The sequence below is a fragment of the Aedes albopictus genome, chromosome 3 (assembly GCF_035046485.1).
Source record: "Aedes albopictus strain Foshan chromosome 3, AalbF5, whole genome shotgun sequence".
NCBI lineage: Eukaryota > Metazoa > Arthropoda > Insecta > Diptera > Culicidae > Aedes > Aedes albopictus.
Window position 1 is genome coordinate 124,660,430 of NC_085138.1, and position 535,507 is coordinate 125,195,936.

Sequence of the window (535,507 nt, forward strand, 5' to 3'; positions counted from 1 at the left end):
ATCTCTCATCGACACCCACCTTAATTAGAGCATCTTCTTCGATGCATGGGTCTCTGCCTTGATGTAAACATCCATGTGGCCTCCACCATCGCCCCAACCGGTCTACTACGAGGGGGTGTCCGTCTGATCAATTCTCCAACATAATCACATCACAACACATTTTGTCCGTGTGATGCAAACGAGCCATGAGCAGAGGGTCGTCTAACCCAATAAACCCAAGATCGATTGTCCGTCTGCTGCAAATGCTCTAGTGGTGATTAGTGTTACCGCCGTGTCAATCAGTCGGACAGTCGATCTCGCGTTCGGATGGTCCGACTCGTCGATCAGCGCGCGAATGAGAGCGAGGCCGTTCAGAGCGGGAGGAAGAAATTAACCCAGCACAGCTCGTGGTGGCGGCGTCGTGGAATCCAATCGTTGCCTGCCTCGCCATAGTTCGGAAATGTCTAATCATGGTCCGGCGTGGCGGCGGCGGCGGCTGTGGCAGTGTTGTGGTTTCTGGAGTAGTTTATCAGAGCATTGGGGCAGCCGAGGCGTGCTCTGCGCCGGTTGTTGGGGGAAAATGCATCGGAACCAACACTGTGATCTAGGTCAAATTCACCGCGAGTAGGCACCAATTGTTCCGATAGAGGAGCACACCACTGACTGATGCTGGTAGGAGCGAACAAGTGTGGTTAGTGGGCGGTAGGAATGTTCAATAAGTCTTGGAATTTTAATTTGTAAATTAAAACTGTGAGGATTGATAGCAAAGAAAATCTTTGTGCACTATATTTTTTAAAATATTATTGATTTTTTTAGTCATTCGTCACATACTATGGCACATAGATCTAAGGTAACTAAATTTTGTTTTTTTCTTTTCAAAGTGCTCTAAAAATATAGGGTCTCAGACCATTTGGACCATTTTTGAACACGGTGACAAACGTACAGCATTTAGCCATGTTCAAACATTTAGGTCAATTCAAGCCTAACTTTACCAAACACCGTATCTAACAAAATCAACGAGCGGAGAAAATGGAAGGGCAAGTTCGCTGTTCCCATAGCAACTCATACATTGAGCATTTCGGAAACGTGAAAAATCCGGGAATTTTTTTTTACAAATCATCCCCAAAAGTGAGTGATACAAGTGGTCCTCAACGAAATTCAGCGCCTCATGTAAAAATCTGTAGAGATATCGCAATTCTAAGCACATTTTAGGACCCAATCATCGGTTTTAGTAGAATAGCGTATTTTTTCGTCGAAAAAAATTTCATGTTTTTTAGTCCCATTCCATTTTTGACAACTTTAGGCCCCTTTAGAGACCACTTAAATAGCTGAAACTATCATCTTCCACTAACGAACTTATAACTTTTTTTTTGCAAAATAAGGGACGGCCTACTCCAGAAGCACTGGTAATAACAAGGACGCATTCCACGCGCAGCTCGAACGTGAGTACGACGGCAGCCTAAGTCACGATGTCAAAATCGTTATAGGAGACCTAAACGTAACCTACCTGAAACAAGGAGGAATTCAGAATGTCAGAACCTATCGTGGCGCTTACATCGACTCCGACTACTATCTGGTGGTGGTCAAACTGCGCCCAAAAGTTTTCGTCATCAACAACGTACGGTAACCGCACCGAAGAAACCAAATTTCGCTTCAGCAAGGCGCAGAATCTCGAGGCCGCGTTGCCAGACGATGGTGAGCTCGATGTGGCTCTCTACAGGACTGTTGGAGAACAGTCAAAGCAGCCATCAACGACGCAGCCAAGAGCATCATCGGGTACGTGGAAAGGAGTCAACGAAACGAGAGGATGCTGCAGCAAAGAACCTGGCAGAACGTGGAACGTTATAAACAGAAACGGAAACAGCCGACCCATTATTTTCGGGGAAAGAAGAGTGCAAATAAATTTAACTGCTGTGAAACACGAAAGTTCTACCAGAAGTTTTTACCTTACCTTACCGATCAGGCTAAGGCCTGGGTGGCCTCTGCTGTACATAAGAGCCGTCTCCATTCCACTCGGTCCATGGCTGTTTGTCTCCAGTTCCGCACTCTGCGTAGGGTCCGCAGATCTTCCTCCACTTGGTCGACCCACCTAGCTCGCTGTGCACCACGTCTTCTTGTACCGGTTGGATGACTCTCGAGAACCACTTTAGTCGGGTTGCTATTCGACATCCTGATGACGTGACCCGTCCACCGTAGCCTCCCGATTTTCGCGGTATGGACGATGGTTGGTTCTCTCAGCAGCTGATGCAGCTCGTGGTTCATTCCCCTTCTGAATTTCTCCGTTGGTGTCGTTGTCGGCGGTCTCCAGTGAGCCCAAATACACGAATTCTTCAACTGCCTCGATTTCATTACCGTCGATATAAATTCGGGGTGGCGGGCGCGGTGATTCCTCCCTGGAGTCCTTTGCCATCATGTACTTTGTCTTCCACACATTAATGACTAATCCGATTCGCCTGGCTTCACTCTTTAAAGCCTGCGCACTTTAGAATCGGTACACTTTCAACCGGCTGCCGCTCAAAAAGGGTGTCATTTGGAAAAAAGTGTTCTTAGAAGCAATTGATGCTTATCTATTGTAGTTTGTAGTAGAAATATAAAATTTGCTGTCTTTATATTTTTAGATGAACTTTTGATCTGAATTCGTAAATAGTGCCAGTTTTTTCTGCACACATTGAGCAAAAACCAATCATTGTCAGATTCAAGATTTGTGTAAGAATATGTAATAACCAAACACACCAATTATGCAGTATAGAATAGTTGTTGGTATTATGATTGTTGATTAAGGGAGGTAAAATATTCCATGAGTGTTTTAAAATTTCCAATATAGCTATGGTAAGCCTTTGAAGGGTTTTATGGAAAATCAAAGGCTTGCATAGACATTTAAGGGCAAAAAAGTTGTTTTCGCATAAACTTAAGTTCGGCAAATACGCATACGGGAAGGATACTATACGAATAGTATTGGTATACAAGAAACCAATGATTTGATGCAGAACAATATAAATAATCGTGACTCGAAAGCTGTATGGACTATTGCTGACGAAATTCATTGGATGTGTTTTGATGGCGTGAAATATCTAACGAATTTTTTAATAAAACTGAATATACTCAAAAGTTTTTTTCTTTGTGATCATAGAATCATATCTATAGTTCCATAATCTATATGGTTTTCAGTGTTTTATCCATGAAAACTATCTTATTTTAGGATTATTATAAGGAGTTAGCCTTATGACTGGTTATTTCCGACTACTGTGAGGAAAAACTGCTAATAATTCTAAAAATAATCCAGGTTTCGATATGAATTAAGTTGGGCCACTTGAATTGGGGAATTGTAGATCCAAAAACGAACCCAGGTAATATGTTTTCATAAATAATTACTTTGAGTAAAATTTTGTTTTGAATATAGCGTGAATGGACAATAAGGCTATAAGTTTATTATGGTCTTGTGAACCATATTTGTCAAGAGTTTAATGTCGTAACTTGTTTTAAGCATATCTTTGATGAATATAATTTTGTTTCTTGTGGAAATATCAGCTCGTAAGCTGTGAAATTTGCAAATGTTGACGATCATTGGTTTGTGCAGAGTAAAATGGCATGAATTTCACAATCAGGTCAAAATTTTATCTTGAAGAAATAAAAACTGAATTTTTCATATTGTTCCTTCAAAATACAATAAATAAGCTTCATTTGCTTCTTACAACATTTTCTTCTGGGTTAAACCGTTTTTGATCTGCAGCCGGTTGAAAGTGTACCGATTCTAAAGTGCGCAGGCTTTAGTCGGATGTAAGTTACCGCCATCGTCTCAAATTTACAAGCAATAGAATCAATATCATCAGCGAAACCAAGCAGCAGAACGGACTTCGTGAAAATCGTAACACTCGTGTTTATCTCCGCTCTCCTTATTACACCCACCAAAGCAATGTTGAACAGCAAGCACGAAAGACCATCACCTTGCCGTAACCCTCTGCGAGATTCGAAGGGACTCGAGAGTGTCCCTGATACTCGAACTACGCACATCACTCGATCCATCGTCGCCTTGATCAACCGTGTCAGTTTATCCGGGAATCCGTATTCGTGCAAAATCTGCCATAGCTGGTCTCGATCGATTGTATCATACGCCGATTTGAAATCGATGAGCAAGTGAAAAGTGGGCACGTTGTATTCGCGGCATTTCTGCAACACCAAGCGGATGGCGGACATCTGGTCCGTCCGTTGTAGCGCGTTCACCCATGAATCCAGCCTGATATTGCCCCAAGAACTCTCTTGCAATCGGTGATAGACGGCGGCATAAAATTTGAGAGAGTATCTTGTAGGCAGCACTCAGTAGTGTGATCGCGCTGTAGTTCCCGCGATCCAACTTATCGCCCTTTTTGTAGATGGGACACACGACACCTTCCATCCATTCCTCCAGTAATACTTCCTCCTCCCAAATCTTGGTAATGACCCACGGTGTGCCAAAAACCGTTATTAACAAATAAAAATGTCCACCAGTTTGGCACCCGTCATTCGAAAGATATACTATCCTAGTATCTACTCTGAAAATTTGAAAATCTTTCATCGAGGGAAATTGAAGTTTTTGTCATTTGAGCATATTGCGTTATTTCTATAGGATTTCTTATATGGGTAAATATGTACATATCGAGGTTCTACGGCCATTTATAATTTCAACCCAAATAAACATTAGTTTTTCAAATACTAATCAACGTGTATGATGTTTAGGCAAAGTTTCTGCAAATTTGACAACATTTTGTTAAATTCCTTGCTCTGAGATTCCTCTCAAGTTACAGTTATTTAAATAATTTACTCTATTTCCCTAAATTTTACTTATAATCGCTATAATCCAATTATTTCCATGCAATTATCGTACCCGTATATGTCATCAGAACAAAAATGTTAACCTTTTCAGAAATACGTATTTAATATGTGTGATTTTTGATCCAATTTGCGATAAATTGGAACCATTCTATTGATAGGTTTGATAATCACAATGGTATGGGAGCTTAAGACGTTTGTAAAATAAATTTAAAAAGTGTATCTTTCGAGTATCTTCTTACGAGCTGAATCTGAGCTATTTAACGACTGAAATTTCATCAATGATAAGAAATCCTTGCGTATGTTTATATACGTACGATTTTATGTATAAATAAGTGATTTTTTTATAAATCTATTATATTATGTGTTGTTATTGTGATTTATTATGTGCCATTAAATTGTACTTGAAATGCTATGTAAATGCACGGTTTCTAATGATTGGATGTTTAAAAAAAGTATTATATTCCGTTTTCTAAACAAAAAGATAACTTTGAATAAGATACGACAAGAAGCACAATAGCTAATTATTTTGAAGTATAGGAAAATTAATATAAATTGTTCATGCAATTTTCAACCTTAATGTCAAACACAGGATTATATGTATTGTTCCATATGTATTAGTCTGGGACACGGTTATATGAGAAAAAACGGGAAAACTCTCATTCCTGTATATTTTTTTAGTGCCATTTTGCCCTCATATTAACTGTGCAAAATTTCAGCTCAATCAAAGAAACTGTATTTTAGCTCCCGCCTTTTTTAAATGTTCATACTATTTAGTATGAGGAGAATTGACTTCTTCAAAGAAAAATCGCTAGGGGTCTCCTTTTGATCCCTAAAAAGAAATGATGTGATCTCTGAAGAAAACTTCACGAGAATTCAGACCTCCGAAGACCGCAAAGCGATGTAATGTAAAAAAAATATAAAGCCTTACCCGATCAATAAAATGACGATATATTATTATTTATTGTTACCTTACGTGTTAACGGCGTTGCCATCCCGACTAGGCGATCATAACAAAATTATATCATAATATGTTATTATGTTACACAGATTTTTTCTAACATAGGCAGTTATAATTTAGATGCAGGATGTTGTTAAAATAACAAAAATTCTAACTAAAAATCATAAGGGTTCTAACAAAAGTGTATCAGAGTTTGTTACGAATACATCAAAAATATATCAAGCCCTGTTCTAAGTTTTTGATAAAATAAATCAAAATTATAATACAGTTTGATATTTTCAATTAGGGTAAAAATCAAATAGGGTAAAAACTATTTTTTTTTACTCATTTTTGGGTAATTACTTTAAGTGTGTTATTCTATTTTTAGAAAATAATAGGTCACATTAAAAAAACTTTCGAGTTCATTATAAAACTTACAAACATGGACGGGATTTGAACCACCAATCCTGCCATCATAAATTTTCAGTCGCCTTTGCCAATGAGGCTATCACAGAACTTGAAGTGAGGGACGAAAGAAGCTTTACTGGTTCTACGTATTGCCAGTTTCCCTATTCCCCCATCTCTTGTTTGTCAGTCGCAGGACAAAAATAGACAGAGATTTGAATGCAAGATCAAACAATGAACCTCTCTCTCTTACCAACAGCGCTATCGCGGTGCGCAGACATGCGCACTGAAACACTAATAACAGTGGTGGCGTTCGCATGGCCCGTCGTCGGCTATTTCCAAAGCAAAAAGAACGGCGAAAAAGTTGCTAGCCGACTATTTATGATTGAGCTTCGTCATGGGGTGCGTTTTGGCGGTGACAAAGATTCTTTCCGGACGGAGATGATTTTTATTTTATTTTTTGTTTTGTTCGCGCTGCGAGAACGGCGATTATACACGTACCTACGTGAGCGAAGGTAAAATGTGGCTTTGTTTTAATAATTAATAATAATTAATAATTAATAATTAATAATTAATATTAATAATATTAATATTAATAATAATTAATAATTAAATTATTGATCACAATTATATCATATGCCGATATGATTACTTCTGCAGATGCTGTTTAGTTTTATTCTGTTTTAGATTATTTTTAGTAATGAAAAAACATATTTATGATGTAATGTCAAACAATATATGGTCGAATAATAATAGATCAATGGAAAAAAGTTATAATAGACAAATGCAATCATCAATTGAGCAGAATTGTCTGTATACATAGTTGACATTTTTATTGATTAGAATTATTTAGTAGGTACCACATTTGCTATCTCCACGCTCACAAACATTCATTACTTCATAATACTATGTAACATAGTCTGTTCGGTTCCTTTTTGACGTTATTATTAGAAGTTAGAATAGCAGTACTGTTAAAATGACATATAAATCCAACTAAGTTTACTCAATTTTGAGATAAAAAAAACTCATGTGCAGATGTATCACTTTTCGAAGCTAAAATTTTACTTAACCTATAAGAATTGGGAATCGTAGAAAACTGATAGGAATTTGGCACCGTAACGGGACTGGGATATTGAAAGAAGGAAATAAATACTTAGATAAACATATCTATAGCTATGATGCTATATTTACCCAAAAACTCAAATTAAAGCAATGAATAAAATAAAATAAAAACGGAAGAGTCTGATGAAATTTCTAGAAACTGCATTGCCTTTATTTTTTACTTTATAATATGAAACAGCAGTCAATATACTAAATAAGGTATAGGGTATTGTACCATTTGGGCAGGTGTACCTATTTTGGGCACTTGCCGCTATAACTAAGTCAATTTCAAACCGATTGATTTGAATTTTTGTGCAGAGTTAGATACTGTACGTGCCTAATTCTATACAAAATTTCAAATCAATCGGTTTGAAATTGACTTAGTTATAGCGGCAAGTGCCCAAAATAGGTACACCTGCCCAAATGGTCCAAGACCCTACTATATAATGGTTACATCTGCGATAATTTTTTTCCGATTTTGACAATTGTGATCTCATTTAATCCAGTTTTATTTTTCAATCTAAAACAAATCCGACTGAACCGATCTGGTCATCGTGGATTAAGGAAACCCCGAATTGCCATACGCGTGGAATTTTCCATAGACCAACTGCAATAACATATCTGACCAGCCTAGGCCCAAAGTGTTGACTCCAAAGTAATCATTACGAAGCATGTTTCACGAGAGACCATGTCTTTTCAATACGATAACTCCAACAATGGCGATATTAGAATAGTGGAGCTTAGAAGCAAAGGGGTGTAAGTTACAAAAACCCAATTTCGAGTAAATGAGCTTTGAAGTTTTTCACCAATTTTTCATCCCATTCAAAATGTATGGAGTTTCAATATCAACCCAATTTTCTCTGATTATTGTATTTTTTTTCTAATCATCATAAAAATAATCTTTAAAATGTTCCTGAAAGCTTGAAATCTGAAGATTTTTTGATATGCTCAGCTCAAACTCGACAAAATGGTAACTTACACCTCTTTGCATCTGGGCCCCTCAATAGCATAAAAGCATGTTCCAGAAAATTTGGACTTTTGGAAATACCGCCTAACCAAATCGTTCTATTTGCATAACCAATCAATAAAAAAAGCTTTCTTGATCAAACGAGTCGAAGTTCACTTAAATCGGTTCAAAGTTGAACAAATATGAGTACTTTTCAGTTTTGAGGGGAGCCGGATGCGCTTCCGGCATTCTACGCAATAAAAAAACAAGCAAAACTGCAGCCCCTCAACAGCAATTGAATGTTTTTTCATATTTTTTTCAATTACATAGAATAAAGCTGTTTCCTTTAAAGCATTTTTTTTTGATCTTTTACCTGCATCGCACCTTTTGCTCTACAAGCAATGAAAAAAACGAATACAAAATCAAATTTCTCATTTTTTTTGTAATATAGCTAAAATCTAAAATTGTTTCGTATTCTGATATAATTATGTTATTTTTTCAACTGATCAATTTGTTCAGTTGCAAAAATAACAAATTTTTAACAGAGTTTGTTCTGATTTATTTGTAACAAAACTAGTTACAAAAGATTATAATATATTTTGTTATAATTTAGTTTGAAAAAGTAATAAACAGTCCACGTCATAACAAAATTATAACATAATTTGTTAGTTATATCACATTAAGATATAATTATGATATATTCTTGTTATGTTCATCTAGTCGGGATGCTATTCGGTTTTCTTTCGGTTATCTTTTTCCACATGCCTTAGATCGATTTGCGGTGTTCGGAGGGTTGATTCCTCGTCAAATTTTTTTACAGAAATCATTCATCAATCTAATTTTTAGGGATTAAGGGGCCACCTGTGGCGATTTTTCTTTGAAAAGGTGATTTTTCCCATAGTAAATTGTATGAAAACTTAAAACGGCTGGCGCTAAAATATAGTTTCTCCGATCGTGCTGAAATTTTGCACAGTTGATATGGGGCCAAAATGGGACTCAAAAAGTGTGCAGGAGTGAAATGTCTATTTCTACCCATGCTAATATATATTGTTGTTGTTACAATTTTAAACACCTCATGACAGTTGTTTAAGAGTGTGAATATGAGATCATCACTTAATTTTTGATAAATTGGAGTTGATACAAAATACCGTAAGCTATAACTCCAATTATCTGACGGAATTTTTTTTTTATTTTTAAGAAAAGATCGGTTATCCCTATTAAAGACACATTTTTACTCTTTTATAATAGACTAGAAAATATTTTAAACATGTGGTAGATGTTCTTCCTAACACTTTTTCAAATTATTTTATAAATATCTTAAACTCTTAAGCCAGCGTGACTATCAAACCCATCAATATAATGGTATTAAATTTACCTCATATATGCCCAACAATAACGTATATTCAATGCAAATTGCAAAAAAAATGTTTTGATGACGTATACGGGGTTGAAACTAGTATTATAGATAACATATTAGGGAAAATATGTTGGGATATCAAAGAGTAAACTATTCAAAAAACTGTAACGTGTGATTCCTCTAACAAAATGTTGTCAAATTTGCAGAAACTATGCTTGGATATCATCCATGTGATAAGTATTTGAAAAACTAATGTACATATATTTGTAGCAATCATAAATGGCCGTAGAACCACGATATGTGCATATTTACTCATATATGAAAATTCTATAGAAATACCGCAATATCTTCAAATGGCAAAAACTTCAATTTCCCTCGATAAAAGATTTTCAAATTTTCAGAGAAGATACTAGGATAGTATATCTTTCGAATGACGGGTGCCAAATTGGTGGACATTTTTATTTGATAATAACGGTTTTTGGCACACCGTGGACCCGTGTAGTGCTCTCACCAGCGCTTCTCCACCGTATTATAGAAGCTCGGTTGGAAGTTGATCTGCTCCAGCGGCTTTGTTGTTTTCAACCGGTCAACCTTCTCCTCAATCTCTTGGAGGTCAGGGGCCGGAAGTCTTTCGTCCTGTGCACATACTCCTAGATCGGTTACCACGCCACCTTTGGTACTTGCAACGTCGCCATTGAGGTGCTTATCGTAATGCTGCCGCCACCTCTCGACCACCTCACGCTCGCTCGTGAGAATATTCCCGTGATTATCTCGGCATATGTCGGCTTGTGGCACAAAGCCTCTGCGCGAGCGGTTCAGCTTCTCGTAAAACTTTTGTGTGTCCTTAGCGCGGTACAGCTCTTCCATCGCTTCGCGATTTTGTTCTTCCTGCTGGCGCTTCTTCATCCGGAAGACTGAGTTCTGCCTGTTCCGCGCCTGTTTGTAACGTGCCTCATTCGCTCTCGTACGGTGTTGCAGCATTCCCGGCCATGCTGCATTCTTCTCGTTTTTCAACTGTTCACATTCGCCGTCGTACCAGTCGTTTCTGTGATTCGGAGTCGCGAAGCCTAGTGCTGTAGCCGAGGTACTACCTATGGCGGATCGGATGTCCCTCCAGCCATCTTCAAGTGTAGCTGCGCCAAGCTGCTCTTCCGTTGGTAGGGCCACTGCTAACTGCTGCGGCGCTTAGTCTTGAGCCACTTCTACGTTACGAAGTTGCTCGATAGTGAGCCGCGGCGTTCGACTTCGACGCGTGGTGATAACTGTCGTAAGTTTTGAGCGCATGCATACAGCGACTAAGTAGTGAACCGAATCTATATTCGCACTGCGGTATGTGCGGACATTGGTTATATCCGAGAAGAATTTACCGTCGATTAGAACGTGGTCGATTTGGTTTTCTGTTTGGTGGTCGGGTGATCTCCAGGTGGCTTTGTGGATATCTTTGCGGGGGAAGAAGGTGCTTCGGACTACCATACCACGGGAGGCTGCAAAGTTTACGCATCGCTTGCCGTTATCATTCGATACGGCGTGCAGGCAGTTACGCCCGATTATCGGTGTGTACATATCCTCTCTTCCTACCTGCGCGTTCATGTCGCTGACAACGATTTTCACGTCACGCGGCGAGCATCCATCGTTTGTTTGCTCTAACTGCGCGTAGAACACTTCTTTCTCGTCATCAGGTCTCCCTTCGTGTGGGCAGTGGACGTTGATGATGCTGTAGTTGAAGAAACGCTCCTTAACTCTCAACATGCACATCCTTGCGTTGATCGGCTGCCACCCGATCACACGTTGTCGCATCTTGCCCAACACTATAAAACCTGTTCCCAGTTCATTGGTGGTACCACAGCTATGGTAGAAGGTAGCCGCTCGAGGCCCGCTTTTCCACACTTTCTGTCCAGTCCAACAAAGTTTCTGCAACGCCACGATGTCGATGTTGCGGGGATGTAGTTCATCGCAGATTATCCTGTCACATTCTGCGAAACCTAGTGACTTGCAATTCCATGTTCCAAGTTTCCAATCGTAGTCCTTATTTCGTCGCGTGGGTCTTTGCCGATTGTATCGAGTCGTATTTTCTCCTATGTTATTCGCAATGGGACTACTACCTGGTGGTGGTCAATCTGCGCCCAAAAGTTTTCGTCATTAACAACGTACGTGTAGTATATTAGCACGGTTACAATGAGGATGTGATCAAGGTAGGCCAGAGGTTCCCAAACTTTTTGCTATCGCGGCGCCTTTTGACATTTCCAAAAATGTCACGGCGCACCAAAGTTTTTAACATTTTTTTTAAATTTTGGGCAACTATCACTTTACATTGTGCAAGACAAAATCGTGAATCACTTCTCTAATATCATGTTTTCAGAATTCAATATTTGGAAAACTATCTTTTTTTTTAATTAATTTCTCAAAGATAGTTCAAATATTTGTAAGATTTCAAAAATCATGTTGATTTCATCATAGGAGTTTTAAAAATAAGAAGAAACTCAGATGTAAAGGTAAAACAAGCTGCTGAATTTCAACAATTCAGCCAAAAATTTTAAACGTTTTCACTAATTAAAGAATTGTTATTGAATGAAAATGACTACACAGAACATGACCATAGCTTCAACTTTTTGCGGAATTTGCAAAGCAACACTTTTAATTATTTTGGAAAATTTTGGCAAATTGGGACACATAAAGAGATTGTAAAGACCTGCCAGGTGGGCTTTGATTGAATTTATTTTCATAAATTTCAACTTATTCCTTTGGGCCTGAATTATAACCCCATTGATGAAACCGAGCATAACAAACATATTCGAGTTCAGCGAGGTTGCGGCAGTATTGATGAAACAGTCCGGATCGAAAAGATCAAAGCTAGCTCTTCACACTACCACATCGGCAAACCTGCATGCCGGTAAGCTATTCCGAAGACCTTGTAATTATTCTGAAAAGAACGTAAATAATGTTCTTGAAATTAAAAACTTTGGACAAGTTTTAGTAAAATCAAAAGTTAAGCTGAAGCAAAAACAAAATCAAAAACTTGAAATTTTAAAATGTGGTTTCAATTGATATGTTTGATACCAGAAAACCTATGAAACAATCGAAGAGTCAGGAAAGATTAAAAAAATGTGAGCGACACTTATTACTAATATAAAAAATATAAAGGTGTTCCGCAATACAAATAAAGAGTTTGTTTTTTTTGTTTCGTCGCAAAAGCCAAAACCCTGCGGCGCTCAGTTTGGGAAGCACTGAGGTAGGCTATGATGATGGGGGGAGTTAGTTAGTGACGAGGAGACAGGACGTACGGACAGGTGTGTTAGCTGTGTGTTGAGTAGTGGAGTGTCCGAATAAATCTCATTGAAATATTAACCGTTTGTCTGTGCATTATTTGTAATTCCTGATAATCCCGATTCCTACAGTACGGTACCGACGACCGCCACGGTACAACCTAGCTAGAGCGACTGAAGCAACCGGATGTTGCCTTGGCAAACGCGTAGAATCTCGAGGCAGCGTTGCCAGACAATGGCGAACTCGATATAGCCCCGCTAGAGGGCCACTTGAAAACATTAAAAGCAGCCATCAACGCCGCAGCCGAGAGCACCATCGGATACGTGGAAAGAAGTCAACGAAACGGTTCGACGAGGAATGCAGAGCACTTTTGAAGAAAAACTCTGACGGGTGGTAATACTGCAGCAAGAAACCCGGCAGAGTGAGGAACGTTATAAACAAAAGCAAAAGCGGGTGAAAAAGCGCCACATTGAAGAAGCAGAGTGATAAGATACGGAACTACTGTGAAACACGGAAGTTCTGCCAGAAGCTCAAAATTCATCCCGCAACGGCTTCGTGCCGCGAGCTGAAATATGCAGGGCTTGGGACGGGGGCCTCGTGACAAACGGACGTGAGGTGATCGAAAGGTGGAGGCCAGGGGCGTAGCCACGGGGGTTGGAGTCAAATTTTGGGGAACTGATACAAAGTATAACACGCTTTGTGATGAAAAATCTGAGCCACTATTGTGAACCTACGGCTCAAATGGAGTGTACATATTTACGAAATGTGAGTGACAAATGAAAGAAGGTTTTATTAAACATCGAAAACCCCTCCCAAAGCAAATGTATGGTTACGCTATCGGTACGGCGTAGCCATACATTTGCTTTGGGAGGGGTTTTCGGTACGATGGAAGTGCTGGGATGAGCGCCTGTATGGTCCACTGCACTCTGGGGGAATTTTTGAAAATATCTCTGGAGGAATCCATGGAGACATATCAATAGAAATCCGTGGACAGAAATGCATTTTGAAAGGATACTAAAAGGATTCTTTGGAGAACTGTTTTCCAAAATCATTCTAAGAAACCCTGCGAGATCCTGGATGTCATCCTAAAGAATTTTCTAGAAATTTCAATAAGAATTCCGGTAAACATTTTAAAGATATTCCAGTAAGAATGTTCTCTCCGCGGTAATTACAGAAACGAATCGTTAAATAATAATGATCAGCAAGTAAACATCCCCAAGCCAAAACATTGTTATGTTGGCTTACTGTTTAGGGGAACAAGATCATAAGTTTACAGCCTTTCGTTTGCATTATTGTCATAACCACAGACAAATCTCTCAGCCCTATCATTGTCGTCAGCCCCGCTGCTCTTCGTCTATTTCAATCGCAACTTCATCCAAATGCATGATGTACCTAGCGACTGTGTAGGTACAGTGGATGTTATTGTCGGCATAGTAAAGCCCTCCTCACTGCTCGCCGTACTCAAACCCAATCCGCCACGAACTGGAGGAAATAACTTTCTCCTTATGATTTAATTGCACTTTGAGCACTGCGGCTCACTGAGGTACTGCGGCTGCTGCCTTAAGTGATCGTCAACAACATTGTCACACTTGAGGCAGCCTATTGATGATTGTTGCTAATATGAAGTCATAGAAGAGACAGATTACAGTTGAACATGGAGACGGCCGACGACGTCAATTGGTGGCGGTGGTGCATCAAGCTAAAGAGCATGGCGGCGCATTCATCACGGGGGGAAGAACCCCAACATTGTTGTTTGCTCGGTGGGAAAGTCGGTCACAGTGAGTCTGGTTGTTTGATTTTCATGATGGATTTTACTTTTCGCTTGCTTTTGAAAAGTGGTTTCCATCGAACGATTGTTGATTCTGTGGGGTCTCCATGTTGGGTTGAGAATGGAGAGGCGAGGCAATTGATGAGCTTGTACTGTTTTTTATCAAAATACTTCAACCACAACTGTAGCGAACTTCAATCACACTTTATTTAAATGTGTACCACAATGTTAAATTCATTCACCACGCTACGTGGATCTTACATATTAATCCATTCGACAGCGGTCAGCTGATTGTTCATCAAATTACTACTTCCACCTTTCAATCTTTTCACATTTGTTTGTAGTGATGTTGTTGTGGTCTTAAAAAGTTTTACAATTGATCGTTTAAGAATGTAATGTTTTCGATATGTATATTATTCCCTCATTTTTCCACAGTCCAAGCCTATCCTATATTATCACATCAAACACGCTCTGTTTCCCTTCAATTTCACCCAATGTAAGCATCCGAAAAGACCCTAAACCTGCAGCAGCTTGATCATCCAGCCGGTCAGATCAATCCTAGATAATCCACATAATTATGACAGGTTGTGAAACATGACAAAGCCAAATCCCGAGATAATTCGGGTGAACAAATCGCCCCGAAGGCCCCTCTGAAGAAGAAGCGCTCCTCATCAGCACGCACCCAGTTTATATTTTTTTTTTCGGGAGGTGGCTTGCCCCTGGGCCATATCCGTGGACCAAACTGGGAAACGATCGCAAACGCAACGCAACCATACGTCCGTTCGTTCATCCGTCGTCGTTCGTAAAAATGTGGGCCAAGTTTATGGCCCGGTCGGCGGCGGTGCGGCATACGTAAATACAAATTACGACGGCTTGGATCTGTTTCATCTGGAGCTGGAGGCCACCACCAAGGCGAAAACAACCGTTATTGTGGCCAAATTACCGGCGCGGAGACAGTTGATCTGCCTTGGGTTGAGTTCTAGGAATAGGAAGGAGAAGTTTTTGCGTTTGTTTGGTTTGATCCTCGGACTGTGCGTGCGAATCGTTAGTCATAGATGGTTGGGATGGGCTTGAGGCTAATAAGCTCTTTGCCGAAAATGGAGATCGTAGATGTTACAGGTTGCAATTAAAGGGTTAAGTGGAGGCGACGATCTAAGCATTCGACAGGTCAGGATGGCAGGGTTGAGGCAGGTTAATGCGAGTTTCATGGAAGATCGTTGCAATAAAAACAGCACATATCTATTGTCCATCCAGGATATTAAATAAATGAAACAAAAAAAAATGTGTTCTGAGTCGATTCAGCACTTCGCAAATTGAAATCCGCACGTTATTCATAGTTTTTATATGAATAACGTGCGGATTTCAATTTGCGAAGTGCTGAATCGACTCAGAACACAATTTTTTTTTTAATCTTAACTCTGTGACGCGTTTTGTTTTCTTAGCATTATTTTAAAGTATTCACATATTTTTGCTGGCCAAAACTAAAATAGGGCAAATATTGTTGGAGGCAGTGTTGGTAAAAACTCAAATTCTCAAATCTCATGCTTGAGTTGTTTCACGCGCGATTCTTGACTCGCCAAACTCACTGCCGAAAAAATCATGCATGAGTTGACTCTCGATTTCACTCATTGCGTTATTTCTTGGCGTTCTTATTATTTACATCGAAGGTTTTAGGATTGTATGATAGAACCAAAGCAAACCTATCGTACAACAACATTGGATGTCGTTCAAATTGATTTGGATTCGTTTTACAAGCGAACGAGATTCCGGCGCTTGACTCGTGAGAGCGAGATTTTGCATGAAAATCTCGCGCGTGAGAAAATGATTCAGAATCGCGCGCGAGTTTACTCACGCAGGAGCGGTTCATGAGTGAGCTTTGAGTGTGATTTTACCAACACTGGTTGGAGGATATTTTTCAGATGTGCTACGTCATCCAAACTGTCTCTAAGATTACATCATAAATTGCACGGATGTAAAAGTACCTTTCTACAACCGATTACTAAAAGATTATAGGATGAGTTTAGCTATTCTAAGCCATCCATGAAAGCTACGTAACGAAATGGGCTGCAAAACGGCCAACAACTCGGACTATGAGCACGTCATGGGACACCATGGTCTCGGAGAAATGAGCGAAAACGGAGAGCTGTTTGCAGAGTTTTCTGGCAATAATGACATGGTGATTGGGGGATCCCTCTTTCCTCATCGACCACTGCACAAAGTGACATGGGTTTCCCGTGATGGCTTTACGGAAAATTAAATCGACCACAATTGCATCAGCCGAAAATGGAAACGGAGCCTTCTTGATGTTGCGTCCAACCATCATCTCCTAATCGGCGAGATCCGACTGCGCATTGCCAGGATCCAGCGACAGGAGGAGAAAATCAGGCGCCGGTTCAACACACGCCGACTAGAAGACGCTGTGGTGAAAAGCTCCTTCGTCGAGGAGTAGAGAACCGTGCTGCGAATATTCCAGAAGGTGGAAGCGTAGATGATCAATAGAGCGCCATCCATCAAGAACGCATTCATCGTCACCGGCGAGAATAATTTGAGTGAGCTACGCACCCCAAGAAAGCAGCGGATCACAGATGATACCTGGAGGAAGATAGAGGAGCGAAGGAACGCCAAAGCCGTGATAGAGCGAGCGAAAACACGAAGAGCCAAAGCCGTAGCTCGTCAGCGCAATTCGGCTCTCGATAATAAAGTGAAACGTTCATGCGAGCCGACGAAGGCGAGAAAGCCGTAAATACCGACGACAACCGTCTCCTTTACGATGTCTCACGTCGCCTAAGTGGGACTAAGATGAATGCTACGATGCCCGTGAAAGACACGTCTGGACAGTTACTGACCGACCCGGCTGACCAGTTGAAACGCTGGTTCGAGCACTTTGGAAACCTTTTTCAAGTGTCGGCCACGCCATCAACACCTCAGCATGATCCGCCAAGGATTCGACACATTGCCCGTGTCAACACCGAAGCTCCATCAGTGCAGAAGATAGAAACAGCCATCCGTGGCATGAATTCGAACAGGACCCCAGGGGTCGATCGCATCAGCTGAAATGCTCAAAGCTGACCCCGTAGAATCCGGTGGCGAGGAGTGTGTTCACCTCGTAGGCCAGAGTATAGCAGAATTTAATCCGACGCTAATCTGTGTTCTCCAAAGTTCTGCAACATATGGGAAACCGTGACATTTCCGGCCAACTGGATGTAAGGCGTCTTAGTAAAGGTACCCTAAAAGGGTGACCTGCGTGTATGCGATAATTGGCAGGGCATCGTTCTCAAAGTTCTCTGCAAAGTGATCATTAACCGGATACAGGAGAAAATTGACGCAACTGTTCGACGGCAGCAAGCAGGATTCCGTGCCGGACGATCCTGTGTGGACCATATTGTCCCGCTCCGTATCTTTCTGGAACAAATCAATGTATTCCAAGTGAGTCTTTCTACCTGGTGCTCATTGATTACGAAAAAGCTTTCGACCGTCTCAATCGCGGAAACATGTGGGAAGCCCTCAGGCACAAGGGTCTTCCTGAGAAAATCATCGGCCTCATTGAACCACAGTACAGGGCATTTTCGTGCAGAGTACTGCACAACGGTGTTTTGTCCGATCCCATCCGGGTCGTTGTTGGAGTGAGGCAAGGATGTATACTATCACCGCTACTGTTCCTCATTGTAATCGACGAGATTCTGGTAGGTGCGATTGTCCGTGAACCAAATTGTGGATTGCTGTGGCAGCCCATTACCATGGAGCGCCTTAATAACTTCGATCTGGCTGATGACGTTGCTCTCTTAGCTCAACGGCGCTCTGATATGCAGAGCAAGCTCGATGATGTTGCAAATCGCTCCTCAGCGGCAGGTCTTCCCAAGTAACCACAAGCATTATATCATAACATTAATTCAATCGTATTATAGTTTAGCTAATGCAACATAACTTTTATTTTACATCCGTCAAGTAATGAAGCGTTTAATCTACATTATGAAAGCATTGAAGCATTACGATATTTTGACAGTTCTGTATAGTTCTATAGAGCCGTTGTTAAATGCTTCATTGCATTACCATGTTAAAAGCTTTATAGCAATCAATAATGCAAGCATTTATTACTTTATATATACCTTTACTAAAGCTTCCATCGTTGTAAACAGAAAAATATCGCTCAGTTCAAAAAAAAGAACTGTAAAACACATTTAGAAACAGAACCAGTCAAAACAAAAGAAAAACAAACCAAAATTTTCATGGATTGTTGCGGAGCACTTAGATTATCATGCTCAGATGTTGCTGTGTGAAAATGTATATTATGTATGGTTTTTTGGGTTTCTGGTTGGGACATGAAAACAATCAGATGCTGAGGGAACAAAAATTATGTGGGGGTATCGGTTTCCTTATTTAACATAACGCTCCGATTTCATAAAAGGAAGAATTAAAGCGCTGTTTGTATTGTTTCTTATTTATTGTATTTTAGGCAGAAGTGAGCACGTATAAAAAAAACAGAATCAACACAGACGAATTTATATTCGAGAGTAACATAACTGATGGCATTCAGACCCCGGCACATTTTTTAGAGTTGCTGGAAACACAACTCAATAAGGCACGAGCTAAGTATACGTTACCTTATGTTGCACATTTTTCCAGGTGCAAAACACATGGTATCGTAGCACACAGCGTTAGCGCGTCCGAGTTTGATCGTGGTCAGTTTCAGCAGTCTAGGTTCAAATCCCGAAATACAATAAAAAGCATCAAAGTGAGAGTATCGGAAGATAAAAATAGATAGAAAAATGGAAAACATACTTTTTTTCTTTTTTGACATGATGCATTAAGTATGCATTCCATACGATTTGATTGCATTAGCTATATGGTACAAGCATTTTATATGCTTTAGCAATCACCACAGTAATGCTTGCTTTAAACCAACAATAGTAGCGCCACTTTCGATTTTAAACCTACTTTAATGGTGCCTTTAATGTTCAACTCGCTGTAGCTTTTCGAAAAGTGCATCAAATATTCTCAATTTTTAACTGTAAGTTCATCAACTAGTTGTGTATCAGTAGTCCAATTTTGGAGAAGATCGGACCATTGTCCACGGAGTTATAAAGATTCTAAAAAAAGGTAAAATTATCCGATAGCCAACTTTGAGCTGTTACAGTACTTTTTCGATTATATCACGAATGAAAAAAAAATTCGCGTGATATATTGGAGCGTGATATAATTGACATTTTTTTTCTTACGTATTTTTTAATCGGCAGACACTTACATACAAAAAGAACGCTAAAAACCCAACAAAACATCAAACACAGTGATTAAAGTCTTATACCTATATGCTTATTATTATTATTATTCTTGTAATTCTAGTAATGATTTTTTTGTTTTTAACTCGAATCTATATACATTCATTTTATGCTTGTCAGCCAACGCACTCCTTTTACGCATAATAACAATCAAGTGCATATTTGTTCATAATGCAACTCATTTCGATTCATAATGAATCAAATGCAATTGTTCGATCCACAGCCGGTGTTTCCACGGTCAGATTTTGGGATACGGTGACGGTTGAGTTTTCTTGATTTAGCATTTAAACGTATGTATCGTTAAAAATGTTATACGTATGCATCTCGTTTCAACACTTGATTTTCACAGCACTCATCATATTCATTCAACTCGGAAAGCCCTTATGTATAATTATACTACTCGTGCTTTAAAAAGCATCATCTTTCAACTCGTTGTATGAATCGTTATTCGTTGTATCTCTAGGCAGCATATCAAGAAAATACGCTTAATATATAAATTTGATCAACCGTTAAATCTGCATTATAGAGTGATGCTGCTAGCCTAGAGAAAACCGTAACAGTCTTGTCAAAAATAACTAAATTCAGACCGAATTAGATCCGGAAACGAGATCTGAAACTTCCTATACATATATCTGGCAAGCTTTATGCTGCGTGAAGCTGAAATTTTTAATCAGTTAAAATTTCAGATTGTACTGGATTCTATTTGTTTGGAGGATATTTTGAATGCGTTAAAACGCGACAACCGATAATTAAACTTCATCCTGCTCCAAATAGAAAATAAAGAATGACACACAACCACATGACAAGTTCGCACAGGATTACTGAATCTAGATTCATCAATGCAATTACACAATTTTGAAGCAATGTTATTATAAGTTTGCAGTTAGGTATATATCATCAACATACTGAATTCAATAAATTTGTAGGATATTTGAATTTTTTTATGCGTTTTGTTAAAGATGCATCTCTATGATTATCCCATAATGTATTTTGATAACTTTAATGACACTGGACAGAAAAGTTCTGAATTTATACGTGTGGAAACATTTATGGAACATTCGAAAAACGAAAAAACGATATTATCTTCTTTTCGTTCAATAGTTATGTTGTGCAGACTGTTAGGTGAGAACTTTTGACCTGCATTACTCTACTAGTGTGAAAGTATCATGTTCCATGACGATTAGTTTGTCCTGCCTTGCTTGGAATATGTGCTGTTTCTCGATTATCATACCGTGATATAATCGAAAAAAAAATAGCGTGCTAAAATCGAGAGTGATATAATGGAGCGTGATTAAATAGAACCGTGACAAAATCGAAAAACTACTGTATATCTCCGGATTCAATGAACCGAATGCAATGAAATTTTGACCATTCATGACTTGTATAATGAGCTATGAAAAACCTTTGACTCAACTTAAAATTCTTAACACGGAAGAAAATTATAACGATTAGATTATTTTTCTAATAAAACACCAAATTATCCAAAACTTCAACATCGTTTCAAAATTCAAGATGCAAATTATAGTTCCATTAATTTCCCTCTAAATGACTTATATATAAATGTGTTTTAAAGGAAAGTTACAACATAGTCGCTAATAAATTGAGAAAGTAATGGGATGCATATTAGAAATTGATGAATTTACTAAAAAATCGTGAAATGAATGAAATCGTTATAACTTTTTCTCATGTTAAAAATTTAAAGTTAAGTTAAACGTTTTTAAGAGTTCATCATATAAGTCATGAATGGTCAAAATTTCATTGCCATCAGTTCATTGAATCCGGAGATATAAAAGCTCAAAGTTGGCTATCGAATAATTATACCCTTTTCAAGAATCTTTATATCTTCGTGAAGAATAACCTGATATTTTCCAAATTTGAACCACTGATACACAACTAGTTTATGAACTTACAGTAAAAATTTGAGAATATTTGATGCCCTTTTCAAAAAGTTACAGCGAGTTGAACATTTTTTGAAAAGTGAAAATTTTACCTGTCCCAGTTATTTTGAGTATCCCCTGTACTTTTGGTAGATACATGAAGCTTCTACATATCGTTCCGATACATGCTTATTGCGCCCTGACCACAACACTTTCTTTGTGTTTCGAGCTGCCGTTTTTTGGTGGTTTTTGTTTTCTATATTTTGCTTTTGTCGTCATGTAGATATTACTCTCTGTTGAATAAAAAGTAAAACAAGTATTGTAAACGAATAAGTTTGTAAGTAGATCCAAGTTAAACAGTTAGTAAATCAAAGCAGCAATTTCCTTTGCATTTAACTGATATAATCTAATTATTATTTAAACATGACTTTGGCAGTTGATTTCATCACATTTCAACTGACCAATCATCTTCCAAGCAAGTCACTGTCATCCAAAACACTCCACGTTACAAGACAGCCACACACAATCCGTCTGCTGCCTTAAGTAAGCCCCAAAGATAGATTCTCAGGTGGAATGAAGAATGAATTATTTATATTTCCCCTCGGAAATTATTTGTCTACCCCGTCTTCGTTGTTGGCTCCAACGCTTATGCGCGCAATTTTGAGCACCAAGCCGGAGAAATGCTTTTGTGAGTGTTTACCTCCTTTTGACTTTTCGATGCTTTTTTTTTATTTCGCACGAATTGAGTGGCTACCTGCGGTGTGTGCCTTGTTGTATGGCACCTTTCCGAAGAAAGGCAGCCCAAAGTCACAGTCACAGTCAGTCACATACCGACACACACACAAACACATGGTGCGAGGTCCAAAGCCAAAGTCAAGTTCAAGCAGTTACTTTTCTGTGTTGTGGGTACATACGACGACGCGACGGCATGGATGGGTGATGGATTGGAGGTATTTGCACAACTGGAGAATGGCGGCGGTGGTTCAGGATCGAGGGGCTCGACGGTAACAAATTCATTCCGCACACATATCGAGTTGACATTAATCATGGATTGGAGGCACGCTGACCCACTTACGAACTTTATTTCAAAGCGACGCGATGGTCGTTGGGTCTGTCGAATGGGGATACATTGTATCCATTTAAATGGAGGTCTTGTGGGAAACTGGAAGAGAGGTACGATAACGAAAATAAATTAATTAGTCGTGGTTGATATTTTTTCGTTGGGCTAAGAAAATCTTGAAAAGTAATCATTTTAGATAGATAAGAATTTATTCGAGCAGTGTATACACCAATTCGTTAAATAGTTATTTATGTAACGAGTTGCAAAAAGTTGATTTTTTCAGCACGAGTCGTATATTTATCCAACGAGGCTTGCCGGAGTTCAGTTGCATAATAAGCCAGTTCTGAAAAATTGGCCATTATGATACCAAAATGAGTTATATAAAATGTAAATTATGATACTGAATTGCTTATAAAATATTTTGTAATTACTATGGAGCTACTTATCCTGTACTTGTCATTTCATTACAAATGAAAGCTTAAAGCATTAATTATGATTTTGGGGAGAGCGTAAAACATTTATTGGGATACGTCGAAGGTAGCGTGCAATACAGACCCCATTGGGGAAATTGTCCTTTTCCCAACAACTCCTATGCCTACCTCCTCGTGGTACCAGGCTACGAGAAAGTTTGAAGGTTGCTGAAAGGTCGTGTGACTTTACTTTCAGTCCTGAACACCCACAGTGGTGCAGAGCGCCGAATTACAAGATCTCCATCCTGGACGATTACCCGCCATCGCCTTGCCTGTGGCCAGGTCGAATTTCTGTCGATTTGCTTGATTTCGTTGTTGAGGCTGTGCCGCCATGAGCCTCTGGGTCTGCCTCTGCTGCGATGTCCTGCTGGATTCCAATCCAACGCTTGCTTGCAGATTTCGTTTCAGCCCCTGCGTAGAGTGTAGCCGACCCACCTCCATTTTCGCTCCCTAATTTCTGTTGCTATCTTTGATGACAACGACGATGGAGCTCCACGTTGGAAATCCATTTGTGGTGCCACCATGCACGAATTATATACCGCATGCATCTATCGATGAAGACCTGTAGCCGTTGCGTCCGCTGATACACACCAAGTTTCACTAGCGTATCGCAGCACAAGTTTCATGTTCGAGTTGAAAATTCAGATTTTGTTCCGTCGACTAATCTGATTGTATTTCTGATACATTTCTCAAACTCACAAAGGCAGTTCTCGCCTTCTTGATCCGTGCACCTATGTCAATCGTGGTGGCACCATCGGCAGCCATTTGGCCACAAAGATATTGTAGGCATTCAACGTTCTCTACTCTATTCCTTGCCAGCTACAGGAAAGCTGCAAGGCTTAACCATGTTTACATGCAACGATTTGGTCTTGTTGACGTTGATGGTACGACCTGCCGCTAAGAAGTGACCGGCAACATTACTCTGCACATCAGAAAGCCGTTGAGCTAGGAGATCAAAGCTCTCAGAGTCAGTCACGTATGTGGTCCATGGTAATGGACTGCCGCAGCCACAACAACCTACGGTTTGGTTCACGATCAATCGCACCTACCAGGATTCGTCGATTACGATGAGGAACAGTAGCGATGATAGTATACATCCTTGCCTCACTTCAGCAACGATCCGGATGAGATCGGACAAGACACCGTTGTGTAATACTTTAAACAAAAATGCCCTGTACTGTGGTTCAATGAGGCCGATGATTTTCTCAGGGACACCCTTGCACTTTAAGGCCTCCCACATGTTTCCGTGATTGAGACGGTCGAAGGCTTTTTTGCAATCAATGAACATCAGGTCCAGAGACTCTACGGAATGCTGCTGGCTGACGCCCGAGAGTTGCGTCAATCTTCTCCTGTATCCGGTTAAGGATAACTTTGCAGAGGACTTTGAGAACGTAATGGAAATACAGTAACATGATGCTCCGCCAATTATCGCATAGTCAGGTCACCCTTTTTGGGAAATGTTTGCTGAATTTCAGCACAACGTTGCTGATCAACTGTCTTAATTGCTGGAAGATTCAGCAAGCTGAAAAATAAATGCTGATATTCAGTAAACTCGTATTGCTGAATGAAATCAGCACAAAAAAAATCAGCTAAGTTTGCTGAATACCAGCAAACAAAATTTGCAGTGCGGCGTGGCCGACACTTGAAAAAGTGGCTCGAACCAGCGTTTAAGCTGGTCAGCCGGGTCGGTAAATAGCTTTCCAGATGTGTTTTTCACGGACGTCGTAGAGCATTCATCTTAGTTCTAATAAGGCGAAGTGAGACATCGTACAGTAGACGAATGCCGTCGGCTAGAGAGTTCGACGCTCTTTTGTCTCGCCTAAATGAGCGCTTCACTTCCTTCCATAAACATGGTCCGAAAGCACTCACACATCTATAAAATACTTACCCCAACATCGCCACAACGAAGATGGTTTTGCAAATCCATCACGCCAACTTCCAAGTGCAGCTTTGGCCGTGATGGATAACGCGCAGCTACTCACGACAGTATCCACAAAAAGTTGATCGGTTTCGCCTTTTTTGCCTTTTTTTTAGTCGTTCTCCTCCGCATCCGCTTACCGACGGTCTAAAAATAGATTTCCGAGCTGCCGCGGTTGCTGCCGTCACCAACACAATCACATTCCGAGTTTGTTAGTGGCAAAAATGCAGTCGTTTGAATCAATCCATTATTTCATGTTGAAAATACCATATCTCTGTTTGTTTTAACAAACTGTCAAAAATCTCGACCAATGAAAATATTTGTATATACAAACAATAGAACAGTTCGGTTTAAGCGAGAAATCAGTTTATCGCTATAGTAAACTGAAAAACCGGTTGATTTGAACTAGAATTTAATTGTGTTAACAATTTATTTTTCTGCGTGGATCCGAGACCATGGCGTTCCATGACGTGCTCATAGTCCGAGTTGTCGGAACCAATCTTCACGTTGAAGCCACCCATGAGGATCTTTATATCACCTAAATTCAAAAACCCAATTGACAAATTTACCCTTTGATTGCCTAAATAAATATTTCCATGCTTAATGGATTGCAATCAGAAAAGCCCCATAAATTGAAGCATAGCTAAAAATTGTGATGTGCTGGAGCAAATATGAGCCCGGATAGGCTCTCAGGTGAACGTCATGGGGGTTTCGGGTTTCAGAGGCGTTTCAAGGTATTTCAGGAGATTTTTGGGGCGTTTATAGCCTCTTAGGTGAGCCGGCAGATGATGATTTGAAGATGATTTCATTGGGATTACAGAAATGCTTCAAAGCGTTTCAATGCACTTCAGGACATTTCAGGAAGTTTGAGAGGTGTTTTGGGAGGCTTCGTAGTTTCTCAGACAAACTTCACAGAAGTTTCATGGGGGTTTCAGAGGCATTCCAAAGCGTTTCCAGGCTTTTCAAAGCGTTTCAGGGCGTTTGCGGAGGTTTCAGATAAGTTTAAGGGGGATTTTACGGGGCTTTAGGAATGGCATGCTCCTTTGTGTATGAGTTTCTCGGAGGTTTCTGAGGACTTTCAGAGGCGTTTCATAGCGTTTCTAGGCTTTTCAAAGCATTTAAATACGTTTCATGGCGTTTGAGAAGATTTAGGTGCGGTTTTGAGCGGCTACTGAGGTTCTCTGGTTAATTTCATGGTAGGTGTTTTCAAGCGTTTCAAGGCGTTTTAGGAGGTTTCAAAGAGGTTTTCTAGGTGAATTTCACGGATGGTTAATTTCATGGAAACTGCATGGTGGTTCCGAAAGCATTTTAAAGCATACCAAGGCATTTCAAATCGTTCAAATGTGTTTCAAGGCGTTTCAGGAGGTTTTAGAGAGGTTTAACAGATGAATTTCACGGATGAAGGTTTTAGTTTCCAAGCGTTTCAGGGTATTTCAAAGAGGTTTCCGGGTAGTTCAAGGGGTTGCAGAGGCTCTTAGGCGAATTTCAAGGAGGTTTCGTGGGGATTTTAGAGGCGTTTCAAGGCATTTCAGGGTGTTTCAGGGCGCTGAGGGAGGTTTCAAGGGGGTTTAATAGAGGTTTAGAGGCTTGTAGATGAATTTAACGGAGAACTCATGGCAGTTTAAGACATGCTTTTAGAGGCGTTTCAAAGCGTTTAAGGGCGTTTTATGAGGTTTCAAGGGATTTTAAGGGGACTTCAGAGGCTCTCAGGTGAATTTCATTAGGGTCTTAGATGCGTTTCAAAGCGTTTCATGGCATTCCAGGAAGTTTCAGAGGAATTTAAGGGGCTTCAGAGGCTCCCAGAGGAACTTCACGGAGGTTTCCAGGGGGTTTCAGATACTTTCAAAAGCGTTTCAAGGCGTTTCAATGTGTTTCATGGCATTTCAGCAGGTTTCTTGGATAATCATAATATTCTTAGATACAACTCTCCACTTGACAGTACATGCTTGCATGAGGCTATGCAATTAAATTTCATTCATATTACTGCAATAGATCATTGATGACGCTTGTAGATCAGATAGCTTAAACTCCAGGGAGTTCTCGAATAGTTCTATACAATCATGGAACACGAAGCTTGATAGAACATAGGGGCCTGAGGCTGTAATAGTATGGAACCTTTTCCATAATAGTTTCAGATACAACTAGTAACTTTCGTAGATTCGATGACCCATACCCATGGAAGTTCTTGGAGACTCTTAAAGAATCATTGAACTCACCACTTGATAGACCATAGTTACTTGTGGCTGTGTGAGTATGAACTTGAAGGTCATAGAGACAACCTTAGTAATTCCAATGACCTAGGTATACTCAATGGAGTTCTCGGAGATCCTCAAACAGACAATGAACTCACCACTTGACATCACATAGTTACATGAGGCTGTGTAAGCATTCATTTTATGCATATTGTTCCAAAAGATCACTGATTACGCTGGTAGATCCGATGACCTATACCCCAGGGAGTTCTCGGATATATCTATTCAGTCATAGAACCCACCACTCGATAGGATATAGATACCTGAGGCTGTGAGAGTATGAACCTTACTCATAAAGCCCTTAGATACAACAAAATACGTTAGTAGATCCGATGACCTATACTCAAGGAAGTTCTCGGGGTGTCCTCAAACAGAAAAGAAACTCACATAGTTGCATGGAGCTGAGCAAGCATATATTTTATTCATAACCCAACTAACAATCGCAAGCCACAAACAAGCATGCACGCTGAATTGTTGCTAAATAATAGTAATGATAGTTGAAACAGACACTGTTTGTGCCGCATCTCCATGATGATCAGACGCTCAGGGCGTACCTCCTCAATCTAGCTGAAGTCAGAAGGAGAACAGAAAACCTGCACCACCAGCTGAACACACAACTCTTAGCTGGCGGTCTTTGTCATCGATTGACCCGTGGAAGCATGTCGAGCTTTTTAATCTAACTTAAAGTCTTCAATTCCATGTATCGTTTGTCTTGTTAAGATGATGACTCATAGTATATGTACGTTACACTACATGCAAAGCTGGTTATTCGATCGATTCTCTCCATGAATACAACTTAATTCGATAATGGCCCAAATCATCCGTACCACGATTTGCCATTCTAATTCAACACGCCCTATTCGTTCAATTGGGCCCCAACAAGCAACCCAAGATCAACTCTGATCGTCTCCTCAACCGTCGTCGTCATCATCATCACCACCCGCACCGCAACTTCTTCCCATTGTTTGAAGGTAGGTAGGTGTGTATTGTTAGCAACCCCAGCCAACATTCAGCAAAAGTTAATCGCTTGCTTGCCTGCCAGCCAGCAAGCCTGTGTAAGCCCAAGGGAGCCTGATCTTTGTGCAGAGTCAGACTGAGTCAAATCGCGCAAGATCGTGGGAAGCGAAAGCATTTCTTTCTTTCTTCTTCCCGCCGCCGTCGTCGTCGTCGTCATCTTGGTCGTGCTGGTCGTCGTCGTCTTCGACTTCGTCGTCGTATTCATAGTCGGCTCGCGGTGATTCGCGATTATCGTGTGGTATTTTTCGACGGTTTTTTTTTTTATTTGCGGCACGGTTCTTTTGCGGCCTCGAATCTAGGTCAACCGAGGTAGAGGGTTGGTTATGTTTCCCGTCTTGTTGTTAAGCTTTTTTCCCGTTGTTGTTGGGTGCGCGCGCAAAGGTCGTAGGAGACGACCGACGGGGGCTTTAGGCTTCTCTCTTTCGTTTGCGCGCGCGTTCCTTATTCGGTCCGGGACCGGGATGACGCGCATTTGAAGCGTGCGCTGGGTAGTGGATAGTGGGTTGGGATAAAGAAGATTACGCGGGAGATCGCACAAGATGATGAAATCGAAATGATTCAGTGAAACTGTTACGATGGCCAACATGACGACGGCAACGCGACTTTGGGCGGAACCGAACAAAGACTTGGCCTTGAAACAGATTCAGAATGATAAGTGTGAAGTTCTGGCGATTGTGACATTTCGAATGGTGATCACTTTCACGAAGGAAAGTATGTCATCGAAAAATTAAATTTTGTCGTTATGACAACAGTAATAAATAATTTCATTTATATAATTTTTGGTAATATGGAAAGTTACGAAATATTGTAATCACTTCATGGTGGTATAAGGGCAATTAACCCTTATTGTATAACAGTTAGTATTGTAATTATGAAATTCAGATGTTTTTTTTTTCGTGCATTATGTCACGAAAGTAGAAAAAAATGTTCAGTAGACGATCCCGTCATTTCTTACACTTCTAAATAAATGAAAATTCCTTCAAATTCCGTTTTCTAAGAAAAATTAAAACGATTTTACCGTAACTCCGGAGCCAAAATGTTGAACGCATCGTCATAATGTTGACCAGTTCTCGCTTATTGTTGAGTGGTTCACTCCGAAAATCAGAATAATCAATTGTCTATTAAATTTTTTACACTGAAACCTTCTTGAATATTCCCAAAACCCCATGAAATGGCACTATAACGGGTCTAGAACCTCCTGGAACCCCCTCAAACTACCTGATACACCCTGGAATATCCATGAAACCCCTTGAAAATCTCTGGTTGGCCACTGAAACCCCCTGAGACCCTTAGAACCCCTCGGGACCGGGCCTGGAATGCCTATTGAGCCCCTTGAATCTTCCTGGAACGCCACTAAATCCCCCTGAAATCTCCTGAAACCGTCTTGAACACTCCTGAAACCCGCTGAGATCCTTACAACACCACTGGAACTGTTCTGAAACCTCATTAAACTCTCTGAAACCACTTAAAACATCATGGAACGCTCCTAAAACCCCTGGAACGGAACTGCAATGGGTCTGAAACCCCTTGGTTCCACTTAAACCATCTCAAACACTCTGAAACAGCCATGAAACTCCTTGAAAATCCCTGGACGGCCACTGAAACCCCCTGGAACCCTCAGAATACCCCAGGAACGGGCCTGGAATGCCCATCAAGCCCCTTGAATCTTCACGGAACGCAACTGAAACCCCCTGAAACCTCCTGGAACGCTCCTAAAATCACATGAGACCCTTTGAGCATCCCAGAAACGGACCTGGATCGCCACTTGAATCTCCATGTAATGGCACTGAAATCCCCTGAGACTCTGAAATACCCCTGAAACGGCTCAGTAACAGGCTTGAAACCTCCTGAAACCGCCTTCAACACCCTGGAATATCCCTGGAATGTCATTTGAACCCTCTGAGAGGTCGTGGAACCTTGCTGAAGCGTCTCTGAAATCTTTAGGTACTTCCACCGCTTCCTTCCCGTAGTGGGCTTCGTGGCCATGCGGTTAGCGGCGTTAGTCATTTAGGCGTATTGTGGGTGCCACGGAGTGAGGATTCGATTCCCGCTCCAGCCGGAGGAAACTTTTCGTCAAACGAAAAATCCTCCACTGGTCCACTGGGTGTTCAGTGTTGTCCGTTGCCTAATGTTAGTGAATGTGTTCTGCAACCTCTGGTTGAAGACGGTTTAGTGTCTTTTTTAACTACTTAAACATTAGATTAACCTCACCTTCGATAAGCTCTTCAGTCTTCAACAGCTCAAAAGTTTTCTTGAAATGGCGCTTTGTGAGAGAAGGAGAAAGTCGTTTGTTTAAAACAAATAATCTTTTTTAGTCTACAAAAATAACTTATATTTTGTTCTGCATGTGACTATTTTCATTTACTGGGATTTCAAATATCCCCATTCTCGATGTCCACAGCGACAGTCACTGAATTAATCGGCAAACAAGAAATCCGGAAGAATTCCCGCAGAGCACCATAGCAAGAACTCCTCAATTTAATCACATATATGTTTCTACCAGGCAGGTCCGTACACAGAAAAGATGGAAAGTAAGTTTCATGCATTCTTGAGAAAGGCGCAGCCCGAGCAGAAAAAATATAGCTGTATAATACCAAAATCTGGTACGCAAAATCCAATAGGTTAAATACCTAAAATAATAACTTGGGTGTTTGTACCTAAAATCTAGTAAATAATGGGGATTTTTTTAAATTATCGTACAGATTGGGCCAAAGGGCCTCAGATTTTCATAAAGCTTTTTCCACAGGCAGGGCTCATGGATATATGAACAAAAAAAAAATGGAGAAAAAATCAGGGTCGCTTATTTTCCCGGAAAACTCATTGGGATTTTTTTGTTTTTCCCTGATACTAGTTACTTTGAAAAATCATTACTCAAGATCGAAGCATCGTAGAAAATAAAAAAAAATTGGCCTTTCTCGTACACTAAGTGTACTGGAAAGGCTATATGTTCACTCCAAAAATGACTTTTTGATAGAAGGCCCGGAGGGTCGAGTCACATATACCAATCAACTTAGCTCGACAAATTGAGGTGATGTCTGTATATGTGTGTGTATGTGTACAAAAAACTCACATCACTTTTTGGCAGTAAACCTCAACCGATTTTAATGACCGACGGTTCATTCGACGCGGAATCTGGTCCCATTGTTTCCTATTGAAAATGGTTCGGATCGGTCCAGCCGTTCCGGAGTTATGGCCATTTAGGTGTTACGGACCAATACCCTTGGAAGGGGCCATACATAAAAATGTAATAAACACATAGATGCGACACATCAAGCTGCGGTTACCTGATGAACAGTTTGCAAAAAAAGCCTCAGACCATTATCTGAACCGGTAGTGCTCCGGAACCGGTTCCGGATGTCCCGCCGGAAGTGGCCAAATATAAAAGTGAACCAAATCCATGCATGCGGCTTTTTTAGATAACTCAATGAAAGATGGCAGGAAAATAGTCTCAGATCATATCTGACCGGTAGTGTTCCGGAACCGGTTCTGGATGTCCCACTGGAAGTGGCCAAATATAAAAGTGATTCAAACCCATGCATGCGACACATAAAACTGCAGCATTTTCGATAACCTGATGAACAGTTAGCAAGAAAACAGACTCAGACCATATCTGAACCGGTAGTGTTCCGGAACCGGTTACGGATGTCCCACCGGAAGGGGCCAAATATTAAAGTTAACCAAATCCATGCATGCAATGAAAGGTTGGCGTAACAAAAGACGACCATATCTGAACTGGTAATGTTTCGGAACCGCTTCCGGTGTCCGGTGTTCCGGAGGTGGCCGTATACAAATGTGAACAAAACTTATGCATGCGGCACATCAAATCACGGTTTTTCTGACAACTGACCGAATCAAGGAAGTAAGCTAATACGATATTAGGGAATGCCAGTAGTGCCGACACTAGTCCCGGGTTTTCCTCCAAAAGCGGCTAAATACAAAATTGAACCAAGCCCATGCCTGGTTACCTAATAAACGTTAGCAAGCAGGCTCAGACTATTTGAGAGACTACCGGTAGTGTTCCGCAACCAGTTCCGGGCCGGAAGTGAAACCAAACCCATGCAAGCGATACCTCAAATCACGGAATATTAGGTAATATGACGAACAGCAGCAAGAAAATAGAAGGATGGCTTACTAGTCTTGACAAAAATAAAAATACTGCTATTTTATCTTGTCAAGACTGGTGAGCCATCCTCCTAGAGTAAAAATTCAACAGTCGAAAATAGTCAGCAAGACAATAGAGACAAGCCATACATATGTATTAGTATGTTACGGAACCGATTCGGGCTGTCCCGCCAGAAATGGTCAAATGTAAAAGAGAACCAAAACATGCGACATATCAATGACTTATTTATTTATTTATTTATTTATGTCGTCAATTATTGTAGACTACAAGCTCATTCAGTAACATGATAAACGGTTAGCCAGCAAATACTCTCAGACCATATTTGGGAGCAGTCTTGTTAGCGATCACAGTCTTTGACACCTTTTCGTCGATATTCGGCTGCCTTTGTCTCCAACATTCGCAACACAAGCGATCAAACTACTGTACGGAACAAAAATGTCGAATGAATGCGCTTGACCACGATTGCGTCTTCGGGAGATGGTTCGGTTTTTGTTATTCCTGTCTTTCCCATAAAGAGGGCTGTTTTGGATAAATGTATGTGTCGTAATCGATTTATCACACACGAATAAACTAATATTATACCAATCTTAATCAAAATTGGTTGAAAACTTGCAAAAAGCTGGAATTAGACAAATGTCATCGTGTCAGACGACGATGATTTGATCCACTTTTTTGTTTATTGATCTTCGTTCTGCCGCTCGTGTTGTGTGTAAGAGGTAGCGGTCGCGCTCGAATGAAACAAAGCAAGCTGACACCCGACCGCGGCAACGAAATGAAGGTAGTCAAAAGTGTCGAATGTTTACAAGCCTGTTTGGGAGAACCGGTAGTGTTCCAGAACTGGTGACGAGACGCTGGAAGTGGTAAAATATAGAAGGGAACCAAACCATAGCGGCCTTTTCCGATAATCTGATGAACGGTCAACAAGAAAATAGTCTCAGGCCACATCTAGAACTTGTAATAGTATTGCGGAATCGATTGCGGGTGTTCCATCGGAAGTGTTTTAATATAAGTGAACCAAAACCATGCATGTGGCACAAAAAACGCAGCTTTTTTTTTCAAATATTTCCCGAACGCTTAGCAAAAAAATAGCCTCAGATCACATTTATTTTCGGTTTTCTAGGTAACCCGATGAACAGTTGACAAGAACATAGTCTCAGACCATATTTGAGACAACCGGAATCGGTTCCAGGTGTCCCGCCGGAAGTGGTCGAACGTAAAATTGAACAAAATCCATGCAAATCAAATAGCGGAATTATAAAAGTGGACAAAATAAATGTCAAAGCGATAAATCAAATCGGTTTTTAAACGATGATAAGTGAAGAAATGTGCCGGGGCCCGTGGCGTAGTTGGTCACACGTTCGCTTCATATGCGGATGGTCATGGGTTTGATTCCCAGCCCCGGCACTTGCAATTTTTCGTCAGTTGCTCTTCACCGAGAGCGGCTGACACTGACCCTCTTCTAAGCCCCATGGTTCAAACGGATCAAGATACCTGGCCATCGACATACTGCTACTCATAATGGACCCCCAATCGGACTGGAAAGGAACAACGGCCATCCATCATCCTTGTGCTCATCATTCTACCATGTATAAAGTAGAAAAGTGAAAGCAGCAGAAAGGCAACCAGTTCGATAAAAGAATAATAGAATACATCTAGGCGCTGTACAATACTGTATGTGCAGCTGTCAATTGGCATCGCTCACGTAGTGCCCTAGTGGACAATAGAGCTGTAATTTAGGTTAATTAGGTTAAGTGATTAAGAATAAAAAAAAGGGAAGAAATGGTCAATGCACGACTAGGGTTAAGGCACAGACAAACAGACGTAACACTTCGAACAATTTTCGATTCAAATCATAGTCATGGAAACATATTCGCCCAATGCTAAAAGGACTAAGTTTGGCCGACCACCAACTAGGTGGCGGTAGTGAGCAAACGTCAAACTCGAACAAAAACTATGCGAGCGCCATGGTTGGGCAGTTGGCCAACTATCAAATTTTGAAAAAGACCGTTAAATCGGTGTACGATGAGAATTATCAGAGTGTTACGTCTATTTGTCTGTGGTTAAGGATTAGAACAATTAGCCACAGAAGTCCAATGTCGCGACTGTTCGTGTGACTAACATCTAGTTAGCCATGCCCTTACAGCGTCAGTAGCGGTCTAGAAGTGTCAAATAATTTTGTTTACCAAAACAAAAGATCCTCCACAAGGTGGAAACTTGGGTGGAAACCTAAAAATACTCAATTATTGAATTAAATTTATTAAAATAATTAAACTTGAAAAGTAACGACAGCGCCATTGGAGTTCTAGTGTATTTCTATTGGTTAAGGTGGTCAAGCAGTCAACTGAGAGGTCTGATGTTTTTCAGCTCTGTTTTACTGTTGAACATAACATCGGAATATGTACCATCAATAAGATTCCCAAATCGATGATGGCTCTGTTAAAATTGTTGCTTTTCTATATAAAGTTTTCGCAGGATTCAGGAACATTTTGGTTAACGTCGACGGAAAGATCATGAGTACATATTCGACGAGAAAGGCACTATCACCACTAGGTGGATTAATCTGGGTTTTTTTAGAAAAAGAAAGCAAATTTCCAAAAATTAAATAAAATGTATAACCTAGAAAAAGTTTGCCACGAAATTTTCCACAGTTGAGAAAATTCGTAAAGAAAAGTCGGAAAAAACTAAGGCCGAACTCGTTAAGAATTTTCAAAAATTATTTTTGAGACGGTAATTTCATAAGCTATGATAGTTAAAATTTTTGGAATGCACTTTTTTTTCGTTCCTGAGCTATGACCAATTTTGTGAAAAATGACGCACTGATATAGTTTGAACAGTTTTAAGTACATTGGAACGGATTCCGATTTTTATTCTAAAACTTGTTTTCCGGAAAGTTAAAATCGAAAAGTGAGTACAGTTAAGAACCTTTTCAAGAGAGAATCCACTAAACTTTTCTATTACAGCCAACACAAAATGACGATTTGACGTTCAAACAAACACCTTAACGATAAAACAACACAATTTTCGATAACAATCTATGTCATTACAAACAAATTGTCATACTAAACTAATAAAACATTACAGAATCCTTGAAAAAGGTCCAATAATGACCGAAACGTCGGGTTGAGAAAACATTGTAGTTGACTAAATTGGACTGAAATGCCAATAAACCCCCCCCCCCCAAAGATATCATCCAACGTACAGCCGATCACCCAAACAAGTTTAAATTTACCGGGATATTTCAAGATGTTTTTTTCTTCAGAATTATTAGCGGTATCGATCATATCCTTTCTGCCAAGAATAATCAAAGAAAATTGGGATGGAATGTTAGCTCCAGTATGTACATGTTTCTACAAGTATCCGATAAATCTTCTACATCTCAATACCATGGGTAATTTACCATTCTCAAACATCCAACCATCTATGTACGATTGACCAAAAAACTTTATGATGCCATCCTCTCTTACATCAGCCGTCGATTCATGCAAAAACTCACACTTTCCCTAAAAAATCTTCCGTGCACTTGTCTCTCGTTCAGTCAAGAATCAGGAACGCGTCCGGCGCACAAAAGCGCGAAATAACAGTCCGACCGGGGCAACAACGGCGAGAAAGAAGAAAAAACTATCATTAACCTCAATTCGGGCGCGAATGTAGGTATGTATTCATACTGACAGACAAACTTAGGGTAAAAGGGTATAATGCGCCCCACCGGGGCAAAACGCCCCCCTTCATTTTCTAGCGATTCAAGCGCTTTTCGCATGCGTGATCGATTAGAAATCTCAAATATTGAAGAATAATTGCCATCAAGCTGGTCCGTTAGTTGATTGGTATAGAAAAGCAATAAAAACATCAAAAAGTCTGAAATCGAGCTTTTTTGCGTAATATTTTACCACTTGTAATCTGACTTCATTGTAAACGAAGCTAGTTCTGTTCGCTTGTGTTACTTTGCAACTTTTATGCAGTTAAACACTTGTTGAAAGACCCTCCTAGGATAAGCATGTGGTGGAATTATCCCCTGGGACAGTTTTATCACGGGGCTGGACGTTTTTCTTTGGATGGGGCGTATTGCCCCGTTTGTTTTGATAAGGCAAATTTTGGAACGTTTTCGAAAAACGTTTCAAAGCTTCCATAGCCACCTCTCCAAAGGCAAAGTTCGCATGCAACACTTCACTGACTTTAGAAACAACGATTTGCAGTGAACAAAAGATGGAATAAGGCGCCAGTTTTAGATATATTGCCATTTCTGCTTAAGGGGGGCATATTATACCTGTTTACCCTACAAGAAGTTTCCCCTTGTCTGGTTGTTAACGAGGAACAGCAACAGAAACCCGAATGGGGAAAATAATTCGTCATCCCACAGCCGCCGATTTCAGGGCATTGTTCCAATCGGCATGGCACTTGCTCGTTCGGCTGGAGACGACTGCGACTGACTCTGACTCTGCTCCGTAGAGAACGGAACGAGACGAGATCGACCGTTGCCGTGGTTGCGTTGCTAGTGTGGAGAATCATCAAGCGTGATGCGTGGCGGTGCGGCCCGGTGGTGGGTGACTTGAATGAGTCAAGTGACGACAAACCCGCACTTCTGTGGCCACGGACGCGGATGGTAGGTTCGTTTCTTGATTTCAGCACATACACCAGCTCTTTTTCGTCACTTTTCCATTCATTTCACTGTCACTCTTACTCAACCCTTACGCCATCCACAGGCGGAGCGGAGACGACGACGATGGAAATCACATCCCAGTAGCGATCGTATTGAGAAAGGACGGTAACCACTCGGATGAATATTGTCGTTGTCACCGGTTCTTATCGACATTTGCCATCACCGCGCGCCGTTCGAAGTTTGACGGAATGCACCCTCGATTTGGGCTCATTTGTTGTAGCGCCAAGCCGAGGGCGTTTTGTAATGCCAATTATGAGCGCCGAATAATCCATTCGTTGTGTGTGGATCAAGTTCGATGGGTACGCGTGCATAAAACAATTAGTGACAATAAGGCTGCTCCGAGTGGAGTTAATACACGCAGTTCGAAGACAGCAAAGTCACAACAGCACCAGTGCGCCTGAAGTGTATGAAGCGCGTTGGTTGCCGTTGTTGTAGAAGACCGCGTGTAAAAACCGTTCGGGACACACGGTGCGCAAATATGCAAAGTATTTTAAGGCGAAACTGGAAGCATTTCCTCACTTTTTGGTTTTTGATTTTTTATCAAATAACGAAGCAATATTTTCAAAATCGGTTTTCGTGCACATGTAGAGTATGGATCAAGGTATCTTCTGAATTTTTTTTGTTGTGGAAAATGTTTTTCGTTTTTGCAGAAACCATTTTTGAACAAAATTTCACAAAAAAATGGTTTCTGCAAAAATGGAAAACATTTTCCACCTCAAAAAAATTCAGAAGATACCTTGATCCATACTCTACATGTGCACGAAAACCGATTTTGAAAATATTGCTTCGTTATTTAATAAAAAATCAAAAACCGAAAAAAAGAGAAAATGATTCCAGTTTCGCCTTAACGGTAAACGTGTAAAAAAGCAGTCACGACGCGACGGCCGAAAACAACGGGTCGTCGGGTCCCATGATGATGATGGTAGGTAGATCGCGTGAATTGGCAGGAAGCAAATGCGGCCACGCAAACGTTGGCTGCTGTTGGATGAATGGTGAGGATGATGTCACATTGGGCGGGCGGAGGTTTCCGTGATGAGTCGATTGATCTATGATGGATGATGATTGTTATTGTGGGAAGAGGTTTGGTGAACATGGCAAAAAGCACGTTCATTGATCTCTGTGATTTATACGATTTGAAACGAAGTGCCATATTTGTTTAGCAGACGATGCTTTAGCTAAAACCGTTCATTTATAAATTCATAAACAGCAGGGGATTTTAGTCCTTTTTGTTCGCGGTGCACCTTTTGGAATTCAATTGCTTCACAATATAGTTTTTAATGATTGTTTTACCTTAAGTATCTTACCTGTCAGACTAAGGCCTGAGTGATCTCTTCTGTGCGAAGGAGTCGTCTCCATTCGTCTCAGTCCATGGCTGTGCGTTTCTAGTTCCGCACTCTGCGAAGGGTCCGCAAATCGTCTTCCACCTGATCGACCCACCTAGCTCTATGCGCACCACGTCTTCTTGTACCGGTTGGATGGCTCTCGAGAGCCATTTAAAACGGGTTGCTATCCGACATCCTGGTGACGTGACCCGCCCATCGTTGCCTCCTAATTTTTGCGATGTAGGCGAAGGTATGTTCTCAGCAGCTGATGCAGCTCGTAGTTCATTCGCCTTCTTCAAATCCCGCCTTCCATCTGCACTCCACCGTAGATGGTACGGAACACCATCCGTTCGAAAACTCCAAGGGCGCGTTGGTCCTCTGCACGTACGGTCCATGTTTCGTGCCCATAGAGAACTACCGGTCTAATCAGCGTTTTGTAGATAGTCAACTTCGTGTGACGGCGAACTTTGTTCGATCGTAGAGTTCTGCGGAGTCCAAAGTAAGCTCGACTTCGTGCAACAATGTGTCTCTGAATTTCTCTGCTGGTGTCGTTGTCGGCGGTCACCAGTTAGCCCAAGTACACGAATTCTTCAACCGCCTCGATTTCATCACCGCCGATAGAAATTCGGAGTGGCGGGAACTGTGATTTATCCCTGGAGCCCTTTGCCATCATGTAGGTACTTTGTTTTCGACACATTAATGACTAATCCGATTCGCCTGGCTTCACTCTTTAGTCGGATGTAAGTTTCCGCCAGCGTCTCAAATTTTCTAGCTATAATATCAATATCAGAGTAACCTTCTCCTCAATCTCTTGGAGGTTAGGGGCTGGAAATCTTCCGTCCTGTACACGTACTCCTAGATCTGTTACCACACCATCTTCGGTGCTTTCAACGACCACCTCACGCTCGCTCGTGAGAAGATTCCCGTGATTGCCTCGGCACATGTCGGCTTGTGGCACAAAGCCTCTGCGCGAGCGATTCAGCTTCTCGTGGAACTTCCGAACGGTTGTCCCTGTTTCTTCCTTCATCCACTTCAAAAAGGTTTGTCAATCATGTTATTCATAATTGGATAACCTGACTGCCTTATATTTTTGAATTATCTTCAAATCCATTAGTGGGCCAGGCCATTTTAATATTTGTATCACATCTATGATATGCAGAAATATTAATGCTGACAAGAAAATATCACAAGAAATTTTGATATTTCCAGGATGATTTCAATACTGGCTGTGCAAGCACTAGAATAGAATAGAAAAGAAATTGTTTTTTTTTTTTGTCGCTAACTTATTTTTTCGCGCGTTTCAAACATTTATGGCAAAGTTCCGATGACCCTGGAGGGATTGGTTCTGCTTGTGCCTCGCATTCAGCAGAAACATAATTATTTATACAATAAATAGAAAAAAATCTATTTTAATTTTATTTACATTTAACTTGTTTTACGCATTTTTTCACATTTTTTTTAGATAAATTGAGATATTTTTGTTGTTAAACGCGTTTTTTCTTGTTTATATTTTTTATGTAAGTTAAGATGTTCTTATTTCTCGGGTCGCCATTTTTTTTTAATTTTCCTTTTTTTCCACGCATTTCAAACATTTATTGCAAAGTTCTGATCGGTTGTGCTTGGGCCTTTAAGGTGAAGGTTGCTTGGAATCATAACAAATCCCCTGTCTCCCACTCGAATGACCCACCCATCCACCCACTCAAGTCAAACAAATCATACGACGCACAGTGAAGTATATGTTGGCGAAAGATGCGAAACATATTTCTGCTAATTTGAACTACTTCAAGTAAGCAGTATGATTTTTACACTTTTGATTAGATTGGATTGATTCAGGCATAATCATTATTGTTTTTGTCAACTCATTGGTAAAACTTCATTCAAAACCATTTCTGAATCCATAATTGATTTCCTTTTTGCCCAATATTGTTACCGTTCATCACACTATGCGCCGTTTTATTTACATGTTTCTGACAGTTCTATCCTCTCTTCTCTCGCTGCTCTTATTTCTTATCTACAGTAATATGTTGTGACATTGACCAATGCAATAACAACACAGAAAAAAATATTCATGTAAAATTCAGCGAAAAATCATGCACATAAAGTGAATGCTAGAGTTAGTGAATATTTACATGAGATATCAAGTAAAATTACGTTACGTTCGTGTAAATTTCCACTAATAGTCGCGTAACCGGTTGGAGTCCATGATGGTTTACGCGATGGTTGGCGGAAATTTACACGATGGTAATTTAATTTTACATCATATCTCATGTAAAAGTGCACTAACTCTAGCATTCCCTCTATGTGCATGATTTCTCGCTGAATTTTATTTACATATTTTTTTCTGTGAAATAATAATCAGGAAACTGTGTTTATTATATCATGATTTCGTGTTGGCATGCATTTCGAACACAACATTCAAATTTTTGCGAGATATTTCTAATGAATCTGTTCTTATTTTGTGGTAAATGTTGAGCGGTTTGATCACCTTAGCGCAGCGCTAAACAATGACACACAATTCAACGGTTCGTTTTTCAGTTCCATTGAACCGCGATCGAAATTGCGTTGGTCTTTCCGACCACAAAAACGAAAAATACGCGATTTTTTCACTTGGTTCAAAAGTGAACAGTTTTCCATCAGATTTTCAAAGTGCTTGTGAGTGGAGAAGTATATTTAGAAAAGATATTGAAAAAGGTGTGTCGTGGGAAAAGTATGGTGCGAGCTGCGTTTTTTCGCATATAGTTGGGAAACTATTGTGAAAATTTGGAGTGCTTCACAAAGTGAATGAAACTATGTAAACGATCATAAGTAGCAAAATTGGTGGAATTTGGAGCAGGTAAGACAAAATAATTTGAAAAATAAGTTTGTCAACCTTCGTTTTCGACGATTGATGGGTGAGGGGAGGGAATGGGAAGATAGCAAGTGGCAGTCATACTGACGGCCATTTTTGTACTCCAGCAACTATGTCTTAACTCCCCGGCCTAGTTAAGTAAAGCGATTCCAGCAAGATTAGCAAAAGGTACATGAATGTTGTTAGTATCCAATCTACGAAGAATACCACAACTACGCTAACGCTAGAAGGTATTGCGTATCATCTTCAGCGGAGTGCAGATGGAAGACGGAACTTGAAGAAAGCGAATGATCCTCGAGCAGCATCAGCTGCTGAAGGAATCATCGTCCTCACCGTGAAAATCGTAAGGCTACGGTAGACGGGTCACGTGATCAGGCTGTCGGATAACAACCCGACTAAAAGGGTTCTCGAGAGTCATCTGACCGGTACAATAAGACCATTGGCGTAGCTAGGGGGGGTTCCAGGGGTGCCTGGCACCCCCTAGAACAAATTTGGCACCCCCTAGATTTTTTCCTTGACAGTCACCAAAAATTTACAATTTCACACAATAATTACAATATTTATTAATGACACATCAACAATCCACAGACTAACAGACCTACAATCATACAGTGATTCCTCAAGACTTCCTTTACGGATTCCTCCCGATATTTCTTCAATAAACTTCCCTTAGGATTCTCCAGGCAGTCCTGATGGGTTTGTACATACTGCAAATTTCTGCAGATGCTGATCCAGCAATTTCTTCTAGGATTTCTTTGGAAAATCTTACTATGATACATCGCGGAATTCTTCTATGGATCCCTCTAAAAATTCTATTGGGATTCCTTCAGCAATTCCTGGTGGGATTATTCAAGACAATTTTCCTGGGATCCTTTCAGAAGTTACTCCGGTGATTCTTCCAGGAATTCCTTCAGAGATTTTATTTAGAGATTCTTCCAGAAATTTCTTGGAATTCCTCCAGGAGCTTATATTGGCCTTCCTCCGGTAATTAAGGCTAGGATTCTTCCGGAAAATCTCCCTGGGATTTTTCAAAAAATCCCTTCGGTGACTCTTCCACAGATTTCTTCGAGGATTTATCCAGGACATCCAGGGGTTTTTTTTTCAGAAATTCCACAGGGATTTCTCCTAGAACTTCTATTGACCTTCCTCCATGAATTCCAGCTGGAATTCTTCAATCAATTCTCATGAGGACTCCTTCAGAGGTACTTCTGGGGATTTCTTCTGGCATCAGGTGACAGAAGGCTGGCTCCAGAGGCATGCCATCCTCCATTTGAGGTATTCCTCCAGGAATTAGAAGAACTTCTCCTGGGATACTTCTGGCATTCCTGATTCTAGGATTTCTCTAAGAAATTACTTCTATGATAACTCCCGGAATTATAGGAATTCCTCCAGACATTCCAGTTGAGATTTTTCAAGCAATTCTCGCGGTTACTCCAGCTATTTTTCCTCCAAAAAATCTAACTGTGGTACATCAGAAAGTATGCTACGGATTCTTTTAGAGCTTCCTCCTGGCTTTTTTTTTGGGATCTTTCCAGGCAATCTTCCTAAAGTTCTTGCAGAAATTGCTTTGGTTATTCTACCAAGGATTTCTCCAAGGACTCTTCCAGTAATTCCTCCAGAGATTTTATTCAAAGATTCCTCCAGAAATTCCTCATGGAATTCCTGCAGAAACTCTTTTTAGCCTACCTCCAAGAATACTTCCAACAACTCCTCATGCGGTTCTTCCAGCAATTCCTCCAGAAATTGTTATTATGATACGTCCAGAAATTCTTCAAGTGATTCCTATACGAATTTATCCTAGCATTATGGCTGGAATTCTCCCAAGAAATCTTTCTGAGATTTCTTCAGAAATTCCTCCTGCAATTCCTTCCGGGCCTTTTCTATAGATTCTTCCAAATTACCTCTACCGGTTCTTGCAGGGACTTCTTTAGGTATTCCAAGGATTTTTTTTCTTTAAATTCCCCCAGGCATTCCTGATTGGGTTTCTCTTGAAATTCCTATATAGTTTTTTTCCAGCAATTCCTCCTAGAATTTCTGCTGAAATTTCTACAATGATACAACCTAGAATCCTTTTAATAATACCTTTTGAGATTTTCCTGTGATTTCTTCAGAAGCTCTCCGGTGATTTCTCCAGGAATATTTTTCCAAAATATTTTACCGAAGGATTCTCTCATTCATTTTTCACGGGATTCTTCCAGAAACTCCTCTTGGCCTTCTTCCAGCAAATTAAGGTGGACTTCTCAAGCTATTTCTGCTGTGGTTCTTCTAGTAATTCTTCCTAGGACTCCTCCAGAAATTCTTGCTGTAATACCTCCCGGAATTCTTCTAGTTATTCTTCCAAGAATTTCTCCAGCAATTGACGCGACGCGACACGGACAAAACACTTATCGTTCTTACAAAACATAAAAGGAAATAAACATTTACCTTTTCGTCGACCGATTTCGGGCTAGATGTTGCCCATCTACAGGACGATGTCCAACTGATCACAAAAATAAAAACAGCTTCGTACGTACTGCCGTACACGTCAGAGAGAGATGAAACTATTTCATCTTTTGTTTGGTCAATCGGAAGAGGGGCGAAACTATCGGAGCATCGTCGTCATTCATCAGTGGTTGTTCGGCGGTGGTGATGAACATAGATTCCCATGCATTCAATTGGGAAACTTTTCGGATGCATTTCTTGAGTTTCGATTGATCCCAGTCTATGGTATGGTTGAGTTCCATAGAATGCACTGCAACACTCGATTCATGGACTTTTCCGTTGTCTGTGGCAGTTTTATGCTCTCGTAAGCGGGTTTTGAGTTTCCGGCGGGTTTGTCCAATATATACTGCGGGACAATCTTTGCAGGGAATTTCATAAATTCCCGACATTTCCTCCGCTGGAACTTTGTCCTTCAAGGCGCAGAGAAGATTCTTCAATGTTTGACTACTCTTGTAGACTGCTTGAAGTCCATGTTGTTGGAGAACGTTTTGAATGGAATTTGTTAATTTCGGGTAGAAAGGTATACTGATTCGTTTTTTCTGGTCTCGGTCAGGTTGTAGTGTGGTGGAGTTTTGGCGATGTCTTTTCCGTTCATGTTTTCTGAGTATCTTGTCTACAATTTTTTTGTCATATCCATTCAATACCGCGGCTTCGTGAATCTTCTTTCTTTCCGTAATGAATTCTTCCTTTTCCATCGGTATATTAAACAGCCGATGGGCCATCGAATGGAACGCGGCTTGTTGTTGTGTTCCGAAATGGTTGGAGTCGGACGTTATGTACCGGTCTGTGGAGGTGGGTTTCCGGTAGATGCCGAATTTCAAGGTGTTGTCGTCTTTCCTGGTTATCATCAGATCCAAGAAAGGAAGTGTGCCGTTTGTCTCTTTCTCTATTGTGAATTTGATGGAACTATGTCGAGTGTTCAACAGCTGAAGTATCTGCGTCAAGTATCGCTCCTTAACTACTGCGAAAATGTCGTCAACATAGCGCCTCCAAATACGGGGGAAGATTTTTTCTTTTTGGAGTTCTTCTTCGAAATCACTCATGAAGACATCGGCCAAAAGCGGTGATAATTTACTGCCCATGCTGAGTCCAAACGTTTGTTTGTAAAACTTACCCCTGAACATGAAGTAGTTTTGGTCCATACATACTTCAGCTACGGTAAGGTATGCTTCGATGTGGTTAGGCGGCACTCGACAACGTTCCAAGTGCCTTCTCAAACTACGAAGTGCATCCGAAACAGGTACGTTTGGAAAAAGGGCGGTGACATCGAAAGACACTAAAATTTCACCCCGTCGTATCTCGAGGTTCTTCAGTTTCTCGGCAAGTTCTATGGAATTCCTAACACTTTTACCGTGGGTTACCGGATACCTTCTCATTTCTCCTACTAGCCAAGCAGCCATTTTTTCCGTCGGGGTACAAATATTTGAGGAAATGGGTCGCATCGCTACCGGGTTTTTGTGGATTTTCGGTAGGCAATACAACGATGCTACTTTTGGGTTTGGAACAAGAAATGTTTTTTCAAGTTTTTCCTCACCCATCAGGTGCGCAACTTTCTGCCGGGCACTGTTCGCTTCCTCGATCAACGAATTGAGAGGATCTTTCGGCTTGCCATTTTTGTATTTGCACTCCTCATACGGACCGGAGTTTATCATCTCCAGGACCTTGGCTTCATATTCTTGCTTGTCCATAATAACTACAGCGTTACCCTTGTCCGCCCGAGAGTAGACCACACGGCAGAAAGTTGCGCACCTGATGGGTGAGGAAAAACTTGAAAAAACATTTCTTGTTCCAAACCCAAAAGTAGCATCGTTGTATTGCCTACCGAAAATCCACAAAAACCCGGTAGCGATGCGACCCATTTCCTCAAATATTTGTACCCCGACGGAAAAAATGGCTGCTTGGCTAGTAGGAGAAATGAGAAGGTATCCGGTAACCCACGGTAAAAGTGTTAGGAATTCCATAGAACTTGCCGAGAAACTGAAGAACCTCGAGATACGACGGGGTGAAATTTTAGTGTCTTTCGATGTCACCGCCCTTTTTCCAAACGTACCTGTTTCGGATGCACTTCGTAGTTTGAGAAGGCACTTGGAACGTTGTCGAGTGCCGCCTAACCACATCGAAGCATACCTTACCGTAGCTGAAGTATGTATGGACCAAAACTACTTCATGTTCAGGGGTAAGTTTTACAAACAAACGTTTGGACTCAGCATGGGCAGTAAATTATCACCGCTTTTGGCCGATGTCTTCATGAGTGATTTCGAAGAAGAACTCCAAAAAGAAAAAATCTTCCCCCGTATTTGGAGGCGCTATGTTGACGACATTTTCGCAGTAGTTAAGGAGCGATACTTGACGCAGATACTTCAGCTGTTGAACACTCGACATAGTTCCATCAAATTCACAATAGAAAAAGAGACAAACGGCACACTTCCTTTCTTGGATCTGATGATAACCAGGAAAGACGACAACACCTTGAAATTCGGCATCTACCGGAAACCCACCTCCACAGACCGGTACATAACGTCCGACTCCAACCATTTCGGAACACAACAACAAGCCGCGTTCCATTCGATGGCCCATCGGCTGTTTAATATACCGATGGAAAAGGAAGAATTCATTACGGAAAGAAAGAAGATTCACGAAGCCGCGGTATTGAATGGATATGACAAAAAAATTGTAGACAAGATACTCAGAAAACATGAACGGAAAAGACATCGCCAAAACTCCACCACACTACAACCTGACCGAGACCAGAAAAAACGAATCAGTATACCTTTCTACCCGAAATTAACAAATTCCATTCAAAACGTTCTCCAACAACATGGACTTCAAGCAGTCTACAAGAGTAGTCAAACATTGAAGAATCTTCTCTGCGCCTTGAAGGACAAAGTTCCAGCGGAGGAAATGTCGGGAATTTATGAAATTCCCTGCAAAGATTGTCCCGCAGTATATATTGGACAAACCCGCCGGAAACTCAAAACCCGCTTACGAGAGCATAAAACTGCCACAGACAACGGAAAAGTCCATGAATCGAGTGTTGCAGTGCATTCTATGGAACTCAACCATACCATAGACTGGGATCAATCGAAACTCAAGAAATGCATCCGAAAAGTTTCCCAATTGAATGCATGGGAATCTATGTTCATCACCACCGCCGAACAACCACTGATGAATGACGACGATGCTCCGATAGTTTCGCCCCTCTTCCGATTGACCAAACAAAAGATGAAATAGTTTCATCTCTCTCTGACGTGTACGGCAGTACGTACGAAGCTGTTTTTATTTTTGTGATCAGTTGGACATCGTCCTGTAGATGGGCAACATCTAGCCCGAAACCGGTCGACGAAAAGGTAAATGTTTATTTCCTTTTATGTTTTGTAAGAACGATAAGTGTTTTGTCCGTGTCGCGTCGCGTCTTGTGTGTGTTCTTACGTTAGCACGAAACCAAAATAATGAGTGTCTCCAGCAATTCCTTCAAAAATTTGCTGGGATTACACAGCGTAACAAAAATTAACTTTTGGTCTGTCTCTAGAGCAAACTTATGTGTCTCTGACAGATTTTGGGCCGCTGAATCCGAATCCGGGCTCAGATTTTCTCTAGCACATCACAATTTTGAGCTATACCCTAATTTATAGGGTAAAATATGCGATTTTGGGCTTTTTTAACTGCAAGTCATTAAGCATGGACATTTTTTTTAAGCAATCAAAAGGTAAATTGCTCAATTAACATCTAAACTAACGACTCATGCAAAATATTTTGTTTTTCCAAATCAAATTTGATAGTTTTAAGCGATTTGTGTTAGGTACGATATTTCCCATACAAGTCACCCTCCAAAAGTTGCATGCAAGTTTCGATACTAACATAGCATTTTATCTTAAATCTATGAAATTTGATTTGGTAAAATGAAATATTTTGCATGAGTCGGTAATTTAGATGTTAATTGACCAATTTACCTTTTGATTGCTTAAAAAAAATATTTCCATGCTTAATGGAATGCAGTCAAAAAAGCCCAAAATCGCATATTTTACCCTATAAATTAGGGTGTAGCTCAAATTTGTGACGTGCAAATCTGAGGCCGGATTCGGATTCAGTGGCCCAAAATCTGTCAGAGACACATAAGTTTGCTCTTGAGACAAAAAAATGTTGCGCTGTGTTATTCAAAGCAATCTTCCTAGGAATCTTGCAGAAGTATCTTCTAGGAATCTCGAAGGTTTTTTTCCTGGGAATTCTCCAAATATTTCGCAATGAATTCCTCCAGAAACTCCTTTTGTTTTTCGTCCAGGAACTCCACCTGGGATTATATAAGCAATTCTTGCTGCTTCTAATGTTTCAGGGTACTGTGATACCTGCCGGAATCCCTCTAAAGATTTCTGCTGGCATTCTTGCTGGGAAACTTCTGGGCAGTTTTGCTAGGATACTTCCAGAAATGCCTTTGATTCTTCCAGGGAGAGTTTTTATTCATGGATTACTTTAGAAATTAATCATGGTATTACTCCTGGAACTCCTCTCAGTCTTCTTCAAGGAATTCCAGCTGAAGGAAACCCAATAGAAGTCTCTAGAGGAATCCCTGAACGAATTTCGAGAATATTTGGAATTTCCAGAGAAATCCTAGGAGGTATTACTAGAAAAATCTTTAGTAATTATTTAGAAGGCACAGAATGTTGATAATTGACAAATTGAGGAATGAAATTGTGAAAAAAACGTTCTAGTGGGATTCGAACCCACAGCCAATCGATAAACCACAGTATGACCATTTCTTTGAGGATTCCTTCGGCATTTGTTGTTTTTTATCAAAATTGTAATTTAAGCAGCAATTTCTTGGGATTTTTTTTTATAATTTCAATGGCTATTGGCTATTCTTCTGAAGTTATTTCAGTATTTTTTTGCAGTTTGTTTTGAAAATTTATCAGAAAATTTTATCGTGTTTACTTTTGTAGTTCTTTATGATTTAATTGTATTTATATTTATTGTTTCCGAAAATTGCTGAAATGGAAATACATAAAATTCTCAACTCGGCTTACTCAAAGAAAATCCAATGAAATTCACGAAAAACTTCCTGCTAAATTCCCAAAGAAATTACCATAAAAATTTCCTTCAAAATTACCTTAGAACTTTCAAAGTAGTTGCCAAAATAATTCAAATAAGAATTACCAGAGAAATTTCTGAAGAAAATATTAAGGCTTTTTTTTAGAAATTGGGCAAACCCAATCTCGAAAGACTAAAATATTAACGCGCACTGAAACGGCAAAATAAGCAATAGCCAATATCTCACAGAAATAATATTAAATACTAACAAAGTCTTTGATAACAGAGAGATGTTCCTTCTTTTTATCATCTGCACAAAAACTATTGAAAAATATCCATAGGATTGCCAGTTATTCAACAAAAACCGAAATTTTAATTGCTCCACTCATACAAAGTGTTAGGCGATTTTGATCAAGTTTATTGCTAATTTCTCATTTTTAATTGAGCGATATTATAGCTGCCATCTCGAAATAAATTACCAAAATATATTCTATAAAAAAGTTACACAAACATTTACAAAAAAATCGAAAAAGTTCTCAAACAATTTTTCGAAATCATCAAAGGAATTTCTGAAGAAAATTTAGAAACAAATTCCAAAAGTTATTGCCTTGACAGAATTTTCAAAGGAGCGCCATAGATTTTTTCAAGTAAATTCCCGAAGGAAATCCCTTATCAATTTCCAAAGGAATTACCGAAGAAGTTCTAAAGGTAATAATCGAAGTTTCCTAAATTTCCAAAGGAATTGCTGATGAAATTCCCAAATAAATTTTCAATGCTAGTAACATCGGAATTACCGAAGGTATTCCGGAATAATCTGTTGCAGGAATTCCTTGCATATGTAATTACTGAAGAAATCTAGAATAAATTGTCTAAAGAATTTTCATGAAAAATATTGAAACGAATTATAAAAGCATATCCGAAGGAGTTTTTGAAGGAATTGGCGAAAGAATACCGAATAGCATAGATAATGAAAGTCCAAAAAATCGACGGGAAAAAATAGAATGACTTACCGAAGACATTTCAAAAAAAGAAAATGTGAGGAAGTTCCCAGAGTCATTGTCGAATTTATTACCAAAGGCTTCACTAAAATAATTCCCAAAGGAATTTCCTGAAAATTCAATGGATAATTTTAAAAAGTATTTACTGACATAAACAAAACAATGCTTGAATGACTATGTACTAACAAAGGAAATTCTGAGGAAACATTTCAAATAAAAAAAATAAATAAACTGCCAATGAAGTTGACGTAGAAATTTCCAAAGCAATTGACGATGAAATTTTCAAAAGATGCATAAAAGGTGTTTTGTATCAAGTTCTAAACATATTGATATAACCAAATAAATTCTTGAAAACATTGCCAAATAAATTCATGAATAAATGTATCCTTGCGGATCTGATGGTTTTCAATCCACAAAAAAAAGGAGCTGTCACGATGATTTTTAAGTTCATATTTAAAATACACATTCCATGTATTATATGTAATCAAGTTATCAAATTTTCAAACCTTACATGGCGGGGAAAGTGCTTAATCAGTACAACGGTTCGGATTTTCAAAAAAAAAAAAAAAGTTTTCTTAAAAATATAGCGCGTTTAAATTGGTGAACTATTTTTTCCCGCGCCGCAATATAGCATTATACTAAGAAATTGAGGATGGATAGGTATTTCCTTTTAAGAAAAAAGCAAAACAACCTGGAAGCTACTGAAACTGGCACCCCTTAGGCACCCCCTAGGAAAAAATCCTAGATACGCCAATGAATAAGACGTGGTGCGCAGCGAGCTAGGTGGGTCGATCAAGTGGAGGACGATTTGCTGATCCTTCGCAGAGTGCGGAACTGAAGACACTCGGCCATGGACCCAGTAGAATGGAGAATGGAAATAGAACGGTGACTTCTATGAACAGCAGAGAACACTCAGGCCTTAGTATTACCTACCGTTAAGGTAAGGTAAAGGCAGTATTATCAGGAACTTGCTGACATCGTTCCTGATATGCCCAAGGCATTCCTAGATAGACTAAGCACTTTTGGAAGCGGTTCCAGGTCGCTTATTAATGCTTCCGGATGTGTGAGTACTTGTAGACGCTCAGGGTGCACGTTACAACACTAGCTTCTCCGTAAGAGCTACCTGGTTGGAGCTTGGTCGCCTCCCGGAAGAAGCTCCAAAGGTTGTGAGTTCGCACTGGTGTGTAAATAAAGTACGCTTAGATAATAATCCTAGACTACCACCTAATGAGAAACAACTCAATTAGGATGTTACGAAGTAGAAGAAAATGAAGTATAGCATATTTTTAGTACTGCTTGTGGTAAGCAAGCCTCTACTGTAAATGTATATCCCATTGCCATTACCTACAGCATCTGATAATTTGTATTTGCTCACTTCCATCAAGCGACATAATTAAATCATAAAAATTCTTCACCAACATTATAAATCCAATCGACCACAAATGAGGTTTATCCCGCTTCACATCTGCCCATTTCACCATCGATTTTATTGCATCTCGCTTACCTGAAGCTGGGACCATCGTCGCTGCTGCTGGACCCTTTAGTTAGTGCTGGCTCTGATGCTCGTTGATGAGGCCCACGGCGGCGGGCTAATGGGTTCGGGTTGGTCTGCACGAGATCGATCCAGACCGCAGCGCTGTTAAGCTAAGTAGTCGATCAAAACTGGTCTCACGCTGAACCGATCCAACTAGTAACCGGAAGTAGGTCAAACCCTTGCCCGAAACCGGATCTGCTCCGGTTTCTGAACGGCTGCGTGGCCAGAATTGGGCCCAGAGTGCTGCGACTGACTGGTTTGCATTGGATGGAGGTATCAGTTAGGTATGTTTTTATGACGCTGCATTTATGCTTCGTTTTATGGTGGCCTTTGTTTGTCTGTCAACCGATCGACGAGGCTCTATCTACGGTCATCGATGGCATCCGATAAGGAGGAACCGGAGCGAGGGCAAGATTTTGCTTGAACTTGGCGTTGGACGCTTCGGATCGGACTAATGATCTGGATCTTAGTCTGAAAGTATGCAGCACGTTAGGAAATTAATTACCTTTCTGGGTACGGTGGCTGACATGGATCGCTGGAAATGGCAAGCAGGATTGGATTCTTACACTGTCGAAGCTGCAAAAGAATCCAATCTGTGGAATTGGGTCGGTTGATACCCCGAAGCTAAAAAATAAAGACATTCCAGTTACCCTCATTGATTTATACGGCGAATAATTTTCCAATGTTTACCACCAAGGCTCATCCCTGCCCAAAAAATTCAGCCGACATACCCAATTCATGCAACGCCCTGAAGTGGCCACAGGTTTAAAATTTATTGCAACCTTTGTGGTGAGGCCCATGCTTAACCCTTTGGTTCGGAAGATGACCACCACCGGCACCGGCATCGTGTGCAAACTTTCTTCGTCGGTCCGCTTCTCGTCTTCCGGGACGACGCACATTGGAGCGGTGGTCATTTAGTTGTGGGCAAAACAAGCCAAAAAGTTTGACTTTTTTTGCCAAAACTTTCTCCAAGTTTTTCGATTTCTTTGTGGTGCGAGGTTTTAGTTGGACTGTAATTAAGCTTAAGCTTGTCCTTGCCATGTGACCACCTTTTTTGTATTATTACATATGTATATCGCGTGGGATGCAAAATATGTCGTACCCAAGTAGACAACATAGCTCTGGTCCTTACAAGTTCTCTGCTTATGCTTCCTCGAGTTTATGCTTAGAGATGAGTTCCTCGTACTTTGCAAGTTTTGATGTACTTAACCACAACTGTAGGCCATTTTGACCACTGTGCCCTTCTGCAGTCCAAATAGCCTTAGTGTAAAATTAGCTACATATTTAATGCGGGAACATGTGCATAAAAATGAAGAATAAATTACTCGCAGGTTCATCGTTGCATCGTGCGGGCGCAACCGCAATGATGATCGGACCCGTACCTGTAGCTACTACGTTTTGTATGTGAGATAAGGTATAGCCGGCTACAGGGATGGAGAAATTTTGCCCTCTGCCGAAGCCGTGGTTATCGTAAAGATGATTGTTATTGATCGTGTTCTACCCTGAGAGTAGCTGCCGGATCCCGCCGACCGACGACGGTGTGTCGTTCGTTGCGTGTCACTGATTCCCCCGTTCGACCCGACGAAAAGAAATACAGGTAGGTAGTGACCCTTTTCTTGAATGGTGGGGTCATAAACAAGCTGCTGTGTTTGGGTCTTTTGCACAGGTAATGTTATGTGTGATGCGGCAGCGACGATGCCAGAACTAAGATCGGAGCGATCTTTGAAGAAAGCGTACGGCATATTGCCGCACTGGCAGCACTTCTCAATTATGCATTCCAACCCAGGTCGGGAGACACGTAAACAATCTGCAAAAACATGCAATTTAAGCTCCGAAGACTCCGTCGTTCTTGTCATCCTCGGCGTCGTTCGTATATTTCCTACTTGCTGAGTGTCGTCTTCACCTGAAGAGTTCATACTTGATTTAGTATTCCTGTTGTATATATGATTCTTTTTCATCGTCGTCGTTTTGATGCTCGTTCCGACAATGGCGACGACCTACTGACAGACTGACTGAATGACTCCGGGCGTGATTCGGCAGAAGTCAGGTTCCAAAACTACCTTGACTGAAACGCCACTATCATCGGTTATGTGAATCGTTTCTTTCTTGCTAATTTTATGCCACGGAAAATACCCACAATAAAGATGAAGATTTCAATGTTCTGTATCAACTGTTCAATTAGAATACGTTTGGAATTGAAATTCATCAACTGGTTGTTTACCAGATTTTTTATTACTTCATACTTCGTTCATACTTCAATCAAAGCTATGTCTTCTTGAGCATTTAAACTATTAATTTCCACGATGAAATATTTCTGAAATGTTTTCAAAGATATACTATAGTACTTTTAACGAGAATAAAACTTTTTTATCACTTTTTCTTCCGGGAACCTATAGTAGTCACGACTATACCACTGAAGATGCATCACCATCTCGAAGGTAACCCCGTTTATGGAAACGACGAACAAAGCGGAAAAACAATGACCGAACTCGCAGACAATTTCCAAAAAAATATTTATAAAAAGTTTATTTCATAAATTTTTGAAATGCACTTTTTTTAGTCCTGAGTTATGACCAATTTTGTGAAAAATTACCATGTAATATATGCGTACATGGTCATTTTCCAGAGTTTATGAAATTACCTTCTCAAAAATATATTTTGAAAGTTTTCCGCGAGTTCGGGCATAGTTTTACCGGATTTTCTTTATGAATTTTCTCAACAGTGGAAAATTTTGTGGAAAACTTTTCCAGGTTATATTTTTTCTTGGATTCCTGAGAAAATTTGCTTCGTACAAACTTTGTTTCCACGATGCATCGTTCTTGAGTTATGATTTCAAAGAAAAGGCTTATATGACACATTTGAACATTTTTCAACAGAATCGGACATAACTCAAAAACGAAACAAATAAGGCCGTTACACATATTCATTTCACTTTTTGACCCACCACTCTTTGACTGGTCGAGGGGGGGGGGGATAAAAATAATAAAGCATTTAATCTGAAAAATATTAAAAACTCATTGGATTTGTTAAGGAATTTTTGGCAAGACCCCATATTTTGATAAATATTTTATCATCGGCCCCCTCAAAATGCTAAATCCAGCCAAAAATTTGTGAAGGGGGGGGGGGGAGACAAAAAGTCAAAATTAAATTTGTATCAGCTTAAGTGCATTACAAAAATTTCAGCAATTAGAACTTATGAAATATTTTTTCTCAAAAATATTTTTTTGAAATTTTACCATGAGTTTGGGAATTATTTTTCCGGCTTTTCCTTACGAATTTTCTCAACTGTGGAAAATTTTGTTCATATTGTTTTTTGGATTTCTGAGAAAATTTGCTTTTATTTTCTAAAACAAACTTCGTTTATAAGACGCTTTGTTCTTGAGTTATGATTGTTCTTCAAAGTAAGTAGTTCTTCTTCTTCTTCTGTATGGCTCTACGTCCCCACTGGAGCTTGGCCTGCCTCTCTCCAACTTAGTGTTCTTAGAGCACTTCCACAGTTATTAATTGGAGGGCCTTCTTTGCCAGCCATTGCATGAATTAGTATAAATGTGAGGCAAACACAATGATACACTATGCCCAGGGAGTCGAGAAAATTTTTCCGACCGAAACGGGAATCGAACCCGCCGTCTCCGGATTGGCGATCCATAGCCTTTACCACTAGGCTAACTGGAGACCCTCAAAGTAAGTAGTGTCAGGGGAAAACAAAATATTTCCACCTGAGTTTTCCGGAAAAATAGGCAACCCTGAATTTTTCTCATTTTTTTTTTCATATATCCATGAACCCTACCTGTGGAAAAAGTTTTTTGAAAATCTGAGAACCTTCAGCCTAATTTGTACGATAATTAAAAAAAAATCCCCAGATGAGGAGTCTCCATTTGACCTTCCTTGCACTTATTATTTATTTACAACATCTTCAACACAATGGTTGTACAGATTGATATTTAGCTTATATAACTAATGAAAACTTCAATTAAAATAACTGTAATACATTCATAAAACGTTTACATAGCATCATAACATTGACAATCTAACACGGTTCGGATTAACATCATCAACAAACAAACGATACAAAAAAAAAAAACAGACCAAAAATTATCACTATCAATTATCTAAAATAAACTGTTAGCGCGCATTACATCATTAGGGCTTCCAAGGGTTGTCAGAGCGTCGAACGAATTCTCGAAATTTAATTCCAAGGGGCCAGGTTGATGCACACATAGCTATTTCTTTCCATCTCCGCTTCAAAACGACTTTATACGAAATGTAATCGAGCAGCTTGTAGTGAATACGTTTTGGTATTAGCTTCATCATACAGGGTCGCCAACGGGAGCACCAACACATCTGCGTACCATAACTTCTATATCACTTTCGGTTGTATTTACGTCGATGTTCGACAGCAGCAACGAAAAGCAATCATCAGTTGTCTCCGGTGTCTCACTGTTCTCATTCCGTTCACTTTCATAGCGCATATTTGTGCCACTCATTACTTCAGCTGCTACGACCGGTGTGGAATGAAATGGACTTGCACTATTATAAAAAGTGTCGTTAGGTATGATTCGGTCCAGCGTATACATGATTGTGGAAACTTGGCGTTGTAGTAGAGATATTTCAAAATTCATCGACTTAGCATCAACCGGGAGTTGTGCCTTTGGCTTCGCACTTCTCCAGTCATTGAAGGCAGGCGTACATTCACAACACAACCATACGAATCCGTGAGATAGAGATCGTAGATGCTCACTACTTAGACCAGCACATGAGATATGATAGCTCATTCCACACGGTCCAGCACACTTTATATACATTCGCAATTCCGTAGCAATACACAGCTCACATTCTTTGCAAAAAATCATTTGCATCACAATCCGACGAATTGGTTTTCATTCTGAAATGCTCCAAATTTACTGATTTTCAGTATTTTTTCCACGGAGAAAGTTTAGTCACCGGGCAATCCACGTAACGGTTTTGCTTTAAACAATATACGACGCAAATTCACAATAAAACGGGACGGTTTGACGGAGGGCTATAAGCGGTGCAGCAGCTCAAACGATTCCCTCAGGATTTTTTTTACTTTTGAGTGTTCCTTCGCAAAATTCGCGTATTCAGGCGTCCCTGCTCAAGAAACTAGGAAACCTGTACTAATTAGTTGCGACCACATTTCATGGATAACTCCCTGCCATTACTACTCCAAGAGAGTTTCATTGTAGTTTTGTTATTACAACGCCCTTCACTGTGGTATACCATATCTATTGCTTTGAAAGAAGCTGTCCTCTGCGGTCTGTTCGGATCACAAGAGGTATTCCTGAATGGAACTCTGTTAGTTAAAAATATCTTCGGATAAACCATTCTGTTGTATAGTTACAGTGACCGGCACAAAAAAAGATCCACCATAAAGTAGTTACACTTTCTTGTGAAAACTACATCCAAAAATGATAAAATATACCTTTGAATGAATGCACTACATCCATTTTACATTGTTTAAGTAATCTGTATTGAAAAATATTTGGTTTTTGAAAAATAAAGTGATTTCTGATAAGATTGAGAAAATTGCTTAAAAATTGTGTATAACAGAAAAAAAGATCCACTTAGCAATTAATTCTGAAACTTCAAAATTTCGCCAAATTTTCACACATTTTAGTTCTTGGTATATGCTATTGTGATGTTTTAGACAGAGAGACGAACCAGCCAAGGGCTGAAAGTCTCTTTAATAAAGACAAATCAATCAAATCAATGTTTTAGACATATGAAATTTATTTTGACATGAGTTTTCTGTATTTTAGGGTGATATGGAGCGAATTTATTTTTCACGGTCAGTATAATGGGTAAAAAATTCTCTAAACTACAGAAACTATTTGTAAGCAAGAATGAATGTCATTAATCTACAATTTAACAATAATTCAGCTTGCACACATACAGGGATGTACTTTTTTGGACAATTTTTATGAGTTTTTGTCGACTAATGCAAAGAAATACACATGTGAAGATTATCGAAAATTTGTAATTATCAATGCGTATATGATAGGATATACCTACAGCAAGCTTTATCACAAGCAGATGGAGGTGATCATTGCGATACACAAACGTGAAAGTGTTTTGAGTTATCAAATAATCCTTAATAATCTTCACAACATGTGCATTTATTTGCGTTAGTCGACCAAAACTCATAAAAAATGTCCAAAAAAGTACATCCCTGTATGTGTGCAAGCTGAATTATTGTTAAATTGTAGATTAATAGTATTCATTCTTGCTGTTCAATAGTTTCTGTAGCTTAGAGTTTTTTTTGTAAAATAAAATCGCCCCATATCACCCTAAAATTCATAAAAATCATGTCAAAATAAATTTCATATGTCTAAAACATCGCAATAGCATACACCAAGAAGCAATACATGTGAAAATTTGACGAAATTTTGAAGATTCAGAATTAATTGCTAAGTGGATCTTTTTTTCTGTCATACCCAATTTTTAAGCAATTTTCCCAATCTTATCAGAAATCACTTTATTTCTCAAAAACCACACAGATTACTAAAACAACGTAAAATGGATGAAGGTCATTCATTGAAATGTATATTTTATCATGTTTGCATGTTGTTTTCATTAGAAACTGTATAATAACTATATGGTGGATCTTTTTTTGTGCCGGTCACTGTACGAATCTCTAGCTTCCGCTCGAGAATTATCATATATATAAAATCCCAGAGTTGTCTGTCCTTCCGTCACACTTTGAAATGTTTCACTGAAATGTTTCACAGGATGAAAGCTACAATAATCATTGCACTGTAGCATTGTACCTATGTTGACTTGGTGCACCCTTGCATTGGTGCCTCATTGCATTGGTGCGTCGTTGCATATGTACATCGTTGGATTGGTGCAACATTGCATTGATGCATAATTTCATTGGTCGGTGCCTCACTGTATTCGTGCATCGTTACATTGGTGCATATTTAAATTAGTACATCGTTGCATTGGTGCATCGCTGCATTGGTCCGCATCATAGCATTGGTGCATCATTGCATAGGTATGTACATCTACATTGATGCATCGTTGCATTGGTCGTACATCAATGCATCGTAGGATTTTTGAAGCATTGTTTTGTTAAATCAATTCAGCAGTTTCTAGAATTTTCTTTCCATTCTATGGATCAGAACCCTACAACAGTAATTAACAGTCAAAAGGTGGATGCTTGGAAGTATACCTTCTGGCACTTTTCGATGAGATACCCAATGCTGTGAAATATTTCACATATGCATTGTTGTAATGGACATATCCACCGATGAACCCAATTCATCGCGGTCCGAGAATTTTGGCACTAGAGCGGGGCCATTCCCAATCAGAATCGTATAATTCTTTTTGGAAATCGTTCAGTTCTGATTGGATTGGCCCCGCTCTAGTGTCAAAATTCTCCGAAAATCATAGATAATACAAGTATTATCTTTCCATCGTTCCGTCGTACATTGGTGCATTGTTGTATTTTTGCATTGGTGTATCGTATTGTTGCATCGCTGCATTATTTCATCATTTCTTGATGCATCGCTGCATTTTTGCATTGGTGCATCTTTGCATTGTTGCATCAATCCCGTAGAAAGATCTAGAAGTTTCTTTCATTCTATGAATTAGGGCCGATTTCTTCACCTTGGCTTTATCGGTATGCCAGGCTTACCCATACTGTTAAACCTGGCTTAATGCTTAAGCCAGGGTGAAGAAATCGCCCCTTAGAGCCCTACAACAGTAATAGACAAGCCAATGTTGGATATGTTATAGTATACCTTCTGGCGCTTTCCAAAGAGGTGCACCATGCTAAATGAAATATTTCATATATGCACAAGAAAGCTTCTAGAAATTTCCTTCTAGGAGATTCAGGGATTTCCTTCATTGTATAAAAAACTACTTTTGTAGGAACGTGATTAGCCACGTTGGGTCTGCTAGTAGCTATATAATCGACTTAGTGGGCCCTGTAAAGCTCTGCTTACTTCAAATCTTCAGGAGCAAATGGGGTTTTGTCCTATTTTTCTCCAGAGGGATTTCAGTATTTCAAACATGTTTTAAACTCTTGTAGTGTTTTATTGGGTATTTGCACGGCGTGAAATTACTCTATAGTTATATCCCGAAAGGGTGCGTGCATTTTATACAAAAGGAATGAGTTCCAGATTTATCTGGAATTTATCTGAAATGCTTGAAACGCATTGTCGATTATCACATCTGTTGTGTTCGTCTGGCTAACATGCCTATTCATGTGAAGTTACATGCCTCCCAATTTGAGATGTCCACAGTGACTCTTTTACACTATTAATGTCATACTGAAAGTCACACGATGTCACAAGCTACCTCCAATGAGCTATAGGCTCTCTTTACGCTTATGCGTTTTACAATGTCCTTTTCAGGGCACTGATTAAACCCGTTGTGGTATGGGTTATGAGCTCTCGTTGCGCTTATGCCTTCATTTCCTCTTCTAGGGTACTCCTTCCTATTTCATCACCTTTCCCTTTCCTAATCCCATTCTATCGCTTGTCCCATTCTCCCTCAGGTAAATGATGAAATAGGCTTATATGTATGGCGATGGCACAAATGTCCCAAATTAAGGTTAACGTGCCTCTGGAGCCGGCCTTCTGACACCTGATACCTTATAGAAAACAAAACAACAGCACTGATAATTGGCCATGCATCGGAAACCAAGCATCACCCTTGTTTATCGCTAGAATCTCCCCAGTAAGAAGTTTAGAACCCGGGTTTTAACATAAGCAGCAATACCATTAATGAAACAAGTGTTCAGTAAGGATTCTAGCATGTTCCCAAATAACACAAACGTCACGACAGCGCAGATTTTTGGTGCGCAGAAGTCACTGTGACTTACTTCTAGCAAATAAGTATTTGTTTGTTAGAATCAAGTCACAGCGACTTCTGCACAACGAAAACCTGCGCCGCCGTGACTTTTCGGTGACAAGTGTGTTACTTGCGTTCCTTGCGTACTAGTATTCCCCAGTCTTCGAAGACTTAGTACGTGCATGGATCCCTAACCCAATTTGATTTCCTTTGCATTGAGTTTAGCCTCAAGTGGTGAGGTTTTTAACTACATTCAAAGTAAAGTTGGTAAACTTGGTTTTATTCAAACACTGCAAGTCACCACAACACCAGTAGCAAGGACTAAATACTATAATTCCTTGAATTGCCAGAACACATATTCCAAAATTTAAAAATAAGACAACACTAGAGTTCGCTTTGGATCTTTTACCGCAACGCATATTTTAAACCCCCTCAACCATTCATCCCTCAGCACGGGTCGCCTGATACCTTGGAGTGGGGTTACCTGTTTGTGGAGTTTTACCCTCGGAACAGGTAGTCCGTAGTGCTATTCTAAGCCGGCAGCTACACGGGCATTGTTACGGGGATACTCTCGAGGTGGTAAAAGAATTCGTCTACGTCGTTTCCTTTCAAAAAGCTGACAATAAGGCGCCGTCCACAAATTACGTAACGCTCTAGAGGGAGCGGGGAGTATGGCCAAGCGTTACGGCCCATATAAAATGTTTCGGGTTTTCAAACAAAAAGGCGTTACAGAGGGCGAAGGGGGATCGAAAATGTCGTTTTTATCCTTACTTAATAAATAGATGCTGCCTAACGTGAGCCGTGAATAACAAAGGCGCATCATCAGTGTAAGTCGTCCCTATAACGAGCTCCAGAAGAAAATGCGGTCAAAAATGATTTACAACCGCACCAAAAGTACCACTTACAAAACGTTAAAAAGGCCGGTGGTCCAATATACCAATACGAGGCCATGGTCGAGGAGGACTGGAATTTTCGAGCGATGCGTGCTAAGGACGATCTTCGGTGGTGTCCAGGAGAACGGTGTGTGGCGGCGAGGATGAACCACGAGCTCACAGCACTCTACGGCGAGCCCAGCCGAGAAGGTGGCCAAGGCAGGAAGGATACGGTGGGCAGGGCATGTTGAAAGAATACCGGACAACAGCCCTGCAAACGTTGGTGTTCACTACCGATCCGATTGGTACAAGAAGGCGTAGAGCGCAGAGATAGCGTAACCGAGGATAGAGAGCAGCAACCATGAACCGAGTACTGTGGCGTATTTTTGTTGATTATCACCCTCATTCTTGTTTTCGATCGAATCCACTTTCGAACGAAAATCTTTCGCATTCCCGTTTACGCCAGCAAAATCAAATGGCCTACTGATTCGATCGAACCAAAAACGTTCGAAAGTCGATACGTCCGTAAACAAGAATAACTTATCTTAAAAGTTATGTTGATCAATTAAATGTACCTACCCAAGAAACACACCCAGACAACCAGTAATCGTATAAGATGTTGCATAAGCAGACAAGGTGGAGGCCATATACGTGCACGCCTCCATTAAGGCACATGTAAAATGTACGTTTATCACCTCCACTTTAGCATCTTATACAACATTTTATACGATGACTTGTTGACTCGGGCAACTTGTTATAATAATGTAAATAATACATGATCCATACAAACGCCCATGTTTTGTTCCAAATATAGGAAACGTATTTTCGTACACTTATATCACCGAAAAAGCGCAAAAAATGGCGGCTTATAAAACATCTTTGATGTTACTGAAGATGTTTTTCAATACATTCTTATAACAATATTGAATATGTTCTCTGCAAACATCATAAAAACTTACTTTTTGCTTGCAGGGAAATCATAATTTATCAAACGCACACTGTGAAAATAAATATGACATCTATTTTTTTTTGCTATTTGGTCATGGCTCAAAATAATTATTGAGCATCTAATTTCTTTTGTAATTTATTATTTGGATGTTTGGTTACTATGACCTAATTTCACGTGCCATTCAAAATTTATGGTGAGGGAACGTCCATAAATTACGTCACGCAAAAATCGACCATTCTTAAGCCCCTCTTCCCCCTATGTCACACTTTTTGTATGGGACCTCTGAAATTTTTGTATGGGTCGTCACACTTTGCTGAACCCCCCCCTCCCCCCTCTAAGCGTGACGTAATTTATGGACGTTCCCTGATATGAACACATTCACTCTTCATGAATGCATGCGCTTTTCATCGGGTTAGAAACAAGATGAGAGGTCTTTGTCATTTATCTGGTTTATTTGAGAATTTCGAACAAATTCTCAGGGATGCAACATGGTGGCTTCCCGAAACAGTACCGTCAGGAAGTTTTGGAATGCTATTTCCATTTATGTTGTAAAAAAGATGTGCTTTTAGAATATTGAATTTATATCAATTATCGATATAAAAAATTATATTATTTCAATCAATGTTTAATTGTGCAAAATAAACAATTATTGGGAGAAACAATTGTAGATAAATCAACGGCTGAAGTGTTAGTGTGAAACTCTTAAACGGGCACTGTAATTCACTTGTCCTGATATAGAAAATAACAAAATATTAGATGTACGTTCAAATTACATCTTATGAACATCTCAATAACATGTTTCTCGAATACTTTCAAAAATACATTGAAAAAACATCATTGCAACGTATTTTAAACATCCATTTGCATATATCCTACATGGATGGGATTTTTGTTCTGGATACCTATTTTGAACATAATTATAACAATAACAAACTCAGTGTCCAACTTACGGAGCCAATATCAATAAATTGATTACTAATATTTCGCGGGATCAATTATAATGTGCAAACTGGGCTTTTCAGTGAGATTGAGCCGCACCTGTGAGAAAGTATCTGACGAGATTATTAGGTGATAGTAGTGTAGATAGAAGTAATTTCGGTGAAGTAAAAAGTGGCGGCTTCCTTCTTCGCCATGAGTGGTTTCCACAGTCGCCAGCCGTTGTGAAAGTATTTCGATATCCGCGTTTACCTGTTAAGCAAATAGCAAAGCAAAACATGTAATTGTGGGGTATGAACAAAGCTGAGTAGCATTCACCATGCGTGTATTTCCCCTAGCAAGCATCAGTGACAGCCAGCACCATGACGGGGTCGTCGTCAGTGTGATGCTGCCTCATTGAAGAGTGGACTGTTGGCGGAGCAAGTCGCCATCACCGTGAGGTTCCGTATTATGCCAAGTGATTCTTCTGCAGTTTGCTAAGATGGCTGGGAACGGATTGTTCCAGTGAGTTGCTCGGTATTCACATTGGCGATCCTGCCAGGAGTGCATCATAATCAATAACAAGTTAATCATAAAATAGGTAGAATCACTTGGCATAAAAACAGTGAGAGAAAACAAATCGTTTTGGTATGTGAAGTGTGTGGTGGTGCTGCCAGTGAAGTGGGTGTTGCAATTCTGCGGTTCCTGACGAATGCTAGAGCGCGGAAAGTTTTTGTTTTTCCAACCGCGTTCTGTTTTAGCCTTGGTTCTAGCACAAACACATGAACAAAGGCGCGGTGACGTGGTTGATTTTTGCTGTCGACTGGTAGCACGCTGTGGATAGGTGGTCGGTCGATGATTGCATGCATGTTTCTTCATGTTCTTGCTCGGCATGGATGGTCGCGCTTTCGTTGATTCCTCGGATCGTACATGCTCGTGTTGTCGCTCGGTTGAACGGTAAATGCAAACAGGTTGATGTGCATGATGGTAGAGGTGTTTGACTATTGTGAATGTTGCCGTAAAATACTCGCGGCGTTGGTTGGTTGGGTTGGTTTTTGCTCGGGTTTTTGGTTGAGCAAATTAATGGCGTGTCGAACCGCCGAAAATTTTTCTGCATAAGGAAAATGCAGGGACGTGTAATGAAAACCGTCCAAGGAAACGGCATTTTTTTTTAGATAACCGCCGAAAATTATTCTGCATAAAGAAAATGCAGGGACGTGTAGTGAAAACCGTCCAAGGTAAAGGCGTTGTTGGATAACCGCCGAAAATTTTTCTGCATAAGGAAAATGCAGGGACGTGTAATGAAAACCGTCCAAGGAAACGGCATTTTTAGATAACCGCCGAAAATTATTCTGCATAAAGAAAATGCAGGGACGTGTAGTGAAACCCGTCCAAGGCAAAGGCGTTGTTGGATAACCGCCGAAAATTTTTCTGCATAAGGAAAATACAGGGACATGAAATGAAATCCGTCCAAGGAAATGGCGTTATTGAAAAACTGCCGAAAATTGTTTGCATCAGGAAAATGCAGCGATGTGTAAAGAAACCCGTCTAAGGAAATGGCGTTGCATGATAACTGCCGAAAGCTGTGCGTGAGGAAAATGCAGGGACGTGTAATGAAAACTGCCCATAAAAATTGCATATCGTAAAACAGTTTAAAATTCGAAGTACGCAATGAAAACATATCTACTGAAAATATGTTGTAGAACCTCTTTCGAACTCGTTTTGTAGAATCTATTTTCGTATAATGAAGGACATTTGTGTGTTATATATGGTCCATCTGTACCATCACATTGAAACATTGAAAATGGAGTTGTGTGTCTGATAAATCTCAAATTCGTTAATCTCTTGTTTTTTTTTTTTTTTTTTTTTTTTTTCTTTTTTGACAAATAATTCTTACAAAATGTTAGTTTTCGTTGAATGCGTCGAATTTTCGCAATCGTGAATAACGATTGATTTGAGTGAGAGAAAAACAGGGCCGGCTACATAACGAGACGTGCGCTTGAAGGAGAGAAGACGCATCACCCAACTGCGTGTGTTGTAGTTATTTTTAATGGAGCTCGGCAAAACCCCATAGATGATCGGTTAGCATTGCAAGTTATCAATCAAATGATATTTATTTATACATTTATTTACGCAAATATTCAACATACATACATTGACATTACCCCCAGTGAGCTATAAGCTCTTTTAAGGGGGCTTAGATGGCAATACCTTTAATAAATTGATTGTAGGTGGCTATTTAATTTATATATAATGTTACATTGGTTTTTATATAAGTTTTCAATTTTTTTTTGAATTTTGGTGGTGGTACACAATTTCTAAGCGTCGAAGGTAATCTGTTGAGTAAGATAGGTCCAAGATAACCAAGTTTTCTTTTTCCGTAATTGGTTCTGACTTTAGGAATAGGTAGGTGATCGGCTCGCCGTGTATGATGGTTGTGCGTTGTTCTTGGAAAATTCATATTCGTAAGTAGATCCTGCCGGTGCATTACAGCGTGCGTATAGATCAACAATTGATGGTGGTACAAAGCGCGAACCGGAAGAGGAGACAATCTACTATCTGTGAAAAGAAGAGCAGACGAGTGCAAATGAGGTAGCTTTTGTATCATCTTAAGGCACCTATTTTGTAAAATTTGAATCTGTTTTACACGTTCATTAGTAGCACATCCCCAGATGATAGTGAGATGCTGGAGATGGGAGTGAAAGAATGCATAATATAGGTTTTTCAAAGCATTGAAGGGTACAAATTGGGTCAGTTTCCGTATCAAACCACACATTTTAGAGAGTGTGATTGATAATTGATCAATGTGATTTTGCCAAGTTAATCTAGAATCCATTATTAAGCCGAGATATTTGAAACTATCAACATATGGCACAATTTCTCCGTCTACAGTCAGCCCAACAGGGTTCAAAATCAATTTGTGAGTCGATCTAAATAACATAAACTTTGTTTTAGAAATATTTAATGAGAGCATGTTCGTCGTAAAATAGCTTTTGAGGATACGCAAGTCTTCTTCCGCGGCAGATATTATTTCAGCCTGGGTTTTACCTTCGTAGAAAATGGATGTATCATCTGCGAATAGTCTTACCACGCCTTTCAGATTTATATTAGGCAAATCGTTCATATATACTAGGAACAAAAGCGGTCCCAGGTTACTACCCTGCGGTACTCCGATTGGAATGCTCAGTGTACTGCTAGCGACTCCATTTACTATGACAAACTGTTTTCTCTCTGACAAATAGCTGCGAAGAAGATTATTTGCCTGACCACGAACGCCATAGGCTGCAAGCTTGGAAAGCAGCACTTCATGATCCAGTGTATCGAAGGCCTTTTTCAGGTCAATGAAGACGGCTCCAACCATGTTACGTTTTTCAAATGATGAATATAAAGATTCCACAAGCTCACAAAGTGCATTAGAGGTACTGGAACCGGATCTAAACCCGTACTGCATGTTATATAAGATGTTGTGATGATCGAAAAAGTCATTTATACGGGTAGCCAGGAGCTGCTCTATTATTTTGTTAAAAATGGACAGCACAGCAATCGGACGATAATTTTCAGCATTCTTCCTATCTCCCTTTTTGAATATTGGAACTACTCTGGCCACTTTCAGGAATTCTGGATAAACGCCTGTCTCGATAGATTCGTTGAAAACATCTCGTAGTAACTGGGCAAAGTATTGGTGATGATATTTCACCAAGTCTGCTGGAAAGTCATCTGGGCCTCGCGCTTTATTTGATTTAAGTAGGTTTATAAGAAGTATCACCTCGGATGTAGACGCTGGTCTTAAAAACATAGATGCACTATTTACTTTTATAGAGTTGAACTTCAAGATGTCCCTATCAGATTTAATTCTGGAGGCTAGGTCGGATCCAACGGAGCAAAAATATTCATTAAATGCCGCACTTATCGTGGCATCACCCACGAGTTTTTGTTCGTTCCGTTCGAGTTCTGTGATGTTGTGCTGCTTAACACTCCGACCAAGTAATTCATTCAGTCGACTCCACAGCAGTTTATGATTAGGTGTGTTTAACAAATTCACGAAATATTGGTTTTTAGCAGAACGTTTGACTTTCACCAGCTTGTTAGATACATGTTTTAACAACGCTTTTATCCTATCGTTACTCGGGGACTGTCTAGATCGTGTTAACAAATTATCTTTTATTTTGCATAACTTCCAAATATCAACGTTCATCCACGGACACAATGGAGATTTCAGCTTTGCGTCGATAGTAACTTTCTTTGAATTCCGTAGTTTTATGGATTTATATTCATTGGTAATTTTTAAAAGCTTTTCAGAAGGTGTTAGTTCTGGCGGTATATTCAACAAAAACTGAGAAAACTCATCATGGACCTTACGGTGATTTATTATTGTCTTCTCCAGTTTTGTACGAATTGATTTGAATGAACAGCTAATCGTAGTTATAATGAAGTTATCGTCACTAACATTCTGAAAAATAGTGTCGTTGTGTACACGTTGTAGTAAGCTATTGGAGCAAAGTGAATGATCGAGTATTGATCCAGATGCAGGCCGGGTCGCGTACTCGTTCGTAATGACAAAGTTATACGAAGTTATCAGGGATTGGTATTCTTTTACCATCGCTACATCAGATCTGTTTACTGGTATATTGATGTCACCGACTACCAAACAGTCACTACTTGCAGGACAACTTGCTATAATATCTTCTAATTTCTTGAGAAAAGGACCATGGCTCTGAGATGGGGGTCTATAAAAAGCATGCAGGTGTAACAACCGAGACATATTGGTTACTTCAAGATGGACATGATGGAATTCTGGAATATTTTTAACTGATTTGAAATGCGTTTGATGCTCAATTCTTGCGAATACTGCTAAACCACCTCCACTAGATTCGGATCTACAGACAAACACGGAACGATAACCATCAATTTCATACATACCTACTCTATCATCTTTCAACCATGTTTCGCAGATAACTATAACGTCAATTCTCACTTTGCAGGAATCAATACATTCTAACAAATAATCAAACTTCTTGAGATCATTTAATCCTCTGATATTTATTTGCAATACTTTGAAAGAATTTTCATTTGAATTTTTCTGTTTCGACTCACAAAAAGATGAAAAAGATTCGAAATAAGAATTTGAAAACATGCTAGAAATTACAATACAAATTTATATATATATATAGATATGAAAACAAATACAATGAGAGTTGGTGATACTAAGAATTTATCATGTGCAGGTACGCTTTGACAGGGGTTCATTTACTGCTGATCGGTTTAGATTTCCTGGAGAAGACTCTGATAAACTTCGCTTACTGAACTGTTGTCCTAGGCGCTCAATATCTCGGCGATTCCGTATTGTTTGCACTTTCGCATTGTCGCTCCGTTTAACGAGGATAACACCTCCTCGGCCAGGCCATACATATTTTATTTCGAGCGAATCTTGCATCCCACGTACTTCTCTCAGCATAGACAGTCCAAGGAGAGATAGCTCATCTCGTACTATAACGCTACCAGGTTTCCCGTTTACTCGCATACCATTCACAGCCGAAGTTAGCAGCCTGCCATGCTGTTTTTTACTCGAGAAGAATCGCTCCTTTGAGACAGTGTCAGAGAACACGATTTTAATAGGAGGATTTCCCCCTTTTCCATCCTTAGAAACCATTCGCTTAGCAGATATCACGGAGTTTTCAGGTAAATCACATGACACAGAACTGCACACTTCTCGAAAAACCTCCATGGTGTCCTCATTCTCATTCATTGGCAAGCCCAAGATAACAGCATTCTTTTCTGAAGCTACGCGAGATGCTCTGTCAACTTCAACTTCAAGAGTAACCATTGAGTCTACAAGTGAATCATATTTTTCGGTCAACGAAGCGACAGTCCGTTTCAAATTGTCATTTTCAGCTTTCAGCTCTGCGAAACGGTTTGTGATTGAATGTAACTCCTTCATCATTGACTGCTGAGATGCGTCGATCTTTGCATTCACGATTTCCATTTCTTGCTTGATTGAAGCCCTCACTGACTCATTCAACTCAGCTATCAGCTTATCGAACCCAGGAGATTCATTCGTACGACCGTAGATCTCGGCACAACTGGGTGAACAGACAAATGTTGACTGCTGCCGCGTCCTTGCGATCCCAGTGCCGAAGATACGTTTACATCGAAAATGCATGCTGTTGAAACATACCGAGCACTCTATGACTTTGGCTGCATCCAATTCTTGTTTTTTGCAGATAGAACAGACTATCGTATCCTCAGTATCACCATTCTCGGACATCTTGACGAAATTTGTTTACATACTATAACGAACAAAGACTACGAACATCGTGTTAACACAATAGATACGACTCAACAAAGGCTATACATGTGACGGAGAGACAAGAGAAGCAATTGTGGATGATTGGTGTACTAAACTGCAAGAAATCGATCGAGCACCGAATACGACAAGGATTCCTTAGCAAATTGTCACCGAACTTTTTATGATAAAAAGAATGCAGAATGCTCCCAATTTTGCTCCTTATCGACGTCCAAAACTTTACCGGGTGTACAAACTTCACTATTACGCCGGAAACACAATTTAAAACGGTATTTTTCACTGAGAAAATAAACTATTAAAAAATCTCAAAAAAGCTACCACCATACAATACCAGGGCTGCCAGATAAACTATATAGGTTCGATATTAACAAAAGTGCGTTTACTAAACAAAAAAGTAAATATGGCCATTTGTCTTAATTCTTGTATCTTGAAGTGTATCTTGTTGCATTGGTGCCATAAGGATGAAGAGAACGAAATTGAGGGTTTGAGCGTAAAAATAACAAGTCTGATAGTAAGAAAACTTTTTTTTTCGGAGAAGAGGGAGAATGTGGGGTATGAACAAAGCTGAGTAGCATTCACCATGCGTGTATTTCCCCTAGCAAGCATCAGTGACAGCCAGCACCATGACGGGGTCGTCGTCAGTGTGATGCTGCCTCATTGAAGAGTGGACTGTTGGCGGAGCAAGTCGCCATCACCGTGAGGTTCCGTATTATGCCAAGTGATTCTTCTGCAGTTTGCTAAGATGGCTGGGAACGGATTGTTCCAGTGAGTTGCTCGGTATTCACAGTAATTATTGGATGCTACCGTCGATGGGGGTGACAATGGGTCTGGGGGTGAGATTGGGTCAAAACAGAGAAACATAAAATTTGAAATAGCTCATAAACTATCGTTAATTTATATTGAAAACTTTATATTATTTCAAGGAGGAGATGTTTTTTCACGTCATGATGCAGAATAAGATGTTTTGCAATGATCGTTTTTTGTTAAATTTGTGGCTAAACTTATATGATGAAACTACTAGTAAATCACTCTGAAAAAATTTCTCCTTCGTAATGTTTAACACAAGTACCTAACCATAAATTTTCTTATAAGTGATTAGCTGTAGTTATTACCTGGTTGATGTCATGAAAAAAGCGGGCTGTCATTGCTCTTTTTATTTAAAAACTCAATATTTTCGACCCTATGTCTAAATATTAAGAATGGGGGTGAGATTGGGTCAAGCAAGTTATCGAGTGCATATAACCTTAACTGAAAATTCAACTTGTTATCCAGTCCCCATTTGACGTTAGAGTGTGCCATGTTCACCGTATCTTCATAAAAGCACGCTTTCTTTCAAAAATATGTCAAGAAGTGTCAAACGAGTGTGTTAATACGTTTAGTGCCTAAAATCATTTATAACAATACACCCATGCGTTTGGACAGCTCCTCTAATCATCAGCTAATCTTTAGTGTACTGCAATATCGTAAGCTCACAAAATAGACTTAACATAATATTTGAACGACCCTCTATCTTGAGATGGAGTGATTTGCTTTAGCAATATAGAGGCCAATGATCATGTACATAAGAGTTTATAACGGAGGGTTTGGTTAAACATTCCTCTTGCAGTATACTAAAACTATCATTTACAATCAAACTTTCATTGCGCCCCTCTCTCATTGTAATCTCCCCTCCTCTCATGGAGGTTGAAACTCTTAATGAGGATGATTATGATGACTAAAAATGGTGATACAGTATACAAACGTTATTTTTTCAAATTTCAACCATTTTTTCGGTTGTATTAGCCTTTTTAGGTGGATTAATCATCTTTTAAAATTACCTAAGTTTTAATTCGTCATGATAACATTATGTTTTAAGTAGGTTTACTAGATATGATCATAAAATTAACTTATATTCTTATATAGGTGATTTAGAATACTTTGACCCATTCTCACCCCCTCTAAGGGGTGAGATTGGGTCAATTTTCAATCATATGTAGTTTAGTAAGCAATTCATATAACGTGATACTTTCTTGCTAAACTATCATTACCACATAGGAGAGTATACATACCAAATAAAAAGTTATGCCGACTTCAATTGCATTAGTTATTTAACAAACAATCTTTGAGTATCCTTTTTTGACCCATTCTCACCCCCAACAACGGTATTATTGTTTAATTTCTGTGTATTTTTTGAGTAAAATATTTTTCAAGGCAGTGACGTTCAAGAAGATACTGTGAACTAATGAACACATTACGTATTTAATACTTAAAAATAACGTATTAATAACATATTTGGGACCGAAGGTTTTAACTATGTGCTGTTAATGTTTCACAAATCATCTATAATTGAAACGAATGATTATACAAAAATCTTGTGCAATCAACGTTCAATTTACGTCATTTTAACTTGTAGTGATTTTGATTAGATCTACACACTTGTTTTTGTCAAACTTAAATAAAACATTATTTCAACACAAGATGTATTCAAATACGATTAAGGTACTGTACTATAACATCTTTCTCAAACATTATTTTCAAAGATGTTTTCTGTGTGTGTTACTTGGGTATCTATGTATGAGCCGATGTGAGTATGATCCATATCCGTAATACAGCAAGAGATCACTTGTTAAGCGTGTAGATACAGTGTTCTATATTCAGTGGAACTTAACTCACTAAGCTAAGTAATCTTGTTTTTTTTTTTATTATTGCCCAATCACTGTCAGCCCTGATATTTGCTATCTTAATTATTCGTTAAGCTCATCAGCCACTTAAGTAATCCAATTATTTCCATCAACAAATTTTCCCTACAACCTCGATCACATGAACAGAACATTCAAAGTTCAATGCTCGCCACCCTTCATCGATCCTCCACCGCGACTCAACACATGAAGCCTTTCGATCCGTCCAAGGTTCCCTTTACGAGGGCTGAGGATTTCACCTATTTGTTCCTACGTCGTCGTCAGTCGGTTGGTAGTAACCGACCGGCCGCTTCGATCGTTCACCCGCTGGGTGGCTAGTTCGGTTCACTGGTGGTCAAATTCAAGGCATAAATAAATATCAAACATTTCCATGCGAACTGGTATGGTATGTTAGGTATCCAACTAACGATTAGCCAATCTCTCGACCCTTCAAGCCATACAGTTATCTATTGCTATTGGTTGGCTCGCCAAAAAGGTCTTATCAAAAGATGAGCACCAGCATCACCGCACCGGTTCTAGGAGGGCATCCGAACGAGTGACCCTCGTCCGACCGGCCTCAACTCAAGCGGAGATTGATTTATTGATGCACGCCCTTTTATGGGTCCAATCTGGGTCAAGTCGGGAACAAGCGTGTCGCGGAGGCAGCAATGTTGGAAAAGATCCGAACGAGGACCCACCGCACTTCGAACCGAGCAGCAGCAACAGCAGCAACGAACAAACGGACGGAGATCCGCGCCGCAGGGCTTGGTCCAGCCAGAGAAAGGTTCAGTTCAGGTCAATCAATTTATCATTTTCAGTTTAGCTTTGAGGTAAAGAATGGCTCTTCTTTGTTTCGGGTACCGTACAAATATCTACTGTTGTGTGCTCTCAACAGGTTCAACGGATATCCAGTGGATCGAATCGGCTGGCAATTTTTCCAAGTATGCTAGATTCACGTAACCTGGTGGGAAAAGGGCAAACGCTCGGCCTTTTCGGTAAATATTTGCGTTTGTTTGTGTCAATACGAGCCCTGTTTGGTGTCCTGCTGACAAAGCTTTTTACCGGGGCCTAAAAGTCACGCAAATTGATACTGCAGCAAATTGGACAAGGTGCAAATTGGCAAGAACATAGGTTCAGTACCTGCGCGGCGTGATAGGGACCTGCTGTGCTGCAAACGTTAGGATATAGACAAAAGATACAATGCTCCTGGAAGGATGCGCCTTCCCGTGGTGTGGAGAGAAGAAACAGTGAACATGGGTACAGGTCAATATTGTGAGTGCAAGTTGCAGCTCAATTTGGGACGGATCAAACAAAACCACCAGCTTCCGTGGACCGCACATGGAACAGAGGATCTGACCGCAAAAGCGTAAATTGTTATGTTGACCTTGGCATGATACCGTACAGGATTTGTTGTATTTTGTCAATATTTACGGTTACCGTGTCAAACCACTTACTGTGGTTTGTGCTTAGTTCTCAAGAATGGTGCAGGACCTTGAAAATGTTTATGGTTTACATTTCATAAAACTTTGAGAAATTGATTATTCGTCTCTGTAGAAATTAAAACAAGTAGTTTAAATTTTTGCCGACGTTTCGATCCGTTTGGGACCTTTGAAGGGGTTCTCTCGTTTTTAATTTCTACCAAGACTTCTAAGCCATTTCCCAAAGTTCTTTATATCTTAACAATCGAAATCCGATAAGTTGTCTTTTGTAACTTTTGGTATAGGAGACAAGTGCCGGTTTTGGCCAGTTTTTGCAAAATGCAGGAACTAGGCTAATATAAGTTTTAGCATGCCTATATTCTTCTTCTCCTTCTTCTTCGTAACGTGCTAACTGGGACAAAGCCTGCTTCTCAGCTTATTAACTTAACTGAGAGCTTGATCTGCCAAAGACTATTTTGTATGTGGTAGGCACGAAGATATCCTTTGCCCAAAAAAGTGAAGGAAATTTCTTTTACGAAAAGTTCTTGGACCGTCCAGGAATTGAACTCGTCACACTCAGCATGTATTTGTGAAGAATTTGTTTTGACAATTTTGAAATAACCTGGAAACTTTTGTCTATCGTTGCAAACAAAAATTTGATCATTTAATTTAGATTTTTTATAAACCATGCAAATATCAGATAACGGAAGTCAACTGAATGCATCTCAAGAAATTAACACATTCGATGAGGAATGCAGAATGTGCTTGCTTTTCAGGAACCTCAATACACATTCGTCCCAAAGCTTTCTTCAAAGTCTTATGAGGATTTCAGAAGCAACATCACCCATTCGTCCTACAGTTCGTAGTGTATTTCTCTAAGAAAATCACAGTATTCTTGAGCTGAAAAACGGTGAGTCGATAAGGAGAGCGTTCAATAACGCTCTAGTCCTCACAAGTTCCTACCTCATGCTTCCACGGGTCAAGCCATGACAAAGACCGCCAGCTAAGAGTTGTGTAGCTGATAGTGCAGCCTCAGCACTCTTGTCCTTCTGACTTCAGCTAGATTGAGGAGGTGCGTCTCGAGCATCTGTTCACCAAGGAGGTGCGGCTCAAACAGCGTCTGTTCTGGCATCCAGCGACTGAGTATGAAATGCTCCTCCACCGGAAGCTATACCTAAGGTGGCAGCTCCACCACGGTGGATAGAGAACCGTAGGCCAACCACCTACTGTTTCCATAACCAAAAAAACCGTTACAGAAACCGAAAATGAAAGATTACGAACTTTTAGCGCGAAACAACGGACAAGAATTGGAACTTGGAATATATTAACACTAGCCCAGCAGGGTAAACTGGCACAACTAGCCAATAAGCATGCCGAATGAAGCTTAAGATCATAAAACTGTGCAAAGTCCGTTGGCTGAACTTTGGCGTCAGGCCAAATTCTGCTATACTTTGGCTTACGAGGTGAACACGCTCCTCGCCACCATGGAATTGGTTTCCTGCTCAGCGCTCACGCCCACGTTTCTCTCATGAAGTTGGAATATTTTAATGAGAGAATAATTGTAGCCAGATTCAGAACACGGGTTCGAATCCTTACCATGAACCAATGTTACGCGCCAACGGATGCTGCCGAATTGCAAGATAAAGAGAACTTTTACAGTCAACTGAATGCTGTCGTGGACAAGATTCCGAAAGGTGATATCAAGATCCTCATGGGCGACTTCAACGCGAAGGTTGGTTCCGACAACTCGAACTCACGTCATGGGATGCCATGGCCTCGGAATGAGCGAAAACGGAGAGCTGTTTGCAGAGTTTTGTGGCAACAATGGCATGGTGATTGGGGGATCGCTCTTTCCTCATCGACCAGAGCACAAAGTGACATGGGTTTCCCGTGATGGCGTCACGGAAAATCAAATCGACCACATCTGCATCAGCTGAAAATGGAGATGGAGCCTTCTTAATGTGCGGAACAAAAGTAGCGCCGACATTGCGTCCGACCATCATCTCCTAATCGGTGAGATCCGACTGCGCATCGCTAGGATCCATCGACAGGAGGAGAAAATTGGACGCCGGATCAACACACGCCGACTGGAAGATGCTGCGGTGAATAGGTCCTTCGTCGAGGAGCTAGGGAACCGTGCTGCGGATATTTCAGCAGATGGAAGCGTAGAAGATGAATGGAGCGCCATCAAGAACGCCTTCATCGCCACCGGCGAGAATAATTTGGGTGAGCTACGCACCCGGCGAAAGCAGTGGATCACATATGGCCGGGGTTCTGCTAAACCGAACTAAGCGCCAAAAAGTTTATTCCGAGATAATTAAGTTTAAAGTTCAACAACTCACAAATAAACAACAGCTAAGATAATTTGAAACTTTTTCGCACACATATAACTCACAAGCCTTTATTAACCATCAGAGATGAAGAATACATGTAAAATATTTGGAATCATTGATATAATTACATTTGATTTCTCAGTACTTTGCACTCAGTTCACTCTGGCTGAACAAAAACATTGGAATATGGTATATAGTTCAGTGTGGCTGACTGTATTTCTTTGTTTCAGAGAAAACCAGTCGGATTGCGAAAAAAATCTCGATTTTTCATCGTCTGAAGTTGAAGTAAATATCACTCACAATTCTTAACATGAATCAGAGAGGACGCGTATAGTACAGTAGCACGGAGGTTTCAAAATAGTTTGAAATATGAACGGCGGAAGCCCTCTCAGCTCAGCAATTGCCACCCATGTTTTTTTTTTTCATATGCCATGCATTGTGCAGGTACAGAGCAAGAGTGATTATGTCAAATGATGTCCTTGCATGTCCTGAGGTCCTGAGATGTGAAAGTGGAGCAATTTGTGTACTTCAAATTTATGCTGGTCGAAGAAAGCCATGAAAATGTTCTGCTAAAGTGAACCAAGACAAAACAAATTTCAAAAATACGAAAGAGATTCGAGCTTGGATCATTTGAGTGATTACCAAGCGCGTTACCTCTAGGTCATTTTACCTAGCTGAAGGTCAGTCGTTAAGTCAGAATCAAGTTCTAAACATTCTTCTAAAGGATGGTTTTCGAGAAAACGCCATTTTTCGATCAGCCAAAGCGAACCAAGTGTTTGATTTTTTTCAATCTTTATTATTCTTATTATCCTTGTTGTTCAATGACGGCTCCTGTGTTAAAGTATCAGTATAAGGTGTATTGACATAACGCAGGTATTCAAAACCAGTTGATTTTTGAATTGTTGAGAATAAATTGATTCTAAAATGCATTGGATTTGGTTCACTCTGGCTGAATGTGATTTGGAAAAACGGCGATCAGGTTTATCGACATATAATTAGATCCTCCAACACCCGTATTTCTAATTACGTGTTCAATTATCTCACAGGTTGTTACTATGAGTCGGTTAGAAGTTAGAAATCTGACGGTGATGAGGAAAACTTGAAATGTTCATCATCTAGATCAATGCTAAAATATTTCGCTGATTCTATGAAATGGTTTACAGTTCACTCTGGCTGGGTGCAATTTATTTTTTTGTATGTTCTGCCAAACAGAAATTGTGAATTTACTCCACGAAGAGCTGTAAGAATTACTGGATTTTTACACTGAAGGTAGATCATCATATTCTTCATCCAATGGTTAAGAAAACTCATTTTTTCAAAAAATGGTCTTTGGTTCGGTTTAGCAGAACCCCGACCATATGATACCTGGAGGAAGATAGAGGAGCGAAGGAACGCCAAAGCCGCGATAGAGCGATTGAAAACACTAGTTTACAGCATTTTTGAACTCGGTAAGCTGATGATCATTTTTGGTGTAGAATCATGCCCTGAGTTCGAAAACGCGAAAGAAAAAAATTACAGTAGAGCGAAAATTTTTTCGACTTTCCATACAAGGTTGATGATTTGAAATCGATTTTTGTTCTATTTTTAAGCAAAGTCGCTCAATTCAAACATCTCATTTTCCGTAATCAATGCTCCGATTGAGCTGAAATTTTTACTGTAACTCGCCTACATATGACATGTCAAATAAACGTCGAGAAAGAATTTTTAAGTTGGTTTTTTCTCATTGAAAAAAATACATTGCTTCAAAAAAATTTGAGAATTTTGCTAAAATTTAAGAAGATCGTCCCTAAAATTCGCCAATATCTTCAATTTCATCAATCTGACGCAAAACCTGTATTCAGATGATCGAATGGTATTGTATTCAGCTTTTAATTTATGAAAAAAGATTTGAAATTGGTTGAACAAAACGCAATATATTTGAATTTTAGTAAATTACATATTTTGAAAAGTTGCAAAACTCGATATTGTGCTAAAACTCAAAAACTGTTCTACTTAAAATTTTTTGAAGGTTGGTTTCGAAATCAGCACTAAATTGTGCTTCAAAAATTTTGGTCGTTGACAGAAGTTCACAACTTTCATTTTATTTTGTAAACTTGTGAAACACTAGGAGCCAAAGCCGTAGCCTGTCAGCGCTATTCGGCTCTCGAGAAGGAAGTGAAACGCTCATGTAGACGGAACGAAAGAACGTGGGCGGACTCCCTAGCCGACGAAGGCTTGAAAGCCGCTAACGCCGACGACATCCATCTCCTCTACTATGTTTCGCGTCGTCTTAGTGGGACTAAGATGAATGCTACGATGCCCGTGAAAGACACGTCTGGACAGTTACTGACCGTCCCAGCTGACCAGTTAAAACGCTGGCGCTGGTTCGAGCACTTTGGAAACCTTTTTCAAGTGTCGGTCACGCCATCAACGCCACGAATCCTCCAAGGATTCGACGCATTACCCGTGTCAACACCTAAGCTCCATCAGTGCAGGAGATAGAAACAGCCATTCGTAGCATGAAATCGTACAGGGCCCCAGGGGTCGATCGCTTATCAGCTGAGATGCTGAAAGCTGACCCCGTAGTATCCGCACAACTACTGCATCAATTATTCTGCAACATATGGAAAACCACGACTTTTCCAGCCGACTGGATGCAAGGCGTCTTAGTAAAGGTACCCAAAAAGGGTGACCTGACTGTATGCGATAATTGGCGGGACATCATGTTACTGTGTATCGTTGTCAAAGTCCTCTGCAAAGTGATCCTTAACTGGATACTGGAGAAGATTGGCGCAACTCTCCGATGGCATCAAGCAGGATTCCTTGTCGGACGGTCCTGTGTGGACTATATTGTCACGCTGCATATCATTCTGGAGCAAATCAATGAATTCCAAGAGTCTACCTCTCTACCTGGTGAACACCTGGTGATTACGAAAAAGCTTTCGACCGTCTCTATCACGGAAACATGTGGGAAGTCCTCAGGCGCAAGGGTCTCCCTGAGAAAACCATCGGCCTCATTGAAGCACAGTACAGGGCACTTTCATGCAGAGTACTGCACAACGGTGTCTAGTCCGATCCCATCCGGGTCGTTGCTGGAGTGAGGCAAGGATGTATCCTATCACCGCTACAAACTGTTCCTCATCGTAATCGACGAGATCCTAATAGGTGCGATTGACCGTGAACCAAATCGTGGATTGCTGTGGCAGCCCATTACCATGGAGCACCTAAATGACTTCGAACTGGCTGATGACGATGCTCTTCTAGCTCAACGACGCTTTGATATGCTGATACCAACTCCACGCTAGCAGGGCAATCAGTGGAGAATGTTGAGAGCTTCCGAGATCGACATAGGTGCACGAATCAAGATGGCGAGGGCTCCTTTTGCGAGTTTAAGAAATGAACAGGTAAACAACCAGATCAGTTGACGCACCAAAATCCAAATTTTCAACTCGAACGTGAGATCTGTGCTGCTATACGCCAGTGAAACCTGGTGTGTATCAGTGGCGAACTCTCAACGGCTACAGGTCTTCATCAATAGATGCCAGCGGTATATAATTCGTGCATGGTGGCCTCACAATTGGATCTCCAACGTGGAGCTCCATCGTCGATGTCATCAAAATCCGATAGCAACAGAAAATCGGGAGCGAAAGTGGAGGTGGGTCGACTACACTCTACGCAGGGGCGGAAACGAAATCTGCAAACAAGCGTTAGACTGGAACCCAGCAGGACATCGCAGCAGAGGCAGACCCAGAGGCTCATGGCAGCGCAACCTCAACAACGAAACCAAGCAAGTCGACAGAAATTTGACCTGGTCACAGGTCAAGGCAATGGCTGGCAATCGCCCAGGATGGAAATCTTTCAATTCGGCCCTTTGCACCACCGTGGGTGCCCAGGACTGAAAGTAAGTTTGTTCAAAAGTTTTGAAATACATATGATCATTTGGATACCAATCCTTGATCATTTTCAAAACGAAAGACATCTCATCACATGGGTAGACAAGAGGACATTCAATGAGGAGGAAGTCTTAGCTTCCTGGTTATCACACCTGGTTGGTTGCCGGTATAATACAGTTAAATATTTCCATCAAAAGCAACAATGTGTAAGATCACTCGAATAATGATCAAATTCCTCACATTTCTATACTGCACCTCTCCAAAAAAAATTTATTTCGCAGATTCATTCCGCCTACGGACGCCTAAATAAGCACAAGACTGCCAACGACCGACCGAGCTAGAGCTCTAGCCAACCATTCCATCTCAATTAAAACCCGTTTCAAAGTCAGAGTCAAAGCCAATGCCACGGAGCCACCATCAGCCGCCACCGCAGCCGCAAGGCAAGGTGGTCATCAGCAGACGCCCAATTGGTGGTTTGTTGACGAAACCTCTGCAATCGGATCATCAACAACAACGCGGTCGTCGTTGGTGAAGCAAAAATGAAAACTAAAACAAAAAAGCAAGCACGTGTGCGGCGCGGTGCGTCCACAAAATATACCGTTTGATCCGCGCACAACCAACGGACCGCCACCACAGCCACGGGCAAAACCCCACCCCGAATTGATGAGAGTCGTCGTGGAGCTGTGCTCCGTCTGTAGGGAGGATGACGACAGCCAGAAACGGACGACCGCTCGGAGGTTCTCCGTCACCCGACTGACTGGCCAAGTGGAGCAGCGAAATGGAGCCAATTTCGCAGAACTGAAGGAAAAGTGACACAACCGATTTGGGGTTTTGCGTCGTTCGATACTTTTGAAGGTTTCCATTTGGTGCGGACTGATCACGCTGTAATAAAATCACAATTCATTGAACATTTCAGGGATGTCAAATTAAAGACTCATCGGAGTTTTTCTATCTTTTCCAGACCAATAAGTTTTTTTGGACTGCACCCAAAACTTTATTATGGTATTTTAAACAGTCTGTCCCATATTCGACAACAATCCCGTTCATGGCATAAAACGAAATAAGAAAAACCTCAACCGCACGGATCATATCATGTCAATCTGGACACGCACATGACGTGCTGCAAAAAAAAATCAGACAGGACAGACAGTGTCCAGCAGACCTCCACAGCCAATCATTATTCAAGAATTAAGATTCATGCGTTTCACACGCCATCCACCCTACATCGCAGAAATTCCCGTACACCAATGCTGCGTGCGTGCGATTGCGGTCCTCATTCGGGTCCCGATCCAGTTTCCAAAAATCCTCATCAATTTCGGCGGCGGGCACTCACGCGACCCACCGTAAGTCATTGAGACAAGAAACGTGTTTCGCATCGACTGTCGCCATTGCTGGTAAGCCCTAGCCCTAGCGTGGCTGCCAACAGGTTCTTCTCGGTGAACACCCAGCCCAGCAGCCTGAGGATGCCCAAAAATTGCCATCACACGTACGCACGATAACGGACCAGACCAGGCTATCGGGCTCAGGTCGGGACTAAAACTTTGACAGAGCTGATTGTGGAAAAAAAATGAGTAGACCTCCAAAAATGCACTGCTTGATAAAGGGCAGAAGGAGAGTGTTATGCCCAGTTTCATTGGGGATTTCTTTGTGATTCCTACTAATCTATGGACGTTTGGTTTCCACAATATGTATGGCAAATGGTCGTAGCGGTTTATGTCTCGAACAGAGAACGATAAACTAGATTTATTTATTATTTGTATTTCAATTCAAAGGGAAATACCGTGCGTGGTAAGCATTCCATTAGCCGAGTTCTATTTCATCTATTTTTTACACAGCCGTAATTTTCATGATTATAAACATAAACTAACTACCCTTAAACGCTTCTCAGACCCTCAGGATCCCCCCACCCTCCAAAAGCCCTAAAACGAGTACTTGACACTGGAACGCCGCTGAGACCTCATAAAATCCCCTGAAACGCCCCTGAGACCCCCCCACCTATAGCTTTCCTGAGATGCCCTGGAATGCTAGTAAAACCCCATGGGACGCCCTTGAGACCCCATAAGACCTCCTGAAACTCCCCTAAGACTACCTGAGCTTCCCTACGACCATGTGAAACGGTTCTGAGACCATCTGATACTCCCCTTGAACCCCAGACACCCCTTTAGGCGCACCTGAGACCCCAAGAAACGCCCTTGAGACTCCCTGAAACCCCGGGGTCTCCCGAAAGCCTAGTGGTTAAGGCCATGGAACACCAATCCGGAGACGGCGGGTTCGATTCCCGTTCCGTTCGGGAAAATTTTCTCGACTCCCTGGACATAGTGTATCATTGTACTTGCCTCACAGTATACAAACTCATGCAATGGCAGGCAAAGAAAGCCCTCCAATTAATAACACTAGTTACAGCATTTTTGAACTCGGTAAGCTGATGATCATTTTTGGTGTAGAATCATGCCCTAAGTTCGAAAACGCGAAGAAAAAAAATTACAGTAGAGCGGAAATTTTTTCGACTTTCCATACAAGGTTGATGATTTGAAATCGATTTTTGTTCTATTTTAAAGCAAAGTCGCTCACTTCACACATCTTATTCTCCGTAATCAATGCTCCGATTGAGCTGATTTTTTTACTGTAACTCGCCTACATATGATTTGTCAAATAAACGTTGAGAAAGAATTTTTAGATTGTTTTTTTTTCTTATTGAAGAAAATATATTTCTTCATATATTTTTGGAAATTTGGCTAAAATTTAAGGAGATCGTCAATCTCTCGAGATCTGACGCGTAAGTATCCTGGGACTGTTATTCATCAAGTGAAACAGACCAAGCTGCGTGTAACTGCACCTAGTTACAAAGCAGCAAATGAAATTGCTCAGCACGAAGCGTTTAGCTGTGAATATACGATCTATGTGCCGGCACGAGAAGTAGAGGTGAAGGGGAAGATCCTCGACGAAATGCTGACGTGCGAGGACATCAACTCCGAACAAACAGGCCCTTGATTACTCAGTTCCATGCTGCAGTAAAGACCTAGTGAATCCGCCTCCGACTGTTAAGTATACTTCAAAAAAAAGCATTCGACAAAGCAGCAAGAAAAAGGCTACAAAAGCTCCTCGAACTTCAACTAAACCTCCCAAACCCAAAAGAGGACTGCTAACTTTCAGGGTTCTTGTGGATCGCTTATATGATGCCATCGGCCTTCCGGACACTCTTCGAGGCATTATTGAAATTTTTATCCCAACAGTAGAAGAATATCTTCGGAATTTGACACAATCATGGTCCCTCCTTGCTTCGCTCATATCTTTCGATGGCTAATTCATCAAGTGAGGTGCAAGATATGATCACTGTGCTACAGTGGAACTGTCATAGTTTAAAACCTAAATTAGACCTGTTTAAGTTTTTGATTCACAACTCAGATTGTGATATATTTGCACTTTGTGAAACATGGCTCTCTTCTGAAGATGAACTCAACTTCCACGATTTCAACATAATTCGCCAGGATAGAGATGACCATTACGGGGGAGTACTCTTGGGGATCAAAAAATGTTACTCATTTCATAAAATTCCAATTCCGACTCATCCTGGCATAGAAATTGTCGCTTGCCAAATAAACGTAAAGGGTAAAGATCTTTGCGTAGCTTCCGTTTACATTCCTCCAGGTATTTCAATTAACCGCCGTCATCTTTGGAATGCAGTTTCTGCACTATCACATCCAGTTTTAATTCTGGGTGATATGAATTCACATGGTACTGGGTGGGGCGAGCCATATGACGATCGCAGAGCGGCTATTTTCTATGATTTGTGCGACGATTTCACTTTGAACGTTTTGAATACAGGTGAAGTGACACGCATTGCATCCGACGGTAAAGAAAGTCGGCTTGACCTTTCTTTGGATCAAGTTCACTATCATTCGATTGCTCGTGGAAGGTGATCGAAGATCCTCATGGTTAGGCCCGGATTAAGGATTGTGTGGGCCCGGGGCCCGAGGGGGTGTGGAGGCCTCTCGGAGAGATGACCAAAAATATTTTTCCTTATTTTCAGTACAGTACTTGAGTAATATGAAAAATAAAGCTAGTGTTAGCAATTAAAAAAGGTTTTTGTGGGGGCCCCTAAAATGTGGGGGCCCGGGGCCTGGGCCCTCCCGGCCCCCCCTTAGATCCGGCCCTGCTCATGGTAGTATTATAACCACCATAAAACATAATTGCGAAAGGTCAGACGAGCCAATCCAGGTTCCCTTTGACCTCACTAGGAACATCGATTGGCAAAAATATGCAGAAGCGGTAACTTTTGGAGTTGAATCATCCAATCTTCTCCCACCTTTGGATGAGTATCGATTCCTGTCTGAACTGATTTACAGGAGTGCATTAGAATCACAAAAACGATGCGTTCCAAGTGCAGCCTTCAAAAGAAGACCAGCCACCCTTGGCTGGGATGATGACTGCACCCAATTGTATATTAAAAAATCTGATGCCTTCAAAGCTTTTCGTAGGCATGGCACCTCGGATCTTTATCAAGAGTACGCTTAACTTGAAAGACAACTGAGGAACTTGCTAAATGCGAAAAAGCGTAGTTATTGGCGACACTTCATTGAGGGTCTCTCAAGAGAAACGTCGATGACAACGCTTTGGAGAGTGGCTCGCAACATGCGAAACTGCTCATCTTCTAATGAGAGTGATGAATACTCCAACCGTTGGATATTCAGTTTCGCGAAAAAAGTCTGCCCAGACTCAGTCCCAGCACGACCAATTTCTTGGGAATCAATCTCAAGGGACGGTTCTCTGGACAGACCATTCTCAATGCTGGAATTTTCTATAGCTCTTCTTTCATCAAACAATTCTTCTCCGGGACGCGATATGATAAAGTTCAATCTTCTTAAGAATCTCCCAGATATCGCAAAAAGACGATTACTAGACCTGTTCAACTCATTCATGGAGGACAACATCGTTCCGCATGAATGGAGACAGGTCAAAGTAATAGCTTTTCAAAAGCCTGGTAAACCAGCGTCTGATCATAATTCATACCGCCCAATTGCTATGTTATCATGTTTAAGGAAATTGGGTTTTTAAATTAAGGAAAATGTATCGATTTTTTGATTTTATACAAAAGAGCACCTTTTTCTGAGCCACTATGATTTTTTTCAGATTTTTAGAACTTCATTTTGGTACCTAAAATCAATTTCAAAGAGATTTTTTGAAATCACCTTTTGACAGCTGGGTAACTGTTTGACAGCTCCACCCAGTACAAAATGCGACGAGGGGTGATTCGACAAATCGCTCCCATACAAACTTCAAATTGATTTTTAAATAGGTTCCCGGTCACCAAAATTCATGAAAATTTGGATTTCGGCTCAGTTTCGCATGCAGATTCAGAATATGGAATTATCTCAACAGCGCTAAAGAAGCCAATTGTTGGAAAAAATGATCCTATCGCGACTCGACCATTGGGTTGAATCGAATAACTTGCTTTCAAATACACAGTTCGGGTTCCGCAAGGGCAAAGGAACAAACGACTGTCTAGCGTTGCTTTCAACAGATATTCATCTGGCCTTTGCGGAAAAGGAGCAATTGGCTTCAGTTTTCTTGGATATTAAGGGCGCTTTTGATTCAGTTTCCATAGAAATATTGTCAGAAAAACTGCACAATAGTGGACTAACAAGACTTTTAAACAATTTCTTGTATAATTTGTTGTCAGAAAAACATATGAGCTTCAATCTCGGACAACTGACAACTTCCAGAATTAGCTACATGGGCCTACCCCAAGGCTCATGTTTAAGTCCCTTGCTTTATAATTTCTACGTGAAAGACATTGATAGCTGCCTGGAAGGACAATGCACGCTAAAACAAATTACAGATGATGCTGTGGTTTCTCTCAAAGGCCCACATGCAGAAATGTTGCAAAGACCATTGCAAAATTCCTTAAACAATCTTTCCATTTGGGCAAGAAATTTAGGGATCGAGTTTTCTCCGCAAAAAACTCAATTGGTTGTGTTTTCTAGAAAGCGGAACCCAGCCCAACTAAAACTCAATCTTTTGGGAATAGAAATCGACCAATCTTTGACTTCGAAATACCTTGGGGTCTGGTTTGATTCAAAAGGTACTTGGGGTACCCAAATCAAGTATTTGGTGCAAAAATGTCAACAAAGGATCAACTTTCTACGCACAATTACTGGCACATGGTGGGGTGCTCACCCGGAGGACCTCATAAAACTTTACAAAACGACTATTCTCTCGGTTCTCGAGTATGGCTCTTTCTGTTTCCACTCAGCAGCAAACTGCCACCTATTAAAGTTGGAACGAATTCAATATCGTTGTCTGCGTATTGCCCTCGGCTGCATGCACTCAACACATAATGCGAGCCTAGAGGTCCTGGCAGGGGTGAAACCTCTCCAGAACCGCTTCTGGGAGCTCTCGCTAAGGTTACTTATCAAGTGTGGAGTGAGCAACATACTTGTGATTGAAAACTTCGAAGAAATGCTCTCTCTGAATACTCAGTCAAAATTTATGAGAATCTATTTTTTCTACATGTCATCTGACATAAGCCTCCAAGGTCATAATCCACCTCGTGTACACTTCACCAATGACAGTTCCTCTGTTAAATACGATCTGACCATGAAACAAGCTGTTCATGGAATTCCAGATCAACTTCGATGAATATCTATTCCTCGCATTTTTAACGAAAAGTACCAACATGTCAATTCCTGTAAGAGATTCTTCACTGATGGGTCTCGCATAAATGGATCCACTGGTTTCGGTATCTTCAATGAAAATTTCGCCACCTTCCGCAAACTTCAGGAACCTTGTTCGGTTTATGTTGCTGAGCTGGCAGCAATCAACTTCGCTTTGGGGATGATTTCCAACATGCCCGTAGACCATTTCTTCATCTTCTCGGATAGCCTTAGTTCGATTGAGGCACTCCGGTCGATGAAACCTGCTAAACATCCATCTTACTTTCTTACAAAAATAAGGGAGCAGATGGGTGCACTGGTCGAAAGATCCTACAAGATTACCTTTGTATGGGTCCCCTCACATTGCTCAATTTATGGCAATGAAAAGGCGGACTCTCTCGCAAAGGTGGGCGCACAGGAAGGTGAGATCTATGATAGAAGAATTTCACATGATGAATTTTTCCATTTTGTTCGCCAGAGTTCTCTTCAAAGTTGGCAAAATGAATGGCGAGATGGCCAGCTGGGACGATGGTTACATTCCATTATTCCTAATGTTTCCTTGCGAGCGTGGTGGCATGGTTTGGATGCAAGTCGAAATTTCATTCGCGTAATGTCAAGGCTTATGTCCAACCATTACTCGCTAGATGCGCATTTACACAGGATTAACCTCGCGTTGAGCAATGTTTGTACTAAGTGCGGTTCCGGTTATGATGACATCGACCACGTAGTTTGGCAATGCCCGGATAATGACGCCTCCAGAGCACTACTTTTGAATACCCTTGAGGCCCGAGGTAGACAACCCTTTGTTCTTGTGAGAGATGTGTTAGGCACTCGCGATGTCACTTATATGCTATGCATTTACGACTTTCTTCGTTTGTCTTGTATAAAGGTTTAATTCTCTTGTGTTTTCTCCCCCAGTTTTTTTCTCTGTTTTCGTCTTTGTGTTGTTCCTGGCCATCCGGCAGATGAAAAGCCCGCTACAATCTGGTGCTGAATCACTATGAAGACAACGAACACGCCATTACGTTATGCCTTTTGGATGAGCTTCAGAAAACCCTTACCCCCAGTCCTTACCACGCCCATCCTAAAAGCATATGTGACCCACTAATCTCGAGCTGCCACGAGTATCCTGGCTCCGTCCCGTACTAACTATGTTGTATACAATGAGTTTTGGCTCCGCAAAGCGTTAAACGCGATTGAGCCCCAAATAAATGAACTGGTTAAAAAAAAAGGAGATCGTCCCTAAAACTCGCCAATATCTTGAGTTTCATCAATCTGACGCAAAACCTGCATTCAGATGATCGAATGGTATTATATTCAGCTTTTAATTTATGGAAAAAGATTTGAAATTGGTTGAACAAAACGCAAGATATTTGAATTTTGATAAATTTCATATTTTTAAAAGTTGTAAAACTCAATATTGAGCTAAAACTCAAAACTGCTCTACTTAAAATTTTTTGAAGCACGGTTTCGAAATCAGTGCTTAATTATACTTCAAAAATTTTGGTCGTTGACAGAAGTTCACGACTTTCTTTTTTTTTTAACTAGTGTTATTTGCTTCTTTGACATCAATGCTGTAGGAATTGAGCAAAAATTATTAAAATTCGTGAAAGCCAATTTCGTCCCAAAAACTAGCTTTTCGGGGGCAATCACGCTGTGGCGCGAAATTATACTGAACGTAGTAGCTTTGCTTCCCTGCAGTTTACCTTGGCTACCCCTTATCGTGGGTGTAAACAAACTTGCGTGTTGGCCATCAATATCAATGCTGGCGCGATGGCACTTTCTGCGCGCTCAAGCATGATTGCCCCCGAAAAGCTAGTTTTTAGGACACATTTGGCTTTCACGAATTTCAATAATTTTTGTTCAACGCCTATAGAATTGATGTCAAAGAAGCAAATAATCACAAAACATTAGAGAATATAATGCCGTTCTAAAAAATCCTACATATTACGTATATTAGGGTGTTTTAAAACAAAATCTATCAAAAAATAAACTTCTTAAGGTTTTTCTGATTACAAATGTGAGAATTACACATGTTTCCTTCAATTTTTTTGGCATGCGAAGTTCGAAGAACTTGTAGCAATCAAGTATATCTTTCAATTTGTGCCGAAAGAATTAATTTGTGACAAGTTTTAGTGTAGTTATGATTTTTTGAAGTTCGATAATAGTCGAAAACACAAAATTGATTTGATGCACCTCTTAATTTCAACGGATTTGGCAGAAATTTTGACCAGTTACTTCTTACAGGATGCGAATCAAAATACCGGGGTGGACTTGAGAACATTTTTGAAAATCTGGACAGGCCTACTCCGGAACCTTCTCTGGGTGTCTCACCGGAAGTAACCAATTCTAAAAGTTGCTTCAACCGGACAACTGGTTACTTATACAAGTGGGTCATCGTTTATATGGGAAAATGAAAACTTCAATGGTATCCCATCAGATCAAAGCTTTTCTGATCCCATTTCAGAACCCAAATAAGTGTGCAAAATTTGGGCACGATCGGTTATGTTTACGTTTTGCGCATCGCGTTTGAAGTTTGTATAAGGTTTTACATGGGAAAACACACTTTTTTGCATTTCTCTCATAACAAGCTCGAATTTGTCTAAAATCGTGTAACCGATAAAGTGAAAACATAGCCTAGGGTGTCCTGAAAAACTTTGTCGAAGACCGCGAAGTGATCTGATGCTTATGAAAAAAGTTATAGCGTTGGCATTGCTCGGCGAAACAGCATGATTTTGTTGCTATTGTTATTCCTTTACATGTTAAAACAGAAACACATGCATGCGGTTCGTTGGTTATAACTATTTTCACAAGCATCGGATCGCTTTGCGGTCTTCAACAAAGTTTTTCAGAACAGCCTAGGCTATCATTTTATAGTATTGGTTGAAAAGTTTCAGACAAACTTTTTCAACTTATGACAAAAATGCAAAAAAGTACATTTTCCCATACAAAATCCCATACAAAATTCAATTGCAATGCGCAAAGTGTAGACGCAACCGATCGTGCTCAAATTTTGCACAGATACTCAGGACCCGAAAAGGAACCAAAAAAGCTTTGATCTGAGAAAACGGTTCCGATGAGCCACATACATACATACGCCAGTGAAACCTGGTGTGTATCAGTGGAGGACACTCAACGGCTGGAGGTCATAATGAATAGATGCCTTCGGTATATAATTCGTACTTGCTGGTTTCACAATTTGATCTCCAACGAGGAGCTCCGTCGTCGATGTCATCAAAAACCGATAGCAACACGAATTCGGGATCGAAAGTGAAGGTGAGTCGGCCACACTCTACGCAGGGGCGGAGACGAAATCTGCAAGCAAGCGTTAGATTGGAACCCAGCAGGACATCGCAACAGAGGCAGACCCAGAGACTCATTGCGGCATAGCCTCAACAAGGAAATAAAGCAAGTCGATAAAAATTTGATTTAGCCATGGGTCAAGCCGATGGCGGGCCAGGATAGAGATCTTTCAATTCGACCCTCTACACCAATTCGCTCAGCCAACGATGATCGTGAAAAAGGACGGGGTGTACAGTTTAAGGTATAAATTTGCATATGTAATTACTGCCGTTCTACGCCCGATTGTCCCATGTTATATGGGAACCCCAGATAACATGGGACAACTATGCGTAGAACGGCAGATTAGTTGTAGTGACTACAGCCAAATTGGAGTTCTAGTGTATATCTACTAGCACAACTTCAAGATCTGTACAATTTACAGAAATTGCTGACGCCACCACAGATAGCTTATGGGTGTGCGAAGGCAGTGCACAGCTCGTAATTTCTTCGCTTTCATCATATCCAATGAAATGTGACAATAATCATCCAATTCCAGCAAATCCCACGCACTTAAATCCAACGGCTCATTGTCGGAAACACTTTACCTCTCGCAGTTGCGCGGCGGTAAGGCGGTCGTACAAGCCACCATTTCTTTTGATGGAGGGGAGTTGCAAAATTGCGAATTATGGGTTGCCCTACTTCCCGACAATTCGCGCAAGGTCTATCAGCAGTCCATTTCTTTTCTTTTTTTGCTTCCTTTGCAATCTTTCTTCCGAGCGCCGACCGCCAAGCCAAGCTAACTTGTTCCCATATCTAGGGGAAGGCCGCCAGGAGAATGTGGGCTCTTCTCTCGGCCAGCTACCACATAATAGTGCAGCAGTGCTACTGATTTTTTTCTCACTTATCGCGCCACGCCGGGAAATGTGGGTGCCGAGCCAAACAGGGGAAGATGATACCTGTTGGGAAGAAGCTTCCATGTGGGGCAACGGGTTGCAGGTACACTATGGTTCAGAAAATTTAGTTAAGATATTAAAACAAATATACAATTTAAACCTAAAATTAAATTTTATTTGGTAGATTACACTCACTTTTGTCTAACTTTTCATTTCATCATCTTTTGGAGAAGCCGTGATTAGCGTTTACTTACTCGTGTTAAACTTCTTGAACCACCGTGCGTTGCACCAGCAGCGCCGCTTATATTACTGATGGAGGTAATCAAAAGCGGATGAATGGAATAATAAAGAAAAATGTTGGCTCAAAAGTTTTCCAGACGGAAGGCTGCGTCACTACCTGTTGCTTAGTGGGTTGGTAGGTATTGCGGTGCGTTGCGTGTCTAGAGCACCTGCCCCAGAGCTCGGGAGGAAGGAAGTCGAAGTGAGGCCAACAGGTGATTTATGAATGAACTAGTTTTCGGGTAATTTTTATTAAACCCGAGCATTTCGCGCAGCATCATTACACGATATTAAGCAATCGTGCGCGGTGTGGTGGCCCGCGTTTTGGGTTCATCATTTGTTGTGCGGATATGCTGTGTATGGTTGGTTCCGGTTGAAATGGTGATGGGGTGGGAGGAGATGCCGAGCTCGCGCAAGGTGTTTTGACTTGAAGATATTTTTGTACTTTTTCCGCTGTCCCAGAAACGTTTGAGGTTAATAGATTCTGATTGGGTTGCGATTGAGGATAGTGGAATATATAAAATCTGGGATCTGTTGTCGCTGCAAAACGCCACTGGTATAGCGGGGAAATTTTTCTGTGAGGGACTGAGGTGAAAAGGAGCATGCTACATCTGGGGGAACACAGCGTAAGACTCTGGAACAAGGCCACAGGTAATAGCTATAGTCAACCCACGAACCACAACCCCCAACAAATCTTACAAAGATGCCCTTTGGGAATTTGAAAAAAAAATTCGGCAATTATTTCACAATTCTTTCGACTTCGGGGAATCGCATGAGAAGTGCTTTCCAGAAAAGAATTTATAATGGGGTTGATTCACCTGGTTGCTGAACGAAAACGATGGCTTCATCCACGTATCCTTTGATGTTTTCTCCCATACAATTTTCTGGTGTTTGGAACATCGCGGTGATGTCTTTGGAAAGAAATTTTCTCAAGAAATCCCTTGGGAATTCGCCTCGAAATTCTTTCAAAGATTTCTTTGTGAATAACTGCGAAAATATCAGTGAAAAGCACTCCTTTGATGTGCCCAAGTCTAAGGCCTTTTCTACAGAAATTCATCCGGTAATTCTTTTGGGAATTTCTTGTGATTTTTGCTTTTCTCGTACACTAAGTGTACTGGAAAGGCTACAGGTTCACTCAAAAAATGAATTTTCAAAAAAAGGCTTGGAGAATCATGTTACATATACCAATCAACTCAGTTTGACGAACTCAGAAGATGTCTGTATGTGTGTATGTATGTATGTCTGTGCTCAAAATAAGTTCACTCATTTTTAAAGCACTTACCATTGGCCGATTTAACGGTTGATAGCTCGAATCGAACCGGAATTTTACCGCATTGTTTGCTATTGAAAATGGTCTGGATCGGTCGAGGCGTTCCGGAGTTATGGCCATTTCAGTGATCCAGACTAGCGTTGGGCAATTATGAATCGATGTTCGCAACATCGATGTTTTTGTTCCGATTAATCGATTTTTTGAATCGATGTTAAAGCCCCACAAAATCTACCGAATCGTTTTTTTGCATTAGATTTTTCTTTCGATTCAAAAATATATTTTTTACACTGTATAATTTTACCATTAAAAATCTAAAAAAAATAAATATAAATCTTCGGATTCTGAGGCAATCCATCACAGGATTCAGGAAGAAACTATCTTGGAAATCTGAGGAAATCCCTTAGGATTCTGAAAGAATTCCTCTAAAGATTCTGAGCATGATTCTGAGAGAATCCATCTCAGAAACTGAAGTTATCTTTCCCAGGATTCTAGGAACATTTTTAATAGAATGCAGGGAGAACTCCATTGAGAGAGTCTTTGTCTTTTTACTGAGATAAGGTCTGTCAGGATGATCATTTTCAGCATTTTGAAGGAATCTCTCAGAGAATTTTAGAGGAATCCTCAGCATTATGGAAAAGTCCCTTTAAAAAATCTGGAGGAATTTTCTCAGCAGTATTATGTGGGAATACTTAGAATTCTAGGGAATCTCTAGATGCTAAGGGAATTTCACGATTTTAGGGTATTCCCTATCAGAATTCCCTACCAAGAGTGAAATCCATTTCAGGATTCTAAGAAATATCTGGATGATCTGGGTTGAATCCTCTAAGGATTCTGGAAGACTCACTTAGAATCCCACTCGGAATTCTGAGGAAAACTTTCTCAGCATTCTTAGGAACTTCTCTCAGACTTCTTGGAGAATCATATTAAACATTCTCAGAATTGTGGCGAAATTCCTCTCAGAATTCTTGGGGGATCCCATACAGGATTCTAGTGGTATCCTTTACAGGATTCTGCGTAAGACCCTTTTAAGATTCTGAGGTTATATTACTAAGTATTCTACGGATACACTACCCAAGATTCTCTGAAATTTCGGTTTTCTGGGGTAATCCCCGTCAGAATTTTGGGAAAATTTCTCTCATGATTCTGGGGAATTTGTCTCATGATTCTGGAGAAATCATGGGATTCTAGGGCTGTATTTTTCAAGATTCTAGGTCACTCTATTATTTCAGAATTATTAATTATTGGGCAGAGTTCTCTAGATAAATTTGGGTTTTGGAGAATCCTTCGCATCGATTTTGTGATTCCTCTTAGGGTTCGAAAGAAATTCTTCTCAGCATTCTGCAGTTTCTCCCAGAAATCCCTTTCAGGAACAATCCCTCTTAGTAATCAGGGACATGATTATGGGAAGATTCTCTTGAGATTCTGGTGTAATAATTTAAAGTATTCTAGAGGAATCACTCTCAGAGTTCTAGGACAATCTCTTTCAGGAGTTAAGGGGAGTCCTTCCAAAGATTCTGGGGGAGTGTCTTTCAGGAATCTGAGGTAATTTTTCTGTTTTATTTGGGAATACCTCTCAGAATTCCAGAGAAACCTTCTCAGGGTGCTGGGAAAGTCCATTCTAAAAATTTTCGTAATTTCTCCCTGGAAGAGGAATCCTCATCAGATTTTCGGAGAAATACCTCTTAGGTTTCTAGATATATGTCTTTCAAGAATCTGGAAGAATCCCTCTTATGATGCCTCTCAGGATTCTGGGGGAATCACTTGTAGAATTCTGGGGAATACCTGTTGGGATTCTGGCAGAGTTATTGTTAGCATTCTAAAGGAATCCACCCAGGATTTTAGGGAAATTCTGGAGGAATTCTTCTCAGGATTTGTGAGGAATCCTATCTCCCAGAATTCTCAGATTTCTTTGGCAATCCTGTCCAGTATTATGAGGGAACCTTTCTCAGGATTCTGGAGTACTCCTTCTAAGGATTCTAAGCTACCCTTTTCAAGATTCTGGGTAATTGCTTTTAAGTTTCTTGGGGCATTTAGCTTGGAATTTCGAAAATCTTTTTTTTTTGAGAATCTCTCACAGTAATTTAGATGAATTAATTTCAAGAATGTGGAAGATTCGCCCTTGGATTTCCGCTCAGGATTCTGGAACATTTTGAGTAAGCTTTTCTCATAATTCTGAGACAATCTATCACAGGGTTCTGGGAGAATTCTTTTCGGGGCTCTGAGACCAATACAACTCTCAGGAAAATCAGAGAGAATTCCTTCCTACCAAGATGCCAGAAGAGTATTGCTTTTTTCGCACAGGATTCTAGTGTTATCATGTTCGGCATTCTGAAGAAATCTCTCTCATAATTTTAGAATTCAGAATTCTGGAGAAGTATCTTTAAAGATCCTGGGGGAGTTTCTCTCAGCAGTCTGCGGGAATTTATCTCAGTACTATTATTGGTATACTATTCAGAATACTGGGGAATCTCAGGATCTCAAGATTTTTCTTTCGTTTCAAAAATATTAATTTTCATTTGTTTAGCTGAATGCACTGTCTCGACGTTTTTTTTTTTTCATTCTCGAATCAGAGTCGCAAAATTTTTGATGTAGAATCTCAAGTTTAGATATTGAATTTATTAATACTATGAACTTGAACTACATGCAGTAAACGAATCTTTTCATAGTTTTGTAATATTTTATAATATCGAATCGATGTGAAAACATCGATTCAAAGCATTCGATTAAATCGGTGAATCGATTCTGCTGATCCGATTCGAATCGATTCACAAAAATCGATATCTCCCGAGCAGAAGAGAATAATAATAACTACAAAATAACATAACCTGTTTTTATATCTTGTTTTGTTATTATTAACTTATCAAGGATTTACTTTTCCATAACATGTTTTGTTGGACAATCTTATTTTGTTATTATCCAGCTATTGATATGCGCCCATTAAACAACATTTAAATAACAACTTAGTTATTATTGTGATGTTTAGAGTGTACAAATATTTGATAAACAATATCACAACAATAACAAGTTTTTAAATTGTAACTACAACATTGGAGATTTACGTTCTTTCTTCTTACGTACATATTATCTTATTATTCTTATTATTATTCTTGTAAACCTAACATTTTATGAGCACTTCGACAATTATGTCCTGTTTTTTTATCATTTTTTGAATCCAGTTACATATAGTTGTGTCCATTCCATAGAAAATCTCATAATATTGTAATACTTGGTGAATAGTTAGACTCTTATGTTATAATTTGCAATTAGGATAGCTCTATCTAAAGGGTGGTCCAAAAAATTTTGCTTTTGGTTTGTTATCAATAACTTTTGAAGATCAAAATTTGTTATTGAAATATTTTCCAAATTCATTGTTATTAAGTTGTTATTGACACAAACAAAACATGTTATTAAATTGGTCTTCCAAGAACATTTTTTTGCTATGATATTTGTTATTTTGCCGCTTATGACACGCAAGTTTATAACATAATATGTTATGTTAATAACATATTAATAACTAATTTCATTACACAGTTATTTTGCCAAAATAACACATTTTGTTATGCGATTGTTATTCTCTTCTGCTCGGGCTCAGCCAGATTTGTCCAATGCTACCATAAATCATGCAATATGGGTATTGTGTATATACAATATTGAAAATATGTCCGGAGCCCAAAAATGGCGGCCAGAATATTCAAGATGGTGATCTAAATTCTAAGATGGCGTCCCAAAACTCAAGATGGCGGCTATCCTATGGTGTTTTGGGATAATAAATAATTCAATGAGGGTATATTTGGTATAGAGAGGATTGCCGGAGTCCAAATATATCAACCAGAATAACCAAGATGGTGGTCCAATATCCAAGATGGCGGCTGTTTAATGGAGTCTAGGCTCTAAAACCATTCAATATGGGTACATGTATCTCGTATGATGAAGAAGTCTGGAGTCAAAAATGGTGACCAGAATTTCCAAGACGGCGGATTTAAGTCCAAAATGGCGGCTCAAAATGCAATATTGCGGCTTTATTTTTAGAGTTTAGGGCTCAAACATTTAATGTTTGAGAAGCCAGATAAATCATTCGATTTGTGGTGCCATGAAATGGATTTTTGTTACATGTATAAAAGTGCGATATTCATCAACATATCATTTGAGTTTTGTTGAAATGGTTTTTCGAAGACACGAGAAAGGCGCCATCGCCGCTAGGTTGATTCATTTGTTTTTTTTTTTTTATACTGTAATTATTTTATTTTTATACTGTAATTAAAGGGACTTAGAGAATTCCTTTAAAAACAAATTCAGAAGTTCAATTTTCTTTTTTTCAGCCATTTTTTGCATCGTAATTCCTTTGTAAATTGCTTCAGTTTCAGCAATTCGTGATTTCTAAAGAAATGGCTTGATGAATATACAAAGAAAATTTTGGAAAAATTGCAGGTAATATACCGAAGAAATTCCGCAGCAATAGTCTGAAAAATGTGCAAATTAATGGCCATAGGAATTTCTACAGGAGTTGCCGAAAAAAAATATTTGAAAATTTCGAAGAAGAAGAAGGCGAGTAAGGGCCCAATATATACAAGCGTAATCAATGGATTGTTCTGATATTACAGATATGGTGCAACATTCTACAGGTCCATAGAGCAGTGAACTGAAGAGAATTTATCTCCAAAGATATTCTAGGTCATCCAAGAGCTTCCGTGAGTAAAAGTCTGAACAAGTGTTATCAATGGTTTGTTGTTACATTACTGCTGCAGTGTAACGTCCAACAGAACCATGAAGCATAGTTATATTGACAAATAATTTCCAAAGATCTTCTAGGTCCTCCAAGAACTTCCACGAGTAAAGGCCTTTAGATCTACAAGCGTAATCAACGCATTGTTCTTACATTACATATACGGTACAAGGTCATACAGATCCATGGAGCATTGAGCTGAAGAGAACAAATCTCCAAAGATAATCTAAGTCCTCCAAGAACTTCCGCCAGTGAAGGCCTTAAGATGTACAAGGGCAATCCATGGACTTTTATTACAATGCTAATGCTGTGCAAAATCCTACTGGTCCATGGAGCATTGTTGGATAACGAACTAATTTCTAAAGATGTTCTAGGTTCCCCAATAACTTCCGTGAATAAAGGTCTTAAGATCTACAAGCGTAATGAATGAATTGTTGTTTCATTACTGATACGGTGCAACATCGCTTCGGTTTTCCGGTTGTCAACTGCGACTGTGGTAGCTATGAACTTTGATCAACTTCCGACTCACTATTGAGTTCTCGCATTGGTAAAGAATCCAAAACTGAGATGAGTGGGTAATTTCTGTTTGGGTTTAGTTAGTTATACCGATTATATTCAATAAGTACCTCATTATGCTCTGTTCCATACACACCATACAGAATAAGCAGTAAACAGACGAACAACGATGCAACCGAACCTAGAGAGCGAAAATTAGTAGAAGTCACCACACAGCGAACCAGTCACCGACTTGCAGGTCTGGACATGAACCAACCTTGCTATGCCTTTGATTCCGTGAGTTCCGCCAGCCACTCTGAGTACCTGCAGTGAACGCAAGCGTGATGTTCCCGTCGATAGCTGTTTGTGACAGCTGTGGAGTACCTGAAATTGTCAATACATTAGTGTAGAAGAGCATCCCACCTGGTTTCTTCTTTTTTTGTACCGAATTTAGATTCCAAAATGTTGCATCTCTCTGAAACTTCCAGAAGCCACTCAATGCGACAAAACCCCAAGAAAATAGCTGGTAACACTTAAAGGTCTTAAGTTAACTCAAGATTGTTCTTCGATGCACTACAATCGACAAAATCAATCATTTATTCAGGTTAGCAGTATGAACTTCGTGATTAAATATAGTAATTAGAACCCATTACGCTTTTAGCACTAGTGCTAAAAGTGCTACGAACAATACTCGGCGGTAAACTGGAGGACGGCATCTGGTGGCGTCACATGAACTGAGAATCGCGTGAAGCGAAAAAAAAACACGACAGACTGCGGTGGGCTGGGCACGTAGCTCGTATACCGAAGGAACGACAAACTAAAATCATATTCAATAGAGATCCAGTAAAGGGGTGTCAGCTTCGCGATAGGCCCGAACGCGTTGGTTTTTTTTTACTGTTGAGAAGGACCTAAGGACTTTTAACATTCAGGGCGACTAAAAATGATTGGTTCAGTACCGAGACCAGTGGAGGAGTTTGTTCATCCGACTGTAAGAACTGGAGCTTCTCGAGAAGCTTATACTAGAAGTCTACCAAAATCTACCCGAAATATTGTCGATTTTTAAATCACACAAGCAAACGAGCCACGCTGGTCTAACGGAAATTCGTTTTGCACCCTACCAACCAGTACTATAACAACCATAGGTATGCTCCAAGAACACCATGCCACTAAGCCACCATAAGTACCTTCAGCAGATTTGCACACATTAGGGGCTGTCCATAAACCACGTGGTCATGAGGGGGGGGGGATTCGGCCAATGACCATTTTGTATGGACAAATAAAAAATTTTGTATGGACAAATGATCACGCGGGGGGGGGGGGGGTGTTAAGAAGTCCCAAAAAAATGACCACGTGGTTTATGGACAGCCCCTTATCGATTTTCATTAGCCGAAATCGAATCGTTACCGATCCATGCACGGTAGAAAAAGCGCCCTTCATACGGTATATGTGCGTTTCGGCAGCCGCAACCGTCACTAAATTGTAGCAATAATGATCATAATTATTCCTAATTTTGAAAAACACACACCAATCGGTGCTGCCCATCAACCAAACTGCTACCTATCTGTACCTAATCCTAGAAGACTTGTGAGTCGATAGGTACGTACCTAGTTGTTGCCCAGATGTTGGTCGTCCCACTGGACGAGCGCCGCTATTTACAGTTGAAGTTTTATTTTCTTTTTGGTGTCTTTCTTAGATTGGCTTCTTTCGTGGAGGGCTATTGTACTGCCATTAGAGCAGTCGGTTGTTGATATTAATCTTGATTAGTGTCTTATGGTAGGAGTTGCTCAGTTCACTTACCAGTGGTTGTGACGGTAAGGTGCAGATATGAAACTGTTGGGTGATGGCATAATAGTGAGTCGATTTCATGGTTTGCGAAGACATTTGAAGGGCTTAGGTAGGCGGCCAAAAATCACCTGTTCAAAGGTGTAGCGAATCTGGACCTTCAGTTCCATATGGAGTTTAAGCGAAACATAATTTTTGAGTTTTGGCCTAGCAGTCGGGATGCGTTGAGCTTCTGGTAGAACTTCTGTGTTTCTTGGAAAAGGCACAGCAGTTCCATTTATTCGCACTCCGCTTCTTCTTGGCGGCATTTTTTCTCCCGAAAGAGACGCTTCTATTTGTAACGTTCTATGTTATGTCGGGTTCCATGCTGCAGGATTACAGCCCACTCTGCGTTCTTCTCTTTTAAAATCGCCAACCATTCGTCTCGTCAACTCCTTTCCACGTACCCGATGATGCTCTCAGCTGCGTCGTATTATGGATACTTTTACTTCGAGCTACTTCGAGCTCGCCCCACGGCTCGCCCTCATCTGACAACGCTGCCTTAAGATTGTACGCGCATTAGTATGGGACACGCTTGTATGGAAAAAATAAAACCTTGCTCCAGTTGACTTTTTCGATCCCATTTAGGTCCCATATGAACTGTACAAAATTTCAGCGCAATCGGTGAAACTATAATTTAGCGCAAGCGGTTCAAAGTTTACATATGATTTACTATGGGAAAAGTTACACTTTCAAACAAAAAATCCCAGAGGACGCCCCTTGTCTCCTTAATTCAAATCGATCAACGCTTCTTGCAGAAAAATCATTTATGAAACTTTCCTTCGAAGACCGGAAAACAATTGGATGCTTGTGGAAAAAGTTATTGATTTTTTACCGATTAGTGATCCAACGAACGGCTTTTTGTTTTGTTTTATCAGCAGCACTGTAGCTGCTGCCTTGGCTGCTGCTGTTTCTGGGGGTGGTGATGCCTCCCGCCACCCCATGCAACAACGGTAGCAGCAGTGCTGCTGATAAAACAAAACAAAAAGCCGTTCGTTGGATCACTAATCGGTAATAAATCAATAACTTTTTCCACAACCATCCAATTGTTTTCCGGTCTTCGAAGGAAAGTTTCATAAATGATGTTTATACAAGATGCGTTGATCGATTTGAATTAACGAGACAAGGGGCGACCTCTGGGAATTTTTATCTGACAGTGTAACTTTTCCCATAGTAAATCCTATGTAAACTTTGAGCCGCTTGCGCTAAATTATAGTTTCACCGATTGCGCTGAAAATTTGTACAGTTCATATGGGACCTAAATGGGATCGAAAAAGTCAACTGGAGCGAGAATTTGATGTTTGTCTCATACTAACGCGCATGCTTTAGCGACATCCGGTTGCTTCAGTCACTCTAGGTTGAACCGTGGCGGTCACCGGTGCCGGACATTGTTATTGAAGGAGAGTTTCGGTCGAAGGTTTATCATCAACAGGTAGTGGTCATTGTTACCGCCACGATAGGTCCTGAGGTCGATAATATCGGGAAAGTATTGTCCATCAATCAGAACGTGGTCGATATGCGATTTCATCTGCTGTGGTGATCTCCAGGTGTAACGATAAGAGAGGCTGTGCTGGAAGTAGGTGCTACGCATGGCCATGGTTTTGGAGGTGGAGAAATCGATGAGTCGTAGGCCGTTTTCGTTTGTCAGCTGGTGGATGCTGAACTTTCCAATCGTCGCGTCAGTTTGAATTCCTCCTTCTGGCCTACCTAAACGCTCAGGTTTACTATGATGATCTTGACGTCGTGGCTTGGGCAGCAGTCGTACTTGCGTTCGAGCTGCGCGTAGAATGTAATTGTTGCCGCAGCTCTCCTTGATATGTAGTTTGATTTGCTCTAAAAGTTCGCACCATGGATCCTATCCAACACACCTTCTACCACGCTATGATATTGATCCGTGTCATAATAAAATCAGAGCTGGTTGCTCGTGTTTTCTAAACTTCAGCGTTTTCTGACTTTGTACGCTCCCAAGAAAATTACTTCACTATTGCGTTTAATTAAGAATTGTTCTGGAAAACTTCCTCCATAAATAATGCATATTTTTTTCTATAACTAAACAACTGGCATTTGGCTGAAATTCTTTTTAAGAGTTCGCCAAAAATTCTTCATAAAATTCATAGAAAACTCTTCTGGGACAACGCCAGAAATTCCATTGGGGATTCTTCAGGATTTTTTAAAATGTTTCTACCATTTTCATAGAAAAAGATTCTCGCAGGATTGTCTAGGGTAATTTTAGGAAGATTTTTCCTGGAATTTTCGTTGTGATTTCTTCAGCAGTTTCTCAAGTTATCTCTTAATTCCATCAGAAATTCCTTCAAGGGATTCTTTAAGAAATTTCTTCCAGTATTACTACATAAGTTTATGCTTGTATTCCTGCGTGTATTTTCTCAAACATATCCGAGAGAACATTGTCAGTACTTTCTTCATGAGTTTTTTCTTTGCCATTTGTCCAAAAGTATTTTAGATAAAATTCTCAAGAAATATAGAGGTTTCAGTAGGAATTCCTCCGAACGTTTCTTCAAAGGATACACATCCAGGGGAGGTTTGGAGATTCTTTCAGAGATTCTCTCAGAAATTTTTCTTGGGTTATGCTTTAGAAATTAATAAATTTGTCCAGATACTTTTTCACAAATTATTGCTTAAATTTCTCCAAATGTTTTTTCAGTTATTACTCCATATATACAGATTTTTTTCCCTCGGCCATTCATTCAAACATTCTAACAGAAAATTCTCTAAAGATTCTTCTGGAAGATCCTCCAAGGGTTTCTCTAATAGTTTTTCTAAGCAATGCTTTGGATTTATTCAGACCTTTCTTCAGGGATATTATCATTTTTTTTTTCTAAATAGTCTCTAAACAACATCTCCAGAAATGACTCCAGCAGTTTCCAAAGAATTTGTCAAGATATATTCCTATGAATACCTGCAGATTTCTTAAGCTGTTCTCTACAGAATTCCTCCAGAATTGTTGTTTGGTTCTGCAGGATCTCCTTCAGAAATATCCCCAAGTTTCAGTGTTTTTTTTTTGTTCAATCTTTTCAAAAATTGTACAGAAATAATTCCAGGAACTCCTTCAGAGGTATCACCAGGAGTTATCCAAGGATTCTCTCAGAAAATCCTCCAGGGGAATCTTCGTAATTTATTGCGAGATTTCTTCAAAATTTGCACCAGTGCCTTTGTACTATCTGCAGACATTTTTTTTTCAATTCCTTCAGAGTTCCTTCATGATTACTGCAAAAATCTCATCAGAAAATTTTTCAAAAATTATTTTGACAGATTTAGGTTCATGCAAATAGCATAGCATAGCATAGCATGAATACTTGCACAAATCTTGGATGGAGTTGCAAAGTTGAATATTTCCATTGACATTGCTGATGTCGCTACTATCTACAATGTCATAGATTCACTCAGCTCCACACACCTGGCCAAGTCCTTGCAAGCATTTATTAATCCCTTCATCAACTTAGAAAGAGCCCAGAACTGAAGCATCTTCCAATAGATGAAAGGATGTTGAAAATAGCGAATTTTCAACTTATATGCAGTTATAAAGTAAATATACTGAAGTAGAACTATTTATCAATAAATAATATTGGAAAGATCTCACTAATTGTTGTGGGGTTTTTGTGGTTCAATGCCGATCATCTAGTTGTCTTGATTAATGTTCTTCTCTGTAAAGAACAACACAATACTCAGCAAATAACAACACAATACTGAACACTAAACACCCGCGCATCTATTGTTTTGATTTTCACTCGAGACAATAGCGAACGCGATCGATTATGCTGCCATACTCACCCCTACAGGAGCGATGCATGCACAGCAAAGAACAACACAATACTGAACACTAAAACACCCGCGCATCTATTGTTTTAATTTTCATTCGAGACAATAGCGAACGCGATCGATTATGCTGCCATACTCACCCCTACAGGAGCGATGCATGCACAGCAAAGAACAACACAATACTGAACACTAAGCACCCGCGCATCTATTGTTTTGATTTTCACTCGAGACAATAGCGAACGCGATCGATTATGCTGCCATACTCACCCCTACAGGAGCGATGCATGCACAGCAAAGAACAACACAATACTGAACACTAAGCACCCGCGCATCTATTGTTTTGATTTTCACTCGAGACAATAGCGAACGCGATCGATTATGCTGCCATACTCACCCCTACAGGAGCGATGCATGCACAGCAAAGAACAACACAATACTGAACACTAAAACACCCGCGCATCTATTGTTTTGATTTTCACTCGAGACAATAGCGAACGCGATCGATTATGCTGCCATACTCACCCCTACAGGAGCGATGCATGCACAGCAAAGAACAACACAATACTGAACACTAAGCACCCGCGCATCTATTGTTTTGATTTTCATTCGAGACAATAGCGAACGCGATCGATAATGCTGCCATACTCACCCCTTACAGGAGCGATGCATGCACAGCAAAGAACAACACAATACTCGACAGATTTAGGTTCATGCAAATACACATTTATTTTGTTTTATGACCACCCCAAGTAACACAGAAAACATCTTTGAGAATAAACTTTAAAAAAGACGTTGTAGTATAGTACTATAATCGTATTTGTACACATATTATGTTGAAATCATGTTTTAACTCTGTTTGGCAATAACAAGTTACTGAAAAATGTTATCATCCTCACTACAAGTTAAAATAACGTAAATTTAACGTTGGTTACACAAGATATTTATATCACCGTCTTCCTTCAATTGAAGATGTTTTGTATAACATCAGCAGCACATAGTTATAACCTTTGAGATCAATCATGTTATTAAAACGTTGTTTTCACGTACTATATACGTTAATGTACAACATTATTAGTTTGCTATCTCTTCTCACTGATTTGATCATTATTTAAGAAACACCTCTTTCACTTAAAAATACAAGGCAATCCAAATACGATAGCAACTTTAATTTTATGGTTTGTGGATTGATCCTGCTACAAGTATGCTAAACGAGGTAACCAATGGGTATGTTAATAGTTTCTAAAAACTTGGCGCAGACCAATCAGCAGATCACAGTCACCATGGCTGGAAAGATGGACGCCACCATTCAACTTTATTTACATGGTAGGCCTCCCGTCATCTAAAAATCACTGGGGATACTTACCTGGCGGCTAAATCTCCCTTACCAGCACAGTTTTTACACTATTTTTTATCCCGTGAAGCAAACGAAAACAATTAATTGGTATTTGTTCTAGGAAACGCACTCTAACTTTGTTATTGTTATACCTATGTTCAAAACAGGCAATCCAAAACCAAAAATGACATCGTCGTATGCTATTGAGTAATACGTTGCTATGATGTTTTTTTAATGTATTTCATTCGACTCAAGTGGTATTCGACAAACATGTTATTGAGATGTATAGCAGTCGTAATTTAAACGTATTTCCAAATGAGCTCTTCCGTATATCAGGCCAGACCAATTACAGTGCCTGCTAAAAAGTTTCACACTATCATTTAAATATATGGCCGTTAATTCATCTACTGATGTTTCTGCCAATAATTATCCAGTTTAAATATGTAATGAAATAATATAATTTCCTTATTGATAAGGAAGACAAATTCTACAGTCTAAAAGAATATCAATAATACATCATAATTTAAAATAATATCCCAAAACATTCTGACGGTACTTTGTCAAGAAGCCACCATGTTGCATATTTGAAAATTTGTTTGAAAATCTCTTACAAACCACAGAAATGTCAAATAACTTCCCTTCTTATTTCTTTCCGATGGAAAGCGAATGAATTTATTAAGAGGAAAAGTGCTCATTTCACCATAAATTTTGAACGGCACATGAAATTGAGTCATAGTGCCCAAACATCGAGATGGTAAATTACAAACGATGTGTGAGACCTGAAAATTATTTTGAGCCATCACTTAATACTGCATTTATAATAGATGCCATATTGATTTGCTGTGCGTGGTTGATGAATATTAATTTCGTGCTAGCAATAAGTTAGTTGTTATGATGTTGCTGAGAACATTTTCGATACATAATTTTATGTTATAATGATGTATTGAAAAACATCTTCAGTAACATCAAAGATGTTTTATAAGCCGCCATTTTTTGCGCTTTTTCGGTTGTATAAATGTATGAAAATACGTTTTCCATATTTGAAACAAAACATGGACGTTTGTATGAAACATGTATTATATACAGTATTATAACAAATTGTGTTACTTGGGCACCCACCCCCCACCCTTAAAAAATCCAAAAATATTGAAGGAGAAAAAAACTTAGCTACTCATGACTTTAAAAGTTCGCATTTCTTTTTATCGCCATCTTGACATGGATAAGAGTCTTGGACGGACCAAATGTTCGCCTTCCGCCAGGTGTTGCAGAAATGCCGCGAATACAACGTGCCCACACATCACTTGTTCATCAATTTCAAACCGGCGTATGATACAATCGATCGAGAACAGCTATGGCAGATTATGCACGAATACGGATTCCCGGATAAACTGATACGGTTGATCAAGGCGACGATGGATCGAGTGATGTGCGTAGTTCGAGTACCATGGACACTCTCGAGTCCCTTCGAATCTCGCAGAGGGTTACGGCAAGGTGATGGTCTTTCGTGCTTGCTGTTCAACATTGCTTTAGTTAGAGGGTGTGTGTAATTAGGAGAGCGGGGATAAACATGAGTGGAACGATTTTCACGAAGTCCGTTCAGCTGCTTGGTTTCGCTGATGATATTGATATTCTCTCTCTCTTCTTGGCGTAACGTCCTCACTGGGACAAAGCCTGCTTCTCAGCTTAGTGTTCGATGCGCACTTCCACAGTTTTTAACTGAGAGCTTCCTCTGCCAATGACCATTTTGCATATGTATATCGTGTGGCAGGCACGAAGATACTCTATGCCCAAGGAAGTCAAGGAAATTTCCTTTACGAAAAGATCCTGGACCGACCGGGAATCGAACCCGTCACCCTCAGCATGGTCATGCTGAATACCCGTGCGTTTACCGCCTCGGCTATATGGGCCCTATGATATTGATATTAGGTACAGCTAGCGACTAAAGAGTGAAGCCAGGCGAATCGGATTAGTCATTAATGTGTCGAATACAATGTACATGATGGCAAAGGGCTCCAGGGAGGAATCACCGCGCCCCTCCCGAATTTCTATCGACGGTGATGAAATCGAGGCGGTTGAAGAATTTGTGTACTTGGGCTCTTTGGTTACCGCCGACAACGACACCATCAGAAACATTCAGAGGCGCATTGTGTCAGGAAATCGAGCTTACTTTGGACTTCACAGAACTCTACGATCGAACAAAGTTCGCCGTCACACGAAGTTGACTATCTACAAAACTCTGATTTGACCAGTAGTCCTCTATGGGCACGAAGCATGGACCCTACGTGCAGAGGACCAACGCGCCCTTGGATTTTTCGAACGGAAGGTGTTGCGTACCATCTACGGCGGAGTGCAGATGGGAGACGGGACTTGGAGAAGGCGAATGAACCACAAGCTGCTTCAGCTGCTGAGAGAACTAACCATCATCCACACCGCGAAAATCGGGAAGCTACGGTGGACGGGTCACGTCATCAGGATGTCGGATAGCAACCCGACTAAAATGGTTCTCAAGAGTCATCCGACCGGTACAAGAAGACGTGGTGCGCAGCGAGCCAGGTGGGTCGACCAAGTGGAGGACGATCTGCGGACCCTAAGCAGAGTGCGGAACTAGAGACAAACAGCTATGGACCAAGTGGAATAGAGACGGCTACTATGTAGGGGAAAGTGGGGCAATATGCCATTTTTCAAACTTTCATCGTTTTCAATGATATATAGCCTCATTTGTTAGGCTTTCAAAGTGGTAACAGCAACTAGACAATATTTGCTCGATGCTTCAACAAAAATATTCACTAAATTATTGCATTTTCATCGATTTTTTGCGATTTAAAAAACTGGTTCGTAAAACGGAAGTGGTGCAAAAAGCACATCTGCCATGGGGTAAGATGCCACTTCATGAAAACATTCAAAAATTACGTCCATCAGTTTTCTGGCATTTTCGACTTACTTTTACCCCTCTGTCACGTTTTTTTCGTATACTAAATACAAGGAGTGTCACCCCCTTCCCCGCTTAACGATGGTCGTCATATTTGAATGACCCCTAACATGGATAGCGTAGACTTCAACAACCATGCGCCTCCATGGGTGCCTCAATCTACTTGGAAACACTTGGCTGGTAATAAAATCACCCGAAAACCTTAATTGGAAGCACGAAAAACCGGAAGTTGTCAATTTTCATTGGGAAATCAAAAGATTTTCCGTGGGTTTGGCGGCCTAGCTTCTAGAAGAATGTTTAATGCAATCATATCTTGACACCATTCACCTATAGCAATGATCAAGTCCCATTCAGGAATGATTTTATGCGCTGGGCCATTTTACCCCATCTTGGCATTTTGGGCTCTGTTCCCCTACAGCAGAGGCCACCTAGGCCTTGGCCTGATCGGTAAGGTATGGTAAGCGTTCACGAGTATTGCTTTTCCAAGTGATAATATGAAGAGATTTAAACACTTTCAGAACAATTATGCTGCTAATTCGATATCGATCCAACACATCAGACTAATAAATCGACAATATTGAATTCAATATTCCGTAAACGACTGAACTTGAGCGCGTCATGCCACGGATTCATCAATCGATCGATCGATCTACCACCCAGCTACCTACCTACCGATCAATCCACTTCAAGCTTAGATTAGTTGCAGTTTTGAGCAATAGCATGGCGGTAGCACATAAATCAAGAAGCAATTCTGCAATCTAATTTTCCTAACCGTTCACTAATCGGTTTGGCGTTGGTCGGGGCGTCATAAAAATCGCGATTTTCATCGTTTTACGGTGAGCTGCTTCGTTCTGACTTTACTTCTTCATTGCCTAGGAGGGGATCGGTATAAAATGTCCAATGTAAAATTCCTTTTATGAGTGGGACAAAACCTTCTTGTTCAGCTTAATGTTCAACTTATGGGGTCTTTTATTATTACCGGAGAGGGAGGATTCTTAATGTCCCGGGGAGTCGAATATCGACTTGACTATGATTAGAATCCATCCTTCTGCAGCATGATCCATTTTACCTTCATCTCCCCCACTGATATTTGCACTACATATAAATCCACCTCGGCTAGATCAGTGACTGGTCGTGTGTGCGGTATTGAATGCCGCAGCCGTAAGTGTGTTATAATTTTCCTCTATTGTTGATTGATTTTCCTTTTGGTGGCGTTAGTTTTGTCTGAGGCGGTTTTTCTTTTCGTCTTCCACAGTCCGCGTTGCTCTAGGCTTGGCTTAGGTTATGGCTGGGGTTGCTTGCTTGGCCAATAATTATTGAATGTAAGTCCAATCGCGAAGCGAAGCCGCCGAGGATGTTTTGCAACCTGGCCAGGCAGTCGGCGGCTGTCGGTTTTTAATTCGATTTGTTTTTCTCGCTGCAAGATGGGGTGGCTTGAGCAATGTTGCGGAGGCAATAGGAATCGTGAAGGTCAGACAAAACGCGAAAGCTCGACAGTTGAAGGTGGATTTTCCTGCGCGGAATGGAGCAGGTGGAGGTGAACGCGAAGGTGGACGGTGCGAGACGTGATGGATCGTGAAATATGCCGTTACATGGATTAGATCTTAGTGTTGTTTCAAAATAAGCAAATCTGATGAAAATTAATTTGAATAAATCATTTGATCACAATTTGTTTCTACAGCTCCATTCTGTTCAGGGTATATTAGCTCAAAGAATCCGATGTCAAGTCAAAACATACATTTTTGGATTAGTCAAATAGCTTTTTTATCATATATCGTCCACTATCTGCAAACGAGATTTCTGGGAAATCCTTTCGAGGTTCCTTAGTCAATTCCTTCCGGGATTTCTTTAGAGATTCCGTGTGGAGTTCCTTCAGGAATTCCCATCTGGAGTATTTTGTCCCGAGTTTCTCTAGGAATTTCTTCCGGAGTGCTTCTTAAAATTCCTTCCAGAGTTCCTCCAGAAATCCCGTCCAAAGTTCCTTCGGGAATTCCATCCAAACTACTTCCAGATCTTTTGCCAGAATTTCTCCAGGAGTTCTGTCCAGAGTTTCTTAAGGAATTCTTTCGGGAGTTGTATCCAAAGATCTTTCAGGAACTCTTTTCAAAGCTCCTTCAGAAACTCCCTTAGAAAATCCGCTCTAAGCTCCTACAGGAATTTCGTCCGGAGTTTCTTTGGGAATTCCATTCATAATAACTTGGGAGTATCTTTGAGAATTCCAACCGGTGTTCCTGAAGGCAATCCGTTCGGAGTTCCGTGTGTAGTTCTTCTGGGAGTGCCGTCTGGAGTTTCTTCGGAAATTCCGTCCGGAGTTTTTTCAAGAATATAGTTCGGAGGTTCTTCAGGAACTCCGTCCGGGGATCTTCGAGAAATTCCGTCCGTAGTTCCTTCGGGAATTCCGTCCGGAGTTCCGCCAGGAATGCCCTCTGGAGGAATTCAGTCCAGAGTTTCTTGGAGAATTCCGTCCGGAGTACCTTCAGGAATTCCACATGAAGTTTTTTTTTTTTTTTTGATAATTCCGTATGGAATTCCTTCAAGAACTAAATCCGAAGTTTCTTCAGGAATGGTATTCAGAGTTACTTGAATAATTCCGTCCAGAGTGGTCCACTCCGAGAGTGGTCCACTTTACCGGAAGATGCTCTTAAAGAGGTTATCAAGAGGTTTTGATGTATAAATCAGTTTTATTGAAAATTTTATAAAGTTGGTCTTGAAGATCTCTTATAGAGCCGAACAAAACTTAAAATATTACTTGAGAAATTTACTCCTGTCAAATTTCCTGGGCAGATAGAATTTATCCCATTTTGCTTCAGAAAGGATTTGATTATTTCAAACATGTTTTAAAAAAACACAACTTGTTTGCAGTTTTGCTACAGGGTGTATTCCTAAATCTTGGCGGGATATTACTGTGAAGTTTGTTTTGAAAGGAGATCGTGAGTCGTATGAACAAGCAAAGAGTTTCAAACCTATCAGTTTGACCTGGTTTCTTCTGAAATTCTTAAAACGCATTATGGATCATCACATCCGTGGTGTTCATCAGACCAACGTGTCTCTTCGCGTGAATCACGTGAATCAACATGCTTTTCGATCTGGTAAGTTCACTGTGACTATTTTACACAGGTTGTTTACAATACCGAGAAGACATTCGCTCAAGAGCTATCTTGTTTGGGTGTTTTCTTAGATATCGAGGGTGCCTTTGACAACGTTTTATTCGATGCCATATTGGAAGCCGCACGCAGTCATGGTATGTCTCCAATGATTTCCAATTGGATTCAGAAAATGTTCAAAAACCGACATCTCTTCTCGACATTGCGTCAAGCAGGGATTAGGAAATTGAGTGTTTGCGGATGCCCCCAAGGGGGAGCCTTCTCATCACTTTTGTGGAATCTCGTAGCAGATACGCTATTGAGGCAACTTAATAATAGCGGGTTTCCTACTTATCGTTTTGACGACGACTATCTAACATTGTTAGTCGGTATGTGCATCAGCACCCTTTTCGACCTAATGCAAAACGCTCTTCAAGTAGTTGAGAGTTGGTGTCGCTAATATGATCTTTGGGTAAATCCGAGTAAAACATCTATTGTTCTTTTCACGGAAAAGCGAAACCGTAATGGTGTTCGACCTTTACGTCTCTTTGATTCTGAAATCAATGTGACTGAACAGGTAAAGTACGTTGGAGTCATTCTAGATTCCAAGCTTTCCTGGACATCTTTTTTATTGAATCCAGAATCAAGAAAGCTTGTATGATCTTCGGGCAATGGCGGCGAACCTTTGGTACAGCTTGGGGTCTAAAACCCAAGTATATCGAATGGATTTACACGACTGTCGTTCGGCCAATTTTGGCTTATGGATGTCTTGTGTGGTGGCAAAAGGGCGAAGTGAGAACGGTCCAATCAAAATAAGATCATCTCCAAAGGGTGTGCTTGATGGCGATGTCTGGAGCGTTCTCTTCAACTCCCACGGCAGCGCTCGAAGTTCTTTTTGATGTTTCCCCACTACACATTCATCTCAAACAAGAAACACTTTCTTGTACTTACCGCCTATGGGTACTCGGTTTACTAGAGGAAACTCCTGTGAACCGCAGTTCAACACCTACCTTGTTGTTTCCACAAAATTTCCTTCCCGGGAAGAGTGGACATCTGGATATCTGGAGAGAAGTATTTCAGACGGCATCGTATGTTACACTGATGGCTCCCTTCTCGAAGGTCGAGCAGGTGCTGGTGTTTATTCTCGTGAGCTAAGGCTGCATCAGTCTTATTCACTTGGTAGACACTGCACCGTTTTTCATGCCGAAATCTTTGCTCTTATGTGCGGAGTGCAATCAGCACTTCAGCAGCACGTAATGGGCAAAGTAATATACTTCTGTTCAGATAGCCAGGCTGCTATTAAAGCACTTGCTTCGGCCAACTCCAGGTCGAAGATAGTTATCGCTTGTCGAACTCAAATCGAGGAGCTGAATTCAGCAAACGCCGTTCACCTTGTATGGGTACCTGGCCATTCTTCCATCGCTGGAAATGAATTGGCTGATGAGTTAGCTCGCACTGGAGCATCACAGGACTTTATTGGCCCTGAGTCAGCTATTTCGATATCGAAGTGTTGGGTAAAGCTTCAGATTCACACCTGGGCTGCTACTCAACACAGACAATACTGGAATAGTTTGGAGTCATGTCGTCAAACCAAATTATATTGTACTGAGCCATCTCCAAGGGTGGCGAAGTATCTTACAAATCTGTCAAAGCAGAATTGCAGCATGCTGGTCAAAGCATTGACTGGCCACTGTCGACTCAGTTATCACATGGCGAATATTCAGCAAGCTGATTCATTTGCCTGTGATAGCTGTGAATCCGATTATGGAACTTCGTATCATTTAATATCTAACTGTCCAGTTTTTGTGCAATTGCGTTTCCGAGTACTCGGTAAACACTTATTAAGTGAAACTGACTTTAGAAACCTGAATCTGCAGGACATTCTGCTGTTCTTGACCCGCTGTGGTAAAGAGCTATAGGCTTTCTTTACGCTTTATGCGATATCACAGTGCTCTTTTCAGGACGCTATGTGAACCCATTGTTGTACGCTTATGCGTGTATGACAATCCTATTCTCTTATCTGTCCTTTCCCCTGTCTCATCATCTCCCTCAGTTAAATGATGAATAGGCTCGTGTTCATGGCTATGGCACAAACTTCCAAAATGGAATAAACGTGCCTAAGAATTCTAATTCTAATTTGGCAACCCAGTTTCGGGTTTTATTATTAACGCTCTATGGTTTGAAGTTCGGTTTCCTTCCTATATGTTTTGATAGGATTTTCTCAGAATACTTTGTTCTAAACACTTTTTATACTTTTAACATCACACATTTTTGTCTAAGACGACAAATTAATATCTCTTATATTTTCGTACTTAGAGCCATTTTTCTATGAAAAATTCTATTTTTTTAATTAATTTAAACGTTTCAAACGACAAACACCTTTTTTGTTTTTTTTTTACCATTGGAAGATAAAAATAAAATCTTTAGAACAAGACTAAATGGTTTTAAATCAGCTTGCTTCATTCTGAGATATTGAGTTTCAAAAATATGCAATTTTTATAAGAAAACCATGATTAACTTTTTAAATTGATGATATAGAACTTGCTGTCTATGTAAAAAAAATGTTGCATATTAATTGCACTAAAATTGCTCAGGGCAAAGATTTTGCGAAAAATCAATGTATGAAAAGTTATCTAAAGAACACTTTTCTTCGGTTGTCACAATAGTTTTTTCTTTAAAAAATTATTTATTGAAACCATAAGAGATAGCACTATGGTTTCTTCGGAAAAATTGTTCTGAATTGAGTGAATTCAACTTTGTAGAACATTTAATCGCTCTATATGGTTACAATTAAAAGTTGACGTTTTGATCCTGAAAACCATTTGGACCACCCCAATTTGACATTATTGAGAACAACGGTTAAAAAAAATTGAAGAAACTTTTCCGAAGACAGATAATAGCTAAAACTAATAATTTAGGCGTAAATATTTTTCCAGTTAAATAAGGCCCACGGACCATTGTGCAACGGTTGATTGTTCTGACATTTATGCACGCAACAGAAACACGTGTTTAATGATAAATTGAGATTTGAATTACGTAAAGAAATCCACGTGCTCCGGTGGGAATCGAACCCATAACTCCCAATTCGTTGGACGGGTGCTTATTTTCTCCAAACTACGGAGCCACTTGACCGTCTTCGTTACCTGAATGCACAGAACCCAACTCAATTCCTCTAATGCACATTGTTTGTTCCTTTTAATAATTCAAATCTCCTTTGGATGGTATTAGATGAACATCTACACGTCTCTGTTGTGAGCAATGTGCATGAATGTCAGAGCGGGAAAGGAATCATTTTCAAATATTGGCGTGAGACGTGAGGACGGAGATGGGCAAGTGGCTCCTAGCCTGGAGGAAAAAAGCGCCCATCTAGCGAATTGAGAGTCGTGGGTTCGATTCCCACTGGAGCACGCGGATTTCTTTTCATAATTCAAGTATTACTAACTTGTTTCTGTTGTGTGTATGAATGTCAGAACAATTAAACGTTGTTATTTCCACTTGACTTGGTTAGCCTAAGCCAGCGGTTTTCAGATCGTGCACCGCGGTGCACTTGGTGCACCGCAAAGCCATGACAAGTGCACCGCAACACTTCAGAAAAGTGCATGTTCAAGTTTAAATTTAAATTCATTACCTATATCATGAAATATAATTCGACTTAATTAGAACAACTGAACTATTGTAAGGTGCTCCAAGGGATTGAGAGTAATATTTCCATTATTTCAGCCGGCAAGTTACCCTTGAATCCATCAAAAACCGTCTCAGATATTCTCGAAGAATCATGGAACAAGTCTGCCAAAACTTTCCTAACAATATTTTTCCAAGAACTCGTAATGGATATTCACAAGTACTTACCCTACAAGACATGTGCAATGTATCTTCAATGAATGCGCTAAAAAAAAAAAATCTCAGAAGAAATCTTACTAATATTTCTGTGGCTATGCTTAATACCAGAGAAGGGATCTATCAATGATCTCGAAATCAGGTGAACGAACACACAGCTGCTTCGGAATTGACAAGAGTGCCTGGAAGGAATTTATCAAGAAAAAAAAAAAAAAAAGAGACGAACCAGCCAAGGGCTGAAAGTCTCTCTAATAAAGACAAATCAATCAATCAATCAAGAATATTGTCAGTATCAATCTATCAAAAATTTGCTGGTGGCAATTTCCTAACCTCAAACCTATCTGTCCAACGAACGTAAATTCTTGAATTTTGTTATCAAATTAGCTCGTTGTTTGTAGAAAATAACGAGAATTGTCGTTTCCGTCTATTTTCAATTTGATTCAGATCCTGAATTCTCCGCTAATTCCAGTTTTAGAGTCGTTGAAGAGGTAAAAGGAGAGGTTACGAGACGCTACTGCTAGAAATAGTTCAGTAGTCTTGGAAGGACTTCACCGAGGTTCTTAAAAACAATACATAACAAATTCGACTATAGTTAATTTCGTATTTATAAAGATCTTGTCTAAAAGTTTCCAGAAACATTCTGAGCAAGAAATATTCTAAGTCGAATAACTGTGTCACTCCACTATGCTCCAATAAGTGATAAAAAAACGTAAGACAATGTCATGTCATAATTGGTGGGGGAAAAGCTAATGACGAGTGCATGCACCTTGGAATTGCTATGAAAAATTCGACAGCTTTTTTGGCGAATTTAGAATTGTTTCTTTTTAACAATAATGAACATGTGCACCGTGGAGCGATTTATTTCCAAAAAGTGCACCGCGAGCTGAAATGTCTAAAAACCCCTGGCCTAAGCAAAAATCATCAAATTGATATTTAGAAAACAACGATCTTCCAATTCCTCGGAAAATTTTGGTCGAATTTTAGCATATTGAGAAGAGACAAAAATAATTTATTGACGAAATTTGATTTTGTTTGGTAAAATCTCAGAAAATTCCTTAACTAATTTGATGTTTATGATTTTGGCCTATATTTTTTGGCAATTTTGGACTAAATTCATTTATGATTTATCGTCACGCGCTCTTCAAAGATGAACTATAGATTGACTTTATCCTTTAATGAATTTGGTCATTTAAGAGATACAATGAGTTGTGTAGATCATCACGCTAACGCCGCTCAGCACTAAACTGCATAATTTCCAGACAGCAATCTAGCTAGGTTTACTAGTGACCTTGGAAAACAAAAAAAAAATCAACATTTCGCATCTAGACGAGTGCACGAGCTGTTTTGAAGAATGTGTAACTGTAACACATTTTTGTGTGGTCTGGAAATTATGCACTTATGAGTAGTGCTTACACATTTTTGTGCTGAGCGGTTTTACTGTGATGTGTGCTGCTACGGTTTTGTCCATTCGGCTTTTTTCGATTTTTTGTTCCTTGGACCTTCATTCCCTGCGATCATCTGTCCCTCTTCGTTCTCTAGGTTTGGTACATTGTTTCCGTCAACTTTTTGTGCTCTAGCCATTCCCCGCACCGTTCAGATGCGCATTAAAGTACTGCTTCCATCTTTCAATCACCTCACATCCGCCCGTCAAGGGGCTTCCGTCTTTATACCTGCACATTTCGTTACTTACACTAATCAAATTGATCGTTTTATACCACGTTACAAATAATTGCAAATGGTATGCTATGGTCTTATCAACCATTAAAAAATAAATCCTTAGATGAGAGGAAGGCTTCCGAGATCTTCACAAGATTGGTTTAAATGATGACCCAGTTTATCTGTAAATTCCGCTACCAATTATAACAAGGTGATAGACGTTTATGTTTGTTGTTCATCGCGAATACTGTTGTATGCTTGAGATCATGTTTGGTAATTAGGGTATTCAATCAATTGAAACCGATGATAACAATTACCTAGATATCTGCGGAAGCCCGGTGGCCAACAACGGGCCAACCGCGTGGACTCGCGAGGGCTTTCCAGCTGTTTGACGTAACTCGATCAATTTGTCTGAGCCCGTGCTGTTTCCGGTCATCATTTTATGATGGACTCGCAGAAATACCGTTCATGAACCTTATCTCATGATGGGTGCAATTTGCACACCATGTAATTAATAGAATACGCTGTTGGTCAAGTGCATCCATCATCGTGCGTAATAAGCACCAGCCAGCCAGCGGCATGAATGAAAAATCGTGCTCAGGGAAATTTTACGTTTCCCCCCGGACGAGCCAAAAAAAAACAACAGAGCCTGCTGCCGGGCAAACCATTGATGCGTATTCATTCATCGATGCAACCCCAGGCCGGCCGCCCGACGACGAGAGCATCATCACCCAAACTCGGCAGATGATATACGACCTCGTTTGCATCTTTTCTGTCTGCGCATCGCCGACCGATTCGAGGCCAGCTGTGCCACTAATTACTGGCCTCGGCATTGATACTCTGGGGCGCTGCACATCGACTGCATCATCTCTTCCACAAAATTCCAATGTCAATAGCGGGGCTGTCTTGTTTATGATCATTTTCGGATGGCCCTCTCGAATGTGCATTGCATCGCAAATTGAAGACGCAAGCAGGCAAGTCTCCAGCGTTGCTCTCGGCCATTAATGTGCAAATTTGCCACGACCGAAGAGACTCTTGGGATGCATGTTTGCGCAAAAAGATGACAAACATGTGGCCATATTTTGGCGACAAACCCGAACCGGTACTTCTCTTTTGCCACTTTGTGTTTGGGACATTGGCTGGATGGGCATTGGGCAGGCACACTTCCTTCTTCCTGATGCTGATGGGAGTCTGCTTGCTCCGTACGGGTGACAAGCAGCGGGTACCTCTACAGAAGTAATTAGCATTAATGATTTTCTGCAGACATTATCGTCAAAAAGGCAAAACGATTGTCGCTTCTGCCTGGGCTGAGCCTTGTGTCGGGCAATAAAAAGGAATTACATTTATTGCATTCTTGAGACGCTAACACAGCGCGAACGATGGGACGATGGTCTTCGGGAATGATGGTCCTCATGATTGTTTCGTCAAAACTGCAGCTTTGTTGCGAATGTGTGTCAATGGGCATCTGGGGTCATAAGCGAATCCTTTCGATAGGATATTCTTTTTAAACCCTAAAACGAATCGTTCGTCATCTTATATTCAAGGAAAAATATAGTTTTAAACTGTAAACTATGGACTAAACAACTTACAAAATTACTTGAAATTGTATCGGTTTAATATCTGAATTAGGCCGCAAAACGGTGAGTCGATAATGAGAGCGTCCAACATAGCTCTGGTCCTCACAAGTTCCTACCTCATGTTGTTTGCTTAGCTAGTAGTGCAGCCTGGGCACTGTTGTCCTTCGGACTTCAGCTAGATTGAGGAGGTACGATCCGAGCGTCTGTTCACCAAGGAGGTGCGGCTCAAACAGCGTCTGTTCTGGCATCCAGCGGCTAAGTAAGAAACGCTGCACCACGCCCAGCTAGATCCAAGGTGATAGCCCCGTCAGCGTGGTCGTCCCTGTGTTGGTTGGGACGTTAAACAGAACTGGCACGATGGCCCTCCAGCGAGACAAGAGTATTGGCGATGGGCCTACCGTAAAAATCCCCATTGCGAATAACATAGGAGAAAATACGAGTCGATACAATCGGCAAAGACCCACGCGACGAAATAAGGACTACGATTGGAAACTTGGAACATGGAAGTCACTAGGTTTCGCAGGGTGTGACAGGATAATCTACGACGAACTACATCCCCGCAACTTCGACATCGTGGCGTTGCAGGAACTTTGTTGGACTGGACAGAAAGTGTGGAAAAGTGGGCATCGAGCGGCTACCTTCTACCAAAGCTGTGGCACCACCAATGAACTGGGAACAGGATTTATAGTGTTGGGCAAGATGCGACAACGTGTGATCGGGTGCAGCCGATCAACGCACATTGGAGTAAATCACATCAAAACCTGATCATAAGTGGAAAAACTCAAAATGAAGTAATTGGGTTTTCCGTTGTGTTTTTGCCAAGTGTAGTTATCATGTAATCGTTTGACAGTTAAGTAGTGTACAAATGTTTTGTTTACGCTTATCAGAAGAGGTTAAGTGAAGCTGAAGTTTAGCCGTTTTCTTTGATATAACTCACAGCGCGTGCTAGTTTTGACCGTACAAAGTGAATGAAATTGATAGTCAATCAATTCAACAATGCAGTTTGTTAAAGAAGATTAATGCTGTTATTCTGTTAATTTGAAACCCAAACAAATTGACGTTGAATTTACATACAATATATGAAAATATTGAAAAAAATATTTGATGGAATCCTTTACCGTACATTCAAAATGAAATAAGTTGATTTTCCGGCTGTTTCCGGAAAATCTGCATTTAGTGTATGATAAAACTATTGTTCCTCTTTCAAATGCAGAAAGAAAACCTTCCGGATGTTTCCGATTACAAAAGTTGCAACACTTTGAAAAAATCGTGATAATTATATTATTATATGATATTATTTGCCTTAAAACACTATTTGGCCCTCTGAACGTATTTTTGCTGAAAACTAGAACTCAACAGCTTTCAAGCAAAAAAAAGAAGTTTAAAATCGGTCAACTGGTTCAAAAGTTGTGATTTTTTGAAAAAAATTAGTTTCGAAAAATCTTGACTTTTACAATCATAAAATTGGTCAACCTAATGACGAAATAAAAAAATACGAAAACTATGAAATACGTTTCATTACTAATTTGGGTTGCATTTGGGTTGTGAAAATGCGTCAAAATAATTTTGATCAGTTTTGATGTACTAGGTGCTCCACTGTGCAACGCAAGGATGTGCATGTTGAAAGTTAAGGGCCGTTTCTTCAATTCCAGCATCATCATCGTCCACTGCCCACACGAAGGGAGACCTGATGATGAAAAACAAGCGTTCTACGCGCAGTTAGAGCAATTATACGATGGTTGCTCGCCGCGTGACGTGAAAATCGTTGTCGATGACATGAACGCGCAGGTAGAAAGGGAGGAAATGTACAGACCGGTAATCGGGCGAAACAACCTGCACACCGAATCGAATGATAACGGCCAGCGATGCGTAAACTTTGCAGCCTCCCGTGGTAGGGTAGTCCGAAGCACCTTCTTCCCCCGCAAAGATATCCACAATGCCACCTGGAGATCATCCGACCATCAAACAGAAAACCAAATCGACCACGTTCTAATCGACGGTAAATTCTTCTATAACCTATAACCAACATCCGCACATACCGCAATACCCGACGCTGTATGCATGCGCTCAAAAGTTTCGACAGTTATCACCACGCGTCGAAGTCGAACGCCGCGGCTCAACATCGAGCAGCTGCGTAACGTAGAAGTGGTTCAAGACTACGCGCAGAGGTTAGCAGTGGCCCTACCAACTGAAGAGCAGCTTGGCGCAGCTACGCTTGAAGATGGCTGGAGGGACATCCGATCCGCCATAGGTAGTACCTCGACTACAGCACTAGGCTTCACGACTCCGAATCACAGAAACAACTGGTACGACGGCGAATGTGAACAGTTGAAAAACAAGAAGAATGCAGCATGGGCGAGAATGCTGCAACACCGTACAAGAGCGAAGGAGGCACGTTACAAACAGGCGCGTAACAGGCAGAACTCAGTCTTCCGGATGACGAAGCGCCAGCAGGATGAACGAGATCGCGAAGCGATGGAAGAGCTGTACCACGCTAAGGACACACGAAAGTTCTACGAGAAGCTGAACCGCTCGCGCAGAGGCTCCGTGCCACAAGCCGACATGTGCTGAGATAATTACGGGAATATTCTCACGAGCGAGCGTGAGGTGGTCGAGAGGTGGCGGCAGCATTACGATGAGCACCTCAATGGCGACGTTGCAAGTACCGAAGGTGGCGTGGTAACAGATCTAAAAGTATGTGCACAGGACGAAAGACTTCCGGCCCCTGACCTCCAAGAGATTGAGGAGGAGGTTGGTCGGTTGAAAAACAACAAAGCCGCTGGAGCAGATCAACTACCAAGCGAGCTTCTAAAATACGGTGGAGAAGCACTGGTGAGAGCACTACACTGGGCCATTACCAAGATTTGGGAGGAGGAAGTATTAGCGGAGGAATAGATGGAAGGTATCGTGTGTCCCATCTACAAAAAGGGCGACAAGTTGGATTGCGAGAACTACCTCGCGATCACACTACAGAGCGCTGCCTACAAGATACTCTCTCACATTTTATGCGGCCGTCTATCACCGATTGCAAGAGAGTTCGTGGGGCAATATCAGGCTGGACTCATGGGTGAACGCGCTACAACGGACCAGATGTTCACCATCCGGTGTTGCAGAAATGCCGCGAATTCAACGTGCCCACACATCACTTGTTCATCGATTCCAAACCGGCGTATGATACAATCGATCGAGAACAGCTATGGCAGATTATGCACGAATGAGGATTCCCGGATAAACTGATACGATTGATGATGGCGACGATGGATTGAGTGATGTGCGTAGTTCGAGTATCAGGGACACTCTCGAGTCCCTTCGAATCTTGCAGAGGGTTACGGTAAGATGATGGACTTTCGTGCTTGCTGTTCAACATTGCGTTAGAGGGTGTAGTAAGGAGAGCGGGGATAAACATGAGTGGAACGATTTTCACGAAGTCCGTTCAGCTGCTTGGTTTCGCTGATAATATTGATATTATAGCTCGCAAATTTGAGACGACGGCGGAAACGTACATCCGACTTAAGAGTGAAGCCAGGCGAATCAGACTAGTCATTAAAGTGTCGAAGACAAAGTACATGATGGCAAAGGGCTCCAGGGAGGAATCTCCACCCCCGCCACCCCGAATTTATATCGACGCCGATGAAACCGAGACGGTTGAAGAATTTGTGTACTTGGGCACACTGGTGACCGCCGACAACGACACCAGCAGAGAAATTCAGAGGCGCATTGTGGCAGGAAATCGTGCCTACTTTGGACTCCGCAGAACTCTACGATCGAATAAAGTTCGCCGTAACGCCGAAGTTAACTATCTACAAAACGCTGATTAGACCGGTCGTTCTCAATGGACACGAAACATGGACCCTACGTGCAGAGGACCAACGCGCTCTTGAAGTTTTCGAATGGAAGGTGTTGCGTACCATCTTCGGCGGAGTGCAGATGGTAGACGGGACTTGCAGAAGGCGAATGAACCACGAGCTGAACCATCTGGTATGCCAATTATTTCATTTTCACAAATTTCATGGTGTTCAGGATGTTCTATGTTGTCAATGAAGACTCTATTTGTAGCATTTTTGCCGGTGGCAGTCATCAGTTTTATCAAATGGGTGAATTTTATACAGCTGTTTATATATTGGGGTCACACAATGACCCCTCCGGCTCCAAAGGGTATTCCTTTGGTAATGCCTTCAGTAATAAATTCATCAATGCCTTTGGGATTTTATTTTCAAATTTGTTCGGGAATTTCCTAAGAACTCCTTCGGAATTCTCCCAGCATATATTTTATGTGATTCTTTCCGGAATCGAAAATCTATCGGGAATTTCTTTTAGGAATCTATTTCAATACCTTTGTTAACTGCTGGCAAAAGAAAACCACAAAGATGTTTTGTGAATCAACTCAGCAATTCCTATATTTTTTTTCGTGAATTTTTTAGTACTACTTTAAAGAAGTCCTGTGGTGGCCTCTTCTGTAATGTCTTTGACAATTCCTTTGGCATTTTCTTATTTTGTTTTTCTTTGAGATTTCTTCCAAGATTTTTTTTTTTGAATCTTGAACACTGTCTGAACTACTTCGGCAATTTCTCTGGAAACATCTCTGGAAACTCTGTCAGTAATACCTATGAAAATACCTTCGCCAATTCCTTCAGTAGTTTTTTAAGAGTGCTTCAGTAATCCATTTAAAAATTTCTCTGATCCTGTCTTTGGAAAATCATTCGTTTTTTTTTCAATTAGGAATTGATGTTTTATGAGATTTTGCAATCTAAGAATTAAATTAAAACTCAAATACACTCAATTTGGTCTGGTGAGGGCATTAACACCCAAAACACTCAAAATTGTTGGTTTATGAATTGTTTTACTTATCTGGCGTAGTGAATTTTTTAATTCGTCATTAAGGTGACCAATTTTAGAATAGGATTGTTGGATCAAAACTAAACATTTTCAAAAATTCATATTTTTGGAACCAGGAAATAATACGTTCATAGTATCAGGAACAAAGAGGTAGCGTAATCCGGGGTAGCATTGATAAAAATTCACGATCTTTCTTGATGCATTTCCTTCTTTATGCAAACGGTACACGTTTTATATTTCTCAAACAAGTACTGGCCCTCTGAGTAGGGTATGTGTTCCATCATTAATCTCACGCTCCCATATTCATCCTATTCGAAAACAAGCGATTACGGCACCGATTGATTCCGTTCTTTTTGTTTTCATGGATGCTCACTCCTAACAAAAAATACAAAAATAAGAAACGAAAAAAACAGCGCTTCAATCCTTTGTTTTTCGTAGGATGAAAATGGGAGCCACATGCTTATAAAGGGAACCAATACCCTATATATTAATGAACTTGAATGAGTATTGTGAAACTTTAAAATATGTTTAAATAGGCGTTTTAATCTAAGTTTTGATTTAGTTGGTTTGGAATAACATTGATCTTCTCATTCATCAATCGTTTGTTTTGAAAATGCCCTGACTTACTAAATTTGAGGTCCCTGATTGAGAATATGTTTTCCAAACTCTTATAATTTATGTACTTTTTTAGTTATTTTATGATTCCAATCCTCCTAATCTCGTATCTATTATTCATGCCAAACATGAATGTTTCAAAAATCTCATTTCGTCGAAAGAAGCAACTTGGGCAGTGGGTTCTATTTTGGGCTTTTTGCCGCTATAACCCTTTACAAGGCAGTGGCAACTATATTGCCACCTTATACACATATTTTTTTCTGTTCGTTTAGAAAATTTTTACAACTTCTGTCCATCAGTTAAGGACACATTAGGCCTTTGTGAACACTCATGATTTTTTTGAGCCATAACAAATATGAATGGGCTTTTTTAGAACAAAATGTCTCTCCAAAAACATCCATTTTTGAGTGCATGAAGGTTTATAAGCTCGAAATTCTGTTATGGTAAGTGAATTGAAAATCGAATGATGGGGAATGAAAGGCCTATGTTTCTTTTACTTGTGGACAAAATTTCAACTTGATTGCTTCGTTATTATTAGAAACTCAGCCTTTTGAAAAAATGTACTATAATAAATGGGCATGTACTAAAATTGCAATAACGTCCAAAATAATTGACCAATCGAGTTCAAATCCACACAAGTAACTCATGAATATTAGGGCAATAACCTGTTAAAAAATCAGCATGATTGATTAACGCATCACAAAATAACAACATTTTAAACTTTGTTGACAAAAAGTTGAAATTTAGACCAATTTTTTTCATACAAAATCGACCATCGATTTTTTTGAAAATAAAAACGTTTTTGTTCATTACACCACATGTACTTTATATTCCAATGTAGAACGAGTGAATTCCGTGCCTGGTTCTCTCGGCCTTATAAAGGGATAACGCTGTCAATTTTGAACCAATTTATTTATCGATTTTCTGAGAAATATTTTTAGAAGTTTTTAGAAACCCTTGTTTCGAACATTTCTTCAGTTTTTTTTCGGATTTCGTTTTCGAGTTATATGTAATCGATCCTTGGTTACTCTTCGAACAACTCTCAAAAACTTTCCCTCTACAAACTAGAACGTAATGAAATTCTAGCAAACTAAAATTCAAGATATTTGTAAATCCTGGTCGAAATTTCTGCAAAATCGAACTGCTGGCATTTTGTATGGAAAAACTGCCTTTGATTACTAACTTTTGTTACCGAATGAAATCATTAATTACAGTAGAAAGCAAATTTTTTATCATCTTTATTCGCCCCAAAAACCATTTTAATCAAAGGTCATAATCACTAATCAATCAAATCGAAATTGTTAACATTATTCATTAGTTATAACTAAATTTCGTTTATTTACCTATTTATTTGTCTATTTATCGAAGATGATCAAAATCGCTATAGAAAATCACAGTTGATCAACTGCTATTCAATATTATAGCACTTTGCCATAACCATAGAATGTACAGTCTGCATACGTTACATTCATCATTGCACGCTAGTCGACACTAGAGGGCGGCTCTCAAACGCATAGCGAATAGTCCTTTTCACTGCATGCGTGTTGAGTATAAATACGGTTCGAATGGCGTTAGAGCAAATAAACTGCGTTCTTGGAGAAACGAGTAACGTAGACAATGTGTAGCAATGTATTATTTAGTACGACCAACAAATCGTTCAAAAAACCAAATAAGGGATACACTCAAACATGTTGTTCGGTAAATCATCTGTGGCTACATGTATTAGACGTTCCTTATTTTAATCTATTTTTTTTGTGCCAGCTCGTTCGATGTTCTATGTTCCAAAATTCAAAAAATAAAAATAAAAAACTGACTCATCCCTTTTTCATAGAAAGTTCGATTGTCTGTTGGCATGAAAATTTCGATGGGGTTGAACTCAATCCCAAAGCGAATATTCTTTTGAAAATGTACTTTCCCGAGTGTGGGATATATGAAAAATATTATATAAATTGAAGTTGAAAGTCTTAGACTATTGATTAAAACAATTAATAAATGAAAAAAGCTCAATAATAGCATATTTTGATATGAAGAACAAAAAGTGATATTTGTTTGTTTGAGATAAGGGGTAAAAGTACTGAAAATAATATCTCAATTATACTCCTGGAGCATCATCATCATAGCACATTTAGCTCTTGATAAGATCTAATCAATAGCAGTGAGCTATTTGATTGATCTTCAAATATCATATCACAGACAAACAGACGCAACTCTTAGAGAAAGTTCATCAACAACTTTTGCCCGGTGTCATTTTCATGAGCACACTGCCATCTGATGGTAGAACCGCGCGCGACACTGTCGGCCATGATGGATTTCGATTTGATGTTTTGCTGACACGCACACAAATTGCCTGTAATTTTCGTTTGCATCATTCAGCAACGTGTACACTGGTAAACGTCAAAGCGATCGAACACTAGCGCATCTGGTGGAACGATCGCGCAAAACAAATGAAATTTAAATTGATCGTTAAATGCATGTGCCAAGCTGATTTGAAGAGTGTTACGTCTGTTTGTCTGTAAATCATATTTAGCTATTGGTTAGATGGTTCAAAAACAAATTGTTGCTATTATGTTCAGTACTTTTACTTCTTATCTCAAACAAACCAATATCACATTTTGATCGTCAGTACTTGAACTCTGCCCGGGCTCTTGAAGTGTACACATATGCTTCATGTGAAAAGTGCGTTACCAAAGAGCAAAAAATAAATGATTCCTATGAAAATTCAATGGTGAATCCACATTTGTGGTGCTAGATTTTCATGAAATAACGGACCAATATTTTCAAAATCGAGTTTGATACACAATCAGAGGAAGGATCAAGGTTCTTCTCCTGATTTCAAGGAATCTAGGATCTCCTCTTTTTTTGGTGGAAAATGCTTATCAGTTTTCCATATTTTTTTTAATTTTCGTTGAAAAACGGTCTCTGTAAAATGAAAAACCTTTTTCACCAGGAAAAAAATAGAACATAAGGCGCTGTCCATAAACTACGTAAACTTATGTTTCAAAAAGCTATATTATAACAAAAATGTGTAAAAATATACAAATGCTCCAAAATAAATTCTTCATGATATTGATGTAAACATTCTTGACCAGCATCATATGAAACATGACAAGAACATCATCACATAAACCACGTTTATTACAATCTAGGCACTTCATCTATACCTAATCTATAAAAAGTACATATAAAATCACACGATTACTACAACAACCAATATCCATTCGATTCTCTCAACAGCACAATGTCGCATATCCCCTAACCTTAGGAATAGTACCGCCGCACTTCATCCAGCAACTGGTCGATGGACGTTTCATCAATGGGAATGAATCTCTTCGAGTTACGGCTAAAGTAGTAAATGTCACCCGTATAAATGTCGAACCACAGAGCGTGGATGTGCAGATCGTGTGACTCCAGCCGCTTCTTCAGAAACCCGTACGAAGCCACATTCTCGATCTGCTGCAGTGTGTTTACTTGGGACAGTTTGTCCTCCAGGGCAAACTGGTTTTCCGGATCGATGTAAGCCACAAACTTCCGCAATGGAGTTTCCGATGAGAAAATCAGTGGTTTGTCCAGGCCGACCTGTCGAAGGTTTTGGAATTTTTGCAAACTGGTGCTGGCATGCTCGCAAAGCCACGCCCGGAGTGGCGATATCCGACGGTTTTTCTGGAAGAAACGAGGTAAGTTACTAAACTAACTAACTTATTTCTAAGATTTGTAAACAGCTTACCCTAGAGGAAAATTCCGGATCCCTCAGCTGGTACAGCAGATTCATGGCCTTGCAGTCGCTGTGGCCACATACGATGATGTGTTTGATGTTGTTCACAACGCAACCTAGCTCCAACCCTGCTGGTTCACAGCTGAAGTACTCATCCTGGAAGTGCTCAGCATGTGGCACCAGATTGCCGGCGTTACGTATCACAAACATGTCGCCCACGTGGGTATCGGTGTAGCGGGTTGGGATCATTCGACTGTCCATGCAGGTGAAGAATACCGCTTTTGGCTGTTGAAATGGGAAACAAGATTTGTATGAGAACTCGCGAGAAGGGTAGGATCACAGACAAACAGAGGTAACACTAGCAAAATTTCCATCACTGACAAATACGATCAAATCATCACTGTTGTGGCCTTCATTCTTTATGCTAAGCATTTCTAGATAAATGGTTGTGTGCCTTTGATCACAACCAAATATCTATAAATGCATAAAATAAAACTCATAGGTATAAAACATTCACAAAATTACGAGGAATGCAAGAAATTTGTATTTTGCGTTGAGTTCCGTTGAAAGCGACAATATCTTTGTTGTTTTGCATGATAAAAGATTTTCAGAACAGTTTAGGAATCGTTATAACTACCTATTAAATCTTCACAAAATAACGAATAATTCAGGAAGTCTGTATTTTCGGTTCAAATGCAATTAGGGGATTCACTAAACAGCGTAAACCATTGCGACAATATTATCCTAAAATAATGTTTAATTGTTCCATTCTTAATTTCACGCAGAACATGACCGTAGTCGCTAGCCTTTTGTGAAAAAAAAAACAGTTTACATTATGAAAAGCATAAGATGATAAAGTGGAGGCCATATGCGTGCATGCCTCCATTTAGGCGCATGTAAAATGTACGCACATCGCATTCACTTTAACATTTTATTCAACATTTTATACGATTACTGGTTGACTGGGTAGTTTCTCTGGGAAATTATTCAGCAGTTTTGCACAAAATTTCTCCCACAATTTCTTGAGAAAAATCCAATGAAAATTTCTTTTTTGGTTTGTAATTCATTTAAGGGCAATTCTTCTACAAATCGTTTCGATAATAATTAAGAAACTCTTTCGATATTTTTTATTGAAATTCCTTCGATAATTGCTTTGGAAATTGATTATAAAATTTCTACCACCGTGAGTTTTTTCGGAAATTGACATTTTCGAAATTCCTTAGGCCTTTCCTTCGTGAATCCCGAGGTAGTATATTTTCAAATTCCTTTAGCAGTTCCTTTGGGTATTATACTTTATAAATAAATTGCCCGAGAAATTTCTTGAAAATTTCCAGAAGAAATATATAAGCAATTTTTTTGAGAAATTCGCAAAAAGGATACCTATAGAATTGTAGGAAAAAAAGGAAAGCAATTACCGACGAAAACTGCAAATAAAATGACAAAGGGGCCATCCATAAACCACGTGGTCATGTTGGTTGGGGGGGGGGGGGGGGTTTATGGGCAAAAACCACGGTCCATACAAATTTTATTTTTTTTTTTGATGAATGAAAGACCACATGGGGGGGGGGGTTGGGTTCGGAATCCCCCAACAAAATGACAACGCGGTTTATGGACAGCCCTAATCATAATTTTCGATGGACTATCCAAAAATAACCGTAAAAATTCACAAAAAATTACTAAAAAAATCTCAAAAAAAGAATGTCAAAGCATTTCAAAAAAAAAAAGTTGAATGTATATCCAAAGATATTGCCGCCCGCAGTTATTGTCTAGGTAATATTCAAAGAAATAGCCGATAACGTCGAAAAACAACCGTAGAAATTTTTGAAGGAATTCAAAAAAAAAACTCTTTGCCATTATATTACGAAAGAATTTCAACAAAATAGTCAAAGAAATTTATTAATTAATTATCCAAAGAAATTGCCAAAAATAATCCAACAGAATTGTATTGCGGGTGGAGAATGGAACACAGTGAATACATTTTCACTGCGGAAATTTCAGCTTTAGACGAGAAAATGCTTTCGAATTTTCAGTGATAACGGTTATGTTAATGACAAATCCTTCAACCTTAAGAAATCTCTTCAGGGATTTTTTAATATACTCCTCTAGGGATTTTCCCTTGAATTTCTCCGAAAGATTCTCATAAATTCTCCTAGAAATTCCTGCAGAACCAACTAACCGAGTTCCTCCAGGTGTTTCCCAGAAATTCCTGCAGAAACTCCTCCACAGATTACCCAAGTTACAATGAATGCTGAACAGTGAGAGTATTAGCTAAACATTGGCTGGTTAATGGTGGAAATGGCTGAATACAATGACAGTTGAATATTGGTCTGACGTATTGCTTGTTCAACCTCTTTAATCAGCAATACAATCAGCAATGTTGTTCAACCTTTAATCAAGTAATTTTTGACAGTTGACCCAAACGGTGTTTTTGTAGGGTTCACAAAGCTTCTTCAGCCTCAATACAGATTTAGTTATGTTGTTGATTATTCAGATACAACAAACATTGCTCTCGTTTTCGAGGATGTGTATGTGTATACAATGTGTGTGGTGTAGGTGGAAAGGTGAGTTACTATAAATTAGGAGTTCCGAGTTCATTTACGAGTTCTTCTGGAAGTGGAAAGCCGCAAATCATAGTGGAAGATCTGGTGTGATGGTTAAAGCACGTGACTATCACGCCGACGACCTGGGATCGAATCCTACTCCCGACAAACTCGCAAAATGTCAGTTCTTTCTTCGGAAGGGAAGTAAAGCGTGGGTCCCGAGATGAACTAGCCAAGGGCTAAAAATCTCGTCAATACAGTTAAAAAAAAGCCGCAAATGGTAAAAATAAACTTAATATTTTTTTTAATTTTTAACCAATTTAATTGATTGCTGACTAAGCGTATATTAACACCGCTAAAGAATATGAACATTAATCGTAATGTAAATCAAAATGTATTGTAATGTCCCGTCATGTAAACTCATTTTCAATTGAAATTTCTAGCGTATGTCACGTAATTGAGCAAATTTTAACCTCATACTCAACATCCAATTCAAATTGCATTGACATTACAGCATGATTTTACTACACGCTAACGCCGCTCAGCACAAAAGTGCATAATTTCCAGACTACACCAAAAATGTGTAACCCTTGCACATTCACAAAATCAGCTCCTGTGTCCGCAAAATAGTTAAATTCGCAAAAATGTTTGTACAGCAATCTAGATAGGTTTACTAGTGACCTTGGAAAACAATAAAAAATCGACATTTCGCATCTAGACGAGCGTACGAGCTGTTTTTTGAGAATGTGTAACTGTAACACATTTTTGTGTGGTCTGGAAATTATGCACTTATGAGTAGGGCTTACACATTTTAGTGCTGAGCGGTTTTACTGTGTAAAGCATCTTGTTTCGTGTGGAATTGCGACGAACAAGGATAGTTACATGATAAAACCGTTAACTTTACATGAGCAAGCTGCAATGTTGTTTGCTGTCAAATTCAACATGGCTGCGGTGCGGTGTAAACAATTGCTCGCCGCGGAAGTTGAAGTAATTGCACTTTTCCAATCTATCCGGAATCAATCATGTAAGTTTTTCAATATTATTCTGTTGATAGTGATTAAAATTTTCGTTCTATAAATGCATCTTGCAGCATTACAACGGAATCGATATTAGCAGTGGCACTGGCAGCAGCGGCGGCGGTGTTGTTGTTCGGAAAGCAGTTGAAGTGGTGATGGCTGGTGACGATATCCGTCGAATTTCGAGATTTTTTTCGGGACGCAGTTTACAATTCTCGGAGGAAATACGGATCTGCGGAAGAGGTACCTGGCCTGCACCATTACTAAGAGTCTTGAATAACGAGCGCCCAGCAGATCTGATTCATTAGGCAGTGTTATGATGTGGTCTTGATGTTCATAAGTGCGGGTTTTTAGTGCTTGACATTTTTTTGGTTTCACTAAGTGTTCAAGTAATAAATTTGTAAATCCCAAATATGTGTATCAATAAAAAGACAAAATGATCATTGAACTTATGTGCATTATTGAAAATTATCAGAAATTTTATTCTGCAGATACTGCCAGCTACATAAATTACACGACCATGAAATTTAAAAAAAATGCACCCAAAATGATAAATAAAATGTCATGTAAATATACATGATATGTCACGCTCCAATTATGTGCATGATTTATCATGTAAATGTACATTAATTTTTCGAACTGTGAAGCCTTAAATCAGCATAGTTAATTCCTTGAGAAAGGCACAATATAGTAACCGAAACGTCGGATGAAAACTTAACAATCCGTTTTTGAGTTTTTTCTTTCAAGACTGAAAGCCATAACCTCAAAACTTGTGCTCAGCTTTTGTTCAAACGAAGGCTATTTCAAAATAGTTGGAATCAAATTGTTACCTGGGTACTTTACCAATTTCCTCAGAAAATTTTGTTCAGGGATCTCTTCGGGAAATTTTCAAAAAAAAATCTCCAATCTCCTCTTCAAAAAAACAATCTCCAGAGGCATCTCCAGGAATACCTGTAGAAATTCTTTCAGGAAATCCTTGAGAAATTTCTGCATCATTTGTACTTTTATGAAGTACTTCTGTAAAATCCGTGAAATCCTGGAGGAATCTTTGAAGTAATACCAGGAGATACTTCTGATGGAATCGCAGGAGAGCTACCAGCTACCTCGAAATTTCTACAGTAATCCCTGACAAAATTTAGCAAGGGATTCCTGGAGGAGCCTTGGAAGAATTTCCGAAAGAATCACTGAAGATTTTTTGAAAACGCCCTAGATGAGTACTTTAAAAACAATCCATGAAAGAATTTCTAATAAAATTCCTTGCTGAAATTCATAGAATAATCCTTAAAACTACTAAAGAAGTCTCTGGATTTTTTTCTGGAGGAATTCCTGAAGAAAATTTTAAAAATAATCCATGGAAGAATATTTGATTGAACTAGGACCTGTTCTAAAGTGCAAGTTACAGCAATTAAATTTGAAAATGTTTTCCAGATATCATGGCTTTTGTAAATAATTGACCTCGAGAACTAACCATTTAGTCAAATAATTATTAAATAATTTAAAAAAAACAATTTGAAGAAAACATGTCATCAGATAGAACTGCATAGCACAATTTTCAATGTCCTGTGTGAAAAAAACTTTGGTGAGAACAATTCTGGAAGAACGATGAAAGAATGTATAACTTAATTCCTAGCAAAAAAATTGCTGGGGGACTCTGGAAGTTATTCCAAGAAAATTTCTGGAGCAATTTATGGAGAGATCGCTAAAGAAATTTCGCTGTACAAATTGCAGACAAGATTCGGGTGAATTTGTTTGAAAAAAAAAAATGCCTCATTGAATCTCTGAGGGTACTCAGGAGCATTGTCGAATCGTAAAAAAATCATTAATCTTTTGTGAAACTTCTTAAAAACTCATGAAGAATTCTTTACGAAATATCATGGAAAAGTTCCAGAATCCAAAAAAAAATCGAATAAACACATGAACAGGAATGCATTCTTAAGAATAGCTTTGAAGGAATCCTTTCTACAATCATTCTAGTTATTCCTGCAAAATTTAAAAAGAAATCGGGAAAATTTTGAAAAAAAAAATAAAGAATCACTAAAGGAAGTCCTTGCGGTGCCACTGGAGGTAATCGTGGAGAAAACTCTAAAGTAGTACATATATGGGAAAGAATACATTCTCAAAGAGTTCTCAGCGGAATCTTAAGAAAAGTTCTCTGATGAGTTCACAGAGAAATTGCTGAAAGAAATACAGAAAAAAAACATGTAATGGGTTTCCTCGGAATAATTCTTGATTAGGCGCATTATTTAAGTCATTTCCTTGGGGGCGCACCAGTATAGGGAGCGCTGAAATTTGGAAACCTTGAGTAACCAGCTCTGATTGAACCGTGGCAGCACTGCTCAAGAGGCAGGCACGTTCTCCTTGCTTTAGGGATTTCCACAAAAGCTTGGTCTTAGGATTCCTTGAGAAACAAAATCTTGGTAGATTTCCAAAAAAAACTATCTATAGGAGAAATCCCAGAAAGAACTCCTGGGAGATTCCCACAAGGAACTCCTAAGTGTGTTTTGAAAGGAACTCCTAGAAGTTTCGAAGAAGAAACTTCTGAAGGATTTAAAGAAGAAAATACAGGAGATTTTCTGAAGAAATTCCTGGACAATGTAAACGTTGTTACAAAATTCAAATTAGATTTTCAATGCGTTCTGTTAATCGAGGATTTAGGTAGGTGCACATACTTCAGCGATTTGAGAACCACTGGGCTGCAATCATGTTCTACAGCTGAAGATGGCGAAAATAGAGTCGGAGCATGATGACGTCACTGAAATAGGAGATGGCTGAAGGGTTCGAAGGACTTTCGGTGGGCGGCCATCGTTCACTTTAAAACAGGCGAGCGTGTAGATCAGACGTGCTATAAGTTAATTAGTGGAGTGAAGATAGCCAGTGAAAAGGCCAATAAGGGGTGTGCCTAAGTTTTCCCAAATTCAGGTAACTACACGCAAAACAAGAAAAGCTACCAAAAATTGAGATATGCCTTTTCTACCAATTTATGTATTAAAAACGTACAGAAAATGTGATAAATCATAATCCATTCGTTGTATTAAGATGCGCTACACGGTTTCATAGCTTCCATACCACTACACACAAACACCTCCATTCAAACCCGAGAAGTTGAACCGGGTTGCGTCTAAAAATAACTTTCGCTTCGCTGCTGAGCTTCGCGTCCTATTGTCTACATGGAATTTTCCACTTGCAAACAGCAACCTGCTGGATGCGGGCTTTTCAGTGCACAATGGGTCTAGAGAATAGAGGTAATAAACTATAGAGGAAGAATGTCGCTGGCGTCGCTGCCGAAACATCTCTTGCTGGCGGAGATAGGCCGGGCTATAAGTGTCAAAGCGAAAAAGTATGCAGTTTGACAGATAGATACCCGACATGTTTGCGAGCGAGAACAAAGGGAACAGCAGCGACATTCATCCTCTATAGTTTTTTAACTCTATTGTCTAGAGTCGTATTTACGAAGACAAAAATGTTTCTGCCAAGTTCTCCCATTTGTTTTTTTTTTCATTATTGTGAAATGATTACGGTCAATCAAGTGTGGCTTATTCAAAAATCTGCTGATTAATTATTCTCTATACAATATCAGAATGTTTTACAAAGTTATAGCAAATTTACAAAAATAAAACATTCGATTGATTTGATTGATTTGTCTTTATTAAAGAGACTTTCAGCCCTTGGATAAAACATTCGAATCATTACAACTTTTCGAAAAGTTTTCAATAAATTGCAACTTTTTTGCCTTTGGTCATATTTTAGTCGAGTCCATCGATACATGAAGACCAATACATTAGTCATAAACTTTCAAAATTTAATTTAATTCGGTTCGCTTAGTCCTAAGGTACAGTAATTTGATAAACGGAAGTCAAAAACTAGATATAGATAGAAAGGCTCTAATTTCGTGTAAAGTTGAATAATCAATCAAGCCCAAATTTGCACCAATTAAATCAAACTCGTTGAGGAACAAGTAATCAAAATAGTTTTGGTGGACTTTATAAAGGGATACAACTTGCTAAAAATGTTTTAGGCAATTTTAAAAACTTAGCATGCTTTTGTATATTCCATTAGGCGGTGCTAGAGGTCAAGCAAATTTTAAATTTCATATATCTCAGAATTCTGGTCACTTACAAAGTTGGTGTCTTTGACAATGTTGTTTGGTAGGTCAAGGGCTTACAGTTAATGGTCCACTTGTTTCGAAATTTTGCCACAAGGAAGCGCAAGTTACACATTTGCAAAATTTTGGAAATGAATGTTTTTTTTCGTAAAGCAATCAAAAAGCTGTAATTTAGTTTTCTTTGAACATATTTAAGTCAAGTCAAAGGTTTTTCAAAGAGCTATATATTAGTCATGAATGTGCAAAATTTCATTTCATTCGGTTCACTTAATCCAGAGATATAGCACTTTAACGAAGAACACTCAAATATGAAACATTTTACTAGAGTCGCTCCAACTTCATGTAAAACTATCCAATCGAGCTCAAACTTGTACCATTTATAGCTAATTAGTTGTGCAACTAGCAGATAAAATTTAAGAATATTCCCTACATATTATAGAAAGTTACAGGTTGCTGAATATATTCGAGATAATAAGTAAAAGATACATGCTTCTTCTAATTTGCAACTAGCGCCGTCTACTGGCAGAATCCTGAACCAATCAGCTAATCAACTGAAACGCCTTAATAAACCAAACAACATTGCCGAATAAACCAATTTTCTAAGTAATCAGAGTTCTGAGATATATGGAATATAATAATTAATTTATCGTCAGCGCTACCTAGTGGTGGAATTTTGAATCAAACGACCCATCACCAGTAAAACCTTGGCTGGCCTAACAACTTTGCCAAGTATACCGAATATTTAAGTAATCATGGTGTTAAGATGTACGGTACGGAAATTTCGTCAGTGCTATGTCTTGCTGTCTGTGATATCTGTCATACCAGAGACAAACAGACGTAACACTGATGAAATGTTTATACCAAATATCTCATCATCCTGGTTACTTAGAGAGTTGGTGTCTTCGGCAATATTATTTGGCTGGTCAAGAACTAACAAATGATGAGCCGTTTGATTCAAAATTCCACCACAAGGCAGCGCTAGTGAGCAAACAAATATTATATTCCATATATCTCAGGACTCAGATCACTTAGAAATTTGATGTCTTCGGCGATGTTGTTAGGTTGGTTACGGCCGCTCAGTTGATTAGCTGAAGGTTCTGTCAGTAGGCAGCGCTAGTTACGAATTAATTGAAGCATGCAACTTTTATTTATTATTTCAAATATATTCAGCAAGCTGTAACTTTTTAAAAAAATACACCAAATATTCTCAAATTTTTCCTGCCGGTAAGCTATAAACGGTACAAATTTGGGCTCGATTGGATAACTTTACATAAAATTGGAGCAACTCTAATAAAGTAGTTCATATTTGAGTGTTCTTCGTTTAATTGCTATATCTCTGGATCAAGTGAACCGAATGAAATGCGACATTGCACAATCATGACTAATACATAGCTCTTTGAAAAACCTTTGACTTGACTTAGACACGTTCAAAGAAAACAAACTTACAGCTTGTTGATTACTTCACGAAAAAATATCAATCATTTGAATGATTTAGCAAATGTGTAACTAGCGCCGCCTAGTGGACCATTATAACTGTAAGCCCTTGACTCACTTAACAACGTTGTCGAAGACACCAACTTTCTAAAGCATTGTCCAGTTAGAATCCGGTCGCAGATAATCACTTATATATCAGAGGTGGAATAACAAACAGAAAAGGTGAAGCCCTCAAAACAAAGACAATTTACTGTAGTTTCATGGAAAAATATCATTAAAATTATTTAATTTAATTTTTAATACATTTGCTCATTTTTTCCGTGATTACTTCCTTAAAAATCTGCACAATGGTAGTAAATTTTAACATCAACCCCTTCGGCGGATTTGTTTAACAATCAGGTCATCTCTGTAGTGTCCTGAGACCCTCTATCAATCTGATCAGGATTCCAAAGAAACTTTGCCAAATATTTCTCTTCTTGCGAAATTAAGGGCTATTCAGTGAATTCCAAAGAAGCGAAATTTGAGTGTTTTTTCGTTAATAAACACTATCCAACAGTGATGACACCACTACACATCTCAGGCTGTCGTGATAGCTCACCAAATTAGCTCAAACCTCTAAAGATCCCTTGTGTGTATTTTTGAAAAGCAGCACGCGATTCTTGAGGTTATCATCTTTGTACACATTTGGTGTCAAAATCGTGATATGAGAAAACGATGCCCAGAGCTCGAACTTCCTGGCAAATCTTGGAATTCCAAGCCGATTTATCCATGAACATAAAATTCAATCTTCCATGGGCACTTCCTCATGGCATGGTTAACAACATCTGTGCACAACACACATAATGGTTATGGAGACATTAACATTTTTCGCAACTGTCGTACCTGACCACGCTTAATTTTCAGCGTGTTTGTGCAAGATTTTTTTCCTTCACTTGTCTTCAATCTGAAATAACTTTTCACTCGTAGTAAGAAAATCGATGAAATTTTCACCATCAATAGAGGACTTGTTTATGATCAGACGGCTGTAAAAAAAATTGATTATGATCATTGGGAGCGTCACAATAAATTATCCTTTGCGTCCGGATTCTAACTGGACAATGCTTTAAGTGGTGAGAGTCCTGAGATATATGAAATTTAAAATTTGCCGTTTATTGGTGGAATTTCTAATTAAACGATCCATCACCATCCATCATGGCATCGCACATAAAATTATTAGAAAGCAGATTTTTGAATCAGTTTAACCAGATGAACCACCCTAACATAACAATAATAGGGAATAGGGTCAACAATTGAAAATAAACTTTCTAAAACACAATATGTGTCTTAAAACTTAAAGCTGAAGCTTAAACAGTTTTGTCTTCGCAAATACGGCTCTGGACCCATTGTGCAGTGTGGCGGCTGTATCACTTCCATCACCAAGCCACGTTTGTGTTGATCATGATGGCTTTCAGCCTCGTGTCTATCCATGTGCAGTTGTAGCCGTGCTGGTTAGAGCGCAGGATACTGTGAATCACCATTACAGTGCCTCGGTTCGATTCCCGCCGCCGCCCGTATTTCTTTTTAAACATGTATTGGTATTTGATGCCGCTGCTGCCATGATCAGTCTAAAAATAGAACAAATAATGAGAAACCAGTGCGACAGAGCACACGCACACATGCGAAATTTTCCTTTGCCAGATTCTAGGAAGCCAATACAATTTTTGGTATACTGCCACCTACCAATTTTTGTATTTGCAAGGCCCTAATACAATATTTGTATATGTTTCATACCCAACTGTATTAGAATCTGCCAATCTCAGGTTGCGTGTAGACCCTCGCATACCAGATAGATCGAGACAGATCCTGGATTGTCCGTCGGAAGGACCTTTTTGTACCGTTTTTTTTAACTAGCCTTCTGATTGGCGCGCCGAAGGACCGCCAGTGTACGCCACGATCTGGGTTTCCGTAAGGTGCCCAAATCTAATCGTAAAGAACTGACACTGTTCCTCTGACTTCGGGCCATAAACGCTAAGGAGGAACTAGCTCTCGGGTAAAAGCCCTAATTACCAAGGAAAGATTCTTCTCGGTTCCACAGAGGGTGGCCTTGCCGTCGTCGACCGACTACTTCTGAAGGAAGCGCCTGTAGTCCTGAACCAGTTCCACAAATCGCCATTCCAGTCCATCTCCAAACGCCATTGTAAGTTCGGGATTCCAAAGGTCATCGGTAGCTGCTCCGCCATCTTGCCGGTGGACTTCAACGAGCCTGGTCAGCCATCGCTGGAGCAGCAGTCCCGCCGCGAGCGCTCGCAGGTTTGCAGCCAAAGAAGGTATGTGCATTGAACCAGTGACCAATACAACAGAACTGCAGTATACATCGTAGATTCGAACCGCTTTAGTGTTAGTTATTTAACTCCTTGAGCGCCCTTATAGATCCGCGAAGCCCCTCCGGTTGTCCGGTAGCGCGCCGACCCTGTGACTACGTCCGAGTCTCGCGCTGCTGAGTTGTTGTCGGGCAGAACATTAGTTTCAATAAGGCCGGAACAAATCTCATTTCCTTCTTTTGTCACAATACTCGTTGGCGCGCTAAGGGGGAGGACAATAAATAATAAATGTATTTGACGAAGAAATACCCAAACAATTCGGCAAAATCTATAAACTCATCGGATTTGTTGAGAAATTTTCTGTGCAACTCTAATTTCACCTTAAAATTTTAAAATTTCTTGAATAATTTATTGGTGTCCCCCCTCAAAATGTTGGATTTCGACCAAAATTGTCCGAGGGGGCGGTGACATAAGAGAAAATCGAAATTTGTGTCAGCCTAATTCCCTAAAGAATATCTAAGGACTAGCTAAAGAATATCTAAGAATATCTAAGGACTATTCTGGATAGAAGCCAGCAAAAGCTCTTGAAGGAATCATTAGAACCATCCTCGGACAATTTTGATCACCGCAGCAACGTTTACCTCCTTTACTGCTGGGTGATCACGTACCTTCTGAAGAAAAACAGTAAGCCGAAACATCACAACGTTAAATCAGTAGTTTTCATTGACTCACCGAGAAACACCAATAACACAAATAAATATCAGTTAACGGTGATTAACACATCCAAAATCTCATCCAAATTGGAAAAAATCGAGTAAAAAATGGCATTTTTTTTCGTGTTTTAGGTAGGAAATGCTCTTGTTGTAACATTATTCATACCTGAAATTATTAAAGCAAAATTTAAAATATCCGAGCACTTGCCAAAAAGTTAAACGAACAAATCAAGTTCTTGTTCAATCGTGACATGGGAAAAACGCACGCTGTTCGAATAGTATCAATCTAGTTTCAATACATAAAGGTAAATATTAGATGAAAAATATAAAAATATATGAACGAAAAATATCAAAACAAATACAGATTTTGAACAATTTCACGTCAACATTTATGTTTTGGCTGATGCTTCGAAAAGTTCTCAATTTTGCTCTAATAAAATTCAGTATATTTATTAGACCGGGTCAACATGGTCATTTTTTCGGATCAAAGTTATTTCGAAGCCTCTCATGGTTCCAAACAATTCTGCAAAATTTGGGCGCGATTGGTTGCGTCCCCGCATTCCGCATTGCATTTGAAATTTGTATGGAGTTTTATATGGGAAAACCTAATTTTTAGCATTTTTCTCCTGAGAGGCTCAACTTTGTCTTGTACTGTGTAACTAACGATGTTAGAGTATAGCCAAGGGGATCCTGATAAACTTTGCCGAAAAGAGTAAGATACTAGAGTGACTCTGAAAAAAGTTATTAATGTTCAAAGTATGATACCTCGGTGAAACTACTGAAAATCGTTTTTCCTGCCAACACTGCCGGTGCTTTACAGGATCAATTCGTCCTTGCTTTATATTCTGACATTTCATGGAACAACAACCCCCGTTTTCATCAACAAACATCACAAACATCAATCAAGCTAGTGGTTTTCAGTCAATTTTCAAATTATTTTTCAATTGAAAACCAATTTTTTATCATTTTAGGTCAGCTCTGCTTTTGGGGAATGGTTCTAGAGGTATTTTTGAGGAGTACCTATGCATTCGTTCGTCATGTTATGATCCTCGATCTCGCCACGGTTCCAGTAGGACGAGCTTAAGGTAGCGGAGCAGACAATCGCCTTAAAAGCTCGAAGAGTATGGCAAGCCGATAATTGGAAGAATCTATTGAAAGGGAAACCAGTGCCCGGGAAATCTTCGTTATGTTGGCTCCACTCTGCAGAACCTGAGAACTTTGAACATTAAATCGTTCTACCCAATGTATAATCATTTTTCCTCCGCTTATTGGTGATATGCTACCATAAACGACTACTACACGCCGGATTATTGTTGTTGTTAAGGGACCATTCATAAACCACGTAGACTTTTTGAGGGGGGAGGGGGGGGTCTGGCCATAGTCTACGCTCCATACAAATTTCAAAATTTTTGTATGGACGAAAGTCTACGAGGGGGGAGGGGGGGGGGTCTGAGATGGCCAAAATTTGGTCTACGTGGTTTATGAACAGCCCCTAAGCGCACACATTCTGACCATTAGGAAAGAGAAACATCGCTTGACAGGTTGTCTAACGTTGCAACCAATGCTTCCAAACAAAACCGTCTCCCCCCAAAAAGTCTACCTCTACGTGGTTTATGAGCAGTCTCTTATAACACTGTTTATTATTTGTTTGATTATTTATAACTAAAAACTACACCAATATATGGGATCTGGTCCCGTCCGAGTTTAATGCCGACGTTAATTCCACTAATTTTTCAATCGCATGCACTCTTTGGTTAGCCTGATCTCTTCTGGATGATGATGCACCAGGCGGTTCATCAACGCAGTCCCGCACTCAAACACACCGAACTCCACCTCCAAAAAGTCATTGGAGATAACCCCGCGTCGCCAGTTAGCCTAGTGGTTAAGGCTATGGATCGCCAATCCGGAGACGGCGGAACAAACTTTGACGGCCATCGGTTTACATTGAAGTTGGCTAGAGGGTAATGATATGCGACGATAATCTACCGCCCATGGCCTGGAAGCTAAGCCGAATCGAGCTAACCGACCCCGGAGCAGATGGCCTTGTTCGCGTAGTTACTCTGCGGACAGCTTCTGGGGAGCTCAAACGGCCGGTGGAAAATGTTTGCCTCCTTCCGGAACCGAATAGGGAGATCGAATTCTACTTTCATTTTCAAAATTGCCACATAATTGGATAACTATCCTTTATTTATTTGTAGTTTTAAGAAGAAATGAATAAAATGTTTGTAAGGTGAACTAATTAGCAATCTTTAATTTAAACCCATAACCGATAACGTTGCCGCTTGCTATTGATCAAAATGTCGGTTATGTCAGAATATAAAGCAAGGACGAATTGATCCTTTTAAGCACCGGCAGTTTTGGCAGGAAAAATGATTTTCAGTAGTTTCACTGAGGTATCATACTTTGAGCATTAATAACTTTTTTCAGGGTCACTCTAGTACCTTACTCTTTTCAGCAAAGTTTATCAGGATCTTTTGGCTATACTTTAAGTTCGTTGGTTATTCAGTATAGGACAAAGTTGAGCCTCTCAGGAGAAAAATGCTAAAAATTAGGTTTTCCTATATAAAACTCCAAACAAATTTCAAATGCAATGCGGAATGCGGAGACGCAACCAATCGTACCCAAATTTTGCACAGTTGTTTGGGACCATAACAGGCATCGGGGTGATATGATCAAATTTGAGTTTTCCCATACAACGTTGACCCAGTCTAATATTTATAGTTCACCGTTAAATTTTTAGCTCAATCGTTTATGGGAGAACAAAGTTACAACATGTTAAAGTTGACTGGCTTAAAACGCTGTTTTTTTTTATTTTTCGAAACTTTGTATGGACAAAAGTCTACGAAAGTGTGGGGAGGGTTCTGAGGTAAGCTAATTCCTGTCTAAGGGTTGAAGGATCAATGTGATACCATAGATTCTTGACCCGCGGTCACCTCAACGAAGATATTGTGAATATCACGACGTTTGATTTGAAACGCACCGTAAAATACGCTACACCCTAACGCGCACGCCCCCTAATGTCAGCTTTCCCATCTTCTGTCTCTTTTCCAATGACGACATCGGCAACAGTGTCCAACCGTGCGTAGCGTCGCATTATATCACTTATTAATACCTGCACGCGATTGCAGCACATATACTACACCTTGAACCAGTTCGGTGACCCGCCAATCGAAAACGACAGTTATCACTGTTATCCATTCCGATTACGTCCTCATACTAACCTGTGGATTGTCTCGCACTTGTTTGAATTCCTTTACCATCTGCTCCCGGGTGGTGTTCCGGTATCGCATCACACCTCGCAGTATCCGCTCCATGACTCAGTCTGGCGTATGGCAATTGTCGATGATGATGACGAGTAGAACTCTAACTTAGCACCTTATTATCTTATTTTTGGACGCAAAATACGAGACAGGGCACAAAAATGCTCTCGGCTATCACGTTTAAAACTACTTCACGACGTCATGTTGTTTGGTTGCAAATTATCACATGAATGGTGTCAATTCGGTTCGCGTGATTTTGGCAATGTTGTTATTAAACGATTCAGTAAATAAACTGTTCCGATTCGACTATATCAGCTTCGAGACTGTAAACATTACCAACTGATGCTGTTCGTGTCCGTATACAGTCTATACGAAATTCCACCAACACAGCACAACGCACGTGTTTATGGAGCGTTATGAAAATACAACACAACGACGACGACGACGACGACGACTGGCGGCTTATAGGACTTTGGAACAACGCAGACGATTACTAGCGTACGTTTAAATTACGTCACTGACTCACGGTTTGATTTCACCTTCACCCACCCACGAGAGATACTTCATCCGCGTTTTAGTACCCCGAGGTCATCCAACCGTCTCTAGAATGTGGCCTTGAACGCACCGGACGGAAAACGGAAAGTGAAATAGGTCACTGTTGCTCATGAAAGCAGCTCGTGAATGTCACGGGTGAAAGTAACGACACGGTACGATCACGCCTGTTTCGTTGCAAAGTCGGAGAGTAACTGGGGCGAACCTTCTTATCGGCGCCACGGCCGGCTGAGCGTATGAAACACTTCCTTGGTCAGCTATGTACGTTATCACTAATTTTGTATTCTCTCTGGACAGCAGCGACCGCGCGGACGAAATTCATGAGCATGTGCGAGTGACCGATGGGTATTGAATAGAGGAAAATACGCTGTGCCAAAGCACTAATCGTTTATGTTTAATGGGTAGAAAATAAACCAGAGAGAAGTCGCCCAATCATTCTCTATGGGGTGGCTCCAAGCAAGCAAGAGGCCGAAAATATGCTCACACCAGCTCTAAAAATTGTTTGCAAGATTTCTGTCCTACCCGGAGAAGTCATATACCGTCAAGTCGGCATTCACCGTTGGTCTAAGAAAATTTGAAACGAATAAAGGCTGTCGTTTTACACCATTCTTATAAACATTGTTGGTTTGCTGTTAATAGCCTTCATTATAGGTTAAATTAAAATTAAAGTAATTACCACAAAAGAAGATTATTTTTCACAAAAAAATAGTGATATATTACATTTTGTAGAGGATGGAAAGGTCGGACCTTGGTAGTAGGGACTCATTCACCGTGTATCAAAAAATTCCTTCACTTTTGTTTCAACATGATCAAAACCACCAAGAAAACTCAATTCTCTTCGTTAATATTCATTTAAGTAAAAACGTACAAGATTTAATTAGAAAAAAGGAATGTTCAAATTTTCAAATTTATATGGGGCACGGTGAATGGAGACCATTGAAATTTAGGGTATCCATTTACCGTGCCTTTTTGTTTCAATTAAAACATCAGTAGAAACATACTTTCTCGGTAAACTTGCTTCAAAAATGCAAAATTTTTTGAGTTGTGCCCCTATTGCAGGAAACCGACGATATGTGTAAAATATGGTTAATTTATAAAAATCGTCAACTTTATAAGCAGATTTTTCATATTTTTCTAGTGAACAAGTAAACCCTAACAAGATTGCGTATTAACCCTCTAATATCCAACCCCGCCTTTAGACGGGGTATAGTTTGAGCATTTTTGTAATTTTTGTTTCGTGGAAAATCAATATTTTTATATTTTTAGCTGATATTTAGGACTGTTTTGTGTATCTCGAAATGGTTTTTGGTGTACTTTAAAGCGTATTTACATTTTTTTAAAATGACTGAAAAATTGATGTTTAAGTCACCTTTTAGAAGTCATTGTTTATTCTGTATTGAATCGCTACAATTAACATATTTTAATTTTTTCCCAAATCATTCTACCCTAGTTGAATAGTTTAAGGGAATCGAATACACTCTAAAATTATTTTTCTTAAAATTACACGGAAAATAAAATTTTCTATGAAAAAAATTTAAAATAAAAATATTTCAACAATAATCATAAAATCTCAAAATGTTTTCATCTCAAAAAATCCGTACCCCAAATTGACTTCCAGGAAAAATATAAAAGTATGGGGATGCTCAAAAATAAAAATAAGAAAAATCAAAAACTGTAATACACGAAATCGAGAATTAAAAAGAATCATCTTCCAAAACATGTTTAAATCGATTTTGGATAACGAAAAATGATATTTAGATCAAAATCAAAAATTTGGGTATTAAAGGGTTAAATGTTCATGTGTAAGTGTACTCTCAAAAAAGTTTGAAAATATTCCATCCAGTACCAGTATTCTTTGAGATATAAACTCATTTCAATCTCGCTCAAAATTTTACCAATGGAGCTTCAATATATGGTTTATAATTAGTAAAAATTTCAATGTTTTTGATTGATGTATAAAAAAGTTATGAACATTTGGATGAAAAAATATTTTGACGAAAAAAATGCTGTACGGACAATTGTTTGATACACTGTACGTTTATAGTGTCAAAACAGTACTGTAAAATTCAATTCAATGTGCAATCCATTTGTGTTTTATTGGTGTAATTAAAGTGAAATTATCATACCAATCATGCAATTGAATATATGGAAATAATGAAAAAGTATTCGAAAGCCCATGATGAATGACGACTTGACGGTATACAGATTTATCTGTATCATACAGATTTTTTGGAATCTCCACAGATTTCGTTTTATATTAAATACAGATTGTTGAGCTAGATGGGCCATTTGATGGGATTTTTGAAAAAATCATCTGACATACATGGTCCTACCTGCCTGGATAAATTGTTGACTAGAAAATAACTGTACTCGAACGCCGCGCGAGTAGCAAGCATAATTTTTGTCGGTCTTGCCCAGTGTGTGGATTTTTATCGCGAACCACTGAATGGTCCATGCTCAGCAAGTGATACATTCGCGAATGTAACATTTCATGAACCAACATGATCGGGAACGCTCCCCGAAATGCTGTTCATTCTCTTGCCCGGTTCGATACGAGAGCGCAATCAAGAGAGAAGATGCTCGATGACGCTAATGAAAGCGATGCATTCGGTAAGAATATTTTATTGCCATAATTCTTTTTTTATTGTGACTACACAACCTGCAACGTCATGAATACAGTTAAATTAAATAGTATTTCACGTTTTTAAAGCGAAAACGCATTAAATACTGATGAAAATAACGATTATTCACAGTTGCCCCAAGCCAACGATGAGCGATCATCGGTAAGTGTTACACTTAGCGATGCCCGCTCATCGCCGCAGCTTGTTTATATCGGAGTATCCTCTTTGTGTTCCTTCGTGAACCATGCGACTCGACGAGAGAACATACACCGCTTGGTAATTGAAACAGAACCAACAGAAGGGAAGAAAAACTGCCGAGTGGTTCACTGATCACTTTTTCGTCCAAACACTGGTCTTGCCTGATGTTTCTCCAGTTTTCTCGAAATGGTTCGGGTTGTCAGGATTCCTTCATCCGTGTGCAAACAGCGTATTCGCAGCCACCCACGAAGTCGTCGATCTCTACATGGTTACTTGCTGGATATTGTTTTCGCAATTCATTCTTCCAACAATCGTACTACGTGGCCTCGTCCAGCTCACTGAAGTCTGCCGTAATTATTCGTTCACTATATTCGTGATTCATGTGTCAATACCACACGCCTTTCTGTAGTTTACCGGTAGCATTTCATTCTTTTCTTAAGCTCAACAACTTCACATAGATAAAATTGAGCTTACAATAATACGCAACACATTATGGGTCGCTGCTTCTCTCCAACCTCGGGAACGTCCTTTTTCTTTTTCTTCGTGGTGTAACGAACACACTGGGAGAAAGTCTGCTTCTCACCTTAGTGTTCTATGAGTACTTCCACAGTTATTAACTGGGAGCTTCCTCTACGAATGACCATTTTGCATGGGTATATCGTGTGGCAGGCACGAAGGTATTCTATCAAGTGTAGAATTAGCATAAGTTAAAATACACAGAAATAAAAATTAAAAAAAAAGATATTCTATCATTGGGAAGGAAATTTCTATTACACATAGTTCCTGGACTGACCGGGAATTGAAACGTCACCCTCAGCATGGTCATGCTATATGGACCGTCCTACACTCGCCAAATACTCTCGGCCTGGTTAGTCTATCCTGTCCGCTGGGCTCCATGTCATCTTTCTTCGCCGCCACACACCGCTGTTTTGCAGACTGACAAAGGTGGTTCCTAGCACCCGACCCTCGAACTCATCGAGTTCTTGCTTGCTTTTTTGCATAGTCCAGGTATCGTGCTTGTAGAGAATCAGCTGTCTTATCAGGGGTAATTTTCCAATTGTTGCACAGCTAAAAATTTGCCAATTGTTGCACACCTCATAAGAATAACATGGAGTGTGCAACAATAGGCGAGTTTTTAGCCGTGCAACGATTGGAAAATTACCCTACATGTTACATTTCCGTTCAGTGTACTCTTTATCCTTGACCGGAACGATCAAGAAATATCTTGTGATTTGCGTACTACCCATAAATAAGTATCCAAGGTACATGAAGTCTTCCAAAACCTCAAAAGTTACTCGTCTATCGTAACACTGCTGGCTAGTCCTGTCGTTCCCCACCGTGTACTTTGTTTTCGACGCGTCCACCATCGGTCTTACCTTTCCTGCTTCGCATTTCAGATGTACACCCGCCACTGTTCCAAATGTTATAGGCTAGAACTTCCAGCAATAACATCCATGTCATCCGCAAAATAGACAAATTATATCGTTCAAATCGTGGCCCGGCTCATCGCATAACACTTTCCAGGGTGATGTTGAACGGCAGGATTGAGAGACCATCGCTTTCTAATAGTCCCCGGTGAGATTTGAACGAACAAACCAGATCGCCCTTACGCAGTTTATGCAGTGTCCATCGCCGCTTCGATCAGTCTAGTGAGCTTTCATTGGCGTAGCTAGGATTTTTATCTGGAGGGGGGCACGAAATGTGAATATGCAAATTGGCATTGCAGTTTTGAGGAATCAAAAGGGCTGTTTATGACTTTTTCATAGTTCCGTAAACTATATGAATGAGGACTGTATATTTTTAAAAGGACTATATTTTTCTATAAAATCATCAATATAAGTTTTTTTTTGCATAACTTTCTATAGATTTTTTCAAATATAGGAAAAATATAACATTAAGCGGTTTTCGTAAACATCAATAAAAACCCATTTCTTAACATTCGACATAACTTTCCCCATACTTAACATGCACATTTTCATGAAATTCATGAAGTTTTTAATTTATTAGTATCATATACTATTCTATCAAAGGTAAAGCTCAATAGTTGGTTAATAATAATGCACCAAGCAGCCTCCAGCTTGATATACAGGGTGCGGCAGGAAAAAATGCGAAAAGTTCAAGCACTATTACACGCTTAATATGGGATATATATGACTATTTTTTCATGACAGTGTATCTATCAGTCAATATCTATATTCTAGCACTGCAAAATAAAAATAAACATATTTGATGTTAAACATGTGATAATGTAAGCCTAATAAGCGGGTATCAATAAACTGCGCGCCCAATGGTCATTAAACAAAATGACTATAACAGTAAAAAAATAGCTTAAATTCGATGAACAATCAGACCACACTGATCCAGAGCCATGTAGTTTCACATACTAGATGAAATAAGTACACATATTTGATGATATTGTAGAGAAAATTAAAAATTTTGTTTTATCAGATACGAAATTTAGCGACCTCTGTACTTTTCTGCGGTTTGAAAATTCTGATTGTCTTCATCTTCAGGCGCCACCCTGGAAAGGTTAGTGACCAAAATGGGAAAATATTAAATTATTTTTTCCAGAAAACTAGCCTATTAGAGATCATAGAACGTTGAAACATAGATTGGTTAACGTCAAATGGACGAAAACAAGGTTTGAAGTTGAAAAACACTTTCGCATTTTTTCCTACCGCAAACTGTCGTGAGTAGCCTTGTTTACAAAGAAATTCCCAAAAAATATTTATTTAAGTCCTGTGATACAATAGCACAACGGACTCGGCTAAAAATTTGTCCAGAGTAGTAGAATGATGCTTTATGAATGGTATAGAAAAAAAAAATACTTTTTTTTGCATTCTTCGTCAAAAATTTATTCCATAAAGATTGACAGAAAATTGCATACTTTTTGCTCCATTGATGCAGATTTTCGAATCTTGTTGTTATTTATTTTCAACAATTGGAAGAACCTTCAAAGAACGAAACTGTTTTGATTACTGTGCCTATAATGGCGCACAGTAACCAAACCAGAAATGCTATTAAGAAGCAGTTTTCTGCATTTTAATTCACATTATTAAAGTAGGAACTGGAACTGGGTGCAAAAAATAATTGTTTATTGAATATTTTCATGCCCTTTTTGCTTTACAATTGAATTTCATTCAAAATATCGAATCTCCTTTGAGACCTTAATATCTCAACAACTAATTTTCCAATTGAGTTGAAATTTCTTTAAATTTTATTCGATTCAAAAATGATTACTATAATGAAAGATGATGTACTGAACAACGAAGAAAGGGTGCTTAAATGTGAACTATACGTCTTCTTTACATTGTCTTGTAAAGTTTTATAAATTGAACAGTCCTTATGAACAATTCCTCCATTTTTTTTTTCAAAGCTTGCTGCAGTGATTCCATCATGGATTCCCCCAGAGATTTCTTCAAGAATGCATCTAGGGATTTCAACAGGCATTTCTTTGGCGATTTGCCCTAGAATATCTTTAGAGGTTCCTCCAGTGACTGTTCCAGTGCTGTTTTCGCACTTTCCTTCGATAATATTTCCTGAGATCCACTAAGGTATTTCTGCAGGTATTCCTTCGGAGATTTCTTCAGGCATTTCTCCATATATTCCTTCTAGACATTGCTACAATAATTGCATCTGGAATTATTCGACGTATTTCTGCAGGAAAGTCTTCAGTAATTTCTTTCAGGAATTTCTACTAGAGATTATTCAAAAATAATTCCAGGCATTTCTTAAAAATTTTGAACAAAACATCCTTTAGGAGTTCATCCAACAGTGTTCTCGATAATTCGTCTAAAAATTACAGCCGTCATAGATATCTTTAGATTTTTTCATTCTGTATTTCCAGGAATTCGCAAAAACAAAACTCTCCTGTAGGAAGGAATTCCTCATGGGGTTTCTTCGGAAATTCCTCCAGGAAATTCTTCCAGGAATTCTTTCAAAAACTCCTCCAGGAACTGTTTAAAGATTCCCTTAGGAATTCCTCTTGGTATTGCTTCGAAGATTCCTCCTGGAGTTTCTTCAGGAACTATATTCCAGGGATTCCTTCAGGAACTGCTACATGGATCCCTCCAAGAGTTCTTCTACTTACTCTTTACAGGATTCCTTCAAGATTTCACCACGAATGTCATCGATTTTTTCAACACTTCCTCCTGGGATTTCAGAAACTCCTTCAGGAATTCCCTCAGAAGTTAATGCTTCGATTTCTTCCTGAGAATCTCCAAGAAATTCCTTCAGGGATTCATCTAAAGATTCCTACAGGGATTCGTCCACAAATTCCTCAAAAAAATCCTCCAGAGATTCTTCTAGGTATTCCTAGAAATAGCTCAAGGAATTCCTCTAAAGATTTCACCAGGGATTCCACCAATTATTAATCATGAAATTTATGCAGGGATACTTCCAGAAGATTCTCTGGAGATTTTTCTAGGACTCCACTAGGAATTCCTCCAGGCATCCCTCCAGATATTCCTCTAGTAATACTTCAAGGAATTCTTCTAGAGATTCCATCAGGATTTTTTATGGGATTTCTCCAGGGATTCTACCTGAAAGTTCTTAACTGATTCTTCAGAAAAATCCTACAGAAATTCCTCCAGGGATTTCTCTGGGGACTCCTCCAGGGATTCCTCCATGAGTTTTTCTGGAGATTTCTCAAGGAATTTCTCTAGAGATTCCTCTAGCAATTCTCACAGGCATGTCTCCAGGAATTTCTCCAGGCATTCCTTCAGGAGTTCCTCTTGGGAATCCTCTAGGGATTGCTCTACGAATTCCTCCAGGAATTCTTTTAGGAATACCCACAGAAGTTCCTCCAGGGATATCTATAGGGATTTCTCCATGGATTCATCCAGGATTTCATTCAGTGACTCCTTCAGGAATACCTTTGAGAAATCCACTAGGAATTACCCCAGGAATTACTGCAAAAGTTATCTCATGAATTCCTTCAGGAATTCCTCCAGAAATTGATCCAGGCATTCCTCCACGAATTCCTTCAGAAATTGCTATGGCAATTTCTCCGGGAAATTGTTCCAAGAAATCTTCCAGGGATTCCTGCATGAATTCCTCCTGAGATTCCTCTAGGAATTCCTTCAAAGATTTCTTCAAGAATTCCCCAGGAAATCCTCTAGGGATTCCTTCACAAATTTCCCCAGGAATTGTTCCCGGAGTTTATCCAGGAATTATTCCTGGTATTTTTCAGGCATTCCTTCAGGATTTCATTTCCCCAGGGACTCCTCCAGGAATACCACCAAGAATACCTCCAGGAATTGCTCCGAAAATTTCCCCATGGATTTATTCCAGGAATTTCATAAGATTGTTTTATAACCCTCTAATACCCAACTCCGCCTTTAGACGGGGTTTAGTTTGAGCATTTTTGTAATTTTTGTATATCTTGTATATCTTACAATGGTTTTTTGTGTCTTCTAAATCGTATTAACATTTTTCAAAAATCATTGAAAAATTTATGTTTTAGTCACCTTTAAGAAATCATTGATTATTTTGTATTGAATCGCTAAAATTAACATATTTTAGATTTTTCCCATATCATTCTATCATAGTCGAATAGTTCAAGTTAGTCGAATACACTCTAAAATTACTTTCCTTAAAATTACACGAAAAATAAAATTTTCATTGAAAAAAAAATTAAAATAAAAATATTTCAATTCTAAAATCTCAAAATGTTTTCGTCTCAAAAAATCCGTATCCCAAAGAGGCTTCTAGGAAACATATAAAAGTGTGTGGATGTTCAAAAATAAAAATTAGAAAAATCAAAAACCGAAAATCACAAAATCGAGAATTAAAAAGAATCATCTTCAAAAACATGTTTAAATCGATTTTAGATGACGAAAAATGATATTTAGATCAAAATAAAAAAATTGGGTATTAGAGGGTTAATTTCTTCAGCAATTCCTCCAATAATTTTTCAAGGGATTCCTCCGGAATTCTTCCAGACTTTCCTCCAAAACTTTATCCAGAAATTTCTCCTCCAGAGATTCCTCCAAGGATTCCTCCAGAGATTTCTCCAGGAATTATTTCACGGACTCATCCAGAAATTCCACCAGGAATTCCTCCATAAATTTACCAGGAATTCCTTCCGGGAATTCAGGAATCAACAATTCTCCTAGGGTTAGTTTCTCGGAAGTACCACAAGAATTCCCCTAGGGATTTCTGCAGGAATTCCGCCAGGAATTTGCCCGGAAGTTCCTCCAGGCATTCCTTCTGAGGTTCCTCCAGAAATTCCTTTGAAATTTTGAGAATTATTTTAAAGATTTCTAGAGGAATTCTGCTGCGATTTGTATTAGAATAATTTATGATAATTTTAGAGGAAAACAAGAGTCAGGAAATTCTCCAAGAAGTAAATTTTTAAGAAATTTATCCACAGATTTATTCAGGAATCCATCCATGTTTGCACCATTTCTTTGCAGAAATGGAGAATTGATCATCTCACCATACAAAAATCCAGCTCCCTTCAATCTAGTACTTTACTGATTGCGTCCTATTGATGGTTGCGATGGAAGTAGACAAAAGGTTTAAACGGATTAAGGTGTGAAGGTGCTACTGTCTTAAGACGGATGTATTGAAGGACTCTGGGAGAGATGGACGCAGCAGCGCATCAGCAATAGCCGAACAGCTGGCGCTATTAAAGGCGTTCCTTACATTCAGGGTCAATACTGCACAGTTGCAAATCCCCCTCAGCTTACGCTAGAGTGCTATCTCCGCGGTCTTCGTAACAAGATAGCGTCTACAGTCGAGTCCAGAGAGACAATGTACACCTTCGGTGTGTCTCAACAGTCTGTCGAGGATAATCTTCTCTAGCACCTTTCCTCGTCGTGTTGATCAAGTATATTGGTCTGTATGCTAACAGGTTTACGGCTGTCTTTAACAAAAGTACCAGGCTCTCTGGGGAACCTCCCTCATCCAGGCATTGCTACGTAGCAGACCTGAACACGGGAGCCTCTGCAATAGCCTCTTTTAAGGCCTTTGTTTGTATCGATCAGGCTTGAAAAAAAAGACGGTCGAGTAGAGTGGGTAGAGGGTGGATGGTAGAGAACATGGTAGGGTGTTATGTAGTGTAGAGAGTTGGGTACACGGTAGATAAGAGGGTAGGATAGTGAGTACGGTGAAGGATTAGGATGGAGTGTAGGATAGACCGTAGAGTAGACGGTAGGGTTGACGGTAGGGTAGAGGGTCAGGCTAGAAGGTTGCGTAGGAGGTCAGATAAAGGGTAGGGTAGAGGGTAGAGGGTTTGTTCTCGTGATATCGTTCCTATATATCTTCCCATGATTGAAAAAAATAGCCTATTAGAAAGTTAACGTAATCACAGTTATTCGATATGATTGACGATAATAAATAAACAGTGATTCCTCCCAGGATTCCACCAGATGTTCCATCTGGAATTCCTGGAGGGATGACTCCTGACTTTCTTCAGGGATTCTTAGGAATTCTATTTGGTTCGTGCTGGAATTCTTTCAAAAAATTCTTCTGAGATTCTTGTTTTGATTAGTTAAAGGATTCCTCCCGAAAAAGAAATATGTTAGAATATATTCTTCAGGAATTCTAGTTGGCATTCTTCAGGTATTGCTGCTGGGATTACTTCACGGATTCCTCCTGGTATTTCTTCTATCAGGGAATTCGACCGAGCTTCCAGTTGAGATCCCTCTCAGGATTCTTCTAGATATTTTACCAGAATTCTTGTAGGAAATCCTCTCGGGATCCCTTTGGCGATTTCTTCTGGGATTGATTTGAAAAAAAAAAATGGAATTTGATGTGAAGCGAAACACTGTTTAAGATCCATTCTCTCTTTTAATAGGATTAGTTAGATTTGGTGAGTAAGAGTCATTTCCTTATTATCCTTGAGTAATTTAACAAGACACGGAAACGTTCAATGCTTCCAGTGAGTTCATCGCTCTTTGAAGGAAGCTGGACACTAGACATCGGACTAGCATGCAACGCCCAGTGGCACAGCCTTTTCCTGACAGCAGTGGCGCACTTATCAGCACTCTCAGATCAGCACGATGGTGACACAAGCCGCACGACCATGAATCCATAGTTATCCTCTTTTTCACTCATTGTAGATGCATAATATCTATACGGATCATATTAGTATAAGTTGTACTATAAAAGTTGTGCTAAAACAAATTTTGAATAAAATATCACAGTGTGTGGATTTTTATCGCGAACCACTGAATGGTCCATACTCAGCAAGTGCTACATTCGCGAATGTAACATTTCGTGAACCAACATGCTCAGGAACGCTCCACGAAATGCTGTTCATTCTCTTGCCCGGTTCGATACGAGAGCGCAATCAAGAGAGAGGATGCTTGATGACGCTAATGAAAGCGATGCATTCGGTAAGAATATTTCGTTGTCATAATTCTTTTTTATTATAACTACACAACCTGCAACGTCATGCATACAGTTAAATTAAATAGTAGACAACGTTTTTAAAGGGAAAACGCATTAAACAATGATAAAAATAACGATTATTCACAGTTGTCCCAAGCCAACGATGAGAGATCATCGGTAAGTGTTACACTTAGCGATGACCGCTCATCGCCGCAGCTTGTCTATATTGGAGTATCTTCTTTGTATTCCTTCGTGAACCATGCGACTCGACGAGAGAACATACACCGCTTGGTAATTGAAACAGAACCAACAGAAGGGAAGAAAAACTGCCGAGTGGTTCACTTATCACTTTTTCGTCCAAACACTGAATATCAGATGTTGACTGTTGATACCAATTTTTATGATGATTTTAATTGTGAGACACCATAACGGGCGTTAACGGGTTAAGATTATTTTGGCTCTGATAATGAATTACCCTCCCCAAGTAGACTTTTGTGTTTTGCCCAAAATTATAGCCATTTATGTGAACCGTAGACTTCACCTGGAGATTCCCCTCCAACGCTTAAAGCAGTGGTCCTCAGGCGTACTGTCTACGCGGGCCACAATTGAATTTCACAAGAAGGCTGCGGGCCGCAAGACATTTAAAAATTTATTTTGATAAAATTTTAATAGAAGGTTAAATTTTGACGTACAAGTCATCCTTTACATTCATCAGAATAATGTTTTAGAGTTACTGATTTAAAACAGCTTTTTGTTTCTTTGTATCTTTTGCTTGGGAATTAATTCTTTACTTTTTAAAAGGGCTTTGATAAAAGTGTCTGCTTTTAGTTTTTGAAATCTTTCTAATATACTCGAAAATCAGATCGCGGGCCACACTAAACCTTCTCGAGGGCCGCATGCGGCCCGCGGGCCGCAGTTTGGTGACCACTGGCTTAAAGTCTACCTAGCTTATGGACAGGTAGTTTGAAGATGCGGGACAGATCGCTGCATAACTTGTAAACTAGATTCAACGATACGAAATTAGATAGAATAGGAAATCCCTTTTCCATACAAATCAAAAGCAGCGGCCATTAGACCACACAACTCGCTGGTTGGTTGACACCCTTTCACGGACACCATCAAAATACACAGATCCATTTTCCTTAAAAATCTCTTTATTCCCGTCAGTACAGTACAGTAAAGTCTAGATCCGTCCAGCAAATTATGTTATCATACACATTCCGGACCCGGACTGTTATTTGACCTTTATTTTATTTTTTTTTTTCTCTACACAGTAATAAGGTTTGTTCTGTTTCTACAAATTGGATTTGATAGTTGGTTGATTGGTTGGTTCTCTACAAGTCGTTGTTTGTCGTACATAGTTAAGGGAGACAGATTGAGAATAAAAGACATTGCTAACAACAAATTTGCGGAAGCGGAAAAAAGTCAATCGTTTCTAGCAACATGGCCACTTGGTAGCTTTTCGGAGCCGTTTCTTGTTTGGGCTCCGTTTGACTGGATTTCGATAAGGTTAATGTTTGATTTTTTTTTTCTCTCTTGGTTAAAGACTTGTACGCTAGGCTCTCTTTCTAAAACATAACAATTGAATAAACTAAGGAAAATCCGATTCGATCTCTGTCGCTGGCTTTTCTTACGTCGCCAAACAGATTCGATTTGATTGATAACAGCTCTAGGGGTAGTTGTAACGCATTGGGCGATTTGGGGGCTTAGCTGTCCGTTTGTGAGGAGAAGAATTGGGGAAGAATATTCACAGTGCAGCTATAACAGACCTCTAACCAGCCAGCAGCAGCGTGGAAGGGTTATTTGAAATAAAAGTACTTCTTCTTGATTAAATATCAGTGATACGGATTGTTGGCGTTGTGGTACTGCTGCTGCTGTTGTTGCTGCTGAAGGAACTGTTGTGGCAACTGTTGATGCTGATGCGGGTGGTGGCTGTAGTAGTGGGAAGACCCTCCGTTGACCATTCCTCGAGCTGCGTGCGCCGAATGGATGGCATTGGCAGCGTTCATGCTGTTCGGATTCTCCAGTTCTTCGAAATATTTCCTAGCGTTCCGGATGTTGATCAGGGTTGCTTCTGAGGGAATTGAAGGATCCGACATGATTACCATGACGTACGTGTTGCTAGTGAACGTGTCAATGAAGGCCGCGAATATGCTGTTCCGCACTTCCATGGAGGAGAACTTTGCACCCAACTTCGAGCAGGACAATTTGAACTGTTTGATTATGTTGGACACTTTTTCGAACCGGTGGCTATCCCTGTGCTGCTTTCGTTGACAATGTGAGATCACCAAAAAAGTAGCTCGTTCAAACAGCAGAACTTCGTCGGCATCCACCACATTGGCAAAGTAATTCAGCGAATGCTCCAGAGCTTTGACGTTCGGGATCAGCTGATATACGATACTACTCCACGCTCGATACAGCGTTTCGTCCCAGATGCTTGTCCGAAAAGCGGTACATTCCAGCGGCTTCGACAGTCGCTTCAGGTCCTCTTCGCGCTCCTTAAAGATAATATCACGCTGATCCTCGGCAACCAGATCCATTTTGTGTACCAAGCAGAAGATCTTGGCATCCGGCGAGTTTTGCAGGATCGCCTCCAAGCAGGACTGGTAGTAGTGCATGTCCTTGTCCAGCTCGCGGCTCTCCACGTCGAACACGTAGATGAGGACCTCCACATTGCGGAAGATGTTGTCCTTCTGGGAAGCAAAGTACTGTTCCATAAACGATTCCTGGCCCCCGCAGTCCCACAGGTTGAGGACCAAGTTGCCCAGGAAGCGCACGTGCGAGTGTTCGACATCGACTGTAAACAAGAGAAGAGAGAAAACGTTTGTATGAAACATGACATTGCTAGGCTCTGCTATGAATCAGAACGATATGCAAAGATTTTATGCGAGTATCCACGATACAATGGTAAGCTTAAAAAAAGAAAATTTCTCCTCATTATAAATCTGTCAAGTGACCTGAGACCTGTCAAACATTTTTAAGGTTATTTTGTGGTGAAAGGCCTGAAGTACACATGGTCAAATATTTGACAAGGAAAGAGCTCAAGAAACAACATCAGTTTAGCCTATTACCCTATTATGTTAGGGCACAATTGGTGTCCTTTCCAGAGATTGCTCCATGATGTCCATCTGGGTACTCCTCCAAGAACTTCCTTCTGACGATCCTTCTTCTTCTTCTTCTTTACGGCTCTACGTAATAACTCGCACTTGGCTCTTCAAGAACTTCAACAGTTTAGGGCTTTCTTTGCCTGTCCTCACCTGAATTTTTACACTACAATCATTTTTACAAAACCTTTTTAGTGAAATAAATTTCACGCAATTTTTTACACGATTTTCTTGAACTTATTTTTACTTATTTATTTATTTCGTCAATCATAACGTAGACTACATATATACTTAAGGATGTATCTATATCCTATTGTATCTTAAAGAGTTGAAATATTTCCTTAAATTTGTTGATGATATGGTCAAATCAATGAATTAAATGCTTTGGCTGTTTTCCTACTCTCCGCATTGACCAATGTGGCGCTAACTTCTATGCGCGAAAAATAGCTAAAAGTAAATCGCAAAAATATTGTATGGCGAATAGCATCTAAAGGCGTATTTCAGTGGAACACATTATTCGAAAAAATATTTGGTAGCGGCTGTGCACAATGATGACCGGATGCCTACCAAATATTTTTTCGGTAAAAGCTTGTCATTTCGAGAAATTTGAGTTTAGATGCTTTTCGCCATACAAAATAAAATGGATTTACTCCTGCTGATCAACTGTGGGCGCGCGCCAAGCTGGTAGTCCATTGATACACAGTGCTGGTTGTAAAGAGACATCATTCGATTCAATGGACTAAATTTGGCATATTCTCTTCGATGATTGTTTAAAGCAAATAGATTTCTATTTCTCAATTGTCTAGTTGGAGCATAACAATTTATACACGATAGTAGATTTGCCGAGTCAATGCGTTGCGATACAATATCATTTACAAATGAGGCCATAGCAAATTCGCGGCGTTCCATCAAGGTCTGGATATCTATAAGCAAGCACCGAGCCTTATATGAAGGCAACGGGAATGTGGTCCAGCCTAGATTGCGTAAAGCATATAAGAGAAACTGCTGGTTGAAAATTGAGACTGCACAAGCCCTTCAAAGTTTGTATGAGAATTACTATGGGAAAACGATGTTTTTCATACAACCGACCCTAGTATTTCCCCAAGTGCCATAGAGCATTAGTTGACCCTTGGTACTTCTATGCTACTCTATCAGCTACCACTTTGCCAAAGACTGCGTTCAAATCGCATGCCTCATTAATTAATTACCGATTTTTATCCAGCATCGAAATCTTTACTCATGATGGTTAAACTATTCGAAGGGCATCACTGCATTTTGCAGTGAAACATAGTAGCCATGATTTCAGTGTGCTATCTTTGGCGCCATATGCAACAATGTTGCCTGCTGGGAAGCTGGAGGATTACTGTTAAAGTTTGTCCAGTTGGATACAATTCGATAACTATGTAATTAATGAGGCGTCCGATTTCAATACGGTCTTCGGCAAAATTGTAGCGGATAGAGTAAATAGCCTAGGAGTACCAAGGATCAACTAACCCTCTGAGGCACATGGGGAAATACTAGGGTCGATTGAATGAAATACATCGTTTTCCCATAGTAATTCCCATACAAACTTTGAAGGGCTTGTGCAGTCTCAATTTTCAACCAAATGAGCTCAAATTTTGGGAGAAGGCATAGAATCTGGTTACAAATCGAATAAGCGGTGTGGAACCAAACAATTTTTTAAACCACGCTACTAGGTACAGGTTAGTGTTGCACAAATCCAAGCAACCTTCAAGATAACGCCATGAGCAAATCTGTTCTGTCATCACCATCCGGCGAATCATGATGGATTCCCTGTACGAGCGCTGTCGAAACAATAAGCTCATTTTCACCAAACTTCGACCGCAAACTTCCCCGGAGAACACAGACGACACTAGGTCACTGAACGGTGGCGGTTCCAGAAACACGGATCTCGAGGAAATATTCACCCGGAGAAGCACGGGAGCTGCCACACGACTAACATCGACGTCGCGAAGGCATCCAAACAATGACGGAGATGGCACCGAGCTGGATTCCGACCTGGACGAATGCCGTTCCGAGATGGGGTCGGAAATATTCTCCGAGGCCGGGAATGTTACCAGAAGGAACCCCAAATTCAACCGACTGATGCACCTGATTCAAACGGATAAACCTGCTTCGCCTCCGCCACCAGAGCCAACCAAATCACCGGAAACGCCCAACACGACACTGGTCCCTTCGGAGCCGAACGAGTCGATCGCATCGGTGAAAAACACCGAATCCAGTTCCCGCGTGAACAAACTGTGCGGCAACTTCTACTGGAACCTGGTGACGATCATTTCCGTCGCCTTTGGATTCGTGTTCACCGAGTTGGTCCTGAAGCAGACCGTAAAGTTGTTGCAGGTGGCGAAAGTGTGGATCGAGCATGCTGGAAACTACCTGTGGAATAATTTTCTCGCCCCGATGGGGACATCCGACGGGAAGCAGTGGAGCAAACCAGGTACAGGGACGGCAGGCGTAGATAACATTCTACTGCTGGCGCTGGTTGTTCCGGCTGTGCTGATCTTGGCGGTCCTCTACGCGATTGTTTGGGTTCTGTACTTCGTGAATGTGATTTTGTTGACGGAAATACCTTTGTTTTAAATTATGAGATTTATTGATGGATAAAACTACAAACTTGTAAAACAGAAACCAAGAGACATTTTTATTAATGTGTAGTTCTTGTTGCCATTGCCGTTGTCTTCAAGATTCCTTAAGCCTTTTTACGGCATCATCAGCATCGGCAGCCATGTTGGATATGAGCCTCAAAATTTCAAAGTGATAATTCTCTGTCACCAAAGCAAATATTCGTATGAAAAAGTATCATCCTATACATAACATGATAACGAAACATTGCAGCTCATTTTTGACAAAACCAGTCTACTTGGGTTAAATCAAGTTAATCACGTGTGTAATGAACTTAATGTTTACTTAGATCTATTATTTACCAGCTGCACAGAGAACTTTCATGTAGACAAAGCCCTTTATCCCTTATGGAAAAATGAGAAACACCATATCGCTATTCATTGAATATTCATAGAATATTCATTGTTGAATCATCCTGTCTCCACACGACCAATTGACTGCGGATTTGAATTAGCTTTCGATTTTAAAAATTGTGACTTCAATAGCATTCAAAACAAACTCAATGAAACGGATTGGCAAACTTTATTAAAAAACAATATGAATATGAGTTGTAGTGTGAACATATTTAACGAAAAGTTATTCGCCATATTGGATGGAATAGTACCGAAGAAACGTAAAAAGATGACGATCAACTCTAAAAACCCCGTTTGGTTCACGAGAGACATAAAAAAGTTAAGAAACCGAAAACAAAAAATGCACAAAGCTTATAAAAGAAATCGTTCCGCGGAGAATCTAGAGCAATATATTAACATTTGTGAGTTGCTTGATACTGAAATTAGGGTTCGTTCAAATATTACGTAACGCTAAGGGGGGAGGGAGGGGGTCTAGCGCTGTGTTACGCTTCATACAAAATTCCAAAATTTCCCATACAAAACTTGTTACGTGGGGGAGGGAGGGGGTCTAAAATTGTCAAATTTTGCGTTACGTAATATTTGAATGAACCCTTAAAAGCGCATACGAGAGTTACAATACGAAAATCGAAAACGACGTGAAGAATGACCCAAAAGCTTTCTTTAGTTTTGCCAATAGTAAAATGAAAACTAATAACTTTCCGTCGTGCATGGTGTTTGAAGAGGTTGTTAGTAGTGATAGTCAAGAAATCTGCAATAATTTTGCCAAGTTTTTTCAAGGTAACTATATCGCATTCAATGATTCTTTCGATCGAGAATACTTCGACTATTTGCCAGAACATACAAGTAATATTTCAGTCAGCTCTATCACAGTGCAGGAGATCTTAACTGCATTAGAAGGGTTGGATTCTTCAAAAGGACCAGGGCCGGATGGAATACCTCCTTTTCTTTTGAAGAAGCTCGCTACCTCTTTCGTTAAGCCCTTGTTTTGGCTTTTCAATAACTCTCTTGCTAGTGGTGTATTTCCATCGCAATGGAAGCAATCGTTTCTAATATCAATCTTTAAATCCGGTAAGCGTTCCGAAATCAAAAATTATCGTGGAATTGCAATTATCTCATGCATTCCAAAGTTATTCGAAGCCTCCTCCTCTCTCCTCTCCTCTTCTTGGCGTAACGTCCTCACTGGGACAAAGCCTGCTTCTCAGCTTCAGTGTTCTATGAGCACTTCCACAGTTATTAACTGAGAGCTTCCTCTGCCAATGACCATTTTGCATGTGTATATCGTGTGGCAGGCACGAAGATACTCTATGCCCAAGGAAGTCAAGGAAATTTCCTTTACGAAAAGATCCTGGACCGACCGGGAATCGAACCCGTCACCCTCAGCATGGTCATGCTGAATACCCGTGCGTTTACCGCCTCGGCTATATGGGCCCTCGAAGCCATTGTAAATAAAAAAATATTTAATCAGGTCAAAAATGGTATTACAAATAGTCAGCATGGCTTCTTTAAATCTAGATCCACAACAACTAATTTGCTTGAGTTCGTGAATTTCACTTTTGCTGCTATGGACCGTGGAAACTATGTCGAGGCGTTATACACTGATTTTATCAAAGCATTCGATAGAGTTGACATCAAACTATTGCTTTTCAAACTACAACGCGCGGGATTTTCAAGTGAACTTCTGACATGGATTGAATCATATTTATCAAACAGAATACAGTCAGTTCAGTTTAAAGGAAAGATATCTAATCACGTCCATGCAACATCTGGTGTTCCACAAAGCTCACATTTAGGGCCTTTACTTTTCATTTTATTTGTTAATGATGTAACTCTCAAATTGGAAATAATGAACAAGGCAGATTTAGCAGAATTTCAACGCGAGGTTGATGTTTTTCATAATTGGTGTCTAAAAAGTCTGCTTGATATAAATGTCAAAAAGTGTTACATAATATCCTTTACAAGGAAGCGCGAGCCATCCAATTTCAACTGCTTGCTGGGCAATGAACAAGTGGTAAGACAAACCAAAGTAAGAGATTTAGGTGTATTACTAGACTCTAAGCTTTCCTTTGTTGATCATTACAATTCAGTTATTCATAAATCTCAAAGTATGCTTGGCTTTATTAAAAGATTCAGCTATCATTTCAAAGATCCTTACACAATAAAGACTCTATATGTGTCATATGTGAGATCAATACTAGAATATTGTAGCGTTGTTTGGTCTCCATATCAAGATGTTCATTCAAATCGTATTGAATCTGTACAAAAACAATTTTTACTGTTTGCTCTAAGAAAACTAGGATGGGCATCCTATCCTCTTCCGTCGTATGAGTCCCGGTGCTTGCTTATCAATTTAGAAACTCTTAAAAAAAGAAGGGAAATTGCATGTATAGCTTTTATAAACGATCTCATCTCACAACGCACTCAATCGGAAGATTTATTAGCGAGCCTAAATTTTTATGCTCCATTTCGCTCTTTAAGATCACGTAACATATTTCAGCTCAAACCGCTACGAACTTCATATGCAATAAACGGACCAATGAGCTCATTAATGAATATATATAACAAATACTGCGAATTAATCGATTTAACTATGTCAAGACCACTGCTAAGGAAAGTCCTAAATGGTAGATCTAATGACACATAAAATGTTATATAAGTATCAATATCTGTAAATTTATACATTAAGCTTGTAGTCTACAATGATTGACGAAATAAATAAATAAAAAAAAATATATGCTTACTCGCAGTGATTGAGATGATACTTTTTCTGCTACGTTGCTGCAGAATTGACAGTTTTTTATCACTTCAAAAATGCGAGGCAAACAATCATTGAAAAGCAAAAAGTCAATGATTCGTTTGAAAACTTAGTGATGCAGTAAGACACCTTAAGCTAATGGTGAGTGTAACAAAAATATCTTCCACACCTATTCTCAAACCGAGTAGGTGAGAAAATCTAACGAATAACACATGCTGTTATTAATAATTGAATTACTGAAGAAAAAAAACTGATATTGAGATAAGAGGTAAAACAGCAAAAATAATATCAAAATCTAGTATGGAAAAGTGCTCAATAATAGATCGTTAAGATATTACAAGATCAAAGCAAGAACAGACAAGATTGGTCGCCCTTTTTCTTGAAAAAAAAAATAAAAAAATGCCAACATCCGGCATCGAACCTACGACCTTAGGATTCACAGGCAATATAATTTTATGTGTTGATTTTTTTGCAATACTTTGTTCTGGGCACTTTTATAGCAGCCAAAAACTCACAATTTTGTCGAAGACGCTAAGTTTGTATCTCATCGATTTTCAAAGTTACAACTGCTTTTCCATAAAAAAAATCGAATTTTCAAAATTCAATAAAAAGCTTCAAACAAAAAAGGTACCCGCAGTTTTTTCACCATAAATAGAACAGAGTACGATCTTTCCAATGCAACCGAGAAATTGAAAATCCATTTGCTTCTTTTTGAGACATGACTTTTTGGAAGAAAAAGCGATTTTTCGAAGAAAAGTGCCAATATCTTTTTAACTATGAGAGTTAGAACTGTGAGCTCTTTGGAAAAAAATATGCGTCGTTGATAGTTCTAAAAGTGCTCGGAACAAAGTATTCACGAGAAACAAACGAATCAAAAGTTCTTTCAGGAAAACTAAAATTCATGGATCACCCTAACATGATTTTTTTAAACAATATAAGTTAGGAACCATGAGAGATAGAATAATAGTTCCTTCGACAAACTTGCTCCAGATAATTTCTTTTACAACTTTGTGGAACATTTTGTAAACGTATATAAAACTATTAGAAAGCAGATGTTTAGATCAGCAAAACTAGATAGACCACCCTCATTTCACAATAATGAGAAAAAAAGTCGAAAAATGAGAAGAAACTTTCCCAAAGACACCATGTATCTAAAACTTATGGTTTAGGCACAAACATTTTTGTCTTCGTAAATACGGCTCTGTAACCATATTGTGCACTGTAGGAAATTCATTCTGAGAATACATCCAGAAATGCCTTCCGGAGATTCCTCAAGGAATTCCGCAACCTCTCCAAAGAATTCTCATCCAGAAGATTCCTCCTGCAGGATGTTCTTCCAGTAATTCAGGTATCACCCACAGAATTTCTCCAGAAATTCCGCCAAAAATTCCTTAAGGAGCTTCTCCGTGGATTCCTTCGTGAAATCCTCCTAGAATTCCTCCGGGAGTTCCTCCAAGAAAATCTCCAGGAATATTCCCAAGAAATTCCCCCTGAAGTCCCTCCGTGAGTTCCTCCAAATGTTCCTGCAGGAGTTTATACAAGAATTCCTCTGAGACTTCCTTCGGAAAATTTTCCAGGAAATCTCCCAGGAAGTTCCTCAAAAATTTCCTCCAGGAGTTCCTCCAAAAATTCCTCTAGGTGTTCCTTTAGAAATTTCTTCAGGAATTCTCCCAGTAAGTTCCTTTGGAGTACCACCGGAAATTCCTAAGAGAGTTCCTCCAGGAATCCTTCCAGGAGTTCCTCTAGGAATTCCTCCAGAAGTTCCTCTAGGAATTTTCCCAGGAAGTTCCTCCTGGACCAACCCGGGAGCTACTTGACAGCTGCCGAACAACGTCAGCGTACCTAAAAATTTTGGTCCGGGTGGTACTGTCAGATTCAAAGCGGCAAGCGCTACTTTTGATAAGGACGAAAACCGACAATAACAAACCGAAAAAAAATATTAAAACATTAAACATTTGTTGTTTCCGTTTTTTTGTGGTATAGGTAAATGCAAATTAAGTGCGGCATGATGAATTTGTTTACTAGAAGCGAAAATTATATCTATAAAACAAGTAAAGGCAAAATAGTCGGCTTTTATAAAATTAATAAGAAACTCGTGTTTTCTTCTAGCGCGGTTATTAAGCACCAGCAAGTAATAAATTAGGTTACTTGTGCTAACATTTTACAGCTACATATCTGGTGGCCAATCCAAAATGGAAGTTAAAAATAATCATTTGCAGATTTTTTTTTGAGTTTGATCTTCGGTTTGGTCTAGCATGCACAGTCACCAATTAATATGGAAGACCGTTTAAACATGTGTTTTATTGCATTTTTTAAAACACCAATAAAAAAAATCAAAATAATTTCAATTTAATGAACATTAGTTTTTGCACGTCTGTTGAATACGTCCTTTTGATACGAAGCGCTAGCCTCTTGTTGGCTTCCACTCACCACGAAACAAAAAGATGTTTTCGCATGGACAAAAATTGTTGCGTCAGTGAAGGAAGGACCCGTTGTTTACGAACAGTAGCGACATCTGCGATTTGCAAGTAGGTACGCGAAACTGAGCTCATCTGTCAAGTTACGGGGGGGTTGTCCTGGACTACGCAGAAAGTTCCTGACAGAGTTCCTCCGGAAATTTCTCCAAATTTTCCTCCAGGAGCTCCTACGGGAATTTCCCTGGGATTTCTTTCACAAAATATTCCGGGAATTCCTTCAAAATTTCCACCAGGAATTCCTTCCAAAATTCCTACACAATTCCTCGAGGAATTCCTCCGAAAATTTCTCTAGGAATTCCTCTGGAGGAATTTCTAAAGGGAGAAATTCTTAGAGGAATTCCTAGAAGAATTTCTAGAGAATTTTTTAGAGAAATTTCGAAAGGAATTCCTAGAGGAATTTCCGGAGGAATTCCTAGAGGAATATCGGGAGGAATTCCTTGAGAATTTTCTGGAGAAATTCCTTGAGACATTATGTCGGAATTTCTAGAGGAATTCTGGAGAAATTCCTAGAGGAATTTGTGGAGGAATCCCTTGAGGAATTCTGGACGAATTCCTAGAAAAATTTGTTGATAAATTACTAGAGGAATTTCCGGAGGAATGCCTACCGAAATTTCCGGAAGAATTCCTAGCGAAATTCCCGGATAAATCCTAGAAGATTTTTCGGATGAATTCCTGGAGGAATTTCCGGAGGAATTCTTAGAAGTATTCCTAGAGGAATTTCTGGAGAAATTTCTAGAGGAATTTGTATAGAAATTTCTAGAGGAGTTCCTGGAGTAATACCTAAAGAATGTTTTGGAAAAATTCCTAGATGAATTTCTGGAGAAATTCCTAGAGGAATTTCTGGAGAAATTCCTAGAGAAATTTCTGGAGAAATTTCTAGAGGAATTCCTGGAGAAATTCCTAGAGGAATTTCTGTAAGAATTCATAGAGGAGTTCCTGGAGGAATTCATAGAGGAATTCCTGGAGGAATGCATAGAGGAGTTTCTGAAGGAATTCATAGAGGAATTCCTGGAGAAATTCCTAGAGGAATTCCTGTAGGAATTCCTACAGGAACTCGTGGTGGAATTCCTAGAGGAACTCCTGGAGAATTTCCTTGAGGAATTCCCGGAGGAATTTATAGAGGAATTCCTGGAAGAATTCCTGAAGAAATTCCTAGAGGAATTTCTGGATGAATTCCTAGAGGAATTCCTAGAGAAATTCCTAGACGATTTTCCATTTCCTATTCCATTTAATATCTGTCCACAAATTCCTCTAGGAGTTCCTCCAGAAATTCCCGGATAAATCCTAGAGGATTTTTCGGATGAATTACTGGAGGAATTTCCGGAGGATTTTTCGGATGAATTACTGGAGGAATTTCCGGAGGAATTCACAGAAGTATTCCTAGAGGAATTTATGGAGAAATATCTAGAGGAATTTATACAGAAATTTCTAGAGAAGTTCCTGGTGAAAATCCAAGAGGAATTTCTGGAGAAATTCTTAGAGGAATTCCTGGAGAAATTCCTAGAGGAGTTTCTGAAGGAATTCATAGAGGAATTCCTGGAGGAATTCATAGAAGAGTTTCTGAAGGAATTCAAAGAAGAATTCCTGGAGAAATTCCTAGAGGAATTCCTGTAGGAATTCCTACAGGAACTCGTGGTGGAATTTCTAGAGGAACTCCTGGAGGATTTCCTAGAGGAATTCCCGGAGGAATTTATAGAGGAATTCCTGGAGGAATTCCTGAAGAAATTCCTAGAGGAATTTCTGGATGAGTTCCTAGAGGAATTCCTGGAAAAATTCCTAGACGATTTTTTGGAAGAATTCTTAGAGGAATTTGTGGAGGAATCCCTTGAGGAATTCTGGACGAATTCCTAGAAAAATTTGTTGACAAATTACTAGAGGTATTTCCGGAGAAGTTCCTAGCGAAATTTCCGGAGGAATTCCTAGCGAAATTGCCGGATAAAATCGGATTTTTCGAATGAATTCCTGGAGGAATTTCCGGAGGAATTCATAGAAATATTCCTAGAGGAATTCCTGGAGAAATTCCTAGAGGAGTTGCTGAAGGAATTCATAGAGGAATTCCTGGAGGAATTCATAGAGGAGTTTCTGAAGGAATTCATAGAGGAATTCCTGAAGAAATTCCTAGAGGAATTCCTGTAGGAATTCCTACAGGAACTCGTGGTGGAATTCCTAGAGGAACTCCTGGAGGATTTCCTAGAGGAATTCCCGGAGGAATTTATAGAGGAATTCCTGGAGGAATTCCTGAAGAAATTCCTAGAGGAATTTCTGGATGAATTCCTAGAGGAATTCCTGGAGAAATTCCTAGACGATTTTTTGGAAGAATTCTTAGAGGAATTTGTGGAGGAATCCCTTGAGGAATTCTGGACGAATTCCTAGAAAAATTTGTAGATAAATTACTAGAGGAATTTCCGGAGAAGTTCCTAGCGAAATTTCCGGAGGAATTCCTAGCGAAATTTCCGGATAAAATCGGATTTTTCGAATGAATTCCTGGAGGAATTTCCGGAGGAATTCATAGAAATATTCCTAGAGGAATTTATGAAGAAATTTCTAGAGGAATTTATACAGAAATTTCTAGAGGAGTTCCTGGAGAAATTCCTAGAGGAATTCCTGGAAGAATTTCTAGAGGAATTCCTGGAAGAATTTCTAGAGGAATTTCTGGAGGAAATCCTAGATGAATTCCTAGAGGAATTCCTACAGGAAGATAGAGCCATCGCCATGGCTTTCGCATACCTAGTTTTAGCACCATAGTTAAAATGTCCTCGAAGAGGCTCTTCCAGGGCACATTTCGGTGGCCACAGGTTGAACAGTGGTTGGCCATGGAGGCTATTGAACGTTTTTACGGTGACCAAGATGATAGATGTAAAACATCATGAAGAATTGGTTGTCCTATGCCTTGTTTTGGTGCCATGAAAATAATGGAGCATTTACAAGCCGCTAATAAGCCCAGTGGTCCTCTACGGAAACGAGACATGTATGCATGGTTCATGTCTCGTTTCCGTAGAGAACCACTCTGCTTATTGCTAGAGGAGGACCAGCAAGCACTCAGACATTTCAAGCAACGCACGATGGGTGGGCCACATGGAGCGTGATCTGGTGTGACAGACGTTGGGGAGCTGCAGCTGCAAATCGAGTATTATGGCGGCAAGTTTTTGATTCAGTGTTATATGTGGGCTTCCTTGGCCGAGCGGTTAGCGGCGTCAGTCGTTTAAGTGTCTCGTAAGCCTCGGAGTGTGGGTTCGATTCCCGCTCCAGTCGGGGAAAACTTTTCGTCAAACGGAAAATTCTCCACTGGGCCACTGGGTGTAATATGTGTTGTCCGTTGTCGAATGTTTGTAGTGTTCAGTCTGTAGAGGCCGCAAGGTCGAACACGGTGTAATTGTCTTTTAAAAAAAAAAAAAATCATGTAGATAGAGCCTTCGCATGCCTGGTTTTGATGCCCTGACTGAAATGTCCATGATCCAGGTTCCCACGTGGGTAATTTCGACGTCCGCAACAGGACCAGATTGTGTTGGCCGGTTCCACATGACCATCAGTAGTGGTAAACAGTTATGCACAGAGCTCAAATGGGATTTCATAACTATTTTTTATGTATGGGTGAAAAAAAACGGCGATCTAGCAACCCTTAGAGCTGTCATCTATACTTGGATAGCAGGCGACCCGATTTAATCGACTCGAATTATATTTAAAATATCCCCCTAAATTTATTCCATACAACGTTGACCAACTCTACTGGGCATAGTGTATCATTGTACATACTTGCCTCACAATGTACAAAATCATACAATGGCAGGCGAAGAAAGCCCTTCAATTAATAACTGTGGAAATTCTCAAAAAACACTAAGTTGAAGAGAGACAGGCCAAGTTCCAGTGGGAACGTAGAGCCATAAATAAGAAGCATAAGAATAAGAAGAACAAACTGCTTTATGTATTTTGTACCGACTTTTCGAACCCTCTAAGCAAAATCAGTTATGTACTTTTTAATTCCGCCCTACCTTTGACACAGAGTAAAGTGGGGCAAGAGATTCTTTTGAAGTTTTTGAGCTCAATTCAAATTATTTCTTTCGAGTGTCAAAGCTTTTGAAAAAGAGTCTTTCATTCCAAAAATTATGAAACTTGATCAATATTTCGAAAAGTTATGACAAAATGTTGGTTTTTGGTTGGTTGAAACATGCTATGGTCCTTCCAACACATGGAATGGAATTGTAATGAAATCGAATTCGATATTTTATTTTAGGGCGTGACTAGGCATATTTTGAAGATGCTTTAGCATATATGTATAACTTTTTGCGAAAAAGATTTGGAAATCATATTTTACACATAGAGTAAAGTGGGGCAAAAGTTCGAGTGGGGCAAGAGTTTCTTTTGAAGTTTTTGAGCTCAATTCAAATTATTTCTTTCGGGTGTCAAGGTTGTTCGAACCCTTTTTGAAAAAGAGTCTTTCACTCCAAAAATTATGAAAATTGATCAATATTTCGAGAACTTATGACAAAATGTTGGTTTTTGATCAAAAAATTATAACATGCGATGGCCCTTCCAACGCATGGAATGAAATTATAATGAAATCGAATTCGATATTTTATTTTGGGGCGTAACTAGGTATATTTTGAAGATGCTCGCACATGTATAACTTTTTACAAAAAAGATTTGGAAATCGTATTTTACACATAGTGGGGCAAAAGTTCGAATTGTGGGGCAAAAGTTCGAGTCATGTGGCAACTTTAGGTGTAAACCTAAAATTCTGCAAAATGCACATATTATCTCTAAGAGTGATGGAATTAGTGAGAAAATTCGATTAAAGTTGTAAAAAAATGTTGTTTTATCTGAATTTGGCGGAAAACTACTAATTTTTGGTGCAGTAAATTAAACCCTGATTTGGGTAAAATCCAAATCCAATTTAAAAAGTGTATTCCAGTTCTAACATCAAATATTAAGTGGTTTCAGGTATTTCTACTACCAAAGTGTCAAAACAGTGTGCTACGGTTAGCGAAATTCCACAAACACTAGATTCGAACTTTTGCCCCAGTGGTGGGGCAAGAGTTCGAATAAAACACACACATACAAAAAGTGTTGTAACTCAAAATTAAAAAGACATTTGGCGTAACTTTGTTCAGCAAAATTTTAGCTCATGGATGGTAGAATCACCATACGGTATTTATTTATTTTTATCTGCTTCCATTTTTTGAAATGGGTTGAACTATCAACTAAGGTCGAACTTTTGCCCCACCTTACTCTAGTGGGGCAAAAGTTCGAATTGTGGGGCAAAAGCTCGAGTCATGTGGCAACTTTAGGTATAAATCTTAAATTCTGCAAAATGTTTATATTATCTCTAGAGTGATGAAATTAGTGAGAGAATTTGATTAAAGTTGAAAAAAAATGTAGTTTTATCTGAATTTGGCGGAAAACTACTAATTTTTGGTGTAGTAAATTTAACCCTGATTTCGGTAAAATCCAGATCGAATTTTAAAGTGTATTTCAGTTCTAACATCAAATATTAATAGGACAGATCTATGAAGTACTAGATTTGTAGTAATGAGCTGAATTTTAGTATGGTGAGAAGGTCAATTCTCCGTTTCTGCAATAAAATGGTGCAAAAAGCGTGGGTATTATGATTCTTTGCCTATTTTGATGCTGTTTGAGTAAAACTTTGGGCAACAGTGTTGTTATTTTCTCCATTTCTTGCAACATAAACAACATAGTTATTCAAAATTTTGCTCAAACAGCATCAAATTAGGCAAGGAATGATAATACCCACGCTTTTTGCACCATTTTATTGCAGAAACGGAGAATTGACCTTCTCACCATACTAAAATTCAGCTCATTACTACAAATCTTGTACTACACCGAACGTGCCCCATTGGTTTCAGGTATTCCTATTACCATAGTGTCAAAATAGTGTGCTACGGTTAGCGAAATTCCACCAACACTAGATTCGAGCTTTTGCCCCTGTGGTGGGGCAAGAGTACGAATAAAACACACACATACAAAAAGTATTGTAACTCAAAATTGAAAAGACATTTGGTGTAACTATGTTCAGCAAAATTTTAGCTCATGGATGGTAGAATCACCAAACGGTATTTATTTATTTTTATCTGCTTCGATTTTTTGAAATAGGTTAAATTTTCAACTAGGGTCGAACTTTTGCCCCACCTTACTCTACGCGTATTTCGACTACCACTTGTAATCTTCCTCAATGTCAGTTATCCACTTGTGGATAATGCTTTTATAGTTTACGTCTTGCGGTTGTGTCTTGTACACACCCCTTTTTTCTTGTTTAACTCCTGTGGAGCCCGGGGCCATCCAAAAACAAATTTTATTATTGTCTTTACTAATGAGGTTTACAACCCTTGGTTAATTCGCGTCAAGAAAATAAAAAAGCATCGAACTCAACGCATTTTGCTTGATTTCAATGTGAATCATATGTATAAAAACCATCCAACAGCAACTTTTTTTTTTTAATTTGTCTTGTTTATCGCGTTAAAAGTTTAGTACATTATCTTTTTGAAATCATATGACTATTGAAATACGAGCTTGATACAATATTGATTTGCAAAATTTTGTCAACATTGACAATAACATCAATGACGCAATGCGTAATCAAATTAACCCTCCCAAGTAAGGCACCCGTACATCCTACTTACTTGTCGCTCCCAGCCGCCTTGTATCTCTGGCAATGTAGTTGGCAAAGATGATCGATCGCATACTGGTCTTGCCAGAGCCACTTTTGCCCATCAGTAGCACCTAAAAAGCATCGCATATTATATGTAGTCATAGAGCATTATCATCATAAAAGAACGATGGGCATTTTCCACTGCATTCCTCGGGATGATGATTCAGAAGAACCGCGGCGCTACTCCACGCACAGCTGAGGCGAGGCGCACCATCATCTGTATGCACCCACAAAGGACGGCAAAGGAAAACATCACACCCGAGTATTATTATCAGTAATGTTACCTTCTTCTTCATCTTGCTGGCCGTATCACTGCTGCCTGCTACGGGTTGCCTTGCGTTCTTTTCTCCTAAGCACCCCTACCTAAGGTTCCCTGACTTAACTGAGCTGATCGAACGAAACTTGATCCCTTCGAAACCTTTTACCGTTCGTCGGAATCCACACTAATTCACCGCGTTCCCGATGTTTACCCAACCACCCTCAATATAAACGACGCAATTGCACAAATTACATCTAAAACTAACTGCCCAAAATTTGGGAAAATCTACGTCCTACGGACGAATTCCGTCTTGTCTCTGGCGAATGTTATTTGACTTTTGGTGGATTATGGATCCTTCATCGTACGTACCACCACCACCACCAACAGCGCCACTGTGCCTTTACACCGTAGAACGACGAGCAGTAAACCATACAAATAACGAAGATGGCCGTGTGTGCGTTGTTTCTGTGATAACCTTTTGACGTTCGTTAGCTATCTCAGTGAGTGTGAGAAAGATTGTTCATGAGATTTGATTCGAGTGAGAAAATGAGGGGTATTGTATCGTTTGGTAAAATTGATCTGCCACGGCAATATTATCGGTGTACTATGCCCATTAGTATGGGACACGCTTGTATGGAAAAAATAAATCCTCGCTCCAGTCGACTTTTTAGATCCCATTTAGGTCCCATATGAACTGTACAAAATTTCAGTGCAATCAGTGAAACTATAATTTAGCGCAAACGGTTCAAATTTTGTATAGGATTTACTATGGGAAAAGTTACTCTTTCAAACAAAAAATCCCAGAGGTCGCCCTTTGTCTCCTTAGTTCAAATCGATCAACGCTTCCTGTAGAAATAACATTTATGAAACTTTTCTTCGAAGACCGCAAAACGATTGGATGCTTGTGGAAAAAGTTATTGATTTATTACCGATTGGCGATTAGTGATCCAACTAACGGCTTTTTGTATTGTTTTGTCAGCAGCACTGCTGCTGCCGTTGTTGCATGGGGTGGCGGGACTCCCCCAGGCATCACCACCCCCAGAAACAGCAGCATCCAAAGCAACAGCTACAGTGCTGCCAATAAAACAAAACAAAAAGCCGTTCGTTGGATCACTAATCGGTAATAAATCAATAACTTTTTCCACAAGCATCCAATCGTTTTGCGGTCTTCGAAGGAAAGTTTCAAAAATGATTTTTCTACAAGGAGCATTGATCGATTTGAATTAAGGGGACAAAGGGCGACCTCTGGGATTTTTTATGTGAAAGTGTAACTTTTCCCATAGTAAATCCTATGAAAACTTTGAACTGCTTGCGCTAAATTATAGCTTCACCGATTGTGCTGAAATTTTGCACAGTTCATATGGGACCTAAATGGAATCGAAAAAGTCGACTGGAGCGAGAATTCGATGTTTGTCCCATACTAATGCCCATGTTCAAAGCATAATAGATTATAAACAAACTGAGTCACAAAAACCATTAGAAAACTAGCCGCATAACGTCAATGTCGCGAGTGTTCGAGTAACCAACATCTAGAAGTCCTTAGGTACAGCGTCTGTACCGGTACTAGAAGTACATATCACATCAAATTTAACGAGCAAAAAAAAACATCCACTACAACATGTGCATCAGAAGAATTCTTCTGAGAAGGGTAATCTTATTCATATTTCTGGAAGCGTTCTCTTCGCAATGTAAGAGATTTGAGTGAAAGGATTCGCTACAGGATCCAGAAAGAATCCTTTATAGAGTTTTGAGAGGAATCTCTACAGAATCCTGAAAAGTAAGGATTCTTCTCTACAGATTCCTAAAAGGATACTCTACAAAATTCTGAAAGGATTCTCTGCAGAACCCTGAGAGGATTCTCTTCAGAATCCTGAAAGTATCAGAATCCTGAGAGTATTCTCTACAGAATCCTGAGAGGATTCTCAACAGAATCCTGGAAGGATTCTCAACAGAATCCTGAGAGGATTCTCAACAGAATCCTGAGAGGATTCTCAACAGAATCCTGAGAGGATTCTCAACAGAATCCTGAGAGGATTCTCAACAGAATCCTGAGAGGATTCTCAACAGAATCCTGAGAGGATTCTCAACAGAATCCTGAGAGGATTCTCAACAGAATCCTGAGAGGATTCTCAACAGAATCCTGAGAAGATTCTCAACAGAATCCTGAGAGGATTCTCAACAGAATCCTGAGAGGATTCTCAACAGAATCCTGAGAGGATTCTCAACAGAATCCTGAGAGGATTCCCAACAGAATCCTGAGAGGATTCTCAACAGAATGCTGACAGGATTCTCAACAGAATCCTGAGAGGATTCTGAAATGAATCCTGAGAGGATTCTGAAATGAATCCTGAGAGGATTCTGAAATGAATCCTGAGAGGATTCTGAAATGAATCCTGAGAGGATTCTCAACTGAATCCTGAGAGGATTCTCAACAGAATCCTGAGAGGATTCTCAACAGAACCCTGAGAGGATTCTCAACAGAATCCTGAGAGGATTCTCAACAGAACCCTGAGAGGATTCTCAACAGAATCCTGAGAGGATTCTCAACAGAATCCTGAGAGGATTCTCAACAGAATCCTGAGAGGATTCTCAACAGAATCCTGAGAGGATTCTCAACAGAATCCTGAGAGGATTCTCAACAGAATCCTGAGAGGATTCTCAACAGAATCCTGAGAGGATTCTCAACAGAATCCTGAGAGGATTCTCAACAGAATCCTGAGAGGATTCTCAACAGAATACTGAAAGGATTCTCAACAGAATCCTGAGAGGATTCTCAACAGAATCCTGAGAGGATTCTCAACCGAATCCTAAAAGTATTCTCAACAGAATCCTAAGAGGATTCTCAACAGAATCCTGAGAGGATTCTCAACAGAATCCTGAGAGGATTCTCAACAGAATCCTGAGAGGATTCTCAACAGAATCCTGAGAGGATTCTCAACAGAATCCTGAGAGGATTCTCAACAGAATCCTGAGAGGATTCTCAACAGAATCCTGAGAGGATTCTCAACAGAATCCTGAGAGGATTCTCAACAGAATCCTGAGAGGATTCTCAACAGAATCCTGAGAGGATTCTCAACAGAATCCTGAGAGGATTCTCAACAGAATCCTGAGAGGATTCTCAACAGAATCCTGAGAGGATTCTCAACAGAATCCTGAGAGGATTCTCAACAGAATCCTGAGAGGATTCTCAACAGAATCCTGAGAGGATTCTCAACAGAATCCTGAGAAGATTCTCAACAGAATCCTGAGAGGATTCTCAACAGAATCCTGAGAGGATTCTCAACAGAATCCTGAGAGGATTCTCAACAGAATCCTGAGAAGATTCTCAACAGAATCCTGAGAGGATTCTCAACAGAATCCTGGAAGGATTCTCAACAGAATCCTGAGAGGATTCTCAACAGAATCCTGAGAGGATTCTCAACAGAATCCTGAGAGGATTCTCAACAGAATCCTGAGAGGATTCTCAACAGAATCCTGAGAGGATTCTCAACAGAATCCTGAGAGGATTCTCAACAGAATCCTGAGAGGATTCTCAACAGAATCCTGAGAGGATTCTCAACAGAATCCTGAGAAGATTCTCAACAGAATCCTGAGAGGATTCTCAACAGAATCCTGAGAGGATTCTCAACAGAATCCTGAGAGGATTCTCAACAGAATCCTGAGAGGATTCCCAACAGAATCCTGAGAGGATTCTCAACAGAATGCTGACAGGATTCTCAACAGAATCCTGAGAGGATTCTGAAATGAATCCTGAGAGGATTCTGAAATGAATCCTGAGAGGATTCTGAAATGAATCCTGAGAGGATTCTGAAATGAATCCTGAGAGGATTCTGAAATGAATCCTGAGAGGATTCTCAACTGAATCCTGAGAGGATTCTCAACAGAATCCTGAGAGGATTCTCAACAGAACCCTGAGAGGATTCTCAACAGAATCCTGAGAGGATTCTCAACAGAACCCTGAGAGGATTCTCAACAGAATCCTGAGAGGATTCTCAACAGAATCCTGAGAGGATTCTCAACAGAATCCTGAGAGGATTCTCAACAGAATCCTGAGAGGATTCTCAACAGAATCCTGAGAGGATTCTCAACAGAATCCTGAGAGGATTCTCAACAGAATCCTGAGAGGATTCTCAACAGAATCCTGAGAGGATTCTCAACAGAATCCTGAGAGGATTCTCAACAGAATCCTGAGAGGATTCTCAACAGAATACTGAAAGGATTCTCAACAGAATCCTGAGAGGATTCTCAACAGAATCCTGAGAGGATTCTCAACCGAATCCTAAAAGGATTCTCAACAGAATCCTAAGAGGATTCTCAACAGAATCCTGAGAGGATTCTCAACAGAATCCTGAGAGGATTCTCAACAGAATCCTGAGAGGATTCTCAACAGAATCCTGAGAGGATTCTCAACAGAATCCTGAGAGGATTCTCAACAGAATCCTGAGAGGATTCTCAACAGAATCCTGAGAGGATTCTCAACAGAATCCTGAGAGGATTCTCAACAGAATCCTGAGAGGATTCTCAACAGAATCCTGAGAGGATTCTCAACAGAATCCTGAGAGGATTCTCAACAGAATCCTGAGAGGATTCTCAACAGAATCCTGAGAGGATTCTCAACAGAATCCTGAGAGGATTCTCAACAGAATCCTGAGAGGATTCTCAACAGAATCCTGAGAGGATTCTCAACAGAATCCTGAGAGGATTCTCAACAGAATCCTGAGAGGATTCTCAACAGAATCCTGAGAGGATTCTCAACAGAATCCTGAGAGGATTCTCAACAGAATCCTGAGAGGATTCTCAACAGAATCCTGAGAGGATTCTCAACAGAATCCTGAGAGGATTCTCAACAGAATCCTGAGAGGATTCTCAACAGAATCCTGAGAGAATTCTCAACAGTATCCTGAGAGGATTCTCAACAGAATCCTGAGAGGGTTCTCAACAGAATCCTGAGAGGATTCTCAACAGAACCCTGAGAGTATTCTCTACAGAATCCTGATAGTATTCTCTACAGAATCCTGAGAGGATTCTCAACAGAATCCTGAGAGGATTCTCAACCGAATCCTAAAAGGATTCTCAACAGAATCCTGAGAGGATTCTCAACAGAATCCTAAGAGGAGTCACAACAGAATCCTGAGAGGATTCTCAACAGAATCCTGAGAGGATTCTCAACAGAATCCTGAGAGGATTCTCAACAGAATCCTGAGAGGATTCTCAACAGAATCCTGAGAGAATTCTCAACAGAATCCTGAGAGGGTTCTCAACAGAATCCTAAGAGGATTCTCAACAGAATCCTGAGAGGATTCTCAACAGAATCCTGAGAGGATTCTCAACAGAATCCTGAGAGGATTCTCAACAGAATCCTGAGAGGATTCTCAACAGAATCCTGAGAGGATTCTCAACCGAATCCTAAAAGGATTCTCAACAGAATCCTAAGAGGATTCTCAACAGAATCCTGAGAGGATTCTCAACAGAATCCTGAGAGGATTCTCAACAGAATCCTGAGAGGATTCTCAACAGAATCCTGAGAGGATTCTCAACAGAATCCTGAGAGGATTCTCAACAGAATCCTGAGAGGATTCTCAACAGAATCCTGAGAGGATTCTCAACAGAATCCGGAGAGGATTCTCAACAGAATCCTGAGAGGATTCTCAACAGAATCCTGAGAGGATTCTCAACAGAATCCTGAGAGGATTCTCAATAGAATCCTGACAGGATTCTCAACAGAATCCTGACAGGATTATCAACAGAATCCTGACAGGATTATCAACAGAATCCTGACAGTATTATCAACAGAATCCTGACAGGATTATCAACAGAATCCTGACAGGATTATCAACAGAATCCTGAGAGGATTCTCAACTGAATCCTGAGAGGATTCTCAAAAGAATCCTGAAAGGATTCTCAACAGAATCCTGAGAGGATTCTCTTCAGAATCCTGAGAGGAATCCTTGCAGAATCCTGAGAGGATTTCCTACAGAATCCTGAGAGGATTCCCTACAGAATCCTGAGAGGAATCCTTACAGAATCCTGAGAGGATTCCCTACAGAATCTGTAGGGTCGAGTCCAGGAACGATAACGAAGAAACCCAATTGGATGATTTTCAGCGTCAACAAAGAATTCTTTAAAGCTGACCTGCGCTTCCAAACAGCCCAAGTAACACAGAAAACATCTTTTTAAATAAATTTGTTTAAAGATGTATTATAAATGTCGTACATATATGTGTTTTTCAAAACATCTAGTGTTATTTTCAAGCTCTAATCATGTTGACAAATTACAAACAAAAACAAATATTTTGTTTTCGTCTTTCGGATTTATCATGTATAAAATGTATTTATCAAACAATTGAATAACATTAATAGAGCATCAAGGCACAACATAACCTCGTTTGCAATCATTGTTGCGTTCTTCTACATCACATTCGCTCATCTTTCTGCTCTACCCACAAGACTAGAGCTGCAGCAGTTTGAACCCAATCGGTAAGGACGATCAGCCCGAATCAACCTGAAATCTACGCACTACTTCGCTTGCATCTTGAAGTGGCTCTTTTTCCCAATTCGGCATATTTGGGAACTGTTAACAGCCGCTGTTGCCATAGTTGTACCTAATAGATTTCCGCAGTCAGTGGACGTGAACTGCTTCGGAACCCTGACTCAGACATCCGAAATGCTCAGCCGCCATTCAAAGCACCTCTGTGCTGCTGGCTGCATCAACACAAAGTATTGATTTACACTCGCGGATTTTTCCAAGGCGTTTACCGAGCAAATAGTCTCGACGATTTTCATTCTATTAACCGCGGGGCGCGGAAACTAAAAAAAGTCGACGGCGGATTTTGACTGTCAACAAAGTGAACATCGCGGTAGATCAAAACAATATTTTGACATTTGACAGATCCAATCTCATAAGAGATTAAGTTTTATATTGGTTATTTTAGTGTTGTAATGCTTGTTGCAAAACCTAATAAATTTTTTTGATGTGCGCATGTTGAAGAAATGCTGTTGAGACATATTATAAGCGTTCATTAAACACATATTCATATTTTATTATTGAATTGCTGTCATAACGCAATTTGAACGTTATTTCAACTTTATTTCATATCAAAGTCTGTTAAAATGTTTGATTTTTTTCATAACACAGTACCGGTCACACAGTATGTGTACTATATGTAAATAAATAAAAATATGGATATTCGGAATTTTCTTTATTTTTCGATTCCTTTCAAAAACAACTTCCATGTCATCATTCTGATCCATGAATCTAATTTAAGGTATAACCAGTAATAATTGTTGTGATTCGAATAGTAGATTTTACTTAAATTACCAATGAAATTGTTCATATCGTTTTGAACGGCACTGTAAGTCTTTCGGAATCCTGCCATATTGCTTTTTGACGTGGATTCAAAATCAATATCTCAAAGCAATATAATTTGCTTGGTTCATATTATGTTTTAAGCTCAATTGATTGATTTGTCTTTATTAACCCATTTCCGCCCAGTGATCTATTTATAGATCAGATGCCTCAAACGCCCAGTGATCTATTTATAGATCAGTAACTTTTGCGATAACTGCGGATAAATGAAGCATTTTGGAAGACTGGTGTCTTCAGCAAAGTTGTTGAGAAGATCAAGGACTCTTCGATAGTACGTAATTTAGTACGTATTCGCTCCAGTAGGTGGCACTAGTGATCACGAAACATTATGCTTTGACAGGTGTTTCGTCAACAGCCATTGCCAATACTGTCGCCTTCGTATCTTGAGAATCAGACTACATAGAAAAAAAATATGTTCAGCAAAGTTGATCAGGACATCAATAGCTATCCGATAGTGAATTAGTTGGTTCTAGGTTTATCCGCTAGGTGGCACTAGTGAGTCCTAAAAAATTTAAACCTCTGTATCTCGAGAATCCGACTACATAGAAGAATTTCGTCTTCGACAAGGTTGATCAGGACATCAATAGCTATCCGATAGTGAACTAGTTGGTTCTAGATTTATCCGTTAGGTGGCGCTAGTGGGCTCTAAAAAAATAAACCTCTTTATCTCGAGAATCCGACTACATAGAAGAATTCTGTCTTCGGAAAAGTTGATCAGGATATCAACAGCTATCCGATAGTGAACTAGTTGATTGTAGGTTTGTCCGCTAGGTGGCGTTAGTGAGTCCTAAAAATTTAAACCTTTGTATCTTGAGAATCCAATTACATAGAAGAATTTCGTCTTCGGCAAGATTGATCAGAACATCAATAGACATCCGATAGCGCACTAGTTGGTTCTAGATTTATCCGTTAGGTGACGCTAGTGAGTCCTAAAAAAATTAAACCTCTGTATCTCGAGAATCCGATTACATAGAATAATTTTGTTTTCGGCAAGGTTGATCAGGACATCAATAGCTATCCGATAGTGAACTAGTTGGTTCTAGATATATCCGTTAGGTGACGCTAGTGAGTCCTAAAAAATTTAAACCTCTGTATTTCAAGAATCCGACTACATAGAAAAATTTCGTCTACGGCAAAGTTGATCAGGACATCAACAGCTATTCGATAGTGAATTAGTTGATTTTAGGTTTGTCCGCTAGGTGGCGCAAGTGGGCTCAAAAAATTCTGAATTTTTGTATCTTGAGAATCAGACTACATAGAAGAATTTCAAAATCTCGTCTTCGACAAATTCGATCAGGACATCAAGAGCTAACCGATATTAAACTAGTTGGTTCTAGGTTTATCCACTAGGTGGCGATAGCGAGTCATAGAAATTCTAAACTTCTGTTTCTCAACAACCAGAGTACATAGAAATATTTTGTCTTCGGCAAAGTTGATCAGGACATCAAGAGCTATACGATAGTGAACTAGTTGGTTCTAGGTTTATTCCTGAGGTGGCGCTAGTGAGTCCTAAAAAAATTAATCTCTGTATCTCGAGAATCCGACTACATAGAAGAATTTTGTCTTCGGCAAGGTTGATCAGGGGATCAATAGCTATCCGATAGTGAACTAGTTGGTTCTGGGCCTAACCGTTAGGTGGCGCTAGTAGTCCAACAAAATTTAAACCTCTGTATCTCGAGAATCCGACTACATAGAAGTATTCTGTCTTCGGCAATCTCGATCAGGACACCAACAGCTATCCTATAGTGAACTAGTTGATTATAGGTTTGTCCACTAGGTGGCGCAAGTAGGCTCTAAAAATTCTGAACCTCTGTATCTAGAGAATCAGATTACATAGAAGAATTTCACCTTCGGCAAAGTTGATCAGGACATCAAGAGCTACTCGATAGCGCACTAGTTGGTTCAAGGTTTATCTGCTAGGTGGTGCTAGTGAGCCCTCAAAATTCCAGACATCTGTATCTTGAGAATCAGACTACATTGAAAAACACCGTCTTCGGCAATGTCGATCAGGACATCAACAGCTATCCGATAGAGAATTAGTTGATTGTAGGTTTGTCCACTAGGTGGCGCAAGTGGGCTCTAAATATTATGAACTTCTGTATCTCGAGAATCAAACTACATAGAAGAATTTCAAAATTTCGTCTTCGACAAGGTCGATCAGGACAGCATGAGCTATCCGATCAGTAGGTCGGCTCTAGAGGCACGTTCTCCTCCATTCGGGAAATTTGTGCCATGAGCTATCCGATACTGAACTAGTTGGTTCTAGGTGTATCCAATAGGTGGCGCTAGCGAGTCATAGAAATTCTGTTTCTCAACAACCAGACTACATAGACAATTTTTGACTTCGACAAAGTTGATCGGGACATCAAGAGCTATCCGATAGTGAACTAGTTGGTTTATCCGTTAGGTGGCGCAAGTGGGCCCTGTGCGTGCTAGTGAGCCCTGAAAATTCTGAATTTCTCGATCTCGAAAATCAGACTACATGGAAAAATTTCGTCTTCAGCAAAGTTTATCAGGACATCAAGGGCTAATGGATAGTTAACTAGTTCATTTTGGGTTTATCTGCTAGGTGGCGCCAGTGAGCCCAACAAATTCTGAACTTCTGTATCTCGAAAATCAGGCTACATAGAAGAATTTCGTCGTCGGCAAAGTTCATCAGTACATCAAGGGCTAACGTATAATGAACTAGTTGGTTCTGGGTTTATCTGTTAGATGGCGCTAGTGAGCTCTAATCATTCTGAACTTCTGTATCTCGAGAATCAGACTACATAGATGAATTTTGACTTCGACAAGGTCAATCAGGACATCAAGAGCTATCTAATAGTGAACTAGTTGGTTGTAGGTTTGTCCGCTAGGTGGCGCAAGTGGGCTCTAAAAATTCTGAACAAATATTGATAAAGTAGTTTTTACTATGCTAGGTATCAAACAGCCGTCTCATTTCACTAAATATAATACTGAACACAATATAGTATAGTATAATTAGTTATCAACTTGAACTATAGATAACGTAATTTTCGATAACGTGCTATGTGATATCAATTTGTTATCTTTACTCAGGTTCATTGTGACTCTCATCTCAAAGACATTCGTTTGGGTCGAACGTGCCTCTGGAACCGACCTACTGATTGATCGGCTTCATGCAAAATAGCTGTAGATAGATAAATTGAACGTAATTTGATCAACTAGCGCCCAGCAATTTGGTTAGCGGCCAGAAGACTTGAATGCACAATGGTCTATTCGCAGATTAGTAAGTATTGTTAATACCGTGGACATTGATGCATGTTGCACCGTCTTCCATTCTCCTCTCTTTTTCGTGCTCGTTCAGGGGAGTTATTATCCGATGATGAATGGGTTGGTTTATGTTTTCCCGTTAGGCGGCTTCAATGATTCTTAGAAATTTTGAACTTGTGTATTTCGAGAATAGAACTACATAAAGGACTCAGGTCCATATAACCACAGCTGTAAATTACGTGATCCGTAAAATACGATCACGCATCATCAGTGGTAATTATTTCCAATGTGAGCTTCGGAAGAAGCTGAGATAGATGAGAATGAGATGTTGATTCATTTCATTCATTTATTTAGTATAACAACAAGTTCAAGATAAAACTGAATCAACAATATTTCTCCATAATACACTTCGTGGCTGCCGTTCTCCATCCTTTGTCACGCCCGATACTCGCCAAGTCACGCTCCACCTGATCCGCCCATCGTGCTCACTGCGCTCCACACCTTCTTGTGCCAACCGGATCTGTCGCGAACAATCTGTCACGAAGGTGGCTTTGGCCACCTTCTCGATGCTGGGATCGCCGTAAAGTGCAGCGAGCTCGTTGTTTCATCCTTCTCCGCCACACACCGTTTTCCTGCACCCCGCCGAAGATCGTTCTTAGCACGCGTTGCTCGAAAACTCCGAGTGCTTGCAGGTCCTCCTCGAGCATGGTCCATGTCTCGTGTCCGTAGAGGACCACCGGTCATATTAGCGTTTTGTACATGGTGCATTTGGTGCGTGGGTGAATCTTTTTCGACCACAGTTTCTTCTGGAGCCCGTAGTAGGCCCGACTACCGCTGATGATGCACCTCCGAATTTCACGGCTCACGTTTTTGTCAGCCGTCACTAAGGATCCGAGGTAGACGAATTCCTGCACCACCTCGAAGATATCCCCGTCTATCGTAACATGACTACCCAGACAAATCCGGTCGTGTTCGGTTCCGCCTACCAGCATGTACTTTGTTTTTGAGACATTCACCACCAGGCTTTGCGTTTCAGGCGGGTGTACAGCTCTGCCACCGTTCCAAATGTTTTGGCGATAATGTCCATGTCGTCCGTAAAGCACACAAATTGAACGGATTTTGTGAAAATCGTTCCCCGGTTGTTGAGCCAGGCTCGTCGCATCACACCTTCCAGGGCGATGTTGAAGAGTAGGCATGAGAGTTCGTCACCTTGTCGCAGTCCCCGGCGAGATTCGAACGAACTGGATAGTTTACCCGAAACCCTTACGCAGTTTTGCACACCCTCCATCGTTGCTTTTATTTATCAGTCTAGTCAGCTTCCTAGGAAAGCCGTTTTCGTCCATGATTTTCCATAGCTCTGCGCAGGAGAATGAGATGAGCAGAACGCTCATAAGGTGGTCCTTTATAAAAATGAAACATAAACCAAGCTCAAAGAACAATTGCAAATATTAGGAGTTTTCCCCACGTGCTCGCAAAGCCAGAAGGATACGGTGGGCAGGATATACTACTAGAATGCCGAATATCAACCCATTATATATAGAAATTATTAGAATGATGCATATTGAAATGCCTGAAAACTGTTGAAAACTATCCATTGATAAGCTACTAGCAGACTGTTTTAGTTATTACTAATGTAATCCATTTCTGGAACATTTCAAACTGTAACTTTTTTTTATTAGGAGAATATCAACTATGATCAGTCATCTTAAATAGATTTACATAGGGGAAATTACCTATTCTCGGCCGTTTTGTTTTCTTCGTCTTTGGGTTTTTTTTTTGAAACCTATTGAACTCAGAGTTGGTCTCAAATCCTTCCCAACTAAGCTAAATTATATGGCCAAGTTTCAGGCAATTTGGCTCACAAAAACCCCCCATGACAAAAGGAACAAATCTGCCGATAATACCCATTGTCACCCTAGCTCATAGAAATAAGGTAGCCGCGCAGAAAAAATATAAAAAAAATAATTTTTCTACGTTTTACGTGCATATGCCCCACTGTGTATTAAAACGAAAATTTCACCGTAGATTTCCGTTTAAATGACAGCAATAACTTTCTTTTATGGGGTTGAGGTACACCAGAAAAAATCAGATATCTACTGTGATTGTGGCATAATTCGGGCGTTAATGGGTTAAAGAGACTTTCAGCCCTTGGCTGGTTCGTCTCTCTTTTTAAGCTCAACTCAGTAGCGCTTGATTTATTGGAGAGTAAAAACAGAGGTTTCACAATAAATCTTGAACCGCACGTAAAATTTCACTACCACCACTGAGTAAAGCCCATTTGCGAATATGATATCTGAATAGTTAATAAAAGTCTTTGCTATTTGCATACATATCATACACATTTTTCTGGGTAAATAAAATAAATTAATTTAAAATACAATTGTTTTTTTGTTTTCTTTTCATATTGCACTTTTCAGTTAGCTCTTGCTTTGCATAGCTTTGCTAAGATAGCTTACCTAGGTTTGTCCTCGTCGCCAGGTTGTAGGGTCGAGTCCAGGAACGATAAGGAAGAAACCCAATTGGATGATTTTCAGCATCAACAATCAATTCTTTAAAGCTGACCTACGCTTCCAAACTGGTGACCTTCTTGCACAATGTCTCTCGAAATTCTCTCTCCCAGAGGGTTCTCGACTGCTACGATCATTTCTTCACGTTGTCCTTAACAACCAGCACATGTATCGGGACACCGAAGTAAATCAGCCACAATTTATTTTATGACTACATTATCAAATTCCTACAGAATCCTGAGAGGATTCCCTACAGAATTCAGAGAGGATTCCTTACAGAATCCTGAGAGGATTCTCTTCAGAATCCTGAGAGGATTCCCTACAGAATCCAGAGAGGATTCCTTACAGAATCCTGAGAGGATTCTCTTCAGAATCCTAAGAGGATTCTCCACAGAATCCTGAAAGGATTCTCCACAGAATCCTGAAAGGATTCTCCACAGAATCCTGAAAGGATTCTCCACAGAATCCTGAAAGGATTCTCCACAGAATCCTGAAAGGATTCTCCACAGAATCCTGAAAGGATTCTCCACAGAATCCTGAAAGGATTCTCCACAGAATCCTGAAAGGATTCTCCACAGAATCCTGAAAGCATTCTCTTCAGAATCCTGAAAGGATTCTTTTCAGAATCCTGAAAGGATTCTCTTCAGAATTAGAATGAATGATCATCAGCGATCTAATTTCTCAAATAGTACAGTGTGGATTCGATCGTTGGGGGTTCGTTAGATGCCAGGCTAGATGGGGTGTCTCGATGGTAGGGTGTTTGTTGGTTGCGGCAAAACCCTACTAAAAAGCACTGTTAATGTCGTCAAAGCGTGAGTGTAGAGCATTTCGATCAGTAGTCAGTTGCCCCAACAAACGAATGCGATTCGCTAACGAATCCTCGCTCTATTTATTTGAAACCCCTATCAACTTTTCTAGAACCTAATGAAACTAGGTTGCACTCATATACATGTGCAACCAGATTTTTTCCATGATTTTTCGCAAAGTCCATTATAATTCTTACTTAAGAATTCTGAGAGGAGGTTTTCCTCATTATCTAGGAAGTATATTTTTTTATAAAATCTTAAGAGGATTCACTACAGAGTCTTGAGAAGATCCTCAATAGAATCTTAAGATTAACTTCCACACAATCCTGAGAGAATCTTGAATCTCTACATAATCTTGAGTGGGTTCTCTTCATAATCCTGCGTGAATTTATACAGTATCCTGAAACGATTCCTCACCAAATCCTGAGAGTATTTCTTTTTACAAAATTCTGAGAGCATCCTCCACGGAATCCTGAAATAATCTTGAATCTCTGTAGATACGTGAGCGGATTTTTTGCAGTATCATGACAGGATTCTTTGTAGGATACTGAGAGGATTCTTGGCAGCAATCAGAATGTATTCCTATTATCTAGAGAGAATTTTTCTCAGGGAACGTTAAAAAATTACGTCCAACATTTTGGGGGGAGGGGGGTCTAAGAATGTGTGACAGTACGTGTGTTAGGTATAGGAAAATAGCGTAACAGAGGGGGGAGGGGGGTCTAGAAATCCCGAAAAACGATGGACGTAATAAATTAATCTTCCCTCAGAATCGTGACAAGATTCTCCACAGAATACTGAAGAAGTTGTTAACAGTACTCGAAATGTATTCCAGTGGAATCCTGCAACAATTGTTGCAAAAGCATGCGAAATTTTTCTTCAGAGCATCCTTCCTTCACATAACTCAGAGCAAAGATCCTGAGAGGATCATACACAGAATCCTTAGAAAATCCTCCACTGAACCCTGTGAGGGTACTCCATACAATCCTGAAAGAATCTTGAATCGCTACAGAATCCTGCTATTCTTTACAGGATCCTGTGAGGATTGTTTACAGAATCCTAAAAGGATTATTCTGAGAAACCTGAGAAGAATCACTACATAACCCTGAGGGGATTCTCTACAGAATCCTGAGTGAATTTGCTTCAAAATCCTGAGAGGATTCGCTTCAGAATCCTGAGACGATTCTCCGCAGAATCCCGAAAGGATTCTATTCAGAATCCTGAGAGGGTTCTCTTCAGAATCCTGAGAGGATTCTCTACAAAATCCTGTAGAGAATCCACAGAATCCTGAGAGGATTCTCTACAGTATGCGGCAGGAAAAAATGCGAAAGAGTTTTTCAACTTCAAACCTTATTTTCGTCCATTTGACATTAACCAATCTATGTTTCAACGTTCCATGATCTATAATAGGCTAATTTTCTGAAAAGTTAATTAAAAAATTTCCCATTTTGGTCACTAACCTTTACAGGGCGGCGCCTGAAGATGAAGACAACCAGAATTTTCAAACCGCAGAAAATCGCACAGGTGGCTAAATTTCGCATCTGATAAAACAAAATTTTTGATTTTCTCTACAATATCATCAAATATATGTACTTATTTCATCTGGTATGTGAAACTACATGGCTCTGGGTCAGTGTGGTCTGGTTGTTCATCGAATTTGAGCTAATTTTGTTACTGATATAGTCATTTTGTTTAATGACCATTGGGCGCGCAGTTTAATGATAGCCGTTTATTAGGCCAACATTATCACATGTTAAACATCAAATATGTTCATTTTTATTTTTCAGTGCTAGAATATAGACATTGACTGATACACTGTCATGAAAAAATAGTCCTATATATCCCATATTTAGCGTGTAATAGTGCCTTGAACTTTTCGCATTTTTTCCTGCCGCACCCTGTACAAAATCCTGAGAGGATCCTCTACAGAATACTGAGAGGATTCTCTACAGAATCCTGCGAGGAGTTTCTACAGAACCCTGAAAGGATTCTCTACAGAATCCTGAGAGCATTCTCTACAGAATCCTGAGAGGATTCTCTACAGAATCCTGAGAGGATTCTCCACAGAATCCTGAGAGGATTCTCAACAGAATCCTGAGAGGATTGTCCACGGAATCTTGAGAGGATTCTCCATAGAATCATGAGAGGATTCTACACAGAATCCTGAGAGTATTTTCTACAGAATCCCGAGAGGATTATCCTCAGAATCTTAAGAGAATTCTTCCTGAGAGTATTCTCCACAGAATCCTGAGAAGATTCTCCACAGAATCCTGAGAGGATTATCTACAGAATCTTGAGAAGAATTTCCACAGAACCTTGAGAGGATTCTCAACAGAATCCTGAGAGGATTCCCTACAGAATCCTGAGAGGATTGTCTACAGAATCCTGAAAAGATTCTCTACAGAAAATTGAGAGGATTCTTCACAGAACCCTGAGAGGAATATCTACAGAATAATGAGAGCATTCTCAACAGAATCCTGATAAGATTCTCTTCAGAATCCTGAGAGGGTTCTCTACAGAATCCTGAAAGGACTCCACAGAATCCTGAAAGGATTCTCTTCAGAATACGGAGAAGATTCTCTACTGAATACAGAGAGGATTCTCCACAGAGTCCTGAGAGGATTCTCAACAGAATACTGAGAGTACTCTCAACAGAATCCTGAGAGGATTCTCTACATAACCCTGAGAGGTTCCTCTACAGAAATTAGTTTAAACTAGTTCACGCAGATGAATCTCGTTCAATGATTCCGTTATTCCGGAAAAACAAAATCAGAACTTTTTCTAAAAAAAACAACTAAATATATAAATTCTTTCCAATTAACAACTACACACATGTTATGAAAGCAATAAAATATATCTTTTACTTGCGGATTTAGCTATCTACATCATCTCCTAAAAGCAGATTAAAAATATTTCCAATCTGTGTTTTTAAACATGTCTTTTACTGACATCCAGCAATTGAGCTATCCACCCGACAGAGAGCGGCTGGGAAATCCTGGAAAGCCAGTTGGTTCAGCTCTTGGTCGAATTGCTGCAATGTAAGATAATAGAAAACAGATTACCAACAAATCAGCAGATAAGAGTGCAATTTCAAAACTCACATCATTGAACGCGAAGCTCGGCACAAAAGTCAACGGAATCTGCTGGGTTCGGCGTTCGGCTTCCAGCTGCAGCTGCACTCCCTGGACACCTTCGACACAGTTCTGCGTCGCCACGAGATCCACTCCGGAACGGAAGGTGCACTACAAGAACAGATATTGAAAGATTATTTGGGGACAATGTCCGAATGCTCCATTGAATTGAAATTATTTTGACGATAAGAATTGACCAATATACTCCCATCACGGAGATTAGATTGATTGACGACCCACGTGCCCACCCAACTCAGTCGATGACAATACCCACCTCCCATCCGCGAGGATCGGCGTCGAAGCTCATCTGGCAGGTAACGTACGAAACCTGTCGGTCCTGATCGGGCAGTTGGTTCAGCACACAGGACTGGATCCTGTTTCCTTCGCACTCGAGCGGGCCATGTTGGCACTCGAAGGACTGCCCTCCGTTGATACTCTGGAGATGGGGAAGAAAACAAACAAGAAGAAAAGTCAATTGTTTGCTCGGTTTCGAAAGCTGACCACTGACTGGTAAACGGTGGGTTATTTGGCAGTAATTAGTGGACGATAAGATTGGCAACAGACTTCAATTCAGGCGACCGACGTCGGCTGATAAGGGTTAAATATTGTCATCTGAGGTGACAGCTAACACTGCACAACGATATTAACGTTTGATTGAGTTCTGCATTGTTCAGAAATGACCATCGAGATGGAAAAGGCAGTGAACAAGCTAGAACAGGAGCTTAATTTTCAATCATAATTTACGTCATACTATTTTATCAACTTAGGTACTCGACCTATAAGAAAACAATACTACAAATCATCATTGAAAATCAAATTCAATTGTGCCGGCGTTTTGTATTTTGATTTCCGGCGAATTGTCTAAATCAAAGTTTTTTAATTGTTTTTTTGTTTAATCATTTTTAATTGTTGTATACTATTTGCACCCATACACTCAGCGAAATAAACTACCGAATTTCATCAAAATACCTTATGAAATATGGCCATAACTGTAAAGTATGGATGCCATAAGAATACCTTATGAAAATTGAACATGCTTGTTATGACCTAATAACATAAGATAAACTTATGAAAAGAGCAGAAAAATCACAAAATGATGCAGACTGGAATCAATCCATGAACGTCGAGATTACTGAGCTCGTGCCCAACCCACGCGACTATCGACGCTTGAGAATATCGTGGTGCTAAATGTGTATAAAAGCCAAACTGTGAGTCGATTGTGCGTCATAGACCGACCTTATGAAAATCGTTCTAGCCGTTATGAATTGTTTAAAGGCCAATTCATAAATTAGACCTTATAATAATCTTAGGTTTATTTGCCTGAGTGTAGTGTTACAAGTGTTGAGTAAAGAAGTCACAACAATAGTATGCTTAATTTCAATAGAGATAATCATGTTCAAATGTATGCGTGTCTTTTTTTGTAGATATAGTTGTGAAAATTGGTGGAAAATCTTTGCACTCTCGTCCCTGACGTTGGTTTTTTCATTATTTACCGTTTTACCCAATTTGATTGGGTAATATTTGCATATGCAATCTGAACAGCCTTTGATTTATCGTGCAGTTTTGTGTGAGGTAAAACTCGCGCTAGTGTACGTGTGTTGTCATGGGCGTAGCCAGAGGGGGGCAGGGGGGGCCGTGCCCCCCCCCCCTGGCCGACAGATTTTTTTTTTCTAATTCGAGCCAACTTAAAGATTATCAATAATGCAGAGTTCCAGAAAAAAAAACTATTCTAAAAATTAAAGTTTTTATCCACAATTATCGAACCTTTTCACTCGAGAACCACACGAAATTTCACCAAGTATTTCTCTAAATCTTATCATATAATTTTGCCAAATTATTTTATTATGCTGCTGTAGAGTGCAGTGCAGTTATATGCTACTGCTACACGAATTTTCACTAGTATTCTATTCAAACAATCGTCATGCTAAGGACACCTTCAAAAATTCCTTTAGGTATTTATTCAGCAGGGATTCTTTCAGAAACTTTTCAAGGCACTTCACCGGGAGTTTCTGAATTCTTCCATGGGCATCTTGCTGGGTTCCGACAGTGATTGTTTCAGGGCTTGTCCCAAGAAATGCTTCAAGAATACCTCCTATGATTCCTTCAGAAATTTTAATAGATACTTCTGCAAGAATGCATCGACGAATTCCTCCAGAATCCTTCCATCACTGATTTCATCATGGATTGCTTCAGAAAATTTTTCAAGAATTCCTCTATGGGTTTCACCAGACATTCCTCTGGGAATTTCTCCTGGGATATATTTAGAAGTTCCTCCAGTGTTTTTTTTCAGGATTTCTCCAGGGATTTTCAAAGGAATGTCAACAGAATTTCATTCAGGTTTTCTGTTGTCTCAGAGATTTTTTCAGGGATTTCTCCATATATTCATTCAGTAATTTCACTAGAGATTGCTCCAATAATTCAATCTGGAACAATTCGAAGTATTTCAGCAGGAATATCTTCCAGAAACTCTTATACAGGAAATTTTACCAGAGATTAGCTAAAAACTAATCTAGAAGTTCCTTAAAAGACTACAAAACTTTATTCTAGGAGTCCATACAAAGATTCCAACAAAAATTCACCCAAAAATTACACAAGTTTACAAAATAAAACGAAAGTCGTGAACTTCTGTCAACGACCAAAATTTTTGAAGCACAATTTAGTGCTGATTTCGAAACCGACCTTCAAAAAATTTAAAGTAGAACAGTTTTTGAGTTTTAGCTCAATATCGAGTTTTATAACTTTTCAAAATATGTAATTTACTAAAATTCAAATATATTGCGTTTTGTTCAACCAATTTTAAATCTTTTTCCATAAATTAAAAGCTGAATACAATACCATTCGATCATCTGAATACAGGTTTTGCGTCAGATTGATGAAATTCACAATATTGGCGAGTTTTAGGGGCGATCTTCTTAAATTTTAGAAAAATTCCCAAAATTTTTTGAAGAAATGTATTTTTTTCAATAAGAAAAAACCAATTTAAAAATTCTTTCTCAACGTTTATTTGACATATCATATGTAGGAGAGTTACAATAAAAATTTCAGCTCAATCGGAGCATTGATTACGGGGAATGAGATGTTTGAAGTGAGCGACTTTGCTTAAAAATAGAACAAAAATCGATTTCAAATCATCAACCTTGTATGGAAAGTCGAAAAAATTTCCGCTCTACTGTAATTTTTTTCCTTCGCGTTTTCGAACTCAGGGCATGATTCTACACCAAAAATGATCATCAGCTTACCGAGTTCAAAAATGCTGTAAACTAGTGTTATTGCAGACATGGATTACTCCATATCTTTTTTACAGAAATTTTTCCAGGATTTTGCTAAGAACGCTTTCCTGTTTTTTTGGGCATCAGAATTCCTCCAGGTTTTCCTTCAAGAATTTATCCATAGGGGAAATTCTTCTATGATTCTTTCAGAAAGAACTCCAGAGATTATTTTAAATTTTCCAAGGATTCCCCCAGAAACACTTTTAAAACTCCTTCAAGAAGTTGGAATTCGTTCAGGAACTCCTCCAGTAATAAATCCAGTACTTCCCACAGGAGCTGTTTAGGGACTCACTTAGGAATTCCACTTAAAATTGCTTCGGGGAGTCCTTCTAAAGTTTCTTCAAAAACTCTTCTTAGGAATGCTTCAGAATTTCTCCAAGAATTCCATCTCCGATTTTTTTCCAAAATTATTCCTGGTATTCCTCTACGTATTCCTTAAGAAATTCATCCAAGAATTTCTTCAGGAATTTCTCTGGGATTTTCCCAGGGATTCCACAATGAATTCCTGCAGGAATTTATCTAAAAATTGTCCAGGAATTCATCTAGAGATTCCTTCAGAAATTCTGCCAGAAATTCCACTAGAGATTTCTCCAGGAGTTCCTCTGGAGATTCCTTCAGGAATTCCTACATGCATTCCTCTAGGATATCCTCCTGAGATCCCTCCAAGAATTGATACAAGATTTTTTTTTTCAGAGATTCCAGAAATCCTCCAGGGTTTCCTCAATGTATTCAGGACTTCAGGATTTCCTCCAGCCATTCCTCCAGAGATTCCGCCAGTAACTGCTTCCGGGATTCTTCCAAGAATTCCACCAGACTTTCCTAGAGAAATTTAGCCAGGAATTCTTCAAGGGATTCCTCCAAGGATTTTTTCCCCAGAAACTCTTACAGGAATTCCTCCAAATATTTCTCCAGTAATTACTTCAGGGAATCCTCTAAGAATTCCACCAGGAACTCTCCTAGGCATTCTCCCAATGATACTTCCTTGGATTCTTGCAGAGATTTCTCCAGGAATTGTTTCAGCGATTCCTCCAGGAATTCTACCAGATATTCCTCCAGAAATTACTTTAGGGACTCCTCCAGAAATTCCTTCCGAAATTTCCCAGTAGTTCTTCCAGAAGTTTCTCCTGGGATTGTTTCAGCAATTCTTTCTGGGATTCCTCCAGAAATGCATGCAGGCATTCCTTCAGGATTTAATCCAGGGTCTTTTCTAGAAACTCCTCCAGAAATTACTTCAGAAATTTCTTCAGAGACTCCTTCAGGAACATTACCGTGATTTCGGGTGAAATTGATCACTTTTCGCAGTGTTTGGCGAATAATTTTTGAATACTTATCGATATGGTTAAATTCAATGCTTTAAAACAAGTACGGCCATGGTTTTCATCAGTCAAAGAGGTTGAAAATTCTACTGCAAATCATTTTATTACAAAAAATACCATTTAAAATAAAAAATCAAAAATTTTACTTTCAGGGTGAAATTGATCAGTCTGTGAAATGTTGTTGTAAGTGCTGAAAATATTTTTTTCAACCTGAATTAACCACCCCGGAATGCGAAAAGTTATGCAAAACTTTTACAAGTTTACTAAACGTTTAATTATTTAAGTTTGAAGTTCAATAAATCTTAAGAAAACGCCTAAAAGTATGCAATTTTCATATTAAACATGTTATAACTTCCAGAAAAGTACAATTTTATGCATAAATTTCAATATTTACAGAACTTTTGATGACGAAATCGCGTTTAGCGAATACTTGGAAGCTTGAAACAAAAATTCAAATATTCATTACATGTGCGATACAGCTACGGTAGCAAAAGTTTGAAAGTGTCTTTGAAGTTCACCTAACATGCAGTTTCGGAAAATATTGAATTTTATACAGAAATATGTGTCTAATTGGCTGTAAAACATGTCAACTCATCATTCAATAGCTCTTGAGTCAGATGATGGACATTTTTTACAAATTGTTTTAAGATTTAAGCGTTATTTTCAACAAATAAAAATGGTTCTCACGACGATCAATTTCACCCCACTGATCAATTTCACCAGAAATCACGGTACTAGGAAATAATCAAGGAATTCCTTCATATATTATGTCAGCAATTCATCCAGAAATTTCTCCAGGAAATCCTTCAAGGATTGCTTCAGAAATTCATCCAGGATTTTCTCTAGGAATACCTTATGGATTTTTTCCTGGAGTTCCTCTTAGAATTCTTCCAGATTTGCCTCCAGGTATTCCGCTCAAATTCATGCAGGAACTTCACTAGGGATTTTCCAGGGATTTCTCCTCAAATTTCTCCAAGGATTCCCTCAGGGATTCCTTCAGAAGTTCCTTCGAGGATTTTTCCAGAAATTGCTCTAGAAATTCCTCCAGGAATTTCTTGGGTTTTTTTTTCTCCCATTGGATTCCCCCAGAAATTCATCCAGTAATTTTTGCAATTCCCAATGGAAAATCTCAAGGAATTCCTTCAGGCATGCCTCCAGAATTTTATGCAGGAACTCCTACAGGAAATTCTCTAGGAACTACCCCAAAATTTCTTCAGGAATTCCTCCTGTAATTTCTCTAGAAATTGCTCCTGAACATGTTTCAGTTATCATATCAACAATTTGTCCAGGAATTTTTCCAAAAAATCTTCCGGGGATTTTTTTAGAAATTCCTCTTGGAATACCCTCAGGATTTTTTTTCAAATTTCTCCAGGCATTTCTCCAGGCATTTCTCCAGGAATTTCTTCTGAGAATTCTTAATGAATTGCTTCAGGGGTTTCTCCACGAATTTCTCCAGGGATTACTCCAGAAAATCTTTCGAAGATTTCTCCAGGAAATCCTCCAGAACTTCCTCTAAGGAATCTTCCAGCAAATTCTCTAGTGATTTTTTTCAGAAATTCTTCCAGGAAGTTCCTGAAGAAATTTCTCTAGGAATTCTTCCAGGGATTTCTTCACAAATTTCTTCAAGGATTCTCCCAGGGATTCATTCAGAATTTTTTTGCGAGGATTTATCGAGGAATTCCTCCAGAAATTCCACTAGAAATTCTTCCAAGATTTTTTCAATGGATTTTTTTCAGCAATAGAAAAATAATTGAAATAGAAATATGAATCTCCCAGAATTCTTCTGTAGTTTTGTCAAGAAATTCATCTAGTAATTGTTTCAAAAATTCCTCTAGAGATTTCTCCAGCAATTTCATCATGGATTACTCCAGCACAAGAATGCTTCTAACAAATTCCTACAAGATTTTATCCAGGAATTTATCCAGGAACCCCTCCAGGAATTCCTTCAGGAATTACCCTAGGAATTTCTTCACGAACTCCTCCAGGATTTGGTCCTGGACATCCATCAGAAATAATGTCAGCAATTCCTCTAGAGATTCCTACAGGCATTTCTCCAGAGATTTCATCAGGAATTGCTTCAGGGATTCCTCTAGAGATTTCCCCATGAATTTTTCAAGGATTTTCCCTGGGATTCCTCCAGAAAATCCTTCGAAGATTCCTTCAGGAAATCCTCCAGAAGTTTCTCAAAGGATTTCTCCAGGATATCCTCTAGGGGTTTCTTCAAAAATTCTTCCAGGAAATTCTCCAGGAATTTTTCAGGGATTCCTCCAGGTATTCCTCCAGGAGTTCCTCCAGAAATTTCTCCAGGGATTTCTCCACAAATTTCTTCAAGAATTTCCTCATGGATTCCATCAGGAATTCCTTCGAGGACTTATCCAGGAATTCCTCCATAAATTCCGCTAGAAATTCCTCAACGATTTTAGGGATTTTTCAGAAATGGCAAAAATAATATATATAGAAATCCCCAAGAATTCCTCTGGAGATTGCTCTAGAAACACATTCAGTAATTCTTTCAAGAATTCCTCTGAAGCCAAGCGCTGAAAGTCTCTTTAATAAAGACAATCAAATCAATCAAGAATTCCTCTAGAGATTCCTGCAGCAATTCCTACAGGAAAACCTCTAGGAATTCGTCCAGGCATTCCTCCAAGAATTTCTCCAGGAATTTATCCAGGAACTTCACCAGGAATCCATCCCTCCAGGAAATACCCCAGGAATTTCTTCAGTAATTCATCCAGGAATTGCTCCTGGACATCCTTCAGAAATTCCTTCCAATTCCTCTAGCAAATCCTCTAGGGATTTCTTCAAAGATTCTTTCCGGAATTTTACACGGATTCTCCAGGAATTCATCCAGAGATTTCCAGGGATTTCTCCACGAATTTCTCCAGGGATATTCCCAGAAAATCCACCAGAAAATCATCTAGAAATTCAAAGAAATTCCAAAGAAAGAATTCCAAGAATTCAAAGAAATTCCTCAAAGATTCTTCCAGAAAATGCTTATGGAATTTCTTCAAGGTTTTTTTTTCAGAAAATTCTTCAGCATTTCCTCACAGAATTCTTTTGGAGATTTCACCAAGAATTCCTCCTTTCCAGGGGTTCCTCCAAGAATTCATCTAAGAATTTCTCTAAGTATAACGCCAGGAATTTGTTCAGAAATTTCTCCAAGCATTCCTCCAGGATTCTCTCTAGAGATTTTCCCAGAAATTTATTCAGGGGTTTCTCCAAGAATTCCTCCAGAAATTTATCTAAGATTTACTCTAGGAATTCCTTCCTTCTGATTTTTTCTAGGAATCTCTCCTGAATTTTCTCCTAGGAATCCTCCAGAAATTTATCTAGGATTTTCTCATGAAATCTCTTTAGAAATTTCTCTAGGTATTCCTCCCATAACTTATCCAGGCATTCCTCCAGGTATACTTTCAGAAATTCTTCCAGGGACTCCTCTGGGAATTCCTCCAGGGATTCTACTAGGCTTACTCCAGGTATTAATCCAGATATTTCTTCAAGGATTTAGCCAGGAAGTCTTTCAGGGATTGGTCCGGGAATTCTTTAGAAATTCCTCTCAGGTTCTCTCCCAAAATTTATTCAGGAGTTCCGTCGGAAATTTCAGAAATCCTTCAATCATCTTTTCATAGATGTATCCCAAGTAACAATTTTAATTTTATCAAAGTTTTTTAGCGCTTCAAAAATCCTAAACATAAAACCATTGATGCCGACTTGAAAATGCTCTCGAGTTCTTGTATGCCTCAATAAGCCCACGTTCTGGCTAGTTGGCCCAGTCTTATCAGGGTCTACAGGACTTCGTATGCAAACCAGCTAAGGATTTCGGGTTGTATCATAGTTTTATCAATCTTCTAAATAAAACCATTTTCTGACTTGTCAAATAATTGTTTTGATTATTTTTCACTCTCAATGTTCGATCGTCACAATAAATTATGCTTGGTTGTTTATCAATTGGAAAGATGCAGATATGCAATTCAGATTTGTTTTCCTATTTAATACGTGTCAGGAGACATGCCACGGAAAATTTGTGGTGAATGTGACTGTGATAATGACAAAAACTAAGTGCGCCACACAAACTATGCATATTTTGAAAGATAAATGCATTTTATTTACTCGGTGGAATTGGGTGCAAAAAAAGGTTTTTTCAACACGGCGGAGTCTAAAAGAGATTATGTAATTTTTCTGACAAAATGAATCGACGGAAACGTGTTGTATGGTTTAATTTGATCTTAATCTGTACGTGAAATCATAAGCTCAATTTTAATTTTTCTGTATTTACATGAATTATCCCGGCTAGGCGACATATTTTTCTGATAAAACTCTGTGTTCCTGATGATTCCTCCAATAGGGCTAACCCTCCTGAGGTAGTCATAACTGAGCTAATGATAGAACTAGCGGTTTTATCACAGCATTTTTTTGGTTTATGTTACGGCCACGAAATTTTTTGTTGGTTTTATACATTGCCTCACAGTTTTGTGTATTTGTTTACAACAAAAATCTCTCCGACAACAACCGTAAATGCAAGTTTTATTGAAATGGTATATAATAAGTCATAAAACCAATTCATGTCTACTTGCAAGTCTTTGACTGAAGATGTTTATAGCAGAAGTTATATGATAGTGTTATGGAACGCCAGAGGTTCTAAGTAAAAAACTACCACATATAACTAATTTAGAACAACTAGCTTTTTGACATGCTCGTATAAAACCAGGATAAAACATAAATAAACCTTTAAGGCATGCTGATTGTTACTTGGGATGTTCCCAAGAACTTCTCTAGGATTACCTGATGATTTTTGTTTTGAAATACATCGAGAATTTTAGGAGAAATTCCTCCAGTGAATTATATTGGCAGATGATTAAAAAAGAATGCATACAGGAACCAGGAAATTCTGAATCTTCAAAAGCGATCGTAATTTTCAAAATAGTTCAGCTTTAATTTCTTATTAATGTTTAACAAAAAAAAAACTATTGCAAAATAATTCACGAGTGAATAAAAATTCTTGATCATCCAGAAATTGCCCGCATAAACGATAATCATAAGATGTGCTTACCCACCCATTCGGGATACAATTTGAACAGTTTGCTGTACTCTCACTTCAAGTAGTATTCATATCACCGAAAAAAGCCAATTAAAATTAATTATGTTAAAGTCATGTGGTGATTAAACCTAGTAAATATAGTATGCTGCATTGTTTAACCGTCTACAGTACGGTCCATGTATGGTGTTCGTTTATTAGGGTGGTCATCGCTACCAGCACCACGTTGATTTGTGTAGATCAGGCGAGCTTTTACAACGTATTGTACAAAATACAACAGCATGACTGCAGAAGGGTTATATAATGCTTTTAGAATATAATGTTAATAAATTCAATGTCATCGTTTTGCGTATAAATTTGCTAAGGATTCTTGCCCCCCTCTGACCGAAAAGCTGGCTACGCCCTTGTGTGTTGTCACCTATCACCATTCAGTAGTCCAAAAAAAAAGTCTCACGAAACCTATTGCAAGCCTATCCATATACGGGAGAACAAAAGATGTATACAAAGTTTTTACAGATTTACACGGGAATTTGAACAAAAATCACTGCCACATTTAGATTGGTCAAGACAATGCAATGTAAGCTGCCTATGATTTCGCGCGCAAGTATTCCCCATAGATCTACATCAATTAGAGTCTAATAGGGGTGTGGAAGAAGATAGGATATATGTACCATACCTTGGCAAGCCGCATTGAAAATTTTGACCATAACTCGTGAATTGATAGCACTAGAAATGATAAGTCGACCCTAAATAAAAAACTACCCACTATTCCGAAGAATCAAGGCGTCTACAAAAGCTTAACAAAGTGACATTTTCATTCCAGGTTAATGCTTTAAAGTGTTAAAATTGAAACGAAATGTTACAGCTGTTTGTCGCATAGCTTTTTCGATCTCCAGTTATGCGTGTTTGTTTGAGTTTTTGGTTTAGGGGATTGTGGGGCAAGATGGCCACCCTAAGCTTAGGCGCCTTAGGAGCATATACTTTCATTAGAATATGGCTATTTAACACTCATCCCCTTTGTTTAATGTCTTTTCTATCTTCTTGCTACTTTTGACATAGAATTTTTGCCATATGGGGCAAGATGGCAACCCCATCGGGGCAAGACGGCCACAGAGCTAAACTTTTACCATTAGTGTGCTTAAATCCTAAGAAACGTTTAATAAACCAAGGTCGAATTACCCGCAACGCTTTGCCTACAGAGGGTGTGGTATTTTCCAACATTTTCTTTATGATAATGTTTGAAATAAAATTGATAGAAATATCTTGAAAATGTTCTATGATTTGGTCCATTTTTTCAGCAAACTTGTTTCTCTCGAATCGATTTATTTGCAAATACATTACAACTCTTTCTTGCATTATACTGTAATTAAACTCTTGTAGCGAACCCTCTTATGGCGGTTTTAACTATGATCTTCCAGCCCTGCGCCAAAATATTCAATGAAACCAATCACAGTTCAACACCAAATAACTTCAAAATTGTTCAGAGGTAGGTATCATCTCCAACGCAGTTAATTTTAACTGCTCCAACTAATATGAAAAAGTAATTTCCTGTGGTTTTGCAGTATCTCTAAACATCAATAACAATTTTGAGGCTGCTTCAGATTGGTTTTCGGATGGCGACATAGACCTTACCACAGGTGGCCATCTTGCTCCGAATGATTACGATACGTTTATCATTTTTTATATGATATTGTTAATTTAAAACATTAAAATTTTATTGTCGAGGTTTAACAACAGTCACATATAGACACCATGTAAAATTAAAAATATTTTTTCAAAACGATGTTATTTCATTATGTAATCCTTAAAATCAGATGACCAAATACTATAAAAAAAAACACTGTTTTTTTTTATTTTTTTTTTTTTATCAATTCTGACTATACATGTCAATGGTTGCTCCTCCGTGATTGATCTGAACTGGTACCAGTTGCACTGAGATCCAACTGAATAAGGGGCTGGGACATTCCACTTATTCTCAAAGTGCAATTTTAGCAGCTCATGCATATTTGATCAATAACGGCGCCGGCCAAGTCCTTATAGTCAGGCTGGGAAGGGAAAGGAATGTTAGAGTGTACTGGTTGTTGCTACTAGAGACCGAGAGCACTCTGCGTCCCCACAACGCAGCACGGACTGGGGTATTTGTTAGACGGAAAGGATGGGAGATCTGGGAGTCACCGTTGGGTCGGTGATGCGATCCATGGATAGGGTTATTTATAGTATTCATGATAGATTGTGTGGTGAATAAGGTGAATAAGGTCAAGCGGCACAGCACGCTTTGGTTGCATAACTTATAGGCGTTATATACACTGTGCTGTGAATGGAAGTTGGAAGGGAGGGAAACGACTTTTTTTCAATTCGTTTCTGGTTCTAGCGATGGCTATGAACATATGAATATACATGAGTTGTATATGTAGAGAAGAGAGAGCGAGAGAAAGTGGATAGAAAGATACAAAGTAGGATGAAAAGGACGGGCCAGGGATTGAACCCATGACCTTCTGCATACGAATCAGAAGCGGTAGCCACTAGACCACCAAGCCCGTTTATAAAAAAAAAAAGTGTTTTTGAACACTTAAACTTCAAACACTATTTTATCGCAGATTTTTCAAACTAATAGGGTAGGTAATCAAAAGTTGAACCAAATTGCGGCTTTCCGAAGTAGCGCAAATTTTGAGTGATTTTTTCTCCCACATGGAAAGTTACTACGGCAAAATCTTATGTACATGAAAGCCACGGGTATAAGCCTTCTGTTAAGTGGTAGAAATTTTGTATTTGCACCGAATTTCATTGAGAAATTCGATTATTCGTCAACAATGATTTTAATCTTAATTTGAACCATCGTAATCATAATTTGAACCAATTTTAATCTTAATTTGAACTACTGGCGGCAGCAGCTTGAGCATCTCCCACAACAGCCAATTTCGTGCTAAACAATAGAAAAACACATGGATTTGCTGATTCCCATAACTATTTTTCATTAGGCAGTGGAATTTCAAATAAGAATGTTCGAAACTCTTCAGGAACTTGGACACTAAATTTGGAATTTTTCATCCTCAAGAGTGCACCGAAAATGTGCTTTCTCTGGAGGGAAATGGGTGAAATCACAGTGATTTGTCTGTTTTCCATGACAAAAACGCTTTTTTCAATGCTTTTAAAGTCCATGTTATCAGGTTATATTACGGAAAGCTGTTTAACATCTCTTTCGGGACAATATTTGCCTAAAAGTATCTCCATATCAGCATTTTAGTGTGAATTCTTCAGCTCTATACTGAAGAATTATTACATAATCTACATACTTCGTCTTGATATGACATCTACTGAAACATAGCCTTCCCGCAGCTTAAAATAATTGTTAACTTTAAGTCCCAATAGAAATGACAACTTGGGAGCGGACCTGGTTGGATGGTTAGAACACGAGACTATCACGCCGAGGACCTGGGATCGAATCCCACTCCCGACAAACTCACAAAATGTGAGTTCTTCCTTCGGAAGGGAAGTAAAGCGTGGGTCCCGAGATCAACAAGCTAGCTAGGGCTAAAAATCTCGTTAATACAGATAAAAAGAAAAAAAATGACAACTTATCGTCACTATGCAGACTTTAATGAAGAGAGGCGGGGTCTAACCAAAATCTATCAGTATGGAGGGGGTTGTCTGGATAAATCCTCAGAGGAATTTTCAGTCAAAGGAAATTCTGAATGAGTTTAAAGAATAATCCCAGCAGGAGTTTCTGAAGGAATATCAGTTCAAATTTCTGGAGTAATCCAGCAAGAACTTCTGAAGAAATCCCAATATGGCAGATCAACTAGAAGGGTTTCAAATGTATTCTCAGCATTAATTTCAGGAAGAATTTCAGCAGGAATCCCCGAAGAATCCCCTGAGAAAATCTTGAAAAAATCTTTAGAAAAAAAAAGTTCTGGAAGAATAGTAAATGGAATTTCTGGATATGTCGCTGAGAGAATTAGCGGATGTATCCTTGAATCCCTAATTCTTTGGGAATCGCTAGAAAATTCACTGTAAAAAAAGTTTGAGAATTCCCAGCAGAAGCTTCTGTAGAAATCCTAAAACAAATTCTCGAAGGAATCCGAGTAGCAACTCAACCAGCTAAAGTACCAGTTTTCATATCCAATGAGACTCCGCGTTTTGATCTATACTCGTTCCAATTCCCCAACAACGTTAAAAACCGTTGTTGAATGATTTTTGCGAAGCATCTACTTAAAACTGTGTTTCTCAGCTTTAGTAAACGCGAATTAGTTGATTTTTTGTATATTCAAAATTAATCGGAAAAGCTCACTAGATATAAATACAGAAAAAACCTCTTGTACCGACTTTTCGAACCCTCTCAGCAGAATACCCTCTTTGAATAAGTGTAATCAGTTTTAGTTTTAATTTCCGCCCTATGTTGCTTATCCTTTGTCTTTTGGCAGATACGCGTATTTCGACTACCACTTGTAATCTTCCTCAGTGTCAGTCAGTGTCAGTCCGCTCGGATAATAACTGACACTGAGGAAGATTACAAGTGGTAGTCGAAATACGCGTATCTGCCAAAAGACAAAGGATAAGCAACATAGGACGGAATTAAAAGGTACAACTGATTACATTGATTCTAGATGTGAATAAGTATGCAAAGAGCTGCGTATTATTTTGAACACTCTGTCACAATGTTGGGAAACTAGTAACAACATGTGGCATGCTTGAACTGCACGTTTTTCAGTTTAGTCCAGTTATCGAACAAGTACTAAAAGGCATAACCAGAACCGCCGTAGGCGACGCATATGACATCAAAATTGATTTGTTGCACCACTTTGTATCGTATAGTTGCTGTGTGTTTAAGTTCCAACGGTTACATGATGTCTAGGCATAATTTTACAATAATTTACCTTCGCATTTTTCAAACACATATATTATCAAACAATTTAACGAGTTAAAATTAAATCTTTCTGTCTTACACATGGATTCAGTCTTCTTGAGTTTACTATTGGTTGTTGAATGCACTGAGATAAACACTCTCAAGCTGAAACAGGTACTGAATAAATTTAAGCAAAACACACTGTCCTCCACAGTTTCCTTCGCCGACACTTTGCACCTACCAGTTTTGGGCCTAAATTGAATTGGTCAAGGTCAGCCGGCTGCCACCACACCGCTGCTGCATAAAGTACTCTTAGCGCCACTGAATCACACAACCAGACAACTTCAATAGTCAATACTTACCCTAGCTTTGCCGAACGGGATAAACTCCAGATCGATATGGTTGCGCAGAGCGTTGTAGTTCGGAGCCAGCTGATTGGATATCCAGCGGATGCTGTCCGGGCACAGATGTTCGTAGAACACCGTCACTTTGACCTGCCGAATCACATAAGTCGGAAAAAGAGGAACCCAAATCAGAAAACCTAATTGATATTCTCAGAACAAATGAAATGACCAAATTTTTGCACGTCTCCAAACACAAAGGAACACTTTTTCCACAAAATCCCATTTGGATGTTAAATATTTACTCACTCGGGCATCGACGACTGTGGCAGCCACCAGGGCCAAAGCCAGAATCGAAACGAATCGGAGGAACATGTTGAACTGGAAGTTGCGCGCGCGCTCAATCACAAAACAGCCAGCCAGCCAGCACACGACAAACTAGCTCTGTGGTCGATCAATTACTGTGCAATGGTTGGTTGTCCGCGCTCCAGCGAAGGTGTCTTGTGGAAGATTGGCTCGATGTTCTGCAGACAATCTCTGATTGAGCACAAAATATGATATACCTAGATTGGCTCTCTTTTTTTCTCAGGCAGAAAGGGGCTGTCCATAAACCACAGGGGGGGGTTCGGCCAATGACCATTTTGTATGGACAAATAAAAAAAATTGTATGGACTAATGACCACGCGTTTTTTAAAGTCCCAAAAAATGACCACGTGGTTTATGGACAGCCCCGAACGTGGAAGTTTACTAGCGACGGCGTTGATATGACCACAGCAGGCCGACAACGATTGATACCTACTGCCAATACACAGTGCTCAGCGACTAATCAACGCTGCTTGTAGTAGAATCAGCTGAGCCGAAGGTGAACGGTGATAAATTAGCGATACGATCGGGAGTTCGCATTTTGGCTGGAAATGCGTAGGTATACGCCTCGTTGCATGTGTAATAGAACTAGAGCTTTACCATAGGCGCGATTGGGCTTGGTCAGGGTTGAAGTTTTCCGAAATGGGACTGAATTCACGAACACTAGTTGGATTATTTTGATCGTGACTATTGGAGCTCGATGGGACGCATCGAACCGTCCAGGTGTTTTCTTGGTTCTAGAGTGATCGAGTAATTTGATATAGTTTAAGACTTGGGTTAAGGGTATGCGGTATTTGTGTGGGTCGCGACCCAAAGTTTAAGAAACGCTGGACTAAGTTATAGCACAAAACGCCATTAACAGAAGCCCTGACTAAATAATCCTACATCGTATATCGTTCCATACGAAAATTCATATCTCGTATACCCTCAACATGGGGAACATTCGCCAATTTACCGCACTACTGTATAGTATAACAGAAGGTGCACTGATTTCCAAGCGTGACTCGTAAAGGCAACCGAAACATCTTGCTGAAACGACTGTCGACCGGCTGCATAGCTCGCGAGTCGCGAAGCTTTTTTCCACGTGCCACTTCTCAGTGTGTAGGTTGTTTTTTGTAGATGCACGCTATTTTCCGGGAACGTGTTGCCTTCCCTTCCTGGTTGTAGGCACGGTACACAAGTGGGTGTTGCATTCTAAGCCATATGTAGGTGCATGCTGCGCTGCAGATGCGACTGGTGAGAATAGCGCCATTGTAAGTGTGGTTAAAAAATTTGCCACATTCCAGCTGTAGAACCGGTTAGAATGATAGAGGAACCGTAACATGCATTGACTATTGAATCTTAGGTTTGATTTTATGCAAGGTAATATAGGTTCATCAGATATACAGGGGATAGACAAAATGATCGGGACAGGCAAAATTTTCACTTTCCAAAAAATGTTCAACTAGCTGTAACTTTTCGAAAAGTGCATCAAATATTCTCAAATTTTTACTGTGAGTTCTTCAACTAGTTGTGTATCAGTGGACAAAATTTGGAAAAGATCGGACAACTCTTCACGAAGTTATAAAGATTTTTGAAAAAGTTAAAATTATCCGATAGCCAACTTTGAGCTGTTATATCTTCGGATTCAATGAACCGATTGCAATGAAATTTTGACCATTTATGACTTATATAATGAACTCTGGAAAACATTTGACTTAACTTGAAATTTTTAACAAGCGAAAAAGTTATAGCGGTTTTATTTTTTTCACGATTTTTTAGTAAATTGGTCTATTTTTAATATGCATACCATTACTTTTTCAATTTATTGGCGGTTATGTTGTTACTTTCCTTCAAAACGCATTTATATATAAGTCAATTAGAGGGAAACTAAATGAACTATAATTTGCTTCTTGAATTTTAAAACGATGTTGATGTTTTGGATAATTTGGTATTTTATTAGAAAAATAATCTAATCGTTATAATTTTCTTCCGTGTTAAGAATATAAAGTTGAGTCAATGGTTTTTCATAGCTCATTATATAAGTCATAAATGGTCAAAATTTCATGGCATTCGGTTCATTGAATCCGGAGATATAACAGCTCAAAGTTGGCTATCGAATAATTTGACCTTTTTCAAAAATCTTTATAACTTCGTGAAGAATTGTCCGATTTTTTCCAAATTTTGTCCACTGATACACAACTAGTTGAGGAACTTACAGTAAAAATTTAAAAAAAATTGGTGCACTTTTCGAAAAGTTACAGCTAATTGAAAATTTTTTGAAAAGTGAACATTTTGCCTGTCCCGATCATTTTGTCTATCCCCTGTATATTCCATAGACCAGCAATCTGATGTGCCGTTATGCAGAACACACAAGTCTAAGATAAATAAGATCGCTTCCCGAGCAAAGTCTGACAGCAAATTGAAAACAAATTTTGATGTTGTGATATTGCAAATTATGATAATTCAGGTTGATTTCACTTTAGTCGTTTTAACGGTTAAAACATCAAAAATGAGAGCAGAAAAATGTTCCAGATACAGCAAGCTGAAATCAATTCCTGCTATTAGTGATAGCAAAGTGATAACTATTTTTGTTATCAGTGCAAAAAAATGGAATAACCGTTGAATATATTGGTTTTTCGATTGATATGAAATCCTTAATGCCATAAGATAATTACACTAATAGTAAATCCTTAGAGTTATTGTACAAGGTTGCCTAGGAGTTTAGAAATAACTTAAAAGCTTGATTTTCATAATAGTTTAAAGTGACAGCAAAACGAAGTCTAAATTTGAAATCAAATTTAGCCAAGACAAACTGATATCAAAATGTGATATCAATTTGATGCTGAATACAAATCAAGTTTTCGATTTTCTATCATTTTGTAGTTAGACTCTGCTCGGGTTACGATCGACCATCAATAACTTCGGTTTAGAAGATTACTCGTCTTTCGAATTTTCATTGAGGATTTCACAAAGGATTGCGGTTAGAGCTGTGGTCTACGGTAGGAGAGATTCTGCTGAAATTACCATGGAAATCCCGGAAACCACGGAAATTTCTAAAGACATACTGAGGACGAACATTGGTATCAATGTGGGAGTTTAATGGTGATTCCGGTGGGGATTCATGCTATCGTGTATTGTAAAATTATAGTGGTATTCTGGGGGAGCTCCCTGATGCAAACCGGATCAGTATTTGTCAAGATTCTTTCAGCAATTTCTCCAGGAGTTCTACAGGAATACTTTCTAAACTCCTTTCAAGTTTTTCCTGGTGTTACTTCTAAGATTTTTCTAGAAGTGCTATCATAAATCCCGTCAGGAGTTTCTTTTAAGATTCCTCGTGAATTGATGAATTTGCTGAGTTCTTTATGATTTGAAGCTGTGCATATGACTAAGTATGATATATCACGATTATAATGAGCATTCTTTCTGGGATTTTACTATACATATCATATACATATTTTATCATACGTTTTTATGGATGGGATCACTTAACTTTTTTTCTCTTTTCAATGAGCGAGTAATGGCGATAAAGTCTAGGCTTTCTAGCCTAGAAATAAGGGTTAAATTTCGATATCCCATCTCAGGAAGAAGATCATCTTCGAAGTGATACTACATTTCTTAGCAAAGCCACTTCGAAGTATTTACTTTACATTTATACTACATACTATGTCGAGCATTTGGTACAAGTTATCCCCGTTCTAAAACTTTATTTGGCACCGATATCAACAGCAAGATGCGCCACCTCAATTCTTGTATTGCATCTCTGATGTGCTAAATTAGACTAGACTAGACTAGACTAGACTAGACTAGACTAGACTAGACTAGACTAGACTAGACTAGACTAGACTAGACTAGACTAGACTAGACTAGACTAGACTAGACTAGACTAGACTAGACTAGACTAGACTAGACTAGACTAGACTAGACTAGACTAGACTAGACTAGACTAGACTAGACTAGACTAGACTAGACTAGACTAGACTAGACTAGACTAGACTAGACTAGACTAGACTAGACTAGACTAGACTAGACTAGACTAGACTAGACTAGACTAGACTAGACTAGACTAGACTAGACTAGACTAGACTAGACTAGACTAGACTAGACTAGACTAGACTAGACTAGACTAGACTAGACTAGACTAGACTAGACTAGACTAGACTAGACTAGACTAGACTAGACTAGACTAGACTAGACTAGACTAGACTAGACTAGACTAGACTAGACTAGACTAGACTAGACTAGACTAGACTAGACTAGACTAGACTAGACTAGACTAGACTAGACTAGACTAGACTAGACTAGACTAGACTAGACTAGACTAGACTAGACTAGACTAGACTAGACTAGACTAGACTAGACTAGACTAGACTAGACTAGACTAGACTAGACTAGACTAGACTAGACTAGACTAGACTAGACTAGACTAGACTAGACTAGACTAGACTAGACTAGACTAGACTAGACTAGACTAGACTAGACTAGACTAGACTAGACTAGACTAGACTAGACTAGACTAGACTAGACTAGACTAGACTAGACTAGACTAGACTAGACTAGACTAGACTAGACTAGACTAGACTAGACTAGACTAGACTAGACTAGACTAGACTAGACTAGACTAGACTAGACTAGACTAGACTAGACTAGACTAGACTAGACTAGACTAGACTAGACTAGACTAGACTAGACTAGACTAGACTAGACTAGACTAGACTAGACTAGACTAGACTAGACTAGACTAGACTAGACTAGACTAGACTAGACTAGACTAGACTAGACTAGACTAGACTAGACTAGACTAGACTAGACTAGACTAGACTAGACTAGACTAGACTAGACTAGACTAGACTAGACTAGACTTAGACTTAGACTAGAGCTCCTTTCAAATCTCCTGGAGCAGATGGGATTTATCCTATTTCGCTTCAGAAGGGAATTGATCATTTCAAACATGTTTTGAAAAAAAATACTTGTTTGCAATTTTGCTACAGGGTATATTCCCAAATCTTGGCGGGATATTACTGTAAAGTTCATTCCGAAACTGGGTCGTGCGTCGTATAAAGAAGCAAAGAGCTTCAGACCTATCAGTTTGACCTCTTTTTTCTGAAATGCTTAGAACGCATTGTGAATCATCACATCCGTGATGTTCATCTGGCCAAAGTGCCTCTTCATGCCTACCAATGTGGACTTAGCAGATTGACTCTTTTACACAAGGTTGTTTATGGTATCGAGAAAACATTCGCTCAAAAGCAATCCTGCTTGGGTGTTTTCTTAGATATCGATGGTGCCTTTGACAACGTGCCTTTCGATGCCATATTGGAAGCCGCACGGGGTCATGGTATATCTCCAATGATTTCCAATTGGATTCATCAAATGCTCAAAAACCGACATCTCTTCTCGACATTGCGTCAACCGGCGATTAGGAAATTGAGTGTTTGTGGATGCCCCCAAGAGGAGTCTTATCCCCACTTTTGTAGAATCTTGTAGCAGATACGCTATTGAGGCAACTCAATAATAGCGGTTTTCCTACATATGGTTCTGCCCACGACTATCTAACATTGTTAGTCGGTATGTGCATCAGCAATGTGCATAGCGCCCTTCAGGTAGTTGAGGGTTGGTGTCACCAATATGGCCTTTCGGTTAATCCGAGTAAAACATCTATTGTTCTTTTCACGGAAAAGCGAAACCGTAATGGCGTTCGACCTTTGCGTCTCTTTGATTCTGAAATCGATGCGACTGAACAGGTAAAGTACGTATTGGAGTTATTCTTGATTCCAAACTTTCCTGGGCACCTCACATTGAGTTCAGCATCAAGAAAGCTTGTATGGTCTTCGAGAAATGCCGGCGAATCTTTGGTACAACTTGGGGTCTACAACCCAAGTATATCAAATGGATTTACACAACTGTGGTTCGGCCAATATTGGCCTATGGATGTCTTGTGTGGTGGCAAAAGGGCGAAATGAGAACGGTCTAATCAAAGTAAGGCCATCTCCAAGGGATGTGCCTAATGGCGATGTCTGAAGCGTTCTCTTCAACTCCCACCGCAGCGCTCGAAGCACTCTTTGACGTTGCTCCACTACACATTCATCTCAAACAAGAAGCACTTTCTTGCACTTACCGCCTCGGTCTACTAGAGGAAACTCCTGTGAACCGCAGTTCAACATACACCTCGTTGTTTCCACTTTTGGTGAATTTGGACAAAGTTGTCCTTGCTCCAAGTGATCTTACAATTGCTTGTAATTTTCCATATAGGACATTTTCTACGAAATTCCCTTCCCGGGAAGAGTGGACATCTGGTTATCTGGAAAGAAGTATTTCAGACGGCATCGTATGTTACACTGATGGCTCCCTTCTCGAAGGTCGGGCAGGTGCTGGTGTTTATTCTCGTGAGCTAAGGCTGTATCAGTCTTACTCACTTGGTAGACACTGCACCGTTTTTCAGGCCGAAATCTTTGCTCTTATGTGCGGAGTCCAATCAGCACTTCAGCAGCACGTAATGGGCAAAGTAATATACTTCTGTTCAGATAGCCAGGCTGCTATTAAAGCACTTGCTTCGGCCAACTCCAGGTCGAAGATAGTTATCGCTTGTCGAACTCAAATCGAGGAGCTGAATTCAGCGAACGCTGTTCACCTTGTATAGGTACCTGGCCATTCTTCCATCGCTGGAAATGAATTGGCTGATGAGTTAGCTCGCACTGGAGCATCACATGACTTCATTGGCCCTGAGCCAGCTATTCCGATATCGAAGTGCTGGGTAAAGCTTCAGATTCACACCTGGACTGCCACTCTTTGTTTTTCGATAGCATGCTTCTGAACTGAGATAATAGCAAATGAATGTAAATCTTTGCAAATGAATGGTCGCAACCTTGATTGCAGCATTCTGGTCAACTTCTGCTGACTCAGCTATCACATGGCGAATATTCAGCAAGCTGATTCATTTGCATGTGATATCAGTGAATCCGATCATGGAACTTCGTACCATTTGATATGTAACTGCCCAGTTTTGGCGCATCTGCGTTTCCTAGTAATCTGGAAACTGACTTCAGAAACCTGAATTTTCAAGATATTCTGTTGTTCTTAACCCGCTGTGGTAAAGAGCTATAGGCTCTCTTTCGCTTCATGCGTTATTTCAGTGCCCTTTTCAGGGCGCTGTTTAAACCCATTATGGTACGCTTGTGCGTTGTCAGGTAGATGATGAAATAGGCTGTTATTTTGGCGATGGCACAAATGTCTCAAATGGAGGATAACATTCCTCTGGAGCCGGCCTTCTGATACCTGATATCTGAAAAATCCCAGGAGAAACTCCCGGAGGAATTTTGGATGCCATTCTTGGGAGAATCCCGAAAGAAGTTACTATATACTCGGAAGAAAATCCTGGAGGAAACCATCAGCTGTAATGTCGTGCGCGTTGTTGGGCACCATAGCCAGCGTGCACCACCCATGGGGGGGGGGGGGGTGCTGGGGTGAGTCGATGGTGCTTTGTGCTTGGCAGATCGCTGCCAAGATTCCTGCTTTTGAGGACTTGTTCTTATGAGTGCTCCTTTTAAGATTCCTCCAGAAGTTCCTTCACCGGTTTCTCTCGGAGCCATTTGGTGGATCCCTCCGAGAGTTCTTTTTAAAATTTCTTCAATAATTCTGACTAGGATTCGTTCACGAATTCGTTCAATGATTCTTCCAGGAGTTGCTTCTTGTACATATTCATTCAGGAGTTCCTTCGGGGATTTCTCCAGGAGTTTTTTTCTAATGTCTTCCTTCATTCCTCTAGGAATTCCTTCTGTTACTCTAGGAGTGCCTTCCGGGATTTTTCCAGTAGTTCTTTCCAGAATTTCCCTTCTAACTCCTTCCAGGAATTTGATTTCTCAAGGTATTCCTTCACGGGTAGGATATCCCCAAAAATTTCACCCTGGATTCATTCCGGAATTTGTTCAGAAGTTCATTCCTAGATTACTTCAGGAATTCTTTCCGGAATTTCCTTAGAAATTGTATCCAAGATTTCTTCAGGAATTTTTCAGCCTTCTGCACCACCGTGGGTGCTCTGGACTGAAATAAGTAGGTGAGTTTCTTCAGGTAGTTCCTCCAAGATTCTTTCAAGAACATTCTTCAGGATTCCTCCAGGAAGTCATTCCAATACTTCTCCGAAGGTTCCTTCCAGGGAATTTTCTAGGAACTCGTTTATCAGAATACCCCTATAATTGTCCTACACATACTAACAGAAATCCTCACCGAAATCACCTTCACCAATGATTTCCTCAAAGTCACACCAAAATTGGTCCCAAGTAAACCTTTTGGAATTCCACAAGGATTTCTACGGGGTTTGCGTAGTAATCCCAGCAGAATTCCTTTTACCGTGGACTGAATCGCACATTTAATGAGTTGTACCTGTAATCCCTTTGAAAATCTCCCCAGAACATTCTCCTCTTGATGCCCCAGAATTTCGGTGTTTAATAGAATCTTACCAGCAAGTCACTCTTCCACGCAGGTGAAGCACACATATCGAATTCAACCACACTATTTATGAAAGACAACGATTTTCGTTCTAAGCCCGAATGGTTAACAATAAGGCCACGAAACGTCAAATAGGGTATGTGTGCCATCAGTAATCTCACGCTCCCATATTTATCCTATTCGAAAACAAGCGATTACGGCACTGATTGATTCCGTTGTTTTTGTTTTCATGGGTGCTCACTTCTAACAAAAAATACAAAAATAAGAAACAAAACAAACAGCGCTTCAATCCTTTATTTTTCGTTGGATGAAAATGGGAGCCACCTGCTTAAGGACATATATGAGCGAATCCAAAGATGGCCGTCACAATGGCTGCCTTGCAAATACCGAAAGCACGGATCTCGTCATCCAAGAAACAATCAGAGATGAAGAAGCAATGATTAGCCTTGCTCACTTGTAGTAAACATTGAGTAGCATTATCGTTTGCGTGCATTTTGTGAATGACGAGATCGGTGCTCTCAAAAACGCGAGTCAAAAATGCACCTGGACGCGCTCCCATTTCACCTTAAGAAGGGAACCAATACCCTACATAGAAAAATTGATTTGAGAAAATTTCTAACAATTTGAGATGGACGTCGATGGTATTTTTTCCAGTGTTACGTCTGTTTGTCTGTGGTTCCACGCTCCGAACTTTCAATCGCAGATCCTGTCTGCTCCCTACTGTCGAGGGCACCTGACTCAGCCAGGTGCAAAGACTCAGCTTAGTGTTCTATGAACAATTTCATAGTTTTGAATTGAGAATTGCCAATATCGTGTGGCATGCACTAAGATGATCCATGCCAAAGGAAGTCAAGGAAATTCCCTTTACGAAAAATTTCTGGTCCGACCGGGAATCGAACTCAGAGCTGCCAGCATTTCCAGTCCTTCATGACTTAATTTTACAAGAAAGATGTAATTTTCAACACTATTCTTGTAAATGAGTTGGTCCAATGTTTACTTTCGACTAATGAAATCTACATCTCATGTACAGCTCGTTTTTTTTTCTTAGTGTGTAGCAATCCATTGCAATCTCAAGTATTCGTTACGAGAATTGTAAAGATACCCAATAATCTAGTGGAACTTTATTCCATGGGCCATAACAGATTCCAACGCCATACCTTAGTTGTGCATAAAAGCCCAACCAAGAGAACAATTCCAAGGTAGTTTCAATTGACTCAGCTTTCCAGAATCACTATCATGAAGTTTGTGTCATTTTCTCTGCTCCTAACATTACTGTACTGTACAATATTGGGTAGCTGTACTTCCACTTCAACCGTCTTCAGCAATAATGTTGAAGGTGAAAGTTTCTCGTTAGATGATATTCTAAAATATGTGGAAGAGCTCGCAAAGCAACTGGAAGAATCGATAAAGGATATGATCAAGGACATTGAAGAGTGTTTCCCTCTGGATGCTCAATCTCGCAGAAAGATTGCTTCATCTACTCAAGAAGTTCTGTTCCGCTCTGGAGGAATTCATTCACGTTCCAGCAAAAGTTCGAGCAGCGAATCCTCGTCGCTGGAATTCAACTTGTGGGATGCACTCAAGGAACTGATGATGGAAGCATTTGAAACCGTACGAGATATCATTAAGAGAATTCTCGGCATTGAAGGAGCTGCACGTTTATTTCACGTGGTAGGAAAATGGAAACGATTCTCAATCATGAAGGACTAAATGTTATTGAACTTTGCAGATGAACATGCACGATGGTTTTGATCAACAGGTCATGGACGAAAAGGTGGAACGACTCATAGTCTATGCGATGGAACTGTTGAAAAACAGTGCTGAGTCGGATGCAGCTGTTCCGGAGCGCTTGGAAGATTTACTTGTGCGCATAAAAAAGTCCTTCAATATTTTCGGTTGCCTGTTACGGCAGATTGATATTGATCGATCACCATAGGCGAAACTACTGGGGGTGCCGGGGGTGCCAGGCACCCCCTAGAATTTGAATGCATTGCTGTAAGATATGGGGCGATGAATGATGAATGGATGAACTAATGAATATTTATTCGTAGTGCACCCCCTGGCAAGAATCCGTAGTTTCGCCCATGTCGATCACCCTCAATATGAAAAAAAATATCTCAATGGAAGTTCATGTCTTAAAGTCCAATAAATTCAAAGAATTAAAATGTTGCATCCAATGCGTATGGCATTCTCATAAATCTTGAAATCCAGATTGCGTCACATAGATTTACTTTGTCCTTTAATTGGCTGTAAATTTATCAATCAAGATTCAATCAAAATTCAATTCAAACTCAATACAAATTCTATTCACATTCAATGGAAATTCATTCCAAATCCAATGAACAGACAAAACACCAATTCATACACCGTAACAAACAATCATTTCAAATCACGATGACTTCCCGCATCACCCCTCGCAGTACACATTCGAACAGTTCCGCCGTTTCTCACTTTCTCAGCGATGCTGGCAGTTACACTCTAAATACACAGCTCACCCGCACCCAATCGAACTAGTTCCCCGATCTGCCGTTCGCAGCTGTCAAGAGGTCGCCACCGCTCCAGGGCTGTCACGCACTCACACACAACCGCAGGGGGAAGCAAATCGAAGAAAGAATCGCCAAGAATCATCTCGCCTAGCGTACGGTTTTGTCGGACGGACGGGCAGAACACACAGCCATCGCGAACGAGACGAGAATCGCAGCCATATCTCTGTGCGCTCGACTACTACAGCCAGTCAGTGGTGAAGCGATCCGAACTGCTCCGGGAAAATCCTCGAGAGGCACAGAAGAGCTCGCGCGAAGTTTTGTGCGGTTCCGGTGTCCGCGATCCGGTTTGTCGAAGGGCCTATCTATTGTGGTGTTCCTATTGTGTGTTCGAATACATGACCCCTTGGGGAGGTCTTACGCGGCAGTGGCAATCGATGAAATCCCCCTGCCCCTCGGCGGACGACAGTTTCCTTGACATTGTATGAGGGAGTTTCGTCGGGAGTGAGTCTGTGTAAAGTTTTTCCACCTCTTTGGGGTTTATTTTTGGGGGTTCGTGAATGGCTTTTTTCGGTGTACAACAAAGAGGCTTTCTTCTTGGTTTCGCGTTTTTGGAGATTGAGGGGTCGGTTTTGTTTAGAGTGTAACGAATTGTTCGGAAAACCCATCGGAAGAACGGTACCGATTCAATCAATCAATGGAAGCAGCTTGAACGGGTCCAAGGAATAAGGCAGGCGAGTGAAAAGAGTGAAACGCATGCACCGCACAGGGGAAGAAGAAAAAGTTGTACCCAAAGAGTAAATGGTGTGAGTGTGAGTAAAAAATTGCATACATGGCGTATTGCAAATTAGTGTAATAATCTCCAAAATTGAGTGGGATAATAAGTCGGTTCTAGTGATCGGGCTGAGTGAGGAAGTGGTACAGGGATTGCGCAAAGATCTGTAATTAGTAGGGCTATATTTGGGGCATCGTACTCATAGTGGTTCATTCGCTGGAGAACTGTCATCAACCGTACACAGAGGCACGCACACCAGGAAAAAGCCTATATGAGATTCCTATTTGATTGATTTTTGCTGCTGCGACTCTGCTTCTTCTTCGTCCTGTGCTGCTTGACTACGAACTTCGAGCACACATTCCGGTTCTCCATTCTCGGATAAAAGAGGAAAAACGAACGGACTACACTAGACGACCGGAGCAACGACGGCGGCTGGGGAGAAATTCGCAATCGGTAAGTGTCTGAGTCATCATCCCGACTTTGCCACAGCAATCTAGTCACATAAAGGTACATATATGTATACAAATACAACTTATCGTAGCAGGCTCTAGCTAGGAAATAAGTACGAGACTGGACAGTACGATTCCGCTTCCAGGAACAATCCCAAACCCCGAGACAGCTGTCATATGGCTTTCCTGCTTCCTACTGGAAGCGATCACCTCTGGGACACATTTTCACACTTTGGACACTGTCTTTCCGATTTTCTTCTAAAATAAGAAAACACCTAGAAAGAACAGCGGTGACACAGAGTCGTCAACCGCCCTGTATGCGCGATGTGTGTGGAATAAGCATAAAGAAAACAACCAAGTTATAAATATAAATAAATCTCTTAAGTGCTGCGTCGCGAGATCCATCCACCGACGACGCGTTCCGCCTTCAACATCATCATCTCCATCGTAGTAGTAGGTACCTAGTCGCTGGCATCATAGACGGCGGCGCGATGACTTGCCCTGGAACATCATCAGCCAAGCCTGACTAGCCTACTGCTGCCTAGATTGCAACGAACGACTTTTCTTGCTCCAAAGTAATAATGTGCACTAATGCGAGACTCGCTCGACTCTGCTATTCCTCTTCTGCATCGCCGTTGCAGGATGCCACGGTACCGGCCGGTGAACTGCAGTCACAGTGCATACAAGACAGACAGTCGGGATTAGTCACACACGAACGACAACACAACACTTAGGTAGTTACCGCACAAAGTTCGATTGGGCTATAAGCTGCGACAATGGCGTGGAGTCGAATGCTCCATCGTTACATAGAAGCTGGACTCGACTATCCCGTCGCGATTTATAACTTCCCAAACTTCCGTATGTTATACAAAGCTGAAATTTTTGCCTTATCAAACCAATTTTTCTAAGTAATCAATTAATATTCCGTAGTTTATACAGCAGTGCATTGCTAGAGATAAATGATTAGAAATTTTAAGAATGCAACTCCGGATATTGGAGACCAGCCTGTAGAATGAAGTTTCTAGGATACTACTTCCATCTAGTAGCAAACCTCATCCGGAGAGGGTTTTAGATACCCTGTGCGTCGAGAACTAAGAACTTGCTTGAGCATTCTAACATCAGCAACCTCTGATGAGACTTCGAAAGTCAATGACGGCGCTCAATTCAGACTTCGAGAAACTCGTAACAACTGCGCCAGCGGCAGAACCCGTGAAGTCAAAGGTTCCGAAGTCTACCCAGATGGATGCCTTCGCTCTCGTGGATAGCCCCAAAAGACGGATGCTATTGCTTACGACAAGCAATCGCAGGAGCGTGTGAGGCAGCTGTCAGGTGAGGAGCTACCACGTGACGCTCGCAAGGCTAGGTGGTTCTTAACCCCGAAAGTATGAGTAAAGCCGGTAAGGAATTATATATAAACTACGTAGACTCAATTTCTGAAATCTCAGAACCACCTCCCCCTCCCCCCCTTGTTGCTTACACAATTTTCGAAATTTGTTTGGACCGTAGACTTTGGTCAGCAAACCAAAGAGTCCACGTAGTTTATGAACAGACCCTAAGTCGTATCCTAGCCAGGCATACCGGAAAGATGGGAAGGGTGGGTCTAAAAAGCCGAGGCGTCCCTGATCCAAAGGAATCGGGGGTTGCGACCATTGGTTGCTCCTTAGCAACCATAAGTTGGGCGGATCAGAGAGGGCGTTGAGCGGAAGAGGAAGAATAAAGCGCAGGACATGCTGGATCATAGCGATATCAATCTTAAGAAACGTAGGAAGGCAGGTGCCAAGCCCGAAAAGGGTGGCGAGCTCATCATCAAGACTGAAGAGTCTAAGAACTCGGAAATTTTAAAACCAAGAGGAGCAACCCCAAGCTCGTGGTTTTCGGGGGCTGTTCATAAACCACGTAGACCAAAATTTGGCCATCTCAGAACCGAACCCCCCCCCCCTCGTACACTTTTGTCCATACAAAAAAATGTAAGAAACCGTAGAATTTGGCCAGACCCCCTATCCCCCAAAAAGCCTACTTGGTTTATGAACGGCTCCTTGGAGCCGACGTGCGGCATGTTATACGCAGTAGTACAGATGATATGATCTAGCTGAACCATGATCAGGAGCATAAAGGCGCTGTCTACAAAAGTCTGCCAGGAAAGCTTCTTGGTGAAGGCGAGATCACGGTGTGTTTATAGAGCAACTTTAAAACCAAAAAATAAGTAAGTCTGAAATTATGCCCAATGATACTTTGGGCCATTCCCTTCAATTTGCTGGGTTGGTGGAAATCATCCATCGGGGGGTCTAGAACAAAAATTTTTTTTGAAGGTTTTTTATGCCAAAACTGTTAATAGCGCATATTGTAAAATTTTTGCATCTCCTACAAATAGTCACAACTTTTTTGTCTTTGAAGATAGAACCATAAAAATTTCAGGTGTTTAGAAGTAGTATGCGTAGATGACTGTATGAAAATTTCATTGAAATATGTTGAATGGTTTTCAAATAATACCAAAACTTTCAAACGCATTCTAAAATACTAAGCTTAGTAGCAAAAGTCCAACAAAATATCTATATATTTTTTATATAATAATACAAGAAAAATATTTAACTCTAAGCACCTTGAGTCATTATGATGGCAGTACTGTGAAAACTTGTTTTTCGAATGATGAACAGATACATAGTCAAATACATGAAAGGAAAACACACACACTGCCATTATGTAGCTTTTCAATAAGTATCAATTATTTATTTCAAGAACGTGATTTTGCGTATACATGTTCACAAGTACAAGTATGCCTGTATTACGAATCCTATAATAAACTCAATTATCATGATTGCTGAGCATGTCGGCCTTCCCCGAAAAAATATTTAAATGTTTATTGGTAAGCCAAGAAAAGCACTCGAGGATTGGGAAACATCTCTGTTTTGAGGAAAAAGTACAGAAACTAAATTATTTTGAAATTAATGTTTACAAGCTTAAAATTAAAAAGTATTTCACCTTAGTCAAACAATAAAAACAAGTTAACTCTGTTAAAGACCTCATAATAGCATTGAAGTTGTGCGTATGAGTCTACATTAAAACACTCTCTTGATTGAAGAACACAATAAAGAGAACTGAATTCAAAACAGAATTCAGTTGGGTAATATTCAATCAAGGGCAACCTTACGATACTAAACATATTTAGTTTCCGGATTATTCCACGATATTTGACATAGCTGTTAGACCTAAACTCGGTGGCGTCGCGTAACCTCACTTTTTACCTGTGCACCAAGTATGATTTCTTGAATTTTTTGAACAAATTTGCTTGTAATAATTAGAAAATGACGAGAATAGCTGCTTTCACTCATTTCTATTTCGATTTTGATCATAAATCCCCTGCAATTACAAGTTTTAGGGTCGGTGCACAGGTAAAAAGTGAGGTTACGCGACGCCACTGCCTAAACTTAAGTTTGTCTTTGAATTTAATAGCAATATGTTGCATATTGCTTATGCCACCATTTATTAACAAATAACTGATAATAAGTACGGAAAGAATAGTTGAAAGAACGGAGTACTTATTGAAAATGTTTCTACATTAAGCAATAAAATTGGCTGTTCAGCATAAAGCCTTGGAAAAACAATTTGATAACAATGACTTAAATATTCTTATCGATTTGTATATGATGTTTAAAAAATATTTTCTGTGTAATTTAAAACCTCCAAGCATGAGGAAGAGTGATTGATCATTGTTATGGCGTTATTTACTAGTAGAATATTTTCTACATAAAACTATATGTTTCGAAAAAATAACAAACATTTTTTTCAATCCAAATTATTGGGCCACGCCTTTCGCTTGCAATTTGATATTTAGATAAGACCTGATTCATTTAAAAAAAATGGAAAAAAATAAACGCAAAACCACGTTCTTGAAATAAATAATTAATACTTTAGTGAAAAGCTACATAATGGCAGTGTGTGTGTTTTACTTTCATGTATTTGACCTGAGAGAGAGGAGACAGCTGGCTTCGATTGCGTGCTACTTAATGTCAAGGAGGACCTGTCACAAACTGTCACCGCGAACCGAGCTGAAAATCGCACATTGATGATGTGGAGTGGCCAAATATTCAAAAGATCTTATTAAAATTTCGCTCCGTTTGTTGTAATTATAAAAGACTAGCTCTCCCGGCAAACGTTGTCTTGCCAAGCTGAAATGGTTTGACAACTGTTGAGCTCATAACGTCACCGCACTCTAGATTGGTTTCATTTCGATCGTGTTGATTTCCTTCCCAGCTCATGGAAAATCATTACTTTATCAATTTTCTTACTTTTCTAGTTGATTTTCGCGACTTTTTGTACATATAAACACAGCCACCACGAATACGAACCGAACCGTGAAAGAGTCTTGCTGATCGGTTCATCCGTTCTTGAGTTTTGTTGCCTCAAAGAAATTTTAAACTCATTTTTATATATATAGATAAAATATTAATGATCAATTTTCCTCGACCAGCGCAACGAATCCATTTATTTTTCATGCTCTGTCGCATCGAACTCAATATGCAAATCATTTTTGGCCAATAATATATTTTCAAACCATTGTGCGGCCCACAAAGTTGTAAAAAGAAGTAAGAAGACGACATGTCAACATCGTGGCTGTCAGTGAGCTGTCTCCTCTCTCTCAATATTTGACTATGTATCTGTTCATCATTCGAAAAACAAGTTTTCACAGTACTGCCATCATAATTACTCAAGGTGCTTAGAGTTAAATATTTTTCTTGTATTATTATATAAAAAATATATAGATATTTTGTTGGACTTTTGCTACTAAGCTTAGTATTTTAGAATGCGTTTGAAAGTTTTGGTATTATTTGAAAACCATTCAACATATTTCAATGAAATTTTCATACAGTCATCTACGCATACTACTTCGAAACGCCTGAAATTTTTATGGTTCTATCTTCAAAGTCAAAAAAGTTGTGACTATTTGTAGGAGATGCAAAAATTTACAATATGCGCTTTTAACAGTTTTTGCATAAAAAACCTTCAAAAAAAATTTTGTTCTAGACCCCCCGATGGATGATTTCCACGGACCCAGCAAATTGAAGGGAATGGCCCAAAGTATCATTGGGCAAAATTTCAGACTTACTTATTTTTTTATTATAAAGTTGTTCTACACAACACACCGTGGAGATGAGAGCTCTTACAGAGGAGGCGACTCGACGGTGAAAATTGTAGAATCTCGACTGACGCGGAAAAGCTCATCAAGAAAGTGTTGCAATAGCGCGAGGCCACAGCAGCCGTTCGGCTACGGAAAGGTCCGGCAGAGACACACGTAGCCTTGGCACAGCTACCTGTGACGAATGCTAACAAGTCCGTTAAACTAGGGAAGCCTAAAATGGGCTGGTCACGAGCCACGGAGGATTGCTCCAGTTGTCTGGAACCAGGACACAAGTCATGGGACTGTGAAGACCCTGACAGGAGCAAGCTGTGTAGGCGATAATGTGGAGCTGAATGCCATATAAGACACAAGGCTGCACAAATCATCCCGAGTGTTTGATTTGTTCCGAGAAATCTGCAAAATGCAAGTACCCAAAGGGAGGCCCAAAGGGCTACAGCTGACAAATCACAGTGCAAATAACACAGCAGAATCTCAACCACTGTGACGCAGCTCAGCAAGTGCTGTGTCCGGTAGTTGTGGAGTGGAGGACGAATATCGCTATCATAGCGAGCCCATACCGAATATCCGCAGATAGCGGTAACTGGGATACGGATGGATCCGGAAACATGGCGGCGATATGGACGACGGGTCCAGGAGTTGGTGTCTATTACTTTTAAGGGCTTCGTGGTCAAGGTAAACCGGGTCTTCTTCTGTAGCTGATATGCGCCTCCACGGTGGTCGACCAAGTAGTTCACGCAGATGCAGGACTGTATGACGACTGTGCTGACACAGCGAAGGCTGGAGATTTCAATGTCTTGGCCGTGGTATGGGGAAGCCATTTACGAGCCAACAGGGCCAGATCCTGTTAGAAGTACTGGTCATGCTCGATGTCGATCTGGCAAATGTTGATACTAAAAGCACCGTTAGTCGGAACGGGGCAGAATCGATCATCGACGTTACTTTTGGTAGTCCTGGCTTAACAAGTTATTCGAATTGGAAGATAGATGAGCCTGCACAAATAGCAACAATCTGGTGGTTTGCTACTGAATCGGCTGCAATAATGCCGACATCAGGCGCAGAAAGGGGCGACTATGCCAAGGACAAGCCCTCGTAGGTGGAAAGATATCTTACTGTGAGCCGAGTTCATGCAACCAAACTAGCGTTGGGCATTTTTAAATCGATGTTCCCAACATCGATATTTTTGTTTCGATTACCGTCAAACGGGGTTACTTGCAACAGCGGTGTAACTTGCAACACAATGACATACACTAAATATGAAGCATTTTCTAATAATAATAAAAACTAGTATGCCCTACTATTTCGGTTATAGAGATTATGTGTATCAAAGATCGATTTAGTATAAAAATTAGCTTTGTTTCTTTGTTTATGGTTTAGCTACACTGTTAAAACGGATTGCTCATTTTATGCCATAAAAACAAGTATGAAAATCGTGCTTGACCTCTCCCTTATGGTAAGTGCGATAAGTCTGGTGACCTTGCTTGCAGTTAGGGTACCTAATAGTAAGCTTAGCTAAACGATAAAAGTTTGATAAACTTATCGACTAAGTAATGCAAAAAATCATTATTATATGCGACAACCACTATGGGGTAACTTGCAACAGTTGAATTTGACGAAACCTTCTATTATTTATCTTCATTTCACGATATACTTGACAGAAATAACCGAAATTGATCATTTATTGTTTACGTAACGCGTTCATTTTCAAATGACAATTCATTTTTTACATTTTTTTGCACGTGACCTTCAAACATTGTTAAGAAATACCACATTTTGAAGTTTCATTCATTTTTCATCATCATAAAAGTTAAATTTTTGTTTATGAACGCTGTAAAGCAATCACCAATATCAAGTCTGAACCTAGATGGAGTAAATTATTTCAGTTTAAATAATACCCAAATTAGCGAGTTTGAAATTTAAAAAGTAGAATAGATGTGTTTCAATCATGTTAATTTAGCTGAAATTGCCAAACACCACTTCAAACTGAAAACTACTTGAAGATGACTCACTCTACCTTTTCAAGAAATGACAATAATCATTGTTGATATTTTGTAATGAGTGCTGAGTCAAGAGAATCATATATATTTTGTGTTTGAGGGACGTGAGACCTGTTCCTAAACAATATACTCTCGCTTGCAATAACTATCAATCCTTTCATGAAAAATGATATGTCAATTGGTTAGTGTACATCTTTTCATGGTATGTTTCATGCATAACATTAAAATTTTACAATACGACTAAATGCTAGAATGTTAGCGCTGTTTAATGATAGCTAACTTAGCTTCATGTCCTATGTTGCAAGTTACCCCACAGATGGGGAAACTTGCAACAAGCATGTATTTCGCACCTCCTGATTAGGTGGCAACGTATTTTGGTAAACCAAGTGCTGCACTGTATTCTACTCGGGGTAATTAGCGTACACGATGCTTCATAGGATGTTTCAAATGTTTAGATTTTCAATGATATTGCTTCAAAGTCGAAAAGTGTTGCAAGTTACCCCATTTGACGGTAATCAATTTTTTGAATCGATGTTGAAGCCCCACAAAATCGACCGAATCGATTTTTTACATTCGATTTTTCTTTCAATTCAATAATATTAAAATTTCTTTTTTTTTAGAATGCATTGTCTCAACGTTATATCAATTTTCGGCCCAGAGTCGTAAAATAAAATCATTGGCGTAGCTAGGATTTTTTTTCTGGAGGGGGGCCAGGGGGGTTGGCTGACTTGTGATGACTTTTAAATGGCATGGGCGCCCGATATGTGAATATGCAAATACGCATTGCAGTTTTGAGGAATCAAAATAACTTTTTAGATTTGTTTCTAGTTTCGTTAACTATAAGAGTCTGGACAATTCCTCGAGGATTTTTTCAATGGCTTGCTTCAGTGATTCCATCTTGAATTCCTGTAGAGATTCCTTTAAGAATTCATCTAGGGATTGAATCATAAATTTAATCGAGGATTTGTCCTGGGATATCTTTAAAGGTTCCTCCAGTGATTGTTCAAGTGCTATTTTCGAGGTTTTCTTCTGGAATTTCTCTAGAGATCCTTCAAGGTTTTTCTGCAGATAATCCTTCAGAAATTTCTTCATGGATTTCTACATATATTCCTTCCAGAATTTCGCTGGAGATTGCTCCAATAATTCCATTTGTAATTATTCGAAGTTTATCTGCTGGAATGTCTTCCAGAAATCCTTTCAAAAAATTTTACTAGTAATTATTCAAAAATTACTCCTGAATGTCTTAAAAAAACCCATTAGGAGTTCGTCCAAGTATTCCTTCTATAATTCTTCCATAAATTGCTGAAAACATGATTTTTTTTTATTTCAAATTTTATTCAAGGAATCCATACAGAAATTCTTTCCGGGATTCATCATGGGGTTTCTTCACAAATTTCTCCAAGGTTCCTCCCGGGATTTACCTGGGAATTCCCTCTGTGATTCTTTCGGGAACCACTTCCAGGATTATTTTGAAAATACTTCCGAGAGTTTTTCTTGGGATTCCTTCAGGAATTCCTACTGGAATTCTTCCAGAAACTCCAGCAATCCTCCAGGAACTGTTTGAAGATTCCCTTAGAAATCTCTCTAGGGATTGCTTTCAAGCATCCTCCTGGGGTTCTGCAGGAACTCCTTCAGGGATTCCTACAGGAACTGCTACAGGGATTGTTCCGAAAGTTCCTCTGCATACTCGTTTTAGGAGTCCTTCAGGATTTCCTCTAGAATTGTGGCGATTTCTTCAGAATCTCCTCCTAGAATTCACTCAAAAATTGATTTTTGGATTTCTTTAGGAATTCTTCCTGGGATTCCTGCAAAAATTCCTCAAGGGGTTCCGCCAAGATTCCTCTGAGAATTCTTACATGGGTTCCTCTTAAAAATCTTGAGAGATTCGTCCGGGAATTCCTCTAGCAAATTCTTTAGAGATTCCTCTAGCATTTTCTCCAGAGATTCCTACAGGTATTCCTCTTGAGATACCTCAAGATATTTCTCTAGAGATTCTTCCAGGAACTCCCCTGAGTGCTCCAGTAGTTCTTAATGGAAATTCTCCAGGAATTCCTCCAGGGGTTTCTCTAAGGATTCCTCCAGGGATTCCCCACAGAATGTATACAGGGATTCCACCAGGAATTCCTCTAGAGATTTCTCAAGGAATTTCTCTAGAATTCTTCCAGGAATTCCTACAGGCATGTCTCCAGGTATTTCTCCAGGGGTTCCTCCAGGCATTTCTTCAGGAATTCCCCATGGGATTGCTCTAAGCATTCCTCCAGGAATTTCTACTGTGATTTCTCCAGAATTCAGGAATCATTTCAAGAATATCTCCAGCGATTCCTGCATGCATTACTGTTGAGATTCCTCTTGGAACTCCTTCAAGGAATTCGTCAGGAATCCTCCACGAAATCATCCAGGAATTGCTTCAGACATGCCCCCAGGAATTCCTACCGAAAATTATCCAGGAATATTTCTCCAGGCATCGTTCCAGGCATTACTCTGCGAATTTCGCCGAGAATTTCTCCAGCAATTTCCCCAGGTATTTCTTCAGGAATTTCTCCAGGAATTCCACCAGGAATTCTTCCAGGAATTGATCCAGGAACTCCTCCATGAATTGCTTACGAGATTCTTACAGCAATTCTTCCAGGAATTTCTCCAGGAAATCTTCCATGGATTCCTTCAGAAATTATTTTAGGAATTTATTCAGAAATTCGTCTAGGAATTCCTCCGGGATTTCTTCCAAAGTTTCCTCCAGGAATTCTTCTGGGAGCTCCTCTAGGAATTTCTCCAGGAATTTCTTCAGAAATTTAGCCAGGGATTCCTCTTAGGATTCTTCTAGAGATTCCTCCAGAAATTACCCCAGGGATTACCTCAGGTATATCTTCAGGAATTCCTCCAGGAATTCACTAAGGAATTTCTTCAAGAATAATTAATATCGAATCGATGTGAAAACATCGATTCAAAGCATTCGATTAGATCGGTGTATCGATTCTGCTAGTCCGATTTGAATCGATTCACAAAAATCGATGTCTCGGCCAAACTTGCCCAGTGCTAAACCAAACGCGGTCCGAAGGGAAAGATACTGAACCTGCTGAAGCCTTAGCAAGTGCGTTTTCACCGTGGTTTTAAAACAAAGACTACCGTATTCTAGAACCAATGGTTGTTTGATACAGCCTGATCAGATCTTCCAGGTTGGGCTCCTCAACATGGTCCGATTCTGGTAATGGTGCGCATAAAATTGATCCTTTTTGCATTTCCGTATCAGATACACAATGTATGTATGGGAGAGCCCATATAGACGCCACTGTAATAGGGCTTTTGAGTAGTACAGCTTATGCTAATTGAAGGCAGCTATATGCATTCGAACTGCCCATGTAGAGCAGCAAGCAATTCATGAGCATGAGCATGAGTATGAGCATAGATGACCGCACAATTCGTAGTTGCTACTCCGTGATTGACCAGAGCAATCGAAATTGAACAAGGAACCAATGAATAGGGCTTGGGACTAGCTTACTATTCTCAATGTACACAGTTCGAGAGCTCTCAACTTTATTAAGGTCAATAACGGCGCCGGCCACGTCCTTACGGTCATCGAGGAAGGGAGGGAATGTTAGTAATACAAACGTTGGTAAAAAGACCGCGAATCGCTGCATCTCCACGTTTGTCTCAGGACGGATTTTTTTGTTAGTAGGGTAAGGTAATTGTCAGTCCGGGAGTCACCTATGGTTGGTGATATGATTTGACAATGGATCAATATACACAAACCGCCGTTAACAACCGACCACTTTTCGACGAAAAAACTAGCCAGAAAGAAAATTCTATCGCGCGTCTCCACTCCACTAGGGAGAAGAAACCTTTAGTCTATTCCACACAGAAATACACTGAGCGCGACTCACTTGTCGGCGCCCGGATTTTTTTCTAGACCGGCGAGCCCGAACTAACACTTTTCACTTTTTTGTGTGAATGCAAAAAATGAAAGAAAATATTTATTATCAACTTAAAGTGTATTGGGAACTAGCGCCGATGGGAAGCGAAAAATCCGGAACCGACTCGACCCGCGACGCATCCACCACACACTCTGTAGAGCAGCAAGCAATGCAAATGATTAATACAGCCTGCTGTACGGCTATTCAAATGCTTAGTGGTTATCTGGGTAGGGTGTGTTCATGAGCTGTGAGAATATCGCAAAATTTAGTCTTAATCCTGGACGATGTGTTGAACTCCTATTAAAAAAAAAACATGGTTATGTTTGAGGAGATAAAAACAGTGACCTAAAATTTAAGCTTTATGTATATGTTGCCACATCTGACAGCATTGGCGTTACGGAAGGCGATTCATCGTCCAATTTGTTCGCGTTATCTTCGTCGACTGTGCTATGATTCTTGGGAAGTTGGACAACCCTACTATAACTCAGCAGTATGAAGTGGTTTGGTGTTAGGACTTCCTGCGCTGAATGTTCCAGGGGAATAAATCTCTGTGGATCTGCAGAGTCTAGTTCATGTGGTGTTGCTTCATGGATATCATCATTTTATAGGCACTGTTTGATTGGACGCTTCACACTACCTTGCAAATCCCGGTCCCTGTTCAAAGCATTCCAGACGGCGCATCGCCATTGGGTAACTGTTCGGGGGGTCCATCCCGTTCTACAGCTTTCTGAAGTTCGTTTCGTGGTCTCTTCCAAAATGCGTCTAGCACGCCTGTCTGTATCGAACTCAGGAGTTTGACTTGCTAACACTTCCACATTTTCGAGCCAGAAATTATGTTTGACCAGGTCGTGCAGCTCTTCATCCGTTCTTAGTGGCACTCACAGATATGGAAGCTGAAGTTAGGTGCTGTCAACAGTTGTTCAACAGCGTCTGGATTATAAGCTCAGGGCGCCCGAACAGCATATAGAGTGTATTCATGACTTGCGGTGCAAACGCTGGATGAAACAGAGATGACTTTTGACAGAGTCCAACGCCCTTTCAGAGCGTTGCAACTCTTTGCAGTCTGGATTGGCATCTAAGCCGAAAGATGGGTTTGTGAAAAAGGAGTGTTCACTGTGTGGCTTCGGAGTCAGTTTAGCTTTCTATTCCACAGAATCATTACCTGTTTTTTTATTCATCAATCACTTAACCTAATTTACAGCTCTTTTGTCTACTACACAGTTAAAAAATGTTACATCATATAACCTGTAACAAAAGGACCCCGTCACATCGCACAAATTTTTCCATCCGTTTCGAAATTCACAGCTTACTCTCAGTATGAAGCTTGCGTTCAACATTCCATACAAGAAAGTATTTGATGTAAAACTCCATGAAATGGAACTGGAACTTATATGCCAAATTTGTTTAAATTGGGTGTAAATTTCAGAATTTTTTGCTGTGTATTCATTCAAATTGACACTTACACTTTGAACAGCGCCTAAATGTATTATATTCTTATTCTACTATATCGAACTGGTTGCCTTTGCGCTGCTAACACTTTTCTACCCTGTCCATGGTAGAATGATGAGCACGAGAATGTTGACGTATGGCTCTTGTTCCTTTTCCAGTCCGATTGGGGGTCCATTATGAGTTGTCGGTAGCCGATATCCAGGTTTCCGTGTAGCCACTACGCTACGGACCCCGGTAATCATTACCTGCTCTGTAGCTTAGTTGGTTAAAGCGCCGGTCTAGCGAATACGGAGTCGTGGGTTAGAGTCCCACCAGAACGTGTATTTTTTCACAAATTTCATCTCTCAATTTGTCAATTAGCAACATTTCGTGCCGTCTAATGATAGCACAAATGTCCCAAATGGAGTGTTTCGTAAGCTTACCCTTCTACCCGAAGGTGACTAACACAATCCAGAAAACTCTTAAACACCATGGATTTAAAACAGTTTATAAAAGTAGTAATACTCTGAAAGACCGTCTTTGCCCCCTGAAGGATAAAGTTCCCAAGGAAGATCTGTCCAGAATCTACAAAATTCCATGTCAAAGCTGCCCAGCTGTTTACATTGGGCAAACTCGACGAAAATTCAAAACACGTTTGAGGGAACACAGAAACGCAGTTGAAAACCAGAGAGCCCATGATTCGAGCGTAGCAGCACACACAACAGAACTAGACCATTCAGTAAACTGGGATCACGCTAAGCTGAAAAAGTGTGTGAGGAAAGTCTCACACCTCAACGCATGGGAGTCGATGTATATTGCGACTGCGGAGCAGCCGTTGATGAATGAAGACGAAGCTCCAATAACATCTATTTGGCCAACCAACGTATTTGGCGTATACTGTTCCAAGTATGAAGCTGTATTAGTTTTACTTACTAACCAGTTGGACATCGTCCTGATGATAGGTGACAACAAACCCGAAATCGGTCGTTAAAAAAAAGTAAATTTATATCCTTTTTTCGTTTTTTGTAAGAACAAAAAGTGTTATGTCCTGTTCCGCGTCGTGTTGTGTGATTGTGATATAGTTCTTACGTTGCACTAATCTCAAAAATATGAGTGTTGACATCCAACCCGGATAAATTTGGCACTCGGTTAAACAATCCTGTATGTGTTGAAATTCTGCCGAATTGATCGAACTCTAAACTGTGTACTAATCGCCAATGGCGGGAGAACCATCGTAGCTGGAGAAGCTGAGGAGGTTGTAAAGGAAGTGGGATTCACTGTACTACTCAAATGTGACTGGATGAATGCTGCTGAACTAAGTTGAACTGAAGGAAACGTTGTTGTAGGAGCAACCGCCGACTTGTCCGGAACTCCGTGGAGAGTTGACAATGAAGTCGTAATCAATGCACTGAAATTCGTCCCTGTAGTTGTCGGAACAGACTTGATATCAAACGTAGGCACGCTCGTCATTGGTATATCTGGTCCTCCAAATGATTGGACTACCGAGAGGTTCTTCATCTTGCCGATCATTTGTTACATTTAGCTCTGCACTTTGCTGACACCTGACGCCGCCGCCGCCTCCAGCTGATCATCTACTGTTGGCTAATCCGTCCTCCGTGGCACAGCAAACAGACGTAACACTTTCGAAATATCCATCAACCAGGCTTTTAACGATCATTATAAATCTTCATAGTTTTGACTTTCACAACCAGAGGCGCGCGCATCGTTTTTCTTTGCGTTTGACGTTTCACACTAGCGCAGTGTTTCGTGAAACATTTCCACCAGGTGGTGGTAGTGTGAAGTGGGCGATGGATTTTCACGAAAATCGTTCTAGGTGTTACGTCTGTTTGTCTGTGTCCGTAGTATCGATTATGCTCATCATCGCTTCATTGGCCAGCTTCTTTAACTCTAGGTGTTTTCGCTCCATTCCCTGCCTGTGAAACCAGTCCTAATACCGCGGGCAGAATGCCATGTTATTTGACTTACGCCATACCTTACAGTCATTCCTGTCTGTCTCCGGTATCCTTCCGCCGATTTGCTAACAGCAAGATTTGTTGGATCTTTTTTTTTTTTGTCACGCCAAGTGACGAAAATCTTGAAGAAATTGGAAAAAGGCCGGTTTGCAGTTGAGAAGGAAATTCTCAGCCTATCTTGATGCATGGGAAATTTCTTGCCTGAATCGCCCAAGAAACAAATTTTCTTCGATCGTAGTAAATACGCAATTGCGAAGAAATGACAATAAATGGATACAGATTTTGACAGTTCGTTTGGATACAACGGATTCATTTTTGGCGGATCCATGTTTACTCTACTATCTATACTCTCAACTTTCTATTCATGCAAAGAGATTGAAAATTAGTTGACTGCAACGCGAGAAATTTGTATTTTAGTAAATTCCTTATTTTAAAAAACGGTAAATCTCGATTTACCGTTTAACTATTTTTTTTTTGAAGCACGGCTTTTAATCCCCACGTAATTATGCATCAAATCAAATTCTGGTCGTTGATAGAAGTTCCCAACATTCGTTTTATTTTGTAAACTAGTGTAATTGATAATGTTTTCTAGCTTTCTCTGGGCTCATAAATTTCGTTAACATTGCAATATCTCAACTGAGCTCTCCAAGTTGAACCATTGAAAACGAATTTCTTGCAACTTAGTGATAGGTACGCTTATCTCAAAGATAACCTCAGCAGCAGTTATTTGATAGCAAACTTGATAAGGGCATCGATTTGGCAAGCAACGCCTAATGACGCTGTTGCAATTCCTCGAAATTTGACCGGTTTTTATATCTCACTACACTGACTGTTCGAATGAATAAATAAATCAAGAGGTTCGCTAGAAGTGTTGATTCCTCATGACTATTGATATTGCTTACAACCTATAGCAAATACTATCATCTCCTCCCGGGGCAGCTGTCATCGTGTTGCATCAGTTGACCCAAATTAGTCCCGAGCGTGGTAGCGCTGATTGCATAAAACCGCAAGCAAAGAGCAAAAACCCCGTATCTATTAGGGCTTCGATGGGGCTTATCGTAGGGCCTCTGGCGCATCAGATGGTCATATCGTTTTTGCCTATATTTTTAGCGAGCATCTATGATGTCTCTAGATATACACCACTAGAATAAAGCAGCAAGAATGAATAAAATGCTGCACTAGGTAAGCTTGGAATGACTAATTAATAACTCGTGCGGAAAAAAATATTTCACAACAAGTTGCATACGAAATGTTCCACAAGATAAATCAAATAATAACAAGAATTATAAATAAATAAAATAAATAACCAAACAAAATAAGACAAATAAAAAAAAAGTATTTACAAGGCAATTTCGCTCATTACTTTTCTACATTTTTTCGGTTAAAATGAACGCTTAATTTACCCCTAAAAGGGATACCTTCATGGCCTCTGTTTCGTCACCTCGCTGAGTGTGTTCCATCAAAGACGAGCTCTGAAAGGCGCCTGGGGTCCAATGGGCCCCAGGTATCCCTTTTAGGGTTAAGATTACAATTGTTTCATCCCTGAGTCATCCAGGTAGTCAAGTTATTTCCACAATGGATGAAGAGCCAAAGAATCAGGAGTGAATGAATGATGAATATAAGTAGCAAAGTAACAAGGATGCTGTCCTGATGAAGCCTCGCTTTCATCGTCAGAGCATCTGCCACGCGCCATGGCAAATGGAGCTTAATTAAATATAAATATTCATATGAGTATAGGAAAGGCTTACCCCGTGTTGGGAAATGTAGTTTAAATGTAGGTTGATTGCTCGACCCGTTGGTTTGTGTTGTGAGTAACTTGTTTCCTAGATTGATGCTATCATTCTGAATAGGTACAACTTTCTTGCTTTGAATGGATAACGATGAACTTACACGCTTAAACCATTCAACACTAAATTGAGTGAGACATACTCATAATCGCGTCATTTTCATACCAAGGGTATTCAGCAAGATTACACTGAGGGTGACGGGTTCGATTCCCGGTCGGTCCAGTAACTTTTCTTAAAGGAAATGTTCTTGACTTCCTTGGACAGAGAGTATCTTCTTCCCTGCCACGCGATAACACATGCAAAATGGTCGTTGGCAGATGAAATTCCAAGAAGAATAAGAAGAAGAAGAAGTGGAAATGTTCTTACATCCTCATGAATATAGCATGTCTATGAAACTAATTGTATTATAATTTGACTTGTGTAACTATTACACAGTGTTTGTGTAATTGACTCAAGTCAATATTGACTAATTTCAGCGTGTACCTTCTATTCGATGAAGAAATCAACGCCGGCATGATAAACATCCTCAGGTTGAAAAGTCCCGTCATCGATGACGAAGGAAGTAATAAATGGGCATCCGTCGTCATAGCAGAGCTGGAACGTCGAATTTAGGTAGCAGCAGAGAGAATATGTACTCACTCGTACACCTCCCAAGTCCGAGGATGACTAACATAGCTTTCCGGTATGATTAATTAGCCATAATTTTGGACAAAGTTTCGTGCTCGGGTTGATTTGAGAGGTTGATGACTTGTTTGAATTCAATTAATTGAAAATTAGGTAGAAGTTTATTTCTACGTTTGACGATGAAGAAGTAGGAGAGAAGAAGCTTCGTGGCCGTGCGCCTAGCGTTGTCAGTTTTTTATGGGTTTCGTGGTGTGTTGTTGATGTTGGTACCGTAAAATGGGGTAACTTTGATAGTTTTTTAGCGAATTTTCTCAATATTTTTACATGTAACAGTATTTCCCCGAGTTTTATATTTTTAAAACAAGTACTGGGGTATCAGTTATCAATTGCAATTAACAGATTCGATAATCTGAAATATTTTGGATAACTTTTAGTTTTTCATATAAGCGAAAATCAGATTTTCATTTAGGGGAAACTTTGATAATGCCCTAAAAACACATCAAATCTCAAAAAATAATCACAGATTGAAATCTTAGCGGTATGAACATGATGAGAGAAGGCTTGTGGAATATATAAGATGGAAGTTTTATATAAAAAAAATGATTTTTTACTAAATTCTGCATATAAAAATGCATTAGACTATTAGTTTTTGGGACCATCAGTTTGCTCAATGGTGTATGTTTAAAATAAATTTTAATGTGAAATATGTTAAGTGCTTCTCTGTGGAATTGCTGTTCAGATGGACTAAAAATACTTGTGATTAAATTAATACTAAACAAGAAGCTGGTTAGTTTAGAGTTTGTGGAATGCTGGGAAGAATTGAATATGCCGGTGACGGTGACCTACGTACATAAGAGGAACGGAACATCATTCACTGGACCGCTGATTGGATCACACATAATACCTGGGATTGACAATTTGGCGAGTCAGTTCCATCCCTGGAGTTGTATCAACTATCAATACTGCGCCCTGATCAGATGAAGACGAGTGAAATATGTGCACAGGAGACCAAATCGGTGAGATCCATCTAATTTCACCTTTTATATTGTTCCTTTTATAAATTATCACTCTTATATTGTGGGCTATACACACACACGGGGGGGTAGCCTAAGGTAGTTAAATGAACTGATGACCGGACTTAAGTTCGTGGAGTAGCCAGTCTTTTGTCATGAGATAGCAACTTTTTGTTGACTACCGAAGGAATTCAGGAATTTTAACTCACCCTGCTACAACAAACCATCAGGTAGATCATTCCTTTCCGGAAAGATTCTGCAGCCATAGGTAATCCTTGCGCTGATGGTGGGTACACTTGAATCATCATCATCATCATCAATTCTGCATATAAAAATGAGTTTGTGGAGTATTGAGCGCAAAACACAATAAATTTAGCTATCTAAAATCATTATCTTTGTAATAATGAATGCTTAACGTGACATCAACACATGATTACATGCTATTCATGGTTAGTTTTCTTTTTATTCGGGTAGTTTTTTAATGTTTTATTAACAAATTTTGAACAACGCATATTTATCTACATGAAATTACAAGGGCATTGCATACTTTTAGGCGTTTATCAATGTATGGAGAATAATACCCCAATTTACAAAATTGCTTCCATTTCGTAAAAACACACTTCGTTAAGAGATTCAAGGCCAGATTTGGAATCTACTATGATCAATCTATCGAGAATAATAGTCCATTCATTGAAAAAATAGTTTTAACGAAGTCATATAGCAGATTGTTTGAAGGGGTTAATAAATGACAAAAATATCAACAATTTTTATTTTTTGTCCAAAAAGTTGTATATAAACTAGATTTAAATGAAAATACGTCTAAGATGAACTTTCAAATGTATAGAATTGATTTACGTTTACCATTTTCTTAACTGGTTGAAGGAATTATAGTTATAAGATAAATTACACAATGCCTGCCGCACTACCAAAGTTACCCGCATTATCAAAGATACCCCATTTTACGGTACAATTCTCGCTCTATTCGGAGACATTATTTTCAAAAAGTTTTTTTTAGTGATCTTTATTGATATCTCAATCAATTATTACATTCAATTTCTCTGGTTCATATTTTTTTCAGATCCTCGAAAAAAATTTGGTAGTATCACTAAACAGAGTAAACCACAAATAATAACACTAGTTTACAGCATTTTTGAACTCGGTAAGCTGATGATCATTTTTTGTGTAGAATCATGCCCTGAGTTCGAAAATGTGAAGGAAAAAAATACAGTAGAGCGGAAATTTTTTCGATTTTCCATACAAGGCTGTTGATTTGAAATCGATTTTAATCAATTTTTTTTTATCTTTTTAGGCTAGTTCATCTCGGGACCCACGCTTTACTTCCCTTCCGAAGGAAGAACTCACATTTTGCGAGTTTGTCGGGAGTGGGATTTGATCCCAGGTCCTCGGCGTGATAGTCAAGTGTTCTAACTATCACACCAGGTCCGCTCCACAAAGTGTTCTATTTTTAAATAAAGTTGCTCCCTTCATACATCCCTATTTCCGTAGCCAATGCTCCGATTGAGATGAAATTTTTACTGCAACTGGCTACACGCTAACGCCGCTCAGCACTAAAGTGCATAATTTCCAGACTACATAAAAAATGTATAACCCTTGCACATTCACAAAATCAGCTCCTGTGTCCACAAAATCGTTAAATTCGCAAACAAATTTGTACGGCAATCTAGCTAGGTTTACTAATGAGCTTGGGAAACAAAAAAAATGTCGACATTTCGCATCTAGACGACTGTACGAGCTGTTTTGGAGAATGTGTAACTGTTACACATTTTGGTGTGGTCTGGAAATTATGCACTTATGAGTAGGGCTTACACATTCTAGGTGCTGAGTGATTTTAGCGTGTAATATCTAATGTTTCAAATGTACGTTGAGAAAGAATTTTTAATTGACTTTTTCTTGCTGAAAAAAATACAAATTTTCATTATTTTTTGAAAGTTTTGCTCAAGCTTAAGGAGATTTACCTATATACCCAATAACCAATATCTCGAATCCCACTGCAACGCAAAATATTTAAATTTTAGCAAATTCCATGTTTTTAAAAACTGTAGAACTCGATTCCCAGGAAAAACTCAAAAACTGTTCTACTTCAAATTTTTTGAAGCACGATCTTGATATGAGAACATAATTATGCATCAAAGAATTTGGTCGTTGATAGAAGTTCATAACTTTCGTTTTTTTTTTTGTAAACTAGTGTAAGGGGCTGTCCATTAATTACGTAAGGGTTTGTGGAGGGAGGGGAGGGTTTGAGAAATTTTACGCGCCATACAAAATTTTTTGGGTTCTCATACAAAACATCTTACAAGGGGGGGAGGGGGTGTCAGAAAATCGCTAAAATTCCCTTACGTAATTAATGGACGGCCCCTAACCTGATTAAACGTTGCGATCACCAAGGCAACTCTATTGATTATTTCATTCGCAATTTTATGAAACATGTCAAATTATCAGATAATTATGGCTTACGTGGTTATTACGCTGTTAAGTCAGTACCCTTTGTTTTTATTTGTTACAAAAAAAAACTATGTTTCTACCTTGCCTTACCTTGATACCTTGATGGCTACAAAGTAACTTTACTCCAACGCCGAGCGTATAGTAGAGCACCATCTTCATCGGTCTTGGGCGATGTTCCTCCAATTTCCCCGGTCGTAGATCTTCTTCAACCGCGTGCAGCTAGCGAGATCACGGCCGCCAACGAAGTCGCCTACCTCTACCGGGTTCTCTGCTGAATATTGTTTTCGCTATTTTTTTTCCGACATTCACCACTGAAGTATGCCGTATTTTATACGTTTCACAATATTCGCATCTTCGTACACTTGGTACAACTCGTGATTCATGCGTCTGTGCCACTCTCCATTTTCTTGTTTCCCACCGAGAATTATCCGTAGCACTTTGCGCTCAAAATTCCAAAAGCTTTTCGGTGTACCTCCTTTAACGTGCAGGCTTCGTGACCGTAGAGGGCAACCGGAAGAATCAGCGTCTTATACAGAGCAAATTTTGTTTGCGTTTGCAAGTTACGGGACCTAAGCTAGCTACTCAATCCGTAAAGGCCCTATTCGCAGCTGCAATACGCCTTTTCACTTCACGAGAAATGTCATTGCCACATCACATGTCACAAGTGTTCCAAAATAAACAAATTCTTCAACAACTTCAAACGCTTCCCCATCAATCACTACCCCAGCACTAACACCGCTAGGCCTGCTTCTATCTCTACCCGCTAGCATGTACTTCGTCTTGGTAGAGTTAATCCACAGAACAGATAGACATCATCATTAGAAAAATAGGCGCTGGTCATCATAAATCGACAGCAGCGAACCTAGCGGTGGCGGGCAAGCTTTTTACACTGTGAATTTTTCCACCCAGCAGGCAATTAGACGACTATTCTCGTCTAATAGTCCATACACTCGAACAAATTGACACGTCTAGGATTGCTTGATATTGGTATATTGATGTTTTACATGGATTTGCGCAAATTGTAAAACCCTCGAATGTCACGTGTTAAACATATCTCGCGCTTAGTATCATACGGGTGTATCTACAATGATCGGTTTCTCTTCATCGATTTTCTGATCATCCGAATATTAGTGGTAGGGTAGGTAATCAAAAGTTGAACCAAATTATGGCTTTCCGAAGTAGCCCAAATTTTGAGAGATTTTTTCTCCCACATGGAAATAATTTACTACGGCAAAATTTTATGTACATGAAAGCCACGGGTATAAGCTTTCTATCAAGTGGTAAAAAGTTTGTATTTGCACCAAACTTCATTGAAAAATTCGATTATTCGTCAACAATGATTTTAATCTTAATTTGAACCACCGTAATCATAATTTGAACCAATTTTAATCTTAATTTGAACTACTGGCGGCAGCAGCTCAAGCATCTCCCACAACAGCCAATTTCGCGCTGAACAATAGAAAAACACATGGATCTGCTAATTCTCATAACTATTTTTCAATAGGCAGTGGGATCTCAACTCAGAATGTTCTAAGCTCTTCAGGAACTTGAAAAATAAATTTGAAATTTTTCATCCCCCAAGAGTAAACAAAACAACCACTAGCGCAGTCTGCAGGCCAACACTGGAAGTTCGCCCTCGTTTACTAGTTCAAATTTAGATTACAAATGGTTCAACTTAAGATAACATTCTCCAAGTAAGAATTACTTAAATTTGATAATTTTATGACAAATAATGCGGAATATTATTCGGTTGGTCGATTCTACGATAAATGAGCTTTCATTTGACGTGTTACCATATTGCGTGTGATACAATGCATAAGCTGTACGAAAGCTGCACCGAAAATGTGCTTTCTCTGGGGGGAAATGGGTGAAATCACAGTGATTTTTCAATTGCCTGTATTCCATGACAAAAACGCTTTTTTAATGCTTTTAAAGTCCATGTTATCAGTTTATATTAAGGAAAGCTGTTTAACATCTTTTTCGGGACAATATTTGCCTAAAAAGTACGTCGTTTTAATGAATTTCAAAATGGTTCTAATTAAGATTACAATTTGACTAGTTCAAAGTTTGATTTCTTACCCTATATCGCGGAAAAATCCAAAAAGAAAATCGATGAAGAAAAATCGATCATTGTTGATTCGCCCGTATGAGACTAAACGCGAGATATAAATTCACCAACTTTTTTTTGCCCCGACTTATCAACAAATCACACGTTTATCATGTGTATTTCACGCGGAATTAAATTTAAATGCCTGTGCATTCTGATTGACGTGGGGTAGGGTGCGTGCACCAGTTATCGCACTACCTATGGAAAACTATTTCAACAAAAATAGAAAGAAGACCGACGAATCAGTATTGTTAAAAACTCAAATCTCATGATTGAGTTGTTTCACGCGCGATTCTTGACTCGCCAAATTCACCACCGGAAAAATCATGCACGAGTTGACTCGTGATTTTACTCATTGCTTTATTTCTTGGTGTTCTTATTATTATGCGTTGCGCGAAAATTTTTGAGCGCAAGTGCTCGTATACCTCCGCCAGTGCGGTAAATCGTGTTGGTGTTTTCGGCGCAGTATTCTTTGGCCCATTCGCGCACTTATTGTAAAAGACACCAGCGGAGGTCTATTAGCGATTTTGTGCCATTTTCGCTCTCTATTTTCTTGCAACGGATAATATTTACAACGAAGTTTTTAGGATTGTCTAATAGAATAAGACTAAATCTTGCGTACAACAATAAAGAATGTCGTTTATTGATTTGAATTCGTTCTACAAGCGAACGAGATTTCGGCGTTAAACTCGTGAGAGCGAGATTTTGCATGAAAATCTCGTGCGTGAGAAAATGATTCAGAATCGCGCGCGAGTTTGCTCACGCAGGAGCCGTTCATGAGCCAGTTTTGAGTGTGAGTTTACCAACACTGCGAAGAATATCGTTGATATGTAAAATGATTGATTATTTTCATACTTCACAGGGAACGTTATTCAATTACGTCCAACATTTGGGAGAGGGGTCTAGAAAAAAGTGACAGTACGTGTATAAGGTATAGGAAAATAGCGAGTCAGAGGGCGCAAATTAAACCCGGAAAGCGTCAATCGACTTCCTGGGTGTTGACAAAATGAAACATTCATTGAAAAATATCCTGGAAGAATTCCCTCGGAGAACGAATAATTTCCGACAAGTGGAAATCAAAAGGCGGTTGAAATATTGTCGTCGCGGTTGAAACCCGAAGATTCCCCACACCCGACAATCGAATTTTCTCAAAATCCATACGTGAAACCTAACGTCGGACGTAGTGCGCTGGACAGCGGACCTGGGCCTCTATCCAGCGCACTGTGCCCGACGTACGTCCGACACATGGTTTAGGAGAAAAATCAATTTTCGCGTGTCAAAAATTCCGATTTTCAACTGCACGAACAATAGATGCTAGCTCTACAATGAAGCAGAACAGAGTGGGAAACGTTCAAAAATTACTTCCACCATATGGGGGAGGGGGAGTCTATAAAAGTGTGACAGTACGTGTATTAGGTATAGGGAAATAGTGTGACATTCTAGAAATCCCGAAAACGATGGACGTAATAAATGAACCTTCCCGTGACGGAATCGAGGATAGGATAATCAAAGTTGTACCACTCAAACTCTGGGCACTGGCCTATCGATGTATTCTCCTGGAAATAGTTAAAAAAATAACCCTATATTGAGTCGAGTTAAGAAAAATAAAATAGCGGCTCACGTCTTAACTCACGTTCTTCATGGTGGCCATGATGAAACACGTTTGAGGGTTTTTTTTTCGTGAGTTATATGTCACCAGTCATGATACATACACATGCATTCATTAAAAAAAACAATAACGCAAATTCGTTTGGAAAATTACTTCAATTTCAATCGCATCACATATGAGATTGTGATGATTTGGCTGATGATGGTTCAGTTAAAGATAAAGCTTCCTGAACGCCAGGTGTAACAAATATTAAGATGATGTGACTTACATTTAATTCGGTGATGTAAGCTCTGTTGTGAAGTTCATGTTGTGAATCAAATTAATCTGCGGTGTATAAACCATTGAATTCAATGGAAAAACACATCTGACTAACTTTGACGTTTATGGAACAGTTCATAAATCAAACACATGAATCGGCCGTGTCAACTTTTTTCAGTGTGTTCATAAATAGGCGAGTTCCACCGAAACGTCAAACGGTTTTAGACTAGCCGTGCTTGTCATTTTAGACGAGAGCATGCACTGTGAATTTCAAGCAAGAAAAAATCATTTTATTGCGCAATGAATGTCAAAATTTACCACATAAGTGGATGGAATTTTCAATTTGCTCTAAGATGCCTATCTGCCGATGAGATCAATATCGTCCGCAAACCGAGGAGCATGTGCGACCGTGTGATGATAGAGCCGTTCCTCTGCACGCCTGACCTCCTAATCGCTCCTTCGAGTGCAATATTGAACAATAAATTTGAAAGAGCATCCCCCTGCTTCAATCCATCCAAGGTCACAAACGACGTAGACACTTCGTCCGTGATCGGAATACTTGATTTTGATCCATTCAGCTTTACGCGTATCAGCATAATTAGTTTCGCCGGAAAACCATGTTCTGACATTATCTGCCAAAGCTCATTTCTTTTCACTGAATCGTACGCTACATTAAAATCAATGAACAGATGGTGAGTCTGCAAGTTATATAACCGAAATTTATCTAGGATCATCTGCAGGATAAACATTTGATCCGTCGTTGATCGGCCCTCACGAAAATCAGCCTGGTATTCGCCGACGAAGGACTCCTCAAGAGTAGAGTGTCCATTTCCCGGGCAGTTTCCTTGTCCCGGGATTCGGGATAAAAATTGTAGCATATCCCGGGAAATCCCGGGATCCCGGGATTTTTATGAAATACAGATTCCAGTGGAAAATGATATGATTTTCAAATTGTCAGCTATTGTCTATCCATTTTGTTGAATGGGGAATTATTGTACTGCCAGTAGTCACTCATAAAAACAGCTTTTTTTAGTTTCAGAAATCCGATATATAATAGGGACCCTAAACTAAATTGCAATATGCTGCTGGAGAGCTAGCATTACTTTTTTGATTAGTTGCAAAATATGAATGCAATTTGCCCAAAATGCTTTTAGAATGTGTAGATATTGTTTGATATAACTCTTGACTGAGCTTATAAAGGGGCGAACATGTTTCTGTAAACTAGATATTTTCTCGATGATTTGGATAACCATACAATACATGCCCACATAAAGTTTAATAATTATCGAGTGAGTAAACATTTCCCAAGTAACACAGCTTGTTATATAAGAGTTTAAAATTCAGTTTTCATACATAACTGGTTGTATTTTTCTTGTAATTTTGATACAAAAATGTACACCTATAAACTCAAAACAGCGCAAAAAATGGCGGCTTATAAAACATCTTGCAGGTTGTATAAGATGTATTATAATACACTTGTAATACTAATAATTTTAGACATGGCTGTCCATTAGCTCTAATCATGTTATTAAATAACCATAACAACTTGCAAAATACTTTTATAATGTGATCCAAATCATTGGTTGTAATAATGCAATTTCAAAATGGTATAACTCATAGAAAACACATATAATACACAGTATAAGCATTGGTTGGAATTGAGTTATATAAGAAGGATAATCATTACAGAATTCACAATTATAACAAACAAATGAGAGGCCCATTACGTGAACAGGAGAACTGTCAAAACAAAATAAATAAATAAAAATAATATGTTTATAATCACACTCTGCCGGTACTACATAAAAATGAATTTCCTAGGCATGAAGTGAATTGTAAACTTCTCGATATAAAAATTATGAGATGGTCCTTTCTGGGTGACATGGTAGGCACAAGGATAGACATGATGTACCTGCGGTTCGAGATTTTTGGTGAAACTTTGGTTTTTGCTTACTCGTATTTCAAGCGCCACAGAACTGAATAAATATTGCAACATAATCTACCAAAAATTGTCTCCCTTGAATATTTTTTCTTAATCCGCACGTAAAAGCAATATGGCAGATGCATTGTGAATTTTACAGCGCCGTTAGAAAATATCAAGAAAACTGAAATTTAAGCATAGATATAATTGAATCTATCGCTCTTTAATAATTTTTCTTCAAGGGGAAAAAATTGCAGTTTAGGAACATTTCATCTGAACTGAAATTTTATTTTATTTTTTCAGAATGATTACAACGATGTAGAGGAAATAATATTGTCAATGTTATATTATTTTATTATTGAATTAAAAGTTTTATTCGGTACTGTAACCTTACCAGTTTTTCTAGAAAGCAATCATTTCTACAATTTCTTTATCAAAATTACTTATATAATACGTTCAAAAAACATCTATCCAACTTACTGACACATACAGGGGATGGCCAAAATGTTTGGGATAGGCAACTTTTTTTTCTCTCACAAAAAAGTTCAACATGGTGTAACTTTTCATAGAGTGCATCAAATATTTTCAAATTTTGACTGCTTGTCAACCTATTATATGTGCATTATTGGTACAAATTTGAGCTCGATTGGTTAATCTTTTGCGAAGTTATAACCGCTCTGGTAAAACACTGTTTTTTAGACTACTAATTTTTGAGCTGTCATATCTCGGAGACCAGTGAACCGAATTGAATGAAATTTTGAACATTTATCCACAATAAGTTATTGCTTGAAAATCATTTAAAACATGGGCACTTTTTAAACATTGAAAAAAAATATGATGGATTGACACTTTTTGGATCTTTTTCGAAAAAATGCATTTTTTTAAATCATTGTCATAAAATTTTATTTTTGATATCCAAAGATTTTCTACTTGTGTTCATAAGATATCTACAAAAAGATATATTAGAGCCTATTTGGATTAAAGGAAGAACACATTTAGTATTTTTTGTGGAGTATAGTAAATTTGACTCATTTTCTTCTAAATGGGTGAAAATGTCAAACCATCATAATTTTTTCAACGTTTGAAAAGTACCTATGTTCTGATGAATTTTGAAGCTCTATTATATTGTTGATAATCGCTCAAAATTTCATTCAATTCGGTTCACTGGTCTCCGAGATATGACAGTTCAAAAATTGATAATCTCAAAAATAGTGTTTCATCAGATCGGTTATAACTTCGAGAAAGAATAACCAATCGAGCTCAAATTTGTACCACTGATGTACATATAATAGGTTAATAAACAGTCAAAATTTGAGAATATTCGATGCACTCTATGAAAAGTTACACCATGTTGAACTTTTTTGTGAGAGAAAAAAAGTTGGCTATCCCAAACATTTTGGCCATCCCCTGTAAGTTATACATTTATTTTACAACATTAAAGTAACGCCAAAAAAACTAAATTATAACATCAAGTTCTTTCGGCGGAGCCGAATCTGTCAAAACGTCAAATTATTTGTTTTGATTAGCTGCGCTTGCCAGAGCATCGTTGGAAAATTTCGATTTTTAATAAACTTCGTGAATAAGTTATGTGGTAACGTATCCGGAACAATACGCGAAGAGTTCACGGGTATGAATTTTAATAAAATTAGGTGGTGTTGTTGATTACGACAGTTGTATGTAATTATGCGAGGCAGAGTTATTCACCGGGAATTGATTAGGAGCTACGATCTATCTCCATCAGCTGTAAGAATGTCCGGGAAATTGGTTTGAACGGCAGTAGAATGTTGGTAAACAAGCAGTGACCTATAATGCATGCCGGTCAGCACAATTTAAAGGTAAATACAGTAAATCTAGTTTTAAGACTAAGAGGGCAATAATGTAGGGCTCTGGCTGTTTGGTTTTGGCAATAAAGTAAAGCGCTCAGTGCACCGGTTATTGCGAATGTTGATCCAGAGATAAATTGTCTTTTTTTCGTCCTTGAATAACTCTGGTGCCACAAATTCTGTAAGACAAATGACAAGTAAGAAGTTTTAATGCAAAGTAATTAAATTTTTAATTGTGGAAACGTTATCAGAGAATTATGTGATTATTGACTTGTACGTTTGATGCTCTACTAATGTTGCATATTTGCAAAATGAACATTTTTTCGACATGGCTTAGACGATACGTGAAAAAAATAATATTTACGATGTTTGTATTTTGCCAACATAATTATAACTTGAGAATAACACAAGAAGTCTTCTGATGCGCTTATATTACAATTATACAACATATTTTGAAATTTCGATTATGAAAGATGTTTTCTGTGTTACTTGGGTTTGTTTACTTGATTGTTGCAGAGGATTTCGTGATTTTGTGGTGCAATTATAGAAGTCGTCAAGAGAACGTGTTGTTAACAAAAACTGAATCGTCCTCTTGCAGGCTCCATCAAGAATTTTAGATATTTAACGCCAATAATGGGCTTAAAATCATGCATTCCGGGATTCCCGGGACCTCCGGGAAATCAAATATTAAATCCCGGGATACGGGAAATCCCGAAATTGCCTAAATCCCGGGAATTTTTGTCCCGGGACGTCCCGGGATGGACACTCTACTCAAGAGGTTGCAGTCTGTTGAACAGGACACGCGACAGTATCTTATACACCGAATTTGAAAGGGTAATCCCTCTGTAATTGGCACACTCCATTCTGTGCCCTTTCTTGTAGATTGGGCATATGAGGCCATCCAACCAGCTGGTGGGCAATTCTTCATCCTTCCAAATCTTTATAGAAATCTGGTCGATTGATTGATGTAGCTGCTCGCTGCCGTGCTTAAGTAGTTCGACCGGGATCTCGTCCTTTCCAGCAGCCTTGCTGTTTTTCAGCTCCTTAAGGGCCTTTTTAACCTCATCCAGTGTTGGTGGTTCCACTGCTTGACTGTCATCCATTATGTTAATCCTGCATGGGCTGCAAAACGGTGAGTCGATAAGGAGAGCGTCCAACTTGGCTCTGTTCCTCACATGTTGCTACCTCATGCATCCACGGGTCAAACGATGACAAAGACCGCCAGCTAAGAGTTGTGTGCTAAGCTGGTATTGTAGCCTGGGCACTGTTGTCCTTCTGACTTAAGCTAGATTGAGGAGGTACGTCCCGAGCGTCTGTTCACCAAGAAGATGCGGCTCAAACAGCGTCTGTTCTGGCTTCCAGCGGCTGAGTACACCTAAAAAGGCAGCCCCTTGAACGCAATGTAGGCAGCGCGACTCCGGTAATGTAGGCTGCTGAAAACCTTCAAACACCCAGAAAGCAATATTGATTTCAGCAATCGCCCTCGTCGTCATCTTCCCCCAGTACAGTTTTGTATAACCTCCGCATATCATTCTATTTCTTACTCCTCTTACCTGAGCAATCGCACTTTTTGCCTTTTTTGCATCCGCCTCCTGGCAGCTTTCTTCTTATCCGTTACTATCTGGCACCTAGCAAATGCTGTCTTGAGTTTAAGCATCAACTCAAACCTGAACATCTTCAATATGCATACTTTAGAATGCCACGAGGGCCCATTCATATAAAGTTTTGCGATCATTTGAATTATTGTCAATTTAGTAAAAGTGTATAATCGGAATCTCCTCACAAGATATTTCGAACCTTTTTTTCATGAAAATTTATTCATACCTATTGTCTCGGCAAACGTCGTACTGCCTGTCTACTATGTTTCTTGACATGCAGGTCTATAGAAAAATGACCCGCGGAACGGAATTCAAGTTTTTCCTGTCGATTTCCACAAGTATTTATTCGTACGAACATGTTGGATCTCTGCACGTATGCAACAGTTAAAGAATCATATTAACTAAGTTTGCTAAGAACTTGAAAATTCTAGTGAATAATAAAAAATTGTACTGACGATTGAGAACATAGTATCTGCTATTCAAAAATGTGAAACTCGTTTATTTAAGAATTCTCTAAATATTTCTTCAGAAATTTCTCCATAGATTCAGAAAATCTAGCAGAGATTCCGTCAGCAATTTTTTCAGGATTTGTTTTTATAATATTCAAAAAATAATTTTAGAGATTCCTCTTGGGCTACGAAATTTTCTCGAAGCATTCCTTCAGGAATTGTTCCAAGGATTCATATAAAAAATCTTGCATGGAATGTTTCAGACATTTCCTTAGGAATTCTTCCGAAATATTATCAGAAATTTCTCAAAAAAAATCTTATGAAAACCTTCTGTAAAGTTCTTCTATTAATTTATTTAGAAAATTCTCCGGGGATGTTTTTTTTAGGAAGAGATTTCTTTAGCAATTAATTTAAGATTTCCTCCAGAATTTATTTCCTAGGACTCCAGTAAAAAATCCTCCATTGATTCCTAATGAATTTCCTCCTTACAGACTTAGAAAAAGCCACCGACTTCGGCAATATTTTATCGTAATCTCAACCGTTAAGTTTTCTTTACCGGAAAAATTCGATAAAGTAGGCAACATTTACCGAACTTCGTTAAAATTTGATAGATAAACGATAAATAAAAGAAAATCGGGTTAAGTACGGTTCCTTTGAATTCCACTAAGAATTTGCATCCTTTGACAGATACGTATTTCGACCTCAACTGTAAGGTCGTCTTCAGTGTCTTGTACTTGACTAGATAAACGATAACATTTTACCGGAATTTTGTAATTTTGTAAAGAATTTCGGTAAAAATTACCGAAGGCGACTAACTGTGTAGATTGTTTCAGAAAATCTTTCAAGGATTTATTCTGATTTTTTTTCCAGAGACTCCGTAAGAAATTCTACCAGGAATACTAAGAAATTGCCCTAAGGATTTTGTTAGAAAAAAATCGAAGCAATTTTTCAGAAACTCTTCCATGGATTTCTTTAAAACGTCCGATTTGAAGTTTTTTTACACAAATTCTTGCGAAGTTTCCCTCATAAACTTCACTGGAGATTTCTTAAGAAATTTCTCTAAAGATTCCTTCAGAAAACCTTCCATGGAATTCCTCCATAAGAAACATTTTTTAGTCAAATAGACTATAAGAGGTTCTCAGAACCATCATAAAACCAAAATAAAAGATATAAGGCTTTATGACGGATCTCAAAACCTCTACAAGACTTATTGGTCATCAAAATGTTTTTTGGGTGTGTAACTATCTAAATGGTAAATGGTAAATGGTCGAACGCCAATAGAATCCACCGAAACGTTCTTTAACAAACTATACAAGAGATTTTTTCTAAATACGAGAATGTCTTCAGGAATTCATTTATGCATTCCCTCACATAAGCTTCTATAGAATCCTTTAGTAATTCCACTCATTTTAGGCATTTCTCGAGAAATTTGACTAGGGATTCTTTTAGCAATTTTTCTAGGAACTTCTTTAGAAATTCCTCCAGAGAGTCTTTCTGAAGTATGTTCCTTTTTTGTTTGCTTTATACTTGTAAATTTCAACTTGTTGTTAATTCTTCAAATATAAGTACATTCCTTCAGATATTGCTCAAAGATTGCTTTTATAAAACCTTCCAAACAAGATTCCATCCGAAAATTCTCCAGGGTATCTTTTAAGAAAATATGCCATTAATTGAAAAATGAAGTTCCCAAAGAGTTTCTTGCGAAGTTCTTCCAGAGTTACCTTGAAATTCTTCTAGAGGTTCCTTCACAAATTTAACAGAAATTCGTCCATGGATTCTTTTCAGAAAACTCTCCGGCGATTAAGGCCTCTCTGAGCGATTCCTCCAAAAAAATCTGAAACTCAAAAATCCATTTTGGTTTTGTTTTTCGTGTATTCCTTTCAGAATCTTCCAAGGATTCCTTTAGAAATTTCTCCAACGCTTTTTTTTTGGAAATTTGTCTAGCAATCCCTTGAAAAGTTGCTATTTTTCAAATAGTTTTTTGTATGGATTGATCTAGAATTTCCTCCAGGGAAATTCCCACAAGGATTCTTTCGAAAATTTCTCGAGGTTTTTATTTTTCAAAAATCTACCACGGATTTCCATTTCTTCAGAATTTCCAAAATACATTTTTTGTATTTTATGTACCAATATATTTCTTATACAACAGAGTTAGTACGGGACGGAGCCAAGATACTCGTGGCAGCTCGAGATTAGTGGGTCACATAATATTATGCAGCATATTATGCTTTTAGAATGGCCGTGGTAGGGATGGGGGTAAGGGTTCTCTGAAGCTCATCCGGAAGGTATAACGTAATGGCGTGTTCGTTGTCTTCGTAGTGATTCAGCACACCAGATTGTAGTGGGCTTTTCATCTGCCGGATGGCCAGGAACAACACAAAGACGAAAACAGAAAAAAAAAACTGGGGTTTCCAAGGTTTTAAACAGATTATTCTAGAGAGTCTTCTAGATATTCCTTTAAGTGTTTCTTCAGAAAGTTCTTCAGGAATTCTTCAAAAACTCATCCATAGATTTCTTCAGAAAATCTATCAAAATTTCCGTCTGAAATTTCTCCAGGCATTCATACAATATTGACCAGGAATTTCTCTAGAAATACGCCCAGGGATGGCTTGAAGAATGGTGACGGATATTCCTTGACAAACTCGTGCAGGAATTCCTGTAGAAACTATTGAAAATTCTCGTAAGAATGTCTCCAGAACATTATTCAATTATCCCTCCAGAAATTTCTACAGGAATTCCTCCACAGATCCTTGCATGGTTTAAAACAGAGTTTACTTGAGTGGCTCCTCCGGGCCAGACATTTTTACATGTATTTTTTTTTTTTTTCAAGGAATCCAATGACACTTTTAGGAATTTCTTAAGAATATCTCTCTGAAGTTTTGTTATAAGATTTATCCAAGAACTTTTTCAAAATTTCTCAAGTATTTTAGAAATGCCACCAGGACTGTTCACAAGGTAGTTTTTTCAAAGCAGCAAAGGGGTGTAAGTGACAAAAACCCACTTTTTAAGTAAGTAAGGTTTAAAGTTTTTCAACAATTTTTCATCCCATACCAAATGTATAGTTTATCAAAATCAACCTTATTTTTTCCAATTTCTTGTATTTTTTCGTAAAAACAATCTTAAAAAAATCCTAAAAGCTTGAAATCTAAAGAATTTGTTTATTAGCTCAGCTCAAAATCGACAAAATGGCCACATACCCCTTTGCATTTGAGCCCCTCAATTATGATACATTTTTACTGAGATTATGTTCCACTAATGCTGTAAAAGTATTGTTGTTTGTTTGTTAATATATTCACAACACTTTACACCAGATGTAAAGGTATTGAATCAGAATTAACTATTTTCTTCTCTTCTATCTTTGCAGATACGGCAACGATTGGATTGCCCCCATCATTAAATGACTCGAAAAAAGTATCGTCAGAGTTGCTAGCAAAACTAGCCTAACTGAAATAAGTGAATCAAATGCAAAAAAATCCCAATGAAGTGAATCAACACCATCACTAGGCTCGTTCTTTAAGTGTACATCAGTGTGTTATTTTCGTTGTCAGTATTTCTGCGGAAAAATAAAATCAATATCCGTCGTTAGTCGTTAGTGTTCAAGCAAGAAGAAAGGTGTGTGTTACCGATAAGAGCGCGGAATTAAGAAATCTCAAGTCCATTTCGGAAAGAAGCTAATAAATCGAGAAAAAGAAGCTTCCCTTTTGGGGTGTGTATCGCCGCGCGGTTTGGCAGTGTTCCATTATCTCGCGGGTTTGGGTTTGGCGACCGCGCGACTTCTGTTCGGTTCGATATATCGGGGCAGAAAATCGTCGCGTGTGGTGGTGGTTGTTGTGGTCCCCGATTGCACCGCGCGAGTGAGTGGGATCCAATTTACGCGGAAACGGAGAAAATTGGTAGTGGTTCCTCGGCTCCACTCCTCTTCGCCTAATAGCTAGAAAGGCCTCACCAACCGGCGGCGGCGGCGGCGTGCAAAATGTCCAGCGAAGAGGACAAACCACCGGCACCACCGGTTCGGCTTACCAGTAATCGCGGAGGCGGCGATCGGATCGATAGTGCCGCGCCGGTCGACATGAAACCGCTGCCTAAAGGTGAGTTGTGGTGATTAGTTTGGAGATTATGGCATCTCTCTGTTTACTGTTTACCTGGATATATAGCTGCCTACCTACCTACCTATCTGTCGAGATTGAGAAAGGTGTTTGAGCTGTTGGGTCGACATTTCACGCGATGGAAGGCGTTAAAAATTTATGAACGTGCAAAAATTATCACGGGTTTACAGCTAGGATTTCATGGAAAAGGTTTTGTCAAAGTTCAAAATGCCAGATTGATTTTTTTGTGTTGGATGATTATTTAACACCCAGGACTTAACACATGCTTTCAAGGGTTTGCAGTATGCTGTCTTATGTTGATTTTAAAGATTTAAAATCCGAGCTGTAGCCATCAACGCTCCTTTAACCTTTTCAACCACACCATTCAGGTGCACATCGTTTCCACCTTTCAATCACCTCACGTTCGTCCATCAAGAGGCTCTCGTCCTTATCCTCGAAGATTTGGACGAAGCTGTTGCGCGATGTGTTGAGTTTTTGTTAAAACTTTCGTGTTTCTTGAGAAAGGCACAGCAGTTCCATATACTCGCACTACGTTCTTCCAGCTGGCGTTTCATTTTCTCTCCCACATGATTCATAATTCCTGTAAAACAGATATTCCACATGATGCACCAGAAATTTCCGTAATAAATAACTCCTTAGTTTCCATCAAGTTATTCTCTGGAGCAATCTTGGCCAGAATTTCAAGGAAAATCCCATCAGGAATTTGTGGAGGAATTCCAAGAGGATTTCTCTAAAGACTTTTCCTTGGATTCCTCCAATAGTTCATCTTCACATTTCTCTGTAGATTTCTCCAAGAGTTCAGGAACACCTTCAGGAAATATTCTAGGACGACTCACTGGGATTTATGCAGAAGTTCCTATTGCAATTTTCACAGGATGTTTCAAAAGTTTCCTCGGCAATAGCCACTTCAAATTTCCCCAAAGATGCCTACTGGGTTTTCTCCAGGAATTTCGCATTTCGTTCCTCATGGAATTTATCCAAGAATCATGGGCCTGGCCAGGGGGAGCAGAGGGGCATGATTTTTTTTTTTTAATTTGAACCAACTTAAGCTTATTAATATTTTAGAATTCCAGAAAAAAAATATCACAAAAAATAAATTATTCTAATAACATAGGACTTTATTCATTATTATCAAAACCACCAACAATTCGTCAGAAATTCCTGCGGTAATTGGTCTTGGGATATGTTTAGAGGTTCCTTCAGTGATTGTTTCAGTGCTGAGCTCTTTTCTTGGATTCCTTCAGAAATTTCTCAGTGGATTCCCAAAAGAATTTCATCAGAGTTCCTTTCAGGTGTATCTGCAAGTATTCGAAGCATTTCTGCGAAATTTCTTCCAGGAATTCTTTCAGAAAATTTTATTAGAGCTTATTAAAAAAATAATCCAGGAATTCCTTGTAAATGTTGTACAAAAAATTCTTAAGGAAGTCATTCAAGGACTCCTTCAATAATTCGTTCAGAAATTACTGCAGACATGGATTCCTTGAGGTTATTATGCAGGGATTCCTACAGAAACTCTATCAGGAATTCGTTAAGAAAGCTCTTCTGGGATTTCTCAAAGAACTCCTCCTCATGGGATTTCTTCCGGGATTGCTCATGGCTTTTTTTCAGATTTTTTGTGGAATTCTTCCTGTGATTTCTACAGGAACTCCTCGATGGATTCCTACAGGGATTCTTCCGGGGATTTGCTCTAAAAATCCTCCACGGATTTCTCCGGTAATTCCTGCAGGCATTCTTCCAAGAGTTCCTCCAGATATTTCTATAGGGATTCCTCTAAGGATTCCACTACTAGGCATTCCTACAGGCATTTCTTTTAGGAATTCCTTCAAGATTTCATCCCGGGATTCTTCCAGAGACTCCTCCAGGAATTCATTCATGAATTACTCCAGGAATACCTTCAGAAATTCCTCCACGAATCCTTCCAGAAATTTGCTCTAGCAACTAGCAACAGAAATCCCTCAATGAATTTCTCTAGGTAATCCTTCAGGAATTCCTTCAGAAATTCTTCGAGAAATTTCTCCTCGAATTGCTCCAGGATTTTTTTTCCAGGGATTCCTCATTTCGCCTGGGATTGCTCCATGGATTCTTCTGGGAATACCTCCAGGCATTCCTCCAGGAAATGCTCCATTCATTTATTGAGGAATTCCTAGAGACATTTTTCCAAGAATTCTCCCGAAATTCTTCCAGGAATTGCATCAGGTATTCCTCCAGAAGTTCCTCCAGGGATTTTTCAACGGATTTCGCCTGAGATTCCCACCGAATTTTCTACCGAAATTCCTCCAAGGATTCCCCCAGGAGTTACTCTAGAAATTCCTACAGGAATTGCTTAACACATCTACCGGCAGCATACTTTTTTCAGTAAAAAAAAAGTTCAAATAGCTGTAACTATTTTGTTTTCCAATATTTTTTCACAATTTTTCTGGGGGTTCTGATAATGTCTTTTATTTTCAGAAAATACCTTGGTTGGGTCACTTGACCACCTGGTTCCGGAGATATTCCGATGTTCCTTGGGGTACCAACATATGGCCAACAGCATAAAGTTAGGAAAACATTAAGTATAACACATTAGTTTACATCTATTTCATGTAAGGTAATGAATAATGATCGTTACAAATCTTTCCTAGGTCATATGGGCACTTCCGGAACCCGGGTAAGTTCCTCCGGAACTGGTTCCAGGCAAAGCATAAAGTGGAAAAATATATGAAATGACACATCAATTCACATCTACTTTTTGTGAGATTTCAAACCGTAACTTCCTCAGCACTCCCAGATATCACGGTGTCACCTTCAGGTCCCGGATAAGGGAGCGTCCATAAATAACGTAACTTATTTTGGACGATATTTGGCACTTCCCTCATCTTTCGTAGCCTATTTTCCCATACCTAATACATCGAGAGTAGCAAAATAAGGGACTCCCCGTCCCTCCTAAAATGCTATGCCATTTATGGATGCTCCCTAAATTCCTCCGTATCCCGGGTAGATTCCTTCAGAACCGGTCAAAGGTCATGTTGTATGCAACAAAGGAAAAACATGTTGTGACACATCAATTCACATCTAGGTCCTATAAACAAGCAAATTTTGGAACTTTCTTAGTACATCTCCCAGCACGCATATGGCCACTTCCGGATATCGGATAAGTTCCTCCGGAACTGATTCCAGGCTACACTTAGTAAAAAAATATATGATGCGTCACATCAATTTTCATCTATTTGCGGATTCTCTCAGCACAGTCAAGTATCATTTGGCAACCTTGAATTCCGGATACATTTCTCCGGATTCCCGGTAGATTCCTCCTGAACCGGTTTCAGGCCATGTTATGTAACGCAAAGGAAGTGTACGATGATATACATCAATTCACATATATATGATATTCTCTGAAGGAATTCCTCTTGAAAATGCTTCGGGGATCCTCCTGAAATTCCTTCGGGATTCATCCTGGAATTCCATTGGGATTCCTTCTTGGAATTCCTTCTGGATTCCTACTGGAGTTTATTCGGGGATTCCTCCTGGAATTCCTTTGGAGATTCCTGCTGGAATTAGAATAAAAGATTGCCATCGCCCAAATTCATGATAGCGGCTGTTTTTTTTTAGTTTTAGGCTTTAAACCATGCAATATGGGTATATTTGATATGTGGAAAATGTCCGGAGTCCAAAATTGGTAACCATAATATCTAAGATAGTGAACCAAATCCATGATAACGGCTGTTTTTAAGAGTTTTAAGCTCTAAAACCATGAAATATGGATATATTTGGTATGGTTAGATGTCTGGAGTCCAAAAATGGCAACCAGAATATACAAGATGGCGGACCAAAATCCAAGATGACGGCCCAACATTAAAGATGGCGGATGCTTTTAGCAGTTTCAGGCTCTACACCAATGCAATTTGGCTATATTTGTATGCAGAAGATACTCGCAGTGCACATATGATAACCAGAATATCTAAGATGGTGGCCCAAAATCCAAAATGACGCCCCAAAATTCAAGATGGTGGCTATTTAAAGGAGTTTTAGGCTCTACACCCTTGCGATATGGGTATGTTTGAAATGAGGAAAATATTCGGAGTCCAAAAGGAGTTTTAGGCTCTCAAACCATGCAATAAGGGTGTATATGTTATGAGGAAGATATAGCGCATTTAGTTCACCACTGGACTATCGCACGAGCTTTCAAGAGTGCGAAAGCGTAAATAAAAGTGCGCGATTGCAACTAATCAATTCCGTGTGTTCAGAGCCCTTATTCAGCATAAATCAAAGAAATAGTGCGCTGAAGACATCAACAGGATTTGGTACAATCGCGCACTTTTATTGACGTTTTCGCACTTATAAAAACTGAGTGCGCAGTCCAGTGGTGAACTAAATGCGCAGGTCCGGATTAAGGATTGTGGGGCCCGGGGCCAAAGCGGATGTGGAGGCCCCTCGGAGGTACAAATACCATGAGCAAATAAGCTTTTCTTTGTTTTTGTTAATGTTTAGCAAGCAAAAAGGTTTTTGTGTGGGACCCTAAAATGTGCCCCCCCCCCTTAGATCCGGCCCTGTAAATGCGCAATATTTGGAGTCTCTCAAATAATGCAGCTGGATGAAGTAGGGCAGATCACCGGAGATGTTTTAAGACTTGACAGTAGGGCCGGATCGCTGATGTAGATGGGTGGTCTCTGTTACCTGTGAGAATAGCTGAATCCCCCTTCGAACGGCTGGATGTAGTGAGAGGCAGATCATCGGCGACGTACACGGACTTCGGGCTGGCAATCGCACCAGATTTGCAGTGTAGCTGGTACTAGAAAAAATGTTTTTTAATGGGCGCAGTATCGCTGGCTATGGTAGTCCGAAGCACCTTCTTCCCCCTGAAGATCATCTGACCACCAAACAGAAAACCAAATCGACCACGTTCTAATCGACGGTAAATTCTTCTCGGATATAACCAATGTCCGCAGATACCGCAGTGCGAATATAGATTCGGATCACCTTAGTCGCTGTATGCATGCGCTCAAAACTTTCGACAGTTATCACCACGTGTCGAAGTCGAACGCCGCGGCTCAACATCGAACAGCTGCGTAACGTAGAAGTGGCACAAGACTACGCGCAGCAGTTAGCAGTGGCCCTACCAACGGAAGAGCAGCTTGGCGCAGCTACACTTGAAGATGGCTGGAGGGACATCCGATCCGCCATAGGTAGTACCTCGGCTACAGCACTAGGCTTCGCGACTCCGAATCACAGAAACGACTGGTACGACGGCGAATGTGAACAGTTGAAAAACGAGAAGAATGCAGCATGGGCGAGAATGCTGCAACACCGTACGAGAGCGAATGAGGCACGTTACAAACAGGCGCGGAACAGGCAGAACTCAGTCTTCCGGATGAAGAAGCGCCAGCAGGAAGAACGAGATCGCGAAGCGATGGAAGAGCTGTGCCGTGATAAGGACACACGAAAGTTCTACGAGAAGCTGAACCGCTCGCGCAGAGGCTTTGTGCCACAAGCCGACATGTGCCGAGATAATCACGGGAATATTCTCACGAGCGAGCGTGAGGTGGTCGAGAGGTGGCGGCAGCATTACGATGAGCACCTCAACGGCGACGTTGCAAGTACCGAAGGTGGCGTGGTAACAGATCTAGGAGTATGTGCACAGGACGAAAGACTTCCGGCCCCTGACCTCCAAGAGATTGAGGAGAAGGTAGGCCGGTTGAAAAACAACAAAGCCGCTGGAGCAGATCAACTACCAAGCGAGCTTCTAAAATACGGTGGAGAAGCACTGGTGAGAGCACTACACTGGGTCATTACCAAGATTTGGGAGGAGGAAGTATTACCGGAGGAATGGATGGAAGGTATCGTGTGTCCCATCTACAAAAAGGGCGACAAGTTGGATTGCGGGAACTACCGCGCGATCACACTACTGAGCGCTGCCTACAAACTACTCTCTCAAATTTTATGCCGCCGTCTATCACCGATTGCAAGAGAGTTCGTGGAGCAATATCAGGCTGAATTCATGAGTGAACGCGCTACAACGGACCAGATGTTCGCCATCCGCCAGGTTTTGCAGAAATGCCGCAAATACAACGTGCCCACACATCACTTGTTCATCGATTTCAAATCGGCGTATGATACAATCGATCGAGATCAGCTATGACAGATTATGCACGAATACGGATTCCCGGATAAACTGATACAATTGATCAATGCGACGATGGATCGAATGATGTGCGTAGTTCGAGTATCAGGGACACTCTCGAGTCCCTTCGAATCTCGCAGAGGGTTACGGCAAGGTGATGGTCTTTCGTGCTTGCTGTTCAACATTGCTTTAAAGGGTGTAATTAGGAGAGCGGGGATAAACACGAGTGGAACGATTTTCACGAAGTCCGTTCAGCTGCATGGTTTCGCTGATGATATTGATATTATTGCTCGTGAATTTGAGACGATGGCGGAATCGTACATCCGACTAAAGAGTGAAGCCAGAATCGGATTAGTCATTAATGTGTCGAAGACAAAGTATATGATGGCAAAGGGCTCCATGGAGGAATCACCGCGCCCGCCACCCCGAATTTATATCGACGGTGATGAAATCGAGGCGGTTGAAGAATTCGTGTACTTGGGCTCACTGGTGACCACCGAAAACGACACCAGCAGAGAAATCCAGAGGCGCATTGTGGCAGGAAATCGTTCTTACTTTGGACTCCGCAGAACTCTACGATCGAATAAAGTTCGCCGTAATACAAAATTAACTATCTACAAAACGCTGATTAGAGCGGTCGTCCTCTATGGGCACGACCCTACGTGCAGAGGACCAACGCGCCCTTGGAGTTTTCCAACGGAAGATGTAGCGTACCATCTACGGCGGAGTGCAGATGGAAGACGGCGAATGAACCACGAGCTGCATCAGCTGCTGAGAGAACCAACCATCGTCCATACCGCGAAAATCGGGAGGCTACGGTGGGTGGGTCACGTCACCACGATGACGGATAGTAACCCGACTAAAATGGTTCTCGAGAGTCATCCGACCGGTACAAGAAGACGTGGAGCGCAGCGAGCTAGGTGGGTCGACCAAGTGGAGGACGATCTGCGGACCCTACGCAGAGTGCGGAACTGGAGACAAACAGCCATGAACCGAGTGGAATGGAGGCGGCTACTATGTACAGCAGAGGCCACCCCGGCCTTAGCCTGATCGGTAAGGTAAGCAAGTATCGCTGGCTTCGGCCAGACATATACCAGGCTCTGTTACCTCAGAGAATAATTGGCGGTTCCTCCTGATCGAGCAGCTGGATGCGGTGGTAGGCAGATCATCTGCGATGTACAATATTTAGGTCAAGTAGGCTCCGATATTATCTCGAATCAATTTTAGCACATTCTTTTTGTAGCGTGGCATGTTTCTCTCATCCTTTATGTGCAGAGGCAGTGCATTGTACTGGTAGGCTCCATAGTATAAGAAACATTTTTTTCCCAGCTTCCGTTCTAGGACGACTGATGGCCAAAACAGCCTGACTTCTCAGTTCATATCTACTTGAAGTTTGTTGTAAAGGTTGATTGTGTAGGGTGCGAGGATTTGTCAGAATATTGTGCATTTGTACTAGACACTCTTTCTCTCGGAGACCAGCAATTGGTATGATTGATTCCACAGATTCTTTGAACAGTCTTATAGTTGGGTATAAAAGAGGACGATTATACACAACTTTCAAACAACGGTTTTGAGTAGATTGCAATGATCTCAAGGAAGTTTTTGACGCAGCTCCCCAAATGGAGACGAAGTATTGGAGCTTGGATTGTACAAATGCATAATACATTGTCAGTCGTTCCTTTCTGGGCATATATTGAGATATCTTTCGTAAAACTCCACAGAAAACACTACTTATTATATGTTTGCAAATTTAACCAATCAAGTTTTTGACCAACTTCGCAATCAATAATAAAATTGTAGTCAAATCGGTTAACGAACTGATATTCAAGAAGACCAGTCTATGAATTCATAGATTAGAATTCCGGTCGATCTGGAAACATTTCGTAGGGTAGAAATCTACTTCGCCATATGCGCTGATTCCCATCATATAAGACGGAAAATAGCCGATAATTACAGATATTTCAACTTACTTCACTAGATGGAAGCAGAAAGATGTATTCTATTAATAGCCACCCTCTATACTGCCGTGATTCTGCAAAGTGACGTAAGCGCCATTCAAAATGTCAATATTTTTTGGTATATTATATTTAATATCTGGTGTAAAAATATCGCTGTGGTATGTCTGCCGTATTAGAATGCAAGATCTAGTCGTAATCTATCATCTATGGAAAGAAACTTAGATGATTAACCAAAGATTTCTGCATTATAACCAAAAAATGAGCCAAAACTATCAATGTCGCTTACGTCACTTTGCAGAAATACGGCAGTATAGCGTTTCAATTTCAATTCACTTACGACACTTTTTCTCGTTTTGCGTATGCCAAAGGCAACCGCACCAATTTCATATCTGCCACAACGAATGCAAACATAAGTAATTGACAAAGAAAACTCGTATGTACTAACAGTCAAAAATCTCACTAGCTGGAAAGTATGTTATGTCGAAAGGTACATAATGTTTCAAAGAAAAAGAATCTGGAAATCTAATCGATTTCTGATGTTACATATTACCCCTTTTCCCTTCTCAGTGAGGAAATACAATCTGCCACCAAAATGTATTCAGCTAAACGTAATGTGGTCCAGAGGCTACTATTTATGACATCAAAAGCAGAATTATAAGTTCTTCCATTTCGGACGATTTATTTGGCATTCCTCTACATCACATTGTAAAATATAACTAAAACCTTTCACATTTCTCCTTTTCTGCCCCACAGAACCCGACGATGCCGACCGGAAGAAGAAAACGCTTAAAAACAAAATCAAAGTCTCCAAAGCGTCCCACAACGACTCCAAACCGAACATCTCCTATCCGACCAACTTCGAGCATACGGTCCACGTGGGCTTCGATGCAATCACGGGAGAATTCACGGTAAGTACCTGCCCACCCAGACAGAGAAGCATTTGACGTTCCACCTTCTCGCTACCGTATTTGTCTCACTTCCGTCGCAGCAATGCATGCAATTCGCGTTTTGGTTATAATCCGTTTTTGGAAATTATTTGTTGCCAGTTTCCAGTTGATGAGTTGAGAGTAGAATTTGGATCCCACACATGTGTATAGTTATCTTCTTCGTTGAAATTCTGCAGCTATGTGCATCTGGACAAGGGTTATGATGATAATAGCATCATCTCCGATTGATCACCAGAGTCGGAAGGCGGCCTTTCACTCGTTGTTGTTTGACGGTGCAGCAATTGATTGGCGACGCGGTACTTTTTTCCTTTAACAGACCGTCAACCAGTGCGGTATGACGAGAGATGGTTATTTATGAGTTTCTGCTTCTTTTCAAGTATTGCGTGTGTGTGACCTCTTTGTTGTTGCGTGCGCTTTTCAACGTCGGATTTTTTGAACCTCGCCGTGAATATTTGATGACGTAAGAGTTTTCCATTTTCGGGTTCGCACTTCCCTCGCAACGCAGCGCCGAGCTGCAAACCCCTTGACAAAATCACGATAAATGGGTTTACGGTTTTGTGAGCCTGAAACTGAGTGACAAAACTGTTGACTATTTTTGGGACTGAACTGAACAACACAAAGGTCATCACTGCACAAATTATCTTCTTCCATACGTGGGCTTGGGCTGATTGATTTGCCACGAATTCGTTGGAGTAATTTCACACGGCACAAAAACGCTGAGGATTCGGCACGGATGAAAGAATACGATTGAAAGGGAATTTTATTGAATTCTTTCATCGAAGAAACAAGATACCCACTCAACCGTGAGATGGTTTTGTCGAATGGGTGTCACTGTCAGTGACATCCATCTGTATAGCGTCTCGTCGTAGATATTATCTGAAATTGGAATCGATTGTTGCTCAGCTTTTATTTTGGAAGCGTTATTTTTGGTATCAATGCAAGTTGGAATCCGATGGCAAGGCATGTCATATTACTTAGCCTGAATCGAGAAAATCCTCTTTCAGAAGTGTTTAATGTAAACATTTTTGAAAGAGTATTTTCCCGAATCTGGCTCTGAATATATTTTTTTAAATCTTTTTTTGTCCTAGGCTAGCTTTTCTCGGGACCCACGCTTCACTTCCCTTGCATGTTGTTAGCTTGTCGAGAGTGAGATTCGATCCCAGGTCCTCGGCGTAATATTCACGTGGTTTAACCACCACCAGTCCTGCACAATATCAGGTTCAGTGCCTCTTTTTCAGCCGAAAATGAATAACTCCGGCGGTCGTTTTCAGTTCCTCAATGTGAGAACTGACTGAGTCCGAGAGCTCCATTCGTGAGCGACCCAACAAGATCAATTCCCAATCATCCACACACTACTCATGCTGAAAGGCCATTCGTCTGAAGCGGTGGCTTGTGAGAGTGAGTGCCCTATACGCTACCAAGGGTAAAAACACTCAACTACAGAAAATTGAATGGAAATTTAGCCCTGTCAGCTCTCGCTTTCAGCACGCTGCGTGTGAGTGTGAGTACCTATTTCATTTCGCTCCCGTGTTGCTGATCGGAAAACACAATAGGGGGATTCACTAAACAGTGTAAACCGATTAAACTGATTAAACGTCGCTATCACCAAGGCAATCTTTGATTATTTCATTCGCAAAATCATGAAACATTTCAAATAAGCAGAAAATCATGGCTTACGCAGCAATTTAATCTATTTGGTGAGTACCCCTAATGACAGGAAAAACGGAGAAAATGAAAAAAGCAAAATATTGCTATCATAAAGGCCTGTCGAAAAATTGCAGCACTGACCACCACACAAGATCCGCTCCATCAGGCTCGGAATATGAATTTATGATTGCACGGTCCAACAATTATTTTGCCCAGACCCAGCTCTCAAATTCACCTTTAAGGATTTCTTCTGATTCATAAATCTGTAGTTTTGACCTTCCTCGTTCTGAGAGAGAAAAGGGGCATAGATTTGATATTTAGAAAATAAAAAATCGTGGTTGTCGATCACCATTTCGGCAAAGTCATCGTTTTGGTCAGAAATTCATTGAGGAACGAAAATTCTTTTTTTTTTGTAATTTCAAGTTGATTGATACAATTTCAGCGGAAAGTTTCTGACTTCATTTCTTACCGATTGCCTGTGAGTGTTTTATCAAAATTTTTGACGGAAATTCCAAACGAGTTTGTAGCTGACATTTAACAAGACATGGTTAAGCAAATCTTCATTAGGTTTAGATCGTTAGGGTTTCTCCACAAATTTTGTCTGCAATTTCCTCAAGATTTTTTTTTTATTTTCCAATGAATTTTGCCATAGCTTAATTCAGGTAGAACTCAACCATGTTTTTCTAAAGAAAATCGGACAGAAATTCTTCATAAGATTCCACCTAAAATTCTTGCAACAGCTCCATCAATCCTGGGGTTTGATTTGAATAGGACAAGTCGACAACCGAAAGAAATCCTCATTCTGCTAGAAATGGAACTATACCGAAAAAATACTTGAAAATATCTTCAAGAATTTGCGGAATAAATAAAGAAGAATATTTTACCGGCAGAATTCTAAAATCTCATTCTACAGAGTTCCTGCTTCTGGAAATCCTCTAGGTTATCTTGTATCATTTCACTTGCTTATCTTTTGTAATTCGAGGAGAATTTATCCAGGAAAAGAGTTACTGGCCCCTGGGGTTTTTTCAGGAGTTCCTTTCTCGGGTTATCCGAGATGTCTCTTTTAAAAATCTTTTTGGTATTTTTTTTTCAAGAATTCCATGTGGAATCGGAAATAGTTAGAAAAATGATTCCTATCGAAATTCATCCAAGCGTTGCTTTTGAGATTCATCAAGACTTTCCTTCCAAAAATCGATGAAGGCATTGACATGAAGTTTCTTAGTTTTTGAGATTTTTTGTGGAACATTAGAACCACCACGCAGATTCTCAGCAGTTCTAAACACATTTAATTGAACCTAATTTTTTGGTTCATTCGATCCTTCAGATGGCATAGCTTGTCATAGCTTGTCATACCATAAAAACAAATGCTGTTAGCCGTAAGTAAGACATTCGTTTGCTTAACGCTTGTTGCTACCTGTGTTGTTGAGAAATTTGAAACATTTTTTTTTGCATATTTTCAAACTTTTACAAGAAACATCAACAAAGTTGGTATTATTTGCTTCGTTAGAATGTTTACTATAAGAGCTAGAAGAAACTTGTTTGGATATTGTGCTCAAATTGAGATGGCAGTCGTTAGTGTATTTAAAATTTCTGAAACAGTATATTTTTATTTGTCTTTGGAATGTCTACAGGATTTCTTACTGGATTTGTGGGCTTCGTGGCCGAGCGGTTAGCGGCGTCAGTCGTTCAGGTGTCTCGTAAGCCTCGGAGTGTGGGTTCGATTCCCGCTCCAGTCGGGGAAAACTTTTCTTTGAACGGTAAATTCTCCACTGGGCTACTGGGTGTAATATGTGCCCAAGTAACCACGAAGCCGTATATAAGTGCATCAATTTTGCCATATATTGATAATTAAAATTATGAATATAATGCTGCATTACTTTAAACACCCAATTGAAGCAATATTAAAGTCGAAAAGGGCCCCACTAAAATCAAATTAGTGCCACATATTGCAGCACGCTGACAGCCATTGCTAAAGTAATATAAATGCATGCGCTGTACATTTGCATTTGACATGCTTGATACGTGCAACACGAAAAACCAAAACAAAAATCTATTTTTAGCACCGTTTCGTTATCGACGGTACTGATGCCCTCACACATTAATGTTTTAACCATTATTTTTTTGTAGTTGGATCGGGAGTCGAACCAGAAGTGTTGATGATCGCTAGATGAGTTCCATACGCGCTGGCACCTTGGACCGTTTCTGCTGCAGTGATAACAACAGATATTTCATTAACTAAAAGGAAAATGTTCTTCTATCTCAATCATTGTAGTAGAGGGTAAAACGACTATGTCATATGTAATAGAATACAGTAAACTATCACATTCCGATAAATTACTGAAAATTACATAATGCATTTTAGAAGATATTTAATCAACATAAGAAAAAAACCTCGACTAAAACACCCTTCGCACATTGCTCATATGCTAATTGTGATTTATATCGTTATTGGCATGTGATTACAGCCTACAGAAAAGAGAAAAGTTCATCTCTAAATAGCTTTTGCTGTCGTCGATCGGTGGCTCAAACGGGGATTAAGTTGGTCGGGAGTCGAACCAGAAGTGTTAAAGACCGCTAGAGTTGACCGTAAAGTTGTTCAATCTTCTTGATTTCATTTGTTTACCATTAGAGTCAAGCTTTTATAATTGTATTGTTAGAGCAAACTTTGCTAGTTTGTACATTGCATTTATTCAGTTTTTGCAGTGTTGAATTATTGGATTATCTTATATCACCTTTTAATAAACCCGAATGTAAAGAAAAATGCAATGCATCATCACATTGATAATGCCAATCTAAAGGATTATTGCATGACAAGTGTGGAATTACTGCATTTCGCATTGCAAAGGTTGATATTCAGTCTAATTCGTGCAATGTTATAATGCTTGTGGTTACTTGGGTGTTGTCCGTTGTCAAATGTTTGTAATGTTCAGTCTGTAGAGGCCGCAAGGTCGAAGCCGGTGTAATTGTCTTTTTTTTTATTTCTTACAAGAGTTCCTTTTGGAAATCCTTCGGGAGCTTATTCTAAAGGAGAATTCCTTCTGGAAGTCCTCCAGGAGTTGTTTTTGAAAACCCTTTAGGTTTTCTTCTGAAAACCCTCCAGAAGAATATCCTGGCGTTTCTCATACAAGCAGCTATTTCTAGGAATGCTCCACACGTTCCTTCTAAAAATCCTCAAGGCGTTCCTTGTGGGAATGCTTCAGAAGTTCCTACTAGAAATACTGCAGGAGTTTTTTTCAAGAAATTCTTCAAGAGTCCCTTGAGGGAAACCTTTAGGATTCATGGGAAAAACTCTTGATCGAATTTCTGGGTCCCGCAGTAAACCCGTGTTCTCGAAAGGAACGAATTCACAACAGACTTAACTCCGAAACATCCTAACAGGATTTCTAATGTGTTGCCTGGAGAAATTCTCAGAAGAAGTCCATTAGGGAATCTGGAGGAATCCACAAAAGGCATTCATGCAACCGTTTGCAAGAGTTCCAGAAGGAGGAAATATCTTTGATAAAGTATTGACAGTGTCCACGCCAACTAATCACTGAATTACAAAACTAGAAGGAATGAACTATGATTAAAAGAAGACATATTTCTGATAATCATATTAACATATTAAATGTTATTGTACTCAGTTACGAAGAAAGTTTCTGAATCAATCCTCTGAAGAATTTCTCAGGTAATCTTCGGGAACGCATTTGTAAGTTCTGAATAAATCCTCCAAAAGAACTTCTGGCGCAATCCTCGTAAAAACTCTAACAGAAATTGTCTGAAGACCTGTTGGAATTGTCGGAATGAGTTTCTGAAAAATAATTGGAGTTTCATTCGAAAAAAACTCCTGGTGAAATCCTTGAACAAATTTTCAGAGAAATCTTAAGACGAATTTTTGGACTAATGATAGTAGTGATTTCTGGAGAATTCCTTGGAGGAATTCTAAGAAGAATTCTTAAGAATTCATTGATTGTTTTATCTTTACTATAGAGACTTTCAACCCTTGGATGGTCTTCTTCTTCTTATTCTTCTTCTTCTTCTTCTTCTTCTTCTTCTTCTTCTTCTTTTTCTTCTTCTTCTTCTTCTTCTTATTCTTCTTTTTCTCCTTCTTTATGGCTCTACGTTCTCACTGGAACTTGGCCTGCCTCGCTTCAACTTAGTGTTCATTGAGCACTTTCACAGTTATTAATTGAAGGGCTTTCTTTGCCTGCCATTGCATGAATTTGTATATTGTGAGGCAAGAACAATGATACACTATGCCCAGGCAGTCGAGAAACTTTTCCCGACCGGAACGGGAATCGAACCCGCCGTCTCCGAACTGGATACTCTTTCACTTATCTATGATGACGTTATATAAATTTACCAGGAGAGGAAGAATGCACAAGCACAGCTTTCATGCGAATGTTATACGATGCTGTCACCTTGATAGCTAATTCGTTGCTTATTTGTTTCGAAACGCCAGCTGCATCATTGCGCACGAAATCTATATCCCTAGTAATCCCGAACGGAGGCTAGTCAGCAAGACCTTGCTGGTGGTGACGAGTTTGTTTCCCTGATCGGTTCAGCTAGTTTTCGTAAAGGAAACATTGTTGACTTCCTTGGTCATAGATTATCTTCATACCTACCACACGACATACAAACAGAGCCGTAGCGTGCGGTTGGCCAGGTTGGCCCCCGCCAAGGGCGCCAGCCTCAGAGGGGCGCCGAAGAGACTAGAAGAAAATAGAATAATAATATTTTATTTTATAGATTTTGAGTATTTCTTAGCATATTCTTGCTAGGTTTCCTTCAGAAAATCTTTCAAAATTCTTTCAGAAATTCTTCTAGGGATTTCTTTCAAAAATTCTCAAACAATTCCTCCAGAAATTCTCACAGAAACTCAAAACAGAAAATCAAAAACTCTTCTGAAGATTGCTCTCGAAATTTTTCGAAGGATACCTATAGAAACTCCTCTAGGGAGACATTCAGAAGTTATCTAGTAATTTATTCAGAAATTGGTTAAAGGTTTTCTTCTAATATTTTTCTAAGGATTTTATTAGATAAACTTCCGTAGTTTCCTTAAAAAAATCTTTCAAAAAATCTTTCGTGGATAAATTTGGAAATTTCTTTCAAGATACCTTTAGAAATTTCTCCACAGATTCTATATATTTTCTTTGGGCTTAAGCTTCTTTTTCTCCATACTTCTATTTCACATTTTTTCCTACAGAAAATCTTTTAGAGATTCCTTTAGAAATCCCACCCAGGATTTTTTCAGGAATGCCTCTGAGAAGAAATCTTTCATATCGCTTAGATTTACCATTAATTTCTTCCAAAATTATTTCATGTTCACTAAAGATTTCTCCATAAATTTCTGCTGGAGTCCCTCTATAAAACCATGAGTTTTCCCATAAACTCCTCCAGAAAATCATGAACTTGGATTTTTTTCATAAATTTCCCCAGGTATTCCATTAGAAAATCCGCCATTGATTTCATCCACAATTTCTCCAAAGTTTTTTTTTTTGAAAGCCTTGGATTTCTTCTGAAATTCCTCCAGAGATTTCTTCGTAAAACCTTCAGGCAATTTTTCACAGACTGTTTTAGAATTTCCAAGAATTGAATATTCTTGCTGTTTCCCGAGTTTTCATCAGGTATTCCTTCGAATATTCCTGCAGGAACTCCTCCAGAGTTTCAGATGTTCATTCAGTGATTCCAGCAGGAATTCTTCTGGAGATTCCAACAAAAAACTTATAAAGACAGTTCTTTTAGATTTTTAGAACATTATTTTAGAACATTTTCTGAATCTACATTCACTTTTCATACTGCCCTTTGGACATAGCGTGCACCGCTAGGAGTTATTTGTGCTGAAAACCCGATTGTTTCATGACGTACTATGGATTATTTTGAATTTCAATGTTGAACCGGGCGATTTTGTACTCCTGGGCAGTCTTGTTAGTTAGAGATCACAGTAATTGACACATTTTCGTCGATATTCGGCTGCCTTTGTCTCTGACATTCGCAACACATGCAATCAAACTACCGTACGAAACAAAAATGTCAAACGAATGCACTTGACCACGATTGCGCCTTCCGGAGACGGTTCGGCTTTTGTTATTCCTGTTTTCATCCACAATGACAGCTGTGCTGGCCATATGTGTGTCGTATTCAATTCAACAAGCAAGAATAAACGAATATTAACATTCATAATCGGAATTGGCTGAAATTCATGCGAAACGCTAGAATTAGACAAATGTCATCGTGTCAGACGACATTTATTTGACCCTTGTTTATGTTTATTGATATTCGTCCTACCGCTCGTGTTGTGTGTAAGAGGTAACGGTAGCGTATGAATGTAACAAAGCAAGCTGACACCCGACTGCGACACCGAAATGAAGGTAGTGAAAAGTGTCGAATGTTTACAATACTGCTCCTGGGGTCCATTGAACGCCACGACACGAATGATTGTATCTTTTGATCGTGACTTCCTAGAATAATACTGTCTTCGACCAAATTGTTCAATAGACCATGGGCAATCTTATGATAAATAAACTGAATCGAATATCTTTATATTCTGAATGTATAGAATATTCGTGTCTTCGGAAATTGTTTAATACATCAATAACTATTTGGTAATGACAGTTTTTCTGCAAGCTAGCGCTAATAGATACATATTTGAAGTTGATGTCTTCGACGAAATTATCCATATGAATGTAAGTATTCAATTTCAATAATCTCTGATTTCAAGTTGATACAGGGATCCTTTCACTGATTCCTCACAAGGTGCCTCCAGGACTTCACCTATGAAATGCACTTGGAACTCATCCGCATTTTTTTTTTCAGAAATTCCTCCCGGGATTTCTCCATGAATTCGTCCCGGGATTCCTTCTGAATTTCCTCCCGATAGTCCTCCAGAAGTTCATCCCTGGATTTTTCCAGGAATGCCTCCGAGACTCCTCCGGAAAGTCCTTCCGGGATTCAATTAGGAATTTGTCTCAGTATTGCTCCTGGGATTTCTCCAAGAATTCCTTCCGGATTTCTTCCAGGAACCTCCCACGATCCCTAAACAGGAATTCGTCTTGGGATGCCTCCAGGAATTCTTCCTAGGATTCCTCTAGAAATTCCTTATGGGATTCCTTTGGAAATCCCTCCTGGGATTCCTCTAGGAATTCCTGCTGGAATTCCTTTTGGAATCCCTCCTAGGATTCCTCTCGGAACTCATCTATTTATTTTTCCTGGGATTCTTCTAGGAATTCCTCCTGGTATTCCTCTAGAAATTCCTCCTGGTTTTCCTGTAGGATTTTCTCCTGACATTCCCCTAGGAATTCTTACAGGAATTCCTTCTGGGATTGCTCTAGGAATTAATCCCTGGATATCACTAGGAGTTTATCCCGGATTCCTTCGGGAATTCCTCCCGGAAACCTTCCAGGGATTCCTCCCGGGATTCCCCCAAACTGTACATGACAATTACATTACTCAAGTATGTATCCGCAAGTCTGTCGATTCTATAGTATCTATATATTTTAGACCAATGCCCTGCCAAAAACATTGCCGTAGACACTATCTTTATAATTAAAAAGTATCCCGATGTACAACATATATAAAATGTAAAAAAATCTTACCAGCGCCACCTTATGCAGAGTTCCGAACAACTATGCAGAAGACATAATCTTTCTAAGTAAACGAAATCCTGAGATATTATCTATAAAATTTGTATGCTCACTAGCTCCGCCTAGTGATGGAATATCAAATCAAACGTTCCATCATTCATAAGTCCTTTACCAATCAAACAACTTTGCCGAAGACACCAGCTCTAAAAGTAATCAGGATCTTGCGATATATGAGATGTTAATTTTATCAATGATATGTCTGTTTGTCTGTGGTGTCTGTCTTTGGGGTGTCTTTAGGTTCATTCAAATAATACGTAACGCAAAATTTGACAAATTTAGAACTCCTCCCTACTCCACGTAACAACTTTTGTATGGTAGATTTCGATTTTTTTATAATGCGTAACACAGCGCTTGACTTCCTCTCTTCGCCTAGTGTTACGTAATATTTGAACGAACCCTTTTGATCTGCCGGACATATTTGCCAACCCATTTACAAAATTGCGATTTATTCTTTTATTATGTGTGTCCTATAGATAGTAGAGTAAACATAGATCCGCGGACACCGCTGACTAAAATGTTTCAAGCGTGTAAGTAGTAATTTTCAAGAGTGCAACGTTTGAATATGACGTCATGCGTTCCGTTGATGTTGTCCAAATCGTGACGTCATGCTCGTTTGGATACAGATTTTGACAGTTCGTTTGGATACAACGGATTCATCAACACGGATCTATGTTTACTCTACTATCTATAGTGTGTCCTATCCGATTGCTTTGGTACTATTCATCCTATTAATTTTGGGCATAGAGGAATGCTCTCCAGCACAGCCTAGCGGAAATTTCTCGAACTAAGTTGTTCATCACTAGATAGGCCTTGACATACCTAACATCTTTGCTGAAAACATCAACCTTTTAAAAGGCAAGGATCACGAGATACACAAAAACCCCAGGGTCCCAAAACGGACCTTCTTTTAAGGTATCCTTTTGAGGGTTAAAATGTTACTGTGAAATATACGTTAGCTTTAGCAATAAATTAGTGAATAAATGAGTATTGGAAATCCCTTCAATTTAAGTGCCACGCTTTTCCTTTTTCCCAGAAAGTTGCTAAAATAAACCTGAAATTATATAATGAATCAAATAAGCCTAGGCGTTTATGTCAACCGTTGACAAATGTTCATACTTAACCGAACAAAACAAAACCACTAATATCTTCCTACACTAACTCACAGTCTAAACAAACCAACGACATTCGTCTCCCTTTTCAGCATAACTTTTTATTAGACAGCCGGGCTCATGTTCCCCGACAATGCGTAGGCGCTAACGTAATCATTACCGATCGTAAAAGATCAACGCTGATGCCCCTATATGAGGCCAGCCCTTCTGTTGCCGTCGTCGGATGAGCCAAGCTGGTCTAGCTTTAACCAGGCATATTTGTTGTTACTGTGTGACAAATTGTTCCTAACACCATCTTCTCTCCACTAGTCTACCAAACACGCGTCTTGGATTATGTCGAACATAGGCATAGATTGTCCGTCCATTGCTGTCGTCGTCGTCGTGGCTTGTCAAAACTGATTTGCATAAACCCATTTTGGCTGACCACCAGATTAAGTAATGTTCCACCCCGGAGACTTTCGAATGCGATTACAGCTTTGAAATGCAGTCACCTGTCAGATGATAGCGTTCGAAGGTGTGTTCTACTTTCGATGCATTACGACTGAATGGAACTTTTCAATTTTCGGGTTATACGTCAGTCTGGTCAGAAATGGCACCCTCGAAGATTTGTTTTATGGCATGATTACCACTCCCAAATTGGCACAAACATTCGCTAACGATCTCTATTTCCAGTTATGACCTCGCTCGTCGTGACTTCGGTGCGGCTAGATAATTATTTCCAAATCAGCACTTACCAGGCAGTTTTCGACACCGATCTACCTAAATCTCTTGCATCAGTGGACCGATTAAATTCCAAAAATTCCCACTATTTGTGTCACCGCAGTTGTAGCAGCAGCACCAGCAGCAGTACTACCCCCACGAAGGAAACCAATTATACCGAGAAGTTACCCTCCCGTGCATTTTCGGAACTGCTGCTGTTGAATTGCCTGTAAACTGAAATCGATGCAAAATGCTTGCAGCTGTATTTCCTCCGACAGCCCATAAATATGCCAAACACTTGCCCGCGTGCCTCCCGGCTCTCGTTCCCAGCTGACTATATGTAGATTGTGTGTTAACTGACAGGCTTATAAATACACTTCTAATGGCGCTGGGCAAGGAATTAGGCTGCGGGTAAAATTTCGCACTAATGGCACCACCAAGAGCAAATTATACCTACTGCCAGACCGGACGGTTAACCATGCGAGATAAATGCACTTCTGGGAGGCTGGATTTCTGCGAACACAGAAGGAGGGGCTTTGGTATCGATGTTAATGCGAATTCTTACCGTTAGTGCGTTGCCTAAGGTCAACGAATTGCTCTAACTGGAGATTTTCAACACCGATTGAGTCACTCCCGGACAGCTCGTAAAATGTCGTAACACTTTCGTTTTCGCTATAAAGACTCTCACACGCATTTTCGATTGAAAAAAATCGCTCAACTCAAATGCATACAAGACCGTAGACCGCAGCCAGTCCGCGCTGCCTGAAGAAGGTAATTAGTTCCGATCAACGCCCGGCGGCTGCGATGGTCGTTAGCGGGGTGTCTTAATTTGCAAGATTAATTTAAATTTCATTGACGGTGGCTGGGATGCTTTTTTTTCTTCTCCAAGATGGAGCTCCGCGGGTGTCGTTTACCTACCGACTTAAATGGCAAGCTACAAATCCACCAGAGCGAGATGAATAATGGATTGTTTGCCGTGCTCGTTCAGAAGTGATTTGCAACAAAAGATGGCCAATTAGCAGCTGGTTATTATATTGAGTATCAAACCAATTTGAAGATGATAGACGCTATTATAACGCCTCACTCAAAAACCAGGCAAACTAGTGCTTCTTCGTCAGCTTGGCGTAACGTTCCAACTGGAAAAAAGCCGATATCTCAGCTACTATGCTCTATGAACACTTCCACAGTATTACCTGAGAGCTACGTCTGTCTTTATAATTTATAAACCATGGGGGATAATCCGCTCAATATATTCCTGAACAAGGAGGTTCAGATAGTGTGAGGCTAAAGACCGTTCTTTACAAAAAAAAAAAAAAGTGAAAGCCAGGATTACACTTTTCTTGACTCACTAAACAACATTCCCATGGTCGCCAAAGACGAAGGGTCGTCTCTCCGGAACCACCAAGATGGCATTGCTTCAGAGAGGGCTACGGCAAGGGCATATCGCTCCCTCAAGGTCAGCTGCGTAGCCTGCTGCAACGAACATCAATGACTCGCTATGGAAAGTCCACCATGATAGCATGCTAACCAGTTTCCCGAGTATTCCTTACCACGCCCTTTGTCCTCCGAAGGCAGGCAGGGTCGACATACGCCTGCTTCCAACTGCACAGCCAGTATCAAGAACTGATACTGCGGAACTCAAGTAAGAGCCTATCAGCCAGCACACATGGGGCCTCCACCTGCCGCGACCCTTTCGGAACTTCTTATCAACCCCTTTCCAACCGCGGACTTGAATCTAACCCAGTAGACCGACACCACGATAGCAATGCTACCAGGATGATCTCCCCGCGGTCACTTAACCGCTGTGAGGGTCGATTTCCAACTCAGGTTACCGGTATGACCTAGGTAGCCGACTCTGAACCCTTGGACCGAACCCATCCCGTGTATAGCGTCTGAACTAGCCATTCTTCGAGTTCACGCGTCACCTCCTCTGTAGTTTCATGAAGATGTGGGTGATAGCCGTTGAAACGGCATTCCTCTGAACCAGCACAAACCGGACCTTCGGGAGAAACCGCATGACCAAAACGATGTAGATACTGTCGGAAGCAACCATGGTCTTAAAATACTTGAGTCAGGTGAAATGTTACTTTCCCATGGTGCCTGTTAATCCAACTATCTACCCTCGGGACCAACCTGTGGGTCCACCTTTCTTTGGTGGACCTGTCCCACACGCGCTGCCATTCGACCATGGAGGCCATCCTGGCAGTCCTGCGTATGCCTCTTGTGCCGCGCATTTCGAAGCACTCCATGTCTTCCCTAATAAGGATGCCGATAGACACCATACCAGAAATGACGCAGATCGCGTCGTGTGACACGGAACGGTACGCGCTCTCAACACTCATGCATATCAGCCTGTAATTGCCTACCTACACTATTCACCGCTTGCTACTCCGACTTTCGATTGTTCACAACAAGCACCTCAGTTTTGTGGTGAGCCAACTCCAGTTACCTGGAGCTCATCTACGCCTCCACAACCTTGATCGAGTGGGCAGTAGTCAACTCCACTTCTTCGATCGATTCACCGTAGACTTCCAGCGTAATCTCGTTAGTGAAGCCGACGATCTCCACCCCCACCGAGAACTCTAACCTCAACACCTCGTCGTACATGACATTCCATAACACCGAACCCAGGATGGAACCTTGCGGGACTTCTGAATTATGAGAAAGCACTTCCGACCCACTTCTGTGTCGTAAATTAGTACTCGATTCTGGAAGTAACTTCCGAGAATCTTGTACAGGTACCCGGGTATCCTCTGCATTGGCAATAGCCGCTCAACTGGCACTATTGAACGCGTTCCTTACACCCAAGGTCACTACAGCACATTAGCGAATCCCCCTCCTCTTACGCTGGAACGCTATCTTACGCTGGAACGCTACGCTCGTCCTCTCCTTCCGGAAGCTGAACTGGTTCCTCGAGAGACCATTTACACCCTCGGTGTTCCTCAACAGCCTGTTGAGCATGATCTTCTCGTGCACCTTCGCAGCCGTGACGATCAAGCATATTGGTCTATATGCCGACGGGTCTCCGGGTCGTTTCCCCGCCTTTGGCAATAGAATCAGGCTCTGCTTCTTCCAAACTTCTGGGAAAACTCCCTCGTCCAGGTATTTATGCATTGTAGACCTGAACATCTCGGGAGCCTCTGCAGTAGCTACTTTCAAGGCCAAGTTCGGAACTCCGTCCGGACCTGAGGTCTTACCTACGCTAAGGGACTTTGCTATCCCCGCAAGTTTCTCATCTGTGACCCTCTCGTCATCGCCAGCCCCAGTCCCCGGCTGTCCTGCGAAAAGAGGTCAATGCTTAGGATCATGACGCGGAAAAATCCCCTCGATGATCCCCTCCAACATCTCTAGAGATTGTTCTGTAGGAGGCATGACACCTCCCGTCTTGGCCATCATGATCCTGTAGGCAACACGGATTCGCAGTGCTTGTCCTTAACTCGGTCTTCAGCGCGGCTTTTGCAGTGGTGAACATCGCCCACCGTTCGTTTCGCTCTTCCTCAGATCGTGCTCGCTACATCCGCCACCTAGCCCGTAGGCCCGTAGACGCGGCGCAGGTCCGCAATCGTTTGTGTCCACCAGTTAGCCGGTGGTCTTCCATTTCTAGGGTGAACTAGCGTCGCATCGCACGCACGCGATAGCACCGCTACCAGCTCGTTGCCGTCCAAACTAATAGGCTTCGCTCACGGCGGAGCGCCTCTCTTAATCCCCCTTCGTCGAAGTATGATGTTCTTCGTCAATAATCAAATCCGCATCTAGCTACTTTATCGGCGCTGCAGTCTTGGGGAATCAAAACGACTGTTTTAGATTTGTTAGCTAGATCACACATATCAGTCGAACTCTCTTAAAAAATCCGCACCGTTCCTTCGCACTGTCAGCACGGTCGTCATACGGTCCTGCATCTGCGTGAACTGCTCGATCGGCCACTGTGGAGGAGCATAGCAGCTACAGAAGAAAACCCCGTTTACTTTGGCGACCACGAAGCCCTCATAGGTAGTAGACACCAACTCCTGGAGGTTCCGGGTCATTTGGCCGAACGCCATTTGGCCGAATGACGTTTGGTCGAACGCCATTTGACCGAAAGGGTTGTTTGGCCGAATGCCATTTTGCCGAAAAATGAATGATGAACTTAAGTGACCAGACCATGCCACTGTTCTCCGTCTCAGTATAGGGTGACAATGGGTATTATCGGCAGGTTTGTTCTCTTCGTCATGGGGGTTTTTTGTCAGCCAAATTGCCTGAAACTTGGCCATATTATTCAGCCTTATTAGGAAGGATTTTAGACCAAATCTGAGTTGAATAGGTTTCAAAAAAAAAACCAAAGACGAAGAGAACAAAACGGCCGAGAAAAGGTAATTTCCCCTAACTCGAAAGAACAGCCTATGATTCAAAGAAGGAAAACTCCTTAATAAAATACCGTATTACCCCGCTAATACGACACCGACTGTTGTCGAATAACCGGGGTAACTTTTAATTCGGCAAACTGGTCACCCTACACTACCATGCTCTTGGCAACTCTATTTTTGGCAACTCTATTTTTGTTTGGCAACTCTATTTTTGTTATTGTTTTGATTTTCGGATTTGTTATGAAACGTAGTTCCAACAGATATTGCGGTGGTGCGAATGAAAAGCTCGTTCTTTCTACAATTGGTAAAATCCTCTGTTCATTGCGGTTGGTCTCCAGGCGGTTTGAGGGTCGAATAGCACCAACTCAGAACTTCCGGAATTACCTACTGCAAGAGGAGCTGCTGCGGGTGCGTGTATAAGCACAATATCAATCTGTTTTGCATTTGCAGTGTTCATCGCTGTGACATTTGGATACTTTTTAATTCGAATGTGTCGAATAAGCGGGGTACGAATTAAAAAATGTCGTATTAAAACGTGTCGAACCAGCGGGGTAAGACGGTAGAAATTAGCCACCGCTACCAACACCACGCTGATTTGTGTAGAACAAGCGAGCCTTTACCAACGTATTGTACACAATACAACAGTGTGTCTGCTTAAGAGTAAAATAATGCTTTTAGAATATAATATTATTATATTCAATTTAATCGTGTTGCGTTTAGTTATAAAAACAAGAGTGTAAAAATTCACTTTAAATAATAAATTGGTACTCTTCAACTAATGTTATACTTTGTTGTAAAACCACAACAATTTTATTAAAATAAAATAAGATTAAATAATTATTGCTCTAAATCTATTTCCGTCTACTTCGCTTCTACTCTCGGCGCAACTTGAATTCAATTTCCATCTAACCTTCAAAAAGACACAATGGTACATAGGATAGGCAAAAATTTTAGAACAACTCTAATTGTGTATTCAAATAGTCGGCCAAATCCCTCGCAATCCAAATAAATTAATGTTTTCTTTAAAAGTATTCGAAGATAAAATAGTTGTACCTATATAATACCAACCATATTGCGACGAACATTAGACTGGGCCAACATGGTCGATTTCATGGAACAAAGCTTTTGCGATTCCTTTTATTGTCCCTGTATTCTGCATCGCGATTGAAATTTGTATGAGATTAGTTTGGAAAAACATACTATTCTGGAAAATCGGGTTAAGTACGGTTCCTTTGAATTCCACTAAGAATTTGCATCCTTTGACAGATACGTATTTCGACCTCAACTGTAAGGTCGTCTTCAGTGTCTTGTACTTGACTCGAGTCAAGTACAAGACACTGAAGACGACCTTACAGTTGAGGTCGAAATACGTATCTGTCAAAGGATGCAAATTCTTAGTGGAATTCAAAGGAACCGTACTTAACCCGATTTTCTTTTATTTACAGATATTCCCCTAACAAGCCCAGGTTAATCATCATCAATACTATTCTGTATTTTTCTCATAGATGGTATTTTTTTGTCTAAAACGATGTAGGTGACTGATCATCGATGGATATGATCAGGGCCGGATCTAAGGAGGGGCACATTTTAGGGTCCCCCGTAAAAAACTTTTTTGGTTGCTAACAATAGCATTATTTTTCTCATATTGCCCAAGTACAGTTCGAAAATAAGGAAAAACATTGTTGCTCATCTCTCCGAGGGGCCTCCACATCCGCTCGGGCCCCGGCCCCCCACAACCCTTAACCTGGGCCTGGATATGATGCAACAGCTTTTAGAATATGGTTGCCAACTTTTTAATAAATTTCATTTGTCAGCGACTTGTTTAAAGAATGAAACATTTTTTCTGCATTTTCTGTAAAGAGGAGGAAAATTAAGCTAAATTCCTGGAAAATACATACCTGAGCGATTTTTTTTTGCTAAACCAACGAAGGACTTCGTGGCGGAAAAAAATGAAGCTATGCATGGATGGTTTCTTGGAGGTTTTTTTTTCAGGATTGTTTGCATTTTTTTTTTCAAAATAAATTAACGACAATGCTCAGGAACTACTCGGAAGATTTTCTGCTGAGATACTCAAGATTATTTTTTTAATAAGAATATAGAGTAATTTCTTGTTGTTTTCTCAGCTAAATTTCTTCCACGAACATTTCTGAAACACATAAACAAAATTGTTCAACAAACCATGCAAACAATCTTTCAAATTACCACCTTTGATAAGCTCTTCCGAAACTTATCTCGAATTATCGTTCTAAACGTTGGCGGAATGCTGCCTTAAAAGTATTTATAGTTTGCACTAGACAATTCCCAAAAAGTTGCGTTTATCGTGATGTCCCCACGAATGAATTTCTAGCAATTTTTCATCATGTTTAGTTTAGTCGATTTTTTTAAATTTGTTGAACTTGAAATTATTTTTAAAAACCTGGAATAATCCTGGAAATATTTTTATTTTCCTAATTGAGAAGAAACCTAGACATAGTAATATCAAAAAACTTTGGAAATCAATGCTTTAAGCAATTGAATTCGAATGTGAAATTGAAAAGCTACGAGTTTTTAATTAAACCGGTCAGGCTAAACTCGATTGGACACACCCGACCCAAAGCGAATCTTTCCCAAGGTGTGACGAGCAACGAATCTTCAGAAGTTTCTTCCCGTATGTGCTTCTTCTCACGAAAAATGTGACTACATTCACACAATCATAAAAGACGCACCTCAGCAGTGCTGTGTGGCACTCATCGTGGCATTTCCCCGTGGCCCAACACCACGATCGCCCCCCTCACCCCAAGTGAGAATTTATGAACAAATAAAACCGTTGGAAGTTGGACTTTGAGGAAATTCTACACTTGACACAAGAATTCTGTTTTTATTGTTCTTCAATGGGCGATGGCGATGGCGCGGCGGCAGCAGCAGCATCAGTAGGGGAAAGTGGGGCAATATGCCATTTTTCAAACTTTCATCGTTTTCAATGATATATAGCCTCATTTGTTAGGCTTTCAAAGTGGTAACAACAACTAGACAATATTTGCTCGATGCTTCAGCAAAAATATTCACTAAATTAATGCATTTTCATTGATTTTTAGCGATTTCAAAAACTGGTTCGTAAAACGGAAGTGGTGCAAAAAGGCCATCTGCCATGGGGTAAGATGCCACTTCATGAAAACATTCAAAAATTACGTCCTTCAGTTTTCTGGCATTTTCGACTCACTTTCACCTTTTTGTCACGTTTTTTCGTTTACTCAATACATGGAGTGTTACCCCCCTCTCCGCAAAACGATGATCGTAATATTTGAATGACCCCTAACATGGAAAGCGTAGACATCAACAGCCATGCGACTCCATGCGTGCCTCAATCTCGTTGGAAACACTTGGCTGGTAATAAAATCACCAGAAAACCTTAATTGCAAGCACGGAAAACCGGAAGTTGCCAATTTTCATTAGGAAATCAAAAGATTTTCCGTGGGTTTGGCGGCCTAGCATCTAGAAGAATGTTCAATGCAAACATATCTTGACACCGCTCACCTATGTCAATGATCAAGTCCCATTCAGGAATGATTTTATGAGTTGGGCCATTTTACCCCATCTTGGCATTTTGGGCTCTGTTCCCCTACCTACTACTGCGTGCCTAATGACGACGGACGTCGTCGTCGTCAACAACAGCAACAACGCGCAACGGTCTATTTGTTGCTCTTTGGAAAGGTACACACAGCGTGCAGCAGCAATTTTCCCGTCGGCAGACGGTGAAATGAGTCTGTTCTGAGTCTGTGAAGAGCGGGCCATGCATTTACGCACCCGTCTTGAGGTGAATTTATCTTTTTTGTCATGGAAAGTAATACAACTTTTGCTTAGTTGGTTAACAAAATTGACCTTCATGAATTTATTCGGCTAGTTTCTGCTTTGGTGCGGCTGCTTTCGTCATACACAAACGAGAAATTGAAACGTAAAGTTTTGCTTAATTATTTGATTTCCAGTGCTATAGTGGCTAATTATTGATCATCTACATCTTGTTGCTTTCATCTGATGAGCCAATAGCAAAGGTAAGTTGGAATATCTGTAATTATTGAATACTAGCTGTCCCGGCAAACTTTGTCTTGCCGTCTTGTGGTGATTTGACAACTGTTGAGCTCGAAATAGCACCGCACTCTAGATTAGTTTTATTTCGATCGTGTTGATTTCTTTCCCAGCTCATGAAAAATCAGTACTTCATCAATTTTCTAAGTTTTCTAGTTGATTTTCGCAACTTTCTGTAGATATAAACACAGCCACCACGAATATGAACCGAACCGTTCAAGAGTCATGCTGATCGGTTCATCCGTTCTTGAGTTTTGTTGCCTCAAAGGAAATTCAAACTCATTTTTATATATATAGATTTTCCGTCTGATATGACGAGAAATGGTGCATATGACGAAGTAGATCTTTGGATCTTATCGATTGCTTTAAGTTTTTGAAAATTTGTTGAATAAGAACACCAGTGTTGCGCAAAGCAGTAAACTTATCCTTCGGTGATAAGCTGCTGCTCAAATTGGTAGTGTATGAACCATATAACACAGTTCAAACATCTCTCTAAGTAGATCGATACGAACTCTTAGAGACATTGTCGCGAAGAAGCCGCTAAAACGGACGAAGGACGTACCTAAGGTTCTTTTTTGTCGGGGTGAATGAGCTGAATTTTCAAAGAAAACAAACAAATAGAATAATACCATCATGGGAACGTATAAGGTACCTCTCTATGCTCACACGAGGAGGCGCTAGCTCCGTCGTAGATAATGACGGTAACGAGATGGATGCAGTTTTCTGTGTTGGGACATGTCAGCAGATTGAAATGTACCTAGGAACAAACGAAGACGACTGTCGCAGCAGCGCGGCACCATACCTAGAACCGCACTCAACAAAGCAAATTAAAATGTAGATGCAAATGATGCGCACATCTCGTTATGCTGCTGGTGGCTCGATGGAACGATGCACCATTGCACCGTTCCACGGAGGTGAAGATGACGAGAACAGGGGAATTCGTGTGAAATTGTCGCAAGGTTTTTTTGTCATCAGTGCCAGACTTAAAGGTGTTTTGTTTCAAGTTCTAGGCTGTCTTTTAACCCAATACTTTCCTTGATACATTTTGTCTACAAAGTTTCTTTACTCCAACGTTGAGTCGTGGATGTACAGGGTCACAAAAAGTATCACCTTGTTATGCAGAACGAACATTTTGTTTATCTTTATTAACGATATTCTTAGCCCAGGGCTAGTCCACTCGAGACCCACGCTTTACTTCCCTTCCGAAGCAGGAACTCACATTTTGCGATTTTATCGGGAGTGGAAGTCAATCTCAGGTTCTCGGCGTGATAGTATTTTAACCATCACGCCAGATCCACTCCACTTAGCGAACTTCGTTTGCGTTCACGAGTTACAGCAGGTAACGTAGTCCGTTTAAGACCTTATTCGTAGTTGCCAAGTTTAAACACATCCCCATCAATCACTACTTCAGCAATAACACTACTAGGCCTGCCTTTGTAATCCGCAATCATGTACTACACAGATCGAAAAAAAGTAAGCTTGAAAGTACATCTTCCTGCTTCAATACATCCAAGGTCACAAAAGAGTAGGCCCTTGGTCTGCTATTCGAACACTTTGATCCATCCAGCAGCGTTGCGCTTTTTAACCTAATTAGTTTCGTCGGAAAACCATGCTCTGACTTTATCTGCCAAAGGTCGTTTCTTTTATCTGAATCGTACGCTGCTTTGAAGCAGATTGTCAGTCTGAAAGTCATAATCCCGAAATTTGTCTAAGGTGATCCGCAGATTAAACATTTCATCCGTCGTTTATAGGCCCTTGCAAACCCCAGCTTGGTATACCAACTGTATTTGCCGATAGGAGGCACTTCAGGTGGTCTCGGTGTCCTGTTCAAACACGCGACAGTATCTTGCACGTTAAATTTAAAAGGGTAATGCCTCTGTAACTGATTACACTCCAGCGTGTGCCCTTTCGTGTTGATTGGGCTTGTTATCATTCAGTAAATCTTCGAAGTGCTCCTTCGATAGACATTTTTCCTGAGTTTTGCAAATATTCTTCTTGAAATTCCTAGAAAATTCTCCAAAATCAAAAAACGTTTACAGAAAGATTTTTTGCAGGATTTCTTAGAATGATTTTAGCAAGAATACATCTAAAGATTCCTCCTAGTATCCCTTTAGAACGCATCTCTGTGAATGTTTTTGAAAATTTCTAAATGGATTCCTCCAAAGATTCTTGAATCTATTCCCCCGGGAATTTTCCCTAGAACTTCTTTAGCATTTCTCAAGAAAGTTTTCAAAAGATTAATTTTGAAACTGGTCCTCGGGTTTTCTTTAAAAAAATATTTCTGAAATCCTTCTGGGATTTCTTAAGGGATTCTGAAGGAAATTCCTTCAAGGATTGCTTCATAAGTTCATGCTTGTTCAAATGATCCTGAAGGAATTCCTCCTGAAATATTGTCAGATTTTTTCCAGAAGTTTTTCTAAGGCATTTCTCCGAAAATTCTTCTATGAATTTCTTTAGGAGTTTGTCCAAGGATTCCTTCAAACGTTTCTTCAATTGAAGCAACTCTAGTAGAGTTTTTTTTTTCACAAAGATTCAGGGGTTTTTTACAGAAATTTCTTTAAGGTTTTCTTTTAGAATTGCATAAGCTTTTCCAGAAACTTTACAGAAATTACCTTACCCTCACTGCCTATGATCGCATATCAGTCCCATATTTGCTGGGTTTCCTATTCATATGGGACAGTTATGCGATCATGGGCAGCTCAGTTATTACTCAATTTATTCAAGGATTTTCTCGAGCATATATTTAGAAACTTCTTGAGAAATTCCCAAGTTCCTCCAGGGGTTCCTCCAATAGTTTCTTCAGATATTCTTCCAGACATTTCATTGGATTTACAGCATTCAGGCATTTTCTTATTCAAAATATGTTTCCAAAGATTCTTTCAGAAATTGCTGAAGAAATTCCTCCAGAATCTATTCATTAGCATTTTTCAAGAATTTTTTCTATGAAACCTTGGTGGTCTAGTGACTACCGCTTCTGATTCATATGCAGAAGGTCATGGGTTCAATCCCTGGCCCGTCCCTTTCATCCTACTTTGTATCTTTCTATCCACTTCCTCTCTCTCTCTCTCTCTCTCTCTCTCTCTCTCTCTCTCTCTCTCTCTCTCTCTCTCTCTCTCTCTCTCTCTCTCTCTCTCTCTCTCTCTCTCTCTCTCTCTCTCTCTCTCTTCTCTATATATACAACTCATGTATATACATATGTTCATAGCCATCGCTAGAACCAGAAACGAATTGGAAAAAAGTCGTTTCCCTCCCTTCCAATTTCCACTCACAGCACAGTGTATATAACGCCTACAAGTTATGCAACCAAAGCGTGCTGTGCCGCTTGACCTTATTCACCTCATTCACCACACAATCTATGAAACCTTACGAACACTATAAATAACCCCATATCCATGGATCGCATCACCGACCCAACGGTGACTCCCAGATCTCCCATCCTTTCAGTCTAACAAATTCCCCAGTCCGTGCTGGTTGTGGGGATGCAGAGGTGATCTCGGTCTTTAGTAGCAACAACCAGCACACTCTAACATTCCTTTCCCTTCCCAACTGACTATAAGGATGTGGCCGGCGCCGTTATTGATCCAAAAATGTATGAGCTGCTAGAATTGCACTTTGAGAATAATTGGAGTGTCCCAGCCCTTATTCATTTGGATCTCAGTGCAATTGGTACCAGCTCAGATCAATCACGGAGTAGCAACCATTGACATGTATAGTCAGATTTGATCGTTTTTTTTTTTGAAACCTACAATGGGTTATCCATTTCTTCCAGGTATTATTTCAAAGATTCCTCAGAATAATCTCTTCTTTAATCTCTTTACAGACTTCCTCCAGGAAATTGTATAGAAAATTTTTCTCAGAATTGCTTCAAAGGTATCTCCAGTAATTCTTACAAGAATCCCTACGAAAAACCCTCCAGGGATAGCTCAGAAAGCTATTGAGGGATTTCTTTTAGAAATCCAATTTCTTCAGCTATTTTGAGAAATTCCTCTACGGCTTTTCCAGGAATCGCCGCAGAAATCTCTCAAATTTTTTTCCTTTAATTGCTTGAAGAACTCCTTCACAAATCTCTTAAGATTTTTTTTTCAGAGAAGTATGAAACCTCGTTAGATACCTAGGTATCTTTAAATGTTTCTCCAGGTATTCTCCTATTTACACATTAACCTAGGCATGCAAGAATCATGCTCAAAATGATCAAAAGATAACTTTACGCTTCATAAATTTTTGTACTGAAATTCCTTCAAAAAAAATCTAAGAATTCTCTCTCGGAGTTTTCAAAGGAGTTTATAAAGGGATTTCATGAAACAATCCTCGAAAGAATTCCTTCAGAGGTTATCGAGCAATTCTTCAGCAATTTTTGTACAATTTCTGGAAGAACTTCTAAAGAATTCTAGGAAAAATATCTGAACATATTCTGCAGGAATCTTTAAAGAAATTCCAGGAGATATTTCTGATGAAACTGCAAGAGCAGTTTCAGAAAAAAAAATCCTGCTAGTATTTTCTGCGAAAATCACTGAAGAAAGTTCTTAAAGAATTCTTAGAGAAAAGCGGGGAAGAATTTCAGAAGCAATCTCTGTTGAATTCCTGGAAAACTCCAAGCAAGAATTTTTCAAGAAATCCCTTGCTGGAGATCCTGACAAACAATTTTGAAAAAAAAATATTGAAAAAATCTTCAGTAGAATCACTGTCGAAATCTTAGTCAAAATATCTGGAAGGATATCGAAGTAAATCCCAGGAATATGTTTGAAGGAATCCTCGGAAGAAATTCCTGAAAAAAATGCATAGAGCATCTTCTCGGAGAAACACTTGGTGGAATTCCTGAAAAAAAAAATATTGAAGGATTTGTAGGAAAATTTCTGGATAAATCCTTTAGTAAAATTCTTGGAAGATTTTCTGACAGTATTCCTGGAGAAATCTGTGGACAAATTTCTGGAAAAAAAAAGATCCTGTAGGAATACCTCTATTAACGCATAGATAAACGTCTGCAAAGGTTCTTAGAAATTGAAAATCTTGCGAGGAATTATTGGAGTTATCTATATAATTAAATGAAATTTCAGATATACATCTGAGGTAATACATGGAGGAATGGAAGGAAGAAATCAAGAAGGAATCTCTGTATCAATTCCTGCCTGAATCTCTGAACGTTTTAATACACCAATCTAATGAAATTCTTGCAGGATTTTCTGTAGAAATTTCTGGGCACATTCATGTAGGTATTTTTAATGAAATCCCTAGAGAAATTCCTGAACAAATCTCTGGTGAACAGAATCAATATTTGAACGAATTTCTGATTGATTATCTGCAAAAATTTTTTGAAGACATCCCTGGAAGAATCTATTGAACGATGTTAAAAAATTAGGTAGACAATTTTGAAGAAATCGCCTGAAGAGGCACCTAGCTCGTACCGTAGGGAGGAATTGCATATAGTAGGCGCCTCTCCGCCTTTTACTGAAAATACGAGAAAAAAAACCCTACCACCTTGTATGTACATGGACCACGAAGCTGCAAAAATATTTGAAAAATACTCATTTATCTTATATCCAGTAGAGTGAAAACAATTTCTCATTTCGCTGAGAAGCTTATGTCTCACAAGTGTGGAAGCATAAACAAAAATAAAAAAGGATACTCATATGCTCAAAATGAGAGTTTTTTTTTTACTTCGAGTGCTGGTTAATTTTGTTCGCCAATTATTTCGACCATTGCGAACTCTTATTGACTTAATTCCTTTTTGTTCGTTTGGAAATGCACTTGGAATTTATTTCAGCACCTTATTTATGCATTTTTTCGATTATTCCCATCAATGCCCTTTAACGATTTGTTTCGGCAATTTATTTAAGATTTTTTTTACAATTCCTTTTCATATTTCTCCTGTATCTAATGTACAAGATTGATTGATTGATTTGTCTTTATTAAAGAGACTTTCAGCCCTTGGATAATGTACAAGCAAATGTATTCAAATTATGTTCATCGTCATTTATTTGAGAATTTTTCGAAAAAATATTTAGAAACTTTGTCGGCAGCTTCTTCGGAACTTCGCCAGTTTCTTTGGAAATTTCATCGGTAATTCCTTCGGATATTGCTTCGGCGATTTCTTTAAAAAAAATTCTCGGCAAAAAAAAAATTTTTTTTTTGATAATTTCATTCGAATTTGTTATGTTTATTTTTTCTTAGGAAACTTTGGTGTGAAGAACTATCAAGTGACTTCAAATACACCAATAGAATCGAAAATTTTTTTTAAAAAATAAAAGGCAATTCATTTTTAAATAATTTTAAAAGATGCGTGTTTTTTTTCAAGAAATTTTCGTAAATCTGTTGCAAACGCCACAGGAAAAAAAGAAATTTTAACATAATTGTCGGAGAAATGTCAATAGAAATTTCTGCAATTGATTTTTAAAGGACCTATCAAAGAATATGCTGAACAAATTTTGAAAAGGTTCCCGAAAGAATTACTAGAGAAATTAAAAATGTAATTTCAAAATGGTTTTTCGAACACGGTGCTATCAAAATTCCATAATGAAAATTCTGACGAACTTTTCCAAGAATTACTGAAAGAATTTCTGAAGAAATTGCTACAACAATTCTACAAGAATTGCCGAAGATTTTCTCAAATATATTCCCAAAAAAACTCAAACATATTTGCCTAAGAACAAAGGAAGTGTTGATGAAATTCCTGAAGAAAATTCCGAAAAATTTGCCAAAAGAATTTCTGAATACGTTCTTAAAATAGGTGTCGATATAGAAATTCCCAAATTCACAGAAAGTATGCCCGAAAAAAAATGCTAAAGAAATTCCTAAGAAATTTCCAGAAGCATTGCCAAATAAATTGCTGAACGCTTAATAAGGCCGTTACAAATATTTATTTCACTTTTTGTCCCACCGCTCTTTGGCTGGTCGAGGGGGGGGGGGATAAAAATAATAAAGCATTTAATCTGAAAAAATATTAAAATCTCATCGGATTTGTTATAGAATTTTTTAGCAAAATCAAATATTTTGATAAATATTTTTTTATCTGCAAAATCCAGCCAAAAATTTTTGAAGGGGGAGGGAGACAAAAAGTCAAAATTAAATTTGTATAAGCCTAAATTACAAAAAAAATAAAAAAGCCAAAACAATTACAAAGAAGATTACCAATGTAATTGCTGAAACAATGAAAAAAACACCCGTAATAACTTTGCAAAGAATTTGCTGATGAAATTGCTAAAAAAAATGCCAAGTTTACTCCCTAACGAATTGTCAAAGCAGTTTCCAAATGAATTATCAATACAATTTATAAATATATTTCCGTAGGAGAATCCTAAGGGATTACCAAAGCCAAAATATTTTTATAAAAGTTATATAATTAGGCTCAGTGTACCAGTTATGGCTATAGTACCTCAAATTCGCCATAGTCGATTTTCAACCTTTAATGATGCAAATCAACAAGAAAAAAAAAATGTGAACAACAGATCACGTTCACAAAAGATGGTTGCAATCATTCAAACTTCACGATTTGCTCAAATTATGATAGAAATAAATCATTTTCCTTAACTTTTCGACTTCCTTGCACCCTATTTCGCCAATGTGCACCAGTTATGGCCAATCCCATAAGAAATGCATGCAAATAGTGTGAAGTGGAACCCGAATTAACAAATGTGTCCATAACTGGTACAGGTAAAAGTAGTTTTGGCCTCGTTTCTATATTTTTCCTATAAAGTATGAACACTAATCAATCATTTGACATATCGATGACATTCGTCGATCTTCTACTTATTTTTGTAGAAATAGATTTCCTTAGGTAGTGCGATAACTGGTACAGGCACCCTATACATTATAGGTACTTTTTTGAAACATCAATGCAAAAATTTATTAAATAGTGAACCTTTTAGTACTTCTAGTTTTAAAATGAGAACAATCGATCAACTAATTCTCAAGATATTTTAAGCACCGTAAGGCACTTTCTAGGGTAGGGATATTGCTCGCTAGATAATCAATCACAGCTGGCCTGGTTCAAAACGGCATAGTTTTCCCTTTCAATGGGCAAAGCTGTAAGTGTACTGGAAGACAAATAATCAACTTTATGCAATTCAGTATCATAATTTATATTTTATCTAACTCATTTTGGTATCATAATGGCCAACTTTTCCGAACTGGTTCATTATGCAACTGAAATGAGTTGCATAATGAAAAATAGTTGTATAAAGTTCATAATGCAACTCATTTGAGTTGCATTATGAACATTATGCAACTCAAATGAGTTGCATTATGGAAAAATCATTGCATAAAATTTTGTATGGAACTCGTTGCAAAACTCGATTTTTTCAGCACTCTTCGTATTTATCCAACTCGGCAAGCCTCGTTGGATAAATGTACGACTCGTGCTGAAAAAATCAACTTTTTGCAACTCATTACATAAATAACTATTTCCTTCCAGGCCTTCACAACTTGTTTCTGAGCATCCTTGCAATGTCGTATGACTTCGAGATTCGTATGGCGCAAAAACTATACATTGAATTTAAAAGAAAACTGTTTTGTTCGTATTTTCACCGAGGAATCCTCTGCATTTTGACAGTTATCTCGGGAAGATCTATTTGTTAGTAAGGAGGGGATGAGTTCAGTCGGATTTCTGTACAAAAAGTATTCCAGCAGAAACTTGATCTCGAGGATGGCCAAAATCCGAAACATTTTCTACCATTCGACTCTCGCCACTTAAATCGCACCTTCGTTATAGTGAACTCACGGAATCCACCACTGTGCTGTTGTCTGCATGCCAGAAGCTTTGCGAGAGATAACAAGCATCCCACTCTTCAGTCACCCGCAATCGTATGCCGTGAAGCTGTGCACCACCGCCTATTTCCGTTTTAGTTATTGTGATCAGCTCAGCTTTGACTAGGTACTTCTGAATGCACCGCCAACGTCGTCAATGTCGTCGTCATAGTCGTCCCTGTGCGAGTGAATCCGTCCCACATAATCTACTGTGCCGGAGAGAAAAAAAACAAGCCAGTGGGTTCGTTTTGTTGTAAACGCAACATAGCAGAGGGACACTAGATAGCAAAATTTCCTAAGGCAAAAACCGACAAAATTCTATCTTAAGTTTCTTTCTTTCTATTTTTATTTACAAGCTGCCTTTGAAAGTAAGTATGGTTGGCGCTTTGTTTCCATTTTTTCAACTGTTGTTGGTTGTTACGTGGCACCACCACCACCATCGGCACTACCACCTACGCACTAGCACACAAATGCACTCATCATCACTAAACCGGATGCCCATGATTTAGTTTCCTTAAGTAGGTTTCTAGTGCAAATTTTTTGTTGGCTTTTTACTTCGAGTCCCCATTGGTTACTATCATGTCGTTCTAATTGGAGCTGTATCATTTAGGTTTACTGTGTTCATTGAGCTTGTTACATAGTGCTTTTGATGTTGAGCTATCAAGAAACGTTTGTAGTAAATTGGCTTAGGCTTAAGTACTGTGTAGTATAGATCATACACATAGTTATTATTGCTCTTGTTTTCTTCATCATTGATTACACGAATATCAATTGGCTGTTTATGTGTACTATGAACCGGAGTTGTTATTGGGGGTGTATATTACATCAATATCACATAATCTGCAGAAGAAAGAAATGGTGTTAGATGACTTTCGATTCTTTAAGTAACCGAATACTATAGACCTTATCAGCTCATGGAGTGAGTAGAGTTATCCAAATATATATACATACATATATGTAAAGACTTCAAATTGAAAAAAAAAAAACCGTAACTACTTTCCTGAGCACCCATGGCGGTGCAGAGGGCCGAATTAAAAGTTCTCCATCCTGGGCGATTGCCCGTCAACGCCTTGATCTGTGACCCGGTCAAAGTTCTGTCGACTTCCTCAATTTCCTTGTTGAGGCTGCGCCACCCTGAGCCTCTGGGTCTGCCTCTGCTGCGATGTCCTGCTGGGTTCCAATCTAACGCTTATTTGTTGATTTCGTTCCCGCCCCTGCGTAGAGTGTGGCCGACCTACCTCCACTTTCGCTCCTGAATTTCTGTCGCTATCGGCTTTTGATGACATCGACGATGGAGCTCCACGTTGGAGATCCAATTGTGAGGCCACAATGCACGAATTATGTATCGCAAAAATCTGTTGATGAAAATCTGCAGCCGTTGAGAGCTCTTCACTGATACACACCAAGTTTCTCGTTTGAGTTAAAAAAAATCCGGATTTTGTTGCATTGACTAATCTGACCTTGAATCTGAGCTGACTGTTCTTCAATACATTTCTTGAACTCGCAAAAGCAGCTTCTTCATCCGTGCACCTATGTCGATCTTGGTGTCATTTGGCCATTTGGCTACCAAGATATTAAAGGCTTTCAACATTCTCCACTGCTAGTATAAAAACAGGCCGAAGATGGTGTACGGCCAGCGAGAGCGAATGAGGCACGTTACAAACAGGCGCGGAATAGGCAGAACTCAGTCTTCCGGATGAAGAAGAACGAGATCGCGAAGCGATGGAAGAGCTGTACCGCGCTAAGGACACACGAAAGTTCTACGATAAGCTGAACCGCTCGCGCTTTGTGCCACAAGCCGACATGTGCCGAGATAATCACGGGAATATTCTCACGAACGAGCGTGAGGTGGTCGAAAGGTGGCGGCAGCATTACGATGAGCACCTCAATGGCGAAAGACTTGCGGCCCCTGACCTCCAAGAGATTGAGGAGGAGGTTGGCTGGTTGAAAAACAACAAAGCCGCTGGAGCAGATCAACTACCAAGCGAGCTTCTAAAACACGATGGAGAAGCACTGGTGAGAGCACTATACTGGGTCATTACCAAGATTTGGAAGGAGGAAGTATTACCGGAGGAGTGGATGAAAGGTATCGTGTGTCCCATCTACAAGAAGGGGGACAAGTTGGATTGCTGGAACTACCGCGCGATCACACTACTGAGCGCTGCCTACAAGATACTCTCTCAAATTTTATGCCGCCGTCTATCATCTATTGCAAGAGAGTTCGTGGGGCAATATCAGGCTGGATTTATGGGTGATTGGGTGAATGCGCTACAACGGACCACATGTTCGCCATCCGCCAGATGTTGCAGAAATGCCTCGATTACAACGTGCCCACACATCACTTGTTCATCGATTTCAAATCGGCGTATGATACAATCGATCGAGAACAGCTATGGCAGATTATGCACGGATACGGATTCCCGGATAAACTGATACGATTAATCAAGGCGACGATGGATCGAGTGATGTGCGTTCGAGTTCGAGTTCGAGTATCAGGAACACTCTCGAGTCCCTTCGAATCTCGCAGAGGGTTACGGCATGGTGATGGTCTTTCGTGCTTGCTGTTCAACATTGCCTTAGAGGGTGTAATTAGGAGAGCGGGGATAAACACGAGTGGAACGTTTTTCACGAAGTCCGTTCAGCTGCTTGGTTTGGCTGTATTGATATTATTGCCAGTAAATTTGAGACGATGGCGGAAACGTACATCCGACTAAAGAGTGAAGCCAGGCGAATCGGATTAGTCATTAAGGTAAAGTGACCACACGTCCCGGAATGTGCGGGACAGTCCCGGATTCAAGCAACCTGTCCCGCATTTACAAGCGTCCCGGAAACGTCCCGGATTTATATAATTAGGCAATTATATTCATGTTATACTTTTTTAAAATAAACTTCTATCTTTCCTAGCTAGTTGAAAAAAAAAGTTTATTATACATAGAAATTCTATAATAGAATTCTGCTTAAGATATTATATTATGCTTTTTCGGTTTTCCATGTAAAAAAAACATTCCCATATAAATTTGTTTTATGTATTTTATAAAGTTTTCGTCATTTTAAAGTCCTTCCTGCCTGATCATAAGCATTGTTCTGTGAATTTCGAAAAATCTGAAACTTCTGACATTTTTGGGGTATTTCGAAATTTTTGCAATGGTGTTGTTTCCCGCGTAATGTTGCAACATTAACTCCTGAGAATACATCAAAAGGTTGTGCAAAAGGTGTACTGAAATTATTGGAAAAACATAATAGCTACGATATTTTTGAATAGTATTTGTAACAATTTATTTTATTCTGTGTGTCAATAAACATAGAACAGGTATTCCAATAGTTGATTTTGTACAGTGTCATTTTTCTTTATTTATTTGTTGGGGGATTTCGGGCTATGCATCTCTCTGAGCCCAAATCTGAAATTTTTTTCAGCCGCGCCGCTTTCTTGCGATAGCACTGCTGTATATGGCTGCATTATTTGTTGCTGTTTACGCAATGTGAGTATTGAATTAAAAAAAATGTTCCATTAGACATCGAAAACCAGTCACAAATTTACTACTTATTGGGAAAAACTTACGTAAGTTTTAATATTTAACATGTTGTCCCGCATTTGAGCAAAATATATCTGGTCACTTTACATTAAGGACAATTTATTTGGAGTACATAGCTCAAAATTTCTAGAGCACCGTTTTTTAGAACCGTTGAATGGATTTGGATGAAAATGCATCACACTTATTGTTCAGTGGATGTCAACAGCGTGATGCATTTTAATCCAAATCCGTTCAACGGTTCTAAAAAACGGTGCTCTAGAAATGTTGAGCAATGTACTCCAAATACCTCGTCCTTAATATGTCGAAGACAAAGTACATGATGGCAAAGGGCTCCAGAGAGGAATCACCGCGCCCGCCACCCCGAATTTATATCTACGGTGATGAAATCGAGGCGGTTGAAGAATTTATGTACTTGGGCTCACTGGTGACCGCCGACAATGCATACAGATATTACAGGGTCAGCTTTGAGCATCTCAGCTGATATGCGATCGACCCCGGGGTTCTGTTCGATTTCATGCCACGGATAGCTATTTCTATCTCTTGCACTGATGGAGCTTCGGTGTTGACACGAGTAATGCGTCGAACTTCTGGCGGATCATGCTGAGGTGTTAACTCCTTGAATGCTTTATGGAAAATCGACGAAAACTCGTCTTTTTATGTATAGTTTTTTAATATTTCAAAATTAGAGAAAACGGTGGCGGAACTGTACACCCACCTGAAACGCAAAGCAGCATAGGTCTGACTGTTGGTGAAGACGTCAAAAATGAAGTACATGCTGGCAAGCGGAATCGAATACGACCGAGTCCGTCAAGGTAGTAATGTGGCGATAGACGGGAATACCTTCGAGGTGGTGGAAACATTCGTCTACCTCGGATGCTTACTGACGGCTGACAACCAACCCCATGAAACGGCTGTCATCCACATACTACTGGATTGAAGCCAAAAATATGGTGCTGGACGTGGTGCTGATTTGAATCGGCGGTTGCATAAGGCTGAAAACACAGTGATTTTATCTGTTGGAGCAGGTGCTACATTCAAATTTAATTGATTTAAGTGTTGTTTTAAATGGGCTAAATGTATTTTCATACTTGTGCGTCTTGTAAATTTAACAAATCAGTAATAAATTTTGTAAACGTCGTATAATCAATGGTGTAGCATTGATTATACGTCGTTTTCAAAATTTGTTACTGAAATAACACTAAACCTATTGAACAATATGTGGAAATGATCGTTTTTCGATCACGAATTTATCTTCGCACGACAAAAATCGCTTCCGCACGTAGCAGATTGGCCAGCAGACTGAAAATTTGTAAACAAACCCGTGGCGCCCTACCAAAGGCGGCGGCTTCAAGAACTAACGCTTTCTTCAGGGGCTTGCTGACAACAATGACAGGATGTCAGTCGTGAAATTCAAAGGCGCATGATCAGTGGAAATTGTTCCTACTATGAACTCCACAAGAATCTGCGGTCGAAATGGATGCTACAGCTTCCGAGGATGCAACAGAATACTGACTCCAGGGTGCATGTTGTTGTTGTAAGTATCTTTGGGAGCCTCTAGTCTTACCAACACAATCGAAGAGTACAAACGCTCCAGTTCTCTGCTCCTACCATCCAAGTCGCCCTGGTCCTGTGTATGGGAACCGACTAGCTAGAGGTCTCCCAGCCCACCAGTCCAGGCAAGTATTCTTCGGAAGCTTCGAAATTGATATTTCAAGTCCAAGTCTAAGACCGACAAAATTCAATGTCGGAAAATGGAGAATACGTACAAAACCCTCCTTGAATCCACGTACGAGAATTATATGGCCTTAGTTCAAACCAGATTTAAACATTTTCATTTTGAATGAGTGAAGTCAACGAGAATTTTGAAAATTCTCAACTGAGAGATCAAAATGAAATTCATTTTCGTGAATGAATGTTTCCACTTATTCATTCGTTTTTCTGTCACTGACAATTTTCACTGAGAAACATAACTTGACCATAACCCCCGATCAAACTTCCAATCACTACAAAACTTGGGTATTGTGATTAATTGGAATACTGACCATCTGTTATATTTGTTTATCAAGTCGAAATTTGCATTTGTTAATAGAAATCGATTATTTTACGATGTGCAAGATAATACTCATGGCAGAGAATTGAATGAAAAAAGAAAGGCATTCAGCTAACAATGAATGAGGCGAAACACGAATGAAAAAATGAGAATGTCAATTTTCATTTTGAACCTTCGAATTTTTTACACTACGGTTCAAACATATGTGAAGAAGTACCCATCACTCTTTTGGAACTTTGTTAAATGCCAACGGTTAGCCAATCGTATCCCCAGTAACATACGATATGCTGACTCTACTGATGTCACCGATTCAGACGTAGCTGAATTATAGACAGCGTGTTTTCGAAAATGTCTCCTGTGCCGCGTGCGAAGACGTTTCAAGATGTGCCATTGTACGATACCTGAACTGCAATTTTCTGTTGAGGATGTGGTAATAGCTCTCAAAGAACCAGACTACAAAAAAGGTCCTGGTGCCGATGAACTAGCTCCACTGCTGTTCAAAAAATATGCATCTACGGTTGTATATCCGATGAGGGTCATCTTTAATAGGTCGCTTCTGGAGCGGAAATTTCCAACTGCGAATATTTGTGCCGATTCAGAAGTCTGGTAGCTAAAATGTTATCGAAAACTATAAAGGGGTATCAACACTATGCTTTCTCTGTAAAGTTTTCGAAAAACTGATTCATAAAATGATTTATCATGCTACGTCTTCAGTCATCTCCAAGAATCAACATGGCTTTGTAAAAAATCGATCAACTACTTCCAATCTGATGTGCTACGTCACGGCAGTTTCGAGAGCAATGGAGTCACATCAGCAAGTCGTCGCAATAAACGTCGATTTTGCAAAAACGTTCGATTCTGTGCCACATCTGATGATCATTAATAAAATGGAGCACCTAGGATTCCCGATATGGCTCACAAAGTTTCCTATCTTACAGATAAAGAGGCCTATGTAACAGTTAACACAGCGCATTCCAGACCTCTCGAAATCTCGTCAGGTGTACCGCAAGGTAGTGTGCTTGGCCGATCTTTATAATATTCATTAATCCATAAGCTATCGTCGTTAAAACTTGCTTTTGCTGATGATCTAATGATGTACCGTACTATCTCATCTGCTTTGGACTGCGTCATACTACAAATTGACATTGACACTCTTCTTGTCTGGTGCTGTAACAACGGCATGCGTATAAATAGCAGTAAGTGCAAGGCAATATCATTTTCACGCAGCCCTGCACCTGCCCCACGGATGCATCACTAGGCTATTGGTGCGATCAAGTTAGAACGTGTTAGTGAAATTTGCGACCTTGTGTGAACTCCAAACTAGCATATATCCACTATTACCACAACGCTTGGTCAGCATTGGGCTTTATTCGGCGTCACGCGACCGAATTCACTGGTATATAAGCCCTAAAGACTCTCTTTTGCACCCTGGTACGAAGCATTCTGGAATATGCCGCTCCCGTCTGGACGCCCTATTACGCCCTAACACAGAATCTACGGATGGAACTCTTGCAAAAGTGTTCTGTGCGATTTGCTCTGAGATCACCTTCGTTGGAGAGACCCAGAGAATGTTACATGCTATCCAGATCGCTGACGTTTTTGGCGTTTCCCCGAACATTTTCTTGCTATTCCATAGCAGGAACGTACGAGTAAAACAACCCATTTACTTCATGTTTAAGAGTGTTTAACGATGTTAGTGTGTTGTTTGATTTTAATATGTCGAAAACTGTGTTCAAAAACAGGTTAAGAAAATAAGAATGATTGTTTTTTGTTTTGTTTAAGTTTTACAATTTGTGCAACTTTGTCGAAAATGGAGTGAATAAATAAAAAAAAATTTACCCTCGCACCAAATGTACCATTTACGCTGATAAGACTGGTGGTTCTCTTCGGGCACGAGACCTGAACTATGCTCGAGGGGGGACATGCAGGCACTCGAAGTATTCGAGCCGCGGGTGCTTAAGACCATCATCGGCAGTGTGCAGGAGAATGGTGTGTGACGGAGAAGGGAGCTCGCTGGACTTTACGGCGAACCCAGCATCCAGAAGGTGGTCAAAGCTGGAAGGATATGGTGGACAGGGCATGTTGCGGGAATGCCGGATAACAACCCTTGGAAGTTGATGTATGCGACTGATCCGGTTGGCACAGGAAGGCGTGGATCGTAGAGAGCACGATGAGCGAACCAGATAGAGCGTGACTTGGCAAGCATTGGGCGTGACCGAGGATGGAGAGCGGCAGCCACAAACCTAGTGGCGTACAATGGTTGAATATGTCTTATCTTAAAAGTTATGTAGAGCAAATAAATGTATATATGCTGAGGGTGATGGGTTAGATTCCCTGTTGGCCCTAGAACTTTTCGTAAGTTGCTGCCCATAAGCTATGTACTCAGGCCCGGATTTAAGGGGGGGCAAAGGGGGCAAGTGCCCCGGGCCCCCCGATGAAGGGGGCCCCCAAGAATCCGAAATACAATTTATATTTTTCATCGAAACCATATAAAATTCACGTGAATGGGCGTTCATATTTTAAACAAAGCCCCAATAGCCACAGCTATTAAGGTGTGGATATTCAGCATGACCATACTAAGGGTGACGCGTTCAATTCCCGGTCGTTCCAAGAACTTTTCGTAAAGGAAAATCCTTGACTTCCTTAGGAAAAGAGTGTCTTCGTGTCTGCCACACCGTATACACATACGAAATGGTCATTGACAAAGGAAACTCTTTGTTAATAACAGTTCCATAGTTACTGTGGAAGTGCTCATGAAACACTAAGGTAAGAAGCAGTGTCCCAGTGAGGACGTCACACTAAAAAAAGAACATATAATCGATCATTGAAGCCGACTTTTCCGCTACTCACCGCATCAAAACAAAAGCGCCACCGTATATGGACGGTAACACAGTGACAGCAGTTGAGTTACGTCAGTTGAGGCTATCTGCTCATTTCATAGCGGCCGTTTTAGTTATTTTAGTGATCCATTGGGTTCCTAAAGGTATCTAAACTATGTTTGGCCATTTATCTGGATTTTCTCTTAAGAATAATTCGAAATCAAAAGTTTCATAATTTTTGGTGCAGTATTTAAAAATACGCGATTTTCTCTAAAAACTTTTGAAAGTTCTTATCGAGTGGAAACACTTTTCCGTGACTTCAAGTTGCTACAACAAGTGTCTCTAAGCAGAGTGCGAGAAAGATTAAGCTTTTGAGTAATTGTACATCAGTATAAATTTCAATAGTTTCACAAATTTATCTATTATTTCACAATGATTATACAATTATACATACGTCTGTTGATTATGATTATATTTTGAAAACAAATGCCTTATACTTATTTGCATCAGTTCGCTGCTATCATGAAAAAGAGAAGATGATGAATTCTGGAGATGTAACTTTCCATATTTTTATGTTTGGTTTTACTGAAGATATTAAGATTTATTGCTACAGTTGCTCCCAAGAGACTAATCTTTGTATAATCTGAATCTTGAAATACTCGTCGGTCTCGTGCAATCTCAAATAAAGTTGCTGCATGTTGATGTAAAGGCATGTAGATTTTTAACTGAACGCAAAGTCCTTAAATTTGTACATATAAAAGTTTTCAATTCGGATGAAAGTTAAAAATATATGTACTATCTAAACAAGATGTCATTTAAGCTAGCATTTTGACATTTGAGTCAAATATCAAATTAAATGTTCGAATAATTTTCTATTTGTCGGAATTTTGGAGAAGTTCAGAAATCAGAAGCTTTCAATATTAGGCCTTAAATAATACATAAGATTAAGAAAAAAAACGTAATTATATGGTTCATTTTTTCGAAATTTTGATTCTACTTTATAGGGTTTGCCCCGGGCCCCCCCGAGGCCTAAATCCGGCACTGTATGTACTAATATTTTGATAATAGTTTTCGAAATTTGATTGGACCGTAGACTTTAGCAAGATACCTCCTAAGTCTACGTAGTTTATGGACAGGCCCTTAAATAAATTTCCTTGAATTCTTTGCAGACAGTATTGGAAGTACTCATAGAACACTAAGCTGAGAAGCAGGCTTTGTGCCAGCTGTTACGCCAAGAAGAATAAAATTGAAGAACAGCTCGATTACACTAAGCTACAGATGTATCATCTTTTGATCGACACTTTAGCCCTTATCGAAATAGTGTGACCATTGCCAAAGACCGCGAACCTGACGTGTGACTTTGCTCTCGCCATCCCGGGATTGGCCAACCTATGTACTCGTCCCACCAACCCTGGTCCCGGTTGCCACGGCCGGTCGCAAGCCACTCGGCACCGTGACGGGGACCATAAATCATGGGATTCGAAGCCACGATTTCTTCCTTAGCAGTACCTACAGTGCACGGTGTAGCATACTGGTCAGCGCAGCAATACACACGTATAATACGCGACAGTGACAGCGCGGCGGCAAAAAAGAGAAATTGTGTATGAGCTGCACCTTCTCCGCTGGCACGATGCACTGTCTCCTTTCGAGGTCTTGTAGGTAGGTAGGTAGGTAGGTTAATAGTTACGACGGCCGGCACTCTCCTTCATTCAGCCTTATGATAGGCGATCTAGAGTCTGCTGCTGCACGCTGCACTAGGCACTGCAGCGTGTGACCACGACGACGGGAAAAGTGCTAAAGTGACTGGGGTAGCGTGCCGTCGGTCCGTCGGTCGGTCGGTTCGAGATAATGTGATTTACCCTCAGCTGTGTGATGTGTGGTCTCGAGGGAGATTTTCTCGTTCTTCGTCGTCCCCTTTCCACCGAGATCCTCGCGAGCGCACCATATGGATGGAACGTGATGCGGAATATTTTATAATATCTCGAAGAGTAAGGTAGATTGAGGTGAATTAAGTTTCTGGTTTCGATTTAGCTACATTTAGAACATCAAGAAAATGTATGATTCAGGATCCATCCAGGAATTCATCATGAAATTCCTTCAGGCATTCATCCGGTGTTTCTCCAAGGTATCCACCAGGGAATTCCTCCCAAATTTTTTTTATAGGCACTCCTAATAGAATACCACTAGAAATTCCTGCAAGAATTTCTCTGGGAATACATTCAGGAATTCCTCCAGAAATTCCTCTAGGGATTCCTCCTGGAATTTCTCTAGGAATTCATCCAGGAGTTCCTCTTGGGATTCATCCAGGAATTTCTCAAGGGATTCATCCAGGAATTCTTCTAAGGATTCCTCCATGAATTTTTCCAAGGATTCCTACATTCATCCAGGAATTCCTCTAGGGATTCCTCCAGGAATTCCGCTAAGGATTCCTCCAGGAATTCCGCTAGGGATTCCTCCAGGAATTCCGCTAGGGATTCCTCCAGGAATTCCTCTAGGGATTCCTCCAGGAATTCCTCTAGGGATTCCTCCAGGAATTCCTCTAGGGATTCCTCCAGGAATTCCTCTAGGGATTCCTCCAGGAATTCCTCTAGGGATTCCTCCAGGAATTCCTCTAGGGATTCCTCCAGGAATTCCTCTAGGGATTCCTCCAGGAATTCCTCTAGGGATTCCTCCAGGAATTCCTCTAGGGATTCCTCCTGGAATTCCTCTAGGGATTCCTCCAGGAATTCCTCTAGGGATTCCTCCAGGAATTCCTCTAGGGATTCCTCCAGGAATTCCTCTAGGGATTCCTCCAGGAATTCCTCTAGGGATTCTTTCGGAAATTCCTTTAGTAATTCCTCCAGGAATTCCTCTATGGGTTCCTCCAGGAATTCGTCTAGGGATTCCTCCAGGAATTCCTGTAGGAATTCTACCAGGAATTCCTCTAGGGATTCTACCAGAAATTCCTCTAGGGATTCTACCAAGAATTCCTCTAGGGATTCTACCAGGAATTCCTCTAGGGATTCCTCCAGGAATTCCTCTAGGGATTCCTCCAGGAATCCCTCAAAAAATCTTCCAGGAATCCTAGGAATTCTTCCAGGAATTGCTCTAGGGATTCCTGCAGGAATTCCGCTAGGAATTTCTCTAGGAATTCCTGTAGGGATTCCTCCAGGAATTCCTCTAGGGATTTCTTCAGGAATTTCTCTGGGGATTTCTTCAGGAATTCCTCTAGGGATTTCTTCAGGAATTCCTCTAGGGATTCCTTCAAACAATTCCTCTAGGGATTCCTTCAGAAATTCCTCTAAAAAATCCTCCATGAATTCCTCTAGGGATTCTCCAGGAATTCTTCTAGGGATTCCTCCAGGAATTCCTCTAGGGATTCCTCCAGAAATTTCTCTAGGGATTCCTCCAGGAATTCCTCTTAAAATTCCTCCAGGAATTCTTCTAGCAAAAAAGCACCAAAATTTCCACTCTCCTCTACAGTTCTTTCTGCTGTAAGTGCGCAGTGCCTACATATCATATCCGTACTTGGAGTCCGTATCAGTGTACAGACAGCCGAGCATGCACTTCGCCGTTCCTGGAGAGCGGATTTAAATGCACTTGAAAGAGTAATTGAGTTGTAATCGAGCAGTGCTCAAATAAATTCTGGGATAACTTGAATGGCTGGACTGGCGCTGGCGGTCGGAGATTATGTAATGCAAATGGCAATACAATGTTAAGGTGAAAGTCTTGATTTTTCTATTTACACCGCTGTTGCTGTGTAGATTTTCCATCATCGAACGACAGGACGTACATGTGAGCCATGCCATACACGTGATTGAGATTTATACGGGTAATAAATCCGATTTGTTGATTTCAATAAATGTCGATTGCGGTAATCCTTGCGATATTGTTACCATAAACATCGGCATTATAAATTCCAAACAACTTACCAATCCCAAGTGGCGATGAATCAATATCAATACATGACAAATCCCTCGCTAATCACTTTCTAAGTAGCGTGGCCGACCGGCGCGCGGCATCCTCGCTCGTCATACTTTAGCCAACGATGTATGTTTAGATTGTTCATAATTAGCTGTTTATCAAGCCGCACGAACCGCGAACGGACGCGAACGTCTCTTCACATTGTGTTTGTTTATTGTGCAGCCTCTTCAAAACGGGGAAATAAACGCGCTTCCTCTCTGTCAGTCATCCGCTCCGCATACGACGATGACAGGACAGGTATGCGCGTGGATGCCGCAGCGCGGCGCTTCAATCGCAGTAAATGCATGTTCGCCGCGGAGAGGATGTAAAAGATGCTGTGTGGTATCTTCTCTGAGTTTATTGTGGTCTGTAGCTAACGTTTATTCGAAACAAAAACCCCGCACACGAAACTATTTCAGATTGTTTTGTTCCGTTCATAAATGCACAGGAGCGTAGCTATTTAGAGAAAAAAGGATTACATATGGTGAAATTTAGAAAAAATAAATGAATGTTCATCTTTTTAACGGTTGGTTCGAATACTCCGCAGTTTAAAAAGCGCTCGCTCATGGCGCTCGCATCAATTTTGCTCCTGTTTGACGTTTACTCACTGTTGCCACCTGGTTAACGCGCTGTCAAACACTGTGTGATTAGCATTGGGCGATTATTTATGTTTCCATGACGATGATTTTGATCGTAAATTGTTCCAAATGATAAGTATGTTTGTCAGCGCAATAACTATTTAAAATTATTAAGACAATTTACCTAAAGTCATGGAAAAGTTATTTGTAATGAAGTTCCAGCTACACCCATGCAAATGCATTCCAAGTTCAACATCTACCGTCGCAGTTATGCTTATAAAGCTAGCGATGAGCATGGTTCAACCGGTTCAACGCTCATCCAAACCACGACACGGTTCAGCCAACCAACGCCAACGACACAACGGCGGCGACGCGGTAACCCGGTCCAAATCAATTTGTTTGTTTTGATTTGAATGCCACTTTGTTTATGCTGATGAGAGCCTCTCCTCGAGCCGGCGGCGTGACGTTGTGTTGGGCGGAAGGTTTTTATGAGGTTCACTGTCTTCCATGTGTGATACTTTGTGCAGTGCACTTTAATTAATTTACTTTATTAAGCGTTCCGAATCAAGCGTGGAGGACCTGTTGATTGAACTTTTCGGGGTGATGACTTTTCTTTATGATTGATTCTTTTCTTCTTCGTAATTGGGTGTACGATTTCCTTGGAGTTCCAATGGGTCTCCTTCTGTGGTCACAACCAACCAAGAAATCGACAACATCTACCTTGTACTCTGCTGAATATTGTTTTCTCAATTCTTTCTTCCAACATTCGTGTTACGTAACCAGCCCACTGAAGTCTGTCATATTCGATTTGTTTTTCTACATAACTCGTGATTTGTGTTTCTGCACCTTATACCATTTCCAAAAATTTTCACCGAGGATGATCAGCTGCACTTTACGGCATCAGCATGATCATGAGCGTTGCTCATCGTACAATTCGTAGTTGCTAGCCCGTGATTATCTAAATCTACATGTGCATCAGCCTGACACAGAACAAAAATCCCTCCTATGTCAGCATCCATTTACACCGTGTCCAATAAGTTCTCATACCAAACACAAATTTAGAAAATATAATTTTATTTTACATCTGTGATTCATATTTTCAAAATGAATGTAGGTATTCAAGGGCCGCATAATACTGATTAAATACAGCATATGTTTTTTTTTTTTTATTCCTTGTTGGGTATATAAGTCACTGCGACCTGTTTTTAGATCTATTGTGACAAATGCCCCAGTTTTGTTTAGCTATGTCAAGTTGACGTATCACCATTGGAGTTAGCAATAATCAAACCTTGACTGTAAGCATGATCCCAACACGGTGCCACCGTTCGGATGAACTGTACTACCGCATTGGCGTTTGTTCTCCAGACATCGAGGGGTTCTATCAGCCCCTTGTCGAAGAACCTAATTCTTTTAGCTGCAATTGCCGGGCAACGGCACAACAAATGCTCCGAGTCTTCTGTATCTATGCCGCAAAAGCGACATGAATCATCTTGAAGTTTTCCAATTAGCTTCAGATGATACCGGCTCGGACAATGACCTGTTAGAAGGCCAGTAAAAGAACTAAGATCTTTTTTAGAAAGTTCTAGAATTTTACGAGTACTTGAAACATCCGGCTTTATGAAACGTTTCGACTGCCTCGCAATAGTGGTGTTTTCCCAGTTGGATTTTATTTTCTCATGTTCCCATGCTTTAAACTCCATTCTGAGAAAACAACCAGACACACCACAAAATGGTTCAGGCCCTATGAATTGATGAGACGATCCAAGTCTTGCTAACATATCGGCTTGTTCATTTCCTTCAATTCCACAGTGCCCTGGAACCCAAAATAGCTTCACCTGATTACGGCAAGCTAACTGTTGAAGTGATTGAATACACTCCCATACAAGTTTAGAAGAGCATGTTGCTGATTTCAAAGCATTTAGAGCTGTTAGGCTATCAGACATCATGCAAATTGTTGAATGTCTGTAGTTTCTGCGTAAGCAAATATTACTGCATTCCAAAATCGCCTGGACTTCAGCTTGAAAAACTGTAGGCCACTTGCCCATAGGAATTGATATGTTAATCCCGGGGCCAGTCACGCCTGCCCCTACTTGATCGTTCAATTTTGAACCATCAGTGTAAAATACGATTGATCCTGGGTGTAGTTCTGGGCCACCATTTGTCCACAGATTTCGCCCTGGATTAATCACTTCAAAAGAGCGTTCAAAATTGTATCTTTTGCTCATCCAATCACTATTATTTACGACGAGAGAGCCGATACTAATTGTTTTCAGAATACTAAGATGCCCTATCAGGTCACCATCAAAGAGTTGTGTAGTTCTTTTGAGCTTCAATGCACTCTTTGCAGCTTCTGATTGAACAAATTGATGCAACGGAAGTAGGTGAAGTAAAGCATATGGTTTAGAATAACGTTATTTTCTATTTGTTTTTATAAGCCTAGCTCTAGCAGTAAACTTCCATTTCATGAAATCCGTTTGCTCTAACACGCAAGAAAAATGTTCGATTTTTTTTTCAATCTACAGTAGCTAAATAGAGTCCATAAGGTAAAATTTTGATTTTTCACCCCAAGTATTGTACCAAATGGATATGCTAAGTCTAAAAAATTACAATTTTAGTGATGAAATGATAAGAAATTTTCCAGTAAGCTTAACTTGGGCTGATTTCATTGAAAATGACCGTTATATTAAAAGTAAACATCATAAAAGATAAGTTTGGACAAAATTCATCACAATAGGGATACAAGCATGTTTTATAAGTGATAATGGTGTAATTCAACAAGATAAAATGCACCCAGGCTTCTTTAGCACAACAAATCTCATTAAAACATGACAATGGACATTTTTATTTAATTTTCGTTTAATTTTGTATAACATAAAACACGAAGCCGTTTTTCACTTCACCATTACATAATCTCATACTTCTTCCCTTATTGTCGTATTTGCTACTAACAATGGTGATTTGTTTCAACTTAAAACCATTACTCGTTAAAATAAGACGAAATACCATTGAAATGGCTCGCGTGCCAGCTGAAATGGACTGATGACACATAAGCGATCAACAGAGAAGGATAAAGGACAATTAATTCCAAACCATATGCTGTATTTGGTCAGTGTTAGATGCTCTTTCGAAAAATAAATTTATTTTGTAAACCCTAATTACAGATGTGAAATAAATATAATTTGATTTTGTTTGAGTACTTATTGGATACAATACACCGTTTAGGCAAAGCAAAAATCTCCGAAAGCGTTATGTAATTTGTGGATGCCGCCTATACACATTTGGGTATCATTTTGGCCCTTAACCTTCCGTAACTCGCGCGATTGACTACCTGCGTCAGCATCACATTAATGCTGAGTACAAAAAGCGATATTTTTTCAACGTGTTGTACAAATTACAACAGCGCGATCGCTCGAGGGTTAAATAAACTGTGCAAAATTTCAGCTCCGCAGAAACAATATTTCAAGCCCCGCTATTCCACGAGAAAAAACACTTTTCCAAAGAAAAATCGCCGGAAATATTCCTGAAAATAAGTTTGTAAATGATTTCTGTTGGAAATTTTATGAAGAACCAACCCTTCGAAGATCACAAAGCAACAAACAATGCTATGATGTTAGTATTAAGTATACGAATACCCCGTACAAAGAAAGGAGGGGGTGAAACGCCCCAATTTTAGCATAAGGTACTTAATGGATGCTCCCCTAGAGAATTATTTGTAAAACAAGCAGAGAAGTCCTGGTTGATTGTTAGTAAAATCTTTAAATTTTTTTTTTAAGAATTTCTGTCATTAGATTAATAAAATTACGATCCTAGATAAATTCTAGAAGAAAACTTTGATAACGCCATCTTTGGAAAGCCTTCCGAATGTCTGCGTTCTTTGCGGAATCGATAAAAAATATCAAAAAAGTTAGATACACTGAAATTAATTTTGCTGTGGAAACTACAGATTCCAGAGTGAAATTAATAACCGTACCTATGATTTTTAACCAACAACAATTTAACTTACCTGAATAACATCCAGCATTGTCCATTCTTATGAATAGTGATCGAACCTGTGGATACAATCCACGAAATCTGTCTAGAACTGCCGGAATCAGTGCTAGGGTTTCAGCGGCATTTTGTTTACAGTTATCAAGGAGTGATACGAAAACTGCCTTATTGAGCTGTTTGGTATTCGCGTCAGTGAAAATAAATACGTCAAAATGTATGCTCATTCTCTTTTTGCCAAAGTATGAAGATAGCTCTTCGCGATATTTCATGGGTAATATTTTCTGACCCCAGTCTCGTATCCACACGGCTTTGCTATTGTCAGTTTGAACCACAGAAAACACATCCAACTTCGCTTGGTTCTGTTGTACGTGTCTCAAGATGTGTTGCTGCCATTTCAAAACAGCTTTTTTTGAATGATCAAAATCATACTTCATTCCCCCTTTTCTGTTTAAGTCTTCTTCGGCATTGATTTTCTCAGATATGGTTTCAAACAACTCAAATATTTTGACACAGGTTCTGTAAACTTGAGAATGATCGTGGTCGCATAGTTGACAAAACCGGGTATTTTTCGGATCCGATAAACCAAAAACAGTGCAATGGCTTGCTGCTTTTGATTTTTGGCTGCAGTTACTCACAAACGATGTTTCAGATAGCGTTGAATATTTGATAAATCTGCCAGAATGTCTTTGTCATTCTCGAACAACTTTTCGCATAAGACCTTTAGAACTTCTAACCCCTCGGTTCCAGCTACCATGTGGTTATCGAGACCAGCTGGCTGTGTCTCTGTGACGGTTTAAACAGGTTCAGAACTTTGAATAAACTTGTGCGACTCAACGTTTTGGTGTTAGTGTGGTTACAGAAATCAAGATAATTTGCAATTGCATGAGTTCTTAGGCCCGTCAGTATTGGCTTCAGAATGTGCGATTTTATTCCAGAACTATAACGTACCTTGGTGGTGAACAGCCCAATTGATCTTGAATTTCCTGACGTGAGAATCTTTCTCAGTCGATGCAAGAAATCACTCTCAGTTCTCGTTTGTCTGAATTTTCTGCATCATTTATCTTCTGGAAAGCTTTCAGCTCACCATGTTTGTGAAGATTATCTTCTTCGCAGAAAAAGAGAAGATTCTTGAATTTATCTTCCTGTCCAGGTGCAATAGCAGCAAACAGACTCTTCAACTTCTAAACTGCCTTCTGAAACTTCAGCCGTTTTGATTCAAGAAACTTCTTGGACAAACTTTCCACAGGGGCGTCTATGACACACCGGACACTTGGAACATCCAATGTATTCAATACGGAATTCAGCTGCACCAGATCAGCAGTTTGCTCAAAAGTGACATCAAGATCATTACTTTTGTTGGTTTCTTCAGTCTCCGTGGTATTTTCTAAAACATTTGCTGTTTTCTCGTGATGCCGACAAAGTGTCGCGAAAAGGGGAAAAGAGGGATCAACCTTACTTATGAGTTTGTACTGATCGGATGACGACGGACGTAGACCCGAAACTTTTTGTTTCTTTGCTGAAGGCACCATTTGAAACATGATCCGGATGGTAACATCTTTTCAATGGCTTCCACTTTTCTCCGAAACTGTACTTATGCTTTGCACATACGAAATCACCATCTTGTAATTCAATACCGGAACGATGCTGGATTAACCATTTTTCCGAGAAATTAGCAAAGAATGTATCATGTGAAAGTTTGGTTAACAAGTTGGTCACTTTTATAGATTCCAGCTCTTTAGCATTGTAATACTTATGGTCAGCCTTAGGCAAATAGTTACCACAACAAGAAACACCCTCTAACGCGCACTTCGTGGCCACTTTATTTCACTTTCGACTGAACGTCACTGGCGAAAAAGCGTATCAAACTGGCTTGCAATATGTCACGTTTAAAAGCAAGCGAAAGCCTTTCCTGTGGTTGCTGTGATATCGTTTGAACCAATTGTTCAAGCGTTGGCCATTGAGGTCTCACGGCGCGATGTCATGAACACAAATGCAAATCTACTGGTTGAAAACATGCCAATTTGATTTTGCCGGGAACAGCTGATTTTCGCTTACTATTTTCCACAAGTAACTCAGGTAGTATTCGTGTAATGCATCTTGTCTATGCACGCAACACTACTAGTGGCAGAAACAACTATACTGCATGGCGCAATAGGCTGAACCTACTTTTAACGAATTTTACATTTACATTAGCATGATTTTCAATGTAAGTAATGCCAGTGACTGTACAAAGCAATTTCTCAAAATGTAATGAAAATCCGTCTATTTTTGAAAATGTATTTGTAGATTTTGTAATTTTGAACAGAATCAACATGTAATTTCCAACGGTTCTTTCACCCCATTACCCTCTAAAGATATATTTCTTTTATTTTGCAAAACATCTATTTTTGTAAAGAAAGACTTACCCAGAAAATTTGAGCTCGATCGGAGATCATAATAGAAACTTTTTTAGATAGAGGGTTCAGTAACCCCTTTTTACCCTACTTTCCCCAATAAAAAAAAAACAAAACAAAAATTGACTTTTGTAACCAACACTTTTCAGGTGAAAGATTAATTATGAAAAATCCATCAAGTTTGAGAACGTTTACACAATTTGCAATAACGCGTGCCTCAAGACAGCTAAAAAAAAGGGATAAACCGCACAAAAAATATTTTTTTTTTTCGTTAATTTTTAAGTTGGCACATCTGAGTCACAAATCTAATGAAAGCTCTTGGGTGGACCTACAAAACGGCATACTCAGTTTTTCATCCTAGTATTGCGGATTTTTAGAAAATTTTCCACTCTGCGGTCGCCGCCGAGTTCTACCGCAGCTTTCAAAGTCCTACCGCAGCCATGAAAATGATCGTATCATTGAAAAGTTTGGTCAAATCAAAGCATGCTTGCAAAGTGAAATGTTCTGAAAAGCAACAACAAACAATGGTCATCGGCGTCGTATCCAAGGCTCGATCCAAGGTATCCTTGGACTGATTGATGATACATTGGTGAAAATCATCAGTCTGACAGCTGCGGTAGCTTTTCAATCTTCCATAAAGTGGAAAATTTTCTCTAAATTAGCAATACTGTTGGTACGAAAACAGACGCTCTGAAAATCATCAAAAAAAATATGGAAAAAACCTGTTTCTTCAAAATAAATATCAAAGAATATCCAACGCTTGGCTCAAATGGAAGTGCCATAGGAATAGAGTTTTCATGTAAAATTTCAGCGGAATCCGTTAACTTTTGCGGAAGTTAATGCGATTTTAGTGATTTTATCAATTTTTGGACATGAAATATTTGATGGCCATTTTACCCTACTTCCCCCTAATGGAAAATCTGAAATTTGGCCAGATATCATCTCTTATATGGAAAACCAAACCCTGAAAATTTCAGCTCAATCGGAGAACATCGATACAAGAAGGGATTGCGGCTCTCGCGAACTGGCTCTTAACCATACACTGGATTCTTTTTTTACACGACTTTTTTTTTACGCGATTTTATTTTGCACGACTTTTTTTACGCGATTTTGGTCATTTGCGGAGGACAAATCGCGTAAAAAAAATTTCCTTTGGATTTTTTTTGCGTGATTTCTCGAAGTAACGCGAACTTTTTTTACACGATCTTTTTTTGCGCGAACGCATCCATCGCGTAAAAACAGAATTAAGTGTACTGTGTTGTAATATGCGTTTCCAGGAAAAATTGGCAATGTTTTGTTGTCGAGGCAACTACCAGTTTAGTCAAATTTACTGCAATACATTGTAACTTCAATCATATTTCAGTGAACTTCACAGATTTTGTTTTTGGTTGATTATCATAGGTACGGATATTAGATTTACTATGGAATCGGTAGTTTCCACAATAAAATTTATTTCAGTGTCTTTCTTTGTTTAATCTCTGAAAGATTTTTATGCCAGAATACTGAAATTATTTCTCCTGGAGGCGGAGTGGACCTGGTGTGATGGTTATAGCACGTGACTATCAGGCCGAGGAGCTGGAATTTAATCCCATTCCCGACAAACTCACTAAAAACGTGAGTTTTTCCTTCGGAAGGGAAGTAAAGCGTGGGTCCCGAATGAACTAGCCTAGGGATAAAAATCTCGTTAATGTAGATAGAATAAAAATTCTCCTGGAGACTGAAGTCAACCGATGGCACAAAACGAATGCAAAACCTGGCCACTCACTGTTTACTCCCGACAAGAAAACTTTCGAATCCTCCACATACACTATTTACTTTTCGCACCGAATATCAAACACCCGGCAAACGACCTTCTGAATCTTCGGAATCTTCCGCGCACAATGTTTATTTTTCGCGCCGACTAAGCAACTTCCGGCAAGAGTTCAGTAATCTCAATGGAATTTGTGGACAAACTCTAACTTTTCGCAGCACACATGCATGATCTCCAATTAGCCTAGTGGTTAAGGCTATGGATCGCCAATCCAGAGACGGCGGGTTCGATTCCCGTTCCGGTCGGGAAAATTTTCTCGACTCCCTGGGCATAGTGTATGTTGCGGAACCACTGGGCATACTCGCACCGAAGTTGAGTGAGTCCAGTACCGCCCTAAGTCATCAACGTCAGTCAGCCTCAGCATATAAACGTCAGGCAGCGAACAGCGTGGCGAACTAGGAGCATAATTCAGAATCGAACGATACGTGAAGAGGAAGAAATAGATAGGACTTAAAAAGGATTTAAGGAACAGGCCGTTGAGTCAACCCAGGACCTTCTGCATATTATTCATAATGGTAGCCATAAGACCACCAAACCCATCGTTTATGTTACAAAGTATTTTATGAGCATTAAAACAAATCTTCGGGCAACTTTGGCGCTATCAGCATAAATATTTACTTGATCTTTAGCTCGATCCTTCATGCACATTAGTTGGGCTCGCAAGCATGGTTCAGAGGTACTTAGGTACCTGCCGCATTTTAAACCGTCTCCCATGAGCGAATCCGTTCAGTCAATCCTCTCGGCTTATGAATGTTTTGACTCGCGTTTGCGTCGCGTCGCCGCTTATGATCGAACGAACCGCGATCCGGTCGGTGGTCGTCGACGTCGTACCTACAGACTCCCAAACAAAAATCAGCGGTGGTGGTGGTTTAGATGCTCAAAGCCAGCTGAACCGTGAGCCGCCGCGCCGGTTCCTACTCTGTCTGTAGTTCATAGCTTCAGTTTCGGTTACGGTGCGTTTCGGGTCGGTGGTGTTTGGATTATTTGGACTGGGTGGAGAAAAAAAAACAGCTGAATGATCGTTTTTGTTTACCAACAATCGGGAGTCGCGGAAGATCGTGCGGGATAGTCGAGAAATGGGATCAAATGTTCCTGACAAGTGTTGCGCAAAAGCGTCGCGTCTTCTAGGGCTGCCCTGAGAATAGATTCGTATACAGGCAGAACATTGGTGTGTGCGATAGGACAGGTCAGTTTTGAGCTCAAGATCACTGCTCATTTCTTGGTGAAGTTCGTATGGCAAAAGTGAAGATGAAGTTTGAACACATTTGGAGCACGAGAAATACTGCCGCCAGAAGCTGAAAGTTTGTAATGAAAAAAAAAACGGCCGAATGTTAACTATATGATATTTTGGAAGCCCTATTTTATCTAAAATGCTTTTATATTGTGTTCAGAAATTTCAAGAATCTGATGATTTGTATGATAGAATGACAACTTTGTACGCTGGAAAAGGATTTATTACTACCGTAGACTTCAATTCTTCAGTTCTGAACTCAAGAACTGTTTGAAGGACTTTCCAAAATGTCTAGTGAGCTGCCAATATACTCGACAATAACAGGTGATCATGTTGCGTAATTCTACATAGCATGTAGATGTTATGGAGGTTATATTACGTTTCAGGATTAAATTCACCAATTCAAATTTACCATTATAATATTACAATATCCTGACAGCATCCGATAATGTTTGTAGATCTTTCTTGTGTTTTAGTAAATGCCATTAATTAACTGGTAACTCCCGGAGGATTTGGATGGCCTAGAATACCTCAAATGATCATCTAATGTTCAGTGAGATTTCAGACGACGCAAGAAATCTAAGGGATTTTTTTATCTGTATTAACGAGTTTTTTAGCTCTAGGCTAGTTTATCTCGGGACCTACACTTTACTTCCCTTTCGAAGGAAGAACTCACTTTTTGCGAGTTTTCGGGAGTTGGATTCGATCCCAGGTCCTCGGTGTGATAGTCAAGTGATCTAAGGGAATTCATATCCCAGTTTTATTTGTTATTCAAAACTCAAGAACAATTTGGATGACCGAGCACTAAAAAAGGCCAACTATTCAGAGGATTGTTTTGTAACTATCCATCCACATAATCACTACTCCCATTTCGGTGCCGTGTTAGGTTAAAATTCCAGATTATGACCGCTGGACCACTCAAGTGTTCCATACGCAGTGCATAGGATATAGGCCGGCTGTGGTGTCGAGTTCCCTAAAGGTGCCATCGCGAAGTAATTCAGCTAGGCTAGTGAGATCGTTCATTACCACCACGCGCACCCGACCGACGACGTTGAGCCCAATGATGGCCACAAATACCGACAGAAGATTTTCCACCAGTTGTGAAGACCCCGAAAGCAGTGCGCTGCTGCCTGGCTGCTAATGATGATTTATCGTGATTCAAACAGGTGATTAGGTTAGCTAGCTCAAGAAAGGGCACCAGCACATCAGGTTGCTCGGTTTAGGTGCAGTGAATCTCCACACACAAGTGCTTCTTAATTCGAGTGAGCTGAGCAGTGAGCATTTGAGCACCCCGCCACGGAAGGGGATCGATGAAGACCGGTTTCGTTCGTGACAGTGCAGTGCATCAGCAGTGGTGTGATCAATCAGCGGCGAAGCGTAGGTGATGCTGTGCGTGCGTTCTTGAATGGCGACTTCTCCTATGATTACATCAGGTAATGATCCATCTATTAAGCGGGTTATGTGGGTTATACGGCTTCGGAATGTGCACCGCGACCTGGTTCAGAGTGCGGCCGGCCGGTGATGGTGGTAGGGACTAGCTGTGCTACTAATATGTCTGATGGTGGGTAAGGAACGGCGATCAATGAGCGCTTGCACGCTGACGTCATCACTGTCTCCTTCTCTTTCTTTCCTTCGGCGTCGGTCCATAAAGCCGTCCTTGCCCTCAAAAAAAAATTGAGGGCAATGTTTACAAATCGTATGAGAATTCGATGAGGTTATGTTTTTGATGCAAGCCTCTATGGTACTTAATTAGGTGCCTTTAGCAATTGAGTCTACCAGATTATGAATCCACCTAATTTCATTATTTGATGCTAATTTTTAAAATAACTATGTAAATGCAACAAAAAACCTGTTCATGGTAATTTCGATATAAATGTCAAAGATGTCAGAAAATTGAATTCATTGTGTATTCGTTTCGTAAAGTGTGCCTTCAGTGATGCGTTCTACTCCATTCTGGAGATTTGAGCAATTGCCACTTTGTTTCAGAGCTATAATAACGAAAAGCTCAAACGTTTCCGCCACACAATGAAAAAAAGGAACGATAGATGTTTTCCTGAGAGGACACATAATCTTGTCAGTCCCATTTTGTGACGAACTTTTTGCTCTCATTATCCTACAGTCGAAAATAGATTCATGTCGCGAAACTACTGGCAAAACATACCATCAAAGGCAGAACACAGAAGGATGGAAAATCCGAAATACCGTCTAAATGTCCACGAAGAGCAAAAAATGTGTGTCCGAATATGGGCTGACATAATCAGGTCACTAATGTATTAGAGATACCAGCCATCAAATACTTAACGATTGCTCTGTATATGGTCAAATTGGATCCACTCATTGAACGAACTATCTAAGTTCGGTAGTCGTAAAACCAAGATGTTTAAACCACTATTATTGAAACACTTATTTATTTCTCAAACGCTGCTTGATGAGCAAGGAGAAATGTTTTTTTAGCTTTTTTTATTTCTAATCGCTTAAAATAGGATATTTACTAAAATTCTAATATATTGCGTTGAAGTTAACCGATTTCTAGTCTTTTAGCTTCATTAAAAAGCTGAATATAATGAATTTCTATCAATCACTTACAATTTTTGTATAAGATTAACCCATATCCGTCCAGTACAACTGAAGTGAATAAGTATTTTGAGAATTCCTCAACATTTCAGCAGTCTTCAGAAACTTAAATGAGTTCCATACTTTGTACTTTGTCTACATAGTGGACAACTCACTCACTCACTCAAATGGTGCCAACAGAACTGTTAATATTACACAGTCAGTACATATGGGATTCCTTCATTGGTGTCCCCGGGATTCTTTTAAAAGTTTATTCTGGGTTTTTTTTCAAAAATTTCTTCAGGAATTCCACTCGGGAATCCTTTAAGGATTCCTTCGGAGATTCATTGTGATTTTTTTTCGGAATTCCACTCGAGGATTTTCCGTGAGATCCCATCCTTGATACATTCCTTATTTCTTTAAATGCATTCTTCGGAGATTCCTTCAAATATTACTCAATGATGCTTTTGGGGGTTTCTTCTGGGATTCCTTCATTGATGACTGCCCGGATTCCTTAGATGTTCATCCCGAGATTCCTTCAGAGATATCTCGTAATATTTCTTCAGGAATTTCTTCCGGGATTCCCTCCAGCATTTCTTCATTGATTCTTAAAAGGATTCCACCTGGAATTCCTACAGTGATTGCTTCAGGAATTTTCTCTGGAATTTCTTCAGGAATTTCTACAGGGATTCCTTTTGAATTCTTTCAAAGATTCATCCAGGGATTCCTTAACCCTCGAGCGATCGCGCTGTTGTATTTTGTACAACACGTTGAAAAAATCTCGCTTTTTGTACTCAGCATTAGCGTGGTGCTGACGCAGGTAGTCAACCACGCGTGTTACGGAAGGTTAATGAGTTTTTTTTTTCGGGATTCACCATTCCATCAAGAATTCCTATCAGGGATTCCTTCAGGGATCCCTTCCGGGATTGCTTCATTAATGCTCTGAACTTCGTTATGTGATTTCTTCCTATTTTTTCTGGAGCATCTTCAGAGATTCCTCCTGGGATTTTTTCATTGATGCTTACATGGTATCTGACAAAGCCAGTTTTAGCCAAATCTGAATGTAAGATAGGCTCACAGTTCTGAGCATTTGCATACAATTCTTATCAGTGTATCGTTCTAATAGAGTGAACAAAACACAAAAAAAAACATTGTTTATGGCCATGACCAATTTTCCAAATTAATTTCTTCAATTAAATTCTGTTTCAAATCTTTTTTCATTTATTATTTGCCTTATTTAGTACCTTTACATAGCGTAGCTTACCTTAGCTCACCCTGACTCTACACGCCAATGGTTTCGCCTCTGTGATTGAGCTAATCAGGTATGAACTGCACTGAGATCCAACTCCACTCCACTTATTCTCAAAGTGCAATTTAAGCAGCTCATACATTTTGGATCAATACCGGTGCCGGTCAAGTCCTTACAGCCAGTTGTCCTTACAGTCAGTTGTCCTTACAGTCACTGCAGCACTCAGCGATTTTTAGGATTTTCGTTTTTTTTTCAGTCGTAAAATCAACGAAAACTACATCCGACGGTTTCGGTTCTTTTATTCAACCTTCTAGTCCTTGGAAAAGGTTGAATAAAACAATCGCTAATTTTATCGACTGAAAAGGTCGAAAATCCCGAAAATTGATAGATTATGTGTTGATTACTCTGAAGGAGAAGTGGCACAGTTCGCTTGATTGCATAACTTGTAGTCGTTATGTGATAGATTGACATTGTGCTGTGCAAGTTGCAAAGAATGAAAACGACTTTTTCAAACCATTTCTGTTCTAGTGACAGCTATGAACTCATGAATATATTAGAGTTAGAGAAGAGAAAGATACAAAGTAAGAGGAAAAGGATGGGCCTGGAATTAAACCCATGACCTTCTGCATACGAATCAGATGCGGTTGCCATTAGACAACCAAAAACAAAGACAAAGGTCTTTTTGATCTAAATTAACACTGTGCCCTTGTTCTAGACGAACAATCACTTTTTTAATCTAGTACAGACTTTTCGAGTCCTCTGAGCAGAATACCCTCTTCGAATGGGTGTAATCAGTTATTGTAACATTTAATTACGCCCTATTTTGCTTATCCTTTAAAAAGTGGATAACTGACCTTGAGGAAGATTACAAGGGGTAGTCGAAATACGCGTAGGTATCTATCAAAGAATAAGCAAAAGAGGGCGGAATTAAATGGTACAATAACTGATTACCTTTTTAAACTTTCAATGAATTTTGTCGAATTAAGACAAATATCGGTCAGTAGAATACTTGGAGTAACTGTTTATACTTTTGACGTGAGTTCATCCATCATTTCTGAAAGGATTCAAACTAGGTTAGAGAGCTACAGGTTGCATGTGAAGCAGCAAAATCAGGGCTAATCTGCCTTTGCCTGAAAAATGTAAATGGAATCCACGCTGTAATGCTGAATCATTGATTCATAGTTAATCCATTCATGAGATAATCATTCTCCTCCAGCAGTCAATTCAAACACAGCTTCATCCATATTATTCATCGCCATTGCGCGCATCGATCGATCTTCGATCCGAAATCTATCGCTTTGACCATCCATCTTCCACTATACCATCATTCATTATTAGACTGGCCCAAATACAAAAATGTCGAAAAATTCCACGGGGCACCCTCTAGAATCGTGCTTTTGGATGAGAAGAATAATCTGTGAAAATTTCAGCTCAATCGGTTTAAAACTGAGCTGGCGCAAATGAGTTGAAGGTTTGTATGGGATCTTCAGTCCAAATATATGGGAAATTGGATGACCTCCAGTCTCTCATTCAGCACGCTGGTTCAAAGAGTTTGATTTGGCTCATAATTGAAAAAATAATAGTTGATACCCTAAGGAACAACTTTGTAAAAGACCATATCATGATAAAACTTAATTTAGTTGCGGTTTCAGCTAACGAAAGCAGGATGAGGACATCTTCCCCCGTTTACTCTCGGTTGATACATGCAGCACGTGTTTGCTGTTCGAAACTTGCACTCTTCATCATAGGCGGCTATGTTGTCCTTCATTTCAATTGCTCACGCACTTGGGTGGGTATCGAAACAATGAAGAATTACATAGCTGCCTATGATGTAGCGCGCAAGCTTCGGCCGTCAAACACGTGCTGCATGTAACAACCGAGAGTAAGGGGCTGTCCATAAACCACGTGGTCATGAGGGGGGGGGGGGGGGGTTCGGCCAATGACCATTTTGTATGGACGAAAAAAAAAATTGTATGGACTAATGACCACGCGAGGGGGGGGGGGGTTTGAAAAGTCTCAAAAAAATGACCACGTGGTTTATGGACAGCCCCTAAACGGGGGAAGATGTCCTCATCCTGGTTTCGTTAGCTGAAACCGCAACTAAATTAAGTTTTATCATGATATGGTCTTCTACAAAGTTGTTCCTTAGGGTATCAACTACCATTCTTTCAATTCTGAGCTAAATCGAACTCTCTGAACCGGCGTACTGAGTGAGAGACTGTAGGTCATCCAATTTCCCATATATTTGGACTGAAAATCCCATACAAACCTTCAACTCATTTGCGCCAGCTCAGTTTTAAACCGATTGAGCTGAATCTTTCATAGATTGTTCTTCTCATCCAAAGGCACGATTCTAGAGGGTGCCCCGTGAATTTTTCCAACTTTTTTTTCTCGCCATACAAATGTGGGCCGGTCTATTCATTATGGAAGCCAAAGTCCATTAATTCCTCACACACTCAGCCGCGGCACGGCGGAGCAATCCAAGGCAGACGATCTTAAACACTTCATCTTCTGAATTCCATCCGAGAGCTTGGGCACGCACGCACGCACGCTCACTCGCTTTCATACTACCATTCCGGAAAAGCTGCTATTAAACTCTATATAGTCAGTCAGTCAGTCAGTCAGTCAGTCAACCAATGCAGTGTGTGGCGAGATCCAAGAAATTACACGCAAACTGGTGCTAATCTTGATCGCTGCGTGCACGCCGATATGTAGTACCTATGTGTGCAGTGCCTCTCTCTCTCTCTCTCGATCTATAAGCATTTTGCAACACCATCTAGCCAAAGTAGATCGTTTTCCGTCTTTCACCGAGATAAACATACCGGGCACGAGATTGGCAAGAATTCCCTCCAGAGGCCTTCCATCACGATCCGATGGTGGACACATCAGGTTACTGTTAATTGATCGAAATTTGATCGTTTAATTTTCAAAATTTAGCTAAATTCGACTTTAAATCAAGAATGTACGATGAATGAAATTTCATGAAATTTGAGTATACCAATTCAATTTGAAATTGTTACAAAAATGGTTTGATTATCCTACGCACTACGTCAAGATTACTTTGGCTGTTATTTAATTGAATTTGTTTTTCTTTTTTTTTTTTTGATTTTGTAAAAAGTTTTTGTAAGATTTTTTTTTTCATTTTTTTTTACAAATCTTTAAAAAACAAATTTTAAAATAGGGTTTGATTGATTGCCAATATTTGTGAAAAAAGTTGTATAAAGCTTCAAACATTGCATCTGTTTAAACACAATATTTTATAAAAGCCTATCAATCCCATCCAACATTACGGTTACCTCTGCTAGATAGTCGGATTGTGCGATGGTGATCGGCATACCCAGCTGGACCCCGCCAGCAAGCAGGCCCAGCATGGATTGCCGCCAATGATGTGGTAGATTGATCAAACATCAATTTCTTCTGGTAACACTTCCCGCCCGCTGCTGCTGGCTACTCGGATACCCTACACCGCCGGCTATCGAATGCGCAAATGGCTTAATATCGTTATGGAACGTGGGGCAACGGAAAAACTATATGGAAATCGACCAAAAGTGATCGTGCGGCGTGTGATGTGCACGATTAAAACCCTTGATGTTGAACCGTGGAGCGCAAAATACTCTACTACCCGCCATGCTGATGGAATCTCGTATCTCCTTTAGATGCCGAGTTCTGTTTGCTTTGCTGGTTCAAATATTTGAAATTGGCAGCTGAGTACGCGTGTTACTTACTCTAGGAATGTGGGGTTTTTGTGTGCGCTCTGATCACATATTAGAAGCCTTGGCGGTCACCGTAGAGTATACAAGGCTACACGCTACATGAAGTTGTTCACTAGGATTAGAGCGTGTTGCGCAAAGCACCACCAAAAGTACAGTCTGACTGACCATACTGCCTATATCGGAGCAATTCTGGCTAGCATACCTATGGCAACAGAATTTGAGAAGTACGACATGTATGCAGTCCTTTGCAGAAAGATACATGATAAATACATGGCATGCGAAGGCTATGAGATCAGGTAACATGTTTTTATCATGGTACAAGTTGATATTATTTTTGCAAACTTCATATTCTTCGTTTGTTTATTTTTGATGTGATTTTTTTCATCCTGAACATAGAGTGCATCTGTAGCCATTCCCACAGATAAAGCTACAGATGCTAAAAGGTTTATAGTTGAGTATCATCAGTGATTAAAAATCTTAAAATACTTTTTTTTTAATTCAATTATTCTTCATATGTACCAGAGATTCATGACAATTTGACATTTATTGAATCACCTTCAATCACTTTAAATTCGTTTATTACTTAAGTATTCTATTAAAGACTGGACTCAAAAAAAAAATGAGACACAGAGAATAATGTATAACTTTTGATTGCGTGCACAAAAATAGATGATTTTTTCACCAGGAATAGTACATCATGTGTAGCTAATACCATAAAAATTTCATCAAAATTGGTTAAGTGTTGGCGGAGATATCGTCGAAACAAGAGAATTACCATTTGAGAATCTTGGGCCAAACACAAACTTAAAAAAATATCACATTTTTTACCCAAAACTGTAGAGCCAAAAATACTGAACCGATTTCAATGCAAATTTTTCTGTACAAAAAGTATGTATGTAGATGTATTGTGTCAAAATTTCATTCAATTTGATTTGACCTTTAAATAGTTATAGCCATACTAGCTGTACCCGGCAAACTTTGTCTTGTTTTTTTTATCTGTATTAACGAGATTTTTAGCCCTAGGCTACTTTGTCTTGCCTACTGCGTTTTTTGACGTTTCAAGTCTCTAGACAAGACCAAGTCCCCGGTGAAAGTGTACGGAATATCGATTTTCAAAAAACCTCAATTTTTCTATGTTTTCTGTCTCATAAACCTTCCTCGGGTGAAAACTAACAGAACAAAACTAAGACGACCAAAATCGGACCATCCGTTCGCAAGTTATGCGCGGTCCCACGTATGCCACTGCATTTATATACACTCCCGTTCAAAAGTTTGGGGTCACCCCTTCAAAAACATGTCATTTTTTTAGGCCCATATCTCCGCCAATTTGCGTTCGATTTCAAAACCCTAGGTTTCAATCAAAAGATAATAAGTCAAAGAAACTTTGAACATGATTTAAAAGAAACTTTTTCAAAAAAATTTGTATGTAAACTTAACCCAAAGTTGCCAAATTTTCTAAAAAATGAATATAAACTTACGGCAGTGTCGCTGGGTCGACCAAATTTCAAGCTGAGAGCGGTAATATGACCCATTTTCTATTAGCTTTCAACTGCTTTTTACAGAACTTAGCTAAAAAATCTAGAATAAAAGTTACTAAGTAAATTAATCCTTGATGTCATCGACCAAAAGTTTGGGGTCACCCCTCAATATGATGTATCGGCCAAAAGTTTGGGGTCACTATCGTAAAACATGAAAAGTGATTTGTTGATATCTTTGTCATCTTTCATTCAATTTTAATTCTTCTTGGCTTATTTGAAACAAAATGAATGATACTTACTGCATAGACATTGAACCACACATATTTGTTGAAATTTACATACTAAAACTTAACGTAAAGTTGCCTCATTTTTTGAAGCGTGGTAAAATGTGCTAACTTTACGTAACATTTTTATATACAAAAATCGTTAAATACGTTCAGTTGAAGACATCAAACGTAAATTTAGTTAATTATCTTTGAAATGAACCAAACATAATTAAAATTGAACTATAGATGACGAAGATATCACCAAATCACTTTTCCATATTTTACGAAAGTGACCCCAAACTTTTGGCCGATACATCATATTGAGGGGTGACCCCAAACTTTTGGTCGAAAACATCAAGGATTAATTTACTTAATAACTTTTTTTCTAGATTTTTTAACTAAGTTCTGTAAAAAACAGTTGAAAGCTAATAGAAAATGGGTCATATTACCGCTCTCATCTTAAAATTTGGTCGACCCAACTTCCAGCGACACTGCCGTAAGTTTAAATTCATTTTTTAGAAAATTTGGCAACTTTGTGTTAAGTTTACATACAAATTTTTTTGAAAAAGTTTCTTTTAAATCATGTTCAAAGTTTCTTTGACTTATTATCTTTTGAATGAAACCTAGGGTTTTGAAATCGGACGCAAATTGGCGGAGATATGGGCCAAAAAAAAATGACATGTTTATGAGGGGGTGACCCCAAACTTTTAAATGGGAGTGTATATTAGACCTGTTCACTTTTTTTGACCTACCCGTGTCACATCAAATTATCAATCCACATGCAAAAACAAGTCTTCAGTCCAAAAATGAGCCAAATTGATAAAGGTTTAGAGGTGTATCAAATCGATTTTGTGTTTTTTCGAGCATTTTCACGAAAATGTACTCCAATATCCAGAAAATTGCATCGAAAAGATACCGAAAACACCGTTAAAATATAGTTGGAACAATACTCTACAACTTTGCCGAAGACACTACGGTGTTTAAATTGCTTATTTCAAAGTTATTTAATAATTTTCGTTAAAAAATCGCGAAAAAATACAATATTTTTACGATTTTTCATGTAAAAGTCATGTAAATTTACATTGTTTTAAGTGACTAATTTAATTAGCTATTGCTCCTATGTGTTACGAACATTTCGTCCATACATCATTTTAGTGTAGGAATTCGTTTTCATTGACTAATTATCAAAAGTATGTCAAGTTGATACTAAAAATCGCATAGAGTTGCCAGCACAAAATTAAACAAAGTTACCCATGATTAAAACGTCATTACATTTCTTTGTCGCATCTGCATCAGTTTCAATTTGGTGCAGATGGTTGAGCATGAGACTGCCGATTCGAAGATTCAAGGTTCGAGCCCTGGAATAGGATTTTTTGCGTCTCGATCCAGCTATAAGTTAATGAGACTACGATCTGCATCTCATTGCAATTTGGCATCATAGCCTTGTTTCGAAACCGTAGAGTGCATAGTAAGAATGAAGTTTCCCTTTACCGTGTAGTTGTGTAGCTTGTGGCTAGATAGATGCAAGTAATCTCCACAGTTGTATGATAAAGTGTTGCATCCAGAAGCAGTTCCATCGTCGTATTGAATTATTTTAGCTAAATTAATCGGTATCAAACAGATGCCCAATATTTCGTCCAGCTGATCTCGTCGACACGATTTCTTGTCAACAAGTAAACTAAATATCTAGCTAGTCCTGGAATGGGCTTAATTGGCAGGTCCCGATCATCATTATTTGGGAGATTGCGTGTAAGTCATGAGCCATGGCTCATGGCAGATTCATCATCCTAACTGCTACAAAGAAAAAAAAAATTATTATGTATTTGAGCTTGAACCTGGGACCTTCTAATCCGCAGGCTCGAGCCTTATCATCTGCGCCATTTCTAATACTTGAATCAAAAGACATTAGAATACGATGGCATGACGTCTTAATCATGGGTAACTTTGTTTTAATTCGTGCTGGCAACTCTATGCGATTTTTAGTATCAACGTGACATTCTTTTGATAATTAGTCATTGAAAACGAATTCCTATACAAAAACGATGTATGGACGAAATGTTCGTTACACAAAGGAGAAATAGCTAATTAATTTAGTCACGTAAAATAATGTAAAATTACATGACTTTCATATGTAAAATCGTAAAAATATCGTGTTTTTTCGTGATTTTTCAACTAAAATTTTTGAATAGCTTCGAAATAAGCAATTTAAACACCATAGTTACTTCGGCAAAGTTGTAGAGTATTGTACTAACTATATCCTAACGGTATTTTCGGCACCCTTTCGGAGCAATTTTCTGGATTTATGAGTAAATTCCTGTGAAAACGGTTAAAAAAAACACAAAATCGATTTGATACACCTTTAAATCTTTATCAATTTGGCTCAATTTTGGACTGAAGACTTGTTTTTGCATGTGGATTGATAATTTGATGTGTCACGGAGAATCGGAGAAAAAAAGTTTCAAAGTGAACAGGTCTAGTGTATATGTATATAGATATGTAGCACTATGTCACAATAAGCAGATGTGGTTTTTGATATAGTGACATTCAAACTGCTCTAACTTTCAAAATGTTCAATCAAAATGGCTGAAATTTTCACTGAGAATAGATTAGAACAACGATTTTACACTGTCAAAGTTTAAAAAAAAATCGGAACAGTGTTGCCAATACTACAGAGCGATTCCAAGCAACAGCATCAAAATTAAGGAATTTTTTTAATTCATGATTTTCTATTGAACTGAAACTTTGCACAGTTTTTCAGTTCCATCTAAATCGCCATTTTTCGATATCAAATTTTTATTTTGAATCACGACTAGCTTTTCGAAAGGGTGTATGTGAAAATGGTTCAATAATATTCAAAAATCTGTACAGCCAAAATGGTTCGTTCGATTGCTATGAATTTTTCAGCAAAGTTAGATAACTAAATGGTGATTCCTATGAAAATATACACTGTGAAAAAAACATCTTTTTTAACATTAAAAATATCATTTTTGTCACAAAAACTCAAATATCTCAAAACCCTATCTTTTTACCAACGCAATTTTTTTAGGGAAGACGGTCCATTGTATTAGCAATCTACCATAAAAATTTGGTGATGGTAATCTAATAAACAAAAAAGTTATAACATTTCAAACATTTCACAATTTTCACATTTGGTAAATATTTTTTTCTGTGTAAATTATTTCGGTCAGAAATCGCAGTTTGATGCTGATTTTATTGTTCAGCAAAGTTAGATAACTAAATGGTGATTCCTAAGAAAATATACACTGTGAAAAAAAATCTTTTTTAACATTAAAAAATATCATTTTTGTCACAAAAACTCAAATATTTCAAAACCCTATCTTTTTACCAACGCATTTTTTTTAGGGAAAACGGTCCATTGTATTAGCAATCTACCATAAAAATTTGGTGATGATAAACTAATAAACAAAAAAGTTATGACAATTCAAACATTTCACAATTTTCACATTTAGTAATAATTTTTTTTTAGTGTAAATTAGGCTAATACAAATTTCGATTTTCTCTTATGTCACCGCCCCCTCGGAAAATTTTGGTCGGAATTCAACATTTTGAGGGGGGCACAAATAAAATGTTCAAGAAAATCAACAAATTTAAGGTGTAATTCGAGTTCCACAGAAACTTTCTTAATAAATCCGATGAGTTTATCTATGTTGCCTAATTGTTTGGATATTTTTCCATCGAATACATTTATTATTTATCATCCTCCCCCTTAACGAGTCAACGAGCGCTGTGACAAAAGAAGAAAATGAGATTTGTTCCTGCCTTTATTTCGGCCGGAAATCGCAGCTTGATGCTGATTTTATTGTTAATGGCCTTGCGTGAGTAAAACAAGCTGTTTTTATTATGTATTATGTATATTATATGTACAGTAATGTTCCGATTTTATCACGCCCTCCGCGCATTAGTCGTTTATTCATTATTTGCTGTTACATTTGAGGACAAGTTTTCCCTCTTCTTCAAAATGAATGTTGAAAGCGTGTTTTGCAACGTTAAAAATATTGAAATGGGTATAGATGTTGAAGTATATATCAAAGCATTTTTGAAAAGGGGCGTGATTAATTGTTTAAACTGATGTCGCTGATGGTACGGTGACATGACTCTCTGCACTTAGCACTTCTGGCAATTTCTCAGTTGTTGTCGTTTTCGAACTTCCTACGCCCTGCTTTACCGATGATATACAGATGGCTCGTTTGTCAAAGTCTAGACGGCAGGACGTGCAAATGCGTAAATTTGGATTCAATTTGGGCATAACCAGTCTCTTTCAGATTATCTATGGTGTTTTCGGTGAGATTTCGTAACTCCTTTGATCATTTTTTTTTCATCAAACGGTCTACAAGAGAGAGTTGAGTTGAAGACCTTTGAGAAAGCGACTGTTCATGTTGTTCGTTAGATTATAATAAACAAAATCACTTATTAGTTTTAACTGACTAGTTTGGTGTTGTTTGCTTGGCTGAAGAAAAAATTTACTATTTAATATCCATAGCGGTAGTATTTTTTTTTTTTTTGCTTTTTAGTGAGCATTGTCATGGTATGTATACAGACAAACAAACGTAACACTGACGAAATTTTCATTGACCACGCCTTTAACGATCATTTTGAATCTTGGTTGTGGCTTTCATAACCAGAAGAGTGCCCATCATTTTTCTTTGCGTTTGACGTTTCACACTAGCGCCTTCTGATGACGATATTGCACATCGCAGTATTTCGTGAAACATTTCCACCAGGTGGGGGTAGTGTGAACTGGGCGATGGATTTTCACGTGGTAGGTAACTCTCATGCATTTGTTGTTGTTGAAGTTACTCGCATTCTTCCGATCATAAAGTCTGTTCTCTAAGAGGTATTTTTTTTTGAAGATAAACTAGACGTATACGCGTATATAAAACTTTTATTATACAGCTTTTGTCTTAAAAATAAGTTTAATTCCATTTTTCTTATAATCAACAGCTTTTCAACACTATCAAGGGATTTTTTCACCAGTCACGTACAATAAAAAGTATGACACTCTCAATATTTTTGATCAAAACACTGGATCGCGTCTAAGTTTCAAATAGATACTATAGAAATTATGAATAATCAAACAAAAGTATCATGAAAACAACTTGTTTAATTCAGGCGGTAGCCTTTACAATAAAATCAGCATCAAAAAATAATTCTCAAAATAATTTACACAGAAAAAAATTTTTTTTTGTTACTAAATGTAAAAATTGTGAAATGTTTGAAATGTCATAACTTTTTTGTTTATCAGTTTACCATCACAAAAATTTTATGGTAGATAGCTGATATAAAGGGCCATTTCCCCTAAAAAATTAACGTTGGTAAAAAGATAGAGTTTTGAAATATTTGAGTTTTTGTGACAAAAATCATATTTTTTTTTTAAGTAAAAAAATAAATTTTTCACAGTGTATATTTTCTAAGGAATCATCATTTAGTTATCTAACTTTGCTGAAAAATTCATAACAATCGAAAAATCCGTTTTTGCTGTACAGCTTTTAGAATATTTTTGAGCTGTTTTAGCATACACCCTTCTGAAAAGTTAGTCGTGAGTGAATATGAAGGTTTGATATCGAAAAATGACGATTTAGATGAAATTGAAAAACTGTGCAAAGTTTCAGATATTTTTGAAATGGTCGCTCAGGATCGACTGACATGACTCCGTGGAATTCCTCTACAGTCAAAATAATGCACACTGATTTTAAAATGTTAAAAAGTGCCCAAAATTTGAAAACCCTGTTTTTTTGTTTGAATTGTTAAAAAAAAGCACTGAACCGATTATAATGAAATTTTCACCACTTATTATGACTTACTTGAAGAACAGTCAAATTTTCAGACGTTTTGATGAGCTAACAACCAAGTTATAGCCTAAACAATTTTTAAAATGAAAGCCCAAAATTTCCAAAATCACATTTTATTGTATCGACAATATTTGCGCCAATACTAAACCGATTTTGATGAAATTTTTAGGGCATTAACTACACATAACATGCTATTCCTGGTTGAAAAATCAGCTATTTTTGTGACCGCAATCAAAAGTTATACATAATACAAATCGGAAATAAAAATTATGCGACAGACAAAAATTTTGCATGTTTTACTGTTTTTGTCCACTTTTTGTTTACCTTGTTGTGGTAAATCTCACAGGCAACGTAGACAAAAGTTTGTTTACACAAAAACAAGTAATGGCTGAATTATTGGAACAGTTTACATCACATAAAACAAAGTCTAAACCAGTGATTCCCAAAGAGGGCGAAATCGCCCCCCTGGGGGCGAAATCAGGCTCAAGGGGGCAAAAATGTGAAAATCAAAATTGGGGGGCGAAAATACATACTTAAAAGGGGGCGATTTTTCAATGTTTGGAAAACATCAATAGAATCATAAGTCAAGAATGTCAACTGAATCATAAAAACTCACTGACATTCAAGTTTACAATTCAAGTTTTGTAAAGGATTATAGAAAAATTGCTGCTACTATTAAACTTGTCACAGAATTATTGCTATTTATCTGAACTCTTTGACAAAATTGCTAGAAAAAAGGACTGCTACACGTATTTCTAAAGAGTCTCTGTGATTCTAGATATCTAAAAAAATATATTTGGAAACTATAACGAACATTTGTGCATTGTGATTAGTTTTTGTCAAAATTATGAAAAGAACAGTTTTTTTTTGCGAATTGATAAGTAAAATTGGGTTTAAACTCGTAGGCGGATTTCTTCATGGAATTTTCAATCAAAAACATGAGGTCCAAACGAATATCAAAAGACTTTTCTGATAAAATTCGTAAAACATTGTTCACAAACAACTTCACAAACATTGATTGAAAATATATCAGAGAAGCTTCTCGGAGGAATTCCAAACTTTGCTGGAAGTTAATTTGAAAACATTCCTGAATTCTGTGTAAAATTCCGTCATGAATCTTGTCATGAATCCTGCATTACATTACATTTGAAAATACATCGACATTCTTCTGAGCTGCACTTTCACGTATACCATATTTTTGTTATTGTTTTCAAATTCTCCACCAGTCTTATTTGACTACTTATGAACAAACATCGACTCAGAGTTGTTGGAAAACTCCCTATAAGAACAATAAAATAAATAAATAAAACATATGGTTGAAAATATCGAGTGTTCATAGATGTTTACAGTCCGTTCTATTTCGATTAATTAATACTCAATCAACAACGGTTTGAGAAGTAGACACTAACACTATTTCAATATTTATGTAAGCACGATCAAAATTTAGTATATTTTTTTCAAATGAGAAAAATAAACGCATTTACAAAACAATTTATTAAGTGACACAGATTTAGATGCAATAAATGGCACTTCTAGCTATGATACAGTAGCACAGTTTCAGTCTTCTACTATAGAAAAATAATATCTCACCTAGGGGTGGCGAAAATATTTTTTGGGAGCTCTAAGGGGGCGACACCTCCTAAAAGTTTGGGAAACATTGGATCTCTCTGGAGTTTAGGCCATCTATGAATGTAATCAGTGATCTATTGGAGCATTATGAATGGAATTTATGCTTACACAGCCTCAAGTTTCCCTCTTTCTAAATTTTTAGTTAAAAATAAATAACAATCACAATAACAGCCTCATGTTGCTATGTGTTGTCAAGTGGTGAGTTTGTTGTCGGTTTGAGGATCTCCAAGAACTTCCTTGCGTATTGGTCATCGGATCTACCAATGATTCTTTAAGGTTCTCCAAGAGCTCCCTTGAATATAGGTCATCGAATCTACGAAGGCTACTAGTTGTATCTAAGAGCATTAAGGATGAGGTTTATACTCACGCAGCCTCAGGCATCTATGGTCTATCAAGTGGTGGGTTTAATGATTGAATAGGAATATCCGAAAACTCCCTGGAGTTAAGGCCATCTGATCAACAAGTGGTATCAGTGATCTACTGCGGCATTATGAATGAAATTTATGCTTATACATCCTCATGTAGCTATGTGCTATCAAGAGCTGAGTTCATTGGGAGCTTGAGGATCTCCAAGAACTTCATTGGGTATAGGTCATCGGATCTACTAACGTATTTGGTTTTGTCAAGTGGTGGGTTTTATGATTGAATAGGAATATCCGAAAACTCCCTGGAGTTAAGGCCATCTGATCAACAAGTGGTATCAGTGATCTACTGCGGCATTATGAATGAAATTTATGCTTATACATCCTCATGTAGCTATGTGCTATCAAGAGCTGAGTTCATTGGGAGCTTGAGGATCTCCAAGAACTTCATTGGGTATAGATCATCGGATCTACTGACGTATTTGGTTGTCTCTAAGAGATTTACGACTTAGGTACATACTCATACAACCACAGGTAACTATGATCTATCAAGTTTTGAGTTCGAAGAATTTATAAGGGTGTCCAAGAACTCCAAGAAACGCCTTGAAACGCTTTGAAACGCCTCCGAAACCCCTATGAAACATCCGTTAAATTCGCCTGAGAGCCTCTGAGGCCCCCTAAAACCCCTGTGAAACCTTCTGAATTGTCCTGAAACGCTTTGAAATGCCTTGAAACGCTTTGAAACGCCTCTGAAACTTCTATGATACCTACGAGAAATTCACCTGCGAGCCTCTGAAGCCCCCTTAAACTCTCCTGAAACCTCCTGGGACGCCCTGAAACGCATTGAAATGCTTTGAAACGCCTCTTAAACCCCTATTAAACTTCCGTGAAATTCACCTGAGTATCACTGAAGCCCCCTAAAATCCCTGCGAAATCTCCTGAAATGCCCTGAAACGCAATGGAAATGCCTTGAAACGCTTTGTAATCGTCGCGCCTTCTTTGTTGCTTGTTTTGTGCCACTTTTGTCTGACAATTCTCTTCACTGCTTGCGAGCCTCTGAAGCCCCCTTAGGATCCCCTAAACCTCCTGAAAGCTCTGAAACGCATTGAAATGTCCTGAAACGCCTTGAAACGCTTTGAAACGCATCTAAAATCCCTATAAAACCTCCGTAAAAATTACCTAACATCCTCTGAAGACCCCTAAACCCGTGTGAGACCTCCTGAAACGCATTGAAACGCCTTGAAACGCCCTGAAACGCCTCTGAAATCCTCAGGAAACCTCCGTGAAAATCACCTACGAGCCTCTTAAGCCCAGTCAAATTCATCGGAAAACTTTTGAATTGCCCTGAAACGCCCTGAAACGAATTGAAACGCTTTGAAAGCCTCTGAAACCCCCATGAAATCTCTGTGAAATTCACCTGCGAGCCTCTGAAGCCCCCTTAAGCTCCCCTTAGCTTAAGCTGAAACGCAAGAAAATGCACTGAAACGCCTTGAATCGCTTTGAAACCCTTGGGAACGCGTCTAAAATCCCTATTAAACCTTCGTCAAATTCAGCTGCGACCTTTTGAAGGCACCTTCAAACCTCCTGTAACCTCCTGAAAGATCATGAAACGTCCTGAAACGCATTGAAACACCTTGAAACGCTTAGAAACGATTCTGAAACTGCCATGAAACCTCCGTGAAACTCACCTGAACCTCTGTGAAACCCCCTGAAACCCCTGAAACTTACTGAAACGCCTCGAAACACCTCTGAAACACAAATGAAATCCATGTGAAACGCACAGCCCCCCAAAATACCTCTGAAACCTCCTGAAACGCCCTGAAACGCCTCGAAACGCTTTGGAACGCCTCTGAAACTCCCGTGAAGTTCATTTGAGAGCATATCAAGCCACCTAAAAGCCCTCTGAAACCTCCTGAAGTGCCCTGAAACACCTGGAAACGCCTCTGACGCCTCATTTGTTTTGAGTAGGATGTAAATACCCGAGCAGGAATGAATAACTGCAACATAACTGGAGAATACCAAAATCAGGTATCATACCAAGACAAGGTATTGGTTGGTTATCCAGGTATTGAAAATAACTTATTTTGGTATTTGGTAGGTATTGATACAATACCTCAACGAGTTATTGATTTGGTGTTGAGGATGGTTTGAGGTATTATTCAATTATGGAAAATGCCTATTTGTATGGAAAAATCGCCGATTATTATTCAGGTTACCATACCTGATGTCATTATTCACGCGTTATGCACAGAATACACACAGGTATTTTACCTCTTATGCAGGGCTACTCAATACCTCATTCAGGTTGTAGGTATTCGGTTTTCCATACTTGAGTTAGTTATTCTTCAGCTATTTTCTCCTGCTCGGGTAGGAGCACCAGCACCCTACTGAATAATAGAAAGAATCTCCCAGCCCCAATAGATTCAGAGGATCGAGTATTATCATCCTTTACGTAATCTACTTTTTTTTTATCACCTGATCGCGTGTCCGTGTCCCCATTTTTTTCACCGTAACCCTGATTTTCGAATGTCGAAATTCTAAACCTCCTGGGGTCACTCATTCAAAGTGGAACACCTGAAAAACTTTCAACGCTGTTGATATGATGATTAGTATAAATAACACAGTGCAAAAAATAAGCTGCTTACTGATTGACAGCCAAGTGATGAATAGTTGTTTTGATAAACCTGCGTTCGAGCAGACAGAGGGACTATAATGAACCGAAGAGGTCAGAGCACTAAGCCTTGCTCTTAGCTAGATGAAAGAAGACCAAAACACCAATCAGAAGAAGTGGCAGCAGCAGCAGCTGAACCCAATAATTGAACTCGCTGAAGCGAAGATGATGAATCATCGTTTTGTGCCATTGCCAGACCACGAACCACCACCGCACCGTCGTCGAGCGGACGACGCGACGGATGGATGGATTGGGATATTGTAGACGAGCACACGGTTCCATGAACCTTGGCTGCGCTTTATCTAACACACCATCGCCGTTGCCGCCGCTATCGACTGACGACGCGACCGGAGGAGCAGAAGGCCAATTGTAATTCACCAGGGGACTCCATTATCGTGACCCCACGGAGCTCCAGCGGGGTTTTGGCAACGAACGGCAGCAATCGATTGCGGCCATATCGTTGGAGCCTGCTGTCGTGGTACACAAGATTGACAACCAACTGTTGCGCGCCCATCAGGCTGGATCAAATGTTGAAGGCGGTGGACGGGGTCTCGATTGCAGCAACCTTGGCCTGCTATGCTCTGGTTGAGATTTGAACGGCCAGCACCACCGACTGATGGAGATATTGGATCAACAACGTTTTCGAGCAGCTGTTGGACATGAAGCACACCCGGTGCTGTTGTCTTCGCCGGCCCGACCGACGACGCCCGCTGCTCCGTGGAGGAGTGTTGTAAAACTCTTGTGAGTGCGAGAATTACGGCAACTAATAAATTTTTCCATCCAAGTGTCTGTTTACGTTTAGTGCACAGCACCCCAGCCAGCCAGTGCCACCACCCATTGCAGCAGGTCGGGAAAGAGCGGAATTGAATCCGACTGTTTACGGCTTTGGCATTTCAACACAGAATGATGAAACATAAATGGAATCTTTCCGTCATTGAGCCGCTTGCTGATTCGGTTACAATTGATCGTCTGTGGTTAGGTTAGGCTTTTCCCGAGCTAATGGTATTTGATTAGCTTTGGGCTATTTTTACAAAAACCTTTTTGGCCTGAGTTTTAAAATTTCAATAGGTTATTTTCGATGGAAAATTGACTATTGTCAAAGCTTTCACAGACAATGTTACAACTTTTTATTACGGAGCTCCGGAACAATATTTGCCCCTAAAGTATGTTGTTTTAATTAATAATAATTCAAATGAAGATTATTATATGATTAGTTGAATTTATGATATCCTACCCTAATGTTTTCCTGTACATGACACACAGAACGCTTATAGCAAAACAAAAATCAGCTAACCAAATTGCTGAATATTCAGCAATATTTTCCACACAACTTTGCTGGTTATCAGTTCAAATTGCTAGATGTTTCAGCAAATTATGCTGAAATTCAGCAATTCATTTTGCTGAATGCATTCAGCATGACAAAAATTAGCCAAATTTGCTAAATATCTGCTAGAAATACTTATCGTGCACCGCTTTGTTTCCAAAAGTAACAGTATTTTGAATTGTAGATGTCGACTTTTTTTTTCAAAATAACTTCAGCCAATTCGTTCTCAAACTCTTCCGGGAATTCGAGTACCATTTGTTTTTGGCAATACTTCCAACAATTTTAACGATTTTTACGAATTTTGAAAAAAAACGTGTTCTTATACATTTTGAACGCTAACTCGCAGGCAAGAGCAGACGCAAGTGCTTCAATAGCAGCCTGGCTATCTGAACAGAAGTATATTACTTTGCTCATTACGTGCTGCTGAAGTGCTGATTGCACTCCGCACATAAGAGTTAAGATTTCGGCCTGAAAAACGGTGGAGTGTTTACCAAGTGAGTTAGACTGATACAGTCTTAGCTCACGAGAATAAACACCAGCACCTGCTCGACCTTCGAGAAGGGAGCCATCAGTGTAACATACGATGCCGTCTGAAATACTTCTTTCCAGATATCCAGATGTCCACTCTTCCGGGAAGGGAATATCGTGGAAAATGTCCTATATGGAAAATTACAAGCAATTGTAAGATCACTTGGAGCAAGGACAATTTTGTCCCAATTCACCAAAAGTGGAAACAACGAGGTGTGTGTTGATGTGCGCTTCACAAGAGTTTCCTCTAGTAGACCGAGTACCCGTAACCGGTAAGTGCAAGAAAGTGCTTCTTGTTTGAGATGAATGTGTAGTGGAGCAACGTCAAAGAGAACTTCGAGCGCTGCCGTGGGAGTTGAAGAGAACGCTCCAGACATCGCCATTAAGCACATCCTTTGGAGATGGCATAACTTTGATTGGACTGTTCTCATTTCATCCTTTTGCCACCACACAAGACATCCATAAGCCAATATTGGCCGAACAACAGTTGTGTAGATCCATTTGATATACTTGGGTATTAGACCCCAAGTTGTACCAAAGGTTCGCCGGCATTACCCGAAGGCCAATCAAGCTTTTTTGATTCTGAACTCAATGTGAGGTGTCCAGGAAAACTTGGAATCAAGAATGACTCCAACGTACTTTACCTGTTCAGTCACATCGATTTCAGAATCAAAGAGACGCAAAGGTCGAACGCCATTACGATTTCGCCTTTCCGTAAAAAGAACAATAGTTGTTTTACTCGGATTAACCGAAAGGCCATATTGGCGACACCAATCCTCAACTACCTGAAGGGCGCTTTGCATCAGGTCGAAAAGGGTGGTGATACACATATCAACTAACAATGCTAGGTAGTCGTCGGCAAAACCATAAGTAGAAAAACCGCTATTATTGAGTTGCCTCAATAGCGTATCTTCTACGAGATTCCACAAAAGCGGGGACAAGACTCCCTCTTGGGGGCATCCACAAACACTCAATTTCATAATTCCTGCTAGACGCAATGTCGAGATATCGGTTTTTGAGCATTTGATGAATCCAATTGGAAATCATTGGAGATATACCATGACTCCGTGCGGCTTCCAATATGGATTACTGCACGAATTAATTCTGGCCTGCTTACTCTCACACGAAATTTGACGTTTGAGCGGTGTTGGCACCTCTCAAACGTCAAATTTTCTGTGAGAGTAAGCAGGCCAGCATAAATTCGTGCAGTGGACCATGGAATCGAAAGGCACATTGTCAAAGGCACCCTCGATATCTAAGAAAACACCCAAACAAGATTGCTTTTGAGCGAATGCTTTCTCGATAGGCACGTTGGCAAGATGAACATCACGGATGTGATGATCCACAATGTGTTCTAAGCATTTCAGAAGAAAAGAGGTCAAACTGATAGGTGTGAAACTCTTTGCTTCTTCATACGACGCACGACCCACTTTCGGATCAAACTTCACAGTAACATCCCGCCAGGATTTGGGAATATAGCCTGTAGTAAAACTGCAAACAAGTATTTTTTTCTAAACATGTTTGAAATGATCAAATCCCTTCTGAAGCAAAATAGGATAAATCCCATCTGTCTTAGGAAATTTGAAAGGAGCAAAGCTATTAAGTGCCCACTCAATCGATTCTATAGTTACAATACTCCGAGCCGAAGCCAGGGAATCATAACTACAAGAAAAGACATCAGGTTCATCCGAAGATATAATATCCACACATCCAGGGAAGTGTGTGCTGAATAAGCATTCCAGAACTTCCTCATCAGAGGAAGTCAGATCGCCATTTGGCGCTTAAGCTTAGGCTTTTGAGCCCGGGCATATGGGGAAATTCCTATGTCCCATCCCAGGAGGAGGGGCCTTGACGGAGCGACATTAACTTTCTTAGCAAAGTCACTCCCAACGTTTTTGCTTAACTACTACACCACATACTACACGGAGCGGTTGGTACGAGATGTCCCCGTTCTATGGTTTTAATTTTTATTCAATGACGCTGTACAGTAAGCCTGGCCGCTTCAATACTTGTAATGCATCACTGATTCACTGCAAGTATTGATAATGACAAGAAAAATGATAGAAGTTGTCGATTCTATCATTTTCCAGGATTCTTCCAAGTGATGGCTGTGTATGTGTAGACTAGACTAGACTAGACTATAAGTGATCCTTGAGACGCAGAGTTTAGAAAAAATGTGCTTGGGAACTACTGACCTTTGCAACGCCACTTTACTGTAATGAAGGCAACTTGTGACGTATGATATGCCAACTATTCTCACATTCTTATCGCAGTTTAGGTTCTTGAGATATTTGCATGGCCCGTGACTTTAGAAGATTGGAAATTCCTAAAGTTTAGGACACCATAGGGCACTGTATTGTTTTGATTTTGACGTTTTTTTATTCTTCAATCACTTAACCTATTTTACAGCTCTTTTGTCCACTAGGGCACTGCGTGAGCGATTCCAATTGAAAACTGTACATACACTTTATACAGCGCCTAAATGTATTCTATTCTAATTGTGCTATATCGAACTGGCTGCCGTTACGATGCTTTCACTTTCTACCCTATCATGGTAGAATGATGAGCACGAGGATGTTGATATGTGGCTCTTGTTCCTTTTCCAGTCCGATTGGGGGTCCATTAGCCGATACCCAGGTTTCCGGGTCCGTTGGAGCCTATGCTCTGAAGAGGGTCAGGTGCCAGCCGCTTTCGGGGAGAAGAGCAACTGACGAAAAATTGCAGTGCCGGGGCTGGGATCGAACCCATGACCATCCACTTACGAAGTGAACGTGTAGCCACTACGCTACGGGCCCCGGCTGATTTTGACGTTTCTTGGCCTTGTTGTTTACAAAATTTCATTAGAATGTCATGCGTTGCCCTACAGGGCACTGCAAGACGCGGTTGCTAAAATAAACGTTTCCAAGTCTTTGGCGTTTTGGGGCCTTGTTGTTTACGATTAGGCGTGAGAAAGTGTGATAATTTATGACTTTATGACTGCACCGCTGAAAGATGTCCTTCTGCGATTTCACAGGAATTCCATTCGATTTCGCTAAGAAATCCTTCGCGATTTCTCTACAAATTTGTTCCAGGACTCCTCCAGATGTTTCTTCTGAGATTTCCAGTGAGTTCTTGGTGAGATTTTTCCGGGAGTTTATTAAGGATTTCTTCAGAAGTTCTCTATGAGGTTCTTCTAGAAGTTTCCTAAAGTGGTTTCGTCTGGAATTCTGGGAAAACTCTTGTCAGGATTCCTCTAGAAAATACTCCCGAGATTCTGCCAGAGTTTTTTTTCTGGAATTTCTTAAGGAATGCCTTCTGAGATTAGTTCAAGAGCTTCTAGATTCTTTCGAAATTCTTTCTGAAACTTCTCTAGACAATAAACACGAGATTTTAGGAATTCCTTCTAGGATTACCCCAGCAACTTTTCCTCAGATTTCTCCAGGATTTTTTTCCGTAGTTGCTGCACAAATTTATTCTAGGATTCCTTAGGAAGCTCCATCTAAGATTCTTTTTGTCGTTTCTTCAGAAGTTCCCTCTGGGATCTCTTCTGAAATTCCTAAAAGGTTCCTTCAGGAACTCCTTCCACGATTTCTTCAGAGATTCTTTCTAGGACGTCAAGGTATTTCTTCTGGGATTTCTCAAGGAGTTCCGGAAATTCTCCAAGAATTCCCTCCTAGATTCTTCCAATAGCATTTTTTAATGTCTTCAGAAGTTTTTACTTCCATAATATACCTGGAAATTACAGCAATTTCACCCGGATTTTCTTCCGGAATTCCTCTAGGAGTTCTCTCGGGGATCGGTTCAGCAATTACTTCCGAAATTACATCAGAATCTCATTCCAAAATCAGGGATTCATTCCAGAAGTTTGATGCAAGATTCCTTCCGGAATTCTTTTTGTTTTTTTTCTCAGGAAATCTTTCTGACATCCTTCCTGGAATCATGCAAAAACTTCTCCAGGATTCTTCCAGAAGCTCTTTCCGGGATTCTTTTAGGAACTACTTCCAGGTTTTGTTTTAATCTTTCAAGTTGTCTCATGAAGTTTCTACAGAATTTGCTGGAAGAAGTACTCCTGCACGTTACTATTGATTATCCTAAAACAGTTTCTTCCGGGATTCGATTTGTTTTTTTAGGAATACCTTCTGGAAGTCAAAAAAGACATCTGCATTATCCATCTTGAATGGGATTTCTGGAGAATTCCCAGAACTCCTTGAGAAATCCCTTTGAAGTCTCTGAACGAATCTCAGAAGGAATCCTGGCAGGGGTTCCTGGTGAAATCTAAGGCGGAACCTGTATTAAATTTCAGAAGAAACTCCAGGAAGCTCCCTGGCAAAATACAGAAGGAACCCGACTACAAAAATATATCAAGTTTATAACACATTGTGTTATGATGATATGAAATTTTTCTATAACTTATTTTGTTATAAATTAGATGCAGGATGATGTTAAAATAACTAAAACTGTAACAAAAAGAACACCGGTCTAATCAAAATAATAACCTATTTTGTTATAATCAGACCAAAATTATAACACAATATGATATACATTTTAGCTTCAAGAAAACCAGTTTCTATCATATTTTGATACAATTGTGTAAAATGATGTTCTGAGTATCAAAGAATCAGAATTAAATAATATCACAATGAGTTATTGAACAGCATTTATAACATAATATGATACAATTGAGTTATAATATTTTTAAACACCAATGATTTTTTTTTTTTTTTACTTATTCGTTTATTTGGAAGGCTCGGGCGCCACATGGGCATAACTGAGCCGAAATCTTTTGTTTTTTTACAATGGTTATACATTTCACAATTTATTACTGCCTTAAAACTATGTTAGTTTGGGAAGCCGAAGTACTCGCGGCTGTTTCGAGGTTAAGGATTGAAGAAAAAAAAATGGGAAGGACGAATTTATGGGTTTAAAACTAAATTATTTGCTAACTTATACTAAAACTTTGATGGGACAAATTGTCCATATCTGTAACGGAACCAAAAAGAAAGGACTTTATCGGTAGAAAACGACAAGAAGAGGACAAACGGAAGGGGGTGACGACAGACAGGGGCGAACAACAAAACCAAAAGGCGGACAACGAAAACAAGGAACGTACTACATCAAACTCTGACATCAACACGTTTCAAAAACTGGTAAATCAGGTTCATGTATTCCAAATCAAGTCCTGCCAACACTTCTCTAACGGGTTTCTGTTGTTTTCCTCGGACCCGGAGAATTTCATGCAGCTCAGATCTGACCTCACGATACTCATTGCATCCCCACACTACATGTTCGATATCCTGGTAAGCCACGCCACAGACACAGAGATTGCTTTCTGAGAGCCCAACACGGAAGGTATGTGCGTTCAACAAATAGTGGTTGGACATCAACCGACACATTACACGAATGAAATCGCGGCTCAAATCCAACCCTTTGAACCATGGCTTCTTCGACACCTGTGGAATGATGGAGTGCAACCATCTACCCATCTCTCCATCTCTCCATTTGTGTTGCCAGCTGATCAGGGTCTCCTGACGGGCCAATTCAAAAAATTCGTCGAAGGCGATTTGACGCTCATAAATATCGCCTTCGCTAGCGCCCACCTTAGCCAGAGAGTCCGCTTTCTCATTGCCCGGAATTGAGCAATGTGAAGGGACCCAAGCTATGGTGATGATGTATGAGCGTTTGGACAAAGCACTCAAGACTTGGCGTATTCCTTTCAGGAAGTACGCTGAGTGCTTCATCGGTTTCATTGACCGAACAGCCTCCAGAGAGCTTAGACTGTCGGTAAAAATGAAGTAGTGCTCAGGTGGGAGAGTGCGAATGTACTCTAAGGTGTAGTATATAGCCGCTAGCTCAGCAATATATACCGAACATGGCTTTTGAAGCATAAAGGTGGCGCTATGAAATTCGTTGTAGACACCGAATCCAGTCGAATCATCGGTTTTGGAACCATCTGTGAAGAACTGTCTGGCCCCGCTAACATGCCCGAACTTACTTGCAAAAATTTGTGGAATACCTATGGAACGAAAAGATTCCGGTATACCGGTGATCTCATCCTTCATAGAGAGATCAAAATCCACAGAGGAGCTGTCGAACTCTGAGAAGTTGTCACGATTGGTGTTAACCGGAGATGGGCTTACCTCCAGCGTCATGTACCAGTAGTACACACTCATAAAACGAGTTTGGGGATTCTGTTCGAGCAGCTTTTCGAAGTTTTCTATGACCAACGGATTCACAACCTCGCATCGGATGAGGAACCGGAACGACAACTCCGCAAAGCGGTCTGTCAGAGGCTGTACACCAGCAAGTACCTCTAAACTCATTGTGTGAGTCGAGTTCATGCAACCTAACGCGATCCGAAGGCAACGGTACTGAACCCGTTGAAGCTTCAGCAAGTGTGTTTTTGCCGCGGCTTGAAAACAGAAGCTACCGTATTCTAAAACCGATAGAATGGTTGTTTGGTACAGCCTGATCAGATCTTCCGGGTGTGCTCCCCACCATGTTCCGGTAATAGTTCGCATAAAGTTGATTCGTTTTTGGCATTTCTGTATCAGATACACAATGTGCTTCCCCCAGGTGCATTTGGAGTCGAACCAGACGCCGAGGTATTGTGAAGACATGCTATGAGTGATTGTCTTACCCATCAGAACGAGCGGAAACTTTGCCGGTTTGTGTTTTTTAGAAAAGACAACCATCTCAGTTTTCTCCGGAGAGAACTCGATACCCAGCTTGAGAGCCCAAGTAGACAAATTGTCCAAAGTATCCTGTAGCGGTCCTTGCAGATCGACTGCTATTGATCCCGTTACAGAGACAACACAGTCATCCGCAAGCTGCCTTAACGTGCAGTTTTCCATGAGACAATCATCTATGTCTCTAACATAAAAGTTGTAAAGAAGGGGGCTTAGACATGAACCCTGGGGGAGGCCCATGTAGCTAATTCGTGAAACTGTCAAGTCACCATGAGCGAAACTCATCTGCTTCTCAAACAGCAAATTATACAAAAAGTTGTTAAGAATTGGGGAAAGGCCACAGTCGTGTAGTTTGTCGGAAAGAACATCGACACAAACTGAATCAAAAGCACCCTTAATATCCAAAAACACTGAGCCCATTTGCTGCTTTTGAGCAAAGGCAAGCTGAATTTCTGAAGAAAGCAACGCAAGACAGTCGTTCGTACCTTTGCCTCTGCGGAAACCAAACTGTGTGTCTGACAACATGCCATTCGATTCAACCCATTTGTCCAGTCGAAAGAGAATCATCTTCTCCAACAGCTTCCGTAGACAAGACAACATCGCGATTGGACGGTACGAATTATGATCCGACGCGGGTTTCCCGGGTTTTTGAACAGCTATCACCCTCACTTGTCTCCAATCATCCGGAACGATGTTGTTATCCAGGAACTGATTGAACAAGTTCAACAAGCGCCTCTTAGCGACGTCGGGGAGGTTTTTAAGCAAGTTGAACTTGATTCGATCCATTCCTGGAGCGGAATTGTTACATGAAAGAAGAGCAAGTGAGAATTCAATCATTGAAAACGGCCTATCCATGTCGTCCCTATCGTCAGAAACATCACGAATTATTCGCTCCACGGGCACGGAATCTGGACAAACTTTTTTTGCGAACTTGAGGATCCATCGAGGAGAGCTTTCTCGATCCTCGTTGACCGACGACGCGTTACGCATTTTTCTACCGACGTTCCAAAGAGTTCTCATCGAAGTCTCGTGCGACAAACCCTCGACGAACCGACGCCAGTAACCGCTTTTCTTCGCCTTGATCAAGTTCTTGAACTTGCTTTCAAGGGAAGCGAACCGCTTGAAGTTTTCGACCGAACCGCGTTTCCGAAACTCTTTGAACGCCGCGGATTTCTCGCGATATATTTCTGTACACTCACTATCCCACCACGGATTGGGGGGTTTCCTGCGAACCGACGGACCTGGCACTGGTCGACGTTGTGCCTGACGCGCACTACTGATGATCAGTTCTGATAGAAACTGATACTCTTCCCGCGGTGGAAGGACTTCTACCGATTGTTCACCGTCGATAATTGCTTCTGCGTACTTCTCCCAGTCAATGTGCTTGGTGAGATCGTAGGCGATGTCGATAGATGGAGGTTGATGTGACCCATTGGAAATAGAAACAACAATCGGCAGATGATCACTACCATGAGGATCCTGGATAACCTTCCATGTACACTCCAGCGATAGTGAGCTCGAACAGATTGAGAGGTCTAATCGGCTGTTTCTAGGACTGCCATCTTGAGCTGGAGGTGCCACTCGTGTAACTTCTCCGGTATTCAAAATTGTCATGTTGAAGTCGTCGCAGAGGTCATATATCAACGTTGAACGGCTGTCATCGTACAGTTCCCCCCAGCCTGTACCATGAGAGTTGAAATCTCCCATGAGCAGCCGAGGCTCGGGCATAACCGAGCAGATGTGGGCGAGATCCCTGCGAAATATTGCAGTTCTCGGTGGAAGATATATGGAGGCAACACAGAGGGTTTTACCTCGGATAGTCACCTCACATGCGACGGCTTCAATGCCTGTCATCGGATGAAAATCGACTCTGTAAAATGAGTGCTGCTTCTTGATCCCTAGAAGCACCCCTCCGTAAGAGTCGGATCGATCAAGGCGAATGATATTATAATCGGGAAAAGGTAAGGTTACATCAGGTGTCAGCCATGTTTCGGATAGTGCAAAAACATCGCATTGTAAATTGTAAACTAAAAATTTAAAAACGTCTAATTTCGGTGTAATACTACGACAGTTCCAGTGTAGAACCGAAATCGTATCTTCGACCTCGGTGGTTAAATTAGCCATCGAAAGATACGATTGTCGCAAGGAGGGGCATTTTAGAAGCCAACTGCTTCAAAAGAGGGGTCACGCAAGGAAGAAGTCCTTTTACAATGTTCTTCACGGAGTCTGAAGCATTGAAGAAGCTGAGGATGATGTCTACAATGCCAGAGAGCGTAAACAATGGCGCACCCTGAGGTTGCTCCTGGTGCTCCGAATGCTGTCTTTCCGGTTGAGAATTCGAAAAACGTGGGACATCTGGGATTTTAGATGTTCCCGGGAGTGATGGAAAGTCTCGTTCGTCCTGGATTTTGAATCCCGGAGGGGAACGTTTTGTGGCTTTCTTACCACTCTTCAAATTTGTCATGGTGGGTTGGGGGTCGCTGCTAGGCAGATTCCGAGGTTTTTTGGTGGGTCTCTGGAGCCTCATCCGTTTCCTCGTTTCACCCTTGAAAACAAAGGGAACCCCGTCCCCGACCTCAGAGTCAGAGCCCTGATCATCGAGAGATAAAGACGAGTAGATGTTACGGTATTCAACGGTCGGGGCAGCTTTTTTCAGCATTTCGGCGTAGCTTCGCCGTGATCGCTGCTGCAACGATCGTTTTTGATGTTTTTTCTGCTGTATGTACCTTGGGCAATCAATCAGATCATGTGGACGGTCGCTGCCACAATAAACACACTTGGGCGGCGTTTTACACGCACCGTCCACATGTCTCTCCCCGCATGTTGCACAGCGAGGTTTATTGCTGCAGTACTGGGCGGTGTGGCCCAGCTGCTTGCAATTGATGCAATTCATTACCTTCGGTACATACAGCCTCACAGGTAGCCGAAGTTTGCCAATCACCAGCAGATCTGGTAATGCAGATCCGGAGAAGGTCACAGAAAATTCTTCAGATGGTGTGTAAACCTTCTTCTCGCCCTCCTGGGACACCGAATGCAGTTGCCGGCAATCCAGTATCTGGACAGGAGGAAGAGAAGGGTTATGGAAACGACCACAGCCTTGCATGATCGTTTCGCAGGTCAAAGATGCGTCGGCGACCTTCCCCGAAATCTCTATCGACGCGCTTGGTAGGTAAACGAAGTACTCAAGTGTAAACAACTCGCAGGCCACAATCTCATTAGCGTGTTTTCGGTCGCCTACTGTCACCCGAAGCTTAGCTGTACCGACCATGTCAATGGAGACAACGGAAGAATACCGCTTAGTCAGATCCTTGCTGATTTGAACGGTGTTCAAACGTTTGCCTTTGGGTCGGAAGAAAACAACATATGGCCCGCCAAAGTCGGGAGGGTAGGCCTTGAGGCGGGGGGACGTCGAAACAGATTTACTGTTGGTGTCCATTGCAGAAGCACCAGGGTGAAGGGAGACAAAGGGATTAGCATTTACATCGCCTTGTTGGCTCGAGCAGTCCGATGCCAATAACGAAGCTTCGTTGATGCGGTACGATGTTCCCCCGCCATCATCATCATCGCCCATTGTGGTAGCTAACTACCACCACGGGTCACTCAAAAATCTTAAACTACCACTATCACAGGGACGAGAAATAATCAAAAAACAAGGGACAAAATTAACGCTACAGGAAAAGTGAGAAAAAACTGCTTATGTACCAAATTAAATCTAATCAAAGAGTCAGTGGAGAGGGGGGAACAACGAGAGGTAACTTTATGTACTTATCTTTGTGCACTCTGTTTAGCCACAGGCTCGACGACGACAGGTCCAAGCGATCGGATGGCCCGCACAGGGAGGAAGCGAGCTGCTGCTGAGCGCCCGACGCTGCGCTGGTGTGCGGCGGTTGAACGCTCTCTGCTCTTCTCTCGGTGGGCTGCTGCTGTCGACGACGATGAGCTTGGGTACTCACTGGAAGAAGCCGATCACGGCCGCGCGAGCGGCGCGGTGTGCGGGGGGTGCTGCACTGATGTGCTCGATAATCGGACAATGCGCCACGTGATAAAATGAAAACGTGAACTTTACTCAAACTAAACGAACTTTTGCGGCAAAAATTGTGGCCTAGCCAACCGCACGCGTCCCACTAGGGATTTTCACTTCAACACTTGATCACTCGGAAAACTAGCACTGGAAAAAGCCACCGAACTGGATAGTATCGGGAGACAAACCGGACGAACGAAAAGTTGCGACTGTGAAACACCAATGATGTTAAACATGATTATATCACAATGAGTTATATGTATCATGGTTTGTTATAATTACGTTATATTTTTGTTAGAATCTTCTAGTCGAGAAATCATAGAGGGATCCAAACGGAGATTTGGATTGTGAAAAGGAACAAACCATGTGCATTAGTGGAATCGAGTTCAGGTCTGTGCCTTCAGGGGACGGAGATAGTCAAGTGGCTCCGTAGCTTGAAGGAAAGCAGCGCCCGTCTGGTGAATTGTGAGTCGTGAGTTCGATTCCCACCGGAGCACGTGGATTTCTTTTCTTAATTCAAATCTCTTTTTGTTAATCAAACACGATTTTCCGTTCTGTGCATGAATGTCAAAGCAATCAAAAGAATTATTTGCTAAAAGTTAAGTAAATTGTGTATATTTATCATGTCCAAATAGGACTCAGCAATTGTCAAAACCGGTACACCCAGTTATTCACAATTTGCTGCCATAAATAATCCTCGTCATCAGCAAGGAAGATTTCTTCGGACCAACCAAGCGTAATAACTCTTATGCTGTTTGTCACATAACTTCTAAGCGGATTATCTGCCCTCGCAATTGAATGCCATAAACCTTCTTTTGAAACCCTTCCTCGACAAAAGGTGAGAATAATATATGCTGCTGAGACTGCATCAACCTTCGGAACCCATTTTCCATTGCCCTCGCTCGGTGGAGGTCAACCAACACGGTACCCCTCTTCTACGCTTTCTACCATCATTCCCACCGTCAGTGTGGTAGACGGACAAGTGTTCCTGCCGACTGACAGCTTCAGCATTTTTCTCTTTTGGTTCTCGACCGTTTCGGGCTTCCACATGCTTGCTTGTTGGTTGCTATGCTGGTGGCATAACTTCGCTTCAGATTCAAAAGGTTCCGAACTTCAGAGTCACCACTCCGCGTCGCCGATAGCCCACTTTATTTGGTGTCTTTATTACTACGAGCGGCAGCTCAGTGGCATAATGCTTGCCTATCCGTTGAACTTTGGGTTCTGCTTTTCGGTTAGCAGTTATGGTACCTTCTAAGATGACGGCAATCGGCCGGCCTTCTGGTGAATGCCAGTTCTTGAGGATTCCAACACACAAACACCCGTTTTGGCTAAGCCGATGATGTGAGAGGAAGTTGGTACGGGCAAGTGTTTCGTGTTGAAAAGTTTAATTTTATTTTATTCACAAGTTAGTAAGTATGACCATTCTTTATTCGGCATGGTGTCTTTTTTCCCTTACTTTGTCGGATAGATACTGCTTGCTGTCTGTTTTCGTACTAAGATGAAAGCGCTTTGCAGAGGCAGAGGGTATCGTCGTAGGTCGGGACCTGACCAGCGGCGAAGTCTCCCGTCCGATTCAAGTTTCAATTCAATTTTCGAGTGCGAGTTATTATCGCCATGAGCTTCTTTGAAAAGGAGAATTGGGCATTAGAGACGAGTGGGGTCATGATGCGAGAGCTTGATTCTGTGTCGTGAAATAAACTTGATTCTGTGAGCTAGAGCTAGAGGAGGACGTTGGGGGAGGGCTAAGCAGTTTCTCGAGGAATTTGTTGGTCGCTCTAATTGAATGGAATAGTTGTTCGGCAAGGTTTCGGTTCACAATGAGGTACTAAATTTCGAGCTTGTCAGAAAATAATTAGGACGGTAGTTTTGGGGGCTTTTGGACGAGTTACTAATTAGATTGAATTTGCAAGCAATGTTCTTATTATGGCAATAGTTTTCCAACTAGTCAATACTAGGGATATTAAAATAAATTGAATAACATTGAACAATTTAGTCGAGTCTTGGCTGTAAGCTTCAAATCGAATAAATATGTTTGTGCATATTTGCGCAACGTTGAATGTCACACTGCACAATTCACATAAATGTGATGATGTTCAAAGGCTATCGCCACGGAGCGATCCGCAAGATCATTGAGCTTGCTCTGCATAGAGCGCCGTTGAGCTTAGAGAGCAACGTCATCAGCCAGTTTGAAGTCTTTTGGGTACTTCCTGGTAATTGATCTCGTCGATTACGTTGGGGAACAATAGTGGTGATAGTATATGTACATCCTTGCTTCACTCCATCAACGACCCCGATGGGATCCATTGTGCAGCATTCTGCCCGAAAATGCCTCGTTCTGTGCTTCAATGAGGCCGATGATTTACTCAGGGACACCCTTGCGCCTGAGGACTCCCCATAGTCGATCGTAAGCTTTTTCGTGTAATCAATGAACACCAAATACTCTTGCAGGGTGTCTACTACCTGGGAAACCCGGAAAACCGGGAATCCTCAGGGAATTTTATTTAACAGGGAAAACCTGGAATATTCTGGAAATATCTTCAATACTGAGGGAAATTTTGCACTGAGCCAACTATACTACTTGTAGAACTAATAAGAAGTAGAGTTCAAACAATTGATTACATGTTGGTGTGAATAAAAAAGTACTTGAAGTGTGTACATCTAGAAACTTCACTACAAGGATTTTCCAGAAATTTCGTCAGGGTTTGTTTCAAGAACTTCTTTAGAAAAAGCTCTTGGAATGTCTCCCAGGATTTCTCACACTCCTTCCGTAATTTTCCACATCATTTTTTATGGCATCTTTTTTTCTGTATTCCTGTCGAAGATTCTTTCGGATTCCTGCCAGCGTTTTTCCATGAAGTATTTCCGGGATTCTTCCTCGAGAACCTTTCAGAATTCCTAAATTCCTACCAATTTCTCCTTGTGTTTTTCACGGGGATCCTAAAAAAGATCTTTCCAGATTTGCTTCCTCATGCTTTCAGACTTTTTCGTGGAATTTCAACAAGGATTGACCCCAAGATCCCAAGAAGAGTTTTTTTCTCATAATTATCGCAGATGGTGTTACGAAACTTCTCTTAGAGTTTCCATCGGTATTCCTCTTGAATATTTTTCGGGATTCCTTCCGACATACGCCTTGGGATTTGCCCAGGAGTACTTCCCTGAATTTCTCCCACAGTTGCATTGGGGTTATTCCTCTACAACTTTTCCCTGGATTTTTTCACGAATCTGTAAGAGTTCCTCCTGGGATTTTCTCCTGTAATTTCTTCAGGATATTTCGAGAGCTTCCTTCTCGTATTTCTATCTACAGGAGTTTTAGCGGGGATACTTCCTAAAAGTTCTCGCGGTATTTATTTTGAAGTTTCATCTAATATTTCTCTCGGAGCTTTTCCCGGGACTTTTCTCAGAAGATTCCTTCCGATGTTGGTCCTGTTACTAGGAGTTTTTTTTTTCTGAATTTACCTTGGAATTCCTTCTAATTTTTTTTCGGATTGCCTTCTAGGATTTCTTCTGGAGCTATTGCTGATATTTCTAATACAATTGTTCCTATTTTTTTTGGTTCACAGATTTTTGAGACTTTTCCGTGTATTTGTTCACCGGAATTCTTGCAGTGAACAACCCGAAAGTTTTTACGGATTTTCTCGGCGTTATTCCCAGAGCTCTTTCCGGAATCCCTACTAGAAATGGTTCCAAGATTCTTGATGCTAATTTTGAGATTTCTTCAACAGTCGCCCCCGGAGCTCTTGCAGGAATTTTTCTATGAGTTTTTCTTGAAATGTCTTTTGGAATAACCAAAGATAACAAAAACTACGTCAATTCTTTCTTGGTCATCTCAGGCCTCCTGACTCCTAAGAGAATTCCCGGGTGGAACTACGGCGAAATCCCGTGCGCAAATTCGAGATATATATCGGAAAACCCTCTGGATAAAATCCCTGGAAATGCTTCTGCAAAAATCAAAAGATAAACTGTTGGAACACTTTCCTGATAAATCACTAAGACGAATTCCTTATAAAACTTTGGATTAATTTTGGGAGGATCACCGGGACGAATCCAGTAAGAAACTCTGGTGTAAAACAACTCTCAGAAATTGTGGAGCCTCGTAGCCGTGCGGTTAGGGTCACCAAGCTTCTAATCGCACCATGCTATGGGGTGAGGGTTCGATTCCCGCTTTGGGCGATGAAACTTTTCGTGAGGAATAGTTTCTTCTCCGTATCCACTGGTGCATGCTCCGTGTGTCCCTTGTCTAGTGTTTAAGTTTCATTCAGTCTGTGCAGCCTCTGGCTGAAGACGGTGTCCGCGTCTTTATAAATCCCGTAAGAACGCCGAACAAATCTCGGAAAGAACTGTTTATGGGAGTAATTACGTGAAAACCTCTGGATGAAAACTTTGAGCAAGCCAGAAAAAAACTTCGGCTAACCTACAGCAAAAAAGAACTGACAAATTTATGGAAGAACTCGTGAGAAGAAATCTGTGGGAAACTGCGAAAGAACATTTGAAGAAAAAATTGGGTTCAGTAAATAAAATATTGGTATTTTCTATAGCCTAATCAAAAGAGCTCATTTTTCTGAATAAAACATGATTTTATTACTTGTTTTATTACGTTTAAATTCCTTTGTTTTGATGGTTAAATCGAGTTTTGATTTCCGTGGATAGAATGACAATCGATTCATGACAGTTCGCATCAAACAAAACAATTTCCCCTTACAAACTTGCAATGCATTTTACACAAAACATGCCATGCATTTTACATAAAAATGATTAAAATTTGTATTTCGTCAAATTTGTGGACGGAGATTCCGATTACACTGAATTCTGTTTTTACACGATCTTTTTTTACGCGGTTTTATTTTACACGATTTTCTCGAAATTACGCGATGTACTTTTGGAAAGATTCTTCTCTCCTGGTCGCAATTTCTTTCCGACAGGGCTCAAATTTTTACCAGAGATCTTAGCATCCTTGATACCCTGTCAAAATTTAAAAACGATAAAAAAAGTTTCGATAACTTGTTTTACGCGATTGTTTTACGAGGAATCATAAATCGCGTAAAAAACAGAATTGAGTGTATGCAAAAAATCTAAAGAACCCAATTGCGGTAGAAATCCAAGTTCATTTTAAGAATTGCGTGAGGAATTCAACAAATATGTGTACTGTGGAGTTACTGATTGGACTCATGAATGTTTTTACTTTTTGTCATTAATTTATGAAAGAAATTTTGTAAATTTGAAAGCAATTTCTTGCGATTCATCATTACACCAACAAAGCTAGCCATGAAAATGTCTGACAATTCTCAGGTAATTTTGACAGACCACACACATGCACGAAAAAGACGGATCATATATTCTACTTTATCGATCATTTTGCTGTCCTTTTCATGCTCATGTTAAATCTGTCAAAATGACCTCAGAATTGTCAGTTATTTGGTGTAATAAAGAATTGACCCAAAAGAACTCTGGGAAAACACACCACCCGAAGTTGGTTTTGAGGCATGCGACCTGTGCGCCGACTATATTTTGCTCGGCGGCGGCGTAAAGGCCATTTTTGGCCGGCGGCGGCGGCGTCATCGACGTCACGCTGATGGTAGCTTTCGGCGGCGGCGTGAATCGGCGTGACCAAAATTTGACCATAATGTTACATTGGAAAAGCAAAGAAGTTGTCATTACGCTCTAGAATTTGTAGTCTGAACTTTTTCATGTCCATTGATGTCATGAAATAAACTATTACGTTTGAATGTTATATTTTTTATTCTTGTTTGGATCCGTCCCTGCGACCAGTGATTAGTCCTATTGTGACATTACCCGTATTCCTAATGTAGTACATGTTTGTAGTGGCTCAATAAGACAACATCTTTATCGTTAAGAGGTTTATTACAGAATGAACATCCCTAACTGTCAATCTACATTTGAACCCTTAGTTAGCCAACTATGATCTTACTACAATGTTGAATTACTCCATTGCAAAAGAAGGCAGGAATCCACAAACAATTACCAGCAGGAATCCTCAAAAAAAATCTAGTGGGAGTTTCCGAGAGAATTCGAAAAAGAATCCAAAAAGGATTTCTAGGACGAATCAACGAAAAATACCTTAGAGGAATTTCTGAAGGAATTCCAAGTGAAATACCTGAGTATTCTAGGAGGGATCACCAGCAAAATTCCACGAAGAAGCCTCGAAGGTATTCCAACAGGAATCCCCAAAGGGATTCTAGAAAGAATGGCAAAGGAATTTCAGAAGCAATACCTGAAAGTATTCTAGGAAGAATTCCCAAAGGTAGTACAGGACAAAACCCCGGAGGAATTCCAAGAGGAATCACCGAAGGAATTCTAAGAGTAATCGCCAAAGCAATTACAGGTTGAAACCGCGAAGAAATTTCAGGATGAATCCACGACTGATAATCCGTCAGAAATCCCGAAGGAATTTCAGGATCAATCCACGGCAGAATATCAGGAGAAATCTCCGAAAGAATTTCAGGAAGAATTCTCAAAGGAAGTCTAGGAGGAAACTCCGAAAGAAAATATAGGAAGTATTCCCGAAGGATTTCCTGAAAGAACTCTAGGCGAATTTCCCGATAGAATACTAGGATGAATCTCCGAGGATATTCCAGGAGGAATTCTTGAATGAATTCCAGGAGAAGTTCTCGAAGAAATTACAGGAAAAAACCCTGCCGGATTTCCAGGGGGTACTCCCGAAGGAATGCCGGTAGGAATCTCCGAAGGAATTCCAGGTCGAATTCTCGAAGGATTTTCAGCGTAATCTCTCAAAGGGAATCTTTCCGGGTAGGGTATCCCCTAAAGAATTTCTGGAGGTATTCCAGAAGAAAATGCTGGAGGATGTTTTGTAGAAATTTAATGAAGTATCCCTCAAGAGTATCCTACATAGAGATATGCCTGATAATAATCCTAAGGAATTTATTGAAGGAACACATATAAGATTCCCTAAAGGAGCTCCTGTAGGAATTACTGAATGAAATTCTGGAGAAATCTCTGATGTAACTACTGGAGGCATCCATGAGTTCTCCTGGAAAAATCTCAATCTCAATCTACAATCTGAAAGAACCCCAGTAGCGATCCATGGAAGAACTCCTGAAAGAATCCCTAAAGAAACTTCTCGAGCAATCCACTAAGGATACCTAAAGTAATCTTAGAAGGAACTCTTATATAGGAATCTCTGAATAAACTTCTGGGGGAATCCCTGAATTCTTCTAGAGGTAAACTTGGACCCTCATATAAATTTTCTCTGAAAGAACTCCTGGAGACATTTCTGAAGGAGCTTCCGTAGGCTTTCCTGAAAAAAATCCGGATTAATCTCTGACGAAACATCTGCAAGAATTCCTGAAACTCCTGAAGAAATCTCTGATGGAGCTCCTAGACTAATTTTTAAAGACCTCCTGCAGGTATTTCCGAAGAAACTTCTTACAGAATTCTTGATGGATCTCCTGGAGGCATTTATGAGTCCTCCTGAAAAAATCTCTGAAGGGACTTCTGGAAGGGTACCTGAGCAAACTTCTGTTGAAATAGCTTAGGGAACTTCTGAAGGAATTCCTAATAAACAACTCGAGGCATCCTTCCTGGAGCTATTAGGGAGATCCCTGAACGAACTCCTGGAGAGATCACCAAAGGAACTGCTGGAGCAATCATTGATTTTGTGGAATCCCTTGAGGAATTTCAGGATCTCCCAGAAGGGATGCTAGAAGCAATTCCTGTAGGAACCCTTGATGAAACTCCCGGAGTGATCCTTGAAGGATCTCCTTGAGTGATCCCTACAGAATGTCAGGAGAAATCCCTTCTTGGAATTCTGGAGGAATTTCAGAAGGAACATCCGAAGGTATCCCTAATCCTGAAGAAACTCTTAGACTAATCTCTGAAGACCTCCTATAAAAACCCTGAAGGATCTTCTGGATGATTCTCTGATGTATATCTAGGAGGCATCCCTAAATCATTCTGAAAGAATTTCTGTAGGAATTCCTGGTGTTTTCCCTGAAGGTACGCCTGTCATTTTTGATTAGATTTCATTATTCATCATTCACATCTGTCCTGAAGTTTTTTCCAGAGGGATTCAGTGATGCCTCCACGATTTACAGATGAGAAAATAATTGATAGAAACTCTTATGATAGTGATCGTGAGAATGTTTTATGTTAACTTTATGTAAACTTAATTTTGTTTGTGAACTGACTACCGGCGTGAAAAAGAAAACCGGCGGCGTGACAAACAGCGGCGTATGGCGCGCCGCCAATACCTCGGTCGGCGTCGCACAGTGGTTGATTTCGTCATTTTAACGCGCTTAATTAATAACTTTTTAACTATGACGTTTAGTGTCATGGTGTCTTCGATAAAGTTTTTCGCTATAATAAGGAGCTTCTTTTGAACTATTGTTAAAAATGATCAATCCCCCTAATAGTGAGATAGAAAATTTATTTTTTTGCATTTTTCAAGATACACGGTTGGTGTCTTCATAAAAGTTGTAGAAAATGTTATTTGGAGCAACTTTGCCAAAGACGCCAAGTTTGTAACTCCGTTATTTTCCAAGATACGTTACGTTTTTTGTCATCAGCCCCTTGAAAAGGGTTTTTGCGCAATAACTTTCGAAGAATTGATTCTACATATTTCTGATGTTCTACAAAGTTATGTATGGTAAAATACCATGTAAAATACAGGTAAAATACCATGTAAAATACATAACTTTGCCAAACACGCCATCCCGCTAATTTCAAAAATGAAATAGTTATAACGGATTTTATAGTTTTTGGGCCATATTTCAAGCATATATAACCTAGCTATAGGCAATTATATGCAAATTTCCTTTTACGCATGTGAATATACAAGTAATTGCCTTTCTTAGAAAGCTAAACCCATCAAACTGTAAGAGACTGTAAGATGGTTTTTGTACAGAAACTTTCAACCATCTATGTTACTTTTATATGGGATTTATTGTGGGATTGTAGCCACGAAGGCCGTGCGGTTAGCGGTGTCAACCGTCTAGCCGTTTCGTAAGCCTCGGAGTGCTGGTTCGATTCCCGCTCCAGTCGGGGAAAACTTTTCGTCAAACGGAAAATTCTCCATTGGACCACTGGGTGTTGTTATATGTGTTGTCCGTTGTCTCGTGTTAGTAATGTTCTGTCTGTGCAGCCTATGGCTGAAGACGGTGTAGTGTCTTTTATTCATATCTTCAACATATTTATTTGACAGTTCATGGCAAATTGCATTCTTATTGTTATTGTACGTGTGTGTTAATGTGTAGAATGGATTGTGGTGCATTCTGGAGCATTCATGAAGTACGTTACACGAAAACTTACCATTTATTTATATTTTCTGACTAACTGACAGTGCTGCATGTAGTCCACGAAAAGAGCGAACGAAGTGCCATTTTTTCTCAAATTCTAAACTTGCGCGTGACATATTTTGTGAACGCTCCCTCTAGTACATGTCTACAATAGTTATAGCTAATAATAAATCTCATTGTACTTTACAGTAAGGTGGCTTTTAATCGTGATCTGACAAAAAAAAGTAACATTTTATGCGTTCTTTTCGTGGACTACGTGCAGCACTGTCAGTTAGTCAGAAAATAGAAGTAGATGGTAAGTTTTCATGTAACGTACTTCATGAATGCTCCAGAATGCACCACAATCCTTTCTATATATTCACACACTTACAATAACAATAAAAATGCAAGCTGTCATGAACTCTCAAAAAAATAAGTTGAAGATATGAATAAATTCCATATAAAAGTAACATAGATGGTTGAAAGTTTCTGTACAAAAACCATCTTACAGTCTCTTACAGTTTGATGGTTTTGGCTTTCTAAGAGAGGCAATTACTTGTATATTCACATGCGTAAAAAGAAATTTGCATATAATTGCCTATAGCTAGGCTATATATGCTTGAAATATGGTCCAAAAAAACTACAAAAACCGTTATAATTATTTTTTTTTTGAAATTAGCGGGATGTCGTGTTCGGCAAAGTTATGTGTTTTACTATTATCTATAACTTTGTAGAACATCAGAAAAATGTAGAAACAATTCTTCGAAAGTTATTGCGCAAAAACCCTTTTCAAGGGGCTGATGATAAAGAACGTAACGTATCTTGAAAAATAACGGAGTTACAAACTTGGCGTCTTTGGCAAAGTTGCTCCAAATAACATTTTCTACAACTTTTATGAAGGCACCAACCGTGTATCTTGAAAAACGCAAAAAATAAATTTTCTATCTCACTTTAAGGGGGATTGATCATTTTTAACAATAGTTCAAAAGAAGCTCCTTATTATAGCGAAAAACTTTCTCGAAGACACCATGGCGCTAAACGTCATAGTTAAAAAGTTATTAATTAAGCGCGCTAAAATGACGAAATCAGCCACTGTGCGTCGGTGTGAGACAAAAAGTGTCCGCGGCGGTGGTGTGGCGCGTTGGCGCACAGGCCTAATGCGAAGAAATTTCTATCATCACCATCCAGGAGTCATATAAAACATTGTACAGAATATTAAGAAGGTACACAGTAAAAACTAGTCATTGGAAAATTGTTGAAAGAAACAAATCGATAAATCAATAGTCATACGTGTTTACATAGTTTATCTAGGGTACCTGTACCAATTATGGCACTACCTAAGGAAAACTATTTGTACAAAAGTAACGAGAAGACCAACGAATATCATCATGTAAAGGAATAGCGTGGAATCACTTTGCGGTCTTCGACAAAGTTGTTTGGTATGCCGTAAAACGGGGTATCATTGATCAGCGGGGTAACATTGATCGGCTTGATCGACCTCATGAAATGTTCAAACGAACTTTTTAAATTGAATCAGTTTCTGCTCACGAATGGTTTTTAGTAATTGAATTTCATAAACATTGAAATAAATAGTTTTTTTTTCTTAACTGCTTTCGTAATGCAATGAGATACATGATTAAACATTCATGCTGCGTATGAATACTACCTAGATACATTATTTGGCTAGAAATCACTGTATAATTTGAATATGATACCCTAGAGTTGGATTCAATAAACAAAACTTTTATGGAAGTGCCCTTTTTTAATTAAATATGCGTTTTATTCAAAATAGGCTATCAATTCCTTAAGCTATTGCCTACCTTTAGGCGTTGTCCGCGGATTTTAATTCTAAAATAACTCAAAAAGTACATAGCATATAAGAATTTGGACAACATATTTAAAATCAGAGACCGCAAATTTAGTACGTAAGAGTATTTTCTACACAAACGAATATTGTTTACTCAGGTGATCAATGTTACCCCAAATCAACATCAAACAATCAAAAATCAAATTAAAAAACCTATTTTAACATGTTTTAAAGTTTCACAATACTTTTTCGAGTAGCTCAGAGCATACTCAGAGGGCCAATACTTGTTTTAAAAATATAAAACATGTAACTTTTGCTTTATCAAGAGAATTATTCAAGAAAGATCGAAAAATTTGATCAATGTTATCCCGAATTACGGTACCTGAAATCAAAAGTAGATAACAGCCACTGTTTTGGATTGACCGCTTATAGCGTCACCTAATGATGAGAATCCTGGATGTCTCGATGTCTGTTCTGCATACATTTGGTCTATTTTCCGTTTTATCCTATCTAAACTTCAAGAACGCTGAGCATTCACTTAGACTTGATGGAATTGAACTAAAATTTTTCTAGAGCTTATCGTTGGCAAATAGAACCAATTCAGAAGAAATCTCTAGAGTTTTTTCAAGTCTAAGTTTATTTCATATAAAATTTTACCACCCTAGTGTAGAGCGTTCACCTATTGAGGTGACACTGTGTTATAGATGTGCCGACTGAAAACATGGCTTATTATATCTAAATACATGCCAACAACCTGTCTAAATTACCTACTTTCGTCCCTTCACCATAAACATAATGAAGCGCCTCCATCAGCATAATAGTCTGCCTAAATGAACACACGTTACACTGGCGTTAATTCCAACATTCCTTTCATAAAACCACCATACAAAAACTTATCTCGTCTCAATACTCATCAAATCACCCTTAATCGAGTTAGACACTAAACCCCACTGCTGCGACCACCCTTCAGCACTCAACGACGAATGGTGGCGGTGCGGTGGCGCCCAATCAAGCAGCCAACAAAATGCTGCACACTAAAACGGTGATAATTTTCTCCTTTCCCTTCCAATTTCGCCACCGACCTAACGCTCCACCGATGCGATGACGGGTGCCAATCTTGACGTTTTTGTTTCAATTTTGACAAAATGTGGCGTCACTTTTTTCACGTTTCAACCGTACCTACGCCAATGGCGCGCGGTGGCGTTGGTGTCGGGTTGGGTGGTACACAGCATAAAATTGAAAAAGAAAACCAATCAACGAAACCGACCTAAAGAGTGAGTCCCAGAGAGCCAAATTATGTCACATCAGTTTTTGGCGCGGGTTGGGGCGGGGCGGCCGTGTGACGATGGCAGCTATCACAACATAATTTCGCACGGTTGCCGTGGGTCCACTGACTGGCTGCCGCAACATGGTTGGTCAGGTGGTAGATTCACGCCTTGGCTACTTACTTGCCGCCGCCGCGCGAAATGACGCAATCCCCGATCATAATCGGATATTTATGGGGCTTTCCGTCGTCGTCACGTGCGTGTACGGTACGGTTGATTAAATCCGCATCTGCGAACGGTAATTAGTAGCCTTTTTCTGTCCGGGCTGAGAGTTGAGTAAATTTAATGAATGCCTATTGAAGAACGGTTTTTCTCTCTGGTGGATTATATTACTTTGTTACTCTTGATATGGTCGAACGTGCCGATATGAGTAATCAGGCTTTATGGTTCATTCATTTATTTAGTATTAGGGTAAGTGTACCAGTTATGGCTATAGTACCAATTATTCGCCATAGTTAATTTTCACCCTTTAACGATGTAAATCAACAAGACAAATTTTGTGAACAACAGATCACGTTCACAAAAGATAGTCGCACTCATTTAAACTCCACATTTTCCTCAAATCATGGTAGAAATAAATCATTTTCCTTAAAATTTCGGCTTCCTTGCACCCTTTTTCGCCATAGTGTACCAGTTATGGCTAACCCCATAAGAAACGCATGCAAATAGTGCGAAAAGGAACCAAAGTTAAAAAATGTAACCATAACTGGTACAGGGTTCCTATCATTGGCACACGCTGTAATCAATACTAAAAGTAGTTTTGGCTCCGTTTCTATATTTTTCCTGTTAAGTATGGACACTGAGCTGTCTTTTAACTTCTTGATGACATTCGTTGATCTTTTCGTTATTTTTGTATAAATAGCTTTCCTTAGGTAGTGCCATAATTGGTACACTTACCCTACATCGTTATTACAATAAAACTGAATCAACTCCTCGCAACAATACTCGGTTCGTGACTGCAGTCCTCCATCTTCGGCCACATCCCACATTTGCCAGATCGTTCTGTACCTGATCCGCCCATCTTGCACGCTGCCCTCCAGGTCTTATTGTACCATCCGGATCTCTTACGAACACCAGCTTTGCAGGGTTGTTTTCTGGCATTCTCAAAACATGCCCTCCCCATCGTATCCTTCAAGATTTTGCGCCGGATGCCAAGTTCGCCGTAGAGTGCAGCGAGCTCGTGGCTCATGTTTCGCCGCCGCACACCGTTTTCCTCCACACCACCAAAGATGGTCCTAAGCACCCGACGCTCGAACACATTGATAGCTTGCACGCCCTCCTCGAGCATAGTCCAGATCTCGTGCCCGTAGAGAACCACCGGTCTTCATTTCATTTATTTAGTTTTACATCAAATTCAAGATAAAACTTAATCAACAATATTTCTCCATAGTACACGGTTCGTGGCTACCGTTCTTCATCCTCGGTCACGCTCGATGCTCGCCAAGTCACGCTCCACCTAACCCGCCCATCGTGCTCTCTGCCCTCCACGCCTTCTTGTGTCAACCAAATCGTCGCGAACACCAACCTTGCGGACATGTTGTCCGGCATTCTTGCAACATAGCCTGCCCATCATATTCTTCCGGCTTTGGCCACCTTCTGGGTGCTGGGTTACCCGTAAAGTGCAACGAGATCGTGGTTCATCCTTCTCCGCCACACACCGTTCTTATACATACCGCCGAAGATCGTCCTTGGCACGCGTCGCTCGAAAACTCCGAGTGCTTGCAGGTCCTCCTCAAGCATGGTCCATGTTTCGTGTCCGTAGAGGACCACCGGTTTAGCGTTTTGTAAATGGTGCATTTGGTGCGTGGGTGAATCTTTTTAGACCGCAGCTTCTTCTGGAGCCCGTAGTAGGCCCGACTTCCGCTGATGATGCGCCTTCGAATTTCACGACTCACGTTGTTGTCAGCCGTCAGTAAGGATCCGAGGTAGACGAATTCCTCCACCACCTAGAAGGTATCCCCGTCTATCATAACATTAATACCCAGACGGATCCGGTCGAGTTCGGTTCCGCCTACCAGCATGTACTTTGTTTTTGAGGCATTCATCACCAGTCCGACCTTTGCTGCTTCGCGTTTCAGGCGGTGCACAGCTCTGCCACCGTTCCAAATGTTCTGGTGATAATGTCCATGTCGTCCGCAAACCTCCCAAACTGACCGGATTTTGTGAAAATCGTTCCACGGCTTTTGAGCCCGGCTCGTCGCATCACACCTTCCAGAGCGGTGTTGAAGAGTAGGCATGAGAGTCCATCACCTTGTCGCAGTCCCCGGTGAGATTCGAATGAACTGGGTAGTTCACCCGAAACCCTAACGCAGTTTTGCACACCGTCCACCGTTGTTTTAATCAGTCTAGTCAGCTTCCCAGGAAAGCCGTTTTCGTCCATGATTCTCCATAGCTCTGCGCGGTCGATACTGTCGTATGCCGCTTTGAAGTCGATGAACAGGTGATTCGTTTGGACCTGGTATTCACGGCATTTCTGGAGGATTTGCCGTACAGCGAAGATCTGGTCTGTTGTCGACCAGCCGTCGATGAAACCGGCTTGATAACTTCCCACGAACTCATTCGTTTTAGGTGACAGACGACGGAAGATGATCTGGGATAGCACTAAGTAGGCAGCGTTCAAAATAGTGATCGGCCTGAAGTTCTCACATTCCAAATGGTCGCCTTTCTTGTGTATGGGACAGATTACCCCTTCCTTCCACTCCTCCGGTAGCTGTTCGGTTTCCCAGATCCTGACTATCAGCCGATGCAGACAGGTGGCCAACTTTTCTGGGCCCATCTTGATGAGTTCAGCTGCGATACCATCCTTACCAGCTGCTTTGTTGGTTTTGAGCTGGCGAATGGCATCCTTAACTTCCCTCAGCGTGGGAGTTGGTTCATTTCCGTCCTCCGCTGCACTGGCGTCATCGTTTCCTCCGTTGCCGTGGGCTCCCGTGCCTACGTTCTCCACGCCGTTCAGGTGCTGATCGAAGTGCTGCTTCCACCTTTCGATCACCTCACGTCCGTCCGTCAAGAGGCCTCCGTCTTTATCCCTGCATATTTCGGCTCGTGGTAAGAAGCCGTTGCGGGGTGCATTAAGCTTCTGATAGAACTTCCGTGTTTCTTGGGAACGGCACAGCAGTTCCATTTCTTCACAATCCGCTTCTTCCAGGCGGCGCTTTTTCTCCCGAAAGAGGTGGGTCTGCTGTTTCCGCTTCTGTTTGTAACGTTCCACGTGCTGTCGAGTCCCTTGCTGCAGCATTATCGCCCTCGCTGCGTTCTTCTCCTCCGAAACCGTTCTGCACTCTTCGTCGAACCATTCGTTCCGTCGATTCCGTTCCACGTACCCGATGGTGCTCACGGCTGCGTCGTTGATGGCTGCTTTCACTGTACTCCAGCAGTCCTCTAGAGGAGCCTCATCGAGCTCGCCCTCGTCTGGCAATGCGGCCTCGAGATTCTGCGCGTATGCTGAGGCGACATCCGGTTGTTCCAGTCGCTCTAGGTTGTACCGTGGCGGTCGCCGGTACCGTACATTGTTGATGACGGAGAGTTTTGGGCGCAGTTTGACCATCACCAGATAGTGGTCGGAGTCGATGTTGGCGCCACGATAGGTCCTGACGTCGATAATGTCGGAGAAGTGCCGTCCGTCAATCAGAACGTGGTCGATTTGAGATTCCGTCTGCTGTGGGGATCTCCAGGGGCCTGTAGCATAATGAAAATTTTACTAATAATATTAGTCTTGTAGCTTGAAGTTTGTGATTTCCTGTTGCATAAAAATTCTACAAGTACAAGTTACAAGTCTAATACTACAAATCGGTTGGACTAATATTATTAGTAGAATTTACCAGTGTCTGTTGCATAAACAAACTACAAGTATAAAATATTAGCTATAACTTGTACTTTTGATTACAAGTCGCAAAGGTCTTGTAAACAATTTTACAAGTTAATTTTAATTATTGCAGAAGTCATATTTTGTTTGAAATATATTGATTTACCATTTTGAAACTCATTGAGAGATAATTGCGTTGATGTGCACGACATTTTGTATACAAAATATCATTTCTGCTAAGTTTCTTGAGTTCTCCAAAGTATCTACAATACACTGAACGGTGGCTTGCGGTGTAAATTACTATTCTGAGGGTCAATTTAAATACATAACGCCACTAAATTTGTGCAGACTGAGTTTCGTTTCAATTCAACAGAATTATGTTTTCAATTTTACCATAGACTCGATTTTCAATTAAAAAAAGTTCCTGTTCGTAACCGGATTCGAACCAAGAACCTTGACATCACCAGCCTCGCACGCTACCACTCGGCTATCGAACCGGTTGATGTGATCAGAAACAAAACGCACACAAGAAACGTTGGTGGATCGATGATCATGTTTTGCCATGGTAAATTTAGAAACATTTTTATGCTTGTTATTACTGCAAGCCGCCTCTCAGTGTACCCATCTTTGATTTATGTATTATCACAGACAATGTTGTGGTTACTGCGTCACTGTATCAAATCGAAGGTGCAACTTGAAGCATACGTGAAGTTGCATATGCGAAATACATTTGAATCAATTGTTTTTATTGTGCATAATTGAGCTAATTAAAAGCTACAATATGCACTGATCCGAATCGAGTGGATACATATAAAAGTAGGTAAAAGCCTAGGGGAAAGACACTGCAAACGAGAGTAACTCTGAGAAATTGTGAATAACTCTTTGTACCTGTGATCGACGAATTTTGTTGAAAAACATCCCTAAAACTGCAAGCAAAGCGAGATATCGGGCAATATTGTTTTGATTTTGCGATAAGTCAGGCAACACCCATATAAAAACGGGAGTAATCCGGAGGAATTCTGAGCAACTCTGTGACGGAAAATGTACCCTCCAGCAAGCACAGTGTCTTGCCTCAAGGTAAAAGCTCAATTATCGCATCCTAGGTCACTTCGGATTTAAACAAGAAGTATGATACCTGTTGCTAAATCTTTATCCATTGTTTTTCAATTGAATCTTTGGGACATTTTATTGAAAATCTCGATACTTTGTTCAGCATATTCACTAATGCTGTTCCATGTTTTGTGTATGTATATTTGTCATTTATATGTTTATTGTTTTTGATGCTTTAGTCGTTTATTTGTCTGTGAAAATGCCATAATAAAACAACTTGTAATAATCTGTAATAGTAAAATTTAAAAAAAAAATGTGTTACTTTATTTTGGTAATTGAAATACCATACTTATAGAAAAAATATTTCGTTAGAGCGGCCGAAAATGATCCAAATAGCACATGATTTTCTTCATCGTACTGCCTATGATCGCATAACTGTCCCATATGAATAAGAAACCCAGCAAATATGGGACTGATATGCGATCATAGGCAGTTTAGAGATGGCAAAACTTCCGAATCTATGAAATTATTTTTAACGAACATTCTGTTAACTTTTTTTCATTTTTCTTCCGGATGCTTTTCGAAAAAATGCAGGAAATAAACAAACAACAACTGCCATTTCAAATTAATAGTGAACTGTCGGATGAATTTTGACAGGTGAATTTTGAGGGCTGTGCACGTTGATTATGCTGAAGTTGTAGATCCGGCCCTTGTCCCTTAACTTACACATTACTTCATTGAGCGGGCACCAACCGATCACGCGCCTTTGCAAATCGCCCATCACTATAAAAGCTGTTTCCAGCTCGCGTGTGTTGCAGCAGCTCTGGTAGATGGTTTTTTTTTTTATCTAAACCATAGGGGGAAAATCTGCCCAACAGACTGGAAGGCTCGGGTAGTGTGGGGTTAAGGCCGTCTTCTACAACAAAAGCCAGGATTACTCTCTCCTCGACCCACTAAACACATTCCTATGGTCGCCAAACCCTCGTCTCTCCGGAACCACCAAGAAGGCATTGCTTCAGAGAAGGGCTAGTGCACATAGCACCCTCAAGGTTAGCTGCGTAGGCTGCAGCAACGAACGTCGATGACTCGCTTTGGAGAGTCCATCACGGTAGGATGCTGGCACTTACCCAGTTTTCCGAATGGTCATCATCACTCCCTTTGTCCTTGGAAGGCGGGCAGGGTCAACCCCGCCCGTGCCCAACTGTTTTGCAGACATCAAGAACTGATGCCTAGTCAGTAATCTACCAAAGCATCACAATGGAGTGCTCCGCGTATCAGAAGGCTGAAACCCCCTGCATTATAAGTCATCATAATACAAACTGCAAGTATTAAACTGATTGGATATTAAATAGTTTACCATTAAAAAATGTACATAAAATCGAGGGTTCACTAAGTCGAGGTATACCTGTATTTGGAATGGCAAAGATGTCCGTTTAAAAATGATGACCAGGAAAACCAGAATGATAGCCCAAAACTCAAGATAGCTTCTGTTTTATGAAGTTGTAGGCTCTAAAATTATTTCGATAAACGGAAATTTTGGGTATTAGAGAGGTAATGTGCATGGGAATTCGAATGGTAGGACCCGTAAAGGCTACAACTGTAAACCATAATTGCACCAACATCAGTTCAAGGAGCATATTAATTCTCGGAAAACTGGGGCTGTATGCCATTTACCGAATACTCCGTGTGGTCCCCCATAATTCAATTCACCACCACATTTTATAGCGCCCACTTTCGAGTGCGTGATTTCTCCTTATTCATCCACAAGTTACTCTGTGGGTTTTACACCCTGCGGGAGCTCTCTTGTGTCGTAGGTACTCCAGTTGGCTCCAGTCCGTAGTGCGTCTACAAATCGAACCGAACCGAAGGTTGACAAAAAATCGTCACGTAATATTGTGGGGGTTCCGCCATCCATGCGCGTTGATGGACGGTCGGCAGGCTCTAATGTGGCGCGTACACCAACCGACAACGACACTCGACTCGACTCGACAGAGATGCTGGAGCGCGCTCCGGCTGACTGACTGACTGGAGAGCCCCCGGAGGAGGTGTCTTACTGCAAGAGTTGTCACGTTCCACGATCCCAAACCGTGTGCGTCTGCGACACGGTTTTAGGTGCACCGCCGCCGCCGCTACAGATACAGACAGGGTCATACAGCACCTCGAGCAGTCGATTGATTTTGCGCCGCTTGGTAACTGGTTCATTACTTTATGCACGCCTTCCGTACCACCGTACCACCGCACCGGGATGATGGGGGACCAACACACAACACGATCAACCAACGATCTATTACGGACGCGGTGCAATATTTTAGCACCTATCGCGTAACAATCGCACCCTCGCAAACAGCGGGTGTTCTTGCTACGACGATTCGAACCAGTAAACCACTTTTCCCTCTGGAATAGGCAAAGCTTATACGATCATTGGTTATGAATCTATAAATATTTTAAAGCCCTATAGTGTTCCTGGCAGTAGAGTGCTAAAAGATTTCCCCGTTGGATGTGTGTCGAACAATGTTTATGGCAATCGGTTGATATTCAACGTTTAGTAAGAAGCAGGAAGCTCGTACGAGGATGGGGGTGGACCGGTCTAGCTTGTCACCTGGCTTTTAGTTTTCTGATTATTTGTAGGTTTCGTCAGAGTATGAACTCATAGTTTACGCCGTACTGAAGCTTCCCAAGCACGGTAAAGGCTGGCGCAGCGAATCAGACTTCTTAGAAGGTCCTTCAGCTCCCTACCATGCAACTTCGATCCATACCTCCTAGTTGGAACCGGCCGCGATACGAGCAACTTCGGGAAGTTTGGATAACCGACCCCGGTGGGATCTTTAGTCGTATGCAGACAGGCCCCCGTCCCTGTTTGCTCCGACAAACTTACTGGGGCCCTCCGGACAGTAAACCGGGGGGTTCGTGTTAAGCCCTGCGAGCCGGCCGTAAAAAAAAGCAACGAATAATCAACAAGAGAATACGAACCGAGACCAACGGCAAAGTCCCCAGCGAACATAAAGAACTACGATTGGAAACTCGGTACGTAGAACTGCATATCTCTCAACTTCATCGGGAGTACCCGCATACTTGCCGATGTAGTGAAACACCGCAGGTTCGGCAATGTAGCGCTGCAGGAGGTGTGTTGGACCGGAACAACGGTGCGAGCGTTTAGATGTAATCATACCATCTATTAGAGCTGCGGCAGAACACGCGAGCTGGGAATAGTTTTTATAGTGATGGGCGATATGCAAAGGCGTGTGATTGATTAGTGCCCGATCAACGAAGTAATGTGTAAGTCAAGAGTCAAGGGCTGCTTCTACAACTTCAGCATAATCAACGTGCACAGCCCTCACTCCGGAAGCACTGATGATGACAAGGACGCATTCTACACGCAGCTCGAACGCAAGTACGATAGCTGCCCAAGACACGAAGTCAAGATTATCATAGGAAAATGATGCTCATGTAGGCCTGGAGGAGCGCCCACCAGCTAACGAACGAAAGCGACCTACGACTCATTGATTTCGCCGCCTCCAAAAACATGGTCATACGTAGTACCTTTTTCCGATATAGCCTCTCCTATCGTTACACCTGTATATCACTTCAGCAGATAGAATCCCAAATCGACCACGTTCTGAAGAAAACAGGAATATTTTAAGAATCCCTAGATGGATTTCGATGCTTGGAGGCAACCTTTGAGGAATTTTTGAGAAAATACATAGAGAAATACCCGGCGGAATTTCTGATGAAATCTCTGCGATTGAGTAATTCCCAAACGAAGTTCCACCAGTTCCTTCTGAAAGAATTCACTTTTGCAGAAATTCGTGCTGAAATTTCTGGAGTAATTCTAGGAATATTGAAGAAGTTTCAAAATATATTTCCGAAAGTATCGCTGAAGAAATTTCATAACTAAATTTTAAAAAAATCTGAAGAAAATTCTGAAAAAAAACAGGAATATTTTAAAAATTTATAGCTGGACTTACTGACGATATTCCAGAACGCAAACCTGAAGCAACAACTGAAAACCCTTGGTGAAATACCTCTCTGCGCTTGACTAATTGCTTAAGTAAGATCCAGCAATTCTTTCTGAAAAAAATCATGGAAAAAATTCGTGGAACAACTTTTGCAGAAATCCCTGCTAAAATTTCTGGAGTAGTTCTAGGAATATTGAAGAAGGTCTATAAAAATATTTCCGATAGTATCGCTGAAGAAATTTCAGAAGGAATTAAAAAAAAATCTGAAGAAAATGAGAGAATTTCTAAAAAAACAGGAATATTTAAAGAATCCATAGACGGATTTTCTAAAGAAATTCCGGAACGAAAACCTGAAGAAACACCTAAAAACCCATGGTGCAATTGGAGAAATCCCCTAATAAAAATCCTTAACATTTTTTATGAATTCCTGGAGGAATCCAGAGAAAAATTCCTAAAAAATCCTGGAAATCCTGGAGGAACTTCGGAGAAAATACATTGAGAAATACCCGACGGATTTTCTGATTGAATCTCTGAGTAAATTTCTGCAGGAATCTCTGCAAAAATATCTTCCAGCCTTTCCATTAGAATCCGTATAAGAATCTCTGATAGAATCTGTAGAAAAATTTCTTAACCCTTAAAGGCGCACGACAATAAAAAACTGATTTAAAAAATAAATAATTAATTAACAATAAAAGTGAAGGTCAACTATTTTGGAGCGTTTTTAGGTATGTTGTTTTAAAACAACATTGCGCATTTAAGGGTTAAGGGATCCTTGGAGGATTTTCCAAGACTTTCTCAAGAAACTTTTGGGGCAATTTATGGAAGAGAAAAATCTTGAAGGAATGTGAAGAAACCTTGGAAATTTCCTTAATAATCTCTTGTACAAAAGTGTAGAATTAGCCTAAGTTAAAATTCTAGAGCAATCCTTAAAAAAATCATTAGAACGCTTCTGAATAAATTTTGATGGAGTTCTGAATTTCAGAATGATCTCAATGTATCCGTGAACCATTTTATAAAAAAAAATCATGGGTTATTTTTGAGAAAGTACATGGAAGGTTTTCTAGATGAATGCTTTGAAAAAATTCTGGAGAGATCTCTAAAAAAAATAATCTGAAGAAATTCGTAGATGAATTTCTGGAGCAATCTGAGCAATATTTTTTTAAAGGAATTCTCTAAAACAATCCATGCAACATTTTTGGAAGCTATCCTTGCAAGGCTTTTTTAAGGATTTCTTGTAGAAATTTCTGGAGGACATCCTAAAGGCTAAAGGAATCCCGAGAAGATTTTGTGAAAGAATTTTTGACTAGATTCCTTTAGGATTTCCTGGATGATTTTTAAAGTAAAACTAAGAGGAGTTTCCAAAGGAGGGCCTGAAATAACTATTATAAGAATCCCTGGGAGATTTTTGCTCGTGAACGTTTTTTTAATAAATCATAGAACGGATTTTAGCACAGGTCCATGAAAGAATTATCGAAAAATCTGAGGAAGTATTTTGAAAATAATTTTGAGAAATTTGTAAAGAAATCTTTGGAGGAAAATCTGGAGATAGAGTAACTAAAAATATTATCGGCAGGTTTGTTCTCTTCGTACAGCGGGTTTTTTTCTGCCAAATTGCCTGAAACTTGGTCGTACAATTCAGCTTGGTTGGGAAAGATTTAATTTTTGTGCAATTCGTTCAAAAAACCCTTGACGAAGAGAACTAAACGGCCGAGAATACGTAAGTTCCCCTATTTCTGAAGAAATTATTAGACGAATTTGTAATAAAACCCATGGTAAACTTTTTGAGAGAATCCCTCGAAAAGTTTGTGAAGGAACTTCTAGCAGTTCTTGCAGAAAATTCCCGAATGGATCTCATATTGTTTTTAGAGTCCTAGAAGCAACTTCTAAAGAAATCCCAGAAAGATTTTCTGACAGAAAATTCAGATTTTCAAAAACAAAAATCCCTGGAGCAATTTCTAAAGCAAATCCCGGAGAAAGTTTTAGAATAAATCCTTGAAAGATCGTTTGATAGAGTGCTTAAAGGTATTTCCGAAAAAAAATTCGGAAAAAATCTAAAAAATAGGGTAAATCTCTGAAGGATTTTCTGAAGGAATCCCTGAAGGAATTTCTACAGAAGCTCATACACAACTTTCTAACATAACTCTTTGTGAAACTTCTGGAGTAATTCCTAGTGGAAATTCTGTGGAAATTGGAAGTTGCTGCGGGGATTTCTGGTGAAATCCTTGGAAGAATTTCCAAAGTAACCCCAGTACAACTTTTTTACGAAACTTTTTAAACATTTTCTTGAAAAAAATCTCTGGAATAGTTTCTGAAGGCATTGTTGAAAGTTTTATCAAAGGATTCTGTGGAGGAATTTCTGAATAAATGTCTAAATAAATTTCTGAAGGAATCTCTGTATGAATTTTTAAACGAATACCTGGAGGAATTTCTGCTCTATTAATCGTAAATTTTTTGAAAAAAAATGGAGGAATATCAGAAGCAGATGCTTGCAAGATGCTTTGAAAGAATTCTTTGTAAAATTTGTAGAATAGGAGGAATTTCTAAACAAATCCTTGAAGAAAATTTCAGAATGAATCCATTGAAGATTTTTTTTAAGAATCCGTGAGGAAATTTTTGGCCGAATACTCGGACAAATTTCCTAAAAAAAATGTAAAATAGATTTTTTGGAAAAATTTTTGAAGAAAATTTTGGTAGATTTTCTGAAGGAATCTCCTATAGATTCCCCAAACGAATGCCTAGAGAAATTCCTGAATAAATATCCAAAGGAATATCTGGAGTAATTCCTGGGCGAATTTCCCAAACAATCTCTGAAATGATTTGTGGAAAATCATGGAGGAATTGGTAAAGCAATTCATGCCAGATTTCGTAAGAGACACTTTTGGAAGATTTTCTGAAGCAATCTGTAACATGATGATTTGGTTTGGGAAGTTTTCTTCAGAGACTGTCGTCGGAATAAAATTGAATACCCTGGGTTCACTTTCTTTTATTTAACAACACAGAATTGCAAAAAAAAAGGCGACCGAGCTTATTCAGCCAAAATTTTCAAAATCAAGCTCAATAGCGGCTTATTCATCTGTTGTACGGCAACCATGTTTGTTGGGCACGCTCTGTTCCGGGGGTCGCAATCTTGTATATTTTGTTCACAATATTGCATTGTTTTAGCCTGAAACTTATTAAAACAGCCGCCATATTGCATTTATGGCCATCATTTTGGATTTTTACAACTTGAAACATACGAACGAAACACCCAGTGGTCCAGTGAAAAATTTTCAGTGTGATGAAAAGTTTTCACCGGCTGGAGCGGGAATTGAATCCACTCTCCGAGGCTTACGAAACGCTTGGACGACTGCCGCCGCTAACCGCACGGCCCGAAGCCCACATCGGATCGCCATGATGGATATTTTGATCGCCATTTTTGGACACCGTACACCTGCCTCACATCAAATACACCCATATTGCAAATTCATTTAAATGGCAGCCACTTTGAATTTTGGCCCGCCATATTGCATTTGGGGCCACCATCTTGAATTTGGGCCAGCATTTTGGATGTTATGGTCGCCATTTTTGGATTCCACACATCTTCCCCACATCAAATATACCCATATGACACGATTTAAAGCCTAAAACTCATGGGCCGCCATCTTGGCCATTTTTGGACATCTTCTCCATACCAAATACACCCATATTGCATGGTTTTGGAGCCCAAAACTCCTTAAAACAGCCTCCATTTTGAATGCTGGACTGCCTTTTTGAATTTTAGGCCGCCATTTTGAAGTTAGGGCAAACATCGCAGATTTTCTGATCTCCATTGATGAGTCACACATACCATTCATCAACCATACGAAAGAATACAAAAATCGGTGCAATTTGGTGTGTCCGCTTGATGGGGTTTGGTTTAGTTTTATGCGTGGCCAGTTCCACCGGATCTGGTCCGGATCACTAAAATGGCCATAACTCCGGAACGCCTAGTCCGATCCGAACCTTTTTCAATAGCAACAATGCGGAAAGCTTACCGGTTCGATTCGAGTTAAAATCGTTGGAACCGACCAATTGAAAGTGCCTTAAAAGTGAGAGCCCTTTTTTATATACAGACTTACGCACACACATACACACGCACATACAGACATAATCTCAATTCGTCCAACAGATTTGATTGATATATGGGACTTGACCCTCCGAACCTTTTATCAAAAATTCGTTTTTTGAGTGAACAGAACATGTAACCTTTTAGTACACTTTGGTGTGCAAGAAAGGCAAAAATAATAGAGTAAAAAAGTAGACGCAAGATTAAAGACACAAAATAGAAAATAGTAAGTATAGAGAGAAAGAAGTAAAATAAGAAAAAAAGGAGTTAGACTATAACGAATACAAGACAAAAGATATAAAATACTAGGTAGAAAGGAAAACGTAGGATGTAAAACTACAAGAATAGAGATGGAAAAAATAAAAAAAATACTATCCATTATTGTATTGACATTCGCTAATATACGAATTGATTAAAAAATATCTATGCTCCACACTACATAGCTTGTGGTTATCACAAGGCTTGTTTTTTTTCTCTGATTGTGAATAACCTGGATCATTTATGCAAACCAAAGTAAAAGTAAATTTCATGCAGAAAAATCCGTCCACGGAAAGTGATATGATTTAGTTGTTTAATAGCAGGACAACTAAGGTAGACTTTTTGCCGGTTCCCACCAATATACATGCATCCCCCTCGGGCAAGGGCCCGCTGATTGTGTGACGCTGCTGTGACACCAAGTAACCCGATCTACCCCCCAAACTCCCACTCCACCTTCGCCACCTTCGTTGTCACGTTACGTGTCCGCAGTGTAATGGCGGCGCAACACAGCCGACGCAGCGTGATGCTGTAATGTTTATTTATTCCTCCACAGTTGATTTGTTTACCGCTAGCAACAAGAAGAAGGAAAAAAAACGACAATCCGAGCTGCGAGAACACACACATGGCAGGGAAAAAACGTAGTGTCCGGGACCCCTTCGGGGTACTTGGTGAATGGAAAACCGATCCGATCCCCAACCTCCCCGCGCACGTATAATTACGTTACAACTTGCCTCGACGCCAGGGCTCTCGACTCGACCGACCGACGTCGGATCTCGGATGACGTTTGTGAAATGTGCACCTACCCCGACGTGCGTCCACAGTAGGTACGTGGGCAGACCGAACGGAAAGAGAGTGAAATGAATTTTGCAATTTAAATTAGTACAAATCAGAGGGATATAAGAAAAATCGCTGCTGTTCACCCATTCAGTTCGGAGGGGAAATTAAATACTTTTCTTGCATTACCTGAATTGCTAGTAGGCTTGAGGGGCTTTTGATTGAGTTGATTCAAGATCAAGATATATGCATAGTTGTTTTCTTTTCGTTTGTTCTACTACAGACTTCATACTTTTAAATTCATACCGTCTTTATCAACAATAATTTTCCACTGCTCACAGTTTTCCTACTGTTTTTGTTATTTTCAGTGTTTTCCTCTTAAAACTGTAATGACATTTTTTTTTGTATTGAGATATGTAAAAACATTGAAGGCCATATGGTAGTTTTAGTATTGCATTGGCGAATTATTGGATTTTTTTTAAATTAAAAGAAGAAAGTTATAAATAGATTTAATAAACGAATAAATTGGTGAGCTCGTTTCATGTTACTTCTTCACATCAGATTACACTCGGGTTATAACATCAATGAACATAATATAAGACAGGTTGGATATTTATCAACCTAGTTGCTTTTCATCAGTCAAAAACAAGGAAATTCCTTTCGTTTCAATTTCCAAACAAAGTACTTTCAGGTATGTCCTCATATTTGCAAAAGCATACCCAATAAAACACGATAAAACATCTGCAGTTGGCATTATGTCAAAACGTTTAAAACTCACTCCACAGTCAGCCCCATTCAAAGGCTCCATAAAACCACTCAATTCAAACAGCCAAACAAAATTCACACCATTTGCTGGGCACCGCAAAAAACTAGACTACTACCGGCACCCACTGCACTGCCATCGCCACCGTACCGTGTGAGCACAGCCAGCCAGCTCTACGGATGCAGATTTCACCCACTCAGCCATGCCAAGCCGACGCGTCAACGGATGGGCGACCGATCGGAACGAGAAGCCAAACTGCTCATGCTTACCTACCTCCCTATTTCCACATCACATTCATTGCATTCGGATTGGAACTACCTCCTGCCATCACACAGCTCTTCCGACGATTCGAAGACATGATGACGCGATGACGACGACGACAAGCGCGGTTGGCGCGCGGTAGTGTGGAATCATATCTCTTATTACCGATTTCGCTCTCATTCCGCTGCACAGCACACTCCCGATTCCGTCCCTTTAAGAGGAATAAATCACCTTTGGTCAGATTGAGATTTTCTCCTGACTTTATTTGGATTGGATTTGGATTGGATTTGGATTGGATTTGGATTGGATTTGGATTGGATTTGGATTGGATTTGGATTGGATTTGGATTGGATTTGGATTGGATTTGGATTGGATTTAGATTGGATTTGGATTGGATTTGGATTGGATTTGGATTGGATTTGGATTGGATTTTGATTGGATTTGGATTGGCTTTGGATGGGATCTAGATTGGATTTGGATTGGAATTGGATTGGATTTGAATTGGATTTGAATTGGAATTTGATTGGATTTGGATTGGATTTGGATTGGATTTGGATTGGATTTGGATTTGGATTGGATTTGGATTGGATTTGGATTGGATTTGGATTGGATTTGGATTGGATTTGGATTGGATTTGGATTGGATTTGGATTGGATTTGGATTGGATTTGGATTGGATTTTGATTGGATTTGGATTGGATTTGTTTTGGATTTGCATTGGATTTGCATTGGATTTGGATTGGATTTGGATTGGATTTGGATTGGATTTGGATTGGATTTGGATTGGATTTGGATTGGATTTGGATTGGATTTGGATTGGATTTGGATTGGATTTGGATTGGATTTGGATTGGATTTGGATTGGATTTGGATTGGATTTGGATTGGATTTGGATTGGATTTGGATTGGATTTGGATTGGATTTGGATTGGATTTGGATTGGATTTGGATTGGATTTGGATTGGATTTGGATTGGATTTGGATTGGATTTGGATTGGATTTGGATTGGATTTGGATTGGATTTGGATTGGATTTGGATTGGATTTGGATTGGATTTGGATTGGATTTGGATTGGATTTGGATTGGATTTGGATTGGATTTGGATTGGATTTGGATTGGATTTGGATTGGATTTTGATTGGATTTGGATTGGATTTGGAATGGATTTGGATTGGATTTGGATTGGATTTGGATTGGATTTGGATTGGATTTGGATTGGATTTGGATTGGATTTGGATTGGATTTGGATTGGATTTGGATTGGATTTGGATTGGATTTGGATTGGATTTGGATTGGATTTGGATTGGATTTGGATTGGATTTGGATTGGATTTGGATTGGATTTGGATTGGATTTGGATTGGATTTGGATTGGATTTGGATTGGATTTGGATTGGATTTGGATTGGATTTGGATTGGATTTGGATTGGATTTGGATTGGATTTGGATTGGATTTGGATTGGATTTGGATTGGATTTGGATTGGATTTGGATTGGATTTGGATTGGATTTGGATTGGATTTGGATTGGATTGGATTTGGATTGGATTTGGATTGGATTTGGATTGGATTTGGATTGGATTTGGATTGGATTTGGATTGGATTTGGATTGGATTTGGATTGGATTTGGATTGGATTTGGATTGGATTTGGATTGGAATTGGGATTGAAACTTGTATTAGAAGTTGGACTGGAACTTGGATAGGAACTTGGTTGGGAACTTGGTTTGGAACTTGTAATTGAAACTTGGATTAGAACTTAGATTGGCAGTTGGACTGGAATGTGGATTGGAACTTGGATTAGAACTTGGATTAGATCTTGGATTGGAACTTGGATTGAAACGTGGATTAGAACTTGGATTGAAGCTCGGATTGCAACTTGTATTAGAAGTTGAACTGGAAGTTGGATAGGAACCTGGATTGGAACTTAGATTGGAACTTGGATTAGAAGTTGGACTGGAACTTGAATAGGAACTTGGTTGGGAACTTGGTTTGGAACTTGTAATTGGAACTTGGATTAGAACTTGGTTGGGAACTTGGTTTGGAACTTGTAATTGGAACTTGGATTAGAACTTAGATTGGCAGTTGGACTGGAATGTGGATTGGAACTTGGATTAGATCTTGGATTGGAATTGGGATTGGAACTTGGATTGAAACTTGGATTAAAACTTGGATTGAAGCTCGGATCGCAACTTGTGTTAGAAGTTGAACTGGAAGTTGGATGGGAACTTGGATTGGAACTTAGATTGGAACTTGGATTAGAAGTTGGACTGGAATTTGGATTGGGACTTGGATTGAGAATTTAATTGAATGTTGGATTGAAAACTAGATTGGAACTTGGATTGAAGCTTAGATTTGAACTTGAATTGGAACTTGCATTGGAAATTTTATTGAAACTTGGATTGATTCTTGGATTGAAACTTTCATTGGAGCTTGAACTGGAACTTGGATAGGGACTTGTATTGAAAATTGGATTATAACTTGGATTGAAACTTGGGTTGGATGTTCAGCTGGAACTTGGATTGTAAGCTGGATTAGAACTTGAATTGAAACTCGGATTGGAAGTTGAACTAGAACTTGGATTGGGACTTGGATTGAGAATTTAATTGAATCTTGGATTGAAAGCCGGATTGTATTTGGATTGGAACCTAGAATTGAACTTGGATTGGTGATTTAATTGAAACATGATTTGGTTCTTGAATTGGAACTTGTATTGGAGGTTGAACTGAAACTTGGATAGGAACTTGTATTGGAACTTGGATTATAACTTGGATTGAAACTTGGGTTGGATGTTCGACTGGAACTTGGATTGAAAGCTGGATTGGAACTTGTATTGAAACTTGGATTGGAACTTGGATTGAAATTCGGATTGAACTGAAACTTGGATTGAAATTCGGTTGAACTGAAATTTGGATAGGAACTTGTATTGGAACTTGGATTATAACTTGGATTGAAACTTGGGTTGGATGTTCGACTGGAACTTGGATTGAAAGCTGGATTGGAACTTGTATTGAAACTTGGATTGGAACTTGGATTGAAATTCGGATTGAAACTTTGATTGAATTTGAATTGGTTCTTTGACTAGAACTTGGATTGGACATTTAACTGGAATGTGGATAAGAACTTGGATTTGAACTTGGATTGAATCTTGGATTAGAACTAGGATTGGAATTTAGATTGGAATTTAATTAGAGATTTGATTGAAACTTGGATTGAAAGTTAGATTAGAACGTGGATTGAAACTTGCATAGGAACTTGGATTGGAATTTGGATTGGAACTTGTATTCGAGGTTAGAATAGAATTTGGATTGGAAGTTGGACTGGAATTTGGACAGGAACTTGGTTTGGAACTTGTATTGGAACTTAAATTGGATTGGAAGTTGGATTAAAACTTGGATTGAAACTTGGATTTGGATTTGGATTGGATTTGGATTGGATTTGGATTGGATTTGGATTGGATTTGGATTGGATTTGGATTGGATTTGGATTGGATTTGGATTGGATTTGGATTGGGTTTGGATTGGATTTGGGTTGGTTTTAGATTGGATTTGGATTGAATTTGGATTGAATTGGAACTTGGATTGAAACTTGTATTAGATGTTGGATTGGAACACGGGGATGAACCAGCCTCGGGCTGAAATTCCCCATAATAAAAAGTCAATAATAATAATGGATTGGAACTTGGATAGGAACTTGGACTGAAACTTGGATTGGAAATTGAACTGGAACTTGGATTGGGACTTGTATTAAGAATTTAATTGAATCTTGGATTGAAAGCTGGATTGGAACTTGGATTGGAAATTTAATTGAAACTTGGATCCGTTCTTGATCCAAGATTATATCTTGGATTGAAACTTGGGTTGGAAGTTGGACTGGCACTTGGATTGAGAGCTGGATTGAAAATTGGATTAGAAATTTAGTTAAAACTTGGATTGAAAATTTAATTGAAACTTGGATTGTAAATTTAATTGAAACTTGCATTGGAACTTGAATTGGTTCTTGGAGTAGAACTTGGATTGAAACTTAGATTGGAATTTGGGCTTGAACTTGGATTGGAACTAGGATTGGAACTTGGTTTGGGACTTGAATTGGAACTAGAATTAGAATTTGGATTGGAACTTGTTATGCTTGGGAATTATGAATTAACAGTGCAAAGTGTTGAGTAAACATTGGGTTCCCTTTGCAATTACTTTAAACTGGCTTTAATTTGGCTATTTATTCATTTCTGATCTGCTTGAAAATTGTTTTGGTGTAGCTTTGGAGTGGTTTTGTGATAGCCTTAAGTTCGCTTCAGATTGGAATAGCTATGGATCGGCTTTGAACTGGCTTTGCACTGATCATGAATTGATATTCGAATGCAACTATACTAGCTTGGGAAGGACATTGAATTGAATGTTGGCTGGCCTTCAATTAGCTGTAAAATGGTTTTGAGTTAGCCTCAAATTGGCTTTGGATTAGCAATGAATTGGCTTTATCTTGGCTTAGTATTCACTTCTGATTTACTTGGACACACTTTTTGACAAGTTTTGATTGTGTTTGAATTGGCTTTGGAATGACTTTGGAATGGTTTTGTAATGGCTTTAAAGTAGCCTTAGATTGACTTTGAATTGGCTGTGGGCTGGCTTAGGATTAGCTTGGAGATCATGTCGACAAATCTACCTCGCGCTTCTGAGCATCCTAATGACTTTTGGGGTTAAATATACAAGATTTGTATTGGATTTAAATTGAATTAAAATTCCTATCGCTTTCAAGACCCTTCTACCAAGAACAGTAAAAACACGCTTAACAATCACAACAAAATCCAAACAAAAAATTGCAAACCGACTTTAGCATACCCAGCCAACCTACGAAACAACAGAAAAAATCTGCTGAGCTTCGAACTCTGAAATGAACTACTCGCTCTTTGCTCGCCATGCTTGACTGCTGGGCTGTGAATACCTGAACAGTAGGTATGGGTATTACCGAGCGTCGACGGTCGAAGGTATGCATTCTGCGCCGTCCACACTTTAGCGAACCGCGCTCCTCAAGCCCAGACCAGACCCCTGAGTGCAACCGAATAAATTACAGACTCACTAGTTTTTGTTTGAATTTTAATCGGAAAGGAATTAAGTCGTTCAGTGCTCGCCCGAACCAAAGACCCCGGCTATAAATCTCCGTCTTACGATTCTGTGTTCTCCGGTCGCCGCGGCTCAGTTACCTACTTATCCGCGTTTAAATGTTACGATTAATCTTTTCACCTCCGCGCGATTGTCGAAACTATAGCGAGTGGTTTGCAGTGCTTGACTTGTTGGCACAATAGAATCTCAATGTTGCAGGTCAGTTTCGGTGTTTCGCCGGTTTCGGACCTGGTAAGCTGTTTTATCGGGCGTTGTTTTATTGCGCCAATAACCACCAACTGTGGTAGTCGACACCCGCAATCAAACGTGCGGTGGCAGTTAGCTGGTGCTGCTGCTGCTGTTGCTGCAATCTCACCCTTTGATGTACAGTAGTTTGTAATAATATGATCACTTCAAAAGTACAAGTATTGATAAAGGATAAAATTAATTAAGCCTATTATGGTTATTCCTTTTCTTCATCATTATATGTTCCTTTTTCTACTCCTTTTTCATTTCTTCTTTATTTGTATTCTTCTTCTTTTGTTTCTTTTATTGTTCTTCTTCTTTTGTTCTTAGTGCTCCTTCAGCACTGGTACAATTTTCTGAGTTTTTTGCCAATTGATGATGTTTTACGTTTTTAACATGAACTCTTTACCAATTACTGCCATGTAGATAGTGGTTATATTATTTCGTATACAATCGTATCACGTACCTCGAAGCCTTTCAAGATTACCGTAATAATGCACGATTGTTATTCCATGATTCTCTCTCGCTATACACTATGAATCCCACTTTCAAGGACTCTTACCTTCAAACAAAGCTCGCCCCGTATCCCAGCGCACCTTAATGACGACAACGACGACGACTGTTTCCCACCCAGTTCTAATGTTTTCTCGTTTTCCCTTTTTTCCCATTACAGGGTATGCCAGAGCAATGGGCGCTCATGCTGAAGAACTCCAACATTAGCAAACAGGAACAGAAGAAGAATCCCCAGGCGGTGCTGGACGTGCTCAATTGGTTCGACAACAGCAGCAAACAGCGACCTAGTTCCAAGTATATGACCCATGGTTTGCACACCACAACGCACTCTGGTAAGTTTAAAAAAAAAAGATGTTTTGGTTTACTAGTATAATGTTTGGCCAATGTTCCCAATCCTTTCCCCCATTCAGTGTACCTGACACCAAACCTAACATAACGGCAGACTCACAGACAAACAGATGTAACACTTCGAACATCTTTCGATTCAAATCATAGTCACGGAAACACATTCGCCCAATGCTAAAAGGACTGTGTTTGGCCGACCACCAACTAGGTGGCGGTAGTGTGCAAACGTCAAACTCGAACAAAAGCTATGCGAGCGCCACGGTTGGGCAGTTGGTCAACTATCAAATTTTGAAAAAGATCGTTAAATTGGTGTACGATGGGAATTATCAGAGTGTTACGTCTGTTTGTCTGTGGCAGACTTATATCAACATATTCCCAACGTTTAGAGGAAATCACCTAGTGGATGGGTAAAATTGACACGCTATCAGCGAACTGTTAAGGAATACTTACTTACTTTAAGTCCTGAGCACCCATGGTATCAGGTATCAGAAGGTCGGCTCCAGAGGCACGTTCTTCTCCATTTGGGAAATTTTTGCCATCGCCATGCACACGAGCCTTCATCATTTACCTGAGAGAGAAAGGAAGGAAAAAAGGATGGGACAGGGGAATGGACAGGTAAGGGAATAGGATCGTCATAAACGCATAAGCGTACCACAATGGGTTCAAACAGCGCCCCGAAAAGAGCACTATGATAACGCATAAAGCGTAAAGAGAGCCTACAGCTCTTTACCACAACGGGTCAAGAACAACAGAACGTCCTGAAAATTAAGGTTTCTGAAAGTCAGAGTCAGCTTCACTTAAAAAGTGTTTACCAAGTACTCGGAAACGCAGTTGCGCAAAAACTGGACAGTTACAATTCAAATTATACGAAGTTCCATAATTGGATTCACAGCTATCACATGAAGGGTCTCAATTGCGTTACATGGGATCCGATGGGGCTTTAAGGGGATTTCGCGTGCATTTCTGAAAGCTTCAGAGGATTTTTGGCGAGTTTCAGAGGCGTTACGAAGGCGTTTTCGAGGGTTACAGGAGGTCTCAGATGCGTTACATGGGTCCGAGCGGGTTTTAGGGAGATTTCGAGGGCATTTGAGAAAGCTTTAGAGAATTTTTGGCGAGTTTCAGAGGCGTTACGAAGGCATTTTCGGGGGGTTTCTGAGAGTCTTAGGCGCGTTACATGGGGTCCAAGGGGGTTTAAGGGACATTTCGAAGGCATTTCAGACAGCTTCAGATGATTTCTGGCGAGTTTCACAGGTATTACTCTGGCGTTACGTAGGCGGTTTTGGGGGTTTATGTGGGTCTCAGGTGCGTTACATGGGGTCCGAGGGGGTTTTAGGGGGATTCCGAAGGCATTTTAGACAGCTTCAGATGGTTTTTGGTGAGTTTCAGAGGCGTTACTCAGGCGTTACGTAGGTGTTGCAGGGGATTTTGAGGAGGGGGGGGGGTTACGGGGGCCTACAGTTTCTGAAAATACATTTTGGCTCACAGCTCTTAAATAAGCTTCAGAGAGATTTCAGCGGCGCTTCTTGAACGTTTCAGGTGGTTTCAGAAGGGATTCCGATGAGCTATGCTCAAGGGAGCTCTTAGAAATTCTTAAACAAATATTGAACTTACCACTTATCAGCACAAAGTTGCATGAAGTTGTGTAAGCATGACTTTTATTCAATCATTTCGGCACCAACATTTCAAAAGGGCGTAACTGCTTTTGCAACCAATGCCTTCTCACAGAGCTATGGGTCGTATTTCATTCATCTCACGCAATTCACATCCATTATTCGAAAGAGGAGGATTTTATCTTTCTATTTGTGCTAGTGGATTGCTCGAGAGGGATGGGATACGCTCCACAGCTTTGTGCGAAGGCATTGGTTGTAAATGCAGTTACGCCCTTTTGAAATGTTGGTGCCGATTTAAGCACACAAGTTATGCATTGTAGATTCAATGACTTTTGCTCAAGAAAGATCTTAGGAAACCGTATACAGTCCCAAACCAACCCTATCCCCCCTTATTGCTCCCCCCTGAGCACGCCCTGGACTCCACTTGCAACTTAATTCCCTTAAACTAACCTTATACCTAATCTAAAACATTTCAACTGCTCTGAACACAACCAGTTTCCATTTAGGTAACGTTACCTAAATGGAGGAACCTAAATAGATTTCACCTAAATGCATTCGACCTAAATGGAGGTTTGAGTGTTCCGAAATAGCTGGCTCAGGGCCAATGAAATCGTGCGATGCTCCAGTGCGAGCGAACTCATCAGCCACCTCATTTCCAGCGATGGAAAAATGGTCAGGTACCCATACAAGGTGAAGAGCGTTTGCTGAATTCAGCTCCACGATTTGAGTTCGACAAGCGATAACTATCTTCGACATGGAGTTGGCCGAAGCAAGTGGTTTAATAGCGGCCTGGCTATCTGAACAGAAGTATGTAACTTTGACCATTACGTGCTACTGAAGTGCTAATTGCACTCCGCACTTAAGAGTAAAGATTTCGGCCTGCAAAACGGTGCAGTGTCTACCAAGTGAGTAAGACTGATGCAGCCTTAGCTCACGAGAATAAACACCAGCACCTGCTCGACCTTCGAGAAGGGAACCATCAGTGATACGATGCCGTCTGAAATACTTCTCTCCAGATGTCCACTCTTCCCGGGAAGGGAATTTCGTGGAAAATGTCCTATATGGAAAATTACAAGCAATTGTAAGATCACTTGGAGCTAGGACAAGTTTGTCCCAATTCACCAAATGTGGAAACAACGAGGTGTGTGTTGAACTGCGGTTCACAGGAGTTTCCTCTAGTAGACCGAGTACCCGTAGACGAGTGCAAGAAAGTGCTTCATGTTTGAGATGAATGTGTAGTGGGGCAACGTCAAAGAGAACTTCGAGCGCTGTCGTGGGAGTTGAAGAGAACGCTCCAGACATCGCCATGAGGCACATCTTTTGGAGATGGCCTAATTTTGATTGGATCGTTCTCATTTCACCCTTTTGCCACCGCACAAGACATCCATAGGCCAATATTGGCCGAACAACAGTTGTGTAGATCCATTTGATATACTTGGGTTTTAGACCCCAAGTTGTACCAAAGGTTCGCCGGCATTGCCCGAACGCAATACAAGCTTTCTTGATTCTAAACTCAATATGAGGTGTCCAGGAAAGCTTGGAATCAAGAATGACTCCAACGTACTTTACCCGTTCAGTCACATTGATTTCAAAATCAAAGAGACGTAAAGGTCGATCACCATTACGGTTTCGCTTTTACGTGAAAAGAACAATAGATGTTTTACTCGGATTTATCGAAAGGCCATATTGGCGACACCAATCCTCAACTACCTGAAGAGCGTTTTGCATCAGGTCGAAAAGGGTGCTGATGCACATACCAACTAACAATGTTAGGTAGTCGTCGGCAAACCCATAAGTAGGAATACCGCTATTATTGAGTTGCCTCAATATCGTATCTGCTACGAGATTCTACAAAATTGGTGGCAAGACTCCCACAAACACTCAATTTCCTAATCCCTGCTAGCGGCAATGTCGAGAAGAGATGTCGGTTTTTGAGCATTTGGTGAATCCAATTGGAAATCATTGGAGATATACCATGACCCCGTGCGGCTTCCAATATGGCATCGAAAGGCACTTTGTCAAAGGCGCCCTCGATATCTAAGAAAACACCCAAGCAGGATTGCTTTTGAGCAATATCGTAAACAACTTTGTGCAAAAGAGTCACAGTGGACTTTGCCGATTGGTAAGCATGTTGGTTCACATGAAGAGATACATTGGCCAGATGAACATCACGGATGTTGGCCATCGACAATGCGTTCTAAGCATTTCAGAAGAAACGAGGTCAATCTTATAGGTCTGAAACTCTTTGCTTCTTCATACGACGCACGACCCACTTTCGGAATAAACTTTACAGTAATATCCCGCCAGGATTTAGGAATATACTCTGTAGCAAAACTACAAACAAGTAGTTTTTTTCAAAACATGTTTGAAATAATCAAATCCCTTCTGAAGCAAAATAGGATAAATCCCATCTGCCCCAGGAGAATTAAAAGAAGCTAAGCTATTTAGTGCCCATTCAATCGATTCTAAAGTTATGATACTCCGAGCCGAAGCTAAAGAATCATAACTACAAGAAAAGACATCTGGTTCATCCGAAGATGTAATATCCACACATCCGGGGAAGTGTGTACTGAATAAACAATCCAAAACTTCCTCATCAGAGGAAGTGAAATCACCATTTGGCAAAACGAAGTTCGTTCACTTGAAAATTCTTAGATTTTGCAAGGATTTTGTTCAACCGACTGGCTTCACTCAGGCTGGAAACATTTGTACAAAGGTTTTTCCAGCCGGATCGTTCAGCAGACCGAAGAGCTTTCCTGTAGGCCTTGCGAGCCGACCTGAAAGCCTCCGATCCAGCAGAGCGGCGTCTGTTCCAACTCTTTCTACATTGTTTCCTGAGCTTCGCCAGATCGGAGTTCCACCAAGGGGTTCCTCTTGTGGTCTTCACAGACCGCAGAGGGCAGGCTTCTTCAAAAGCTTCCATGATGAAGGCCGTTGTAGTATCAACGGCATCATCTAAATGTGAAATGGATGGTGAGTATCCATGAAATTTGGCTGCAACCAAATCGGTAAAGAGATCCCAGTTGGTTGACCGGGGATTCCTGAAACGCAAAGTTTGCGAAGTAACATTCACACGTTCAAACAAGATGTAGCGATGGTCAGATAAAGATTCTTCATCTGACACATGCCAATTGGTCAGCTCGTGACTAATTCTGCTAGAGCAAAGCGTTATGTCTAACACTTCCTCTCTAGCAGATACCATGAAGATTGGGCGATTGCTTACGTTAAGTAATCCAAGATCTGTACTACTTAAGTATTCCATCAAACTGAAGCCTCTCAAATTGATGTCTGAGCTGCCCCAGATTATATGGTGAGCATTAGCATCACACAACAATTAGCGGAAGGCCTTTTGAAGTGCAGTATGCAATGACTTGCTTGAAATCATCCGTAGGGGATGGGTCATCATGCGGTAAATAAACTGAACAATAAACGTCTGTTGAGGTTTCCAACAGATACATCGATTGTGATAGCACATACATCTCTAGTACAGTCACTATATATACATTCTGACGAATAGAAATCCCACGAACTGGTAACTGGGGTATATACTGCCAACACTAGAAAAAGTTCAAGCTTTTGACAAACTTTGTGTTTTAAAAACATAAATTTATTATCACTACGGATGCAATACTTCCCTCATATTGTGGAGCGGACCTGGTGAGATGGTTAGAACACTTGACTATCACGCCGAGGACCTGGGATCGAATCCCACTCCCGACAAACTCGCAAAATGTGAGTTCTTCCTTCGGAAGGGAAGTAAAGCGTGGGTCCCGAGATGAACTAGCCTAGGGCTAAAAATCTCGTTAATACAGATAAAAAAAAACTTCCCTCATATGTAAGCTCTCTCGAAACGTTAAATTCAATTGGCTCCGATAGTTCTATCCGCCAGACTGTATAAAGGGTGAGTCGATAATTATTGTGCCATTTTCAAACTAACGTAACTTTTTTCCTACTTCACCAAAATCAACCAAATTTTGCACAGTTTCTCCTTATAGTCTATTGTTTACATAAAATGAATTGAGAAGTTATCAGTGAGGTTCCGGTCGATATAGAATAAATTTAGTTCACAGTTCTAAAAAAGGTGTTGTACAATCACATGCTAAAATAAAAAATCATGGTAACGCTCCTTGGAACAATTAATGATTATACATTATCGGATCATCTTAATGTTCGTCAATAGGCTTCAGGAACGGTTGTCAGTGAAACATAAGCTTGGAGCTGGGTGAAAACCAGGCACGATGCACATAAACAAACCAGAGAGCTTCAATTATTTGTTTCAAGTGGAGCCTGAACATGTCCGCATGGAGGGCGTTAATTGAAAATGTCGTGAATTTCACTAAAACGCATCCTAAATTTGAACCTATACCAAAAAGTTGAAATACATACATATACTAAACTACTGTAAAAATTTGGTTTCATTCCGTTAACTGTAGACAATTTGCGAATCAGTTGAAGGTAGGGTGGCACAATAATTAACGACTCACCCTTTATCTAGCGACTGTAATCTCTAGTGGTTTTTTTTTTTTCTTCCTGTGTTGGGGACATGATACCACTGCGACCATTTATTTGATCTATTGTGGTGTGATCCTCTTTGTTTTTGCCGTACTGGAAGTGTTGGTCCCTATTTAGAAGGGATTATCCTCCCAGTAGTTGGCGTGTGTCCCAATCAGGTACTATATTTCTAATGAAATTCAGCACCCTTTTGGGATTGCAGACCCATATTTCCCACGGTGCCAACAGGCCCTTATCAAGGTATTGGCAGCGCTTACGATAAAGCGCAGCACATTCGCACAGTAAATGCTCAGAGCTTTCGCTCTCTAATTTCCAAAACCGGCACTTATCATCTTGCACTCTCCCAATTGTTTTGAGGTGAGATTTACAAGGACAGTGACCTGTAATTAACCCAGTAAAAGTACTTAAATCATGTTTATTCAGGTTTATTAACCTTAATGTTCTATTAGCATCCGGAAATATGAATCGTTTCGATTGACGACAATCCGGTGTACCAGCCCAGAGAAGTTTCACTTTTTCCCTTTCTAAGTTCTTTAATTCCATTTTAAGGGCACAAGGGGCTATTCCGAAGAATGGCTCGGGCCCAGTAAACTGAGTGGATGACCCAATTTTAGCTAACTGATCAGCTTTTTCATTTCCTTCTATTCCGCAATGACCAGGAACCCAATAAAGATTGACCTTATTGCGACAGGACAATTGCTGCAGCAGCTTGGTACATTCCCACACTAGACTTGACGTATATACTTTGGACTTCAACGCATTTAGCGCTGCTTTACTGTCTGAACAAATACAAATGTTTGCATTTCTGTAGCGCCTTTTGAGACAGATGTCGGCACATTCCAAAATTGCATAAATTTCAGCTTGGAAAACTGTTGGCCAGGTTCCCAATGGTAATGACAGATTAACTCCAGGGCCAAATACTCCCGCCCCTACCATGTTATCCTGTTTTGACCCATCTGTGAAGAAAATTGTAGAGCCAGGTCGAAAGTGTGGTTCTCCTATTTCCCAATCCTGACGAGTCACATCAGGAACATAGAATAGATGATCGAAAAAGTTACGTTTCAACATATAATCTTCATTCATTGAGTATATTGGATTTATTTTGAAAGTTTTTAATATGCTCATATGTCCCTTTAGATCACTTTCAGTGAATCTACAGGACCTTCTTAGCCTCAGAGCACTTTTAACCGCATCCATTTGTATATACTCATGTAATTGAGGAAGATTTAACATAGCGTCTAAAGCTTTAGATGGAGTGCTACGCATTGCCCCACATAGTGAAGCAGTAGCAAGTCTTTGAAGCTTGTTCAACTTTGTTTGAGTAGTGGCTTGTTTGGTTTTTTCCCACCAAATAATAGATGCATACGAAATAATCGGTTTCACAATGGCCGTATAAATCCAAAGTATCATCTTTGGTTTTAAACCCCATTTTCTACCAAAAGTTCTCTTGCAGCCCCAGAAAGCATTTCTTGCTTTATCTAACTGTTGTTCAACATGTTTGTTCCAACAAAGCTTGCTATCTAAAATTACTCCTAAGTATTTAACCTCCGTAGCAAGAGACAGCATAGTATCTCCTAATTTTAGCTCTGTCATAGACATTTTGCGTCGTCTAGTAAACGGTACAATTGTTGTTTTTGTAGGATTAATATTTAGCCCCTCATTTTTACACCACGTCAAAGTATAATTCAACGCTGCTTGCATTCGATCACAAATAATCTTATCAAATTTTCCACGGACAATAATGATAATATCATCCGCAAATCCAATTACTTCGAACCCTTGATGCTGTAGTTTTACAAGAAGATCATCAACAACTAGAGACCAGAGGAGGGGAGAGATTACTCCCCCTTGGGGACAGCCCTGAACAGCTGTTACCTTTACAACTGTATCTCCAAGATGTGCTGATATTTCTCTTTTCGCCAGCATCTCTTCTATCCAGTCAATAATACTTTGGGAGAACCCATGATTTCTCATTGCAGTTTTCATTGATGCAAAACTTGCATTGTCGAATGCTCCTTCTACATCCAAAAATGCTGCCAAGAGTATTTCCTTCGTGTCGAAGGTTTTTTCAACCTTAGTAACCAATGAATGAAGAGCCGATATTGTCGATTTGCCAGTTTGATAGGCGAATTGAGCTCTAGTTAAAGGTTTGTCCTTGAGTATCTCCACTTTAATGTACTCATCTATAAGTTTTTCCATTAGTTTTAAGAAAACAGATGTAAGACTAATTGGCCGAAATGATTTTGGCGACGATTTGTCTTTTTTGTTATTCTTAGGTATAAATACAACTCTCTAGTGGTTAGTTCAGAGATGACAACGATTGCGTTGTTGACAAGCACACATGCTCGAGGCATGACACGCGAGTTTGTCATTTCATTTTTACTGAAAGTAGCAAACACCGGATTCACAAGGTTTCCTAGAATCCCCTTACGTTTTTTTATCTGTATTAACGAGATTTTTAGCTCTAGGCTAGTTCATCTCGGGACCCACGTTTTACTTCCCTTCCGAAGGAAAAACCCACATTTTGTGAGTTTATCGGGAGTGGGATTCGATCCCAGGTCCTCGGCGTGATAGTCAAGTGTTCTAATTATCACACCAGGTCCGCTCCACAAATGTAAGGTTCTTGGATTAACGCCACTTGGGCTGTACCATTTTGCATAAGACTGCAAAGATTGATCGTTGCTGTTCTTTTGTGCTGAAGGTTGATCTGAGCTATCCTAACCGTAGCCACTACCTAAACTAGGCAAGATTAAACTCTTAACAATCGCAGCCAAAAAAGAATAGCAAAAATAAATCCAGATCGATATCTATTTGAATGCGCCAAAGGCGAGGAAGCACAGAATACACTGTGTAAATCGCATAATACGAAACCATATAGGTGAAAATTTAAACTAATTAATAACATCTTCATAATCCCGCCCTTATTCAGCCTCAAGTATGTGATTGAAGAAGGGCAGCTGATTGTCTCGGAAAAACACAAGGTCCACCGCGCTATTGCTCCGGTTAGCGCAGTAAGGGAAAAATACTGTGGAGGGTGCACTGGTACTCCACAGGCTCCGCTTGCGATTAGGTTTTTATAAGACGCTCCTAACCATTCATTCCCAGGCACGGTAAGCATAAAGCCGCATCACACCTTGAATTAGGGGTCACCTAATTAGTGGACTTTTACCACTGGAACAGGCGGTCCGTAGTGCTATTCTTAGTCAGTTGAACTAACCGTTACCGACACTACACAGCTATCTAGGCTGATCGGGAAAGAATATGATGTGTTCTTCCAAGCTGCTGAAGAAATTAATTCACAATTTCCCTCGGAATTCAAAATACAAATTTATGGCGATTTCAATCAACGTATCAACGTCACGTTGATTGAAATCGTCATAAATTTGTACTTTGAATTCCTGATATCTGATTCTGAAAATGAATGTATTTTATTACCAGTTGTAGGTGAAAATGAAACGCTACAGTTGATTTTTGAAAAAAAACTGCTTGTTTAGGTTTAAACCAAATTAATCATGTGAAAAATCAGCAAAATCGATATCTAGACTTTTTATTAACTAACATCCTTGAGGACTTCTGTGTGGAAGAAGCTCCCCTTCCATTATGGAAAAACGAGGTGTTCCATACCGCTATCGAGTATTCCGTTTTTATCCATATGAACGTTAACTCAAATAATTGTGACTATGAGGATGTCTATGATTATAGTAAAGCCAATTATGAAAATGTTAGACGTCAACTCAATAGAACTAATTGGCAATCTGTTTTAAGAAATCCAGATGTAGAATATGCTGTTGAGACTTTTTATAGCATTTTGTCGGAAACAATTCATTCGGAAGATCCACTAAGGAGAAAACGAAGAAATAATGGTTCTAAGAATCCAGTCTGGTTCAACATTTGCCTGCTTAACTAGAAAAATCGGAAACAAAAGGCTCACAAAGTATACCGACGACACAAAAGTCAAGAAAGCATTGAAAAGTACTTAAGCATTTGCAATCAACTTAATCTAGCCATATCCACTGCTCTTGAAGAGTACAACAGAAAAACCGAGAATGAAATAAAATCCTGTCCCAGGAACTTCTTCAATTATGCTAAAACTTAGTTGAATTCGAGCAGTTTTTCATCAAAAATGTCGTTAAATGGTGAAGTAGGAGAAAATTCCGATGAAATTTGCAATCTTTTTGCGGCTTATTTTCAAGAGAATTATAGTACATTTTCTGATACCGATCGCGACTATGAATATTTCTCCCAATTTCTTGAATTTACCAGCAACATTGGAATCAATCAAATCATGTTACAGGATATTTTAACCGGTCTGAAAGACTTAGATCCAAACAAAGGTCCAGGACCAGATGGAATTCCACTGGTTCTTCTGAAAAAACCTGGAAACTGAATTTGCGGCTCCATTATTTTGGCTCTACAACAGGTCACTTGAAACTGGAAAGCTTTCGAAAGGATGGAAAAAATCTTTCCTTACATGTACCCATATACAAATCTGGTAAAAAATCCGATGTTCGTAATTATCGTGGGATTGCCATTATCTCATGCACACCAAAACTATTTGAATCTATTATAAGTAGATGTGTGTTCAATCAAAACAAACTAAGAATAACAAATGCACAACATGGATTTTTCAAAGGTCGGTCGACTACAACAAACTTGCTAGAATTTGTTAATTACACCTTATGTGCAATGGACAGTGGTAACTATGTTGAATCACTTTACACCAATTTCAGTAAGGCGTTCGACAGGGTTGTTACAACAGCGCGGATTTCGCGATTTTCGCGGATTTGGCGCGGATTTACCCATGGAATTTGGCCCTCGCGCGGATTTGGCGCGGAAATGATTTTTGTAGTGTGTATAGCGAAAGATTTGAATGATTATCGGCACTTGAATTAGAAATTATGAAAAGTAAATATTTGTTTAACCCTCCTAAGATGTTAGAATTTTTGCACCACGATAGCGTAGTGTACGTTCAGCGTGCCTGACTGGGTCATGTTGACCTTAACATCCTACTAGTGAAGAATTTGAAGCAAGTTTTCGTTTTGGTTAACGGCAATAGTTTACGAATTTTATCAGCTCTTCAAAATATTTTTTTGAAGAAATTGTGCAACGATTCTTCCAATTCCATTGCGGGCATCTTTTTTCAACTTTCGAGTTCTCGTTTCTCAAAAAAAAAATCAAATTTGTTTCTAGCAATTCCTTCGAATTTCGACTGTTGGTTATGTTGGGAGGTATGACCCCAACACTTGTCACCGAAGAGTCACGGCGGCGCAGGTTTTTGTTGCGCAGAAGTCACTGTGACTTACTTCTAACAAATATACACTTACTTGCTAGAAGTAAGTCACAATGACTTCTGCACAACAAAAACCTGCGCCGCCGTGACTTTTCGGTGACAAGTGTGTTACTTGGGACGTTCAGTCTTTGGAGGAATAGCTCAAAAATGGATTCTTAAGCTTTCATTCGAGGTTTAGGTCGCTACATTGCGCCTTTTCTGGGAATTAACTATGCTCCGTTTTATCGTAAGTATGAGCCCACTGCATAGTCCACATTCGTCCCAGACGTAACGTATCGGCGGTGTTCCTTTGAATGTATTGTCGGGCCGCCACCAAACCGGACTTCGCACAATCAAGTCGCGACGCGACCTAACTCGCGACGTTTTTTAATCATGTCAAATGTAGTGCGCATCCTTCCCGTTGTTGTCAGCAACACAGCGCACTAGATGCGAAACAGTTGCGACACTTGTGGACCAAGAAAATGGCAATTTTTGATTGAATGTCGGTCTTGATTCCAACCGGATAGACAATAATATCCGAAAGATATCCGTTTATCGGAAGCCGAAAGGGTAATAGTAATCTGCCCGAGTTACTGATTCAATTTCGAAAGGCACCAATTTGAAGAGATTTCTAGATAAATCCCTAGATTATTTCGGGAAAAAATCTTGTGAAGGGTATCCTAGAGGAAACTGCTAGTAAAAACTTTGGCGAAAAACTCTGGGGGATCTCTGTCGGCATTCCTGATTATATTACTGCAGGAATTCTTGGAGAAACTCCTAAAAAATCCAGGAAAACCCTGTAGGAATTTCAAAGGACTCCAGCAAGTAAATCTTGAAAATTGTCAACATTGTCCTTCTAGGATTTTTCCAGTGATTATCCATTTTAAGGGACGTTTTCCTCTGGGCAGAGGCACAACCTTGTGATCAGCTTGATTGCTGTCAGGTCTCGGGGCTTAAATGTATCTTTACTCTACAGATAAAGATGCACACTCGTGGTGTCAAAAAGAACCGATAATTTTCGTGATCAAACGAAGAAGCGTCACGGCTCTTTTTTGTTGTTTTTGATATAGGTATTTGATTTCTATTTCCATAAGGAAGGAGGTTGTTACACAATTTATCCTTCTATTTTTTAAAATTATTATTAACAATATTGAAGACACAAGATCAAGAATCACAAGAAGAGCTGTTTATGCTAGTTCACTGAACCTGGTGCTGGATCGTCAAATTTGTTCATTTTGTGTGAAAATACGCAAAGGTAAATAACGTTGACAATTTAATTAACAACACATTCTTTTACAGCTCAATTCGCAAAATCAATCTCCCACCTTTCCTCATCCTTAAGGCCACGCAAAACTTTAAAGCCACATGGCTGAATAGGTTGCAATACCTACTCCCAAATTCCACGGTGTATTATGGACGATGTGAGTTCTTGGACTTGCATTGGAGACTTGGCCCCATGATCTCCTTGTGCATCAATAAAATAAAATGAGATTACTCATTTTAAGGGACGTTTTCTCAGGTTTTGCCAAGTATTCTCCTTGGAAAATTCCTCCCTGAAGATTCATTCAAGAACTACTAAGACATTACACAAAAAAAGTTCGAAGTGATCTTATGAGAATTTTTAATGAGTATCCTTCTCAAACTCATACTGGTTTCCAAAAATTCTTTAAAAAAAAATGTTCGCGTTACTGTCTCCAAAAAATTCAGTAATACTTTAAGAAAGCCAAGAAAGTTCCATTCTGTTTATTTCAAAGATTTTTTTTCAGTTTCTTATAAAATTTCTTCACTTTTTTTAGTATTTTTTCCACGAATGCACTACCTAGTTCTTGGGATGTTTCTCCTGAGATTTTGTCTAGAAAATTCTTTTCAAAAATCGCCCAATGGATCTTTAAGAAATGTTTTTGGAAAAAAAATAACGAAAGTTTTGCCGAAACGTCTTCAAACTCACTTTCAGAAAGCATGAGTTGTGTTGATTTACGAATCAAAAGTTTATTCTTCATCCAGCAGTCCATTCCAGTTTAATGGATTTAATGGATTTCTTCAATAACGTGAAGAAAGAAAAAAAAAATACCTTCACGCTCTCGCGGATTTGGCGCGAATTCATTTCTAGTATCGCGCGGATTTGGCGCGGATTCGAATTAAGCTCGCGCGGATTTGGCGCGGATTTTTTTCCACTCTTCTCGTAACAACCCTGGACTTAACATTCCAATGTTGATTTTCAAGCTTGATAAAATGGGAATCGAGTCAAGACTACTTAAATGGATCGAATCATACTTAACTGGCCGATTACAGATAGTAAGATTTGAGGGGAAGAAGTCAGAACCTATCAACGTAACATCAGGAGCTCCCAATTTAGGACCTTTGCTTTTCATATTGTTTGGAAATGATATCACGTATATTCTAAAACATCTCAAAATCCTTATATACGCTGATGATAAAAAAAACTCTTCAAAGAAATAAAAAATGAAGAAGACAGAGAATGTTTTTTGAGAGAAATACGCATATTTGACCAATGGTGTAGTAAAAGCCTGCTGCAGTTAAACGAGAAAAAAATGTAATTCAATTTCGTACAGCAGAAAACATAGTACACCACCATTGATTGTATCTTTAGGAAACCAAAAAGTTGAAAAGTGCAATATAATTAGAGATTTAGGTGCCCCACTAGGGCACTGCGCTAGCGATTCCAATTGGATGCTGTACTTACACTTTTAACAGCGCCTAATTGCATTCTATCCTAATTGTACTATACCAAACTGGTTGCCGTTGCGCTGCCTTCACTTTCTACCCTATCATGGTAGAATGATGAGCACGAGGATGTTGATGTGTGGATGCTGGTTGTTCCTGTTTCCAGTCCGATTGGGGGTCCATTATGGGTTGCCGTTCGCCGATGTCCAAGTATCCGGGTCTATTTGAGCCAAGGGCTCAGAAGAGGGTCAGTGTCAGCTGCTCTCAGGGGGAAAGAGCAACTGACGAAAGTGCCGGGGCTGGGATCGAACCCATGACCATCTGCTTATGAAGCCAACGTGTGACCAATTGCGCCACGGGCCCCGGCTACTATACACTTATCACATACAAAAAATGAATCAAATTGGTTAGAAGACAGCCCGGGAAACGCGGTGGGCGTAAAGTGGGTGACAGTGTCTAATAGAAAACCCTACTGTATTCAATCGACGAATGTTCAGGACGATCTTTTCCGGTGTGCAAGAGAACCATTCGTGGAAGCGAAGAATGCCACAAAAGAAATTACCAAAGGCGTCATTTCCCCTATCAATTTCAAGTGTTGCCATGTGACGAAGCGCCGCTAAAACCTTCACTAAAGTGACATGCCATCACCTGGAGCGGCTAATCTTCATCCATCAAAGGTCAAACGATTCCAAGTGCGATCATCGCCATTCGCAATCGTTGCAGCCAATTAGCAACGCGCTCATTGTTGCTTATAACGCCACGCCGCCTTTTATGGAGCACACTAACTGATGCAGGCAACCTCACCGGACGGAGTTCACTTATTATCCTAAGTGGTGCCGCCGTTCAGCGGAAGAACCACCCCTGGCAAACGTCGATGACGGCTCTACCTACTACTAATTAACCCGTAGCTAACATAAAACATGGCAACTAAATCGTTTGTTGGTTTTGTTTCACCCGTTTCACCTCTGATTGGGTGCAACCAAATATTTTGATTTAGGTGAAAGTTTAACTGCTCTGATCACACGGGTGACGATGCGACGGATGGTTAGCTGACTGCTGCTGCTGCTGACGACACTACGCTGCTCGCTATGAACCAGCCGCACGACATCGTCTTCTAGCAGAGGCGCTACCTCTTGACCGCGATAATCGATGTTTTCCCACGCGCTTCGTGACCGTGGGGATTTAGCAAACCAAACAACAGCATAACTAAGCTATACAAAAAACTGCCATCAAATATCGAGCCGAACGGGAACGCTGCTCGGCAGCAGGCAAAACAAGCCCACACGGAAGAGATTAGCTCTTCGGTTAGCTAATCTCGCCGGGCCATCCATCCATCGATCGATGCCAGGCGATATTGCAGAGGCTGCCGTCTATAGGTTGCCGCCGCCGTCGACGTCGTCGTCTAGGTCTAGGCGGGAAGGTGAAGTAATACTAATATTTTTGTTTTCTGTTGTTTTTGTATCGGCGGCTTAAGCCGGGACTTTACGGCTCTCGAGGGCGAGGCCATCAGAGTTCAAATGTGGGATACTTTATGTTTATGCATGAGCTTGTTGGACGACTATGCAAGTATTGATCTCAGTTCGGGGGAGCGGTGATGAAGATTGGCAGTCATTGATGGTATTCAATCATGCATTGTTGACATAAGCGAAGTGCTTCAATATTTCCGGTAATTCCAATCAATTCTACTATTCAAGAGACCATTCACACCCTCGGTGTGCCTCAACATTCTAGTGAGGATGATCTTTTAGAACACTTCCCCGCCGTGTAGATCAAGCATATTGGTCTATATGCCGACGGGTCTTCGGGTGGTTTCCCCGCCTTTGGCAATAGAACCAGGGTCTGCCTCTTCCATACTTCTGGGAAAACTCCCTCGTCCAGGCATTTCTGCATAGCATAGCTAAACATCTCTGAATAGTTACTTTTAAGGCCAGGTTCGGAACTCCGTCCGGACCTGGGGCCGTACCTACGCTAAGGGGCTTTGCTATCCCCGCAAGTTCCACATCGGTGACCCTCTCCTCAACCCAGTCCCCGGCTGTCCTACGAAAGGAGGCCAAGGACTAGGATCATGACGCGAAAAAAGCCCCTCGATGATCCCCTCTAACATCTCTGGAGATTGCTCTGTAGGAGCCATAACATCTCTCGTCTTGGCCATAACAATCCTGTAGGCATCGCCCCACGGGTTCGCATTGGCACTCTGACAGAGACCCTCAAAGCAGACCTTTTTGCTTGTTCTTATCTCGGTCTTCAGCGCGGCTTTTGCAGCGGCGAACCCGCCGTTCGTTTTGCTCTTCCTCTGACCGTGCTCGCTGCATCCGCCGCCTAGCCCATAGGCAGGCGCGGCGCAGGTCCGCAATCGCTACCTTCGTCGAAGTATGATGCACGGTGTCAAAATTTTGATTATTATCGAACTTTCATGTACCTCGGATTTTTCTTCATAGAATGTTAGAATTTCGGCTATAATGTATAAATGCAAAATTTGAAAATATTTTATCGGGGAAATTTTGAGTTTGGTGAGTTTTTGGCTATTTTCCATACTAAAAATCAATAACTACTATTTTAGTCCAAAAAACGTCCCATACAAAATGTATGGAAAAATTTTCGCCGATGAAATATTTTCTAGTTGTCCGATTATGACTATATAGCCCAAAAACTAATCATTTTCGAAGAAAAATCCGAGGTACATGAATGTTCGATAATAATCGAAATTTTGACACCGTGTGATGTCTTTCACCTGCGAAGGCTTGGACTTGGCCTAGTCGCCTCCTCCTCTACTCGGTACCTGCTGTTGCAAACGGCGATCCCCTGTAAGTGTAGCTATCGTCTACTCTCAAGTTCTTGTTAGGCCAGGATTACTAAAAGTAACGTAGATAATCGACTCCGCACCGTTCCGACTAAAGGTACTCTTGGTACCGACATTAGCCAGATCGGCATCTAGTATGGCCAGTATCTCTAGCAGGATCTAACCCCGCTGGTTCGTGAAACGGCTTCCCCATTCCACGACCCAGGCATTAAAGTCACCCGCTATTACCGCCGGCCTTTATCCTGTTATCAAAATGGTTATACAGTCCAGCATCTGCGTGAACTGCTCGGTCAATCGATCACCGCGGAATGACATTACAGCTACAGAAGAAGACCCCGTTTACTTTGGCGACCACAAAGCCCTCATAGGTAGTAGATTCCAACTCCTGGACGGGGTATTTACCCATCGTTCATATCGCCGCCATTTTTCTGAACCCATTCGCGACCCAATTGCCGTTGCCGGCGGGTACTCGGTATGGGTCTGCTATGATGGCGATATCCGTCTCCCACTCAGAAACCGCCTGACAAAGCAGTTGCTGAGCCGCGTCACAGTGGTTCCGGTTCAGCTGCATTACCTGCACTGTGATTTGTTCACTACGGCTCTCTTGAAGGCCTGGCACCTTGAACCACCCGTTGGATGCCTGTTGTTCACGGATTTCCCGATACAAATTAGACAAATGGGTGGACTCGTGCAAGCCTTCAGCGCCGCATCTCCTACACAGTTTGCTCCTGTCAGGGCCTTTGCAGTCCCATGACTTGTGTTCTGGTTCCAGACACCTGAAACAAAACTCCGGTAGCTGAGCAAGTTCAGTTGGCACACTCGCCAGCCCACCTTGAGCTATCCTACTTTAACGGACTTGTTAGCGTCCACCACAGGTAGCGGTACCAAAGCCACCTTTGTCCATGCCGGGCCTTTCTGTAGCCTAGCGGTTGCTTTGGCCACGTGCACCTTGCAATGTTGCCGCAGTGCCGTGACGAGCTCTTTCACTTCGGTGATCTCGTCTAGGTTTTTCACCTTCAGAGTCGCCTCTTGTGTGTGAACAACTCTACCCCTTTGCCACGGACCTCTTCTGCTAGACTTTTGTAGACGGCGCCCTTGCGTTCCTTGTCGCGCTTCAGCTCCAGGATCATCTCACCCGTACGAGTAGGTCTGATACTGCGCACGTCGGCTTCCAGATCCACGAACTTGGCGTCGCTTCGCATCGCCTTCAAGACGTCCGAGTATTTACTTAGACTGTTCTGTCTTGATGACGAACGCGTCGCCTTTCTCGCGCTTGGCACCTACTCTTGTACGCCTTGGTTCGTTTGGCGTCCCTAGCTATTTATACCTGTGGCTTTGGCTTCTTCTTCTTCTGCTCGGCCTTCGTCCAAGGGGGGTCCTTCCATTGATCGCCCTTCTCTGTGGTTGCTGAGGGCCTACCAACGCTCGCAACCCCTTGTTCCCATCCGTCCGGGATGGGCCAGCCTTTTCAGGCCCATCCTTCCCAACTTTCTAGGACACCCGGCCGGGGTCCGACTTGCCGGCATTACTGTCGACCTTCGGGGTAAGTATTCGCCTGGCTTTGCGGGTACCGCCAGACAGCTCATCACCTGATGGCTGCCTCACCTGCTTCTGCCAGTGCTTATCACGAGCAGTCGCATCCACCACACCTTTTGGACTACCTGCGAAAGCGAAGGCCTCCGTCTGGGTAGACTTCGTGACTTTTTCTTTCACAGGTTCCGCCACTGCTACAGTCATTATCGCGAGTATCGCGTATTCCTGCTTGGCATCACCCATCGACATACGAAGTCGAAACAAGGCCGTTTTCAGGTCCTTCGTGGACGTTAAGTCGATGATCTTGCCAAGCTGCTGCTCAGCCACCTCCAACGTTTTGATTCGATTGTTTATTTGTCTTCATGTTTAAATTCCACGAGTCGCACGGGAAAAGAAGTCCACCACTCCTGAGCCCTGCATTAACGTGGTAAGGGACGAAATACTGTGGGGGTGCCTGCCCAGGTACCCCACAAGCTCCGTTAATGATCGAGCATCTTTTTCACCTCCTCGATCACTCATTCCTCGGCACGGGTCGTTTGACACCTTGAATTGGAGTTAGAAGTCCTATTCTTAGCCGGCTACTACACGGCTGGCTCTCAGAAGAGAGGTGGGAGTCGTCAAGCCCCTGGACTATCGTCGCCCCCGCTATCGCTCTAGATCGTATCGTTGGTATATCAGTACATTATTGATTACGGAAAGTTTTGGGCGCAGTTTGACCATCAACAGGTAGTAGTCGATGTAGCGCCACGGTAGGTCATGACGTTGATAATGTCAGAGAAGTTCCGTTCATCGATCAGATCTTGGTCGATATGTTGAAATGCATAACCCAATTTATCAAAATGTACAAATGGTTTTTGCTTCGTTATGGCCATGTGGTGCCCGAGCCTTCAGAATAAACGAATAAGTAAAAAAAGAGATACGAAACGACTCAACATTTGTTTAGGCACATTATTGCAGTCATGATTCATGTTTCCCACAATCATTAGTGCGTAGGATGAAGAAACACCTCGCCAATAAAATTCCATAGTTCAGATTGCTCATGGATGGGATGGACTATCTTTCGCATTGTACTTCCTTTCCCTTTCGTAACACAAAAGCACCACAAACATCAAGTGATCACCGTGCCTGTGCCTCTAGGCAGGGGAAGGAGCGTAGTTCAAACTGCAAGCGAACCGAATTTTACTAGGTATTTAGCCAGCCATAGGTATCGCTTGAAGAGGATCTTCTCGTTCGGAGCCTGAGCCAAACTTTCACCATTTGCGGCAAAACGATTCTCAATTATAAGGGACCGCGACGAGATGCTCCTTCGTCTGCTCTGCACACTGTTTTGCTTCAGCACGATCATCATCGCGCCGCCGCCGCACCAGTACCATCATTATGATTAACAACATCATCATTCCACCACATAGGGCGATCGAGTTCAGCGATTGATCTATAATATTTTTCCTTCGGAGCTAATATTGTTGGTTTTGCGGTTTGCATCACGATCGTGGCAAGATTAACTACTGGAAATTACAAGTATTCAGGCTAACCTCCACAAAATTGAAAAAAAAATCCTCGATCGAAACGGGAGTCGAATCCTCCGCCTCTGAATTGTTGATCTTAAACTTTATCCACTAATATAGCTGTACACCCAGAACATTCAATACATAGTACCAAATTTAGAACCACTCTTGCAACAGATTAGTCTAAATGAAAACAGAAGTCGTGATATGACCTTATACCTAAAAATCCTCCTCAACTCTCCCAAATCCTATTCCCGGATTCAAGGCCAAATTAATTGTCCCCGCAACAAACGCCCCCGGTTCAAGCAAATACAATATTAATGCTCAACTCTAGCTTCGTCCATAGGTTCCTCGCTGAGCCGGGTCAGCAGCAGCAGTCCGAGCAGTACCCCGACGGATTCGGAATCGCACGGCCCCGGCGGTGTCGGCCAGGTGCACCTCTCCAGCTCGCACTCGCAGGCGTACAGCTTAGGGCCCCTCTCATCGCATCACAACTCGGCAAGCGGCGAGCACGACAGCGACGAACTCGGCGGACTCAGCAGCGGGGGCAGCATCAGCGGCAATGGCATACCGCCGCCGATCGCGAGCCGACCGGAGCGGACCAAGTCCATCGTGAGTATCCAAGATTGCATTTTTTTATCCACGGATAATAGGGAATCGCGCCACTTGGGCGGTGGCTTCTGTATTCGTCTGTTTTCCACTATAACTCAGTCAAATTTGAACCAATTGACACAACTTTTGGAATGTGGTGAGATAAATATAATATCTACCCGTGTACAACATTTCAAGTCAATTGGTTCAAAATTGACTGAGTTATAGTGGGAAACAGACGAATATAGAAGCCACCGCCCAAGTGGCGCGATACCCTATCAAATTTGTCAGAATACCATTTTTGAGAACGTCATTTCTCGGATTTTGATTCCCTTGCTAAAAAGTACACGAAATGGGGAAGAAATCTACTTCGTCATATGCGCTGATTCCCGTCATATCAGACAAGGAATAGCCAATAATTTCATATATTCATACCTACCTTTGCCAACGCCTCATCAGATCAGATCGGAAACAATGCTGATGCTGCTGTACTCATCGTCATGACTGTTCTCCAACTAAACTCAACACAGGAGAATATTGGCATTATTGGAAGAATAGTGCATGAAAATTATTGAACCAGCAATTATCATTTTGACAGCTTTTCAGCCTACCATCAATTTTTAAGGTCCTTTTCCAGTAGATGATTACCTGAAAGGCTGAAAGTCTCCTGTTCGAAAGAAAAATAAACAAATCTAGCAAAAACTGATGAGTTTCCAATTAGAGGGATGTTGCTTTCAAGTACACCCTTATTTTATGGCATTTTCTATTGAGTAAGTAATAAAAACAGTAAGGTATGTTTGCACATCGTCTACCATTTATTGGGGGCATGCTCGAAATCGAAACCAAGATGAGCTGTAGTTACGCTGGATGCAGGGATAGGGCTCCCATCAATACAACATTGAAAATCAGGAACTTTCATGTATTTTCTCGAAAATGAGTAAAACTCATTGGATTTGTTAAGAAATTTTGGACATAATTAGTCCAAAATCAGGACATGTCCTGCTAAATCAGGACGGATGGTAACCCAATGCAGCAGGGATGAATTGTTTAGGGTATCTATCTTGATGTGTATCTTGGATCATCATCACAGACAAACAGGCGTAACACTGGCAATGTTTTCATCGATCGCGCCTTTAACGATCATTTTAAATCGTCATTGATGTGTTCTTCACAGCCAGAGGCACGCGTATCGTTTTCATAATTGCGTTTGACGTTTCACACTACCAACCACTTCAGGCCAAACATTTCAATAGGTCCTATCTGCATTTGACAGGCTCTCTATCTTCACTTTCTCTTTCAATTATTGCAATGTAATGGAACACTTTTCAACTATTTTTGCAGTACAAATCAAAAGACGATTGTTTTGACCATCGTCCAATGCAAGGAGACAATCATAATACAAATAAACAGCTGAGATATTAACGAAAGAAAGGGAAATCAAAGAGAGCCTCTCTTCTGCAGATTAGACCTTTCGAATGTTTGGCCTGACTTGCGTGCGCAGCTTTTTCTTTTTTCTCGCTCGTTCTCTTTGGTAAACACAAGAAAGAACGAGATAAAAGAGGGGGTAAAGTTGCACAACGCAATGTTTCGTGGTGGAAGTGTGAACTGGACGATGGATTTTCACTAAAATGGTTCAAGGTGTTACGTCTGTTTGTCTGTGGCATCATCTTCGTCGATCTTGGACTATGTGCCTCTAAGGATCTCAGGCCTTCTTCTTCCGCGTGCATCCCTTCAGACATCTCCCCAAGAATTTTCCCTGGCACTCATCCTGTTATACTTCCAGCAGTTTTTCTTGACATCCTTTCAGGAAATTCTGCGGGGATTCCACTAGAAATGATTGTTGTAATGGCCGACGAAACTCCGAGAGGAATCCGTGCATGGGCGTAGCCAGAGGGGGGCAGGGGGTGGGGTGTGCCCCCTCCCCCCTGGCCGTCAGATTTATTTTTTTAAATCGAGTCAATTCAAAGATTATCAATGACTCAGATTTCCATAAAAAATATCTCAAAAAAATAAACTATCCTAATAATTAAGGTTTTTATCCACAATTATCAAACCTTTTTTACTAGAGGGCCACAGGAAATTTCGCCAAGTATTTATTTCTACCAAGAGAACCACTTCAATCTTATCACAGAATTGAACCAAATTGAACCAAGCTTGGTTGAATCCAACCCCCGTAACTTGACAGATGAGCTGAGTTTCGCGTACCTACTTGCAAATCGCAGATGTCGCTACTGTTCGTAAACAACGGGTCCATCCTTCACTGACGTAACAATTTTTGTCCATGCGAAAACATTTTTTTGTTTCGTGGTGAGTGGAAGCCAACAAGAGGCTAGCGTTTCATATCAAAAGGACGTATTCAACAGAAGCGCAAAAATTTATGTTCATTAAATTGAAATTATTTTGATTTTTCTTTTTTATTTGTTGTAAGAAATGTAATAAAAGCACATGTTTAAACGGTCTTCCATATTAATTGGTGACTGCGCATGCTTGACCAAACCGAAGATCAAACTCGAAAACAACATCAACAAATGATTATTATTAACTTCCATTTTGGCTTTGCCACCAGATATGTAGCTGTAAAATGTTAGCATAAGTAACCTAATGTATTACTTACTGGTGCTTAATAACCGCACTAGAAGAAAACATGAGTTTCTTATCCATTTTATAAAAGCCGACTATTTTGCCTTTATCCGTTTTATAGATAAAATTTTCGCTTCTAGTAAACAAAATTCATCATGCCGAACTTAATTTGCATTTATCTACCACAAAAAAAAGCGGAAACAACAAATTAAGGTTTCTGTTTAATGTTTTAATATTTTTTGTGCGGTTTGTTATTGTCGGTTTTTGGTCCTTTTCAAAAGTAGCGCTTGCCGCTTTGAATCTGACAGTACCACCCGGACCAAAATTTTTAGGTACGCTGACGTTGTTCGGCAGCTGTCAAGAAGCTCCCGGGTTGGTTGAATCTGAGACGGTTGAATGGCTTAATTTTGTTATATTTATTCATGGAATACAAAAACAGCATGTCAAATTTTCCAGATATGCCGGAAATGGTTGCGGTAGGGAAAAAGAAGGACTTTGTAGAACGATATGCTGCTATGGAGTGCAGTAATGTGTTACTGTCACACGAATTTTCACTAGAATTAAATTCAAACAAACGTCATTGGTCATTCTAAGAGCAAAATACCTGAGATTTCTTCACGAATTCTTTCAAGGACATCTTTAGAAACTCCTTTATACATTTATTCAGGAACTTCTTCAGAGATTCTTTCAGAAATCGCACAAGGGACTTCTCCAGGAGTTTCTCCATCGTGAATTCTTCCATGGGCATCTTGCAGGCTTCTGATTTGTTCTAAGGAATGCTTCAAGAATTCCTCCCACGTTTCCTTCAAATTTTTTTACAGATACTTCTGCTAGGATGCATCGACGAATTCCTCCTGGATTTTTTCCATTATAGATTGCTCCAGATTTTTTTTCAAAAACTCTCTATAGGTTTAACCAGACATTCATCCGGGAATTTCTCCTGGGATATCCATAGAGGTTCCTCCAGTGATTGTTTCAGGGTTTTTTTTTCGAGGGTTCCTCCAGGAATTTCTCCAGGAATTCCCAAAGGAATGCCAACAGAAATTCTTTTAGATATTTCTGCAAGTGTTCCTTCAGAGATTTCTTCAGAGATTACTATATACAGGGGGTGGCCAAAATGTTTGGGATAGGCAACTTTTTTCTCTCATAAAAAAGTTCAACATAATGTAACTTTTCATAGAGTGCATCGAATATTCTCAAATTTTGACTGCTTATCAACCTATTATATGTGCATCAGTGGTACAATTTCAAGCTCGATTGGTTAATCTTTCGCGAAGCTATAACTGATCTGGTAAAACACTATTTTTAAGACTATCAATTTTTGAACTGTCATATCTCGGAGACCAATGAACCGAATTGAATGAAATTTTGAGCGAATGTCAACAATATAATAATGCTTGAAAATTCATCAGAACATAGAAACTTTTTAAACGTTGAAAAAAGTTATGATGGTTTGACATTTTCACCCATTTAGAGGAAAATGAGTCAAATTTACTATACTGCACAAAAATTACAAAATGTGTTCTTCCTTTAATCCAAATAGGCTCTAATATATCTTTTTACAGATATCTTATGAACAGAAGCAGAAAATCTTTGGATATCAAAAACAAAATTTTATGACATTGATGTAAAAAATATGCATTTTTTCGAAAAAGTTCCAAAAAGAGTCAATCCATCATAACTTTTTTCAACGTTTAAAAAGTGCCCATGTTTTTAATGATTTTCAAGCATTAATATGTTATGGATAAAAGTTCAAAATTTCATTCAATTCGGTTCACTGGTCTCCGAGATATGACAGCTCAAAAATTAGTAGTCTAAAAAATAGTGTTTTACCAGAACGGTTATAACTTCGCGAAAGATTAACCAATCGAGCTCAAAATTGTACCAATGATGCATATATAATAGGTTGACAAACAGTCAAAATTTGAGAATATTTGGTGCACTCTATGAAAAGTTACAGCATGATGAACTTTTTTGTGATAGAAAAAAAAGTTGCCTATCCCAAACATTTTGGCCATCCCCTGTACATGCTCCAATAATTCAATCTGGAATAATTCGAAGTATTTCAACAGGAATATCTTCCAGAAACCCTTACAGGGAATTTTACCAGAGATTAGCTAAAAATTAATCCAAGAGGTCCTTAAAACATTACACAAAACTTTTTTTTGTGAATCCATCCAAATATTCCAACAAAAATTATAGCAAACATATTTCCTTTTTTTTCCTACCAAAATTCTTCCAGGAATTTGTTAAGTAAGCTTTCCTGGAATTTCCTAAGTAATTCCTCATGGGATTTCTTCAGGAACTCCTCCAGGTTTTCCTTCAAGAATTCCTCCAGGGATTCACCCGGGATTTTTTTCAGTGTTTCTTTCAGGAACATTTCCAGGAAATATTTTAACAATTCCTCGAAGAATTTCCCCAGGAACACTTTTTAGAATTCCTTCAGGAGTGGAATAGTCTTGGAATTCTTTCTGAAACTCCTCCATGAATTAATCCAGTACTTCCTCAAGGGACTGTTAAGGCATTTCCTTTGTAATGCCTCCAGGAATTGCTTCTAGGGTTCCTCCTGGGGTTTCCTCAGGAACTCCTGCAGGGATTCTTTCAGGAACTGTTACAGGGATTCCTCATGGAGCTCCTCCACGAACTCTTTTTAGAATTCCTTCAGGATTTCTCCAAGGATTCCATCTACAATTTCTTTAGGAATTCTTCCAGGAAATTCTCAAGAGATTCCTCCACAGATTTCTTCAAAGATTGCTCCAGGATTTATTACTAGGGATTCCCCTAAAAAATCATCCAGGGATTTCTTCAGAAATGCCTCTAGAAATTCCACCAGAAATTCCTCCAGGAATTCTTCTGGAAATTCCTTCAGGAGTATTTCTGGAGATTCCTGCGTTAATCCCTACTGGCATTTCTCTAGGATATCCTCCATGGATTTCCCCCAGAATTTCTGCAGGGCTTAACTCGGGAATTCCTTCTGTGATTTTTTCCGGAAAAATGTATTTTAAATATTCCTTCTCCCAGGAACTCTTCTTAGAATTCCTTCAGGAATTTCTCCTTGAATTCTTTAAGGAACTCCTTCAGGAATTTATTCAGTACTTCTTACAGGAACTTCCGTGATTCCTTCTGGAGTTTCTTTAGGAACTCTTCTAAGGATTCCTCTAGAATTTCTCCAAAAATTCCAACTACGATTTGTATTCCTACGCATTTCTTCAAGAATTCATCTTGGAATTTTTCCAGGGATTCCTCTGGGAATTCCTGCAGGTTTTTTGTATAAAAATTCCTCCTGAGATTCCTCCATAAATTCCGCCAGGAATTTCTCTAGATATTTTTTCAGGAGAACTCCTGGCGATTCCTTCAGGAATTCCTACAGGCATTCATTTGGGATTTTTTTCAGGGATCCTTCCAAGAATTCCTACAAGTTTTTTTTTTCAGATATTCCTCCAAGAAATCCTCCATTGTTTCCTCAATGTATTTCTTCAGGACTTCCTCCAGGCATCCAGAGATTCCTCCAGCAATTGCTTCCGGTATTCTTCCAAGAATTCCACCAGGAATTCCTACATTAATTTATCTAGGAAATCTTCAAGGGATTTTTTCCAGAAACTCTTACAGGAATTTCTTCAGGGAATCCTCCAAAAATTCCCACTAGGCAGTCTTCCAGGAAATTTTCCAGGCATTCTTCCAGGGATTTCTCCTTTGATTCTTGCAGAAATTGAAATTCCTCTAGGTTTTTTTTAGCGATTCCTCCAGGAATTCCACTAGATATTCCTCCAGGAATTTGCTTCAGGGACTCCTTCAGGACTTTCTCCTGGGATTGCTTCAGGAATTCTTCCTGGGATACCTCCATAAATTCGTGCAGACAATCCTCCAGGATTTCATCCAGGAATTTCTCCAAGGTCTCCTCGAGGAATTTCTCTAGGAATTTCACCAGAAATTAATCAAAGAATTCCAACATAAATTATGTCAGCAATTCACCCAGAAATTTCTCCAAGAAATGCTTAAAAAGTTCTTCCAGGATTTTCTCTAGGAATACGTTCTAGATTTTTTTGGAATTCTTCCAATTCTTCCAGATTTTCCTCTAGGAATTGCTGCAGGGATTCCTCTAGGATGTCCGCTTAAAAATCCTCCAGGAACTTCTTCAGAGATTTCTCCAAGGATTCCTCCAGAGATTCTTTCAGAAATTCCTTCGAGGATTTCTCCTGGATTTTCTCCAGAAATTTCTCTAGAAATTCCTCCAGGAATTTCTCAGAGGATTTTTTCAGAAATTTCTCCCTGAGTTCCTCAAGAGATTCCACCAGAAAATCATCCAGTAGTTGTTGCGAGGATTTTTCCAAATATTCCTCCAGCAATTCCTAAAGGAAAACATCCAGGAATTCCTCCAGGCATTTTCTCCAGGCTTTTATCCAGGAATTTCTCCAGGAACTCCTCCAGAAAATAGTTTAGAATTAGCAGTGGTTTTTTTTCAGAAATTCTTTCAGGAAATTCTCCAGGAATACCATCAGGACTTTTTCAGGGATTCCTCCAGAAATTTCTCCTGAGATTCTTTCATGAATTGCTTCAGGGATTACTCCAGGAATTTTTACACGAATATCTCTAGGGAATGTATCCAGAAAATCCTTCGGAGATTTCTCCAGGGAATCCTCCTGAAGTTCTTCTAAGGATTCTTCCAGCAAATCCTCTAGGGATTTCTTCAGAAATTCTTCCAGGATTTTTTCAGGGATTCCTCCAGGTATTCCTCCAGCCATTTCTCTAGAGATTCCTTCAGGGATTTTTTCACAAATTTCAGAAATTCTTTCGAGGATTTCACCAGAAATTCCGCTAGTAATTTTTCCTGGATTTTCTAAAGAGATTTTACCAGAAATAGAAAAATAATAGAAATCTTCCAGAATTCCTCTAGAGATTTCTCTAGAAGTGTATCCAGTATTTTTTTCAAGAATTCCTCTAGAGATTCCTCCAGGAATTTCAACATGGCTTCCTCCAGGAGTTTATCAAAGAATTTCTTTAAACATTTCTTCAAGGATTCCTCCAGGGAATCCTAAAGGAATTGCTTCAAGGATTTCTCCAGAAATTCCTCCGGAAATTCTGCTTGCGATTCCAACAGGAATTGCTCAAGGATTTTTTTCAGAAATATAAAAATAACAAAAATAGAAAAAAGCAATTTCCACCTTTAGAAATTCCTCCAGGATTTTATCCAGAAATTTCTTCAGGAACTTCTTCAGGAATTCCTCCAGGAAATACCTCATGAATTTCTTCAAGAATTCCTCCAGGAATTGCTTCTGGACATCTTTCAGAAACTATGCCGGTAATTCTTCCAGGAATTTCTTCAGGAACTCTAGGGATTTCTTCACAGATTCTTCTAGGATACTCTCCAGGAACACTTTCAGGAATTTTTCAGCGATTCCCCCAAGCATTCCTCCAGCGATTCGTCCAGGTATTTATTTAGGGATTCCTCCAGGGATTTCTTCACAAATTTCTCCAGAGATATTCCCAGAGATTCCTCCAGAAATTATTCCAAAAGTTCTTTCAGGAAACCTTCCTGTAATTTCTCAAGGGATTTTTTCAGCAATTTCTCTGGAGATTCCTCCAAGATTTTTTCCAGGGATTGCTCCAAAAATTCATCCAAGAAATTTCTCCAGGAATTTCTGCTAAGTCTCTTCCAGGAATTACGCCAGGAATTTGCTCAGAAGTTTCTCCAGGCATTCCTCCAGGATTCTCTCTAGAGATTTTCCCGGCAATTGCTTCTGGGATTTCTCCAAGGATTCCTTCTGAAATTTCTCTAAGATCCTCTAGGAATTTTTCTTCTGAAATTTACCTACGGATTCCTCCCAGAATTCCTCCACGAATTTCTCCAAAATTTTCTCCTAGGAATCCTCCAGAAATTTATGTGAGATTTTTTCTAGGATTTCCTCATGAGATCCCTTCATATATTCCTAGGTATTCCTGCCCATAATTTATACAAGAATTCCTCCAGGTAGACTTTTAGAAATTCTTCCAGAGATTTCTCCGGGAATTCATCCAGGGATTCTTCAGGGCTTTCTCCAGGAATTCCTGTAGGAATTGCTCCAGGGATTCATTCAGGTGTTTCTTCAGGGATTTACCAGGAAATCTTCCAGGGATTGCTCCAGGAATTCTTCAAAAATTATTATCAGGTTCTCTTCAAAAATGCTTTCAGAAATTCCTTCGGGAATTTCCGAAATCCTTCAATCATCTTTTCAGGTATGTACCCAAGAACTTTTCCAGGATTACCAGAGAAGGAAACAGCTGAAGACAATTCCTAAAGAGCTGTTCGAGAAATTTCCGAAGAAACTCCTTGAAAAATTCCCGAAGGAACTACTGGACAAACCTACAGGAATTCCCGAGGAATTTCCTAGAGGAAATCTCGATGGAACTCTTGGAGCAATTCCTGATGGAACTTTCGAGGAATTTTTGAAGAACTTCTGGATAAATTCTCGAAAAACGACTGAAAAAATAAAAGAACTCCTAGAGAAAATTTAGATTGAACCACTAAAGAAATTTCCTTATGAAGTGTTGGAGAAAATCTCGAAGAAACTCGTGAACCTGAATCTGAAAGGATTCCCGATGAATTCCGGGACTGATTCCTGAAAAAAAAAAACTTGTAGAACAATTCAATGGTTTAACCTTCCGTTAATCGCGCTGTTGTACTTTGTACAACACATGAGAATTATCGACTATTACTTTGAAACCATCTTTTCTATTGATGTTAACCCCAAATGTATTCTACAGGAATCTTATTTGGAATTTTGTAAGACCTTTTTTGAAAACAGTATAACTCCTTATAATGCGGAAAATTGAAAATCACAATATGAAGAACGTACTATATTTAAGATAAGATAGACAGTTGAATGTGAATTAGTGTATTTCAAAATCTAAATGATCTAGAAATATGGTGTCTTCGGCAAAGTTACTTGGGATATCAAGGGCCTTCGCAAGGTGATCTGAGAAATTCAGATTTCAACCGATAGGCGGCGCTAGTGAGCATGTAATTTTTATATCCCATATAACTCAGAATCCTGAGTACTTAGAAAGATGGTGTCTTCGGCAAAGTTGTTTGGTTGGTTAAACACTAACTGATGGAGAGCCGTTTGGTTTGAAACTCCACATGTAGGTGGCGCTAGTGGGCATTGAAATTTTATAACTCATACATCTCAGGACCCTGATTACTTAGAAAGATGGTGTCTTTTGCAAAGTTGTTTAGTAGATCAAACACTAACTGATGAAGACAAGTATGATGTGGAATTTCACATCCAGGTGGCGCAGTGAGTACTCAAATATAATAATTCATATATCTCAAGATCCTGATTACTTAGAAAGATGATGTCTTCAGCAAAGTTGTTTAGTAGATCGAACACTAACTGATGGAGAGCCGTATGATTTGAAACTCTACATCTAGGTGGCGCTAGTGGGTATTCAAATTTTATAACTCATATGTCTCAGGACCCTGATTACTTAGAAAGATGGTGTCTTCTGAAAAGTTGTTTAGTAGATCAAACACTAACTGATGAAGACAAATATGACGTGCAATTTCACATCCAGGTGGCACTAGTGAGGATTTCAATTTTATATCTCATATATATCAAGATCCTGATTACTTAGAAAGATGATGTCTTCGACATTGTTGTGTGATGGATAAAAGATGGATATACTTATCCCGTGACATTGACAACCTTAAGATACAGTATATTGAAATACGACGGTCAGATATTGAATATTTCACTAAGCGCTTTAACTTCATGTATAATATAATAATTCATATATCTCAAGATCCTGATTTCTTAGAAAGATGATGTCTTCAGCAAAGTTGTTTAGTAGATCGAACACTAACTGATGGAGAGCCGTATGATTTGAAACTCCACATCTAGGTGGCGCTAGTGGGTATTCAAATTTTATAACTCATATGTCTCAGGACCCTGATTACTTAGAAAGATGGTGTCTTCTGAAAAGTTGTTTAGTAGATCAAACACTAACTGATGTAGGCAAATATGACGTGCAATTTCACATCCAGGTGGCACTAGTGAGGATTTCAATTTTATATCTCATATATCTCAAGATCCTGATTACTTAGAAAGATGATGTCTTCGACATTGTTGTGTGATGGATAAAAGATGGATATACTTATCCCGTGACATTGACAACCTTAAGATACAGTATATTGAAATACGACGGTCAGATATTGAATATTTCACTGAGCGCTTTAACTTCATGTAAAATTAATCAATCAAGTGCAAATTTAAACAAATTATAATCAACTAGTTGTGTAATTTTCAAATTTTGAAAACTTCCGGATATATAAAAATTTACAGCTCGTTGATTTTTTTCTAGATGAATAATAACACGTTCATGCTCATGCAAATTTACAACTAGCGTCTTCTGGTGGCAGAAGCACGAATCAAATGGTCAATCAACTGAAAGCCCTTGATCTACCAACCAACCTTGCCAAAGATATCAACTTCCCAGGTAATCAGACTCGGAGATATATAAGATATAAAATTTGCATACTCATTAGCACCACTTACTGGCGAAATATTGATTTCAACGACCCATCAACCAAATGCACTTAACCTATTTGACAACTTTGCCGAAACCACCATCTCTCTTCTAGTAACCAGGATCCTGAGAACTATTGCATATACATTTTTTATGTTCACTAGCGTCATCTAGTGATGAAATTACGATTCAAACGGACAATTATCTGTAAGTTTTTGATCTTTTAGAAGGTCGGCACGAGAGGTAACTTTTCCTCCATTTGGTCTTTGATCTACCAAACAACTTTGCCGAAGACACCATCTTTCTGAGTAAAATGGAGCTTCGTGGCCGTTCGGTTAGCGTTACCAAGCGTGTAACCGCACCATGCTATTCACTGGTGAATGTAATGTATGTTGTGTCCATGGTCTAGTGTTAAGTTCTGTTCAGTCTGTACAGCCTCTGGCTGAAGACGGTGTCCCGTGCCTTTTAAATCGGAATCCTGAGCTACATGAGATTGAAAATTTACATGCTCACTAGCGCCTCCTAGTGGTGGCATTTGAAATCAAACTGTCACTCATCTATAAGCCCTTGATATACCAAACATCTTTGCCGAATACACTACCTTTCTAAGTAATAAGGGTCCAGAGATACATAATATATAATATTTACGTGCTTGGCGGCGCAAGTGATGCCATTTCAAATTAAACTGCGAATCATCCGTAAGTACTTGACCTACCAAACAACTTTGTCGAAGACACCATCTTTCTAAGTTATCAGGTTCCCGAGATACATAGGATATAAAGTTTATTTGCTCACTAGCGCCGCCTAGTGGTGGAATTTCCAATTAAACGGCCAATAATCTGTGAGCCGTTAACTTACCAAACAACTTTGCCGAAGACACCATCTTTCTAAGACATCAGGATCCTGAGATGTAAGATATAACATGAAATTGCTCACTAGCGCCGCCTAGTGGACGTATTACGAATCAACTTTGTCAGCATCAAGTAGCTCATGAAATTTACAACAACTTTACCAAAGACAGTCCTCCTCTAAACAATCAGGATCCTGAGATATTTCAGAATGTATGGGTGTTGTACAAAGTACAACGCGCGACTGCTCGCGTTACAAAAATTGGCGCGAGTACTGAAAGGTTAAGCTGTTAGTGCACAAGATCAAATATTTGTCCAAAAAGAAGTCAATGCTCAAACATCTTGTTTGACTCGATCGAATTTTCATTAGTGTCATACTGATGTTGTTTCTTGAGTTCTTTCCTTGTCAAATATTTAACCCTGTGTACTACAGACCTTGCCGAACAAGGATATTTTAGATCACCTGGCAATCATTTGACTCATTTGACTATAACTAATTCAGAAACCTACCCGTGCAGGAAAAAAATAGCTAAAGAATTAATTATACCCAACTCAGATATGGAAAACCGAAAACCTACAACCTGAATGAGGTATCAACATCAAGAAGCCCTTCATAAGAGGTAGAATACTTAAAATAATAACTGATGTGTATTCTGTGTATTACACGTGTATAATGACATCAGGTATGGCAATACCTAAGTAATGATCGGCGATTTTGTCATACAAATAGTGATTTTTCCATAATTCAATAATTCCTCAAGCAGTCCTCGACGTTAAACCAATAACTCGCTGAGGTATTTTATCAATACCATGTTTTGTGACTTCTAAATCTTGACAAAATCAAAACGCTGTTATTTTGTTTTATACGACGATTCGGTCCGTTTGGGACCTTCTTCAATACCTACAAAATACCAAAGTGAGTTATGCCCAAAACCTCGAGAACCGACCAATACCTTGTCTTGGTTGAGGTCTTGGTATGATACCTGACTTTGGTATGCTGCAGTTATGTGTCAGTTATTCGTTCCTGCTCGGGTAATGATGAAATGAACGCCATATTCTAACTCTAATATGTATGGCGTGAAAGTGTCATGATACTGATGATCGGATTTTTCGATCAAAAGAATCAGATTTTTTAGTCAAAGGATTGTCAGGGGTTCGAAAACATCCTTGATGCCGAACGGTGTCGGCTGGCCATAAATAACAAGAAGAAACAACAGAGTTTCTAAAACCACTAATTTGCATAAAAAATCTTGCGTAGAAAACTCATGTCCACCTAAAGTATCTTACGGGACCACTATGCAGTACCGAGACAAGAAAATCTAGGAGCAAAGAGAATGCAAACATCTCCTTGGGAGCAAGGATAAGAATCATTGCACATTTTGCTTTTTCTACCCTTTTAGAAAAAAAAATAGTAAAGCATTCAACTTACTACCTACCTACCATTCATGAACGAAGTCCTTGGAAATTTCCCACGTCTAAAAACAAACCATAAACTGCCCATGCTGCTCTGCGGACACTTCCGTTTCCAGTAAGAATCGGCTCTCGGTTGTTTTGCATCGGATCGAACCGAATTTTACCTGTGGGGTCCAAACCCAATACACATACCTGTGTCACCAGTTTTACAACGTAACGTGCGTCCCAAACATTTTCTGCATAGTTTGCATGTTTCCTCTGCTTTTCTTGTTTCCCACATTCTTTCATAATCAGCTTTAGTTCGTTGGGCTCAGTTCGGGGTGTTGTTATTGCGGTGTTTTCTCACAATTTTTCTGGACCTTCCCGAACGAGAACGGGGTCTTAATCTTTGCGCTAGCAGTATCCAAAGTGCACCGAGACGTGGTGGTTGTGTAGGAGGAAAGTGTGATAGGAGTTTTTCTTAAGGCGTTGAATCCTTTAGAATCTTCTTTGGGTTGGTCTATCAAAATGTTCCAGGAAATATTTGCCGCCACGCAAGAGCTTCAAAGAAAGCTAAGTAGTCTCTTCGAGAGGCTGTCGCTTAGATTTTCGGTAGGTTTTAAGTCTTCTTTCAAAAATAAGGCGTTGGTTTTGCTATAAGTCACTGTATATAATGTGAATTGCAATTACAAATTGGCAAACCACGCACTAACCGTGAATCTTTGTCAAACAGCCATTTTCCAAACAATCTGGCATCCGCATGAAGTGCTTAGCAGTGTTGTCGGGCCGCCACCAAACCGGACGTCGCACAATCAAGTCGCGACGCGACCTAACTCGCGACGTTTTTTAATCATGTCAAAAGCAGTGCGCATCCTTCCCGTTGTTGTCAGCAACACAGCGCACTAGATGCGAAACAGTTGCGACACTTGTGGACCAAGAAAATGGCAATTTTCGATTGAATGTCTGTCTTGATTCCAACCGGATGGACAATATATACGGCCGTTGGCAAGTAATTGCAATTTGAAGTATGGCAGGCGTTATCCCCTTCAAAACATAGAAGGTCAGCAGCACTTATGCGCTCAGACGCCTGTTAATCCCAATCAGTTTGATTGCATAGATTCTGTGTGTAAGTGTAGCTGTCCTGCTACTACTAGGATCACGGATTCTACTACTACTACTGGCTAGGATCACGGATTACCGATTAGGCACAATGTAGTTCTAGCAATCGTTTCTGGTTTTAGCAATATCTATGAATCTATACATATCCATGAAATGCAATATGAAGAATAGAGAAAGAGAGAAACGAAAAAATACAATTACAAAGTATAACTAAGGAGATGGACCAAGAATTGAACCTGAAACCTTCTGCATGCAATGCAGAAGTTGTAATCTTTGGACTACCGACCCCTTGATTACGTCTCCAAAATAAATCATATTATTATTATTAATATTTATTAAAGACACTTTACCACTTTTCGTGTCCGATAAATCATATTGCTTAAAAGTACATAACTACAAATATTATTGTAAGCCATGACCAACTTAACCCTTCTTCTCATCTTTCCCCGCAGTACACGAGGCCTATCGATGACCCAACGCCGATATCACCACCAGTACCTCCCCATCTCAGCAACAGTGGCACGACTGGCGTGCGCAGTCCCACGTTCGACAAGAACAAGAACTCGACGACGATCCTCACATCGACGGTGAACACCAACTCGACGAGCGCCGCGGCCGTTGCCCAAACGCCAACCGTCGCCGCCTGCAATCTAAACAACGCAAACAGTCAGCTGCAAGGTAACGAAGATCATACAATACTAACTCCACTAACACCAACTAGCAATAGAACCGACTCACTAATACCGGAAACGGCGACGACGATAGCCGACGTTCCGACGACGATAACTCCGACTGCAACGCAAACTGCTTCTACTACGACTACCACAACTCCAACAACAACCACCTCATCTACAGCATGTCCATCCTCACCAACAGCGACTCCAGCAGCGACGACGACGACGACAACCGCCGCGACGACGGTAGTGCCCCCCGTGGGCTCCACCACGACGCCAACGGCCAACAATGAAGCGCCCAGCCAGCAGCGGACCAACACCAAGAAGAAGAAAATGTCCGACGAAGAGATCCTCGAGAAGCTCCGAACCATCGTCAGCGTGGGCGACCCCAAGCGGAAATACAACAAAATGGAGAAGATCGGCCAGGGCGCGTCCGGAACGGTGTACACGGCCATCGAGAGCTCCACCGGCATGGAGGTAGCCATCAAACAGATGAACCTAAGTCAACAGCCTAAGAAGGAACTGATCATCAACGAAATCCTGGTGATGCGAGAGAACAAACACCCGAACGTGGTCAACTACCTGGACAGCTATCTGGTGTCGGAGGAGCTGTGGGTGGTGATGGAGTACCTTCCGGGTGGGTCGCTAACGGATGTCGTTACCGAGACGTGCATGGACGAAGGACAGATTGCGGCTGTCTGCCGCGAGGTGTTACAGGCGCTGGAGTTCCTCCACAGCAATCAGGTCATCCATCGGGACATCAAAAGTGATAACATTCTGCTGGGACTGGACGGCAGCGTGAAGCTGACGGACTTCGGCTTCTGCGCGCAGATCTCGCCGGAGCAGTCGAAGCGGACGACCATGGTCGGCACGCCGTACTGGATGGCACCGGAGGTGGTCACGCGGAAGCAATATGGACCGAAGGTAGGTTGTTATGATCTTTTTTGCTGCCAGGTATCAGTGTGATTACATGCATTTCTCTAGATTACGCAAAATTTTATGATACAAGTTTTTGTTTTTTTTTTTTGCATTTTTGCAAATTAAGCAAAACTGTATTCTTGAACAGATCTACACTCCCGTTCAATGTTTGGGGTAATTCCTCAAAAACATGGTATTTTTAGGCCCATATCTCCACTAAATTTCAAAGGCTATAGGCAGGGATGTTTCCGATCACCTGGCAATCGTATGACTCATTTGTCCATAGCTCAGTTCAGAAACCTAATATTGAAATGTGATATTCTCGAAAGTTGTAGATTAGTGTTTTTCCTACAATTATCACCAAGGACGCCATATTCTAACTTTTATAGATACGGTGCTAGAGCGCTAGTACCGTGAGGTGCCCATATTTCGTGCACTTAAGAATTCTCAAAGTTTGATAAACAATTGAAATTTTACCATAAAGTATATCAGATTAATTTCTTCGATAATATTTAGTGCTGGCACTGTAGCTCTTAAGAAAAATATAAATTAGGCAACTTCACATTATACAAGATAGTTACAGCATTAGTTTTGATTTGTTTGAAAGTGCCAAATTTCGTGCACGGGTTCCAAATTTCGTTCAAAATGGGTCCAAATTTCGCTCACTCTAAAAGACGTAGAATTCGCCTAAATATGTTAATTTTCAAAACGTAGCATACTCGTACAATACCAATAAAACCATAACGTGTAGATAAAATCGATGTCTGTGACGAAATATGAGTGAATATTTGCTGTTTCCCATGTTCGCCCCGGATGTTTACATTAAGATTTCCAAAATCTTTCTGAAGTTTTAAGGGTTAGGGTAAGAAATCAAACTTTGAACTAGTCAAATTGTAATCTTAATTTGAACCATTTCAAAATTCACTAAAACAATGTACTTTTCAGGCAAATATTGTCCCGAAAAAAGATGTTAAACAGCTTTCCGTACTATAACCTGATAACATGGACTTTAAAAGCATTGAAAAAAGCGTTTTTGTCATGGAAAACAGGCAATTGAAAAATCACAGTGATTTCACCCATTTCCCCCAAGAGAAAGCACATTTTCGGTGCACTCGTACAGCACATGCATTGTATCACACGCAATATGTCAACACGTCAAATGAAAGCTTATTCATCGTAGAATCGACCAACCGAATAATACAGTGACCCCACAATTTATGAATCGGCAAAAATGACCACAGTTTATGGATCACTCCATTTGATCAACATGGTGATTCATAAATAGTGTACAAAATTTAAGGTGTGGGGTCACTGTATTCCGCATTATTTCTCATAAAATTATAAAATTTAAGTGATTCTTACTTGGAGAATGTTATCTTAAGTTGAACCATTTCTCGCGCTTAGTATCATACGGGTGTATCTACAATGATCGATTTCTCTTCATCGATTTTCTCTTTGGTCTATAACTTGGCAGGCAAATCGTTTTCGATTGTTTTTGTTGTTTTAGAAGCTACTCCTAGTCGTCATTTACCGAAATACACCGAGAGATCATCCGAATATTGTCTGTATTTTCCAGAATAATCCGAAGAGAAAATCGATGAAGAGAAATCGATCATTGTAGATACGCCTGTATGATACTAAACGCGAGATTTGTAATCTAAATTTGAACTAGTAAACGGGGGTGAGCTTCTAGTGTTGGCCTGTAGATTGCGCTAGTGGTTGCTTTGTTTACTCTTGGGGGATGGAAAAATCCAAATTTAGTTTCCAAATTCCTAAAGAATTTCGAACATTCTGAGCTGAGATTCCACTGCCTAATGAAAAATAGGTATGAGAATTAGCAGATTCATGTGATTTTTCATTGTTTACCATGGATTTGGCTGTTTTATGAGTTGCTCGAGCTGCTGCCGCCAGTAGTTCAAATTAAGATTAAAATTGGTTCAAATTCTGATTACGATGGTTCAAATTAAGATTAAAATCATTGTTGATGAAAAATCGAATATTTCAATGAAATTCGGTGCAAATACAAACTTTTTACCATTTAACAGAAAGCTTATATCCGTGGCTTTCATGTACATACGATTTTGCCGTAGTAAATTATTTCCATGTGGGAGAAAAAACCACTTGAAATTTGCACTGCTTCAGAAAGCCGCAATTTGGTTCAAATTTTGATTACCTACCCTATTATTTTTGACGGCTCTTTTAATGAAATCTTAAAAAAAACAATATATTGTTTGCTATTTGAATCAAATGTTCACTAACTTTACTGATGATCAGTAGTGTGGGTCATCGGAACCGTTTTCTCAGATCAAAGCTTTTTTGGTTCCGTTTCGGGTCCTGAGTATCTGTGCAAAATTTGAGCACGATTGGTTGCGTCTACACTTTGCGCATTGCAATTGAAATTTGTATGGGATTTTGTATGGGAAAACATACTTTTTTGCGTTTTTGTCATAAGTTGAAAAAGTTTGTCTAAAACTTTTTAACCAATACCGTGAAATGATAGCCTAGGGTGTCCTGAAAAACTTTGTCGAAGACTGCAAAGCGATCCGATGCTTGTGAAAATAGTTATAACCAACGAACCGCATGCATGTGTTTATGTTTAAACATGTAAAGGAATAACAATAGCAACAAAATCATGCTGTTTCGTCAAGCAATGCCAACGCTATAACTCTTTTCATAAGTATCAGATCACTTCGCGGTCTTCGACAAAGTTTTTCAGGACACCCTAGGCTATGGTTTCACTTTATCGGTTACGTGGTTTTAGAAAAAAACGAGCTTGTTATGAGAGAAATGCAAAAAAAGCGTGTTTTCTCATGTAAAACCCCATACAAACTTCAAACGCGATGCGCAAAACGTAGACATAACCGATCATGCCCAAATTTTGCACACTTATTTGGGTCCTGAAATGGGATCAAAAAAGCTTTGATCTGCTGGGATACCATTGAATTTTTCATTTTTCCATATAAACGATGACCCACTCTATCAGTAATGTGAATGAATTCATTTTTTTTAATTGTAGCTTTTTACCTTTCTATTATGTGCCAAATAGGCACATTCCTCGGGAGGTTAGTTCTAGTAAAGTGTCGTCTTCCAAATTTGTGTTCTGGCAATAAGACTTAAGGCAATAATTTGCTTGAATGAAACTAGCGGCTGTAAGCTACTACTCCCAATGTTTGGGTAGATAAAATCATCCCGAGCTTACTTAGTATTCCCACATTTATAAATTTGTTTATTTCTTTTTTCTACGTAGTTTATGAGCAGTCCCTAGCTAATTTTAAACCATTTAAACTAGTTATTAGAACTATTATTAATAACTCAATTATGCGATGGCTTTGTAGCCATTTGTGTACACATGAACCTCTAAAACAAAGTTATGAAAAAGAGTGCACGAAATTAGGGACCCATACAAATTGTGGGTTCCTAATTTCGCCAACAACAAAAATGTTGAACCAAAATAAGAAAATAACATATTTAAGTAATTTTATTGCGTACTATAATAAAACATATTGAATTGAAATAATCAAACATAAATTGGAATATTTACCTTTGATAGAGACCGAAATATTTGTTCACTTCCGTGAGTGTTGATTTTCTCGTATCTCTGAATATGGCATCTGCTATTTGCATACATTTGCAATTTATTTTTCAATCTTTGACATAAATCAAATTTTTCATTTCTTTTTTTTTGTGAATTGTATTGAGATCAAATGCAGTTTTGAAGTTATAGCAAATTTTGGATGATTTCGCTGTTAATTAGATAATAATTCTCTCAGATGTCAGAAGTTAACGAAGTTTGGGCCCGCACGAAATTAGGGCACCCCACGGTATGACCGTTACAAAGTTTTACACAAGGCAGAAAGCAAAGATAGACGTCTGTTCTCTGTGGTAGAACTATATCCCCGACCCACTAAGACTAAACCGTGCTTTATTTGCTACCGTCACTGTGAGGCCACGAAGCGTTGTGCCTTCGCGGGTCTTGTGTTCATCGTACCCTCGAGGTTAGCTGCATAGGCTTGCAGCGTCGAACATCATGACACGCTACCGGGGACCTCTTTCCATCCACGGGCTCGGATTCAGTAGACCGACGCCACGACAGCGATAGGGATTTTCTCCTCGCGGCCTCTTGATCAATAGAAGGGTCGAGTTCGACCCCAAGGCATCCGTATAACTTGCGTAACCGACTCTAAACGCTTGAACCATCTCTTGATTTGCGCCTGAACTACTCCACGCGCAGCCTCCTCCTTACTTGCGATTATTAACAACTATCACCTCAGTTTTTTGGTGAGCCAATTCCAATTTCCTGGAGCTCATCCACTCCTCCACAACTGCGATCAAGTGGACAGCAGTCAATATCACTTCTTCGATCGATTCACCGTAGACTTCCAACGTAATGTCGTCAGGGAAGCCGATGATTGCCACTCCCACCGGGTACTTCAACCTCAGCACCTCGTCGTACAGGATATTCTATAACACCGAACCCAGGATGGAACCTTGCGGGACTCCAGAGGTTATGTGAAAGCACTTCCGACCCACCTCCGTGTCGTAAAGTAGTACTCGATTCTGGAAGTAATTTCCGGGAAACTTGTACAGGTACCCAGATATCTTCAGACGCAGCAGCGCATCGGCAATAGACCCCCAACTTGTACTATTGAACGCGTTTCTTACATCCAGAGTCACCACTGCAGTAGCGAATCGCCCTCCTTTTACGCTCGCGTGCTTTCCCGGCGGTTTTGTAACCGACAGGATAGCGTCTACGGTCGACCTCCCCTTTCGGAAGCCAAACTGGTTGCTCGAGAGACCATTCACACCCTCGGTGTGTCTTAACAGTCTTTTGAGGATGATCTTTTCTTCCCACCGTATCGATCAAACATATTCATCTATATACCGACGGATCTTCGGGTGGTTTCCCTGCTTTTGGCAATAAAACCAGGCTATGCCTCTTCCATACTTCTGGGAAAACTCCCTCATCCAGGCATTTCTGCATAGCAGACCTGAACATCTCGAGAACCTCGGCGATAGCTACTTTTTAGGCCAGGTTCGGAACTCCGTCCGGACCTGAGGCCTTACCTACGCCAAGGGACTTTGCTATCCCTGTAAGTTCCTCATCGATGACTCTCTGACTAGGATCATGGCGCGGAAAAAGGCCCTCGATGATCTCTGGAGATTGCTCTGTAGGAGCCATTACACCTCTCGTCTTGGCCATAACGATCCTGTGGGCATTACCAAACGAATTCGCATTGGCACTCTGACAGAGACAGGCCATTTTGCTTGCCCTTATCTCCGCCCTTCAGCGCCACTTTGGCAACAGCGAACACTACTCGCCGTTCATTTCGCTCTTCCTCAGTTCCGGCTCGCTGCATCCGTCGCCAAGCCCGTAAGCAGGCGCAACGCAGGTTCGCAATCGCTTGAGTCCACCAGTAACCCGGTGATCTCCCAGGATGGACTTGCCTAGGCATGGTCACATCGCATGCATGTGAGAGTACCGCTACCAGCTCGTCTCCGATTAAACCGAGTAGCTTTCGCTCACAGCGGAGCACTTTCATAAATATCTCGTCGTTGAAGTTAAAGTCTTCCACCTACAAGGGCTTGGTCTTGGTCTAGCCGCCTCTTCTTATACCCGCATGCCTGCTGTTGTTGTAGTCGACACTGTAGCGAACCACCAGGTGATCGCTGAGTGTAGCCATCGACTACCCTCTACTTCGAACTACTAGTTAGACCAGGACTACAAAAAAATAACGTCGATAATCGACTCCGCTCCATTCCAACTAAAGGTACTTTTGGTACCGACATTAGCCAGATCGACATCTAGCATAGCCAGGGTCCTCTAGCAGGATCTGACCTCGCTAGTTCGTAAAACGGCTACCCCATTTCACGGTTCAGGCTTTGAAGTCATCCACTATTATCACCGGTCATTGCCCTGTCAGCTCAGCCGTGCAGTCCAGCATCTGCGCACGGTCAGAAAATTCACTCATTTTCGAGCTAAAGTGGGACAACTCAAAATTGAGTAATTTTTTTTCCAGCGATAGCGCTGGCCCAAGTGCGAAAATCTCATCAGTTTAAGCCGTATAATATTCTTGATGATGCGAAGAATATTATACGGCTTTAACCAGTTGGATTTTTTCACTTGGGCCAGCGCTATCGCTGGAAATGCAATTTACTCATTTTTTGAGCTGTTCCAGTTTAGCTCAGTTTTGTGTGAATCTTACTCATTTTAGAGTAACATTTTCTTAGCGTGCGTGAACTGCTCGATCGACCCCCGCGGAGGTGCATCTCAGCTACAAAAGAAAACCCCGTTGACTTTGGCGACCACGAAAAAATTCTTTGAGAGATTCCTCCAAAAATTATCGAAGGGTCAATGAGAAAGCTAAGCATGAATGTCTTCAGAATTTCATCCAAAAATCCTTCAGGTATTTGTTTAGCAGTTCCTCCAGAAAAACAAATCATTCAGAAAATCTTCCAGGGATTTTTTGAGAAATTCTGCCTAAAGTGCCTTCGAAGATTTCTCTGAGAAATCCTTGAGGACTTCTTCCATTGATTTCTTAAGAAAATTATGAATTAATTTTTTTTCTACTGTTTTCTTGAGATTTCCCCAAAAATGAAATTGGGAACTTTTTTATAAAATCTTTCCTGAATTCCTTCCGATATTGCTCCATGGATTCCTTTTTAAAATCACCCAGAAATTTCTTTCGGTAAATCTTGCATGGATTTTTTTAAGTTTTGGGCATATTTGTTCCAGAATCTCCTCTAGAATTTTCTTTCGGAAGTTTTATTAAAGGATCCTCCAGAAATTTCTCCAAAAATTCGGCTACAAAGGTTCTATTCATTTCTTTAAAAAATCCTGCCTAGATTTTTTTTAAGGATCCGAACAGGAATTCTTTTAGGTAGTCTTCCACGGATTTCTTCAGGAATTCTTTCAGCAATTCTTAAAGAAAATCAAAGAATCCTCCACAAATTTTTCAAAGAATAGCTTACACAGACTCCTTCAGAAATTTCTCTGGGGATTTCTTCAAAAATTCCTAGCAAGATTCCTCTATAAATTTGCCCAAGAATTCCAAGCCTAAATAAATCTTCTGTGGACTTCATCTAAAATTGAAGCAAGGATTTAAAAAAAACTCCGGAAATTCGGTCGTAAAATCTGCAAAGGTTTCTATCATAAAATCATCCGCCGGTTTGTGCAGAAATCCTTTTCTTTCTTTCTTTAAGACATTTCTCCAGGACTTGCTTCAGATATTTCCTCGTGAGTTTCCAAGAATTATTTTATGTAGATTTCTGGCGGAGAGAGGGATTGAGGTTCATCCAGGACATCCAGCAGAAGATCCTCCTGACATTCTTGCATTAATCATTTTAGTGATTCAGGTAGGAATCTTTCCAGAGATTTCTGTAGGAGTTCATTCCGAGATCCTTCGGATTTTCTCCAGATATAGATGTATGTAGTTCCCCAAAACTACCCGACATTTCCTCTTAGGATAACACTTATAATTTCTTCACGAACTCATTAAGAAATTTATTCAAAAATATTTCCTTATAATTTCTACGGAAATTTTTTTGTTTATTTAATTATTGATTAATTGATTGATTTGTTTTTTAATTTATTTATTTAAGAGTTTCTGTGAAGCCGCTTATCTATGCATTCTTCCCGGTATTTCCGAAGGATTTTTTTAGAAATTCGCCCACAGATTTCTCAAGGAGTTTTCCTTTAAATTACTCAATAGTTTTTTTTTTTCTGTGTGGCATTCCACCAAGAGTTTCCCCAGAATTTTTTCCAGGTTCTCTAAAAAAATCTTCACATATTCTACTGGGATATTTTCGGAAATTCTTCCCAGAGTTTCTCCAAGAACTCTTTGAGAAATTCCTTTCAAGATTCCTGCAGAAATTCTTTTAATTTTTTTTTTTAGAAATTGTTCCTGTGGTTCAAATAGAAATATCTCTTGAGAGGTCTTAGAAGATCCCCTCCAAATTTGAACAGATTTTTCTCCATGGATTTGGAGAATCTCCGAATCTTTGTGAGAAAATATCGCCTAGAATTGTATGTATTGAGAAAGTTTGCAGGAGTTCCTGGAGAAATTCCTAGAAGAATTTCATGAGAAATTTCTGGAATTTTTTTAGAGAAATCCCAAAGAAAAACTCCTGACAATATTTCTGAAAGAATTTCAAAAACATGTTTGAAGAAATTCATAAAAGAACACGTAGCAATCCCTGAAGGAATTTCTCAAAAAACCTGTGGAACAATTACAAGATAAATTGTTTGAGTTTTTTTTTTGCGATATTTCCGAAGAAGTCCCTTGGAAAATTCCTGGGGAAGTTCCTGAAGGAATCTCCTTAAAAAATTTTCGAAAAACGTATGGATAATGATGCATTCTGAAGTGATACTAAGAGAAATTTTCAGAAGAATTCTTACTAAAATCATTCTGAAAATTCCAGCGAGTATCTTCTTTGTGTGGTCATTCCAGATTTTTTATGATAAATCCTGAAAGAATTCACAAAGGAATTTCTGGCGCTGTCCCTGGAGCCTGGAGGTAACCCTGAAGAATTCTCTAGAATATTTTAAAAAGATATTTTGCTAAACCCATCAAAAAATTTCAGCCCCTTCCGCGTAAATTACTGAAAGAATTCGTGAAATAATATTGCATGAAGGAGTATAGGGGGCGCTGAAATTCGAGAATCTTGTAAAATGTAAATTGCAGGACTGTTTGAACGACACTCAGTAGTATCCCAAGTATAAAACAATTTGTATCTATCTTCGAGTAAGTCCAGTAATTTTAGTAGATTATGCAACGTTACTCTGCACAACGGTTATGACTGCTCGAAATAGTTTGATTGATCTGGAACAAATAAATTTTGGAATGGTTCGAACAATTCCTATAAGAGTCATAGGCAATAGTTTGGCAACAGATCATAGCGAAAATAACGATTGTACAGATACTATACATAGCGAAAGTAACGATCTACAGCTGTAGATGTTAAAACCTAAACTAAATGACAGTTTTGACTAACCTGGATGTTTCAAAAGCATATTTCCAGTCCAGAATGTATATAAAAATAGCTATTAGTAACCATAGTAGATTATGCAACGTTACTCTTTATGGCGGATATGACAAACGTTACGAGTATAGATCTGAGGTTTGAAACTCCCAAGTTAGTTGGCATGGCCTAAAAATCCGCTTCCGAGTTTCCAAGAGGCTCGCGAATTACAGCAAATAATACAATGTAACAGTTTGTTGATAAAACGAACAAAATTATTCCTGTTGAATTTGAAGGACTGAATTTCAGAAAAGTATAGACCACCTATCATATGTGCAAAACTGCTGCATATTCAAAGAAGGCTATTCAAATACTTATGATTTTAAACTATATTAAACCAGCATTCAACGCTACTGATGTATTAATTATTATGTATTTCCAAGCTCCTTGGTGTTCAGGATGTAGTATAATGTCAATCATCTCAAACTCAATTACTTATTTCTTTCACTAATTGAGGAGTATGTTGGCAATAACTTTGCCGGAAACTAAATTCACTTTTATCGAGTGTGTGGTTTTAAACACTTTATTTCCATTTGGGGTCATGGACCCAAAGCGGTAAAGTAAGGGTCTGTCTATAAACTACGTAGACGCTTAGGGGGTAGAGGGGTTTGGTCGAAGTCTACGCGCCATTAAAAATTCGAAAATTGTGTATGAACAAAACTCTACGAGAGGGGAGGGGGGTCAGAGATGGCTTTAAAAAGGTCTACGTAGTTTATGGACAGCTCCTAATGATGTATTATGGAAGATATTTTTATATCCTTCAAAAGAAAAATATTAAAGACGTTAACAGTCCAAGGCTTGTGCAGTGTCTCCTGTGTGGTCCAATGATCACCCGTATTTATACTACCTTAGGTATGAATCATACCTAGATATTTAGGTACTGTAATGAGTAGTATTTCATGTAGGTAGATATCGTATGCGCACAACCATTAGGTAGACACTACAGATATGAGTTCATGAAATTACATCGGAGACTGGGCCAGTGATTCCTTTGTACATCAACCTAATAGAACCCCAAAGCTCATGCTGAAGTCAATCTTTTATCTCGGCTCCGTAATGCCCTGGTGGCGCCCGAGCCTTAAACATAAACGAATAAGCAAACAAACAACGTTTATCTCCTCCCTCCAGGTCGATCTGTGGTCCCTGGGGATCATGGCCATCGAGATGATCGAAGGCGAACCGCCCTACCTGAACGAGAACCCGCTGCGGGCGCTCTACCTGATTGCCACCCACGGCAAGCCGGAGATCAAAGAAAAGGAAAAACTCAGCCCCGTGTTCCAGGACTTCCTCGACCAGTGCCTGGAGGTGGACGTGGACCAGCGGGCTACCGCTTTCGAGCTGCTGCGGGTAAGTTATAGGGCGGGCGGGAAGAAGTGATTATCTCTAACGGGAAATTTTCGATCCTTTTAGCATCCCTTCCTAAAGTTGGCCCGACCGCTGGCAAGTCTGACACCGCTCATCATGGCCGCCAAGGAGGCCACCAAGGGACACTGAGACGAGGCCAAGGCCAACGGAACGGGCAACGATACCGAAGAGGGCGCATCAACCGAGGCGGCGGCGTCGGCGGCGGTTCCTTCCGACAACCAGTGATGGACGCTGCTGGTCCTACTACGCAGGCACGTGAGTGTAACAATATGAGCCTATAGGTAGTGTGTGCTCTAGAAGTAGATTTTAGGGGGGCGTTGTTAATGAATGTGAGTCTATGTGTGTGTGTTGTGATTGATAATAAGACAGATCCACTCGCGAAGCCGGGGGTTTTGTGTGGGAGACTGGCGACTAAGGCGCGCGGACAGGACGCGAAGATCATCATGTGAGAGCTACTATTAACAATAAGCTATATTGATACAAAAGAAAGAAAAAAAAAAGAGTCAACCAATACTAGACCTGTAAGCACAGCATAAGATAAAGCAAACATTATATTTAAAACATGTTATCACTATAAGCCGGAAAGTCTAAGATGGTGGTGAGTCGTTAGAGCGGAAGTGTGTGCTCTTCCCTGCCGGAGAACAATAATACGCGAGAGATTAGGGAAAATGCGAAAGTATTTAACTATATTAGGAGCAAATCATGAAACAACCAACAACGTGGAGGTGGACGAACGCGAGAGATTATGGTTTTGTTACATATTTCGTCAAGGTCTAAACCAATTGTGAATAGAGGAGAGCGGTGTTCGTGTATATATAGAGTACAAAAAAGAAGAAAAGAAAGACTCCACTCATAGGGCAACCGATCGCATGTCGGACACAGCGATACGACAATATGTTTCGAATCCTTCGATTTGATTTTGTAGTGATACACAGTGAGAAAAAAACACCGTAATCAGTCATATTTTACCGAAATTTCAATCGCTGAGGCTTCAGTAAACAGTTTTAGTGTCAAAAAAATCAAAAAAGGTCGAAAATTTTACCGAATTTCTAAAAGTTATTTAGCAGTTACAAATTGGGTGAAATTTGTTAACTTTACCGATTTTTTTCATCGAAGTGGTTACCGAACGCTCAGCGGTTGAGATATCGTTAAAACATTTGCATTAAAATCGGTTATTTTTTCAAAGCATGTACATTGTACATTGGCGTAACACTGTGTCCAAAATACGACCCCTACTGGGGCAGAGAACTGCATAGTGAAGAAATAAGTTATAAAACGTGCATAAATTCAATATCTCAGATCGAATAGGAAATAATTTGACTAAATATTGATGTAAATCGTACAATTCTCTAAGCAAAACTTATGAAGAGGACGGTACAAACGCCAGAAGTGAGCTAACTTCTTAATCATCTTGATCGTTTTCAAATTTCTTCTTGAAATGAGAAGACCCTCTACTTTCAATGAGGTATGGTTGTAGGTCGAACCGAATGCCGATGTGCTTTGATCGATTGTTTACCTTCTCAGATCCCAGCTGTTTGATATCGTCAGGAGGTCAAACGAATCGGGCGCATATTCTTCAACACCATCACCACTTTCAGATTTGACTCCAGCTCCTGCCCTGCGTTTGCAAGGCTCACGAATAGCTCCTCCATGCGGAACGGATGGCTCTCCATTTCACCATCGTCGGCGTACTCAGCCTTGCACAGCTTTTCCAAGTACGACACGCAGGTGCACATCGTCGTCTTCTGGTGATGTTTCCGCAACTCTTCCCAGGTCGCCTTGACAATCTTGCAGTTCCGGATTAGTTAGAGTTGGCTGTCGTCCACGAGCAAAATGATGGTAGCTCATGCCTTGGCGTCTCTGTTCTTCCACAGTTACTTGTTCTCCTTCCTGAGATTGTCCAATGCCGTAACAAAGGGATCATACGAGTCCGACAAGCTTAGAAACACAAGATCTAAGTCTTCTCAGCGATAACGACGGTCAGGCTTGTGCACTGTGTTTGCCCTGGACAACCTGCAAAACTTCGTCATCCTTTCTGTTAGGATATTGTCGACTCCGGAACTCAAACAACTTATCGATAGCAGCTTTCATTTCACGCAGCTTCAAAACTGTAAATGTATAAGCCTATTACTACATATTTAAATATGTACATAAATTGTTATCTTACATTGCAGTATCGGTTCCCATTTTCGTGTAGACAACACTCCTAACCGTCTTAACTTACTGTTAATCACTGCCGAAGCTCTTCAAAACAATCTACTTCTTCGGACATACTACACATTTGATTCAGGGTTGCCAGTTCCACTAACGGCTAGTGTATTGCAAACGTACGCAACACTTTCCATTTTCGGTCTTTCTTCTCGAATTTTGGCTTCGCCGCCACAGTTTCTGGCGGGTCCAGCATGCCAGCCGAATCCAAATCCTCTGTAATATATTGATTTGTATGAAATAGGGAGATAATTAGGATAGGTAAAATAGGTACACGTTATACGTTCCTTTCTGAGAGATATGGACATTTTTCTCTAAATTAGCCATACGTAACATTTCCAAGAACCTATTTCCTTCTAACTTCGTCCGATGCATGACGTCCCCTTTATAGATTTTTATAATTTGATAATTGAGATTGATCAGAGATATTGAATTCATTTGCGTTTAACACATTGTTTCCACTGTGAACTGTTTCGGATGGACTGAATCACTGGTGCATCCATTAAGTCGTCTTAATCAAAGGTATGGTAACCAAAATGGATATGGTGTGGAGTCAAAGGCTCTATACCTGCTAACCCCCGGAGGTTCGGCCCATCCAAAACACAATTCTGCTCCCGCAGTGTGCCCAGATGCACTTCGAAATCATGCAAACAGTCATCGAAGGATAGTCCATCTTGTACGTAATTTCAACCATCACACACAGGCAGGATGTTTTCCTTAACGAAGAAGATGGTTGAGAGACTGATTCGTGTTTAGTGGGAGCGCCAGAAAGAATGCGCCCGCGCGATGTACAGCCAATCAGGAAAAGAAGTTCAAGTTCGCTCAAACAAACAATAACCGTATAATATAAAACAAATACAAACGGCAACTTCCGGATAATAGAAAGCAAAGTCAGAAATAAAAGAAGAAAACAGGAGAAATAAACAAAGGAAAAAGTATAAATAATATCGATAACAAAAAATCAGAAAACACACGTGAAAAGTGCCTACACCAAGTGTATGTGTCCGCGAGAAACTAGGTAACACACACAAACATACCGAGAAAGATCGGCCGAGAGAAAGAGAAGCAAGCTAAACACGAGATTCAAATCATTTATCTATACAAACCGTTTATGTGTGAGCTTTTCGGTTTTTCGAACAAGTAAGAACTCAAAATCACGATCGTATATACCAGTTTTTTGATCAAGCTGCAAGTATTACCCGTCGTTTTGGCTATCGTTTTTTTTTTGTTTTACTAAAAAAATCGCTTACAATCGCTACGTACTAACCACATTCGACTGCTTAGGAAAAGAAAGAGACGAAAAACATCGTTCAGAGAAACAAGAACTGTAGTATATGTGCTAAACGAAAATCAAGTATTTAACTGATAGTAAGAAATTATGTCCTATTTTATATTAAACGCTAATTTGCCTCCTCATCTAATCTATATCATCCATCGAACGGAAAAGGAAAAAAAAACCACTGATATCTTCCTCGAGAGGCACCGCAACCATCAAAAGTGTGCAGCATGTCCCCCATTCGCATCCTAAAAAGCCCTATTTTTCAACGGGCAGATCGATCTGCCCGTTGAATATTCTTTCCGTTGTGTGTATGTGTAAATAACGAAATTGTTCCCCTCATCCTTTCCCAGAAATCCGACCAACGCGCATACTATCCTTCAATTTATTTCATTCGCGAAGCAAAAAAAAACTGATGGATATGTTAGCTCTGTAGATAGAACCGATAGAATGTTGTAGACGCAACTTCGAGACGTGTTAGGCAAAAAAAGAAGCCACGAGGTTTGCACCTATACCGACGTAAGTGTGAATGTGTGAGTGTACGTGTGTCTGTGTGACAAATGTTAGAACGAAAAACTAAATACCAATTGTCATTAAACTGTTTTCCATTCAAAAATAAATTACGCATTTATTATCTTAACTTATGTTGTTATGATTTCATATCTTCAGTTCCCTTTAACCGTGTTATATGTTGACACAGGAATCGTCTTGAGAGAAAATTGGTTAAATCTTCGATCGACAATTTGTTTGCACAATTAACTGTCATAAGAAGCACTTGTTATTCAACACAACATAATTGTTAAGCAAGATTCCTCAGTTGATCTAGATCTAAGCGTTATGCCAAAGAAATTGCATGGTGTCTTGAGTATACGGTACCGACGCCCGTATTGGAATATCTACAGAAGCTACTTTCGGGATTGAGATGGTCGAAAACCTTTTCAAAACCAACAAGAACCTGGTAGAGCCACTCTTAGAATTCAACATGACCACGGGTCGTTTGAATAGCGTAAAAGTAACGAACTTTACTACTTGTAGTACCGTGAGGTCGCCATTCATCGCTGAATATAAATCATATGAAACGAGCAGTGAATGAAGCATAAGCGGTGAATAGTCCGTTTTACGACCCGATTTTATGAATGAAAATTTGACAAATTTACGAAACGACAACATTGTTGATGATGATATTGATATTACCGTGTTAGGACGCCACCTTCTGTCAAATTTTCATTCACAAAATCAGCTCTTAAAATGGACTATGCTGCAGATTTTTGCTAAAAGCTTGTGGAACCACGTAAAAGTTGCAGATTCCTCAGAATGATTATTCGGAAAGCAAGTTGCATCTAGAAACATATGGATATTCGCACTAGAGAAACGAGAGTAGGGCTCTCCAATCAAGCCCGGATATTTCCTGCATCCACAATACTCCAATAAGAGGCTGCAAATTATAGTTAGACGCGCCTCGATCTGGAGGTTGAACTTTTGCTGGACAATCCTCCACAAGTATTTTTCCAGAAATTCCATCAGGAATTCTTTCCAAAACTGTTTTTGTGATATCAAGGAGGTGAAGCCTCCTGGATTTCTAAAAAAAATCCTTCCTTTTCACGAACTTTTTTTAAAGATTCTACATTACATTCCTGTCCGAGGTTCTTCCCGACTTATACTGGCATCTTATCAAGATTTCAGCAATTCTTTCTGGAGTTCCTACGTGAGAATTTTCACGGATTTCTGAATTCCGACCGATTTGACCACAGGTTTCTCACAGGCATGTTCAGGATTTCATTCCAGAATTGTTTTCATAGATATAATCCCTCGTAATATTTATACCAGAGTTCCTTCAGCATTTTCTCCAAGAAATCATCGTGCGCTTTCTGAGGGTTTATCCCGGGATTTCTAGGGGGAGGGGGAGTTTATTAGGAGTTTTTCCTAGGATATTTCTCAGGCGTTGTCGAGAGATTTTTCCTACAGTTTCTTCCCGGGATTTCTCCCACAATTTCTACAGGAATTATTGCTGGGATTTCCAGGGGTTTCTCTCATGATTTTCAGGAGTTTTTCATGGGTTTTCCCAGGAGTTTATCCAGCAATTCCTTCCGAAAGTTTTCGCGAAATCGCTCCTAGGATCCTTCGCGGGATTTCTCCCGGAGTTCCTTTAGTCTATTTTCAACAAATTATCGTGAGCTTTCGTTTCTCCTGAGTTATTTCTTAAAGAGTCTCGCAGGTTTTCTTTTGAAGTTTCACTTGCAAATCTCATGAGATTTCCTTGGGGTTTCCATCGGGATTCATCTTAGAAGATTCTTCCCCGAGTGTCTCAGGGTTTTTCGGAATTTATCCTGATCTTTCTAGAAAAGATTTCTTCCGGGGTCCATTCAGAGTTCCTTTTAGGATTTCTACAGGAGTTATTATATAGGGTACGAATGCCATAGGTAATCTCACGCTCCCATATTTATCCTATTCGAAAACAAACGATTACGACACCGATTGACTCCGTTCTTCTCGTTTTCATGCATGCTCACTTTCAACAACAAAAAAATACAAAAATAAGAAACAAAACAAACAGCGCTTCAATTCTTTGCTTAATACATTCAATACTTAGTACATTCAATACTTTGCTTAATAAGATAACCAATACCCTATATAAAATCCCAGAGTTGTCTGTCCTTCCGTCACGCTTTGAAATGTTTTACTCAGTATGGCAGCTATAAAGCCTGTGCACTTTAGAATCGGTACACCAGTGGTCACCAAACTGCGGCCCGCGGGCCGCATGCGGCCCTTGACATGGTTTTTTGCGGCCCGCGAACTGATTTTGGAATATATTGGAAAGTGGCCTACTCAAAGATTCCATAATGAAAATCAGAAATTTCACCATAATTCAAAACTTTAATGGGAATGAATATCAACTACTGATGAACTTTGTCATTATCCCGGAGAGTTTTTCAAAAGCTGTTAGATTTTTGAAAGTTTTACAAACTGTAAAAGACTATACTTTTTCCAATTTTGTTCCGAAAATATTTGAAACTGTTGTTAAGGCTAAATTTACAGGTTCTCTGTCATGGATTTCGGACTTGTGGCAGAACTCGTCACTAGTAATTTGTTTAATTTCACGAAAATAAAATAAAATAATGTTTATTTTGTTTTTTTTTATTCCAAATACAGGTCGGACTCGATTATCCGGAGACTCGATTATCCGGAGACTCGATTATCCGGAATTCGATTATCCGGAATTTTAGACTCGATTATCCGGAGTATTTTTATTGCGATATTTTTTTTTTATTTCAATGATAAAATTTGACATAATTAAGTATTATAGCATTGTTAGGGCCCATATAGCCGAGGCGGTAAACGCACGGGTAGTCAGCATGACCATGCTAAGGGTGACGGATTCGATTCCCGGTTGGTCCAGGATCTTTTCGTAAAGGAAATTTCCTTGACTTCCTTGGGCATAGAGTATCTTCGTGCCTGCCACACGATATACGCATGCAAACTGGTCATTGGCAGAGGAAGCTCTCAGTTGATAACTGTTAAGCTGAGAAGCAGGCTTTGTCCCAATGACGACGTTACGCCAAGAAGCGAGAGAGAGAACATTGTGCTGACACGATTTTGGAAGCCCCCGATTCCGTTTTCCTCCGATTTTGTCGGCGTTTGGCCCGATTATGTAAGCCTCTTTTAACGAGAAAGTTAAAATGTTTTACACTCAGCATTAATATTTTACATTTCCAGTATTTTACAGTGTACCTCAAATTCAGTTGATAATTTTTGGCGTCATATACAAATTATGTAACAAAAAAATCTCGCGTAATATTTGAAAAGGGCTAAAAAAATTTAAACCTCTTCTCAGCGAGAAAACGCCAACATTTGTGTCTGTTTTCAAAACATACCGTGAATCATCCAGGAAATTTTCAAAGAATGATTGCTGGCATTTCTTCAGATAGTGTTTCTGGGATTTCTCCAAATTTTCCATTCTGAGATTTATTCCTCCAAGAATTCCTCCTGAGACTCTTTTGGGAATTTCTGCTGAGATTCCTCAAGCAATCCCTGCTGGAATTCCCCAGATATTTCCCGAGGAGATTTTACGAAAAATTTTCCGGACAATTCTTGTTGGGATTCCATTAGGATTTTATACTGAAATTCTTCCACGGATGTTTGTAGTTGTACTTTAAATACCCACAGGTGGATCTACGTTTTTTTCTAGGAATTATTTATGGGATTCTAATGAGGCTTTCTCCAGGAATTTCTTTAGGTTTCCTCCGGAATTTTCTGTTGATATTCCACCAGAAGTCCTTGAAGATTTCTTTAGGACTTTAGGTATTCATGCAGAAATTTCTCCTAGGATTCTTTCAGGAATTCCTCCAGATATTTTTCTTCAGGTAAGTATATGACGAAGCCCCTCTCGAATTTTCAAGAGCACAAATCTGAGGAACCGAAAGTCGGACTGGGCTGAAAAGTTGATCGATTGGTTACCCACTGGTGGTGACCAATCGATCAAATTTTCTGCGCAAATCGACACTCGGTTCTTCAGATTTGTGCTCTTGAAAATTCGAGGTGTGGCTTCGTCATATCTTAACCTTCATTATTTTCTACAGGATTTTTTGCATGGATTTCTTCAGAAACTCTTCCGGATATTCCTCAGAATTCTTTTAGAGATTTCTCCAGGAAGTTTTAAATTAGACATGTCCACTTTTTCAAAATTGTTCTCTGCTTCTCAAGTCCACCCCCATATTTTGATTGACATCCAAAAAGAAGTAACTGGTCAAAACTTCAGCCAAATCCATTGAAATTAAGAGGTCCAAAGCATGATGGCCCCCTAAAAGCTAGTTTTTAGGACACATTAGGCTTTCACTAATTTTCGACCAACTCCTACATCATTGATGCGAAAGAAGCAAATAACCAGCAAAAACAGTTACTTTTTTTTTTGGATGCCAATCAAAATATGGGGGTGGACTTGAGAATCAGAAATTAGAAAGGCCTCTTCTACCTATATTCCTTCAGGAGTTTGATCAAAATGTTTGTTGGATTGGCATCACGGCTCTCAGTTTCGTGTGTATTATAGACACACGGAAGAGGCTGTTTCTAGATTAGAACACTTTCAGAATTAACGCTGAATTCATCATACAATAGCCCCATTCACTTCAAAAGTTTATTTTTCTCGTCCCTCAACATTTTCTCCAATTTACACAAATCACACCCCTTTGAGTCAACCATGCCTTCTTTAGGGAACATCCATTGAGTGCGTTACGCCAAAATTGTCACATTTAAGAGGGGCTGGAGATGCAACAAATTGTGATGACCCATTAAAACTTCAGAAAACTTGAATTAAAAGTGTGAGTAGGGGAAGCAGCAAAAAAAGTTTTTTTACGTAATTTATGGACGATCCCTTATTCTAATTTCTGGCTACGCCACTGCTTCATGAAAATGAAATAACAAAAACAAATATTTTCATACGTTTTTGAATTTTGATTTTATTTTTATATGTGATTCGATTATCCGGAAAATTCGATTATCCGGAGTGAAATAAAAATCGATACTCCGGATAATCGAGTCCGACCTGTATTTCAAAACATGCAGAGGAAGTATTGTCTAAACTTTTGGAATTTCGCTGAAAACTCTTCTTCCCCTTACAATGTTTTAGGGAATTTCTCTTAAAATATCTATTCTTAATTGGCTACAAACACTTGCACACATTACTCAGGAAATTATGTCTGCAGGTTTATTTTCATTGGTATCATAAGAAATTACGCAAGAAAAACTTTAAAAAATCATCAACAATTTCCAACAGTATCTCAAGGCACTTTTTCGGAATTTCTTTCGAGAACCCCTAGAAATCATTCTGAAATTTAATAAAATCCACGAAAAGTCCCAAAACAATTTGGAACACGATTCCAAGATTAAAAAAAGGTTCAATATACAACTTCTCAGGAAATTCCTAAGCTGCAGTGAGAAAATACATTCGATATTTTCTCAAAACTGGATCCAGGGGAATTACAAGAAATTTATCCGTGTTCGTGTCTTGGACTTCTGCACTGTAAGTTCATCCACAACATTCTTGAAGAAGTCCATATTGTTCCAGCCAGCATCGCTATTGCTTATTTTTCGTATAACTTACAAGTAGCTAGTCTGAAATAATTTGCTCAAAATTATTAATACTAAGAACTACAAAACCTAAATATTACTGTCATTATATCCTGTTTTTAATTTCCTACGATTTTCAGGATTTTTTCTAGTGAAATAAAACCTCAACTACAGGTTGTTTGGTTCTTTGCTAATGTTCAGTAATTTCAAAAAAATCAAACAAACGAATTTTGTATTGCATCTTGATTTTATTGAAAATGAATTCTTAAATGTCTTGCGGCCCGCAGTCGCTTTTCAAAATTCAATTTTGGCCCGCAAAGACAGTTAGGCTGAGGATCACTGCGGTACACTATCAACCGGCTGCAGATCAAAAACGGTTTAATCTTAAAAAAATGTTTTAAGAAGCAAATGAAGCATATTTATTGTATTTTGCAGGAAAACATAGAAAAAATGCAGTTTTTATTTCTTTAAGATGAAATTTTGATGTGATAGTGAAATTAATGCCATTTCCTTCTACACAAGCGAGTGATCGCCAACACTTGCAAATTTCACAGCTTACGGACAGGTATTTCCACAAGAAACAATATTACATTCATCGAATATATGCTCAGAACCAGTTACGACATTAAACTCTTGACAAATATTTACAAGACCATAATAAACTTATAGCCTTATTGTCAATTCACGCTTTATTCACAACATAATTTTACTCAAAGTATTTTTTATGAAAAAATATTTGATGGGATCGTTTTTTTTTCTGGATCTACAATTCCCTAATTTAAGTGGCTTAACCTAATTCATATCGAAAACTGGATTGTTTGTGGAACTATTAGCAGTTTTCCCACACAGTAGTCGAAATTAACAGTCATAAGGCTAACTCCTCCTTATAAACCTAAAATTAGATAGTCTTCATGTATGAAACAATGAAAACCATATATGTAGATTATGAAACTATAGATGTAATTCTATTATCACAAATAAAAAACTTCTGAGTAGATTCAGTTTTATTAGAACAAATCGTTAAATATTTTACGCCATCAAAACACATCCAACGAATTTCGTCAGCAATCGTCCTTACAGCTTTTGAGCCATGATTATTCATATTGTCCTTCCTGTATGCGTATTTGACAAACTAAAAATTATGCGAAAACAATTATTTTGACCTTAAATATCTACGAAAGCATTTGATTTTCCATGAAACCCTTCAAAGGCTTTCCATAGTTTCATGTCCGCTGCATTGGTGCACCGTTGAATTGATTGAATATTTGTATTAGTTGCAAGAGATTAGTAAGGGGTCATCCATTAAGTACGTCACGTTCCTGAGGGAGGGGGTTGGGGTTTCGAAAGTGTGACAACTGACAAGCAATTTATTAAGTATAGGAAAAACCCGTACGAAGGGGGAGGGGGTCGAAAATTCCCAATTTAAGCGTGACGTACTTAATGGATGCTCCCTAAAGCAATGCATTGCTTTACCAATCCTGTAGAATGTTATATTAGTTTCTTCCATTCTGAGTACCCTACAACAGTCGTTTATGAAGCAAGATTGGTTACATAATATACCTTCTGGCACTTCTCAACGAGATGCCCAATGCTGAGAGTAATGTTTCACACATAAGGGGGCATCCATTAAATACGTCACGGTCCTACCCAAGTAACACAACTTGTTATATTAATGTTTAAAATACATGTTTCATACAAACGCCCATGTTTTGTTTCTCGAGTGCGACACTTAATTTCTTATATAACCGAAAAAGCGCAAAAAATGGCGGCTTATAAAATATCTTCGATGTTGTTAAAGATGTTTTTCAATACATTATTATAACATAAGAATATGTATTGATAATGTTCTCAAAAACATTCCAAATACTAATTTATTGCTAGCAGGAAAAAAAGTGATTTGAAAAACACAAACCGTGCAAATTTATGTGACAGCTATTATGTGGTATTTGATAATGGCTCAAAATAATTTTCGAACCTTACATTCTATTTGTAATTTACCATCTCAGTGTTTGGTCACTATGACATAATTTCATGTGCCATTTAAAATTTATGGTGAAGTTAACGCATTCACTCTTCAATAATTTATTGGCTATCCATCCGATTGAAAATAAGAAAGGAAGTTTTTTCATCTCTCGGGTTTGTGTAAGATTTTCGAACAACTTTTCAAACATGCAACATGGGGGCTTCATGACACAGTACGGTCAGGAAGTTTTAGAATACTGTTTGTAATAATGATCTGCTTTTAGATCGTAGAGTTTACGTTCGTTACAAATAAGGAAAATATATTATTTCAATAAATGTTTAAAACGTCATAAGAAAAAATAATAGAAAACCTTTGCAGATGAACAAACGGTTTTCCATAAAATAATTAGTATGAAACTTTTGAACAGGCACTTTAATTTATCTGGACTGATAGGGAAGAATTCAAAACATTAGAAGTACGTTTAATTTACATCGCTAGCACTTCTCAATAACATGTTTGCCGAAAACTACTTCAATTGGTTGAAATACATTCAAAAAACGTTATAGCAACGAATTTGAAACATCCGTTTCCAACGATATGATTTTTGTTTTTGGATACCTGTTTTGAACTAAAGTATAACAATAACAAAGTTTGAGCGAAGTTCTTCCTGGAATAAAATAATATTTCCAGTGATTAAAGATTAAACTGTGCTTCGAAGTGAGATGTAGTCGACACGTAAGTACCGTAAGTGAACATTTGCTGTTATTAGCCCGGAATTTTTGACTAGCGAAGTAGGATTTTTTTTCCAAATCCGTGCGTCGGACCTAACTTCGGAAGTGGTGCGCTGTATAGCTGGCCAGGTGTACTATACAGCGTACCACTTCCGAAGTTAGTTCCAACGCACGGTTTTGGAGAAAACCCCAACTTCGCTAGTCAAAAACTCCGATTTGCAACTAAATTGAGAATATCATAATTGAATTGCCTCGTATTGTTAGGTGCAAAACATGTTTCATGAAGAATATCTTAGTGAGTGAGCAGAGAATACTTCCAAACTGGTATATTAACGTATTTAAAACATAAAAATAACGTTATCGTAACATGTTTGTACCCAAAGGTTATAAATATGTGCTGGTGATGTTTCACATATAGGGGGATTAGGGGCATAATGGACACCCGGGGCGAAATGGACATCCCTGTTTTTGCCGAAACCGTTGACTTTTATGTAAAACGTTTAATGCATAAGTGTAAAGGAACAAGTCAGTGTTCTATTTTTCAAAAGTACCATTTATATTCTTTCAAAATAACCAAAAGATCATTAAAATTGAAGTATGTTTTTCATGTGGTGGATTTCTTATAATTTCGAAGCAGTAGCAAATAAGGTATTACGAGTGTTTGAGTGTGTCCACAATACAAACAAGTGAAATGTTAGCTTATCTACATGTATACGCAGATTTAGCAATGGATGAAGTATTATATTTTTGATCAGAACTTAATGAAAATAGCAATTTCTATGTTGTAGTCGATTCGGGGCGAAATGAACACTGGCAATTATGAATGGATGTACGTGCGTTGCATACTGTTAGGCGTTTTAGGGAGTTTGGAAAAAATCAATCCGATTATTTTAGCCTAAAAAATATTTAATTAACTTTGAAGTTATGTAAACTCGTCTAAGATGGAGTATTATATCTGTGGTAGTGATCTCCGTAAGCAAATTACTTAACTGGTCGATATTCTCAAAGATACAGCATACAATATACAGGGGTGTCCATTATGCCCCGATGGGTGTTCATTTCGCCCCGTACGTTTCCTGCCAGCCCCAAAAAACACACGGTTTTCAATTCATTATTTCTTCACAAAAATGACGATCTAGCAGCTGTAAATGATTGAAATATTTAGGAAACAAATTAAAGTTGTAAGCCAACTGATAATATGTTAAGTTTTTGTCTGTTACACAGGCCTAACATACTCATTTGCTTAGGGTGTCCATTATGCCCCCAATCCCCCTATTCTTTAATTGAAGGAAGGCGATGAGACAAAAATCTTGTGTTATCAACATTAAATAAACGTTATTATAACTTGTTCTGAGATTGACAAGATTTTTAAAAACTTGTTATTGCTGAACATAGTTAAAACTTGATTTCAACACAAGATGTATGCAGTTTCACTTATAATACTGTACTGCAACATCTCTTTTAAATTACATTTTTGAAGATGTTTTCTGTGTTACTTGGGTCGGGGGGAAGGGGGAAAGTGTGACGAGCCATGTATTAGGTATAGGAAAACCTTGTACAAAGGAAGAGGGGGTCAAAAATTCCCAATTTTAGCGTGACGTACTTAAAGGATGCTCCCTAAATTCATTCAAAAGCTTCTGAGGAAACTTTGACAAATTTTCCTTCCCGAAGATCTATGCCTGAGTTTTTAGTATCCTTAAGGGGCATTCCAATTTTATAAGGTTTATAGCCCTTTTCAGAAGCGTTCTTAGATGTTTAAGGGGCATTTTACAACAATTCAGGGATCTCCAGGGCCGCACCTGAAATCCTCTTAAACAACCTCATGAAACACAAAATGCCCTGAACCCTCCATTAATCTACTGAAATTCACCTGAGCTCTCTGAGATACCCTGGTATCCCCTTGAGATTCTCTGAGCCTTATGAGACCCCCTGAAAAACTTCCTGAAATCCCATAAAATCTTCCCCTAACACCCCAGGAATTCCCTGATTTCTACTGAGAATCCCCTGAATCCTCCTGAGACCACTTAAAATGCACCTGAGACCCATTGAAACTCTCCTGAGACGCTTCTGAGAAACATTGAGACTCCCTGAAAACCCTGAATCACTCTTGAGCTCTCCTCTTGAAACGCTTCTGGAATTCGCCCTGAAATTTCCGGAGAACCCCGAAAACCATCTGCGATAGCTGAAACACTTCTGTGACTAGCCCTGATATGCTATAAACCACCACCCTGAACACCCGAATCCTCCTGGAACTCCTCGAAATGCCTGGTGAATCTTGCGAGGAGCTCCGGGAAGAACTAGGTACTGGAGAAATAACGAGAGGCAGGCAAACAGAAAAACTTTAGGCAGGAAACATGCCAAAGGTGGAACTATAAGGGAACTCCAAGAAGTCTGGAAACCTTCGCGAGAAATTTCCCAATAAAAGTCTATGAAAGTCTTTATGAACGGCCCATAAGCATCATATTCAAACAATATTGGTTTGTGATCAGATAGTGATTTTTCATGCGACACATGCCAATTTTCAATCTTATCTATGATAGTTGGACTGAACTACATAAAGTCAAATCAGGAACTTCCTCTCTGCTATTAATATTAATAAAAATTGGGACATTATCTCTGTTACATATATTTATGTGTTTGTTGGAAATTCTAATAGGTACTCACCTATGTTGTTGATGTCCGTGCCTTCCCTTATAGTTGACATACACCGCTACTTCTGGCGGAGACACCTCTTCCTGGTCTCCAGGAAAATAAGCAGATGCAAGGCAAATTTCAATTTTCCCGCGAGTTGTTGGTACCTCCAACATAACTGCAACGATGTCCTTGTTTATGAATTCTGTAATAGAAACTATTTAAAACAAACTTCCATTTACCAAAATTGCAACTCTTGGAATAAGCTGCTCATTGTCATCGATCAACTTGCCAGAAGTTGTAGGAATTCCTAGTATCCTACTCTTATTTGCCCACGGGTCCTGGATGAATCCAACCTCCAGTTTGCTCTCAGTGAACATTTTACAAAGTACGGCGGTTACACCCTTTACATGGTGAATGTTCACTTGGACGAATTTCGATATCTTAGGGTTTAATTTGATCGGGTTCGACGAATTGCCGGGGATTTTTTACTGCATCAGCATTGGTTCTACAGCACACCTTACTTGAATGCTTCGCTCCTTGGGTTTTCAGGTTTTTGTATACAAATGCTGATTCAACATTTTTTATGTATCTTGTTTAGAGTCACAATTACTGCCTTCTTCATTTCTTCATTGAATTGGGACCACTCTGGACTGCTATATCACTCCCTCAAATACCTCAGTGGTATCCGATGAAGGATTACTGTGTACTCTTAGCACAATCGGCTGACGAACTAGATTACCTGGCAACTTTTCAACTCGTTTAAGTTTCAACAGTTCATTCACGTAAAAAGTATCACGTATTCCTTCCTATCTTCAAAAGATCATTACAAGGCCAACGAAATCGTCAGGCACTTTGAATGTCGATACTGCAAATGATCGGTCTATGTATAACCAATTTTCAAGAACGATTTGTTTTAACTTGTTTTTTTTTTTGTTTTTTTTTTTTTTTTGTTTAGAGAGACTTTACCGTTCTCGGCATTCGTCTCTGGACTTATGTTTATGTTATTGTTTGATGCTATTTATTTGTATGTAAGTCTTATCAATTCCTATCGTTATTTGTTTGTACCTTGATTTTGATAATCTATATTATCATTCAATCAAGCATGAACAATTTTACACATTGTTACCTATGTTTTGCATAGCACTGAACGGTGAATGAAGCGCGCGCTGTACACTCGCACAGGAGGAAAATACAAACAGCCACACAGAAAAGCCGATGAAGTATATATAAATTATACATATTAGTTGATAGTACGAATTGCTGAACAATTATCATACGTATAAATTTCAGCACCCCAAAACGGTAATAAACAATGAGAAGCATCGTTGGATACAAGATTAAATGTACTATTGAATTTAGTTCTCCCTTTAAACAACCACACTTATTAAAAAATTATAAGAAATTATAAGAAACAAATAAGAAAAACCAACAATAACACACTTGTATCAAAACACACACATACACGTTTAGGCGAGAAACAAAAGAAATGAAAATTATAGAGATAAACAATAAAGAAGACGCATTTTCTAAAAAGATAGTTTTATGACTTTTCTTACCTGCGTAGGTACTTTACAGAGAAAATTCTTTGGAAATTATCGGATAAATCAAATATTCACACGTGGAACTGCTATCAACAAGTTTTTTAGTTGCACATTTTTCATGTTTGGTAACGAATTCAACAAAACAGTGCAACAAGAATAGTAATCAACGAGAAGGAATGTTCGTCCGAACCTTATATAACGGTAAGTAAAAAGCAAAAAAATTAGAGTCTTTCAAATCACTGGAGATCTCAACTCCTAGCACCGTTCCGGATCGGCCATTCTAAAAAAAAAGGAATTATGATAAAATTCTCGCGGCGTAGCCCCAAAATCACACAAACTTACCGATGAATCGTCAAATCGTCGCTCGCCTGAATGTTACTCATATCCTGCGGCGTCAAGAAGCAGAACTGGCGGTCCGGTCGTTTCTTGGTTTCGTTCAACAGCAGCATGGTCATCATGTGTCGGTTGACCTGATCGGTAAAGACATCGTACTCGTCCAGGAAGTAGAACGGCGTATCGACGCACGACCACAGCGCAATCAGGAACGCCACCGTCGAGTAGGAACGTTCTCCCCCGGAGAGCGATTTGGTGTTACTAACTGCGTTGGTGATGTTCTTGTCGCGGGGCACAACCGAGAGCGAGAGTGTACAGTTTTTCGTATCCATCACAATTTCTCCGACGAAACCGCGCAGCTGCATCACCGTCTGCAAAGATTACAGTGCAATAAGGAGGTGCGACCACGTTCAACTACGTAGAACAAAATGAAAAATGCATGGACTTCCCTCCCCATCTTGCACCGGTTTGCCATTTTGAATTTGGCTCAGAATGAAGGAAACAGCATTCGAAACCTAATCTTATGACTAAGAAAAGATGGATTTGGTGTTGATTTTAAACGATACTCACGTTAAATTTGTGCTTCACCCTCAGCGACATGTGTGATTTGAGTTTGTGTAGATACGCATACCGCGCCGATCGGGAATTCGTAAGAAGTTTGATGATTTTCTTCAGGGAGTCCGTGTACCGAAGTGCGGTATCTCGCTTCAGCAACTTGTTCTCCAGAATGGCTTTTACGTCGACAATGTCATCATTTGCAGAATTGATATTCCTAAAAAAAGAAAAGTCGTGTAATGTTCATGATTGGTGCCGACTCTCAACCAAATTACTTGATACGCTTTTCCGTGGTCGATATGTATTTTTTGAGTTGTTCCTGCGTTTCAGTGACCTCAAGTCGTTCTCCGAGCTCCTGTGCAGAATTGGTCGCCGCCTCCAGGGCTTGTTTCTGTTCGTTGCGATCGGCCTGCAGCAACTGCACTTGCTCCCGCAGCCGGTCCAACTGTTGCTGTTTGGTTTTCGCATTAGCCTGCATATCGTGTCGCTTTTGCATCTCAGCGTCGATCTTGTCCTGGATTTCCTGTATTTCGCTTTCGATTTTTGACATTTGATCTTTTTTCTCTTGCACGACGCTTTCCTGGTTAGTGATTTCGTTCACCGACGATTGCAGTTTGGCTTTCTCCTGTTCCAGCTCTTCGTTGAGCTTAATCTGGGAAGCTTTCAACTCGTCCAGCTCGTTCTGCAACGTCATATCTTCCGATTCGGCCGGGTACTCGATCGACTTAAGCTCGTTAATTCGAAGTTCCAGAGAGTTCAACTCCTGCTGCTGTTTGGCCATCTGTCGCTGTTTGTCCTGTAAGGCTCGTTCTTTTTCTCCCAGCTTGCGTGTCTCTTCTTCGATTTGCCGTTTGATGTCATGCAGCTCTTCATCCAACTGTTGCATGCGACGTTCGGTTTGTTTCTTCAACTCTGTCATGTTGACCTTTAAAGAAATAAGAAGTTTATCAAAACCTATGATTTTTTTTTCATTTCATTTCATTTATTGTTTGTTCATGTTCTTAACATACAGGGGATAGACAAAATGATTGGGACAGGCAAAATTTTCACTATTCAAAAAATGTTCAACTAGCTCTAACTTTTCGAAAAATGCATCAAATATTTTCAAATTTTTACTGTAAGTTGATCAACTAGTTGTGTATCGGTGGATAAAATTTGGAAAAGATTGGATATTCTGCACGAAGTTATAAGCATTTTAGAAAAAGGTTGAATTATTCGATAGCTAACTTTTCATTTTCATTTTCATTTTGCAGCATTTGGTGGGGCAATGAGAGCGCAAGTCAGTCCAAAGCCGATGATAAGGAGGGTTAATGGCTGAATAGTCTTTGCTGACCACATAAACGCCATGGGATAGGGAAAGGGTATTTTGGTGTGGGATTAGGGTGTTGGTACAGACTTGACAATATCAATGCTATTCAGATGCAAAATAATTTTAAGGCTCAATAGTGAATCGCATACCTTCCAAAACCAAAAAACAATAATCCACAAAATATCAAGCAAGTCAAAGATAGAAAAAGCGCCCGATTGTTAATTTTGTCAATTATAACAAACGGAAACTTCTACCCTCTCCGACTCGCCAGCCACCCCGGAAAAAAATAAGCCTTTAATGGAATTGTCCGCGTGGTCTTGCAGTACCCCTGCTAGGTAAGAACCAGTCATTGCCATACATATAAAATGCTAGACATGACCCCATGGATAGCATTTGCATATGTAAAAGCTTTGCTGATGTGACTTTCCTATTAGGCAATTCTCTCATTACATGTTTGTCTTCAAAACCTTGTCAAGCTTAGAAAATTGGAGTTAATAAACAATACATTACAAGGTTCGAATTCCCATAGAATGAGATCATTCATTCGCACTACAACACCATAGGAGATAATATCACATTGGCTGACTACAGTACAAATGCGAAAAATCTCCCTTTTCCCCCTATCCGCAACCCGGGGACGCGCCCTGTTGGATTTCGGAAGCCTCGGAGAATATTACAAACTTTCAATGGCATTCCCATACACTAACCCACATTGCCCATTCAGGGGTCTGACTGGGCCTATTACCCTCCCTCAGTTTGTAATATTCTCACCAACTTGGAATTATATTTTCCCGGCACATAAATGACTTCGACAAATGTTCGATAAACTATGCAGCATTATGATCAGTATAACAATATCAGATGACTTGAAGGTCTGATTTTTACAGAATTCTTTGCCATTGATTATACATTCAGCTGTTTCAATCATTACTGCAAAGCACATCGACTACATGCCTGAAATCAAAGCTTCCTGGAAGATATAATCCAAGCCCAGAGAATTATCCGATAGCTAACTTTGAGCTTTTATATCTCCGGATTCAATGAACCGAATGCAATTAAATTTTGTCCATTTATGACTTATATAATGAACTTTGAAAAACGTTCGACTCAAATTGAAATTATTAACAAGAGAAAAAGTTATAGCGATTTAATCAATTTTATGATTTTTTAGTAAATTGGTCATATTTGTATTCAAGACAATTAGAGGGAACTCAAATGAACTATAATAAGCATCATGAATTTTGAAACGATGTTGAAATTTAAGAAAATTTGGTGTTTTATTAGAAAAATAATCTAATCGTTATAATGTTCTTCCGTGTTAAGAATTTTAAGTCAAAAGTTTTTCAAAGCGCAGTCATAAATGGTCCAAATTTCATTGCATTCGGTTCATTGAATCCGGAGATATAACAGCTCGCTTTCCCGGGAAGCTTACCAGACTGATAAGAGCAACGATGGACGGTGTGCAGAACAACGTAAAGATTTCGGGTGAACTATCCAGTTCATTCGAATCTCGACGGGGACTACGACAAGGTGATGGACTTTCTTGCCTACTATTCAACATCGCCTTGGAAGGTGTTATGCGACGAGCCGGGCTCAACAGCCGGGGTACGATCTTCACGAAATCCGGCCAATTTGTCTGTTTTGCGGATGACATGGATATTATTGCTAGAACATTTGGAACGGTGGCAACTGGTGAATGCGGCTAAGAAAGTACATGCTGGTAGGTGGGACTGAGCGAGACAGACCAAGCCTTGGCAGCATACGATAGACGGGGATGGGATACTTTCGAGGTGGTAAAAGAATTCGTCTACCTCGGTTCCTTGCTAACGGCTGACAATAACGTGAGCCGTGAAATTCGAAGGCGCATCATCAGTGGAAGTCGTGCCTACTATGGGCTCCAGAAGAAACTGCGGTCAAAAAAGATTCACCCCCGTACCAAATGTACCATGTACAAGACGTTAATAAGACCGGTGGTTCTCTACGGACACGAGACATGGACGATGCTCGAGGAGGACCTACAAGCACTCGAAGTTTTTGAGCGACGGGTGCTAAGGACGATCTTTGACGGCGTGCAGGAGAACAGTGTGTGGCGGAGAAGGATGAACCACGAGCTCTCAGCACTTTACGGCGAACCCAGCATGCAGAAAGTGGCCAAAGCCGGAAGGATACGATGGGCAGGGCATGTTGGAAGAATGCCGGACAACAACCCTGCAAAGTTGGTGTTTGCTAAACATCCGGTTGGTACAAGAAGGCGTGGAGCGCAGAGAGCACGATGGGCGGACCAGGTGGAGCGTGATCTGGCGAGTGTTGGGCGTGGCCTCTGGTTGTGAAAGCCACAACATGAAAATTTAAAATGATCGATATTGGAGAGCTGCAGCTGCAAATCGAGTATTATGGCGGCAAATTGTTGATGCAGTATTATCATGAATTTGATGTTAACTAAATAAATGAAATGAAATGAACAGCTCAAAGTGGACTATCGGATAATATTACCTTTTTCTAGAATCTTTATAAAATCGTGCAGCATGGTGCGATCTTTTCCAAATTCTGTCCACTGATACACAACTAGTTGATCAACTTACAGTGAAATTTTGAGAATATTTGATGCACTTTTCGAAAAGTTACAGCTATTTGATTTTTTTTTTTTTTAGAGAAGGCAAAATTTTGCCTATCCCGATCATTTTGTCTATCTCCTGTAGATACTCGAGTTCGCGACATAGGATAAAAAATATAATTTGGACATGCACGGCGATGTATGCCTTGTTCCGGAGAGCTAATAAAAGTAGATAATTCTCAATATCAATTATTGGATCAAATAGACCCTTTTCCGATGACTTACGTTGAAAGACGCTTAACAATTAAGAATTTACTTCAAAATTATCGAAAATGTAAATTATTCTGTTATTCTGTTATTCTGTTATAATCAACGCACCCCCGGGCCGTGGCCAATCTGCGTTGTTTCGCTGGGCGATACGTCTACCAGTAGACTTGTATCTGCCCTATGCTAAACCGATTAGCATATCAAGTCCTTTCCACTGATGAGTAGGCTCGAATGTCCCGCCCCTCCCTATAACCCATAGGGGGAAATAAGGAGTTTCCAGTTTCAAGTATTGTATTGATTATGACACCAACTCTTTCTATTCCTTGGTAAAAAAAATCACTAGACTTGTTTTATCAGACTACTATTAATAATGAACATAATTAAGATACAAGTTTGCATACACAATTGTAAAAGCAGTGTTAGATACCGTGAGGTGCCCATATTTCGTGCACTTAAGAATTCTCAAAGTTAGATAAACGACTGAAATTTTACCATAAAGTATATCAGATTAATTTCTTCGATAATATTTAGTGCTGGCACTGTAGCTCCCAAGAAAAATATAAATAAGGCATCTTCACATTATACAAGATAGATATAGCATTAGTTTTGATTTGTTTAAAATTGCCAAATTTCGTGCACGGGTTCCAAATTTCGTTCAAAATGGGTCCAAATTTCGCTCACTCTAAAAGACGTAGAATTCGCCTAAATATGTTAATTTTTAAAACTTAGCATACTCGTAGAATACCAATGAAACCATAAAGTGTAGATAAAATCGTTGTCTGTGACGAAATATGAGTGAATATTTACTGTTTACCATGTTCGTCCCGGATGTTTACGTTAAGATTTCCAAAATCCTTCTGTAGATTAAGAAGATATTATTTTGACTCTTTTATTGAAATCTTGATAAAACAATATATTGTTTGCTATTTGAATCAAATGTTCACTAACTTTACTGATGGTCAGTAATGTGAATTAATTCATTTTTTTTAAATGTAGCTTTTTACGTCTCTATTATGTGCCATTAATAGGCACATTCCTCGGGAGGTTAGTTCTAGTAAAGTGTCGTCTTCCAAACTTGTGTTCTGGCAATAAAGCTTACGGCAATAATTTGCTTGAATGAAACTAGCGGCTGTAAGCTACTACTCCCAATGTTTGGGTAAATAAAATCATCCCGAGCTTACTTAGTATTTCCACATTTATAAATTTGTTTATTTTTTTTCTACGTAGTGTATGAGCAGTCCCTAGCTAATTTTAAACCAATTAAAATAGTAATTAGAACTATTATTAATAACCGAATCATACGATGGCTTTGTAGCCATTTGTGTACACTCTCTCTCTCTTCTTGGCGTAACGTCCTCATTGGGACAAAGCCTGCTTCTCAGCTTAGTGTTCTATGAGCACTTCCACAGTTATTAACTGAGAGCTTCCTCTGCCAATGACCATTTTGCATGCGTATATCGTGTGGCAGGCACGAAGATACTCTATGCCCAAGGAAGTCAAGGACATTTCCTTTACGAAAAGATCCTGGACCGACCGGGAATCGAACCCGTCACCCTCAGCATGGTCATGCTGAATACCCGTGCGTTTACCGCCTCGGCTATATGGGCCCTGTTCATTTGTGTACACATGAACCTTTAAAACAAAGTTATGAAAACGAGTGCACGAAATTAGGGACCCGTACAAATTGTGGGTTCCTAATTTCGCCAACAACAAAAATGTTTAAACAAAATAAGAAAATACCATTTTTAAGTGATTTTATTGCGTATTTAAATAAAACATATTGAATTGAAATAATCAAGCATAAATTGAAATATTTACCTTTTGATAGAGATCGAAATATTTGTTAACTTCCGTGAGTGTTGATTTTCTCGTATCTCTGAATATGGCATCTGCTATTTGCATACATTTGCAATTTATTTTTCAATCTTTGACATAAATCAAATTTTTCATTTCTTTTTTTGTGAATTGTATTGAGATCAAATGCAGTTTTGAGGTTATAGCAAATTTTGGATGATTCCGCTGTTATTTAGATAATAATAATGCTCTCAGATGTCAGAAGTTAACGAAGTTTGGGCCCGCACGAAATTAGGCCACCCCACGGTACTTTAAAGTGAATTGAAAAATGTAAATAAGATAAATTGTAAACTATTCCGCGGCGACACGAATGCTTCAATAGTGTCATAAATAAACGCGCAAACAAACAAATAATTGATATTGAAGTATGCATATTGCATTATCTATTAGCAAAGTCGTAGAAAGAGTTGGGCGCCTGATTATAAAATTGTTGTACTTATCTTGTGTGTTTCGGACAAGTCCCGTTTGTGTTGGCCATTGGGACACTTCTTGCTTCAAAACGGTCGTTTCTGGAATGGAAAGAGAATAATTGGCCGCACAACTCCGCAAATGGGCGGCCCGCACATATTAGTATAATGTTGCAATGATTGAAAATAGTAGAGTATAATTGTTAATCTATATGAATACTGCTACTAGTTCAGGTTTCTCACCCTCCACGATTCTCTAGATACTGTTATAGCGTGTTTGTTGTTAATTTGTTGATAAGTGAAGCTTCCAGTACTTCAAAATTCAATGTAGCGAAGATCTTGAGCGGATAGCATTCATTGATAATGATAGTGATTATTTTTTTTTTTTTTATTTTTTTTTTTTTTTTTGCTAGGTTTCTAGCTGCACTCTGAATAGAGTTGAAACCTCTACACTAGACCCGAAGATAGAAAAGAGTACGTAATCTTTCAGAAGCAGTTTGCCAGCCGTACGCGGAAAATGATATCCATTAAGACACTGTTGCCTACTGACTCAGAAAGTTACAGTAGAAGGTTGGAAAGTTTTCAATTGGTCAGTCAGTCAGGATTTGCCTATGTAGTGTTATGGTCACACGGTTTGTATCTGTCTTCTTGTTTGGTTTTGTGGTATGGTTCAATATGGTTTTCTTCTCGTTAAGTCAGTTGTCGTATTTTTTTTTCATCGAATCAATCGAACCCTGTATGTTAAAACACAGACAAACAGACGTAACACTCTGATAATTCCCATCGTACACCGATTTAACAGTCTTCTTCAAAATTTGATAGTTGGCCAACTGCCCAACCGTGGCGCACGCATAGTTTTTGTTCGAGTTTGACGTTTGCTCACTACCGCCACCTAGTTGATGGTCGGCCAAACATAGTCCTTTTAGCATTGGGCGATATGTTTCCGTGACTATGATTTGAATCGAAAAATGTTCGAAGTGTTACGTCTGTTTGTCTGTGGTTAAAATATAGTCGATCCTGGGTCAAATTGTTTTCTTGATTTCTCTAATCGTTTTCTACTTCTCTGTGTTTATCTCTTGTGTCCTTAAATTGTCATCGGTCCAAAACCCAAAGAAACATGTAACTGAACTTCTGATATTTTTCTGTTGGTGTCATAATACCATCTAAGAGATAAACAAAAAAAAAAAACGCCAGGTTGGTTAGTTGATTTCAATAAAATTTTAAAATAATAAAGATTGTCGACTATTATGTATTCATCCCCCTACAAATACTATGAAAAATATTCAAATTCGTTCAATTGTCCTATCGGTCCTACGTAAACCATGTCATTTTCTCAAGCGTAGCCCAGAAATGTCAACCTAGTCATACACAAGTAACGCTGTTCAATAAATAAAAGGCAGTCAGTTTTTGTCCAAAATGTCACGTCGAACGCATAGACGTCAACAATGCGTTTAAATGTTCGCACGTTAGCTTCGAATCTATTAGCACAATTAAGTGCTGCAGATCTCCTTCCCACTATTAATTCTTCGGTCGATTTTAATTGCTTTATTTAACGAAAATATGGACAACTTACATTGTAAAAAATCGAAAAAGCGGCTATGACATTAATAAATTACTAATCAAAATCAACCGAGAAACGTGGGAAATAGAGCCCAAACAACATTTTGAAGTCAGCTGGCTGTAAAAGGTTCCAAAACCTGTCACAAATCCTACAATACTTTTATTAGGATTTGTAACGATCATCAAAACCTTCTGAAATCCAACCGACTTGGAACTATTGCTTGGGAATAGACTCTAATGAGCCCTGGCGGATCCTCCATGTTTATCGAGCATGTCTGATGCATATGATCAGCCATACTCCATCTGCAGCAGCCGGTTCGTGATGAACCGTTGGAGGCGCATTAAAGTGTTAAAAAGGTGATATGTTTCACTAAAGAACACTACATTACAATAATCAAAATGAAACTCCTTCACTTTAATACCGTCAACCCCTGCGAACTTGGCCAGGGATTGATAATGATAGTGATTATTTTAATATAATATGGCTTAACAAAAATTACTATTCAATTATTTTAAATTGGATTCGTCAATAAAATTATTGTTCATAAAATAATTAACCATGCGAATATCGAACTACACAAACTAAAAAGTGTTATTATATTTTACCAATGATTTCATCCTAATCTTGACCCTAACATAGTTATGCGCTTAGTGGACAATGACCAAAAATAGTGTTGTTTCGACAATAGTCACATACTATGCCCTACGACATTGACGATTCTATTGTCTATGGCTCACCTATTTAGCGCCACCCAGCAGGGACTTGGTCTGGTACCCAATTCAGTATATCCGCTCCACGTAATGTACCGTACCTCTTTCGATTTGTGATATATTACGCGGAACATTACTCTCTTCATTCGGATAGCGGCTATGTAACCCATTGGATTAAAAACCTCCATCAAACATGAAGCGATTAATTGGAGACTGAAGACTCTATACCAAATTTGGCTCAGAGACAGGTAATCAGTGAAGTCAGTTTTTCTCGTTTGTCAGAGACGATTGATACGTATTAAGACAAACTTTCCGCTGCATCTGCCAGCAATAATCGGTGATCGATCAACATTTCGAGTACCTACCCCAATTTACACAAGTATGCCAAGGATCACCGCTCATGCTTTACAATACAGTTGGAAAAACTAGAGCAACACCTGGCCACAATGATGCATAAAGCACTAAAGCGGACCGGAAGTGTCGGTGAGCCAGCCCCACCAGAATTTACTTCAAAATTATCGAAAATGTAAATTATTTCACTAAAACCTCTCAAATGCACAGGTATGCAAGACGACATACACTTCATAGTGACATACAATATTCACCTCAAAATGGTTGAATTAATAATTGTAAGAAATTTAAAAGCCTTTTTGCAATGAAAAATGTTCAATAAAGAAGCATTAGGCAGCCAATCTCTTTACATTCATCTAGAACGCTTAAAATAGGAGGTGTCCAAAATACGTTGCATGGTTTCTACTGTTAATATATTTTGGTCATCTGACGAACTACACTGAAAGACGGCTTGTGGTAATGACCAGCATGAAAATGTTTTCAAATTTACCATGGCAAAACGTGATGATCAACCAACAAACGCTTCTTGTGTGCGTTTTGTTTCCTCGCAAATCAACCGGTTCGATAGCCGAGTGGTAGCGTTGGAGCTTGGTGATCTCGAGGTTCTTGGTCCGAGTCCCGTTGCCAACTGAAACTTTTTTTAATTGCAAGTCGGGTGCATGGTAAAATTGAAAACATTAATCTGTTGATTTGAAACGAAACACAGTCTGCACAAATTTAGTGGCGTTGTGTATTTAAATTGACCCTCAGAATAGTAATTTCAACCGTAAGTCGTCTTTCAGTGCACATGGGGATGCTGTGCGATTGCATACTTGGAGGCGTATCCTGTGGGTCTGGCGATATTTTCTCGATTTTAATAATAAACTGTAATAGTTATCAAAACAGATGCCTGTTAAGCGGAGAAATTTGATTATTTGTAAATTTGTGAATGTGATTGCAAATGAATGATCCCATACCTGTACCTGGTGACAAGTGTTAGACACATTGTGTTCTATTTTTTAGCATTCGACTTACCTGCAGATACCGCGCCGGTCGTTTTTGCAGCCCATAGCTTCTGTAGTTTGGCATTGGGAAGAATTCGGAAAACGGTTCCATGACAACCACTTTCTGCAAATTTCGTGGCACATTCTCCGAGTGGCTTGTGAGATCGATTGCCAAATTTTGATCCTCGACAATGAGAATCGTTTCGACTTTGATCTGATCGATGAGACAATTCATCACGACCGGATCGCTCACGTTGATCAAATTCATCAGCATGTGTGCATTCTGGACGTTATCGACTCGTCCACTGCGGACATCGTAGACCTGCTTGTGGAAGCGGCTGGTTATAATCGAACGGCCTCGCATCTCCGGGAATTCCCGCTGGATCAGCTGGTTTAGCGTATTGCGATCGGCATCCGAGTTCACGTAGAACGCCGTCAATATCCCCGGAGAGATGACGGTTTCGATCATAGCGGTCCACTTTTTGTCCTTGACCTTGATGTACTGGCCCAGAGGACCGCGGGGTAGCTCGGAGAAGCGTCCCTGCTGATGCATCTGCTTGATCTTGGCTACGAAGGCGGGCATATTCTGACCAAACACCGAGAGGTTATCTCGAGACGAACTCTCAAATTGTTCAAGCTGCTTTTCAGTGCGCACTGAAAAGATACGATGATGTTCAGGAATGATTATAGTATCAGATCTAATCTAATCGAATCTAATTTGGATATCCCTAATGAACCTAATTCGGTTCGAATGTAGAAAGATCAGTTTGGAAGAAACCCATTCCTCTTACGTCAATTATGATACAACGCTTAAATCCTACACTTGTTTTGAATAGGATATGAATGTTACTTACTTCGCTCAGTCTGCTTGGACACCCGTTTACTGTTCACCTCTTCCTTGGTTTCCCTGATTTGATTTAGAGTATTGTGCAAAATGTCCACATCTCGTTTGGCGTTCTCTACCATCGCCTGCAAATCGCGCTTCTTCTCGCTCAATTCCGCCAGTGCCTGTTCGTTGCGACGCTTCTCATCTGCCACTCGATTGAATCCTCTGAAAATGTAAAATATCCCATGAGATCCCAACACTCTTATGAATCCCATCGATCTACTTACGATTCACTACGTTGCTTCAAATCCGCTTCTAGATTCTTGATGTCCTCCGCTTGTCGTGCCAACCGATCTTTGACTTTCTTCATCTGACGACTTTCTTCCGACAGCTTTTGCTGCAGCGTTTGGCTTACCGATCTAGCCGATATGTACTTCTCCTTCACCTCCGTAAAACCTGTCTTCTTTGCGTCAATGTCGTTTCGATAGCGCTGTATTACGCGGTCGATTTCTGCTTCGAGTGCCTCCCTGTTCTGGACGGCATTCATGTACTCTCTCATTTGGTTCAACTTTTCGCGCAGTTTGTCCTCCACTTGGGAACATTCGGCGCTCTTGTCAATCACAACTCTCCAACCCAACTTTTGTCGTGCGACCTTTACCAGATCCTTCCACTTTTCAACCGATTGCAAATTTTCGTACTTGTGCTGCATTTCTTCTATCTCCCGCCCGATGTATTGCAAGCTTTTTTCATTGCAATCCAGGTTATGCTTTGCATTCTCCAGCTGTGGAGTGCATCCATTCAGTTTGGAAATGATGGCATCGATTTGCGTCGCTTTGAGGAACAAACTGTATTGCTTCTTTTCGTCGGAATCCTTCAGGAATGATCTCGCCAGATCTTGATTCAAAACGCAAACGGGATTATCCACCTGGATGTTCAGGTACAGAATCATCTTCAACAGTTCGCTTCGACTCTGGGAAATCACGCTGCCACTCTCGCTCTTCAACTTATAGCTTGTGGCCCCAGACGCGTTGATCGTTCGAATAATGATGATTCTGTCCCCATACACATCTCGCTCATACGCATCGAAGCTGTCATTTCCCAAGTGAATCTCAATGGAAGCTTGCGTTTCTCCGTGTTTGATGAGTTCTATTAGAAAAATAAACAGAATACGTAAAATTATTCAGACTTTCATGACATCTTTCGTGATCAACATCAAGTAGAAAATGAATAGAAATTTTGTTAGCACGTACCTAGAATCTCAATCAAAATTAAACTCAAGCAAAAACTAGGGTGCGGGCACCGGTTTTGGCCAGTCTAAGGGACATCATTTTTATAAAAATAACCAATAATCCTATGAAAACAACCAATGTGTCAAATGAAAGGTTATTATTATTAATATTTATAAAAGACACTTTACCACTTATGTGGCATTCGTGTCTGAAATGAAAGGTTTCAATCTATATTTTGAAGGAAAAATGCAGAAATCAAGCCAATGCTTGATTTTTTTTTTTTTTTTGCTAGGTTTCTAGCTGCACTCTGAATAGAGTTGAAACCTCTACACTAGACCCGAAGATAGAAAAGAGTACGTAATCTTTCAGAAGCAGTTTGCCAGCCGTACGCGGAAAATGATGTCCATTAAGACACTGTTGCAACTGACTCAGAAAGATACGGTAGAAGATTGGAAAATTTTCAATTGGTCAGTCAGTCAGGATTTGCCTATGTATGTATGTGTTATGGTCACACGGCTTGTGTTTGTCTCCTTGTTTGATTTTGTGGTATGGTTAAATATGTTTTTCTCCTCGTTAAGTCAGTTGTCGTATGTTGTTTTTTTTTCATCGAATCAATCGAACCCTGTATGTTAAAATATAGTCGATCCTGTGTCAAATTGTTTTCTTGATTTCGCTAATCGTTTTCTACTTGTGTTCATCTATTGTGTCCTTAAATTGTCATCGGTCCAAAATCCACAGAAACATGTAACTAAACTTCTGAACATCTAAGAGATAATAAAAAATACGCCAAGTTGGTCAGTTGATTGCAATAAAATTTTAAAATAATAAAGATTTCATGTCAACTTTCATCCCGCTACAAATACTATTAAAAATATTCAAATTCGTTCAATTGTCCTATCGGTCCTACCTAGATGAACCATGTTATTTTCTCAAGCGTAGCCTAGAAATGTCAACCTAGTCATACACAAGTAACGTTGTTCAGTTAATAAAAAGCAGTCAGTTTTTGTCCAAAATGTCACGTCGAACGCATTGACGTCAACAATGCGTTTAAGTGTTCGCACGTTAGCTTCGAATCTATCAGCACAATTAAGTGCTGCAAATCTCCTTCCCATTAATTCTTCGGTTGATTTTAATTGCTTTATTTAAAGAAAATATGACCAACTAACATTCTAAAAAAATCGAAAAAGCGACATTAATAAATTGCTAATCAAAATCAACCGAGAAACGTGGGAAATAGAGCCCAAACAACATTTTGAAGTCAGCTGGCTGTAAAAGGTTCCAAAACCTGTCACAAATCCTACAATACTTTTATTAGGATTTGTAACGATCATCAAAACCTTCTTAAATCCAACCGACTTGGAACTATTGCTTGGGAATAGACTCTAATGAGCCCTGGCGGATCCTCCATGTTTATCGAGCATGTCTGATGCATATGATCAGCCATACTCCATCTGCAGCAGCCGGTTCGTGATGAACCGTTGGAGGCGCATTAAAGTGTTAAAAAGGTGATATGTTTCACTAAAGAACACTACATTACAATAATCAAAATGAAACTCCTTCACTTTAATACCGTCAACCCCTGCGAACTTGGCCAGGGAGAAATCAAGCCAATGCTTGATTTTTGTATTAAAAGTGGCACTGGTCAAAATAGAAGCTCTGCCGCAGTTTTGGCCATATTCTAATGTTTGGTTTCTATTTTGGCCAATCACGTGTATTTCTTATGGGAGTGGCCAAATTAGAAGCACCCTGGCCAAAATAGATATATGGGAGCAGATTTTTTAAGGAAATATATTTTTTTCTTCCAGTTTTTAATCAAAATGTGTGGTTTTCACAGCTGTAATCATCAAATTGCATTAGGATCTACTAGTAAAAAATAAATTTACGCCGATTTAGATCGCAACAGGTTCAATACCGCACTATAGCCAAAACTCCGGACTGGCCAAAACTGAAGCTTCTACCCTACTTTAAAAACTTTTACATCGTGAGGGTGTCTACTCATTACTCAAAATAAAATTCCCTGAGTTTTCCAGGTTTTTCCAGATGAAATTTTGAAAGTTTATAATTCAAAAAATAACCCAAATTTTATAAAAAATTATAAAGGGTGACTTAAGGTATAATCGGCAGGTTTGTTCTCTTCGTCATGAAGGATTTATGCCGGCCAAATTGCCTGAAACTTGATCATATTCAGCTTGGTTTTGATGCCAACTCTGAGTTCCACAGGTTTCAAAAAACCCCCCATGACGAAGAGAATAAAACTGCCAAAAATACGTAAGTTCCCCTACTCTTCAAAAAATCTTTAAAAATTTCTGAGCATAATTCCTGAAATTTCTTCCAAAATTTCTTCCTGGCTTTCCGCAGGATTCCTTCACACGAGATATCTGTTTGAGTACGTCCCGATATTTCTTGCAAAGGTTTTCCGACATACTTCTAGAGCAGGGGTCCCCAAACTGCGGCCCGCGACCAGGTTTCGTGCGGCCCGCGAGCTGATTTTGAAATGTATAAGAAAGTGGCCCACGCATAGATTCCATAATGAAAATCACCATATTTTAAAACTTTCATGAGAATGAATATTATCTACTGAAATTTTGCCAATATCATGGAGAGTTTTTCAAAAGAAGTAAGATTTTTGAAAGCTTCTGAAAAATACTACTTTTTGTAATTTTGTTCCGATTTTTTTTTTTTTTTTCATAGTGATTACGGCGGTAGCACACTGTGCTTATATTCTAACACCGCACCCTTTCCCTACGTTTGCTTCTATGAGCCTCTATTTTTGTTTCAACACACAGAAGTACGTAGGCATATCGTGGCCCAAGTCGACACTGTTTTGGCCTGCGTTGAACAAAAATAGTTTTAATAAAAGTTTCCCCTTTTTTCTTTTTGTCAATTGTTTTTTTTTGTAGTATGGTCCATGTATTTAGTTAGGTTCTTGTCAATTTGTCAGTTATTCGAAGTAGATCTCCAATATGTAGTCAATAAGTCAATTAAGTCATTCTGATCTGTTCTATCATAGCAGCTTTAGTCTTTGCTTTATTGAAGTGTAGTTTTATTGGAAATATGCTGAATATCGTTATTAAAAAGAGACGTCTGGAACTGTGTCCTGCTAGTTGTTCCGTCATGCACATACGTCATGTCTTAATAATGCCTAGGAGATTAACGAAAACACGTGTGTTCGGTCAGATGTCCATTGCGTAGAAAGTCAAGGAAAATAGGTTTCTTTATTGTCAGTTGTTATGTAAGCCTCGCTTGAAGCACTTCCCGTGAACCCTGTCATCTGTACACCAACTAATCCGTATCTTCGTACACAGCTAAATACTATATGTACTGTCAATCGGCGAAAAGCCTATGGGTAAATATTAAAAAAAAAAAAAAAAGAATAATAATGCTGTCTAGCGCGTTGTTTTCTATCGGCCACTATTTTAGTCTAGTCCCCATGGGCGAAACAACCGGCACCCCCTAGAATTTGAATGGATTGCTGTGAAATATGGGACTTCAAACAATGAACAGATGAACTGATGAATTTTTGTTCGGAGTGCACCCCCTGACAAAAATCCGTAGTTTCGCCCATGCCAGTCCCAACTGCAAGCTTTTTTCCAATCTTATCGTCAATTGTCTTCTAGATACCACACGGAATTAATGAGTAGTGAGTTCAATGCAGAGATCCCCCCCCCTCACACTCCCAAATTGTGGTAGGCCCCCGCTAAACATCAACATCAAGTAGAAATTGAATAGAAATTTGGTTAGCACGTACCTAGTATCTCGATCAAAATTAAACTCAAGCAAAAACTAGGTACTTTGAAAATTATTACATCGTTGTGTAAGTTTACATTAATTAATTAGGCAACAGCCAAACGAATATCACGGGCTGCAAAACGGTGAGTCGATAAGGAGAGCGTCCAATATAGCTCTGGTCCTCACAAGTTCCTACCTCATGCTTCCACGGGTCAAACGATGACAAAGACCGCCAGCTAAGAGTTGTGTGCTTAGCTGGTAGCGCAGCCTGGGCACTGTTGTCCTTCTGACTTCAGCTAGATTGAGGAGGTACGATCCGAGTGTCTGTTCACCAAGGAGGTGCGGCTCAAACAGCGTCTGTTCTGGCATCCAGCGGCTGAGTAAGAAACGCTGCACCACGCCCAGCTAGATCCAAGGTGGTAGCCCCATCAGCGTGGTCGTCCCAGTGTTGGTTGGGACGTTAAACAGAACTGGCACGATGGCCCTCCGGCGAGACAGGAGTGTTGGCGTAGGCCCAATAAGCCACCCGTAAAAATCCCCATTGCGAATAACATAGGAGAAAATACGACTCGATACAATCGGCAAAGACCCACGCGACGAAATAAGGACTACGATTGGAAACTTGGAACATGGAATTGCAAGTCACTAGGTTTCGCAGGATGTGACAGGATAATCTACGACGAACTACATCCCCGCAACTTCGACATCGTGGCGTTGCAGGAACTTTGTTGGACTGGACAGAAAGTGTGGAAAAGCGGGCATCGAGCGGCTACCTTCTACCAAAGCTGTGGCACCACCAATGAACTGGGAACAGGATTTATAGTGTTGGGCAAGATGCGACAACGTGTGATCGGGTGGCAGCCGATCAACGCAAGGCTGTGCATGTTAAGAGTTAAGGGCCGTTTCTTCAACTACAGCATCATCAACGTCCACTGCCCACACGAAGGGAGACCCGATGACGAGAAAGAAGCGTTCTACGCGCAGTAAGAGCAAACATACGATGGTTGCTCGCCGCGTGACGTGAAAATCGTTGTCGGCGACATGAACGCGCAGGTAGGAAGGGAGGAAATGTACAGACCGGTAATCGGGCGAAACAGTCTGCACCTAGGTCTGCATGCCGTATCGAATGATAACGGCCAGCGATGCGTAAACTTTGCAGCCTCCCGTGGTATGGTAGTCCGAAGCACCTCCTTCCCCCGCAAAGATATCCATAAAGCCACCTGGAGATCACCCGACCAACAAACAGAAAATCAAATTGACCACGTTCTAATCGACGGTAAATTCTTCTCGGATATAACCAACGTCCGCACATACCGCAGTGCGAATATAGATTCGGATCACTACTTAGTCGCTGTATGCATGCGCTCAAAACTTTCGACAGTTATCACCACGCGTCGAAGTCGAACGCCGCGGCTCAACATCGAGCAACTTCGTAACGTAGAAGTGGCTCAAGACTACGCGCAGCAGTTAGCAGTGGCCCTACCAACGGAAGAGCAGCTTGGCGCAGCTACACTTGAAGATGGCTGGAGGGACATCCGATCCGCCATAGGTAGTACCTCGGCTACAGCACTAGGCTTCGCGACTCCGAATCACAGAAACGACTGGTACGACGGCGAATGTGAACAGTTGAAAAACGAGAAGAATGCAGCATGGGCAGAGAAGAATGCAACCGTACGAGAGCGAATGAGGCACGTTACAAACAGGCGCGGAACAGGCAGAACTCAGTCTTCCGGATGAAGAAGCGCCAGCAGGAAGAACGAGATCGCGAAGCGATGGAAGAGCTGTACCGCGCTAAGGACACACGAAAGTTCTACGAGAAGCTGAACCGCTCGCGCAGAGGCTTTGTGCCACAAGCCGACATGTGCCGAGATAATCACGGGAATATTCTCACGAGCGAGCGTGAGGTGGTCGAGAGGTGGCGGCAGCATTACGATGAGCACCTCAATGGCGACGTTGCGAGTACCGAAGGTGGCGTGGTAACAGATCTAGGAGTATGTGCACAGGACGAAAGACTTCCGGCCCCTGACCTTCAAGAGATTGAGGAGGAGGTTGGCCGGTTGAAAAACAACAAAGCCGCTGGAGCAGATCAACTACCAAGCGAGCTTCTAAAATACGGTGGAGAAGCACTGGTGAGAGCACTACACTGGGTCATTACCAAGATTTGGGAGGAGGAAGTATTACCGGAGAAATGGATGGAAGGTATCGTGTGTCCCATCTACAAAAAGGCCGACAAGTTGGATTGCGGAAACTACCGAGCGATCACACTACTGAGCGCTGCCTACAAGATACTCTCCCAAATTTTATGCCGCCGTCTATCACCGATTGCAAGAGAGTTCGTGGGGCAATATCAGGCTGGATTCATGGGTGAACGCGCTACAACGGACCAGATGTTCGCCATCCGCCAGGTGTTGCAGAAATGCCGCGAATACAACGTGCCCACACATCACTTGTTCATCGATTTCAAATCGGCGTATGATACAATCGATCGAGAACAGCTATGGCAGATTATGCACGAATACGGATTCCCGGATAAACTGATACGGTTGATCAAGGCGACGATGGATCGAGTGATGTGCGTAGTTCGAGTATCAGGGACACTCTCGAGTCCCTTCGAATCTCGCAGAGGGTTACGGCAAGGTGATGGTCTTTCGTGCTTGCTGTTCAACATTACTTTGGAGGGTGTAATAAGAAGAGCGGGGATAAACACGAGTGGGACGATTTTCACGAAGTCCTTTGAGCTGCTTGGTTTCGCCGATGATATTGATATTATTGCTCGTAAATTTGAGACGATGGCGGAAACGTACATCCGACTAAAGAGGGAAGCCAGGCGAATCGGATTAGTCATTAATGTGTCGAAGACAAAGTACATGATGGCAAAGGGCTCCAGGGAGGAATCACCGCGCCCGCCACCCCGAATTCATATCGACGGTGATGGAATCGAGGCGGTTGAAGAATTCGTGTACTTGGGCTCACTGGTGACCGACGACAACGACACCAGCAGAGAAATTCAGAGGCGCATTGTGGCAGGAAATCGTGCCTACTTTGGACTCCGCAGAACTCTACGATCGAATAAAGTTCGCCATAACACGAAGTTAACCATCTACAAAACGCTGATTAGACCGGTCGTCCTCTATGGGCACGAAACATGGACCCTACGTGCAGAGGACCAACGCGCCCTTGGAGTTTTCGAACGGAAGGTGTTGCGTGCCATCTACGGCGGAGTGCAGATGGAAGACGGGACTTGGAGAAGGCGAATGAACCACGAGCTGCATCAGCTGCTGGGAGAACCAACCATCGTCCATACCGCGAAAATCGGGAGGCTACGGTGGGTGGGTCACGTCATCAGGATGTCGGATAGCAACCCGACTAAAATGGTTCTCGAGAGTCATCCGACCGGTACAAGAAGACGTGGAGCGCAGCGAGCTAGGTGGGTCGACCAAGTGGAGGACGATCTGCGGACCCTACGCAGAGTGCGGAACTGGAGACAAACAGCCATGGACCGAGTGGAATGGAGGCGGCTACTATGTACAGCAGAGGCCACCCCGGCCTTAGCCTGACCGGTAAGGTAAGCAAACGAATATCACGGATGTGATAATCGACAATGCGTTTTAAGCATTTTAGAAGGAACGAGGTTAACCCAATAAATCTATACCCAGGAATGTAATGATTCAAGTATTTAACTAGACTTTAGCGTTTTAGCCATGATGACACCTGATTAGCCATCGCCAGTCCCGTCACTCAAGTACAAGAATAAATAAAATAATTACAATTTTCACACGCTAACGCCGCTCAACACTAAAGTGCATAATTTCCAGACTACACCAAAAAATGTGTAACACTTGCACATTTACAAAATCAGCTCCTGTGTCCGCAAAATCGTTAAATTCGCAAAAGTTTTTGTACGGCAATCTAGCTAGGTCTACTAGTGACCTGGAAAAACAAAAAAAAATCAACATTTTGCACCAAGACGAGTGTACGAGCTGTTTTTTGTGAATGTGTAACCGTTACACATTTTTGTGTGGTCTGGAAATTATGCCCTTATGAGAAGGGTTTACACATTTTAGGTGCTGAGTGGTTTAAGCGTGCAGAGAAAATAGGAATTTTCTCTAACAATTGAGTTTGCACTAAGCAAATACAAATAGGGTGGGGCGGGGCAAGATGGGTCGCGGGGCAAGATGGGTCAGTGTCATTTTCGGGCGCTTTACTCATGTTTCGATTATGTTAATAATTTTGTTAGATGACCAGCATGAATATACAAAAGTTTGGGGCATTGATTGAAAAATTATTCACTCTCATTGGAAATACAAAATAAAATGTTTTTTTGTCATTTTTCTTATGCGATACATTCCATATATTCTCCATATAAACGGCCGCGGGGCAAGATGGGTCACCTTCAATTTTGAACGTATTTTTGGAGCATTCAAAAGTTATTAATTTTTTATCACAAAACTATCTCATAAATGACTTCAATCAAGCGGAATAAACGCTCAAAATTATAACATAAAATTATGATAATTTTTTAGTAAAAACATCGATTTTCAAGTCGCCTCAGGACCACTCAAATCGTAAAGTTTTTTATATTCCAAATAAATTTATAAAATGTTTACTAGTAGCTCTTGTTTACTCAGTATGGATATGGAGCATATTTGAATGCGGAACAAATCTTATATTTTGACGTTTTTCGTTGAGAAAATGTTAATTACTTAAAAGGTGACCCATCTTGCCCCGCACTTTTTTCACGGCACAAAATCGATCACTTTTTAAAACTGCTTGTTTAACATTATATTTTGTATTTAATGAACTTTTTATCGACTTTTAGCATAGCTAACTAGTGTATTAAAGAGTAGCGGACGAATGCAAACCAATCCGATTTGTATTTACGAAGTTATGGTGATCCATCCTTATGCGACCCATCTTGCCCCGCCCCACCCTATTGTGTTTTCTGCCGTTCTACGCATAATTGTCCCATGTTATATGGGATTCCCATATAACATGGGACAATCGGACGTAGAACGGCAGTTTTGCCACTATCATATTCATTAAAAATATCTAGGGTATCGCGCTACTTGGGCGGTGGTTTTCTTCGTCTGTTATTTTCGTCTGTTTTCCACTGTAACTCGGTCAATTTTGAACCGATTGACTTGAAATTTTGTACACGGGTAGATACTATACCTATCTCACCGCATTCCAAGAATTGTGTCAATTGGTTCAAGATTGACTGAGTTATAATGGAAAACAGACGAATATAAAAGCCACCGCCCAAGTAGCGCGATTCCCTATAGATATTACTCACGTTTGACGCTACTGCTGCGATTGGTCAGATTGGCACTACACCCGAGACCGATTGTGAGAGCCGCCAGTACCGCACTCTTTCCGCTACCGTTGTTGCCCACCAGCAGATTGGCACGCTTGTTGAACTCCACCACCAGATTCCGGTGGCACATGAAATTTTTCAACTGCATCCTCAGGATCTTACCGCTTCGCACGTACTTTTGAATGTCACCGATAATGGCCTTTTCCACAGATTCCGATTGGGAAACAGTGGTGGCGAGCAGCTGGCTTGGATTAGATTCCTGTGAATCAAAAGCAATTCAGTTTGATAAGCTGCCGGCCTTATCGTTAACGATATTTGCAATTACCTCCTCGCTCTCGTTGTCGCTTTTGGCACTGCTGCTGCTGCTACTACTGCTGACCTTGCGAATCCGGCTACGTTTACGGGAAGATGAGGAAGTGTCCGGAGATCCTCCGCGCTTACGTGAACTCATTGTTGTAGTTTTAACTTGGCACAAATGATTCAACTATTTTTAAATACGTTTAGTCTGATTAAAACAAAATTTTAACAAAGCACCACCTCTTGTTTGAACACGAAAGAAAGAAAACCTGCACTAACGGACGCTGCTGGCTGCCGCTACCGCCGACTCCGATGACTGACAGTTTGCTTGCGCCGACGATCCCGCGAAGCAGCATTGGGCGAACCGTGTTCATAATCGACAAATTTTCTTATCAAGCAAATTTAGATAACAGATGGTATTATTTATTTTGTCAATTAGATACATTAAACAAGTAAACCTAGTTTATTTTTAGCCAAAAAAATACTAAATTTGTTAAAAGCCAGCCAGCAAAATAAAACAAATAATAAAATAAAATCATTAAAATCGATTTTCAAGAAGGTACCCCCCAATCTTGTTTATGTGGTTCAGGATGAAATATTTCATTTCTATAGCAAGATTTGAAAAGAGCTTATTAGCGCATTTGCCCATGGGTATTTTTTGCAAAAATACATGCGGCAAATTCCTGAGGAAAGGAACAGCCGCGTTTTCTGCTTCCCTTTTAAATGCCCCACACAATGCATACGATTGCGTGTGCGTGACAGTAATTTAACACATTTCCAATGGGAAAACTGCCAAAAAAACGCAAACCTCGACGGCACGAACGCTATGTGTTCCAGTTCCAGGCTCCATTCTTATGGAATTAAGAACATTGCGGCGTTTCCCAAGGGGAATGACACTTCTTTTTCTAACCGGAAAAATCCGCATTTAGGAACGGATAAATGCGCATATATGCCGGTTAGAAAAGGAAGAGTCAATCCCCCTGGCGTTTCCTCAAGTCACTCAAGCAAATGTCATAAGAATACCTTATGTTTTTTTGCTATAGGGCACTGCAAGAAATTCTTACCTTCTCTTTCACTCTTACAGAAATTTTGCAAACAACTAACTTGGCCTTTTTTTAAACGTCAAAATTCCATACAAAATCAAAACAATGCAGTACCCTATACGGTTAAGGTATCTCTACAAATTTCCTATATAACATATATGTTTATAGTATAGATAGTAGAGTAAACATAGATCAGCTAAGATGAATCCGTTGTATCCAAACGAACTGTCAAAATCTGTATCCAAACGAGCATGACGTCACGATTTGGACAACATCAATGGAGCGCATGACGTCATATTCAACCGCCGCACTTTTGAAAATTACTACTTACACGCTTGAAACATTTTAGTCAGCGGTGTCCGCGGATCTATGTTTACTCTACTATCTATAGTTTATAGTCCATTTTACGAGCCGATTTTATGAATGAAATTTTGACAGGAGCATGCGCCCGAACCCGTGAAAACCAATATCATCATCAACATTGTTGTCACTTCGTAAAATGGCTCATTGGATCTTTTGCACCGTATTCGACCAGGTATTCGACCAGGTAGGGTTCAGGCACGTCAAACTCGAACAAACTACGCCTAGCATGCATCGAGCGGGCCTTCTCAAACAACACAATGCGATTTCGCGGACCATCCCCATCGACAAAACAAACCGATTTCCAAGCAGGATTCGACCAGGCTTCTGGTCGCGTTGCCAGTCACACTAACACTTGCTTCTACCCTATACATTGGTTCGTTTACACTTTTTGGGTGGTGCATGGAATAATCGGTTTTTTTAGGTGGTACATACTTTTTTTTGTGTTTGACGTGTGTATAAATATTTTGAATGATTGAACATTTGCACGGTAACCTAAAGAGCAAAGCAAGATGCAACCCGAATAAAAAATACAGTAGAAAAACCGAACGTTGTATTGTAACAGTACTATTTAAAACCATATTTTTACAATAGACACCACTGTAAAAATAAAAATACAAAAACAATAAGATGTAATGTAGACACCATACCGTAAATTGTAAATAAGATTTTTACAATATATTATACAGGTTGTTAAGTATCGTAACAATATTGTATTTTTTACGAATAATCAGACTTAAGCGACGAAATTCAACTCGCCCTAATATGGTACTAACCTAACATTTATGACACATTTTCGCCTTTTTTCCCCGGTTCAGGCGACACCAGCTGATCTTGTTATGAAAACATAAACAGCTGGTAGCCGAGAACAATAAGGATGAACGTAAACATCGGTGAGCCAGCTGGTTTTGTTGTGTAAACATGACCAGCTGGTGGACCGAGAACAAAAGACCTTAATGGTAAACATTGAGACGGCCGGCGAAAACTGTCACATTATCGGGCGAGTTGCAAAAACCCTGCGACTGAGAGTGACAACGAAATCGAAAGCGAAATATGAGTACGACGAAATTTATTGCATCAAAGCAAAGAATAAGAATATCAAGAATGCCCACTCTGCTGATGCTCGGGGGGACACTACCGCAGCGCTATCTGCGGATGAAAGTTCAACCTTCATGCGGTAGTGTGCGTTACTGATTGTATGCGGATACCAAAACATACGCACACCACCTTCTCTTATGACAAATCATGAGCATTGTTACAGATAGCTTCCACCTTGATACGCTTAGAGAGCGCCACTTGTCTTGTCGCTTGACGTTTACATAGAAAAATGCAAGAGAGGGCATTCTTTCTATTTTTATTCTTTGATCAAAGTCTAAAGGCCCGAACGCAATGCCGACCGAAACGGAACGGGAACGGAATGCGGAATGCGGTAACGGAATGCGGTTCGTACTAAAAAAAAATTCCGCGGCGGTGCCGCTGCGGCAAAACGCAATGAGTGCGGTTTTTTTGCGGATTTTTTCAAAACAACATCAGTTCTCTGAGAATGTTTATGATTCCGGGACGAAGGAAATTTTCGGAGTAGGTTTTTGATTCCGGGGAGGATCTCTAGTATCTACCAATACCGAGACCAATGCAAGAAGGAAATAGGTAATTCTGGAAGCAGGCTAGTGAATTTAGAGAAAAAGCTCAGGTTTTATTTGAAGGAATCAAAAATTTCCGGAAGGCGGGGATGCATCCTCCAGAAATTTCAAGGGAAATCTTTCAAGAGTTTCTCAGAAATACTCGCAGAAGTTCCTTGGGAACTTTTCCGGTAGTTGATCCTCCAGGAATTCCTCAGAAGTACTTCTAGTAGCTCCACGGGAATTCCAGCAGGAGGAGAAGGAGTTCCTCGAAAATTTCTCCAGGTGTTCCTCGAGAATTTGTCCAGGAATTCATCGGCATTTTTTCAATGAGTTTCTTTGGAATTCCTCCAGGACTTCCTCGGGAATTTCTCTAGCATTTTCTCAGCATATTTTTACAGAAGTTGCTCGAGAATTCCTCCAGGATTTCCCAAGAAATTCCTCCAGGACTTCCCCAGATATTTCTGCATGAGATCCTCGGAAATATCTCCAGGCGTTCTTCGGGAGTTCTTCCAAAAGTTTCTCTGGAAATCCTGCAGGAATTCCTCGGGCTTTTCTCCATGAGTTCATCGAGAATTTCTCCAGGGTTTCCTTGAGAATACCTACAGGAGTTTCTCGGGAATTCTTCCAGGAGTTCCTTAGGAATTTCTCCAGCAGTATTAGAAATTCTTCCAGGAGTTTCATGGAAGTTTCTCCAGAAGTTCTTCGGAAACACCTCCATAAATTTCTAGGAAAGTCTTTTGAGAGTTTCTCGTGAATTCCACGACGATTTTCTTGGAAATTCCTTGAAAACTTCTCCAGGAGTTCCTTGGGAATTCCTCCAAAAATTTCTCAGGAATTTCTCCAGGAGATTCTGGAGAATTTTACTTGAAGTTCTATGGGAATTTCTGCACGAGTTCTTCGAGAATTTTCCCAGGAGTTAATCGAGCATTCCTCCAGGAGTTCTTACAGTTGCTCCAGAAGCTCCACGGGAGTTCCACCAGGATTTCCTCGGGAATTTCTCGAGGAGTTCCTACAAAATTTCTGTAGGTGTTCCTTGCCATTTTTCCCAAGAGTTACCTGTGAATGCATCCAGGATTTCTCAGGAAATACCTCCAAGAATTCCTCCGAGAATTTCATGGAAATTCCTCAAGGAGATCCTCTGACATATCTCCAGGAGTTCCACGGGAGTACTTGAAGAAATTGCACGGGAATTCCCCCAGGAGTTCCTCAAGAACATCCACAGGAGTTTCTCGGAAATTCCTCCAAATATTCTACGAAAATTCCTCCAGGAATTCCTCGGGAATTGTTCTTCGGGGATTCCTCCAGGAAGTCCTTCAGGGATTCCTCCAGGAAGTCCTTCGGGGATTCCTCCAGGAAGTCCTTCGGGGATTCCTCCAGGAAGTCCTTCGGGGATTCCTCCAGGAAGTCCTTCGGGGATTCCTCCAGGAAGTCCTTCGGGGATTCCTCCAGGAAGTCCTTCGGGGATTCCTCCAGGAAGTCCTTCGGGGATTCCTCCAGGAAGTCCTTCGGGGATTCCTCCAGGAAGTCCTTCGGGGATTCCTCCGGGAAGTCCTTCGGGGATTCCTCCGGGAAGTCCTTCGGGGATTCCTCCGGGAAGTCCTTCGGGGATTCCTCCGGGAAGTCCTTCGGGGATTCCTCCGGGAAGTCCTTCGGGGATTCCTCCGGGAAGTCCTTCGGGGATTCCTCCGGGAAGTCCTTCGGGGATTCCTCCGGGAAGTCCTTCGGGGATTCCTCCGGGAAGTCCTTCGGGGATTCCTCCGGGAAGTCCTTCGGGGATTCCTCCGGGAAGTCCTTCGGGGATTCCTCCGGGAAGTCCTTCGGGGATTCCTCCGGGAAGTCCTTCGGGGATTCCTCCGGGAAGTCCTTCGGGGATTCCTCCGGGAAGTCCTTCGGGGATTCCTCCGGGAAGTCCTTCGGGGATTCCTCCGGGAAGTCCTTCGGGGATTCCTCCGGGAAGTCCTTCGGGGATTCCTCCGGGAAGTCCTTCGGGGATTCCTCCGGGAAGTCCTTCGGGGATTCCTCCGGGAAGTCCTTCGGGGATTCCTCCGGGAAGTCCTTCGGGGATTCCTCCGGGAAGTCCTTCGGGGATTCCTCCGGGAAGTCCTTCGGGGATTCCTCCGGGAAGTCCTTCGGGGATTCCTCCGGGAAGTCCTTCGGGGATTCCTCCGGGAAGTCCTTCGGGGATTCCTCCGGGAAGTCCTTCGGGGATTCCTCCGGGAAGTCCTTCGGGGATTCCTCCGGGAAGTCCTTCGGGGATTCCTCCGGGAAGTCCTTCGGGGATTCCTCCGGGAAGTCCTTCGGGGATTCCTCCGGGAAGTCCTTCGGGGATTCCTCCGGGAAGTCCTTCGGGGATTCCTCCGGGAAGTCCTTCGGGGATTCCTCCGGGAAGTCCTTCGGGGATTCCTCCGGGAAGTCCTTCGGGGATTCCTCCGGGAAGTCCTTCGGGGATTCCTCCGGGAAGTCCTTCGGGGATTCCTCCGGGAAGTCCTTCGGGGATTCCTCCGGGAAGTCCTTCGGGGATTCCTCCGGGAAGTCCTTCGGGGATTCCTCCGGGAAGTCCTTCGGGGATTCCTCCGGGAAGTCCTTCGGGGATTCCTCCGGGAAGTCCTTCGGGGATTCCTCCGGGAAGTCCTTCGGGGATTCCTCCGGGAAGTCCTTCGGGGATTCCTCCGGGAAGTCCTTCGGGGATTCCTCCGGGAAGTCCTTCGGGGATTCCTCCAGGAAGTCCTTCAAGGATTCCTCCAGGAAGTCCTTCAAGGATTCCTCCAGGAAGTCCTTCAAGGATTCCTCCAGGAAGTCCTTCAAGGATTCCTCCAGGAAGTCCTTCGGGGATCTCTCCAGGAATTTTTCCAGGGATTCCTCCAGGAATTCTTTCAGGGATTCCTCCAGGAATTATTTCAGGGATTCCTCCAGGAATTATTTCAGGGATTTTTCCAGGAATTCTTTCAGGGATTACTCCAGGAATTCTTTCAGGGATTCTTCCAGGAATTCTTTCAGGGATTCCTCCAGGAATTCTTTCAGGGATTCCTCCAGGAATTCTTTCAGGGATTCCTCCAGGAATTCTTTCAGGGATTCCTCCAGGAATTCTTCCAGGGATTCCTCCAGGAATTCTTCCAGGGATTCCTCCAGGAATTCTTCCAGGGATTCCTCCAGGAATTCTTCCAGGGATTCCTCCAGGAATTCTTTCAGGGATTCCTCCAGGATTTTTTTCAGGATTCCTCCAGGGACTGCTCCAGGAATGCCCTCAAGGATTTCTCCAAGAAGTCCTTTTCCAAAGTAATTCTTTTAGGGTTTCCTCCAGGAATTTCTGAGTGGATTTCTGAGATTCCCCAAGGAATTCCTCCGAGGATTCTTCCAGGAAATCCATCGGAGTTTCGTCCAAGAATTCTTTCGAAGATTCCTCCAGGAAGTCCTCCGAAATTCCTCCAGGAATTCCTTCAGAAATTTTTAAAGTAATATCTTCGAGAATTTTCGAAGGAATTCCTTCAGATACACCTCCAGAAATACATAGTGGAGTTCCTCCGAGAATTCTTTTGGGGGCATCCAGGAATTCCTCCGAGTATTCTGCAGGAATTCTTTCAAGAATTGCTCCACGAGTTTCTTCGGGGAGTCTTTTAGGAATTCCTCCGAGGATTCCTTCTTGAATTTTTCCGTGGATTCATTCAGGAATTCCATCGGAGATTCCTCCGTGTCCGAAGATAAGCACAGTAGTAGAATTAAAAGGAATTTGCTCGTCCTTTCTAGTTTTTCTTTAAAAGAGTTATTCATTTTTTATTTTCTTTTGCAAAAGTAAAGTATTAGTGAAGTGTTTTTAAATTAAACTAGAGTCTGAAGTAACAAGTTCTACTAAAAGCTCTAAAGTAATAGTAAATTGAAGATGGCAACCAAGCCAAAGTCAGAGCCGAATAAGTTCATCGAGTTGAAGAAGACCATCGCAGGATTACACAAGGATATCGCGTTTCTCAAGAAGTGTATAGAGTACAGGCTTACTCCCGTAAGTCACAAGGTAAAAGTTAAAACAGCCACAAACCCCAACATAGTAAAGACACTTGAACAAACACTCATCAAAGAAAGCATCAAAAAACTACACAGCAAGATCAACATGAAAACTTTGGAATGTTATTCTCTCCATTTAAAGTTAGCGAAAGATTATCCTGAATCTTTCCCTAATTTTCTAACAAAAGTAAAAGTTGCAGAATTTTGTGAATCAGAAAGAAAAAGGAAATTACTAGATAGAAAACTTAAAGCATTAAAAATGCAAAATCCGAAGTTTACATGTTCTTCTACACAACCACAAAACACAACACAAGAACTAACTGGGTTAGTGGTCAATCGCTCTTCCGAACAGTTTACGGAAGAACAGTTGACCCTTCTCAACAAAGGTCTTAACTACGCAGTACACTCTAAACCAGATTCAACACAAACCATAATCGACATTGAAACAGCTATCAACACGAACAATTTACAGACACCACAGATTCAAGAAATCAGAACACAAACAGCTAACACTATTCAAAACACACAACAAAACAAATTGAACAAAGAACACCTGAAAGAACAACGAATAACCAAAGAACTTAACCAGAAACCAGTTTTCTATCTGAAAGCTGACAAAGGAAACAAAACAGTAATCATGAACAAAGAGGACTATGATGAAATAATGAATAACAAGATTCAAAATGGACCTTACCGAAAACAACGTACTGATCCTCTTCCAGGATTAGTAAGACGTGTTGACAAAACCCTCAAAGAGTCTACACCAGTTTTAGGAAGCGTCATTAAAAGCCTGAAAGAATCTAACCCTTCATTGCCAAGAATAAAAGGACTTCCCAAAGTTCATAAACCTGGAAATGAAATGCGTGAGATTGTTTCAGCCATTGGTTCACCTACACACAAAATTGCCAAATATTTAGTACAAGAATTCCAAAACATGCCTAAAAAATTTCACAGTAGATCTGTCAAGAATTCCGAACAATTCACAGAACTAGTACAGAATTTATCCGTTAACGACGATGAAATTTTAGTTTCATTCGACGTTAAATCACTATTTCCAAGCATTCCAGTTAAAGAGGCCATTAACCTACTAGAAGATTGGCTTCTGAACCAGTATGAAGATTCAAATTCAGATTGGATTAAGAAAGTTCGTACATACATCAAATTAACCAAACTTTGTATGGAAGAAAATTATTTTTCGTTCAGAAATGAAACCTACAAACAACTTAATGGTGCCCCCATGGGCAATCCACTTTCTCCATTTTTAAGTGAAATTTTTATGGCAAATTTGGAAAAATGCTTAGAAAACAACAAACAGCTTCCTGAAGTCTGGTGGAGATACGTTGACGACGTGTTTAGCATTGTTAAGAAACATCTTTTACCTGAAATCTTGAACAATATCAATAATGCACACAAAAACATCGAATTCACTTGTGAAATTGAACAGAACAACCAACTACCATTTTTGGACATACTCATCGTAAAACAAGAATCAACACTTTCCTTCGAAATTTACAGAAAACCGACACACACTCAACGCACTATTCCAAATTCATCAAATCACTCACATCAACACAAAGTTGCATCCTTCAATCACATGATACACCGAATGCAGACACTTCCACTTAGTGAAACAGGAAAAACGAAAGAACTTAATTACATTTTCGAAACAGCACAGTTGAACGGATACACAAAACAAACAATACAACAGATCATCAACAAAAAGACACAACAACAATACAGACGTTCTTTGACTACACTGACACGGACAGAACCTACACTTAAACGGATAACTGTGAACTACAACAATGACACCAAAAAACTCCGACCTATTCTCAGAAAGTTTGGTTTTGAATTAGTTTTCACAAGCAAAGCTAACCAACTTCAAACTCTCTTAGGATCTACGAAAGACCCGTTGGACAACTTAACAAAATCTGGTGTTTACAAAGTAACATGTAATCACTGTGACAAAATATACATAGGACAAACAAAACGCACACTCAACACACGATTCAAAGAACACATAACGGAAGTATCAAAAGCACACAAAGACACAGACAAGGGACTCATTCATCATTTTAAATCTAAAGTTGCTGAACATATTTTCAATGAAGGACATTTTATGAATACTTCAAATATTAAACTCTTACGACACATTACAAACCCATGGAAACTTGATGTTGCAGAAAGTTTAGAAATTTACAAACAAAACAATAAAAAACTACTTAACAAGGATCAGGGCAATGGGTACACGTGGCTGTTTAAATTTTTACCTAACACACACAAAACATTACACAATACACAAAACACAAATTGACTACCTACCAAATCGGCAGGAAAAAATAACACAACAAACACCAATTGACTACCTACCAAATCGGTAGGAATTTTCCTAGCTTTAGGTATCTTATTGACACCCTGTTTTCTAACAGGCAGATACACCCCCTTTTTTACAAATATGTACCTACAATTTTGTACCTACACTTTTACCCACACACGTACCTACACATACACTCCTAGTATAAATACCACAACGAATGCGAGGTTTTCTTCAGTCGAGCACTTGACACTGAAGAAGTCTGTAAGTCACAGACGAAATAGGCCTATCTGTCCGAAGATAAGCACAGTAGTAGAATTAAAAGGAATTTGCTCGTCCTTTCTAGTTTTTCTTTAAAAGAGTTATTCATTTTTTATTTTCTTTTGCAAAAGTAAAGTATTAGTGAAGTGTTTTTAAATTAAACTAGAGTCTGAAGTAACAAGTTCTACTAAAAGCTCTAAAGTAATAGTAAAAAAAAAAAAATATTCCATCGGAGATTGTGGACGCGAATACCAACTTATCTGGTAAAGTTTCTTCAATAAAATATAACAATAACAATAATCGGAGATTCCTCCAGGAATTCCATCGAAGATTGGGATTCTACCAGGAATTCCATCAGGGATTCCTCCAGGTATTCTTTCAGGGATTCCTCCAGGTATTCTTTCAAGAAGTCCTATGCGTAAGTAATGCTTTTAGGGATTCCTCCAGGAATGCCTCCGGGATTCTTGCAGGAATTCCACCGGGGATTCCTCCAGAAATTCCTCCGGGGATTCCTCCGGAGATTCCTCCAAGAATTCTTTCGGAGATTCCTAAAGGAATTCCTCCATGAATTATTTCAGGAATTCCTCCAGATTCCTACAGCAATTTTTCCTGGGTAATGCCTCAGAGGATTCCTGTACGATTTACTCCGGGTATTCATCTAGAAATTTTTCCGGAGATTCCTCCAGAAATTCCTTCGAAGATTCTCCCAGGAATGCCTACGGGGATTCTTCCTGAAATTTCTCAGGGGATTTCCCCAAAAAAATTTCCACGATTTCCTCATGGAATTCCTCCAGGACGTTTTCCAGAAATTCCTCCTTCAGAATTTTATTCAGGAATTTCTCAAGGAACTCTTCCAGGAATTCCATCGGGATTGTTTCCAGGAGTTTTTCCAGGAATTACTTGAGGATTTTTTCCAGCAATTCCTCTAGATTTTTTTACAGCAATTCCTCTTGGATTTTTTTCTAGGAACTACTCCAGGATTTCTTCCAGGATTGATTGATTGATTAATTTAGCTATATTATAGAGACTTTCAGCGCTTGGATGGTTCGTCTTTTTCCTGAGAAACCCCTAGAGGTATTCCATGTAACTTCATGTAATATCTGGAACTTTTTCTAGATGAATTCCTAGAGGTGTTACTGAAGGACTTCCTGAAGAAATTTTTGGAGGAATTCCGCCAGGGATTCCTCCAGGAATTCCTCAAGGGATTCCTCCAGGAATTCCTCAAGGGATTCCTCCAGGAATTCCTCAAGGGATTCCTCCAGGAATTCCTCAAGGGATTCCTCCGGAGATTCCTCCAGGAATTCCTCCGGAGATTCCTCCAGGAATTCCTCCGGAGATTCCTCCAGGAATTCCTCCGGAGATTCCTCCAGGAATTCCTCCGGAGATTCCTCCAGGAATTCCTCCGGAGATTCCTCCAGGAATTCCTCCGGAGATTCCTCCAGGAATTCCTCCGGAGATTCCTCCAGGAATTCCTCCGGAGATTCCTCCAGGAATTCCTCCGGAGATTCCTCCAGGAATTCCTCCGGAGATTCCTCCAGGAATTCCTCCGGAGATTCCTCCAGGAATTCCTCCGGAGATTCCTCCAGGAATTCCTCCGGAGATTCCTCCAGGAATTCCTCCGGAGATTCCTCCAGGAATTCCTCCGGAGATTCCTCCAGGAATTCCTCCGGAGATTCCTCCAGGAATTCCTCCGGAGATTCCTCCAGGAATTCCTCCGGAGATTCCTCCAGGAATTCCTCCGGAGATTCCTCCAGGAATTCCTCCGGAGATTCCTCCAGGAATTCCTCCGGAGATTCCTCCAGGAATTCCTCCGGAGATTCCTCCAGGAATTCCTCCGGAGATTCCTCCAGGAATTCCTCCGGAGATTCCTCCAGGAATTCCTCCGGAGATTCCTCCAGGAATTCCTCCGGAGATTCCTCCAGGAATTCCTCCGGAGATTCCTCCAGGAATTCCTCCGGAGATTCCTCCAGGAATTCCTCCGGAGATTCCTCCAGGAATTCCTCCGGAGATTCCTCCAGGAATTCCTCCGGAGATTCCTCCAGGAATTCCTCCGGAGATTCCTCCAGGAATTCCTCCGGAGATTCCTCCAGGAATTCCTCCGGAGATTCCTCCAGGAATTCCTCCGGAGATTCCTCCAGGAATTCCTCCGGAGATTCCTCCAGGAATTCCTCCGGAGATTCCTCCAGGAATTCCTCCGGAGATTCCTCCAGGAATTCCTCCGGAGATTCCTCCAGGAATTCTTCCGGAGCTTCCTCCAGGAATTCCTCCGGAGATACCTCCAGGAATTCCTCCGGAGATTCCTCCAGGAATTCCTCCGGAGATTCCTCCAGGAATTCCTCCGGAGATTCCTCCAGGAATTCCTCCGGAGATTCCTCCAGGAATTCCTTCGGAGATCCTCCAGGAATTCCTCCGGAGATTCCTCCAGGAATTCCTCCGGAGATTCCTCCAGGAATTCCTCCGGAGATTCCTCCAGGAATTCCTCCGGAGATACCTCCAGAAATTCCTCCGGAGATTCCTCCAGGAATTCCTCCGGAGATTCCTCCAGGAATTCCTCCGGAGATTCCTCCAGGAATTCCTCCGGAGATTCCTCCAGGAATTCCTCCGGAGATTCCTCCAGGAATTCCTCCGGAGATTCCTCCAGGAATTCCTCCGGAGATTCCTCCAGGAATTCCTCCGGAGATTCCTCCAGGAATTCCTCCGGAGATTCCTCCGGAGATTCCTCCAGGAATTCCTCCGAAGATTCCTCCAGGAATTCCTCCGGAGATTCCTCCAGGAATTCCTCCGGAGATTCCTCCAGGAATTCCTCCGGAGATTCCTCCAGGAATTCCTCCGGGGATTCCTCCAGGAATTCCTCCGGAGATTCCTCCAGGAATTCCTCCGGAGATTCCTCCAGGAATTCCTCCGGAGATTCCTCCAGGAATTCCTCCGGAGATTCCTCCAGGAATTCCTCCGGAGATTCCTCCAGGAATTCCTCCGGAGATTCCTCCAGGAATTCCTCCGGAGATTCCTCCAGGAATTCCTCCGGAGATTCCTCCAGGAATTCCTCCGGAGATTCCTCCAGGAATTCCTCCGGAGATTCCTCCAGGAATTCCTCCGGAGATTCCTCCAGGAATTCCTCCGGAGATTCCTCCAGGAATTCCTCCGGAGATTCCTCCAGGAATTCCTCCGGAGATTCCTCCAGGAATTCCTCCGGAGATTCCTCCAGGAATTCCTCCGGAGATTCCTCCAGGAATTCCTCCGGAGATTCCTCCAGGAATTCCTCCGGAGATTCCTCCAGGAATTCCTGGAGGAATCTCCGGAGGAATTCCTGGAGGAATCTCCGGAGGAATTCCTGGAGGAATCTCCGGAGGAATTCCTGGAGGAATCTCCGGAGGAATTCCTGGAGGAATCTCCGGAGGAATTCCTGGAGGAATCTCCGGAGGAATTCCTGGAGGAATCTCCGGAGGAATTCCTGGAGGAATCTCCGGAGGAATTCCTGGAGGAATCTCCGGAGGAATTCCTGGAGGAATCTCCGGAGGAATTCCTGGAGGAATCTCCGGAGGAATTCCTGGAGGAATCTCCGGAGGAATTCCTGGAGGAATCTCCGGAGGAATTCCTGGAGGAATCTCCGGAGGAATTCCTGGAGGAATCTCCGGAGGAATTCCTGGAGGAATCTCCGGAGGAATTCCTGGAGGAATCTCCGGAGGAATTCCTGGAGGAATCTCCGGAGGAATTCCTGGAGGAATCTCCGGAGGAATTCCTGGAGGAATCTCCGGAAGAATTCCTAGAGGAATCTCCGGAGGAATTCCTGGAGGAATCTCCGGAGGAATTCCTGGAGGAATCTCCGGAGGAATTCCTGGAGGAATCTCCGGAGGAATTCCTGGAGGAATCTCCGGAGGAATTCCTGGAGGAATCTCCGGAGGAATTCCTGGAGGAATCTCCGGAGGAATTCCTGGAGGAATCTCCGGAGGAATTCCTGGAGGAATCTCCGGAAGAATTCCTGGAGGAATCTCCGGAGGAATTCCTGGAGGAATCTCCGGAAGAATTCCTAGAGGAATCTCCGAAGGAATTCCTGGAGGAATCTCCGGAGGAATTCCTGGAGGAATCTCCGGAGGAATTCCAGGAGGAATCTCCGGAGGAATTCCTGGAGGAATCTCCGGAGGAATTCCTGGAGGAATCTCCGGAGGAATTCCTGGAGGAATCTCCGGAGGAATTCCTGGAGGAATCTCCGGAGGAATTCCTGGAGGAATCTCCGGAGGAATTCCTGGAGGAATCTCCGGAGAAATCTCCGGAGGAATTCCTGGAGGAATCTCCGGAGGAATTCCTGGTGAAATCTCCGGAGGAATCCCCGGAGGAATTCCTGGAGGAATCCCCGGAGGAATTCCTGGAGGAATCCCCGGAGGAATTCCTGGAGGAATCCCCGGAGGAATTCCTGGAGGAATCCCCGGAGGAATTCCTGGAGGAATCCCCGGAGGAATTCCTGGAGGAATCCCCGGAGGAATTCCTGGAGGAATCCCCGGAGGATTTCCCGGAGGATTTCCTGGAGGAATCCCCGGAGGAAGTCCTGGAGGAATCCCCGGAGGAATTCCTGGAGGAATCCCCGGAGGAATTCCTGGAGGAATCCCCGGAGGAATTCCTGGAGGAATCCCCGGAGGAATTCCTGGAGGAATCCCCGGAGGAATTCCTGGAGGAATCCCCGGAGGAATTCCTGGAGGAATCCCCGGAGGAATTCCTGGAGGAATCCCCGGAGGAATTCCTGGAGGAATCCCCGGAGGAATTCCTGGAGGAATCCCCGGAGGAATTCCTGGAGGAATCCCCGGAGGAATTCCTGGAGGAATCCCCGGAGGAATTCCTGGAGGAATCCCCGGAGGAATTCCTGGAGGAATCCCCGGAGGAATTCCTGGAGGAATCCCCGGAGGAATTCCTGGAGGAATCCCCGGAGAAATTCCTGGAGGAATCCCCGGAGGAATTCCTGGAGAAATCTCCGGAGGAATCCCCGGAAGAATTCCTGGAGGAATCCCCGGAGGAATTCCTGGAGGAATCCCCGGAGGATTTCCTGGAGGAATCCCCCCAAGCAACACGACTTGTTGCTAATCCAGTAACAGCAACCTTAGTTTAATTTATTCACTGTCCGTATTACGGACGACAGAACACAATTGCTTCTTCTTTGAAACCCAAAAAGCGCAGATTCTGAATTCTTATGCAACATAAACGAGGAGGAATGATAAAAAAGATGGAAAAAATTTTTGTCCAGACTCGAACCATGGACACCAGGAGTATTATCTACTCACCTTACATACTACACCAACAGCTCTGTGAGAGAATCGATGCTCAACACACCATAAAAGGTACTGAAGTTACTTGTTACTTTATTGCACCTTCTTTGTCACAAGTTAGAGAACTGTCAAAATGAAGATACGCTCAAGTTTTCTGTAACGCATATGAAACCTAATCTGAACAAATAAACCAGAGTTAGATGTTTCATGCATGTTACATAACACATTTAATGTAAGCTGACTATATTAACACTTGCGAGCAATATGTAAGCTCCGCCTCCACGAATCGATGTCAAACACGTGGTAATTTGTGATTTCTATGAAACAAAGCCACAACTTTACGAATTTCGGAGTTTAAATGCAATTCAATTGACAAGATGGAAGTTTCGTGTGCTTCTAGTGCAACTCATTTAGACCAAAACATAGAAAGTCACAATCAGTATGATGTTGCAGGTGCTGCTTGGGCCCGGATGAATTCCTGGAGGAATCCCCGGAGGAATTCCTGGAGGAATCCCCGGAGAAATTCCTGGAGGAATCCCCGGAGGAATTCCTGGAGGAATCCCCGGAGGAATTCCTGGAGGAATCCCCGGAGGAATTCCTGGAGGAATCCCCGGAGGAATTCCTGGAGGAATCCCCGGAGGAATTCCTGGAGGAATCCCCGGAGGAATTCCTGGAGGAATCCCCGGAGGAATTCCTGGAGGAATCCCCGGAGGAATTCCTGGAGGAATCCCCGGAGGAATTCCTGGAGGAATCCCCGGAGGAATTCCTGGAGGAATCCCCGGAGGAATTCCTGGAGGAATCCCCGGAGGAATTCCTGGAGGAATCCCCGGAGGAATTCCTGGAGGAATCCCCGGAGGAATTCCTGGAGGAATCCCCGGAGGAATTCCTGGAGGAATCTCCGGAGGAATTCCTGGAGGAATCTCCGGAGGAATTCCTGGAGGAATCTCCGGAAGAATTCCTAGAGGAATCTCCGGAGGAATTCCTGGAGGAATCTCCGGAGGAATTCCTGGAGGAATCTCCGGAGGAATTCCTGGAGGAATCTCCGGAGGAATTCCTGGAGGAATCTCCGGAGGAATTCCTGGAGGAATCTCCGGAGGAATTCCTGGAGGAATCTCCGGAGGAATTCCTGGAGGAATCTCCGGAGGAATTCCTGGAGGAATTCCTGGAGAAATCTCCGGAGGAATCCCCGGAGGAATTCCTGGAGGAATCCCCGGAGGAATTCCTGGAGGAATCCCCGGAGGAATTCCTGGAGGAATCCCCTGAGGAATTTATGGAGGAATCCCCGGAGGAATTCCTGGAGGAATCCCCGGAGGAATTCCTGGAGGAATCCCCGGAGGAATTCCTGGAGGAATCCCCGGAGGAATTCCTGGAGGAATCCCCGGAGGAATTCCTGGAGGAATCCCCGGAGGAATTCCCGGAGGAATTCCTGGAGGAATCCCCGGAGGAATTCCTGGAGAAATCTCCGGAGGAATCCCCGGAGGAATTCCTGGAGGAATCCCCGGAGGAATTCCTGGAGGAATCCCCGGAGGATTTCCTGGAGGAATCCCCGGATGAATTCCTGGAGGAATCCCCGGAGGAATTCCTGGAGGAATCCCCGGAGAAATTCCTGGAGGAATCCCCGGAGAAATTCCTGGAGGAATCCCCGGAGGAATTCCTGGGGGAATCCCCGGAGGAATTCCTGGAGGAATCCCCGGAGGAATTCCTGGAGGAATCCCCGGAGGAATTCCTGGAGGAATCCCCGGAGGAATTCCTGGAGGAATCCCCGGAGGAATTCCTGGAGGAATCCCCGGAGGAATTCCTGGAGGAATCCCCGGAGGAATTCCTGGAGGAATCCCCGGAGGAATTCCTGGAGGAATCCCCGGAGGAATTCCTGGAGGAATCCCCGGAGGAATTCCTGGAGGAATCCCCGGAGGAATTCCTGGAGGAATCCCCGGAGGAATTCCTGGAGGAATCCCCGGAGGAATTCCTGGAGGAATCCCCGGAGGAATTCCTGGAGGAATCCCCGGAGGAATTCCTGGAGAAATCTCCGGAGGAATCCCCGGAGGAATTCCTGGAGGAATCCCCGGAGGAATTCCTGGAGGAATCCCCGGAGGAATTCCTGGAGGAATCCCCGGAGGAATTCCTGGAGGAATCCCCGGAGGAATTCCTGGAGGAATCCCCGGAGGAATTCCTGGAGGAATCCCCGGAGGAATTCCTGGAGGAATCCCCGGAGGAATTCCTGGAGGAATCCCCGGAGGATTTCCTGGAGGAATCCCCGGAGGAATCCCCGGAGGAATTCCTGGAGGAATCCCCGGAGGAATTCCTGGAGGAATCCCCAGAGGAATTCCTGGAGGAATCCCGGAGGAATTCCTGGAGGAATCCCCGGAGGAATTCCTGGAGGAATCCCCGGAGGAATTCCAGGAGGAATCTCCGGAGGAATTCCTGGAGGAATCCCCGGAGGAATTCCTGGAGGAATCCCCGGAGGAATTCCTGGAGGAATCCCCGGAGGGATCCCCGGAGGAATTCCTGGAGGAATCCCCGGAGGATTTCCTGAAGGATCCCCTGGAGAAATCCCCGGAGGAATTCCTGGAGGAATCCCCGGAGGAATCCCCGGAGGAACTCCTTGAGGAACCTTGGGATTTTTGAAGGAATTCCCATGAAACTTTTGGAGGAATTCCCAATAAACTCCTGGAGGGATATCCTGGGAACTCCTGGATGCATTGACAGGTAACTCCTGGAAAAATGACAAGGATCAGAAATTCCTGAGCATCTCCTGGTAGAACTCCCGTGGAGCTTTTGGAGAAATTCCCGCAGTACTGCTGGATGAGTTTCCGAGGAACTCCTGGTGGAGAGAATCTCGAGGTACTCCTGGAGGAATTCTCGAGAAGCTCCTTGAACTTCCGAGGAACTCCTGGAGGAATTTCCGAGAAACTTCTCATGAACTCCTGGAGGAGGAATTCTTGAGGAACTCCTTGAGGAATTCCAGAAGAACTCCTGGAGGAATTCCCGAAGAACATTTGGAGAAATTTCCGAAATACTACTGGATGAATTCCCATGGAACTCCTGGAGGAATTCCCGCAGAACTTCTGGAGGAATTGCCGAGGAACCCTTGGAGGAATTCCCGAGAAACACCTGTAGAAATTTCCAAGTAACTTTTGGAGAAATTTCCGAGGTGCTGCTGGAGGAGAAATTCTCGAGGAACTTTTGGAGGAATTTCAAAAGAACTCCTGGAGGAATTCGCGAGGAACTTTTGGAGAAATTAATGAGGTACTGCTGGATGAGTTCCCGAGGAACTCCTGGAGGAATTTCCGAGGAACTCCTGGAGGAATTCCCGGGGAACTCCTGGAGAATTTCACGTGAAACTTTTTGAGAAACTCCGGGAGAATTCCCGAGGAATTCCTGAGGAATTTCTGGAGGAAATCCCGAGGCACTTCTGGTAGAATTCTCGAATACTCCTAAAGGAGTTTTCGCTGAACTCGGAACTAGTGGGATTTCCATGTCAACTGCTGAAGGAATACTCGATAATACCTCACGAAACTCCTGGAAACATTTCTGGAGAAATTTCAGTGGTGGGAGCAATGGGAGTTTGTCTCGAACTAGCTTCCGCAATTCCGGATGCCCACGGAATCTCCAGTTTCCCATAATTCCCAGCGTTCCCTCATAATTACCATCCAAACATTAGCTACTGCTATCGATTTCGATAACTTTCTCGGAATCAATTCCACCGAAGCAAAATGTAAACAAAAACAAAACTCATCGGCTACCGCATTCCGCAACCGCAGATTTTGAAAATTTTCAAAAAAAAACGCGGTTTAGTACTATTAGTACACCACTGTTTTTACCGCGTTTTTATCATTGCGTGCAATCCGATCTGTTTTCATGCAGTCAAAAATAAATTTGACAACCGCATTCCGTTCCCGTTCCGTTTCGGTCGGCATTGCGTTCGGGCCTTAAGTCGAAAAAGAAATCGCAATATAAAAAAAATAATTTTCTCCACATATATTTGCCAAACCATACATTATATTGTTGTGAAAAACTAAGTAGTCTGGGAGTTTATGACTTCCGGAATATCAATGCGCATGCGTCGTGGTCATCATCATCATCATCGAAATGGTAACCACGGCAACCAAATAAACAACTGGTGGGGTATAAATATGTCGCTTTTCACCCAGGCCAGTTAGTTCAAAACCAACCGTCATAGTTAAATTGTAATTACTCCGTAATAAATCAAGTTTTCGTAACACGTGTTTCTCTGCTACCTACAAGAGGTTATGGGCACCCCGAAGGAAATTGCGCACGGAATCCCCCAGTATTCCGGTGGACCAGGATTCGAGAATTGGATTTTTCGCGTCAAGATGTTCCTGGATTCGGCTGGCGTGTTGCGGACCCTGACGGAGGACCCGCCAGAAGCGGCGGCGGCGAAGCCAAAATTCGACGAGGATGACCGGAAAGCGAAAAGTTTCATCGTTGGATTCCTGGCGGATGAAGTGTTGGAGGTTGTGCGGGACAAACCCAGTGCGCAGGAGATGTGGTCAAGCCTGAGCGACGTTTTCGCGAAGAAGTCTGTGGCCAGTCAAACGCTCCTGCGGAAACAGCTTGGTCGCCTACGGATGAAGGAGGGAGCTTCGATGCGGTCCCACCTTTTGGCGTTCGACGATTTGGTGAGGCAACTCAAAACGGCCGGTGCGAATCTGGAGGACGGAGATCTCGTGTCCCAGCTGTTCCTAAGCTTGCCGGACTCGTATGATCCCCTCGTGACGGCACTGGAAAATCTCAGGGAGGAGGACCTTAACCTGGATTTGGTCAAACAACGGCTACTTGCGGAAGAGCAAAAGCGTGCTGACCGCATGGGCGAAACCGTCGATGACAGAGCGGCGGCGTTCGTTGGCCAACATCGAAGCAAGCGTGGTGACAAATTCAAAGGGAAATGTCACAGGTGTGGTCAAACCGGCCACATGAAGAAGGACTGCAAGAAGAAGGAAGTGCATGCTGCCACGGGCCACAAAGGGGTGAGTTTCATGGTGAACCGTGATAAACCATCCAAATCAAACGGTGGCGGCGTGATCCATTTCAAGCTGGATTCCGGGGCGAGCGATCACTTGGTCAACGTGACGACATTTTTCGACTCGCTGGAACGGCTGCCGTGCCCGGTGGTGATCAGCGTGGCAAAGGACGGTGAGGACCTGATTGCGAAGGAAGAAGGGGTGATTAATGGCTACAGTAACCATGGCGTGCCTCTCAACGTGCAGAAAGTCCTGTACGTGGCGGACCTTCGAGACAATCTGCTCTCCGTGAAAAAGCTAGCAGCCGCTGGCGTCGAGGTGCTGTTCCTCAAGAGCAAAGCCGTGCTCAAGAAGGACGGTGTGACCATCGCAACCGCACCGATGAAGGGCAACCTGTACGAGCTCGATATCAAGGTGAGTCACTCAACTGCTAACGTTTGTCAGGTGGAGCAAAACCAGCTCTGGCATCGGCGCCTGGGGCATCTTGGCCAAGGTGGAATGGCCAAAATCGTGCAGAAGAAGCTGGCGACTGGTGTGGACTTCAAGCCTGGACAGAATCGATTCTGCGATGCCTGCGCCCAGGGAAAGCAATGCCGGGAACCTTTCGACGGAACGCGTCAACGGGCGACGCGACCACTCGAGCGAATCCATTCGGACGTTTGCGGTCCGATTGACCCGCCGGCATGGGATGGATCGAGATATTTTGTCTCGTTCATTGACGACAAGACGCACTTCGCCATGATCTACACGATGAAGAGGAAGTCGGAAGTCTTCGAAAAGTTCCAGGAGTACGAAGCGCTCGTGTCCGCACAGTTCGGGATGAAGATATCGAAGCTCACCGTGGACCAAGGTCGGGAGTATGGTTCGACCGCGCAGAAGGGCTTCTACAAGCGGAAGGGCATCCAGGTCGAACCAACAGTCGCTTACACGCCGCAACAGAATGGTGTGGCTGAGCGATTCAACCGGACGCTGGTGGAAAAAGTGAGGACCATGTTAATCGATTCGTCGATGCCCAAATCGATGTGGTGTGAAGCAGCGGTAACAGCGGTGTACCTCATCAACCTCAGTCCATCGGCGGCATTGTCGGAAGGCGCCACTCCGGCGGAATGTTGGATCGGATCCAAACCGGATTTGTCAAAGCTGCGCGTTTTTGGATGCAAGGCCTACGCGTGGGTACCAGCTCAACTCCGCAAGAAATTGGATGCCAAGAGCGAAGAAGTCGTCATGATTGGTTACGCTCCCAACGGATACCGCCTATGGAACCGAAGAACCAGAAAGGTGGTAATTGCTCGTGACGTTCGTTTCGACGAAACCTGTTTCCCGTACGCTTCTGAAAAGAAAGATGAGAAACCGTTAGTAGTGCTACCATCGTACGAGCAAGAGGGGGAAGATGAACCTGTGGAAGAGCCTGTAGCGGATGTAGAAACACCGGGGAAGCCGGCGGTCTTCGAGCAGGCTAGCGACGACGAAACGGACAACGACTCCGACGAACCTGAAGAGTACGATTCAGCTGGACCTTCTACCCCCGCGCTCCCTTCGCAAACAGAGAGACGCGATGCCCAGGGCGAGTCGTCAAGGCGAAGCGAACGGGAGCGCAAGTTACCGGGTAAGTTGCTAGATTTTTTTACTGGTTTCCAAGCAACCTCTGCCGCATTTCCTTCCCAACTAGATGTTCCTGAAACCTACCAGGAGGCCTTGGATCGTGACGATCGAGAGGACTGGATACAAGCCATTCAGGACGAGCTCCGCTCAATGAAGGAAAACCAGGTGTGGCAGTTAGTGCCATGTCCCACCAACGTGAAGCCACTGAAGACCAAGTGGGTCTTTCGTATCAAGGAGGACGAAAACAGACGAGATGTGCGATACAAGGCCCGACTCGTCGCGAAAGGATTCCAGCAGAAACCGGGACTGGACTACGAGGAAACGTATGCTCCGGTAGCCAAGCTAGCGACGATCAGGATCATCCTTGCGGTGGGCGTCCGCGAGGGCTTCTTCTTCCACCAGATGGACGTGAAGACTGCCTTCCTTCATGGTGAATTGAAGGAAACTATCTACATCAGTGCTCCAGATGGCGTCGCAGCATCACCGGGGATGGCGTGCAGGCTTCGAAAGTCGCTGTACGGTCTCAAGTAATCGCCGCGGTGTTGGAACCAAAAGTTCACCAGCCAGATCGAGAAGCTGGGCTTTGTTCGATCGAAGAGGGACTACTGCCTATACGTGAGGTACCAGGACGGGGACGAAGTGTACATCATACTGTACGTCGATGATCTTCTCATTGCGGGAAGAAACCTGAGCACCATCAAGATGTTGAAGAAGAAGTTGGCCTCGGTGTTTGCCATGACCGATTGCGGTGAGTTGCGGCATTTCCTCGGAATGCGGATCGACTACAACCGTAGTGGAGGCACCCTGAAACTATCGCAGGGGTCGAACATCGGAAAGGTTCTACAACGTTTTGGAATGACCGAGTGCAATCCGACTCGGACTCCGATGAAGAAAGGACTCCAATTGCTTCGTGGTGGATCTACTGCCGGTGAGCCATACCGGGAGCTGCTCGGTAGCTTGATGTACGTCATGCTCTGCGTCAGGCCGGACGTGTGTTATTCCGTTGGATATCTCGGGCGGTTCCAGCAAGATTCTTCGACCGTGCACTGGAACGCTCTGAAACGAGTGGTACGCTATCTAAGCGGTACAAAGTTGCGTGGCCTGCATTACCGGAGGAACACCAAAGCAGAAGCACTCGTCGGTTATGCCGACGCCGATTGGGCGGCCGACCTTCAGGACCGAAAGTCGGTAAGCGGATACGTCTTCATGGTGTATGGATGTACCGTGTCGTGGAGCAGCAAGAAGCAATCCACCGTATCGTTGTCGTCAAGCGAAGCTGAGTACGTTGCGCTTAGTGCAGCGGCAACTGAAGCCATATGGATCAGCGGCATTTTGGAGGACCTGCACATCGTTGCCAATCCGGTGACGATTTTCGAGGACAATCGTGGCTGTGTCTGCATGGCCAAGAACCTGGAAAGCAAGAGGACCAAACACATCGATGTGAAGCACCACTTCATCCGGGATCTGGTCGCGAGTGGTATGCTGATCGTCGAATCAATCGGCACTCGTGATCAACTGGCTGATCTCTTCACGAAATCCCTGGAAGCCAGCCGGTTCCAACAGTTGACGACCAATCTAGGAATGTCGGATTGAGAGGGGGTGTGAAAAACTAAGTAGTCTGGGAGTTTATGACTTCCGGAATATCAATGCGCATGGGATAGTTCAAATATTTTGTAGTTCGCAAATCGCTCGGTCACGGCACTCGCATAGTTTTTGTTCCTGTTTGACGTTTGCTCACTACTGCCACCTACTGAGTGGTTTGCGTAACACAGCCTGGTTAGCATTGGGCGATTATGTTTTTGTGACGATGATTTTTATCGCATCTGTTTGTCTGTGGTGCAGCCCAAGGTTATTATCTTGGTTATTATATATTGTAAGGTTGAGCATGACGTTTAATTTGTGCGAAGAAAAGGAGAGGAAGCGAAATTTCAAAGAAATTTGAGGAGGCGGGGGATTTGTTTTCGTGATTTCTCACGGTGAAGAAATAATGGCCGCTCGGCCAGTTTTGACATCTAAGGGCCGATTTCTTCACCTCGGCTTAACCGGTAAGCCAGGCTTACCCATACAGTTAAACCTGGCTTAACGCTTAAGCCAGGGTGAAGAAATCGCCCTTAAGACATCTTACAATATATAATAATCTTGGTACCGCCGATAGATGAAAAAAGCAAAAAAAGGTAAGGAAATGAATCTGTTGAATGCTCGGAAGTGAAAAATAAAGCCAGAAAATAAATCATGCCAAACATGTCTAAAGGTCCTATCTGCAGAAGAGAGGCTCTCTTTGGTTTCCCTCTGTTTCGTTAATATCTCAGCTGTTTATTTGTATTATGATTGTCTCCTTGCATTGAGCGATGATCAAAACAATAGTTTTTTGTTTTGTACTGCAAAAGTAGTTGAAAAGTGTACCATTACATTGCAATAATTGAAAGAGAAAGTGAGCAAAGAGAGCCTTTCAAATGCAGATAGGACCTATTGAAATGGTGCTAAGGCTGAGAAAAATACATGACAGTTAAAAGAGAAAAAGCCAAAAAATGAGGCTGAAAAATTCATGGAAAAGAAGAAAAGGAACTGAGAGAGACAAAGCCAAAAAAATAAATGGGCTGAAAAAAATGAGAGAGATAAAGCCAAAAAAAATAAATGGGACTAAAAAATAAAATGAAAAGGAATTGAATTAAAAAACAAAAAACTAAATGGGGATTATATATATATATATATATATATATATATATATATATATATATATATATATATATATATATATAAAAGAAGAGAGACAAGACAGAAAGACAAGTAATAAAAAAAAATAAGAAGAAAAATTGATTGAGAAAAGTAAAAATACGGGAGAACGAATTAAAAGCAAAAAAGAGAAATGAAACTAGAAGAAAACAGGACCAGCGTGGGACAAAAGGCGAAGTGGTGTGACGAAAGTTTGAAAATAATATTGATGGAAGATGGTACAGAGAGCAGAGAACGACAGGACTTGTCCAGAAAGTAGTGACACGTGACACGACAGACTAGGATACATTGGTCTACTTCAGCTTGGATTCTTACCAACGGATGACAACAATTAGAGTCGCGAAATACGGAGGTGCATAAGATTTGGACCAGTAACGCGTGCTAAGGACGATTTTGAAGGTGTGTAGAAGAACGATGTGTGGCATCGAAGGATGAATCACGAGCTCACTGCACTTTACGCCGAAAAAGCATTCAGAGAAAGGCCGAAACCGGAAGGACAAGAATGGCAGACAACAACCCTGTAAAGTTGGCAGTAATGTATTAAAATTAATGTATTAATACACACGGAACCAATGTGCCACTACGTCTGTAAACTTACAAATCACTGGTTTAAGGAATTTCTCAATATATGTATGAATAAATATAAACTTACTGCTTGTGAGAAATTGGCAATTTATATCCAATATTTATTATCTCGTAAAATTTGTTAGATAACCTTACTAAGTAGCAGATATTGTTTTGTTTTCTCATTGCTTGCTGCTTTTCACGGTAAGTTGGATTTGTTAATTTATCAAGTAAATCTTTACAATGATTCAATAAATATCTACGATTAGTCTTTAAATATCGTATCGAAAGAGTGTTGCTTTGTGTGGTAAAAAGTACATTGAGGAACGAGGTAAATTTACAGCATTTATGTTGTTCGATTTGCGACACCTTGCTGGGGCACTGGAGAAAAGTTATACAGTACAACTAAAGAAATCCAACAAAAACTAAATAACAAATAACGCAGAAGTATGACATTATAAGCGCGTGTTTGACTATCGCTTGAAACTGTTTGCAGTAAAAAGTGGAACGGGTGTGCTCATCATTGAACGTTTCCATCCGTCTATCCCCAAAACACGCTTAGTTCCCTAAAAATGTCCACCGGTTCTTACCTCAGTTCTGTGCCCTCCTAAGTCTCACTTTCTCTAGCTCGAATTTGGCTAATCCTTGCGTTCCGATCCAGCAGGCATGAACTCGATCGATGCCGAGTTTATACAATACCTTTTGCGCGTCGGCGCCGGTCCATCTTCGAAGACGTGGCCCATGTGGGCGCCACATTTGGAGCACCTGACCTCAGTCCGCATGCGGCCTGGTTGTGTGATTAACAATAGGAGATTTCCGCCTTAGTGTGAGTGTTATAAGCATATTATTTGGGAAATGGGGGAAGGTTTTCGGGGCGGAAATTTTGAAAAACGAAAATTTGTACGTGTCCACGTGTTGGTATGGTTTCAAATTTGGAGTAAGCCAATGGCATGGTTATTGTATGGAGAACGGAACGAATGTTGAGATGGTGAAAAAGCAAAAAAAAAGTTCCAATTAGTGTTTGAATAAAGAATAGCAGAAATCAAGGCGGCGAAAGTCGACCGGCATTCATAGATGCGCCCACCAGAGGAAATTGGTTCCCACGGTCATATTCGCGACGCGATACGACGATCCATCCGATAGTTACAATTCGCAATGATATTTCAATTGACAGTAATTGATTCAATTTTGCATGTGAGGAAGAAGAGAAGAAAGAAAGAAAAAGAGAAACAACACTTTATTAGAACCGACACCGGCATTGTTTTACGAAGAATCTGAAGCTGTTTAATATTCGAGCAACTAAACGTTTAAACTTCAAAAGAAAATAAACTATATCAACTCACTTAAAATGATAAACACAATTCCAAACCGATAAGAATTAGCAGAAGATAAAAATACGTGTCATGAAGTGCGCGATGGAGTGCGTCTCGTCGAGCAGTGATACAAGGCGTACTGAATCGAAAGCGTATAAATAATGTAACATCGAAAGCTGCCATGACATTAGGTAATGTTCCTAGATAGGTACAATGAATGCGCGAAATTGATAAGCGAACTGCGTCCTCTTCTATGCTTATAGTGAAGCGGTGAGTATGATTAGCTGAAATAGAAACAAAGTGAATAGCTTGATGTGGTAGATATGATGACAGATTAGTTCGGTGACTGACAGAATGATCCGTTGTTGTGTCGCGAGTGATGTTTTGTTTCCATGATAAGTAGGGTATGTGTGCCATCAGTAATCTCATGCTCCCATTTCCATCCTATTCGAAAACAAGCGATTACGGCACCGATTGACTCCGTTCTTTTTGTTTTCATGGGTGCTCACTTCTAACAAAAAATACAAAAATAAGAAACAAAACAAACAGCGCTTCAATCCTTTGTTTTTCGTGGGATGAAAATGGGAGCCACATGCTTAATAAGGGAACCAATACCCTAGGTAGGTACATGGCATTGGCAATCAAGCTCAACAGTATTCAATGTCATAAATACGTTCCTAGTAACTTTATCATGGTCATCGGATTTATGCCACAATTTTAATGTAAATACTTGCACTAAACTCGGCCCATATAGCCGAGGCGGTAAACGCACGGGTATTCAACATGACCATGCTGAGGGTGACGGGTTCGATTCCCGGTCGGTCCAGGATCTTTTCGTAAAGGAATTTTCCTTGACTTCCTTGGGCATAAAGTATCTTCGTGCCTGCCACACGATATACGCATGCAAAATGGTCATTGGCAGAGGAAGCTCTCAGTTAATAACTGTGGAAGTGCTCATAGAACACTAAGCTGAGATGCAGGCTTTGTCCCAATGAGGACGTTACGCCAAGAAGAAGAAGAAAGAACTTGCACTAAACTTAAAATGTGTATATAAAACTGAACCAAAACGAATGTAATTCTGAAGTTAAACCCTTGCAGCAGTTTCTAACATGCATTCTGGGATGTCTCTTGAAAATCTTTAGGATTCCTCCAGAATTTCCGTTCTGAAAAGTCTTTCCAGAATTCCATCTAGCTTTTTTTTGGGATTCCTCAAGGAATTCGTCCAGTAAATCCTGGAGGATTCCCAAAAAGAGCTTCTGAAAGATTCTCTCAAAGAACTTCTGAAGAATTTTTAGAAAGAAATTCGGAAGCATTTCCAGAAATAACTTATTGAAGATTTTCAGAATGCACTCTAGGATGGCTTCCACAAAGAAATTCTGGAGGATTTGTAAATGAAATTTATGGTGGATTCTCACAAGGATCTTGTAAGTAATTTGCAAAACGAGTTTCTGGATGATTTCCTGTAAGAAATTCTGGAACATTTCCAGAATGAACTCCAGGAAAGCTACCTGAAGGAACTTCTGAAGGATTTTTAGAAGGAATTCGGAAAATTTGAACACAACCGAATTACACTCCTTAAGCCGTTCCATCTGTGGATAACTTCAGGAATTTCATCAAGGGATTGCTCCTTGAACTCCATATATGGATTACTCCAGGAATGTCATCTGGAGATTTCTTATGGAATTTAAACAAGGGATATCTCAAGAAACTTTTGCGGATTCCTCCATAAATTTCATATGGTGTGATGATTCCTCCAAGAAGCCCTTCCAAGGACTCCTTCAAGAATGCCATCTGGGTTTCTTTTGGAATTCTTCCAGGAAATCCTTCTGAGAATTCAGTTTTTTTCTGGGGCTTCTTCTAGAAATTCCAGCAGGAGATTGCTCCAGGAACTTAGATGATATCTGGAATTCCTTCTGGGATTCCTCCACGAATGTCTTTTATGGTTTCCTTCATATTTATTTTTGGATTCCTACTGGGGATTTCTTAAGGAATTCCTTCAGAAGTTACTATAGGGATTACTACAAGAGTGTTGTCTGTTGTCCTCAGAGATACCCTTCTGGTGATATATCCAGGAATTCGATCTAGGAATTTCTCCGGGAAATCCCGGAGGATTGTCAGAAAGAACGTATGGAGGATTTAAAAAACTCCTGAAATATTTCCTGAATACATTCCTAGACGTTTGCTAAAAAACTTCTGGAAAATTTCCATAAGGAATTCCATACAGAATTCCGTAAGCAATTGCAAAGAGAACTCCTGAATGATTTCCACAAGCAATTCTTGAAGGATTTTTACAAAGAATTCTTGAAAGATTCCCAAAAGAGACTACCGAAGGATTCACTCAAGGAACTTCTGAAGAATTTTCAGAAATATCTTCCAAAGGATTTCCAAAAATAACTACTGGAAGAGTTCCAGAATAAACTGTAGGACGGCTCCCCGAAAGAACTCCTGGAAGATTTACCAAAGGAACTTCTAGTGGATTCACACAAGGAACTTGTAAACAATTTTCAGAAGGAACTTTTGGGAGATTTCTTGAAAGAAACTCTGGAAGATTTCCAAAATAAACTCCATAAGGGCTATTAGAAGGAACTATAGGAGGATTTCAGAAGGAGCTTTTGCAAGATTTCCAGGAGGAACTTCTGGAGGATTTCCAGAAAGAACTCCTGAAAGGATCCTTAGGTTCTTAGAAAATACTACTGGAAAATTCCCATATTGTACTCCTCAAGCAATTCCCAAAAAAACTCATCGATGATTTCCACGTGAAACATCTAGAGAATTCCCAGGTACCCCTAAAAGATTTTTGAAAAAAGCTTCTGAAGGATTGCCACAATCAATTTCTGAAGAATTTTCACGAGGAACTTCTGGAGCATTTCCAAAAAGAACTCCTGGAGGATTTCCAGAAAAAAAAACTCCAGGAGGTTTTCCAAAAAGAACTCCTGGAAGATTTCCAAAAGCAGCTTCAAGAGGGGAAGAAACTTTGAGAGGATTTTCAGATTTCTAGGATGAACTCTTTCCCAAAAGAAACTCCTGGAAGATTCCCATAAGAATATTTTTTCAAGGAACTTCCGGAGAATTTTCAGAAAGAAATTCTGGAAGAATGAGCTTCAGGCTACCAGAAGAAGCTTCTGGAGGATTCTCAGAAGAAACTTATGTAGGATGTCTAAGAGGAACTTCTGTTGGATTTCAAAAGAACACTTGAAGTATTTCCAGAAGGAACTCCTGAAGGACTATTAAATAGAAAAAAAAAACTAGTAATTTCCTTATGGAACTTCAGACGGAACTCCTGAAGCTATCCCAAAAAGAACTCCTGGAAGATTCTCACAAAGACCTCCTGTAAGATTCTTTAGGACAAACGTCTTTGAAACCCAGTTGCTCCAGAACCTAAAATGCACAAATTTCAAGAAGTAAACAACTTGCGATAGTGATTTTTTTTTTTTCTTACTTTCTTGTCATAAGCCTTAAATAGGAAGATCAGCTGCACTGCTTTAAGTTTTCATGAGATTTGTGCGCTTAAAATCGCGAGTAGGTTCAAAAGTTGGCCATTGTGGTGGCCATCTTGGAATTCTAACGTTTGGCTTAAAATGAACTTCTGAAGGATTCTCTAAAGGAACTTCTGTACCATTTTCAGAAAGAACTTTTTGAGGATTTCCAGAAAAAAAAAATCCTGGAAGAGTTTCAGAACGACCACAAGAAAGGCTTCAATAAGAAACTTCTGGAGAATTCACAAACGCAACTACTGCAGGATTTTCACTACGAACTTCCAAATAATGTTCAGAAGGAATTCATTGAGGATGAGAACTTTTTCAACTGGGTAATAGTTTGATTCTGTTGGTTTCCGGTTTACAGTCTTATGAATTCTGTTGATTATTTGATTATCTTCGCCGTCGTTTCGGTCCCGCTATTGGACCTTCCTACCGAGGTGACGTAATTGAGGGAACAACAAAAAAACACCAAACCGGATGACCCAGTCGGATATTAGACAAAGCGACTCTAAACTAATTATCAAACCCGAAAATTTATCAATTTTTACCAAACTTTGAAACTTGTTGATTTGTGTATCGAATGAGTTTTCAATTTAAGTGCTTTATGTTGAACATTAAGAAATTTGTGTCAATGAATTGGAACATTTTAGGCCTTGAGGAAGGTCCAACAGCCGAACCGAAACGTCGGCGATGATAATCAAACAATCAACGCAATTCATAAGACTTTAGGCCTTCTAGAGGATTTTCATAAAGAAATTCTGAAGTTTTTCTAGAATGAAGCCCAGAAGGACTACCAGCAGGAACTTCTGGAGGATTTTCGGAAGAAATGCCCATAAGAAACTCCATATGGAACTCTTTAAGCAATTCTAAAAAGATCCCCAAGAGAATTCTCACAAGCATTTGGTAAAAGATTTCCACAAGGAACTTCTGGAGGATTTTCAAAAGAAACTGTTGAATGTTTTCATAAGGAATCCTTGAAGGATTTCTAGAAGTAAGTCCTGAAGAATCCCCAGAAGCAACTCCTGCAGGATTTCCGTAATAAACTCCTAGAGAATTCCCTCATTGGAATCTTGGAAGTTACCTAGGTGAAAAATTCTGGAAAATTCATAATAAACGGTTCTGGAGATATTCTAGCAGAAGCTCTTGAAGAAATTAAAAAAATGTGTCAAAGAATGAATTCCAGAAGGAACTCCAACAAAATTTCCGAACTCAAATCTTGCTGATATCCCAAAAGAAACACCTGGAGAAACTTCTGGATGAATCTCAAAAGTACACGGTGTTCAATAAGTTCGGATACATACATATCAAATTGAAATTATTTATTATTCAAATCTGTAATTTAGATTTTCAAAGTGAATGTAATAATTTAAAGCTCACATAATACTGATCAAATACAGCATATGTTTTGAAATAAACTGTTATTTATCCTTTTGAAATAATTACAAATGTGTTTCAAGTTCCTTTCGGCCAGCACGCAACTCTTTCTTTGGTATTTCGTCTTGTTTTAATTGAGTAATGGTGTTAAGTTAAATCAAATTAGGTTGTTGTCCTCAGCATTAGTGGTAGCAGGCAACTATGACCATACGGAATAATCTATAAGATTCAGATTGGGTGAAGTACGCAGTCAATTTATCTTGATCTTTAAAATTGCTAAAATTGTCGCTGTACCTGTAAATCATTAAAATAGATTTTTGTTTTGTAAAAAAAGCAAGGCTGCGTTATATCTTAGTTAAACCTAGAATTGTCTTTTCCAAATTTTGATTATATCCTTATTGTGTCAAATTTTGTCCAAAATTTGCTTCATATAATGTATTTATTCCTTTTTCATAGAAACAAGCATCACAATATCATCACTGAAATAGCAGTGTAAAGCTTTTGTCTATTAATTTAGTTATTTGTGAAATTTAAATTCAAAAGTCAACGTTTTAGACTTTTGTAGCATGAACAACAACGAAAATTATTCTAGCGTGCCGGAGCTAACAAAAATAAAATTGATGTATCTTATAAAAAAAAGTACAAAAAGACGTTATTCAAATCCATATGCTGTATTTTATCAGTGTTAGGGTATCGCGCCACTTGGGCGGTGGCTTCTATATTCGTCTGTTTTCCGCTATAACTCAGTCAATTTTGAACCAATTGACTTTAAATGTTGTATACGGGTAGATACTATACCTATCTCACCACATTCCAAAAGTTGTGTCAATTGGTTCAAATTTGACTAAGTTATAGTGGAAAACAGACGAATATAGAAACCACCGCCCAAGTAGCGCGATTCCCTTTATGATCTTTCAATAAATACATTTACTTCGAAAATCTGAATTACAGATGTGAAATTAATTCAAGTTATATGGTGTATCCAAACTTATTGAACACCGTGTATTAGGGGATTTTTCGGTATTGCAGTCTCCGGTGTGCATTCCAGAAGATTTCCCGGAAAGCATGCCGGAAAACTTTTTGAAGAATGTTAGAAGGAACTGCTGATAGAGAACCATAAGAACTCCCACAAGCACTTCCGAAGAAAATTTCGTAGGAACTCGTAGAAGAGTTTCCAGGAAGAAAGTCTATTGGACCAAGCCGAGAATTGAATCCTTGCGAATTTCCAATACCTAATGGAACTTCTGAAAGATTGCCCGTAAAGACTCAATGAGGAATTTAAAAAGCATCATCTGGTTGTTTCCCAAATTAAACTCCTGGAAGTCCCAAAAGTCAGCAACTTTTTCAAGTATTAAGCGGAATTATACGAGATTATCTAGACAGAAGAATCTCAGAGATATTCATGGAGGGTTCCGTGAATAAGTTACTGGAGGAATCTTAAAAGACGCTCATGGAGCAATTTCTGATGTAACATTCTAATACAAAACCCGAGGAAGCTTCTCAGCACTTCCACAATTATTAACTGAGAGCTTCCTCTGCCAATGACCATTTTGCATGTGTATGTTGTGTGGCAGACACAAGGATACTCTAGGAAATCCAGGGAATTTCCTTTGCGAAAAGTTCCTAGACCGACCGGGGAAAACCACGCCATAGCCATACCTATGCTATATTAAAGTATGTTCCATCAACATACATTTTTCGACAAAAAATGTAGCAATTTCTGATGATGGACCAAACCCACTAACACGGGATGTTTAATATGTAACGTATAATGATAGACTAAATTAAAAATGTGCAAAACATTGAGATGACAACGATGTTGTCCAATTATTAGCAATATAAATGAAACATTCAATATAAATAATAGATTTGTAAAACCTTCGACATCTAAAATCCATTATAACCCGAATATTTTTTCATGTAACTGGATGTAATGATGTAAGAATGTAATGACGATGAGTAATTATCATAACCTTTTCAGCCATTGCTTTGCAATTAGTCACATAGTCGTGTTTTGGGTAACCTTAAAAAATAAAAACATGCAAATAACGAGCATATCAAACACATCCATTCATTCTCTAGCAGCAACTAAGCTTGCATATTTCTTCCGATCCTAAAAACAAAAATCTCGACTATCAGCCAACACGCAAACAAACACACCAAATCTCTAGCCACGCCGAAGAAAACCCATTCCTTACCGGCTAGACTCGCGTCCGCGTGCAGCGTCACCTTGCCCTTGTCGAGCACATCGTTGAACGCCGGCCAACCGCATCCGGAGTCGTATTTCGTGTCCGAGCTGAACAGCTCCTGGCTGCACACCACACAGATGTAGGTGCCCTTTTCGTAGAATTTGTTGTACTTTCCGGTAAATGGCCGCTCGGTGCCGGCCTCCTGCGTGACATGGTACTGCAGTGGACTGAGCTTGGCCACCAGTTCGGCCTTGTTTTCCACGCTCATGGTGCCGCCGCCGCCGCCCGCGGTGTCGTCGCTTTGGCCGGGGCCTTCGGCACCGGAAGGCTTCTTGCTATCTGCAAATGGAGAAATGCGAGAGATTATGTCTACATAAATTTCTATGCAGCCACTATTCAGATCATTTGTTATTTCTACTGTTCTTATTGCTAAAGCGTGTTATTATTATAATAAGTTTGTATGAATTGTGATAATTGTATGATATTTTACATTTTTCTAAAGTTTTATCTTCAAATATTCTTTTTTGTTTTTATTATATAATTTTTTATATAATGTGACATTTACTATATTTATTATACTGATCCGTAAAAGGCACAAACAGGACCGATCCCTCTAACGTCATTGAAACGTTGCAATATAATTATGAATTCGTCTGATCATGGAAGGAAATGATGGATTATGATGATCATGATTGTGGAAGAAATGAGGCGACTACCGAAAAAAAAATCGGTAGAATTCCTAGATTCATTATGAAGGAATTTCTAGTTAAATTTAGGACTCAAATCAGAGAAATTTTTGGTTCTCGAACAAAGTTTTTTTTTAACCCAAGGGGAATATTACTAGCGAACGTGTAGCCACTGCGCCACGGGCCCCGGCAAGTCAATTTTATATAGATTTTTTAAGAAATTATAAATACACTTTGTTTATTAAACAAAATGAACAGTTCTGGCGATTTCTATCAACTTCTTTCAGAATACAGCATATTGTGATCCACATTTTTGTATTTCCTTTCAACTGTCATAATATTTTGAAGAGCAGTCGAGTTCTCTAACAGTTAATTTCATTCTCCAAATTTGCATTTGCACAAAGGTGTTTTTTAATGATTTCACCATTATTTCACACTAAATACCAAATTTTATCTTACTTTTTATCATACTCGCTTCCTCAACAAGTTCTCCATGAAATGCCTTCACCAAAACCTTGGGAAAATCAATAAAGGCATTTGCACAACATTTTTTCTGACATCAAATTTCTTATTTTTTGAAGTTTTTTAAGGAACGTAAGAACTACCAGTCAGTTTCTTAGCTTTTCTGAACACATTTAATTTAAACTAGTTTATTTTTTCAGCTTTATATGATCCTTCAGATGGCATAGCTTGTCATACTATAAAAACGAATGCAGCAAACAATATCTAAGACATTCGTTTGCTTGACGATTCTTGCTACCTGTGTTGATGAGAAATTTGAACAAAAATGTTTGCGTTAAGAAGCCCCGTAATGATGGTTATGGATTAAATATTTCAGCGAAAATTACTTTAACCAATCGAAAAATACCTTTTCTTATCAAAATAGTAGCTTTCATTGTGTTTGGGGATTGAGTTGTGAGATTTGTTGATTTTCTGTTTAGCTTCATTTTTGTCATTTTGTGCAACTTCAAATTTTAATCCAATTTACTGAGCCCTATTGTTTAACTTTTACAAGAAACATCAACAACGTTGGTATTATTTGCTTTGCTGGAATGTTTACTATGAGCCATAATAAACTTTTTTGGATGTTGTGCTCAAATTGAAATGATAGTCAATCGTTAGTGGGTTAGTGTATTTATAATTTCTGAAACAGTCTATATCTAATACTTAATTCGCGGGAAAAAAGTTTGAATGAATTTCCTCTAAGAGTTACTTCTGTTTGTCTGTGATAACACACTGGGCCAGGAACAGAAATTAGCAAGATAAAACCTCTAGAACATTGATATTACGTCCTATCAAGTTGGTGTCTTCGGCAAAGTTGAAGAACAGGCAAAAATATGGAAAGTTGTCGAAGACACCAAAACTCTAGCTCTTGAAATAACAGAGTTACATTGAATATTATAGGCACATTCTACCGTGACGTTACAACAACGTTTTGACGCCTTTTTGGTCAGTTCACTATAACTCGTAAATTCGACCGTAAACCCTCAAATATTTTTGCATATTCGGATTCCTTGTAAAATCCAATAATAAGTTTAATCTGTTGAACAGTTAGTCTCCATCGCAAAAGTATGTTAAAAATGGGAATTAGTAGCGTGACGTTACAACGTTGTGGTGAAAAATCTGACCAAAAAGGTGTCAAAACGTTGTAACGGCACGGTAGAATGTGTCCATAAACGAACGGTTGGAACTTGCGCTTTTATGTAATTCTCTTGTTTATCAGCCTACATATTGCCATGGCAACAGGAAACAATAATCACAGTAGTCGAACGAGATCGTATTTGAAATTGTATTTCACTCTTGCAAGAATCATGGGTTTTGAGAAATAAAATATTGGTTTGTATAGGAAATACTATCCCCGTTGGTTTAAACGACACTTCATGCAAACCAACGGGGTTCATTTTTTAATCTGAACTTCTAGTAACCCTGTGAGCATCGAAAATCACACTGAAGGTAACCCGTTTTGCTGTTTTGTTTTGGATCTGCGTTCCGTTTCACTCCGTTCCATGAGCAGATTGACGTTTGAATCATTTTAGTTTGAACTATGTCCAGATTAGCGGTGGTCAAATTAAAAAGTGTTCAAATTAGATGCGATCAAACCAACGAGGGTAGTCGGTATTGAAAATACCTGTTTTCAATTTTTACTGTAACTCGCTAGCATCTTATACTTTATTAGTATGTTGTTGGGTTGTTTTTTCTCTTATTGAAAAAAAAATGCAAATCTTTATAATTATTTGAAAATTTTGCTAAAATTTAAGGAGATGGGACGCCATATGCTAACAAATATCTCGACGTCTACCAAAATGGCGTATAAACTGTGTTCAGACGATCGAAACTTATTATAATTGCTTTCTATTCATAAAAAGAAACTGATATTTGGTTGATTCAAAATGTTCAACTATCTGTAACTTTTCGTAAAGTGCATCAAATATTCTCAAATTTTTACTGTAAGTTCATCAACTAGTTGTGTATCAGTGGTCAAAATTTGGGAAAGATCGGGCCATTCTCCACGAAGTTATAACAATTCTTGGAAAAGGTAAAATTATCCGATAGCCAAATTTGAGCTGTTATATCTCAGGATTCAATGAACCGAATGCAATGAAATTTTAATCATTTATGACTTATATAATGAGCTATGAAAAACCGTTGACTTTACTTGAAATTCTTAACAAGGAAGAAAATTATAACGATAAGATTATTTTTCTAATAAAACACCAAATTATCAAAAACTTCAACATCGTTTCAAAATTCAAGATGCAAATTATAGTTCATTTAATTTCCCTCTAATTGACTTATATATAAACGTGTTTTGAAGGAAAGTAACAACATAGCCGCCAACAATTTGAAAAAGTAATGGAATACATATTAAAAATAGACCAATTTGCTAAAAAATCGTGAAAAAAATCGCTATAATTTTTTGCTATTGTTGAAAACTTCAAGTTTAGTCAAAAGTTTTCTTGAGTTCATTATATAAGTCATGTATGGTCAAAATTTCATTGCAATCGGTTTATTAAATCCGGAGATATAATAGCTCAAAGTTGATTGATTGATTGATTTGTCTTTATTAGAGAGACTTTCAGCCCTTGGCTAGCTCAAAGTTGACTATCGAATAATTTTACCTTTTTCAAGAATCTTTATAACTTCGTGGAAAATGGCAACTAGTTGATGTGGAGCGGACCTGGTGTGATGGTTAGAACGCTTGACTATCACGCCGAGGACCTGGGATCGAATCCCACTCCCGACAAACTCACAAAAAAAAAATGTGGGTTCTTCCTTCGGAAGGGAAGTAAAGCGTGGGTCCCGAGATGAACTAGCCTAGGGCTAAAAATCTCGTTAATACAGATAAAAAAAACTAGTTGATGAACTTACAGTGAAAATTTGAGAATATTTGATGCACTTTACGAAAAGTTACAGCTAGTTGAACATTTTTAGAAAAGTGAAAATTTTGCCTGTCCCGATCATTTTGTCTATCCCCTGTATTTAATTTTTAGTAAAATCCAAATTTTTAGAAACTGTTAAACTTGATTTTTAGGTAAAATTCAAAATACCTATGTTCTAGTTTAAATTTATTGAAGCACGGTTTCAAAATCAGCACTTAATTAAGCATCAAAAATGTTGGTCGTTGATATAAGTTCACGACTTTTTTTTTCTTTTGTAAGTGTTATGAACTATTATGCCAGGTAGCGTAAGTTTGATTAAAAACTACTAACAAAATCGCATACATATTATTTCTTGAAAACATTCCTTTCTATCAATCATGAAAGCAATTGATTAGCACATCAAACAGTGGCATGATTCAATCCCAATGCTTGAACCTGAAAGGGTGGAAATGCATACAATGTGGGCAAAAAAATCAACAGAACCAGCCAAGTGCAGAAGCGATCGACCGTGCCACTTGTTGGCATGTGGCTATTCACTCTGGAGCTGCACGTCTGAGAGATGAATTGCCCGGTTTGCCCAGCATAATTGATTGATGTTCCAATTGAGGGCCCACACACCTTCCAGCCAGCAGTCCAGTGCCAGTGGCGATGATGATTCACTGACTCGCCCCGTGACGGTTAATGCATAACAATTGGATCTATTTAACGGGCAGCTGCGCTTTTGAAGCCAATAATGGATATGGATATACGTTTCTGGGTCTAGGCGAGGTTTGTTTGTTGACTGCAATAAATACCTAGGTGTGTAGGTAAAGTTCTTCGACTATAGAAATACATACTTTCTTCTTTTGTTCACTTTGGCAGGTGTATGACATCACTATCATTAAAAAACATCGATCATGCTTCGTTAGACAGTGTGAGGGTGTTTAAAAACTGGTTGATATACGGTGTGTTGATATCGACAACTGACCAAAAGCAGGGGTCTAGGGTTTATATGTCAAAAATAAGTAATAAGTATATACCATATGGCGTACATCTGCTGGTTGAGGATCTAACTTCAACGTACAATCATATTTGCTCAATGCTAAGGCTACGTTCTTGTTAGCATCGGAAAGCAAAAAGAATAACACAAAATCAGCTTCTTTAAATGGTAGATAACCGAGAAATTATCGGTTGTTATAAACTGGCTGGCAATGAGTTATTGATCATGAGCATGAGCATGACCAGAACAATCGAAATTGTATTGCAGACTACATACCAAATTGGACTATCACACTTTTTATGGTACGCCTAAAAAGTGTGATAAAAGTGCACATTTGCCTCGGATCGTCTCGACTTCTTCGGGGCACTTATTCCTCAATTTATAAGGAATAAGTGCACCGAAGACCTCATTTCGATCCGATGTATCCCTGCGCTGTAATCACACTTTGAAGGTGTGTGCACACTATTGTGTCAGTCCAATTTGGGGTGCTGTCAGCAATACAAGGAATCAACAAACGGAGCTTGGGAGTAGCTAACGCTCTCAATGTGCACAGCTCGAGAATTCCAAACTTTGTTAGTCGCCGTCCACGTCCTTACGGTCATCGAGGAAAGGAAGGAATGTTAGTGTGACGTACGTTGCTACCACGACTGTCACGGGAAGGAGTTTTAGTTAGCGGGGAGGGGGGGAGTCACATGATTTGGATTCACTTTGGTAAGTGATGTGATTCATGCAACCTTTATTTAAGTCAAAACATTTATTCATTTTGACTAAAATATTACAAATGTCGACACCAAAGATGACGAACCATTCAAATTTTTGTGAACATGCAGAAAATGAAAGATTTTTTTTATTATCAACTAAATGTGCATTGGGAACTAGCACCGATACATGACGTGACGAACTTTTCAATATTTGTTAGATAAATACACAAAAAGCAGAACAGAATTTAATACATCCACAGATGGAAAAAAGAAAGTAAAATTCTGTGACATATGATGCACATGATTGGGTTTTTCCCAATGATTTGGCAGGTGCTACGATATCTGAAATAAAACGCGTGTGATTTGCGGAATTCGTTGAACAAAAATCTGTGTATTTTGCATCAATCAAGGATTCAGTTCCGATTTGAAGGTTTTTGTTTTGTTTTGTTTTTGATTCGTTGAAGAATTGAAGAATTTGGGTTGTGAATTCGGACGGCTAAATCGCGAAACGGCTGGTGGTGGTGCTATGCCATCCGGCATTCGTATGAAAAGTGCTTGCAAAGCGAGTTTTGGTGCTTGATTCACGTAGTGTAGTTTGTAGTTTTTCTGCCAGGCTCTCGGAATTCGTCGATTTTTTCGAGTTTTCCAAGTACAGAACAATTATGTGAGTTGTGGGCATTATGTGAATTGGGGGTCGCTGGCCCTACTGTGATTCGACCGGGAAATAGCGGTAGTGTTTTTCAAAAGCACTATGAAGAACAAATTTTTCCGAGCTGGTGTGTATTAAGCTTCTCAATGATAGAATCAACGAAAGAATAAGAATAACACGGAACTGTGACTCAAGACTCTGTAAGGAAGGCGCCGATAATAAAAAAAAACTGGAGAAAGGAACTTTCTACGAAAGCTGCTCAAGAAATGGGTGAGAACTTTCCAATATGCATTATACAAAATCTTTTTCATAATATTCACATTAACATTCAAATCTTCAATCTTTCTTAACTACATAATGTCTGGAGCGTTTGGTACACAGATAAAAATAATGAGATTTACACGTCATGTAAAATTCAGTTGAGTCATGTAAACTTAATGTTATGATTGTTTACATGATATATCATGTAGATTTGTGGTTTATGTCATGTAAACACACAGAGTCATGCTGAATTACATGACATATAATGGAAGTTTACATGATATTTTATTACTTTTACATGATGTGTCATGTAAATTTCTGTGATATCCCACGCTCCAATCATGTGCATCATATGTCACAGAATTTTACAATCTTTTTTCGATCTGTGTACGGTATGTCCACGCATCCTTCCTCCCCTGTAGATTCGAGAATTACTTCGACAAAAAAACAACAATTGTTCAATAATCGAGGTAATTCAAAGAATCATCTCTGCGGCAAATACAACGCAGTAGGCCTGGCCGCTTTGATGCTTGCGTCATATCTTTGATATGCTGTAAGACTCAATATTGACAAGAAAAGTAATTGGGCGTGATCTAACCCGATTACTTTCCAGGATGCTTTCTCGTACTGGCTGCATTTGTATTAGATTAGATTAGATTAGATTAGTGACATAAGATGCACATGATTGGAGCGTGGGATATCATAGAAGTATACATGACATAAAATATCATGTAAACTTCCATCATATGTCATGTAATTCAGCACGACTCTGTGTTTACATGACATATAACACAAATTTACATGATATACACTACCCGCCATAAATATGGAATCGCATCTTCTAGTATTGCAACACCCCAATTGAATATTGCAGCACCCCAAAAAGTTTGGCATCACCTGAAAACCTTATTTTTTACTAAACTTTATCTCAAAAACCGTATCCTCTGCAAAGTTTAGACCTTCGGCAAAGTTGTTCAGCAGGTTTATGACCTTCAAATGGTGAAATGTTTGGTACGTAATTCCGCCACTATGTGGCGCTAGTGTGCATTTACAATGAAGTACTTTAACATGGTTTATCTCATGATTCTGACCACCTAGAATGTTCGTGTCTTCAGCAATGTTGATCAGAAGGGCTATGGCTATCAAATGGTGGTAAGTTTAGTGCGTAATTCCACCTCTATGTGGCGCTAGTGTGCATTTACAATGAAGTACTTTGACATGGTTTATCTCAAGATTCTGACCACCTAGAATGTTCGTGTCTTCAGCAATGTTGATCAGAAGGTCTATGGCTATCAAATGGTGGTTATTTTAGTGCGTGATTCCGCCGCTATGTGACGCTAGTGTGCATTTACAATGAAGTACTTTGACACGGTTTATCTCATGATTCTGACCATCTAGAATGATCGTGTCTTCAGCAATGTTGATCACAAGGTCTATGGCTATTAAATGGTGGTAATTTTAGTGCGTAATTCTGCCGCTACGTGGCACCAGTGTGCATTTACAATGAAGTACTTTAACATGGTTTATCTCATGATTCTGACCACCTAGAATGTTCGTGTCTTCAGCAATGTTGATCAGAAGGGTTATGGCTATCAAATGGTGGTAATTTTAGTGCGTAATTCCGCCGCTATGTGGCACCAGTGTGCATTTACAATGAAGTACTTTGACATGGTTTATCTCATGATTCTGACCACCTAGAATGTTCGTGTCTTCAGCAATGTTGATCATAAGGTCTATGGCTATCAAATGGTGGTAAGTTTAGTGCGTAATTCCGCCGCTATGTGTCGCCAGTGTGCATAAAAAATGAAATACTTTGACATGGTTTATCTCATGATTCTGACCACCTAGACCTACCTGTGCGCCGACTATATTTTGCTCGGCGGCAGCGTGAGGGCCATTTTTGGCCGGCGGCGGCGGCTTCACGCTGGTGGCAGCTTTCGGCGGCGTGAATTGGCGTGTCCAAAATTTGACCATAATGTTACATTGACAAAGCAAACAAGTTATCATTACGTTCTAGAATTTGTAGTCTGAGCTACTTCATGACAATCGATGACATAAACTATTGATTGAATGAATACCTTTTGTAAGTCCTGTTCAGATCCATCGCTGCGACCAGTGATTAGACCTATTGTGACATTAGCCACATCCTTAGTGTAGTTCATGTTGCAATACTGCATTGCAATTGAAGGCAATACAATAGAGATTTTGCTACAGTTTTTGTTTCATTTATTTAGAGGGAAGGAATCTCGTTTCTTCAGGGAGGAATCTCAGAAGGAATTCCAGGAGGAACCTTGAAAGAAACTGGAGAAATCCATGAAGAAAATTCTGGGCTTATCTCTGCAGGAACTACTGTATGAAATCCTGAAGGAACGACTGCAGAAATCTCTGGTGGTTCAAGAGTCTGTCTTTGAGAGCGATCCCTGCAGAAACTTCTAAAGGAATCCATGATTGAAATTTTCGAGGAATTTCAGAAGGAAATCCAGGAGGATTCCATAAATAAATTCAAGACGAAATCCTAAGGGATTTACAGCAGAAATCCTCGAAGGAATTCCAGCGGGAATTTCTAAGGAAATTCGAGAAGGAATCCTTTAAGCAAGGATTTCTAGGAGGAATCAACAAAAAATATCCAGGAGAAATTTCGAAAGTTTTTCCAGCAGAAAACCTCAAAAGAATTCAAGTGGGAGTTTAGAAGAATATTAGAATAAGAGTCACCAAAGGAATTCTAAGAGGAATCAATGAAAATTACCTTAGAGGTATTTCTGGAGGAATTCCAAGAGAAATCCCTGAGAGAATTCCAGTAGGAATCCCCGAAGGAATTCTAAGAGGAATCCCCGCAGGAATTCTAGAAAAAATCTTCGAAGGAATCTCCCAAGAAATTGCAGGAGAAATTTATGCAGAAATCTCAGGAGCAGCCACCGAAAGAACTTCGGAAGAAATCTTCGAAGGAATTTCGAGTGGAATCCTCAAAGGTTTTTTAAGTCAGAAGGAATTCCCGAAAAAATCCTTGAAGGAACTCTAGGAAGAATCCACGAATTCTAGAAAGAATTTCCGAAGGAATTCTTGGAGAAACCACCGAATAAGTTCAAGAAGGAAACCCTGAAGGAATTTCAGGTGGAATTCCATGAAGAATTTAAGGAATTCCAGGAGGAATCACCGAAAAAATAAATAAAAAAGGAATCGCCGTAGGAATTCCAAGAGGAATCTTCAAAGTTATTCCAGGAGGAGTTTCCGTGTTAATTTTAGGAGGAATCCCCGACGGAATATCAGGAGGAATACCCGAAGAAATATCAAGAGGAAACTTTGAAGGAAGTCCAGCAGAAATCCACGAAGGAATTCCAAGGCAAATCCCCGAAGGAACTCTAAGAGGGTACCCCGAAGGAATTCCCGGTGGAATCCACGACGGAATATCAAAAGGAATCCCCGAAAGAATTTCAGGAGGAATCCATGAAGGAAGTCCAGGAGGAATCCCCAAAGAAATTCCAGAAAGAATTTTTCAACGTAATTCGTGATGGATTCTTCAAAAGACTTCTAGGAGGAACCATCGAAAAAAAATTAGAAGAATCCTCGAATAAATTTCATGAGGAATCCGTGGATAAAATTGAAAAGGAATCTTCGAAGGAATTTTAGGAAGAATCCCCAAAGGCATTTCAGGAGGAATCCCCGCAGGAATTTCAAGAGCAAATTCCGAAAATAATCCTGCAAAGGAATTCCAGCAATTATCCACAACGAAATTCCAGCTGGACTCCAGTGGGAACTTCCAAGGGAATTTGGGTAAGAATCTCCAAAGGATTTCAATAACGGATCAACGAAAAATATCCTCTGAAACAGTTCCAGGAGCAATCCTTGAGGGAATTCTAGAGAAATCACCGAAGGAATTCCAAGAGGAATCCCCGAATGAATTTCAGAGGAAATTCCCCAAGGAATTCCAGTAGGAAATCCTGAAGGAATTCTAGGTGGAATCCCCGGAGGAATTCAATGAAAAATTTTTGGAGCAATCTCCGAAGAAATTCGAAGAGGAATCACAACAGAAATCCCAAGAGGAAACTCTAAAGGAAATCCAGGAAAATCCTCCAAAGTAATTGCTGGAGGAGTTCCCGTAGAAATTCCAGGGGGAATCCCCGACGGAATGTCAGGAGGAATCTCCGAAATAATTCCAGGAGAAATCCCCGAAAGAACTCTACAAGGAGACCCCGAAGGAATTCCAAAAGAAACCTCCGAAATAATTCAAGAAGAAATCTCCGAAGGAATCCCTGAAGGAAGTCCAGAATGAATACTTCGACGGAATTCCAGGAGGATATCCTGAAGAAATTTCAAGAGAAAACTCCGAAGAAATTACAGGAGACATCCCAGGGGGAAGAGGAAACCCATTAGGAATTTCAGAATAAATCTCCGAAGAAACACTAGGAGGACTCCTGGAGGAATTCTATGAGGAATCCCTGGAGGAAATCAAGGAGGAATCTCCGTGGGAATTCTAAAAGAAATCATCAAAGAAATTCCAGGAGGAAGCCCCGAAGGAATTTTAAGAGAAATCCGCGACAGCGTATCAGGAGAAATCCCCGAAAGAATTTCAAGAGGAACCCTTGAAGGAATGCAACATTAATTTTGTTTGTGCACTGATCACCGGCGCGAAAAATAAAAACCGGCGGTGTGACAAACTGCGACGTATGGCCTAGGTGATCAGAATCATGAGACAAACCATGTCAAAGTACTTTGTTTTAAAAGCACACTGGCGCCACATAGCGGCGGAATGACGCATTAAACTTACTACCATTTGGTAGCCATAGACAGTCTGATCAACATTGCCGAAGACACGAATATTCTAGGTGGTCAGAATTATGAGATAAACCATGTCAAAATACTTCGTTTTAAATGCACACTGGCGCCACATAGCGGCGAAATTACGCACTAAACTTACCGCCATTTGATAGCCATAGACCGTCTGGTCAACTTTGCCGAAGACACGAACTTTCTAGGTGGTCAGAATCATGAGATAACCCATGTCGAAGTACTTCCTTTTAAATGCACACTGGCGCCACATAGCGGCGGAATTACGCACTAAACTTACCACCATTTGATAGTCATACATCGTCTGATTAAATATGCTGAAGACACGAACTTTCTAGGTGGTCAGAATCATGAGATAACCAATGTCGAAGTACTTCGTTTTAAATGCACACTGGCGCCACATAGCGGCGAAATTTCGCACTAAACTTACCGCCATTTGATAGCCATAGACCGTCTGGTCAACTTTGCCGAAGACACGAACTTTCTAGGTGGTCAGAATCATGAGATAACCCATGTCGAAGTACTTCCTTTTAAATGCACACTGGCGCCACATAGCGGCGGAATTACGCACTAAACTTACCACCATTTGATAGTCATACATCGTCTGATTAAATATGCTGAAGACACGAACTTTCTAGGTGGTCAGAATCATGAGATAACCAATGTCGAAGTACTTCGTTTTAAATGCACACTGGCGCCACCTAGCGGCGGAATTACGCACTAAACTTACCGCCATTTGATAGCCATAGACCGCCTGATCAACTTTGCCGAAGACACGAACATTCTAGGTGGTCAGAATCATGAGATAAACCATGTCAAAGTACTTCGTTTTAAACGCACACTGGCGCCACATAGCGGCGGAATTACGCACTAAACTTACCACCACTTGATAGCCATAGGTCCTCTGATCAACTTTGCTGAAGGTCTAAACTATGCAGGGGATACGGTTTTTGAGATACAGTTCAGAAAGTGATGAAGTCTTTAGGTGATGCCAAACTTTCTGGGGGTGCTGCAATATTCAACTGGGGTGTTGCAATACTAGGCGATGCGATTCCATATTTATGGCGGGTAGTGTATAATGTAAACCATAATAACACTAAGTTTACATGACTAAACTTAAGTTTACGTGACGTGTAAATCTCATTATTTTTATCTGTGTGCTAAAAGTATTATGATAAAATGGAACGAGCTCACCAATAAACATCATTCAAAGTGTCCAGGGCGTATGTGCTGCAGCATCTTCCACTAACTAGCCTTTTCTCCGAAATCACACTGAACCGCTACAACTACACACGGGTACGACGATGTGCACTGTCAAATTGACGACGCGCTCGCGGCCGATCCGAATGAAAAAAGCGGCATGTCAACTTTGCCTCCAAAACACATTAAACCGCCCCGTACGAAGATGAGCACTGTCAAATAGACGACGACGACGCGCTCGCGGCTGGCAATGAGATATTACAGACAAACAGACGTAACACTCTTTGTAATACCCAACGTTCACCGATCTAACGGTCTATTCAATTTTTTATTCAGTTAGTTTGTAAGATAACCAGCTTACTCTCTCAAAATTGTCTCTGGAGGAGTGGCTAGCCACAGTCAATTTTATAGCTTTTATAGCTGCATTAATAAATAAAACAAAAAAATGGTGATATGGGATGATATGACGGGTTGGAGATATTGCATCTTGCTTTGCTCTTTAGATTACCGTGCAAATGTTCAATCATTCAAAATATTTGTTCACACGTCAAACACCAAAGGAAGTAGCATGTAAGCAAACCGACCCAAAAAGTGTAACCGGCGCTGAAAAATTTTAGCAGCGGAACGAACCAATGTATGCTAAAACTGGTGGGAACATATTGTGGTGGGACAAAAAATTTTTGCAGAGGGTCGAATACGGTGCAAAAGATGCAATAACGTAAAAAATATATTTTGTCCGCATTCAAAATTCTTGCAAATAAAAAAGTCTGGTTTCCAATTTACTTTTTAAAAATATGAACCACCCTAATTTTAATGCACATTGGAAAGATAGCCTTATTATTAAGGACAACTTTGTAGAAGACCATATTTATAATCATTTGAAGGCGCTGAATGCATCTTTGCTCGTAAATCTGGTTTGTGGACCATTGCACATTGCTGGACGCGCGGAGAAGTGACATCAACGAGAGCGATAATCTCAACACTCTGTGGGAGCCTCTGCACGCAGCGCGAGAGGTGTAACCACTGCTCAAAGACGATCTAAGAACGGCTGTTCGAGTCCGTATGAAGTTGATCATCAATATTAACTTCTTTTCTCGATCATCCTAGATAGCTGTGTAGTGTCGGTAGCGATTGTCTCAATTGGCTAAGAATAACACTACGGACCGCCTGTTCCGGTGGTAAGAATCCACCCACAGGTGACCCCTAATTCATGGTGTGATGCGGCTTTATGCTTACCGTGCCTAGGAATGAATGGCTAGGGGGGTCTAATAAAAACCTAACCGCTAACGGAGCTTGTGGAGTACCAGGGCGCCCTCCACAGTATGTAGCCCTTACTGCGCTAACCGGAGCAATGGTGCAGTGGACCTTGTGTTTCTCCGAGACAATCAGCTGCCCTTCTTTAGTCTCACTTGAGGCTAAATAAGGGCGGGATTATGAAGATGTTGTTAATCAGTTTAAATTTTCACCTATATGGTTTCGCATTATGCGATTTACACAGTGTATTCTGTGTATCCTCGCCTTTGGCGTTTTCCAATCGATACCGATTTGGTTTTATTGTTGCTGTTCTTTGTTGTGCTGCTGTTGCGAAGAGTTTAATCTTACCTAGTTTGGGTAGTGGCTACGGTTAGGATAGCTCAGATCAATCTTCAGCATAAAAGAACAGCAACGATCAATCTTTGCAGACTTATGCAAAATGGTACAGCTCAAGTGGCCTTGGTACAAGAACCTTACTTTCGTAAGGGGAATTTCTATCTAGGAAACCTTGTGAACCCGGTGTTTGCCACTTTCAGTAAACATGAAATGGCAAACTCGCGTGTCATGCCTCGAGCCTGTGTGCTTGTCAACAACGCAATAGTTGCTACACTCATCTCTGAACTAACCACCAGAGATGTATGTGCTATCACAATTGATGTATCTGTTGGAAACCTCAACAGGAAATACGTCTATTGTTCTGTGTATTTACCACATAATGAACCATCCCCTACGGATGCTTTCAAACAAGTCATCGCATACTGCACTTCAAAAGGCCTTCCGCTAATTGTTGGCAGTGATGCTAATGCTCACCATATCATCTGGGGCAGCTCAGACATTAACTTGAGAGGCTCCAGTTTGATGGAGTACTTAAGTAGTACAGATCTTGCATTACTTAACATAGGCAACCGCCCAACCTTCATGGTATCTGCTAGAGAGGAAGTGTTAGATATAACGCTTTGCTCTAGCAGAATTAGTCACGAGCTGACCAATTGGCATGTATCAGATGAAGAATCTTTATCTGACCATCGCTATATCTTTTTTGAACATTTAAATGTTACTTCGCAAACATTGCGTTTCAGGAATCCTCGGTCAACAAACTGGGATCTTTATACTGATTTGGTTGCAGCCAAATTTCATGGATATTCACCATCCATTGACACTCCAAGTGATTTAGATGATGCCGTTGATACTACAACGACCTTCATCATGGAAGCTTTTGAAGAAGCATGCCCTCTACGGTCTGTGAAGATCACAAGAGGAACCCCTTGGTGGAACTCTGATCTGGCGAAACTCAGGAAACAATGTAGAAAGAGTTGGAACAGACGACGTTCGGCTGGTTCGGAGGCTTTCAGGTCGGCTCGCAAGGCCTACAGGAAAGCTCTCCGGTCTGCTGAACGATCCGGCTGGAAAAACCTTTGTACAAATGTTTCCAGCTTGAGTGAAGTCAGTCGGTTAAACAAAATCCTTGCGAAATCTAAGGATTTTCGGGTGAACGAACTTCGTTTGCCAAATGGCGATCAGACTTCCTCTGATGAGGAAGTTCTGGAATGCTTATTCAGCACACACTTCCCTGGATGTGTGGATATTACATCTTCGGATGATCCTGATGTCTTTACTTGTAGTTATGATTCTTTAGCTTCGGCTCGGAGTATTGTAACTATAGAATCGATTGAGTGGGCTCTTAATAGCTTTGCTCCTTTCAAATCTCCTGGGGCAGATGGGATTTATCCTATTTTGCTTCAGAAGGGATTTGATTATTTCAAACATGTTTTGAAAAAACTACTTGTTTGCAGTTTTGCTACAGGGTATATTCCCAAATCCTGGAGGGATATTACTGTAAAGTTTATTCCGAAAGTGGGTCGTGCGTCGTATGAAGAAGCAAAGAGTTTCAGACCTATCAGTTTGACCTCTTTTCTTCTGAAATGCTTAGAACGCATTGTGGATCATCATATCCGTGATGTTCATCTGGCCAACGTGCCTCTTCATGTGAACCAACATGCCTACCAATCTGGTAAGTCCACTGTGACTCTTTTACACAAGGTTGTTTACGATATCGAGAAAGCATTCGCTCAAAAGCAATCTTGTTTGGGTGTTTTCTTAGATATCGAGGGTGCCTTTGACAACGTGCCTTTCGATGCCATATTGGAAGCCGCACGGAGTCATGGTATATCTCCAATGATTTCCAATTGGATTCACCAAATGCTCAAAAACCGATATCTCTTCTCGACATTGCGTCTAGCAGGGATTAGGAAATTGAGTGTTTGTGGATGCCCCCAAGGGGGAGTCTTATCACCGCTTTTGTGGAATCTCGTAGCAGATACGCTATTGAGGCAACTCAATAATAGCGGTTTTCCTACTTATGGTTTTGCCGACGACTACCTAACATTGTTAGTTGGTATGTGCATCAGCACCCTTTTCGACCTGATGCAAAACGCCCTTCAGGTAGTTGAGGGTTGGTGTCGCCAATATGGCCTTTCGGTTAATCCGAGTAAAACATCTATTGTTCTTTTCACGGAAAGGCGAAACCGTAATGGCGTTCGACCTTTGCGTCTCTTTGATTCTGAAATCGATGTGACTGAACAGGTAAAGTACGTTGGAGTCATTCTTGATTCCAAGCTTTCCTGGACACCTCACATTGAGTTCAGAATCAAGAAAGCTTGTATGGCCTTCGGGCAATGCCGGCGTACTTTTGGTACAACTTGGGGTCTAAAACCCAAGTATATCAAATGGATTTACACAACTGTGGTTCGGCCAATATTGGCTTATGGATGTCTTGTGTGGTGGCAAAAGGGTGAAGTGAGAACGGTCCAATCAAAATTAGGCCATCTCCAAAGGATGTGCTTAATGGCGATGTCTGGAGCGTTCTCTTCAACTCCCACGGCAGCGCTCGAAGTTCTCTTTGACGTTGCCCCACTACACATTCATCTCAAACAAGAAGCCCTTTCTTGCACTTACCGGTTACGGGTACTCGGTCTACTGGAGGAAACTCCTGTGAACCGCAGTTCAACACACACCTCGTTGTTTCCACTTTTGGTGAATTGGGACAAAATTGTCCTTGCTCCAAGTGATCTTACAATTGCTTGTAATTTTCCATATAGGACATTTTCCACGAAATTCCCTTCCCGGGAAGAGTGGACATCTGGTTATCTGGAAAGAAGTATTTCAGACGGCATCGTATGTTACACTGATGGCTCCCTTCTCGAAGGTCGAGCAGGTGCTGGTGTTTATTCTCGTGAGCTAAGGCTGTATCAGTCTTATTCACTTGGTAGACACTGTACCGTTTTTCAGGCCGAAATCTTTGCTCTTATGTGCGGAGTGCAATCAGCACTTCAGCAGCACGTAATGGGCAAAGTAATATACTTCTGTTCAGATAGCCAGGCTGCTATTAAAGCACTTGCTTCGGCCAACTCCAGGTCGAAGATAGTTATCGCTTGTCGAACTCAAATCGAGGAGCTGAATTCAGCAAACGCTGTTCACCTTCTATGGGTACCTGGTCATTCTTCCATCGCTGGAAATGAATTGGCTGATGAGTTAGCTCGCTCTGGAGCATCACATGACTTCATTGGCCCTGAGCCAGCTATTCCGATATCGAAGTGTTGGATTAAGCTTCAGATTCACACCTGGGCTGTCACTCAACACAGACAATATTGGAATAGTTTGGAGTCATGTCGTCAAACCAAATTGTATAGTGCTGAGCCATCTCTACGGGTGGCGAAGTATCTAACTAATCTGTCTAAGCAGAATTGCAGCATGCTGGTCAAAGCATTGACTGGCCACTGCCGACTCAGCTATCACATGGCGAATATTCAGCAAGCTGATTCATTTGCCTGTGATAGCTGTGAATCCGATTATGGAACTTCGTATCATTTGATATGTAACTGTCCAGTTTTCGCGCAACTGCGTTTCCGAGTATTCGGTAAACACTTATTAAGTGAAACTGACTTCAGAAACCTGAATCTTCAGGATATTCTGTTGTTCTTAACCCGCTGTGGTAAAGAGCTATAGGCTCTCTTTCGCTTTATGCGTTATTACAGTGCCCTTTTCAGGGCGCTGTTTGAACCCATTGTGGTACGCTTGTGCGTTAGTACCCTCTTCCAGGGTATTTTTCCTATTTCCCTACCTGTCCCTATCCCCATCCAAATCCTTTTTCCTTCCTTTTCCCTCAGGTAGATGATGAAATAGGCTGTTATTTTGGCGATGGCACAAATGTCCCAAATGGAGGATAACGTGCCTCTGGAGCCGGCCTTCTGATACCTGATACCTGATACTGCTCAAAGACGATCTAAGAACGGGTGATTCGATGAGGAGTGCCAGAGGGTAACGGACGAGAAGAATGCTGCCAAAAGCTGGATGCTGATGTCGGGGATCCGACAGAGCTGGTTGCGATATAAGAATCCACCGCAAAAAGAAAAGAGAACATTAAAAAAAAGTGATTGCTCAGGTACAAGAGAGTAGGGAAAAGAATGATATGTAGAGGTTTTACAAAACTGTTAATGGCGTGCGTAGAAAAACAGCGCCTTCTTCCGTCATGCGCAAAAACCTTGATCAAAACATGTTGACGGATAAAACAATAGTGGCTGCCAGGTATTGTTGAACAGTGAGAATGAAAGAGCGACAGACTGAATTCGAATCGACGACGACGGGTAGACTGTGAGACCTCCATCGCTGGACGAGGCAATTAGAGGACTAAAGAGCAATAAGGCTGCTGAGAATTACGAACTCCTGGCCGAGCATCTCAAGAACGGTAGTGAACAGCTGTAGCAACCAAGGATGTCTCCGATCACCTGGCAATCATTTGACTCATTTGTCCATAACTCAGTCCAGAAGCAAATTATTAAAATGTGGTGTTCGGTAAACATGTAGATTAGTGTTTTTCCTACAATTATCACCAGGGGCGCCATATTCTAACTCTTATATTTACGACGCAAAAATGATAGTACCAACTACTCATATTAAACGATCGGATTTTTCGATCGTTCAGTATGAGTAGGTGGTACTAGCGCTCTCACAGCGTACCCATAAGAGTAAGAATATGGCTTCCTTGGTGATAATTGTAGGAAAAACACTAATCTACATGTTTGCCGAACACCACATTTCAATAATTTGCGTCTGAACTGAGTTATGGATAAATGTGTCAAATGATTGCCAGGTGATCGAAAACATCCTTGGTATCAACTCTTACACCGTATTATATAGCGGATATGCGAAGAGTGAGAACTACTGCTAGTTGGGTGGATGATCTCTTTTGCCTTCTATAATAGAAAGGGCTTCGACTGGAGTGCGCAAACTATAGAAGATTAACACTTCCTAACTCAGCGTACAAGATTTAGTCACACTTGATCAGAAGATCTTCTCTTCGGAGTAGTTTTATTGGGCAGCATCCATTTATTACGTAATGCTAAAATTAACATTTACAGACCCCCCCCCCTCCCCCCTCCGTAACGCTTTTTTGTATGAAAATCCTAAAATTTTTGTATGGACCGTAACGCTCGGCCGCTCGGCAGCTGCGAATAACGCTTTTCGCTGACTGTGAAACCGCAAACGCAAACGAAATTCGCTTTGTGTAAAATCCTGATTCTATCGTTGACCGACCAATCAGTTTGCTCTCGTCAATAAGCAAATTGTTTGAGAGAGTAATCTACCGGAGACTACTGGTCCATACGGAGGACAACAACATTCTTCTGGACGAGCAGTTCGGATTCAGGAGCGGTCACTCGACCGTCCACCAACTCCAACGGATGACGATCCGGTTCGAAGGCGATCGAAGGAGTTGTCTAAAACAACAGTGATGGCCTTGCTGGACATTGAAAAGGCCTTTGATAATGTATGGCATCACGGCCTGACACATAAGCTGATGCAGCAGAATTTTCCGACCTACTTAGTGAAGATGATCACCAACTATCTCCAAGGAAGGATAGCCCAAGTAAACGTGTCCGGAGCACTTTCAGACCCCTACCCTATCCCTGCTGGAGTACCGCAGGGCAGTATTCTGGGTCCGATTTTATACAACTTGTAGACTTCGGACATACCGCCGCTACCGTCTGGGGCACTCTTTCGCTATTTGCTGATGATTCAGCAAGAAGCTATACCGGAAGAGTAATTCAAGCACTCGTTAACAAGCTGCAATTTGGCCTTGATGCCTATGTGGGTTACCTCAGAAACTGGAAGATCCGGGTGAACGCTGCCAAGACACAGGTCATCGTGTTTCCACATAGAAATACAAATCGCCTCAAGCCAACCACAAAAGTGACGGTTCTGAACAATGAAGTAGACTGGGTCGACGTCGTGCGTTATCTAGGCCTGCTAATGGACAAAAAACTTCTCTTCCGACCGCACGTGGATGACAGAGTGAAGAAAAGTACCATCATGCTGAAACGATTGTATCCTATCATCAATCGGCGATCGAAGGTTTCTACTACAGTGGCGTTTCGGTTTTATCACTAGTCGTTTTAATCACTACTCGCACAAATTCACGGTTTTCTATTCAATTTTTTTCAGGATTTTCGTTTCGTTTTTATCACACTTGTTCTAAAACATTCCGAAATCAATATAAAACCAATACAGCAATACAGCCCCGTCCACCAAAACTGTTAAAAAATGTGAACTACGACTCACATAAAGCCTGTATCCGCAATAATCGGGACACAGAAATATAGCTGTAACTCTGAAATAGATACATCAAAATTGTTCAAATTTTGTCCAATAGCATCTTAAGATGTGTTTATTTTGCCTACAAAATTTCTTATGAATCGGTGCAGTACTTTTTGTTGTAGCAACAAAAGAGTAAAATGTGCGCCATTGAATTTTGTACAGCCCCTAGTTTTGCTTGTCAGCGCTGTACCTTTTGAAATTGGCAAAGGAGTTGGCTGAAATTTCTAACACAAACCTCTCAATCTACATTTGTTGCTTAGGCAAAATTTCAAAAAAAATCGATGCACTATCAACAATTTTATAGTCGAAACATGTATTGAGACTGAACGTGATTTTAGCCCCTCAGAGAGCAATTAGTCAGCACCCTTTTTTGTTTCGATTGCACTATTGAAAGTACTATACCAATAATCATCAAATTTGACAGACATAATACACACATAATCAACTACCTTCTGTGAAAATTTCATGAAAATTGACAGAGAAATTCAAAAGTTATGAATAGGTAAAAGTCGCACATGAAAAACACGAAAATTTTTCACTAACACCCACCTCTATCAACACCAGTAACTTTCAAACCAATTGATCAAAGTTGATGAAATTTTGCAAGAAAGTGTCTTTTGTTGTACGGTTCCCCTGTGTGTATGGGCTGCGCCAGGACTCACATTAGGAAGTTGCAAGTGGTCCAAAACAAATTCTTGAAGATGATCTTCAAACTTCCTACTCGAACTAGGACAACTGAGGTCCATCGACTAGCTTGTCTGGATCTAATCAGTAACAGATTACAAAACCTTGCCATAAAGCAAGAGGCCAGAGCTGTTGTGTCTGAATGACAAAGAATTAGAAATATATATATTTGTAAGATAAAATTTTGTAAATATTGTAAATAGTAGGTTAGAATAGTATAGATTAGGAGCTGAAATGTCAACAAACAAACAAAGTTTAAATTCAACAAATATTTTCATAACAAAAGCAAACACACAAATATTAAGTTAAAGATAACAGAGAAGGCAACTAAAGTCTGAATAGCATTTAGCGGTATCACTTAAAATGTAATGAAAATGATTGTTACAACAAGAAAGAGCATAAATAAATACACTTTAAAGTAAAAAAAAATCGTTGACTCCTAGAAAATTGTGTAGGGCTCAGATGCATGAATCAAGAGTTGTGTTGAATATACAAAGAGAATGCTGTTACATATCAAATACGGTAGTGTTGAGTCGATTGACCACGTAGAGAGAATGTCAGAAGAATTGCGAACACAATATTCAGCAAGGAACCAGGTAGATCTCGTCGGCTGTCGTGGACTGCCTCGAAACTTGAGGAACATCTTCAAAAACCGACGAAAATAGAGCTCTACTATACGCTAGTCACTGGATACGTAGGGCTACGCTGTAGTGCCATCATTATAAAGAGGGTAGATAAGAACTGTTTAATAAAATGATCATTTTATTAAACAGTTAAATCGATTTATCAACTTTAACCGTTATGTGTCCGACAAACTTTTTGCTTTTTTCTACACCGTGCTTTTTAAATGGGCGCTGGGTACCCGGGTACCCTGTCGGCCACATAAGGGTTAAGGGGTTAAGGACAATAGGTATAAGACCTTGACATCGTATTGCAAAAAATCAAACTTTACTGATGATGAGTTCAAATCGTAGGGTCCTCCTCTCTCCTCTTCTTGGCGTAACGTCCTCACTGGGACAAAGCCTGCTTCTCAGCTTAGTGTTCTATGAGCACTTCCACAGTTATTAACTGAGAGCTTCCTCTGCCAATGACCATTTTGCATGTGTATATCGTGTGGCAGGCACGAAGATACTCTATGCCCAAGGAAGTCAAGGAAATTTCCTTTACGAAAAGATCCTGGACCGACCGGGAATCGAACCCGTCACCCTCAGCATGGTCATGCTGAATACCCGTGCGTTTACCGCCTCGGCTATATGGGTCCAAATCGTAAGGTCTGAGTGCCATAAGTAATCTCACGCTCTCAAATTCATGCTATTCGAGAACTAGCGATTACGGCACTGATTGATTCCGTTTTTTTTTTTTTTTTGTTTTCATACTGCGTACTTACTTCTAACGAAAAATAAAAAATAAGAAACAAAACAAACAGCGCTTCAATCCATTGTTCTAGTAGGATGAAAATGGGAGGCACATGCTCATTAAGGGAACTAATACCCTATATGCAGCCACATCTCAATCTGTTCTGAACGATAGTCCAGCCTTGCCGTATTCGACCTTTGGGATCACAATAATTGGAGGCGCGTGTGCAAATGACTGCCATCATCACCGGAACCATACCGATGCGCGCAAAATGAAAACGAAAACGTAGCGCCAAATTTTCGGATTGTTTTAAATTTAGCAGCACAGATGACCCACTTCTCTTCACATATGCATGCATGTATGGTATGTATACCCGCTTTGAACGACTCTGCAGGTTTTCACCTACATATAGTCTAGTGGCTGCGTTGACTTCGTCGTTGTCGTCTTCTCCAGCCAACCGCAACTCCAAATTGAAATAATATATGCGAAGCACGCGACTTCTTTCACTTTCTCGATAGCAAACGGATAGATTTCGACAGTTTTTTTTTTGTCAGTTCAGTGGTTGTATTTTCTTCTTTAGTGCACAACACGAATCCAACATACCCACCACAGACATAATCCAATTAACGCACCGTCTACCGCAATACCCGGCCCGAGGACTGATACCTTCCAAATCCGTAAAAGGAGCTCGAATGTCGTGTGAAAAATGGTTGTGTTGTGCAACGCGGCTGCCGTAGCGGATACCCTTGCGCTTCAAGTCTCCCTCTCGCCTTTTATACTAAATTAGGATATGTTTTCAACACAAACAACATTCAGTGTTGTTTATTCTCACGGCGTCGGCGGCGGTGATGTACGGCATCCCTTTCGTCGAACTTACACTGAATCCCACGCCTTGCGAAATGGCACGCTGTAGCTTCTGCAACAGCTGTAGTTTCCTCTGCTAAGATATTTTTAGATTCCCAGTTAAATCTCACACGTTCCGACGAAGGCAAAAACACACTTGATCATGAAATTCGCCGTGGACGCTAAACTAGACGCGACTAAGCGTCGTCCGTCTTTCGAATAGGGCACAGAACCGGCTACCCACTAACTTAGTGAACCATTGCTCGCGCGACGAGGTTCAATGGAGTACTGACCACATGCTTTTGCTTATAGCAGTTGCGGCGACCACGCGCGATGAGTTAGCAAGAGCGCTGCGAGAGTCGCTCCAATAAAGCTTATTATTGGAGAGCGCGCGTATGTACTTACTTATCTACCGCCGTCGCGCGCCGGCCGACGACGCGATACGGAGGTTCACAGCAAGGCCAAATAAAGAGATGACCCAGAGACATGCTGCTGATGGTGTCGCTCTTGCTTGTTGTTGTTCGTTATCGTGAATTTTGAGTAAAGTTACATGTGACGAATGGATTTATAACTTTATTGGCAAAATACCTAGGCTCACTAGCTGGTTACCGCCGACAACGACACCCGTAGGAAAATTCAGAGGCGCATTGTGTCAGGAAATCGAGCTTACTTTGGACTTCGCAGAACTCTACTATCGAACTAAGTTCGCCGTCACACGAAGTTGGCTATCTACAAAACGCTGATTAGACCGGTAGTCATCTATGAACACGAAGCATGAACTCTACGTGTAGTGGACCAACACGCTCTTGGAGTTTTCTAACGGAAGGTGCTGCGTACCATCTACGGCGAAGTGCATCAGCTGCTGAGGGAGCCAACCATCGTCCACACCGCGAAAATCGGGAGGCTACGGTGGGCGGGTCACGTCATCAGGATGTCGGATAGCCACCCAACTAAAATGGTTCTCGAGAGTCATCCAACCGGTACAAGAAGACGTGGTGCGCAGCGAGCTACACTGAACGAAACCCCTCGCCCTAGATCGACTGAGAGGCGATACGATCACGCCCCTTAACGACATTCGGTCGGAAACCGTATGGTCCCCCGACCGAATGATGTCATCTTAAAACCGGATGACAGTGATATGAAAACAGAATGTCGACCATATGGTCGAGCAACTTTGTTTTTTAGCGATTGATAACAATAATGTTACCGCTATCTTTCTCAAATAAATTATGTGCTTAGTGGCCAGGGTACCCTTGCGGGTACCCTTTTCAAAAAATATGACATGTCCAGAATAGGACATGCGACGCAAAATCGTCAACGTCCCGGGCGTCACGATCAAGGAACTTGTTACGCTATCGATGAATAAATTCGGTGCATCTGTGTGGCCTTCGCTCTGCAACTAATATTCATTCACATATCGTGCGTCGACTCATACGCGAATAAGATAATCGTCATCCGCTTTTTAGGATGATTGCCGTATGACTGATTCGTCATTCGAAAACACGATTTTGGTAATTTGGACTGGATGGTCGGACAAATCAGTCGATTTCGGGATGGGGGTTTCGTTCAGTGTAGCTGGGTCGATCAAGTGGAGGACGATTAGCGGACCCTTCGCAGAGTGCAGAACTCGAGACACGCAGCCATGGACCGAGCAGAATGGAGACGACTCCTATGTACAGCAGAGGTCACTCAGGCCTTAGTCTGACCGGTAAGGTAAGGTAAGGCAAACTACTTACAGATGGACAGTACATAAAATCAAGGGTCTATATAATCTAGGACTAGGGTCCACTAAATCGAGCCATACCTGTATACCTCAGGTTTCTTGGCCCAAGTAACAATCTTGATTCTATTTGGTTTTATTTGTTTTTATGATAGTTTTATCGGAACATTGCATATTCTATTTGATCTTATCGGAGTTTCCGCTGAGCACAACTATTCTACGTCAATATGTGGTTTTAAAAACACCTCTAAGAATACTTGAGGTTCAGTTCATAAAACCATAAACACAACAAGAACTGTTGAACTTATTTTCAGTTTTATAAGGCTCTTGTAGTTATCTTCAATCATCCGTTCTCGATCAAGAGCAACTGTTCTCGCATGAGAACAGTTTGATACATGAAAAATACAAGAAAAAACTCAAGTATCAGATTTTGATTCTCACCGTTCCATTATTGTTGCCAATCAAGAACACCTACCCGGAAACCCAATCGCGACGCGGTGCAGTGCCAAGTTCCTCCGGTTGCAGCATCAGAAATGAGGTGGGTTTGGTCATACAGGACATCGATTCCCGTGCAATCGGGGTTCCAATCATCGATCTTCAAAATCAACAACTAACTTACTTGGAAATGATGACCGGAGGCACTGCACCGCATCAAGGTCTGCCTGGTTGGCAGCGGTACCGGACTGATGATTAAATTCATAGGACGAGATTCACAAAATCCACTGCGGTGCGATAATTTATTGTTTGTTTACAATTACTCGTACATGATTTATGAGGTTCTCGGTGGAGTTTGCATAAACCTACATCAAGAACGTTATAAACCAGAGTACTCTTGAGTAATACTTCTTACCCTTGCTTAAGTTGAAATAAATTTAAGACGTTCTTGATGGAGGTCAACCAGGCTGCATTGAGAACGTTATAAATCTTAGTATTTTTGAGTTATGCTTTTAGCTCTGGCATAAGTTGAAAGAAATTTAAAACGATTTGTGTAATAAATCAATCCCGATTACAATAATGTGTCATTTTCATCGTGTTTTTTATTTAATATATGGTATGTGGGGGCAAGATGGGTCAGGGGGCAAGATGGGGTACTGACCCCATCAACCGTACTATTTATTTTTTAAATCTTTCTATAATTTTCCCAGATGAACGACGTGGATACACAAAAAAGTGATATATTGTTTTTAAAATTCTTTACGTTTCTTACGCAGAAAAAAAAAATAAAATATTTTTTCGTTATACTCCTTACACTGAAAAAATGAACATAGTAACCGGCACCATTTCATAGGGTTAAAATAAAACACCTTTACTACTTGATTTTCGTAGACCATATTTTTTTCTTGATTCCACTAGGTGGAGGGTTAAATTTACTATACTGATTAATGTTTACATTTCATAGTATTCTTAAACATTATTTCGAGGGTAACTCTTACTATGTGCATGACAAACAACATGGTAAATGTAACCATTGCTACATGGTTCTGATTACTATGCATGTGGTTCAATGGTAATGGGGTAGTGTCTCCTATTTTGTTTATATTTAAAATAAATATTGAAAAATAAATATTTCATTAAATTTATTCAATATAAACAATATAAGTATAATAAATCTTGTGAACAATATTAATGATTTTGCACACAGGCAACTGCCAGATCTATATAATCGAGTCTAAGCAAGAGTCTAAGGTTCTTGCTGGTAGGTTCTCCGTATTCATTCCGTGATGCGAGCCGTGATGCGATATTCTGATGTCATCTGCTGCCCCGAAAATGAAATCCTCACCGTATCTTCGAAATAAGAAGTTCCGGACCCGCCCGGTGCGCCCGGTGCGGAGTAGCAAACAAACATGATAAGCGCCTACGAAGCGCTGCCTCCAATGAATGGTCTTTCGCAGTCCTCTGGGTGAGCCGCGCGCTAGCTGGAATTAAAAGTAGTTTCAAATATGATTATAATTAAACTTTGCCGGTTTTCTCGCCGGAGATCGATGAAAGATATACTCACCATGATGCACCATGAAAACGTTTCGCCGATTTCACTAGCAGCCGCAAAGTTCCTCAGATACTTCTTTTTCAGAATTTGTGTTTTGAACTTGGGCGAATTTTTGACAAGAACTGACAAGAAAACTGAAAGTACAATTGTGTATATTCAAACTAACCATGTAAATAGTAACAAGTAAACACGGAGATGGTTCTAACAAGTACGGAAAATGTGATTGTGTGTACCACGCTTGATAGTTCCAATTACTATGCTGTTATCTGTCAGATCATAGTGAGTTTGAGCAAAAACATCATTATTACCATAAAAATCATGGTTACCATTACTATTCTTGGATATGGTAAAATTAAACATAGTTGAATGGTTCAAATTACTATAAAATTTATTTCAGTGTATGCTATACATTCCATATAACTACTTGTAATGTGTAGACGGGGCAAGATGGGTCACCCTAATTGTTCGGTATGTTTGCATAGTTTTTAAAAATGTTTTATTTTTCATAGAAAGGCTATTATGTGACCTACATTATCGAAGCGACTAGAGCGCTGAAAATGTGTGAACATATTTTTAATATTTTTCTACAAAAAATATAAGTTTTCAAAGTTTTTTATGGCTACCTGAATAAAAATATTCTATTTCTGAGAATAATCTACCGATATGTTTCAACACTTCTTTCATGTAATCTGTACGTTTGCGAAGCTTAGATGTATAGAGAAAAAATAGAAGATCTAGTATTTTTAATTGGAGAAAAATCGAATTTCTGATAGCTGACCCATCTTGCCCCCGTAGAAATGAGGTGGGGCAAGATGGGTCATGTTTTGACAATTGTTTGTCAAGAAGCAGTTTTCAAACTGTATGACCTTTCTATACCCTTATATCATAGCTGACTAGTGTATCTGGAAGTCGTGATAGAAAACAGAGAAATGCTATTTATATTCAGAATGTTATAGGGATCCATTTCTTAGGTGACCCATCCTGCCCCCACTTACCATAATTCTCCAAACTTTTCTGTCGACATAGAAGCTGCATCAGCAACAACAATAACAAACTTATTATCGTTTTATCGTGCACTTGAAGAAATTCTACAAGGAGAGAGCAATTCGCCTTGAGAATAACTTGGGAAGTACAACAAGTTTTAAGAGAAATTTAAAAACAACTCTCCAAGAGCATCTTAGGATGGGCCGCTTTGATCTTATGGCGGGGTTATGGTTGAATGAGTTGATGTCGTTTTACAGATTAATTTGGTTTATGCATGGTTTTAAAGAACAGGTGTTGAAGAATACTTCAAAAGCATTATAAAATTAATTTTGTTACTTGGGGGGCAATCCCTCCAAGGAATCTGATTGAATCTTTCTCAGGATTCTAAAGGAATCCTCCTTATGAACTAGACTCTAGAGAGTCTTTTTCAGAGTTCCAGCGCATTCTTCTCAGGATTCTAGGTTAGTCCACCTCTGGATTCCGAAAACTAGTTTTTGAGAACCCCTCTCAGGATTCTAGATGAATTTCTCTTAATAACACTAGTTTACAGCATTTTTGAACTCGGTAAGCTGATGATCGTTGCCCTGAGTTCGCAAACGCGAAGGAAAAAAAAATACAGTAGAGCGGAATTTTTTTCGATTTTCCAAGCTTGATAATTTGAAATCGATTTTTGTTCTATTTTTAAGCAAAGTCGCTCACTTCACACATTTCGTTCTCGGTAATGAATGCTCCGATTTAGCTGATTTTTTTTACTGTAACTCGCCTTATGTCAAATGAACGTTGAGAAAGAATTTTTAAATTGTTTTTTTCTTATTGAAAAAATACATTTCTTCAAATATTTTTGGAAATTTTGCTAACATTTAAGGAGATTGTCCCTAAAATTCGTCAATATCTTGAGTTTTATCGATCTGACGCAAAGCCTGCATTGAGATGATCGAATGGTATTATATTCAGCTTTTAATTTATGAAAAAATATTTAAAATTGGTTGAACAAAACGCAAGATGTTTGAATTTTATAAAATTCCATATTTTGAAAAGTTGTAAAACTTCATATTGAGCTAATACTCAAAAACTGCTCTACTTTAATTTTTTTAAAGCACGGTTTCGAAATCAGCGCTAAATTGTGCTTAAAAAAATTTGGTCGTTGACAGAAGTTCACGACTTTCGTTTTATTTTGTAAACTAGTGTAATGTGGAGGATCCCTCTCAGGTTTCCGGGGCAATCGCTTTGAGGATTCTAATGGGATGTCTTTCAATACTACAGAAGAATTTTTCTCAGGATTCTGGGGATACCGGGGATATTCGTCGAAGCATTCTGGGAGAATCCCAAGGAAAAACTTCTCTCTGGATTCTGAGGCAATCCGTCACAGGATTCAGGGAGGAACCATCTCCGGAATCTGAAGAAATCCCTCAGGATTCTGTAAGAATTCCTCTAAAGATTCTGAGAGAACCCATCTCAGCAATCTCTCCCAGGGTTCTGATGATGATGATGATATTGTTCTACCATCTATTGTAGCAAGGCAGCTGCCTATAGCACTGGAATAATCTGAAAAGCGATTTGATCAAAATTGTGCTGATGTTAGTGGTCAGTCATTCTCCTGTATGAAGGGCCAAAAAGGGTTGTGCGGACCCGCAAGCAGAGACACTTGCGCGAAACCCGCGTCAAGGGAAAAGAATCTCCTTCCAGAAGAAAGTTCTCACGAACAACTGCAAAATCAAGCCCTCGATTGACAGAATACTCCCAATAGATGGGGTCGAAGAGCCCGCCCTCAATCAACGAAAGTATTTCAAACGGCATCGTATGTTACACTGATGGCTCCCTATTCGAAAGTCGGGCTGTTGCTGGGCGTGACCACGGTCCATAATTTTTTTTTTATGAATGAACGAAAGACCACGCGGGGGGGGGGCTATGTGGTGCTCGGAATCTCCCAAAAAACGACCACGTGGTTTATGGACAGCCCAATTTTGTACATTTCGAGTTTGACCTAGTCCCAACTTCTCAGTCACAAATTACCGCGCAAAATAAGTAGCTAAATACATTCAAAAATTATGGAAAACTATGCAAGTAACAGCAAATCAGCATACGAATAATGGTGCACCTAAATACTACTCAGTGGTACATCTTAGCAAATTTCAGAAGTTGGCCGATGCTTTCATGAATGATGAATAATCCAAACCACCAAGAGAGTAATGAAACCAATGAAATAAAATCTACATTATGTAACACCATACAAACCCAATCCCAGCCGGTCAGAGTCAAACTTTTTATCGATTTAAATGTCCACCACGCATTGAATTGATGGACAATGGTGCAATGAAGCGTGGAATTGAACTATCTACAAATACCTACACCTGTTATAGCGAAACACAATGCCCACCTTGTCTGCCAGGTGCAGATGTATGCAGATTAGAGGAGCGGCTCGCGTTGGATCCCATCACAAACGATGCATGCACAACCGGCTTGAATGATTGTGGCGATTTCTGTGATGCCACCGAGTGAATCCGGGCAAGGCTTCTTGGTAGAATCAATCGTCCGAATAATACACCTCTCGTATTCAGCACCTTCAACGGGAACATTGCTTTCTTACGATGAGTTTAGATAATTTTACAACTAAATCGTTCAGTTGTTAAGTAGAATAGCTACTATTTAATACGCAATAAAATCTAGAAGCACATAATCGATTCACAAAATCAAAACACTAGACTTGAATCAACTTTTTCCACTTCTTCACGCAAACGTCATGTAAACAGCGAGCAAAATCAGGGATTCCAAAAATGTTCCGACTTACCGATGCCTGTGGGGCTGTTAATTAGATAACGATATGATCACTTTGCAAACTGTTGTAACTAGCACTAACACGATATACAACGGAATTTTCAGTTATTAACAGTCAAAAGTTCTAAAACTTTCTCCAATTTCACTTTCTATAATCGGTAAAATCCCGGATTGTTTTGACTCCGTGTGCGGAAGTTTTGTTGACAAAACAGCAAAACATCATCGTCATCGTCGTGTCTCGAGTATACCAAAGTGGCGAATCCTGGTCGTTTTGACAGGTCTTCTGCACGATTGGAACTATGGCGATGACATTAAATCGACTGTTCCAATTTTATCCAGGCTCGTTAATCGCAAAGGAACCACACGGTGGGTTTGACTCACCAAAAAATCATTAAAATCTATTGAAATATTTCAACGAATTGTTTCCATATGCAGTGCAATTCGGGATTAGGACTTAACAACAACTTACAACATTTATGCCGTTTTTCTTTTTGAACCTGGGTTGGAACTGGATTGGCGGAAAATGTGTAAACAAACAAACGTCAAACAAACTCAAACTTTAGTACAAGCGAAACCGAAGTCGGGTTGGGGTTGAAACTGTGATTGATTGATTGATTTCAGGCCAAACATTTCAATAGGTCCTATCTGCATTTGAGAGGCTCTCTTTGTTCACTTTCTCTTTCAATTATTGCAATGTAATGGTACACTTTTCAACTACTTTTGCTGGACAAATCAAAAGACGCTTGTTTTGACCATTGTTCAATGCAAGGAGACAATCATAATACAAATAAACAGCTGAGATATTAACGAAAGAGAGGGAAATCAAAGAGAGGCTCTCTTCTGCAGATAGGACCTTTAGACATGTTTGGCCTGATTTGTCTTTATTAAAGAGACTTTATCAGTATAAAAAAGAAAAACGACATTACAATGCCTTACACAGACAACAGACTGAACGAGAGACTGAATTTTGCGATTATGAATCATTTTACGACACAAGGTTTCACAACCAAAATAAAGTCGAAATATCCCGAAAAGACGGTAAAGCTTTTGCGGTTTTTTTTTATATTTTTTGGGATATTTCGGCTTGGGAAAACTTTGTGTCGCCCCAAGCTCAAAGCAGGGTCCTGATAAAGTTCTATGGCGAGCAGCATGTCTGCAGATGGCATTGGCAAGGAAGATATTTATTATTTCCCGCAGCATGCGCATCCGATTCCCGGATTAATAAAAGATCTCCCTTCTTGACGTAACGTTCTCACTGCCACAATGGTTTATTTTCCCATTTTCGCGCTCTTAACTAATGCCTGGTTTAGACTGTTTAATTGAAAAGAGCATCTGAGTTGCAAACTTCTCAAACATGTTCAATCCAATTGAATGACGTTTTAAGACTGAGCAAATGACTTGGGTGTCCTCTTATGCCTGGTTTAGACAGTGCAAGTGACTTGATTCAAGTCAATGGAAAATGCCCAATTGAATGCGAATTGAACGTATAAATACCACCATTCACCTCACATGAGCAACTCACTTGACTTGAACGAAAGTTGAACATGTTGAACTTTTTCATTCAAGTCAAACGAAATCGTCTCACTTGCCCCGTCTAAACCCGCCATTCATGTGAGCTGAATTCAAGTCATCTGTCAGTGAGATGAATTCAATTCAGTTTGCTTACGCTCCGCACGAGTAGAACAATGTAAACACTTGCTTCAACTGAAATGCATTCAAGAGCATTCAAGTGAACACTCAAGTCATTTGCTCAGTCTAAACACATGATTCCATTGGATTGAACATCTTTGAGAAGTTAGCAAGTGAAATGCTCGTTTCAGTTGAACAATGTAAACCAGGCATTACATGCTCTTGAATGCATCTCAGTTGAAGCAAGTGTGCTCATTTGACAGATGACTTGAATTCAACTCACATGAATCGCATGTTCAGACGGGGCAAGTGAGATGATTTCGTTTGACTTGAACAAAAAAGTTGAACATGTTCAACTTTCGTTCAAGTAAAGTCAGTTGCTCAACTGAGATGAACAGTGGTGTTTACACATTCAATTCGCATTCAATAGCAAGCAATCAGCTGCGTTTTTGCTAGAGTGCCGGTAGAGGCGCCTTTCTGACAAATGCGGTAAACATGATAACAGTGTCAACAAGCAGAAAAGTTTACGCTACAGAATCATAGATGGCGCTCGTGTACCACGTGTTTTCCACATATACAGCGGCGCCGCCTGCACCTATCCACTCGGAAACATCATGCGCAGCACGGGTGGAAAATGCCAGTCAGAAAAAAAGAAGTAAACAGCTTGAAATTTGTATGGTGGCGTAATAAATTCTCTGTTACTGTAATGAACCCGGAAGAAACGCCTAGGTATAATGATTTTGTTTCTAATTTGCAACTTTTTGCCCCAGGGTACAAATCGTTGTGAAGCGGAACAAGTGCAAGCCAGCGATTTGTCCATACAAGAAAAACGATTTTACTTTTAATGTGGTGGCGCCATCTCTGAGAAAAACAAGCTTTGATTTCTTACTATTGAGCATTTTCCATTGACTTGAATCAAGTTAGTCACTTGCTCCATGTAAACCAGGCATAACAGCTCGTAGGATTGATGAGATAGAGCAATGAGCAGGGTTGGTAACCAACAGCTTCGTCACCAAGGGGACGGATATCTCTTTTTTCACTATGGAGTTTGACAGGTTGGATTGTGCCTCCTTACGTGGAGCATAAATTTATGCTCCAGCCAAAATATTCACCAACACAGTCGTGAAATTTGAATGTTTACCTTTTTACGAGGGATGTCGGTGCAAAACGCTTTCATCACATTAGATCTCATAAAAGTGTTTATCATGAAAAAGCGGCATTAATTGATCGTTTAGGTAAAGTTCCTACAGAGAAGGAGAATTGCTTGTCAGAAGACACACAATACCTCTTTTCGCAAAGTTTGTTCGCCAAAGTGCGTTTTTCCTTATTTTCTCCCGCTGCTGCATTGAGTGAATGAAGGTATTAGCGAGGGTATTAGCACAGACAAACAGACGTAACACTTGCGAAATTTCCATTGACCATGCTTTTAACGATCATTTTAAATTTTCACAGTTGTGGCTTTCACAACCAGAGGCGCGCGCATCGTTTTTCTATGCGTTTGACGTTTCACACTAGCGCCTTCTGTTGACAATATTGCACAACACAATGATTCGTGCAACTTTTCCACCAGGTGATGGTAGTGTGAACTGGGCGATGGATTTCCATGAAAATCGTTCAAGGTGTTACGTCTGTTTGTCTGTGGTATTAGTGAGCACTGGTTGCGCATGATAAGCGGCAACAAAATCAGGTCACCGTAGCACCAGCGGCGTCATGCACACTAAGATCAGCTCGGTATTTTCCCCATCTTTTTACTGAGTTCTCAACAGCAGATTTAACTCGGTACGCTCGGTTATTTATTTTGCGGATATTCTGTAAATGAGTTACCGAGCTCAGCTCACAAACTGTCAAATGTTACTGAAGCACGGTAAATATCGTTACTGGTGAACGGTAAATACGATTACCGAGTGACCGAAATAAATCTGCTGTTGAAAACTCAGTAAAAAGATGGAAAAAATACTGAACTCAGTGAAAAAATTACTGAGCTGGAACATCTGAATCACAGACAAACAGACGTAACACCTTGAACGATTTTCATGGAAATCCATCGCCCAGTTCACACTACCATCACCTGGTGGAAAAGTTGCACGAATCATTGTGTTGTGCAATATTGTCAACAGAAGGCGCTAGTGTGAAACGTCAAACGCATAGAAAAACGATGCGCGCGCCTCTGGTTGTGAAAGCCACAACTGTGAAAATTTAAAATGATCGTTAAAAGCATGGTCAATGGAAATTTCGCAAGTGTTACGTCTGTTTGTCTGTGTCTGAATCTTAATGTGTGGTCGCAATTTTTTCCGCAGTCAAGTTCGCAGATTGTGAACAATCCTCGGTACTCACTTTACGTAATTTATGTTTAGTCCCTTACTGTCAGAGCTGTCACACTGAACCAAAATATCCTCCCAAAATCGTATGAGAAGCAATACGCACACGCCCTTTAACAAACATCATTCCCTACACTGAGATAAAAAGTATAGTAATACGAACCACGGCAATATGCTTAATTTTACCATGCCCAAATATTGTAAACACAACCAAAAATTTCTTTACACCTACCACAAACCAATGAAAATTACCATGCCACATGGTAACTTTAACATGGTGAGATTCATAATATACATATTCAGCATTACTATTCGATTTTTACCATTCGTCGAGCAGACATAGTAAAATTGACTCAAAAAATGTTGGCCAAAACTTGCAACATTTTCGAGCTTACAACGCATCATAGTTGTTGCAAATATGCAGATGTTTTATTAATCTTTTAGCTCGCTGAGTATCATTTGCATTTCTGTTCGCCATATTGATAAGGTTTCTTTTCGGGAAACGTTTGCTGAATTAGCGGATAATTGTGCAGAGGGACTAGGGAAGGATGGCTGCGGATGGAATTTTCGACTGTACGGGCCTGTTAATAATTGCTTCGGTAACTGCAAGAGGTAAGTTGGAACAGTTAGGGAAGATTTGCTGATCACACTCCCGAACCTTATTCTGAACCGCCTGAACTATCCTTTCAGGATTCCTTGGCCGCACCTCCAGCACTTTGCGGGTCACAGCGCAAACACGACGACAACCGTTTGAGAAATCCGGCTCCCTAGATGCAACAGTGGTCCCGTGGTCCTCTAAGTTGCGGCTCCCTTAGCGATTTCAATCAGCGAAGAACTGCCGTTCCGGTGGAGTCAAAAACCCCTACGCTAGAAAACCGCTCCCGCTCAACATCCGAGGCGGTCTCCGAGTCCACCAGCCCGATGTACACAACGCTGACCAAAAAGCATGCCAACCGCCAGTACATGGAACTCCTGCAACGATTCCCGAGAAGTCGTTTCGTCAATCCTTACTTTTCCCCTTAGAGAAGCATCTTTCTCAGCCGGTACCGTATCCGCCGATTCCACGCAAGCATTCATCTGCATCCGGAAACTATTCTGCCGCTGGATCCTTCCTCAGATCCGCATCTGAAAATCGCGAGTTGCCCAATAAAATTCTGCACAAGCCGTGGAGAATGTGTCTAAACATAAGCGTTAATTTTTCTAATATGTTGCTTATTAAAATCAATAAATTCAAATAAATTTGTTTCTCTGCATTTTTTTTTCAGCGTAAACAAAACAGATGACAATACCATTAAACTACGCCATAGTAATCAAAACCACATTACGATGGTCAAGCATACTATGCAGTGTACCATGCGCATAGTAAAGTTAACTACGAAATTTGATTCAAAAATACTATGAAATGTAAACACAAAGCAACATAGTAAATTGAACCCCGCACATGGTAGTTTCAAGCAAAAAGTATGGTCTACGAAAATCAAGTAGTAAAGTTGTTTTAATTTCACCCTCGATACAGTCAGAATTACCATGTCCCTTTTTTCAGTGTAGTCGAATGACAAACCAAACGAATGACTCTGATTCCGGATGACAACCACCCGAACGGCAGTCATCCTGTAACCGTTTGTTCAAAAACGAATGATTTGCCATTCAATTTTCTGATGAGTTTAGAACAATAATTAAACGAATTTAATTTGAATTTTGTATGAGAAACAGAATAGATTTATTTGAGAAATGGATTTATTGGATTTTTCACTGAATAATCCTGAAATTAAACATTAAAAATAATTTATTTCTTACCATTTATTTAAAAGAGATTAAAAATACAGTTTTACTGAGGTGGGTAACATTAAAGAATTGGCGTAGTCCCTGCGATGAGCTTCTGCGCAATTTGGGGCATCCATAGCATTACCAATGTGGGGTCGGTGTCGGTGTGCTCAAGGTTGAACTGATGTTGAACGGGAACATGGGGGAGCCTCGGTGGTAAACGTAGACGAGCTCCGATTGGCATCCATCGGCGACTTTGGTGCGGCCAGTCACTGGTGAATAGTAGTTTACGCAACAAGGTGCAGAATGAAGTTTTTTACAGCACGAGTCGTACATTTATCCAACGAGGCCTGCCGAGTTGGATAATTACGACGAGTGCTGTAAAAATCGAGTTCTGCACCGAGTTTCGTACAACGTTTTTTGCAACTTCATAAATTATCACTTGAGGATAGTTTTTAACCAAACTTTTTCATCAGACTGCACACTGATGTTCATAGCCATGATTAAGGAAGTCTGATCATAGCAGGTTATACTGTGCAGTTGTCACAATTTTTCAAACCAGCGTCCAGAAAGCATCAATAAGTTGATCAAAATTGCAAACAGTGCTGTAATGGTTCATTACGCAACGCAAATCAGTGCTGTAATGAACCATTACAGCACTGTTTATTTGGTGTGGGAAAGTAGGCCTTTTCCTGGCAGATTTGCGTGAGGTAAAATGGCCTATTACGATGAGAAGTTGCAAAAAATGATGTTCACCACCTTCATCATCATTGCTCCTTCTTTTCCGGCAAAAAAGCAAGGCGCCAGGCTGTTACAAAACGTAGAAAGAATTTACTATCGAAAACTTTCTAATATTTATTTAGAATATGTATTCTTACCTCAGAGCACAAAAAAATAACCACTCTCGTTCTTGTGAAAAAAAAACACCAGCCAGCGACTGCCAATCGTTTGGAAAGCGGATGACGAATCAGCCAAGCAGCGACTGATAGTAATAATAGGGCGTGATCGAAACACTTTTCAGCCGCCTACAGGATGATAGCTAGTTGGAGTCATGCAATCTAAAAATCGAATGAGAGTAAATTCAACAACCGGAGTACATTCATACACGCTAACCCTCAGTTACCCAGATTGGTGTCAAAGCGACCCAGATTGAGCAAAACTGCAGTTACCAGCGGGGTAGCGCGGACGTCAACCACGAATAGATGTGCCGTAGCCCACATGAATTAGACATGTTTGGGAAATTGACACTTTTGGGCACTCTGACAGATCTGGGAAGTGCACGACATCTGCGAATTAGTCATTATCATAAGTTATTACTTAAGTAAAACGTGTAAAACTAGCAAAAGGTTACGAAAATTTTGGCGTGCAAATCGTTCGAAATTACACGACAACGCGAAGATAGCAAATAAATCAGTAAGAAATTGTGTAACGCATCAGTTTTCAGCACAAACAATTTTGAACGTGTTTTTGTTGTGAGCTACGGGGATTTTGCCTTTTGCTGGCCCCCTGGCAGTTACTCTTATCTGAGTAAAGGCACCTTTACTCAAATCTGGGTTACCGATGTTGGTGGCAAAATCTGGGTAACCGGTACCCAGCTCCTCCGGGACCTTGATTTTGTTAATTTATTTCCAATTTAGATTTTTAATAGAAAGCTCCCAAGTCCCATGTGCTTTTCACTTACCTGATGCAGGAAAACAGTTCCCTGGAAGAATCCCACTGTTTTCCCGTCATTTATCCTCATATTTTTCGTGGAAACATCCATAATTGCCAGCGTTCGCCTGACCGCTGCCATATTCTCAAGCCGGAAAATGACAAAGTGCCGATTACCCAGATCTTTACCCAGATCCAACCAATCTGGGTTTTCGGGTTACCCGGATTTTGACAACTGTTAATAACATGGAAATCCGGGTAGAATCGACCCAGGCAATGGGTAGTTTCAGGTTAGCGTGTATGCATAGGGAGGGATTTTCTGTCGATGTTTTGATGCTGTTGCATATGCTCATTGCCATCAGACAAAAGAGGAAGGATACATTTTAAACATCAGGCGGATGACAAAAAATACAATTCAAGGATGATGTTTGGGTTCAGTGCAGATCAGTGTAACACGCTAAATAAAATTTACACAGAAGGCAATTTACACGAAAAAAAATACACGGTTATGAATATTTATTGGGTACCGGACTGGTCACCGAAAATTTGATCGTTTTCTTTGGTACATCGAAGTCTTGAAATTAGTCTATGGTAGCACCGTAGCACCCCCGTGTTCGTCACTGACCAATGACGAAAAACTAAAAAAGTTCGTCACCAAATAAAACTCCTTCACTTACATCATCACCGTCGACCGACAAAGAAACCATGACGAGAATGAACCGAAAATAAAACGGAGCTATAGTTTTCGTCATTCCCTTTTGTCTCCTTTTGCAACGACGAAAAACGAACATGCATTCGTCACATGGCATCCGACTGCAGACGAAAGGTGAACCATCAGTCAAGCTTTTATTGACGATTTAGCCTTGATCCTTCCGAGCTGTTGAATTATTGCTTATCCAGAGAAATCTTCCAACCTGGCGGAGTGAAGAAGACAAAGAAGACCTGTTCCGCAAACGTCAAACTGCTGCACACTTCAAAAAGTATGCACACAACCTTGAAACAAAAATAAATAGTTGAGAATCTAAATTATGTTTAATGGCGTACAGCTGCATACTAAAGTGCTAAAACTACACCTAATATAGTTTAGAAATAAGTTACATGTTGTGGCAGCAATTGCGATTATATAAACCATAAATGAAACAATTTTCATTATTTTTGAATTTTATGGCAACCAAGTGAGTGAGAGCTTTTTAGCGTGAACCGAGCACTTTTGACGTTTGCGGAACGACTGCGGCGGTCGAAACCACCGCAACCCCGTTGGATTTTTTCTATTTTACCGCAGTAACTCTGTTGGTATGCTTGTTGTGCTGCAAATTCGAAGGTTTTTTGGTTCGATTCCAAATGAAGGCGTGTCTCATATTTTGCATTTTTTTTTCTGATCATCCATTCCAGTGAGGCTGATTATTCGTTCGTTCGAAGAGGGCGACGTAAGCAACTCAACGAAAATGCCAAAAAAGAGAAACGGCAAAACTTTTTCGTCGCGACCAGCAAACTAACTGACGGTGTTTGAAGAAAAATATTCAAGATCTGCTGATTCAGTGACGCTTACTTTTTACTACCCGTTGTCGTTAGAGTCCCTATAATTAGAGTCTGGCGGACTGTCACTTTCGACCGGAGCCAATCGAGCATGACGTCATAGTGTCCTCACCGATAAATGCTACACCGTGACGTCATGCTCGATTGGCTCCGATCGAAAGTGACAGTCCGCCAGACTCTAACTAGACTGACTCTAGTTGTCGTCAGTGATTATGCTTCAGCTCCGATGACTATTAACAACCCTGGCAATGAGCCATTTTACGAAGTGACAACAATGTTGATGATATTGATTTTCACGGGTTATTGGACGATACTTCCTGTCAAAATTCATTCAAAAAATCGGTAAAATAGACTATGGTGTCTTCGGTAAAGCGCCATCTTTTGACAGTTAGAGCTTTCGAATCAATCCCCCTAAAAATGAAATACAAAATTTCTTTTTTACGTTTTTTTGAGATAGGGGGTTGACGTCTTCAGCAAAGTTGTAGCATTTCTGATTCCGAACAACTTTGCTGAAGACGCAAATGTTGTAATTTTCACACCAATGGAGATAGAGGTCTGTGTTTGAAAGATAGTCCCAAAACACGTTATTCAAACAAAACATATAGGGTCTGGGACCATTTGGGCAAAGGGACCTATTTTGGGCACTTGCTTCTATAACTCAGTGAATTTTAAACCGATTGACTTGATTTTTGGGACACGATCAGATACGTACAGTATCTAGCCAAGTTCAAAAATTCAATCGGTTCGAAATTGACTGAGTTATTGCAGCAAGTACCCAAAATAAGTCCCCCTGTCCAAATGGTTCCAAACCCTATTTGTTAAATTATAAGACCCGTAAAATGTTCTGCAAAGATGTATGTATCAATAAAATACGCAACTATGCCGAAGCTGTAGAAATTCAATGAAACGAATTTTTGATAAATTTATGATTCTTGTCATTGACTTTTCGGGCAAAAAGGTGCAGATAAGGATATCCTTATCAAAAAGTACATCTAAAAGAGCTTTCAAATAAGGGTTAGTTTGTCCGTCCACGAACGCCTGCTGAGGAGATATTACCATAAGAAAAATTGTCCTCTATCCCAACAATAAAAAATACATGTTGTATCTCACTTTTAAAGGGATTGATCCGAAAACTCTAACTGTCAAAAGATGGCGCTAGTCATGCCCGTCAATTTTGCCGAAGACAAAATATCTCGTCAAACCTATGAGCCATTAAATAAGAGCGTAAAATGGGAAAATAAACCATCGTGCACTGGTACAAAGCCTGTAAAACCTAGAAAATTTTCCGTGAAATATCAAATCGTTCAGTTCACATGATCATCACGTGGTGACATGTTGCACGAAATATTGCGTTGCGCAACAACATTAACAGAAGGCGCTAGTGTGAAACGCTAAACACAAAGGAACTATTGGTGATTTGATGTTGCCTGAAGAAGAAGAAGAAGAAGAAGAAGAAGAAGAGCGATGGTGTT

At 40.2% G+C, this 535,507-nt stretch overlaps 10 protein-coding genes across 17 annotated transcripts; 4 read left to right on the plus strand and 6 right to left on the minus strand.

The window, feature by feature from the left end:
* Positions 1-38,060: 38,060 nt before the first annotated feature.
* Positions 38,061-45,726, minus strand: LOC134290345 (uncharacterized). The gene is made up of 4 exons (XM_062857465.1): positions 45,662-45,726; positions 45,402-45,616; positions 44,512-45,353; positions 38,061-38,333 (listed from the first exon to the last, which is right to left on the minus strand). The coding sequence occupies exons 1-4, from the start codon at positions 45,724-45,726 to the stop codon at positions 38,061-38,063; spliced, it is 1,395 nt and encodes a 464-aa protein (XP_062713449.1).
* A 349-nt stretch (positions 45,727-46,075) lies between these two features.
* LOC134290346 (uncharacterized) lies at positions 46,076-47,098 on the plus strand. The gene has a single exon (XM_062857466.1). The coding sequence runs from the start codon at positions 46,076-46,078 to the stop codon at positions 47,096-47,098; it is 1,023 nt and encodes a 340-aa protein (XP_062713450.1).
* Positions 47,099-125,615: 78,517 nt separating this feature from the next.
* LOC109621877 (beta carbonic anhydrase 1) lies at positions 125,616-142,591 on the minus strand. The gene is made up of 3 exons (XM_020076070.3): positions 141,653-142,591; positions 126,339-126,611; positions 125,616-126,274 (listed from the first exon to the last, which is right to left on the minus strand). The coding sequence occupies exons 1-3, from the start codon at positions 141,743-141,745 to the stop codon at positions 125,873-125,875; spliced, it is 768 nt and encodes a 255-aa protein (XP_019931629.3). The 5' UTR covers positions 141,746-142,591; the 3' UTR covers positions 125,616-125,872.
* A 12,056-nt stretch (positions 142,592-154,647) lies between these two features.
* LOC109405054 (ras-related GTP-binding protein A) lies at positions 154,648-172,035 on the minus strand. The gene is made up of 3 exons (XM_019678053.4): positions 171,677-172,035; positions 171,364-171,463; positions 154,648-156,196 (listed from the first exon to the last, which is right to left on the minus strand). The coding sequence occupies exons 1-3, from the start codon at positions 171,686-171,688 to the stop codon at positions 155,235-155,237; spliced, it is 1,074 nt and encodes a 357-aa protein (XP_019533598.2). The 5' UTR covers positions 171,689-172,035; the 3' UTR covers positions 154,648-155,234.
* A 16,357-nt stretch (positions 172,036-188,392) lies between these two features.
* Positions 188,393-204,082, minus strand: LOC109405057 (GILT-like protein 1). Its single transcript, XM_029857516.2, has 5 exons — positions 203,802-204,082; positions 203,514-203,645; positions 188,963-189,124; positions 188,659-188,799; positions 188,393-188,588 (listed from the first exon to the last, which is right to left on the minus strand). The coding sequence occupies exons 1-5, from the start codon at positions 203,865-203,867 to the stop codon at positions 188,499-188,501; spliced, it is 591 nt and encodes a 196-aa protein (XP_029713376.2). The 5' UTR covers positions 203,868-204,082; the 3' UTR covers positions 188,393-188,498.
* A 9,433-nt stretch (positions 204,083-213,515) lies between these two features.
* Positions 213,516-214,215, plus strand: LOC109405033 (uncharacterized). The gene is made up of 2 exons (XM_019678018.3): positions 213,516-213,950; positions 214,009-214,215. The coding sequence occupies exons 1-2, from the start codon at positions 213,516-213,518 to the stop codon at positions 214,213-214,215; spliced, it is 642 nt and encodes a 213-aa protein (XP_019533563.3).
* A 642-nt stretch (positions 214,216-214,857) lies between these two features.
* On the plus strand, positions 214,858-426,585 carry LOC109622061 (serine/threonine-protein kinase Pak). 3 transcript variants are annotated; one of them, XM_062858422.1, is made up of 9 exons: positions 214,858-215,990; positions 249,443-250,166; positions 258,993-259,147; positions 375,356-375,527; positions 395,789-396,066; positions 410,939-411,164; positions 411,363-412,084; positions 422,225-422,443; positions 422,507-426,585. In XM_062858422.1, the coding sequence occupies exons 2-9, from the start codon at positions 250,052-250,054 to the stop codon at positions 422,588-422,590; spliced, it is 1,971 nt and encodes a 656-aa protein (XP_062714406.1). In that variant the 5' UTR covers positions 214,858-215,990; positions 249,443-250,051; the 3' UTR covers positions 422,591-426,585. The 3 variants fall into 3 exon arrangements, with proteins under 3 accessions (XP_062714406.1, XP_062714407.1, XP_062714408.1); XM_062858423.1 differs by having other exon boundaries at positions 395,801-396,066; XM_062858424.1 differs by lacking the exons at positions 214,858-215,990; positions 249,443-250,166; positions 258,993-259,147 and adding an exon at positions 310,696-311,183.
* Positions 254,511-256,880, plus strand: LOC134292242 (uncharacterized). The gene is made up of 2 exons (XM_062861232.1): positions 254,511-256,543; positions 256,626-256,880. Exon 1 carries the CDS (start codon positions 255,157-255,159, stop codon positions 256,297-256,299), a length of 1,143 nt encoding a protein of 380 aa, XP_062717216.1. The 5' UTR covers positions 254,511-255,156; the 3' UTR covers positions 256,300-256,543; positions 256,626-256,880.
* A 12,376-nt stretch (positions 426,586-438,961) lies between the features above and the next one.
* Positions 438,962-461,479, minus strand: LOC109405037 (structural maintenance of chromosomes protein 6). Its single transcript, XM_062859412.1, has 9 exons — positions 461,185-461,479; positions 460,839-461,118; positions 450,875-451,733; positions 450,616-450,812; positions 449,793-450,415; positions 440,041-440,690; positions 439,781-439,982; positions 439,220-439,581; positions 438,962-439,157 (listed from the first exon to the last, which is right to left on the minus strand). The coding sequence occupies exons 1-9, from the start codon at positions 461,308-461,310 to the stop codon at positions 439,133-439,135; spliced, it is 3,324 nt and encodes a 1,107-aa protein (XP_062715396.1). The 5' UTR covers positions 461,311-461,479; the 3' UTR covers positions 438,962-439,132.
* Positions 461,480-485,976: 24,497 nt separating this feature from the next.
* LOC109405035 (methionine-R-sulfoxide reductase B1) lies at positions 485,977-525,433 on the minus strand. 6 transcript variants are annotated; one of them, XM_029878133.2, is made up of 4 exons: positions 525,152-525,361; positions 524,741-525,026; positions 494,253-494,582; positions 485,977-486,708 (listed from the first exon to the last, which is right to left on the minus strand). In XM_029878133.2, exons 2-4 carry the CDS (start codon positions 524,937-524,939, stop codon positions 486,527-486,529), a joined length of 711 nt encoding a protein of 236 aa, XP_029733993.2. In that variant the 5' UTR covers positions 524,940-525,026; positions 525,152-525,361; the 3' UTR covers positions 485,977-486,526. The 6 variants fall into 6 exon arrangements, with proteins under 6 accessions (XP_029733993.2, XP_029734002.2, XP_029733996.2 ...); XM_029878142.2 differs by having other exon boundaries at positions 524,741-524,924; positions 525,152-525,356; XM_029878136.2 differs by having other exon boundaries at positions 485,977-486,675; positions 525,152-525,356.
* Between the last annotated feature and the right edge of the window lie 10,074 nt (positions 525,434-535,507).

Bases quoted from the DNA above. Each gene is read 5' to 3' on its own strand.
- LOC134290345 (XM_062857465.1), bottom strand. From the start codon at position 45,726: ATGGGTCGCATCGCTACCGGGTTTTTGTGGATTTTCGGTAGGCAATAC. The intron at 45,617-45,661 runs GTTTGGAACAAG...CTCACCCATCAG, and splicing joins TACAACGATGCTACTTTTGG to GTGCGCAACTTTCTGCCGTG. The intron at 45,354-45,401 runs GTGAGGAAAAAC...ACCCAAAAGTAG, and splicing joins GAAAGTTGCGCACCTGATGG to CATCGTTGTATTGCCTACCG.
- LOC109405035 (XM_029878133.2), bottom strand. From the start codon at position 524,939: ATGTTCCCGTTGAAGGTGCTGAATACGAGAGGTGTATTATTCGGACGA. The intron at 494,583-524,740 runs GTGGGCATTGTG...CTCCATTTGCAG, and splicing joins ATCTGCACCTGGCAGACAAG to ATAGCAAGAAGCCTTCCGGT. The intron at 486,709-494,252 runs GTAAGGAATGGG...ACTCACACTAAG, and splicing joins CGCGGACGCGAGTCTAGCCG to GCGGAAATCTCCTATTGTTA.
- LOC109405054 (XM_019678053.4), bottom strand. The intron at 156,197-171,363 runs GTAAGTAGGATG...TCTTGTTTACAG, and splicing joins AAGGCGGCTGGGAGCGACAA to TCGATGTCGAACACTCGCAC.
- LOC134292242 (XM_062861232.1), top strand. From the start codon at position 255,157: ATGCGCTCAAAACTTTCGACAGTTATCACCACGTGTCGAAGTCGAACG.
- LOC109405057 (XM_029857516.2), bottom strand. From the start codon at position 203,867: ATGTTCCTCCGATTCGTTTCGATTCTGGCTTTGGCCCTGGTGGCTGCC. The intron at 189,125-203,513 runs GTAAGTATTGAC...CCCCATCTCCAG, and splicing joins TCCCGTTCGGCAAAGCTAGG to AGTATCAACGGAGGGCAGTC. The intron at 188,589-188,658 runs GTGAGTTTTGAA...CTTACATTGCAG, and splicing joins CGAGCTTCGCGTTCAATGAT to CAATTCGACCAAGAGCTGAA.
- LOC109405033 (XM_019678018.3), top strand. From the start codon at position 213,516: ATGAAGTTTGTGTCATTTTCTCTGCTCCTAACATTACTGTACTGTACA. The intron at 213,951-214,008 runs GTAGGAAAATGG...TGAACTTTGCAG, and splicing joins CTGCACGTTTATTTCACGTG to ATGAACATGCACGATGGTTT.
- LOC134290346 (XM_062857466.1), top strand. From the start codon at position 46,076: ATGGGCAGTAAATTATCACCGCTTTTGGCCGATGTCTTCATGAGTGAT.
- LOC109622061 (XM_062858422.1), top strand. From the start codon at position 250,052: ATGTCCAGCGAAGAGGACAAACCACCGGCACCACCGGTTCGGCTTACC. The intron at 259,148-375,355 runs GTAAGTACCTGC...TTCCCATTACAG, and splicing joins CAATCACGGGAGAATTCACG to GGTATGCCAGAGCAATGGGC. The intron at 411,165-411,362 runs GTAACGAAGATC...CCTCACCAACAG, and splicing joins CGCAAACAGTCAGCTGCAAG to CGACTCCAGCAGCGACGACG.
- LOC109405037 (XM_062859412.1), bottom strand. From the start codon at position 461,310: ATGAGTTCACGTAAGCGCGGAGGATCTCCGGACACTTCCTCATCTTCC. The intron at 461,119-461,184 runs GTAATTGCAAAT...TTTGATTCACAG, and splicing joins GCGACAACGAGAGCGAGGAG to GAATCTAATCCAAGCCAGCT. The intron at 439,983-440,040 runs GTAATTTGGTTG...TTCTTTTTTTAG, and splicing joins ACCACGGAAAAGCGTATCAA to GAATATCAATTCTGCAAATG.
- LOC109621877 (XM_020076070.3), bottom strand. From the start codon at position 141,745: ATGGAGCGGATACTGCGAGGTGTGATGCGATACCGGAACACCACCCGG. The intron at 126,612-141,652 runs GTTAGTATGAGG...CCATTTCAACAG, and splicing joins AAGTGCGAGACAATCCACAG to CCAAAAGCGGTATTCTTCAC. The intron at 126,275-126,338 runs GTAAGCTGTTTA...CGTTTCTTCCAG, and splicing joins ATCCGGAATTTTCCTCTAGG to AAAAACCGTCGGATATCGCC.